At 45.1% G+C, this 576,716-nt stretch overlaps 3 protein-coding genes across 8 annotated transcripts; 1 reads left to right on the plus strand and 2 right to left on the minus strand.

Annotated features, from left to right (window-relative positions):
* Positions 1–3,156: 3,156 nt before the first annotated feature.
* On the minus strand, positions 3,157–306,738 carry ERICH1 (glutamate rich 1). Of its 2 annotated transcripts, XM_078647899.1 has the most exons (6): positions 306,388–306,723; positions 249,830–249,991; positions 228,111–228,245; positions 180,612–180,968; positions 178,596–178,784; positions 169,600–174,942 (listed from the first exon to the last, which is right to left on the minus strand). In XM_078647899.1, the coding sequence occupies exons 1-6, from the start codon at positions 306,407–306,409 to the stop codon at positions 174,869–174,871; spliced, it is 939 nt and encodes a 312-aa protein (XP_078504025.1). In that variant the 5' UTR covers positions 306,410–306,723; the 3' UTR covers positions 169,600–174,868. The 2 variants fall into 2 exon arrangements, with proteins under 2 accessions (XP_078504026.1, XP_078504025.1); XM_078647900.1 differs by lacking the exons at positions 169,600–174,942; positions 178,596–178,784 and adding an exon at positions 3,157–3,489 and having other exon boundaries at positions 180,608–180,968; positions 306,388–306,738.
* LOC144762663 (uncharacterized) lies at positions 268,753–461,359 on the plus strand. Of its 5 annotated transcripts, XR_013596123.1 has the most exons (6): positions 268,761–268,865; positions 269,116–269,209; positions 269,471–269,563; positions 269,932–269,994; positions 270,079–270,190; positions 270,599–271,130. XR_013596123.1 is itself a non-coding variant. In XM_078647902.1 (5 exons), exons 1-4 carry the CDS (start codon positions 268,768–268,770, stop codon positions 270,172–270,174), a joined length of 381 nt encoding a protein of 126 aa, XP_078504028.1. In that variant the 5' UTR covers positions 268,761–268,767; the 3' UTR covers positions 270,175–270,190; positions 270,599–271,122. The 5 variants fall into 5 exon arrangements, 2 of the variants coding, with proteins under 2 accessions (XP_078504028.1, XP_078504027.1); XR_013596122.1 differs by lacking the exons at positions 269,932–269,994; positions 270,079–270,190; positions 270,599–271,130 and adding exons at positions 444,694–444,897; positions 459,765–461,359; XM_078647902.1 differs by lacking the exon at positions 269,932–269,994 and having other exon boundaries at positions 270,599–271,122.
* LOC144761268 (uncharacterized) lies at positions 289,841–290,545 on the minus strand. The gene has a single exon (XM_078646717.1). It carries the CDS (start codon positions 290,543–290,545, stop codon positions 289,841–289,843), a length of 705 nt encoding a protein of 234 aa, XP_078502843.1.
* Positions 461,360–576,716: the final 115,357 nt, after the last annotated feature.

Genomic DNA, 576,716 nt, shown 5'->3' on the forward strand with positions numbered 1-576,716 from the left:
TTTGTTTGTTTCTCTCTCCACTTACCCTTTCCCTTGTGGAGCAGTCAGAGTACTCAAGTGTTAGTAATCCTTGGTACCTGATTAATCCATAAGGGAGTTGGGAGTTTGCAGCGTCAAAGAGAAACAAGAACAGCAGCCTCGTGGTTAGAGGCTCAACAGGAGGAGAGTTAATATCCAAGTATGTTTGGGGTGTTACACGTTGTGGGTTACTTGCCTGTTTTTTTCCGCTGTCTAATTCGTATCAAATTTGGGATGGTAGGCATAGAACAGGCTGCATGCATAGGAATGTGTTGTGATACCTCCTCAAAACTGCACCACAGAGTTAATTGGAGGTAGATGCCAGGTCTTTCATTTTATTCATGTTTTCTCTAACCTCAATTTCCATTGGAGAGGCAGAGTGGTTATACTCTGTTGTCCTTTCAACAGTGTCCCCTAGAGTAACCGATAAAATAGACAAAGTCCCAATTAAGCAAAAAGGACTCTTATTACAGATCTGATTGGACTGACAAGACAAATCAAACAGGTTGTGTTCTAAACAAACATTAGGAGAAAGATGCTAGTGCTACTTTTATGAACATACACAATGTAATTAAATATTACAACAGTAACTAGTAACAGTTTTTTAACGCTGGCCACCAGAAAAATCTCTGCATTAATTCTAAGGTTTTTTGGTACCCTGGATGGCCTGCTGCTGGAACAGTACGTAACCAATGAAAAGCTGTTTGTTGTAATTCTGTTTTTGGGAGAAAAAGCTGGGATTCATAAGGAGGAAAACCTTGTTTTATTGCTCTTTTTGGGTATTCCTCAAGCCACTTTTGCAGGTCTGTGATTGTAAAATGGTCTCAAATCATGTCAAGAAATTCCACAGTATCAATTACACAAACAGCTTTAGAAGGAACAATGATAGCTTGAGGAGGACCAATTATGTGAGTATTAGAAGACCCCTGATGGGATAAAGCATCGGCTATCCAATTTTATGTCCCTGGTAGAAAAGTCACAATAAAATCAAATTCTGCAAAGAATAGCATCCATCTCAACTGCCGTGGTGTGAGAAGACGGACTGAGCTCATGAGCTGCAAGTTGCGATGATATGTATACACTGTGATGGTATATTTGGCTCCTTATAAATAATGCTGCGTTTTCTTAAAGTCATCCCTTGTGGCCAAGAATTCTTTTTCAGCAATCACATAATTTTGTTCTGTTTCATTAAGTGATAGCAGTGCTCTGATTGCTACATCTGAGGCATCAGTTTCTACTATGAATGGTTGTTGAACATCTAGATGTGCTAATATTGGTACTGAGGTAAATGCTTTTTTGAGTGTAATACAGGCATCACTGGCTTCCACTGACCAGACAAAGGGTTCTTTCATCCTTAGCAGCTTAGTGATTGGTGCTACCGTGCGAGAGAAAGGAGTGATAAATCTACTGTAGAAATTAGCAAAGCGAAGGAAGCATTGTATGTCTCGAACTGATGAGGGTGGAGGCCATTCTGCAACTGCTTTAATTTTTCTGTCAGCCATTTGCATTCCTGATGGAGATAACATTACCCCAACGAAATTCTATAGTATTGACGTGAAACTCACACTTACTGAGTTTACAATAAAGATAGTGTTTCCTTAGACTCAATAAAATTTGACGTACATGGTGTTCATGCTTAGCTTCACTATCTGAGTAAATAGGAATGTCATCAATGTATACTATTGAGAAGAAATCCAGAAAGTGTTAGCACATCATTTAGAGATAATTGAAATGTGGCAGGGACATTGCAGAGCCCAAAGGGCATCACTGTATATTCGACCTCTGACCTCATACTTACTAGATGACATGCTCCCCTTAGATCTAATTTCGCATAGATCACAGCTGACTTAACTTGATCAAGGAGAACTGGTATGAGAGGCAATGAATATTTATTTTTCACAGTAATTGTATTCAATGCGCTCCAATCTATACAAGTTCTAAGATCCCCATTGGCTTTCGGGACAAAGAAGAGTGGAGCTGCAGTCGGGGATTTAGAGGGACAAATGAACCCGTTGGCCAAAGATTTGTCTAGGTATGTTCTCAAAAACTGATTCTCTTGTTCTGACAAGGCATAGATGCGGCAAGTTGGTAGTGTTGCCCCAGAGAGTAGATCTATTTGGCAATCGTGCAGCCTTTGTGGTGGTAGCTCTTCAGCCCCATTTTCATCATAGACATCTGCAAACATGACATATTGGGAAGGGAGTTCCATCTCTTTTTCTTCGGCAGTAGCAATGTGTAAACCAACGGAAGGATCTATTTCACAATGGATACATGTAGTTTGACAATAAGGGCAAAGTAAACTGTTTTGCCCAATCTATGTGTGAATTATGTAATTTTAACCAAGTCATACCCAAAATGAGACCATACTGGGGAGCCTTAATTACATCCAATTGAATTTGTTCTGTATGGCTTTCATGTGCTTGTTGGTCATGACATATTAAGTTCACCTTGGTAGTTTGCCACTGTACTGGACCCCCTGTCAATATACTTCCATCTCCAGTGTGTACTACTTCCTTCTTGACACATGAAATACACAGAGTCTGGGTGACAAAAGTATCAATAAAATTGCCTGTGGCTCCTCAATCTACAGGGACACTAACTTTGTGAAGTTGATTCAATATTTTAAGAACCACTGTTATGCACAAATTAGCTGCATGATTTTGTATACCCAGCGTTGTTACCTGAGGAGGATCAGAAGGGATTGATACCACACCCAAGTGTAACCCTTCTTTACATCTTGGGTTTTCTAGTTTTCTGAAGGTCCTTAAAGACTAGCTACCGTTTCTTTTGTGGTATTGTTTTGTTCTTTGATTTAGCAGGACATTCCTTTCTAAAGTGTCCTTTTTGTCCATAATATAAACACTACCAATTTTTACGGTGCATATCTTTCTCCTCTTTTATTAACCGTTGTTGTATAGCACCTATTTTCATAGGCTCTGTGTCACGGTCACACACACTGCCAATCATGCCAAGTGTTCTGAAGTTCATACACGCTACCAATCATGCCAAGTGTTCTGAAGTTCATATTTTGGGTGACGATGTAATAAGTCTTTCAGTATTGCATTTATTTTTCTATTGCATTTATTTTGTAAACTGTGTAATGTTTTTAAAACTATGTCCAAGGTCAGAAGTTATGTACATATACAGAATGAAACTGGCACATTGAAAATATCGAGTTGCACAAGACTTTACGGGCACTTCAGTTAACACGTGACTCATCAAAGACGGTTGCTGGGGCACGCGGCTGCTGAAACCTATTTAATGCTTAGTCTCGTCAGAACAGAATCCCTAACCTGCGCTCCTGCCGGTCCGGAGTTTCGCATCTTGATTTTCTCCTGACTCCTGCATTCCGGATAAGCTCCGTCATTTCCTGGACTTCGGCCTGTCACTTCCTGGACTCCGGTCATTAGAGGAAGGCTCTTACCTCTCGGAGAGACGTTCTTCGCTCCAAGGCTCGCGTTGCTGGGTAACCTGCAAAACAAAAAGAAAACAAAACAGATAAGTGACTAGTTTTAAAAACGAGTGTTTTTTGTGCAATACATCGATGTACATATTTTCTTGGGCTGCTTTCAGAAATTTATGAACAATGAAACAAGTAACGAACTTATAGAATATACAAAAGGAAGTAGTTAAAAGAGATTCCAGATACTTTTATCTTTTCTTGAACAATTCAAAATAACTTTTGGAACCTTCATTTCATACGCAATTGTGGTAAGAAGGATTACCACAAAAACAAAGGTATTAGCTGGTTATAGAGTAATTCAAGAATACAAACTGCGTACATTAAAGAAACTGATGCCTAAATCTATGCTTTATTTTTTAATAGGACAAGAGACTTGTGTCATTAAAAAAGAATAGTGAATAGGAGCAATTCTACTGATCGTTGAACGTGAACACATAGAGGTTGTGCATACCTACCGATGAGAGTACTCACCTTGAACACCAAGAGGTTGTGCATACCTACCGATAAGAGTACTTACCTTGGGTGCAACAATAATAGTTATTAGGTAAACGTAGTAATGAAATAGTCTATGCATTTGGGTTAACCCTTCTGAAGTGTATTTCAATAATTTCTGTTTTCTAATTATTTTACTAAACGCTTGTGAGATCTGCCAGACAGAAGGGCTTGTGTGACAAGTTAAAGAAAAGACAGGCAGAAAACAACGCGCAGTCAACACGCAAACAAGATTATCTCCTGTCTCTTGTCTCCCAATTCCCCTTTCCCTTTGGAGGCCTATTGTACAACAGAGTTATTTGAGCTCTGTTGTCCAGTTGGTTTTTGGAGGGATTTGGGTTCATTCATCTCACAAGAGAAGAAACGGGAGTCAGGTGAGTGAAGTGGTGACACTCTGCTGTGGTGTCAGTAACTGTAGACCGAACTCAGGGTTTCTCATAAAGCCAAGACGTTCTCTTAGTTCTAAGTCTATCTCCTTTTCTTTCAGTTAAACGATCGTCTTGATCGTATGTTTAGTAAGGTCAGAACATGTAACAGGTTGAGGGTCTATTTGTGCTAAAATCTCTTTGAGTTCTTCTTTTAATCCTTGATAGAAAATTGCTGACCTTTTTTCTTCCGGCCATGCGGTCTCCACTACAAGTCTATTAAAATGAGCCAAATAGAAACCCGAATCCTTATTTCCTTGTCGCAGTTTGAGTAATTTGCAATCTGCAGATAACGTGACTGCCCACTGGTCAAACACTTTCGCAAATTCCTGCACAAACTGTCTCCAATTGTATAAAAGAGGACAATCTTGACGTACTAAAGTTACTGCTCAGAGAGCAGCGTCGCCGGACAGATAAGAAATGAGAAAGCAAAACGTGACTGTGGAACAGGAAAGGCACAAGGTCTGCAAATAGACTGTAATTCGACCGGAGTGAGAAATGTTTGTACCTTTCCTGAATCTCCCGAAAACCTCTCAGATGGGGCCAATGGAATTTGGGAGGGAACTGTGAGATAAATATTAGTTGGTGGTGCATGAGTTTTAGAATTGGTTGTTGTCAAAAACTCTCCTGTACCACCTTTGATTTGCAATTCAGCAACCTTGTCAGCTAATGCAGCAGTGCCATTCTTAGAATCCACCAAAGCTCTTTGCATTTGTGTAATGACTTTTAACAAGTCATCTAATGTAGCCATGGTGAGAACCGGGCGCAGATCAGGTTGAAAGAAATATTTGTTGGCTCACTATTCTGTCACGGTGGCCGTTATTTTTCCTCTGTATCTGCACTATGTTCTCAATGGCCAACCTCCCGGCACCTCTGAGTTTGATCTGCTATTATAGCATCAAAATCAAAGTGGCCAGATGGGGGAAGGGTATGGGATGGGGACAGCAGGGAAGGAGACCTGTAAAAGAAATTGTAATGTACAAAACAATACAAAACCATATCCTGTGTTCAGCCTTGAGAGTAAAATGTTATTGTGTTATTTGTCCTATGATACAGCTCATAGGACTTCGCATGTCACATATGTATCAATTATAATGCTGAGGAATTACTCATAAGACGCTTTAAATCAGCAAGGGTCTTGAATAACCTATCACAGTTTTTCTTATAATACTTCATGAGCCTCTTTAAATCAATAAGGGTCTAGTATGAAGGTCACACCAATAAAATAATCCTGTGAGATGGTAAATTGACATCTCACTACTAAAAGAAATATCACCATATGAGAATAACAGGGCGTGAGGAATATGTTATTAAGAATATGCTAAGTGCTCTAATAAATGCTGCGGCTTACCACCGAGAGCACGGCCAGCTCTGAAGTTGTGCTGCAGGGAAGTGATGAATCTGGCTCAAGGGAAAAAAATCTCCACCAGGATCGCTGAATTACTGCAGGAGCCGGCTGAGTGGAAAAACTCTTCAGAAAAGGGGGTGGTGATGGACAGAGCATCTGAATTAAGCAGAACACTCCTACCCAGTCAAAAGATCAGGGCTTGATCCATCACCGTTTTTTAGCTCACTGCACCATCCCAGTTCAGAACCTGGCTACATGCAAATTAGTCTGTCCCTGGCCCAGTGCATCATGGGAACAGGGCAGACCAAACTACCATGCCAATTCTTTACTGGAAAGGAAACAAGCTTCCGGGGACCGGTTTCTGGCATTACAGCCGTCTTCGGCCCGGCTTGCTTGAATCCTGATGGTGCAGTGAGCAAGGGACTCATGTCTGAGCATACTCTTCCACTCCTATAGTGGCCAAAACGATTCAGAAAAGGGGGTGGTGATGGACAGAGCATCTGAATTAAGCAGAACACTCCTACCCAGTCAAAAGATCAGGGCTTGATCCATCACCGTTTTTTAGCTCACTGCAGCATCCCAGTTCAGAACCTGGCTACATGCAAATTAGTCTGTCCCTGGCCCAGTGCATCATGGGAACAGGGCAGACCAAACTACCAAGCCAATTCTTTACTGGAAAGAAAACAAGCTTCCGGGGACCGGTTTCTGGCATTACAGCCGTCTTCGGCCCGGCTTGCTTGAATCCTGATGGTGCAGTGAGCAAGGGACTCATGTCTGAGCATACCCTTCCACTCCTATAGTGGCCAAAACGATTCGGAAAAGGGGGTGGTGATGGACAGAGCATCTGAATTAAGCAGAACACTCCTACCCAGTCAAAAGATCAGGGCTTGATCCATCACCGTTTTTTAGCTCACTGCACCATCCCAGTTCAGAACCTGGCTACATGCAAATTAGTCTGTCCCTGGCCCAGTGCATCATTGTGAGCTAAAAAACGGTGATGGATCAAGCCCTGATCTTTTGACTGGGTAGGAGTGTTCTGCTTAATTCAGATACTCTGTCCATCACAACCCCCTTTTGCATCGGAGTGGAAAAACTCATCGGGAGTTGGCAAGGAAGCTGACCAGAAAGCAAAGGCCCAGCAGGAAGGGACATGAAGAATCGCCAAGGAGAGATGAAAATCATAAAAAACTCACCAGCTGCACCAAAAACTCACCAAGGAAGGCTACGCCCAGGGACACACTCAAGACGGCTGCCTCTAAGGAAGGACACACCCAGGGACACACCCAAGAGGGCTGCCTCCAAGGAAGGCCACACCCAGGGACACACCCAATAGGTCGGCCACCCAAGGCAGCTGGACCATGTAGTGTAAATCTGCAAAGGGAAGGAAAAAGACACAGTAATAAACACACCTACACTGCCATAGGAGCCCTAATAGCACGACCTAGAACAACACAACGGGCAGAAGTGGTAGAATGCAGTTTACCACAACGTATTTTTGTGCAAGGGAGGCAAACAGCACCTTTCTTGAGGGTGTGCATTGTGTTTGGGGCAGACCCTAGGACGCGCGTCATCATAGCGCTGACAGGCAAATACCTGTTGGAGTTTGAATAGTTGTTTTGCCCAATACCACTGACCAGCCCTTTCCCTGAAGCAAACACCTGTTGGAGTTTGAATAGTAGTTCTGCCCCCACAACTGACCAACACACTCCTTGAGGCAAACACCTGTTGGAGTTGAAATAGTTCTTTTGCGCCACCACCCCTGACCAGCACTTTCCCTGAGGCAAACACCTTGAATTTTGCCTCCTTTCGAAGTTATATTACTAATTTCCCCCCAGCACTGACCAGCACTTTCCCTGAGGGAAACACCTGTTGGAGTATGAACAGTAATTTTGTCCCCCACCGCTGACCAGCACATTCCCTGATTTAAACACCTGTTGGAGTTAGAATATTATTTTTGCTATCCTCCACTGACTAGCCCTTTCCTGAGCTAAATACCTGTTGAAGAAAGAATCCTAACTTTTTTGCCCCTGACTAACCAGCACTTTCCCTTAAGCAAACACCTGTTGGAGTTTAAACCATAATTTTGCCCCCTCACCGACCAACCCATTCCCTGAGGCAAACACCTGTTTGAGTTAGGGTAGTTATTTTGCCCCCCACCACTGACCAGCACTGTCGCTGTGGCAAATACCCTGCCGAGTTAGAATAGTAATTTTGCCTCCCTCCAGTGAACAGCACTTTCCCTGTGGCAAACTCTATGTGGTGTTATAAAGGTTTTTTTTTTAGCCTTAGAGCACCTTCCCTGAGTCAAGCACCCGAACCTACATTACATATTTAAAAAAAGATAAAGCTAAAATATATTTTCCAATGTATGAATTTTATTTTACAATATACTCACAGTAGATTTCCACATTTTTTTGTTGGGTGGGAAAACAATTGTAATTTGTTTTTGGCAATATTATGTTAAAATTGAAAAAAATATATATTTTCTGATTTTGAGTTTAAAGTTACCTGTAGTTTAAAAATCACGTACTTCAGAATGTAAAAATGCATTTTCCTGCTGGGGCTGTATTTCAATATCTGTGATTGATTTGAACATTTTCTTTCAGGTATATCATTTAATTGATTTAATTAAGAAGCTTTTTCGTTTCATCCGTGCACTTACTTTGGTCAATACATGGTAGTGCTTGAATGTTCGAGTCTCAGTTTTCTCCTCTAACTCCAGCTGCCTGTGGTCACCATGGAAGTCAGTACACCACTGAGGACAAAATGTTGGTCAGCTACATTTATACATTTTTGGGGGGTAAATGAAAATTTTTAAAGAAAATATGTTTTTGAAAAAACAAATCTGCATGTTATAAACTGACAGACTGTATACCTATTATGTGCTGTGTGAAAAGTTGATAAATATGTTCTGTTTCCGAATGGCAACCATTTTGAATACATGGAGGGTTGGCTAGTGCAATGGAAATAGCGGAAGGACACCTGTTTTGTTTGCTTCTATGACTAGCACTTAGAGGGTGCTTCTGCCACTGACTAGTGTTTTTCTTGGTAGAAATGTTTTGTGTGTATACATCAATGTAGGGTATGTTTTTCTTTTCAATAAATATATACAAAATGGTACACAGGTATTACAATTAATACACAGGTATATACAGTACTTTTTTAAATAAAAAATATATTACACATCTTAAAAATAATACCCAAGTATTAAACCGAATACCTGCGTATTAAATGACTCCCCCACACTAAACCCCTAGGGGCACATTAGTATGGCAGGCAGGCTTTGTCCGCCCGCCATACTACTGGAAAATGGGACCGCCCGCCATCAGTGCGGGAGTCCCGTTGGTGGGATTAGGATGCGCCCGCCACAGTGACGGGCGCATCATGCATTCCTGTTATTGTGGTGGGCGGTGCACTCAGCACCGCCCGCCACAATGCCAGGAAGGCATGTTGTGCACTTCCATGCACAACATGGCAGGCACCGCACAGTGCCTGTAATGTTGTGCATGAAACTGTTGTGGGGTACCATAGGTACCCCCCATGTGCACCCCCCACCTCCCAGAGTCCCCGGTGGCCTGCAACGGGCCCCCGATGTCAAACACCGCCTGTCTTTCCGTGAGGCAGGTCCGCGCCTGCATAGTAATATGGTGGCGGTGCCTACCAGACACCGCCACCATATAAACTTCTTTTCCGCCCGGTAGGCAATCGGGCGGATTGCCTACCGGCGGAAAACCGGCGGACGGTCTACCCGTCTGCCGGGGTCTCCCCTGCCATGGTAATGTGGCGGGGGCAAATCAGTAGCGGGCGGAGGTTTTTGGCAGGCGGATTGACACCCCCATACGGGCGGTGGCGATCCACCCGTTATTCTAATGTGTCCACTAGTTCCCTTGCATCCCGTGCCAGTGGATGTGTTACATATTTTTTAAAATCACAGTTTTCTCTTATCCATAATAGGAAATCTAATATCCGTTGTAATGGTATGCGTTGTAAAAACAAGCATTGTAATAGTAGTCACGTTGTAAAAATTGCATTGGAAAGGTAGGCATTGTAATGTTTTGCGGTGTAACGTCATATATTTCCTCCACACAGCACTCAATACTTCGCACAGTCTACAACGGCCCATCGTGGCATACAGGGGTTGTCAAAAATAGTTTTACACAGGGGCTACGGCCCAATCAGTGCACAGCCAAATCCCCACACCTCGCACAGAGAGTTCTCACTGTAGGGCTCCCCACTGGACCTCGCTCCCTCTAACACTCTCCTCTTCCTCACAGGGCACACTGGTCTTGGCAAGCAGGCAGGCACTGGTGTCCCAGGGCAGGTGGTCTTGGTTTCCTTGCATGATGTCACCTCACCCAGCAGGGAAACTACCAGGCCTTGGCACACAGTCCTGGTCACAGGCAGAAGTGTTGCAGAGCTTCCCCTTCTTACACAGCATTGTCTGGCTGCTTGGCAGATTACACATTTTTGGAGACTCAACCACTCCTTCTTATAATTCTTTTCCAGACACCAAGTATGATTTAGAGTATGGATCTTTGATGTTTTATGCTGATGTTCTGCCTCTTTTGAAGTGGGCACTTCTTTGTATCTTCCTTTATGAAAGAGGTCTGCCACAGCAAGCATGACTCCGAAGCTGATCGTCGAATGCATACTTCATGAGAGTGACCAGAGTTAACAACTGGATGTCAGCCCCAGTAATATGTGTATCAAAGGGTTAATCCTTGACCCTGCCCGCCCTACTCTTTATAATTCTCTTATCAGCCCCATCTCCCTTCCTGAGATGTGTTCAGGCCCCTTCCTTGTGATCTATCACTGAAGCAAAGAACAGTATTTTGAACTGTGAAGGGAGTCGTGTCTTTTTCTCTCCAGTGTGTCACCACCCAGCTCCCAGTATATGCACGCACTATTCAGTGCTGAAGCTTTCCTATAAACAGCCAGGGTATGCTTGGTTTAAAACTCACACACTGCTAACACACACTCACTATGTGCGGGCTGCACAACTCTTCACCCTTCATGAATTGTACTTTATGAAAGCACATATTCACCTACCACATGCAATCCCTGCACACGCACTGCACAGCACTATATCTCTCATATAATGGTTTTTCTCACGCATAAGTGCACCCCACACATGTACTGCACCATCCTTGTACTGTACCCTTCACAGGCACACATACAACCAATGCAGAGTCATCACTGATGTAGACCAAGGATGAGTTAAGACCACAGCAGCGAAAAATGGTGATTGGGCCAGTAGGCCTCACTCCAGTGACACTCAGGGCAGGAGTACACATCTTTACCATACAGAGAACTTTTATTTATTACATTTTTTATTAAGAAAACACGAAGTATAATCACAGATTTAAAAAACTTAACACGGACACATGCCCGCCCGCCCGCAACCCCAATTCAATATTCCACCTAGGCACTAGAATATTAACACAGCCATGATGCCAACATCTCGAAAGTGGGCAGGTGGCGTTCAAAGTCACAGTAGAGGTCAATTTAGGCGAATGAAGCATAGGAAGGGGCACCAGACAGAACTAGAGAATAGAAGAGCTACCACTCACCATCCAGCCATTGCGTCCCAAAACTGGCACGCAGGAGTGATCCGCACACTTCAAGTCAACAACTCATCACCTCGTTCCAAGCAAGCAGGTCACCCTATGCCAGCCGGTTCAGCAACTCCCATGGAGTCTAGCGACACACCATTCGCCGTGTCCCCAGCATTCTCACTCCGCACTCCAGCCATGTAGGCAGTATACAGTCCCCAGAAGCTTTTGGGTCGGCTCCTGGGTGGGAGCAACTCACTGTAAAGTTCAGTCTGCGTGGAGCAGTAGAGCATGTCCCTGGACCACTGCTGTAAGGTGGGAGCAGGGCCCCGCAACCAGCACATTGCTACCCTCCTCCTGGCCATTAGAAATCCCTTGTCTACCAACCTGCGTATTGCCTTCGGTACAGCTTTTGTGTAGCCCAGGAGAGCGACCAGCGGTTCCATTGGGAGTATTGTTCAACAATCCTGCCCAGTTCAGCAAACACAGCCAGCCAGAAAGCGCTCACACCCAGGCATTGCCACACCAGATGCAGAAAATCTGCCACCTCCACATGGCATCTCTCATATTCCGCAGTTTCACGCAGCCCATACCTGCACAGTCTCTCTGGCGTGTAATATACCCTGTTCATGAATTTGAAGTGTACCAGGCGGTGTCTACCATGCAAGGACACCCTGCGAGTGTTTATGCAACAATAGGACCAAGTCACGTCGTCCAGCTGCACATCCAAGTCGCTCTGCCATGCCAGTCTGGCTGCTGTATATTTGTGTGCCCTCTGAGCCATCGCGGTCTTATAGAGAACAGAAGTCATTTTACGTGGGGAAGGTGCCTTGATAACTTGCGTTAACTCGCCAACCTCGGGGGGTTCCGCCATATCATCCCCTAAAAGCACCCGTAAGGCCCCACGTACTCTATGGAACTGGAATTTGTTTAGCAATGTAAGATTCTCCGTTGGTCCATCAAGATGTTCTACAGTACAGACCGTGCCATCGCAAAAGAGGTCTCCCGCCTCCCTGACATCCAGGTCCTGCAAGGCCCTGACTACGCCCCTCTCAGTGCAAGGACCCAACCATCACAACCACTCTATGGGCAAGGCCGGTGAGTACAGCAGCACTCCCGCCAGCTGTTGCAGTAGCCAGTGCCAGGCATGTCTAGTGGAGTTCAGGGAATCCATGACGCCTGTCCTGCAGTCAGGTTGTTCCAGGATTACCGCAGGCAGGGTGAGCGGTTCCGCAAACAACCGCTGCAAGCGTAGTTATGGCACGTTCGCGTCTCCATGTATCCAAGCATGGAGGTGCGCAGCCTACGCCACGCGGTAGTATAATTCCAAGTCGGGCGCGCCCAGGCCTCCGAAGTTGCACGGGAGCATGAGAACCCCCCATTGCACCCTCGTCTGCCTGCCAGCCCAAGCTAGTTTTAACAGAAGATGCCTCAGTCTGGTAAAAAAACATTTCGGTAGCACCAGGGGAATATTCGTAAAAAGGAAAAGAAATCTAGGCAATATCACCATTTTCATGATCGATATGCACCCCATAAGGGACAAAGGGAGGCGACACCACAGCTCTACATCTTCCTCCAGCTTCGCAATAGCAACCCCGTAGTTCTCTAGGAAAACTACATTAGCGTCCGTGTGTAATCGTATGCCTAAATAGCATACCGACTCCTCAGTCCAAACCAAGGGGTATTCCATCACAAATTCAGTGGTAGCCGGGTAAGAGGGAACACCAAGGATTTATCCCAGTTGACCTTAAGGCAGGACAATGCCCCGAATCTTACCACCTCCCTAATGACTGCCGGAAGATTCACCTCCGGGTCGCGGACATAAAGCAGCGTATCATCTGCGTATGTGAACACTATTATTTCATATGTGGGAAACCCTATGCCATCATTCCTCTGGTATTCTCTCATGGCACAGGCCAGTGGTTCCGCCACAAGGCCGTACAGCAGTGGGGACAGGGGGCAACCCTGCCTGGTACCCAGGGAAATGTCAAGGGGGGCAGTGACCAGATCCCCGATATGTACTCGGGCCGTCGGTTTATGATATAAAGCGCCAAGCAACTGCAGAAATACCCCCCCAAGCCCCATTCCCGTCAAGACCTGTCTCAGGAACGGCCATTCAACCGAGTTAAACGCCTTTTCCATATCTAAAAATACAGCGACTGCCTTGACATCTTGGAAGACGTGCTGCATCACCCCAATCACGGTGCGGATATTATACGTCAAATTTCTGGAGGGGGTGAATCCCGCCTGTTCAGGGGCAACTAGTATATGCGATGCTAACGCCAGCCTAGTCGCCAAGACCTTGGCGAACAGTTTCGTGTCCATATTGAGAGCTAGAGCAGACGGTATGAACTACACACGTCTAGGGTCTTACCCGGCTTAGGGATGGCCACTAATAAGGCTTCACGCATTGGGTGGGGCATCACTCCCGACTCGTATATATCAGCAAACAAAGCCACAAGGTGAGGGAGTAACTGCTCTAGGAATGTCTTATAAAAGGCGACGGTTAGTCCGTCCGTGCCCGGTGCACTGCTAGCCCTCATACCGCCCAAGGCTTCAGTTATCTCGTCCCTTTCCAACGGATGGCCCAGTAGTTCCCTATGCGCAGTCGGGAGGAAGGGAAGTTGTATAAACTCCAGATATTCAGTGATTTGGTTCTCCGAACCCCCCGAGTTGGATCGGTATAACTCAGCATAATATTGTCGGAAGTGGTCTGCCACTTCCTCTTCAGAGGTCAATAGCACACCACTGGCTGATCTAACCTCAGAGATCAGTGTCTTTCTTTGTCTGGCCTTCATTAATCTGGCCAGGACTGATCCCAGTCTCTCGCCCTCACCATACGTTCGCGCCGATGCGTACTTCCCCATATGTTGCACCTTGCAATCTGCCGCTTCCTGATATTGCTCCAGGAGCGCTTTAATTTCGACATCAACAGCCTCACTGTCCCCAAATAGGCGCCGCTGCTCAAGATCTTTCAGCCTCCCCTCCAAGTCGGTCAAAGTTTGCCTAAGCGCCTTAAGCACACCCGAGTGTTTTGACTTGGCTACCCCCCTAATGTACACCTTAAAGGCCTCCCAGACTGCTTGGAAGCCATCAACAAAGCCGATGTTAGTTTCAAAGAAGGTATCAATCGCCACAGCTAGTTCTTCACAGAACAACAGGTCTAAAAGGGAAGAGGTGTGGCGCCGCGGCTAGGGCGGCTGACTCCGGAATCTGGGGATCACGGTTCGATCCCCGGCACCGGTGGCAGATTAGCCCAGCACCATGTGACTCTGGGCAATAGCTTGCTTAATCTTCCCGACGCCCCCCAGCTCCTAGAGACCCTTATCGGTGATTGTGCGCTTTACAAATGTGGATTATTATTATTATTAAAAGAGAAAAAGGGAGAATCCTTAGTTGTTGATGGTCCGCGTCCAGCGAAGTGTGGGATTCCTCCACCTCCGTGAGGCGCCTCTCGCTCATGTCCAGTCGTTCCGCGTGTTTATCCAGGCGTTCAACCATCCTGTCCATCCTGGAAGACATGGCGTCCATCTTGGAGCCCAATGCCGAGATGCCTGTCTGCAGGGAGTGTTCCATAGATTTCAGTATGGAACGGATATCCTCCTCAGCGCTAGCCTGCTCAGGGATCTTCATCTCCGAACGCCATTCAGGGCCCGGATCCGGTGTTTTTGTGCGTCGCTGCTCGAAGGACAGCTTGGGCTGGTTTCTGTCTCCCTTCCCCATGATCGACGTGTAGCAGGTGGCCTTAGGGGATCCGGCAGCCAAACAGCGCTGGGGCCAGGTCCAAACTTGCAGGATCCCCACACTCTAAGGGGGCAGACTCTGCTTCCCAGTGCAGGCCGTCTAGGGTGTCCGAAGGCACCCCCGACTAGCACTGCCCCGCTGTGAGGCCTCGGTCTGTCCACTCTCACCGGGCGCAGTTCACAATCATTGATACAGAGGCCAGACTATGTGCGAAGGGCGCAGGTCTTGTGGTCAGGGCAGGTCAGTCCCCGCAGCCCCATGCAGCAACGCAGGTCCCCAGCGCGAAAACCAGACCGGGGCACCCCCCCAGTGACTCCGTGATCTTCTCTGCTCCCTGGTCACACACGGCACACTCGTGCCCTGGGGTGTCCGCTGCACCTCCGCAGTGAGAGCGGTGAACCTCCGCTGTCCCCAGGCAATCACCGATGGCAAACTTCGCGCCGCCGTTCCAGCTCTCCGGGGTCGCCGGCTCAAAGCCCTCGCCGGCGCCGCACGTCAGGTTACGCAGACCGGCCCCCTAGATCACTGGAGGCCGGGAACACTCGGCCTAGTCGCAGCTGGGCCGTCGGATCTTTCTCGGCTCAGCCAGGCGCGTCGCCGCGAGTCAAGTACCGCAGAGCTGCTCCGGAGTGCTTCTGATGGCACCGCCGACAATTTCCAGCGGTACCGACCCCAAACTGCAGGATATATCGTCGGATATTCGTGAGAGTGCGGCGGAGCTCTGGGATCAAGCGGCCATCACTCTTCCGAGCAAGCTCCGCCCCCCACCATATAGAGAACTTTTACATCCCAACAGGAGCATATTAACATATTTTGATATTTAGTTTGGAAGATATTCACTTATCACTACTGACATTAAAAAAGATGTGAGTAATCCATTTAGATGAATGGGAGGGAGAAAAAATACTGTAGTGAATGATCAGTCCTGTAAACAGTGAAAACTTAGTTATATTAAAGCTTTTGGTGGAGGAGGGTGATCCAATATGCTACCACCTGAGTATGTATCAGTATGTATCGAGCTTTAGAAGAGCCAGATATACAGCAATTGTTGCATAACTTGGTAATCTTCAAACCCTGGTGCACATTTCAATATGCTTAATGTAGAAAACATCTATCAGTTTGTTGATCAAAGTGGCATTTGCTTCTGAGTGATAGATAGTATGCAAGTTGGAAGTTAACAGCCTTAGGGGCATATTAGCATAGCGGGCGGATCGCCCCCGCCAGGACGGCGGAGGCGATCCGCCCATCAGATGCTCCTGTTTTACTCCCACTATATTAGTATTAGGAATTGCTATGGGGGCCTGTTACGGGCCCCCAGGGGCCCGGTGGGGGGGGTGGGGTGCTGCTCTTGTGGGGTACCTATGGTACCCCCCTTTATTGGCATACACAAGTTGGCAGGCACCATGCGGTGCCTGTCACGTTCTGTATGCCAATGCACAACATGCATATTTTGCATTGCGGCGGGTGCTGCTTACGGCACCACCTACCGCAATGTAAAATATGCGGGATGCGACCGCCAGGGTGGTGGTCGCATCCTAATGAGCCTAGCGGGACTACTGCACCTCTGGCGGTCGGTCCCCTGTACCGTTACGATGGTGGGCGAACTTTGTCCGTCCACCCTCATAATAAACCCCTTAGTGTGGAAAAGGGAATGGGAGAAAAATTTGAAATGACTACATTCTTGTTAGGTGGCATCACAAAGCTCCTCGTCGTGGATATTTCCTTCAGAAACAGCCTGCAGTGCATGAGAAGAAGCCTCACAGGTTCCATGCCTCTGCAGTAACAAAAAAAATATTGTCCAGAGTTCCTTACAAAATCAGATGTGCAAGAGACTTGACCTTCCATGCACCATGTGAAAGACCCTCAAGATAGAAGTTCACTGGGCCGATGTCGGCTAACATATTGTGAAGACTGCCCTGATGACCTGCTTGCTGACCAAGAACTGCTTTTCTGCCCAAGACCTGCTGTTAGTGCAACGGGAGTATTCTGCAGCTGGATAGCAGCCCTGCTGAATCCGCCTGCCTACGAGTACCCAGGACTCAAATGAATCTCCAAGGGTCATTCGGCTGACCCTCTGTTCAAGCCTCACGGATATAACAGGTTTCCTCCACGTTGATACAACTCCACCCATCTCAACACAGCTAACTATTGACGCCAGCCAGGCGCGATGCAACTCGTCATCGAGGCTAACGCATCCCAGTGTAAGTCTTCTAAAGACTCATTGGCTTCTTTGACGATGACTCAGTCTTCTGCGGATGGCTCATCAACTCTGCCACAACTCATCTCAATGCCAGACCTCGCATCGCAGCTCTTTATTGATGGTTATTGATTCTGCTGCGGCGGGATGCATCTCGACTCTGACCTCGCATCACAGCTCCTCGCAAACGACTCCTCAACACCGGCTCATGCAGCTAGGCACAAGGACTTCAGAGAGACGCCCAAGCCAGATCCACCCAGCCTCAACCAGTAACCCGATTTCCTACAGGTATCCACTTTGAACAAGATGGCATTGAAGTATAATTGAGGCCTTTTAAGCATTAGCCAAAAAACACACACTTTAGAGGGTGATAGAAAAATCATTTCAACAGCAATAGTATTATATCAACATATACATGTCAAATCAGGTGTATATTAATATTTTGCAAATTACTAATAATACACATTCTTGATAATCACATAAAAGCTCTGTCAGGAAGTATGGAGATATGTGGAAAAAGGGAACGCATATCTGTTTACAGTGCCAGTAGTGTAATCATATCATTAAATCAGGTCATGTAATACACTTCCACATGGCGATGTAATTTCAGAATAAAAAATGCTTGTGGCTGCTGTATTTAGGAAGACCAGGGTGCTGGAATAATTTTCAGAGTGGGCGTGCTGAAACTACTGAAGTCAAAGGAATTTGGAAACTCCAATCCTTACATAAAGAACAAATGTAGCAAATGAGTCACACTCATTCAATCGAAGAGTGGTGATGAGAGTGTGGTATGCAGCTGGTATTTAATTTTAGAACACACTGTTGCAAATATATCAATAAAGTCTGGTATGATAGCACACAGTCACTTAAAAGAAGCAGTTTCCATTCAAATGGCCACAACATTCACACTGACTATATAGCGCACAAACGATAATGTGTGGAAATGTTTTGTCAGTAAATATTTACCATTAGCACAACACGAAGTAAAGTGTCTTAATTTGTCTTGATCCTAATATAATCTTTGTATCATTTGTGCTCACGGAACTGCTGATATATTTTGAAATATGTGTACAGTTATATTACAGGCATTTATGTGTGTTTCGGAAAAAACCAACATTCTGCAGGCCTTTCGTTTAACACCGCCTTTACCTCAGCAAAACTGTTAGATAGTTCATTTTATAAAACCATCTAACTTTGTAGTGAGAGAGAATAAAAGTAAACACAAATCTCCATGTTAAAATAATCAGCAGCAATTTGCCAGAAGACATACAAAAGAAGTTTATGTTTACGGTGTCGGAGTTAAGGGTGTAATATATTGGAACACTGAAAAGTATCTGGAATTGAAACAAACGTGTATATGAATGTAAATATAAATCCTTATTTGTAAAGAGCGAACTACTCACCCTTAGGGGTCTCAATGCGCTCGGGGCCGTCGTGCAAATTAAGAGAGCTATTGCCCAGAGTCACATGGTGCTGAGCTGAGCTGCCGCCGGAGATAGAACCCTGAACCCTATGCTCCGAAGTCCGCTGCCCTGGCCGCTGCTCCACACCTCTCCACCTATATGAATAAGCAGTTGCAAACTGTAGACCACTTCCTTAGCAGTGTGGTAGTAGAGGTGCCAGCAGTCATGATACAACCAATGTAACCAGTACTCTTTCCACGATTTGGTAGTAAAAGATAGCAATAGTTGGGATGCACTGGGCCCATCAAACATCTGCCCCGGCTGCACGAGTGAAAGCTATACCCCTGTATCTGAATCTTTGTGCATACCTGCGTAATGGCCAAGTTAATATTAGTACCTGGTGTAAGAGTGCAGCCCTAGGAGTCAATGATGTTATGTTACTGTTAAATGCAATAGGTAAAACGAGTATATGCGATGCGATCTGCCCAACTAGGAGCTGCACAGGGGCAGGCCTGCTTTTAAATGTAATGGTATGGGGGCGTGGCAAAACAAACTGCACAACCGAGTGACCGTGTCAATTTTGTATAGTGCAAAAAGTATATGTGCCCAAAATTGCCAGTCCGAGATTAATATACCCGGTGTGCTATAGTTTCAATGACAAAACTGTATTGTCTTACTGTGTCTCTCTCTGTTGTGTTGTAGTATAATTTTTATTTCATCGTGCATTGTCAGTTGGATATTGTGTTTAATACTTTTCGTGATATTGTGTTGAGTTTGATTTTACACTGTCAGAGGAAAAGGTTTTCTTTCTCTCCCCTTTTTTTACTCGCAATATGGTGTTACCATATTTCTTAACATATGATTCTCTGTGTTTTTATCAATAAGAATAAATTTGTACAAGTTTTTTACACACGTATTGGTTTGGTTTATCTTGTTTAAATGTCAAAAGTGTTCAAAATTATTATGTGGGCTTAATGAATGTATTGTGCCAAGGGAAACTCTCTAGTTTACTTTGAATAAGTACCCTATTCCCCTGGTTTAAGGGGTCTCTCTCATTCAAATCAAGGGCGTGGCTAGCAGCCAAGCATGGTGGCTGTGTAAAAGAGGAGCTCCGTGGTTGAAGCAGCCCCATCCATAAATCCGTACCTCAAATCCGTCACAAAGCAGCCTCTGAAGGCTGATCCCAAGGTCGGAACCTGAGCGGCACCGTCCGATGCAATACAGGTGAATTTCCAACGCCCAGAACATCGGAGGCAGTGCGGAGTCCGGTGAGGCCTAACCACGCTTCAGCAGCACCGGTCTCGAGTTATCGCATGCCCGGGCGGAAGTGAGGACACGGCGGCGACGACGACCGGAACTTAGCCTGACTCCGGCGGAGAAGAGAAGCATCTGCAAGGCACAGTCTGGAGCGAAGGAGCAGCACACGTAGGTTGTGCACCCCCGCCCAACCGGAGAAGACTAACACACCCACCGGCCGCTCGCTTACCTGCAACAACGCGACGGAGGCTTAGATCGCGACCCACCACCCCGACTGGGCGCGAGGCATTGGTTGCCGAGAACGATTCGGCGCAGGTCCTCTCCTTGCACGACATTTGCCTCCCCCCTGACCCCCCCCTGCTGAGCATAGCCGGGAGGAAGTCGAGACGGAGCCATTACTTGCAAGCACACACAAGACTCGGAAGGAGGGAGTGTCCCGTTGAGACAATAGCCACTCACTAGACTGTCCTGCACAGCCCCGTACCCACACTCCATGACCCGGCGGTGGGAAACACGCAAGCCACGCGGGGGGAACACCAATTCAGGCAGCAGACGGCGGAGGCCAGTGGGGAAGCGGAGGGGAAAACGCTGCTTGAGGGCATCTGGAGAAGCACTCAAAGAGAGACTGTGCAAAGGCCCATAGGCGGTGACGAAAAACCACTACACGAGGCCCTGGATTCATAGTGACGCACCAGCTGCCTCCAATACAGTGGGCTTCACAATTCCAGCGACGGGGGGGATGCAAGGTGAGTGACCCCCGACAGTACAGCCATACCTACAACCTCTAACACAGGCAGACCTACCGCATCTTCTCAGCGCAAAGACTGCAGCAATACTATACTGTACACGGAAGTCTTAACGACACATTCAAGGCCATACCAGAATATTTCTCAACATAGCAGCTGTGGCACGGAGTGACAATTTTTGTGTATATACTGGTGGGGAGCCACCCCCAACCTGAGGATTCACCATACCGACTGTCATGTCAGGCAGAGGGCCTAGAAATACCATGGCACAGGCCAAACTAAACAAACATGCCTATGATAAAGGCAACCCGCCACAACCAGAGGGGTGCAACTCCACAGGTAAAGGCGTGGAAGGAGACGGGACCAAGAAGGTGACGCTGGAAGATATAATGAAGACTTTGTCTAGCGTACAGACAACGGTAGGGTCAATATCCACCGACGTGAGCCTATTGCGGGCGGACTTTCACAAAATGACGGAACGGGTGGCACAGGTGGAAGTGGTCACAAAGTCTCTGGTCCAGGATACTTCGGAGTTGCAACTAGCAATGGAGCGAATGCAAACAGTCAATAAACAACTGCAAGAAAAGCTGGATGATCAGGAGGGGCGCTCGAGGCAAAATAATGTACGAATTTTGGGAGTGCCGGAATCCGAAGACAAACGAGCGATGGACCTATATGTCGAGGAACTGATCAAAACCAAATTGCAACCCAAAGGACTGTCAAATTATTTCTCTGTGGAAAGAGCGCATAGAGTGCCTGGCGGTGTGCCTAAGCCAGGAGCGGCACCTTGACCAGTGCTAGCCAGACTGTTCAACTTCAGAGATAGAGATGCAATACTCCAGGCAGCGAGGATTTCTCCACCGATCAAGATCCAAAACTCGACACTAGCCTTTTACCCGGACTACACGGCGGAAGTGGCCCGTCGTCGTAAAACTTTCACAGAGGTCAAGAAAGCGCTAAGAGTGAAAGAACTACCTTACTCGATGCTGTTCCCGGCGAGGCTAAGAATTGTCGACAACAACAAGACATGATTCTTCGACACACCTGAGACCGCACGAGACTGGCTGGAGGGCTGGCGACCGGTGGGAGCGCCCGCCGCAACAACAAGGGCCAGAGAAGCCAGCGACATGAGCACTTACCAGAAACACAAACATCGAGACGCGATAGCTTGGTAGACCTGTCGGCGATGGGTTCTGAGCAAGGCGAACACCAACCAGACTCCTGACAGACTAACTCAAAGGGCTACAATGGATGGCATCTGCTGTGAAGGGCGTGTTGCCCTTGGATTCTAACCGGGAGAGGCTAAGGAGGGCAGATGGGGCAGCTGTCATCATGAGACTCATTACCCCCACAAGCAAGTACAATGGTTTGGGATAGGGATAAGCACTCTGCTAAGTTGGGGAGGCGGGCGGTTGCAAGTCCATGGAGCAGGGAGGCAGGGAGGGGGGTTGAGGGGGGGAGTTTAATTGTTATTGTTCATATTTCACACGCTATGGCAATATACGACGAGATATTACTACACACCACACAACGAGACGGCAGAGATACTGTAATGTTGGGGGAGACGGGGCTAGTTACATCCAAACAACTCCATTATGTCGCAGACCTTACACTCCACAGCCCATGATGGCTTGATGCGGAGGACCACGGTTCCGCCCCTAAGAATGTTGACATGGAAGGTCCGGGGGCTGGGAGACAAAATTAAGAGGGGGTTGGTAATGCAAGCTATCAAACGACAAACCCGGCACTAGTCCTACTGCAGGAAACACATCTCCCAGGGAGGGCATGTCAGGCACTAGACCGACGGGGCTACAAAATGGTAACACACTCTGAATTCACATCTGGCTCCAGGGGGACGGGTATCCTGCTGAAGAAAACCTCCCCATTCATTCTTTTGCAACACAAAATAGATGACCAGGGACGCTTTGCAGCGGTCCATGGACAGTGGGAAGGCCGGCTCTTAAATGTAGTATCAGTTTATATACCACCGGCACTTCAAACAGTGGCCCTACAAGCATTGGGGGAGTTCCTGCTGGATCTTCCGGAGGGAGACATTATTGTTGGGGGAGACTTCAACTCAGTGGCAGACCCACTATTAGATAAATTCCCGGCGCGAGCTCATGCGTCTAATCCCTCAGCTTCCAAGGATTCTTAACAGCATTAGGCCTAGCAGATATTTGGCGACACAAACACCCCACTGCGACACAATACACCTATCACTCGACAGTACACAATAGTCTGTCCCGTATAGATTACTTTCTGCTGCTGGGAAATTGGATGCACGCGGTTGACACCATAGACATACTCCCTAGGGGCATATCAGACCACTCACCAATAGTGCTGACTCTCTCCAGCCAAGAGAAGACTAGGAGGAGAATATACCCCATTTACCCTAATTTCCTGAAAATCCCCAAAATCAGGACAGACCTTAAGAAAGCAACCAAACTTTACTTTGCCGAAAATGAAACGTCAGTGGCATCTCCCTCGATTCTTTGGGAAGCGTACAAAAAAGTCCTTCGTTGCCAAGCAATAGCCTCCATTACGGGGCACAAAAGGGTACAACGGAGGGAACTCTCGGAGCTAGAACTAGCATTACACACAGTGAATGTAGCCCACATGACGGACCCCACAGCAGACTCAGCACACATTCTGCAATTACACCCGCAGCGGTATAGAGACCACATCCGCCTACAAGTCCTTGATAATATCTCGACTACGACCCACAGGATCTATGATGTGGGCGATAAAGCCGGCAAGATGTTAGCCTGGTTGGAAAAATAGGGGGGGAGCAATAGAGCCATACAGCAATTACATACTACGGAGGGACACCCTCGGGCTCACCCCGAGGAGATTGTGAATATACTGGCGGACCACTTTGAAAGGGTGTATACCCCTGACTGTGAGGTCACGGAAAGCGCAGCCCTGGACTCCCTTAATCGCATTGTGACCAGGACGCTTCCGCAAGAGGCAGTCCAGGAGTTGGAAGCTGACCTCACTATAGATGAAATACAACTAGCTATACGGGCAATACAATCCGGAAAAGCCATGGGCCCCAGTGGGATCACCATAGAATGGTATAAACTCATGTCAGATACACTCAGCCCACCGCTGCTGGCTATGTACACGGAAAGTCTCAGGAGGGCGGAATTCCCACGGGATCAACGAACGGCCACGATAGTGGCAATACCTAAGCCTGATAAGCCACCGACAAACTGCACGTCATAACGCCCTATATCTCTGATCAATGCAGAAGCGAAGATTCTCGTGAAACTACTGGCCACTAGATTAATGACCCATCTCCCACTGTTGATCCACCCTGACCAATCAGGTTTTATGCCACACAGGAGCACCGCTCATAATCTCAGACATTTACACGAAGTGCTGGCGCGGGCTCTGTTATTACTAGAACGAGCCGTCATCCTTTCGTTAGACGCGAAAATGGCGTTCGACATGGTGGAGTGGGGACACTTATGCGCAGTTCTGACCCGCATGGGATTTGGCCCCAAATTCATAGCCTGGATACGCCTTCTATATGCCAATCCAGTTGCGCATATAGTGGCCAACGGTCACATTTCGAGCACAATCCAACTGGCGCGGGGGATCCGGCAGGGATGCCCCTTTCGCCCCTGCTCTTTGCCCTGGTATTGGAGCCGCTGGCGGCACTGATTAGGAGTACAACATTATTGACAGGCATTAGCTGTAAAGAGGGGTGGGAAGATCGTGTGTCATTGTACGCTGATGATATGTTGGTGTATCTGACGGACCCAGAAAGAAATGTACCGGCATTACTGGCACTGTGCGACGAATATGGGGCGACGTCGGGATACACGCTAAACTGGTCGAAGTCGGTCCTGTATGTTCTGAAGGGACCGGCGCCCGCACTCGACAGGGACTGCCCGCTCACGAGAGCCACGACCTCCTTCAAATACCTTGGTATATATATCACTGATAGTCAGACAGAATTCTATGACAGAAACCTGAAACCACCACTGGACCGGCTGCGAAATGATGTGAAGCACTGGGCACAGTTGCCACTTACGCTTCTTGGTAGAGCAGCACTCTACAAAATGATGGCCCTCCCAAGATTCCTTTAACCCTACCCAGTCACACCACGATACTTCCAACAAGTGACAATGTTGGTGTCCAACCTGCTATGGAATAACTGACCTGCACGTATTGCCCATGCCAAGCTGAATAGAAGTTGGTATGAGGGAGGGATTGCACTGCCAAACCTACAATTATATTACTGGGCAGCCCAACTCAAAATAATTAACCAATGATCCATGCACCCCGGGACGATCCAGCCTACAGGGCTGACTGGGTTCAGTTGGGCTTGGACGGCATGCTTTCGACGCTCTATAATAAAAGTCAAGTGGCGGGATTATTGCATCCAACGAGACACATGACCACGATATGGCACAAAGCACAGGCTAAGTTGGGCTAGAAGGACACAATCACTAAGCTTACCCCACTCTGGGACACCAAAGCATTAGGACAATTAAGAAGGAATAAAGGGTTTACACAATGGGACACCATAGGGATATCCACGGTGGGAGACTTATGGGACAGAGATCCCATTCACCCAACTCCAACAACAGTATGATCTGGGTCCCACTGAAACCTACAGATACGTCCAGATCAGACACGCACTTCTGCAAGCAATACCAGCGGAGACTGACATCCCGGAGTCCTCCCCATTGAAGGATGGACTACTCACTGACTACATGCAACATAGCGCAACTTCCCTTACTTATAAAAAACTGTTGAATAACCTCGCAGACCCCACACTGAAACTGCGCGAGAGATGGGTGGAGGAACTGGGCGCAATAGACGATACGGAGTGGAACGAAGCGCTGGCGTCCCCAAGGGAGGTGGGCATCTCGGCTAGATTCAGGCTCGTACAATTAAAAATCCTACACCGCATATATTAGACGAGAACCACCTTACACAAACTCCAGAGGGCACCGCTTCCCTATTGTCTTCGGAACTGTGGTGCAGAGGGTACCTTGTTCCATACCCTTTGGGACTGTCCATTCATAGCAGCCTACTGGCGCCAGGTGCTGCGCACGATTTCACAAACACTGAGGTTGTCACTGACTCCAGAACCACGTAAATGTCTTTTGAATATTTGGGAACCAAATGACTTATCCAGGTATGGGTTAATATGGGGTACGTTGGCCCTTATGGTGGCGAAGCGAGATATTGCGCAGAAATGGGGCGCAGCTGAACTACCCACACTGGCGCAATGGAGCAGGAACATGGACTTATTGATGTTTACTGAAAGGGCGGTGTATGTGTCTAGGGCTTGCCCTCGGAAGTGGAACAATGTGTGGTCTAATTGGAATACATATAGGGGGGAATTGTGTGACCCGCTGCCAGAAGAAGATGTCACCAGCTCAGACGAAGAAGAGGAGGGGGACGGGGACTGTGACATTTGAACTGCTAACCGTAACAGATTACAGGGTGAACTGCCTCTCATGGTACTGTCTTTGTCAACCCGATTACGTATCACTGTGTATTTAGATCATTACAGAACTATTGTCATACTGGTTGTCAACGTGTATGGCTAATTACAATGAAAATAATAAAAATTGTTTAAAAAATTAATATAAAAAAAATATGTAATGGTATGTGCCGAGCTGAAACGAGATAGCTAGGGCCTCACTGGAGCAATGTGTCTTTTCAAAAACAAAATGATCGACAAAAGACCCGAACACAATGACAAACCTAGCAGCCACGCAGCTTTCAACAACTGAGGTGCAAAACATTAGAGAGAAAGTAGACATCCTGCTGTGCTAAAATAGCACGAAAGCAACAAAAAGTCTGCTCTTAAATTTGTTTCAAAATTGGACGGGTACACTTAGCTCCCGCAGTGTGGAGAATTGCGAGGTTGCTACAGTAACATGATATTTGATGTAGTTCCAAAATACCTTCACAACCACTTATTCTACTATATTTTTACCTACCTCAAAGAAATAAGTCCTTGTAAATGAGTGAACCGCCCAACATTTAAAGACAGCTTTGACAAAATCAAACCGGCCTTTCCTGCACTTTTCAATAAATTCAGCTGCTAGGAAACCTGTTACTCTTGTCTATTCTGATTATACAGCACTTACTACGCCTAAAGTGGCATTGAAGCACTGTGTGGATGGGTAGCATTTCATAAGTGGTTTAGTTAGCACATATGGGGGGGAGGGTAGTTGAGTTGTGTCATGCAGTTTTGTGATGTTTCATGAAGATTATTTGGCTAAGTGTTGGTTTTCAAAAGATTGATATTAGTGGGCAGGTGGTTGAATTAGTGAGATGCTTCCCAGTATATGAAGAATTGTCATGTAGTGGTTGCCAAGCCGTTTGATTTAGTTATGGTGTTGCGTATTGATACAAGTTGCTTTTAATTATTAGAGATGGTTCTAGTAGAAGAGCAACATGAGGCTACATGGGCCAAGGAGTGTTGAGTGCTGTGTTAACATTAGGTGCCATTATGAAAACTGATAGATACCGATATTTTAGTGTAATGCGTTCCTGGGAATGTGTAATGCTTGTAAGTTCTAGTTGGGTATTCACAGTACTGTAATGTAAGGATTCACGTACAGAGTGCACATCAAGAAATAAATAAACATAGTTTCAAGTGTATTTGTCATATATTCAGATTATAGCTGGGTACATGCAATACTTGAATAATAAGGGCAGCTGTGAGGATTCACATGCATTGTAATGCACAGTGTACCTCAATAGGAAATATACACAGTTTCCGATATTTGTAGGGATTGTATTTGTAATTTCATAGTTATATCTTTCAACTTGTGTCAAGATACTCATTTTATGTAGACCCAATCATATTTTTGTAGGGTTGGTATCATGCTACTGGGTTAGACCCCAGATTTAAGGTAACGAGTTGCTATAGCTTCTTTGTTATTTCCGCTTGGAAATACAATAAGAGGGATTGATTACGTTTTTAACGTCATTTGGTTATTTATCTGGTATTGGAGAGCCATCTATTTTCTCCCCATATTAATGGAATATATGAAAGTGTACCTTTCTGAGTTTTCCAGTAATTTCAGGTAGATAAGAAACAAGATTTCAGAAATCTGCTTGAAGACCCACTCACCTGCTCTCCCAGCTCCCATTCATCAGGTCAAAAGATGCTTTGAGCAACTACCAGTTCACCTATGGGAAAAAAGTCTCATATGCCGTGTTGGGACAAGAATTAACTGTATGATGCTGTTCGGGGTATTTTATTTTAGTTCATTTAGGAATAGTGCTCAGCAATGCCACTTATTTGCAAATGATAATCTTGAGAAAAGGCAGATTGACATACCTAGACCTAAAACACAACACCCAGTCATTCCTAGATACATATGCCCCCATGCTGCAGTACCTTATCAATATATTCCATTCTCAAATCCACTGGCAGAACCCCGCTCACAGGGAAAGCAGGAGCTACCTTGCCCAACCGTGGTGGTTGAGGCCTCATACTCCTGATGTCCCTAGGCCCGACCTACTATGGGCTCTGACCAACTGGGCCAAGTACCCCTTCATCACTTGACATTCAGTGGTAGCACGAGTCAAACTGTCCAAGGATTCTCATGGAGAAGCTAGGTGTAGGGCGAACACAGGCTGAAGACCCAAAATACATGCAGCAACTGTGACCCCTGGCCTCAGAGGTGGCAAAATAAGTGCCAGGCACACAAGGGCAGTTCCACTTTCGCTGTTTTTTGTCAATTCTTCATTAAACTAATAGTGAATAATATTTTATTATTTACAATTAGTGTAATAAAGAATGACTTACAATTTGCTGGAATTTGATCCTCCCCGGCAGCTGAGGTGAGTAAAAACAATTTTAAATGTACATTGTGCGCATGCTTGTCGGTGAGAGTTTGTTTATGTGAGAACAAGTGTGTGTATGTGTAAATGTGTGTGTTAGTGCAAGCATGTTTGTGTGAGTGAAAGCAAAGGATAAATGCTGTGAGATGTCACCTCTGCTACCCATTGGATTTTGGTGAATAGATGTTCATGAGTAACCCCAATAAATGATTGCCCAGTCGGGTACTTGCATTTATGTAAAAATAGTATTTGTAAAAGCAACAGCAAGTGAAACATTGAAAATGGCCACAAGAGTAGAGGTCTGAAGAAGAGCTCCAGGGGTATTGGATCAAGACTCTGTGAAAATCCCGATGCCCACCCGCGATCCCTACAACGGTGGCTCACCTGATCTCAACCGCCAAGAAGGTGACCGGAATCGTGCTGTTGACCCTGCCGGGACTTTCAATTCTATGACTCGCTGCCTCCAATGCCAAATCTGATGCCCTGGAGGCGAGTGATCGGCCGAGGGTTCAACAACGGATGACCCGGGATAGCCACGCTTGGACCGGTTTTGATGCACGTTTAAACTCCTTCCTACAACCGACGCCGGCAGCCACAGGACCAACTCCATACCGCAGTCGCGGTGACCAACTCCATACCAGAAGAGGACACCAAGCGAAGGCATCCGAGGGAGCGAGGAGCCCCATCTCATCTAAGACGTCCGCCGGCACACTCCTCCAGTGTCCCGCTGCAACGGGAGATGGGGGCAGTTTCAGTAACGGGCGACAGGGTCCACAATGCTTGTCCCCTGGAGGAAGACACCATGCCTGGACCTAAGATGGCGGATCAAGACAGGATATCTAGCGCATTCATCTGAGGGAGCAAGGAGCTCCCTCCCGTCGAAGACGGCGCCTAGCACACTCCTACAGTTCGGATAACTACATCGGTGAGTACCCAAGAAATGAAATAAAAGGTTTACTCACCGGATCATGCTAAACTTTCACTGTAATTACCTTACCTGTCCCTAAGATGGCGACACAAATCCCGCACTAACAGCCTGCACCGGAAAGCCCTCCAGAAGAGCCTCACCTCTCCCCGGGACCTTGATCAATCACCACTGTCCCGCTGTAATGGGAGACGGGGGCAGCCTCAGAAAGGAGCGACGTGTTCCACAGATCATACGTTGCCTGCCCCCTAAAGGAAGACGCCATGCATGTACCTGATATGGCGGCTCCAGGTCCGATCTAACAATCACTCACCGGAATCCAGCAAAATCAATAAGGGGAATCTCCAGAGAGTAAATCTAGAGAGAGAATCGACCCTCCAGCCTGAAAATACTCCCCTTTTCTCCTGTGTTTTCAACCACCACTAAGGTTGTGGCTAAATTTGTTGTGGTCAATGTGCCCATAAAATGTGTTTAAGAAAAAGTAAATGGCTGGCCCCAAGATGGTGGGCAGGCCCCCAACCACACCCAGCTCGAATAAAATAGTGCAAGGGTAGCAACTGAGAAAAAACTAATGAAAAACCCCACCCACTATTGTGACAACACCCCTCTTTTCTCACTCTTGTCTTTCGACCAACACTAGGCTGAAACACAATATGCTGCGGACTGCAAGCCTGTAACTGTGCTAGGGAAAAAGTTTGGAGCCAAATATGGTGCTGGCAATATGCCCGTAACTGCTATTCACCACCAATGAGGCTGGAGCGAAATGTAATGTAGTCAATAAGCTCGTACCACCACTGAGGTTGGGAGCCACATTTGTTGCTGACAATATCCACGTAACTGTTCATGCCCTCTAGGCAAGTAACTCCACATTGAGCTCAATATCTTTCACCACTGATCAGAAAGGGGATCTCCTACCCAACTGACCTACACCTGAGGGCCAGAGCGGTAGCTACCTCACCACTAATCCCAAATATTCTCACGCCGGAGCCGTGAATGCTGAGCAGGTACTCTCAGTAAGAAAATAAAGGGTCATCTCCAGCTGCCACTAAGCCGCTGAGTGGAATACAAACATCGAACCCCACCCATACCCTACTCTTCTAAGGTCAATAAACTGAGTAGAGCTTGGGGTAGCTATCTACCTCTCCAACTGAGACAAAATGGCACCTGCCACCTCAACCGCCCTCTGTGCCTCTCCACCAAATTGCATAAAACCTCATGGCCCAAACTCCTTCTCCATCATCTTCCATCCCAACCCCTCACTAAAGACAAAAAGAAACTTCAAGCACATCATCAGACAACACCCAGAAACACTATTTGCTAACTTATATCACTGCTCCTCCAAAGGCCAATTGAAAATGGATCTCATTTGCCATACTGAAAGTCCTGGAACTCAATTTTTAGATCGCACCTTCTCATATCCAAAACAACTAACACTCCCTTCAGCTGCAAACGGACGTTCTCAATCCTAAACCACCCTACACATAGTGGCAACACCTCTGCGACAATCTACACCAATGGTACAGTCATGATCCAAGCCAACGACAACCCAGATGCATTTGACTCCCTCTTCCCCTCGCTGTGAAACGGCCTCACTCAATCAAGTTACTCTCACCCGAGCAATCTACTATCGCGGTACAGACTGACCTCCACAGAGAACTCACATAATACTCTCGCGACTTCTGCCAAAATCACCACCGTCTCCCCCGAACACCAATCTCACCTCCCTCTACTCCAACATTGATGCGCACAATACCTACCTCCCTCCCACAACTAATCAGAGTTATATCTCAGATGACACTCTCCAACCTCCTGCTGACCAACTACTTCCCCCCTCCACAATATGCTTCGCCCAACAAACAACTAGTGAAACTGACCCTCAGTCAAGGACTCTGAACCCCCTCCCTATGCCAGCGCACAATGGCATCTGAATCACGTCAAGCTCTTTCACACCTCTTGTCCTGGTCTCCCACAGGGACAACATAGGTAACTCCTACACCAATAGACAATCTCCCGGTGACAAGCTCTCTCCCTCCCGGAACTACCTCGATTAGGACAGCCCAATCCCTGACTCCCCCCCCCCCCCACTCTGGAGATGACTCAGAGACTGGCTAAGTTGGAAAACCAGATAGAAATGGTAATACTGGACCTAAAAAAATCCTAATGATACTCACCGCTCCCCAGGCGTCTATCCTATGCCCACACCCTACATCCACACTGACCAACACCAAAATCTCAACTTCTCCCAAGGCTCAATGGCACAACTGGAACACAACCCTTCTCTTGAACCAGCAACAGAGACCCAAAAGAACCAGAGCCGCAATGTCCCTGAAAGAGGCAATTGATCTTGCCACCTCCTATGGCACTGAATCCATTGTCACCCCCAGCTCCAAGATCCAGGATATTACTGGACTTGGAAGAGACTGCTCCCCTACTAGAATCTCAAGACCTCCAGCCTTCCTCACCAATATCCCCAGGCCCCCTTCTGAAAAGAGACTCAATAACAATGGGAAGACCCACTGCATTCTCATAAATTGCAGATCAGCCACCAAGCATGCTACAGAACTGGCAGAAACGATCCTTACCCATGACATTGAATTTGCGTTCATCACTGAGACTTGGCTGAATGAGCTCTCTTCCCCAAACTTCGACATGCTTGTGCCCCCAAGCTTCTCAATCATCAATAAAGACAGGAAAAAACAGCAAGGAGGGGGTAATGCTATCATACACAAGAGCAACATCTCCGTAATGGAAACCGACTCCTTCAAATACAACACGTTTGAATACTTAACAGTCACCTCTAAGACAGGGGACAACAAACCACTATACTGCCATCTCCTTTACCACCAACACCACCTCATTCAGAGAACACCTGTCCGACTTGATAACTCACTGCTCACTCCAAGATTCCAACAACATTATACTAGGTGACCTCAATTTGCACTGAGAGGAGGAAAAAAGCCATTGATCCAATCCCTGACCGAAGTGTTACTCAACAACAACCTTACCCAAAATTGCACAGAACAAACCCATAACAGAGGCTCAATACTAGATGCCATCATTGCTCAAGTAGACACAGTCTCCATTGACCGCATCATGCCTGTCGACTGGTCAGACCACCATATCATTATATTCCACATCAACCAAATGACCCCACTCCTGCCCAGCACTCAGGAACCTCCCCACTGGGCAGGAAATCTAAGACAGATTCTACTTGCTGACCTGGAAGAAAGGGCTAGTTCACTCCTTCCCTCCCACACAAGCGACCACTCCACAACAGAACTCACCTCACATTACAACACAACAATGACCTCCATTCTGGACCAAATAGCTCCCATGAAATAAAAAAGGGGCAGGAACATTCCATCTAGATATTAGTTCAACACAGACCTAAACTCTGTAAGAAGGCAATTGAGATCTACAAAAAGACTCTGGCAGAACAACCAGTCCACAATACTCCTTGATCAACTCAAATCAGAATGTGGGAAATATAAAAAACACATCAAGAAAGAAAAAACTTCCTTTTTCTGTGATGCTAAAGACAATGCTAAAAATAGGCCCAAAGAACTCTTCAATCTCATCAGGCAATAAACTTCCAAGCCCCCTTCATCCTCAATGCAACCCTCCAAAGATATCCGTGATAACTTTGCCAACTTTTTTATGACAAAATCACTAACATTGAGCTCTCCCTGGACGGTCACAACAGCCCCGCCAACACAAGCTCGAGCCCGAGGACAAAAGATATCACACCCAAGCAACACCCAAACAGCTGGAAATCCTTCAACCCCATCTCCGAATCAGAGATCATCAAAATGATTTCCAGTTCCAAACCCTCAGCACAGTTTGCGGACCCCATCCCTGCCCACCTGGCCAAAGACCTCAAACTCACCCTAGTCCGCTCAGGACCAAGATTATTAACAGCTTCCTGAGAACCGGAATCATGCCTGATTGTCTCAAAATCGGACAAGTCACACCATTACTCAAAACACCGGGTTCTGACACAAGCAATCTTATTAACTTCAGACCTTTCTCCTATCTCCCCTTCTTTGCTAAAGTCCTGGAAAGATGTGTCCTCCATCAACTTTCTCAACACTTGGACAACAGCAACCTCCTTGACCCCCACCAATCGGGTTTCAGAAAACGGTGCAGCACAGAGACAGCAATACTGAATGTGATAGATTATGTACACCAATGACTCGATACGGCTCGCTGCTGTCTACTCATACTCCTGGACCTATAGGCAGTCTTCGACACGGTTGACCACAAACTACTCACAAAGGTACTCCAAGAAAGAGTCGGAGCAGAAGATGTGGTCTTACAGTGGTTCACCTCCTTGCTGCAGAATGAAAATAAAAAACCACACATCTGACCTAATCCCCATCAGCTGGGGTGTCCCCCAAGGATCAGTTCTCTCCCCATAACTATTCAACATATACATGGAGTCCCTCACCACCCTACTAAAAAAAAAAAAAATATCCCCTTCACCTCTATGCGGACGATACACATATCTATCTAGAAACTTCCTCCTTCGATGACATTCAGAGACTAAACGACACCCTAAGAAAAGTCCAACGCTGGTTATCCTTCAAACACCTAAAACTCAACCAAGATAAAACAGAAATCCTCCTCATTTCCAACAAGGGGCAGAACCCTCAAATTACAGAATGGATAGAAGCCATTGATGCTCTCAATTGCAATCTCACCCTGACAGATTCCGTTAAGTCGCTGGGAATTACTCTGGACCCAAAATTAGACATGACAAAACACATCAAGAAACACATAAAGATCACCGCAAAGAGTGCCTTCCTAAACCTAAAACTTATCAATAAAACAAAACCCTTCATCTCTCCCAACGACCTCAAACAAGTCACTCAATCGCAAGTGCTGTCCAGACTAGACTACGGGAACGCAACACTCACAGGAACAGCAAAGTCTCACCTTGCTCCCCTCAGATCAACTCTGAATACGGCAGCCAGAACGGCCTCTGGAGTCAAGAAATACAAACACATATTTCCGGCTCTAAGAGATCTAAAATGGCTCCCAATCTAAATGGGTGCCAAATTCAGAACTGCCTGTCTCACGCACAAAGCCCTGCACACTGGAAAACCTGCTACCTGGCTTCTAAACTCAAGAAGGCAGGTCAGACAAGGGCCCTTAGGAGTACGAACCTCATTCCTCCAAAAACTGGCAAACAAAAAACCCTATCATGATCCTTCTCAGGAAATACACCCAGAATATGGAACTCCATCCCAGTCCCTATCAGGACTACCCACTCCTTCTTAAAATTCGAAAGAAAGCTCAAAGACTCCATCCTCAACCGATCTGTCCCAAATGGATAGCTGTCATCCAAGCTCAGAATCTTTACCACTACGACTCGCCGCCACTTTAAATCTAAGTCTCCTACCTCGCCCACCCCATCTCATTCCCTGGACTTCTTCCCCCTAACCGAATGGACGTTGTTCACGAGTCAATGTATATTCCATTGTTATATTGTTGTGATTTCTATGCTACTAATTTTTGTAAAGTGCACCGATACTTTCGATTTGTCACGAATCAATTGCTTATACTACTGCCATACTATGTAACCTCTCAACTGCTAATGTTGTAAAGCGCTCCGATACCTTCGGGTCAGGCCAGCACTATACAATACTATTTAAATAAATAATAAATAAATATAAAGTCTTTGTAAGGCAGGTACACTAGTGTTAACCAGGTCACCACTTACCTCCTCCAACTCCCCCTAAGAATCATGGGTATTCCCCATTCACCTCAGGCTAGGCCCTGCGAGTGAGTTCCACTCCTAGAAGTTCCACAATGGCTTTTAGCAAGACACAGTGTCCCTATTCTGTAGAGCTTCAGTTGGAGAAAGTTGCCCCATTTGCACAGGGGCTTGATGTTAGGCCTTACCCATTAGAGTGGCAGTTGGAGAGTCTAGGGACGTGTCGGTGGTCCATTGATGAGCAGATGGCCTGACATTACAGTTGAGGCTCCTGACAGACGTACTCCTCTGGTCCTGCAGTAAATCTACCTGAGTCTGATTACCAGGATCAAACCAGCCTATAGGTCAATCAGGCTTTGGGCTGGTCTGACAGATCTGTCTGTTGGCTGGTTCATAGCAGTTTGTGGACTTGTTTTGTGGCCAGTTTTTATTATTGATTTGTCTTATATCACCACAAATATTGCCTGAAGCAAGCTCAAATCCATGTAGTCTTCCATAACTTGCAAACCACTTATACAGCATGGGCCTGATTCACAAAGGGCATCCACACTCATTGCGGAGGACCCATAGTCATGGCGGTGTCTCCACACTTAAGGCAGAACCTCCATAATCCTTGTGGATATTCCGCCCCAGGTGCTGAGTCTCCCACATAACTGAGGGGCATCCGCCACGAGTGCAGGGGCTCCCTGTGAATCAGGCACCATGTCTTTTCAAGTTCAAAACTGGCCTGATTTGCTAATCTGGTCCACTGTTTTAGCTACCTGGTTTGCAAAAGGGGGCCACTTTTATTTTGGTGTCTGGGCCTATGTTTTTGTCCCAGCCCGAGGCTTAAAGGCTGACAGGTCTCGGGTACTCCCACCTAGGATACAGGGGTCGGGTAAAGTGCACTCAAGGTACAGTTCCCTATTCAGGTTACAAAACTGCACAGGGGGCAGCCCTATCTTTCGTAAAGCACTGCGCCAGATCGACAGCACTTACGATTCACAGCAACACCCACCTGGCCTATGGATTGCAAACAATGCACAAGGGCGGACAGCCCAAGTGCTACAGCAGTCCCAATGGGCCAGAATCTCACACTCAGCTTCCAGGATCAACTCAGCAGGATCCCCTCTTGACCGTGATCTCCCCCAGACAGTCTGCTTCTCCTCACAAGGCCCTTTGGAATTGCGTCAGGCAGAAGTTAGTGCTCTAAGCTTCAAGGTGATTGATATTGATTCTCCTGGGTTATACCACCTAAACCAGGAGTGAGATTGGTAGGCCTGCAGTCCTGATCACAACAGTTGGAAGTTGTGCTGAAGCTCCCCATGCTGATGTGCAGCTTCAGTATTACAATCTTGGGAGGCTCAAACTTTCATTTTTATAATCCCATTCCAGACATAATTGTCATTTAGTGCCTTCGTTTTGGAAGTTTGTATTATGGGAGTTGCCCACTTTGAAGTGCCCACTTCTCTGTCTTAGTCATCCTCCAGAGAGCAATTCTACCAGAGCAGGAGTGCCTATAAACTTCATAGTCACAAACCACACACAATGGGTGTGACAACAGGATCACACTTGGATGTCAGCCCCACTAATATATCTGTAACAAAAGAATAGAAAGACCCCTCAGCCCAAATCTTCATGATTCCCTTCCTTTCAGACTCAAAGAGCCCTTTTGAACTGTGTTGATGAGCATGGCTCTTCTTTCGTCCAATGTGTGTGTTCCACCCAACTCTTCTTGAAATGCAGCAATCCACAAATGGACCATGTAGCCTCATGTTGCTCTTCTATTAGAACCATCTCTAATAATTAAAAGCAACTTGTATGAATAAGGGACACCCTAACGAATGCAAATAGCTTAATAACCACTCCATCACAATTCTTATACTGTTAACCATTTCACTAATTCAACCACCTGGCAACTAATATCAATCTTTTGAAAATCAACACTTAGCCAAAAAATCTGCATGAATCATCACAAACTGCATGACGCCTCCACAAACAGCTCTAACAGGCCAGAGTCTTTCAAAATGAAAGCCAGAGGCTTCCATGTGTTGTGCCCTTCTCAAGCACATATGGATCCATTAGCACACAAATACGCAGGCACCTATGTACTGTACCACTTCACAGGCACCTATCTCCAAGCATTCTCCTGCAGTAAATGGCTGATTTCCATGTATTGCGCCACTTATAGGTACACATAAATCCTAGTGTACACACATAGATATGGGTACACTGTGTGGTACTTTCGCCTTTAATGCATCCTTGAACCCAGTGAGACATTCTATATATTCTGCCCTTCACTGGGACACTACTTTATGTGTCTAGGTCATGCACACCGATAGCTGTCAACCCAGGAACCAGCGAGAATAGTTTGGAAAACTGACCCAACACATCTCTACACTCTCTGCTGCTCAGGCGTTAACACAGGGGCTAACTGAACCCCTTCCACAGTCCCAACCTTTAAGTGTCTATGCAGCAAGGCAGAAACAGCTCTTTTACTCTCTCAACTTCCTCTTTCATAGCCATGATACTCACGGTGTAACCTATCCGGGGGTAAAGCTTCAGCCTGTTCACATAGAACACACTCTTGGGTTCTCATGAGGCATCTGAGATTACTTCAGAACTCATCTGAACTCTTTTGTATGGCCCATACCATTTGTCCTCCAAAACCCTGGAACAAATAGGTTTTAGCCCCAACACTTCCTGACCTTCTTGATATCAGTCAATGTATTTGAACATCAATCTCTTGAGGCCAATCAGATAGTCTACTACATCCTTTTGTGTAAACTGTTAAGTTCCTACCCCCCCTTCTCTTACTAAGCTGAGCAGATCCCCCATGGGATGTCCATACGGAAGCTCAAAGAGACTGAACCCTACACCTATTTGTGGAATATCTCAGCAAGAAAACAAGAGATGTGGCAGGAGAAGATTCCACTTCCTTTTGAGGTTATCTGGCAGAGTTGACATCATGGACTTCAGTGTTTTGTTAAAGCGCTCCACAAAACCACTGACTTGTGGGTGAGCTGCTGTTATATATCACACCGCTTTGCTTCCACATCTCTCTCATGTAAGACAAGAGCAAATTGGTTCCCTGGTCTGAGATTACCGTTCTCAAAAATCTGATCCTAGAATAAATTCCTAGGAGATCTCTTGCTGTTGACCATGAAGTCATGCTCCTTAGGGGTACTGTCTCAGGATAGTTGATAGTGTGATCCACCACAACCATGATTGCTTGACTGTGAGTGGGGGTGCCAAATGGACCAACCAGGTCTATTTCCACCAGCTCAAATGGAACATTGACAACTGATAGAGCTCCCAATGGCACACGTGTTCTCCCTCTTGTCTTACAACGCACCTTGCAAGCAGACATATTCTACAGAACTGCTCTGTGTCTCTGTCTCTGCACACCACAGTGCAGTAGAATGGAGGGTTCAATCTATCCTGTATTTTTCTAATGCTCAAGTGTCCTGCCAAGGTCACTTCATGGGTCAGTGAAAACAGGAAATTACTGTGTGCCATTTGAACCACTAGCCTCTTGCTAGATCATGCCTCATGAGCCACTGCCTCATTGTACAGTAGTATTTAGACAATACAAGGGAACCCAGGGTGCAATAGACTAGGGACCTTGGGTAGATACTTGCTAACAGAGACAGTGGTCCCTAGGCAAGAGAATTTGCGAGCAAAATAAATATAGACTAGATAGTACTATATTCCAAATGTCCAGCCGGACAATTTAATTTCATATAATATAAAGATAAAAATAGTGCACGGTGTAATACAAGTGGGACACCAGCCGATGTCCAACTCACACACTGGGGGGACACAAACACAAGGGTTGTTATAGGCAAAAAGGGGTCATCTGAGTATCATAAATCATATACAGACAATCCATGACAAACACATATGAATACAGAAATTCACTGTGTAACTATGCATTTAGTGCGTTAGGTCGACGACGTTTCGAACCAAACATAATCTAAGGTTCATCCTCAGGACAGTAATAATTGCCTAGAGAAACAATATAATAACTTCAGCCCACACTGTGGGAATATGTTGCCAATACAGATATAACGAGAAAAGGAGATAAACGGGGAAGGTAATGGGAGAAAAAGAGAGGGGAAAAGGCATGTCAGTTTGTTCATCTATATGAACTGTAACAATTATACAGTTATACATCAGGTACCATACCAAGGTGTAATATCAAAGAGTGACCAAATGTGATACGGCTAACGCATACAGTGAAGAAGCAGGTTTTGGAGCACCCTAATGATATATCAAGCATGTCAAACAATGGTTTAAATAATAGAAAACATTTCAAAAATTGCCACATGCTATTGAAAGGATCGAGGAGGGGATTGTGCGTGATCAAGGCATACCGGTGTATAAAACCACGGGTGACCACAGAAGAACCAAGAGCAGTTTATGCAGTAGACAGATGGAGATTGATCATAATTACATAAACCGGCAGGTGAAAAAGCGGCAATATGTGGTCGTCAAAGGGCGGACCGGATGAGCAAGGGAGGGAAAGCTTACCCGAAGTCTGGACGTAAACAATATAGCTCACAGCGGTGTGTGAGCTTGGAATACCAATTATCTATGAAAGGGGGGGAAAACCACGGAGATAAGGGAGTGTAATGGCGGTGGGAAAAATGTGCTCCGAGGTGATGAAAACTTACCAGCGGAGGCAGTGTCTCGTCTGACAGAATCTGAAACGGGAAGGTTTGGTCAAATGAGTAAGGCTCGTCCGCTATATTAGGGTGAGCAGAATGAATAGAGAATGTCAAGTGCCAGTTCACTTACCAAAAAGGGTCCTCGATGGGGGTCCTTGTGCGGCGCGGCCGGTACTACACGATCCGCGGTGAACCGTGGAAACCCAGAAGTTGTAATTCCAAGGCTACTCAGGTGGTATAGAGTTAGCGAATAGTGAGCAGCCGCCAGAGATCGCAGCCATCATAGTGTGGGCAACTTGTGTAGACCAAATGAGCGACCGTGAGCCAGCTAATAGGGACAAACCCAAAACGGGGCGGCCATAATGAACGATACTAAAAAACCAAGGAGTATATGTTAAAAACAGAAGTGATCAAAAAAGTGAAGTGGCAAATTGAGGAAAATTATAATGTAATGATAAAATAAAAATCAACAGTACATGTGATATTTACAAATGACAAAAATACATATCAATTGATATAATTGCATAACATGAATAATATATGCAAATCATTATATAGGGTGATAAAAACCATCATGAAAATGCAATAGCACACGAATGTCCAGACAGCGACTACACAGGGGGGTCAGGATGTTACATTACAACAGAGTCAGTCTTAAGTACAAATCAAGGAGGTCCAGTCCTCCATCCGGTTGAGCCCATTATAGAGGCTCTGGGTCTTGAGAATCCAATGTAGTTCCTCCTTGTTCAACAGATGTTGCAGGTCCCCGCCTCGGGGAGGTAATTTGATTAAAGAGATAATTGTCCACCGGAAATCCAATTCAGTGTGAGAGAATTCAGTAAAGTGGTCAACCAACGGGGCATTCTAAGTTCTGCAGCGAATGTGACTCCTGTGTTGGCACATTCTGCTTCGCACTTTCTGCGTTGTTTGCCCTATATAGATTTTATGACATGGACAGACAATAGCATAGCTAGCATTTGTGCTATTATAGTTAGAAAATTGCTTGCGTACATGCTTCACATCATTGAAAATGAATTCTTTGCCCTCGATGGTGGTGTAACACATAGAACAATTGCCACATTTTGCATGCCCAGTTAGACGTGGGAGATCCCACAGAGTGTCAAGTGTGTTCATTTGGTCAGGGGCGGGCAATGCTGCACGAACCAAATAGTCTCTCAGATTTTTTGATCTCTTAAATGCGAATATAGGTTTTTCTAATTGGAGATGACCTGCATTCACTACTGGCCAGTGCTTCTTGATACTCTTGGAAATTGAATTGGAGGCAGGGGAAAAGGTGGTAACACAGACCAGCCGGTTCTGTGTTTTTTTAGTTTTAGGTTCCAACAACACTTCCCTAGGGCAATACCATGCCATTTTGAGTGACAATAGTATCAGTCTACGTGGGTAACCTCTGGCGCTAAGTTTGGCGCTAAGAATATGAGCCTCCCTAATATAGTCTTCCTTGAGATAACAGTTACGTCTAAGCCTCAAGAACTGTGAATACGGAAGTGAGTCACGGAGAGCCCTAGGGTGATGGCTCGTGTAACTCAACAGCGTATTCCGTTCCGAGGTTTTCCTATATAGGCCCGTGATTAATAACCCATCTCTAACTTGTATATTAAGATCTAGGAATGGGATGCTTGAGCGGCTAGTAGTGAGAGTGTATGTTAAACCACTACAGTTGCTGTTAAGCCAGTGGAGGAATTGAGACAACAACTCCTCGGAGTCTTTCCAAATCAGGAAGATGTCGTTAATGTACCGCTTCCATAGGGCAATGCCACTATGGAAGGGGTTATATGGGGTCAAAATGCGGCCGCATTCTAGACTATCCATGTACAATATGGCCAGGTTGGGGGCAAAAACAGCCCCCATAGATGTACCCTTAATCTGGCCATAGTACTGACTATCGAAAAGAAAGTAGTTCTTGGTTAGACATATTTCGAGTAGTTGCATGATAAACAAAGCTGGTATTAGGTGTGGCCAAGGACGTCTATCAAGGACATCACAGATGACCAACATAGAGTCATTTGGGGTATGTTGGTATACAATGACTCCACATCCAACGTACAGAGTACATTGGATGTGGGGTCATTGCCCGCCCCTGACCAAATGAACACACTTGACACTCTGTGGGATCTCCCACGTCTAACTGGGCATGCAAAATGTGGCAATTGTTCTATGTGTGACACCACCATCGAGGGCAAAGAATTCATTTTCAATGATGTGAAGCATGTACGCAAGCAATTTTCTAACTGTAATAGCACAAATGCTACCTATGCTATTGTCTGTCCATGTCATAAAATCTATATAGGGCAAAAAACGCAGAAAGTGCGAAGCAGAATGTGCCAACACAGAAGTCGCATTCGCTGCAGAACTCAGAATGCCCCGTTGGTTGACCACTTTACTGAATTCTCTCACACTGAATTGGATTTCCGGTGGACAATTATCTCTTTATTCAAATTACCTCCCCGAGGCGGGGACCTGCAACATCTGTTGAACAAGGAGGAACTACATTGGATTCTCAAGACCCAGAGCCTCTATAATGGGCTCAACCGGATGGAGGACTGGACCTCCTTGATTTGTACTTAAGACTGACTCTGTTGTAATGTAACATCCTGACCCCCCTGTGTAGTCGCTGTCCGGACATTCGTGTGCTATTGCATTTTCATGACTGGTTTTTATCACCCTATATAATGATTTTCATATATTATTCATGTTATGCAATTATATCAATTGATATGTATTTTTGTCATTTGTAAATATCACATGCACTGTTGATTTTTATTTTATCATTACATTATAATTTTCCTCAATTTGCCACTTCACTTTTTTGATCACTTCTGTTTTTAACATATACTCCTTGGTCTTTTAGTATCGTTCATTATGGCCGCCCCGTTTTGGGTTTGTCCCTATTAGCTGGCTCAAGGTCGCTCATTTGGTCTACACAAGTTGCCCACACTATGATGGCCGCGATCTCTGGCGGCTGCTCACTATTCGCTAACTCTATACCACCTGACTAGCCTTGGAATTACAACTTCCGGGTTTCCACGGTTCACCACGGATCGTGTAGTACCGGCCGCGCCGCACAAGGACCCCCATCGAGGACCTGTGCTTTAAGCCCTTTTTGGTAAGTGAACTGGCACTTGACATTCTCTATTCATTCTGCTCACCCTAATATAGCGGACGAGCTTTACTCATTTGACCAAACCTTCCAGTTTCAGACTCGGTCAGACGGGACACTGCCTCCGCTGGTAAGTTTTCATCCCCTCGGGGCACATTTTTGCCACCGCCATTACACTCCCTTATCTCCGTGGTTTTTCCCCCCTTTCATAGATAATTGGTATTCCAAGCTCACACACCGCTGTGAGCTATATAGTTTACGTCCAGACTTCAGGTAAGCTTTCCCTCCCTTGCTCATCCGGTCCGCCCTTTGACGACCACACATTGCCGCTTTTTCAACTGCCGGTTTATGTAATTATGATCACTCTCCATCTGTGTACTGCATAAACTGCTCTTGGTTCTTCTGTGGTCACCCGTGGTTTTATACACCGTTATGCCTTGATCACGCATGATCCCCTCCTCGATCCTTTCAATAGCATGTGGCAATTTTTGAAATGTTTTCTATTATTTAAACCATTGTTTGACATTCTTGACATATCATTAGGGTGCTCCAAAACCTGCTTCTTCACCGTATGCGTTAGCCGTATCATATTTGGTCACTCTTTGATATTACACCTTGGTATGGTACCTGATGTATAACTGTATAATTGTTACAGCTCATATAGGTGAACAAACTGACATGCCTTTTCCCCTCTCTTTTTCTCCCATTACCTTCCCCGTTTTCTCCTTTTCACGTTATATCTGTATTGGCAACATATTCCCACAGTGTGGGCTGAAGTTATTATATTGTTTCTCTAGGCAATTATTACTGTCCTGAGGATGAACCTTAGATTATGTTTGGTTCGAAACGTCGTCGACCTAACGCACTAAATGCATAGTTACACAGTGAATTTCTGTATGCATATGTGTTTGTCATGGATTGTCTGTGTATGATTTATGATACTCAGATGACCCCTTTTTGCCTATAATAACTCTTGTGTTTGTGTCCCCCAGTGTGTGAGTTGGACATCGGCTGGTGTCCCACTTGTATTACACCATGCACTATTTTTATCTTTATATTATATAAAATTAGATTGTCCGGCTGGACATTTGGAATATAGTACTATCTAGTCTATATTTATTTTGCTCGCAAATTCTCTTGTCATTGTACAGTGGGCCATCCTCCCAGCCAACATAGTGTTTCCCAACCACTCTTTTCCTGACCTGATTCTGGGCTTTCAACCGAAGTCCCACAATGGCAGAGCACTCTTCTTGTGTCTTGTGGAAATCATACCGGGTAGGCCCTCTAGCAGCTAGCAATTCCGCCGCTCTCGAAGTGACATAATGATCATGTATAAATCGACTGAGTACATCACAATTCTTCTGTAACGAATTCCTACTCAAGCTTTGAAAGGCAATACAAAGTCTAAGACATGGCGGTATACATCTAAGTAAGTAGCCCGCTGACTAGTATATCAATTTACACATTGGTGTTATTCCATCAAGATGTCTAAAGAGAGCAATTGCACACCAAAGCCTCCTCAGGCACTGATGATCATTAACAGCTGAGGTCAAGACTTTAGCTGCATCTATCATGTTGCTACAATGTCATGTAAGCTATTAGCGCTTATATAACTCACATTCTACATTTGACATTGATTTAGAGTACCCCTCCGTCCTCTCCCTCTAGCATCTCTTTACCAGATATATTTTTCTGGTATGAGCCCCAATAGTCCTTAGGGTGACTTTGTGGTGGCAGCAATTTGCTAAATACATCTGATTGTGTACTACTGCACAACATGTCCGCATACCAGTCCTTAAGGATTGGGACTGGGTCTCTAGCCCATCGCAAAACCACACGGCAACTTGCCAATAAGGCACCTATGGCTACCAGTCTCCTGACTTGTAGTGTAGTTCCTATTATCCCAATAGGCTCTGCGCATTGGAATAATATCTTCAATAGTATAGACGTAGGACTGTGGTTAACTAGGTCTTCTACTGACGATATTAGACTTAAAGTTATGTGTGCCAGCTAGCTCAGAGTTCACTAGAAACTTTCTCGAGTAGGCAAGGAGGAGTTTAACCTCCCTGGATAGACAAGAAGGGATTTAGTTTCTGACAACCATAGAACATGACAACTTTGCTCTCCCCTAATCAAGAGTATATCTCTAGAGTCGTGGGAAAACAAAAGACAACTATTTTACTCAGTCAGTACGTGCATTCTTAGTTTCACCAGTTTGTAGAGAAATAAGAGATGGGCGTGCTTCAATAAAAAGATGTTATTTATTGATCTGTCTCTTTTCTCATACAAGAGAAATGAATCGCTATTATTGCAATACTTATAGTTAAGTAAAGTGCATACAGTAAAAACAGAATTATAAAATAATACTGTAAAAGCATTTATATGGTTTCTTAGCCATATGATACTTAAAATGGATAAATGATATACATACATATATACATTGACTAATCGTACTCAACTGGTGCTTCTAACTACGCCTACCCCGGTGTACCTGACCTAAGCCTAATACTTGGGAGGGAGTAAGTAAGTAGCAGTTTAAGTTAAGTTTGTTTTGCCAAGAATCTGACTCAAGAATTCTCTGTAAGGGGTTAGTCAGTTCAGTACCTGGGATTTAGAAGGCTGGAGGGTTGGTATCTCTGTCTCAGGTCTCGATATCCCAGTTACCCGCGAGGGCGGCAGGAAACGCCGTAGGCTGGATTTCTCGGCAGGAGAAAAGGCAGCGTCTCTCTCAGCGCGTCAAAAGGGAGGGGCAGCGTCCGTGGGCTTTTCTGCATCAGCTGGGCTCTCCGGCAAGTAGCGCTGCTCCAAGCTCGTCACCACCGTGTCTTAGCTTAGGGCAGCGTCGGTATATTTATACCTGAAAGGTGCCGTGTTTGACGTAAGGATGGACATAAGACGTCAGCAAGAATGTCATAAGGACTGGTCGTTCTTACATTCTTTGCAGGAGTTCTCGAGCGAAATCAAAACAATAGCTGTGGGGGATTTCCCAGGTCTGTTGGAGGTTTGATTTGTTTTGAGAACTCGGTGTGCTTTCCAGGGGGCTGAAGGGATAGTGCTTGCTTAATGTGACAGCATGCGCTATGACCTAATCTGAAAATGGGTTTCTGTGCCGGTGTATGGACATTAGTGAATTAATAACCGGACAAGGGTCAGAAATAGGAGTATCAACATAGGTACCTAGATAAACACACTACACCCACTCCACGATTTTATGTACATATTTACTAACCTAAGCAATAGTAAACATAACTAACAGTGCATGTGTATACCGAACCACCCCAAAAACATTTTTTTTTTGTATTTGAAAAATGGTGTATGCGAAATGCACAAAATGAGTATAGGTACTGTATGCATTCAAGCAGTATAATCATTCAAAAAGGAGATGCACATTTTATATCGGCATGAATGTTTTGCGAAATTACACATGTAATGGCTCTTGATACAGAAAAAAAAATTGCGAGACCATCTCATCACATATAAACACAATTAATTGCATATAAACTAGAGGTTGAGGTAATGTAATGTCTCTAGTATTCCTAAGAATAGAAGTTCTGTTCTCTAAGAATAGTTTTACTTTAAGCAGAAGATAAGTGCCAAAAAGGTAAATATTTTGGAATTGGAAAAAAGTCTTCGCTATTCAGGGGAGAAGAGAAAAAATAGTTCATAGTCACTTTGTTGTCAAAAGACTGAAGGCCAAATTCAGAGTTCAGGGAACGCCGTGTGCAAGTTTGTTTAAAATCATTCTCTCTGTTCCGGTGAAAACATCATTTCAGACAGACTCTCGAAAAAATAGTCTACAGCTTCTGGTGAAAGTTCGACTAGGTTCGAAAATGTCGCTACCATGCAGTCATGCGCATGATTGCTTTCAATGATGGTTTGATCAGAACTGCTTACAGAAGGTCGTACCTGGTCGATGCTGCCTTCATCTTGTACTTCACTACCCTTCAATCGTAGTGGTGAAGTTTCCACGAATGCCGTCATCAGGATAGGTAGCCGCTGGGGACAGCACAATGCATGAGCCTTTACTGGACCCAACAAAGTATCTGCATCCAATGGTACTTCTGATTGTAGTGTAAGACAGGTGTCCAACACGCATTCTTCGCCGCATAGCATGCATCTTAATACAGGCATAACACAATTCTGCCAGATGGGTCTGAATGTAAGAAACCAGGTCATATTCAGATCTCGTAGCCGGGCTAAGCCAAGGACTTTAGTTATGCGGTCCCGGTAGCGGATAGCTAGGATCGTTTCTTCCATTGTTGCTGGAGTCTTGTCTGTGACATGGCTTGCCATAACGAAGCAATAGTAGCAAGAATAAAATGCCTGCTACGAGTCCCAACAGGAGTGGAAGTCCGCCAAAGATGGAATGGACGAAATTTGGAAAAATACCCAGGATCGCTTTGAATGGGGTTAAAGCGCCTGAAAAAACTGTCTTAAATACACTCGCGATACCACTTGTATCAGAAATATTTAAGATTTCGTTCAGCATTTCTGCGAAGTGTAGGGGGCAATTTGTTGATAGCATTGAATGAATCTCTGCCGTTGTCCTTGCAACTTGGAGATCATACGTTTCTTTTGATGACGTCAACTGGGTTGGCGTCTGTAGGAGCACAGTCTTCATTCTGCTTAAAGTATCAATTCGAATAGAAGAGATTTTTAAACTGGGCCATAACCTTCCCTCCCTGTCTGGAGCATCATTCGGGAACAATACTCTTTCACAGCACATGACCCTGGAAGTCACGCTTACAAGATAAGGTTTTCCTGGCAGCAAGCCACACATCTGTGATCTACAATTAGAATGTAACTCCTGTTCGAAAGTCTTCTAAAGAATGGTTCTATTTGTGTTGTAGGTGTGCCTAACTGGTGACATGAAAGGTTATTTGAAGTCCCTTCACAGGCCCCATGCAAACTAATACCCTGACACAGAATTATGCCACTTAGTGATTTTTCACAATTATTACCACTAAGAAATACACTCTGTCCGTTATTACTGACACATGTGCGTGTATAGGGCAAGTTCCATGTGGACTTAATGTATCCTTTACCCAACCTTTCATACTGGCCTGCCTGTATATATTTTCGGCAGTATTGAAACTGGAAAGTTGTTATCGGAATATTTATTATCCCATGTATTATCCATTCAATGACAGGTCGTTCTGACATTGTCAATGGTAATCTCTCAAGTTTTTCAATGCTCAGAATTGTATAGTCAGCACCCTTTTGTGCCAAACTGATTTGTTTATCAGTAAGGTTAAAGATATTAAATAGTGACGTTGTGTTGATTAAACGCCAAGGCACATAGCCTGAACGCAGATTTTGTAACGTCCAGCCAAGCTGTACAATAGAACGTAATTGAGACTGACCGTGTTGCAACATCAGTAAGTCTTGTTCTATTATATCGATTGCAGAAGATACAATACTGTCCAGTGAATATATTCTGGAAGACAGAGTCATTAATCCATTGTCCACAACAGAAAGTGATTTTTCCAAATTAACACGGTCAATTTCCCGTATTTTTTCTGCTGTCTCAATTTGAGTTACTTTCCAAGCTTCGTTGTAAGCTGCATATATAGAGGCCGCTATGAAATGTTTTAGACGCTGTTTGCGTGGTCCCTGATGAAATCACGCAAGTCAGCACCTTCTTTAAGTAAAGTTAAGTGTTGCTTAATTTCTGACAGTGTGGATGTATGTAGCCATTGAAGGCAGAGTTTCCCCACACTATAAGTAGTTACAATCCCTGGATGTTGTCTCTGGGAGTATCTTGGGTCTGGCCTGGTCAATGTGAACCCCTGTATTTTGTTCAGGAATCTGTCTTGACAGTTATTTGTGTCTGTGGGCCAGATCAACCATTGTTTTCAATCAGCATGTGTTCTGTTTTGGTTTAAAATATGAGATACGTCTATCTCAACATCCGTTGTGCTATTACTATTAGGTGTTGGTTTTGGAATAGACGGTTTATTCAAGTCTTTAATCTTGGCTAGGCCAAGACAGGATGTCTGTTGAATTGTATCATTCAAAAATATAATTTGTTCTGGGATCATGCAGGCTCTAAATAATGATTCTATACCTTGCACTTGCCAATCTTTTGTGCCCCAGATCGTTTTCGTTTCAATGTTATTGTTCCAGAAATCAAAACCGAATGTATTCATTTTTTCAAAAAATGAGTCTGAATATATCAATTTTGTGTTTGTAAGCATGGTTTTCACTCCTGTCTTATTTAACAATTTGAAATAAAATGATTCTGCATTACTTGTGTTGAACCCTGAAAAGTATGAATATTTATCAAAATATGTCTTTGAACTGCCTTTTGGTGGAGTTGCACAATGTTCCCATTGGTTCAAATTTAAAACATTTCTAGGTTGAGTAGATTTATGCAGATAATGGTTACCATAATGGTTGTAACAAAACATTTGATCGTAATTAGATGAACCTTACAAATAATCATGTTCTGTAAATTTAGATGACATTACTAGATCAGACATCATATCATTAATACTTTCAAAGTCCCAATCATCAGCAAACGTGCTTGGTTTTACAAAGTCACTTAATGAAATCTTGAATTGATGAGGATACTTCAGGAGCTCGACCGGACCATAGATTTCGTAATCAGTTTTGTCCCATGCTACCCCGCCGGGTATAGGATTGGCTGTGAAGTTTACTGAAGAAAGTTCTCTTTTCTCAATGTGTGAAGACTTGTGTGGTTTCAGGACCAAGTTGATGTTCTGACTTGCTGTGTCCATTGTAGCATATTTTCCCTCAATGAAATGTCCCAAGCATAGTACCATGATGAGCCAAAGTATGAGGATGAATACTCCTAGTGCCACCCAAAGTTTAATCCATGGAGAAATCAGATAGGTTTCTTTTAGTTGATGAAAGAGTTCCTTTGCTTTATCTTTAAAAGTTTTTGTTGTCCGCTGTTCCTCTGGTTCACTCAGATCTTCAGAAAAATCATCGAAGTTGATGAAGTAGCCTGATGCTGTTCTGTCAATTGTTTCAATTGCTTCTGGATTCCTTTTCGTTTTTGGAATTTTCTTTGTTTCATTAGCATAGTCTGTGGTTACATCATTATAGACTGGTGTTTCTTGATTTAAGATTTTAATTTGGGTTTCAAGAGGTTTAAATTCCATGGCTTTGTTGCATAGTCCTTGTTGATTCACTGTAGGTTTATCAATTGTGATTAGTCTTTCAGTTTGAACCTCTGTGTTTGTAGCAAACTTTGGTGTTCTGCTACTTCTTGGGAGTCCACTTGGCCTACTACTTGTTATCGGCCACGTGATTGTGGTTTAACCAGGTTGATGGATACAACTCGGTTCTCCTTTTTACCTGCAAGGGGCGGTAGTACTACTGATCTTGTCCCGTTGACAGACAAGACAGGAACTGCTTTTCTGTAAGAAGGCCCAAATTCCTTCTTCACCGCGATCTTTTCTCTGACCAGATCCCCGATTTTTGGAATCCAGACAGGCCTTGCTGGGACAGGTGGTTTCTCTTCAGTGGTTATTGGCTGCTGTTTCAACTTTATGTTGCTCAGGTCTTTTCTTGTTTCATTTTAGTCCTGTAAAATAGCCAAACGATCTTTGATATCAAAGCATTTTTCTTTAACCACTGAAGTTTGACTATCAAGGTCCTGGATTAACATTCTAGTCCCAAACAATAGTTCGTACGGACTGAGACCTCTCAGATAATTTCTTGGCAGATTATTAAGACTACGTTGGACACTTATTAAATGTTTGACCCACCCAGCTCCCGAACCTAATACCTTTGCTGTTATAGATTGCTCTATGCCCTGGTTTTTTCTTTACACCATCCCGTTTCCCTCAGGAAGGAGGTGACAAGAGTACCGCAATGCTATGCCCATGCCGGCCATGTCCGTCTTATAAGCTCGAGAGCTAAAAGCAGGACCCTAGTCAGAATGTAGCATGCCAATTGCGTATATGCCATTATAGACTCGCAAATCTTTTTATAACAGTTCAGACGTCAGCCGAGAGATGGGGTCTACATTATAAGTGAAAATAGTCTCTATATGTTAATTTGACGCATTATTCATACTGGGTATTTTATGTCGATAGCCTAATCCTTATTGGGTGAAACGCCATGGCAATACACCGCCTCGGTCACCACTGCGGTCTCTGTTGCAGTTTGGACAGTTTTTTGCAAATATGTGATGTTGCAGGCTCATTCCTGGCCACAACATACTGTTGATTGTAACTCTTCTAGAGAATCCTTAAGTGTAAGGTGTCTAAGACCCTCACCCATATGTGCGTCTGCTATTAACAAGCCTCTCCTGTCCATGTTTGGAATCACTCTATCCCCGACTCCAGGGATTCGAGCAAAAGGAACAGAGTTTGCATCGATTATGTATGTATAATTGAGTGGATACATGAGGGGTAGCGCTGAGCAGTCGCCTTTTGATGACGTTTTTACCGCCAGCATTGTTTCCCCGTCAACTTATTTTACTGAACGCTTTTTTGTAGCTACGGAAGCCGATTTAGTTGTTTCCGCTGTGGCTGTCTCAGCCAATAAATTCCCTGCAACGTGAACGCCATCACGCTGATGACTCAGTGAGTGTATCACGTGAGTCTTTGGTAGTTCTTTCTGCAAAAGAACTACTTGTTCCCAAAGCAATTTTTGCTTTATTGTTGCACCTGTGTCATCTTTGTACCCGTTTTCAACCCATTTCTGCAAGTCGTTATTGTATGATTTGACGCAGTAATATGAATCGCACACTATAAGTGTCGGGAATTCGCGATCCGCATTATCTAGCGCCATTTTTAATGCTATTATTTCAGTTTGTTGTCCTGAATTATTTTCCACTGAGTGTGTTTTTGAAAACAGAGGTTTTAATTTACCTCTGCACCACACGTCTTTTGTAATCTCGCATGTGGCGTTATAAGCTTGTTCTCCCCAAACTGAGGGCTGAGCATGTCCGTCTGTATGTATCACACAGGCGTACTGTCGTATGGGCAGAATGTCGATTGGCAGAGGATATTCTCTTTCATATTCTAGATTTTTTAATTTTGTCAACTCTGGATCAAAATAGTATTTCACTCTGTCTGTAGCAAGAGAATATTCCCATGTATCCATCTTGGATTTAGTGCCATAGTAGGTAAATTACATGGGGTTGTTAATGCCTCAAAGGCTGATTCTGCTGTTCTGACTGTAATCTGTCTGCCGTCAGCTTGGTACCTTTCTCTTGCTACAGCTGTTTGAACCGCGTGAACAATGTTTTCCTTAATGCTGAATGTTTTTTCAGCTTCTGTGTACAAATGTGTTTTGTATGCTATTGGTACCTTTTCTCCCTCATTTGAGGTTAGGTATGTGAATCCGCATCTTCCTGGGATGACTGGAATCACAAGGTTGCGTGTGTTATCGCGTGTTTGTAGTTTTGTTTTAACTAACATGTCTGTTTGTAAAGATCTCAAAATTTCTGTGTGTTTTTGAGTCCAGTTGATTCTTTTTAAAATCTGGTTTTATTAGATCATAGAGAGGTTTAACCCTCTCTGCATAATTTATAATGTAAGTTCTTCCGAAATTTAGGAAACCTAGAATTGATTGTAAGTTTTTTAGCGTTCTAGGTCCTTGGATTACAGCACATTTCTCTAGGAAATCTTTAGCCAGGCTTTTGCCTTCACTTGATAATTCATATCCTAAAAATAGGACAGTCAGATGGGCAATTCTTGACTTCTTGAAGTTGAATTTGTAACCCTCTGCTGCGAACCCAAGTATTATGGTGTTCACTCTTTTCAAGTGAGTATCCAAGTCATCGTCTGTTATATAGATGTCGTCGACATAAGATAATGCCTCATCATCATATATTTGTAGTAACTCTGTTACTCTTGCTGAGAATAATCCTGGGCTGTTCTTGAACCCTTGGGGCAAACGACAGAAATTTTTCTGCGAGCCATTTATTGAGAAAGCGGTCAAATATCTGCTTTCAGGTGCTATATTTTGACAAAAGAATCCATTAGAGATGTCTAATGTTGTTTTGTATTTTTTGCGCACTATGCTATTCAATAGTGCTGCACTGTGTGCGTTTTGTACTGCAAATGTTTTGCAGCATGAGTTAAGGTGTCTGTAGTCCAAAACTAGACGATATGAATCATCTGGTTTGGAGACAGGAAACAAAGGATTGTTCATTTGTGAGGTGCATGTTCAATCACCCCCTGGTATTCAAGTTGATCTAAGATCTCCCTGACCTGTTTTTTAGCTGCTTGCTTAATTGGGTACTGCCTTTGTGCAGTCGGTTGAGATTTTAACTGGATTTTGTGAGGAGGAGAGTCCTCATCCCATCCCACATGATTTTTATATAGTGCATGAGCCTGGGCTACTGCCCACTTTCTAGCAAGTGTATATTTTTTATGAATTGGAATATGATTTGAGAAGGTAGGCATAATCATTTCTTCGCCATGAGGGCACTCCCTGACAAACTCTGGTGGCCAGTCTTTTTCAGGTAGAATGATGTCATAGCCCTTGGAGAGATTATCCCAAAATAGACCCCTTATTTTCCTAGTCTTATCTCCCTCTATACATAAGGTTATTTCATATATTTTATGAGGTTTGCTAACTCTGGTATCTGCAGTTTCCACCTGAATGTACTCATTCGTGTCCACTGTCTCCAGATGATTCATCAGGATCTTGCGAGCTATGCTCACTTCTGCTGCGCTGTCTAACATTGTCTGAGCCCACTCTCCGTTTTTCAGCTGAGTCCTCAGGATCCTCGGCATGTTTGATTATTTTAATGCTGGCTACCTTCTTCTTTGGAAATTGTAACTTTTTACTTTGATGAGCAGGTTCTTTGTCTTTGGACTTGACGTGCTCTTCCCTGTGTTCTGGCCATCCTCTTCTTTCCGATTTCTGCGAGGAAGTCTGAAAAGATCGAGAGGGACGTGTATCAATATCTTGATATCTATCAGGTTTCTTCAAATTATCCCTATTTCTAAGGTTGTATTTTTTCTCAGAGGGCTCCCTCTGGGGAGACTTGTGGCCTTGGTCCGGAGATCTTTCTCTCCGCCGAGGAGACCTTCCTCTGGACTGGAATCTTTTTTCTTTGGGAGTGGATTGTTTATTTCCATCCCAGTTCTTTTTTGAAGTGTTTAGAATATTTTTAATAAATACCTTTTCAGGATTTTCAATTAGTTGGGGTTTCACTGGTTTCCCATCCAAACTATCTCTTCCTAGTTCTTAATAGGATTTTTCTATGATTCTGGCAAGTTCAAATGGTTGGTCTGCTATATCTGTTTCCTTCAACATTTGCTGCTTCCCCTTTTATGTTTGCTAGTAATATCGCCGAGACCTGCTTGAAGTCTTTCAGTAATTTCATACCCAGAGTTAAAGCAGGTTCTGGACCGTATTCATTTTGAATCTGTTTTAGCACCTCTGGTATTACCGCCATGGACGGAACACCATGTGTTTTTGTGTAAATGGAAGCAAAGACTGTACCCCAAGTGTCACAGTCCTCCACATGTGGTGCGATCCCCATTGGGAGACAGATAGTCAGAATTCTGTGTTTCTCCACAGGGGTGGTATCTGGAAATACCGCCTCTATTTGAGTGATTTTCTGTGCTAACCAAAAATGGAATTTGTTCCCGTTAAATGGGTACTTTACCTAGACAGGACTGTATGTTCTGTGGTGTGATTTTATTTGTGTTCCCCTGATGAGGGGTCAGCTGTGGAATTTTAATAGCTGGTTGGACTGTTGAAGTCCGCATTACATATTGGACTAGTTGTCTGTGTATTTTAATCAGTTGTTTTAACTGTGTTAAAAGTTCTGATATTGACATTTTTTCAATGTCTGGATGTGGTGTGTATCGGGCTATAACCGGCCACGTCGCTCCTGGTCTACCTAGTGGACCGAGCCTGGTGATGTGATCATTATGTTTTAGGGCGCCTTTAAACCAGAGCAGGTGCTCTTGGTATTTGAGTGGTATTTCCACCTCCTCGAAAGGCGTGTACTCATCCGGAGGTTCCTCTATCTTGTAATAATGGAACTCCTTTGTTACAGCGTTTGCTGCTGGAAAATTTATCCATGAATAGAATACCTCTGTCTGCCGATATTTGTGTGCCTCAATTACGAATATGACTGTACCACCTCTCGGTGTTAGTCCATTTTCTATAAGTTTTAAGGTTATAGTTTTTCTTATGCTGACCGGGATGAGTATTGCATCCGGGTCTTGCTGTACGAGACTTGTGTCTTCCGCTAGGAGTTGAGCTGCTATTCTAGCTGCCTCCCTTTCTTCTTCATTGTCTGACATTTTACTGACAAGAAGGTTTTTTGTTGCAGATCAGGTTTTCAAGGAAACAAAGATTAGATGCACAATATTTTGGAACACTGTATCCTTCAACGTTGAATAAACCAAAAACCATACATAGGAGTCTCCTCCTACTAAGTTTGGCATATTTAACCTTTCACCCACTCCAGACGTCTTTGGAGTTTTATGGAAAAAAAGGGTCTGTGTGAAAAAGCACGACTGAGTTACTCTAATGTCTTGCGTTAGATTTATCGCCTATCCAAACCGTTGGGCGCCATGTAGTGTAGTTCCTATTATCCCAATAGGCTCTGTGCATTGGAATAATATCTTCAATAGTATAGACGTAGGACTGTGGTTAACTAGGTCTTCTACTGGCGATATTAGACTTAAAGTTATGTGTGCCAGCTAGCTCAGAGTTCACTAGAAACTTTCTCGAGTAGGCAAGGAGGAGTTTAACCTCCCTGGATAGACAAGAAGGGATTTAGTTTCTGACAACCATAGAACATGACAACTTTGCTCTCCCCTAATCAAGTGTATATCTCTAGAGTCGTGTGAAAACAAAAGACAACTATTTTACTCAGTCAGTACGTGCATTCTTAGTTTCACCAGTTTGTAGAGAAATAAGAGATGGGCGTGCTTCAATAAAAAGATGTTATTTATTGATCAGTCTCTTTTCTCATACAAGAGAAATGAATCGCTATTATTGCAATACTTATAGTTAAGTAAAGTGCATACAGTAAAAACAGAATTATAAAATAATACTGTAAAAGCATTTATATGGTTTCTTAGCCATATGATACTTAAAATGGATAAATGATATACATACATATATACATTGACTAATCGTACTCAACTGGTGCTTCTAACTACGCCTACCCTGGTGTACCTGACCTAAGCCTAATACTTGGGGGGGAGTAAGTAAGTAGCAGTTTAAGTTAAGTTTGTTTTGCCAAGAATCTGACTCAAGAATTCTCTGTAAGGGGTTAGTCAGTTCAGTACCTGGGATTTAGAAGGCTGGAGGGTTGGTATCTCTGTCTCAGGACTCGATATCCCAGTTACCCGCGAGGGCGGCTGGAAACGCCGGAGGCTGGATTTCTCGGCAGGAGAAAAGGCAGCGTCTCTCTCAGCGCGTCAAAAGGGAGGGGCAGCGTCCGTGGGCTTTTCTGCATCAGCTGGGCTCTCCGGCAAGTAGCGCTGCTCCAAGCTCGTCACCACCGTGTCTTAGCTTAGGGCAGCGTCTGAAAGGTGCCGTGTTTGTCATAAGGATGGACATAAGACGTCAGCAAGAATGTCATAAGGACTGGTCGTTCTTACATTCTTTGCAGGAGTTCTCGAGCGAAATCAAAACAATAGCTGCGGGGGATTTCCCAGGTCTGTTGGAGGTTTGATTTGTTTTGAGAACTCGGTGTGCTTTCTAGGGGGCTGAAGGGATAGTGCTTGCTTAATGTGACAGCATGCGCTATGACCTAATCTGAAAACGGGTTTCTGTGCCGGTGTATGGACATTAGTGAATTAATAACCGGACAAGGGTCAGAAATAGGAGTATCAATATAGGTACCTAGATAAACACACTACAGACTACCTTATCAACATCCTTATCATAACCCAGTTGTGCTAATTTCGGGTCTAGCTCTAGGGCGGAGCCAGTGATAACCCCCAACATGCAGAAGACTTTTTTCCAGAAGTCATGTACTCCAGGACAACGGCACGCAACATACACAAATCCAGTCTCACGTTCTCCACACCTTTGACATTCTTCTGTGTCACACAACCCATACCAGTAAAGTAATTCTTGCGTATTATATACTCTATTAATATACTTAAAATTAACCAATCTATGTGTTCCACTTAGTGATACCGTTTTAGTCCTGGTGCAGCAATATTGCCAACATTGGTGGTCCATGGTTCTGTCTAAGTCCCTCTGCTATTCTAATTGCGCCTTGATCAAGCCAGGTCTATGCACTTCCTGTGTGAAGGCGTAAAATGTTGATGTCAGTCTATCAGGAGCATCTACCTGTAATAGGGAAGACAATGTTGGGATTTCTGGTGGCTCTTGCATGTCTTCCTTCAGTAAGTCGTGTCACGCATGTTTGTTTTTTATAATATTGGAAATGAATACGTGCTTTCGATGTATTTGTCCTATTTTGAATTATCCTCCATCCACACACCATGCCATCTTGTAATAGATCCTCCATTTTGGTTATTCCCAGTGTATTTAAATCTCACCCTCTCATGACCTACCGGAAACCAGAAGCACTATTCTAAAGGTATATGTGGCAAGTATAGCAGGGTGCCGGACTGTTTCTCCAACAAACTAAGCCAGACATGAATTGTGACATTCAATGAATCAAAAATGCTGTGGCGCTGAGTCAGGTGTGAAAATAGTGTCCGAGGGAGTGCATGAGGATTTACAGCATCTCTTTCGATATAAAAGTGCTGTAAGTCACGTGGACCATGAATCCAGTATTGAGCAAACCATCTCTGAGCCGTTTTATAAAACAATTCCAGATCTGACCACCTTGCATGTCATTCTATTGTCATTAAGGGCCATATGCATCAAGCAAAATTGCATTCGCAAACGCCGAAATTCACAGAATTTCAGCGTTTGCGAATGCAATTTTGCCAAATGGTATGTATTAAGGCAAATTAAGGAATAGCAAAATTTCCGATTCCTTATTTTGCGATTGCATTTAAGGAATCACAAATTTTGCGATTCCTTAAATGCAATGTAAGAAGGACAAAAAAAGTGCAATTTGGCCTTAGGTAATTGCAAATTACCATCAACTTCAAGTTGGTGGTAATTTGCGATTTCTTTGAAAAATGCACTTTTTTGCATTTTTCAAAGTGAAATGTGAAGCACATACATGCCCTTAGGGGCATACATGCATTGCTGCTGCATTGTCCTGAAGGCCTTGTGTAACGCCACGCCCACTGTGGCAGGTGTTGGGAATATCTATTTAGGTATGGGAAGATAAGCTACTTCTTACTCTTCTCAACTATGCCTCTGAAGAAAGGATGAGACGATCCTGAAACTCGTCAGGCAGATGATCTATTTGAAAGACTGCAATTGTGTGTGTATCTGCTGGCAAGCGGTGAAATGGATGCAAATTTCGAATGTGCCTATTAAACTTTGTGTGGCTTTACTTCAACCTTGTGGGCTGACCTGTTTTGTTGTATGTATATATAAAAATGATCACCCAGTGACCCCTCAACTGTATTTGATCCCAAAGGTTCATAAAGACATAAGACATCCACCTGGAAGGTCCATCATATCAGCCATTGGCAGCCTGTTTGAGAACACTAGCAGATTTGTTGATCATTTCCTCCAACCATTTGTTAAATCTTTACCAGCATTCACAAGAGACACAAGACATTTCTTATCGTTTATTTCTGACTGTATGTGGCAAGATGACTATGTCTTTGTAACACTAGATGTGCAGAGCCTATATACTAGTATCAGGCATAGGGACGGCCTAAAAGCACTACAACACTTTTTAGGCACCAGGGAAACCACATTTCACCACCACACCACAATACTCCTTCACATGACGGAATGGTGTTTGGAAAACAACACCTTCCTCTTTGACAAACTCCTCTACAAACAGACACAGGGGACAGCCATGGGTACTTGCTTCGCCCCCCAGCTATGCTAATTTGCATATGGGCTGGTGGGAGGAGCAAGTACTTATGACGCAATACCAGGCAGAGATGTCAGAAAATGTGGTGATCTATTGTCACTACATAGATGACATCTTTATCCTTTGGCGTGGCACAGAACAGGAAGCACTGGACTTTGCCTACAGAATCAACAGTAACAAGTTGAACTTAAAATTCACATGCAATACCAGCAAAGAAGAAATTGTGTTTCTAGATCTTGAGGTATACTATGAGAACCACAAAGTCCAGACGCGGACACATAGGACGGAGACTGCAGGAAATGCAATCCTGCATGCACAGAGCTCCCATCCAAAATGCCTGATAGAAAGCATTCCCTATGCCGAATGCTTAAGAATGCGGAGAAACTGCAGCACTAACAAAGACCTAGAAACCTGCACATCAAGCCTCTTTAAAAGACTCAAACAAAGAGGGTACAAAGACACAACACTAGCAAAAGCCAAACAGAAAAGCGAACTACATACTAGAGAAGACCTACTGAGTAATGACACATCCAGCAAGAAGGCATCCAGACAGACAAACAGCAGTACCCCCAGAATGATCACTGGCTTTAACAAATACCACACAAACCTCCGCAAAATCCTGTATCGGCACTGGCCGATCATCCGCAGTGGCCCCAGCATAGGCGCAGCCTGTGCTAAACTACCGCAATTAACATTTAGGCGGGCTAAATCAATGAGGGAAGAACTAGTCAAAAATGCACCAACACAGGATAGAGGGGGGAACTGGCTAAAAGCACGGGCAGGATTCTTCAAATGCACAAAATGCAAAGCGTGTAAACATGCAACAAACACAAAAGCAGTGAACACCCCACTCAGGAAAAGCCCACTCCTGATAAAAGACCACTACAATTGCAAAACGGATTTTGCGGTGTACGTATTATGCTGCACATGTGAAAAATTGTACGTAGGAAGCACACTGCACCCCGTACATGTGAGAATTCTGCAACACTTAAGAGCCATCTCAAATGATGATCCCTCATATCCGGTGGCAAGACACATAAACTTGCACCACAAAGGCAGGGCGGAAGATCTCAGTTACTTTGTTGTCGACAGTGTTAGAAAACACCCGAGGGGAGGTAACCGGCTGTTGACACTCAGGAGACTGGAGTCCAAATACATAATCGTGCTAAACAGTAAGATACCCCATGGACTTAATGCAGATGAGGCCCTGAACATCCATCTCTGAAAAAACAGAAAGTTGCATAAACCTTGTGCGCTACTAACTTGACCGTACCACTCCTGCAGAAACATCTTCACTCACTGTCTCTTGTACATACACACACAATCACATTATATACAAAGAAGGAGAAAATGCACATAGCAACAGGCAGTAGAGACATAACCGTCAAGAACGGAAGCTTAATCACACAGTATCCCCCGCACATATATGCGCTCGCAGACGCAGATACACACAACGCGCCTCCACCTAAATATAGAACAAAACTCCAGCAGTCCGACAAATTTAGCAAACAGTCCCCTCCAAACTATGGAGTGACAAACGCTTGGAAAGCTAACTGACATTACCAAATCCACAACTGCCCACTTGGGCACAATTCAAACACATGGAGAACACAAAGGGTCCCTAAATAGAAAACACGAATGTGGCCACACAATTAGTGTGGGTGCCAATAATCGCCACACAAGGTCAAAACCCCTGAACTCTGAACATACCTGGACTTCCAGACGATTTCAAGGGGCATGAGGCCCACAGCAGGCAGCGACAACACGCTCCGCCCGCTCCGGTCAAACATAAAGGCCACGACTGTATTCGACCAAGTCAAAATTACAGATTGGGCACGCAGAGCCCATTCTTGTATACTAGGGCCCGAAGTACATTCTCCATTTCCATCACACGTTCATGCAACAGGCGCTTAGAATGACCACAACAACACATAAAAACGAGCGGGAGTAAACCTATGTGCCAAACGCAAATATGATTGTGCGAACTCAGGATGCAAGGCATTGCTAAATATAATTAAATGTCTAGCTTCTGCCGTATAGTGATTTAACGAACAAATTATTATTTGAATGACTTACACTTTTTTAGCTAATAACTCTACTAGGTTTATCACTTACCTGTCCATCACCATGACAACTCGTGATTTTTTTTTATGTTGAACAAACTTTTTTCCTTTGAAGTCGCATGGTTAATTATGTCACTATATAAAGAGCAAACACTTGGGTGAAGGGAGATGTAGTGACCATCGAATTGCGTCTGAATTCGTATGGAATAAAGCCGTAATCCTTGTAAACCATCCCACGGAGTCGGTGCCTACTTGTGCATGTTATTAAAGAGGATTGACAGAATATATACATATATATATCTATATATATATATATATATATATATATACATATATATATATATATATATGTAGATATATATATATATATATATATATATAGATATATATATATTCACTGAAAAAACCATAGGTTATAGACCATATATAGTTAGGAATTAGCATTTACAAAACCTTGAAAATTCACTGAAAAAACCATAGGTTATAGACCATATATAGTTAGGAATTAGCATTTAAAAAACCTTATTTTACTCACACAAAACCATTGAAATTCCATATATAGTTAGTTGCACTAACTATATATCGCGCACCCGCAATCCACTGCTGATCATGTCACATATTACATCATTCATGACATGGTCAGTGACATCACTGATGACATCACTGATGACATCTCAAATGACATCACTGATGACATCACTGATGACATCATCCAGTGACTGTGTGTTTCTGTAAAGTTTAAATATGTTTTAGATATTGAAGAATGAGTAGATGTATAACTGTCTGGACGAAGGATTTAGTAGGTGCATGACTGAATGTATGAGTGAGTGATTAAATGTGTCTCACTGAGTGCATGGGTTAGTGACTAAACTGTCTTAATTTGTGCATCATTATGTCTGTTGTTCTGTAAACTACTGCATGTGTTGATCAGTAGCTATATGATTAACTATATGGGTTATTGATTGATTGTCCAAGTATTTGTATGGGAGACTGAGTGTGTGTGTGGCTGGCTGGGAGGTGTGTGACTCTGTGCAGATCAATGTGTACTTGTATTAATGATTGTATAAGAAAGTAAGTATGTGTTACTATATGTTTGAAAATGTAAGGTGCTCTATGTTTAACTGTATAGACAAGAAAATGGAAGTGTGATTGATTCTTTACAGGACTGACTAGGTGTGTGAGTAACTCCATGGATGAGTGGCAGAGTGTGAGTGTCTGTATAGGTGTATGAGTGCATATGATAGTGTTGTAAAGATGAGTGATTGTGGGGCGTGGCTACGCAAGCGGAGATGGCGGTCGCAGCTTGTTAGAGCTCCCGCCGGCCCGCCATTAATCCTTCCTGATATCCTGGTTCCCGACCCCAGAACCCACAGCCACAACGGGGCGGTGATTGCCGAGAACACCTGGACTCCTCCGGTGTGCCCAGCGGAGGTCCGGCGTCCCGGAACGGGACGGAGCCCCGAGGTGCAAAGTGCGGCCTGGTGGGCGGAGGTGCAGCCGGGACCTCGATTTTGGCGCTCCCCGGCCGGGGAGCGGTGCATCGCCGGGCCTGGTGACGGCCGCGACACCCGGAGACCCGAGGGGCTGGGAACGCGGGAGAGTCTCTGTGCTCCCTCTGCCGGGGCCCAGACCTACACGGAGGAGGAGCCGGGGCAGCGGTCGACCGAGATCGGCTGGAGAGGCCTGGTGGCCCAGGCGCAACCGGGGCCCCGGTTTTCGCGGCCCAGTACTGGCCGGGTCCTGCAGACGAGGCGGAGGTCGGGCGCCCTGATACTCCTGAACGGCGGTGATTGACCCTCGACGTGGGCGGACAGTGGAGAAGCTGGCAGCAGCCGTGAGTAGTGCCCCCCCCCCCCCCCCAGGCCGAGGGAGACGCCAGCGCTCTGGCGCGACATACGCAATAACTATCCACCCTTCTGGGGGGGGCTGCTGCTCAGAGGTGACCCTGCTCCTTGGCGGTCACTGGGGCCGGCCACGTCCTGACCAGGTCATTGGGTTGCTTCGAGACGGACCAACCGGGACCTGCCTCGGGGCCGGACACTGTCCTCCCTTGCCCTCCATAATTGTCCACCCTTCTGGGGGGGGCTGCTGCTCGGAGGCGACCCTGCTCCTTGGCGGTCACTGGGGCCGGCCGCGTCCTGACCGAGTCATTGGGCCGCTTTGAGACGGATCCGCCAAGACCTGCCCCGGGGCCGGACGTTGTCCTCCCTTGCCCTCCATAGACCTTGGCAGGAGCGGTCGTGGCTCGGCGCCTCCTTCCATCGTGAGGGCCCCCCCCCCCCCTTTTTTTTTTTTTCCTTTTGCTTTTTGGCCCTCCGCAGCCATGACCAGGGGAGGTGGTGGCCCCGCCAAGCAAGTGACTATCGACAAATTCACCGGGCCCAGTGGGGGCGCTGGCTCATCCGGGGGTGCTCCGCCTGGAGGGGGGCCAGACAATGCAGCCCTTATGGCGGCCATTACTCACTCGAGGGACATGCTAGACGCCAAGATCGGGGCAGTGGGCGCGGATGTAACCCTATTACGCCAAGACCTGAGGAACGCAGTGGCGCGCATCACAGAAACCGAATCCAGGGTAACGGTAGTGGAGGAAGATGTAACTACCCTTAAAAAGAGAATGGCGGCGATGGAATCAGCGCAGCGGATCACGGCGCTCCGGGTGGAAGATGCCGAAGGGCGGGCGCGCCGCAACAACCTCCGCTTTGTTGGCTTTCCGGAGCGCTGTGAGAAGGGCAACATGGAGCTCTTCCTCACACAGTGGCTGGAATCGTGGATGCCCCCAGGGACGCTGTCCACTTGCTTCATCATCGAGAGAGCTCATCGCGCCCTGACGCAAAGGCCACCTGAGGGCGAGCGGCCTAGGGCGGTGATCGCCAGACTACTAAATTACCATGACAGAGATGCTGTGTTGAAGGAAGCTAGAATCAGGGACGCCCTCCTCTATGAAAATCATAAGATAATGATTTTCCCTGACTATACCAAAATGGTGCAACAGCAGCGTCATTCCTTCATGGCCGCCAAGGCAAAATTGAGGGGTCTTAAGCTCCAATATTCCCTGTTGTATCCGGCACGCCTGAGGGTGATTTTTCAATCGCGGACATTGTTTTTTGATACGCCGGAAGACCTCTTCAAATGGACGGATGAAACGGTGCGGGTTAGACCGAACTCGCAACCGGGGCTCAATCCGGGCTCTCCAGAGGGCTCACCACGGGCTCAGCAAGACCGGACGTCGAGGAGGGGGGGCCGAACCAAGCGATCCAAATCGCGCAGACGTGCGGCCTCGGTTGATGGCACACAGACCAGTGGCAGGACCGAAGACTCCGAACAATCTGGGACAGACCACTAAAACATTCCAAGGCCCTGCCTTTCCATCTCTACTGTCACGGCTGTGACTTCTGGTTGGACTCATCGAGTCGTCTGGGCCTTGATGACTGCCCGGCACTGTTGCCGCCATGGGGCAGTACTTTGTCTGTCCTCTAATTGAGAATGGGGCTGTGGGGTGGGGGGTCGGGGACTGCGTGATGGTGGCTACCACTCTCCCTCTAGAGAGAGAGACTCTGTGGGAGGGGGAGTAAGCTTCTTGTTCCGTTTGGGAATGTTGGGATCCATTGGTATGGGTGGGCCCGGGCCCTATGTTCTGGTCTCGGGACCACCCATGCCGCGACAGGTACTTCAAGGTTCTTTGAGGTATAGGGTTGGGGGTGGCGGGATGAGGGCGGTCGGGGTTAGGGCCGCTGAGTTGGGGACGGGGACTGTTTGGGGTTGCGGGACCGTGGGGTTGGGGACCGTTGTCCTTGGGGTTGACAGGGCTATGCATGTGTGTGTTGCAACGATGTTCCATATGACGTGTGGTGGGTGGCGCGGGAGTGGAGGGCTCGGGTGTTGGATCTTAATGGACCATGGCTGAACCGGTTCGTAGACTTCCTGTAGATACTATACGAGTGATTACGTGGAATGTCAGGGGGCTTTTAGATAAAATCAAACGTGGGGCTGTGTTACGCTGGGGGAAGAATGAAGCTGCAGATGTCCTTTTACTTCAAGAAACACACATGATGGGTACAAAGGCTCTGGGCCTACAGAGATTTGGATATCAACAGGTCTTCCATGCCGGGTTCTCCAGGGGGTCCAGGGGAGTCGCCATATTGATTCACCGCAGGGTGGCTTATATCCACGAGAAGCAGTGGGTGGATCCTCAGGGTCGTTACCTGTTTATTAAGGGCAGGATGGGTGCGGAGTCGGTGGTGTTTGGCAGTGTTTACGCCCCCCCCCACTCCAGTGGGCCTTAGCCGAGAGGCTGTTTGCTGTATGGGAGGGCATCTCGGGACCCTTAGCAGTGATTGGGGGAGATTGGAATGCTGTGATGAATGTAAGCGTGGATCGCCAGAGGCGCCTAGGGGGATCTGAGCTCCCGCCCCCCTCCCCTTCGCCCTCCAGACTGCGTGCAATGAGTGAGGGGTTGGGCTGGGTTGATGTGTGGCGACATATGCACCCCACGGCCCGGGACTATACTTATGTCTCGGCTGTACACGGCTCCTTTTCGAGGCTCGACTGTGTGTTTGTGCCTCGGGACTATTTGTGCAGGGTGAAGAGCGCGGACATCTTACCGAGGGGCCTGTCCGACCATTCCCCCATCTCGATTGGACTGGAACTCCTTCGGAAAAGACAGCCGTTTCGATGGAGGATGTCCTCGTGGCATCTCCTTCAGCCGACATATGCTAACCATTTACGTGAAACGATTGACCATTTCTGGCGGGAAAATCTAGTGGAGGGCGCTGATGTGGGGATGGTGTGGGAGGCCATGAAGCCTACCATACGGGGAGCAGATATTGCATGGTGCTCGGCGGCCCGTCGGAAGCGTCGAGAGCAGGTTGCAGAGGCGGCTGTACGGGTAACGGCTCTGGAGCGAGAAAGTCGTGAGGGTGGTGATGTCATCGGGCTACACCTGCTTCTACAAGCACAGCAAACCTACGGGTCCCTCCTGATGGATGAGGCCAAGCAGGTGTGGCTGGCCACCAGAAGTAGGATATATCAATGGGGGGACAAGTCCTGCTCCATGCTGCATAGATTGTGCCAACAACACTTTCAACCCCTCCTACTGCCCGGTCTCACGAATGGTGGTGGGGAGGTTATGACCGATCCACATGAATTGGCTACGAGTTTTGCCATGTACTACTCCACCCAGTATGCCCCGCGTGACCGGTTGTCGGATGGCGACTTGGCCCGATTCCTTGAGGAGCTGCCGCCCGTGCCGATATCTGATGAGACTAAGACAGCCCTGGATGCTCCCCTCACAGCTGAGGAGTTGGGAGATGCTTTGGGGCAACTTAACACTGGCAAGGCCCCCGGCCCAAATGGCTATCCTAGCGAATTTTTCAAGAAATTCCATGTTCAGCTTGGATCTTATTATCGCCGGGCGCTGGAAGCGGCGCGTACCAGAGGGGTGTTGCCCCCAGATTGGCGACATGCCGAAATAGTGGTCTTCCTGAAGCCGGGCAGACCCCCAGACAGTCATGACTCATATAGGCCCATCTCTTTGATTAATGTGGAGGCCAAGATTTTGGCCAAGGCCCTGGCGAACCGCCTAGCTCCTCTTATCACCGACCTGGTCCATCCTGATCAGGCAGGTTTCATGCCACACAGGGCAACGCGACATAATATCCGTCGCGCTCAGGCGGCGATTGACGCGGTTGAGACTCTGGGGGACCGGGCGGCGCTGTTGCTGGCCGACATTAACAAGGCCTTTGACTCTGTCAGCTGGTCGTACCTGTTTGCCTTGCTGCGCGGCCTTAACTTGGGCCCGGTCTTTCTGTCATACGTCCGGCTCCTCTACACCGACATCACGGCCTCGGTGCGGGTCGCCGGGGCTGTGTCCGAAACGTTCCATATCGGCCGCGGGACCAGACAGGGTTGCCCTCTTTCCCCCTACCTGTTCGCACTGGCCATGGAGCCCCTAGCTGCCAGAGTGCGCCAGGATGCGCTGATACAGGGCTTTCAATGGACTGCCACTCTGTCTGACAAAATAGCCCTGTATGCGGATGACGTCCTCTTTTTCCTTACCGACTTGCAGCACTCGGGCCCGCGTGTCCTGGAGGTGATGCAACAATTTGGGGAGGCCTCGGGCCTATATCTGAACCTTCATAAATCCACATTGTGGGTGCTAGGAGGGGGCGCCTTGGCGGACCCCTGGGCCTCAGGGCTGCGGGTGGCTACGACCGGGCTGAAATATCTCGGCGTATTTCTATCGACCTCGGCAGCCACTGCTTGGGATCATAATCTCATACCAGTCTGGGAGAGGGTACAGTCGGACGTTAAGACTTGGTCTCGGATGCCCCTGTCCATCTTTGGCCGCTCTGCCATTTTTAAGATGGTGGCGCTACCACGCCTCTTGTATCAGCTACAGAACCACCCATATCCTGTCCCACCTCAGTGGTTTCGACAGGTCAATTCTCTGCTGGGCCGCTTCCTGTGGGCCGGAGGGGCCGCCAGGGTTGCGCTACGTACGTGCTTTTTGTCCACCTACGGTGGGGGCTTGGCCACGTCGGATCTGCAGTCCTACTATCAAGCCGCACACCTCCTCATTCTAAACGACTGGTGGTATAGCAATGGCGAAGACCCAGCCTACGCCCTGGAACGTGCCTTGATGGGCGACAACTCGCTCCACACCATCCTCTATTCACCCCGGTTGCGTCGATCTCTGCCGAGGGTTACACAACTTGTCTTTGCAGTGTGGCGGCAGGCCCTGCGACGCATGGGCTGGTGGGGCAGACTGACCGCGGAGACGCCCTTGTGGCGTAACGGCTTGCTACCGGAACTGTCTAAGCTATCAGGTTTTGATGGCTGGGACGCAATTGGTATTTCGCAATTAGGCCAAGTGATGTCTGGCACAGCCCTCAAATCCTTTCAGGCCCTTCGCACCGAGTTTGACATGCCCCAATCTCAATTTTTTCGATATTTGCAATTCCGGCATGCGCTGCTGCCCAGTCTCACCGGCATTGACTCCCTTCCTGACTTCAGCCCGATTGAAGCTAAGGTATTCATGGGCGATCTGGGAGATAAAAAAGTTTCACGCATTTACCAGACAATGGTCATCCATTGCTCCTCCACCCTCCTTCCACTGAAGGCGGCCTGGGAGATGGACGTGGGTCAGCTGGATGAGGATGATTGGCGTGAGGCCTTGGTATCCCCGAGGGGTGCGGCCATTGCCGTCCGATTCCGATTAATCCAATTCAAAATCCTGCACAGAGCCTACTATACCCGCGAGCGTTTGTGGAAGGCGGGACTGATAGAGTCCCCGGACTGTCTGAGATGCGGGCTGGAGAGGGGTACGTTGCTCCACACGTTGTGGTCGTGTCCTAGATTAGTTGGCTTCTGGAGAGGTGTATGGGACTGCTTGTCGGAAGTGTTGGGATGGACCCTCCCTCGTACCCACCGTCTGGGTCTGCTACATATTCTAGAGGGGGTTGGTGGCAATATGTACAAGAGACACCTGCTCCTCCTGGGGCTGGTGGTGGCCAAGAGAGACCTAGCCCGAGTATGGAAGGATGTGAGACCCCCCCCCCTGTGTGCGTGGAAGGCTGGCATAGACTTCTGCATGGGTCTGGAACGACCGATCTTTGAGGCCCGAGGGTGCCCCCGTAAGCACTTTAAGGTATGGAAGAGATGGGCGGACTACAGGGGCCTGTTGCTGGACCCCCCAGTGGAACCAGAGGAAGATCTTTAACTCCCTGTGGCCGGACGGCCCCGTTCCCCCCCCCCACACACACACTTACCACTTTGAGAATTTTCATCGACACCGTCCATACACACATGCATAGGGTTAGGGTGGGATTCAGGGGAGGGATCCGGGAGTTGGGGATGAGTGGATAATTTAGTGATAAAGACAGAGATGATCGTTTCTTATGCCCTTGTGCTGCAATGATTGTTGACTGAATACTCAATTCTATTTTCTTGATTGTATCGGAATGTCTGATGGTGCCTTCCCGATTGTGGGGGTCCGTCTTGTTACATATGCTCATCTTTGTCAATAAACTTGTTGTGAAAAAAAAAAGATGAGTGATTGTATGTATGAATGATTGTATGGGTGAATGAGTGAATGTGTGTGTAGACGTAGGAATCAGTGAGTACGTATGTAGTAACTAGTATTGGTGTGTCAATGGTTTCAAAAATTATACTCTGTATTTAACACTGGGTGAAACAGAGGTTATATTAAAATGTGAGGAGATGCATTGTATTGTCACATGAATGATATCATCAGTGATGTGGTCATTGATGTCAAATGAGATGTCATCAGTGATGTCATCAGTGATGTCATTTGAGATGTCATCAGTGATGTCATCAGTGATGTCACTGACCATGTCATGAATGATGTAATATGTGACATGATCAGCAGTGGATTGCGGGTGCGCGATATATAGTTAGTGCAACTAACTATATATGGAATTTCAATGGTTTTGTGTGAGTAAAATAAGGTTTTTTAAATGCTAATTCCTAACTATATATGGTCTATAACCTATGGTTTTTTCAGTGAATTTTCAAGGTTTTGTAAATGCTAATTCCTAACTATATATGGTCTATAACCTATGGTTTTTTCAGTGAATTTCAATGGTTTTTTAATAGCAAATATCATAAGCTGTCGAATGTCAAGTACGTGGTAAGTGAAAACATTTTCGTGTTTATGCACACTGATCTGCTTTGAATGGTGCCCCCCCCCCCTCATTTCTATTAGGAGTACTCTCTCTTTGCAGATAGTGAAAGGTAGTTAACGCAGGCCTTTGCCCCCGTTGTAATCCGTCGTGCCTGCTTCTCTCTCCATTTGATTGATTGTTATCCAAGTATTTACTGTTTTAGAATTAGTTCTCTTTGGTTCATTCTCTATTTACAAACAAACACAGAGTCGCAATACTCTGTTTAGTCTTTGCAGATAACGAAAAATCGTGTAAAAAAAAAGAAAAGGAATCGAGCAAAATCAGTAGGCCACTAATGGGATCTCTTTTTGACCTCGCTAAAATAGAAACATTAGGAACAACCCCTCATGACAAATACAAAACTAGTGAGATGAACTGAACTCCACACAATGATGGCTGCAAAACAGCTCGGCTCCGCCACCCACCCCCCCCAAAATAACGATAAAGAGCGGCTGCCATGATTGGTTGCGGAATGGCCACAACGGAGCTACGAAATGGTGCTGCTCTCATGCTAACCCCAGCTTCGGTCTGAAACATCCAGAAACACTGTAGACTACCAATTCGATCAGTTCCGGTAGCGCCCCAATGTAACCCGGTAGAGAAGAACTAGCCCTCCCCTCTTTGACTGATGGTTCTTGTTGCCTGTCCTTTCTGTTGTCATTTAACAGAACTATTTAGCCTGCTGAAAGGGGTTGTGTTTCGACCGCTGGTTGGTGGAGACATTTTGACTATATTCTGGACCTGCGTTGTCGCGTAATGCGTCATATGACGCGCCGCGTTAGCGCATCCGGAAGTCATCCGGGGCGCGCAGCGCGTAACGTAAGCATAACAAGTCATGTGACTTGTTAATAAAACTTTTCATTGGTTCATTTTACTTTTCTTATTCTAATGATGAAAGCCTTGGTCATATCACCTAAAAATTACGCTTTTAATTACTTCCGAACATTATTTTCTCTTAAATATATGTTATAATGTTCCAGGCTAATGTACTTTCCCGGAAATTTTACAACTGTCCTGCAAGTAAAATATATTCTTTTTTCGAGAAAAAGAGCGTTTCTTCGTCCCATGACGGAGCCGTTGAGCAAAAGAGGGTCGACCTGCTGTCTTAGTCGCCGATACGCCTGAATATGAGATTCTTATCGATCACTTTATGTTGCAGGAATAGAAAACACAACAGCCCTTGACCATTTATCTTTACTGCGTTCCTTCGTATTATACCTTTTACCCTTCATGTAATTGGTCTGCTTTATTTCACTTGCCTTTTAATGATTCTAAAACAGTGACTATTATTAAAAACTTTACCAATGTATACACTACTACCATGTTTTCTTTTAAAAACCTTTATTGTGAAAATTTCATTATACAAATACGAGCCTATAACCACGTGGGCCTGCCACGGAGCAAACTGTAATCGTATATGATGAATAGACATTTACACTGTAGAGGAACGTAACGGGCGGGCCATTAGGTTGCAAAAACTAAGGTGTCTAACAGTTACGGAATCGGTGGACGTACATTTTATAATTAAAATACGACAGGGCCAGTTACAATAAAATTATCTAGATATACATTTGCGGGCAAGTACCATGGGTGACGTTAATTCGAATTTTCAACAGTACAGTAATCAATAACACATCAGAACTTAATATCAATAGGGATGTCGAAATATTCAATCAATTCTCGTCCCCGCCCGCCATGTGCTTCAAAACTGCATACGTATCTCGTGATTTCAAGGTTCTGCAACCAGTACACAACAAGGAGTTACGAGTCCCATTTATTCCGGCGCCATTTTGGGCGAGGACGGGCAGGTCCAGGATATAGTCAAAATGTCTCTACCAACCATCGACTATGATGATGTTCATATGCTGTATTTATTAGAGTAACACTCATCTGCCCACATGAAATTAATTTACCACAATCTAAACATGTCATTTTAATCTTTCCAAAGTTCTTCTAAATATTTGGGACCGTTTCCCTTGCCTCTGAAGCTCTCAGTGCCACTTCTTTGATGAATGTACTAGCAGGTCAGGGGTTCTCCTCCAAATCTCTCTTTTATGCAGCACTATAATTAATTGGTGCCACCTCTCCATATGACGATGCATGGTATAGTTACCACAACTATATTTTTTTTCGGTTCCTCTGGAGAGTTCATCGTGGCAGAGGAAGCGTGTAACATACCGGGCATTTACCTTTTTTTGCATGTACAGGAAAGGAAAAAAAAATCGAGCGTCCGAGTTCTAAGGTGTCCCAGGGCCATTTTAGTGGACCAGGCCCAAATCCAAAGAACAGCCATCTCACAGGCTAATGGGGCGACCCACGCCGAGTTTCAGCATTGTAGGATGACCACACAAGTACAGCAACTTGCTAGACATCACCTCGGTGCCATCCGGATCTCGGCGCCCCACTGCAGATGAAGTGCCTCTCAACTATGAAACCACCACGGTGACATCCGGATCTTGGCGCGTTGTGCTGCCTTCGGCCTATTCGCACATCGGTCCGCTACTGACGCCATCTCACAGGCTAATGGGGTGACCCACGCCGAGTTTCAGCATTGTAGGATGACCACACCAACTTGCTAGACATCACCTCGGTGCCATCCGAATCTTGGCATCTCAACGCCTAGTGGTATCTTCCATACAGAAAATATTGTTACGCTGCCTTTGGCCCCATTCGCACATCAGTCCGCAACTTAGACATCACCTCGATGCCATCCGGATCTTGGCATCTCAGCGCCTTGTGGTGTCAGTCAGAAAATATTGTTGCGCTGCCTTTGGCCCCATTCGCACATCAGTCCGCTACTGACACCATCTCACAGGCCAATAGGGCGCCCCACGCCGACTTTTACCATTGTACGATGGCCACACCAGTGGCACAACTTGCTAGACATCACCTCGGTGCCATCCGAATCTTGGCATCTCAACGCCTAGTGGTATCTTCCATACAGAAAATCTTGTTACGCTACCTTTGGCCCCATTCGCACATCGGTCCGCAACTTAGACATCACCTCGGTGCCATCCGGATCTTGGCATCTCAGCGCCTTGTGGTGTATTCTCTTCAGAAAATATTGTTGAGCTGCCTTTGGCCCCATTCGCACATCCGTCCGCAACTTACACATCACCTCGGTGCCATCCGGATCTTGGCATCTCAGCGCCTTGTGGTGTCTTCTACTCCGAAAATATAGTAGAAAATATTGTTGCGCTGCCTTTGGCCCCATTCACACATCAGTCCGCTACTGACACCATCTCACAGGCCAACAGGGCGCCCCACGCCGACTTTTACCATTGTACGATGGCCACACCAGTGCCACAACTTGCTAGACACCACCTCGGTGCCATCCGGATCTTGGCATCTCAGCGCCTTGTGGTGTCTTCAAATCAGAAAATATTGTTGCGCTGCCTTTGGCCCCATTCGCACATCGGTCCGCTACTGACGCCATCTCACAGGCCAACGGGGCGCCCCACGCCGACTTTCAGCATTGTAGGATGGCCACACCAGTGCGGCAACTTACTAGACACCACCTCGTGCCATCCGGATCTTGGCGCGTTGTGCTGCCTTCGACCTATTCGCACATCGGTCCGCTACTGACGCAAACTCACAGGCCAACGGGGCGCCCCACGCCGACTTTCAGCATTGTAGGATGGCCACACCAGTGCGGCAACTTACTAGACACCACCTCGGTGCCATCCGGATCTTGGCGCGTTGTGCTGCCTTCGGCCTATTCGCACATCGGTCCGCTACTGACGCAAACTCACAGGCCAACGGGGCGCCCCACGCCGACTTTCAGCATTGTTGGATGGCCACACCAGTGCGGCAACTTACTAGACACCACCTCGGTGCCATCCGGATCTTGGCGCGTTGTGCTGACTTCGGCCTATTCGCACATCGGTCCGCTACTGACGCAAACTCACAGGCCAACGGGGCGCCCCACGCCGACTTTCAGCATTGTTGGATAGCCACACCAGTGCGGCAACTTACTAGACACCACCTCAGTGCCATCCGGATCTTGGCGCGTTGTGCTGCCTACGGCCTATTCGCACATCGGTCCGCTACTGACGCAAACTCACAGGCCAACGGGGCGCCCCACGCCGACTTTCAGCATTGTAGGATGGCCACACCAGTGCTGCAACTTGCTGGACACCACCTCGGTGCCATCCGGATCTTGGCGCGTTGTGTTGCCTTCGGCCTATTCGCACATCGGTCCGCTACTGACGCCGCCTCACGTGCCAACGTATTTTCTCCTAATTTTACACCCTATGCCGCATAACAGGTCATGTGACTTGTTTATAAAACTTTTCATTGGTTCATTTTACTTTTGGTTTCCTAATGATGGAAGGCTTGATCATGTGACCTAAAAACAACACTTTTCATAGGATGAAAACTTTTTTTTTCCCCAAACGATGAAAGCCCCACCTTGTTTCTGGATGTTTCAGACTGAAGCTGGCGTCAGCATGAAAGCACCACCATCTCGTAGCTCAGTCGTGGTCATTCCGCGAGCAATCATGGCAGCCGCTCCCCACCAGAAGCCTGCAGGAGTCGGAGCCCCCAAAACTTTTGATGAATTCTCAAGGCGGAGGGGACGCTTTCGAGAATGAGGTCCAAGACCTAGCAGACAAGCGTCCGATTTCCAAGGTGTCCCAGGGCCATTTCAGTGGACCAGGCCCAAAAAGGAAACAGCCTGCCGCCATTTTGAGAGTCCTGTGACAGCCGCCTATCGCTGCACCGCAAGAGTGGGCGCAACTCAGCTGAATTGCGGCTTTTGACACAGTGGACCAAAAACGGACGGAATGGCAACTGAAACGGTAAAGGGGCGCCCCACTACAACAGACGAGACTCCACCTGCAGAGGCCCGTTCACGCCGCCTCCCCCGGGGCGCTCCACGCCGTTATTCGGAGCAGCATTGTAGGATACCAAAACCAGTGCGGCAACTTACTGGACATCACCTTGGTGCCATCGTTCTGCTGCCTTGGAACTATTCGCGCAACAGTTTGCTACTGATGACCCACCCCCCGCGACGCCCCATGCCGTTATTTGCTGGGTGGCAACTTACTAGACATCACTTTCATGTCATCTAGATTTCGGCGCGTTCTGCTGCCTTGGAACTATTCGCACAACAGTTTGCTACTGATGACCCACCCCCCGCGACGCCCCACGCCGGAAATCTGGACGTTGTGCTGCGTTGGGACTATTCGCACAGCCGACCGCTACTTCGTTGTTTTTCCCTAAAAATGTTTATATGTTATTACTATTTTTGTTTTCTTGTATATATTTATAAATTATTAAAGTTTTATAATCTTACTACTTTGTCGGAGTGCTATATATTTTTAATGTGACACATAATTGTAAAAACTTTGATGTACAAACAGTCATCCCTGGAATCTTCCGCTTCAGGCTCGGTCCCCTCCCCAATCACAATACAGGATGGTTTTCAGATAATAGCAACGCTTCTGCTGTGACGGATCTCATCGAGTGTGGGCCTTGATCTACTATAACTCCTTTGAAGAGGGGTGATTCTTTACAGCTGTGGCCATAAACTACATCTGCAGGGCTAGCTGATACCCTAGGACCAGCCTGGACAATCGGACACAGAGGAAAAGGAGTGTCAGAGGGTGCGGTAGTGAATAGGGCGAAAGGGAGGTGTCGGGCGGGCACAGGGTGTGATTCTCAGGGAACAGCAGCGCAGATGGGAGAGGTTTATTACCCATGCATAAGACAGAGAGCGGGGTTGACCACTGCCTGGGGGAGATGTTTGCGAGGGTGGGGAGCCATGCTAAGGATCGACAGCGTGCACAGAGTGGGTCTGGTCAAGGCATCTAAAATGGCTGCCGTGCACGACAAAAGTGTGGCATTTGAAAAAAGACAAGATGGCGCAGACAATGTTTTTCAACACTTCCTGATTTCCTTCGAATCGAACGTTAACAGACGTTGGGGCATATTACCAAAGTTAAGCGATATTTATCCCTAACGATGCTTAGCAACGATTTTTTTACCGTCAGAAATTATCGCAGATAAACCTTGCTATTATCAAGGTTTATCGGAAATACGATAAAAAACGACCGCAATGCATTAATATCGCTGAAAACTCAGCGATATTCATGCATTACCGAGCTAATGCTCTTAGCCATGTTATCCACCTCCCATTGGATAACATGGCTAAGAACTGCTCAGGGCAGGTGGTAGCTTTTAGAGATATTCGCCCTTATCTCGAATATTTCCAAAAGTTGATAATAGGAGATAGCGATGTTAGCGACTGTTTCCAGTCGCTAACATCTTGGCATGCCCACTTTGCATGTCATTAGTGATAAATATCACTCACATGCAAAGTGGGGCCCAAGATGGTCGCTATCTTCTACTAGCCGTCGCTAACTGGTGTTAGCAACAGCTAGGTAATACACATATAATTTTATCTCCGCGAAGCGGAGCGCTGTTACAGATATATATCTTGTTTCTGAACGTTAATTTCTCAAAATGCACTGAAGCACATATATTGAGACCTAGCAAAGGCACATCGGGCTACCAGTCCCTACAATTTTGCCAAGTTTCGTGCAAATCCATTCAGCTGTTCGATCCTACCGAGAGACAAGATGGCGGCCGCTACGGACTGTTTGGAATGTTTACAGACACCGGAGAGCCAATCAGCTTCGCTTCGCAAAGCTCCGTAACGCGAAAAGTACGCGAAGCGGTGCGCTGTTACAGATATATACCTTTTTTTGAACGTTAATTTCTCAAAATCCACTGGAGCACATATATTGAGATCTAGCAAAGGCACATCGGGCTACCAGTCCCTACAATTTTGCCAAGTTTCGTGCAAATCCATTCAGCTGTTCGATTATTATTATTTTTATTTTTTTTTGCCCCGCGGGGCCCTTTTAAAACCTCCACATCAAACCTAGGGGGTGAGCGACAATGTACTATGCCCCCTTATGGTCATTTGCCCCTTCGCTTTGGCCTCCTCTTGTCTCTCGATCCTACCGAGAGACAAGATGGCGGCCGCTACGGACTGTTTGGAATGTTGACAGACGCCGGAGAACCAATCAGCTTCGCTTCACAAAGCTCCGTTGCGCGAAAAGTCCGCGAACCAGAGCGCTGCCCGGTCCGCTGTTACAGATATATATCTTTTTTTAAACGTTAATTTCTCAAAATCCACTGGAGCACATATATTGAGACCTACAAAAGGCACATCGGGCTACCAGTCCCTACAATTTTGCCAAGTTTCGTGCAAATCCATTCAGCCGTTCAGGCTAAAAGTGAGGCCAACCGCCCTATGGAAATTAACATGGGAAAAACGCGTTTTGGGACCCCCCTTTTTTCTCGGCCCCCCCTTGACGAACCCCCCCCAAATTTTCAAGGGCTGCTCAGAAACAAAATGTGCCATTTTCCTGAAAATTTCAGCCAATTCCGTCCACAAACGCCAAAGTTATTAGACATAGAATTTTCAAAAAACCCATAGAGAAAAAATCCTAACTATATATACCTACTGGCGACCGCCAGTAGGTAATTACCTACTGGCGATAGCCAGTAGCTATATATAGTTAGGATTGTTTTCCATAGGGAAATCGCAACATTCTATTGGGAATAACTTTGGCGCCGGTTGAGGAATCTTCCTGCAATTTTCCTTAACTTTGCCTCGCGGCGCTCCGCTCCTTCCCTGAAAGTTTGGGAGGGATTCGTCAAGCGGGGGCCGAGATAAAAGGGGGGTCCCAAAACGTGTTTTCCCCATGTTAATTTCCATAGGGCGGTTGGACTCACTTTTAGCCCAAACGGCTGAATGGTTTTCCACCAAACTTGGCAAAATTGTAGGGACTGGTAGCCTGATGTGCCTTTGCTATGTCTCAAGATATGTGCTCCAGTGGTTTTTACGAAAATTAACTTCGAAAAAATATATATTGGGCTACATTGGGCTATATATATGTTAGAGCCCAAATGTAGCCCAATGTAGCCCAAAGATGGCCACCAGAGACAAAAAAAAACAAATGTAGCCCAAATATCAGCCAGATGTAGCCCAACTATAGCCCAATGACAGAATGTCCCAGAGTGTTCTAAAGAACAACTAGAGCGCTAACAGTCTTACTTATGACAAAAGTATGGCACACCTGAAGTCATCTTGATTGGAATAAAGTGTTAACACTTAAAACATTTAATTTGCAAAGGAACAAAATGAGGGGGTTCATTTTGCCATAGAAATTATGATTAGTGCTGAAGAAAGAAAAATTAGGGCACATTTTGAGTGACTTCTCAAATCCTCTTATATTTCATTAAAAAAATTCTGATATGCAGTCTCCCAAGATGGCCACCAGAGACAAAAGAGCCCAAATGTAGCCCAAATATCAGCCAGATGTAGCCCAACTATAGCCCAATGACAGAATGTCCCAGAGTGTTCTAAAGAACAACTAGAACGCTAACAGTCTTACTTATGACAAAAGTATGGCACACCTGAAGTCATCTTGATTGGAATAAAGTGGTAACACTTAATACATTTAATTTGAAAAGGAACAAAATGAGGGGTTTCATTTTGCCAAAGAAGTTTTATATATATATATATATATTCACTGAAAAAACCATAGGTTACACACCAGTTATAGTTAGGAATTAGCATTTAAAAAACCTTTGAAATTCATTGAAAAACCCATAGGTTTCACACCAGTTATAGGTAGCTGGAAATTTTACTCGCATAAAACCATTGAAATTCCCACATTATAGTTAGTTGGACTCACTATAACTTGCACGTCTGCAATGCACTGCTGATGACGTCACATATTACATCACTCATGCATATATTTAAATATTTAAACATTACTCGCTAATATATGTATTCACTAAGATACACTTAATAAGCCAGTTAACCAATCAATTTTTTTTTTAAAAACACTGAAAAAACCATAGGTTTCAGGCCTTATATAGTTAGGAATTAGCATTTAAAAAACCTTTGAAATCCACTGAAAAAACCATAGGTTTCAGGCCTTATAGAGTTAGGAATTAGCATTTAAAAAACCTTTGAAATTCACTGAAAAAACCATAGGTTTCAGGCCTTATATAGTTAGGAATTAGCATTTAAAAAAAACCTTTGAAATTCACTGAAAAAACCATAGGTTTCAGGAGTTATATAGTTAGGAATTAGTTTTTAAAAAACCTTTGAAATTCACTAAGCATGGGCGGATTTTGCGAATCTGGCGTACGCGAACTTGCGTAGTTACGGATTCGCAATCCGCAAAATCCGCGAACTCTCGCGAATTTGCGAATTTTTGTGTTTTTTTGTGTTCGCAAGGGTTTCTGCCAGTTCGCGAGGTTTGTTTACCAGTTCGCAATTGTGAACTTACTTTTCGGCTCGCAACGGCCGCGACTATGTTGTTTCTACGTCTGGTTCATCATCACAGGTTCACAGCACCCTCTGTTTCACCACTGCCACCCTCTGGTACACCCATGCCACTCTCTGGTACATCCTCACTGCCACCCTCTTGTTGGTTTATCACTGTAGATTATGGGGGTGAAAAAAAGCAAGCACACCTGCCCTGCTTCAACTGCCATGAATTAATTTAGGGTTGATTAATGTGTCACTGATTTTTAAACTTCCAGTCTGGCACCTGCTTCCTTCCTTATCTGTAATTTGCTTTCTGTTGCAGTGCAATTTTTTTTCACAGGACCTTTATGGCCTACTTGTAGCTATTCTATGAGCCTGCTGTGAGGGTCAGAGCAGGGTCATAGAATAGTTGCAAATAGGCAACTGAACTCTGGAGGGGCCCCTCAGGAAGCACTAGAGTGAATAGTTACTAATGTTAAGACTGAACTTTTGCACCTGCTGATTGCTTTCAGTTTAGTAAAAATCGTTTTTCTGCAATTTCGCGCGATTTGCGGGGCGCAAATCCGTGCGAGATCGATTTCGGAAGCCGCGAATTCGTGCGAATACACGATTTGTTTTTTGCTGCGTGTTTGTTCGCGTGATTTTTTGCATGTTTGCAAGCCGCTTGTAGCGCAACGTTTGCGAAGTTACCCTAGCGGTCGTACATGGGCGCGGCCATCTTGTTTGCGTGACGTAATTCCGTTTCCGGGCGCTATGTGTAATCTCGCAAAGTGTGCGGCTCGCTCATACATGTTCGCGTGTGATCGCGAGGAAAATCTCGTGCGAACGTACCCACGCGGTCGTGAACGGGCGCGGCCATCTTGTTTCTCATTCATTGCTATGGTTCTGGGCATGCTCTCTGTATCCTTTCTTAATCTCTGCCATCCTTTGCTTGTTTGAAGTTTTTTTTAATCTATTTTACTTATTATCTATCCCTCTATTTTTCTAGCTCTATATTTTTGTGTTTTCTGCTACTTTTTGTTAATTTTAAACTACTTTTTTAAACGCTTTTCTTTTCTTCTTCCCTGTTCTATTTCTTCTTTCTTATTTTGCTTCCTTTCTGCCCAGACCATGGCAAAGGGAGCCGGGAAGAAGCCCGCAAAGGGGAAGGGTCCCAAACTCCGTGCCCGGCTCCCGTGCGGGCGTTTGAGGGGGGAGACAGTTGTAGCTCAGGAGATTTTTAGTGCGGAGGAGGTGGCCGCACTAGTCTTTCACGTCCAGCACCGCCTCCCCAAGACCATCATGGGAGGCGGCAGGATCGCTACCGGTTACGGGATCCGGGAGCGCCGGAAGCGGTGGGAGAAGGTGTGCCGGGCCATGTTTGAACACTCTGGGGTCCGGCGCACCTATAACCAGGCCACCCACCGCTGGACGGATCTCATGGACCGGGAACGCGACTTGCTGGACGTGCTCGGCATAGAGATCCCCGGGCTTGGTGAGTAGTAGTAGCTATTTCTATCTATTTCATCACTACTCTGTTTTATCCCGCTCTGTGTGTTATTATATTGCAAATTTTTGTTTTTTATCAAGAGCAATAATGCTGCCAATTACATTGTAGGTAAATTATATTTCAAAATCTTCTATGCATTTCAGGTGCACTGCTCTCCTTCTCAGTAGCCTTGCTACTATACTTATTTGTTTTCTATTTTGTGTTCATTTCATTGGCCTGAGAAATTATGTATGAGTGTAGTGTAAAGAACTGCATAATGCTAGACACTAAGGGTCAGATTTTTAATTACCGGTGCATCCCTGCAAAGTAGCAGGGATGCGCCAGTAATTGTGCGCAATGCCACCACCACCCATGGTGCGCCGTATTTACAATGTGGCGCACCATGGGCCCAAAACGTCACAGAAGCCTTACGCATCTGTGCCGTAAAGGTGGCGCATTGCTGGAGTTGCGTGCCAACGATGGCGCAGCTCCAGCAATGCTTTGGGTGCCCTATCTCCCCAATGCTGCATCAAGCCGTACGTCGGCTTCAAGCAGGCGCAGGGCTTGAGTCACGCATCATTGTCCTAAAAGTGACTGATTGACATCTTGTAGATTTCCCTCAGCCACTTTTAGGATTCGTTCTTGCGCAGGAACGCCCTCCCTTGCGCCAGAACGCCCCCTGATGGCGCAGGGCTTTACAACGTGATGCATCTCCCATATGCGTCACTTCACTTTGTCAATATACGCCGCACCATGGCGCCTCTTTTGTTCTGCCGCTGCGTCACAAAAGTCACTCAACAATGGAGCAAAAGAGCCGCAAGGGGCTTCTAAATCAGCCCCTACAGACTCAAGTCCAGTCCTTCCTTTAGACACATGGCTATAAGAAGAAATAGTGGTGGTGGTCGGTGGATTGATAGTTTGAGTATTCACTGATCTGCAAGCACGGTGGACTTTGTCTGTCACTTTGCGTGCTGCGGACTGCTGCCTGCCAGGCCTAGGCAAACCTTTTTAGTAGTTTGTTTACTGAGTTACATAGGAACTTTCCAAGTCAACGGTCCGCAAATCAAGCAATGCTAATAACGTAGTAGACCACATGAGATCGGTCAATATATCCCGTGGAATAGTTGTCTATTTGCTATTTCGACAAAATATTTTGTTATTGTTCTTTTGAAATGTTTGATTTGGTTGACAAATATCATCCATGTTTTCTGGTCTTTCTTTCTTTCATGTTGTACATCAGCTCCCCCCAGGGGCAAGAGGACACAGGAGGAGGAGGAGGGTGCTGTTCAGGATGCAGGCCAGGATCGGGCAGGCGAGGGCTCCTTTGCTGGCCCCAGTAAGTTTTAATTTTAATATAGAGTACCTATTTTTTCCTAGCGTTCCTCATTCGATTTTTTCTAAATCGTCTTTGATCTTCTTGTAGACTGGATCTAAATTCTTATCCTGCCTCGACTATGACTCCCTGTGGTATTACTAGATTATTCTTATTAGTCTGTCTGTGTAGCTAACTAAGATTGCACATTTGGAAATTCAATTGCAGTCCTCTGGGATTGTCCATAATGTCTTTTCAAGTCTTCTAAATGTTTATGCTTTGACAATTGCCAACAATAAAAAGGTGAATGACCACCAAGAAAGAATAAGATACTACTTTACTTTGGGTTTGGATAGTAGGACATTCCATTCTACTACTGTTGCAGGGACAAATCTGCACAAACAGAACTATGGACACTAAATAATGCATTGCTTAGCTTATCAATTATAATAGGTGCTGTTAGACTTTCCACATACCTCAGTGATAAGACTTTGTAGTTGAACCCCCAATCTCCTTACTGACTAGATAGTGTGGCAGAGTCATTTAGCTCCCAAAGTCACCGATGATTGATCCCCAATGATGATTAGATTATCCAACGCAGGACAAGAGTACAGAGTCAGAGTCAAGAAGTGTCAGAGGCACGGACTCATGCTTGCAAAAATTCCAAAACCTTTAGCTCATCCACTCTAGTCTGGAGGACCAAAAACCACAGAGTCTATTTAAGTTTAAAAGCTTTATTAAAAGTAAACACATTTATTAAAATCAACTTTGTCATAAAACTAAACGTTTAACTGAAATGGAAAAGTGCTTAGTGCTGACGATTAATTGGACGCATTTCTTGTGGTCGAGCCGAGCTCTCACCTGGTTTGAACTTGATCCTGCTCGTGTTCTTAGAAGTCAAGCTTCTGTCTGTTAGGAGAAAAAGTGGTGCGTGTTAAAAATAAAAAGCAAGCATTCATCAGTTGTGCCAAAAAGTGCAGCAAGACAACAGCCTTCCCTGCAAAAAGGGACATTTTTACTTTAGAGTAGACAGTCACAAATTATTACATTGTATTCTGTTTTTTTCACATTTCTTTATTCCTCCTAGACCAAATATTATATAGTAGTGAGTGGTGTATTCTAACATTCTTAAATGTACTTTGTAGGTGGAACATCTGGTGGCGGGGCCAGCGCGGAGATGGTGGTATTGGACGAGGGGGCCAACTCTGGGGAGGAGGCGGTGCAAGTGCCGGACGTGCCTGTGAGGGTTCACACGGTGGTGGCGGGCAGAGGTAAGCTATATATTCCTTACTTATTGAGATTGAAGACTGCATAGTGTGCTTTCTGCACGGGTGTATTATAAATCAACCAGGTAGTAGCCTCCTCTAAATGTACTTCGACTTAGCTGTGAAGTTTTTGGCGAGAAGAATCCCAATAAGATCTGAGATGAACTTGATGGATGGGATGAACGAAAAGCGAAAGAAGGGTGTAAGTAAGTGTGGAAGGACGAGAAATTTAATGATGACTGGCAAAGAAGAAAGATATGTGTTTGCTTGGTCCCCGAGGTGGCTGGGAAGGAAAGAATATGGTATGGTGCATGGCTGGGTGAATGATGAAGCAAGGATGGGTGGAAGGAGAACAGCCTGGGTGGGTGAAACAGAAACTGTATGTGTGCATATACTTTGAATGGATGGATGCCTGGATCATGGTATTATCTGACTCTTAGATAGCATATGTGTATCTAGAGAGAGTAGACGGTCACTGGATGAACTAAGTGTTACTTTGAAGAGCATGTAACACCGCACCCGCACATCCGTTCCAGTGTAGGAAAGGCAAGGAAAAGAAGTTGTAATTTTGTCCAAATACTACCATGAATAGTAGAAGTAGTTTGTATTGCAACTGCAAGCACAGCATATATCCGGTTATTACGGTGCACACTCCCTACCTCTCTTAATAACTTTAGTTTAGTAGTAGTACGTCATTCATGTGTGGGTGTATCACTGTTCACTCAATAATAAGCAAAGCACCTAAAGTCATCCCATATGTCATCAAATACATCCCATGTGAAGTGATAGATAAGCAGATTATTTAGCTTCTTCATTTTCCTTTTCTAGTACTCATTTGCACTGTAGGGTGAAAGCTAAATTAATTAAGCAGTAGCCCTTTTAACAGAGTATTCTCAGTGCCACCCGTAATAGAAAAGTAAGAGCTTCACCACCTGCATGTACTGGACGGTACAGTAACGCAAGTCTGTCTCACTCATCATGGTGTGCGTCTGTTTTTCTCTGGTGCAAGTTCACTGCGCTGGCATTATGCCGGCTTGCATAAGATAACGTACCAATTTTCCTAAACAAGAGAGAAGAAGAAGAATAAGACTGGTGTACTGTCATAGTCGACTGTAATGGAAGTCCATTGTGCTCGTAGAATTTGTTCCTTAAACTCCCACTAATGTTAGAGCCAGGATGAAGAAGTGGGAGGTTAGATAGATACTGTCCTCAATAGTTATGTACTGTGCTTTCAATTTGCTACTTGTACTGTGACACAACTTTCTGCTCAATCATTTTGTGTTAATCTTAAGGAGCATTGGTTACAGACTATGTCTTTCTTTCTTCATATAATTGCTCCTTCCAAATCAAACAGAACATCAAGGAGGGAGCTGGCTCAAATGGCCCGGCAACGGAGGCTGGATGCCACTGTCGCCGAATATCGGCGGCTGGTGGCCCTGGAGGAGGAGGAGACGCAGTCTACCGGTACAACAACAACATCCACTGGGACAGCTGCATCCTCCTCCGTGCCCCACGGGCTGCCAGCCAGCGCAGTGCTCCAGCGGTACGGAGCCGGGCTACCAAAGCCAACCGCCACCGCCGAGCAGCAAAGACAGCAGCTGCCCCCCACAGGAGTTGCAAGGCACGCCAGCGCCACTTATGCCTCAGAGTGTCCTACCTGGAGCAGGAGGTGCATACCTATAAGAACTTGGTGGAGGGCCTCCGCTTCGACCATGCCACCCTCCGCAAGGAGTATGATGCCCTGGCCGCTAAAGTCAACAGCACCCTCCCGTAGTGTAGTGTCCCTTGCCCCTTTTTTAGAGACTTTTGGGGGGTGGGAATTGGGAGTTGGGTTGTTTTTGGGACTTTTGAAGGACAATCGTTGGGGTTAGGGAGGGTCTTGCGGGAGATTATTTTGTTAGGGCTACAAAAATATATTTTTTGAAACTTTATCTGACCATACCTGTTTTTTACTGCTATTGAGTCTGGTGGGTGGGGGTTTAACAGTAAGTTTGTTTTCCTGAAGAGTCCTAGGACTTTGGTAGTACTACCGTCAATCTCTCGTCTATTCCTAATACTCCATTATACTACCTCCCACCAAACGCTTATCTTACCTGTAATTTGTGTTTGAAAGTAGGGCTAGGCCCAGGGCTGGCTCCACGGGAAATGGCGATTAAGGTTGGCAATCCTGGGCGGATGAAATGTCCTCATTGCGGTGGTACTAGTGGTGTGACACAGTGGCAGTTGCATGCCTATGGAAAAAAAGAAAATGAAACCTGGTTTGTCCTTACTGTAGCATTACAACGGTACGATAGAGAATATAGCAGGTGACAGTACACTAGAACAGTGCCACACAGAGCCTAACAAATGGTAAAGTATTGAAAGTATAACTAGTACTTGCGTTGAATTTCTTTGACATTGGCTACTACTACAAGAAATAGTACTGAAGCTGAGTAAGTCTAGAATATATCCTCGGATTCCTTCACCAGCCTGTTGCTATGACCTTATCCTCCCCAGCAAGTGTGTGGAATTATTGATGTCATTTAGTCACACATCAAGCAAAACCACACAGCCCGGGGGGAGAGGGTTAGGGTTTGGAAAATGGATGGGAATGGAGGTTTCTTTTTGGGTAGGTTTTGTTGAGAGAAAAAAAAAAAAGCACAGCATGGACAAACAATAATTGAAGATAAAGAAATCTTTGGGTACAAAGCTAACCATAAATCTTTTAAGTGACATAAAGGAAGTGCATGCCCTACTGCATGCATTGTTACTGAAAAGTAAGTAGTACTAGAATGCGACAGTACAGGGCTGCAGCGTTTTCACTTGCCTATCTCTGCATTCAGAGAAACACTTCTTACATTAAATTAGGTTTAAAGATTAGCCGAAGTAAAACCTATAGAATGGCTGTAGGGATCAATTTAGAAGCAGAGAGAGATCCAAGAAATGCAGTCACACTCATAGAAGAAAACAATGGATACTGTATCTGTATGCTGTTGTAGTTGTCCTGTTGAATTTGGTAAGTAAGTTGCATGCAGCAAACAATTCCTCTTATTAGCGGCACTCCTCCATTCCAGCTGACGCTTCGTCCATCAATGTTGGTGACCAGAAGACACCCTGTCCACTGCCTGCCTGGTGGATGCTGAATTGCGGCTCGCTAATGTGAAGCCTGACTCCATCCTTTTTTCCCCATTGCACAGACTGAAACCCGGCCTGTAATTATTGAACGAAAAACAGGAAGTGCTATTACAACACCACTGATAAATAAATATACGGTATGTACGCTGTGTAGTGCAAAAAGTCACACTTTGATTTTCCTAATAGACAGTACAATATTTTTGAAAGTGCGTACTCTGTCTGAGTCACCTTTTGAAGGATAAATAAGTATGGGCAAATTAATTTAGCGGATCTTTCCCCTCAAGCTAGGTGTACTGTAAACTGTGTTTTAGAACAAAATTAGACCTTCCCAGCAGTGCTCCCACCCAGACCCTTACTAAAGCCAGTCGCAAAAATGTAGAAGACCCCCAATCAGATCTCAAAAAACGAGGCCTAGCAGAAAACTGGTGACAAAACGTACTTTGAAAGTAAAAGTAGGCCCAAATACCCCCTTACCCACCGTGGATTGTATTCAAACCACTTGCAAGCAAGCAAAAGTATCCATAGCCAGCATCGCTCCAAGACTCGAAAACCCCCCCACCCAAACATATGCAATAGAAATACTGCTAACCCTAACGAGCCCTAAGTTAAGAATAGTGGCAAAGGCTTTCTTTAACTATGCCAAATCCCCCCTTTCCCACCATACTACTGCTTTTGAGTCTGGTGGGTGGTGCTTTAACAGTAAGTTTGTTTTCCTGAAACTTAAGTCTGTGTCATTTTCTTCCTTTAAGTCTAAATGGCTAAATGTTTTCAACACTAAGTGCCTCTCACAGAGTAAGTGATCCCCCTTTCCCACCATGGATTTTCTTCAAATCACTTGCAAAAAAAATTACACATTCCCACGAGTGCTCTAAAACCCCAGAACTCAGTTGCAAAAATCAAGAACACCCCGAAACACATGCAATCCTGCTGCTAGGACTAAACCTAACGAACCCTAAGTTACAAAAAGTGCCAAAACCTTTTTCCTCATGGATGTTGTTTAAACCAGTATTATCCGGTATTAGACCTTCCCAGCAATGGCCCCAGAGCCGTCAACCCAGGCGAAAACAAGTAGAAGACCCCCAAACAGCCAAAAAGCAAAAGTACAAAAATGTGGACTTAGTCACTTTTCTGAAAATTTCCAAAATCACTCAGCGCGCCCTCTGCAGCTAGGCCCTAACTCCCCTCTGCCTCCATGGATTTCCTTCAAACCTCTTGCTATCTAAACTATCCATACCCAGTAGTGCTCCCAGACCCCGAAACCCACCCACAAACACCAGGAAGCCCCCCAAACAGGCCCCCGAAAACGCCACATTGAGCGAAAAGTCAGAAAATGCAAAACCTTTTTCCTCATGGATGTTGTTTAAACCAGTTTTATCCGGTATTAGACCTTCCCAGCAATGGCCCCAGAGCCGTCAACCCAGGCGAAAACAAGTAGAAGACCCCCAAACAGCCAAAAAGCAAAAGTACAAAAATGTGGTTAAAGTTTTAATTATATTAACTTGTCCAAAACAAAGAAAGACAGAAAAACAGGAATAAAAGTGAATAAGTACGAAAAAGAAAATTTCTGAATTCATTGGCTCATTTTCAGACCTCGGTGTCAGGAAAGAAGAGTTCGTCCTCATACTCTGCGAATTCAGGCAGGAGTAGGTCAGTGTCACCTAACACAGAAGAAATTCCCTCATCTAAGTTGCTGTCCTCCTCGTCTTCTTCAGTCGTGCGATCAGGTACTTTGAAATCTGGTGGTATGAGGTACTCATTCATCTTGATCATTGTCAATATCTCCACATTTTTGGGCGAGAGGCGGGTCCGTTTGCAAGTTACAATGCCACCAGCAGCACTGAAAACACGTTCAGAAGACACGCTTGCGAGTGGGCAAGACAAGTAATGTATAGCCAGGCGGGTGATCTCTGGCCACAATTCTTTTTTCCCATGCCAATACGCCAATGGGTCAGCATTAACATAGACCTCTGTTGAGTCATTCAGATAGTCCTGCACCATCGACTCAAAGTTCTCCACGGTTCCTCCACTTTGCTGAATTTTTGTTCGGACCTTTTGAGAACCATAACCAATCTCAGCTAGCCAATCCTCTTCATCACCCGATATTTCTGTTGTGTCTGGTGCAGATGATGCGGTTGATGGTGTGTTTAACGGCTGAGAGGTCACTTCTGCCACAGCCACAGGTGCCGAAGTGGAGTCTTTTGACTGAGGATGGCCTGCTGATGTACTGCCTTTTCCTTCAATTTGCTTCCGTTCTCTTTCAAACCTGATGGCTGACCAGGCTATCCAACGTTTGTACTTTTTAACATCTTCATCACCAAAAGGAAATAATGCACAGCCTGCCAGCGCCTTTTTGTAGCGTGGATGCAGAATAGTAGCACAAATGTAATGCTGTTCTGAGTGGATCTTTTGAAGACGTTCATTGCCAAGTAGACGCTCTAATAATTTCTCCGCCAAAACAAAAGCTTCTTGCTTTTCTTCATCTTTTTGAAACTTTGAAGACACCGCCTTCAGTTTGTGCTCCAGCATGCGCAACAATGGGATAGCTTTTCCCAAATAACAGTCCTCCCTGCTGACTGCACGCGTGAAGACCTCAAAAGGACGAAGCATGTCTGTCAGGCTTTTAACTAGCTCCCATTGCGCCGCATTTAACCTCAGGTCCTCCTTCACAGCTGTACCCATTGTTAAGAAATACTGATCGAGTACCGTAAACTGCTCATACAGACGCTCAAGCATGTAGAAGGTTGAGTTCCAACGTGTTGGCACCTCCTGGATGAGTGCTTTCACTGGCATTCGACGTTCATGTAGCAGGCTCCTCAGATGCTTCCGGGCCTTAAAAGAATGGCTGAAATGGTTGCACATTTTTCGGCAGGTGACCACTAACTGGCATGCTGGACTGTCTTTCTCCAAGAATTTTTTCACAACCAGGTTTATACAGTGCGCCAAACACGGCACTCTGAAATAGTCACCCAGTTCCATGGCCTTAACTACATTGGCGCCATTATCCGTGGAAACATAACCAATGCCGCGTTTTTTTGGAGACAGCCAGTGAAAGACCTTTGTGTTGAACTCATTCAAAATGTTTTCTGCTGTATGACGTAGCTCCAAGCCAAACATGTCTAGTGTTGCATGTTTCCGAGCAGCTTTAAAAACTTGGTCCAGGTCAGCACCTGCGTTTAGCTTTGCTTTAACCCCTGAAAAAGAGACCCAGTGTGCAGTGATGCACATGTAATCAGTGCCTGCGCCACTGGTCCACATGTCTGTTGTCAGATGTATAGTGTGAACAGCACTCTTCTGCAAAGCTGCCCCAATCACCTCCAGCACATCTTCATGTAGTGCTGGAACCGCAACTCGGGCAAAATAGTACCGGCTAGGAACCTTCCATTTAGGGCAGAGCGCTGCCACTAATTCGAGAAAAACAACCCCTTCTACAAAAGAAAAAGGGAGAAGATCCAGCGCTAGCATTTTAGCCAGCTTAGTGTTATGCAGACGCACCATTGGGTGGTTGCGGTCATATGGCGCGTCTGAAGAAAACATTGTTTTAATGTTGCCCTGGACCATTTTACGGGATGATGATGATGACTTCTTCGACCCAGTTACGCTCGCTGATGAACTTTTTTGCATTGGTGTCTCACTCTGTCCCACACTCTTAGTGTGGCTCCCAGGGGTACTGGGTGTAAGTGAAGTGTGTGACACTTCTTCCTCCTCGTCATCATCAGATGGAACATCAACGTTTTCTCGACTTGCAATTCGGGCTTCCTTGATCTCCTTTAGGTGCGCAAACCATTGGACAGCGTGCTGTCTCTCAAGATGACCTCTCTGGCCTCCAGTCCCATAGTTGGTACCAAGCTTACCACGACTAACTGCAAGCTTACAAATGCTACAAATGGCTATGTTTTCCCTTTTTGTGCAAATACTAAAGAAGTCCCAAACTGCGGACTTGAAATGTCTGTGGGGGCCGGAGGAGGCGATACTGGTGGTGTCCGTGCTGCTAATGCCAGATGAAGCGGAGGATGTGTATTGCTGAACTTTACTATGTTGTGCACTTTCACCACCACTAATTGAGGTCGAGGTGGATGGAGGTCCCTTCTGGCGAGTAAGAAATATGGAAGCGGTAGGTTGTGGTGTACTAGTTAACATCAATGATTCTGGTGTTCCCATTGCCTCCTCGTCGACTTCATCATCATGCTCAGCAGCTTGTCGGGCTAGGGTCAAAATGTCTGTTTGCTGCATGCCCGCTGGGGCTTCAGTGACGTTAGTGATGATGACTGCGTCGTCGTGGTGAGAGTCTTCAGCAGCAGGAGTATACGCCACTTCTTGTTGAGCGTCATCACACTCCATAACTATGAGAGTTTCGACGACCTTCCTTTTACGCTTAGCTACCTTTGTCAGATCATGGTGTGCCTCCTCAACCTCACTCTCAGACGGCAGTGGTGCTGGTTCCCAAGTAAGATCCATATCATCAGAAGGAGGTGGGCTTGAAGAAGATGTAGACACCAACACCCTTGATCTTTTCCTTGCTCGGGATGTGGAAGACAATGAATGATCATCAGGAGGAGTGGCTTCCTCGAATGATACCTCGGCTTGATTGTCGATATCCAGATGTGCCCCTACTTCTGGAGGAACAACTATTGTGGCCACTTGTTGTGCCCCTCCATGCACCTCTGCATGCTCCTCTCCTTGCGCCGCCTCTCCTTCCACATGTACTTGGGCTTGTACTTGCACATGTGATTGTTGTTGCGGCTGTGGTTGTTCAACACTCGTCAGATGAGTTACAACAACATGTGTTGATTGAGGGACATTGCTGCTACTTTCTTGCGATGAGACAACATCACTGGTCGATGGTGATTGAACAACTATACTGGCTGCCTCTGCAGCACTCAAGGACTTGGACCTAAGTTGGCGTGGTGCTGGTGGCACTGAGCCCAATGGAGCGGAGGTGCTGCTCCCAGCTTGGTCCCCAGCAGACCCCGCTGCTGCTGCAGGCGTACTTTTTTTTATCCCAAAAAATTTGGCGGTCGTCATCACACCAGTCTCCTTGGTAAGTGGCGCCACTTGCTAGAGGAGCTACGGGCAACTTTTTTTGGGGCCATCTTCTTCAGATGTCACTCTGAACAGCAGGCCGCAGTTGCACAAGTTGCAGAGTTGTCTGTGGCCACACGCACACGTGACGTTGTGCTGCACACACCGCAGCAGGACTTCTTCCTGGCACTGGTGGTTCTCTTGTGCACCTACAAGCAATGGAAGACAAAGGAACATCAGTTATACACCCCAAAAAGCCGAAAAAACACACAAAAATCAGCACAATCCCATTCCCTGTCCATCCATGGTCCAAGAAGACACCCCACAGAAAGACTAGGCCCATGCACCACTCACACTACCCCTGGGAAAAAGGCCCCACCAGCAGCCCCAAAAAAACAACAAAAAACACACAAAATTCAGCACAATCCCAGCCCATCCATGGCCTCAATGGTGTTTAAATTCAAGAAGACACCCCACAGAAAGACTAGGCCCATGCACCACTCACACTACCCCTGGGCAAAAGGCCCCACCAGCAGCCCCATAAAAAACGACAAAAAACACACAAAATTCAGCACAATCCCAGCCCATCCATGGCCTCAATGGTGTTTAAATTCAAGAAGACACCCCACAGAAAGACTAGGCCCATGCACCACTCACACTACCCCTGGGCAAAAGGCCCCACCAGCAGCCCCAAAAAAACGACAAAAAACACACAAAATTCAGCACAATCCCAGCCCATCCATCGCCTCAATGGTGTTTAAATTCAAGAAGACACCCCACAGAAAGACTAGGCCCATGCACCACTCACACTACCCCTGGGCAAAAGGCCCCACCAGCAGCCCCAAAAAACACGACAAAAAACACAAAATTCAGCACAAGCCCAGCCCATCCATGGCCTCAATGGTGTTTAAATTCAAGAAGACACCCCACAGAAAGACTAGGCCCATGCACCACTCACTACCCCTGGGCATAATGGATGAAAGCTAGGCAAAATAAGTGCAGGCCTCAGACACTGCCTCTCTTCAAAATGGCCCCTTGCACCCCAAGCACATGTTGCCTGTACCAGCACTCAAGATGTCCACCACCACCACCCACATGGCCAGTCCACATCAACAGTACACCCCAAAAAGAAACGAAAAACACACAAAAATCACCAGAATCCAATGCCATCCAGGATGTTTACATTAAAAAGACCCCACAGGCAGACTCAGTCCATGCACCACTACCCCTGGGCAAAAGGCCCCACCAGCAGCCCCAAAAAACCGACAAAAAACACAAAATTCAGCACAATCCCAGCCCATCCATGGCCTCAATGGTGTTTAAATTCAAGAAGACACCCCACAGAAAGACTAGGCCCATGCACCACTCACACTACCCCTGGGCAAAAGGCCCCACCAGCAGCCCCAAAAAACGACAAAAAAACACAAAATTCAGCACAATCCCAGCCCATCCATGGCCTCAATGGTGTTTAAATTCAAGAAGACACCCCACAGAAAGACTAGGCCCATGCACCACTCACTACCCCTGGACATAATGGATGAAAGCTAGGCAAAATAAGTGCAGGCCTCAGACACTGCTTCTCTTCAAAATGGCCCCTTGCACCCCAAGCACATGTTGCCTGTACCAGCACTCAAGATGGCCACCACCACCACCCACATGGCCAGTCCAAATCAACAGTACACCCCAAAAAAAAAGAAAAACACACAAAAATCACCACAATCCAATGCCATCCAGGATGTTTACATTAAAAAGACCCCACATGCAGACTCAGTCCATGCACCACTCACTACCCCTGGGCAAAAGGCCCCAACAGCAGCCCCAGAAAATCGACAAAAAACACAAAATTAAGCACAATCCCAGCCCATCCATGGCCTCAATGATGTTTAAATTCAACAAAACAGTTGTATCATGCACCCATAACCAACCCCGGTCCTACTGGTGTAAAAAGGTAGAGCCGATGTTGACCAAGAACCTTCAGTGTTTGCCCGGCGTTAGCCGCCTCTCATACCATCCGATATTACCAAACAAAGAGGCAGGCGCTGGAGACAGGAAGGCAGGAAACAGGAGTTTATTCCGACGGAGCAGAACACGTCAAATCAGACAACAGGGTATCTTCTCGAGGTGCTCTAACCGCATCTCTGAGGCCTGGCCTCTTATACACAGGTTTATGGCTTTATTACATACACTGCATCCGTAATGTTTCTTTGAAGGACAGAAAAGACATCCTCGGAATTCCCGGTCCAGGCCCGTTCCCACACACATCTACAGTAGAGTTCCCACCCCGATCTCAGCATGTGGTGGTTATCGCGCAGCTGGACATTCCGCTGGGAACGGGGATGCGTGTGATCAGTCGGATCTTCGGGGTGCGAAGGCGTTGATTAATCCCCGCTCCTTTGATGGGGTGAGTTCCTACTGTAGGGGGCAATAAACTACATCTGAGGGGCCTGGCGGTGGCCTGGGAACAGCTTGGACAATCGGGCAGGGAGGAAGAGGATATCAAAGGCTTGTTCCTGTGAAGGGATGAAAGGGTTATATGGTTTCGGCTCGGGATATTGCGCTGAGGCAGGATCGCGCTTATGGTTCGTTTATAGTTCAAGGAGGAGAGATCGGGGGTTGCCGGAGCACGGGGGGGGGATGCTTGGGGGAAACAAGAGAGTGAGGGGGGAGAGACGCGCTGGCTATCGGGAGTGGGCAGAGAGGCCATGGCAATCAAAATGGCTGCTGCTTACACGCACGTATGGATCTGAAAAGGACAAGATGGCGCCGATAATGTTTACGCCACAATCCAGATTTTAACAGTCCTCCCTTTTCAACATATCTAGCCAGCTTGTCAATTTATGTCTATCCCCATTATATTACGTATTTCGATATCATACAAAGCTTTCATACGTTCAGCTTCGAAGTTCGGAGTCTTAGGGCAAATACAGTTAGCAAACAGTGAGCACAGAGGCGGCAAGCATTGAATACCCAGGCAGAGTCCACATATTACGACGATTGGTATCAGTACGATCATGAATAACCTCCATCCCCAGTCCTTTACAGCACTCCAGAACCAACTCCCAAGTGACCATCCGTCTTGTTCCTGATGAACTTCTGAGGAGAGTCTGTGGAGGTGTTCAATGGCTTTGTAGACTGAGGGCGAATTGTCTGGTATGTAGGTACAACAGCTGGACCCGATGATACGGCATGCTCCTCCACGGTCCGCCAGAACCACATCTAGAACAAGGCGGTTTTGAAGAGCCACCAGACGGACCGCCTGAAGCTTGGCTGTATTGTTTGTGAGGATACCAGCTGTAATGTTCATCGTTGTTTCGACTGCCTGGGACAAATGCCGAATGGCACGACTGTTCGCCATTGGACCCCAAAGTGGAACAAGTCCCTTTATTGCATCCAAGAATTGTGCTCCAGTGGAGTCGGCCTGCTCAATGTCCTTTGCTCGTTTTTGTCGGTGATGGTTTGCCGGAGCCACATAGGTCGGAGGAAGGATGAAGGCAATGTAGCAGGTACCTCCCCAGCCCTTTGGGAGCCAGGTGTAGGCTTTTGTACCACAGACGAAGTACATGTGTGGAGAGGTGACAAAATAGGGTGGGTCGGTGGAGTCCAAAGTTCTGGTGATGCGGCAAGCGCTGTGGCCCACCAGTTGTGTCCCATGGCCGGTGATGCATACAAGGCCCGAGACATTGACGACAGATAGGGCCACAGTCAAGGTGGCAGCCATTCGTTTCCGGAGGTAGGAGAAGGTGGGTCTGGCTGGATTGTTGAATACTTGCATCTCCACCCTTTCTTTGGCGGGGATGTCCATGTGAACAGAAGCATTGGAGGATAGAGGGCAGAAGGGAGCAGCAGTTCTTCCGGTTTTGTTCAGCCAGACCCCATGATAAAAGTGCGACATAGTTCCGCTGGAAGTGGCATTGTCTCTGTAGCTCTCTTGCAAGAGGATCAGCCAGGCAAGGCAGGAACCATGAACAGAGAAAGGTGAAGGGATGAAGGGGATGGAATGTCCGGTGGCATGTGGTATCAACCCACAGATCCAGCAATTCGTGGCATTGGCAGCAAGGTTGTGTTGGTGCAGCAACTGCACGAAGGAGTTGTTTCAGAACTCCTTACGCCTTTCTTGGATTTGAGGTGAAAGAGAGACCAGGTAGTGTTCTTTCATGGTGGTAGGCTGTGCAGTCGTTAGAAATGTCTTATGAGCCGGTGAGTTCTCTTCCACGATCCAGAAGGTAGTCATGAGGAGGAGGCAAAAGAGAAGAGCGATAAGAAGAGCAATAGTCTTTGAGCTGTGCAACCTGTCAGTTTTCGGGTTTCTGTAGTGGGTCTTCGGATGTCCGGTTGCTTCCATCATCTTCGTATCGGGCGCTTCCATCATCTTCAAGGTGCTCGGTAGTGGGCAGAACCACAAACTTCATTGGGCTTCTCTCCTGGCAGCCTTAGTAGTGTTAGGCCACCAGTCTGAGAATTGTAACTTAGTCAGTGGTCTGCTTAGCCGAAGCTCCCTTCTTTCGTCGCAGGTTATACCCTTCTCTGGATGGCACAGTGGGATCAGGGAATTTCGCCAATTCGAGTGTCTCTGTCTCAGGGTAGCAGCTCAGGGATGGTCGGTCTTTGTTCAGGAGCTCTTCTTGGGTGTTCACGTCTTCGGTCGACGTCAGGGTCGGGGAGATTTTCTTGCAATGATGTGCATGCAGCCAATTTCGCTTCCCCTCCACTCGAAGAGCTGTTCGGGTGGTGATCAAGACTTGCCAGGGGCCCGTCCAGCGGGGTTCCAGACTCTTCTCCCGCTGGAAGTTCCGAATTAGGACAAAATCTCCAGGCTGGATGGTATGTCCGGGGCCCCTGGAAGCATCGGGATGGCCTGCAGCACCTGATGATGAATAACAGACAGTGTTTTAGTCAGGTTATACAGATAGTCAGACATTAGGACTTCCGGGACGTCGTGAATAGATGTCGGTTTGGGTGCAGACCAGATACTCATGGGCCGGCCGAAAACGACCTCGTAAGGGGTCAAGTGGTGTTTGGTGGGGGTGGAACGCATTGACAGCAATGCCAGGGGAAGAGCGTCTGGCCATTTTAGTCCTGTGGTAGCCACTATTTTTGCCAGTTTTAGTTTTAATGTGGCATTGTGCCGCTCGACCAGTCCAGCAGATTGGGGGTGAAAAACTGCGTGGAATTTCTGTCGTACCCCCAATCCTTTCAGGATAAGCTGGATAACCTCGGCTATGAAATGGGGGCCATTGTCACTCCATAAAATACGGCAAAGGCCGTAGCGAGGGAAGAACTCTTTCAGTAGTACTTTTGCAGTGGCAATGGCAGTGTTGTCACGCGTCGGGTAGGCTTCCACCCATTTGCTAAAAGCGCATACAACAACAAGTACATACTTCAGTCCTTGACATCTCTCTAACTGAATATAGTCCATCTGTAGGACTTCAAATGGGTGGTTGGGGACCCCAAATCCTCCTCGGGGTACGACAGTTCCTTTCCCAGGGTTGTGTTGCAGACAAACTAGGCATTGTTGGACAAGACGTTTGGCTGAGTCTATAATTTTGTCGTTATGCCACACTCGGGAGACAAGTTCAGCCATAGGGGCTGCTCCTATGTGTGCAGGGGAGTGAGCCATGGTCAGTATAGGGATCAAGTATGAATTGGGTAGCAACCATTTGTTTGTGTCTTTTGTCCGCCAGCAGCCTTCATCGTCCTTCAGTCCCACCCGTGCCCATTCAGTCAATTTGTGTGGTGCACTGGCTATCTGGATGTCCCTAATGGTCTCCCTAGCGTCCTTCCATTTTTCTGTTTGTGACCTGGTCACGTATATGCGTGTTGTCGTCTTATTCCCTGCTGTTGTCCGGGCGATGATGTCCGCCAGTGCATTCCCCTGTCCGACGATATCTGTCACCCTTTTGTGTGCCTGACATTTGATCACAGCAAGTCGTTTGGGAAGGAGAACTGCTTCAGTCAGAGAGGAGACTAGATCTCCGTGTAGGATGGGGGTGCCGTGTGAGGTTAGGAATCCCCTTTCCTTCCACAGGTGCCCAAAATGATGCACCACCCCGAAGGCATACTGGCTGTCCGTGTAAATGTTTGCTGTCGTCCCTGCTGCTAGGATACAAGCTCGTGTGAGGGCAATCAGTTCTGCTGCCTGTGCAGATTTCTGTGTGATGCGGGCGGTCTCAACTACAGTTCGGGCTGTGGTGACTGCATACGCAGCTGAGGTGGTGCCATCGGTGAGTTTGATGCAAGAGCCATCCACCCATAGCTCTCCGTCAGGATCTGGGAAAGCTGTGTCTCGAAGGTCCACTCTACTCCTAGTCTGTTCGTCCGTGAGGGTCACACAGTCATGTATAGGGGGCACATCGGGATCATTCTCAGGCAGAGGCAACAAGGTGGCTGGGTTCAGTGTGGTGCATCGTTTCAACGTGATGTGAGGTGCGAGCAGTGTCAGTTCGTACCCAGTCAGACGTGCGCTGGTCAGGTGTTGTGTCTTGGTCTGGTTTAGGAGGGTGTCAACAGCATGGGGCACTAGTACAGTGAGGGAATTCGAGAGTACGATCCCCTCACTTTGTCGGATAGAGACAGCAGCAGCAGCTACTGCTCGAAGGCAGGCAGGCAAAGCTCTCGCTACAGGGTCAAGAGTGGCAGAGAAATAGGCACATGGTCGTTGTTTGGGGCCGATGGTTTGGGTCAGGACAGACAAAGCGCATCCCTCCCTTTCGTGGGTGTAGAGAGAGAAGGGTTTTGTATAATCAGGGGTTCCTAGGACTGGTGCTGAACAAAGGGCGTCTCGTAGTTCCTTGAAGGAGGATTGGCATTCAGGGGTCCAAGGGAGCGGGAAGGGGACATCTTTAGCCAGTAGGGAAAGTAGTGGTTTTACAATGAGGCTGAAATTTGGCAACCATTGTCGACAGAAGGAGGTGAGGCCTACCAAAGAGCGGACTTGCTTCGGGGTTCTAGGGATAGGGGTCTCTAGAATAGCCTGAATTCGATCGGGTGTGAGTTTTCTCCCATCTTTGGACAAGAGGTGGCCTAGGTAAGTGACTTGAGGTTGGCAGAATTGCAACTCCTTCTTGGAGACCTTGTGGCCGTTTTCCGCGAGGAAGTGCAGGAGTTGGATGGTGGCTGTGACTGCAAGTGGAGTGGTGTCGGCCGCCAAAAGGATATCATCGACGTACTGTATCAACACCACTCCATCCGGTAACTGGACTGCATCCAGCTGTCTCTTGAGGGCCTGGTTGTAGATGCTTGGACTTTCAGTGTTGCCCTGGGGTGCTCTACAAAATCTATATGAGCGGGATTTTAAAGTGAAGCCGAAAAGGTAGTGGCTGTCTGAGTGGATGGGGATGGAGAAAAATGCGTTCTTGAGATCGATTACCGTGAAGGTGGTGGCAGTGGAAGGAATCAGGGTCAGAATGGTGGTGATGTCTGAGACTACAGGGTACTGAGGTACGACTACTTTGTTGACTTCTCGTAGGTCGATGATGAAGCGGTACGCTTTTTCATCTCCCTCACCCTGCTTCTTCACAATGGGTAGGATAGGGCTGTTGCAAACATTGCTAACTACTTCTTCTACCACTCCTGCGTCTACCAGGGACTGGATGATTTTTACCAATGCCTTCTCGCCTTCGGGCGATATCCGATACTGTGGGAGTTTTGGGAGCACTGCGTCCTGTCGAACAGTTATGTGTACAGGGTCTATCATCATGCGTCCTACGTCCGAGTCAGTCTTTGCCCATAGGTACAGAGGTAGGGTGTCGAGTAAGGACAAGTCAGCGTCAGTGATGGAAAACATGCGTTGTGTGTGACAAGATCTGAGCAGCGTTGGGTTGTCGTACAGAATGACTCGAACTCCGTCTTGTGAACACCTAATAGTAGCTCGAAAATGTTTCAACAAGTCAAGTCCCATAATAGCGTCGGGGGTGTTGGAGGAGAGCAAAAACGTCGTGTCAGTGGTGTTATTGTCCAAGTTAAAAGAGATTGGTGTGGACAAGGGATTAGTGGAGGGCGTTCCATCAAAACCTATTGATGTCACATGTGAGCCAGACAAGGGTGCCCTGGGAATCAATCGTTTAGACAACGCACTACGTGTTGCACCAGTATCTACCAGAAATGGAGACTTCGTACCTAGGACCTTAGCGGTGACATAAGGACCTAGCTGGTCAACATAGAGCTCGACTGGATCCCTTCCTTGCCCTTGGCAGTCCTATGCAAAGTCGTGGGCATTGTCGCAGTCAGACTGTTGGCACTGATTCTGTCGGGGACGGTCAGAACATGTTCGGTCTGCCAGGTCTGTCATTGTTCGTGTTATTTGTGTGCCCTCGTCCCTGTCCTCTATTTCTCGGCCCGCCCGCTACGTCTCTCGTGTCTTTATTTCTGAGTGCTTCTTGCAGAGCTGGACATTGAGACTCCAATGGCCAAATCCTTTGCAAAATGCACACTGGTTCTCATCGAGGTCTGTTCGTGGAGCGCCGGGTGCGGGTGTGCGGTCTCTAGGGGGTGGATTTCTAGGAGCATTCGACTGGTAGTTCCCTCTATACTGTTCCCTTCCTATAGTCACCCCTTGCAACTGAGCAATCATCACCCTCTCTTTCAAGTCCTTTTTCTTTTTCTCAGTTGCTCGATCGTTCTCGTTCTTTTGTCGCTCATAGTATTGAGCCATCTGAAGGATAGCTGCGGGCTTGGAGGCCGCCCAACTACTCTCGCTAGTCTGTAGTTTCTGCGAGACTTCTGGTGTCAGGCCTTTCACATAGTTCTGGACAAACAAGTGATGTCCGGTTGCAGTGGTCATGTCCTGGCCGCTGTAATCGGAGAACACCGTTTCAAACCGGGAGAAGTATTCTGATACGTCTTCCTGGGGTTTCTGGCGACAGGCCGTTACTATCGACCAGTCCACCTTCCTTTCTGGGACTAGGGTTTTTAATTTCTGCAGGATCTTATCTGGTAGGTCTAGAATGGCTTTCAAAGGTTTCTGTCCCGGCTCTCGCTGTTTGTCTACATCACCGAGTTGTATCCAGGTATGTCCAAACAGCTCAGGTGGTCGACTTTCCGGATTTGCTTCCACACATCAGCTGGCAGACATAACCCGAAAAACAAATCGATATCCGCTAGGGTCATAATCGTCGAACCCAAAGCGGTGGCTAATTCTGTATAGAAGGCTGTGGGGTTCTTTCGCAGATCAGGCAAGGACTTTCGGAAAGTCAGGATGTCTTGCCGATCCCATGGTTGGTAAACCCAGTTGTAAACTACCCTCCCTCTCGCATCTTGGTGGTTAATATCGTCGTGTGTTCCCTGTCCTCGTGGGGGGACCCAATAGGGAGCGGCCTCCTTTATGGGCATCATAGTGTCAATTTTTTCTACTCTGGCTTCAGTCGCTGCAGGAGTCGTGGTGTTAGTCCCTGGTTTCAGTTCCGTGAGGTGGCGGAAAACTTCAAGCGTACGCGTGAAGAGGTTCGTCACATCACACTCGCCCCCATCTCCGACATCAATTTTCCTATACAGAGTCATTAGGTTTTCAGGGCATTTTCCTTGGTATCGGTCCTCGTAGGCATTAAGGGTGTGGTAACAAAGGCGTACGACAAAGTGTCGTCTGTGGCTATTGGCATATGTATTGTACATATCCGTTACATTAACCTCACTTTCCTTTCGCACCACCAGTGTCTTTACAATCTTATCGATCCCAGCTCGTTCATCCTTACTTAATCTATTCGATCTCGCAGGGTCTTTCCTCCCCGCTTCGGGATCATCTGAAGTCGCTGCTCGCGCTGAGTGCGAGGGGTTCGGTCGGCGCAGAGGCCATGAGGACCGAGGCTCCGGCACTACTCTCGCCTGTCGTTGGGGGTTGCGGGTGCTGCGCTAAGGGTTGGGAAGGGGCATATGGAGGGGGCATGTAGATGATCGGGGGACCTAGTAGTAAATCATCGTTCGTTCGCTGTTTCGAAGGTAGCTCGGGGTAAAGTGGAGAGGGTGTCCTGACGGGACACTGGCCCAATGATTCTGAATCTTGTTTTAGCTTGGTTTCCTCTCTTTCTTTTATTTCTTCCTTCAATTTGTTAGCGGCTAGGTTCGCTGCTTCGCGTAATTCCTTTTCTAACCTGACCTCATTTCTCTTTTTCCGTTGTTCTGTTTCTTTGCGCCACATGCCGAAGCTATCGAGCATAGTGGGTGTTGTCTTATTGTTATAAAGGGCTGTTCCCAGCGTGTTTATCTTATCGTTATCAAAGGATCCTATCAGTGGCCACTGATTTTCCCGATCCTTTCTCGTGTATTTATGCCACAGCTTACTATAAGCCACGGTGACTAGTCCATATTTAGTAAACATGTTCTTATTAGGGGTGCCCTCCAGTGGAGCCGGATGGTTCACCTCTAATAAGCGGTCCGGGCTGAACCAACTACCAACAAACGGGGCGAAGATAGGCATGACGGGTTACAAAGGGGACAAAAGTCTGCACTACCTATCCTTCAGTATCCGCAAAGACTAAACAGAGTATTGCGACTCTGTGCTTATTTGTGAATCGAGAATAACCCAAAGAGAACCAATTCCGAACGATCAATGTTCGGGTAAACAATCAATCAAATGAGGGATAAAAATAGGCACAACGGATTACAACGGGGGCAAAAGCCTGCGTTACCTATCCTTCACTATCTGCAAAGACTAAACAGAGTATTGCGACTCTGTGCTTGTTTGCAAATAGAGAATGATCCAAAGAGAACCAATTCCAAAACAGTAAATGTTGGGATAACAATCAATCAAATGGAGAGGGAAGCAGGCACGATGGATTACAACGGGGGCAAAGGCCTGCGTTACCTACCCTTCACTATCTGCAAAGACTAAACAGAGTATTGCGACTCTGTGCTTGTTTGCAAATAGAGAATCTCTCAGAAACAATCAAATGAGTAATACTAGTATTTTCAAACAATCAAACAATCAATTCGCAATTCGTCGTGTTACACGACCTTACCCGGACCGCATGGACGGTTTCTCGTCTTCCGCTTCCAGCGCCCGATCGTCCTCTATTCTCCGTAATTGCTGTGGCACTCCTGATGGTTCCCAGTCAGGACCGTAGATCACTCGAGAGAGGTCTGCTCAGAACTGGTGAAGTTCGGATGATCGACTGCCAGACGAGAGTCTATCGGGCAGGAGCTCTTCCCGATCGTTGCAGTTGTTCACACTGTCGTCGGGACCTCTCCCACTGGATCCACGTGTCGCTGATGGGCCCCACGTTTGGGACGCCAATTGTAAAAAGGTAAAGCCGATGTCGACCAAGAACCTTCAGTGTTTGCCCGGCGTTAGCCGCCTCTCATACCATCCGATATTACCAAACAAAGAGGCAGGCGCTGGAGACAGGAAGGCAGGAAACAGGAGTTTATTCCGACGGAGCAGAACACGTCAAATCAGACAACAGGGTATCTTCTCGAGGTGCTCTAACCGCATCTCTGAGGCCTGGCCTCTTATACACAGGTTTATGGCTTTATTACATACACTGCATCCGTAATGTTTCTTTGAAGGACAGAAAAGACATCCTCGGAATTCCCGGTCCAGGCCCGTTCCCACACACATCTACAGTAGAGTTCCCACCCCGATCTCAGCATGTGGTGGTTATCGCGCAGCTGGACATTCCGCTGGGAACGGGGATGCGTGTGATCAGTCGGATCTTCGGGGTGCGAAGGCGTGGATTAATCCCTGCTCCTTTGATGGGGTGAGTTCCTACTGTAGGGGGCAATAAACTACATCTGAGGGGCCTGGCGGTGGCCTGGGAACAGCTTGGACAATCGGGCAGGGAGGAAGAGGATATCAAAGGCTTGTTCCTGTGAAGGGATGAAAGGGTTATATGGTTTCGGCTCGGGATATTGCGCTGAGGCAGGATCGCGCTTATGGTTCGTTTATAGTTCAAGGAGGAGAGATCGGGGGTTGCCGGAGCACGGGGGGGGATGCTTGGGGGAAAACAAGAGAGTGAGGGGGGAGAGACGCGCTGGCTATCGGGAGTGGGCAGAGAGGCCATGGCAATCAAAATGGCTGCTGCTTACGCGCACGTATGGATCTGAAAAGGACAAGATGGCGCCGATAATGTTTACGCCACAATCCAGATTTTAACACTGGATACTGTGGCAACCCACAATATATTTTATTTAATGTTGTGAAAAAGTTCCAAAATTGTAGTTGCAGCAACTGTAATGCCCCAAACAAACTTACTTGTGAAAGTTGATTTCTAATCCAAAAGTGATCCAAAGAAAGTCAAAAAGGCCTCAAATCCAAATATCCAGCAGCACCCACAAAAAGTAATCCTTCCAGGTCAAGGTCCAAATGAAAGTCACCAGCACATGAAGAAAGCACTGGGAGGAGCCTGCTGGACAGGAACAGGAAGTTGGAGACTGTGGGGCACTTCCTTCCTCCCCCCCCCCAAAAATGGACTCCTTGCAAAAAAAGTGCAGGCAAATCTCAACCTGAGGAGTGATTCTGATAAAAATCCTCATTTTCTAAAGGTTTATGCTGTTTGCTGGTGGATTTCTTGTGCAGAATTGCAAAATCTCTATTTCGCGAGTGCGAGATTGTTCCTGCCCGCCGCACCTACGTGTTCGCAATTGCGAACTCTCGCGATGCGTGCTGTGCAATGTAAGGTGGCAAGCCGCGATTACGTATTCGCGGGCGCCAACTCCCGCGGGATCCAGCAGCAAGATCCAAAATGGCGCAGCACTCGCAAAATATCGAGAAAAACAACTCGGCAAACGCTGAATGACGGAAAGTGAACGCCGTGCGCCACGCCGCGCGCCGCAATATTGTATCACCAAGCAAAAAAATCCGCCGCGTGCGAATTGACGGATTTTCGGCAAATTCGCTAGAGTTCGCGGATTGCGAATTTACCGAAAATCCGCAAATTCCGCGAGCGGAACGGATTTTACGCCCATGCTTAAAATTCACTCAAAAAACTATAAGTTTAAGTGGTGTTATAGTTAGCTGGACATTTTACTCATACAAAACCAATGAAATTGCTCCTATATAGTTAGTTGTACTAACTATATTTTGCGCACCCGCAATCCACTGCTGATGATGTCACATATTAGATCATTCATGACATGGTCAGTGACATCACTGATGACATCTCAAATGACATCACTGATGACATCACTGATGACATCATCCATGTGACAATCACATACACCTTTTCATCACTGTTTGTAAAATACAGAGTATCATATTTAAATCCATTGTCACAGCAATACAAGTATCTAAAAATCCACTCAGTGATTCATAGATGTATACACACATCTAATCACTTGCCTATGGATTCACTCATACATGCTGTCAATGAACAATAGAACACTATCAAAAGTACTTATACATCTATATCGACATTAAACAACAGCACGCATCCTATTCACATATGAAGTCATCCTACTCACTTATGCAAACAATGGATCATACTTACATATTTACTTAGCAAAACACTTATACAAACACCACTTCTTCTATTCATTTAGATAGTAAGTCATACTTAGTGAATTATAAAATCATTATTACAAGTATACAGTTATCCATACAGTCACTCACACAATCATTGTGTCTTATGTATACTTATTTATATACAACAACTGACACATGCACTGCCTTTTATTTTTCTAGTTTGTTGGACCTGTACCTTTGAGAAATATATTTGCTCATCACCACACCCATAAAGAGATTCCCTCACCCAAACTGTTAGAAATGTAGTTTTAACTTCATATATCTACTGAATCAACTATTCACACATCTTTGGACAGTCACACCCCCCCCCACCGAACCACACACACTTTCACACTCCCATAAAAATACTCAGTTAACTAATCAATAACTAATATAGACTTTCAAATAGCTAGTAACCAACTGTAGAATCAGTTTACACAACAACTGACAAAGTGATACAGATATTCACACAGTTTAGTCACTATCCACTATATTTAGTGAGACATTATAAATTGGTCAAGTAAACAGTCAATTACACTGCTACTAAATCCTCGATCCAAATATTTATTTATATATATCCACTCATTCTTCAATGTAAATTGCTATATATCTAATGCATATTTAAATAACGAAGCAAACCACATTCACTGGATGATGTCATCAGTGATGTCATCAGTGATGTCATTTGAGATGTCATCAGTGATGTCACTGACCATGTCATGAATGATCTAATATGTGACATCATCAGCAGTGGATTGCGGGTGCGCGAAATATAGTTAGTACAACTAACTATATAGGAGCAATTTCATTGGTTTTGTATGAGTAAAATGTCCAGCTAACTATAACACCACAAAAACTTATAGTTTTTTGAGTGAATTTCAAAGGTTTTTTAAAAACTAATTCCTAACTATATAACTCCTGAAACCTATGGTTTTTTCAGTGAATTTCAAAGGTTTTTTTAAAATGCTAATTCCTAACTATATAAGGCCTGAAACCTATGGTTTTTTCAGTGAATATATATATATATATATATATATATATATATATATATATATATATATATATATATATATATATATATATATATATATATATATATATATATATATATATATATATATATATATATATATATATTCAGATTGAATTAGCCTTAAATTATATAGTCGTTAATCATACTTCCTTCCACAGGTTTTACAGGTAACAACATTGCATTTTCACAGTGTAGGGAGCAACCAAGGCAGCAGCTAGCATGAATCAACCTATAACTTTTCCTCAGATGCAGGAGGAGAACCTGTGGTAACAAGGAAAAATTGGATACATCTATATGAAATATACTTAATTGCCATAGGTGCTAATGGTATTGTGGCTGTAAGAAAGCAACACATACTATTACACAATTTAGGAGGTGAAAGAAGGAAGGAAAGTTGTTGACTGCCTTCCCGAATTAGAGGATGAGGGAGGATTTAAAGAGATGAATGTCAATTCTTCAACTATTAGGAAGTTAGAATTACAGTTTGCTGATAAAATAAATATAGTTTGGGAGAGACACAAAGTCTTTGGTAGGAGTCAAGGGAAGAAGGAGAAAGCAGGAAACTATATTATAAGGGAGTTAGCTAATACGTGCAAATTTAATGAATTAACCGATTCTCTCATTCGTGACCTATTAGTATGTTGTAAAAATAACAAAAAAATACAGCACAAGCTACTAGTAGGTAATCCTGACCTTAAAAATGCAATTGACATTGCGTAAAGTGTTAACCACACAGCTGAATCCATTAAGGAGATGAATGTGACTATAGAACACAGTGTAAATGAAATCCCTAGAGAAATTGCGAATGTATGTGCTATAAAGAACCAAAAGAAGAGTGATGTGTACAAAGAACCTTTAAAGGAAAGATACAATTATGAACATAAGTTAAAGTGTTGCAGGAGTGGAAGTATATTTAGCAAATAAAATGCATTGTTTAGCTAAATCATCCATGTGCTGAAATGGAACTCCAAATGAGATTGTGCGCATGTATGAAGAGATAGTACAAGCATAACTGTTAATGAAATTGATACAACAGAGGATGACAGAGGTAGATATGTACACCAAGTAACTATGAAGAGAAACAAGGAGGTACACATGGTTGATATTCCAAAATGTGCGATTGGGTTAGATGGACAGATGGTAGAAGTGTACGCAGATTCTTGCTCACCTTTTACGTTTATTAACAGAGAAACTAACTATGCCAAATTTGGTGATGATGTGTCAAACGTAAAAGAACCAGATGTGATCCCGGTTACATATAACAAAGACCCTAAACCCTTGGAAGGTGTAGCTATCATGAAGATAACCTCTAAAGATAGAAGCACTATAGGAAAGGTATCTATAGCAAAGCAAGGATCAAATCTTCTTTTTTGGTCACATCAAAAATACTTAGGAATAAAACTAGATCCTACAGCGGAAATTCCTGTGATGTTGGTTGCGAGATTGGTATGTGTCAGTGAATTATTGGTTGAATTCCCAGAGGTATTGCATGACAAACTAGGGTGCTTGAGAGAGTTCCAGCATAAGATTAAATTAAATGAAAGTGCAATAATGATGAGAGAACCTCTCAGACAAGAACTAGACAAATTGGTTAGTCAAGGAGTGATTGAGCCTATTGAATGTGCATAATGGGTCGCACCCATTGTTATTGAGTCAAAACATGACAGCAAGGCTATCAGGTTATGCATTGACTTAAGAGAATTAAATAACAACATTTGGATGGACAGACATCCTTTACCAAATATAAATTACATTGACAGATGCGGAATCAAGATATTCAGTGGTGGAGAGAGAGAAGCTTTGGATTGCTACTGGTCTGTGCAACATTTCCAGGTATTTTTGTGGGGTATTCCTTTCACTCTAAGGATAGACCATAAACCTTTGGTAAATTCATTTTCAGTGAAAAACATTGAAAGAACAACACCTAAGATATCCCAGTGGTTCTCAGGTCTGGAAGGATTCCATTTTAAGATTGTTTACATTCCTGGTCCTAGAAATAAAGGGTCAGACTTCAGTCAAGACTGCCTTTACCTAACAATGGAACGGATAATAGTACTTTGGAAGAAGCTATAGTAGCAGCCATCACAGATGGTGTAAATCAGCAAGAGTCGGAAGATAGTTTGAAAAATGACTTAACCATCCAAAATGTAAAACATATTGTTTTAAAGGGGTGGCCAGAAAAATGCACTGAATTCAAAAATGATGAGAAGGGTTTTTGGTAAGTGTGAAATGAACTATACATTTGTGAGCATAATTGGTACAGAGGCAAGAAACTAGTACCTCCAGAAAGCTTACATGAGAAAATTGAATTCCTAGCTCATGAACGTCACTTAGGGTGTAGTTTAACAAAAAACAAAACTAGGATTCATTTTTAGTGGCCAAGCATGGACTCCATGGTCGAAAGGAGTTTCAAACAGTGTGTGAGTTGTGCCTACAGCGTCAAAACTTAACATATTACCAAAACTGTCATCTCTGGAGTCGAAGTTCCCTCTGTTCCATGGAACAAGTTGGCTTTGGACTTTATTGGCCCCATAAATACTAGAGGTCTAATTGGAAGATTAATTTAGACTTTAGTAGATTACCATTCTAAATGGGTAGTCATCAAAGTTGCTGAAAACATCATCACTGACACAGAAATTACATTTTTGCAAGAAGTGTTACGTAGTGAAGGAGTGCCTCAAACTTTGGTAACGGACAATGGTGACCAATTCACATCGTCCCAAATGAAGGAGTTTTTGCATAAATTCTCTGTGAAACACTTTCAACCTGCTCTTTATTGCACTAAAGCAAATGGTTTAGTAGATTGTGTAAATCGTATGATTAAAGAATGTATCCAACTCAATAGTAACAGAGGGATGAATGTCAAAAGAGCATTGGATGAAATGATATGGTCATATCCTGTAACTCCCCATTCCATCACTGTGGTTTCTCCTTTTAAGTCCCTTAAGGGAAGGGAACCAGGTACCAAATTAAGTCCCTTGTGGTTGGTCAGTAATAAAGAGAAATTTATTAACAGAGGAAAAATCATGGGGAAAATACATGACCACCAAAGGAACTATGTTGATGATTACAACTGCAGAGTGCGAGGTAAAATATCAAATTGTAAGGAGGGCAATTCTGTAAGAGTGAAACTCCCAGATCGGTGCACTCTGGATCGTCCACATTTTCAGACAGGAAGTTTATTAGTAAAGTTTTCAAAAATGTGGTAGTCCTAGATGAATGGCAGACATGGAGTTGTGACAGGATTGTCAAAGACAACAGTGAGGTAGTGCCTGAGAGTGATTTGGAACAGGGAGCAACGTCCAACTATTGCTCTGGCACCCGACACGATGTTGAGTCCTGGAGGAGTTATCGTAAGAAACCTTTCTAGCATAAAGATTATACAATGTAACGTGTTATTCTGTACTATTTTGTTCTTGCATTGTCACATGTTTTTGTTATACCATCGTATCCTAGTTTTAACTTTTCCTTCTCTAGGGAAGGAGATGTGTTGTAATTTCATATATTTTCTTTTCTCCATCTTCTACTTTCTTTCCACTCATCTCTCTCTGTCTTTTCTTTTTCTTTGGAACCTTCCGTTCCACCCCTCCATGATTCTTTCACTGTTCCTTAGAACGTTATTGTCAACATTCTATTGCAAGATCCTGTCAAACTGCCTCTGTGCTGGGTAATCAATGTCGACGAAATAAACTTGTCAAGCTTACCTGGTTTCATCTTCGTTATTTCAGAGCACTTGTTTCAGGTCAGTGAAAAAAATTTACCTTTCCTTCTGACATTACTCACAATTTGGCAGGGTATAGCATACTATATTCCAGTTGGAGCTCACAGAGTTTCCTTTTGGTTGGAACGAAAAGCCATTGGGCCTCCTAAACATGCTATGTGAAACTGGGATAAATCGCCAACTCAATGCCTTCATGCTGCAGTGTTTTCAACTCCTGTGCCTTCAGTAGTTCTGCATCCTGATCCCTGTAATGCAAAAGCCTTGCAATTATGGGACGAGGGTTGGCTCCATGGAGTGGACTCAGTGCAAGGGAGTGGTGGGGGCGCTCCACCACAAAAATACCCGAAAACGTGTCTCTTCCCAGAAAGGCAGACTGTAGGCATTCCATATATTGTTCTATGTTGTCTATGTTGGTTGTTTCTGCAACACAGACTATTCTTATATTATGCCTCCGGGATTGAGCTTCTAAATCTTTCACTTTTACTTTTAAGGTGTGGAATAGTTTGTCCATCTTCTTGTGCACTGTTGCCTCCGCAGTAATCACAAATTCCACATCAGACACTCTCCTTTCCACTGTATCTAGCCGTTCTGGGTGCTTCTCAAGCCTCTCTGACATTCTGTCCATTCTGTAGGAGAGGGCATCGATCTTGCCATCAATTTTTGTTAAACTACATTGCATGGCTGCGAGTCTTTGTTTCAGCCCCGTATCGGTAGTCGGGTCATTGGTCTATGACTGAGACTCTGCAGCGTTTGTTTCAACCTCACAACATATCAGTGTCCTGCGTAATTGAAACTGAACCTTGCACTGGCACCTGTCTGTTTTGCCCAAGTCGCTCACACGCTATCCCGCACTATCCATCTCGGGTCAGGCGAGCTGTGTTAACTTGTGGGTGAACTGGTGCCCAGTATGCGTGGGTCTACCCCAGGCAATGCCGTGGGATATGCTTCCAGGCGGAATTGTAGCATGCGCGAGTTGTGTCCAAGAGTCGTACGGTCAGTTTTAGTACTACTGTGGTTGTACGCCGCAAGGTCTGTTGGTGGTAGCAATTGACAGTACACCATCAGCAGTAATTACTGGTCAGCGTGTGGTGGCTGCCAGCAAGTAAACGTCAATTCGCCGTACCTAGTGCTTCACTGCTTTCAGTGCAGAGGTTCTGCCTATATATGCCCCAGTGTACCATGTGTGGAGAAGCCTCGAGTGAGTGTCTCTGTCCCAGCAAGTAGGGAGCGCACAAATCTGTATCCTTCCAGTTTGCTGTTGGGCCGACTCCAATCTTCACCCCACCCAGTATCAACCCGCTGCTCTCTTCTGAGCCCTCACTGGGTCTTACCTCCGCTTACTGTGGTCCGAACAACTGTGTTCGCGCAGGGCACTGCCCCACCTTCGCTCCGTATCTGTTGATCTCCGTGCACAACCCTAGATTCTAGCCATCTCCCAAACTAGGGGATATGTCTCCACCCACCACCACTCAACCGAAGCTGGAGCCCCGGGTAAGGAATCAGAAGAGCAGGTAGGCAAGGCACACCTCGCATCCCACGATAGTCCAGCGACACACGTGGCTCACGAGCTGCTCTGACTCCTCCGGGCCTGTCTTGGGCCATGGTCTTATGCACGGCTCCTCAGCAGCCTAAGGTGCTGTGTGCTCACTGCTCCAGGACCCTCCACGACGTTGACAATAATGTATTGCCATGATTTAGACCCAGATCCAGATCACTACTTTGGGAGCCAGGATTAAGATGGAGAAAGGGTTAGGCTCGTGGAGCTTCTCTACTCTGTGGCCATCTTGGAGCCAGGTAAGCACCACCCCCCCACTCTAGCACCTGGTTCACTTCAGGAGTCTCATCCTCCCCTCCCCATGAAGCAGAAGCGATGACCTCCATTGAAAGTGCCTTCCCAGAGTCTGCCCTCTCCTGTAAACTTTGTTAAGGTCCCAACAATTTGGGAATGGTCCCAGTCTCATCCTGAGACTGACGTACAGACTGTGCTCCGGTTAAAACAGCTGAAGTGGTCCACAACATAAAGGCTTTATGTCCTGGCACCAAGCCAGGGACAATCAAATCATAGCCCAAGAGAGAACCACCACATTGCTTTTCTCTAACTCAACATTGACCATGGCCACCTAGGCATTGAGGTCATTCTCAAATTAGGGAAGCAGAGACTCCATGCCCTTTCCACTGGTTACCAAACCTGTATCATTGGTACCAAGAAGAACCTCCTCAGGTATAAGGAACTTCCTCCTAACCGTAGTGCACAAAGCTCCAGTATCCCCAAGGGTAGGTACCTTCCTACCACTGATACTAACTTCCTGCACAAACCCAATCCATTTAGAATGCATGTAATTTAGAGAAATGAGATCCCTCTCTCAGATGTCCATAGCCATTAGGTTGAACACAGCCAGATGCCCTTGAGTCCCTTCTCTCACACGAACCATACTCACAATAATTGGTGCCGCTGGTACAGGGTTTTCTCCTGACAGTCTCTCTTGAAGTGGCCCACCTCATGGCACTTGTAGCAAATCCCCACCTCAGACCTGAACTCACCGACCATAAACTCACACTCAGCGCTCAGGATTGACTCAGCAGGATCTACTCTAGACTGCTGCTCTTTCCAGAGGTCTAGATGTCACTTCAGCTGCAGCACTCCAGGCAGAGGTACACATCCATTGCCATGTGAGGGACTTTTCTGTCCCAACATCCCTCATCCCAGAACCTTGAAGCTAGTTAGTAATAGATAGCACAGGTGAGATGTCTCCACTCACCTAATTGTATAAGGTGACACTATAACGTCTACAACATTATCGAGAGCAGTTGGAAACAAGGCTAGAAAAAGTGTAGAGTCTGGATTTTATATAGTTAAACATTTTTACAACGCTTCAATATCACACACAGAAAATGTACAGCATTTGCATTAGTAGTGCACAATTTGCAAACACATGTAACAGTTACATTATGGGCATTCGCTGATCAAGACACACTTATACTCTCCCATCATTGCAAGTGTCTGACATATGTCACCACAGGTACCCCTGCGATCTGCAAGTCCAAGCAAGAATAATTAATCCAGTCCAACTTTTTCCATTGAATTCTGCCACTTGTAATCTTGGTTTTATTATGGAGTAGATTGGGCTATAAGTATCAAAATCCAAAGAAAGACACTTGAGTAGATGGGCATTAAACAAATTGGACTGTGGGAATTTGAAAGACTATCCTTGCCCATGCATTGGCTAAGTGGATTTGCTGTGATTAAAAGACTCTTAATTCCCAGCCCAGACCCAATTAATAGTCTCTTAATTATCCAGAGTGCAAATTCAGTTGAGTAAGAGAGTAGTACTGGCATGTTTTCTGTCTCAAAACAACAGTGGCTGGGTGCTCGTTGGTCCATGAGTAAACCACACAAATGCTGCTGCTACAACAAGAAAACAAAATAAAGAACATTTTTGGGAACAAACTGGTTTTATTTATTCACTATTCACCATAAAATGATATCTCCTTCCAATTTACTGAAATGTTCATAAAACATTTCTTACCTGAACGTAGGGTTGCAGTTCTCTTTCACTTAGTGGACTATCAACAATATTATTGATCAACTTTAGTAGATTACCCCGAAGCCCGAGCAACCTTGGCTGATGCCCGGTGGACCTGTCCTATGCAGCTATAGAGGAGTTTGGCTCAGGTTCGCCCCCTCGGCCGGCACCTACCCAGCCGGACATCTGACATTGTTTTCCTCGTCTCCCCTTGGTGTTTTCTTCCCTCTGCCGTCTGCCTGACTCCATCTTCATTCTTTACCCGTTTACCATTCAACCTCTACCTTCCATTCCCCATAAGAGGTGTGTCTGGGCTATGCCACACGCTTCTAACTCATATTATTGTGTAATCGCATGTTTTTCTCTTATGTCTATACTTGGCTCCTGTAACTGATGTAACTATATAACCTGTAACTTGCTGCTCCTCATGTAAAGCGCTCTGATACCTCCAGGTCTAGCAAGCGCTATGTAAAACTTTGCAAATAAATAAAAATAATAAAATAGATGCCTTTGCCTTAAAAGTGTATATCAAAGAGTCCTCAGGTCAGCATGTACTCTAGAACAGTGGTTCTTAACCTTTTGACTTCTTGTCCCCACTTAATTATTACTAGAACCCAGGGACGATATACTGAATCATTATTAAAATCTGAGGACCCTGGCTTAAGCATTTTTGATGGTCTGAAATCCAAAACAATACACAAAAGATAGAGAAACAAGCATTCATCAAACAAATACATAAATGATTCAATATTGTATTTAATTCACTAACAAATGTAAAAAAAAAAAAAAGAATTTTAATTGGAAAGTTAGTGCCTTTCCAAATTCAATTTAGGCCACTCATCTTCATACTTTATTCTGTTTGACACACTTGCACTGCTCTCAAATAAATCTGAGAATACTAACATAATTTTTAGCCTCCAGTTTCAAATTCCTTCACATTTACAGAAGCTTTTCAAATTTTAAACTTTAAATTTAGCTTTTTCATTTATATACACATTATTAATCTGTAAAAATGATTATTTTTTCCAAGCAGCCCCGGAACCCGAGTAGGCTTCACAAACACTCAGGTGTCCCTGGACCACAGGTTAAGTAACACTGCTCTAGAATAGAACTTCTCTTTTTCATGCAGGTTTTGAATATGTAGTGCTATATGCACTCATATGTATGGGATTATGTGATAAACTTTGACTACCAGTGTTTTAATTGACTCAATATGTTTAACTTACTCTTGAATGTACAACATAATTTTTTGTGTACTTGCATTTTGACATGTAATTTCATTCTGTGTCCCCTTATAGCTTCGGAGTGGGATTGGTTACCTTCTCCTCAGCACAGGGCAAAACAGCCTTGCCTGTAACAGAACATGTGGCATGTGTATTTAAAAGCATGAGAGAGAAATGTGTGGAATGTACTTTTCTGGCTTGGAGTGTAGTGCTGTAGGCAGTGGTGCCCCAAATTGTGCATTATGTTGTACATTGGGAAATGAAGTTTTCACTACTGACTTTAAGTTGTTCTAACTCCATCTTGATTTCAGACTCTGTCTGGCCTGGGTTCTGCACACACAAGCAGGCCTCCAGGTTACTCATGGTTATTCATGTTATTTGCGTTCAAGATGATTTTCCTTTTTGAGGGTGTTTTCTGTAATTTTGAAAATGTATTCTACTTTCTTGAGCTTCACCAATATATGGGGCTGGAACATGTAGTGTGGGTTCCGCAAGGAGAATGGGTGAGCAATCCTTTGACTTGTAATGCTTGCAGGAGCTTGGCCAGCTCTTGTGAGTTTCCTTGGCGTAGAGGGTTTCTTCTCGAAACTTCTTGTACATCGAGAATATGATAAAAACTAGGGTTTTTGTTGGCTCTTAGACGAGATCTCTCCTGAGAGGTGGACACATCCGCTCAGTGCTACATTTCCCGGCTTGAGAAGTCTTGACCCTAGTGACCCCCAGTCTTAGAAGGGACAAGATGAAGATATTGCAGCCAGTGAGGTATTTTCTCTGATTGTTGGTATTGAGATATATGTATAGATATATAGTTATCTTTAGATGTGTTTTTTGGTCTGTGTACACATTCATTTATTATGTGCATGCGTTTCACTATTATTATTGTTTGTGTTCTATTTTCTTGCATTTCACTTTTGAATGTTCCATTATTATTATCTGCTTAGGTTTTGCTTCTATGCATTTCACTTGTGAATGTTTTATTATTATCTGACTTGTAAGTTTTATTATTAGCATGTGTTTTACCATAATTTTATGCTCGTGTTTTATCCCATCCATTATTATTTGCTTGTACATATATATAACTATATTTACATTTGAATGTTGTTGTACCTGATTCATTTGACATCTGGGAAAGTCTTTCTGTTAGAGAGTGTTGCATTAATAAAACCCCACACTTTATTTTGGAAACTATCTTTTGATGTGCCTCATTTCATGAGTGTGAAGCCCCCTTTCCAGGTGCTTTCTTGCTTAACCAATTGCCTCTGCTGGGGAGTGCTGAATTTCTTTTATTTGGGAGTGTAAGGCAAGACAGGGTAGTACAAAGTCTATGAGGAATGCCCATTGACATGTGTTAAGAATCTTCTAGAAACACAACTAGAGAGCAATTACTAAGAGTCCTTTTGCAAAAAGTGGTGGCAAACTGTGCACTGACTTTTTGTGAATGGGTGCTGATTTTACGAATATTTTGCTTCACAAAATCACCATTCAGAGAAGGTTGCAGGATAACCTGCCTAATGAATATTAATTAAGCAAGTCTCATTGTGTCACTCCCTGAGATTGCAGACATTGAGGCAAGAGTAAAAGACCCAGGGATGTTTTCCTCACTGGAAGAAAAACTAGAAGGCAGAGCAGGAAGGTGCATGAATTAGAAGTGTACAGCAGAACTAAGGTACCTGGAAAGCCATAACTAAGAGACAGGTTAAGAGATAGGGTGCATTGTTCATAGTCTGACCTTCCAAATCACATGGGCCCACCCTGTGTCACACGATATCGGCTCCCATCACACAGTCACCCGGTGAGGAGCTGTTATCACACAGTAAGCAAACAATAAGCTGGAAACTCCCACAGAGAGTAGGTTTCCAGCTAATTGCTTGGATGCTCTGACCGCCTATGTCCTATACGTGGTGTGAAAGGTCCATGGTTAATACTCATGTCACCAACTTTCATTCTTGCCCATTTGAAGCATTTACTCATGTGACAGGGTCTTAACCTTGCATGAAATGAAATGAAAAAAGAAACTTAATTAAGCGCACTGCGGCCAAGCGGCTTCCTGGCGCTGAGGGTTTGAACCAGGCTCACAGAGGTGACTCGGGGGAACTAGCAAGGGAATGCCTGAGAAAACAAGAACGTTTTGAGAGCTTTACGGAAATGGGAGTAGATGGGAATAGAGGTGACGGACAGGGGAAGACTGTTCCAGAACCGGGGGGCCAGAACCGAAAATCGGGTGCCTCCAGTTCTGGATTTACGGAAACGGGGGACGTGGAGGAGGGAAAGAGAGGAGGAGCGGAGAGTGCGGCTGGGGACGTGAGGAATGATGAGAGATCCAATAAAGAGGGGGGCTGAGTGGGTGTGGGCACGAAAGGCCAGACAGGCCAATTTAAAAAAAGATCTAAAGTGCACGGGAAGCCAATGAAGGGACTTGAGTGCAGGAGTGATGTGGGAAGATTTGGGAAGACGAAGAATGAGGCGGGCGGCCTGGTTTTGAATGGCCTGAAGGCGGCGGGTTTCATAGGCGGGTAGGCCCACATACAAGCCATTCCCATAGTCAAGGCGAGAGGTGATAAGAGCCGTGACGATGGTTTTGAGGGCGTCCGCGGAGAAATACCAGGAGATCTTCCAGGTGAGGCGGAGGGACAGAAAACAAGAGGATACTACGGAGCTGACTTGGGCCTGCAAGGTCAAGTCATGGCTGACCTTGATGCCCAAAGTCCAAACAGAAGAGACCGGTGAAGGGGGGGAACCAAAGGAAGGGGGCCAGTGAACCGCAGACCAAGGGTTAGAGGGACCACCCGTGAGGACAAGCTCCGTCTTGTCCGGATTGAGCTTCAAGTGATTGAAGCTCATCCATTCGGATATGAAGACTAAGGTGGAACAAAACTTAGGAAGAGAGACAGAAGGGGAAGAAAGATCAAAGACAAGCTGGAGGTCATCCGCGTAGTTATACACAGAGACCCCCAGCTCGAGAAGAGAAAGAATAAGGGGGTAGATATAAAGATTGAAGAGGAGAGGGGAAAGGGAGGAGCCTTGGGGGACCCCACAGGTGACCAAGCGAGGGGGAGCAGAGAAGCCTGAGAGATGAACCGCCTGGGACCTGCCCTGAAGAAAGTGATACCTTATGGATTACAGAGCCTTCATTGATTTCCACCCTTTTTGTTGAAGTACGTTCACACAGCAGACCACCACCCCTCTACCAAGGTTCGGTTTTTGTAGCTGCTTATATGTTTTAGACTCTCTGCTACCTCAACTGGGTTATCTACAGCATGAATCAGCCAGATAAATCCCTGCTCCTACCAGATTAGAAACTATGAAACATAGCACAGGACTTGCAAAGTAAATTCTTATTTTTAGCTGATTACATTTATATTTTGCACAACTATTTCACGCATCTCTCCATCCATTACACTGCTTGACACTGCACCCAAGACCAGATAAGACTACCTCTCTGGCCATTTATGTGTGACATCAAAATGCTTCCCACATAGCATGACAACAACAAAAACAACACCCGGCCAACCATGCATCCTGCCATGGCGTGGCATTGTACCAATCTGAAAATGCACTTCGATACCCCCACAAAGGGATACGGAGTGCTGTATAAATAATACAATGCACTACAATATAATAGATGCCATTATCTACCTGGGTCACAAGTCAGTATACATGCTTTTAAAGTGACTCATAGGTCCACACTTGTTTTGTAAAGGGAAATAAAGTGAAGAACATGCTCACTAAATGAGCTTGAGAGAGAGAGAGAGAGAGAGAGAGAGAGAGAGAGAGTGTCTGTGTGAGTCTTTCTCTCTATGGGGGAGTGACGGGGAGGGTCTGCTTTGTTTCTCTACCTGTTGGAGCTTACGCTGCTTCTGTTTCTGTGAGAGGTCGCTTGTAATACTTGTGCCTGGTCTGAGGGTGTGGTAGACTCTTTAGGATCTTGCAGAGTTACTTCATATGCTGTGTCTCTTCTCTCTGTACGGGAAGCTTACACCCATGTCACTTACAGTGCTCTTGTTCCCAATGTAAAGAATGTTTGCATTGCTAATGCTTATGGTGTACCTGCTCTGTGCATGAGGGGATCCCGGTACGGCAAATATCTGTATCGTGCCTTTGGTGTACATGAGCAAGCTTTATGCACCTTCTACTTGTTCTGCATGTCAGGTAAGCATGCACGGCTGCTGACTCTGCTGTACCAGTTCTGCAAGTGAATGTTGCTTGCATTGCTGCTTTCTGTAGTGTACTACTATTTATGAACAAGGATTCTTTAAAATCCAGGCAAAATCCTAGTTTGCCCTTTGGTGTCCACACCCACTCCAGCATATGCACACTTGTGACTACTCATAATAATATTATAAGGCATATGCATAGAGTGGCATAATTATAAAACCAGCTATGTGTACCTGCTGTGTTTTTGAGATAAACTTGCAATACTGTTGTCTCTGCTGCGTCAATTCACAGTGTGAAAGACACTGGTATTACTGCTTCCTAAACAACCAAGCTTGTTTTAAAACAGCTTTAGCTCTGTCAAGTCAAGATACCTGAAATTTAAGTTTGGTGGCAGAACCTTTCAATCAGGAAGTGACCTATCAGCATTTACCCCAAAATAGATATAAAATGCAAACTCCCAGGAGCAGCAAAAAACGAAGATGTGAAAATAGAAGTCCTTGTTTGCATTTATCGTGTATTTCTTTGAATGTGCATACATGTCAACCTGATTGTCATTTGTAGTAAAATCTAAATAGAGTGTGTTCAAAATAAAAAAAAATAAACAAATGCAGATCTTCATGGAGTGGCGTAACTGTTGAAAAATGTAAACTAGTCATTGTACCCCTTCCCCCCAAAACGTTTCATGTGGTGTGTTAGCAATAGGAAAATTTGGTGAAAGAAAAATCCTTTTTGTGAGTAGTATCTAGTTGTAATGCAGTCGATGTTTCTGCTACTGCTGCAGCTTGATGGATGGCATTCATTATCAATGCATGCAGGGAAGCATGGGGCTCACGTCGGTAATCTTTGAAGATCTTCTATTTTGTAAGTGAAAAGTTATTTTTACCTAGCGCTTTGCTGAGGTCTAAAATGGCGAAGAACATTTTTCAGCGATTCCATTTTAAACACTATCAAGGAAGATATGTCAGGATAAAACCCATGAAAGAAAAATGTTCTTTCTGGGAAGCTAGGTTAAGCGTGGTCAGGGGCAAGAGACGCGAAAGACAGTGGATAAATCACTTTGCAGATGAGCCTGCTCTACAATGTACCTAGTAGAATTTAAATCAGGACGGAAGGTGAGGAGGGTCATTAGTCTCTATCTCACACTTTGCAAACCATTTGAGAACGCTTTATGTGAATAGAGAATACACATATAAAGTAAATTAACAGTGCATATTACCATATTCTGGGTGGAAAACTAGGTGACCAGAACTACGAAAAAGCTTCTTCGCAATAAATAACATGAGTTGGAGCATGTTGAAGAAAAAGTCTGCTCGGGTGCGTCCATCTTTTCGTGAAGATGATGGCATTCTAAACACTTATCCTGCAACAAAAGGCCAGATGTACAAAGGTATTTCACAGTCTCAAAGAAATCCATGATTATTAAACAGCTAGTGCATCAATTCCAACTCCCACACGGGAACAGCAACTAACAAATCCCCTCTAGGTAACATACTGTTAGCCGTTAATGACTGATAAAAACTCGGATAAATCTTCAGCCACTGGTAATCATTCAGGGCCGCATCCCAGTCCATTGTTATTTTACACACCAGGCCACCTCAGTTTGGACCCAGACATATGCAAATTAGTCTTGTCTCTGCTCCAATGGGAACAGCTCAGCCCAAACTGCCAGGCCAGGACCTGGCAGTGTATTCATTTGTATCAATCTTGAAAAGATCTCACAGGTGATCATAGGTTGGGCATTGGTTTTATTGGCGATACCGATCTTAAATATACAGGAAATAACGGATGATCATATGACTAAACGCCATTGAGATCTTTTCAAGCTTGATAAAAATGGATACAACAAATAATGTACATGTGTAATATAATTTCCTGTGAAAATACGGTTACTCTTTTAAGTGTTTTTGTAGTAAATATTGGAGATATCAAATAATAAAAATAAAAAGAATTCTTTACGTATTTGGTTGTATATTGAACCTGGCTCTGCATGTTGATGTGCGTATTGTTCTTAAATGGAAATAAGACGCTACTAGGGAGTAATTCGTGGGTTGCCATCAGTATTGTTCATATGCCTGAAAAGCTAAGTGATACCTTTACATTTTAAGTTATCATGCAAGTAACACAGTATTCAAATGTTCATATTGTTTAATGAGTCTGCCAAATTTTCTTGCATTTGGTTGCAGGAAATGTTTGTTAATAGTTGGGTGACTTTCTGAGGTTTGCCTCTGATGCACTGAAAAAACAATCTAGTGGAAGAAAAAGAAAATCCCATACTAAAGCAACATTTGGGCCTCTGGGAACTGTAGTTTTCAGTGCTTATCTTGGCTGCTATAGTAATAAATGCAAGATAAGAAAGCATAATATGAGCCTCTGGTCTTGCCATAAAATGTCTAATAAAAACGGGCTTCCTGGTGCCCATTCAGCAGGTGGGAACACAAATGGGACAATATAACCATCCACAAAATACCATAGCCTTGATGGACAGCTGTACAAGTAATGTGAAATTATGAAAAACATGAAAGCCAAAAGCTTCAGGGGTCTGATGCAAGATCCATTCTTTGTAGCTATTCTTATAGCCCTTTTTGGAGTAACTGATAACATGAGCACTTCCAAAGAACTAAAGCTGTATGCTGCCAAACCTAAAAAAGAACACTGTAGTCACAATATTAACCTAAGTGCTGTAAGAATTCAACATATAAATTTTATTTACAGAAGGTGGGAATGCAAAGAAAGCTTCAGTACTAAAACAGAAAATCTATTTTTAGCTAGCAAGAGGAGTGCTCTTTTTATGCGGAGCCCACGATGAAATAGTAATACCTTTTTTAGGCTTTACTTAAAGGACACTGTGCCATTTAGTCATACTAATGCTATATACGGATAGAGGAGTAGGTCACCCTGTTAATTGCAATATATGGCCAATGGGTAAAAATCATCCCCCTGATCTACTAGATACGGTGAATGACATAATGATAAGCCACCATTGATTGATTTAACTGATCCACCAAATCATTCAATAGAGATTTTCATTATCACCAGTATTTCAATGAGAACCCCCTTCAAAGCAAGAGAGGTTCTCATTTTTTCATTTCGTGTCTTGCATGCACTATTAATGGCATGGTGGGTACTGGACTTTATCATGGTCACTGCCAGTATGCGCGATACCCTGCTACAGCACACCTGATTTAGGACCACAGCTAGACAGGCTTCAGCTGTGTTCACAGAATGAGCACACCTGAAGCCTGATAATTTCCTGCTCACTTGCATAGGTTTGGAACGGAGGCATAATCCCGTTTTCAGCTAAATTGATCTCTCTGCAATATATACATAAGGTAAATGAATATGCAGGGTAGCCAGTAGTTTAGGTGAAAGAGGATCAAGGTATATTCTTAAGCGAGTAGTCACAGGTTACAGGTAAAGTTGGTATGAAGGGAGCCCCACCAGGAGCAGCATCCTTGCTGCTCAACCCACGCATTCAACTCACACTCTGAAACCATGTTCACACCAGCATTCTAATTACATCATAGTCAGTCTGGCTGAGCAGCAGGGGACATAACAATTAGAGGAGAATGCATGGCAAAATGAAGATACCCACTCCTCCCTTCTTTATGGAACAAATAGACATTAAAAATCCAAGTGAGACAGGAATACGCAACAACAATGAATCTGAGAACCAAGCAAGGGAGTACAAAAGGACCAGAGAAGAGAATAAGGATATAAGAATAAGACAAACACATTCAAACCTCACTCAGGAGAAACATCCACACTCTCCCCCCTCCACAGACAATTAAATTTGTAGGTGCAACAAAAATGACACCTAACAATAGAGTCACCAACTCTGCAGCATAGTACAAGGGTGCAATCCGTGTGTCACAACGGGTGACATACACTTGCTGAATATTAAAGTGCAAAACATATACCACTGCGGGTGCAACACATATGCCCCATTCACAAGGGTGTAATACGTGTGCCCCTATGAGTGCTGTACCCTTGCCCAATATTAAAGTATGATATATATATACCCCTGTGGGTACAACACATATGCACCAAAGCAAAAGGTTTGGGCACAAAATAAATGTCCCATCAAAAACAACAGTGAGACGTTGTAAAGTATGTATTTGTTTGGGTAGTAAATATATGTATTTCCCATACACACTGCTTGTTGTAAGTGCTGGGACTGTGGACCGAAGGACACTTGACACCCTTCATGGTATTGCAAAGTCACCTTTTTTTAGACTACCCTCTTTACTTCCTGGGATCAACAGATCTAATTTTAATTGGGTCAAGAAAAATAACTGGTCACCAACCCTGCTGTGCAGACTATTCCTCTAGGTAGTCTTGCCCATGATTGCTCTGGTTTGTTTTCTTCCACCTGGAGAGTTCAGCACTGGGTGAAACTGTGGTGCAAAATGATGAATAACAGGGAAAATAGGACCTAGAACTACTGATCCCCCAGTAAGTCTTCATTTCTCAGGGGAACCTGTAATTCCATTAAATTCGCCACTTGGAGTTACCATTACCCCTTGTATCATTACCTTGGTAGGGGGAGCAGAATTATTAGGGCCATATCTGGGCGACTTGCATTGACTAGGAGGGCCACTCGTTATTTTAACCCTTGTACAAACATTTGGATGGTGCGGATAATAAATTCAGAGAAAATAGACAGAAGGTCAGCCACAATGTTGACAGAGTTTGACAACAGTTGGATTTGGAGTAAAGAATATAGGTGCCTAGCATGGACTCTCTGTCGATATTTGAAGGATAAAATGTATTTATTTCACTGGGATCTAGTCCAAAATGTACAGACCGTAGCCAAATGCATAGCCTTACCAAAAAGCATAGATGATAAAAATAGAGGGTGCAAAATAAATATCATATCCATGGGCTTTTGCCTATGGTTGAGAAACTGTCACAGTAAAAAATGGCAACAGCTTGTGAAATTAATAAATGTTCATCGAAATGATTCCTTAAATAGGGATTGTATCCACACACCCTAGTCCATGTTCTTAACAAAGCATATATTGCTGTACTTGACTGTTTCAGCCACTTTCAGCAGATGGCTTCCTAAGACACAAGACAACGGATGGCTGTAGGCTGTAATTCCCCACACCCTGGTGAAAGGGGTTTGAGTGATTAGCTGCCGCTTTTAATTGAATCTCTAGACCTGAAAGACTTTTGTGAGGGCAAGAAAAAGTGACCTCTTGTTGACCTACAAGGATAAGTGGGCTGTGTAGAGCAGAAGGGGCCATTCTACTGTGACTGAGAAAGTGTGATGGGTCCATGGAATTGGAGGAACAGGGACTGCATGCAAGAAAACAGGCGCAATTTGAAATCATAAGCTTGTGTCGAAAAATTATTTTTCTTTGCTGGATTGGCGAAGATAAAAAAACATTTGAAAAATTGGGTCTGAGAAGATTTTTCATCTCTAGAAGACCATGGCCCACAAAAGACAAAACATGATATATTTGTCACAAGTTTCAAGGCTCCAGCTGAACAGAGAAACAAGGCACCCAATCCTGCAGATCCCTGCCTAGCCGCCGTTTCCAGCCATGCACTGCTATTGATTGCAACTGTAAGAAAAGTTAGCGGTCCCCATTGTAAACCAGAAGATTGGTAAATGCTACCGGAGTGTGTCTGACAAAGATGTGCCTTGGTGGCCATGACTTACAGGTTTGTCTCACTCAGAGCTATTTGAGGCACAATTCAATGCCCCAGCAGGACAGCAAAATTAAGCTAGTCAATGCTTTGGGGCCACACTTCTCAGCTTTGCTGCTCAGTAGATTTTGGTTCCTCTATCACTAGCTGGCCTTGGAGGGTATCTTTGACCTGTCAACTATATCCCTTTGATTGAAACTGCATTTGGTTTTCCCTATAGTATTCCGTAAATCCTTTAAAACTAGTTGTTTAAGTCGAAATCCACACCTCTGATTTTAGTCATTTTAATCGCTAAACCAGGAATATGAGTGGTATCACTGGCTGTAAAAGACTATACAATTGCTGAGAGACTCTCTACTGAATAAGAAGACTCATATAAAAAAAATGATGAATTGCTATACAATTTCAAATATGAAAAAACAGGTTTGCGGAGTGTTTTGAATGCACCCTGAAGGGTAAAACTGGGCCTGTCTAACAACTTACCTCTATTATTTGTAATCTGTTTAGCAAAATTAGAACCAAGTGCATAGACATGAAATCTAGCTCTCAAAGAACCTGTACCTAACTCTTTCACACTACGGTACAAGGGTAATACGAATATATATAATTAATATGTCTCTAATATAATCTAAGCCCGGCTAGTTCTCGGTCACAATATACTATAATAAACCTTAGTATCCTCTGAAGTTAGTATGTAGCTCTATGTCCCCTCAAAGAAAATTCTATGCGGTGCCACCACTTTAATTACTAAGTTTGAGAGGGTCAGCTCATTCTGACTTGTCTCATAAACGTTCCGTATGTCTTTGTCCTCATAGATTTTTTATCGTATAGAAACTGCTTTTTTGACTTTTAACTCTTAATTTGCAAAATTCACCCTAATACAAATGCCATGAAACGCGCTTTATGGCAGATAACTATGGTTCTCGGCAAATATGACCTTTCCAATATGGCCGCTAAGGTTTTTGACCGACAGCTTCTAATCCCTCTTCTATGACTGGGACTCACAATGTGAGGCTTATATCGGAGATATTTTACAAACCGTAAGACACACAGGGGCTGTACTATCAATTCCATTATAGGGGAATTTACCTTTAATAAATAGTTTTTAGCATCATCTGGAAAACAAACTATTATATCTTGACGAATAGTTATATTATTGTGGAAGTAATTTGATGTTTACTTCCGGTTCACAGCATCGTGTAAGACTACTTAATATGGCGGCGGTCTCAAGTTAAAACACATGACTTTTGCCAAATACCGGATTACCCGGAGGACTTCTCTTGATCTTGCTCTCTACTCTTAACAAAAGTAAGTCCAGCACGCACTGGGTTGCAATTTCGTTCATAGGAAAAGGGTTATACTTACCCCTTTTTTTCGATCAAAGCGTAGCAACAAATATCCTTAACTGGGTTTCGTATTGTGATAGAGGAGTGCTTCTTGGGCATGACACATGGCTAACACGTTTTAAAACTGTTGCTGGATAGTAATATTTTGCTTCTAAACTTGCTAAGAATGTACTAAGATACAGGGAACATTCGTTTTCTGATATAGCCCATCAACATTAAGAGCATCTGTCCTATTGTTCCCTCATCAATACATAATATGTTATAGGCGATTGACATTGATGCTGATGGGGCCTATCACAATATCGCTTAAACTATAGGTTGATTTACCTTCTTATAAGCAACCAAAGTCTTGGGCAATAATAATACCACATCTCACTCAACTTTGTCGTCGACTTTCTTTAATTATTTTACCTTCATTTCTATATAGAAACTCTAAATAGTAATGAACAATAACAATATGATATTTTCTGAAAAAATGTTAAAATGTAATGTGATGGAGAGTTGCATGACCTTGAACTGACTATAATCACATATTATCGTCACAGAATTGAATGTGGAACAAAATTACTGTGTTAACCTGCATCGGAAAAAGCTGAAAAAGTCAGAGAATGATGTGATTTAATTCATTTAGGTATTAATATTACTACTTTTTCTCAGGACTTCACTCTTACTCCTCCCTGGTACCTCGGGTGTTTCCGTGACCCTTACTAAATATTTCACTGTTACTAACAGTTTCAGTTATGTAGGGATTACTATATCTGCACACAAACCAGATTGCATGCACTATCTTCAATGTACAGAGGCATCATAATGAGGACACTTAAAAATAATTTACCATTCAATAAGCCTATGGGAATAGTATCCCTTATACTGGTATTGTCATTACCTCTTTTCACTTCCTTAATAAAACAGATGTAGCTGTACACTATGATTAGTGTTCACACTTCTGTTCGATGAACTTTTAATCTTTGGAACTTTTTCTTCGGAAATTTTAAAAATTAGATTTCCTTTAAGACACTTCGACACACATTATTTATAACTCACCGAATACATAAGCACCCTACTCTCACTCTTTTGGGGTCAACTGTTCTAAATATATACTATCTGTGACAATGTACCCTACTTCTGTTACAGCCTTGAGAAAGCCCTGGCACTACTCGCCCCATAGGGTGAAACACGTGTCTGCTATTCTTGTTCTTTGTTCAATAACTTTTTGATAATCATCAACAAGAATGAAATGGATGATTTAAGAGATGAATGGATATGGTAACGGATCTTCCCATTACAATATAAAGACAAGAAGGATTTATCCTTTCCATGTGAACAAACCACCTATTCAAAAGAAAGGAACGTATACTCACACTTAACTTTAACTCTTGATGTTGAAGCTCTTATGGTCCAGAGTTTCGAGTACGGTTCCTTCATTACGTCAAAACGTATGAAGCAAGATATAGACCTGGGACCCCTGGACCTTCTACCCCTGTTGGAACTTAAAGAAGATGGCTTCCTAAGACACAAGACAACGGATGGCTGTAGGCTGTAATTCCCCACTCCCTGGTGAAAGGAGTTTGAGTGATTAGCTGCAGCTTTTAATTGAATCTCTAGACGTGAAAGACGTCTGTGCGGGCAAGAAAAAGTGAACTCTTGTTGACCTACAAGGATAAGCCGGCCGTGTTGAACAGAAGGGGCCATTCTACCATGACTGAGAAAGTGTGATGGGTCCATGGAATTGGAGGAACTGGGACTGCATGCAAGAAAACAGGCGCAATTTGAAATCATAAGCTTGTGTCGAAAAATCATTTTTCTTTGCTGGATTGGCGGAGATAAAAAAACATTTGAAAAATTGGTACTGAGAATATTTTTCATCTCTAGAAGACCATGGCCAACAAAAGACAAAACATGGTATATTTGTCACAAGATTCGACGCTCTAGGTGAACAGAGAAACAAGGCACCCAATCCTGCAAATCCCTGCCTAGCCGCAGTTTCCAGCCATGCACTGCTATTGATGTCAGATTGGTCAAAGCACTCTTACCTGTGATCTCTCGATCCCTTACCTGTAAGGTGCTTTGATAGGTTTTGCAGAGACGCTATGGACCAAACTCCCAGAACCCTACCTTACAACCTGTGATCTTTTTCTTTACACTAGGGTGATGGATAGAAGCTAGGGAGAGAGGCCGGAATCTGACGCTATTCTGTTCTTGTAGTCGACCTGCGAATCAACAAGAAAATTCTTAGACCTTGTCCCCTCTTTTATTTCTCTTACTTTTTTCAGACCTCTCTTTACTTAGTTCTATGTTGCTGTATAAACTCCTACCTGCGATCTACTAGACTTAGCTTCGCGTCCTGGAAGTCGTCTTGGGGTGAAGTCTTTTTTGTAGAGATGTCTGAAGGAGATTGATCTGTCCGCCCTCGATCTTTTAGACTGAATGTTAAATAGTTCTGCATAAAACAACAAAATAAATAATTCGCACTTTCCTTGAGGTTTGTTTATTAACTTAATCAATTCTGTCTTTAAATGTACTCACTTATCATTCCCCAATAGTTGTTCTCTCGACTTCTCACTTTTTTGGAATTAAGATTTTAAGTACAAATTCTAAAACATCATAACTATAGAATATCTCACTAGTACACATTCAGAAACATCATGGCTTTTTAACATGTTGCTTTAAACAATGTCCGTTTTACATCTCAGGAAACATGTCTCAAAAATTATTCATGTTCAAGTTTTTCTTCCTCTTCCAAAGTCAGAATGTCCAAAAATATTCTTTGCAAGCGTTGGGCGCCTTTCCTTTTCCTTAAACAATTAAATGTTACTTAGCTTTTCCAGTTATTCACGAAAGAATCTGAACTGGGACGATTTCCAGATGAGTCACCGGAGACGCAGGCCTGGATTCCGGTCCAAGGATTTCCAAGACGAAGACTTCAGATGCGATGCTCTCTCGAGGCTGGAACGGGAAGACTAAGCACCTTCTAGACTCCTGGGTGTGGCTTTTATAACCCTGCCACACCCCAGGATGTTTCTAGAAGACGCACGCGTCGCCTTTGCCCTTACGCTGTGTTGCACTTCACACAGCGTGAGAGGTTTTCCTTACGAACACGTGCAAGTTTTAAACGCGTCTCTTTTTGTCTATTTGCCGGTTTTGCTGCTTTTGTCCTAAAACTGCTCATATTGCCCAGAGGTCAGTTCTCAATCATGTTCTACTAAATATGCACCCTTTCAGAAGTTTCTTTTGACATGTGAAATAGAAACAGCAAGTGAAATAAACAACAAGCACTGGCATCAAAACACATTCATTATTTTAGGTACATACATGACTAACTGGAGTGCTGGATGCACGGGACAGGGGTGGGTTTCTAGAAATAAGAAAGTTCTGAATTATCCCTTATAAGAGGAGTATCTCAGGACTCTATAAAAGTCAGTGGCAACGGGTGTGAATCATGACAGTACCCTCCCCGTAGAATCCCCCCATATACCGTGGGAACTGGTTTTGGTTTTTCTGGGTATCTATTATGAAAGGTTTTTAAGCACTGGGGAGAATTTTTCAAATTAGCAAGAGGTTCCCAAGAGCGATCTTCATGGCCGTAACCTTTCCAATCTACAAGATAGAATAATTTGCCTTTAATTCTTTTGGAATCAAGTACTGCCCTAACTTCATATTCTGGTATACCGTCTACCTCTACTTTTGGAGGTCGACTCAACAATCTGGTTTCTGGATTGAATGGTTTAAGTAGAGAGACATGAAATACAGGATGAATTCGATAAGTAGTTGGTAATTTTAATTTCATACTAACAGGATTTAGAACTCTTTCAATAGTGAAAGGACCTATGAATGGTGGACGAAAGGCTTTATGGCATTTTAAGTTTAGATTTCTTGTAGGCAATCAAACCTTGTCACCTATTGAATAAAGTGGTGGTTTAGAGCGATGTTTATCAGCAAATTTCTTTTGAGTCTCCTTTGCATGAAGTAAATGTTGTTGAGCTTTTTGTTGAATTGAAACCAATTGGTTTACATATTCAGTGACTGCTGGAATGACTGTTACTTTTTTACCCACACCTAAGATGTCTTTTGGATGATAACCATGAACACAGAAAAAAGGAGACATACCAATTGAGGAATGATCAGAATTGTTGTAAGCGAATTCTGTAGCCCATAAGATATCACACCATTCCTGATCACAAGTGGCCAGCAAACATCGCAGGAATTGTTCAATTGTCTGATTCGTGCGTTCAGTTAAACCGTCAGTTTGTGGATGATAACTAGACGATAAACGCACTTCCATGTTCAGAGACTTTCCTAAGTTTTGCCAAAAACGTGACACAAACTGAGATCCCCTGTCAGAGAGTACTACCGAAGGTATTCCGTGTAGTTTAACAATTTGGGTTACAAAAATGTGAGCTAACTCAACTGCCGAAGGAAGTTTTTTCAGAGGAATAAAATGCGCGTATCTAGAGAACTGATCTACTACAGTTAGAATAATGGTAAAACCAGACCTTGTACGAGGCAATTCTACAATGAAGTCAAGGGATACAGTGTGCCATGGTTGAGGTCGTATTGGTAGAGGCAAAAGTAAACCATGTGGGGATTGATGGGTTGCTTTATTTTGACTGCAGATTGCACAAGTTTCAACATATTTTTGTACGTCTTTGAGCATAGTTGGCCACCAAAACTGTCTTTTAATTAACTGGTACATTTTCGTTACACCTGGATGAATTGACAAAGTGGAATCATGGTAAATTTGTAACACATTTTCCCGTAAGGATTCATTTGGAACAAACACCTGGTCATTCATACATAAAATATTTTCTTTCCATTGTAATAGGGGTAATCCTTAGTCCATTCTTCCTTTGATTGACCTCCTAGGACTTTTTCTATATCCAACAAAACTTCAGAATCAATTAGTCCTATTTGAAAGCGCTCCGCCGGAATGATTGGAGGAACAGTTTCTTTTTTGGTATTCAAATCATCACTTATACCTATTCTGGATAATGCATCAGCTTTGTTATTTTCTTTGCCAGGTCGATAAGTGATGATAAAATCATAATCATTAAAGAACAGAGTCCAACGCAATTGACGAGGAGATAAAGCTTTAGCAGATCTAAGGGACTGCAAATTTTTATGATCAGTATAGATGGTTACTGGGTAACGAGCCCCTAGCAAGTAGTGTCGCCATTCTTTGAACACAGCTTTTATGGCCAATAATTCTCTATCAGCTATGGCATAATTTTGTTCAGTGGGGGATAACTTTTTAGAAAAGTATGCAATTGGATGCATTTGTCCGGTATGCTTACTTCTTTGCGACAAAATGCCTCCTATTGCAAATTGAGATGCATCAGCTTCCACTATGGATGGCTGAGAAGGATCAGGATGTTTTAAAATAGGAGCTGTTATGAATTGGTCTTTTAAATCCTGAAAGGCCAATTCTGTCTCTGAAGTCCATTCGAATTTCACATTTTTTCTTAATAATTTCGTGATAGGAGTTACCTTTTGAGAGAAATTGTTTATGAATCGTCTATAAAAATGTGCAAATCCCAGAAAACTTTGGACTTGTTTTACTGAAGTGGGACTTGGCCAATCTATGATTGCTTGAACCTTTTTTGGATCCATTTCTATGCCTGCCGGACTAAGAATGTATCCCAGAAAGTCTACAGTGGTAACATGAAACAGGCTCTTTTCAAGTTTTACAAATAAGGAATTTTGTAAAAGCTGTTGAAGAATGGCTCGTACTTGCTTTACATGCTCAGACTTTTCTTTTGAATAGATGAGTATATCATCAATATAGACGATACAACAGATATCCAGGAAATCTCGTAACACTTCATTTATAAAGAACTGGAATGCGGCTGGAGCATTGCAGAGCCCGAAAGGCATCACCTGGTATTCATACAATCCAAATTTCGTACGGAATGCTGTTTTCCATTCATCTCCCTCTCGGACTCGTACCAAATGATATGCTCCTCGCAAATCCAGTTTTGTATAAATAGTGGCATCCTTAATTTGATCCAGAAGTGTGGGTATTAGAGGTAATGGATATCGATTTTTAACTGTCACATTGTTAATAGCTCTATAGTCAATGCACGTGCGCAATTCTCCTCCCTTTTTTGGAATAAAAAAGAGAGGAGAAGAGACCGGAGATTTGGAGTGCCTAATAAAACCGTTTTCCAGATATTCATCAAGATAGTTGCGTAAATGCTCATTTTCCTTTTCTGTTAGCGCATAAATGTGACTACAAGGTAAAGTTGCCCCAGGAACTAAATCTATCTGACAATCAAAATCCCTATGAGGGGGCAAGGTGTTTGCTTTCTTTTTATCAAACACTTCTACTAGATCTTGATATTCATCAGGAACTCCAGCAACAACCAAAATGCTTTTGGAATTCTTTGGAAAATCGTAACCTTGTATGAACAACTCTGAACCTGGGTACTGTTGGAAACACTTGGAATGACAATAATCAGATTTAAATAATATACTTCTGTTAGTCCAATCAATATGTGGGTTATGAAGCACTAACCAAGGAATGCCCAAAATCAAACCAAACTGAGGAGCATCAATTATGTCAAAAGTTATTTCCTCTATATGTTTCTGTGCACAAGTCATGGTCAATTTCTAAGAATGATGTTGGATTGGTCCAGAAGTGAGTTCTTTTCCGTCTACCGCTCTAACAATTTCTGGAGAGTCTTTTACTACCTTTTGTAGACCTAGTTTATTGAATAGTTGAGTGTCGATAAAATTTCCTGTAGCTCCAGAATCTATTAAAGCATCTATAGACCAAGATCGTTTTTTATTTTCCAATGATTGAAGAAGGACTCGCATACTGAGATGACAATGAGTGGCAGTTGGAGTTAGAGAGGCCAAACTGGTATGTGCACTCGATAGATTGACCTCACTGTCTACCGAGTTTCCTAGTTTTCCGAATGCTGCATAGCTGCTATCTCGGAAGTTTTCATCTTAGGTCTTACTGGTCGGGTAGGGCAGTCCTTTATGAAATGTCCAGATTTTCCACAGTACATGCACTGGTTCAATTTCCTATGTTTCTCCCTCTCATCTTTGTAAAGAGGTCCTCACACAGTCCCTATTTGCATAGGTTCTACTGGGTCTAATCTAGCTGTAGAAGGTTCTGTTTTCGAGGTCCCCCTTTCCTTAAAGACCATCATCTTAAAATCTGACTTGCCTCTTTCCCCCTTTCTCTCAGAAATTCTATGGTTGAGTTTTACAACTAGATCAATAAAATCCTCGCAATCGGTGGGTGGATCTAAGATTTGTGTAATCATATCCTTTAAGTCATCACGCAAACCTCGATAGAACAGAGAAATTATTTTCTCTTCAGGCCATTCAGCTTCTATAACGAGCCTATTAAAAGTTGAAATATAATGTAAAAGATCTGAGGAGCCCTGTTTCAAATTAAGTAGTTCGTGATCCGCTGTCTGAACAAAAACATGTTTAGCAAATAATTTTTTCATGGCTCTTTTAAACCGTCTAAAATCGGTTAGAAGCGGATCATTTCTCTCCACATATGGTACTGACCACAAAGCGGCATCACCTCCTAAATAAGGTAAAATGAAAGCCACCTTGGAAGAATCATCGGGAAAGGCAGTGGGTTTTGCCACAAAATGTAATTGACATTGGTTCAAAAATATTGTAAATTTATTACAGTCTCCATAGAATCTCTCTGGGGGTGCTAAAGGTACTGAAATTGGGGTTACTACCTGAATCTGAGTATTAGACGAAGGTTCTGACGGGGTGTTCCCTCCATACAAGGTTTGCATGGTTGGTTGAAAAACTGGAGGTTTAATATGGGATTTTTTGTCTGAGGTGAAGGTCCAAGTAGAGGGACTAGGAGTTTGTAATCTACCCTGAATTGCTGTTAAATCTCTTCTCAATTCTGCATTTTCAGATTTTATTTCCAACAATACTGCAGCTATATCCTGCAGTGATATCTGCGAAGTTTCGTCCATGGCGTCTGGGCAAAACTTTTCCGTGGGCTTAGTCTTCTGTCAGATTGGTCAAAGCACGCTTACCTGTGATCTCTCGATCCCTTACCTGTAAGGTGCTTTGATAGGTTTTGCAGAGACGCTATGGACCAAACTCCCAGAACCCTACCTTACAACCTGTGATCTTTTTCTTTACACTAGGGTGATGGATAGAAGCTAGGGAGAGAGGCCGGAATCTGACGCTATTCTGTTCTTGTAGTCGACCTGCGAATCAACAAGAAAATTCTTAGACCTTGTCCCCTCTTTTATTTCTCTTACTTTTTTCAGACCTCTCTTTACTTAGTTCTATGTTGCTGTATAAACTCCTACCTGTGATCTACTAGACTTGGCTTCGCGTCCTGGAAGTCGTCTTGGGGTGAAGTCTTTTTTGAAGAGATGTCTGAAGGAGGTTGATCTGTCCGCCCTCGATCTTTTAGACTGAATGTTAAATAGTTCTGCATATAACAACAAAAGAAATAATTTGCACTTTCCTTGAGGTTTGTTTATTAACTTAATCAATTCTGTCTTTAAATGTACTCACTTATCATTCCCCAATAGTTGTTCTCTCGACTTCTCACTTTTTTGGAATTAAGATTTTAAGTACAAATTCTAAAACATCATAACTATAGAATATCTCACTAGTACACATTCAGAAACATCATGGCTTTTTAACATGTTGCTTTAAACAATGTCCGTTTTACATCTCAGGAAACATGTCTCAAAAATTATTCATGTTCAAGTTTTTCTTCCTCTTCCAAAGTCAGAATGTCCAAAAATATTCTTTGCAAGCGTTGGGCGCCTTTCCTTTTCCTTAAACAATTAAATGTTACTTAGCTTTTCCAGTTATTCACGAAAGAATCTGAACTGGGACGATTTCCAGATGAGTCACCGGAGACGCAGGCCTGGATTCCGGTCCAAGGATTTCCAAGACGAAGACTTCAGATGCGATGCTCTCTCGAGGCTGGAACGGGAAGACTAAGCACCTTCTAGACTCCTGGGTGTGGCTTTTATAACCCTGCCACACCCCAGGATGTTTCTAGAAGACGCACGCGTCGCCTTTGCCCTTACGCTGTGTTGCACTTCACACAGCGTGAGAGGTTTTCCTTACGAACGCGTGCAAGTTTTAAACGCGTCTCTTTTTGTCTATTTGCCGGTTTTGCCGCTTTTGTCCTAAAACTGCTCATATTGCCCAGAGGTCAGTTCTCAATCATGTTCTACTAAATACGCACCCTTTCAGAAGTTTCTTTTGACATGTGAAATAGAAACAGCAAGTGAAATAAACAACAAGCACTGGCATCAAAACACATTCATTATTTTAGGTACATACATGACTAACTGGAGTGCTGGATGCACGGGACAGGGGTGGGTTTCTAGAAATAAGAAAGTTCTGAATTATCCCTTATAAGAGGAGTATCTCAGGACTCTATAAAAGTCAGTGGCAACGGGTGTGAATCATGACAATTGATTGCAACTTTAAGAAAAGTTTGCAGTCCCATTGTAAACCAGAAGATTGGTAAATGCTACCGGGGTGTGTCTGACAAAGATGTGCCTTGGTGGCCATGACTTACAGGTTTGTCTCACTCAGAGCTATTTGAGGCACAGTTCAATGCCCCAGCAGGACACCAAAATTAAGCCAGTCAATGCTTTGGGGCCACACTTCTCAGCTTTGCTGCTCAGTAGATTGTGGTTCCTCTATCACTAGCTGGCCTTGGAGGGTATTTTTGACCTGTCAACAATATCCCTTTGATTAAAACTGCATTTGGTTTTCCCTATGGTATTCCTTAAATCCTTTAAAACTAGTTGTTTAAGTCGAAATCCACACCTCTGATTTTAGTCATCGCTAAAGTTTACTCTTTTTAACAAAATTGGTTCGGGACTTGTAACTTATCTCTTTGGTAACTGTAATGTTGTTTTGGTGTTGCTGTTCATGAACCATGTGAAGGTTTCTGTGAGGAACGACATAATACTTGTCCCAAGCTTCCAGGGGTGAGTTCAGCATTCCTCACAGAAGCCAGTCTTCTTCTCACTGCTAGATTATTATTATTATTTCAGATTTGTAATGCGCATGGCTGCCTCAGCGACGAGGCGTCCCAGCACGACCAGAGACCGAAGACAGGAGCCTGAAAGTGCAACAGAGTGATTAGACAGCAGAAGAAGGAAAGAGCCAGGTCTTTAAGGCTTTTCAAAATGCCAAACGGTTTGGAGTACCTCTAATAGGAGCCGGGAGCGAGTTCCAAAGTTTCGCCACCAGACAGTGGAACGAATGCCCCCTGGCTCTAGCTCTCCAGACTCGAGGGGCGCAGACCAACGCTAGGTCGGCAGGTCTCAGCAGCCGCCCAGGCACATAGGGCTCCAGCAAGTGAGAGAGCCCAAATGGAGCCTGCTGAGTCAAGATCTTATGTGATATGCAGAGCGCCTTGAACTGAAAGCGCTTTTCGACAGGTAACCAGTGGAGTTTGAGGAGCCCATGCGCCACTGAGCAAGATCTAGGCAGTGCAACCAGAAACGGGCCACCGTATTCTGGACCCTCTACAGGCCTTATTGGCGCCCAAGTAGAGTGAATTACCATAGTCCAGTCTGGACAAAATTGACGCCTGGACAATGGTCTGGCCCACCTTGGGAGGGAAGAAACCAAGCAAAGGTTGCAGGCCTCGCAGAAGCCCGAAGCAGACCCCTGCGACGGCTTTCGATTGTTTGTCAATGGTCAAGCCATTGTCAAAACACACACCCAAGTTCTTCACCACCTCCTTAGGGAGTGGGGCGGGTTTGAGGCGATCCGGCCAGCACTGCTCAGACCATAGCTCCCGGTCCTTCCCGAACAGCAGAATCTCTGATTTACTGGTGTTTAACTGTAAACAGTTTGCCACCATCCAGTCAGAGACTGTAAGGAGATCCTCTTTAAACTTACCCAAATTAGTATTGCATTTCTTCGAGAAAGCGATCACCAATTGGGTGTCGTCGGCATACGACACCAAGGACAGCTCCCTGCCTTTTTCCTCCTCCGCCAGGGGTCTAACATAGATGTTGAACATAAGTGGGCTCAATATTGAGCCCTGTGGCACCCCTTAATGCAGAACAAACTCCTGTGAGTGAAAAGGTGGTACTGAAACTTGGAAGGACCTCTCCTCCAGAAAAGACCGGATCCAGTCCAAGGCCGCATCCCTGATCCCAATTTCCTGAAGGCGTTTGTGAAGTATCTCATGGGAGACGGTATCAAACGCGGCACTTAAGTCCAGAAGGACCTAGGCCGCAGAGTCCCCGACATCCAGACTACCCCGAATGGCTTCCGACACTACCAGTAACGCGGACTGGGTACTATGCCGAGATCGGAAACCATGCTGTGATGGATCAAGGATAGCATTCTGCTCGATGAATTTATACAGAATTGAATTCAAATGTGATTCCACCAGCTTGGCCAAAAAAGGCAGCTGGGAGATAGGCCGATAGTTGCCAGGATCGACAGGGTCCAGAGTCAATTTTTTTAGCAATGGGATGACTTTAGCGTGTTTCAACGCCTGAGGTACAGATGCTGACATCAAAGACAAGTTGGCCAGATCTAAGCTCACAGGAGAGATCAGGGAGTGAAACTGGCGAAAGTGGGAAGGTGTCAAAGGGTCGCCAGGAGAGCCTGATTTAATTTTTAAACACAGGACCTCAAATTCCGTAAGTGCCAAGGGAGGGAAAGATGACAAGCTGTAACCCCCCAAGGAGTCCCCCACTCCTGGTGTCTCCCCCTCCATTGGCAAGGCCACCTTTGGTATGCCCAGGTAAATCTGCTCTACTTTGTTGACAAAGTACTGCGCCAGCTCGTCGCACTGATGGTTAGAGGCAATGGGAAGAATGGGTTCTCTCTCTCCATATTTTAACCATTTGGTTTTCTACACTGTTAGGCAATGATCCAGATATGAAGAAGCAACATTATTCCGTAGCCATGAAGGAAATCAAACATTAGTATGCAAGAAAATAAGGATAAATAATTCGATAATATATTGCTGCAATGTTTAGTTTATTGTTAAGAAAACATTAGTTGTACTGTAATCCCTTTTGTTGCCACGACATTTGAAAGGCGTTTAATGGGAGATAATGTTGGCATTCTGTGCACATAAAGGGGGGGGGTCGAGTTGTGAGGGAGGAATGTTTGCATTACTGAAGGCAGCATAAATGTAAGCAATCCATACAAAGGGTGTTTAAATCCCCATCGAGCTGAGACATACTACTTTAAGTTTTTTATACACCTTCATTGAGAAAATAGCGGACAAAAGTGTTCCCTAAATTAATTAATTTAGCATCAACCATGTGTGAGCTACTAGTTCTCGTGCGTAAACCATCATGGTGTCAAAAGGCGCATTCAATGGTAGCTACAGGAGGCATTAAATGTATACACGGACCGCACTGATAGGAGAAACAAGATGTTTTCAATATAAGGAAATACCTCACAGACATCAGGGTGTGACCACTCCTGGGATAAAGTGATCGCGAGCTGGTCTGGTTAAATCAAAGAACGGATGCAGAGGATGGACAAATAAAGTTAGTTTCATTCAATACATAGCCATAACTGAAAATGTGATATGCCTCTTTAGGATGGTCTACAGTCAGACCCTACAGTTAGATTGGGCATGAAAATGAAATTTAAAAAAGTGGTGGAAAAGAGTTACTAAGATTCAGTACAGCTAAGTGTTATACTTTAGGCGCCAAATAATCAATGCGGATAAATACAAGGTAAGGATAGGGTTTGGAAGCATTTTGAATAGAATAATTCCAAACTCCAAAGTGGTAAGAAGCTTAAAATACACAAGGTGCATATATACAGAATACATATAGATTGTGTTACCAAAGAAACAATAATTGGAGAGGCTTTACTTAAATAATACATTTAAAATCGAATAGAGGACTTGTGTCTACATGGAAGCAGCATCTCTAAAAGGATATGAAAAGGATGAAGATATGTTAGGTATTGTCAATATGGAAAATATGAGCAGTAAGGACTTAAATGAGTACGGTTAGAGAGAGACAGGTGGGAAAGCGTAGATATGAAAGATGAGCGTATATTATATATTATAGAGATGGTGAGCATATTTCAGCGGGAGAACAGGTGTAGAATAAGTCTTTAGAAGGGAAGCTGTCCAGGGCTTCACGGCTAAAACAAGAAGACATTTTTTCTCAGACTAAGGTAGCATTGCACTACTCATGATGCTCTCTGAAACAAAGAAAACACTTGAAATTCAGTTACCACACACACCAGGTGTGAGAGAATCTGAATGTGTTATTTTGTAAATTATCTGGAACTTGAAAGTTTATATCTTTGCCCAGAACCGTGAGGCAGAGAAGAAAAGAGGACAGACCCCTTAGATATATAGGCAAGCTTTTACATGTTAGAAAATAATGCCTCGTGTAAACGTATTTCAGTTACCATGACTTGGCTACAGCCAGCTTGCATTTGCAGCTTTAAAATTTGCAGAATGTTAGTGCATGTTTATTTCATGAGAGCTTTCCTTTCCTTCCCTCTGTCCGTTTTTTCCATTTCAGGTTGAATATCTAAAATGAAGCATCAACCTTGGTGACAGGAAAGTATAACATGTAATATTTGCGTGACAACAAAGATTTGGTAGTTGCGTTATCAAGGCGACAGAATACGGAAACTCTGGATCAAGGACGTGGCGCTTCACCTTGCTACACGACAACTTCTGGTTCTTATAGTGACTTCTTGTCTTTCAACATACCGACTGGCAAATAACCAGGTCACTTGAGCGTTGACAGATACACTCTGAAAATTCTCAGATCCACACCGTCACCCCTAGTAGAGATACATTGCGATCACACAATCCGACCACATTGTAACTCTATCCTGGCTGACAACTGAGAGAGTCTTTCCACAGTTACCTTTTTGCTACGTTGTTTACATTCTCCTTTAACGACAATTAAGATTGGTGCTCCGGGACACGATTACTGCTCGGGTCTGGGACGATTAATTTTTTCGTCCCTATCATCAATCTTCTACTTACAGTGTTATATTCATCCATCCAGCCTTGAGAAAGTCTTGGTACAGACTGTGTACCGACGAAACACATGTTGGCTTTTTCTTCTGATGTTTATGAATAAATGGAATAACATATACAAAAGGACTTTGACTTGATCATCTTATCTCAAGGAGAATAGTGTTGATGAAATGTGCAACGTTATGATTACTTTGAATATAAAATTGTAATGATTAATAGATCACTTTTGACATTGGTCACAGGATAGTGCTTAATCGACCCCTCTTTGCAATGTAATATTTGCGCTTTCTCAAGGAAGCAATGCTCAGGATGTTCCTTTGTTTTGTAACTTTCCAAAGTTCCCTGTCGATGTCATTCATTTGCTGAACAAACCATTGTACTGCGGTTTTGAATAAAATGTCATTTTGTTACTTTAATTTGTTATTCATAACCTAACCAATAAAATGCATTAGGAGGTAGGTGTCTCTAGAAGTATCTTGTTTACCAGACAATTGATTGGTTTAGGTGTTTTCAAAATTGCTAGTCCTACCCTGTTAAGTCATATCATACTATGAAATGCTTGTGGCTTCTTTACCCCAAACCATTATAAATGCTGCTTTAATTTGGCCAAGTAGTAAAAACCACAGCAGCGGCGGCCAACATAAGCAAAAAGTGGTGAGGTGGGTGGAGGTGGCACAGGGGAAAGTGCGGGACAGGGAATTTATTTATTTTATTCAAGAAGTTTTATATAGCGCTAGCCAGACCGGAAGGTATCGGAGCGCTTTACAACAAGTATAGAGCAGTGCAAAAGACAGCAAATATAGTACAGTCAGCAAGACGTTCAGGATATGAGTCAGAGTAGTGATGGCCATCCGCATCGATAAGAGTAAAGGCGCTTTGAACATTCCAAGCGGTTCCTATCTGTTCGATAGGGAGCGGTCGAGGAAAAGGATTTTGAATTGGCTTTTGAATTTAGGGAAGTAAGGAATAGTTCTGATGTGGGGGGGATAGCGTTCCATATTTTGGGAGCATTTCCGGCAAAGGACCTGCCCAATGTTTTTTAATTTCGTGCTTTGAGCGGGATAAGAAGTAGGGTGTTAGAGCTTCTGAGAGTCCTGTTCTGACCTGCTTTTCTGAGTTTGGCTGCCAGATATTCGGGCTTGCCTGTGTGAAGGGCTTTATGGGTGAGGCAGGCTGTTCTAAAGTTCGCCCGCATTTCTATAGGTAGCCACTTAAGTTCTTTTAGTGCCGGAGAAATGTGATCGAATTACTTTATTCCAGTGACCATTCTGGCTGCCGCGTTGAGGGTTGTTTTCAGAGGAGCAAGGTGAGATTTGGGTATTCCCGAGAGGATTGCATTTCCATATTCCAGTCGTGACAAAACCAATGCTTGGGTGGCTTGTTTGAGATCTTTGGATGGAATGAAAGGTTTAACTTTGTGTAGAAGTTTCAGGTTGAGGAACCCACTCTTGGCCGAATTCTTGATGTGTTTGGTCAAATCAAATTTAGAGTCTAGCGTGATGCCTAATGATTTGACGGAGTCAGCCAAGGAGAGGTTTACATTGAGCGCATCAATTTCTTTTAGCCATTCGTTCATTTGTGGGTTCTCTTCTTTGTTCGGGATAAGAAGTAACTCAGTTTTGTCCAGGTTGAGTTTTAAATGGTTACTTGACAGCCAACGTTGGACCTCCTGTAGTGTTTCATTAAGTCTATTGATATCTTTAAAAGAGGACATTTCTAGGTAGAGTTGTGTATCGTCAGCGTAGAGGTGGAAGGGCATGTTGGCTTTCCTGAGTAGAGTGGTGAGGGGTTCCATGTAGATGTTAAAGAGTTGGGGGGAGAGCACTGAGCCTTTGGGTACTCCCCTTATGACTGGGTGGAGGTCGGATTCGGAGCTTCTGATTTTGATTCTTTGTGAGCGGTTGTTTAAGAATGAGGAGAACCAGTTAAGAACCACGTCGTCGAGTCCGGCCCTTTCTTCCAGAGCTTTGAGGAGAAGAATGTGATCGACCATGTCAAACGCCGCCGATAGGTCTAGGAGAATGAGGAGGGAACAATGGTCTGAGTCCAGTGAATTAAGTAGGTCATCAATTACTTTGAGGATTGCAGTTTCTGTGCTGCACCCTTTCCTGAATCCCGATTGATGTGAGTCTAGGAGACTGGTATTGTCCAAGTGCCGAGTTAGTTGGCGGAGAACACATTTTTCTAGAATTTTGGAGAGAAGTGGAAGGTTAGAGACGGGTCTAAAGTTGTTTAAGTCATTTTTGTCCAGACCAGTTTTTTTTTAGTATTGGGGTGCCTTGTCCCACTTTCAAACAGTCTGGGACTTCTCCAGTTTTTAGGGAGCTGTTTATAATCCTGCACCACAGTGGGGCAAGGGAGAGTTTCAGTTTTTTGGTGAGTTGAGCAGGAAGGGGGTCAAGGGTGTGAGAAGAAGGTTTGGAGGTGGCGATAAGTTTGACTATCTCTTCTTCAAGAATGGGCTGAAAGAGTGACCAGGGTTTAGTAGAGGGAGGGGGGCGCTGTAAAGCACCCCATCTTGTTTGTTTTGGGGGGGAGGGAGTGGTTGGTGTCCAGGGAGTGATCGATCTTGGAGATCTTATCATCAAAGAAGTTGGCAAAGTTGTTGCATCGTTCTTTGGAGACCAGCTCCAGGGAAGTATCTGGTTTGGATGTTTGCTGTCGAAAGATACTGAAAAGTTCCTTAGGTCTATTTTTTGCGGTCTCCAGAGCGGAGCAGAAGAACATAGATTTTTTGTTCTTGATGTGGTTATTATATTTCTTCCGGATAGTTCTGAGTTTGTCATGATGGTAGGTGGAGGGCAAGTTCCTCCAGCGTCTTTCTGCGGCCCTTAGTTGTCTCCTTTCTTCATTAGTGTCTGAGTCGCACCAGGATCTGGATGGGGTGGTTCGCTTTTTTTTTAGTTTCAAGGGTGCTAGTTGGTCAAGAAGGGATCCCAAATTCGCGTTATAGAGCAAGGTGAGGTCGTTTGTGGAGAGATCATTGTCATTGGGTAGGAAGAACTTGAGTCTCTCCTCCATGATGTCCAAGGGGATCTGGTTTAGATTTCTTGACCATTTGGGGGGATCTTGTGCAGGGGGCAGGGATAGGAGTCTTTGGTTGATGTGGAATAGAATCATGTGATGGTCGGACCAGTCCACTGGGAGGATGTTGTCAATCGTGATTACGTCTTGATGGGCAATGATGGCATCCAGGGTCGCTCCTTTGTTGTGGGTTTCTTCAGAGCAGTGTTGGGATAGGTTATTATCACAAAGGAGATTGTTGAGAGATTGAATTAATGTGTTGTTGGTTTCGTTCCAGCGTAAATTGAGATCAACCAGGATTATGAAGTTAGAGTCTTTGAGAGCGCAATGGACAATCAGGTCAGATAGGTGTTCGCCAAAAGTGGGGGAATTGCCAGGTGGGTGATAGAGAAGGTGAACAATCAAAGCGCGGTTCTCCTTAGTCTTGATGGAGACAGATAGACATTCAAAGGAGCTGTATTTGCATGAGTCTGTTACCGCGATGTCAATGTCATCTTTATGGATGATGGCTACACCCCCCGCGTTGACCTTTTCTGTCTTTGTTGATGATGGTGAAACCAGGGGGTACCAGCATGTCTAGACAGGGTGGGGAGGTCTCCTTTAGCCATGTCTCCGTGATGAACGCAATATCAAGATTCTGAGAAAGGATGGTTTCAGCGAATTCCGTTGTATGTTTGGGGGCGGATCTACAGTTAATGAGCATGCAGTTAGTTGCTGGATTATTTTTGTTCATATGTTTTCCTAATGGGGCCCTCGGAATGGAGGTGAGGAAGGGGGGTCTTACAATTTTCGCGAGAGGGAGGTCTCTTCCGAAGCCGGTGATCACTTGGATATTGGAGTTAGTGGGCATTAGGAAAGAGGAGTCATAAGTGGAGGCTAGGTCCAAGGCTTCCTTTGCGGACATTGCTGCTATCGCTGTGGATGGTCTTTGTTTTTGTGTCTCCACATCCTTGTTCGTGTGGCTCTGAGCTCCGGTCGACGGTGCTGTGGTTCCAGTGAGAGTTTGTGGAGGAATCATCGTGTCAGTTTTTGTGGGCCTCAGAAGTCTGTTTCCGCGTGCGGGAGCGGTCGCGAGTTGGCGTTTTAGTGGGGTAGGCACCGCCGGAAAGGAAGGGATTGATTGGGAATGTTGGGACTTTCTCACCTTGTCTAGGTTGGAGAGGATTTCATCGAGGCCTCTGAATATAATTTCTAATTGGTTTTCTAGTAGATCCAGCCAGTGAGTCAAGTCTTTAGAGGCAGTTGGGGTGCAGTTTTGGGTTGGGACAACTCGTGGGGTGGGGGGCAGGGTCGTCTCATGAGGTCTAATGAGGAAGGGACCACCAGGCTGTCTCTGTTCGCGACCCTTGGTAGGGGGATTAGTCGAGGGCTCTTCCCCAATGCTTCTTGAGGAGTGAAGGGGGGGTCGGTAGACCGAGCCCGAGAGTTACTACTGAACTGTTGAGGAGGGTGCGATTGAGGGGGCAATGATGGTTGCACTTCATCGAGTGAAGGAAGGGGGTCAGTAGACCGGACCCGAGGGATGGTGGGGTAAAGTAGAGGAGGATCGGGTTGAGGGGGCTGTGGGGATTGATCTTCCTTGTCTCGATTCGAGGGGACAGAGGAGTGGGAGGAGAAGATTCTAGAGGGGGGGTTGCGGGGTCTCAATGAGGGAGTGGAGGTAGATAAATGGTTCTCCTGAAGGGGCCGGTTGATCAGGGAGGGGGGCTGTGTTGATACGGGACACAGAGTGTGTAGATTAGAGGCGCAAAGCGTAGGGAAGAGGTAGTCAAAGGCCTCCAAGTTTTCGTTGTTGGCCTGTATCAGAACTGTGCCATTTGCGTAAATGGTCATTGATGTATTACCTTTTCTTGTTGCCTGGTTAGGGAGAGAGGTCGTCAGTTTGCAGCTATGTGAGGTGGTCGTCGTTTTAGATATGTGTAGTTGCATTCTTAGAGTGGAGTTCCAGCTCTCAGGTTTATCAGTGTGGAAGATGAAATCCATCTTCACCTGCCCTTTGGAGGAGCAGTGGTATATGTCTACAAATAGCGTTTCTGAGTGTTGTCTGATTAGATTATGTTTGAGATTGATTATGGATGAGAGGTTAGGGGGAAGATAATAGCGAAGGTATTAGCGCCGTGCGGTTTTGTGTGGATCGCCATGGGCTGTTCGGCAGAAGCAGGTGAGCCTGGTGACATTTTCGCGTATTGTGTAAGCGGGATGGGACGATCTATAGAAGGCGGCAGCACCCCTTGGACTGGGAGTATCATCTAGGGGTGACTGACCACGATGAGTGAAAGGTGGGCACTAGGGGTTCTGCCCTACTAGTGGGAGCTGTGGTTACGGGGGCATAGCTGGATTATGGTAACGAGAGGGTGGCTGACGGGGGGGTAAGCGACGTGGAGCAAGTAGAGGGGGGCACAGAGTGTACTATGTTATAGGGGTGGTTGCTGCGGGGGCTTGGGTCAGGAGGAGGGGGGTAAGGAGAGGATCGAGGTATAGGTTAATTGCGGTTGGGGACTAGGAGCTGATCAGGTACCTTACAGTAGGCTGGAAGTCGCTGGCGTCATTGAAGCCAGCGAAACTGCAGACCAACTCACGCCTCATTGTTCTGCTGCTTTCTGGTCACAGCAGACAATGGGACAGCATCAGAGACTCCCTGTGCAAACCCTGGGCTGCTCTCATGCTGGTACCAATAGCAGGAGAGCAGCGCAGGGATTGGTCTGAGCGGGCTGGTTTAACGATCACTCAGGCACAAGGAGTCTGTGCTGTTTCTCTTGTGCAATACAGCTGGGTTGGAGAAACCTAACTGCTCATGTTTGTTTGACCGGCCTAAGACGGCCGACCAAACAGAAATGCACAATTAGAGTGCACACACTACTTTATTCCTCCTCCCTCCCATGGCCTGGCCTGCCCCTTCCTAGACACTTGCTCAGCCAGCAGCTGAAAAATGATAATAATTTTTTATTTCTTTTCGGGCTGCAGGCTCTGAGCCAGTGGGGCGACGCTCCTCCGCCATTGGGAGGAGCCGCTGCTGAACCATAGGAGTAACCCATATACCTATAAGAGACCTATATATACTTTATAGCAAACACTAAGAGAACCCATATATAATGCATTGGGTTATGATAATACCAAGATAATGTGTCCACACAATTAAAAATTAGATTGTATTAAAACAGTCTGAGTATACAAAAGGACACAGCATCAAATATAAATCATAAGAGTGCTCAAAAGTGCAAAGTGAACACATAGTGCTTGTGGGGGAACAAAATAAACAGTGCAAAATGAAACACAAGGGAAGATAACCAACGGTGAAAAGGGATAGGTATCCCAAAAATATTGTGTATGAATCAAGCCAGTCCAATATTAAATTATATTGGCACAGTAGTCATCCATTACACTGCCGGTACATGTGGATGGCGTTCCGACCCTTCATAATTTGGGGTCACCATCAGAACAAGGAAAAAACTACAATTGCGATTGCTGCCTAAGAATCAAACGAATAATGTTTGTAACCAAAATCACTTACACAACAAATTTATATGGCCACATCAGAAGTACCTGTGATAATTCCAGGACACCTGCTAGGCAAAAATGAAAAAAGGAGAGAAACCTCAAATAAACTGGATAAAGTTGCAAAAGTGCCCGACACCACACCGTGATGAAGCAAATTAAAAATTGTAATACTCGTGGTTGGTTACTTATGTGTACAGTGACCAGGGAGGGTAAAAAAGACCAGGAAGGATGAAATAAGAAAGCACCTGGAAAAAATCTGAGGAGGGAAAGATAGAGCAGGGCTCAACCACTTACGAATAAATTGTGGTAGCCAGCGTAGAGTAGACAGCACTGCAGGGAAGATTCAAATAAGTACTGTGGGTATCCAATAGTGAAATCAATCAGCTGGTGTTACTTCAAAAATCGGTCAGGTAGAGTCAAAAACAATTAATTAGGGAAGAGGAGGTACCCCGTCCAGGGTGTAACTAGAACCCCTGCCGGTATCACAAAAATGTCCCATGGGGGACTAGTATATGGAAAGCAAGGCTGAGATGATTCAGGGGAAAATGAACGGCTACCGAGTGTGGTAACTGTTGTAATGTGGATTGGATGCTCACAACGGTTGCAGAAAGGGCGGTGGAAGAAACAGAATGGTCAAAAGTAAATAAACAGCCAAGACGAGGAACTAGCCCATATAAAGGGCACACAATCTAAATGAGAATATACAATTAAAGCAGACCAAAATGTTAATATGTCAAAACGTAATACAACACATAAAAGATTACATTCTGTTACCTACCAAAAAAGGCACATTTACGTATTAATGGAAACATTCAGTTACTAGCAGATATTTCGAAAATACACTGGTGACAATATAAATAAATACAAACTATGTCATATTTGAGAACATTGAAATCACTAGAGGAAATCTCAAAAATATACTGGTGACAGTATAGATAAATAAGATTATGTTGGACTTGCCCTTTTTGCAGGGTCATCCCTGAACTTTTTGCCTTCCTCCTGTATTTTTTCTGACCTGTTGCTGGCTGTTTTATGACTCTGGGCACTTTAACACTGCTGATCAGTGCTAAAGTGCATATGCTCTCCCTATTGTAAATTGATGTATAGATTAGTGATTCTATGATTGCCTGGTTTGGTTTACTTGTCGAACCCTAGTACATTGCACTGAGTGTCCCCAGGGCTTGTAAACCAAATGCCGCTTGTGGGCTTGCAGCACTGGTTGTGCTACCCACAGAAGCAGCCTGTAAAAGTGTGTTTCAGGTCTGCCTGTATGCAGTCTGGTACTGCCATGTTGACTGGGCACATGCACCCACTTACCAGCCCCTAAACCTTCCCTTTTCTTCATATCAGACACCCCTATGGTAGGCTCAAGGGCAGGGTGCATTGTAAGTATAAGGTAGGACACGCCCTGTGTGTGTAGCATGCCCTAATAGTGAATTACAGTCATTTTCCTTTTTTCACTATTGCAAGGCTACCTATTCCCCATAGGCCAGAATGGGCAGTTAGATTATTACATTTTATAATCCTAACTGACTCAGGGAACTAGGTAGAAATTGAAGTTTAGTATGCCTGAATGACAGACATCTTTTAGTGAATTTGGTTTTAACATTCTGTGTTTGAAAATACCACTTTTAGAAAGTAGGTATTTTCTTGTCTAACTATCCAAGCCTGCCTCTGCTAGGTTATATATTCCTTGTCTTGAGTTTGAGTGACAGGGGCTAGGGGATCCCAGGAGATGGGGTGAGTCAACCCAGTGGTGAATAAAGAGATCTGCATGTAGATGGGAGGGAGGAGTTGCACCTGGGACCTGAATAGGACTGTGCCTTCCCTCCACAATGGTGGCTCTACCTTCTGTGGTACGTCGCATGTCTCTGCCCTGCACTGTGAAAGGAAAGAAGGAGTCATGTCAACAGAGTGCTCCAGGACTGACCAGAACTGGTTTGGACAAGGCAAAGGCCCCTCTGCCCTCAGAGGACAAAGGGTTTTGGGGTATAAGTATTGGAACCCTGATCCCAAGAATTTAGATCACTTTTGGACAACAAGAAGAAACCTTTGCCAAGGTGTGGAACCAGAGAGACTATCCCTAAGCTGAAGTTCTGCTTGGGGAATTGGCCTGCAGTGGTTGCCTGACTGCCAAAGGAAGGAAAAAGGAACGTTGTGTACTTTATTTTCAACTTGTAAGGATCTCCAAGTGCTTGCAACCGAGCTTGCCTCCTGCTGACGTCTCAGGGACAACAGACTTCACCCACCAGCTCCCCAAGAGTCTTCCTGAAGTGCCTGCAGTTGTGCTGGACTTTTTGAGGATTTGTGTGTTGCAAGGAGCTGGAAGCGCGACACAAGAACAAGAAGCGTGTAGCCGAACTGCCGCTGCCACTTCACAACACGTAGCGGCAGAGAAGAGAATCGATGTTGCAGCAGACGCCGCGGCATCACCCAGAAGCGTGTCACAGGAGAAGAGGATTGACGCCACATCAGACGCCGCCACATCTCTGAGAAGCGCGTGGCAGGGCCTGTTGCGGCTCATCGCCGAAGAAGAGGATCGACATCGCCACTCACGCCGCCGCATCACCGGAAGAGTGTTGCAGGGCCTGTCGCGGCTTGCATCATTGTGGAAGCAACTCACATCGCCGGAGAAGAGGATCGACGTTGCAGCAGATGCTGCCGCATCACCGGGAAGCGTATCGCATCAAGGAGAAAGCGCCATCTTTATTTTATCTGCACAAGATCTTCCATGCATCACAGTCCTTGCGTGTAAGGGACTACCACATCACCTTCCCTGCAACACTTTTGTTGCCCTGTGTGACGCATCTTAAGGTACATTGACTCAAAGTGTCCCATTTTAAGATCTAAATAGTACTAATCTAATTCTACCGGTTTAAGAACAGTATTGTGAATTTTTGTCATGTGTCGTCTTGTGATAAGTCTATATAAAGAATACTTATTTTTTATATAAAAACCTGTGTGGTGTCCATCTGTAGTGTTGTCATTTGATTACTGTATGTGTTCACAAATGCTTTACAGACTGCCTCTGAGATAAGCCTGTCTGCTCGTGCCAAGCTACCAAGGGGGTGAGCAGGGGTTATTTTAGGAGTGTACACCCTGACTAGAGGCAAGGGTCACTATTTGTCACAAGTACCTACCTGTGCCAAATAGAGACCCCCAAATCTAACAGATTACAAATCATAATGTGATGTTTAAGAGCATGACGACAATATTACTGAATCACTGTTTCACTCATCCAAAGTGTTCAGCTCCATATTGAGGGAGGCAGGCCTGATCAAATACTTGCAGAGTAAATTCATTTTCAGCATGTTTTAGCGAAGAGAAGTGAGTAACCATAAGAGCATTCTCAACAACGCATCCGATCCGACCTTTATGTTGGATGATATAAGCTTTTATTATCTGTGGGTTGTCTAATATATAGTAAATTGCAAGGACAGCAAATGGCATATATTACATTCACTGATCAACAGTCGGTAAATTATTTCAATGGGCAGCAGGTGTCATAATGTTTAAAACATTGGTGTTAGAGGTTTGGGGACAAACTACACAGTTCTGGCATTTAAAATGGCCTATAAAGGGAGGCAAGCCCCAACTGGTGGTAATAGGTTGGGTTATGGGGCCTTAGAGGACCGTGCCATAGCGTGGACCATGTGATCACTCAGGTTTTGTCCCCTTCTGTAGGAAAACAAGGGAGAGTTTGAAAGACGCTTGTGAAATTGAGGTATTTCCCAATTGTTTTGAATTATTGTACTCACTTTTTTACTTGATGAACTAGAGGTGGCTTCAAGGGGAATGCATGTGCTGAGTTTCTTTTCTTTAGGGGTGAATAAAACCTCCTTCTGGCAGTACCACACATGTTTATGTGATCTGGAGACTATATGTTTGGGATAGCCCCTTGTGTCAAAATGGCTGCTTCAAGTAAATGGTCATTATTCCATTTACAGTTCCTGCAGATTTGTAGGATTTGACTGTAAGGCAATCTGCCCTGTAGGCCCCTGGGATGATTACTCATGTATAAGAGTAAAGTGTTCCTATCAGTAGGTTTTCTGAACGAGGTTGTACAAATTTGACCATCCTGTACTTGTAAGGAAAGGTCAAGGAACGATAAGTTGTCATTCCCGGCATCAAAAGGAAATGTAGGATGAATTTGTGTGATGTTAAGCCAATCGATGAAAGAGATTAAGATTCAACATTACCAGGCCAGATAAGAAGGGTATCACCGATATATTATTTCCATAGCTGGATATGGCTAAAGAAAGGGTTTGTGGAGTGGTCAAAATTTAGAATTTTATCAAAACTGTCAACATAGAGAATAGGAAAGTTTGGAGCAAAGCAGGCTCCTATGGAGAAGACTTTTTTCTGTAGGTAAAAGGTAACCCCATACAGAAAATAATTGTGCAAGAGAGCGATTCCAAGAAGCTCAATGACAAAATCAGTTGGAATCCATGAAGGTAAGGGCCTTGTGTCCAGTAACTTGCAGTTGATTTCAATACCCTCAGTTGGGGGAATTTGGATATAATGATTCAGTCAAGTCCCAACAACAAGTCCGAATCCATGTCAAAATCCATATCCTCTTATTTGGCTAATACAGTCCATGATATCTCTAATAAAGGTGGCAGTGAGGAGAACTAATTATTTGATCATAGTGTCTATGTATTTGCCCAGTGGTTCTAAAGCAAACCCACAACTCGAGACAATCAGGCATCCAGGTGGATTAGATGTATTTTTGTGTATCTTGGGTAAAACATAGATCACCAGGGGATGAATGATTGTTATTGAGGAAAGGTATTATTTGCTAGTAATAATGTCCATCAAGATTTGTTTTAGTTACCCTTTTGGAATGGAATTGGATATCAGGTAAGGGATCACAGGATAAAGGAGAGTAATGTTCAAGATTGGTTAGTTGTCATGTATTTTCTAACCCATATTTGTCATGATCCATGATCACAATACCACCACCCTTGTCAGCACGTTTGATGATCAGATCATGATTAGTTTTTAGGGAGTGTATGGCTTGTTTCTCAGAGTAAGTAAGGTTGTATCGAACATATTCAACTCTGGTTTGATTTGCATCACCTCTTGCAGAAGCAATTTTTCGAAAGTGAGATTTTCAGGTGGCAGGGCAAAAGACGGAGAGTGGAAAGTAGAAGGGGGATGAAAAGGAGAGAGAGTGTTACCAGAACTATTAGTGTTGTTGGCAAAAAATATAATCTGATCTGTATAAAAAACTTCAAAAGATCTTAGTGAAGTTCCAAACAGTCACTGCGTGTGATGGGGACAAATGAGAGCCCTTTACGCAAAATATTTATTTCATTGGAAGATAAATTGTGGTATGACAAATTGAAAATTGGGATGGTGTCAGTTTGATCGTTCAAACCAATGGTAGTAGCTTCCCTATCCCGGCTATCTATTGTGGGTAACCCCATTTGTACATTTTGTGGCCCATTTTTTGGCTCACCTGGATGTTCTTACTGGAAGTTGCCCCTCCCTTGTCCTCTGCTGTGGCTCCTTTCTAAAAAGCTAGTTAGTGTTTGGCGCTGCCTGTTAAGATTGGTCGTAGTACTTGTCCCCTCCCCAGGGTATGAGTATTCTGGAGAACTATTAGTGGACTCAGAAAAGGTCACTGATTTTTGTTTCTTGTAGCATCCTTAGGGTGGAACTTGTGGATATTGGTGTAAGTCGAGTACAAATCGTTGTTAAGATAAGGAAAGGTTTTTTTCTTTGCTGTAGTTTTTAATGTTTCTTTCAATTTTGTTAATCTTATTTTTTTCTGTGGTGTTAAATGTAACTATAGTGCTATTTATTTCATCAGGTAGGATTTTTAGCATCTGTAAATGAGTCATTCTCAAGGATCAATTCTTCAAGTTCGGCTATTTCTTCCAATTCTTTTTACAGAGTTCCAGGGCTATGTCAGTTCCCAGTACCATCAAGTGTCTAGAGCATGAGGTGGCTAGATGACCGAAGCCTGATCGAAACTTTGGGTTATCAGTGAAGATTGCTGGTGCGTTTCTCATTTGAAGGCCCACAGGAAAAAAGCCTGTTTTAGTTAATCTGTCAGCATCTGAGCATGTAAACTAGTTCTGATCTGTTTTTTTTAAAGTTTCTCTAATCTATCAAACAGTACCTCTGAGGACTTACGATATATAGGGGTGGGGCAGTTAGCTATTAAATATGGGCCACTAACGATTTTGTTGATGTATTCATCCCAATACTTTGGTGCTTCTCAGGAGGACATAATGTGGTAATGAATTCCACATTAACAGACAATTTTGGGTAAATATATGATAAGAAAGAAATACTTTCAGTCCAGCAATTGCCCTGTTAAATAGTAAAAAAAACACAGTAACAACGCCTATACCCTTATGAGGTCTGGGTAAATTTTATATCAAGCAGCACAATAATTTGGAGAAGATCCAAAGTTCTTTTGGGGCCTTCTTTGGGAACAGACTCTATGCCAGTCTGTCTATTTACTTTATACTTAATCTTTTGGCTTATTTCTTTGAGAGCAGACTCTATGTCAGTATGTTTACTGATTTACATTTAGTCTTTCCCTAGAATTATTTTCAGAGGCAGGCCATATCTTAGTCCTCGTATAGAATTATACTTTATTATATTTATGCAAATTCCTAATGGAGCTAGTACTTTTGGCTTTCTGTAACGATCACATTTTTAAATAAACCCATTGGATATTTTCACCTTGAATATTGTCTCATGCATGTTTTTTTATTTGCTTTGGACTACGTCTTAGGAAGACTCATTCAGTCTTACAAAAACGCAGACAGTCCCAATCTTACACATTGACCCTCTTAATTAGTTAATTAAAGCATCAACAACTGCAGTAGTTATAAAAGGTTTGCCTGGAGGTATAGCTCCTGCAGACAGGTGTGAAATGCATCCCAAATGCAGGCCATAGGACCTTTGATTCCCGTCAGAGGAGGAACTGGGAACAGAATCGGACAGCTCAAGCAGGCATTGCAGATGTTACTGGTACAGTGTTTCCCAGAATATTTCTTTGCCAGACACAAGCTGAACCAAATGCAAAACAACAGTGAGTAGGTTACAGAACACAGTAAACATTAAATAATACCCCAAAGGGCTGCGATGCATTCAAGAGATGGGTTGCTAATGAAAACAGGGGGAGTAAGTGGATTGAGACACCGACACAGGAATGACAGTAAGATGGCTTCACCATTTAGCCTGCCTTGTAGCACCAATGGCAGATGAATATCAGGTAAAGAGGCCTTTGGCTATGAGACTCTATATACAATTAATTAGTTACACAGCATTATGCACTTTACCAAGAGGCACATCTAATTCCAGACAAGAAGAGAGGAGATATATAGAAATCTTGCGTTCACAAGAAGCCAGAAAAAGCAGAGAACAGTAAATCAGATTTCCTTCAGATCCTCAGTTTTAAATTGGGATCCAGTTTTGAAGGGACAAGAGAGGAGGGGGAGCACAATCTTAGAACATAGAAGAAAGGCTGGATAAACCAATTAAGCTAATCAGGACAAACATACTCTAAAAATCAGGAAAAATGCTCAGTGAAAACAATGAAGCAGCCAAACCAGAAAGTGGAGTGAATGCCTCGAGGCAAGTCAATAACATTTTGTCTGCAGAGCATAGAAAAGAGAATATGGTGCAGAATTTTCAGCCTGTCATATAGGCAAAATGAAAAGATCTAACTTTATTTGCTGCCCTTTAGATACAGCAATTGCTTGAGCTAAAAATAGACTGTGATCTTTTCCTTGTGCAGTGAAGTATTTGTGATGGAAAAGCTTATGTCCAGACTATAATCCACTCCCGCCCCAAGTTCCCTGCTTTTGCTGCACTCTTCACAAATTACATAGATTGATATTTCATATTCTTTATATATTCACTAAAGATATCATTTATTCCTTTTTCCCATATGTTCATTTACAGCTGATACTCATTTCGAAGGACAGACCTGCTTTTTGAAGGCGGCAAAATTCATATATATGTTTCCAACATGATTTGCATTATTATAAACTCCTAACAATTTCATTACGCATATACAACCCATTACTGTGTTGGAACATCAATCGATAGTTATGAAGAGTAAAGATATATGTATACCAATTCAGTACCATTCAGTAATCCACTGTTTGTACACTGAGCATGAAAAGAAGACACAACGCTGAAGGTAGGTGCTGTGTTTATTCCGTCCAACGAGCATGAGCTAGCACACGAGCTGGTGCCAGATCCCAACACAGCAGTATAGCATTTCCATCCATTGTTTAGGATTATTGTACTTGATATCTCATACTTTGCAATTAGCCATTCGTTCCCATGCTATTCATTGATAGTCTTAGTGCAACATAAGAATGCATTGATGTATTGGGTGAACGCAAACCAACTACCAATTGTGGGGATCAAACACAGACATGCTGTTTCATATCGTTTTGCTGAAGCAAACAACATTGTACAGTGTGTGAGGGGGAAGAACGAAACATCAACAGACAGATACACCATGGAAAATCAACCACTGTATTGTCGAGGGAGAGGGCATAACTATCTTCCACTCAGTTTGACCCTTAACGTGTATTTTTCTGATCAAAAGAAAACACCTACTGTGCTGGTGTAGCCTCCACCAATGAGTCATGCTCTACATGCATTGAATCCAGTAGTGCCTCCCTGCTTTAGCAAATTCCGGTTTTCCCCTTGCTCTTTTAGCCTTGATTAATAAAGTGATATTAAAGCCAGGTTTGTGAATTCGGTTGTGAGTTTGTATTTCGAGGGTCGGGATATTTCCCAAGAATACACATCTCAGGAGCGGCCACTATAAGCCCGTCTGTAGATTCTTTGATAAAAGTAGTGATATCAGACCAGTATGGGACAAGGCCAGTATAAGCCCAGATTATAGTACACTTCCTTCCCAAGTTCCCCACATCTAGGACATACTCATTTTGTTCGGTGTGATATAGGCTCTATGAGTGTACTAACAACAGATCAATTGAAAACGTGCCTTTCAGGAAAATTTAGGGCTGTTTTCAAGCCCTTTAACCCATATACGCCCACAATTGGGTTGAGAATATTGTCTGTCCATTTGTCTCTAAGGGAATTCAAGGGCATAACGATGCCACTTCTCAGTGGCTGACACAGTAGCGATATGGCTTTTATGTGTGCCCTTGGTGAGGTATACAGTATGAAGTCCTTGGTGTACAGTGGATTTGTTGATACATGTCTTTCGACCACTGCCACTACCTCTATTGTCCCATATTGTGAAAACTGTCCTGCCAAATTCCGTCAAGTCGTCATAGTTGAGAAGTACTTCATCTATATAAATCCCCTATTTTATCAATTCCAATTCCGTACCTCCTCCCCCAAGACCCTTCCCTGGAGCCCGAGGAGACTTTCAGCATTGTGTAATCAATCTCATTGCCAGAATTAATGAAAGGATCAACAAAGCATTGCATCACTTTAGCCGTTTTAGGCAGTGGAGTCCAATATACAAAATTCCAATGATGTCCAGTTATGTACTCCCGTCAGCCGTTAGAGCCCCTCCGAAACCTACCCCTAATACTTTATTAGAGAGGGGCAGGACCCAAGCATAGGTATGAGTTCTGCATTGGGTAAATGAAAACGCAGGGAACTCTGATGTGGCCACAGGGTACATTGCATGCAGCTTGTATGGTATCAGATACTCTCTGCGTAGTATTGAAAATTGGATACATTTAAATCAGGTATTACAGGAAATGCTTTTGGGGTACTCTAAAATGTATGCCCATTCCTTGTCAATTAGTTCCCTTGTCAAGTCGGAGTCCCATTTAGGTTTCAAGGGAGTACGCGAAACTACGAGGTGTTCCCTCTGACCACGGTCGAGTGAGCATACCAAATGGTTCCTGTCCCCCATTGTGTGCAGTGCTCTGAGCAACTCATAAGTAGCAGGTTCCTTATTATCCAATACCCAATGTTTGAGCACATAGTGGAGAATACTTACGTGAGTCCGAAATAAAGAATCTGGCAAACAGTGGACCTGTACAAACTCCGCATGGGGCAGAAGAACTCCATCCAAGAACAGGAATCCAACTGACGTCACCACAGGCCTATCCTAGGGAGATTACCTGAGGGCCGTCAATGTGCCCATGGATGTTGGGAGACTACAGAGTGGAATATTCAGTGCATAAGTGTGCTAGAGTGTTTTAGGCCATTCTCCAATACATCAGGGCAGTACTCAGCAATCGTGAGTCTACATACGATAACAAGGACTCAGAGCAGAACAGTAAGTGTGTTGAGCTTCCATTGTTTCAGGTGCATGGTTGTATATCCTATTTCAAATAAATTATGGTCTGCTAACTAATACGATAACCACTGTAGCTGTCCAGCTAAGCAATAGGCTTTACAATCTGGGGCTCCCATTCCCCCACTAGACGCTAGCAGCTGCGGTTTAGACAGGCTTACTCTATGTCATCCTTTTCCCCAGACAAGATCGATCAGAATGGAGTACACAAGCTTAAATACCCAAGTTGGGACCACCAGCTGGAGATTCACAAAATAATACAGTAACCGCGGTAACATCACCATTTTTGCCACTGGGGGGGAGGTGACGGCGCTGAGTAAAGCGCTGCATAATAATCACCAAATGCCACATTAATCTCTACCTGTGTAGTCACTAAACCTTGTGTGGGTGTGGCAAGGGATAAAATGGGTGTGCGTGAAGGTGACAGTCGAATTAATCAGGCCAGTATGGTGCCTGATCTGTCCACTTCTGATTGCGTCCGTTGTATATAGGTCCTCTGATCCATCAATCACAGTCGTTCTAGGACTTCGGTGTATAAAATCCTACCTCACTTAACTCCCCTGCATCCGCTGCATTTTCCTGGGCTGCCACCTTCAGAGAGCCCAGTTTGCCCTCCAGCTCTGCAATGTCTCTAGTGACCTCCTGCCTAGCTCTCACCACCTCACCCACTGAGACTCTGTGGACTGCCACCTTAAAGGCTTCCCGCTCTATCAAATGTGAGGAAGCTGAAGCAGTATTCTCTGAGAAGTAAGTAGTGCTGTTTATAGCTAATATGCCCCTAAACACAGAGTCTTTGAGTAGTTGAGGTTGTAAGTGCCACGTTGGAATGGGAGAAGGGATTGATCCCCAAGTATGTTTAGGTTCCAGAGGGTTGTGGTCAGATTTGGTTTTACCAATATATGTAGTGCGAGTCACAGAGGAAGTAAGCTGTGGGCACAAAGGAATCTATCCATGTGGGAGTGCAAGGCATGGGGACATGAATAAAAGGAGTATTGTCACAGACCAATATTAAGATCCAATTAAATATCCGCCAGATCTCACCCATTCACCCAGCAATGAAACTCCTTGGCTTGATGTATTATAGCAGTGCCCAGAACGGGGGGACGTGAGCAGTCCAAGTTGGTATCTAGTACAGCATTGAGATCCCCTCCCCAGAGCCAAGGGTATTGTAATGAATCCACAAACTTGGTCGATAAGCGGGCCAAGAATTCACCTTGATCCGAGTTGGGTGCATATGTACATCCCAGGACTATCTGTTCCCCATGAAGTGTGCCCCTAAGTAGCACATAGCATACCAGAGTATCAATCTTGGATTCTGACACTGCAAATGGGACCCCTGCTCACATACACATTGCTGCCCTTTGTGAGAATGCGGAGTAGGTAGTGTGATGTAATTGCCCTCTCCAACGTTTAAACAGTTTATTTGCATCTGAGGTTACCAAGTGAGTTCCCTGAAGGAACACTATTGTGCATTGCGTCTGTGTAATTGTACAAGTATTCTGTGCTGTTTGTGGATTGAACCCATACCCCGGACATTACAAGTGATGAAGGTGTAAGCTTTAGCTACTGTCAACATGGGGAAGCTGAAAGAATACAGTACAAATATACCACCCAGAGACAGGCCCGCCCCTAGTGCTATTACGAGAAATTACAACTTGAAACAGTAAAAACCAAACAATCCCACAATAGTTGGTCCAGCGATTCTTCATCGTTTGACTAAACTGAAAACCAATCATATAATGTTTAAAAAAGACAATAAGCCTTTAAACCCAGTGAATAAACAAACACACAAAATAGTAGTAAAAGAACCCTCACTCACCACTCACTTCATCATGGGGTTCTCACTGGAAGGACCGAATGTCCTCCCAGAGTGCTACTACGCCTGTTTACAGCGGAGCTGGTTTTTTGTGTGTTTGAATAGTGACAACCAAGAAAGTGTTAATTATGTGCGAAAATTAAAAAATGCCAAGTTGTGACTATCAACTACTTTATTAAGAGTCCAACTCGCATTGATTAAAAGGGGTGAAAACAGGACTTGCACCAAGGTTTTTTTATTGAAAACCTCTAGTCCTTATGAAATCGGTCAACATGTTTCTGCTTGGGAGCCAAAAAAATCGCTCTGCATTCGTCAGGACCTTATAATAAATCTTCCGCCGGTATGCACACACTAAGGCGCACCCCACTGTGAAAAAAAGTTTTTAAAAAACAGACTTTTTAATTACTCACGGTTTTACCCGTGGGGGCACTCTCAGTATTTACTGGGGCCCATTCACTGTGAAGGGAAAAATACATATTAGCATATTATACATTCAAAAAGAGCCATATGTTATCAACATTTACAATTCAAACCCTTCACCATAATCTATGGGTTTAGTACTGTATTATTTTCTGGTCATGCTTCTACGCGTGAGTGTGCCGGGAGTTAAGCATTTTATCACACCAGATTTATAGACAGACCCAACTGTTAATGAAGAGTAAAGTGTGGACGACTATCAATGTCGTGATCGAAGTTCGGCATCTTGTCTCCGAGGATTATTTAATTTTATTGCGACTAACTCAAATGAAGAGTGTCACATAAATGACTATTATTGTCGTAATTAATCAGAAAATATGCTTGGTGAAAATAAGCGAAAACGCTTTACTTAAGCAGTGCATGCTATTTCATTAAGATCGTGACTCGTGGGTAACGGTTTAGTCAAAACATGTAAGGACTCTGAGAAACTCACATTACAGGTATTATTTCGGTATTTCATGGGCAACCACGGGAGGGGTTTGCTTCACGCCGTGCTACCTATAGGTAAAATAGAACCCATAAGGGTAAATTAAAACAATCTGAAAACATTCCCCAGTGTGTACGAGGAAAACCGCTACATTCTTGGACTTACTTTCAAGCCGGCGGCTCCCCGTGGAAAACCTAACTGAATTCACTTCCGTGGCCCGAATACGTAAGCGTCAGTGGCGCTTCAGTGTGAAATAACGTAACCGGCTCGGTCACGTGGTTAGGGCGTCAAGAAGATCGCTAAGTGTCTTAAAGGGGCAGGAATTGGATTCTGTTAGTCGAGGATAGTCTAATAAAAACGGAACTTTATTTTCATGAAACCTGTGACTTCTCAAACGCTCTTAGTTTATATGTGTCTATAAAAGAAACCCTTACTTATGGACCTGTGTAGCTTGAAATTCAGGAACAATACGTTTTTTTTTTTATATATATAGGGAGCTGAGGGTGTTTATAAATCGCTCCGTTTTTCTTATATATTGGATCACTACGTTTTTTAATTTTATTATTTTTGTACAATTAGCATACAGTTGCTTACAGCCACAGCCGAAGTTTAGAGTACTGCAGTATTCAGTCAGCTATGCAATCGGGGAACGGTGGAAACAGTGTATATATCCATGGATATATGTATATATCCATGGATACTATGATCTAGCGTCGGAAAACTGAACCCCAGGGAATTTCATCGTTCAATCCTGACCGATGAGTTGACAGACGGTATATCCATCTCTGTTCTTTCTCAGACTCCTTTCATTGCCACCACTGATGTGTTCGATGATGGTCCACCGCATGTCATTTGGTGTGTGATTTCTCTCAATAAAGTGATTTGTGAGTTTGGTTGTATTTCTCTTGCATCGGATATTACTCCGATGCTCACAAATCCTCAGTTTAGCCCGTCTGGTGGTCATCCCAACATACTGAAGGGAACAGGGACAGGTTATTAGATAAACTACATTGCAAGTGTTGCAATTAGTATGGCTTCATTGTTCCCATTGTTTGCCAGGTTCGATATTGAGAAACTTAGTGTGTGAGGTCAGATGACAGACGCTACAATTCCCACACGGGAAGTGGCCCGTCACCTGTGGAAGTCCCCAAGCATTCAGTACAGTTGTTTCTTGTTTATTATGGTGTTGTACTGGACGAGTATGTACTAATGAATCTTTCAGGCTTGTGGCTCTTTTATACGAGAAAGGGGTTTGGCCCAGTCCCGTTGGTTGCTCGTTATGATCTTTCAGTGTTTTTGGATAACACGGCTCACTGCATTTGAAATCGGATTGTAGGTGGTTACGCAGGTCATAGGTATCTCTGTTGTTGTCTCTTTTGGGTAGGAGTCTAACAGCGCATCCCTGTTCTGGTTGATGGCTCTCTTCCTGCTTTTAGACAAGATTTTCTTTGGGTAACCACGTGCTTCCAATTTATTAGTCAATTCATCCGCTTGAGTTTTGAAATCTATTTTCTCACTGCAGTTTCTCCTAATACGGAGGTATTGTCCGTAGGGGGGATTCTCCATCAACGGACGCGGGTGGAAACTGGAAAAATGCAACAAACTATTCTTAGAAGTGGGTTTATAAAAAGTCTTAGTTTAAATCAGATGTTCTCGTTTTGTTATTGTTACATCCAGAAAAGTGATGCTTTCTTTCGCATACTCGTGGGTAAACTTCAAGTGAGGATTGCAGGTATTGATCCAATCGAAGAAGGGCAAGAGTGTATCCTGGACATCATCTATATATCTTTGCCAAACAATGATATTAGATGCAAAAGGATTGTTCGGAGTCAAGATGAATTTTTTCTCAAAATCATACACATACAAACCAGCCACCAAAGGGGCAAAGGTGCTGCCCATCGATGTACCTATTCTTTGAAGATAGAGTTCATCTTCATATTGGAAAAAGTTCTGTTTAAGTGCCATCGTGGCACATTCCACTACAAAGGCGCGGGTGGTGGTATAGTTCCAAGTGATCTGATCAAGGGCCTCCGCTAATACCTTTATGGTCTCATCTTCTGGAATGCACGTATAAAGGCTCTCAATATCGAGAGTAACCAGAAAGCATGGATCCTCTGGTATCTCGATAGTCCTTAACATGGCTAGAAGGCTCTTAGTGTCCTTTACATAGGTCTGTGTAGACTGTATTATTGGTTTAAGAAAGAAATCGCAATATTTCGATAAAGGTTCAAGTAGGGACCCAATGCCGGAAACTATGGGCCGCCCTGGAGGTGGCAGGATGTTTTTGTGGGTTTTGGGTAAAGTATAGAAATATGGTACTTTCCCACTTGAGGACGTTAAAAAATCAGATTCATGTTTGGAAATCAGTCCATCTTGTACTGCTAAATAAAGTAGTCGATAGTCACAACTTGGCATTTTTTAATTTTCGCACATAATTAACACTTTCTTGGTTGTCACTATTCATACACACAAAAAACCAGCTCCGCTGTAAACAGGCGTAGTAGCACACTGGGAGGACATTCGGTCCTTCCAGTGAGAACCCCATGATGAAGCATGTCACCACTAGGTGGTGAGTGAGGGTTCTTTTACTACTATTTTGTGTGTTTGTTTATTCACTGGGTTTAAATGCTTATTGTCTTTTTTAAACATTATATGATTGAGTTCCTTTGGTACTCGACCACATCGCTCTTTTGTTGTTATTTGAATATTGATTTTTTTGGGGTAGAAGAGTGTTTGTAACATACCCTGACTCTCTTATTGTGACTAAGTAAACTGAAAACCAAACAGTAACGTTATGGGGGCCAGCAGAGAGCTCTCACTGAGGGGAATGAAGTGAGTTACCAACATATGTTGAAGAACTCAACACCAATCAGACCCAGAACAATAAATAAATAGTGCAGACTCCGGACACAATCTCATATCCATCATACATGTGTACATGAGAAGAGGGTGGGAACATAACATTATATGGCTCTGCCCTGTCAAGAAAAGAGATATGTACAGTGGGGACACAGTCTGTACATATATACGCCCATTGTGTATGCCAAGCATCACCAGTGCGCCCCCGCGAAGCAGTGCCCTGATATCAAACCCCTGCCAGTAGTCATCATGTAAAGGATCCACCCACCTCAGTCAGTCCAAGGGACCAATACTTAACTGTGGGAAACAGTGCCACACTTCCCCCATGGTCCGAGTCGGAGGCATTATTGTGCAAGAAACTGGAACTGATGGGTGGACAGGTGGATCGCAGCGCTGATGCCAACCGAAGTGCCTCCTGCTGGCCCTCCAGGGCCCTACATGTGGAAGGCACTCCCCCGATACTGTCCTGTGTGGTGAGCCCCCTTGTACATCTACGGGGGCACGCTGTGATCTCAGTTGCACTGCCCCATGGAGTTCTTGTATTGTGGAGTCCCGAAATTGCTGCTCCAACCAGTCCCAAGCCCTCCCAGGAGTATCAAAGAAATGGGAGCGTTGACCATGAAGAATTTTAAGTTTGGCTGGGAATAGAAAAGCATAGGTGAGCCAAGCTGCACCTAAGTGGATTTGCATGCCCTGAAATGAGGAACGTTTGTGCTATACAGCCATGTTATAAGAAGGAAATATGGAGACTTTTGCATCATTGACCAATATAAGGCCCCTGTATCGGGTCATTTGTAGAAGCACATTACGGTCTCTAAAAAGTTAAGAATTTTAGCGTTAATAGGACATTCATTTGCACCAGGAATGGCCTTCCTGGAGGAGACCGGATGTACCCTCTCCAAAGTGAACAGTTCAGAGTTCAGTGTGGGCCACTTCATGTTGTGTAGTTCCTATAAATCTATATAGGACCTGCACGTTTAGACAACATAAACTGTGGGGTTGGTGTACAGACTGAAACCAGACACCCCCACCGGGTATGCTCGCCTGTATACCAGCTAGCTCACAGTGCCACTATGAACCCCTCTTACCAAGGAGATAATAGTTTCTGGCAACTATCGAACATAACAACCCTGACCCCTCAGGGATCATGGAAACAGTTAAGTACTATTCGCTCAGTCACTCGTGCTCACTTTGTCTCAGAGAGATACACAGAATAAACATTGGGGACATTCTCAACAAGTATTTTTTGAACCAGCGTCATTCTAGTGTAAAATATGTGGGCTGCAACAACCATAAGAAACAAATATAAACGATTATAAGCACCAACTATGTAAATGGATGGTAGATTTCTACCCACAGTGCTAAAACAATGAATATATGCAGGCATATAAATTCATGACAGTTGTAATGAGTACTCCTGCAATGCTAACCCTAACCAGATGTACCCAAGTGTACCTAGCACGTATGTTGGTGTATAGCCAGGAAACCCCCTAGGATAAGGCCAAACCCATTACCTGGTGTGAGAGAATGAAGAACCCTGTCTTGGTCTTAAGATGAACACCCCGCAAGGGTTGTCAGACCACTGCATTCTGAAGTGTCTGCATTCAGGAACCTCAGCGTCTCGCGTCAGTGTGTCAGCATGGAAGTCTTTCACCTCTGACTGCCCCAGCAAAGATATAGTGCTTATATACCCAAAAGGTTCCCTCAGGGGTTCTACCATGCTGTGCCATGTCGGCCGAAGATGATGAAAGGGATGACCATTATACATAGTTATTATGCAAAAGATGCAGTAGAAGGTAGTCCTGAAGTGTTTCTGAGAATCCTCATGCATAATAATGAGGCTAGTTTTCGGAGAAAACCACACGAAATTCATGCAGCATCTAACTAGGTAAAAGGTCAGCCCAAACAAGTTATGTAGTACAATGGCATGGTAAATATAGGTGAGAAGGTAGGTGACTACCCAAGCCTATATTTTGGGGTACATTACAAATCAGAACACCCACTCCTCAAGCGACCGGACGATAATCTAAAAAAGAAATGACCTTCTACTCAATCATTAAAACATTGTTAAAATGTCTAGAATAAAGATATCAAAAAGTCTATAAAAAATGCTCAAACATTCTATAAGTCCTTTAAAATATGTTCATATATGGTTTGAGCAGCTGAGCACATCTTAAAGCCATGGTGCTCAGTGAGAGTAAAAGATTAATAAAAATGTGTTTAAAATTCCAATCACAGGGAGAGTAAAATGTTTGTGTGTCCTGTGTGGGAGACGCAACATCACTGCTGCTTGCCTTTGCAGGTGACAGTCCCTGTAACACCTCACAGATCAGGTCAATTGAGCAAAGATGATCTTCTTCAGTTCCCACAGCCGATGCTGGGGAAGCATTTGAAATATCCAAAGTCTGTGTGCCTGTAATGGAGCTGGTATCCAATCCATCAGGAGCTGAAGCATCCCTTGGGGGCTCTAAGAATGCAGACATCAACATGGGAATTTGCTGAGAACACAGCACGACCCGGGGCTTTAATGGGTCCAGCAATCCAGCCACGTCGGGTAGCGCAGTGACAGAGATCTAACACACATTCTTGTCCGGAGAACAAGCAAAACACAGTCCATCCAGACTGGACGGAATGATAGGAATCAAGACTCTCTTAGCTCCCGAAGTCGAGGTGTGCCCAGATGGCGCTCCAAGAGTGTTTTTTTTCCCATCTCCTTGGTGACTGGGACGTCCATTGCCTAGAAGAAAAAATTAAATCAGGATTCCCACTACAAGTAGCAGGATTAGCAGAAGTCCTCATAAATGCTTCCTAATACGGAGTGTACAAAAGCTGGAATCACTCCGAAGACAGTCTGAAAGGTGCTTAATAGTCCAGAACCCATGGTCTTAAATAGGCGTAGACATACCCTTTGTGTCAGACATGTTAAAGATACGCTGTACCATTTCTCCAAAATGGAAAGGGCAGTTGGTTCGTATTAGTGCCTGTATCTCACCTGAGGACCTTGCAACTTGAAGATTAAAGGTCTCTCCGGCCGAGGTTAAGGCCACATCTTTTTGTAAAAGCATGGCATTCAGTCAGCTTAGAGAATCAAACCGTATAAAGGAAGCATTCAACGAAGTCCATAACGGCGCCACCCTTACTGTGTGGGTCAGTGGAAACAATACTTGCACACAAGTAACCCTGGAACTTACTGTGACTAGATATGCGATGCCTGGTAGCATCCCACAACAACCTTGATCATTCAGCATTAAATAACTCCCATTTGAGAGCAGTTTGAACATTGGATTAATCACTGCAGCTGGGGAACCCTTTAAATGACAGGATAAGTTTGCAACTGAACCATTGCAGGCCCCGTGAATCAAAATACCAATGCAAATGAGAGACCCACTTAATGAATACTCTGTACTGCTGAGAAACACTTCAGGGTCCCCGTTCCTGCATCTAAATCTATACGATAATTACTAAGATTCATGGATGAAGTCCTTACCCATCACTTTTTATCTGCCTACCTGGTGGTGTTCTAGGCAATATTGAAATTGGCAAGCTGTTACTGGCAATGTTATATGGCCATGAATTAACCATTCAGTGGACGGTGGCTCAGCCACGATGAAAGGTAATTGGTCTAATTTCTCAATGTGCAGCATTGTATATTTTGCATCTCTTAGTGCCATACTCGTCTGTCTCTCTGACAGATTAATCGTGGAGAATAGAGACGTACTGTTAATATATCACCAGGGCACATGACCAGAGCGCAATGATTGTAGCTTCCAGGTTAATAATAGAATGGATTGTAACTGCGACTGCCCGTGTTGTTAGCTGGATAGGTCCTGTTCCATTATATCTATAGCAGAAGATACAATGTTGCCCAGTGAATACATCCTGGATGTCATTGTGGTCAAACCATTGTCGACCAAAGCCTTTTCTATGTTAACTTTTATAAATTTCAGGTAATCTCTCTGCAGCTTCCTGTTAAGAGATTTACCAAACTTCATTGTAAATGGCATATAAGAAGCATTTACAACGTGGCTTTCGAGCACCTAGCAAAAAATCCTAAGATCCATGTCATCTGAGAGTAAGGACAAGCGTTTTTTCACCTGTGACATTGTCGAGGTTTTTAGCCAATCTAGGCATAACTTTCCAACACTGTATGATGTCACCACCCTTGAATGCTCTTGTTGTATTAGCGTAAGTCTGTCCTATAGATACTAAACCCTTCGGTGGTACCCTTGAATCTTCTGACACTTATTTGTGCGGAGAGACCAAACTAACCATTCCCTTCCAGTTGGGGTCTGTTGTATTTTATGAAATGCCATGCATGATGTCATCTAGTGTACCATCACCATTTTCTGTATAGTTTTTGCCATCCCTCAAAGTGTGAAAGCGAGAGAACACAGGGTGTGTTCAATTCCTTAATCTTGGCTGACCCAAGACAGAATGTCTGTTGCATAGTGCGTTCAGGAAGATAATCGGTTGTGGTATGAGGCAAGCTTTAAATAGTGCCTGAGTGCCCTAAACCTGCCATTCCTTAGTACCCCAGACAGTTTTTATTTCTATAGTGTCTATCCATAAATCTAAAACTGTTTCAGACCGTTGGGCAAAAAAGGATTCAGAGTACATCTGTTTGGTGTTTCTTATCATATTTATCTTCGCAGATTTAGGTGCAAGCTTATAATAATATGAGCAAGGATCAGATGTATGGAACCCAGAAAAATAAGCAATCTTTTGTGCAAACATTTGTGAACTACCTTTCGGTGGTGTTGGGCAATGTTCCCACCGGTGATAGGTGAAAACATCACATGGTGCGCTTGTTTTATGCAGAAAATGATGCCCATGGTGATGGTAAAAATACATGGTGTCAAAATCAGACTACTCATCAAAAATGTCATTTTTCGAAAATTCTGCAGACAGTTCTAAATCAGACAGCATACTATTTACAGTTTCAAAATCCCAATCGTCAGTGTATATACTGGAGGTGATTATATCATTTAAAGAAATTTTACATATGTGTGGTATTTTCAAAAGTTCAGTGGGACCAAATACATCATATAAAACTCTGTCCCAAACTATCTCGTTAGGAACTAGACCCACTGTAATGTTCACATAAGAAATGTCTCTTTGTTCACAATGACAATGGGAGATATTGTCCATTCACGACCAAGAAAAAGACAGTCACTAAACCTATCCAGAAGAGCAGGAACAGTACGCCAGTTGCTATCCAGTTGTAGCCATAGTGAAAGACTAGGTATGTATTTTTCAGCCAAAGGAAAAAAAACATGAAGTTGTCTTTTGCTGGAAACTGGTGCTATTGAAGACTCAGGTTCACTTGGATCATGGGAAAACGTGTCAAAATAGATGAAGTTGCCAGATGCAAATCGATCTATCTTTGGTAGCTCAGCAGGTTTTGTTCAACTTGCAGAGGCATATTGATGTAGATGTCGGTGATAGGTCGAATTGATATCGGTGTTTCATTTGTGTTTTGATGATTTTCAATTTCAATAGGAAGGAGTTCTATTTCATTGTTGGTAACGCCATTGCTACGTATAGAAGACTTTGTCTGAATCTCCTGTATGGTAGCGAGAGACGAACAGCAGCTACCCAGGAGTCCACGTAGCCTGCTATTCAGTATCGGCCACATAATGTGGTTTGATCAGGTCAATGGAGACAAATCTCTTTTCTTTTTTGCCGGCAAGAGGCAGAAGAAGTACTGTTCTTGTTCCTTTGACAGCCAGGACAGGTACAAGCATTCTGTAAGATGGCCCAAATTCTTTCTTGCCCACAATCATTTCTCCGATTTTTAGGGACCCGGGCAGGTCTTGCAGGTACTGTTTTTACTTCCCCAGTGGCGGTGCGTTTTACTTGGACATTGCTTTGTAGTGCACAGAATGTATTGAGTTCTTGTACAACAGCCAAATGGTTATCCATGTCAAATGCTTTGTCATCTGCCACTGTGCTGCCACAATCGAGGTCAGGTACCCACATCATTCCCAAATAGGACTTCGTAAGGAGTACAGCCTCCTAGGGGCCTTCTTGGCATGCTATCAAATGCCCTATGGAGCCCATTAGGTGAGTGACCCAACTACCACCCAAACCGAATACTCTTGCTGTTAAGGATTGCTTTAAGTCTCGGTTTTTCCTTTCCACAACAGAATTTTCCTTGGGATGATATGGAGAGGAGTACCACAATGCAATACCCAAACTTCCCATGGCTTCCTTGTAAGTCCGAGAGATAAACATGGTACATCTAGAGCATGAATCCACTGTAGTGTAGTAATTATATTCCCAATAGGCTCTGCGCATTGGAATAATATATCCTATAGATTTGAAGAAGGACTTGTGTTTTTTCTAGGTCTCTATTGAATATATTAAACTTAATTGTGAGTGTCAGCTAGCTCAGAGTTTACTAGAAACTTTCTCGAATAAACAAGAAGAGATTAGTTTCTGACAACCGCATAAACATGACAACTTTGTTTCCCCAAGAATAAACGTATCTTCAGAGTCGTGGAAACAATAAATAGATATTTTACTTAGTCAATCGTGCATGCTTCATTTCATCAGAGGTGCAGAGAAATAGAGAGACGGGCGTTTTCAATAAAAGGATTTATTGAACAGTCTTCTTTCTCATGCAAGTAAAGTGAACTGCTACAATCGTAATACAGGCAGCAAAGTATAATGCGTACCGCGTGGAGTATTATAAAATAATACTGTAAAAGCATTGTATGGTTTCTAAACCATAGATAAATACATACATAAATAACAAAGGCTAAAAGTACTCAACTGGTGCTTCTAAAATACGCCTACCCCGATGTACCTAATCTAAGTCTAGAACGAGGGAAGAAGCAAGTGAGGTTTAGTTTCTTTGCCAAGAATCTATCCAAGATTTCTCTTTAGGGTCTAATCAGCTCCGTACCTTAGTTTAGAATGAAGTAGAGCTGGTATCTCTGTCTCGGGACTCAATTTCCCAACACCCCCCGCGAGGGGAGTTTGGAAACACTGGAGCTGGATTCTCAGCGAGAGAAAGGACAGCTTCTCGATCAGTGCGTCAGCTGGAGGGTCGGCTTCCTTCGGCACTTGCTGTAGCGAGCTGCGTCGGGCAAGTAGATAGTCAAACTGCTCCGAACCACCGTGTGTTCGCTGGAGCCAGTGAAGGCATATTTATACCTTGAAGCTGCCTAGTTTGACGTAAAGTCTGGCATAATAACGTCATTAAAGAACCCCAAGGGAATGGTAGTTCTTTGAAAACTCCATGAGTTCTTGGACAAATCAATATTCAAGCAAGGGGATGTCCCTGACTGCTTAAGCCGATTTTCCAAGAAATCGTTGGGGCTTTCTGGTACGGGTGGAAGTAGCCATGCCTGTATTTGGACTGCATGTGCTATGTCTAAATATGGGTATGATTTCTATGCCTATATCAGGGCAATGTGAATTGTACCTATATAAGGGCACGAATCGGGAAATTTCGCTTGGATCCTAAAACGCCAAACAACACCACCAAGATATACTTGTAAGCCCCATCGGATTATTCAAATAGACACAAGGAAGAGGTCTGTCTGAAATCAATATTGGTGTTTGTGGTGGGCATGCTATCGTTGAACTCTCTATCTGCTGACAGATGTTGCACTTAAGGACAAATGCTTCTTGTCTGTTTCGTTAAGCCTGGCCATCAATAGCGTTCTTTCAATAGTGAAACTGTCACAGTAATCTCTGCGTGAGCGGAACCCAGATCCTATTCTGCAGCTAGACTTAAAGCTAATATGTGATCCATGTTTGGTATTACTCTATACCCCACTCCTGTAATTTTCAGCATATGGAATATTACGCGCATCTAACTGGTAGGAGTACTTGAGTGGAAAACCTTTTGGCAAGGCTGAGCTGTTTTTACGTGAAGCGATGACAGCTACTATTTTCAATCTGTCTATACTCGTTCTAGAATGAGTGATTGCAGCTATGGCAGCAGTTCACACTGTTGCCTTGGCGGCTTCATCAGCCAATATATTCCCTTCAATGTGCACGCCAACAAGTTGATGGCTCAGTGTGTGTATCATGTGAGCTCTTGGCAAGTCTTTTTTCAGTTCTGCTACTTGTTCCCAAAGCAATTTGTGCTTTAGTGTGCAACCTTTGGAGTATTTAAAACCATTCTGACCCCAGTAGTGAAGATATTCGTGGTAAAACTGGACACAGTAAAATGAATCGCACAGTATAAGCGTGGAGAATTCCCGATCCGTATTTATTAGTGCCAGTAATGGGGCTTTTAATTCTGCTAGCTGTGCTTGTATGTAACTAGCCTTCCTGCATACATCCTTTTACAATCGCACAAGCTGTAAATAATGTATTCATACCGATCTAGAGGCATTATTTCATTTGAGAGAGGGTATTTTCTATATACAATCACATTTGTTGCAGATTAGCCCATTGTATCCATCATGCTTTGTAGTGCTTTTGCGTCTGGAATGCTAGCTTTTGTCAAAGCCTCTGGGGCTGGTACTGGAGTTACGAAAAGTATTCATTTCACCTGTGCCAGGGCTCTTTCTCTCACTACAGCAGTCTGTACTGCTGTCAGAATTATTTTTCTGTAGAAGCATAGCGCATTTCAGTGTTTGTGTACAAGTGTGATTTGTATGCTATGGGTACTGTTTCGCCTTCATTGAAGGTTAGGTAAGTGTATCCAGATTGACCCGAAATTAAACGGATCAACAAATTTGTGGCATTTACAGATATGTGAAGGTGTTTGGAAGCTCTCACATCAGCTTGTAAGGAACAAAGGATATCCGTGGGTTCCTGTGTCCAATGTCAAACTGACAAATTATGTCCGATTAAATCGTAGAAAAGTTTTACTTTTTCTGCAAAGTCCAAAATGTATGTTATGCCAAAATTTAGGAATCCTAAAATGGATTGTATGGGTTTTTTTTTTTTTTAGAGTTTTTGGAGGTTGGAGCAGTGTGCACGTTTTATAAAAAGTTAGCTGTTAGACCTGATAACTCGTATCCCGAAAATAGGACATTGAGGTGGGCTACTTTTGAGTTTTTAAAGTTGAATTTGTAGCCCTCAGAGGTGAATTCCAAAATTATGTTGCTCACCTTGGTCAAATGATCCAATAAATCATCATCCGTCAGATAAATATAATCTACATAGGATAAGACAAACATTATCTACATAGTACAATGTCTCCTCATCACAATTTTGAAGTAACTCTGTTACCCTAGCTGAGAACAACCCGGGGCTAATCTCATACCCTTAGGGCACTCGACAGAATTGACTCTGAAAGCCTAGTGCTGAGAATGCAGTCAAATATCTGCTTTCAGGCGCTATATGTTGGCAGAAAAATCCATTTGAGATATCTAATGTTTTGTATTTTCCCGCTCAATTTTATTCATTAATGTGGCACTGTGTGAATTCTGTACTGCAAATGTCTTTGTGTATGTATTCAAATGTCTGTAGTCTAAAACTAGACATTATGAATTATCAGGTTTCATTACGCGAAACAAAGGATTATTCATTGAAGAGGTGCAATTTTATATTACACCTTGGTATTCAACTTGATCTAAGATCTCCCCGACTTGTTTTTTTGCTTCTTGTCTTATTGGGTAGTGTCTCGGTGGAGTTGGAGTAGTTTTTACTGGTATTACATGGTGGGTGACTCAGCATCCCACCCAACAGGATTGCGATATAATGCAGGAGCTAATGCTACCACCCACTCCTGTGCATATGAATATTGTAGTGATTTGAGAACAAGGTCAGAAAAGGCTGGTAAAATGACTGTTTCTCCTTTTGGGCAATCCATAACAAACTCAGGTGGCCAGTCTTTCTACTAAAAGAATGTCTGAGCCATAAGTAAGGTTCTCCCAAAAGAGACCTTTAATTTTTCTGGGCTTGTCTCCCTCCATTTGGAGTGTTATCTCAAGAGTGCTGTGATGTGAGATTAAAGGATGACTAGGGAATATTGACAGGGTTCAAGTGTGGGAACACCTAGTGGCTAGTTTGTTGGCCTCCGAAGCAGACAAAGATTCATCGAATAGCTTCCCGAGTCCTTGCGGGTATGGGAAGGGAAATCTAGTTTAATTGGGTGATAATGGGTACTACTGTGAAATACTTATGCATGTGGAATATTTTGACAGGTTATTTCCGACTGCTTTTCTTGATTAGAAGTAACTGTGGATGGATGGATTGGTGTTATATTTGCACTGCATTAATTTTATTACACTTAAGATATGTATGAAATATACAGTAGTTTGGATATAGTTGAGTGCTTGTGGATGCATGTCATGAGATATATTGATATAATTTTTAATCTGTAAATCATAGTTATATGTACATTTCTCCTTTTTAACGTATATTTTAATCCATTTATTATAATTATGTGTTTATCTTTTTAAAGCTAATTACTGTACATGTAGTGACATCATTTATAATCTGCATTATATGCCTGGCAATATTGCACTAAGGTCTATTTTAGAACTAATAAAAATGATTTAAACTGTAGCTGAGGGGCCTGTCTGTGTATTCAGCTTTCATTGATTTCTCCACACAGTAAATCGTGGGACACTGTGGAGAAAATAGTTCCTGCTAGGAATCCCTTCGCATCTATTGAGGCTAATCATAGACCTTCACTATTCTACGTGGACCCAAGTGTTGATGGGTGTACAAAGGTCTTTTGCAAAGAGTCATGAATAATGGATTGGATCAAGGGGGTCTATTTCTAAAAGTAAAGTCCTGACTTATAGAAAGTAGGGTGTAAGAATCAGGCAAAATGTTAACTGATTGTTGGGGAGTAATACGATAGAAAAGGCAAATGTACCCATATTTGGGCACGGTTTTCTCCAGTAATTGCTGTGATAGAATTCATATAAACCGCTATACAAGTAAGGCACTCTCTCAAGCCACCGTCATTAACAGACTGTATAAAAGCTGCGGGAAAAGGCACTTTGCACATGTCCTTTCAGTTTAGAAGGCAAATGTTTTGTCATCTTTAAGTTATGCCTCTGAAGTGATGGCCAAGAGGCATTGGGCTTTTTTTGATCTAGTGGAGGGGCATATTTGGCATCCATTTGCAATTTGAATTCTCGGTCTTCCTCTTATGCTCTCAGACTGGAGTTTGGTTACCTTCCACTGTTTCAATCGCCTTGGAGGTAGTTCCCAATTGGGGGAGCTTCCTGCTTGGAAATGAAAAGGGGACAATTGGAGCTGCATTAATGCACAAAATGTTCGACCTTTGGAGAGAAAAGTGCATTTGTGCGTACTATATTAAAGCTAATCCAATGTTTGAGATGTATCAAATTGGGGATCTTCCATTGCCAAAAGCCTATTCTAAAAGCTTTTTGAAAAAATCTTTATACAAAGTAAGTATGAAAAGAGATATTTTGCTTTGTATGCAGCATGTGAGAAATATAGTTGTTCAGGAAAGTTGTATATGGAAAAAAACCTCAGCCTTACCTTGTCTGGAATATTAGTCACAGTGTGCGCAGACTAATTCTTCTTTTAAGGCTACATTTCCTTTGTCTGTACATGATTACAGGAATATAGGAAGGTTTACTCAAAGAAGACTTTGTTTATTCTGCTCTATTCATGAACAAGATTCAAATCATGTAGTCTTTCCATGCCCTTATTTGCACTCTGTAACTCTTCACCTTTTAAAAAGACTGATCTTTTTAAATGTGCAATCAGCAGTTGAGGCTCGTCAATGTTTACCCTTCCCCCACCAATAAGGCATGTGCACATTTTGTTAACTTTTTAAAATATTTTTTAAATGTGTATTAATCACTTGCTTTGTTATTGTTTGCTGAAATTATGATTGTGCAAATGTATGTTTGTATTTATATTTTTTGCACTTCTATGTAAATTGTTGAGAGTTTTATTCTATTCTTGCATAAAATTCAAACTTCGTATTTTTATGTGTCCCTTTTGCACATCGCCACTTTATAAGATTGATTCGTTAAATGTTCAAATACTATTGTTGTAACTATGACTGTGTAAAAATAATTTTATATTTTTTAACTTTCTAGGTCAATCTCCATCAGAGTTACAAAACATAAATAAGTGAATTGACTGATTGCTTGATAAGTTAGCAGCTCCTGGTGATGGAAAACTTTCTATAATTTACAGCTACACAAACATGCTAAATATAAATAAATGCATCTATGAAACACTGCAGTATTTCTTAAAAGAAAAACCGAATCGATTACATGTTCAAAGGTTTTTCTTTTAAACTATTTTGTGATGGTTGGATACCAGTGATACGAGAGATGTACACACCATGTCGTCATAGATATCATGCATCTTTATATACCTCTACTGATGCATCATTTAAAAAATAAAATCTGAATGGTGCAACTAGGCCCAATATGGTGCTTGAAAGTGACAGCAGCGGACACAACGGTGTATCAGTGTTTCCATTACATTTATGCACATAGGGCCATATGTATCAAGCTAATTAGCATTCGCAAAAGCCGAAATTCTGCGAATTTCGGCCTTTGCGAATGCTAATTAGACAAATGGTATGTATCAAACATGTTTGATGCAAAATAAGGAATAGCAAAATTTGCTATTCCTTATTTTGCGATTGCTTAAATGCAATGTATCAAACAAAAAATATTCAAAAAATGCCATTAAGGATTAATTTGCGAATTCTTTTCAAAAAGCTTTTTTCAAAAAACAAAAGGTGCCATATGACGCCCATACATGACCTTAGGGCATGTATGTGCGCCATATGCCCCCAAATGTCTTTTTCAGGGGTGCAGCAGGGTGTTCTTGAGACACCCCTGCACCCTGGGAAAAATTCCTAATTTGCGATTAGCAAATTGCTAATCGCAAATTGCCCCTTCATTCCTATGGGCCTCCTGGCCCATAGAAATGAATGGGTAAATTGCGATTAGCAATTAGCTAATCGCAAATTAGGAATGGTAAGGAATCGCTATTATATAGCGATTTTGTACATACATACCGTTTTGCGAATTCCAAATAGCGATTCCTTAAAATTCGCTATTTGGAATTCGCAAAACGGAAGTATGATACATATGGCCCTTAGTTACATGCTACTTCCCAAAGCATAACATTAAATGTGCCACTGCTACTTTAATTGGTGTTCTGTAAATAACACATGCAAATGCACAACATGAAAAACTGAAACAATGACATCACTGAAGCCAGAGCAAAGAGTACTAGTGACTAAGTACATTCTATGTAATTAGGGATGGAAATGGGCAGGTATAAAGGGCTGGTGAATACCTATCGTCTATGAATATATATGATCTGTTTAAGTCATTCTAGAAGAATTGTGAGAATGTGCAAGGTAACAGCATCTGTTGGCAAACAGTTTCGAAACAGGATAACTAAGATTTAAGAAAAAAACAGCAGGCACAAAAATAACCTGAAAAATCAAAAAACGATGATTCAACAGTTAATTTTCTTTTACATCTATGTTCCATGTGCTTTAATGTTTTCATGTTGAACCTTAAGAAAATAAATATAGATGCTCGGGCCTTTATTTCTCGTCCTTTATTGGTAGAATGTCTGTAATCCAGTAGTTGAAGAGAGAGGAGAGTACACTGCGGTGCTCTGAAAGGACAACACAACAGCGTTATGTACTTATTAAACAAGGTCAGAAGCACATTCTTAAACATTTCTTTTTTTTTTTTTACAAAATAAATGTGTTATCCTACAGCACGAGGATTCAGTAGTAAGCAGCACAATAGGTAATATTTTCAACACAAATACACAATGTGCTCTTCATTTTTTTCCCATTTGAAGTACCAATACTGTAGCACATATATGAGTTAAACTAATTTAGTAAAATAAAAATAAAAACTTGTTATACTTATAGGTGATATTAAATGTAGATTTTAAAATTCTAATTCGTTTGAGTGTGGCTGCTACGTTAACTAGTTGCATCAAGTATTGTAAAGGATACACCAAATGATTACCAGTAATCTATCTGTCAAAAACTACAATGCCTTACCAAGGTTACTGTGCACAAAGACAACAGAATTACATACCGAAGTGCATAACATGCAGCTTTGCGGGTAAAACAGATGGTTGAAGAGACCAATGTGACATGTAGGGATTATACAGCCCAACTGAAATATAAGCCAGTAGCACATTATGTCACCTCCACATTAATAGAGGTACTTTCGCTTGCGATAATTTGAACACAGAGGGTGGCTTTACTTTGAATCTAGGAGTAATGGCAATTCCAAGCAGATATTGTGGTAAGAAGAACACTCATTTAAGCGTATTTGGATTGATCTCTATCACACCAGTTTTAAAAATCTTGAAACACTGTGGAGACAAAAGATAGTTGTCATGCAGGTTGCAGGTGGTGCTAGCTTCTGAAACTCGTCATGCTTTACATCTTGTTAAGAAACTGTTTAATTAGGGCAGAGCTATCTGATCATAGATACAAACAGCCCATGCTGGCCATCTCAACTCGCTCCCTACCTTTGAAGTAAAAAACGGGCTCTTATCTGCTGTGAGCTCTATGTGGCATGCCTGGGATTGCTTAAGTTGAGGGGTAATTGCGCATTAAGAGCAGAGAGGCCATAAGAGAAACATTAAAGACCCTATGCTATCGAATTCTAGCGCTGGTTGCAATGAATTAATAGTAAACAAGCTGTGGAAGATGCCTGCTGGAAAATAAATGTTAAAGAATGCAAATGGCAGGCCACTCCACTAGGGTCACCCAGCTATCTGTTCAGGGCGTTATACAAGTGATACAGGGGTAAAGAAAAGTCAGAAGCTGTAGAACTGTAAAAAAGGACAATTTGGTCAAAAAAGTGCAAATACAGGGGACCATTTTCAGGAGAAACAAGTAGTTCACAACTATTCGCAGTCTCTGGGATAACAATGTACAAAAGAGGGCGTCTTTGCTGAAGCCGGAGAAATTAGTGACAAACTCCTACCAAAGAGGTATTAAAAAGAGGTATTAAAAAGACGAGTTGAGAGACTATGAAGAAATATCTTACACTGTGAGTTATAGTCTCAGAACGATAAGTGGCATCTTAAGAATATTGGGGGCCATGGGCCAAACTTATTTTTCACAACAACTTTGAATCTTAATACGGACTCCAGCGTCACACAAGAAAGCTTTCCCAAGGTTAAATAGGTTTTAAATGGGCACGGAGCAATTCCTCAGGTTGCAGAGATCTCCATTAGAGGCTCTAAGCCATCTCCCAGGTAAACAGTTTATACAGACCCAGACCCCTGACAGCAACTATATTGTACATATTACATAGATCGCAAAGGCTCTAGCTTGGGCAATTTTAGCCCTTAGACCCTTAAGCTACAACAGTTATTCAAACTTAGATATCTGACAACATCAGCAGTCCTCAAATTACACAGATATTACACACTCAGGCCTTTAACTCCTCCAGTACCGAGATTGGAACGGTTCTGTCCTCGGTCATGGCACGCCGACGTCTTTAGAAGCTGGCGGGGAAGCGCTGGAAGCCATTTGCTTCCAGCGTGTGTAGAAGGAGGTAAGTTCCACCTCCTGGAAGGCGGGGGAATTTGGAGAGTGCCCAGAGGCATCGGAGGAAAGGAAAGAGTTTTTCCTTTCCCTCAATGTCTCTTTGCAGTACATTCCAGCTGAACTATCGTAACGTGCAATGGAGCGTTGCTCTTTTTGAGGAGCGGGCGCTTGGGAAGGGTCACTCCCCTTTAATAAAGTAAATGTTCTGGCCTTTTTTGCCCCCCTTTGGGGCAGATCTGCCATATATTTTTAGGCCGATCTGCCTCCAAAGGGGGCAGAAGCCACTAGGTCAACAGGGATTTTGTTTGCATAAACCTTGTTGTTTTGGGGAGCAGCCCCTTGGGCAAGGTTCGCTTCTAGCAAGGGGCTTTATATTTTGACCGTTTCTGCAGACACTCCCACCTCCACTAGTTACCAGGGGATGAATGATCATCAGAAGTGACCCTTCATGATGAAGATACTGCACAGAAGCAAAGGCTGCAAGCAGCCCAGGCAAAATTAAGCAATGTCTCTCCTGCAGCACGGCGTGCAACCCACACCAACAAAGTGCAAGTAAGGTCTGGATCCAAATCCCCAGTAGATAGTGCACTGATACCTGTGGCTGAGGGTGTGCAGGAATTCGACAGGAAGGGAATTCCATTCAACACTCTAGCACCAAGAAGTGACAAACTGCCAGGAAGACTACAATGGACAGCCATGGTCCGACTGACGAGAAAAACTCCAAGGGCCAAGAGAAGGCCAGGATCGTCTGGAGGAGTGTCACCACTGCAACATGGGTGTTTGGAAGGCAGATTTTGAGGCTGGGCCAAAAGAAGACCAAATCACCAATATCTCTGTGATGGTGAGCTCTGCAACCCCTAGCGCAGATCAGATTAGCTTGTGATGTCATGACTTATCTGAGGTTGTGTGCACCAGCAGTCACTGTGTGAAGATATCTCACTGGCAGGGCTCATACAGGGGCTGCATCGTCCTTACATGGTGGGCTATGCATGACACAACATCAGAACGGGTTTGCATCACCTAACCTAGTTGTGTGCAGGCGTTGCCGGCTCACACAGACTTCAACAATTGCCACACTGAAACTTACTGTGGTGATAAGCCTGAGCTAGATGGAAATGAAGCACCTATTTGGGAGGGGAGAAGGAAGGGGGAAAAGACTGTAAGCAAGATAAGATCGAATTTGCACGGTTCAACACCAAATATCCTCACTGAGATTTCCCCCATAGGACCAAAGGCCAATACACACTGCCTTAGGAATCCGCCTTCAGATCGTGAGGGGAAGGTACCGCTAAGGAAAGCCTTTTGCATTTTGCGTTCCATAATTTCTCAGTGTGTGTGTAGTATTAATGTATGCTTCTTTTCTTAAACTCACTGACTTTACCACAAGTTACTAATTGTCTCTTTATGTATATTGAGTGACGAGTCTCTACCCCTATGCCGCCTCCCTGAGTAAGCCTTAGACTATTAAGTGAAGTGCTAAAAGGGTGTCCTTGGTGACTCTTCAATAGAAGGGTTAAGCCTGAGGGCACTAGTAGTAAATCGTCTCAGATTCACATGGACTGAGCCTAGTACTAACCCGCCATTGCCTTGGAATTCCTGAAAAGTTCTCATAGTTTATACGTTATATAAAAAAAGACAACATGGGACAATATGAATTCTACTGCTAGCAATTTGACAATGTAAATCGCGATTTAATAAACTCTGTGTAGATTTTTTTATGTTTTTACAGTAACACAGTACATACCGGAAGGCATGGAAGAATGTTCTCTGAAGACTTCCAAAGTACTATTGACCCTTTCTGTATCCTGCAGAACTACAAATGATTTCAGTTGATGTAGAAATGCCACATCAGACGGAGCAATTTTTCGTTTCTCCAGGAGCTGTAATATTTCATGGACAGATTCTAAACACAGACCTGATGATCTGGATTTACCTACAAAAAGAGTAAAAAAAAGATTTTTGGGGGAGTGTAGGTGATGTTTAAGTATTTTAAGCTTTACCTACTTGCCCATTATATTCATACATTGCTTTTCCAGAGTACAGGTATAAGACTAGTTTTTGTACGATGTGTTTGCATCTGGTGAAGGAAGAAGAGTGTGATTAAGGACATTTAAATAAGCAAAGCATAACGCAACATTATCCATTCCATCCCAGTCACCAGCACTAAATGTACAGATCGGTTCTAAATATAATTGACCTTTCCCTCAGTTACAACAGGAGCACCTCCATCGTAATGCTGAGTTCCGCCCACCACATTAGGATGGTAGGCGGATGGCTGGCGGTCGGATAGTCCAACTGCCACAGACCAAACGAGCTCAAGAAGCTCGGCGGTCCATCGGAGGGACTTGTATTCCCTACAATAATGGCGGTGCCTACCAGGCATCGCGGATTATAATGTCCCTTTCCGTCTGCCTTATCATGGCGGTTTACCCGCCATGAAAAGGCAGGTGGAATGGGATATTGGGGCACGTATTAGGCCCCCTTTCCTCCCTGGCCCTCTAACATTGGCCCTCGGGGCACCTGAGGTGCCCCCAACATATCCCTGCACCATGTGGCATGCACGGCATGGTGCCTGCCACATAGTGCAGAGATATGCAAACAGGTAATTTTTTTGTACTGCAGTGTGTGCTGCAGGCCGTAGCACACGCCACAATACAAAAAATACAGTTTGTGACTGCCTTGAAGACAGTCACATTGTAATTCCAATGGCAGGACCGCAGACAGCAAGTCGGGTGGTCCCATCTCCGATATGATGGCGGTCAGACAAAAGTCAGACCGCCAACATAATGAGGCCCTAAGTCTTGATATTGACTTTGTCTTTAAAGCCCAGTAACACTAGTAATCTCTGCAAGATTAAAGTATTTGCCCCCTTCTGCATCAGGATGTGAACATAAGCAACTAACATTTATAAGTGTTTTATGAATTTCCACTAGTCTCTGTTGATTCATAATCTCACGCACACACTCAGGCATTCAGTAAAAGTCCTGAGGTTTAAAAGGCACGTTTTTCTTTCAGAAATATAAGAAGCAATGTGTAGAGAGAACCAGATTTATGTTCTTAACATCTCATTAAGAATTCTATAAATCTGAACTCGAGCAAACGTTCTATTGGAAAGTCTCTCTGTTCATAGCCAGTTTAATTGACAATTAAGCAGAGATGGATGACTTTAATTAACCATAACCCAGATAAAGGGTAATATACCTTTGTAGCTAAATGATCAAATGTGTTCCAGATTTTATCTGCCAATATTCCACATACAAACACTTTAATCTTAGTTGTACATTTGTATTTCAAGGAAACAATCATAGAAATAATTTTTCACGTTATAAAAATAATATTATGCAATATAGTTTGCCAAAGGTTCTTTGGAAACAATAATTTGTTGAGGTGAGCACACTTGGAGAACAAATTACTAAATTGCCTTACGACTACTCACAGCTATAATTGAGATAATGTTTCCCATTAAATAGTTTAACTACTTTGACAAAAATTGAGTACAACTCTCTCTTTTAGAAACGGGATAGTAACCCATTTTGTATAACTAAAAAACATTTCAAACTACATCATGGGGAAAATTGTCCCAATTACAATACCATGTTTGAAGCCTAATTTCCACATTGCACAACATTGCTTTTTTTTAATGTACCATACCCTTTTACGACAAGAAATTGTTCCTTGGTAAGTTTTTATAAGATGGAGTTAACTGCTAGAAAATAAACTTGTAATTATGACGAGATGTGGAAAAACAATAATCACCTACTCTCTGCGACATAGATTTCTTTTGTTGCCTGCAAAAAATCCAAGATCTCATTCATCTTGTTATCCATATCCTCATTGTCTGCTATTTTATTTTTATCTCCCTCTGGTTGATAGACGAAATCACCACAAGTAGCTTTTAAAAGTAATCCAGCAGCTTTCATCTTCTCCTTTTGGCGTTTCTTTTTCAATTTTCTCTTTTTGTTTTTGCTAATTTTTGTACATTTGCCGGTCTGTATAGGTTGCTCCTCGTTCAATAAATGTGTATGTTCAGGACTAGGGTATTTGGGACACTGGAGAGTTAAGTTTTTCCTTCTTTTTCTAGTGTGTCGCCTCTTGAAATTTCTGGGAGAATCATCACCTGCAGATCAATTGGGAGTAAAGGAAAATGTCACAAATGCATTATGCAAGAATCCAAAGTATTTATTCAAATATGTTGAAAGTTCTCAATACTCAAATACTACTTTTACTAAATGCACCCGTTATACCACCAGGTATGTTAAACGCAACAGATTATACATTAAACGTGATTTCAAAACTCTAAAGTGCCTTCCGGAACGGATACAACATTCACGTTGCACCAAATCCTCTAATCCATGGTACACTGACTCTCTGAGAGAAGACAAATTGGTGTGTAAGCACTTACAGAGGAAATGGGGGGTGTCTTATTGCCCTACCGCCAAAACAAAGTACAACTTATCCCTAAAAAATGATCACAAAGAAATTTAAAAAAGGTTTAAAAAATACTTTGAAGTCTGAATTTTAAAGACGGGTAATAGATCTAAGGAGGTCTTCACAGATACATAGTGAAGTCCTTTATTTCCCCAGCAGCCTGCATAACCCAACAGGTACCTTCAAGTGAATGGTGTGAGCAACTGTCCGACTACTTCCAGGATAAGATCTCTGATATCCAAACTAGTCTCCCTCTCCCACGACGGAGAGAGGAGAGTCTGCATATCAAGCAGCATGCTAAACTTCCAACTTAACTCCTTCTTTGGATAGTTTTGATCCTACCTCCCTGGAAGCCTCATCTCGTGCCGTCAGGAGTCCTAAATCTGGCTCTCCCTCTGACCCTTGCACATTAATCTTTTGGTAATGGGAGCAGAGGCCAATAATCCTCTTTTTAGTCATCTTCTAAATACCTCATTTTCATCAGCTTTGTCCCTAAGAAATGGAAACAGGCCAAAATTGTGCCCATGCTGAAAAAATATCACAAGCTGCAATTACGGATCTGTCTAATTACAGACCGATCTCGCTTCTTCAGTCTGTTTCCAAAATACTGGAAAAACATGTTAACCAACAGCTGTCTCGGTACTACGAAAACAATGACTTACTTCACCCCAGTCAATCTGGCTTTCGCCCCAGATGCAGCACAGAAACAGCACTTGTGGAGGTAGTCGACTATCAGGAACACTCTTTTTTTATTGTGGTGTATCATCAAAATATCAGATGCAAATGCACAATTGCGTCCATATAGGCAATGATAAAGGCTTGAAGCAGGTGAAGTAATATTACACAGCCCTTCGGTCCACAACCCAGAGGTCGGACGGCGTCAGAGTAGAGCAGAACCATAAAAACACAGCAATATCAGCCTTGGACACAAACAAGGTAATCACACCACTGTTTTCATTTAACAGAACATTACTCAAAGAAAACAAATCCAGCAGAGAAAGTCAAGATAGCCCACACTCCACCCCAGGGGTCCAGTTCGTATTAGTGAGGCAACATCGTCCTAGGCCCTGTTGATGTAAAGCAGAATGATAGAAACATCTCCCATTACGCCAAGGGAATAGGGGGAGAAAAGAGTAGAAACCAGTCCCAACCTCCACAGCCCACACCTTCGTTCCTAGGTCCCCTACGGGGCATCGCCAGTTCCGCCGTTGGAGAATCACATAGGTCGCCACGGAAAGCGTTCCAGTGTCCCCACTTCTTATCCCACACCTTGGGGCAGCCCCTTAATTTATATACGGTTTTCTCAGCTATCATGCATTGGTCCATTGCGGCCACCCATCTCACCACCAGTGGCCTATCCGGGGAACCCCATCCCATCGCTATGGAGCGTTTGATCAACAAAAACCCCAGTGCTGCCCACCGCAGTTCAGAGGCAGTGAGGTTGTTCGGCCCCCAAACGTTGAGGACACATTCCTTGGGCGATGTGGAGAGTGTTTTGCCCAAGGAGCTGCTCCTTTTACGCAGCGCAGCCGACCAGAACTGCTGTATCGCGGGGCAATCCCACAGGATATGGTAGAAGGTCCCAGGGAGACCGCAACCACGCAGGCACAATGTGTCGGGTCGCCGACCGATTTTGGCCAGGGTGAGGGCGGACATGTATGCTCGGTGTAGCACTTTTAGCTGGATCAATCGAAACCTATGGCATATGGCCGACTCCCTCGGGGACATTAGCGCCGAGCGCCACTCATCGTCCTCCAAAGGGCCCAGGGCAGCTTCCCACTTGGCCCGCAGTGGCAAGGAGTCAGGAAGGTTATTGCAGAGCTTGCGGTAGGTCAGGGATATGGCCTTTTCAGTGAGAGGTTCCGACAACAGCCTATCCTCTAAGGGGGAAGTTGCAGGTATGGAGGGGAGGTCCGAAAAGGCGGCCTGTAGGGCGTGTGTGATCTGTAGGTACCGAAAGTACTCGGTGGGTGCTAGGTCATATTGAGCTTGTAGGTCACTAAACGTCAACAATTTACCTTTGCATACCAGGTCGCTGATCTCAGAAATCCCTATCGCATCCCATCGTTCAAAGCCACGGGAGAAACAAAGGGAGCCCAGACATTGTGCGGACCACAGAGGCGAGGTTTTAGTAAGTTTGTCAGCCCAGCCCAACTTTGCATTGGCTCTGTGCCAGGCGGCCACCGTATGCGCCATAGGCCCAGCGTACCTAGCCTTCGTGGGTTTGCTGTATAAGGCCCCCAAGTAGCCCTCATGCCCCGTCGGGTCTCTGTCTAATAAAAAGGCCGGGTTCTGGGGTGAGCCATGTATCCATTGGTTAATCACCACGAGCTGGGAGGTCCAATAGTAAAGACAAAGATTAGGGAGGGCTATTCCCCCGTCATACCATCCCTGAAACTACTGAGAGCAATATGAGCCGCACCACCGTCCCAGAGCAGCAGTCGGAGCTCACTCTCCACTGTCCTGAAGTAAGAATCTGGAATGGAGAAGGGGCAGTTCTGCAGGACATAGAGGAAGCGTGGGAGCGCTAGCATTTTAAACAGTGCCGCCCGTCCCAGGAGAGAAAGCGGGAGGGAGCGCCAATGAGCAACATCGCTACGAAGCCTGCGAAGTGGACCCAGCAAATTACGATCATAGAATTGTTGGAAGTCAGGGGTGATGAAGATACCGAGATAAGTAAAGCCTTCAGAGGCTAACGTGATAGAGAACCCCCTGGGCAGGCGAGGCGACGGACCATGCAACATGTACAGCACCGATTTGGTCCAATTTATGGCATAGCCCGAGTATTTCCCAAAGTTGGTAAGAATGTGGAACAGGCTGTTGATGGAGGATTGAGGGGACGACACGTATATTAGAATGTCATCGGCGTAGAGAGAGATCTTGTCAACAGTCTCTTCGCTCCATCGTAAGCCTCTGATCGAGGCATCAGTACGGACCCAATGAGCCAAAGGCTCCAGGGAGAGGGCAAACAACAAGGGGGAAAGGGGACAGCCCTGTCTGGTGCCTCGATGGAGAGGAAATCCCCGGGATAGGAAATTATTGACCCGGACTTGGCCAAAGAGGTCAGTATATAAGAGACGCACCCAACCGATAAATTTGGGTCCGAAGCCAAAGCGATGGAGGACCTCAAACATGTAGCGCCACTCAATCGAGTCGAATGCCATCCCTGCATCAAGGGATAGAATAGCAGCATCTTGGGACAAGGTGAGCTGACGGCTCAACACGCTTTGCACCCTACGGAGGTTCAGCGCCGTGTTACGGCCCGGGAGGAAACCGGATTGGTCGTCATGAATAAGGGAGGGGAGGACCAGAAGGAGTCGAGTCGCCAGTAGTTTAGCCATGACTTTGGCCCAGCGCTAATCAAGGAAATCGGTCGATAGGAGCTACATGCAGTAGGGGGCTTGTCAGGTTTGAGAATGACCGCTATAGAGGCCAGTCTTTGATCGAGAGGGAGCACTCCAAGTTCCAGGCTCTCCGTAAACATATTCAAAAGGTGGGGAACAATGTCAGGGACCATTCCCTTCAGAAACTCGACTGGGACTCCATCGGGGCCCATAGCTTTGCCGAAGTTCACAGCAAAAAGCGCTGTGGTGAGCTCGTCAGTGGAGAGGTCGGCGTCTAGGGCAAGACGGTCAGAATCTGAGACGGTCGGGAGGCGCATCTCCTCCAGTAGTTGTCTGGATTCGGCAGATGAGTAGCCACTACCAGCGGTGTATACAGTTTCAAGGTGATCGGCGAACATCTCCGCAATGTCCTGGGGGTCTACTACCACAGATCCATCAGGCCTAGTTATGAATGACACCCATCTAGACCCTTGGTCGCGACGCTCCAGCCATGCAAGCATCTTGCCTGCACTGTCTCCTAATTCGTAGACCCGATGACGCGTGTGGAGCAGGCGCGCCTGTGCCTTCTCTTGGGTCAGCACTTTGTAGACCAGTTGTTGGGCCTGGAGACGTTCAGCCGCAGAATCCGATGGTGCCGCGTTGTATGAAGCCTCAAGGCCGATGAGAGTGATCTCCGCCTGCGTAATGTGCTCGGCGTGTTTACGCAGATGATTTGTCTTAAGGGCTAGCGCTTCAACTTTTACGACTGCCACGTAGGCCTCCCAAAGTGTAACAGCAGAGTCCAACGAGCCCACGTTTTTCACAAAGTAGAATTCGGTACGCTCCCGCAACGCCTCTCTAATATCGGGAACCTGCAAGAGCCAGGGATTAATAACGATAGGGCCCCTCACCAGCTGGTGGTTGTAAGTTAGGTCCACCATGAGCGGCGAATGGTCGGAAATACCGCAAGGGAGACCTCTTGGGCGGACAAAGCAGCTTATGTCTGCGACGGGGCAGAAGAAATAGTCAATTCTTGAAGTACTGTGATGTGCGTTAGAGTAGTATGTAAAGTATGTGGGTGTCTGGGAAATGAGTGCGCCAAATGTCTTTCAAACCCAAAGCCTGAGCGAAGTCAGCTAAGTCCGAGCTCTGACGATGTGAGCCCCTCTTGGGCCTGCGGTCCAGGTCGTCGCACATCGTGGCGTTGAAATCCTCACCAATTATAAGTGTGCCCGGGAGAGGCCCAACAGTTGAGCGCCCAGTTCTTTGAGGGAGTCTCGTACAAAGGTTGGCAGGAGGTATGCAGAGATGACATTCAAGGGGCGCCCCTCCCAGGAGGCCTCCACAATAGCAAACCGTCCCAGAGGGTCGGCCCAGCAGCGTGAGTAGGTGAGTGGGAGAGATTTCCTAACCAAAATCACAGTACCTCGGGACCCAGGAGTAAACCCAGCATGGACCAAGAGCTTGTAACCCCCTCGCTGCAGCGCCCCACAGGTGTTGCCGACCAAGTGGGTCTCCTGCAGGAGGACTATGTCAGGGGAGTGGCGCCTGAGGAACTGTAGGACCACACCTCTTTTTATTTTGTGAACTAGACCATTGACGTTCCATGTGAGGATAGTAAGGGACCTAGAGAGTAGTGGAGTCATGGCTGCGAGATTGGGGGTCACGTGTACTGGGCGCCCCAGGAAGAACCACCAACGGCGGCGGGGCCATGGGGCTGCTCGAGTCACGGGGCATCCCAGGACACGTAGTTTCCAGAGACCAAGGAGCAGCCAGGATAACAGGCCAGGCACCACGGGACCCTGGACGGACAGGAAGGCTAAGCTAAAGACGGCTCCGCTGGAAACGGGAGGATAGATGAGCAATAAGAAACTAACTGTAAAGACCCTGATAAGGACAAAAGTGAGCAATATAACAGCAACAAAACATTGCCAACCCCTCCCACCCCCCACCCCCACCCCGCTTCCCTGCCCGCGGATTCAAAACTATCCACACCCCAACTAGGCAGAGTGCCTGTCGCCCTCCCACTCATAAACGGGGTACTGAAGGTCCAACAGCACCTCTTGCCCGACTGAAAAAGCATTATAAATTTACTACACATTGTAAGTTAGTACCATAAGACTTAAACAGCATTCACACAATAGAAAAGTTACTTGTCAGGCAGCTGGCGCAGCTCGATCTCGGCCGAAGGAAACAAGTCCCAGAAATAGAGGTCTGCGCAAAGAAGAAAGTGGGCCGACCCCGGCAGTCTCATCGATCAGGCGGCAGCCGCATGGAGGAGACCTCTGTGTTCCGTGGCGGGGCCAGTCTACAAGGGGAGGTCATTCCACTCCATCAAGAGGGCCAGTGAAAAGGTCCTGACTCTCAAGTAGACAGTCTTCCCGTAGGGTCGCTTCCGGTGTAGATCTGTTTCTTGGAGAACCTCCCACTCTACTCCAACCTTCCAGCCAGTCCCACACCTCCTCCGGCGAGAATAATAATAATGTTTTTCCATCCTTTTCGATGCGTAGCTTCGCCGGGAAGAGCATGGAGTATTTAACGCTCTTTTCGCGCAGCCCCCTCTTGACCTCCAGAAAGCTGCGACGCCTTGCCTGCACCTTGACTGTGAAGTCCGGGAATATGGAGATGCGGGTGTTCTCCAAGAGAAGAGGTGGACCCGATCTGCCAGCTTGTAAGATAGCGTCGCGGTCCCTAAAGTTAAAGACCCTCGCGATGATGGGACGTGGGGGGACCCCCGGCTTAGGCTGGCCCCCAGGGACCCTGTGGGCTCTTTCAATGGAAAAGTAATTCGAAAGCTGTTTCGGTTTGAGGTGTGTTGTGACCAGGGACTCCACAAAAAGGTCAGCTGAGGGCTCCTCCATTCGTTCCGGGACCCCCAAAATTCGGATGTTGGTCCGTCTCGCCCTCCCTTCATAGTCGTCCAACTGGTCACTCATCAACTTCTGCTGTTTCTGAAGCTGGGCAACTTGTTGCTGAAGAGTTGAGATGTCGTCTATCAAGGCTGCCGTCTTGACCTCCACGTCTTTCACTTTTGTGTCCAATTTACGCAGGTCATGCCGCAGGAGGGTCACCTCAATGTTCACGGAGTCGATCCGAGTCTCCAAGGAGGAGCGCACCCCAGCGATGGCAGCCATCACGTCCTCAAGGGTAGTCGCCTTTGCTCCCTGCATGGGGGACGAAAGCTTCGGATCGCCCGGGGGAGCAGGCTCCCTGATGTCCCCCCTGGCGCCCCAGGAGTTCTTATTAATCTGCTTCTGAGTTGGGGGCCGTGACCCCTTGCCGGACGCCATCTCGACTAACTAGTAGGGGCCAAGCACAAGTCGGGCAAGGCGGCACCAAGGTGAAGAATGAAGGCCGGCACGTCCCCACGGCGTAGGAGCGGAGCAGGAGCGGCCCCCGAGGACCCACGAAACCACTCAACACAGTACACCTCGCGTGGGTCAAGGGGCGCAGGAATCCAGGTGCTGCGTACGAGGAGAGGCAGATGGGGCCATGGAGCAGGTGGGGTAAATACAAAGGAATGCAGTCCCCACCCGCGTTTTGGCGCAGCTGCGTGTACCTGGTCTCTGTGGAGTAGCAGTGTGATCTCAAGGGAGGAGGGGCCCTCTTCGGTGCGGGTCGGAAGCGCCAGGCTCGTGGGCAGTGGGGGGCAACACAGCCAGTAGTACCCCCACCACGTCAAACCAGGGTCGAGTGGCGGATCAGGAGCGGCGTATTTGGCAGGCGGGTGGCCAGAGTACCCCCCCGGCAGCAGATCTCCAATACGACCGCCTGTGGGTGCTCAGATCCAGGCGCAGCCCCACTCAGTAGGCCAGGAGTCAGGCCGGGGAAAGCAAGGACCCACCAGGGCCCCCGGGGCACGTTCCCCTCGATCTCTAGGGAGGCGCCGCCCGCAAGGCAAGGCAGAGGGGAGCCACAGGCCCACAGGCGCCTGGAGGGTAAGGGCGTCCGAGATGCTCCTCGGCAAACAATGAAACCTCTCCGCTCCCCCTCACGCAGGCCAAGGGGCAGATGCGCGATGCAGTCCAAACGCCTGCCCCCCCGCAGGCGGAGGGAAGGCGGCGATACAGCAGGGCAGGCTCCGACTCCGATGTGAGTCGGGCTAGGCGTCCGTGGGCGAGCGGAGCTCCGCAGTCAGTAGGCCCAAAGTCCGGGGAGTCGCGTAGGGAGCTCCCCGGCACGGAGGGGGCCCTCACAGCGTCACCTCCCGCAGGACGCAGGCAACTCCGGAAGTCTTTGTTAGGGGCCCACCTCGCTCCGGTCGAACAGAGAGCCGGTCCGATTGGCCGCTCAGGGGCCAATCCCGTCCCGAGGTCGAGACAGGAGCAGCCGTGCCCAGCCAAGGCCATTTCAGAAGGCCGGCTGGGGACCAGACGTGGCCGCCATCTTGCGGGCTTCAGGGGAGTCTTCCATTCCGGGCAACACCGTCTCCAGGGAGCCTCAAACGGGTCAGCGCTGCACCGCCTGAGGCGCAATCGGTTCCGGTCAGGGTTCCCCTTAACAGCAGAGGAAACCCCGATGTGCAAACGGATAATTTGGGCGGATGGTCGGGCAAGGATCGGGAGTCGCACTAGCAAGCGACCATTCCCGTCGGCTGTCGGCCACGCCCCCTATCAGGAACACTCTTGATGCGGGTAGTAAAGCTGTACTGATCACGCTGTATTTATTTATTTATTTAGGATTTGTAATGCGCATGGCTACCTCAGCAACGGGGCGTCCCAGTGCAACCAGAGACCTGAGAAAAAGAGCGAGAGAGCACAGCCCAAAAAACTAAACATCAGAGAGTGGAAACAACCAAGTTTTTATGGCTTTGCGAAACACCAAAAGATTGGAAATAGCTCTAATGTGTGCTGGGAGCGAGTTCCAAAGTTTTGCCGCTAAAAAGCAGAAGGAACGGCCCCCTGCCCTTGCTCGTCGAACATGAGCAGCACAGACAAGCGCAAGGTTGGCAGATCTCAATGCTCGCCCAGGCACATAAGGTGTCAGCAGGCAAGAGAGCCCACCCGGGGCTTGATGCATCAGAATCTTATGTGAGATACACAGCACCTTAAAGTCGACGCGTTTCTCAATCGGTAGCCAATGAAGCTTGGAGAGCACATGTGCCACCGGGGAGGATCTAGGTAGGGCCACCAGAAGACGTGCTGGACCCTCTGTAAGCGTTTGATACTGGCCTTGTTGGTGCCCAAATACAGAGAGTTACCGTAGTCAAGCCTAGAGAGGATGGATGCCTGAACAATGGTTTGACGGACTCTAGGGGGGAAAAAAACAAGCAAGGGTCTCAACCTTCGCCAGAGCCCGAAACAGACAGCGGCAACAGCTTTTGTCTGCTTCTCAAACACTAGTCCGTTGTCAAACCACATGCCCAGGTTCTTCACAGCCTCCCTAGGAGACGGGGCAGGTATAAGACGACCCGGCCACCACTGCTCCGACCAAAGCTCCCGGTCCTTGCCGAATAGCAATATCTCAGATTTACAGGCATTTAACAGGTAACAGTTTGCCGTCATCCAATCTGAGATAGCTAGCAGATCCTTAAATTTCTCCAAGTTAACACAACAGTTTTTGGAGAAGGAGATTACCAACTGGGTGTCATCAGCGTACAACACCAAGGACAATCCCCTGTCTTTTGCCACCTCTGCCAGGGGTCTCATATATAGATTGAACAAAAGTGGGCTTAAAATAGACCCCTGAGGTACCCCCTGGCGCAGGGCACATTCCTGGGAGTGGAAGGGTGGTACTGAGACCTGGAACTTCTGATCCTCCAAAAAAGAGCGGATCCACTCCAGGGCCCCATCCCTAATCCCAACTTCCCAGAGGCGTTCAAGAAGAATCACATGGGACACCGTGTCAAAAGCGTCACTTAGGTCCAGCAGGACCAAGGCCGCTGAATCTCCCATATCCAACCTACTCCGAATGGATTCCGATACTGCCAATAGTGCCGATTCAGTGCTATGCCGAGGTCGGAACCCATGCTGTGATGAATCAAAAATACTGTGTTGTTCAATGAATTTGGAAAGTATGGAGTTCACATGTGCTTCCACTAACTTGGCCAAAAAAGGCAACTGGGATATGGGGCAATAGTTGCCCGGATCATCCGGATCAAGAGTAGATTTTTTTATCAACGGAATGACTTTGGCATGCTTCCATACCCTAGGGACAGAAGCTGACCTCGGGGACAAATTCTTCTAAGCTCACATGAGGAATCGATGAGTGGAGCTGATGAAAATAAGTTGATGACAGTGGGTCAGCTGGAGAGCCTGACTTGATTTTATGGCATAGGGTCTCAAATTCCAAAGGCGTCAATAGTGGGAATGATGTCAAACAATTACCCTCCACAATGTTCATCGTTCCATGCGCCCCTACGTTCTCAACAGGAGAGGACACCTTGGGAAACCACAATAAATCTGCTCAACTTTATTCAAGAAGTGCTGCGCTAGTACCTCACACTGGCGATTGGAGGCTATAGAAGAGGTTCTAGGAGTACCTGCACTCTTCATATTATCGAGCAGAGAAAAGATGGTCTTTGCGGGATTTGAGCTCGCCAAGATCTTATCTGCTACATAGTCTGCCCGCGCTCTCCGGATGAGCTTATGGTAATTCTTAATTGCCGCTCGATATTCAACTTTTGCAGCTACTTCATAGGAGCGACGCCAGACCTGCTGTAGCTGCTTATAGCCCTTTCTTGCCCGAGTCAGTGAGTCATTGAACCACTGGTTGGATGGCCCACGCCCCTTTCCACCCTGCTTAGCTGGAATATGATTATCCAGGCCAGCCGTCAGCCATTCTTGGAAACACAGTTCCGCCCCCTTCTATGTCCAGGGGTAATTGAGGTCTGTGCTCATCAAGCCAGACAGATGGCAATTCACAGTCTAATTTATACCAAGGCCATTTAGGCACTTGGGCAGGGCGGGACACAGCCACTCCCACCTGCAGAGAGAATGTGATCAATGAATGAACAGTCCAGTCCTGTGGAATTGGAGGAACCATTTTTAAGAAACAAATGTTCAAAAAAATGGGGTCTAACAGATGACCAGTAACATGAGTACCCTCAAGAACGTGTTGTGACAGCTGAAAGGCCTCCAAGTCTGCCAAAAAACTGGCGATTCCAGCTTTCCCACTATTCTCAAGATGAAGATTGAGATCCCCCACTACGGTGAAATTTGCCTCCTTCCTGGCCAGATGCCCGACTTTACTCAGAAGATCTTCTCTGAACAGGCCAGAGGGCCCGGGGGGCCTGTAAACTAAGAGGCCAGACATGGTAAAATTACAGCTAAGACCAATTTTAAAAGAGCACTTTCACAACCCGCTAACTTTTCCTTATCCAGACTAATAAAGTAAGCTTCCTTGACCACCACTGTCGGCTGCGTTCGACACGATCCCCCACAACTCTTCTGTCCCACCTCCAGGCCTTTTTTTTTAATGAGAGGGTCAAGAGGCGCGGTGTCCCCCTTTTTGCTCTGCACGACGGGGCTTTAAGGTGAGAGTGCCCCACCCTTTTTTAATATATATCTTGCCCCCCTGGGTTGCCTTGCAGAGACGCTGGGTGCTAAAGTTGTCTCTTATACAGACGACACCTCGTGGGGCAAGGGTCAAACTTTCTCAGGGGAGAAAATAAAAAAAAAGTTTGGCCACAGTATTTGAATGGCTTTCCCTATACCAGTTGAAATGCAATGCTGGTAAACCGAGCTCCTCTTTTCCGGTCTAAGATCGAAAGTGCCTTGGCAGACCTTCTGGCCCAAGGATGCTTCTCCCCCATGTACGCACACTAATGCTATTAAAAAACTCAGCATTAAGGTAGACGCTGAACTTTCATCATTCCTTTCTCAAATAAACACAATAGTAGGATTGTGTTTTGACATACCACGTGTGCTGAGGACCACTGTGCCTTGCCAGGCCGGGTCGCCCCCACGCTCCTCCTGCTCCTGTTCCTGGTTCCTGCCTGTTTGCCGCCACTCGCCGTTTCCCGCCGCTGCCTCCCTGCGGCCCCGCCCCCGCCAGCCGATTGGCCCCCCCGCTCCCGCCACCCAGCTGACCCTCCCTCCCGGCTCCCTTCTTATGCCGCCTCCACTCACGCGCAGCATTGACGCACAGCGGGCGCGCCGATTGTGCGCCGAAGGACCGCGCCCAGTGCCAGGACACCTGGCCCTCCCCGCCGATGCAAGACGACCCGACTGACCTACGACGCCGCCACTCTCAACGCACTCAATGCCGGCCGGAACCACGCCTGCTACCGAGCCACCCCGAGACGCACCCACGGACCCTTCACCTGCTGTACCTTCAAGTTCACCTGCCTCCGAACCTGCCCCGCACCCGCCAAGCCAAGCACCAGCAGCAACCACCTCAAGTGAATCCTGCTCAACACCCGCTCCGTCCACAGACACGCCGTGGAACTCTGGAACCTCCTCGACGCTACATCACCGGACGACGCCTTCCTCACGGAAACCTGGATGAACGCCTCCTCTGCACCCGACATCGCCATCGCCATCCCGGACGGGTACAAGATCATCAGGAGGGACCGCGTCAACCAGACCGGAGGAGGCATCGCCATCGTCCACAAGAACACCATCCGCATCACGACCGACGCCAACGACTCCTTCGCCGCAGCCGAACATCTCCACTTCCAGATTCACACCGACCCTAAGACGACCCTCAGAGGCACCCTCGTCTACAGACCCCCGGGACCACGCACACAATTCAGCGAAGACATCACAGACTTCATCAGCCCACACGTCCTCCTCTCCGCTGACTACATCCTCCTAGGGGACCTCAACTTCCACCTGGAGAACAACAAGGACCGCAACACCACTGCCCTGCTGGACAACCTCGGACTCAAGCAACTGGTCAACACCCCCACCCTCTACTCCGGCCACACGCTTGATCCCGTCTTCTCATCCAGCAAGCACATCACCTTCAGCCACTCCACCGGACTCCACTGGACCGACCACAGCTGCGTCCACTTCAGCTTCAGAAGAACCACGACCCACCACCACCCGCTTCAGATTCCCCACAGAAGCTGGAGTAAGATCACCACCGAGCAGCTCACCACCTCTCTCAGCCAGAACCCACCCGCCAGCGCAACGGACCCCAACGAAGCAGCCCGGAACTTCACGCAGTGGCTGACCGCCTGCGCCGACGACCTCGCACCACTGAAGAACCCTCCCAGCAGACCCAGAAGCAAGAAGGCATCCTGGTTCACCGACGAACTCAAGGACTCAAAGAAGACCTGCCGCACCCTCGAGAAAGCCTGGCTCCTCGACCGGACCACCGACAACATGACCGCCCTCAAACACGCCACCCGCAAGCACCACCAGCTCATCCGCACCACCAAGAAGAAATCCCTGAAGGAACGACTGGACAACAATACCCACGACAGCAAGGAACTCTTCAGCATCGTCAAGGAGTTCTCCAACCCCAGCACTGGCACCAACGACATCACTCCGTCACAAGACCTCTGCGACTCACTCGCCTCGTGCTTCCACCGCAAGATCGCCGACATCCACAACAGCTTCGGCGCACCACCCACGCACCCAACCGTCGAACCAACCCCCCCCACCGCCACCCTTCGCACCTGGACCACGGTGACCACCGAAGACACAGCCCGCACGATGAACACCATCCACTCCGGATCACCGACCGACCCCTGCTCACACCACATCTTCAACAAGGCAGACTCCACCATCGCACCCCAACTCCGGAACATCATCAACACCTCCTTCAACACCGCCACCTTCCCGGAGAGCTGGAAACATGCCGAGCTCAGCGCCCTCCTGAAGAAACCTACAGCGGACCCCACCGACCTCAAAAACTTCCGCCCCATCTCGCTCCTCCCTTTTCCTGCTAAAGTCATCGAGAAGATCGTCAACAGACAGCTGACCGCCTTCCTCGAGACGAACGGATCCCTCGACCCCTCACAGTCCGGCTTCAGAGCCAACCACAGCACCCAGACGACATCCGGACCCTGCTCGACAAGGGGGAAACAGTGGCCCTCATCCTCCTGGACCTCTCCGCTGCGTTCGACACTGTCTGCCACAGCACCCTAGTCCAGCGCCTCAGCAACATCGGTATCCAAGAGAAGGCACTGGAGTGGATCATCTCGTTCCTCGCCGGAAGAACACAAAGAGTCCGCCTCCCCCCGTTTCGCTCCGAGGCCACCGAAGTCATCTGCGGCGTCCCGCAAGGATCTTCACTCAGCCCCACACTCTTCAACGTCTACATGAGACCTCTTGCAGCCATCGCACGCCAGCACAACCTCAACATTATCTCTTACGCCGACGACACCCAGCTGATCCTCTCCCTCCCCAGAGACCCCGACACCGCCAGAACCTGCCTACACGAAGGGATGAAAGACGTCGCCGAGTGGATGAAGGACAGCCGCCTGAAACTGAACTCGGACAAGACGGAAGTCCTCATCCTGGGATCTTCGCCCTCCGCCTGGGACGACTCCTGGTGGCCCCCAGCCCTGAGCACCGCACCCAAGCCAACCGACCACGCTTGCAACCTGGGCTTCATCCTGGACTCCTCCCTCTCGATGACCAGACAAGTCAACGCCGTCTCCTCATCGTGCTTCAACACCCTGCGTATGCTTCGCAAGATCTTCCGCTGGATCCCGACCGAGACCAGGAAGACTGTCACCCAAGCACTCATCACCAGCCGACTGGACTACGGAAACGCCCTCTATGCCGGAACCACAGCCAAGCTACAGAAAAAGCTCCAGCGCATCCAGAACGCCTCCGCCCGACTCATCCTGGATGTCCCCCGACGCAGCCACATCTCCAGCCACCTGAGGAACCTGCACTGGCTCCCCGTCGACAAGAGGATCACGTTCCGGCTCCTCACCCACGCACACAAGTCTCTCCACGACCTGGGCCCCAAGTACCTCAACGACCGCCTGACCTTCTACACGCCCACCCGCCAGCTACGGTCCACCAGCCTCGCCCTCGCAGCCGTACCACGCATCCGAAGAGCCACCGCCGGAGGAAGAGCCTTCTCTTACCTGGCTGCCAAGACAAGGAGCTCCCTCCCCATCCACCTTCGGCTGACCCAGGACCATCTCGCCTTCAGGAAACAACTCAAGACCTGGCTGTTCGAGCAGTAGCTTACCCCTTCCCCAAGAGCCTTGAGACCCTCCCGGGTGAGTAGTGCGCTATACAAATGGTTTGATTGATTGATTGATTGATTGATTGGTTTTTGCACTTTCTCCCTCTGCCAGCTCGCAAACTGGAGGTCTATTTCGGAAGAAGCTGAAAACATGGCTCTTCTTAAACAACTAATTCTGTGTCTTTGTCTCTTGTTTCTCTGTTTCCTACAGTGCTAGTGCAGAGTGCCAGGACACTCTACAGAGTAACAGTTGCGCTTTAAAAGTTACCTTTACATTACCAGTCACACTGCAGCTCCATAGCTCAGTTTAGAAGTTGCACCATTTTTTTTTTACCTAAACAATTTCTAAGCCATTTCTTGGTATTCAGTTAAGTTTTACTCCATATTAGGCATAACTGATTTACACATATGAAAATGCAACTTAAACTATAGTGTGATTATACTACATTCATAGACAGAAAATATTTAAAAACGTTGAGCTGTCTTTTTATCCAGATAGAATTTTTTGTAAGCCCACTGCTTCACAGAAACATTATGATTAAAATGAAGACCAGTTTCATTTATAACTATTATTCAAACATTCAAAGTAATATAACCATTCGTACAGTAATTTCTATATAGACATGACCCAGACCTGATCTTCCTAAAAGAAACTCACCTAGTGGGTAATAAATGTGACTTCCTGGGGACAGGCAGGTACAAAGTGCTAGTCTATTCAGGATGTGCATAAGGCTCCAGTGTGGAGAGAATCATAGTGTATAGGGCAGTTCTGCTGGGGGGGGGTGGTGCCTAGCTGGACCGACCCAGGGTACTGCTTGTAGTCATACTGGGTGACTGGAATGGAGATAACATTCTGGCAGTGACATGGTATGTCCCTCCTGTGGGCTTCCGGCGAGAGCCCAAGAGCAGTGATACTTAACCTATTGTCCTAGGACCACTGGGAGTCCACAAAGTCTTCTCAGGGGATCTGTGACTGCTTCGTACATACATTAAGAAGCAAAATTTAAAGTTGAAAATTTTAAAACTCTGTAAATGGGAAGGAGTTTGCAATTGAAGGCTAAAAGTTAAGTGAGTATCCTCTGATTGATTTGTGGATCAAAGAGAATACAGTACCAACGATGTGTCATAATCTAAATTTAGAAATGTTCCGACCTGTTGATTAAAATTAAAGCTCAGATTTTTTTTATATTTAAGAATTTAAAAAGAAAATGCCACTACTTATGTATTGTGTTTGATTAATGCTTGTTTCTGTATTTTTTGCATATTGTTTTCCATAATAAAATAATCGAAAATTCTTGTGGCGGGGTCCCGTAAAGAGTCAGTGAGGGTCATCAGATTCTAATAATGATTCATTAATGATTGAGTGGGAGTTTACCTACTAAGTCAAATGTTTAAGAATCACTGCCCTAGATAGAATGGGGCAGTTAATCTCACAGGCACCAGATGCACTGTTAATCATCGGGGGAGACCTGACCATGCATCCGGACATGGATAGAGTCACGAGAACGAACCAGCAGGGAAGGGTGGATGATAGACTGCAGGACTTTGTGATTGAACTAGGGCTGTGGGACTTATGGAGAGGGACACACCCCAGGGAGAGACAGTACTCCTACATTTCAGAATGCAGGTGATGTCGTGTCTGAACTACTTCTAAGTTCCTGTGAGCCTGAAGGAAAGGTATTGCGATACACAATTCCTATTGAAAGGAATTTCTGACCAAGCCCACTGTGCACTAGAGAACACACCACCACAACACTACATGGGGGTGATTGGAGTTCAGATCCATGGGATATCAAGAACTGGGACACCAGACAATACCCTAGTGAGGCGATAGAGTCCTCCTTAGCTCAGAATGTAGGATCGGTGCCATCGGGGTGACTATCTGGAAGGCTTATAAAGTGGTTACTGGGGGAAACTTATATCCAGAATTGCTGGCAAAAGACAGGGTCAACTTCACATTTTACGGGAGTTAGAAATGAAACTGATTCAATGGGAGAGTGAATATATTCAGTAACCAAAAGTGGCCTTGCACACCACATACAGCTAGCTAGGGATCGCTATAAACAGATACTAAATGACAAAAAACAGGGTACTCCATCATGTGGAGGAACACTGATTTTATGAGGTAGGCAACGAGGCGAACAAACTGCTGGCCGGGTTGTCCAGCAGAGAGCATGGTCAGAGATGAGTTCACAGAATTATCACCCTGACCGTGGCGGTAGCAGAGTAAGTGCCCAATACCGCACAAGCCTTTGCATCACATCTGGAGTATCAATATCATTCCAAGACGTGATATATAGAGGTGGAGGACTAGGATTTTGTTAGAGACATGGCTATCCATAGTCTAGACAAAGGAAGGCAGGGAGGAAATGGACCACAATTTAATGGGGTGGAACTTGAAGATGCCATATGGCAATTAAAATTGGGAAAGACGCAAGGTCATAATGGACTCCCGCCAAAATTATTTTAACGTTTGAGATGCATGCTCAGTGGGCTTCTCCTCCAAATGTATGCTGATGCCTGGCGGGATGATAGATTTCTGCACGACATCCAGACGGTCAACATCATCCTTATGGACCCATCTCACTACTGAACATAGAATCCAAAATCTTTGATACAGTATTGGCCAATCAACTAATATAGGTTATGATAAAACTGATCTTGCCAATCTGGCTTTATGCCACACAGATCCACTTGCCATATTTTTTTATGCTTATATAGGGTCATGTCCAAAAAACAGTTGATACTAGAGTCCTTAGTGATCTTATTTTTTCACGCCGAAAAGGCATTTGATTTTCTTGAATGGCACTACCTAATAGCAGTATTGCAGAGAATGGGTGCCTGCCCTGAATTTTTGTGGTGGATTCAACTACTATGCACCCACCCGCTAGCTAGAGTATTGGTAAATAGAACATTGCCCTGATATATTTAGGGCTGAGTCGCGACACGAGACAGGGTGCCCTCTCTCTCCCATCTTATTTGCACTCGCAATGGAGCCCCTAGTGGAGTGGATTAGAAGGAATGTCCTCCTTTGGTGTGTTAGATTGGATTCTGGCTGGGAGGATGTCATCTTCCTATATGCGGACAATGTTCTCCTCTATCTGGCTGACCCCATTCAGTCTATTCCCAGAGTCTTGGATATACTGCAGATTTTTGCAAGAAATTCCGGGGTTAACATTAATGGGCAAATACTCAATTACATACGCGCACTCTGCATGGGAACCCCTGACAGATTGGTCAGGTCCCTTGCATTGAATCTAGGAATGATGCTAATATCTGTGGATATTCATTACTGACGACCACAAAAAGTTTATGTATCACATGTTACTTTGGAATGCGTCAAGCCTTCCCCGAAGGATTGCACCCTATGATCTCATGAGACAATTTATGACGGGGGTGGTGATTGTATTGCCAGACTTAAAATTATACTACTGGGTGGTACAACTGCAGGTGGTGAATGACTTGAAGGTTGCTGGACAACAAGACCCAGCCCTCACAGCAGAGAGAAGAGCAATGTCCACATGGGGTGCACGGGGAGAAGTGTATAACCGGCAACTAACAAATTGCACATACCCCAACAGTGACTGTCATTAAATGTGGAAAAGGGAAAGCTGAGCAACAGGATAGGAGAACACTATCGCTCGGAAAATGCCACTATGGGATTCCGGCGTATTAGCTGACCTACGAACACTTGAGGGTTCAGGGTCTAGGCGACATTTAGGGCCCTGGGGGCCTTATACCATTTGACAACCTCCAATTCCAATGTGAACTAGCAGACTCCCAGCGATATAAATATTTGCAAGTCCGTCATGCCCTAACCAAATACGTGTTGCTACTGCACGATCTACCAGATGAGTCACTGCTGGAATATAGCGTGCTGAAAACTCCTCTATATTGGCTGCAATATCCCAAATCTATAGGACACTGTTTAGTAACTGTAAGACGCAACTCAACAGCCTTAGACATAAGTGGGAGCAGGACTTGGGCATCCTAGATGATACTGAGAAGGGCAAGGCCCAAGGGCTGTAGCAAAATGGACTGTCTTTAGTCTGATACAGTTGACAATACTCCACAGGGCCTACTACAACGCACTCAACTCTTCCGGTTAGGTGGCATAGATACAGAACAATGCACTCGGGGATACAACCACAAGGGTACGTAGCTACACACATTTTGGTGGCATTCCCAAGAATAGCACACTTTGGGCGGGGGCACACTGGATCACAGTGAGAGCTATTAACCACTACAGTGCTAGGGGTTTTCCCGCTGTGCGCTGGAAGTTCATAAATCCCACTTTACATGACAAAGCCAGCTCGTCATGAGCGCAGCGCAGGTAACGCCCATGACGAGCTGGCTTTGTCATTAGCGTGGAAGGGGTTAATATGAAATGGGTGATTGTACACAGATTGCATGCCTGGGAATCTGGAGAGCTCAGACTTTGCTGAGACACAGTCTATTCTTTTGTAATACTACTCTCTTAGTGGCCAGACTATTTGAGAGTGAGGAAATACCCCAACTGTCACAGTGAGCTCAAAATACGGATTGGTTCATGCTGGCCAAAGAGGTGGTTTATAAGACAAGTGGGTGTATGGCATGCTATTCAGGAGCAAGACGGAACACAATGTTCCCACGACCTGGTCAATCAGCAAGAGTGTTCTAGTAGTCCTCCAAAACAAACAGGCCCCAACAATGACTGCAGGAGGGCCAGCTGATAATAACATTGAGATGCCGCCCGCTGTTGGTGACCTCCGCCTTCTGCATTTGCTGCAACCTTTCGTCCCTCTGAACAGATCCCCCCCTTGGGAGGGTCCAGTGTTTGGTCCATCATGTACTGTATCTGTGCTATGTAACTGTCAGCATGATTGTAAGGGAAAATCAATATATATATTTTTTTATTTACATTTTTTTTTACTATAAACATTGAAAAGTACCATTGATTTTTCACAGCAGGTACTGCCTGACCAATATTTCATAAAACCACTTCTAATGTTCAAAGCTAGAGGAACTACAGAACAATTTGGAACACTTGGGCATAATTAAGAGTTTGGCGGTCTGACAGCAGTAGGACCATGTCTGCTCCGCCCAGCAGCCCATGGCGCTGGTGTCCCAAAAACCGCCTTATTACAAGTTGACCCCGGGGCCAGTGGTGTGGAGAGTGGGATCTTGTTCCGGTGGTGAGTATTTTTCACAAATATAACTAAGTATGTGTGTGCATTTCGACTGCAGATGTGTTGAATGCACACATATGCATAATATATGTGGAATAAGCACCATCAACCCATTACCGGTGTGCAGACCATATTTGGCCAGTCCTGGCAATGGGAATATGGATCGAAAAGGACTCAACTTCAGGTAAGGAAGTACCATCTCACATATTTTGAAAGTAATACATGTCAAAAAAAATAAACTCTCTCTTTTTCATAGTTCATTTACTAGCAGCTTTCATCTTCTCAGCTTCCTAGACACAGTCAATCAATTAAATCTGTTGAGCTATTTTTGCTCTCAAGTAACAATATAAACATATATGGTTGACCAATCGTCCCAAAGTTGTTAAACCCAAGTCTAGCCAAAGTAATGCTTGAGAAGTAGTGAGGCTTACATGCAGCAGATAATGAAATGCATTAATTTCTAAAGAATGTATTAGTTTTTTTAAAGTTTATGCTGGTAAACAGCACAGGTATACAATATGCTGTAATTTAATTTCGCAACGGTTAGCATTAGAACTGGAGTAACTGTTGCTGGAACAGCATATTTTCTATTATTGTGCTTTATGCCGCTGGTTATCAAAGCTGCTCTTCTTTAAGTTTATCAAGTTGAGTTTTATAAACTCTTAGACTCTTGAGTCTTAAATTACAATAACTTGAAACTGGTTCAATCTTCAAATATTGCTAACCACCATTTAAAGATACATCTATTTTTCAAAAAAATTGATAGCCTTAGTTTTTTTCTGAATGAAAGAAATTCAAGTAATTTTTCAGTTTTTTTTAACCAGCATGCAGTCTTTGTAATCTTACTGCAGTCTGATCCCCAAAAACTAGGTAATGTACATGCCTGAGAATCAGTAGCTGTATATTATACAACTATGGAGCAAAGCTTAGAGAAAGGGACGTTACCGACATTTGTGCCGTAACACATGTATGTTCAATACAAAATGCTAATGCTCATATGTGCCTTAACGTGTCCTGTTGTATTTTAGTAATCAATTGCAAACAGTCGTGGATGGCATGACTCGTGGGTGGGGGTTTGATGGTGGGGGGAGGGGTGTAGGTGGAGGTGCGGGAGAAGTTTAATTTAAAATTAAAATAAATTTAAAAATAAGTACACTTACCTTCGCCGGCCCGGTCCTGCGTCTTGTCTGCTTCTCTCCTGGAAGCAGGCTGCCCCTCCCATCCCCAAGCCAATCACAACACTGCAATGGCAGCGTTGTGATTGGTCGGGACGCCAACCAGCCAGGCGTCTATGGGGAGGCCATTTTCTCCAGCAGCCAACATGGAAAAAAGGGAGAGTGCCGACCAAACAGTCAGCGCCCTCAACAGTGGGCATGCAACTCCTCCCCTGCCATAGAGCAGGACCGCCCACATGTCCGCCCCCAACAAAACCGTTCTGCTTTCTCGCATTGCGAGAAAGCAGTGGGGCGACACTCATCCACCCACATGGAGGAGAAGCCCCTGATTGCAATGTCTTTTTATTTCAGCTTGAAGAACACTATCATCTTAGCACATTTACCTACATTTTAATTGTATTATGGTAGTGTAACATGCTCTGAAATTGGCTCAATGAGGCAAGGATTTTAGAACGCAATCTTGTTAGTGTTACTTGTATCTCTCTCACTCTCTCAAGGACTTATCAGATTCCTTCCTCTGAGATCCTGGCCCTTGCTCATTAGTAGCTACCTACAAATTTCTATTTGCCACATGTTCCAACTCCTATTCACATGCTTGAAGAGAAAATGTATAAAAAGGACTCCCGATTGTATATATTTTTTCGCATTAAATGCTACATAGGAGTCCGGGCGAAGCTCGGGTGCGCTCAAAAGGAAAATGCATTGCATTATTTTGGATTGCTTGCTGACTAATTTGCATTGAATGAAACTTAGACTTTTTGGGCATCCAGAGAGTTGTGTTTTCTGTTGCACATCTTAATGCACTATAAAGAGAAGGTAGAGCTGCCATATTCAATGTGAATGGGGTTGGAGCAGGGACACAGTCAATAATGCTATCTTAATTAGTTTGCACTTGATTCTACATTTCATTTTGGAGCACTTTAATTAATATTAATAGTCCCTGATCTAACCACAGATCTTGAAGTTTCCCTCAGAATTTATACTTGATTATCTTGATGAGGCTGCTTAGTGGACAAGACCGCAAAAACACACTGCCTCTTTTTCTTAAGCTTCTTGAACTACTTCAGTAAACATGACTATATTATTGGTTGTAGCAGCACCCTTTCTCAATCCCGACTGCTCAAATGGTCATAACTAATTTGAATACCATCACAATCAAGAGGGGCTATTCGTCTATAACTTTACATGTCAGATTTTAAGCCACTTTAAGTATAGAGGCCAATGTACAATCCGTCCATGTATACAACACTATAGCAACACTGATTTAACTAATCATAACAACCTGTTCTTCCAAAACTCTGGTTCTATATTAAAATATGCATGGGTACAACATAAGGGCCAATAGCCCTTGATAATTCTGATTATTGTGTAACCAGACCCTGCTGACTCAATTATTTTAACTATATAGATGTATCGTATGTTACAAAACAGTCCTTAAAAGAGTCCCAGAAAGTTTCTTTTGTGCTGTCAATGCAGTCACAAGATCGTTAGTCTGGAATAGGTCCCGCCTCCCCTAAGGATTGCACTCTATGATCTCATGAGAGAGTTTATGATGGGGGAATTTCACTGACTGCTGGGAGAAGAGCCATGTCCTCATTGGGTACAAGGGGAGAACTGTACACCGGGAACCAGCGTATATTACACATACTCTGACAGCAACTGCCATTAAACCTGGAAGAGGGAAACCTGGGCAATAGGATGGGAGAACAATATCTCTCGGAAAAAAATGTGGGATGCCACTATGGGATTCTGGCTTATTAGCTGACCGGGAGGGGATGTGTGTGGGGGGGGGGGGGGATGGGAGGGGGTTCCAGGTCTGGGACCTTCTCGGCATACCCAAGGTGGGCGTCATTTAGGGCCCAGGGGGCATCATACCATTTGACTAACTCCAATGCGAATGAGAACTTTCAGACTCCCAGCGATATAAGTATTTGCAGGTCAGTCATGCCCTAATCAAATACGTGTGCTAACGCAGCACCTACCAGATCAGTTACTGCTAGAATATAGCATGCAGAAAACTCCTCTATATTGACTGCAATATCCCAAATCTATAGGAGACTGCTTAGTAACTGTCAGACACAACTTTTTTTGACATAAGTGAGAGCTGGACCTTGTCCTCCTCGATGATACTGACTGCGGCAAGGCCCAAGGGAGGTTGCAATATGGGCTACCTTTTATCTGATACAGTTGACAATACGACAATGGGCCTTACCCAGTAATGCTCTATATTTAATTTGGGCTCCCCTTAACTTATGAGCACTTTTTGCTACCCACAATAGCTTTGAATTCTTCAACCAAATACACTGGACCATTTGTTCCATGCTTTCCTATTCCCTTTGTCCTTTGCTTCATACAATTGTAATTTATGAGTGTGTGCAAATCTGCATTAAGATTGTAAGTGACTGTCTTCCCGATCTGCTCTCAATTTACGCAGCACTGAATGCATTATTGATATAAACCTTCAACAAGCACTGGAAAACCACCACATGCCAGACAGTTGAACCAATGTTTGTCTTACTTATGATTTATGTTCTTTTGTTCCACACACAATTCTTTCACAGTCCACAAGAAGAGGTTTGATGTTGTAGGAAAATCCAAGCTATAGTTTCAATGGAACCACTGCTGAATTTCATGTATGCTGTTGATTTTCCATATTTTCTGTCCATTACTCCTAATAGATTTAATTTTCCCAATGGCTTCAATGTAAGGTATTGCCTTGACTAACAGGTGTAAGGTAACTAGGTAACGGTTAGACGTGGCCCTCTCTGTTGGGTTATCCCCAAACGTTTTGCCTTTTTTTCTGAATTTGATTTTGTTGGCCTTGTGTCTCTGTGCACTTTACCATTGTTAACCAGTGCTTAGGTGCTTGTGCTTTCTCCTTTAAACATGGTAAAATTGGCTTAGACCCAATTGGTAAAGTTAATTTACCCAGGGCCTGGAAATTAAATGCTGCAAGTAGGCCTGCAGCACTGATTGTGCCACCCACGTAAGTAGACTTATTAAACCGGTCTCAGGGCTGCCATTGCATCCTGTGTGTGCAGTCTTAAACTGGCATTTCGACCTGGCAATTTTGCCAAGCCTAAATTTTTCTTTTTAACACCTTCAATGCTACAGTGTATTTTTCTGCTGTGCTGGATCTTAATTTTTCCCATTGTTCATGACAAGGCCAGCTAGTCATAAGCACAGGTCTAGTGGTACTCCATGGCGAGCTGGCCTTGTCATTAGCATCGAACAGGTTAATGCATATAAAACATCCATAGTGTAGGCCTTAAACAGCCCATAGGGAAGGTATGTTGTATTTGTAAAGGTATCAACAGAATGTGCCTCTGAGGCCACAAATACAACTTGACTTGTGCCACAGAAGTCCTTTTTATTAACTCTGGGCTTCAATCTTTTTGAATTCTTTTTTCTATTTTTAAGAAATTAGGGTTTCTTCTCTCACCTCTGTTTTTTGAATATATACATAGATTTTTTTTTAACACTAACCACAATACATTTGACAAAGACAATATTTACATCACATACATGAATCTTTGTTACTAACATAGTGTACTTTTTTCACATAGAAAAACCTTAAACCATACTTCAAACTTTCATTTTGCATAGGGAAATTACTTCCTATCAAACCTATGGTCGTACCGATATAGTCCTACTGTCTTGTATCCCCTCTTGTGACTTGTTTTTATTTTGTCCTCAAGCTAATCTGCTACTTGGGTCCTAAAGAGGTCAGAATTTCTTTTCAAACTCCGAGCACAAGCTTTTGTAAGTCCAGCTCGAGACACCTAGTACTAGGTGTACTTTTTCTCTCAATTGTTCAGAACCGCTTAATATAACAAGCCAACGCGTTTTGACCTTCAGTTCGTGGGACCTGAGTGATGGATTTCTACGAAGGTCTTCATCAGGGCTGGGCAGTGTTCATGTAGGACAGTTGTTACTGGCTCAAATTCACACGCTGTACCGGAATGAATTTCTTATTTCATACAGTTAAACAAATCTTTGGACAATCTTTAAAAGCTGTGGCACAAGGAATCTTCGTCCACCGTATTCGTCCGGTCTTTGTTTATTGTGTACTCACGTCGCACACTTCAGTCAGCATCAGTTTGGAAGCCTGAGTAAGATTTATCTTGCTAGTTTGTTGAAGAAGAGAGGGCTTCTCTCCGCTTCTTGCACTATAAGCGTTGGTACGCACAGCGCGTGTGTATTGAAAACAAAGGTCTCTCTGCAACTGGACCTGTAAATATACCTGCCAGAGCCCTACTGGCTTCTGCTGTGGACAGTTCCTGATCCTTAAGAGGTGCCTTTCCAGGTCCTGGACCCCTAGAGTGTGGTATCAGTTGAGCTCCTCCTTAAAGAAAATAAATCTCACAAATGGGTCCGTTTACCGCCATGATGAGAAGATCTTGATGCCCGCCAACGTGAAGCTCTAGTGAGCTCAACGGTTTGCACTAGATCTGCATTTTGTGCTAGGGAATCCACAGCCCACAGTGACAGCCAACACGAATCTCCAGCAATGACTACCACATAATCTGGCCTGCTCTTCGTGCTACACTACCAACAGTCTAGGATGCCCGGCCTGCTCTTCGTAAAACAGTGATGACCACCTGCAATGCTCTACCTGCTCATCGCGGCCACCTCCACCGCAAACTAAAGTCTTTGTTTTGGAATTTAGAATTTAACTTCTTCAGAGGGACTCATCTGGCCCCTGTATCCAGCTTTCTGTCAGGCTCAACTTCTGACTTACACCCGGTCACAGACGATTAGATAACCGCAAGTGGCACTCTATGCTTTTAGGCGCTATACTTACCTGAAACCTTTAAAATTGTATATTTGCTGTTCTACTGATTGAATTTTTGTCATTTTGATGTCATTTTATTCTTTTTTTTTTTATTAGGGTGGAATTTCTCTTTTGTTGTGTTTTCACTTTATTACTGTTTAAGTGCTGCATAAATACTTTACAATATATCTCTAAATTAAGCATGACTGCTTCTGTGCCAAGCTACCAGAGGGTTAAGCACAGGTAAATTTAGTGACTTTTTACGGTTCACCCCAACAAGGATTATGGCTGTTTGAGTAGGGTTTCATCCCCCCAAAACAACAATCAAATTTCTCGCAGCAACAACCTTGGGAAAGTGATCACTTTTTCAATTAAATATATCATTTGCCAACAGTTTCTTGTTGTCGGTTGTCGAAGACCTGTTGTGAACAATACCAGTACTTGGCGTGGGTTTTGTATCATTTCATTGCTTACCATTGGTTGGTTTTCTTGTCACTCGCATTCACTTTTTTTCTCGTTCAATGGCTTTCCTTCCTCTCCCCTTTCAAATCCCCATCCCCTCGGGCTCTCTGTTGCTCACCCCAAAACCCTGGCTCATCAGTTGCTTCTTCCCCCAGGTTTGACTTTTTTTTTTAAATGTATCTTTTATTTATCCCCACGACCTCCCAGCTCGTCTATTTCTTTTCCTGCCCATTCTGATCAGCTTTTCCTTTATTTCTACACTCATACACCCCCCCACCCATCCAGGATATATATTGCTACCCCATGTACATTTCACCTGCTCCCATCTGCGCCCCTTTTACTTTGGAGAGCCCGGCAGCTGCCATTTGCTGTTGGGCTGCTCCTTTCTTTAAATACACTTTTGCTCATATTTTATTCATTTTTAGGTCTCGCCTACGCAGCGCGCATGCGCTGCATAGGAGGGTCTTTAGCCGTCGCTCTGTTCATTTTCAAGCACACACTCGTACTTGTGACGGCATCCACCGAGCGGGAGCGAGCAGGGGCGTGCCACAAGCATGAGTGCAGTGCTTAAAAATGAGCAGACTGCTCTCCAAAGAGCGCATCCGCGCCCACACGTCCCAGCAACAGTCTTCCTGCTGCTGGAGCACTTGCTCTTTTCGGTTTCAGTTCTGCATAACGAATATACTACTTACCAGTATGCATCTGTTCTTGGCATGTAGGGCTGTTGACATTCATATCTTGTGCATAGATCGCCGCCTAGTGTTGGGTCCGGACGATTGCACATTGTTGTCCTGGAAGAGTCTTCGAAGTATCACGAGATAGGTGGCTCCTCCCTTGGACTACAGTGCGCATGGGCATCGACTTCATCCTCAGATTGTTTTTCGCCATTGTGGCAAAGATGGAGTGTAACACCGTGAGTGATGACCATGCTAAGAGTAATTGCAAGTGCTGCAGCCGCTACAGGCGCCGGGGAGGAGGGCGGGCAATATGAATGTCAGCAGCCCTACATGCCAAGAACAGATGCATACTGGTAAGTAGCATATTCGGTTCGAGGCATGTGGGCTGCTGAATTCATATCTTGTGCATAGAATACATAGCAGTCCCTCCATTAGCGGCGGCCGCCTGTGCCAGCTGCAGCAGTTTGAAAAAGTGTTTTTAGAACAGCCTGCCCTACAGCTGCCTGCTGTTTGGAGTGCACATCTACACAGTAGTGTTTTGTAAGTGTGTGTGTGGTAGACCATGTGGCTGCTCTACATATGTCTTCTAAAGGAATATTTCCAAGGAAAGCCATAGAGGCCCCCAACTTTCGCGTGGAGTGGGCCCGTGGGGGAACTGTTAATGTGCGCTTGGCTTTTTGATAGCAAATTTGAATGCACTTAACGATCCACCTGGCTATACCTGCTTTGGAAATGGGGTTGCCTTTGTGTTGTGGCGAAAAGGCAACAAACAGTTGTTTTGTTTTCCGAAAATCTTTGGTCCTATCTATGTGGTACATTAGAGCTCTCATGACGTCTAGTGTGTGGAGCTTTCTCTCCGCCACTGACTCCGGATTTTGGAAGAACACTGGCATTTCTATAGTCTGATTGATATGGAACTGTGAAACCACCTTAGGAAGAAACTTAGGGTTAGTACGGAGTACCACCCTGTTGGAGTGAATCTGTATGAATGGCTCCTGGATAGTTAGTGCCTGGAGTTCACTAACGCGTCGCAGCAATGTGATTGCTATCAGGAAAGCCACTTTCCACGTCAAGAACTGAATCTCGCATGAGTGTAGAGGCTCAAAAGGTGGACCCATCAGTCTGGTGAGGACCACATTTAGGTTCCATTCAGGAGCTGGTGGGTTCCGGGGAGGAATAACTTGTTTGAGTCCCTCCAGAAAAGCTTTAATGGTAGGTACTCTGAAAAGCGGAGATGCTGCCTGTTTTGGAGATAAGCTGCTATTGCGGACAAATGTATACGAATGGAAGCATAGGCCAGATTGCATTTGTATAGATGTAACAGATAACAAATGATGTTGTGAGTAGATGCATCTAGCGGGTTGATGTTGTGGTCTGCACAATAAATGACAAACCGCTTCCATTTTGCCGCATAACATGCTCTGGTGGTGGGCTTTCTTGCCTCTCTTATGATATCCATACAGTCGGGAGGCAAGTTGAGGTAGCCAAACTCTAAGACCTCAGGAGCCAGATCGCCAGGTTGAGCTGTTGCGGATCTGGATGCTGAATGTCGCCATGGTTCTGCGTCAAAAGCCTGGGTGTGAGGTGCAGCCTTTGATGCGGTACCACGGATAGTTCTAGAAAAGTGGTGTACCATGGATGGCGTGCCCACGTTGGAGCAACCAGGATGAGTGTCATCGAGTGTTGCTTCAGCTTGCGTGCCACCAGCGGTATTAGAGGTGCTGGGGGAAAAGCGTACGCAAATATGCCTGACCAGTTCATCCATATCGCATTGCCCTGCGACTGTGGGTGTGGAAACCTGGCGGCAAAGCTTTGGCATTTGGCCTTTTCTTTTGTGGCGAACAGGTCTATCTGCGGATGACCCCACTGCTGGAAGTACGGGTGGAGTACAGATGGATGTATCTCCCACTCGTGCATTTGGTGGCTGTGCCTGCTGAGCAGGTCCGCCATCTGATTGTCCTTGGCCGGGAGGTGTTCCGCCATGAGGAAGATGTTTCTCTGAATGGCCCACTTCCACATGCTCTGAGCCAGATGAGACAACTGTGGAGAGTGTGTACCTCCCTGCTTCTGTATGTAGTACATGGCCGTCATGTTGTCCATCCGGATCAACACAACCTTGTTAAACAGATGTACTCTGAATGCTTTCATTGCCAAGAAGATAGCCATCAGTTCTAGAAGGTTGATGTGCATCTTCTTTTGCTGCGCTGTCCATAGTCCCTGCACTGTGTAGTGGAGTACATGAGCGCCCCATCCCTGGAGAGATGCGTCCGTTGTCAGAATAATCTGTGGCACAGGCTCTTGGAACGGTCGGCCCTTGCAAAGGTTTTGTGGATTCCACCAATGCAGAGAGTTGTATGCACGACCGGTCACCAACACTAGGTCTTTCAACTGTCCGTGAGCCTGGTTCCACTGACGTGCTAAGCACTCCTGAAGCGGACACATATGTAGTCTCGCGTGCGGGACTATGAAGATGTAGGAGGCCATCATGCCTATCAACTGCATGAACACTCGTGCCGGAAGCGAGTGTTGTGGTCTGAATTTTTGTATCAGCAATGGAATGCTGTTGATTCTCACTGAAATTGGCTGTGCTTTGGCTGCCAGAGTATCTATTGTCGCGCCTAGATACTGCCGTACGTGGGCGGGCTGAAGGTGGGACTTTGGATAATTCAGTGAAAACCCCAGATTGTGAAGAAGGTGAATGTGTGGGACATGTGGGCGGCACACTGCTTGGCCGACTTCGCCTGGATAAGCCAGTCGTCCAGATAAGGGTAGACGTGAACGTTCTGTCTCTGTAGGTGTGCAGCCACTGTCGCTAGGCACTTTGTAAACTCCCTGGGTGCTGTCGTCACTCCGAAAGGGAGGACCTTGAATTGATAATGTTGATGTTGAATGGTGAATCTGAGGTATTTTCTGTGTGACGGGTGTAGCGGAATATGGAAATATGCATCCTTCAGATCTAATGTTGCTAGGAAATCTCCCTGACTGAGTAACGGTAGAACCTGCTGCAATGTGAGCATGTGAAAGTGTTCTGATAGGATGTACTGGTTTAGGGGCCTGAGGTCCAGTATGGGTCTGAGGGACCCGTCCTTTTTTGGGATTAAGAAGTACAGCGAGTACACCCCTGTACCTCTTTCCTCCACAGGCACGAGCTCTATTGCTCCTTTTTGCAGCATGACGACTACCTCCTGCTGCAATAAGTGCAAATGCTCTGTGGACATAGGACGGTGTTTTGGGGGTATGTTGGGTGGAGTGGATGTTAACTCCAGACAATAACCGTACTGGATAAGCTTTCTCACCCACCTGTCTGTAGTGATGGATGTCCAGACTGGTAGGAACTGTTGCAGTCTCCCCCCGACTGGTGTGGCATGGTCGGGGGGCAGTGACAAGGCGTCACTGTTTGTTAGTGGCGGAGGATCGGGAGCTGTTGTTTCCACGACCTCTGCCCTTGGTGCCCTTCCACGATAGCCACTTCTTCTTTGTTTGGTGTAGGTGGTTTGCGCGCCTCCTTTACCGTATTGTGTCTGCTGTGACAGCTGGCCTCTGGAAACTCCTCTATTGTTTGAGCGACGAAAAGAACCACCCCTGAACTGCTGGGACTGTAGAGCCCCCATAGACTTTGCAGTCTCAGTGTCCTTTTTGATCTTTTCCAAGGTGGTGTCCACCTCTGGTCCAAATAAGTGATCAGGGTTTACAGGCTGATTTAGTATGGTGGTTTGTATCTCGGGCTTGAAACCGGAGATTCTCAGCCAGGCATGTAGGCGCAACATTACACTTGTGTTAATTGCCCTGGCCGCGGTATCTGCTGCGTCCAGCGCACACTTGATAGATGCATTTGATATAAGCTTCCCTTCCTGTATGAGCATCTCTGCTGCCTCCTTATATTCATCTGGCAAGTGTTGTAACAGGGTTTCAAGTGTATCGTAATGAGCCCGATCATATCTGGCTAAGAGTGCCTGAGTGTTGGAAATGCGCCAGATATTGGCCGCTTGAGCCGCTACCCTTTTCCCTGATGTTTCTAGCACTTTAGATTGTTTGTCGGGGAGGAGCATCACCCGTTGTTTGCGAGTTTGCCCTCTTCTGGGCATTTGAAACAACCAGAGAGTCCAACGGCAACTGTCCCTTGATATAGGTAGGGTCCCCAGGTGCTGGTTTGTACTTTTTCTCAATTCTAGGGTTTATTACCCTTGCTCTCGTGTTTTCTTTAAAAATGTCGGCAGCATGTTTTAAGACACCCTTTAGCATTGGTAGAGTCTTGACAGTTCTCTCCGAGGTGGAGAAGGTGTCAAACAAAAAATCCACTTCAATAGGGTCAGCATGGAGCTGGACATCATGATTTTTGGCTGCCCTTTCAATAAGCGCATTAAACGCCGCTGAGTCTTCAGTAGGCGAGGTTTTTACAGCATACACCTGACTGTCTGGGGCAGTGTGTGGATCTCCTGGGTCAGCAGCGTCAGCCCAGGGTTCATTGTGATCTTCAGGATCAGTGTCTATAGGATAACTGTACTCCTCATTGCCACCTTCCCCTGTCTCCACATCCGAGTAAGTTGGCGAGATAGGAGCACTGTCTGGGCCATGTGGTGAAATAGGCTCAACAAGAAGAGGTGATGTAGTAGAATCCTTCTTCTTTTTCAATGGAATTTTATATGACTCCATAGGCTGTTCAGGGGCGATCTTTCGTTTATAAATAGAAAGTCTACCCGTGTCTGCGTCGATGAATTGCCTCGACTGCTCTTCAAGCGGGGGCTGTCGATGCTTTGTGACAATTTCCGCAGTTGTAGGCTTCGGCCCTGTGGACACCTTCTTGGATGCCTCGACGGCCGTTTTCGGGGTGAAGGCCTTAGGTACCACTTTTGGCGGCAGTGTGAACTGGATGGGCGCCGACGATTTTTGAGGTTTAGTGGTAGGCTTCGGTGTTGGAGTGTTCTTCGGTCCGACAGTAGAAGCCTTCTCTTTAATGCGTTTCAGCGATTCCGACACCTGCTTGGAGAAGGAGGCGGACGGCTGTGTCGACTCAACGCCTGGTGTGGGCTTGAGGTTCGTACCGCTTTTAGCCTTATCTGGTCGACTCGTAGGATCTAGAACCTTCTGAGCTCCAAGTCCTTTTTCTATGTCGACGGCCTTCGGCGCCGACTGTTGTGGGTCGACGTCCTTGACCAGTTTTTTCGGTGTCGTAGTCTTCGGCTCGATACGCTTCAGCGACCTCACCGGGTCGATAACACTTTTATGCTTCGTCGGTGCCGATAGTTCGGAGGACTTCGAGCCGACCAAAGCAATACGCACTTTTGGTTTCGATTTTGCCTCTAGTGCTTTTGGTTGTGTAGACACCGATGCTTTCTCTTTCGGTTTTGATCGGTCAACCAGTGGCTCGCTAGAAATGTCCGTAGCCGGGCCCTGAGGCGAGGCTGTAGAACTAAGTGTACGATCTCGGGTAAGGCCATGTGGCGATCCCTCGACCTGAGCCTTATTGAATGTCTTGGTTTCGGGCCCCGTACCAACGATCGGGTCTTGCTCTTCGCCCGAGCTATCTTCTACGGCCCCAAAGGCCACATCGTCGTCTCCTACCTCGTCTACGACGTCTTCAATATCGACCATCTCGACATCTGCGTCGTAGTTGGAGTCGATCTGCGATGCAGAATCAGACTCTCGAACTTCCTGCTCGACTCCCACATCCTCTTCGGTATCGAAAATGTTCACCGGGTCAGGTGCCGTCTGCTGGGCCTCCTTGCGCGCTGCGCGTCGAAGTCGAATCGTCTTCTTGGAGCGGAAACGAGAACAAGCCATACAGCTGGCTTCATCGTGATCCGGAGACAGGCACTTGTTGCACACCGGGTGGACGACAATATGAGGATATTTTGAGTTGCAAACGGGACATCTCTTGAACAGGCTCCGTTCCATGATGGTTCGTCGATAAGGCCTCTGGCGTCGACCGGGCCTTCAGTTTCGAAAAGCCACGCGGCTCCTCTGGAGGTTCGGCTCGGAAACCGAGCTGGAACAAGAACTGGGCACCGATCGCAAGACAATACCGACGATAACTAAAGGCCTTTTGGCCAAAAATAAAGTTTTCTATCGATTCCGAACTTGAGTTAACAAATATGCATCCGAACCCGATGGCGGAAAAAAACAATCTACGCGTTCAAACGTGCATTAGCGTGAGCGGCATACTCACGGACTATTTTAAGGAGCTGTGACGCTGTCTCTGCAACAGAACAGCGCGTGTTAACTTTAAAACCTTCAACTCATTAGTACAACTCATAGCGTGGTCTCGTGAAGAGTACTTACTAGGTGGTGTGATTAGAACCGCGCATAGCCGTCAGTCTATCGGGAATCCCAGAGGTGTGCAACAGGGTGTCTCCTTCCATAGGGAGGAGCTGGGTATTAGTGTCTCCATTATAACCTGCTGTGTATCCTATGTACTGTCCTGAGTATGCCGCTCACGCTAATGCACGTTTGAACGCGTAGATTGTTTACAAACACACTGTTCGGTGACCGGGGCATGTGGTTGTTTCCACACGTATTTTTTGTTTATCTGCCCGATTGAGTTTAACAAGTGCACCAATGCTTGGGTTGACTGAGGATTAATAACGCACGCATGGTTTTGAGCTTTCATTAAAATCTCTGGGCACTTTTTGATTGTTTTGTAATGACGGTCACAAACATAGTGATTTATCATGATGTGTGTACAGTAATTGCTTTTGACACATACAGTGACACGTTGATTTGTTCCTTTTTTCGTAGAGTTGTCCCCTGAGGAAGGGCTTTCACATTAGCCCGAAATGCATTGGGGAAGGAAAGACATTGGATTATGTTAATGTTGGACATACAATCAGTAACTTAGATATCATGGAAATCTTGATGAAGAATTAAAAACTTTTTGGAATCCCAATATGAGGAAAGATTAATTTTGTTGACAATCAGAAAGACTTAATCGTCTGAACCACAAGCTGTGCAACAGGGTGTCTCCTTCCATAGGGAGGAGCTGGGTATTAGTTTCAAGTTTCGCTGGGAGGAACAGACAGCGTTTAACCCTGCTTGCACGCCACAAAAGCATATCATAGATTACAAACATTGAATTACCGCTGTGCAAGTCCTGTATCTATAATGGAGACACAACATATTATCATATTATCATGGTAACCAGTACAAGCAAAAAGAGAAAGAGAAACAAATCACAGATTACCAATGTCCAATAACTACTTCCCTATAAACTAAATGCTGTCTCTTATGATCGGATTAATTTCAGCCTTCCAGTGAGATACCGGACTCCAAATTGAATCTCCCAACTTCCTGGCATTCAGTCCTCTAGTAGCATAAATTGAAGTCTCGTAACTATATACCGCTAAAAAGCGGGCTAACCACATCTGGAAGCTGGGAGGATCCGAATCTTTCCAACGTGCGGACACAATAATTCTTAGTACCGCTGTGCCAAAAAATACAAGTCTTTTTTCCCCTCTTGATAACTTTAGAGAACTATCATAGCCCATTAAAAATAAACAATCGGATTCGGGGAGTCTGTGACCAAATAGTACCTCCCAATACTCTGCCATCATACTTTTAATTGCATCAAGCTTGCAACAACTACTAAACATATGAATACTATCAGCAGGACCCATTGCACATCTAGGACACAAATCATTTTCTCTTTTTCCCCAAGCATGTAACTTAGCCGGGGTATAATACAGACTGAACATGGTTTTGTAAAACTGGGCTTTGAGGTTGCTAGACATAAGAAGACGGTTTGACAGCTCAATACCTTTCTACACATCAACATTTGGATTAACGAGCTTCGCTGCCCACGTTACCTCAATTTTCTCAAGATCATCCTGAATTTTGGTCATTAAAATATCATACAGCCTGCCAATTCTGATCTTAAATCTTCCCATTAAATCAAGCAATTCAATGCTAAGCATGTCGACTGATGGTTCGTTAGCTTTAAGTTTAGCAAACAGTTGAACAAATTTAAGATAGTCACCATTAAATAGATTATATTTCATTTTCAAATCCAGAAAGGTAGTTTCAAAACCTTTGACCAAAAAATCATTGACCGTTTTGATACCAAGCAGCTCCCATTTTTTTGCTATAGCATCAAAATCTAAACCAAAATGTAAATGTAAATGTAGTTGAGCTTATATAGCGCACAGCTACCCGCAGTGGGTTTCCCGGCGCTTGCTTAGGGAACCCTTCCTGGTATTCCCCCGTGAGATAGCAGGGTATCCACAAGGTGAAAGTCAGGCATCCCGCCGCGAGGGGCCGTTGTGGATATTAAGCAAGCTATTGCCCAGAGTCGCAGAGTGTGAACCCGTGAGTCGAGGAGGCACCGGGGCGAGAATTATCGAGTCCGTGGAATTTTTAGCCCAAGACCCGCCGAGGCGGGGAATTGAACCCTGGTCCAGGACCGATCTCAGCTTCCGGGTCTGCTGCCTCTAACCCCTGAGCCACACTTCTCCACTGTAAGAGTCGAATGCCACCAGGGTGTATACCTGTTAATTTTACTAATATGCATATGTTTATTAATCTTATTCCAAACCTTAAGGGCACTGGTTATGGTTGCAAATTTACAATTATTTCTGTAATAAGAAGAATCTGTATATCGCAAAAACAAGCCTTCCGCGTTACTCCCGAGCAGAAGCTCATATATCGATGGTATTGACTGGATTCCCCTGTTGTCAACTCCGCATTTTGGATTAATCAAAATAGCAAAGGTTCGTAAAAATGCAGCCCAATGGTACAAAGTAGAGTTGGGAGTAGCAAGCCCTCCTCTCTCCAGTGGTAAAGACAACAATTTGTGTGACCTCCTAATTTTGCCATGCTGCCAAATAAATTTGGACATAAAAGAGTTTAACAGTTTTAGAATCTTATCGTCAATGGCTAGGGGAATAGCACGGAATAGGTATAAAAACCTTGGGAGCACATTCATTTTTGTAAAATTGGCTCTACCAATGATTGAGAGGTACAGACTATTTACACGGTCTAGGTCTGATTTAATTCTGTCCAGGAGAGGATCATAATTTAGTTTTATAATACATTTGATATCTGGACTAATCACGACTCTCAAGTATGTAGCTTTACTAGCTACCCTAGCATCGGAGCAGTCAACATTGTCAGTACATATTATTACTGTTTTCCCTTTATTAAGACAGTATCCCGAATAGTTACCATACTCAGAGGTCACACTCTCAATTGTATTCATGGCCTCCGAGGGATCGGGTGTGACAACCGCTATGTCGTCTGCATATGCTAGTACTTTCGTATTATATTGACCACAGACTACTGGCTTAATTAGGTGACTCTCGAGAAGTTTTAAAATTAAAGGGTTAATATATAGTGCAAATAAAAGGGGGGAACAAGGGCAACCCTGCCTGGTGCCCCTAGAAATATTTATGTAGCCAGTATCACACCCTAATACCTGAATCTTTGCTTTGGGAGATAAATACATGGATTTAATAGATTTCAAAAATTTGGGGCCGAAATTAAAGCGTGACATGACCGCCCATAGAAATGACCAAGAGACGCGGTCAAAAGCTTTTTCCGCATCCAAGAGGATCATTGACATCTGACCCCCCATAACAGACATGGCATCGAATAAAGTGATAACCCTGCTGACATGGTCAGTTGTCCCTTTCCCAGGGACGAAGCCATGTTGCCATGGGGAGACCAGATGTTCAATGACCCCACTCAGTCTGGCAGCCATCACTTTAGCATATAATTTAGAGTCCGAACTGATTGGCAAGATTGGACGATAAGAAGTAACGAATTCCGTGGGTTTACCTTTCTTTGGGAATACAACTATATTGGCTTCGTTCCAGGATTGAGGGGGGATCCCATTATATTGAATGCCTAAAAATAGGTCGTGGAGAAGAGGCCCAAGCTGGTGGCTCAATATTTTGTATAAATCGATTGGAATTTTATCGGGACCTGCGGCCTTGTCAGGACAAAGTGCCGACAAAGCAGCCAGTACCTCCTCCATTGTAATTTCTTTTTCCAGATCGTTGCGAGAGAGATCATCAAGACGCATTTCCTCGTCTGGGGAATTAAGTAAATTGTTTAAATAAACCGAGGAGTCTTTCAGTATAGGCTATGTCCTCAGTATATAATTTCTGATAATATTGTTGAAATCGCGTAACTATATCAGACGTTTGGGTGTATATCTGACCATTATCATGAATAGAGGTGATATTTTTAGTGACATTCTTCTGCCGCGTACGTAGTGCTAACTGTCTGCCAACCTTTTCTCCACTCTCGTATTCATCCTTTCTATATGTTCTGTAAGTATGGGCAGCTCTCTGGCTAAGACTATGATTAAGATCTGATTTTAGTACTGCAACCTGATACATCTCGTGCTTCGCGTCACAACCCCGTGAAATTTGTGTAATATGTTTTTCTTCTGCTTTCACTAGGGCTTGTATCTTTAGATTATATTCATTGACTTGCTGTTTCCTAGCCCTATTTTGAAAGCTAATGGTTTCGCCTCTAAGAGATGCTTTGAAACTGTCCCAGACTATATTCCTCGATGCACTAAAACGGTTGACCTCGAAAAATTGATTTGTCCACTGTCTAATATGAGTAATGTATTCACTGTTCACCAACAATTTGCGGTCAAACGTCCAAGGCCTACGCTGACTAGAAGAGTCAGGTGTTTTTGTTGTCAAGATAAGCGGATTGTGGTCCGAAATAATCTTGGGATATTTGCTAATTGAGGATTTTGCAACAAGATCGTGTGAAACAAAGAAATAATCAATCCTAACATGTTTCTGATGAGGATTCGAAAAATATGTATACCCTGGATCTTCTTTGTTTATATGATTCCAAAAATCGACTAAACCCAAACTATTAGCCAGTCTGGTAAGAGCCTTAAACACCTTAGGTTTGCGGCCTACATATTTCTGTTGAGGGGGATTTATGGCTGGTTGTACTTTAAGGGAGATGTTAAAATCCCCACAGACAATAGTTGGTCCCTGCCAGGTTGAAAGTTCTGTTTCTAAGAATTCAAAAATAGCTGGTTCATCTTGATTTGAACCATAGATGGTACAAATTGTAATACCCACGGCCAATTTAACCACCGTCCACCTACCATAAGGATCGGACAGTTGGCGCATAGCCGCCCCAAGATGAGTTTTTGCCATAATCGCCACACCCCTTATATTTGAAGTTTGAGTTGAGCTTGCTAATAAGTTATAACCCCTCAATTTATACAGTGATCTTTTCTCCCAGGGTATGTGTGTCTCCTGGAGACACAGGATATCGACTGGATTTAGACAAATCAATTCAGCCAGAAGCTGTCGTTTATTAGCAGTCAGTAGTCCCCCTACATTCAATGTTTGTATTGTTAGCTTACCCATTATCAAAACAGTAGATTGGCCAACCTGTATTACCCAAAAATAACTGAGTATACTTAATATGCAACAGTGACTTATTTTGTTTGACACTTATTTTATTGTACTTCATACACACTGTGAATCCTTTTAACTGGCCTGGTTTTTTTTTTGATTTAGCTGCTCCCCCCCCCCCCCTCCCACCCTACCCTGCCACCCCTGAACAACCCTCCCCCTGAACACCCTCCCCCCAACCGAAGGCATTAAGACTCTACCAGAGTCTGGGTGATGGAGAGCAGAGCTACACCTGAGCTACCTCCTTGATATCTAATATACAGTCACCATAGGATCACCAACCACAAGATCGAGAGTGAAAATACATAAAAAAAGAAAAAACAAGTCAATTGAATTTACCAAGACCTCTTCAAAAAAATAACAGTTATGACCAAAGATCTACTTAGCGAACCTCATTTTAAATCTCATCTAAATAAGCTTTGGCTTTAATCTCTGAAGTGAATACTTTGGTCTGACCTCCACGAACAACCTTTAGCTTAGCTGGATTATTCAAAAAGGCCTGGGCTCCTTTATCCTGAAAGGGCCTAATCAATGAGCGTAGTCGCCATCGTCGCTCAACCGTACCATGACAAAAGTCAGACCTTGTAAAAAAAGAACAATCATTAAACTTCAGCTTACGATCAGGCCTGGCTTTCTCTGCAACTATCTGCCTTAACAAAAAATTTCCAAAAATAAACCAAAATGGCTCGTGGATATGCACCAGGTTTAGTAGGTAAATTAAATGGGACCCGATGTGCTCTTTGTATTTCCATGTCCCAGTTCCAATCAATCAATTCGGGCATTGATTCTCTGAACATTTTCACTACAAACGTACGGATGTTCTCGCCCTCGATATTTTCAGGGATTCCTAAAATGCGTAAGTTACTACGGCGCTGCCGGTTCTCAAAATCTTCGAGTTTCCATTTCACGTCGACTAATTCGGCTTCTTGCAACTTAATTTTTTCTGTATTAACCATAACCTCATTCTCATTAAGGAGCACTCTTGACTCGATCTCAGTTACTCTCTCCCCAAATGCAGTGCAACACTTGGTGAGCTTTCTAACCACCCCTTGAACTTTCCAAAGTGCAGCTCCGGATCTTTTACTATCAAGAGTCGTCTCCTCCCTATGAGCTGCGATGGCTTGTAGGATAGTCTCCACCGCTGTTGGTGGAAATTCATTGGAATTAGGGTGCTCGGACTCTTGTGTGGGGGAGAGAGACAGCTTAGAAGGGGGATGATCCTCCTCGATGCAGCTTTGCTGCGGTCTAGAACTAGAGATTGGCTTGGCACGTACTGTGTTGACCTTTAAATTTTCTTCGAGGTTGTCTTCGGAGGAGCTGCAGATATACTCCGACCCAGGTTCCTCGTCAGACCCACCTGAAAACTCCAAGTCAGACTCAGTCTCTGATTCTGCAGAGCCCTCTGTTTCTATCTCCACCCCCGCTTCATCGGAAAAAGAAAAGAATTCGGAAGGTTCTTTATCCCCTTCTACAATAGAGCGCATTTCCTGCACATCGTTTGATAGTAATTCAGGTTCTGAGATAGCCGGGGGCAGGATAGGTTTTATAACGATTATTGTGGGGCTAGTAGTACAGAGTTCTGGAGTTTCCGTAGGATTAAGCACCGTCAGGTTCTAAGTTTGTTCCAGGATAGGGGTATTCAATTTACCGACTTGACCCCCTAACTCATTTTGCGCTTCTAGGACTCCAAGTACATTTGCGCTTTCGCCAGAAAAAGACATGCAAAGCCCCGCTGTGCCGTGCTCATTTGATTCATCATTGGGAGCTACCCCTGTGCTCTTACAAACCTCGCTGGACTCGCTAGGCTCGTTCACTGCCCCACAACTCAAAGTACTTACAGTTTCCAAAGTCGGGAGAGGTGGGACAGAAGGCTCATCGGTCGATGAAATCCGTAAGGGCTGAATATCAATCACAGGTTGAGTCAGATTTAAAGGGCTCATCCCAGGCTGATTTCCACCTTTAGTAGCTTGTTTTCGCAGTAAGAGATCCATAACTGATCCACCAGAGGAAAACTGTGGTTGATTATTCATTTTCCTTCTCACAGCGAGTGCCTCCTGCCTTGGGGAACGTTCGGTTGAAGGGGGTTTCTTTGTCTTCCCTCTGTGCTTCCCTGCAGGAGTAGAGATGCTCTCGAGTCCGCCTCCGTTCTTCTGAATCCGGTCCATTTTCTTCCCGAAGCGTTCGAGCTGCTTTTGCTAATCTTGTACGAGCTGCCGCGGATGATACTGCTGATGCCGTCTTAGGGGGCATATCGCCGGGCTCTGCTAGGTAATTAAGAGAGGAATTGACGTGGCACAATGTTCGTAGAACTTTGCCACAAACCTCTGAGTCTGCTTGAGCCGCTAGATCCGGTTCGAACAAACAACTATGTACCTGCGGTTGCAGCGCTTGAACGAAGCCCAACGAGCAAGGAGCACACAGAGAGCACCCGAGTGGAACGGCGCTCAGAGTTTTCAAAATCACTCGATTAAGTAAAACAAGGATTAACTGGTGCTGCCTACTCACGGCACACGTCTCCCCTGAAGGTAAGCCTTTGACGTTGCTTGGCATCACGGGGGAAAATGAGTACTCCGTTTTTTTTGTGGTTTTTTCCCCTTTTGAAAAGTACCTTCAATGTCCTTTAAGGGTATGCGATTTAGGGCTCAGATACCATGTAGCGCCATGGTGATACGTTTTTAGAGTAGTTAGTTCATGATTGTATCGATTGAAAGAGGGAATGATCCTTTTATCTCCCTTTTGGTCATCGGAGCTCAGGCGAGCTGCTGCTACGCGGTCCTAAGTCAGACCGCCATCTTGCCTCCCATCCTCTTAGTATGAAGATCCACTCCCTAGCGCGCTCTACTCCTATGCAATGTGCTACCAAGGAAGTGTTTTAGTTGAGGCCAAACCTATTTTGAGAAGCACTAATCGTATTTTTGAGAGGAATAGGTATACATTTTAAAGAGTAATATCAAATGTTTCCCACGCGTGTACAGCATTCAAGTTTGAGCTTAGGACTTAATAATACACGCCTACATATTCCGTGCTAAATTTTTCAGTCATTCCTTTCTCACTTTTTTTGTTACTTAGAGCCATACACTTCACAACCTAATAGGAAGACACATTTATTCCTGCCTTCTGTTTTTTTACGGCGCTGGTATCTTCCTGCTGCTGGAGCCTGGGCACGGGGCTGTGTGCATGGTTACGACTGGGACGACAAGCTGCAGACCAGAGCTCTAGCTGCTACTGCTCCGCAACCACCACACACAGATTGGCTCTGGGCTGCTGCCTTCCACAGCTATTGGAAAGCGCAAAACACCCTGACCTCCATGGGACACCAGAAGCTCAAGTTTGCTGCCCCCCATTCCATGTATGTATTAAAGATAAACATGTTTAGGATTACATTTATTTTTGCACTAATTTAAATAGTGCAACATCTAGCCGACTGAAAGGTATCAGAGTGATTTACCCGCGTGCCAGTTACATTATCTATGTTTACCTCATTTGCCAAGAGGATATTGCGTGTTTTGAAGCGGCCTCCCTTCTATGCTTTCCTTCATCATACTTTATGTGCTTCTCTGCACCCCAGCGATCCAGTTTAATGTTTCCCATCTGTTTTTCGTCCCCCGGAGCTCTCCCACACCCGTACAGCCTTCTACTCTGTGATTTTTTTGTGGCCCTAGTATTTCTTGTTCGGATGGGTTCTTCGCCTTGCCGGCCACTTTGTATTAATCCCTCCCCGACCTGCCTTCTCCCTCCGTGAAAAGAAAATCTTAACTCTGCACTGCCTTTAGTGTAACTTCAAAGACACTAGTTACAGTTCTTTCACACTCATCATTTTAGAACTGAAGCATTTTCAATGCTCTATATATACATAACATAGCCACAGTTGTTGTTTTTCTAGGTCCTGCGACCTATCGCGCATCGAGCGGAGCGAAAATTCAAGTAGCCGAAATCCTCGTGAAACCAAGGGCTTCTTGCCCTGCAGTTTTCTTTAAGTTCACGTGAATCACGTGACAGCAAGCTCCTTCGTGCACGAGCTTGCCTGAGCTTTCTGCCTATCAGCCTGCCAGTTCTCCTCCCCTAATTATTCACTTCACTTGTGACTCCCCACATCAAAGCCTCAGCCTCCCTCCCTTGCCATTTGCTTCCTAACCAGCCTGCCTCGCATAATTGCATCAGACCCGACACTTCAAAGGAATGCGCCCCCGAGAGCCACTTGCATTTCTCTTCCTTCTTTACCTCATGTGAGGAAACAGCGCCACTCGCTGGGCGGCATTGGAACATGTGCCTAGGCTGCAAAATAATGAGGTGGAAGATGTGCTTATAAGGTCCCACAAGCGAGACCTATTGGCAATGCCAATGCTTGTTTTAATCGAATTCCATTAACAGCTATTGACAGAACAATACTCCAGGCTTGTTGTAAGTGTAATGTTACTTGTTGTAATGTATATCTGAATGCAATGACAGAAGCAGCAAAATAATAGTCAGGCGGCACACTATACTAACTAAGCACAGATTTGTTGTTTAAATATTTTTAAGCCACGCCCCTAATTACATTGGCCACACCCCTTTGAGACAACCTATCCACACACATTTTTTCATTAAAGCCCAGGCTACAAGGATGAAACATTCGAAGCATCTAAAAAGGCCCTATGTTATAAATAACCATATTGCCATTGCAGTAATCAGCACACATTTCAAATATATTACAATTAATTGTTGTCTGTTTACAACAGCTGTTGAAGTACTGATGGATTTTGTGCGAAGCTTCTGTTTTCCCTAAGCGATTGTTTTAGTGTTACTTAACAGTTGGGAAAAGGAACTTACTACGTACCAGCCCTTCTAACAAACATTGTTGCACATATTATACACACTAGCTCATTTGGATTTAAATTGTTATATATTTGCTTTTTCATTAAAACATGCTTCCCTATTTGAAAACGTGTGGTACATTATATGAACACCTCATCTGCCACTGTAAACACACCATAAAAATAAATCTTAATTTTGCTGCCACAGTAATGGGAGGATAATCACAAAACTAGAAATATTTTTTTCATGTTCATTTTATTTTTAATAGGGTCGGTCAGCTGTACATAATGTCTTCTTGGTTATATATAAGGTAACAAAAATGCTTATAAGACTTTTTTATTCTAACTTTTCAACATGCTGCACAGCAGCCACACTGCTCTACAACTTAGCTTGACCACAATGGCAAAGCCAGTATCTCTGGCTAAACACTTATACGGTCCCAAAGGCGAGACCTAATGGCTATGCCAATGCTTGTTTACGGACTGCTTCAATATGGGTGCCCTCCATCTAAAGATGCTAAATAGAAAAAAAAATCCAAAATTATGGCCCTGTATTGCCCTATGTGCACATCATCAGGCTAGGCCACCGTAGCATCACGACCCATAAGCAACATACATGATGACACATGCATACGCATACATCACAACACTTTTCTTTCTTTTGTTGATGCTGTTCAACAGATATGACCTCACATGTAATATTGGTTCATTTAGTTGATATTAAAGTCAGAAGCCAACCTTTGCCTTACCTCTACCATTTGTAACGTTTAAAGCCACTGACTGTTTTTTCAGACCATGTTGCTTTTAAAAAAAATACATCAGAGGCATATTGAAAAAAACGATGTAATCATCTTGCAACTTTGACACGGCTTTTATATTCCAGGATTCACCTTTTACTATTCAATCAAGAATTCGCAGGTCTTTAATATAGTTTTCGCCAGCTCTATATGACCCATATGTTGATCACCTATATACATTCAATCTCTCATGACTGATTTACAGAGTATTTACTATACACACCCTTGCAATCCATACCTAATCAGTCGACAACTCAACATTCCCTGTGAAATGTCCAAACCTAATTTCTTCTTTATAACAGATCGTTTGCCTTCTAGTTCTTAACCTGAGTATTTGGGGTATAGTATTCACTTGCAGAGCTAACTGATCTAAGTTCTGACGAGCTAATATCTACGGCTCATTACTATTTAGGGTGCCAAAGACATCCTTCCAGAATTGATCTTGCCTCCATAGGTTTTTGTACAAAATGTTATACACTGTGCTTCTTGTTTATTTAGGCTTAGATTTTGAGTATCATGTTTATTTACCTGGCCTGATTCGATCTAGACATGACTTGGGAAACTACAGTCTTGTTTTTGTTGAGTCAGCTCTGTTCCTTTCATATCGGAATTAATCACTGCACTATTAAAGCCGTGATCTAGCCATTTCTTCCTATTTTTATTTTCTCAGTTACTATTTCTCTCAGCATTAATTTAAACAACTTGCGAGTCATTATGACTCTTACTCGTACTGCAATCACCATCTTCACAACACAACTATGCCTTTTTTCTGTATTTCTCCTATTCTTCTTACATAATTCCTAACATACACACACACACACATTACCATTCTACATGATAACGGCCTGTTAAATACTCGTGAGTGTTCTTCTTGTGGGTTTATACTACAAGGGTTGCCAATGTCTCCCTTCCCAAATCAGCAGCATGCTTGCAATAATTTTTAGTCCAATGCTGCTGATTTGGGAAGGGAGACATTGGCAACCCTTGTAGTATAAACACACAGGAAGAACACTCACGAGTATTTAACAGGCCGTTATCATGTAAGGTTTCTATTTCATGCTTGTGTTTAGGCATTGATCTCGCAATTTCCACTATTAGATGAGACACAGGTGGCCAATCTGCTCACTCAGACTAAATCGGGATCACCATTGGACCCATGCCCACCTTACATACTTCATCTAATTCCTGGAACAATAAGCCCTGTTCTGACACCCCTGCTTAACAGGGCTATAAAATCTGGCCTCTTCCCTAGCAGCTGGAAGAAAGCATGAATAAGGCCTATTTTAAAAAAAGAGACGCTAGATCCCTTGGAACCCAAGCACTATCGCCCAATTTCATGCCTTCCTCTACCAGCTAAGATTCTGGAGAGAGCCATGAATCAGGAGCTTACACATTATATAGATCAGAACCACCTTTTAGATCCCACGCTACATGGATTTAGGGTCTGTCATTCCACCGAATCCGCTCTAATTGTTGCAACAGAAGACATTCGTAGGACCATGGATGACGGGGGAAGAGCTGCCTTGATCCTACTGGATCTAACGGCGGCCTTCGACACCGTCAACCACGGGGTTCTATTGAACAGACTAAATGCGCTGGGCATCACCGATACTGCCTTAGCCCTTCTAAAATCTTTCTTAGATGCCCGTATACAACAAATCCACTGGGGAGGTCTACAATCGGAAGAGTTTTATCTTCCATGTGGAGTGCCCCAGGGTTCGGCCCTGTCACCCACGCTGTTTAATTTGTACGTAACCCCTCTTGCGACACTAATAAAATCCCACGGCCTGCATCTCGTGTCGTACGCCGACGACACACAATTAATAGTGTCACTCTCCCAGACGGTGGAAGCTACAGCCATGGGCTTTAGGAACTGTCTTTCAGACGTTAAAAACTGGATGAACGATCACTTCCTAAAACTTAACACCGAAAAGACGGAAGTTATCGAGTTCGGCCAAAAACCATCAATCTGGAGTCACCTATGGTGGCCTCCTGAGGCCGGCACTTGTCCTGCCCCAGCCAAAAAGGTCAGAAATCTCGGCTTCATGATTGATAAGGATCTCTCTTGCTCAGCACAAATAAGTCAGGTAACTTCGGCCTGTTTCCACACTTTAAAGGTGCTTCGGAAAATCCTGCCCTACATCCCTTTCACTCTCAGGAAGACAGTAGTGGGTGCGTTAATAATGTCCAGAGTAGACTACTGTAACGCATTGTACATTGGAACAGGAGAAAAACAGCTTGCCAGACTCCAGTCTATCCAAAATGCTGCGGCGAGAGTTCAACTCTACCTCCCAAAAAGACACCCTACATCTAAAGCCATACGGGAACTTCATTGGCTCCCAGTGAGGCGTAGAATTCAATTTAAAGCCCTGTGTCTGGCTCACAAATCTCTTTACGGGGAAACCTCTGTAGCTTTCACTAACCTCCTCCCCCGCTACGTGCCTATACGCACGTTAAGATCTGGTAGTGAAGATCTAATTCTCGTGCCCAGAATAAAGAGAGCCCGATGGGGCGGAAAATCCTTTTCTCATCTAGCCTCTAAGCTGTGGAACAGCATGCCTATCGCATTGCGCTCCTAAAAGAACAGAACAAGCTTTAGGAAAGCACTAAAAACTTGCCTCTTTTCCACCTCCTAACCATCCTCTGTACCCGCTTCCGTTCTACAGCGCCAAGACGCCTCGGCATAAGAGCGCTTAAAAATAATTCAGTCAGTCATACAAACAATTAATTTCATGTTACCCACTATTAGTCTGTTATCTAAAAACGGATGGTCATCTGACTTCTTTCTTTTGAAACCCTTAATCTGATCTAGCAGCTTTTTGTCCATATATCAGTCCATAGAGGGACCGTTCGGAAATATCTTAATCTAACATTATTTAATCCTACTAATTCCCAGCCTAGTCAAAAAGGATTACATTATTTTATACATTTTACTAAACTGAATCACATGTTTGACAATCTCTTTTCTAGAATTGGGTGCTCGTTAAGAGAAATTAGGATGTTGGGGTCTTTATACTTAAATTATTTTATAGTAATATTGTATTGTGTAATTCCCGCATGAAAGACATGCCAAAATCAGTTAAATAAAATTCTCATAAGCCATGCTCCTAGGGATGGGAAAAATGCACAGGCAGCTCTTACAGCGTGTAATAAGTAGTAATAGAAGAAAAGGTTAACCACTTACTGCCATCAGTGTCATCACTATCAGTATTTTCTGATTCAGTAGCCATGTTGTCTACTGAAGAAACCACTGCAAAGTCAGCAGGAGGAAGGCTTGCAGTGTAAACTTTCTGTTGACTTGAAGCATTTATTTCCAAACCTGCAAAATATATATTGCATAAATTAAAACAGTACTTTAACTAAGCATCAGAAATTTAACCATTTCATAATATCGCAAATACAGGAAAATGTGGGCAAGGAGCCGGTTATTCCTATTGATTAAAGTGCCTTCCTGAAAAAGTTGAATAAAACGAAAACTATTTTGCAACAAGGATATTATGGTTTATTGCCCATCAAGCTTATTTTTATACAGCAAAAAACTACTCATGGCAGCAAACATTCGTGGCAGCAGATGCTCTTGACCGTTAATATATTAGAAAGTGTGTTTAGTGCAAACCTCCCTTATATGTAAACCAGAATAATCAATCACTCACTCACTCAATCAAAGCATTTGTAGAGCGCACTACTTACCCGTGAGGGTCTCAAGGCGCGGGGGGGTGAGGGGGGAGGGGGAGGGTGAGAAATGCTGCTACTGTTCGAAAAGCCAGGTCTTGAGTTTTCTGAAGGTCAGTAGGTCCGAATGCGGGGGACAGTGGCGAGGCCATAGTTGGCGCAGCGGAGCTGGCGGATGGGGGTGTAGAAGCTGAGACGGCTGATGAGGTACGCTGGTCTGGTGTTGTGGAATGCTTTGTGTGCGTGGGTGAGGAGCTTGAAGGTGATCCTCTTGTTGACGGGGAGCCAGTGCAGATCTCTCAGGTGGAGTGTGATATGGCTGCGGCAAGGGATGTCGAGGATCAGGCATGCGGAGACGTTCTGGATGTGTTGGGGCCGTTTCAGGAGTTTGGCCGAGGCTCCTGAGTAGAGGGGAATTCCGTAGTCCAGTCTGCTGCTGACGAGGGCCTGGGTGACCATCCTTCTCGTTTTGGTGGGGATCCACTTGTAGATCCTGCGGAGGGTGTTGAAGCAAGAGGAAGAGGCGGCGTTTACCTGCTTCGTCATGGAGAGGGTGGAGTCGAGGATGACCCCTAGGTTGCGTGCGTGGTCGGTGGGCGATGGAGCAGTACCCAGAGCGGTCAGCCAACATGAGTCGTTCCAGGCCGAGGGGGTGGGTCTGAGGATGAGGACCTCCGTCTTGTCAGAGTTTAGCTTCAGTCAGCTGCGTCTCATCTAGTCGGCGACAGCCTTCCATCATTCGTGAAGGTTGGTTTTGTAGGTCTTTGGTGAGGGAGAGGATCAGCTGGGTGTCGTTGGCGTAAGAGATGATGATGATGAAGAGGTCGTGCAGTGGGGCGACGTGGGCAAGCGGTGTCATGTAGATGTTGAACAGCGTTGGGCTGAGTGGTGAGCCCTGGGGTACGCTGCAGATGATCTCGGTGGCTTTGGAGCGGAAGGGGGGGGAGGCGGACGTTCTGTGATCTGCCGGTGAGGAAGGAAGTGGTCCAGTCCAGGGCCTGCTCTTGGATCCCGGAGCTGTGGAGGCGCGTGAGTAGTGTGCGGTGGCAGACTGTGTCGAAGGCGGCCGACAGGTCCAGGAGGATGAGGGCCGTGGTTTCTCCGTTGTCTAGCAGGGTCCTGATGTTGTCGGTGGCGTCGATGAGGGCAGTTTCGATGCTGTGGTTGCTGTGGAACCCTGACTGGGACGGGTCCAGGATGCTGTTCTCCTCGAGGAATCTGGTCAGTTGTTTGTTGACGGCCTTCTCGATGATCTTTGCCGGGAACGGGAGCAGGGAGATGGGTCGGAGGTTCTTGAGGTCCTTGGGGTCTACCTTGGGTTTCTTGAGTAAGGCGTTGATCTCGGCGTGCTTCCAGCTCTCCGGGAAGGTTGCTGTCTTGAAGAAGATGTTGGTGGCTTTCCGGAGATGAGGTGTGATGGTGGTGCTGGTGCATCTGTTTGGTGCGGTGGTGCGTGGTGGGTTTCTGGAAGGTGAAGTGGATGCATCTGTGATCGGTCCCGTGGAGTTCGGTGGTGTGGTTGAAGAAGACATGGGGGCTTGCTGAGAAGATGGGGTCAAGCGTGTGGCAAGCGGAGTGGGTGGGTGTTGTGACGAGTTGTCTGAGTCGGAGGTTGGCGAGGTTGTCGATCAGGGTGGAAGAGTTGGAGTCGTTGTTTATTTTATTTTTTATTTTATTTTAACAGTTTTATATAGCGCGAACTAGATCTTCGCAGATATCAGAGCGCTTTACATAGAAGGGTACATGAGGGAACATAGTCAAACCAGTAAATCAAGCTTTACATAGAAGGGTGCATGGGGGAACATGGTCAAACAAGTAAATCAATAAATCACAGTACAAATAGTACAACTAAGTGACTACAAAGCCAATCATGTGAATGATAAGACAACTCATACAAATAAGGGGTCAAACATGTAATACAGATCGGTGCAGGGTGTTAATAGAGTTCGAGATAGTAGTTCAAGTGTATTTAGCCATGAGGATAGCTTTTACTTCTTTTTTAAAGAGTGTAGTGGAGGAGATAAGCCTGGTTTCGGGAGGGAGTGAGTTCCAGATCCTAGGTGCCATTCCTGAGAAGGAGCGCTTGTATGTTTTTTCCTTCCGGAATCTTCGAGGTTTCAGCAGAAGATTGTTTGTGCCTCTCGTGTTTCTAATTCCCCCAGAGATTGTCAATTTCTGAGCGAGGTAGCCAGGTGAGTTTAGGTGTACCGCCTTGTGTGTCATGCAGGCGATTTTCAGATGTATGCTGGCTTCAAAAGGCAGCCAATTCAGGGATTTCAAGTCAGGGGTAATGTGGGAGTACTTTTTTGACCCAGTGATGAGTCTCGCTGCAGCATTTAGAGAAGCTTTTAGTGGTGCGGTTGTAGTTAGGGGGAGTCCGCAGAGGGCGGTGCCGCCGTATTCAATTCGTGGGATGACTAGTGCTTGTACTGCAGTTTGGAAGTCTTTGGCTGGGAGGTAGGGTTTAAGTTTCCTCAGAGTATTGATCTGGAAGTTCGCTCCCTTTGTTGCCTTGCTGATATGTTGCTGCATGTTGAGATTAGTGTCGAGTGTTATGCCTAAAGATTTTGCTGAGTCCACGATGGTGGGTTGGACATTGAGTGCGGTTAGGAGTTTAAGCCAATGTTGAGTGGTGGATATCTTCGCTGGAGGTGAGATCAGAAGGAACTCTGTTTTCAGGGCATTGAGTTTGAGGTGATTATCGGCAAGCCAGGATTGGGTGCATCTGATCGTTGAGTTCAGGAGCAGGATGACATTGGGTGATTGTAATTTGAGGTAAAGTTGGGTGTCATCAGCGTACATGTGAAAGTGTACATTGGATGCTTGTAGCAAGGTGGTGAGAGGTTCCATGACTAGGTTGAACAGAGTTGGGGATAGAGAGGATCCTTGGGGGACGCCTAGCGTTACAGGTATTGGCGAGGACATCAGGTTTATTGCTCTTGAATTTCTGCGACCTGTTGTGAAGAAAGGAAGTGAACCACTTGAGGACAGTTCCAGATAAGCCCATTCTTGTGTTTAGTAGTTCTAGTAGATTCTCATGTTTAACGGTGTCGAATGCTGAGGAGAGATCAAGAAGGATGAGGAGGCAGGTGTCGTTTTGGTCTAGCATTTGAAGTGCGTCGTCAATTATGTGAGTCATAGCAGTTTCTGTGCTGTGTCCTGCTCGGAAGCCTGACTGGTGAGGGTTGAGGAGATCGAATTGCTCAATGTGTTTAGACAATTGTAGTTGTGCGCATTTTTCCAGCAGTTTGGCGAGAGTGGGGATATTGGTGATGGGACGGTAATTGTTGAGATCAGAGGGGTCGGCTGTAGGTTTCTTTAGTAGAGGTGTGACCTGACCAACTTTGAGGGAATCAGGTATGCTGCCTTGTTGGAGAGAGCTGTTGATAATTTTAGTCCAGAGAGGGAGAAGAAAAGGTGTAAAGTCTTTTACTGCGGAGGCAGGGAGGGGGTCCGTGAGGTGATTGGATGGTTTCAGGGTGCTGAGCAGTTTGCCAATTTCTTCTTCCGAGTATATGCCGAAGGTTGACCATGTAGCATTGTTTTTTGGTTCAGTGGGTGCTAGGCATTGGGGTTTGGATTAGAGGCTTGCGTCAATGAGGAGATCGCTTTTTATTTTGTCGGTTTTTTGGATAAAGAAAGCAGCGAAGTCTTCATAGGAGGGTGCCTCACGCCCAGTGTTGAGTGGTTGTGGTTGCTCCTTGGATTGTGACTTGATTAGCTCAAACAGTTTTCTCGGGCGGTTTTTTGCTTGGGCGAGTTGGAGGCTGAAGAAGTCCGATTTTGAGCGTTTTATTTTCCTGAAGTAGGCGTTTCTCTTTTTCTTCAGATCTTTTAGGTGCATTGCGGAGGGGGCTGATCTCCAGGTCCGTTCTGCCATTCGCATGTCTCGTCTATCCTCGTTGAGACTCCCGTCGTACCATGGTTTGGAGATTTTAGTAGAGACTCTTTTTAGCTGCATAGGTGCAACCTCATTAATTATAGAGGTCATAGCATTGATATAGTGGTCAGTCAGAGTTTGGACGTCCGTGGCGCCTGTAGGTGGGAGTAGGAGATTGCAACTGTTAGGGGGCAAAGAGCCTGGTTTGAGTTTTTTCAAGTCTCTTTTCCAGACTTTGGGCTTGGAGAGTTGAGTCGGGTTGACTTTGACTTTTTCATTGATAAAGAATGTGATAATATAATGATCTGACCAGTCACAGGGTTGGATGGATTCGAGTTGGATAGATTCCTCTTTGGAGATGATCAGGTCGAGGGTAGAACCTTTCTCGTGGGTCGGGCTGTTGCATATTTGGGTGAGGTTAAGGGCATCGAGGACATTTTTAAGACTATTTACCACCGCGTCGTTGCGGTCATTCCAGTGGAGGTTGAAGTCACCAAGGTATATTTGGGTGAGCTGCCGTCCGGAATTGGTTGAGATCATATCCATGATTTGTTGGGAAAAGGTGAGATTGTCCCTGGGTGGGTGGTAAATGCTGTGAAGAGAGCATATCGGTTTGCCCTCACTAATAATGTCGAGGGAGATGTATTCCCAGGATGTTGGGGATGGTAGGGATGTGGAATTGACTTTCTGAACAGAGAGGTTGTTCCTGTAGATGCATGCGATTCCACCACCTATTTGGCCTGTTCTGTCGAGCCTGATAATGTGATAGTTGGGAGGAACCAGAATGTCCATTATGGGTGTCGAAGATTCAGTTAGCCACGTTTCAGTCAGGATGATTAGGTCAAGGTCTTGCGATAAGAGGAGTTCAGCAATGGCGGCGGAATGTATCGTGGCCGATCTGCAGTTGAGAAGAGTGCATTTGAGACGGGGTGTGTAGAGGGTGTTAGATGGTTCTAGGGAGAGAGGGATTTTTCTAAGGTTATTGGGGATGGAGAATCTGCTGGTTAGTGTGGGTGGTCTAAGGGGATTTGGGTGTATCGTGGGAATGTTGCGGTGTGGTGTGGTTGAGTGAATTTCAGGGGCTGGGTCATAGGAGTGGAGAAGGGTAAGTGTGTCGAGGTCAGAAGGAGAGTTGTGGGTGCGGCGAGGGCGGTTGTTGCGATTAAGAACTGGGATTGAGGTCGGATTGGGGTGGGATAGCTGAGTGCGAGAGTTAGTCGGAGGGGTGGGGGACAAGTTAGGCGGGGATGTGAAGATGTGTGAGGGGTTGCGGGGGCGATGCGGGGGACGAGGGCAGTTGCTGTGCCTATGAGCAGGGATTGACGCCTGGTGTGGGGCGTGATGAGGGTGGGAGTCCGCCGGCGGAGTAGGGGACAAGTTAGGAGGGGAGGTGGAGGTGGGTGGGGGGTGTATGGGGTGTGTGGAGAGTAGTTCTTTGATGGCGTGTATGTCTTCTTTGATCTGAGTGAGGGTGGCCGTGATGTATTCCATCGAAGGGTAGGTGGTGGGGGTGGGGGTGACAGTCAAGGGTGAATGGCTGACCAGGGAATTCGTGTGCAGGTGGGAGAGAGGGCTGGTGTTTGAGCAGGTCTGCGTTGTGTTGGTATGAGGGATGGAGTTGGGGTGGCGAGAGGTTTTGGGCGGTAGGGGTGTGGATGAGGTAGGGAGGAGGTTGGTGTTATGGGTGAGGGCATTGGTGGTAGGCGGGGGGGTCAAGGTGTAGGCTGGGAGACTGATAGCCGTGGTGGGGGTGTAGGGTGGGTAATGGGGGCTTAGAGTAGGAGGGGAAGTGGGATTGGAGATGGTCCTGTTGAGGGGGGGGGAGTTAAATTAAGAGAGTGGGTATGTTCTGCAAAGTTGGTTGGAGGGTAATGAGGACTGAGAATGGGGGGGATAAATGGGGGGAATTGTCGGAGTGCGTGTTATTCTGGTGCTGGACTACGTTAGGTGTGTTATGGGTGGGAGCTGTGCTGTCAGCGGCGAGCGGGGTGTTAATGCCCGCTGTATGTGTGATAGGAGTGTTGAAAATATGTGTGGAGGTCCGCGAGTTGGTAGAAGGGGCGGGGGAGAGAGCGGTGTATGAGGGGGAGCGATCTGTGTCTGTGATTGAGTGCTGAATTGGGATAGTGGGGTTGTGGGTAGGGGATGGGAGGTCAGGGGTGGTGGGTGTGTCCCTGATTGAAGAGTATGTAGCTGTGAGGTCATGATTGGTGGGACTGGGGGAGATGTGAGTGTTTGTCCGTGAATTGGAGAGGTGTTCTTTGAAAGTGGGGAACATGTTGTCTAGCAGTTCCAGGTTCCTGTCTGTCGATTGTGATAGGACAATCCCGTTATTGTAAATAGTGATGGTGGCTCTGCCTGGAAAGACTTGAGATGGTGTGATGGAGAGAGTTAGACTGTGAGCGGATTTTCTGGTGGAGGAGACGGTGAGTAGGGTGAAGAACGCTTTTCTCCATTGTGCTCTGCGTGTGGTGTGGAAGATGATATCAGTGTTCAGGGATCCATTGACCGGTGAGAAGTAGGTGTCAGCAAAGGGCGTTTCCGGGTGTGACCTAAGGAAGTTGTGTTTAAAGCGTTTGGCGGCTTTTTTGGTGAGTGATGGTGGGTAGTTGATTTTGTATGTGTGTTTGCCGATAGAGTCCATGTTGCGTTGAAGGATTAGGTGGGTATGGGAGAATGCACTAGTGCACTATAGTGGTACAAATGTGAGGAAAAACAAATGTGCAGAACAGGTGCATACAGTAGGTTACACAGTAATAAATTATAAATTACCAAAGTGGCACTAGTAATCAACCAGCATAACCAGGATATAAGAGTGAGCAGTAGAGCAAATACATACGGTAAATTCTAAGGTACAAGGTGTAAGAGTAAGCATAATACTGATAATATATAAGGGTAGGGTACAGTGAGAGAGTGCACTAATGCACTATAGTGGTACAGATATGCAGAAAAAACAAATGCGTACAGTGGGTTACACATTAATAAGTTATAAATTACCAAGGTGGCTCAAGTGATGAACCAGCATAGCCAGGATATAAGCGTGTGCAATAGAGCAGGTACATACGGTAAATTACAAAGTACAAGGTGTAAGTGTGGGTACAATACTGATATAATATATAATATAAGGGCAGGATACAAAAATAGATATGAGGTAGCATACGGTGTGTACGGTAAACTACAAAGTACAAGGTGTAAGTGTAGGTGTAATCCTGATAGTATATAAGGGCAGGATGCAAGAAAAAATATGAGGTGGCACACGATACAGTTTACACAATGTACAATAATATACGTAAATATATGAGGAATCAATCGGTGCATTCCAGGAAAAAGTGAGATAGGTGCAGCTTACAAAAATGAACAATAAACAGATACAAGAATGGTACTAATGATGTACTGAGACAAGATACCGGTGCAACCACAAAGTTGCATGATGATGTATGTGAGGTATACCTCATGATATAGGTGCAGCTTACAAAATGTACACTAAACAAATCAAGAATGATCTACTGAAACTAGGTGCCGGTGCAACCAAAAAGCTGCGTGAGGCAGAAATGACATTAGCGAGCAGCCAGAAGTAGTTGAGGTAGCGCTCTGTACATTACCAGCAGGAAATACTGCATAATAGGTATAGGTATATGAGGTAGCAATCTGTGCATTACAGCTGTTCAAAATCCAGGCAGAAATATAATACTACAATAATAGGCAGACATTCTTTTAAATATGAGGTAGCAATCTGTGCATTACAAATGCTCAAAATATAGGTACACAAGTGTTCAAAATGTAAGGTAGAAGTGTAATATTGCAATAGTGGGCAGGCATCCTTTCCCAGGAAGGTGTAGATAGATCACTGAGCAGAGAACTCTGTCGCTGGGATTAGTCTAGAATGAGAAAGCTCTTGATGTGTGTTTAGATAATGATGAAAATGACTAGACCAGGATGGCCGCCCACGAGAGAGACTAGTCTAAAATGGCCGCCACAAAGGTGAGATAGAGGCAGTAGTCCTCTGTTTGTTGCTGTTACATAGATAGCAGGGAGGAGCAGTTTCCCTTCACAGTCCTCTGTCTGCTGCTATTATTTTGAGCATAAGGGTAGGAGTTTCTCTTTCTGTTTGAGCAAGCCATGCTCAGTCTAGCTGGGAGGAATTCTTATCTCTGTGTGGGGGAGTTAGCTGAGGGGCCTCGTTGACATCAGAGGTAGGTAGGAAGGGGGAGGGGGGGATTTATTGCTGCAGTTTTATGGCCCCAGCCATTTTGAACAAAGGAGGTAGTTTTTTTTTTCTTTTAGGTGGGCGAGTGGGAGAAATAAATACCTTGAGACTCTGTGTGCCTGTTGCGCTTGCCAGCAGAGTTTTGCAGAAGAAATGTTTTGTTGTAGTCCGAAATTGGCTCAATCCCTTCTCCTTCGTAGATATGTGTGCACTGTGTGAACGTGATGACAAATCAGGGCTCCAAGTCTGTATTACCCTATGAGGCCGGTCAGACGATTACCAGGTATCCAACAGTGACAGTGGGGTATGCTTCGGTCTTCTGTCGCCCCTGCAGCACTTGTTGGACTCGGGGCTCACTTCTCTCGCTCCTCAGGGCAGGGCGCCACATCCTCCGGTCGCATCCAGTTTCTGGGGCAGCCGGTGGCAGTCTCTACACCTCCGTCGTCGTCTCTGCGGTGCTGGGTGATGAGGGGGGGGGCGGGGGTCTGCTGCCACGTCCCTTTGCAGTCACAGCGGCCAGCGTCCTCCACCGTGGTGCGGGCGGGAGGGGGGCCTTTTAGATGCCGCTGGGGCTCCTCTGCTGTGGCGCGGCCGGTCTTTTTTGCACTCCGCAGCCTCCGTGATTCACTGTTCCACTGCTGTGGAGCGAGCGGGCGACGTCCGTTAGACAGACTCCCGGAACTTCAGCCGCCTCTGCGGCTCGGGGGGTGCCCTCCTATACCGCCGTGAGTCCTTTCTGCCCCCCGGTGCTTCTGGAGCTCCTTTGTTGCTTTCCGGTGCACCAGCCCACGTATCTGCTGAGCGGGCGGGGGGGGTCTCTCTCAGCCCCCCGATGCTTTTGAGCGGGCAGGTGATGCAGTCTTAGCAGTTATCCGGAGCTTCAGCCGCCCCTGCGGCACGACTGAGATGCCTTCTGTGCCGACGTGAATCCAGTGCTGGTCTTATGGCAGGATGATCCGCGGTGTAGGTTCAGCAGGCTCCCGGGGCTCCAGCGATGGTGGTGTCTGCGTTTTCAGGCTCCAGCTACCGCTAATCCAGTCAGTGAGCAATCCGGTTACTTGTGCTGCTTTTTTGGCTTTCGTTCCGTCGTGCTGGTGGGTGCTAACAGGGATAATGCCCGTTAAGGGATCCCAAGCACCGGGAGCTCTTCACAGGAGCTCCTACCAGGCGGCCATCTTGCCCTGGGGGTGTTGTTCTCGAGGTGGAAGTTCAGGTCCCTGAGGAGGATGTAGTCCGTGGAGGCTAGGGTGATTGTGCTGACAAAATCGGCGATAGAGTCGCTGAACTGTGGTCGGTCCGGGGGGTATGTAGACGAGGGTTCCTCTGAGGGTGGTGTTGGGATCAGTGTGAATCTGGAAGTTGAGGTGTTCGGCGGTGCTGAGGGTATCGTTGATGTTGGTCGAGATTTTTAGTGTTCCTGTGGACGATGGCAATTCCTCCTCCTACTCCGTTGGTGCGGTCCTTGTGGGTGATCTTGTACCCTTCCGGGATGGCTATGGCAATATCAGGTGCTGAGGTGGGGTTCAGCCAGGTCTCCGTCAGGAAGGCGACGTCTGGGGCATTGGTGTCAAGTAGGTCCCAGAGTTCGACGGTGTGTTCGCATGCGGAGCGTGTTGAGCAGGATGCATCTGAGGTAGTTGGGTTCTTTGGTAGGTGGGTTGGCGGGCCGGATGCTGCTGAAGCTGCAGTTCCGGCAGGAGAAGGGTCCTTGGGTGTGCTTTGGGGCGGCCAGGCAGCAGGTGGGTGATCGTCCGTGGTCGAGTGTGTGGAGGGCGCTGGAGTTGTAGTGGAGACGGGCATTGTGGTGTTTGCGAGGGCTGGCACTGGGCGTGGTCCAGATGCGGACGGCGCTGATGGACTTGCCTTAGGTGTGCCAGCGGCGCGGCCGCTGGGCAGCCTCCATAAAAGAGGAGGTGGGAGGGAGGAGCAGCCGGGAGGCTGGAGCGGGGTGGCGAATAGGAGATCAGGGGGGCGGGGCCATAGGGACGCAGTGGTGGGAAAAAAATGGGAGGAGTACGGTGGGGGGAAAACAAAATGCAAAAGGGCACAGGGAAAGGTGGCAGGGGGGAAAAAACAAGGCGATTTAGGCAGGAGGGAGAAAGGGAAATTAGGCAGTGAACAAGAAAACACAGCAGAGTCATAGATCACAATCAGCAGAATACGACAGAATCACAGGTCACAGTCAGCAATCAGCTAAAATACCCCAGAATCACAGCAGCAAGAAATACAGCAGCGTGCACAAGACAAGCCAACCTGGCCGCGCAGCAGCGCGGGGAGCGACCTGCCTGCAAGCAGGGTCAAGTGTCGTCGTTTTATTATTAAAACATTCTTAAATCATTTTGAGTGTAGTTTTGTGGTCCTTCTTGTATGAGTGTAATGCTTTTATCTCATTACTTCCAGATAGAAAGCTTAAGCTTCACCTAGTTCAATCCAATATTGAAATCCTATAAACTATTTTGACTTTAGCTCTTTTCTGAGGTTCAATATACAGCAATGGTTCTTAACCTGGGGCCCTATTGGCATGCAAAACAGTTTCTGATAACCTCACCAAAAGCACACCAACGGCTCGAACCTGGAGTGGTGTAGTCCCTATACAGACTTTGGTGCTTCCAAGTGGACCCATCTCTATTTTTTGTGATCTCAAATCAATAGTAGAGACTGTGACATTCTCAGTAACAGTGAAAGACACAGGTCAATAATTTTAAGAAATGTATATAAATAATTATTATGCAAAATACACTAAATATATCATCAATATGGTTGCCAATAAATACAGATCATAAGTACAAAGAACTCATTAAAGTTCAATGGAAAATACAGCATAGATTCACATTCTAAAAGTGGGATTTGAGGTTCAGGGTTACGCCCTTCTAAAGGACTTTAGACAAAAGAATTTATATATTACTACGCAGGCACATGAGGAACAAGCAAGAAGAAACATTTTACTACAGAATACAATTGAAGATTCTCTCATAATACTATTGCATTGAATTCAGTTGCTCTCCGTGTTTGTTCAAGTACTATAATCTACAGATTGCATAAACAAAAGTGTGAGACATCTGGGATGTCCTTGACTGGGTATAGAGTAATGAGAGCCCTCTGGCAACACTCACCATCTCTTAGTGAGAAGCTTACAATTATTATTTAGAGCCAGGAAACAACAACAATCACGCGATATGCTGCAACATCAATTCAAAATACAGGAAAACATATGCTTGACTCATGGTATTGCAAGTTACGTTTTTAATATATTTAAAGCTAAAAAGAAAAATACAGCTCCCACATCACCCTCTGAGGAATTCTAAATCATCACTTGACTACAGAACAGCATTCATAATCTTTGGGTTCTCTCCCGTGGATGCTCCCAAGTCCTTTATGGTGTCAACGCTCTTTCTTTTTCATTCTCTCTGTGCTGAAATCTTCTTAAACCCACGGTCCATCCCACTGCTTAAAGAAAGCCCCTTGCAGAATTTTAGGAAGAGAAGCACATATGCAATGCCAAATAGTACAATCAAAAAAGGAGTTAAGAGCAATATCAGCATTCCTCTACCTATACATTCTAATCTCCTATCTTAACAAAACCTCTACGAAGCATATTCCTTCCCCAACTTACCACACACTATAGATGCCTTTGATACCCACCTATAATTCAGCAACCATCTGGCTTTTGACCATATAACTATGTGCACATTCACTATACCCCAATACAACAACAGTTTTGTTCCCCTCTTGCTTCCTTACCATACATAAAGTTCCTATTTTAGCAATGTCAATGCTGAATCTTGGGGTAGTTCCTTTAAAATCTCTGTTCCCTTCCCAGTAACATGTTCAAGACTAAATTTCTTTACCCCTTTCTTTTGGTCTGATCTTATCTTCTCAGTCAACTTGTCTACAAAAACTCTTTTGTCTTTGTTAATCCTACAGGTTTCATTATGCATGGTTTTATTAGTAATTCTCATGTTATGGGACCAAAGAATGTCATCATATACTCATGCTGATCCCTTGATCTAAAAGCTTTAGAAGAACAAACATGGCCGGTAGCCCACAAATACATATTTGCATCAGTCACATTTGGGACGTTTTCTAAAGGCTTGTTGCAATCGGAATAGAACAAATTAATAGAATTTTGTGGATAATACAGATTCAGAAAGATATTGCAGGATAAAGAGTAAGACAGAGGCAAATGGACAAAGACAAATAAGATTCCCCTTCAGACACAGAGGTTGAGGGGTAGAAGCAGACAAATCAATTTTTATATCAGCATAACTTTTACAACTTGGCTAACATGAGAATATTTATGTTATAACTATGAACCCTCTCATGATGCGGGACGTGGGAATTTTTGCTTTCCCACGCTGCTCTACTGACAATCAATTTAATTGTGGTGTTTACCAGGGATCTCTTCACCTAATATATAGATGTCCAACATCCATCAAACCACAGAAACAGCATCTACCAGAGCTACAAGTAAGAAATGTCAGTGTTGGTGCACCATACTAGCTTAAATCAAATGAAGGAAAAAGACTGAAATCTCAAGATGAAGCGAAAAAGTCCTCTAATCATCACTACCCTATCTCAAAGCTAGAGTGGTTTTCATTGTGTGTCAGCTGGAGGCCTAAGGCTCTAAGGTCCTCTGATCATTACCCTAGCTCTCTAGCAGTCCTTCTGAAGGTTTGTCAGTGATTCGCAGGAGTTCCCGTTTTAAATGTAATGACCTAAAGGAGGCTAGTCATAGTCGGTCAGACAGTCATCAGATTCAATATTGACTCATGCAAGATAGGTCCAATCCAGTCCGGAGTAATTTTGATTGACCTTTCTCTCTTTTTTGGTGGTTTGGGCGTTGTCAAATCTAAGCTCCCGTCCACAATGTCAGGTTGTTCAGCAGGTTCTAGTTCTTGTAACTCTCTATTTGTTTCTGGCCTTTTTCTAGTCATGAACAGTCTCTTTCGGCTTGTAGTCTGAGGCACTGCCTCTGTGAAGGTGTATTCTTGACTCAGAGGTCAGGGATTCAGTTGCCCCTGGAACGAAGACACCATTGCCTGGCTCTTGTTCCCTTTCATTTTTTTCTGTGGGAGACTGTGAGCCCTCAGATTAGTCTTCCTCCTCTTTGGAGGCCTCAGAAATGTTGAACCTAGGGTGACTCGAGGTATTGGATGTTGGTTCTGCTTCTTTCTCTTCTTGCTTTACCCTTTTGGTATGTGAGCTGTGTATCCCACCAGTACTCTTGACAGCAGTGTTACAGACCAGGATCACCTGGTACGGGCCTCTCCAATGCTCCTCCAGACAAGACTTGCAGATGTTCTTCTTTATGTGAACCCAATTGCGGGGGTTCAAATTATGCCCTGGGAACTCTCGGACAGCCGGAGTAACAGCATCAACCTGATGGGAGATAGGACACACCACATCCGCCAATCCTTTGGAGTTCTTGAAAAGAGCAGTTGCAGGAACAGAAGGAATGTGCATTGCTCTTCTCATCAACACTTTGTGGAGAGACAATCCTGTTTGTCTACAGGGGATGCTTCGTATGCTCATCAATACCAGAGGAACTGCATAGTCCCAATTAAAAGATGTAGAGGTGCACGCCTTGGCCAATTTTGCTTTGAATGTCCCATTCAGTCTCTTAAGATGCCTGATGCTTCTGGTCTATAACTGGTCTCCCTCTTCATCTCCCTCTTGATTGGGCAATAGAGAAGCAGGGTTTAGGTAGTTGCATCTTCTGATAGAGACATTCTCGGCAGCCAGAATGATTCTCTCATAGCGCATTAAGTGGCTGTTTGTCAAATGCTGAGAGTGTGTGGGAGTCATGAGGATTTCAATTGAATCGGGGACAATTTCAACTAGTGGGTAGCCTATCACTATCCCTTCTGTTTGCTGAATGTTAACGCTTACCGCTGTGACCGCTTTGAGACAACCAGGCAATGCTCCAGCTATTTTATGAAGAATCACTGAAAAATATCCAATGGGTGCTTAATCTCCCCATGGTTCTGTGTTAGCATGGATAAAGCACACTCATTTCTCTCATGGCAAAAGATCACAAATTGTTTAGAGTAGTCTGGCATTCCAAGAGCGGGTATGAAGCAACATCAATTTAAGATGGAGCTTGGTTCATGTTAGGGCAAGTTCAGTTTTAAATAGATGTAAAGCTAAAAGAGAGTACATTTCCCACAGTCCAATTCAGGAGACCCGTGACACTTGACAATTAAATTAAAATATCTGATTAATAATGTAAATATACATACAAATAATTAAAAGTGTTAAAACCCTCTGTAAAGGTGATATTAGAAGCAGAAAATTAATTGGAATCCTTATTTTATTTCCTGTGAGCAGCATAAGTACTTGGTGGCCTCAATTAAAGTATTAGTGCTATGCGGCGAAAATAAGAGCGCATGTATTAGGAGTAAAAAAAGTCAGAGATACGTTAGAATCTAGCATATTTGATAGTACTACTATTTTGTTAGTTGCAGGTATTTCACCTAAGACAGCAGAGAAATATTCATCTGAAAAAACAAATGTTTTAAGTGCTTCCACAGTGTGGCTACAAGTTGGCCCACACATTTAATTCTTACAGCCAGAAATAGACCCAATTAATTAAAACCCTTGTCGGCTTATAATGCTTGAGGAACTAATTGCCTGTGCTAATGCTGTGGAACGTTGCAAGAAGCTATTACATGAAAACATCCTATAATATAGCAGATATCACAGGGGAAAGGGAAAGTCGACACCTGAAATTCATGAGTGACAATAAAACTAGAAATCACATTCACCAACTCACTTAAATGAAAAGAATAAATGTACCTGTGGTTAAAAACCCACCAGCCAAATTGCAAAGGAAAGAAGATACCCCAGCTGGATAATTTCTATGTCTGGGAGCAAGGGGGGAAACAAACCAAATAAGGCAAAAAAAATCCTGCTCGACCTGTACCCTTTTACTATAGGCTAATATAAGCTCTATGGGCTACCCAATGCTATACATCCACTTCAGGAAATTTTTAAACCGCCAAGGACATCGAGAGAACAAAGTCGGGGTGATTTGGTCTTTCATTTCCTTCCTAGAATTCCAGTGGCATTGTCATCTGTACCCAGAGAAACTCATATTCAGGAAGTTCCATGTATTGAATTAAATACAGTGAGGAACAAAGCTACAATTGTAACACCTGGTACACTCCTTGCCCAGCCTTCTTTCCTAATACCACCAAATTTGGAGTCCTGTTTGGATGATCCACAGTAAATATTGGTACAGTGCAATTACTTTACCCTAATCTCACTGTAAAACTCTCCTAGTGGTCCGAATCAAGTATCCTTTTCTTGATGATTCAAGTGCTCCATACATTGAGAACAGACTACAACTTATGGGCATATGTGTTACAAGGCCCAAATAAAAGATTTCTTCATCTGGGCGAATGAAGACTGCCGAATTAGAATATATCCAGGGATCTTTTGTAATGAGTATGGCCTACTTTTGAGACCTCAATTTGTCCTTACAACCAGTTAGGGGATCGTGGTTGTGCTATACTACAGGACTATAAGGTCAAAGCTATGAACACTTATTTGAGATGCTTTAGAAACACAGTGGCTCTAACCTAGGCTATCTCACTGCCCTTTTTTCCCAAGTCTTGATCATCCTCTTTTTTTTTTGCATTGACCTTTAGGTCTTTAACAGTCACTTTGTGATGGCTTCTTCTTTGACACCTAAAAGATGGAATAGTATTCACCACTCTGTTTTTTGGAATATCATATAAGCAATGAAAAAAGCTTGCAATACTAGGACAACCAAACAATGATGCTATATCTTTTGTTCTCAGATCCCCCACCACTCACCTTAAAAGCAAAAATCGTGTTGTCCTGATGAAGGTGGATACAAGTTGTTATTTCCACTGAAGCGTGCATTGACCTGGCTACAGCGAAATCACAGCCGGCAACACAATCACAGACAGTTATGAATTGTTATCTCTGTGATCTTATCAGTGTATGCTCATGTGGGCTGGGGAGTGTATGTAGAAGAGGTGTGTGTTAGTGCGGTGTTGAGTGATAGGTCAGAATATGAGTGTGGTAGAAATATGGGGATACATCAATGATTTCAATGTGCATGTAAACTAACTATGATGATGGTTTTAGATGAACATGGCATGTATATTGGAATTGTATAATGGCATGTTTTGCACTATAAAAAGGTTGGATGTTTTTAACTTTTGTACAAAGTAAATATTAGAAAAGGTTTTTCCACAGTAAAAGGGTACAGGTCGAGTGGGAGTTTTTTGTTGTTGCATTATTTGGTTTGTTTCCCCCTTACTCACAGACCTACAAATGATCCATAGGGGCAGGGGGTATCTTCTTTCCTTTGCAAAAAAAAACCCCTCCTATACAGCATCACAGTTGAAGAAATAGCTTCACACATTTGTTGGCACACGCAACGGTTCCATAAAGGAGTATGGAGAAAGAAACCCAGACAGTGCATTAGAGACTTTGAAGGACAAACTATCTGTAGATGGTCACTTGCAATACTTTGGGAGAGCAAACCGTGCATTTGCTCTTTTACCATGCCCATTATGCAACTATATGAGAATATTCCAAGTGATTCTGGATATTAACCTAAAGAAGGAATTATGATTTTGCACACGCCATGTTTAGCAATGCACATGTTTTCCCTTTAGCATTTGTTTCAGTTTGAATACTTTTTATTAGTTTTCAACAAATAAAATAATGACGCAGCCTATTAACCTCACATCAGCCAGCCTGGTACCCAAGATATCATCTCACTTAAGTCAGAATATCTGAATCCAATAAGGCCGGAAAGTGGCCAAACCAAAAAAACATTATGCAAGTCGCTATGATCAAGAGAAATAACATCTATAACTCATGCAGATAGCAGGAACATCGTGTGCTCAAGCAATATTCAACATATTTCAAGAGCATCTAGATAACATACATTAAAAGGAAAAGAAAATAACAAAACATGAAAACAAATAGAGTATACTAAACAAACGAGTTGAGGTCCAGGCTGATGTATCGGCTGGTTATCCTGTTGAGATTCCCACAGTGTACTTCCGTACTTGAGAATCCAATAATCGGTCTCTCCAGATGGTGCACAAAAGGTAGTAATTCATGGTTCAACCTTCAGAACTTATAAAAGAAGCCATTGTCTTGCAGCTTAATTGATGTAAAGTTGTTCATCATTGGGACTTTGACATTGAACCCGGGGACTACGCAGCAATAAATCCCGATTTGGAGAGCTTGTCATTTAATTTGTGGACTGATCTCTCAAATGAAGCCACTGCTGAGAGTGCCTTGTCCCAATCTGTTATGGGCGGCAAAGTCGCGATTTCCATTTCCGGAGCATGCATAACTTGGCAGTGGCAAGGGAAGAATTAAGTTATTACTTAGTATGGGATCAGCGGCTGGGCTATCCGCATAAACTAACTATTTGAAGAACTGCCATCCAAGAGGAAAATCAGGCTACAAATATTTCAATTTCGCATCTCACAAGCCACAAAGAAATTAAAAGCACATAGAAATCGAGCACTCTGTCTGTCAAGGAAGAGCCCTGACAATAAAACCAAATCGAACAACTACAAGCAAGCCCAAGCAGTTTTCACGATTGCAATACGCAGGGAAAAACAAGCGGCTTCGGATCAATTCTGGTTGAAGCTTATTCACAAAAGCAATAATCCCAATTCAAAGCAATTTTGGTCTCTCGTAAACAGGGGCTTACAAGGTAATAGTGGTCACTGTAGTGCAAACATCAGTGCAGACGAAAGCGCCAGTTTTTATCATCTCATTTTAGGGATCACAACAAAAAGGACGACCATCTCAAATCCCCCCGTCTAGCCAAGGTCGTGACTTCATCACCGGGATCCAAGAGCTCAAGACAACCTGAACTCAGTCACTTACCTAATAACGCGACAGAAGATCCAATAAACGAGGACTCTGTGAAAAACAACGGTCTACCATCGGAGACCACAGTGACATCAGAAGAACTAAAAAACAAGATCTTATGCTCCATAAGGAAAGCCAGGGCCGAAGGAGCTCTAGGGCCAAACAGTCTTCCCCAGGCAATGTTCAAATCTGATGTTGAACTATGGTCAGCTTACCCGACTCCCCTGTTTCTCTATTGCAGACTAAATAACTCTGTCCAGAGTACTGGAGAGGTGCCATCATTCACCCAATTTATAAAGGCGGGAAGAGAAATGACCCTAATAATTATCCAATGATAGCACTCCTTGACGTTGAGTCCAAATATTATGCCAGCATTTTATTGGAAGACCTGCAGGCCTGGGCCAACACCACAACGCGTCTCCCTTTTAACTAGACGGGTTTTGTGGCCAACTCTGGCACAACTACTAATTTACTTACCCTGACCATCCTGATGGAGAAAGCGGCAGTTCAACAAACCCAACTGCATTTCTGCTTTGTTGATTTTAAAGCGGCCTTCGAGCGTGTGCCCCGGGGCCTGCTGGCAAAAATTAGAGTCTTTGGGCATACCTCCGACCCTCTTAAACACTATATGTCCAACTCCACACAGAAACTTGGATCAGAATCAAGTTGGGTGAAGGCTCCCATGTTTCCAGGAAGATTGGAACCAAAACCGGTGTCAAACAAGGCTGCGTACTGGCTCCACTCCTTTTTAACTTTTTATATCAGACTTCTCCCCATCACTTGATAGTGTTAACGGCCACCCCCCGCAACTAGACGGAACACACAGCAGCAACCTGCTGTATGAAGACGATTTGGTGTTGCTAAGCAACACAAAAGTGGACCCACAGAGGCTCCTTGATGAACTATTTCCCTACACCACAGGAAATTCTTTAGAACGGAATTTTCTAAAAACTAAAACAATCTTTCGGGAAGCAAAAGAGGTCACGAGGAGGGTGGTACTTCAATAATGCAAAGCTCGAATCAACATTTTACTACTAATATTTGGGAATCTTTCTCGACACCAGATGTTCAGTCGTCAAGCAAAAAGAAGCATTAAGGACCAAAGCCTTGTCATTAGAGGTGGCCCCTGCGAAACTGTCAAAACAGCTACTTGGCCCTAGCCTAACCCCTATGCTGAAAGTGACGAAGGTGAAGATAACAAACTCTCTGTCGTATGGACACGAGATCAGGAAAGGCACAACAAGTATTTTACTAAACAAACTAACAATCAAAATTTTTAAACATGCTTTTTGCCTGCCAAAATCAGCCTCGCAAGACCAAGTTTGACTCTAACTGGGCTCACTAGACCATCATAGTGTAGGCTGGCGCGTTTATAAAGTTTTGTAACAGACTACGCCATGCCCGGAAGGGTTCCCTGGAGGCAAGACTATGGCAGGAAATATCGAAAAAACAGACCAGCCAGAAGTATCGGCAACACTTGGGTCACAGCTTACAATTACTTGGTGTCAAAGAACTCTGGGGAACAAACACCTCCCAGCCGGTGCTAAAGGTTGTCATCAAGAAGAGCGTCAGATTGTGGTCTTTCCATTCAGACAGTGCAACACTGTCAAAAAGAAACCACGCTTGGGCAGTAATTTCCGATTTTAAACCAGGCGTCGAGTCGCCCTATTAATCAAGCACATTTGCACCTTATTTGAAACATATGTTTTTAGGTCTGAGGATGGGTGACTGGCCATTTTTAAAGAACATTCCTGAATGGCGCCGTTCAGGCAATAGTATCAAATGCAGGTTGTGCGGCTATCACTCTGAAACAATGGAACATATAGTTTGTGTATGCCCTACAATGTTTAGACGGTTATTATTGCGGGAAGACTGGATTAGTCTAGGAGTTCGATCACGCCGCCAGGCTATAATCGCTGCCTTAAATCCAGATAACACCAAGCCGAATATCGGGCTTACCAAATTTGTCAACATAGCATCAAAACTGTTGGGAGACACCAGTGCCGTCAAATCTCCCTTACTTCAGAAGGGCCGCATTCAGTCTGCAGGTTCAACAACAAAACCCTAGACTGTCAATAATAGCCGATCAGATCCAGACTTCGGAGCTGAACATTATCTGCCTACAATACTTTTGAGGGTTGTAAGCAATTTACCAGTTCTGTATTTTTTATTTGGTGGTCTCTTTTATGAATTGAATGTGTTCTTAAATTTTAAAGTTTTTTTAATCAAACAATAAAGTCTAACAGCTGTGATACTTAGTATGGGGGTTAATATCCATCGCCTTGTTAGTGTCATGTAGTAGAGCCAATTCAATGGAAGGTCAGGTGGTGCATGTACCATTAAAGCTGAGCATCTCCCAGACTGCATTCCAGAATGCAGTAAGGACCACAGGATGTGAACAAAATTACCTCCCAACTGTCTGTACCTAACATATGTTGAAGGGGCTAACACCACTTTACAGAGCTTTGTAGGAGTACAGTACCAAAGGTGGAGTCTTTTGTTTAGAGGTTACTGGAGTTCAGATCTCTTGGACTGCCTCTATAAAACATATGTCCTTTGCTATTGTACTCTAAATATTAGCTGCCAAGGCTGATGGCCAGTATGCAGCAGGTGTTGGTAACTAACCCAAATTTCCTTCATGAGTAATTTGTAAGTGCAGAAATGTAGTGGGGTTACATTCAGTAACAAGCACAGTTACAGAAGAGACACATTGGTGGATATATAAGCATATACACTAATAATGTATATTTTACCTACCAAAGAAGACCAGTCTTGTTCACAGCACGCATGGCAGCTTTTGGGACATGTTTTGACGGGCAGGATCTTGCATCATGGTGCAAGGCTCTTTTACACTTCTGCACAGCACAGTTTGCCATCCTCATTGTCAGATCATCAAAACAACTGGGAGTCAGACAGGAGACCAGATTTCCGGCACTCAAATAAGTTCGAATGCAGGAGGAGCTTACGCCAACAAGCTGAACTCCTTCCAGCCGAATTCACTCACTGCACAGCCCACCATGCATTTGAAACAGAAAGTAACACCACTGGTGTGCAAGCAGCCAGGATGGACGAAAAATGCAAAGACGTCTGAGCTGCTACATACCTCATCATTCGTTACCCCAAGAGCGTACATGTGGAAAAGCAATAATGACAACAAACATTAGGAATTACATGAAAAACAAACAATAATAAGTTACCAACATATTTTGATGGTAACACCTACAACAGGAAACAGGTTCAACTGAAGACGTATATTTGAACATTCCAATACCTGTCAGTCTGGCAGAGTCCGCTGAAGTCCATGCTTTTTCTGAATCATTTTGCTGCAAATCTGTATTCCCTGGAGATGTTTCACTGTGCACATTTGGAATTGATGCCGGTGGAATAGGCAGGCCCTCCGGATATAGCTTCTTTAGAACATTCTGTTTGAAAACTAGAAACCAACATAATAATACTTGTATTATGTACGTTTATAAAAGTGAAAATGTAGATCATAATACATAGAATTTATTAAAATATTACCTGAATCACAAACACATACACACACACATCTTTATTTGTTTGAGTCAACAACGAATGTGACATTTACTGGCTGTCAGGAATGCATATATAAAGGTCTAGTCTTTTTCAAAGGAAGAGTCCTTTTCTGTGTTTAACTATATATAGTGCTAGATTGCCTGGAGATTAGCTTTGTTCTGATTCTCAAGAGCAAAAATTACCAGCAGTGGAAAGCATGTTAAAGCAGTGGAGATCATAGGCAACAGTAAATGTATGTGTGGAACGCTGATTACCCACCTTATACAGGGACATGGATTAGATACCAGGTATTTGAAATGGAAGTGCAGGCTGTAGTAAGAAATAGAGATAATATAAATCCATTAACAGAACCGGGGACCTCATCTATAAACCCAGGATCCCCTAGCAAGTTATTCTTAATGTTCAATTCACAGAGTTCAGACTAATGTTAATACACTACTATTGCTATGGTGCCAAATAAATGAGAAATCTACATCACAACAAATGAAAAAAACACAAGAAACACAAGTTTTAGGAAAAAACAATTAAACTTGATAGTGAGCTTAAGTATTTATGCAAAAAACATGATATTTTTTACACGGCAGGGGAAACTTCAAAGGATAAGTATAAGCAGCATATAATTGCTCTTCAGGGGAACTACAATGCAGATAAGTGTGCTAGTCATTTAACACAGTTAGGCCATTATGGGTTTATTTCTTGAAGTGGAATATTTTTTTTTATACAATTAATCATTGCTATACAGAGTTTACAGCATAAACCCTATTGATGGTCTACAATTGTTTGGCTTCGACCGAAATAATTTACAGACGCCTTCAAAACAGACATTACTAGACTCATTCACTTGTGTGTAAAATATAGTTAGAAATCCATGAATTGTCAGGTTCTTGGTATGATTTATAAATGTCCAGAAGTTAGATTTCCATGTACACGTCTTATCCTCTGTATTTACTTATACAAACTGTGCATTAGCACAAAGATGTGGAAGAAAGTTAATTAAGTAAGTACAAGTAATAACGCCACTAACCTCTTCGGTCCAAAGGTTTCAGTAATTTAAACCTGAGCTCAACCAGTGGTAGTTATGGCATTAAGCAGCCAGTGTAAACTGTGTTAGGTATTTAGAAGTATCAAAACAGGTAAAAAGTCAAAGACACAACACAATAAAAATCGGACTTCAGTTTATAAAATAGAGAAGATTTTAATAAACAAAATAACAACAAAACAACAGAAATCCAATAAATAAACCGTAGATATAAATTGTAGACAATTTAAGGAAAATAGCTCCAAAAAGCACTATGCACCAATGACAGTCAATTGTCGCAGTAGATCGGGATGTAGGCACGGATTAGATACACAAACTAGATCTGTCCCAACTGGAGATTTCATCATGGGACTTAGTGTCTGAAATGGAAGTTGCAATTCTCCAGGAGGGCAAGTTTGCAGTCTTTGTCTGAGGAAGTACTCTCAAAGTCACATAGCCATTGGATGGGGCCTGTTGAAGCCGATGGTGTTTGGCAGGAAATTATCAGAGCACAAAAAATCTAATTTTGCGTCCAGAAAACTCATTGCATCTGTCGGTAGAAATGCCACTGTAGAGACATGGTAACTATAAAATTCTACATGTCCTGCTTTTAAATACCAACCACCCTACCTTGCGGGCTACAAAGCCTACATAGGGGTGACTTATTAATATTTATGTGGGAGGTTTTCCCTGTCAAAAAGGTTTTTTTTGACAGGTAGGACTGCAGGTTTAAACTGTAGCAGTTAAGCTACATTGGAAGGGCTGAAGCCATGTTTTCCCTGCCACATGACTGGATGGCACATTAAGTGCTGCCATCCACAGGTGACATTAAACTTTCCAAGCCAATGGGTGTAGTTTCCACATCATATACTGTCGCCATTTAAGAAAGTTTGATATGCCAATCAGGCATTAGCCAATTTTCACATGTTTTAGAGGTCAGAGCACATACGTTGGGCACTGGGGCAGCAGTGTGCCAGTGTGCAGGGTCTAAAAACCAGCAATAAAATTCAGCAAAAAATTAGAGTGACCACGCAACAAGAAATTTTCACTTGTTTTTTTAAACAGCTAAGAAATAAAATGTTATCCGTGGGAAATTATTATTACACTCCCTATAGAAAGGAGTCTTTGAGAAACGTTAGCACACGTTACTAACATTTCAGAATGAGAGCTGTGTGTAAATGCAGTTGAACAATACATTGGAAAGGCATGCGATTATCTATGGAGTTATGACTTTGAGGGCTATCCTTAGCTTCATAAATAGTGACTGCACCTGCCAAAAATCTACATTCTTGTCCTAAACTGATAATGCACACAACCTTTAGTACTGGTTAAATGTATGTGGCACTAAGTTGACAGTGGCTAATTTTAAAACTCAGGATACGTTATTCAAGCTCATGTCCCTCTGTATCAATTAACCACATTCCATTTAATATACAGTCATCCACACAGACCGAACAAGGACTTTCATGAATGAAATAATTAATCTCATCAACATCTCATCTATTCAAAACACACACACCAACCTTCTTGAAGACTTCAACTGCCCTGGCAACACAAGCACAAAGAAAACAAGACCCAATTTGCACTGTCAACACTACATAGCAGGTCATTGATGCAACACACATCAAATGCCACATGCTCTACTTGGTCCTCGCTACATCTCCAACCAACCACTGCAAGTTGCCCACATTCACCCACTGGACCTCCCACTCAAAGAAATCCACTCTAGATTCCGGATGCTGGGAAGTCAAGAAATAAATGTAAAAGACTGATACAATTTACAACAAAAATTACAGCAGAGATTTGGGGAAGATTTGTCTCAAGGGCATATGAGAATGAAAACACAATCATGCTGCCCGAACCGGAAACTAAGAAAACTACGTACACTGTCAGATATGAATCTGGTTAAGAGCAATCTTTCTCAAGGATGTGTGGACAGGGTTAAATAGGCTGCCAAACACTTCATTATTTGCAAAATTACATATTGTGAAATAGTGGTTTTTTGCAGCTCCTCTGCCTCTCTATTGGAATGCCTATACTCTTCAAAATAATTTTGAGCCCAAGTTCTATTCTTAGAGACAACTGAGTGTGGATTCTCATTTAGCTCAGGTCTGCTGAGGTGGTCAGTGACCGATTTGATATAATCGAACAAGGGATTTTCTCACCACAGTCACATGCCAGCAGTCCTCAAGGATTAGTCTGTTTAGGGTGGTTGTATGATGGTACAACAAATGCCTAAACACCACATGCATTTACAATGCAAGAACAAAAACAACCATACCTGAACAATGCAAGTCTAAACCACGCATGCCTAAACCACGCAAATACGTTAAAAAACATTAAACATACCTAAACCATGCATACCATTATGATGCATCACTTAACCACGCATACCTTAATAACGCATACACTCTAGCATAGTGAAACTGCACTCCTTTACACTTAAATGTTTTTATTGTTTATTTTGCTTGCTTCTAATTATTAAATTACAGGCAGCTTTTTCAGTTTGCCCAGTCATTTTTTTAAAACACACGATTAAGAGATAAACGTGAATAGATACACATTCCATTCCAGATACGGGTTTCACCGTATCCCGTTTCCACAGCAGTCCTTCCTTTATTTTCACCAAACATTACATGTTCTCCACTATAAAATGGCTGACATTTTAGGTCTGAAACGCGAATATACATTGTTTTTAAAAACGTGCAAAATATACGTTTTGTCACATAAACACTCTTTTAAAAATGAAGTCCAAAATATGTGTTCCTTTAAAAAAAGGAACACCACAGTAAGCAATATATAAACTATTGTCCAACATTTTGTAGTCAGTGGTACACAGAGTTTCTTTGTGACCATAGCACCATTAGGAGTGTCAAAGTCGCCAAAAGCTTCGCGGAGACAGAATCGCTGCTAGTCCCAAGCACCCCCTCACCGGTGTCGCAGTATAAATCTACTAAACCAGAGAGGGGGGGAAAGGGGAAGTGGAGAGAGAGAAGAGAAACTCCGTTTGCTGGCACCCAGGCTCAATCAGGATTCTTCTTGGTCTTCTGACTGTCACTTGGGTATCTAATGCACATATAAAGGGGGAAGGGGTTGGAATTTTGAGAACAAGCACTTACACCTTTATTCACTCTATACTCTACTAAGCTCTAATCCTACCAGCTAGCTGCAAAGTCTTCGCCTCTCTTCTATGTGTTTGGTAACTGGAGATTCTTTCTTTTGAATACTCCAGGAAGCTGCCTTAGGGTTTCTGTTCTTTGTCAGCAATACTAAGCTTCAGAATATTTACAATGCTGCGATGGCAGGGTATCCTTCGTAGCGCGCAAAAAGGGTAAAGGAAGGCAAGAAGGGGAGGAAAGACTAGGAATTGCGCAATGAAGGGAGGGGAAGCCAAAAACGCAGTTAATGCCTTGCACGCTGCAGTCTTACTGTCAAATGCGTAGTTGCCGAATTTCTCTGGTTCGACTTGTAGGTTCACACCTTGAAAGTTCGTCGAGTCTTGAACGTCTCTTCAGTATCCAGCTAACATTGCCAGAATGGGTGTGGGGGAAATAACTAGTTACTGGAATAAGTACGACTTGTCTCTGCCGTTTCTCCGTAATTCCAGTCACTCCCTCAGGTGCAAGACTTGAAAACTCTGACGCTCTCCAGCTGAAGCTGCCTGTCCCTGCTCAATGAAGACCAGCGCATCGAACAACGAAGGAACTAATTTCCTTCTACGAATGATGAAACCGTTTTCTCCCGCAACGAACAAATGCGCGGAGAAACGGTTTTAGACTTCCTCAACGATGAATATCCAAATTGAAGTGCGCAGCACAACGGGCTCGCGCGCTTCATGTAAACTATACTGTAACCCACCAACCTCTAATCCCTAACTCGGCAACCTTGGCGGCCATCTTGGAAGAGGAGCTTCTTACTGAATATACTGCCACACATTAACAGTTTGGGGCTTTAACAGGAATCTGGAATGTGTAACTCCACCCACCTTGGTTAAAGCTGCCACCATGTGATTCCTGGCAATCCTGACAGTACCCCCTCTCAACGACCGATTCATCGGTCCTGGCTTGGCTGGTTTCTGTGCATGAAAGCGCTTTAACAATAAAGGGGCATGGATATTGTCTGCTGGCTCCCAAGATCTATCTGCAGGACCATAACCCTTCCAGTCTATTAAATATTGTAATTTACCTCTGCGAATCTTGGAGTCTAAAATCTCTTTTACCTCATGTTCCGGGTGACCAGAAACAAGCAAAGGATCAGGAGGTCTAGTCAGTCTCAACTGAGGGGAGGTCTATTTTAACAGAGAGACATGAAATACAGGATGAATTCCCAAGTTGGCTGGTAACTTCAATCTCACATTGACAGGACCTACAACTTTGTCTATGACATAGGGACCTACAAACCTAGGTTGGAATTTCCTGCTTCCTTTTAAATGCAAATTCTTTGAGGATAACCACACTCGATCCCTTGCTCATTGCACCATCAGGATTCAAGCAAGCCGGGCCGAAGACGGCTGAAATGCCAGAAACCGGTCCCCGTAAGCTTGTTTCCTTCCCAGTGTAAGAATTGGCTTTTGTAGTCTGGTCTGCCCTGTTCCCATGATGCACTGGGCCAGGGACAGACTAATTTGCATACAGCCAGGTTCTGAAACTGGGATGGTGCAATGAGCTAAAAAACGGTGTTGGATCTAGCCCTGATCTCTTGACTGGGTGAGAGTACTCTGCTTAATTCAGAGACTCTGTCCATCACCACCCCTTGTTGTAAATAATTTTGTCCACCCTAAGCGTGGAAGGGTATACTCAGACGTGAGTCCCTTGCTCATTGCACCATCAGGATTCAAGCAAGCCGGGCCGAAGACGGCTGAAATGCCAGAAACCGGTCCCCGGAAGCTTGTTTCCTTCCCAGTGTAAGAATTGGCTTTTGTAGTCTGGTCTGCCCTGTTCCCATGATGCACTGGGCCAGGGACAGACTAATTTGCATACAGCCAGGTTCTGAAACTGGGATGGTGCAATGAGCTAAAAAACGGTGTTGGATCTAGCCCTGATCTCTTGACTGGGTGAGAGTACTCTGCTTAATTCAGAGACTCTGTCCATCACCACCCCTTGTTGTAAATAATTTTGTCCACCCTAAGCGTGGAAGGGTATACTCAGACGTGAGTCCCTTGCTCATTGCACCATCAGGATTCAAGCAAGCCGGGCCGAAGACGGCTGAAATGCCAGAAACCGGTCCCCGGAAGCTTGTTTCCTTCCCAGTGTAAGAATTGGCTTTTGTAGTCTGGTCTGCCCTGTTCCCATGATGCACTGGGCCAGGGACAGACTAATTTGCATACAGCCAGGTTCTGAAACTGGGATGGTGCAATGAGCTAAAAAACGGTGTTGGATCTAGCCCTGATCTCTTGACTGGGTGAGAGTACTCTGCTTAATTCAGAGACTCTGTCCATCACCACCCCTTGTTGTAAATAATTTTGTCCACCCTAAGCGTGGAAGGGTATACTCAGACGTGAGTCCCTTGCTCATTGCACCATCAGGATTCAAGCAAGCCGGGCCGAAGACGGCTGAAATGCCAGAAACCGGTCCCCGTAAGCTTGTTTCCTTCCCAGTGTAAGAATTGGCTTTTGTAGTCTGGTCTGCCCTGTTCCCATGATGCACTGGGCCAGGGACAGACTAATTTGCATACAGCCAGGTTCTGAAACTGGGATGGTGCAATGAGCTAAAAAACGGTGTTGGATCTAGCCCTGATCTCTTGACTGGGTGAGAGTACTCTGCTTAATTCAGAGACTCTGTCCATCACCACCCCTTGTTGTAAATAATTTTGTCCACCCTAAGCGTGGAAGGGTATACTCAGACGTGAGTCCCTTGCTCATTGCACCATCAGGATTCAAGCAAGCCGGGCCGAAGACGGCTGAAATGCCAGAAACCGGTCCCCGGAAGCTTGTTTCCTTCCCAGTGTAAGAATTGGCTTTTGTAGTCTGGTCTGCCCTGTTCCCATGATGCACTGGGCCAGGGACAGACTAATTTGCATACAGCCAGGTTCTGAAACTGGGATGGTGCAATGAGCTAAAAAACGGTGTTGGATCTAGCCCTGATCTCTTGACTGGGTGAGAGTACTCTGCTTAATTCAGAGACTCTGTCTATCACCACCCCTTGTTGTAAATAATTTTGTCCACCCTAAGCGTGGAAGGGTATACTCAGACGTGAGTCCCTTGCTCATTGCACCATCAGGATTCAAGCAAGCCGGGCCGAAGACGGCTGAAATGCCAGAAACCGGTCCCCGGAAGCTTGTTTCCTTCCCAGTGTAAGAATTGGCTTTTGTAGTCTGGTCTGCCCTGTTCCCATGATGCACTGGGCCAGGGACAGACTAATTTGCATACAGCCAGGTTCTGAAACTGGGATGGTGCAATGAGCTAAAAAACGGTGTTGGATCTAGCCCTGATCTCTTGACTGGGTGAGAGTACTCTGCTTAATTCAGAGACTCTGTCCATCACCACCCCTTGTTGTAAATAATTTTGTCCACCCTAAGCGTGGAAGGGTATACTCAGACGTGAGTCCCTTGCTCATTGCAACATCAGGATTCAAGCAAGCCGGGCCGAAGACGGCTGAAATGCCAGAAACCGGTCCCCGGAAGCTTGTTTCCTTCCCAGTGTAAGAATTGGCTTTTGTAGTCTGGTCTGCCCTGTTCCCATGATGCACTGGGCCAGGGACAGACTAATTTGCATACAGCCAGGTTCTGAAACTGGGATGGTGCAATGAGCTAAAAAACGGTGTTGGATCTAGCCCTGATCTCTTGACTGGGTGAGAGTACTCTGCTTAATTCAGAGACTCTGTCCATCACCACCCCTTGTTGTAAATAATTTTGTCCACCCTAAGCGTGGAAGGGTATACTCAGACGTGAGTCCCTTGCTCATTGCACCATCAGGATTCAAGCAAGCCGGGCCGAAGACGGCTGAAATGCCAGAACCCGGTCCCCGGAAGCTTGTTTCCTTCCCAGTGTAAGAATTGGCTTTTGTAGTCTGGTCTGCCCTGTTCCCATGATGCACTGGGCCAGGGACAGACTAATTTGCATACAGCCAGGTTCTGAAACTGGGATGGTGCAATGAGCTAAAAAACGGTGTTGGATCTAGCCCTGATCTCTTGACTGGGTGAGAGTACTCTGCTTAATTCAGAGACTCTGTCCATCACCACCCCTTGTTGTAAATAACCATGTGATTCCTGGCAATCCTGACAAGGAGCTGAGAACTGTGTGCCACTGCCTGTGGAAAATACTGCCATCTAGCTCCACAAGTCGGTAAATCATTATGAATATCTGTACCAAACCAAAACTCGATTTATGTCCAAACATATATTGAGTTTTTTTTTTTAACAATATTTTTATTGACTTTTGAAAAAATTAATACAGAGGACAACCTGAGTTCCCATAAGTAAATAACAGCTATAGGAGGTGAAGGATCTTTGTAGAGTAGTTGCGGTACATTATCCTAGAGATTAAACCAGAGGTCTTCAAACTTTTTTGCTCTAAGCCCCCCCCCCAAATAAAACATTTTGACGCCAGGGCCCCCCTCCAAACCTTTATGACAAGGATTGGGGGAGGGGCAGGGCTGAGCACAGGGGCAGGGCTTATGAGATCATTTCTGGGAGATGTTTTCTATGCCATATATTCCACAATAAATATAAGACTTACAAAATAGCAAATTCATTAAGCAAACACATGAATAAACCAACTAAAAGCTCTGCTCCCCATAATTGGGTTTCTGTGAGCCTATCACACTCCTCAGATCCAAGGCAACTGTACCTGCTGTAGTAATGATAACCATGTCCCTGAGAAGCAAGACATATCATCCAATTACATTACACAAGGTGAGATTTTGACAGACTTAGAAAAATTAAGTGATTCACCAAGAATCACAGGATGTTGAACAAAAGCTGGGAATTGAACCTAGTTCCCCTGTTCCAAATTCAGCATCTCTCATAATAAGGTCATATTTCCACCCCAGAAAAACATGACCTCCCATGTGTTACCCCCCTTTTTGCGGCAAAGGTCCCTGTGGTCCTAATGCTAGCATGGAAAATTAGCCCACATGCCCTTTTTTATTTAAGATATGCCCTGTATTATGTAATACAGTGGGTCCCTTAGACCAGTGGACCCTGGGGCTGCTGCACCTACTTCACCAGTCATCAGTACTGCCTCGCCAAGTGGGACGTCTCCTCTGCCCTTCGTTAAAAACATGAGCTCCCATTTTGTCCCACCCCAGTCGCTGTCTTCTCTCTGATGCCCCCAGAAAGGTGTCTCCTCTGCTACAATTTGCCCACCCTTAGATCATTACTCAGAGGCCCAAAGCAACACTGCCAAAGCAAGTGGCCACTGGACCCTACTGTAATAGTAATCTAATTGTAAGAATAGTAAAACAGACATGGGGTTTAACTGGCCCTTTATATCATAGGGCCCAGGTGCCACAGCATAGGCTATACTAAGCAGACCTACAAATCTCCATTATATAAAAAAGTATATATATATCCCAACAGTTATGGTATCAAAAAATACCTGCATCATACATCAGGGCATGGAAAATGCATCAACTTGATTATAATGAGAACACCGAAATCCCCATAGCACTATTAGATCACACGATCTCAACATAAACACAGAAGAAGCAGCGTACTGGCTCTCCTAGTAGTTATATGGCCATTGAGTATCCCCACGCAGGCAAAGAGGCACCAGAGCTTCAATTATTAGTAATATGAGAATTTAGTAGTTCAGCACGAGGATAGCTTTGGCATGGAATTTGGGGCTGTTTCATCGTGGCCTCAAAGAGACAGGGAACTTGTTGTTAATTTCTCCCACTCTGCGAGGAGCGTAGTGCAACAATATTTGGAACGCTTGGGTCCAATTCCAACAACGGAGACAATACGGTACAAAGGAGGGACTAACAAGCATATGTACGAATCAGAAGCCAGCAATTATAAAGAGCAATGACATAAGCCACTCTCCGCCAATATCGAATGCCCCATAAACCGTCAGTGATCGGCGTTCGAATCAAACAGAACATCAACCAAATTGTTTTTTTGTACAGCAGGAATACTAAATTTACATATTGGAAGGTGATGTCATATGTGATAATGAAGAACAAGGTGGCTCTGCAAAGCAAAATATTTGCCTAGGATGACGTAATGAGACCAGTTTACACGTGAAGTACATTACAGTTAGGTAGAGTGGAGTATTCAAGTTACTAGACCTGCAGGTCTAGTAACATTTTTAAGATTTTTCAAGGCCTGACATTTCTGAAGGATAAACATCCGGTGAGAGTCCAAGGTCTGGTTTGCGTGGATCCCCCAATGTTTTCTTACCCAGAATACCCTGCAAAGATGCAACATTGAGTAAAACCACTATATTTCCCATGCCTATCTGTGGCGTAAACTTCGGGAATGTGCAGGGATCTAGAAAACTCCTGCCACACAGCATTCCCCCACTTGTCCTGATAAAAACACTACCTCACTTGTATGCCTGGGCCTAGTGCACACGCCCAGAATGGATCATAACAGTAGTCCTCATGCTGAGATTACCATTGACGCTTGTGTGATCCATTATATATATATATATATATATATATATATATATATATATATATATATATATATATATATATTTATATATATATATATATATATATATATAGATAGAGAGAGATAGAATAGATATATATCAAAACTATGCTATACAAATACAGGAATATTACAGATTGACCAAATCTCCTAAAGAAATACAGTAGCTCTAGAATCATACAAACCAATAATTTAGTTAAAGCTACGCAAAATAGAATCTGTTCGCTAGAGACCTCTCTATTACAATTCCCATCCCTCATTAATACTATACTGTAATGCACCGTCAATTATTGGAGACAAGTCATAGAGAGACAGAAACAGGATTTGAGGCTGAATAATCACCAATGAAAAGGAGCATACAATTATATGATCAAATTAGCTTAATTCAAAGCATTAGGACAAATTCCATGTAATACTAAAACAACAAATCACATCCAATAATATTACTCAGGAGTCTTGCAGGTGAATTTCAAATCCTCTTTATTGAAGTTTTTTTCAATTTGCACAACAGCCCAGCCAACGTGTTGGTTAGGTCCATGAGGACTTCGTCAGGGTTGGGGTTTCCTTCAGTTCCCAAGTACGATAGCAAATGTCCAACCAAGGTTCCAGTTAATATGTAGAGTGGTAAAGTACCCTCTTATTCACTCTCACTCATTTGTATTGCGAATCATGAGCAAACGGCCTGAGGATGGTTAGATTTTTATTCTTAAGTTAAGAAGAGTAAACACATTTATATCAGGCATTTGAATTTAGGAGTGCAGAATTATCAAATGGATCTCCTTCGGGCCATCAATTACCAAAGTTCAAGAGGAAGTTCAAGAGACAGAGTCCAGGAAAGGATGTAAACTATATCAGCTCAAAGTTTCTCTCCGATTGGGGAAGAAATCTGGGAAATATCGCACACAGCGTATGCGTCAGCCTAAGGAAAGCCAGTAGAGTCCATAAGGAACGAAAGCTGTCTCTCCATCAGCAAAGAAGCAAGATCTTCTGTGAAAGAGTGGAATGTGTGTCCTTTCCGTCACTCCAATGTATAATATAATTTATCAAGTTTTGAGGTGACACCTACTGGGTCACCTTATCTGCTCACATCACTCAGTCCATTAGTCAGTTTGTATAGGGTGATTGTCATGCTGCATAAAGAAAACACATTTCATGGTAAAAAAGTGGTAATCACCACCAGGGGCGGCTCCTCCATGTGGTCGGAGGAGCAAAAGGGTTTGGTTGGGGGTGGGTGGTCCTGCAACAGGGCAGGGGAGGAGTGGCTAGCCCAATGTTGCAGGCCCTGACAGTTTGGGCCGACCAAACCAGTCATGCGCACTATGCCATTTTCTCCATGTAGGCTGCATGGAGAAAACAGCCTCCATTTAGACGCCTGTGCGGTCGGCGTCCCAGCCAATTACAATGCTACCATTGCAGTGTTGCGATTGGCTTAGTGGTGGGGGAAGGAGGCTGCCTGCTTCCTGGGGCTGCGAGGAGCAGTGACGACGCGGTACCGGATCAGGTGGCTATGGTAAGTTATTATTTTTTTAAATATAATTAAAACTAAACCTCACTCCTCTCCCCCCGGGCTCGATCCCACCCGCGAGTCATGCCGGCCGCGACTGATCACCAGGTAAGCTGTCAAACCATTCCTAACGTAAAGTTGTGAACAACTGTCCTTTAGCAAAGGCACATGAGTGAGTTGAAGAGGACAGTTTCTTACAGCAGATAGTCTCAAAGTAGCAAAATAGTTGCGAACAGTCTTTGTATGTGCAAGGAACCCTTACTATGAAAATCTGTTGCATTTAACACTGTAAGTTATGACGCCTTGCCATGAGAACAGAATCAAGCTAAGAAAAGAGAGTGCTGTCCTAAATTGAATTTTAGTTCACAAAATACACAATATAAATGAATGGAAATGTATTACATTCTAGAGTTTTTAAGACCTTATATCCTTTTTAGGTTTCGCCCTGGCCGTTGCAACTGCGTAGCAGTTGCTCCGCCCAGGGCGAAATCTTATGTCCTAGATATGGGGCTTTGGTCCCGCCTCTGTCTCCCATTGGCTAGCTCCATAAATGGAGGCTAGCCATTGGGAGACAGAGGCTGTCAATCACGCTTTCCCCGTGAAAACGCGATTCAGGGGCGTTTCCGTGTCTTTTTTTAAGTCCCGCCCCTTTTTTCGTCATGCCGCATGTTCCCGCCCCCCCCCCCCTCCCGCTGTCCGTGTCTCCGTTGATGTTTTATGTTTGAGCAGCTCGTTTAATGCACTTCGATCACTGGGTAAGAGGGATAAACAAGGAATAAAATCTCGGAGGAATAGATTATACTCTTTGGCTTGCATTAAAGCAGAGGGGGTTTTAGGAGGGAGGCACCTAAAATAAAAGTGTTAGCCTTTAAAAAGTCGGGACTCTGCCGTCAAATCGGAGCTATTAGCATGCACTCACTCCAAGAGCTGGTTTTCAACCAAGAGCACTTTGCATTCTGGGGTGTGTAGTTTTGTGTTCGCTGTGTTGTGCGGGGGTCAGATAGGCTTCGCTAACTTGCTACTCAGTGTTTACCCTAATACAAGCTATATTAAGGTATCCCAAGTGATCTTTGGCTGCTCGGCTTCAACACAGCAACACGAATCTGATGTGAAAAGGTGAAACAAACTGCGACAGTAAGCATTTTGTTGCTGAAATTTAACACGCTTCATGCAAAATGATGGCATTGTTTACCCCTTTTAATAACTCTTCGCTTTCCACGTGTCCAAAAGAAAGGGAGCACAGGTGAACTTAACAAATTCAATTAATTACGAGTCGGGAGCGTTGGCGGGAAGGTGGGGTTTAAAAGCGCATTTTTAGGGAACCGAACGGCCTAGACTGCAGACGTGGAGTTGTTTGCGCGTTGAAACGTGAACTAAAACGGTAACGTGATTTGATTGCTCTCGTCTTTTTTTAAATAGCCTAAGACATGAATTAATTGCACAGCATATAAGTATGTCTTCTAACAACAGATGTGTCTTCCGACGCTTCAGTAAACATCTAGCAGTTTGTTTTATGAGGTGCGCCATAGGTCTGCGTAGAAGAGGGACATTTACTTTTATAAGCGCTTCTGCAGACTGTATTTTACGTTGTTCGACGTTAGTACGAGTCCGTGAAATGCTTACTAACTCGTTACTGCGATGGTACATTCACCTTATAAGTTTTTTTTGGTTGTGCTTAATTGGCCTAGTATCCAAGTCCTGTTTAATCCGGTTAGCCAGCAGGTTTTGCTTTGTGTCCCTCTGGTTGGTATTTTATTGAGCTGCACGGAGGATTATTTAACTCCTATCTCACTCACGTGAGCAGCTAAAATGCGTTAGATTTGATTAGCATCCCCTGGCGCGAGGGCTTCCCTCGCCAATCTAATTGCTGTCTGCTGAGCTCGTCCGTAGGGTACAATAGTTCTCACATTTGCGAGAGATTAAGCTATTGGCAATGTAAATGACAATGCCATTTATTTATCTGTTTTCAAAACCAACACATAAATACAAATTTTGTCATTTACAATGCCAATAGCTCTAACTTCTCCAAAGGCGAAACCGTTGCATTGTTCTTCAAGTTGTGACACTTATAAAGCATTTTATTTTCATTGAAATTAACACATGTAACTATGACACATTACTACATTCACAAAGTACCAACATATAACATAATTTCAAAATAAAGAATATTTATGTTGGATCTTGTAATTCTCGTTAGTGCATTTATGAAGATCATTCTCTGATAATGTCAGTGAATTCTGAATTAGTAAAAACATGCAGCTCCATTTCTCTTCTTCTCTAAAGGTGCACACTTTAACATGAGTAATGATAGAGTTGAAAACAAAACTCTCCAGTAAACGTTCACAATGTTATCTAACTTACATTTAGTTTTGTTACTTCTTCACGTACATCATTATTTAAATGAGCATGGTTAAAGAAACCTCTAACACATTCACATTTCTATTCCACATTAAAAGAATACAACATTGTAATTTAGTAAAACATGAACCTATGTAATGCAAACGAGCATTTGCGTCTATTCTATACTCTTCTACATGCTTTTATGATGCAGTGACTAAGGGGCTCATTAGGATCGCGGACGGACTTGAGTCCGTCCGCGACCCCAGAGTAGGAGGGAACGTCCGCATGGGCAGCGGCGTTCCCTCCGTGAAGATTAGGATGTGACCGCCAGGGTGGCGGTCACATCCTCTATCTTTAACATTGCGGCGGGTGCAGCTTCAAGCTGCACCCGCCGCAATGTTAAAAATGCATACATTGCATTTGTATGCAGAAAGCGGCAGGCACCGTGCGGTGCCTGCTGATTTCTGCATACAAATGCAGGGGGGTACCATGGGTACCCCCCATGTGCACCCCCCACCCCCCCTTCACCCACCCAAAGTCAAATTCCGTATGCTTTTCAACGGCGGAAAAGCCGGCGTGGAAAAGCATCTCTTTTACACTATCCTAATATGGCTGGCGGTGTCTGATAGACACCGCCAGCCATGTTACAGCTTTTCCGCCGCGGTTGTAAGTCAACCGCGGCGGAAAAGCGGCCGACTGAAACCAGGACCCACCAGCCATCCTAATGTGGCGGTGGGTCTTTGGTGGGTCCGCTGAGGATTTTCCGCATCCTCCGGGCCGGCGGTGGCTTCCGCCGGCCCGGCGGATGCGGAAAATCCTCCATCCTAATGAGCCCCTAAGTCTTTTTATGATCCATTTCTCATGACCAGCCAGCGTATAGTGAGTACAAACTGTGCACGTTTGTCATTTTTCTCTCAAAGGTGTCAAAATCGGTTTTACATGTCAGCTAGGGATTCAGCTGTTTATCTGCTTCATCAAATGTAAGGAAAATGTGTTCAACATTTCACCTTTGCAGAGTATTCTTGGTAAGAAACCACTGGGGGATCCACACATGCGAAACCTCCCTGGATGTCTACCTTTCAGACATGTCTGGGTTTGATAGGTTTTCCTACATGGTTGTCGACCCCAGAACTCATTAGCACACCTACCGCAGTTATGAAGCAAAAAACACAGAACCTCAGTAGGGACCTATATTGCTTTAACATAGAATAAATCTAAACCATTTTTATAACACGATGCCAAGGAGGAAACACGATACTTCAAAGTATTATCAAAACATTTTTCTTTTTTTCTTTTTTTAGGTAAGTGTATTTAGAAATATTTGCACAACTATGCATATCATTTCATCATATTAAACAAAAAGTTCATGATTATTACACAATTATTTTCGAAAAAGCAGTAAAACATATGAACAAGTGTGCCCTCTAATTGTTTATGATCCTAACATTCATACAAACATACTCACATACCAATCATACCATTTCTTTTCTCATAAAACATACCTATCAACATAAATGCAAGGACTAAATCTCACAAAACATAAAACACAAAAATGACAACCCAAAGGTGTACTTGGTGGAATACAATGAGAGCCTAGATGGAAAATTCTGCTGATTAACTGTTGGTTTGGATGGAATTAACCAATTTTGTCCATACAATGGATGTTAGGCCGGTGGATGTTGGGCCGACGTACGTTTCGGTGAAAGTCACCTTCCTCAGGGCCAAAGACAACGAACACAAAAATATATATACAACATATATTCTCTGCACATTTGTAGAAAATACCGAGGGCATAGCACAGTTTTCTGAAAATAGAAGAGAGAAACATTTAAAAATGTAATCTTTCTTTGTATTCCTTCATTGTCTAATATTGCAACTCCATGGCATCTACTATATACATAATTTTACATCATTTATAGGGTTGATATCTGCTCATATGAAGCAACAAAACAAACTTGTCAGTATTAAATCTAAATAAAGTGAAGCTATGCAATCAGGAAAAAGAGAAAGAGAGGAAATAGTAAAGTTCACCCAAAGTGCAAGAAAGGGTTTTGTTAGTGATGTTCTATGTCTGTTAAGTAGTAGCAGTGATGATGGTACCTGTTGGATAGATGATAAAGGGCAGAGTCTGATAGTATATTTTAAGCATAGGCTAAGGAAAAATATATAAGGCTGTCTATGAATCTAAATTGTTATTTAGAACACGCCATATTACCTTAGTTGCGTGGTGGTTATTTCAAAGGTGAAGATCCATAGGGTGATAATAACTGGAGATCCTTATAATTATATATGGCGGAAAACCTCTGTTTGTTGTGCAGGCTTTCTGTCTAGGATAAGGTAAAGATCTAATGAATAAATGCATGTTTGCGGCCAGAGAAGCGATATTAAAGTAGGTGATGGAGAGAGTTACCTGATCGCTAGTACTTTATTGTGTCCAAGACTTTAGATGGATAACATCAGCCCGCCTATGTATCTATGATTAAAGTAACCAGATATGAAATGCCTGTTTAAGAAGATCTTAAACATTAGGCATTCAAAGGTGACATATATAAAGGTGCTTGGTTGGTAAAGAGCTGTGCGGAGGCATTCTAATTCTTGGGGGAATTTATTACTAAGTTTTATGACATAAAAATGTATTACGAGCAATTGCACACCTTGTGCTTGAAAGTAATACGATAATGCCAATGAGGCAAAATATATAAAACATGCAGGGGACTTCTCTTTGCTGTTACACGCTATGAATAGTTCACCTAAAAGTGAAGCTGCAAAGTAATTGCAACATCTAAGACCGGTTTTCTATTGGTCAAACGTAAACAAAGCAAGGCGAGGATATCGTCTTACCTGAGTATAAAAGGACTCCATCCCGTTTGGGGAATTTCTGAGAATAAAAAGAAATTGTACATCTACTAAAGACTTTATGGAACATGCCAACAAATTAACAGAACGCCTACTGGCAAGAGGATACCCTAAACGCCTTATACAAAACTCCATGAAGAGAGCGAAATATTATAACAGAGATGTGTTGTTAAATCCAACACCAAAACCCCAGGAACAGAAACTTGTATGTGTACTAAACCATTCCACCGTCCACAACAAAATAAGGAAGGTGATCTACAACAATTGGAAAATCCTAAATATCAATGACCAGGAAGGCAAACTATGTAAACCAACTCTAGCGTTTAGGAGAAACCAGAACCTTCGAGATAAACTGGTACACAGCAGGTGGAAAAACAACGACAATAATAAACAGAAAACCATTGATGGGAATCCCCTACCAAAAGGCAACCACAAATGTGGAAATTGCCATGCATGTGATCAGATAATCCCAGGTGAGAAATGGACATATGGCCAGAAACAAGGACATTTAAAAGAAATGACCAACTGCAGAACTACAAATGTCATATACCTTATCAAGTGCCCGTGTGATATCGGGTACATAGGTGAGACATCCAGAGAATTCCGCACCAGATTCTCTGAACACAAGTCAGCAATTAGAACTCAAAAGATAAATGCCCCCATGGTACCTCATTTCCTCCAATACGGTCATACGGAGAAAGACATGCGATGGCAGATCATGGAGCATGTCCATGTACCACCAGGTAAAGACTCATCAAATTTCCGTAAAAAACGTGAAACATTTTGGATTCACTATCTGGACACAGTCCGCTTCGGACACAATGAGGAAATTTCCTGGATAGTAACACATACATGCCAACAGACCCGATTCAGGCGGGAGACTACCGATTTTAAAAGCCAAAAATGGCTTTATTTTGGCTGTCTCCCGACTGAAATTGTATTTGCTACAACAGAAGTCAATGGGGAATTTTCATTCTCCCGATTTTTTCTTTTAAATCTCCCACTTCCTGGTCCTTAAATGTTGGCATGTATGGTAACATTATGATGATATCACGGTACTCTCGATCTAAAACTGATCAATAAACTACCCAATGTGCTACATGCAAGACCATATATGTAAAATATAACTATAAATATTCACAATTTTTTCTTCCTCTGGTAATTCATATAAATTTCATAACAACAACCCTCCTTATGCACCTCGTTTCTATTTTATCTGCTATTAAACAACTATTAGCGATATCCATTCTAATATGGCTGCCACAGTATTAGTCCATCATTTGTATCTAGTTCTCGCCGAGCTGTGGCCCGAACTCAGTTCCATCTCCTTGTTCATAGCTATTCACCGGATCGCTATTTAGATGGCAGTACTTAAACTCTCCAGCGAAGGCCGTAAATCTTTCACATTGGGCGTAGTCCCAGGAACCCCCGGTCGCGGTATCAGCCAACGAATATTCAGGTAAGACCATACCCTTGCTATGCCCCGCTCGCGTTTTTGCCTAACTACAACAGTTAGCGGCTACAAACTTTTCATAGCCTCATCTTAAGTTGTATTTTATGTAGCGTTATTTTTATAGCACGATACAGAGTAATCCGCAGTGCTAATATGTGTCACAATTTTTCTAGCTGTTCACTTACATTTAGTCCTTGCTATGTTCAGTTATAATTATAGCTGTCCGCCTCATCAAAAATCCTTTTCATTTTCTAAGGCTGCATGCAAAACCTTCCAAAACGCGCGAAAATAACTTTTTGACGCGCAGTCTCAGGAATCCCTGGTTACGGTACCAGCCCTTTAACACTCAGGTAAGACGATATCCTTGCCCTGCTCTGTGTAGGTTTGACCAATAGAAAACCGGTATTAGAGGTTGCGACCACTTTGCGGCTTCACCTTTAGGTGAACTATTTAAAGCGTGTAACAGCAAAGAGAAGTCCCCTGCATGTTATATATAATTTGCCTCACTGGCATTATCGTATTATTCTCAAGCACAAGTGGTGCAATTGCTCGTAATAAATTATATTTAACATAGCTGTCCACTTTATCAGAAATCCTTTTTATTTTTTAAGGCTGCATGCAAACCTTCCAAAACGCACGAAAATAACTTTTTGACGCGCAGTCTCAGGAATTGCCGGTTGAGGTACCAGTCCTTTAATACTCAGGTAAGACGATATCCTCGCCTTGCTTTGTTTACGTTTGACCAATAGAAAACCGGTCTTAGATGTTGCAATTACTTTGCAGCTTCACTTTTAGGTGAACTATTCATAGCGTGTAACAGCAAAGAGAAGTCCCCTGCATGTTTTATATATTTTGCCTCATTGGCATTATCGTATTACTTTCAAGCACAAGGTGTGCAATTGCTCGTAATACATTTTTATGTCATAAAACTTAGTAATAAATTCCCCCAAGAATTAGAATGCCTCCGCACAGCTCTTTACCAACCAAGCACCTTTATATATGTCACCTTTGAATGCCTAATGTTTAAGATCTTCTTAAACAGGCATTTCATATCTGGTTACTTTAATCATAGATACATAGGCGGGCTCATGTTATCCATCTAAAGTCTTGGACACAATAAAGTACTAGCGATCAGGTAACTCTCTTCATCACCTACTTTAATATCGCTTCTCTGGCCGCAAACATGCATTTATTCATTAGATCTTTCACCTTATCCTAGACAGAAAGCCTGCACAACAAACAGAGGTTTTCCGCCATATATAATTATAAGGATCTCCAGTTATTATCACCCTATGGATCTTCACCTTTGAAATAACCACCACGCAACTAAGGTAATATGGCGTGTTCTAAATAACAATTTAGATTCATAGACAGCCTTATATATTTTTCCTTAGCCTATGCTTAAAATATATTATCAGACTCTGCCCTTTATCATCTATCCAACAGGTACCATCATCACTGCTACTACTTAACAGACCTAGAACATCACTAACAAAACCCTTTCTTGCACTTTGGGTGAACTTTACTATTTCCTCTCTCTCTTTTTCCTGATTGCATAGCTTCACTTTATTTAGATTTAATACTGACAAGTTTGTTTTGTTGCTTCATATGAGCAGATATCAACCCTATAAATGATGTAAAATTATGTATATAGTAGATGCCATGGAGTTGCAATATTAGACAATGAAGGAATACAAAGAAAGATTACATTTTTAAATGTTTCTCTCTTCTATTTTCAGAAAACTGTGCTATGCCCTCGCTATTTTAAAAATGTGCAGAGAATATATGTTGTATATATATTTTTGTGTTCGTTGTCTTTGGCCCTGAGGAAGGTGACTTTCACCGAAACGTACGTCGGCCCAACATCCACCGGCCTAACATCCATTGTATGGACAAAATTGGTTAATTCCATCCAAACCAACAGTTAATCAGCAGAATTTTCCATCTAGGCTCTCATTGTATTCCACCAAGTACACCTTTGGGTTGTCATTTTTGTGTTTTATGTTTTGTGAGATTTAGTCCTTGCATTTATGTTGATAGGTATGTTTTATGAGAAAAGAAATGGTATGATTGGTATGTGAGTATGTTTGTATGAATGTTAGGATCATAAACAATTAGAGGGCACACTTGTTCATATGTTTTACTGCTTTTTCGAAAATAATTGTGTAATAATCATGAACTTTTTGTTTAATATGATGAAATGATATGCATAGTTGTGCAAATATTTCTAAATACACTTACCTAAAAAAATAAAAAAATAAAAATAAAAATGTTTTGATAATACTTTGAAGAATCGTGTTTCCTCCTTGGCATCGTGTTATAAAAATGGTTTAGATTTATTCTATGTTAAAGCAATATAGGTCCCTACTGAGGTTCTGTGTTTTTTGCTTCATTTGGTCTCCCCCCTCTGGACCTCAAACTAACTGGGAGAACTCTCTCTTTTCTGTGCACCTACCGCAGTTATCACATTATTGCCACAATAATTTATGGGCCATTAACTGCCGTGGGTACTTGGCCCACCCACACAAGTGCGGTACCATTTTTAATCGGGAGACCTGAGGGAATATTGGGTGGTAGGAAACTTGTACAAGCCCAGCGATCCCACAACTTTCCCACACATAAATGTATGGAAATTTGACTGGTAAACTAGATTTGAGGTTTGCAGGGGATTCTGGGTAAGAAAACATTGGGGGTTCCACGCAAGCCACACATCCTGGGACTACCCTCGCTGTCTAGTTTTCCGCAATGTGTGAATTTGGTCTGATTCCATAGATGGAAGCCGAGCCCGAGACAAAAAACTCAAGTGTTCCCCTTGAAAAACCAGGTTGTTTTATAATAGACAATTTTGGTGGCTCTACAATACGTTTTAATCCCTTTCCTGTTGTGGGCACTTAGCCCACCCGTACAAGTGAGGCACCAGTTTTTTCAGAAGACTTGGGGGGAGGGGGGATGCTGAGTGTTAGAAAATACCATGCAGATCCCAGGACTTTTCCTCACAGAAACACAAGGAAAATGCGTTTTTCTAAGCAAAGTTTGAGAATTGCACTGAATTCTGGGTAAAATAGCCTGGTGAGAGCCATGCAAGTCACCCCATCCTGAATTTCCTTAGGTGTCTAGTTTTTTAAAATATACAGGTTTGCTAGGTGTCCCTAGGTGCTGGTTGAGCTAGGGTCCAAAATCCACAGTTCGGCAAATCACAAAAAAGAGTTTGTTTTCAGTGGAAAAATGTGATGTATCTATGTTGCGTTTTGGGCTGTTTTCTGTCACAGTCACTAGGCCTACCCAAAAAGTGTGGTACCATTTTTAGCACAAGACTTGGAGGAATGCTGGGGGCGCTAGGTGGCGCACTTGCAAATGGCCGGATGTGAGTGAGGCTCCTGCCGCCCGTCGACAATAATCCTATAAATATCCTTTCTATTGGCATCATTGGTGACATACAGGGCGTCCGATCGACAGAGCTGCCTTACCTGTAGCTGCACAGCGAATATCAGGGCTAGTGATTGCCTCCTGCCTTCGCGAGACGCTGGTGAAGTTGGCCTCGGTGACCCAGCGTACTGTGGAAGACTGAGCGCCGGCCTCTGCGATTACTCCAGCCCGGGGCTGTAGGCGGAACTTCTGGGCCGCACGGGCAGAAATCCTCGGGGGTGGCGAAAGAGAGCCTCGGACTCCCCCCTGTGACATCATCACCGATAGCGGGGCTCTCTGGCAGGGACGGAGACGTGGAGGAAAGAACCTACATTGCAGCAGTGAGTTCCCGGGCCAGACAAGGCTGGTGTGAATTATAGGCCCTGACTTCTGCAGCGTATGGAGGCCCTTGAGATACTGCACTGCCACTCTGGAGATTACCGAGAATTTAAGCCCCCCCACTGCGCCATACACTCTACTGGCGGGCGAACTCCAAGCCGCACTGGGGGTCGGTGCTGCGCTGCCCGTGGCCTCGCTGATTGGCTGCGGCTGCTGTGGTTGAAGCCTGAGGCATTCCGTGCCGGCGCGGGGATAAGACTTAATCCAGGGCGTTCGCAGCTCCTTTTATTAACGGTGCTCGCGGTGGCGAGAACCGCGATGACCACAGCGGAGGCGGCCCCATACGACTGGTGACACCGGGCCACACTCCGACAGCAACACAGTGCCATTGGGAACAAGGGAGCCCCGGGGGGCCGGCATCCGCATAGGAAGACTTGCAATTTGTATGTGTGGGCATAGGACGGCCGGGACCCTATCGATCCTTTTAAGAGGCCCTGCGCTGCTGAGGGGATTACACCAAGCTACTAGAGCCGAGGAGACAGAGCCCAGAGGCGGAGAGTCTAATTGAGGCACCACCTGGGAAGATATTTAAATATCGTTGCTTTTAAACCACGCATTGCCTCCATTTTTCGGCCCCATTGCCCCAGCTGGTGTGACGATTAACCTGCAGATCATAGCAAAAGCCACACTTGTGAGCGCAACGACACAATGGGCAAGCCTGACACGAGGCAGCCAAAACTTAACTTTGACCCTGTCAAAAAAGCAAACGGAGCTGGGCAGGATGGTCAAGAACAGGCTGGGAACAGTGGAGCTCAAGATGCCGCAACAGCCCAGACCACTGATGTGCAGGATATCCTCAGAGAAGTGCGGCATGGATTCGCCACCATAGTGGATAAGGTAGACAGAATGTCATCGCGCATGGACGCCATTGCTCGCAAACTGGATGGGCATGACGAGAGGATTAAAGAAACTGAACGGCGCATCTCGGATTCAGAAGATACAACCGCTCGCCATACGTCGCAGCGGGCTCGCATGGATAACTTGCTGAGGGTCATCGCGGCGAAGAACGACGATTTAGAAGCGCGTAGTCAACGCAACAACGTTTGCATTTTAGGTATACCAGAAACGACCAACACTGGGCGAATGGAAGATTATGTGGAGAAAATGCTCTCGACTGCGATAGGCTCAGAAGCCTTTTCCACTCAATTTATTGTCAAGCGCGCACACAGATCACTGGGCCCTAGGCCTAACCCTAGAGATACCCCGAGACTCATAGTAGCAAGACTCCTAAATTATAGAGACCGGGAGGTGGCACTAAGAGCAGCGCAAAGTAAACAGACCTTGTCTTATGAAGGCAAGTCCTTCTCCGTTTATCCTGACTTCACGCCCATGGTCCAAGAGGAACGGCGGAAATTTCTAGACGTCAAGAGTAAGTTACGAAAGGCCCAGATTGACTATGCACTCCTGTATCCGGCCCGGCTGTGAGTTACGCATCAAGGCAAGCAAAGATTCTCAAGAAGCCGCAACAGGTGGAGGAATTCCTTAAACAGCTGAAAAAAGGGAGCAGAGGCGGAGCGGCTGCTGAGGACCCCCGGCGGTCCCCGTTGGAAGACATGGACGCTGACCCGCAATAAGAGATCCTTCTGCGCGTCTTGGACTTTGGTAACAAACTGTTTTGGTTGAAATATTTGCTCTGTTTGTTGAGAGGTAGCTCTAATGGGAGAAATATGTTTTCATTGATTGCTGTACCATAATGTGCCATATAGCTACTCGCTGGGCACCCCCTGCCTGAAGGAGCTGCCGCTTCGGCTGCTGAGCTCTGCAGGCGCGGGGTCGCTGTGTCGCCACCTAGAGATGGCCCCTGAAGGGAATTACCCCTATGTTGTCCGCTGCAAATGGCTTGTGGGGACTATGATGTTTTTCTTGTTGGGGGGGAGGGGGGGTGGGAAGGGGAGGGAGATGGGTGGTTGTACAATGCTGGCATGTTGGGGTTGCTCCAGTGGGAGGGGAGGGTGAGAGAGGGATTTGAACAGAAATGGGGTAGTATGGGGGGCTTGATGTCTTAAACTTTGAACCCTAGACATGCGTGTTCTGTGACTACAGGACACCCTCCTACCTTGCACTCCTTTTTACTTTTTAGACATAATTACTCCAATCGTGTAAATACCAGTTCATAAAGTTTATTTAAACATTCTTTTGTAGCGAGTTTTCTTTTTATCGTAATTGTATTTCATTCATACATGTTTACATGCTTATTTTTCATCCCAATGCATTTCAAGCATAACGCTCTTCTTCAGGGGATTTGTTAATCTGAAATTATAATACATAAAATAAGTACTCAAGTTTGTTTTTACCCATGAGTTATAAACATTTCCTAAGTTATGCAATGTTCACATTACGTGTATATTCTATGATTCTTGACATTGTGCGCTGTTCTATACCTTATAGCCCATAGTCGTCTGTTCGTTCATATCGCAACCAGTATTGCCACATACTTTAGCCCTTGTATGTCTGTGACTCAGCTAGTTTTAGTGATCGGAATTACACCTTATAGCCCCTACTCGCGCTGAGATTACTCACAAGCCTTCTTTTTCACATGGTTGTTCGCGCTCTGTAAATTAATAAACCAGCATGAAGTTAATTTCTCCGTGTCTTAACACAAATGCATAGCGCATTTAAGAGTTTCATGTTTTAAAGCGCTGCTCTTACCCAATGCGTCTTGTTGCCTCTCTCCCCTCGCTACTCTGGCGTGCGTCGCTCTAGCCCTGTCTCCATGTGCACCTCTATGACCTAGTTCCGATCACGTGACCGCGTCTGTGTTCGTGTTTACCTTCAAGTCGCTAAAGTTTCGGGCGTGTTCTATATCAGTATATCAACACCATGTAGCCTATATATAGGTTGATAAAGGGCTATTACATATGTAATCAAAACTACATTGTCAGGATTACGATGTATACTTACAATATGTGACCGTCATCATTTTACATATCGGAAATGTCTGTACATATCAAAAAACAATTGTATCAAAAAAAGTTGTATAAGAATTGTAAATTCGAGTCTATAAGAAGCAATTAAGATCCAATCTTTCATTGAGCCCTTTTGGCTGTGTGGTGCACAAGAAATTAATCCAGAAAGCTTCTCTCCTCAGTAGCTGATTATTATTGTCTCTTCCCGGAATGATTTTCACAGTCTCCAATATACAGAATTTGAGTTGACTCACATTATGATTAGCTTGGTTGAAATGGGTAGCCACTGTGGATTTTGGGTTTTTCAAGCGTATATTACTTTTATGCTCTATTATACGAGTTTTTATTTTCCTTTGAGTTTTTCCCACATAGGATAATCCACACGGGCATCGCAGTAAGTATATCACATTCTCTGTGTTGCATGTTCCAGATACTTTCAACTGTATGGGAGTGCCTTTAGTTGGATGGTTGATAACATTACCCTTAATTATCGCTGAACAATTTCCGCAATTATGGCAAGGTAGTGTTCCATTGTATTTCACGGCTTCTTGCTTCTTTGATTGATTTAATAATTCTTTGAGGTTCTTAGTTCTCTCATATGCGAAGATTGGAGGTGCGGAAAAAATTCCTTTGAAATCTTCTTCTAGTGCTAGTAATGGCCAATGATTACGAATGATCTTTTTGATTTTAGTGCTTTTCGTGGAAAATTTTGACACAAATACACATCTTTTTTCATCAAGTTTGGTTACTGATCTTAGTAAATGTTGGCGCTGTAATTTGTCTGCTCGGCTGGCTGCTGATTCCAAAATGGGATCAGGATATCCCCTCTTTTTGAACTTTTGTAGTGTCTCCTGTTTATGTTTAAGGTATAATTCATCTGTCGATGCTATCCGTTTTATCCTTAGAATTTGTGAGAATGGCAAGTGATGTTTGAGTGAGGGCTGGTGAAAGCTGTTATAATGTAATAAGTTATTTCTGTCCGTATCTTTGGTATATACACTTGTTGTAATTTCACCATCTCTATTTGTTAACAACACGTCCAGGAATGACAGTTCTTTGTTACTCATGATGCTCGTGAATTGTATTCTTGTCTCTATTGTGTTCAATTTATCTATGGCTTCTTTCAATGTAGTCTCAGTACCTCTCCATAGAACAAAAATATCGTCGATGTATCTTTTATATACTATTAGGTTCTTCTTCCATGTTTCATTCTCCAGTATATGTTGCTCCTCAAATTTGTACATGAAAATGTTCGCGTAGGTTGGCGCGGCACAATTGCCCATGGAAGTTCCAGAAGCTTGTATATAAAATTTGTCTTCCCATTTGAAGTAGCTGTGAAACAGCGTAAAGTGTAACAACTCCATTATAAATATTTTGAGATCTTCTGTTTTGTCTTCCTGCATAAGTAGACTTTCAACTGCAGTTATACCTTGGTCATGAGGGATTGAAGTATATAAAGACTTTACGTCTATACTTGCCATAATCATCTCTTTCGTAAAGTCACTTTTCCGTTCTTCCAAAATATTTAGAAAATGCGTTGTGTCCTTCAAATAGGTGTTTGTGTTCTGGACGATATTCTGTAAATGTTTGTCTATATACTTTCCAATAGGTTCATGTATTGACCCTATAGTAGATACTATTGGTCTCAGAGGAGGGTGATGCAGATCCTTATGAACTTTAGGAGTCATATATATGTAGGGAACACTAGGGTTGTCTGTGATAAGATATTCTTTTTCTTTTTGACCGATGGTTCCTTTGCTGATTGCATTCTCAATTATGTTTTTCAAAATCTTCATGAATTCTCTGGTTGGATCCATAGTCATGATAGTGTAAGTATTTGAATCTTGGACGTGCTCCTCTACTTTAGACAGGTAATAGCTGGTGTCCATGATAACAAGCGCTCCGCCCTTGTCTGCTTGTCTAATAGTAATTTGGGAATTGTTCGCTAATTTCTTTAGGATGTTTCTTTCTCGGATAGTCATGTTAGAATGTTTTGTTGTTGGTTGTTTGAATGATTCTTCAATTTCAGTAACGACTACTTTTTCGAATGCATCTAATACCTTATGGCTCACCGGAGCCATGTATTTACTTTTACTTCTTAGACCTAACAGTGTGTTTTCTTTCGGTGGGTTAATAGCTGGTTCAATGACATTGTCAAAAAAATGCCTTAGTCTCAAAGATCTGAGAAATTTATATAAGCTGACTTTAGTTTCCAGGAAGTTTGAATGGTACGTAGGGACGTACGATGTTCCTTTTTGTAATGTGCTGACTTCTTGTTGTGTTAATGGTTGGCTGGATATATTGATGACTAAATTTTCAGGACTTGACTCCTGGTGTTTTGAGCTATCGTTTTTCGTTCTACTTGTTTTTTTGCTCCTCCTGGTTCTGTTTGAGGTGCTTGGCCTGCCTCTAAAAAATCTTTCCGTTGAGCTTGACCTGTAGTACTTGTACTCGCTTGTGTCTCAGCGTTTTGGTTGGTTGGTTCTGTTGCTGGACCTGCTCTGGGTCTTCGATCATATGTAAAGCGTTTTTGATGTGAATCCTCAGATGATGTATCATCAGTTGACGCATTTGGTTTTTGCTGTCGCCTTTTTGCGTAAATCTCAGCCCAAGAATAGACCTCTCCTAGTCGATAATCTGTAGTATCTCTCTTGAACTTCCTTAGTTTTCTGTCATTAATTTCTTTTGTGTATTCATCCAATTTTTTATTGGTTTCTTCCAGGATTTGTTCCCATTCATCTTTGGTTGTAGTTTTGACTAATTCATCTCTGACTTGGTTGACTTCCTTAGTTAGATCTTCTATTAATTTTGCCAATTCTTCAACTATGAGTAATATTAAATCCAATGAGCATTTGTTGAGAATTGCTTGCCAGCGTTCAGTAAATCTTGCATTGTTTTTACATAGCGTTGATTTGAGGGCTATCCTTAAGCCACGTGGAATGCGTAGCGCTTTATGGTATTTGATGAGGGTACTTGCGTGTAATTTTTGATTTACAATCCTTTTTGATATGTATAATAGCTGTTTAATGGTAGATTCTTTTGATGCAGTACTTGGTATTATTTCCTCAGTTTCCCCTATCAGAGAGTAAATATGACTAGTGTCCTCCTCTGAGAACACTAGAGTTTCTGCTCGATGTTCTGTTGTGTGTGCTATCTCTGCAAACTGCATGTTGGTCAAAGTCTTTCAATGTGTTTCAGTGTCGGTGCTAATACTCTGTGGCTCAGTTGGAAATATCAAATAACAAGGTTCGGTATTGCACTCAATAGTTCAGTAATGTTTGTTCAAGTTTTTCAAACTTTTTGATGGTCGTTGGTGCATAGGTGGGTACCCTACTGAGCATTTAGGGTATGTGATACAACACTAGACATGCGTGTTCTGTGACTACAGGACACCCTCCTACCTTGCACTCCTTTTTACTTTTTAGACATAATTACTCCAATCGTGTAAATACCAGTTCATAAAGTTTATTTAAACATTCTTTTGTAGCGAGTTTTCTTTTTATCGGAATTGTATTTCATTCATACATGTTTACATGCTTATTTTTCATCCCAATGCATTTCAAGCATAACGCTCTTCTTCAGGGGATTTGTTAATCTGAAATTATAATACATAAAATAAGTACTCTAGTTTGTTTTTACCCATGAGTTATAAACATTTCCTAAGTTATGCAATGTTCACATTACGTGTATATTCTATGATTCTTGACATTGTGCGCTGTTCTATACCTTATAGCCCATAGTCGTCTGTTCGTTCATATCGCAACCAGTATTGCCACATACTTTAGCCCTTGTATGTCTGTGACTCAGCTAGTTTTAGTGATCGGAATTACACCTTATAGCCCCTACTCGCGCTGAGATTACTCACAAGCCTTCTTTTTCACATGGTTGTTCGCGCTCTGTAAATTAATAAACCAGCATGAAGTTAATTTCTCCGTGTCTTAACACAAATGCCGTGAAATACAATGGAACACTACCTTGCCATAATTGCGGCAATTGTTCAGCGATAATTAAGGGTAATGTTATCAACCATCCAACTAAAGGCACTCCCATACAGTTGAAAGTATCTGGAACATGCAACACAGAGAATGTGATATACTTACTGCGATGCCCGTGTGGATTATCCTATGTGGGAAAAACTCAAAGGAAAATAAAAACTCGTATAATAGAGCATAAAAGTAATATACGCTTGAAAAACCCAAAATCCACAGTGGCTACCCATTTCAACCAAGCTAATCATAATGTGAGTCAACTCAAATTCTGTATATTGGAGACTGTGAAAATCATTCCGGGAAGAGACAATAATAATCAGCTACTGAGGAGAGAAGCTTTCTGGATTAATTTCTTGTGCACCACACAGCCAAAAGGGCTCAATGAAAGATTGGATCTTAATTGCTTCTTATAGACTCGAATTTACAATTCTTATACAACTTTTTTTGATACAATTGTTTTTTGATATGTACAGACATTTCCGATATGTAAAATGATGACGGTCACATATTGTAAGTATACATCGTAATCCTGACAATGTAGTTTTGATTACATATGTAATAGCCCTTTATCAACCTATATATAGGCTACATGGTGTTGATATACTGATATAGAACACGCCCGAAACTTTAGCGACTTGAAGGTAAACACGAACACAGACGCGGTCACGTGATCGGAACTAGGTCATAGAGGTGCACATGGAGACAGGGCTAGAGCGACGCACGCCAGAGTAGCGAGGGGAGAGAGGCAACAAGACGCATTGGGTAAGAGCAGCGCTTTAAAACATGAAACTCTTAAATGCGCTATGCATTTGTGTTAAGACACGGAGAAATTAACTTCATGCTGGTTTATTAATTTACAGAGCGCGAACAACCATGTGAAAAAGAAGGCTTGTGAGTAATCTCAGGGCGAGTAGGGGCTATAAGGTGTAATTCCGATCACTAAAACTAGCTGAGTCACAGACATACAAGGGCTAAAGTATGTGGCAATACTGGTTGCGATATGAACGAACAGACGACTATGGGCTATAAGGTATAGAACAGCGCACAATGTCAAGAATCATAGAATATACACGTAATGTGAACATTGCATAACTTAGGAAATGTTTATAACTCATGGGTAAAAACAAACTCGAGTACTTATTTTATGTATTATAATTTCAGATTAACAAATCCCCTGAAGAAGAGCGTTATGCTTGAAATGCATTGGGATGAAAAATAAGCATGTAAACATGTATGAATGAAATACAATTCCGATAAAAAGAAAAAACTCGCTACAAAAGAATGTTTAAATAAACTTTATGAACTGGTATTTACACGATTGGAGTAATTATGTCTAAAAAGTAAAAAGGAGTGCAAGGTAGGAGGGTGTCCTGTAGTCACAGAACACGCATGTCTAGTGTTGTATCACATACCCTAAATGCTCAGTAGGGTACCCACCTATGCACCAACGACCATCAAAAAGTTTGAAAAACTTGAACAAACATTACTGAACTATTGAGTGCAATACCGAACCTTGTTATTTAAACTTTGAACCTACATGATACACAGTTACTATGCAGGTAATGGTTGCAGTTGGCGGCACTGCACTCGGCATTATTTACACATGGTCTAGAAAACGCAGTACTACACGGCTATGTATTGTCCATTTTATAGCGTGTGAATATGACAGCTATTGAGAAGACACCACTAAACATTGTCACATAGAACGTCAGGGGGCTGGGGGACCCGCAGAAGAAGAGGCAAGTTCTAGCTTACCTAGATTGACACCAGATACATTTAGCGCTGCTGCAAGAGACCCATCTTACGCCCCTGAGGACATCCACGTTTGCATCTCGATGGGCGACACACAGAGTTTTTTCATCATATTCAACTTATGCTAGAGGGACTGCCATACTAATTAAGCACAACGTACCATTTCACCTTGCTGGAACTTCTAACGATGACCAGGGGAGGTATTGCCTAGCTTGGGGCGGCTAGGGTCGGACTCAGTGACCTTGGTGTGTTGTTATGGCCCCAATTTAGATGCCCCAGAGTTCTTTATTTCCTTATGGGAGGCGATAAGAGGGATAGGCTCAAATCACATCATATGGGGTGGAGACTTTAATGTTACCTACGCTCCTGGCATGGATAGGTCTCACCCCGCACCACATCATCGCACTAGAGCAAGCATGGCACTGCAGGACATTATTGTAGACAACTATTGGCTAGACGCGTGGAAACATGTCCACCCTCTACAACGCGAAGGCACGCACTTCACAGCACACGCCGCATCCTGGGCGCGACTAGATTATTGGCTCATATCCCGAGGGTTGGGGCCAGCGGTTGGAGCAGTGCAACACCTAGCTAGGACGTATTCCGACCACGCTCCAGTTAAACTCATGTTCTCCTCCATAGATCTTGGACCCCCGCGGGGGCATGGCGGCTTAACACACGTATGCTTCTAGATGAACTGTTCCGGGAAGAACTGTGTGAAGAGATTCGAGAATTCTTTGAACGGAATAAGGGGTCGGTGCAAAATGTTGAGACCATATGGGAGGCATTTAAAGTCACAATTAGGGGGATTTGCATATCTAAAGGAGCGGGGGTATTGAAGAGTATTACTAACTCACTTTATAAACTGGAAAAAGAACTCCGGGCGCTGGAGGTAACATTGTCACTTAACCCAGACCGGGACACACAGCGAACATTCAGGGCGAAACTGGCTGAGTACATGGAAGAGGCACACAGGGAAACATGCTTCAGGGGCAAGCACTGGATAGCACGTAGGTATGGAGAAGGAGAACGTCCGGGCAAAGCACTAGCGGATGTGATCAGGTGGTCCCGCCGCTCCAGCTACGTAATAGAATTGGAGAGGCTGGACGTAACGCGTTGTTGGGACATTGCTAATATACTAGAGAAATTCACTTGTCACTATGCCACTCTATATACCAGTACTGGGGGCGAGCTTTGGATCTTGACACTTACCTTGGAGATGTTACTTTGGGCTGGCTGAGCGATATACACCGGGAATTGGGCATGCAGTCTGGGAAAGCCACTGGTTTAGATAGTATCCCGATAGAGTTTTACAAAACGTACATAGACCTGATGGCTCCAATCCTACGTGAGGTATACGAGGAGTCTTTGGAGGTTGGCGCCCTCCCTCCATCCAGGAGGGAAGCTCTCATTGTTTCCCTTTTGAAGCCCGACAAACCGCCTCACCTGTGCGGGTCTTACCGACCACTTTCCCTTCTCAACTGCGATGCCAAAATTCTGGCAAAGCTCACTGCTAATCGACTGAGTTTGTTGCTAGAACACTTAATTCTACCGGACCAGTCTGGTTTGTCCTGGGGAGAGCCACCTCCCACAATCTGCGGACCCTTTTTACTATTTTGAATAACGTCTCCCCAGAATTGCCCTTGGCAGCAATCTTTCATGATGCCACTAAGGCCTTCGATTCTATCGAGTGGGATTATACTCCGGATGGGCTTCCCACCACTATTTCTATCTTGAATACAGCGGTTGTATCGCCCAACCAGGGGCCAAGGTGCTCATTAATGGGCATATGTCCCCAAAATTCTTGATCACTCGGGGCACTCGTCAGGGTTGCCCCCTGTCCCCTTTACTTTTTGCCTTGGCAACCAAACCGTTGGCAGCACGGTTGCGACAGCATCATAATGACATGGCTTTACGTTGCAACATGCGGCAAATACTGAATTCCATGTATGCGGATGACATTACTTTGTACATGAGAGACCCTCAGACTAACTTGAACACACTCCTTCGGGAATTCATTGTCTTTGGACACCTTTTGGGACTCCAGATCAATTGGGGGAAGTCCTGCCTATTCCCATTGACGGAATCAGTAGAGCGCTTTCCCCTAGACTATCCCTTAGAATGGTGCGAAGACGAGCTAAGTTACTTGGGGATTGGCATTACTAGGAATAATGAGGAGCTTATGAGACTCAACTATGGTGTGGCGCTATCCCGTATTACTGATGATGTGACTCGTTGGATAAAGCTCCCACTCTCCCTGGCAGGGCGAGCGTCATTGATTAAAATGGTGATACTCCCTCGATTACTCTATCTGTTTTTAAACATCCCGTACCATCCGGTGCGGCATTTTTTCAAGCCACTCAAAACCGAGTATATCAGTCTGGTATGGGGGCAAAGCAGGCTAGGCTACAGTGGACTGTCTTGACACGGCCGTACGCCTCAGGGGGATTTGGGATTCCAGATTTCGAACTATATTATATAAGCGCTCAAGCACATTACTTATATTTCTGGCTACGACAGCTCAAATATATGCCACAGCTAGCAGCTGAACACTTGCTCATGCATCCGATCCCGATAGAGGGAGTACTGTATACTACTCTGAAGGCCCATGAGCGTACACAGAATACTGTACATGCCACGACCACTGCGTGGAAGCGCATTGAACATCTCCTGGCGGTCACCACGCTCTATTCCCCGCTCTTACCACTGGCGTATCACCCAAGCATGCCACTGTTGCAGGAAACGCTTTTTCATAACTTTAGGAAGCGCACAGCCCTTGGAACCTGGGGTGACCTATATGACAATGGACAATTCCGAACCTCGGAGAGTGTATTCCGAGACACAGAACACACTCCACTAGATATTTTCTTGTACATACGACTTAAGCAAGGAATCCGGGCTCTGAACTCGGCCTTCCCGGAGGAACCACAAACATTTGGCCCATTACATCTGCTCCTACAGCAGGAAACACCTAAACGGCTGGTGTCCTTGCTATATCGCACAATCCATACACAGCGGGAAGTGGAGGCTCCGCAGTCCCGGGCACAGTGGGGGGGGGAAGAGTTAGGATTTGAACTAACGGATGACCAGTGGGAGTATTGTTGCTTGCAGACTGAGCGGATATCAGCCAGCAGCAGGTTGCGAGTCATACATTATAAATACCTACAGAGATTGTACTATACACCAGGTATAAATGCATCGACACCAGCTGCGGAAATCGGATAGATGTGATAGATGTTGCGCGCCTCGAGCGGATATGTTGCACCTGGCCTGGAGCTGCCCGGCAGTGCGTACGTACTGGGAGCATGTTTTTGAAGCCCTACACCAGATGACCGAAGTGCAATTAGAGGCCACGCCACTTCTGGCTCTACTGAGTTATGTTAAAAATGTGCCACCAGCACACCGCCGATACATAGCCCTCGCACTACTGATGGCAAAAAGACGGGTAGCCTGTAGGTGGGGCAGGGGAAGGGCACCCAAGTTTAAGGAATGGCTCGATGACATGATCTATTGCCAAGAACAGCTTACCACTTATGCCGAACTGCTACCCAGCGCATCTAGACCTAGAGACATCTGGTCACCACTGACATCTTACCTATTGACTAGACCAAGTGAGGCTGCAGAGAGTACATCGGCAAACCAGGCCTCACTATGCCCTCAGGAGGAAAGACATAACAAGGAAGGAAGTGATCCTTCTTAACTCATATATGCGATACTCAGAGGACACTGCACTCCCTATTGTACACACGGGCTTGAGGTTTCACTAAGAATGATTGGCCAATATAACTCGCGATGTCATGGAGAAGTACGACTTGATGGGTGAAATGGCATCCGCTGATATTCTTGTTGTGTTACTTTGGAAATGTCATATGTAGCGTATTACAATGCAACGAATGATAAAATATGCAAATCAATGGACGAGCCGAGTGCATAATGTGATCAACACTGTGACCTCTGTAGTTGTTCTTATTTATGATCTTGATTTGCCCTAAGTCGAGACCGTTTAAGAAAACGTTTTATTTAACGCGGCCGGCCCGATGTGGTAGTAGGCGGTTTGCTGTGTATATATATGTAGCTCAAGATGAGCTTTGATTGATTACTTTATGGTCTGCCGGCCAGGATATGTAATAAAGTCCTTTAAAAAGAAAAAAAGAAAAAAAAAAAAAAAAGACTTGGAGGAATGCTGGGTGGATGGAAGTGTGTTCTCCCTGCAGATTCCAAAACTTTCAATCACAGAAATGTAAGGGAACATTTGTCTTTTTAGTGAAATGTTGAGGTTGGCACAGGAGAGCCACGCAAGTCACCCCATCCTTCATTCCACTAGGTGTCTACTTTTCAAAAATGTACAGGTTTGCTAGGTTTTTCTAGATGCTGGTTGAGCTAGGCCCAAATATCCCCAGCTAGGCATATTACAAACAAGCATTGGCATAGCCAATAGGTCTCGCCTTTGGGACCTTATAAGTGTTTAGGCATGCACAGTTGGCGCCGCGCTGGCGTTAATGGGTGTCTCTCCAGCTCCAGGCGGGGCACCGGGTGGCAGCACTTGGCATGCCGGCACCGAGGCTGGCTAATTTACCTGAGACCATTGGCACTGCCACTAAAGGGCACGCCACTGGAGCCCTTATACGATTAGCATTAACATTTCAACAGCGACACATTGATCGGTGGCTCTGGGACAGGCACACAGCGCTGCAATTACAGAAGAGCTGTGGGGGAGGGGAGGGCTGAGGCGGAGCATGGAGGGCGGCAAGGAGGGTGAAAGAGAGAGCAGGGTGAAGGCTGTGAAAGGAGGTCAGGAGGAGAGAAGGGCTGAGACAGGGAAGAGAGAGAGAAGGGCTGAGACAGGGAAGAGAGAGAGAAGATCCGAGACAGGGAAGAGAGAGAGAAGGGCTGAGACAGGGAAGAGAGAGAGAAGATCCGAGACAGGGGTGAGAGAAGGGCTGAGACAGGGAAGAGAGAGAGAGAGAGAGAGAGAGGGGGTGAGAGAAGGGCTGAGACAGGGAAGAGAGAGAGAGAGAGAGAGGGTGAGAGAAGGGCTGAGACAGGGAAGAGAGAGACAGAGAGAGAGAGGGTGAGAGAAGGGCTGAGACAGGGAAGAGAGAGAGAGATTTATATAGCGCAAATCACCAAGCGGTTTCTAAGCGCTTGCTTAGGGAACCCGTCCTGGTATTCCCCTGTGAGATAATCCCAGGAGGGTATCCGAAGGTGAAAGCCAGGCATCCCGCTGCGAGGGGCCGTTGTGGAGATTAAGCAAGCTATTGCCCAGAGTCGCAGAGTGTGAACCCGTGAATCGAGTAGGCACCGGAGCGAGAATCAAAAATTAGCTAGCATTCGCGCCAAGAATTTTCAATTCTATTAAGGACACGGAGGCGAGGATTATGCTTCTCTTTCATTTACTGTAAAACTCACAGCAGCCAATAAACATACAGTTTAGTAAAGTTAAACTACATTAACCATGATGCTTGGCCCAAGCCACGCCTCCTTAGCCCTACAAGAGCCCTGGTAACAGTCCCAGCTTCCTCTTTCTTTGCACGAACATGCAGCATAAGTTCAATATAAAAGTCTATAGAAACTCCAACATGGAATAACACGGAATCACTTGCAACTCCAGAAAATCTCCAACGTGAGATAGTGGGGAACAGCGTTCCAACTGCAATCTTCAGTAGAAGAGACGTCACTCCTTTTTCTTGTCAGAACCTAGAACAAAGATAAAGAACCCGTAATGCCTGTATAACAGAATCAATCATAACAACGGGTGGGTAAGCATGATCATAACATGACATAGCCGGGTGGGATAATCCTCGCCTCCGTGTCCTTAATAGAATTGAAAATTCTTGGCGCGAATGCTAGCTAATGTTTGATTCTATTACAGGACCGGAGGCTTCAGATTATGCTAGTTTAACGCTGAATCAAAGACAACAGGAGTAATATCTCCCACCGGCTTATAATAGAATTGTTTGAATGTCGACTCAGACGACCAATCAGCACAATGCATAATATCCTGAATATTCGCTCCTAACAAATATGACTTGGAAGCCATAGCACCCCTCACAGAGTGCGCCCCAAACAGTTGAACATCAACACCCGACTCTCTCATGATAAACTTAAGCCATCTGGCAATAGTGGCTGAGGACACAGGTTTAAAAGGTTTCTGTACCGCAATCAAAAGTTGCGTAACCCCAGTCGGTCTCAAAGAACGAGTACACTCCTCGTATGCTTTCAAGCATTGGACAACACAAAGTTTAGCATTACTATGAAAGGCATTATATTCAATCATTCTAGACATAGTTTTTGTGCGGCCTGTAATAGTAAAGGAAACTCCCTCCGGAGTGAATACTCTACCTGCAAGATCCAGTGCCCGCACATCCGAAGATCTCCTGCATGCTGACAAACATAAAAGCATAGCGAGCTTGGCTGACAACTGCTTTCTAGAAAGCAAGTCATTAGAAGGCCAACTATCAAGAAGTTTGATGACCAGAGAAACATCCCACAGCCCTGAATACTTAGGCTTGGGAGGGTTCGCAACACGAATCCCTTTGAGGAGTTTGCACACCAAGGGGTGAACTCCCACTGGCTTCCCATCAATGTGGGAGTGCCCCGCGGAAATAGCCGACCGGAAGTTGTTCACCGATCTGTAGGCTAACCCGCCGGCTGCCTTTTCAGACAAAAAATTCACGACATGTGAAAGGCCTGCCCCCACGGGATCCAAGTCCCGTTCCACGCACCAACATAACCATCCCTTCCAGGCGGAAGAATACCTCTTTCTCGTGGAAGGGGCCCAAGCCTGTTTGATGAAGTCATTAGCTGTTCCTGAAACTCCAGGCAAGTGCCACTGTTGCCTGAAAGCCTCCATGCCATCAACATTAGGCGCTGAGACATTATCAGAGGATGTTGTTCCCGCAGAGGTCCCAGGAGAAGGGACTCCGACCAGGGCAACATCCTGGGAAGGTCGCAGCACATCCCCAACAAGGTTGGGAACCAAGGTTGCGACTTCCACAGAGGTGTCACCAGGATCACCTCCGCTTTCTGCTTGAGAATGTAGGACGCCACTCGAGGTATGAGAAGAAAGGGGGGAAACGCATAGTTCACTGCCCCCGTCCAGTCCTGCAGAAAGGCATCCGTTGCTGCTGCCGCTGGATCCGGCCTCCAGCTGAAGAATCTGGGCAGCTGGCTGTTCAGCCTGGATGCAAACAAGTCGAACTGACAAGGACCCCAAAGACCCTGTAGCCAGTGAAACATCTCGGGAAGCAGCTGCCAGTCGCTGTAATCCCTCAGGTGTCTCGAGTTCCAGTCCGCCACCACATTGGACTGTCCCGGTATGTACTCTGCTATAACAGTGATCTGACGGGAGAGGCAGTACTGCCAAAACTCCTTGGCCATGTGCACCAGCATGGACGATCTCGTCCCTCCTAACTTGTTTATATACCGAACCGCCGAGACGTTGTCCATCCTGAGAAGAATGCAGCATGACGTCTGGTGCGGTGAGAGGGTTTTGATAGCGAAGGATCCTGCTAGAAGTTCCAAGCAATTTATGTGTAACTCTAGCTCTTGAGGAGACCACCGTCCTCCTGTTGAAACAGCGCCACAGCGCGCCCCCCAGCCCCAACGGCTGGCGTCGGATTCTATGACCACCTCGGGAAGAGAACCGAAAATGGCTCTGCCGTTCCAAGCCTCTACATGGTGCAACCACCATTGCATCTCGTCCCTTACCTCTTGGGACAAGGGCACTAGATCTGAATAAGCCAGACCTCTCTGAAGGTGCTGAATCTTCAATCTCTGCAAGGCCCTGTAATGAAGGGGCCCCGGAAAGATCGCCTGAACGGACGACGCCAATAGACCCACTATCCTGGTGACCGTCCTGAGAGAGATCATCTGCTTGTCGAGAAGAGATCGGATCTCCTTCCTTATGTCCTTCACTTTGGACTTCGGAAGACTCAACTGAGCTGTCTGCGAGCTGATCACAAACCCCAGAAAGTCCGTCAGTTGCGACGGTATCAGAGCGGATTTCGTCTGGTTTATTACAAACCCCAGATTCTGTAGCAATGAAATGGTTGTCTGCAGGTGCCGCGACAATAGATCTGGGCTTTGAGCCATGATCAGAATGTCGTCCAGGTAGATTATCAACCGAATGCCCTGCTCCCGGAGTTGGGAGACCACTGGCTTCATCACCTTGGTGAAGCACCAAGGAGCCGAGGAAAGCCCGAAAGGAAGGGCCGAGTATTCGAACCATCGTCCGTTCCACTGAAATTGTAGGAATCGGCGATGAGGCGGATAGATGGGAATAGACAGGTAGGCGTCTTTGAGATCCAAACGGACCATCCAGTCGCCCTGCCGAAGCAGATCTGCCAACAGATGGATGCCCTCCATCTTGAAATGGTTGTACACTAGGAAGTAATTGAACTCCTTCAAATTTAACACAAGCCTGTGACCTCCTCCCTTCTTCTGAACTAGGAAGATATTGCTGCAAAATCCGTGTGGGTCGTAATCGCACACCGCTATGGCGTGTTTGCGAAGCAATTCTTCTATCTCTCTATCTATAAAAACTCTCTCTTGTTGGGAAAAATGGAGAGTCCTCGGACCGGTCTTCTGCCGGGGAGTCTGGTAGAACTCCAGCTGAAAACCCCATACAGTTTGTAAGACCCACGCATCCTGGGTCAGAAGAGCCCAATTGTGAATGAAGTGTCTCGTGCGACCCCCCAAAGGAATGGGAAAACAATCGATTGCGCTCACCTGCGGAATTCTGGGCGTGGAAGCCTGCTCTATTGCCACCTCCTTGGAATCTGCCCTTGTTGAATCGGCCACGCGTAGGGTAGAAAGTGCCACCTCTGGTCGAGTCCCAGTCACCTCGACCTCTACTGAAATCACCTCTCGGGGGACCTTGGTTGGCGAAGCGGCCTGGCGAGCGTCCCCGACCTCGTCCGGCCCTGTTGAAAACCTGTTGGTGGAACACCCGCTTGATTCCCGACTGGGCTTTGTCCAGTGAGGTGAAGGTCCCCACATATTTGGAAACGTCCTTAACAAAACGATCACCAAACAAGTTGCCTTCAGCTAAGGGCCCTGGTTCCGCTGATGCCAATTCCGTGAGATTAGAGTCCATTCTCATAAGTAGCGATTTGCGTCGCTCCGTGGACAGCGCGCAGTTGGCATTGCCTAACAAACAGATGGCCCGTTGGGTCCACCCAGCCAGTATATCCGGATCTACAGCTACGTTGGATTCCTTGGCCTGAAGGGCCATTTCAAGGATCTTTGCCAATGGACCCACCACGTCCAACATTTTATCTTGACAGCCGCGCCAGGCGCGGTCGATGCCCTTCTTAGGATCCTTTGCAAATTTCTTCAAAAAGGTTAAAAGGCTTACGTCTATCTCTGGAGTCTCCGCCACCTTATGGGCGAGATCGGGGCGAGGGCATTCAGAGCATAGGCGATTACGCACTTCCTTGTCAAACCCTTTCCTAAGGTTTTCCTGCAAGAACTCCGCCACAGCAGTGGCTGGGACCCAATCCGAAGATCTAGGGTGAACTATCTCTGACGGGTTGAACGTGAATGGTGTATTAGGAACGGGGGCTGATCCCGAAGAGGCACCTTTCTTTGCCTTCTTCTTCGGGGGCTGTTCTTCGTCCGTGTCTGTGGTGTCTGTACCAGTAGTGGTAGTAGTGTCAGTATCCACATAGTGTTGCTTGCTCTTGGCTTTGCCACCCGTAGAATATCCATGATCCTGCCCCGACGCTGGAAGGGAACTGAGAGCGTCAGAATGTGGCCATTGGTCACTGCTGCCTGCCTGTGGAGCTGGTGGAGCTTTCTTTGCGGACTTGTCTTTAGTAAAGCCATGGCGCTTTGCAAAGTTCTCCAATTGTTTTGTGATAGGCTTAAGTGCTGCCGCCAATGCTTGTTGCACAGTAGGAGGCACTGTGCTCTCTACAGCCTTATTGACCGAGGCCTGCACCGAAGCGTCCAAGGCCTCCACAATTTTATCTTCCACTGCAGCAGCAGGCTGCTCTTCATAGACTTCTTCCCCTGCCTCCTCGTCAAAATACACCCACTCCTCCATATTACAACACACACAGTGGGGTAACCAAATAAAAGAACGAGGTAGGCACAAGGAGTAATAGGGGGGGGGGGTCAGCCCCACTGCACACAGATGGACAATAGAACAACTGTACCAGACCCCCTCAGCCAAGCTGTATAATTATTATTGCAGCCCCAGGAGCGTCAGAGCCGAGAAAGATCGATATATGGAGCGTGTGCGCACTCCCCAGAAAGGCAACTGTTGATTTCAGCCAGTTAGGCGTCCTCTCCACCAGCTCCGACACTAACGCGGTGAAAAACAGTGGGGAAATGGCATAAAAACGTGTGCAGCCCAATCGCGTCCAGAATCCTACTAAAAAGTAGCCCAACGGACGTGACTTGGGCTGCACGCGTCTGCCGAGTGGTTGTCGGCTCTGAAGGGGCGTCCGGGCGATTAGGGAGAGCCCTGCGCCCTCCTGCGACCTTCAGGAGTGCCGGTCGAGGAGCAGAAATCCCGCCAAGCGGGTTGGTACAGATCGCGCTAAGCGCGGAGGTCAGGAGCGAGGCTCCGAGCACGAGCGCAGCAGAGCTCCCCACACGGCTGCCGCCGCCGACCCGCTAAAGGGTCTCAGAGCGCGAAGGACGCGCAATCCGAACAACCAGAAACATTGGCAATAATAAACGTATGTAAACACTAAATAAGGTAGAAATATGGCACAAACAGTAATATATATATAAATATTAATAAGCGTGTCAGTAATCAAAGCAATCCAAATGAACTGCAATAGGGAAGGAGCATAGCACTTATCTCTTGCTGTGAGCAGCAAAGAAAGAGGAAGCTGGGACTGTTACCAGGGCTCTTGTAGGGCTAAGGAGGCGTGGCTTGGGCCAAGCATCATGGTTAATGTAGTTTAACTTTACTAAACTGTATGTTTATTGGCTGCTGTGAGTTTTACAGTAAATGAAAGAGAAGCATAATCTGAAGCCTCCGGTCCTGTAATAGAATTGTCGAGTCCATGGACATTTTAGGACTCAAGACCCCGCCGAGCCGGGAATTGAACCCTGGTCCCGGGCTGACCTCTGCTTCCAGGTCTGCCTCCTCTAACCAGTGAGCCACACTTCGAGAGAAAGAGAGAGAGAAAGAGAGAGAGAAAGAGAGAAAGAGAGAGAGAGAGAAAGAGAGAGAGAAAGAGAGAAAGAGAGAGAGAAAGAAAGAGAAAAAGAGAGAGAGAGCGAAAGAGAGAGAGAGAGCGAAAGAGAGAGAGCGCGAAAGAGAAAGAGAGAGAGAGAAAGAGAGAGAGAGAGAGAGAGAGAGAGAGAGAGAGAGAGAAAGAGAGAGAGAGAGAGAGAGAGAGAGAGAGAGAGGGGGGGAGAGAGAGAGGGGGGGAGAGAGGGAGAGAGGGAGAGAGGGAGAGAGGGAGAGGAGGAGAGGAGGAGAGGAGGAGAGGAGGAGAGGAGAAAAGGAGAGGAGGAGAGGAGGAGAGGAGAAAAGGAGAAAAGGAGAGTAGGAGAGAAGGAGAGAGAGAAGGAGAAGGCGAGAGAGAGAGAGAGAGAGAGAGAGAGAGAGAGAGAGAGAGAGAGAGAGAGAGAGAGAGAGAGAGAGAAATAAAGAAAGAGAAAGGGGGCTGAGACAGAGGTAGTAGGAAGGGAGGGGGTTGAGGTAGTGGAAGGAGAGAGGACTGAGGCAGAGAAAAGAGGGAGGAGAGAGAGAGAAGAGCTGAGGTAGGTAAGAGACAGAAGGTCGGTACTTGGACTCACTGTACCTGTTTGGTAACATGCCTAGAATGGACAAGCTAGCTGGGCTCTGAATACCATGTATCAGTGAAGTAAAAGGCTTGTAGCTATGCCAAACAGCACTTTTGGCGCACAACATGTGCACTTTGTCAGTGTCACAGAGACAGCATGAACACAATTTGGAGTCGCTGCTTCTTAGTGAAGAATAAACAAAGTATATGAACGTCCAACACAACGTAATACACAGAGCACTTTGCGCAATCAACAATGCAACGACATGCCACGTAGGTGGATAGGAGACTTCCACAAAAGCATTTAAGCATACCCGCAATATTCACCATCATATCGCAGTACATGTGTCAACAAAATTGAAAACACCCACCAACATCAGTCAAAACAAGCTAGCAGATGAGTATCAGGGCTGCATGCCACTATGGCATGTGATAACTCTAGCTAATTCAAGCACAACCAGGTGGGCAATACGAAAGTCAAATGCACCAGTTTGCATGTAAACATGTCTAGGTTAGTCCTCCAACCACACCCAACAAACTTATAATAGCTATCAACAACAAAGCATCAAATATACTCAAGCTGCCTGCTTTATACTGAAAATAACAAACATGCGGCTCATATAGCTCAAAGTCCAGTATGGGTGAGGTACAGTAAGTTGGTACTGAAGTTGGCGCTCACAGTCTTTTAATATCAACAACCTTCTGGAAATTTTCGCTGATGACTAGTCCGCTCTGTGGAAGTTTAGATTCCGCATCTCGCTCTTTCACCTTTACCCGATTAATACTCCACATCTGATATGATGTATGTTAAAAAGACAATATTCATGGCTTGGCAATATTAGTATTGCAAGACACTTTATAACGATATGTTCATAGACAATTTAAAAAATGAATATTTCTTGCAAAACTGGGTGTACAATTCCAAGTAAGTTTTTGGAAAATGATAACCATAAAGACCACGTTGCTTGGTCATCACTAACTTTTAGATCTAAAAACGCAGCCCTTGACAAAATCTGTTAATGTGCGTGATTTGGGAGATTTTTTTGCCACACTGTAATGTAATGCAAGAAAACCGGCAGTGCGCACAAAAATAATTTCATGGGCATCAAGTCTTAAGTACACAACGACACACTGCACGCCTGTGCAACATGCTGATTGCCTGCACGCTACTTACACAGACCGTTCGTGAATTCAGCCTAATTTTGTTGTCTGTCATTAATCTTTTAATTTCAGTTCTTCCGGGTCGCACAACAAAACAAACCCAGGACCATACATATTAAAGCAGCTGTATTGCAGCGAGAGGAGCGCGTATTATGTAAAACGATCTAAGATTGGTACCTCAGCTAATTCTAGTACGCTGCAAAAAAAAAATCAGAAATGCTCATTGGCTCTAGAGTCCCCCACGTACCTCTGCAGTTGAGCAATATTCTTTATAATTACTGTTTGTCACGGACGGGGCAAGCTTGAACTGGACGGTGACAGTCGGTCACAGCCCGGGTAGCTTGTGCTGTTGCTACCCACAATTCAGGACTGGCAGGGACGGTGCAGAGGGGAAAGTGGTGAATGGGTGGCGATTGAGTGATGTTTGGAACGCGGTCACACAGACCCAGCATTGATCACCGATGAACCCATGCCCATAATGTTTTTCAGGCAATTCTGTATGCTCTGACAGTCTCTGTTTCTGACAAAGTGGAGCTGTAACAAAATCATGCACTTTTATCTAAGTCTCTGCACCTCCGTTGAGCCCTTCTCACTCAATCTGTCTTCGTTGTACTTGACATGTAACTGTATGCAGTGTAGCTGTTTTGTTGGCGGAAAAAAGGTCTAGCGGTTTTAGGAATAATATAAGTAGGACTGTTTGAGAGTAGGACTCTTTGAGGACAAGCAGGTCATTCGCTCTGATCTGTTAACAATTGGAAACAAGCGCCGCGGGAGAGAGGAGGGGGCCTGCGCGATTCACTTGCGGGAGCGAGCGCTGGCTCCGCGATAATTGATAACATATGGCTCCGCGCGCTCCCACAAATGAATCGTCACAGGTGCACGTGTTGCCATTGAAGGCAACCGAATGCATGCACAAAGCGACGGCTAAAGGTCTTTTTGATGCGCGCTGCATAGGCGAGACCTAAAAAAGGGCCAGTTTTCAGTGGAAAGATTTAATGTGTCCATGTTGCGTTTTGGGCACTTTCCTGTCGCGGGGTCTAGGCCTATCCGCACAACAGAGGTACCATTTTTTATCGGGAAACTTGAGAGAACACAATAGCAAAAAAAGTGTTATTACCAATTGTCTTTCTCTGCATATGTGCATTCCAAATGTAAGACAGTGTGTAAAAAGAAGTAATTTTAAAAAATGCCTTCTGATTAACAGGCTAGTATAGGTGCCCACAGATGTGCAAACAACCACTGCTCCTAAACTCCATATCTTGTTCCCATTTTGGAAATACATAGGTTTCCTTGATACCTATTTCTCACTCTATATTTTACCATCTGAATTGCTCAATACCTGGAACACAATGAAAAACCATTGCAAAGTGCAGCTCTGATGCAACGAACTCCTGAGGCGGAAGCCGGGAGCAACAAACGCTTATTTTTAAACTCGTAACCTGTGTTAATCTTTGATTTTTAAAAAAACGTACTGTGGCACTTTATTCCTTGATCTCCCTCCCTCTTGGGCATCGACATCCCCTGATCCTTCTCCCCGCACAGCCGAGTAAGGTGCTGCAGCGGGTCGCAGGAGGATCCCCGTCATCCCCCGGAGCGCAGGCCACGCCCACATTCTTAGGCCACGCCCCCTCCCCTACATAAGCAGCGTTTTCGCTGACACGCGCTGTAGGCGGATGCAACGAACTCCTGAGGCGGAAGCCGGGAGCAACAAACGCTTCTTTTTAAACTTGTAACCTGTGTTAATCTTTGTTTTTAAAAAAACGTACGGTGGCACTTTATTCCTTGATCTCCCTCCCTCTTGGGCATCGACATCCCCTGATCCTTCTCCCCGCACAGCCGAGTAAGGCACTGCAGCGGGTCGCAGGAGGATCCCCGTCATCCCCGAAGTGCAGGCCACGCCCACATTCTTAGGCCACGCCCCCTCCCCTACCCATATAGCGATGTGTGTTCCGCGGACGTGCCGAAGGCGCGCCAAAGGTAAGCCCGTCTGCGCCCGTCCGCGACCGCCCGGGACCAGAGGCCATGCACCCTGCCCCTGCTCTAACTTATACTTCAGCCCAGTTACTCTCACATGACAAATCGCAGATCACCCCCCCCTCCTTCACCAGCGTATCATTTCTTTAGGTATTTCTGCCCCATCACCTTTCTTGTCCAGCCCCATGCCGCTCACTCCCCGGCCTATTACCCTTTCCTCTCCTGCCCTTTCTTCCCCCCCGCCGCCCCTCACTGCCTCTGCCTACCTGCTAAACACCAGATCGGCCGGCAAGCACCAACTTGAACTCTTTAACCTACTGGACACCGAGACCCCCGACTTTCTGTTTCTAACAGAAACTTGGTTCTCAGCTGACTCTCTTCCCGACTTATTGTCCACCCTACCTGATTCCTATTACGCTCTTCGGGCGGACCGCCCAGCAGGTAAATCCGGTGGGGGGTGGCGATGATAATTCTCTCCACCCTTCAATTCTCGCTTCTCCCCCACCCCCTGGTGTTGATTTCCTAGTCGCCCGCTCAGTCAACCTTCCGGCCCCTCTCACAATAGTTCTTATGTACCGACCCCCACAGAATATGCCTTGCTTTGTACCTACCCTACAAGAAATCCTGGCCACGCTTGTGGTCAACAATTCATCCGTGATCCTCTTAGGAGACTTCAACTATTGGCCGGGCGATCCCAGGGAAGACCAGTCCTCCAAAGACTTTTCGGCCACCCTCCAGTGTCTTAATTTTCTTCCTCACGTTCATTCCCCCACTCATGTCCATGGTCACACACTGGACCAAATCTGGTCGGCTAGCTGCACCATACCCTGCCCCACTGTTCTCCCCTGTATATGGTCCGACCATTTCCTGATTTCTTTGTCCATCGAGCTTGAACCTCCAGAGAGACCCCTCATACCTAAGAACATCTCGGCCCGCAATTGGAATCAAGTGGATCTCAGCTCCCTCGGGGCCTCTCTCGCTCTTTCCCCTCCTGATCTTGCGAACCTTTGCCTTGATTCCCAAGTGGATGCCCTGAATCATTGGTTATCTTCTTCCTGCGACTTGGTTGCTCCCCTAAAGAAAGTTAAGGCTTGCTGTCCCCACGATGCCCAAAAGTGGTTCACGGACGAACTCAAAACTCTCAAACTGGACCTCCGGAGCTCTGAACGCCACTGGAGGCTCAATTATTGCCCCCTTCTACGTGCAAAATATAAGTCGCTATTAGTCAACTACAAGAAGGCCATCCTCTCTGCCAAAACGACCTATTTTTCTGAGATAATTACCTCCTCAGCTAACAAGCCTAAGGAGATCTTCTCCACAATTCGCAATTTAGTTTCTTCTGACAGGGCCAACCTTAACCTCATCCCCTCCCAAGCTCTCTGCACTTCCTTAAACAATTTTTTGTTAGAGAAAATTGAAAAAATCAAATCCAACATTCCTCCATCCTCTATGTCACTCCCTCCCCCCGTTCTTCCCGCACCCTCCGCCTCTCTTCATCAATTTCCTCATATCTCCCAGGAGTCTTTTCTTGAACTCCTTCAGAAAGTCAAGTCGGGCTCCCCGACCGACTGTGTTCCAGCTCGTATCCTGAGAGAGCTCTTTACCCACTGTCCCGCACCCCCTCTCTCCCTTCTTAACGCTTCTATCTCATCTGGTCTAGTACTAAAATCTTTCAAATCTGCTATAGTCTTTCCTATTCTAAAAAAAACCCGGCCTAGACCCCTCTCTCCCATCCAACTTCAGGCCCATCTCCCTCCTTCCTTACCTCGGGAAGATCCTAGAGAGCTACATCACCACATGCCTCTCCAACTTCATTGAGGGAAACCATCTTCTGGCCTCTCACCAAGCGGGATTCCGCCCACTCCACTCCACTGAATCAGTGGTCTTGTCCGTTCTAGATGAACTTAAGAGCAAGGCTGACTCCAATCTAGCCCAAGCCTTGGTACTCCTCGATTTGTCCGCTGCGTTTGACACGGTCGACCATTCCATTCTACTTGACCGTGTCTGCGCAGCGGGCATTCGAGGCACTGCCCTTTCCTGGCTCTCCTCTTTTCTCACCGAACGGACTCAGGCGGTCCAGCTTTCTGGTTTTTCTGCCCCCTCCCGCCTGGTACCCTGTGGCGTCCCCCAAGGCTCTTCCCTGTCCCCTCTCCTCTTTAATCTTTACATTTACCCCCTCATCCTTTCTCTCCTTGAAATGGGGGTCTCCGTATATAATAATGCGGATGACCTCCAGCTGGTATTCGATCTCTCTTCCCCCTCTGAATCCCTACCCAAATTTCATTCCACCCTAGCCTTCATCTCGGGGTGGATGAACTCCAATCAACTCAAACTTAATCTGGACAAAACGGAGCTGGTCCTGACTGGCCATACCATCTCACCTTGGTCTGCTGCTTTTTGGCCCTCCACCTTTGGCCCCTCGCCCATGCCAGCGGCCTCTGCTAAGACCTTGGGCATTAAAGTCAGTCGGGACCTCTCCATGCACGCCCAGATTAGTTCAGTTGTATCTTCTTGCTTCCTGTCCCTCCGGATCATCCGGAAAGTGTCCCGTTTTTTTTCTTCCGATGCCCTCAAACGTATTGTTTCGGCTATGATTTTGTCCCGTCTTGACTACGGGAACAGCCTCTTCGTAGGCATTCCTGCTTACGAACTTCGCCGTCTTCAGGCTATTCAAAATCAGGCCGCCCGTCTTATTTTTCACCTCCCCAAGTCCCTCCACATCACTCCTGTGCTGAAATCCCTCCATTGGCTTCCCATTCGCCAGAGAGCACTCTTTAAAATAGGCTGTCTGGCCTTCATGGCCCGAGCTCGCACTGCCCCGGCCTTCATTAATTCTCTTATCAGCCCCTACACCCCCAGCCGCTCCCTCCGCTCTTCCAACCTAGCCCTCCTTAGTGTTCTGCGCTTCCGCAAATCCAAGACTGGCGGTACTCGCTTTTCCGTACTAGCCCCCTGCTTCTGGAACAGTCTCCCATTGACCATCAGATCAATCCCAGTCTACCTCCAGTTCCGTAAGGCCCTTAAGACCTTCCTATTTTCTCAAGCGTACTCCTGCTGACTTCCTCAGTAGAGTTCTTTCCCTTTCATCTGTCTACTTCAGCGCCAGGAAGCCGCTAGGTCGAAGTGCGCTTTACCAAGTACTTTCAATTTCAATTTCAGTTAATGGCTCTGGGTACCTCGAGTTACTAGAAAACCCACAAACCTTATATATCCCCTCAACCAGAGGGGTCTAGCAGATCTAATGGTATGTTACTTTAGTAAATCAGGCATTGTGACGAAAAGTTACGAATGAAAACACTGTCACAAATGGATGTTTTTCCCACTAATTTTAAACATTTATTGTATTTCAACACTTAGTTTTTTGTGTAACCCTTCAAGGAGCTACACAAATGACCCCTTGCAGAATTCAGAATTTTGTCTAGTTTTCACAAATGTATAGCTTTCTGGGACCCAGCATGGGTTTGACATCCGTTTCCATTACAAACTGGAAAGAGGTTGAAAGCATAAACAAATAGGAACAAGCATTTGCAATGCAATAGGTCTCGCATTAGGAAAGTTTGAGCTATTGGTATTGTAAATGACAAATTTTGTATTTATGTGTTGGTTTTGAAAATAGCTAAAATAGCTTTGTCATTTACAATGCCAATAGTTTTAACTTTCGCAAATGTGACACCTATAGCATTTGTAATGCAATGTGTGTTGTATTTACGTGACTTAGATGTATTGATGTTACAAATAACAATGGCTTTTAATTTTCTAAATAATTAATACTTAAATAAAAGGTATTGTAATGTATAATGGCAATAGCTTAAACTTTTGTAAATAACTTTTGTGAAGATTATGTTCAGTGTATTTTATTGTGACGAAAATCCAAGAACAGAGTGAAAACATTTAACATGTTTTTATGACATTTGTAATAAAGCTTGAAACATTGACAGAACATATTTGAACCAGTTGTTGTTGAATGGTTGCACAGATTGATGCTGTGGTGGCGATGAGTGATGTTGTTTTGGCGACAGTGATGCTGTTGTAGCGCATAGTGATGTTGTGGTGCCCCTGAGTGATGTTGTGGTGCCCCTGAGTGATGCTGTGGTGGTGCTGAGTGATGCTATGGTGATGCAATAGATAGAGTGAGTGCGATAGATAGATAGAGGGAGGGAGGGCGATAGAGGGAGGGAGGGCGATAGAGTGAGGGAGGGCGGTAGAGTGAGGGAGGGCGGTAGAGTGAGGGAGGGCGGTAGAGTGAGTGAGGGCGGTAGAGTGAGTGCGGTAGAGTGAGGGCGGTAGAGTGAGGGCGGTAGAGTGAGGGCGGTAGAGTGAGGGCGGTAGAGTGAGGGCGGTAGAGTGGTAGGGTGAGGGCGGTAGAGTGAGGGCGGTAGAGTGGTAGGGTGAGGGCGGTAGAGTGAGGGTGGTAGAGTGGTAGAGTGAGGGTGGTAGAGTGGTAGAGTGAGGGCGGTAGAGTGGTAGAGTGAGGGCAGCAGAGTGGTAGAGTGAGGGCGGCAGAGTGGTAGAGTGAGGGCGGCAGAGTGGTAGAGTGAGGGCGGCAGAGTGGTAGAGTGAGGGCGGCAGAGTGGTAGAGTGAGGACGGTAGAGTGAAGGCGTGAGGGCGGTAGAGTCGTAGAGTGAGGGCAGTAGAGTGAGGGCGGTAGAGTGCGGTAGAGTGAGGGCGGTAGAGTGGTAAAGTGAGGGCGGTAGAGTGAGGGCTGTAGAGTGAGGGCGGTAGAGTGAGGGCGGTAGAGTGAGGGCGGTAGAGTGAGGGCGGTAGAGTGAGGGCGGTAGAGTGAGAGTGGTAGAGTGAGGGCGGTAGAGTGGTAGAGGAAGGGCGGTAGAGTTAGGGCGTGAGGGCAGTAGAGTAAGGGAGGTAGAGTGAGGGTGTGAGAGCGGTAGAGTGAGGGCGGTAGAGTGAGGGCGGTAGAGTGAGGGCGCTAGAGTGGTAGAGTGAGGGTGGTAAAGTGGTAGAGGAAGGGTGGTAGAGTGGTAGAGTGAGGGCGGTAGAGTGAGGGCGGTAGAGTCCGGCCAAGGAAAACTAACAAAGGAAGCCAAGTATGCATGCAGAGAGGCGAGTGAGAGACTAGCGCTGCCTGCTCCGTAAGCATTAGAAAGAAAAGTGTGTGGCAGAAGTACAGGCTACCTAACTCTTCGCATGTACCCATTCAGATGTTGGCCTCTCAGCGGAGTCTGCCAACTAGACAAAAACGTGGAGGTAGGGCGGTTAACTAATGAGGCAGTAAAAAAAAAAAAGTGCGCTCTGAATTAGTGAGACTGTGGCAGAAGTGCAGGCTACCTGACTCTGAACTATCCCCCAAAGTGGGTCATCACACTGCCCTCCAAAGTCCGGCCAAGGAAAACTAACAAAGGGAGCTAAGCATGCATGCAGAGAGGCGAGTGAGAGGCGAGTGAGAGACTAGCGATGCCTGCTCCGCAAGCATTAGAAACAAAAGTGCGTGGCAGAAGTACAGGCTACCTGACTCGCACCCATTCAGTTGTTGGCCTCTCAGCTGAGTCTCCCAACTAGACAAAAGTGGAGGTGGGGCGGTTAACTAATGAGGAAGTAAAAAAAAGTGTGTTCTGAATTAGTAAGACCGTGGCAGAAGTGCAAGCTACTTGACTCTTCGCACGCACCCATTCAGTTGTTGGCCTCTCAGCTGAGTCTGCCAACTAGACAAACAAGCATTGCCAATGTCAGCAAATCTGGTTTTCAAGTAATAATGTATTACAGTCATATTTACAAATTACATGTTATTAGAGGGCAAATGGTAAATATGGGCAGTGTGGCTGAAGGGAACTGCCTGTCTGAAGTACGGAGTGTTAGAGTGATGCAAGATGAAACCAATACAACTAGCTCGAGTATTTACAATGAAGGCAGGTAAATGCTGCGTTTCTTAACAGCTTGCTATGGCTTCATTTCATTGAGCTATATCAAGAGTTGATGTTTAATTTGATGTTAGTGAATGTGTTCACACCTGTAGGATGTCCCAGCTGGCCGTGCTAGGGTTTGACATGTTTACTTTTAGATTACAAATAGAAGTCTACAACAATGCTCGTTACAAAGAAACACTCGAGTTTGAGAAATTGGGAAATACTGAAAGCCAAACGTTAAACCCATTAAAGCTCCTTACTAGTTTGTTTTAGACAGAATCTGTGGGAAGAGATGAACAACAAAATCTCGCAGGGGTAAGCTTTTAGGGACAGGGGAGCGGATCCCTTTGAAGCACGGCCTTGCGGCCGTGAAGAAGTGTGAACAGCAGGGATGTAAATAGGAGGGGGGAGGAGAAGTGGAGAAGTGAGGCCGAGCAACAGATTGGATGTTTCCGACCCCCCTATGGGCGATCGCATTCAAATACTGAGGAGGTAACCGCCGACCTACGGTCAAGAGGTCGTGGTCCCAGACCACTGCGGTGTCGGGTGGACGTAAGTCTGCCCGACATCGTAAGGAGCCCCAATGTATCAACACGTTTTTGCGAGTGAGCGAGCCGGGTGCCAGCCTTACCCGTTATTAAATTTGTCAAATTCCTGCAAGCCTTTCATTGGACACAGACTCTTAAATATGACTGTCTGTGCTCCAGACCGACGAACCTACTGCAGGTACGACTCTGAATTGTGACTGGCTTCACCTCAGCCATAGCACACTTTCAGAGGCATCAACCAAACATGTGACTGACGGTGTCCCAGAACGGTCTTCTTTTGAGAAACTCTAGGTAAACTTGTGATTCACTGTGCCCCGTTTCTCAGCGCTTCGAGCTACCAGTCAGATTCCTCATTAGTAGCACAACAGAGTGCTATTGAATAAATATCACACAAGATAAAACTTGATAAAGCGTGTTCAGAATAGGGTGGGGTAATGACATCCTGATTGGGTGTTCCCCAAAGGGGTAGTTGGCGTTTATCGCAAATGATAAAATATGACACCCAGAGGACCAGAATTTATCAGATGTGATAAATAGCCCTTATTTCGAGTTTTTTCTCAGAATTGGGAATACCATCTATTTCTATGCTTACCACACCAAAATCAGCATATCCCTGTAAACTGCTGGTCTTTTACCCCCATTAAATTACCACAGGTTTGACCTGCCAAAATGTCACAGGGATGAAAATGTTAACACTCCACTTATAATTGAGACTCTGTTACAGGGATTACAAATGTCCAGGTTACTTGACTCCAGTCCCAAAAACATTTCCCATTTCTATTAAGCAACATTTGGCAGATTTGTGTACTTTCCAATAAACTTCTCATGTCCTTGTGTTTACTGGACCATCGTGTCCCTGCCAGCACACTCCATCATTGTATTTCAGCCAGTTTTCCCAGTCAAAATTGAAACCAGGGGTGGAGACATTATTGCAGGTAATTACCAGATGTGGCATACTCCGCACAACTCATAGCTCCGTCCTGAATTGTTTGCAATCAAGGCCCGACATGTGTTCCGCTATTCCTGCGCCAGACTGGACTCTCAGGAATTCTAACATATAGGCTCGTCCACGTGGCTTTGCCTTTATGCCATCCTTCACAATATGTCCATCGTTCACTCAAAGCACATTGAGGTTCCTGCAGCTCCCACGCACCAATGACTGATGTTACATAAACAACCGGAGTGCTGCTGGACAATGGTTGCGTCCAGCGGCCTTTGACACACGCTGTCACCTCGATGAAAGAGGTGGAGGAGAGCGATATCCCCGCCAGGGAGACGGGGAGAGGGGCGAAGGAAGAGCACTGCACCCCAGGGGGCAATTCACTACTCATCCGGCGCTGGTATCTAGCAGCCAACAAGCCTGGGGCCGCGCCATTTTACCGTAAGGCATGCTGCCGCATAATTCTGCAGAGCGGCAGGAGATACCGGGTCACGCGGTTAATCTGCTGTGCACACGTGCAAACAATCAGGTGGCTAATCAGGCTGCACTTCCTTATGGCCCTGGTGTGTGTGTGGTGAACAGTGTCACAATAGGACTGAGTACATTGGAGCCAGTGAACGTCCATGTCACAACACAAAGCACAATTATAAAGTGGCGGCCTGTCAAATGTGCACGACAGTGCTGTGTTTAGGCCAAACTGACGCACCAGCAACAGACAAACACAATTAGGGCCATAGGCGATGTTTCAAGCTAAAACAAATGAAGAGCATTCCCAAAGACAACTAAATGCGAGTGCCCACAGCACTTGTTCTATTTATTAAGAATGGTGTCTGCTGACTATGCATAGATGAGAAATTAAAGTAAGGATGACAAATACGTTGTGCCACCGTTCAGGGCCCTTATCGGGCCACACCTGGAGTACAGGGTTCAATTTAAAGCATTACTCACGATACTCACCCCCCAAAAATCGAATTTCTACCATAGCTTCAGTAACCCTACATAGAAGTAAATTTACAGGTAACCCTGAGACAGAAAAAAGATAAGCTAACCCGTGAATATAAACTAACATTCAACAGACTTTCGCTATCCTGTTATCCTGTACTTTGCCCTCATCAGTTCATTAATGGACTCACCCTGAGCTGCTCAGGCCCTGGCGGACGCCCTTGACAACCGGTCTGACCGACTGCCGCTGTATTTGCCCTAAAAGCATTGCAGCGGCGATGGGGTGGTGTGCGGCCTTACAGAATGTTTGAGCTGCCCCCGGGCTGTTATTTCATGGCCGATGGAGGGCCGGGCTGAAGACCGGAGTGGAGGGGGCCGGGGACGGCCCGGTCGCGGGAGATGCAGGGCCCTTGATGGAGTCACTGACCTGCCTGACTCAGCCGACGGTGCATACTTCGATGGGCAAGTGAATGGCAGCACTACTCCGGCGGCTGTGGACAGTTCCCTGACCTGTCTTGCGAGGTCGGGCCGCGGCGTGACTGCAGTGTCTTCTCCCTCTGGGCTACAGCCACGCCAGGGGAACGAAGCTTATGCCTACAGGACAATCCCTGGTCTGGGTTGTCCAGAGAGTTGGAGACCGTGCTCTTGGGGGCCCGGAAGTGGCAGAGAGCCAGCCATTAATAACAAGGCACGCAGACTCCCCCCCCCCCCTTCCCTCTGTCCGATCACTGCTCAGGCCTCCTCTCCAACACAGAGAGGCTGACGTCACTGAAGTCCTAGAGAGCTGCAGCCAATCCCGGCGCAGCCCTCTGATGACGTGGCGGGAATGGCTGAAACTTTGAGCCAACCACAGCGCTGCACGGAGGTGACGTAGGTGGAGCAGGCAACGGCGTCCCGAGGTTCCCGGGCTGCTGGCGGTGCTTCTAATGGCGATTTTCATGCACTCTCACACGGCGGTGAAGTTGGGGGGTAAGTTCACACACCATAAGAACCTCGGGCCAGGAGCGGTGATCTTATTACGTACAGCGCTTTCCCTGCAGCACTTCCCAGTTCTAAATACGCAGACTCCACCCTCCGTGCGCGTGCGTGCGCGTGTGTGTGTGTGTGTATGCATGCATGCGTGTGTGTATGCATGCGTGCCTGCGTGGGTGTATGTGTGTGTGCGCGCATGCGTGAGTGTGGCTGTGTGTGATTGAGAGAGGCTGCGAATGCGAGGCAGGGGATGTGCACGGCGCCGTGCGCGCCCTCGAGAAGGAATCTGAGACGGCGAGGCTCGTGCCTGAACGCTGTCTCACATTCCCCCAAACACGCCGGCAAAAGGTCCTTCGCTACGCTCGACCTAAAAATGGGCGATCTCCCAGTAAAATGCCAAACTTGCGGTATAAAAGAAAAAGTTGTTTTTTTTTATTAAAGACTGCCTGTTCCTGAAAGCTGGGAAGATGGTGAATGTAGCATCATACACCTTTCATTGATGCCATTTGCATGAATAGAAACACAGACACCTTCTTCTACAGTACTTTTTTTTAATCATTTTCCCCCTAAGACAAAATGTAGCTATATTTTGTCAAATGTTTTTGATTTGTTCCAGGGAAACCTACAAACCCCGAGTAGCTTTAGAATCTGCAGGATGTTGGAAAAAAAGGATGAAAATCTAAGGGTGGATAGCCTATGTAGAACAACAGCTATGGAGGGTCCATGCGAGAACTATCACAAAAAGTCCCCCATCTACCACGCCCCTTCCCCGCCCCACACAAAAAAAACCGCTTTGAACTTGGGGGAGAAAGTGCTGTGTTCTGGTAGAAATTGTGTTTTCTATTTCTAGCGGAAGAAAGGGGGTTTGAGGGTTACCGGCTTCGAGTGCCCATTGTCTTTGATGTCTTTGGCACATTAAAGCCACGCTTACCTTCTTGCCTTCTATTGGACATGCTCCTCCTTTGCTCGAAGTAGCAGAGTTCACTCCGAATATTTAGTTACACAGCGAGTACGGAAGACTGCCCTCTTACTATCCTGCTTCCTACGTCATACTGCACACATAGTCAAACTGGCGTCACGCCTCTCTTTTCCTCTCCGCTGAGGCACCATACGAAGCATAATTAAATACGCTAAAGAATCGAGCTCAGTCTACGAGCTGTTCTCCTTGGGCTACTTCAGGTTAGTTCCTCCTTCGCCTGATCTCTGTAGTTCTTAATGGTCCAGGAACGACCTCACCAACATGGCGAGTGAAGTTGTCTGCCTGATCTGTGCGCATGTGCAGTATGGCCACACTCGCTGCGCGTGCGCAAACCAATGACAGGTTCTCGCTCGGCCGCTGAATGTGTTCTGCTGATCAAGAGGAAGCATCAGTAACTGCAGCCGCGGCAGCGTTTGCAGCGCATGGGAAGCACCATAGGAATACCAAGCCCGTTGGAACCGATGCAGTGATAGACTTCTCACGCCCGTGTATAAAAGTGACACCTTAAAGGACTTGGTCTGACGCTTTATTATGCTAACAACAGGGAGGAGATGGATCTATTAGAATCCCCAGCCTTAACACAGGTAAGGGTTAATGCATTTTACTGATTGCTTGTCTGATAAGTATATTTGAAAAATCAGTTTTTTGTCTGTTCTTGCTGGCATATGTTATTTTGTCCAGGCTTGAACCTGTGCTACCTCTGCTGTAGCTATAGATCAGAGTGTTGCGGGACTCAAAGGGTTTTTGAACATGTGCATGTTGCTTTGCTTTGGTAAGCGTGAAACTATCGGCGAACGGGATGAAGTGGAGCAGGTATAGGGCTATTCCGTCTGCGTTACCTGGAAGGTGAAGTCAGGGCTGCTGCGATATTGTGACCTGCTATAGGGTTCAGAAAAGATGGGCAATTTAAAAGACTTTCACTTCCAGAAATCATTGTGGGGCGCGTTATGCACGACTGTCCTTTGGTGCTGAAGGTGCTTATACTGAGGGCACATTTTCGATGTTCTTGTAGGAATTATTATTCAGCAGGCATACTAGGAGGTTAAGCCTGAACGCAGAGTTGCTTTCTCTGATGGAGGGCGAATAAATGCAAGAGTCTCATCCAAAAATCTCGTTTAGGACCATTTCCTCCAGTATCTCACTTCACCGGAGCATTTCAACACGCCTCGTAGAATTAAAAACCTACACCGCAGTTGTCCATTGAGACTAAACAGCACTGTATGCATTTTGGGAGACGTGTAATTCCACTCAGTAATCCATGCAGTATTTTACCAGCATTGTGCTGCAGAAAATCCGTCTGCTTCATGACGTTTATTTAATGGACTGTACTCATGTAATATTCATTAACAATACGATTTAAAAGTTGGTTGGTACGTCCCATCCTTCAAGTATTGTGGTCAAGGGAGAGCTGTGACATTTATGGGTCAGTTTTAGATTTATGCAGGTGCTCGTTCAGTTCCCAATTAAAACGATGCCTGCCTTCAAATTGCGCAAATTAACAAACAGCATTAACAATTGAGTGGCTTTGAAGTATATAGAAAACGATGGGTAGCGAGATCTTTAAGGAAGTGCATATGGAATGCATAACGGAAAAATTATAGTTCATGCACAGAAACTCAACGTGCAGTCACACCGGAGTGTATGCAAGCAGAAGGAACCACTCAGAAATATGAAGCATCCCTGTTTTATTTGGAAATGTGTCAATGTGAATGGCAGATGTGGGTTGTTTGCTAGAAATGAGGCCACACCTTAGCTTAGGTTTTTTAAGGATGCTGATTCAAGCTCTCTATGGGAAACAGTGTATATCTGTAAATGTACACACCAGCATCAGTCTCTTAGGTGTATGCAATCGGTAACACATTGTATATTTGCTAAGTAGTTTGTGGGAGTGGAGGTAACACATTGTATATTTGCTAAGTAGTTTGTGGGAGTGGAGGTTATCTGCGTGTCTTTAAATTGTTAATTATATGATGCGCTTTAAGTAGATTACCATATTTTGGATTCACCTCTTTAGTATGAACTGTCAATGCCTATGTGAAAAAGTGCTAATTCAGTGCCAGTTGAGGACACGGCAAGCGTGCTGCCAGATCTTTATCCAGCATGCTGATGCTGTCAGAGTGATGGGAGGTCCTAGTGTTCTTGTGAATGAATGCCTCACTCTGCTGCGGTGGTGCTGTCTGTGAGTGATCATCTTGTGTCTTTCCTTTCGCGGGTTGATTTATTAAAGGTTTTTGTGTGTGTCAACTTGTTAAATGCCTGCCATGCATTCTATATCAATTTTGTGTTTTCCTGTTTTTGTGACACTGACTTTTCCCGTACTTAAGGTTGAATATGTTCAAGTCCTTCTCTTATCCTTACAACACAAACCCTTTCACTGTTTAACTGGTCGTGTTTGAATTTTCTTTCGAAATTTGAAAATACATCTCTGCTGTACATGCTACTGGATTAACTATTTGTGGATTTATGTGTATTTAAACATACATTTTGGATTCAGCAAAGGTTGCTGAACTGTTGTGAGGGTTAACTGTTTCTGCTACTGAAAACACACTCCTTTGTCTACTGCCACACAGTGAGTGGCTTACACTTGAAGGAATGTAAAGCAGTGCTTTCATAAGAGGAGTGATCATGAAATTCCATTGAGCCTTACGTTGAGTGTCATCCTTTCCTCTGCATGGACAACACATAACACTGGCTAACAGATTAGACTGAATGCATTTATTAACTGCTGGCAGGGTATGTTCTTTTGTGGGAAATAGCATGTCTCATGGTGTCTGTATTATGTGTGAAATACAGCCTGGACATACAGAGATAAGACTTGGCAAGTAAGTCTCATTGCTATTAAGTTGCCTTATTGACAGAAGGAGTGTGGTCTATTAAGTGCTGCAAATCCGTCCTGGAGGTTGACAACCTTTCTCAGAGTACACAGGCGAATACATTTCCTTCCCAGTGTTATTCCATGCATGGCTGTGATGCAGGCAAAACATTTTAATGGACCAACGAAGAGTTTTCTTTGAGATACTAACTTTAAAGTAACTGTCGGAACTATTCATACGGCCTTGAAGCCTTTTTCTCCTTAATCTTGCTGCATATGGTAGCCACCATCTGCACTAAGCACATAAACGTGTTCCATAAAGAAGTACATCTAAAATTGATTTACCGACAGGTACTCTAGAGGTCAAAATATACGTGAAAAACCGATGGATTAGAAGACTACATCGTAGGTTACCATACTGAAGCCTTAGACGGGCACGATTCCTACCAAACGTTTCCCGTTTCTTTACTGATTCAGGAGTTTCTTCACCATCCCTTGCCCTGACACCCCCCCCCCCCCCTTTTTTATTTTTTTAAATAAAGGCTAGTGGCCTGAGAGGGTTCTTCTGACAAGTTTGGAGAGCCATCACGTGTATAATGCTGATTAAGCGGGGAAAGGGAAGCGGAGATGTAGTCTTCTGGGAGTAGGAGGCCTGTGACTGATGGATAAAGGGGCACCCAGCTGGGCTTGAAATGAGGAGAGCGGGAGAGAGCCAAGACCGAGCTCAGTAATTAACACCGCAAAAAATAAGAACAATAACAAAAGAAAAGTGGTATTAGTCACTGCAGTTATGTTTTTAATTAGAAACAGTTGTATTTAGTTTCTAGGAAAACCGGGGCAGTGCTTTCATGTACATAAAGGCATTTTCGATGCAGGATTGATTTTTCCTAAATATGTTTAATTCACATGCCTCGAAACGTATCTTGTTCCGATGTTACTTCATCGTCCGTAGTTTAAGCAAAAATGTTCATACAATTGAACTCTTAAAATTTGACGAGGTTTAAACAGACTCGGTTTTAGTAGTTTTATAATTTATTTAATAATTTTCATGGTCTGCCTTTTTTCCCCCCTAGTGCTCACCACACAATTCTTCTATGTTCTGAGTAAGTAGTTTCTTAAGTTACTCCAGTTGACTTGAAGAATAGGTTTTTGGCATTGAAATGGCAACTAGAGAGTTAACCCTTCTCTGGGGAGAGAGCCCGGTCTTTCTGACTTAGCATGTTTGCTAATGATTCTCAAGGTCTAAAATACCTTCAGGTACAGCGTTCTAAATGCGAATAGCACCCAAAAAATTAAATTGTCTCTCACCTGCCCTGATGGCACAAACGGTGGGATGGGTGTGTGTTTGTGTTGGGGGAGGTTGGGAGGGGGATGGTAGAAGATTTGTGGAGGAAGAATAAACGCCTCTTGAGGTAGTGCAATTTGTTTTTGGGCGTCTTCAAGTATTTCAACCGCCCAATCAAGTTGTTAAAAGCGACTCTTGTTGAACTTGCATGCTGCACTTACATATAAAATAAGTCTAATGACGATGGCAGATCCCTTTTTGCAGAATATGTGAAGGCTAGTTTTATGGTTTATGATGAACTGTGCACACGAGTTTCTTTGCTTTAATATCTTATCCTTGTTGAATGCCAGCGTGTTTGGAGTCAGCGGCGTATATGGTGAAATAGTGAACCTATTTGGAGGCAGTAGCAAGTCAGCTGACTCTACAGCATATCCAACACAATATCACATCGCTATTAAGTAACAAGCTAAGCAGTGCTTAATTTGTAAACAAAAATAAGTACCAGGGCTTTTTTCAGAAGTCCACTGCGGCTTGTGATACGCATACCCTGACAGCGCTGCCAATGACAGTACCAACATAACACCTAACCATCCCACTCCTACAAGTGTGACAATTCAAGCTATTTCAAGCCATGCAGAGCTATAATAATGGCACGATAGGCTGGTATTATTCATTTTTAGTGTATGTTGAATTAATAAACACCTCTGTTGTGCTCATTTTAAAATTAAAAAGATGGCGCCACCATGAGGAGGACTGCCACTAGAGCCGCTGCTGACAATTAAGTGCCGGTGCTGAGCACCCGGAAACCACCAGGTCAAATTAAGCGCTGAATCTAAGCATGTCATCACAGCCACAAAGCCAAATAACAAACTATTAATACAAGCAAAACAATCCTATAATTCCTCCACCATACCAATCGTCACAGTATCCCTATTACAAGGCAAGAAAATCACAAAACTACTACCACATCACCAGCTAAAATAACATCACGATCACCAATTTAGTCAACCATGATATTGTCGTGGTCAGCCAGTCAGTCATCCATAAGTTGGCTAAACCAGAAATTCAATGTAGCATAATACCAGACAATCAAAAACAACTTTTTTTCAGCAGATTAGTTAACAAGGACATCCTTATTATCTGCTAGTTCCATTACACTTGCCAGTTATAGCCCTCTTTAAATGAGGCTAACCTACCAAGACATCTCTGCTGCTAAAGGAGAAAAGGTGTTGGCTCCTGCAGTCCAGTAAATCACGAAGTCACTACTACCAACCTAGAGACAGTTTACACTTATACACATTTCCAACCAGCAAAAGCTGCTACCAGTACAGTTCATCTACAGCAGATTTAGCTGCCATGACACAAACATCAATAAACACGTTGTCAAGTCTAATAACTGCAGGCAGAATCTCTTGCTAGGGAATTCCTTTTATCTTTCCCCTTTACCAGTCCTTTGGTGACTACCATCAATCCGGATTTTTGGAAAGGTGGTAAAACTGTTCCAATGAATACAAATGGATCTAATCAAGATCCTGCTTTGCTTATGCTGATCCCACTCTTGACCAGGGTAGGTGGTTCAGGTAGAGGAGGCCAGTCAAGGGCAACTCTATGACCCAACAAAGTTCCTACACAGTAAACGGCACAAATCAGGGTTTTTTTAAGGAGACTTGGCATGTCATGCGCTTGTTGACCCTCTGCTGCATATACTATATCCTTGCAAAACAGTCAGCAACATTTTGTATAAATGTGGAGTAAGCAGTGTTTTCAGCATTTTGTTATCGCTTCCTTTCTATATGTGACCGAAAGCCAGCAGGGGAATTTGGAACCCTCAAAATTGCAACAAAAGTGAGAGAATATTAGCATCCATGACACAATAAGAACATGCTACTAAATACATTGACATGTTGGATAATGGTTTCTCAATAAAAAGGACAGATAAATGTGAATGATGTCAAAACACATATGTATCAGTGTTGTACCATTCCGGAAGTTTTATGTCCTGGGATGCCATTCTTGCTAGACGGTTGTAAGATTACATTTAATTAAACTGAACTAGACTATGAGGGCAGAAAAATCGGTATGCTACATTTATAATTTTTTGAAAATTAATATGGTTATTGGTTTTTTTCAAACCCAGAACATGTTACAAACATTTGAAACCTCCTCTGTCGCTCAACTCCACTCCCACCACAAGAAAATCCTCAGGGATATAGACTCAATCCGTACATTATGGCCCAAAACGAGTATCATAAACCCCTTCTGGATGCAATCCTACTCACGCACCATTCACCGCCCATCATCTTGCGTGGTGTCTTGGCTTGCCATGAAGAGGAGAGCAGGCCTTTCTGCATACTGCCAAGCATGTTGCCCCACACCAGTATGTCGTCCGTCACCTTCTCATCCCACCGGGTATATTTTATATGCTGCTCACTCGCACCAGCCCACTCAAGAAGTTCTGCGACCAACCTCTACATTTTAGGGCCTTTGCCGAAACTCTGTAAATCGTGATGCATCGTCGCACCAATACTAGACCCAGCGCCACTATTCTAGCTTGCATCTTAGAGTGCCCGTGGAGTGGCAGCACCCCAAGAAGGCAGGGACTTGAACTCCTGTTAGATTTGGGGGTCTCTAGTTGGCACAGGTAGGTACTTGTGACAAATAGGGACCCTTGCCTCTAGTCAGGGTAAGGGGGTACACTCCTAAAATAACTCCTGCTCAACCCCTTGGTAGCTTGGCTCGAGCAGACAGGCTTATCTCAGAGTCAGTGTGTTAAACATTTGTGACCACATACAGTAACCCAGTGACAACTCTACAAATGGACACCACACAAGGTTTTATATAAATATAAATAATCTTTATATAGACTTAACTCAAGACCACAAACAACAAAAATCCACAATACTATACTTAAGATGGTAGTTTTAGCTTAGTTCAGTCCAGTTCTTAAGATGCGACACTTTGCGTCAATGTACCTTACAATGTGTTGCGCTTCCACAACAAAAGTGTAGCAGCGATGAACTTGCGGCAAAGTTCCGGTGCAACGAAATAAAGATGTGAAGATCTTACAGATGCGGCATGCTTCTCGGAGGATGCGAGAAGTCTCGGTTCGATGTGTCAGCTGCAGCGGCGACACCCTTGTTCAGCAATGCAACGGCAACAACCTCGGCTGCGGCACTCTTCTCCGAGGTTGTGAGAGACTTCCGCACAATGTGATAACTACATCGGCGACATCCAAGATGCGACGGCAGCAGCTCCGACGGCGGCGTGCTTCTCTGTGGATGCAAGACGCTTTTCTTGTTGCGGTGCAATACGACAGCTACAGTGGCGACATCCAAGATGCCAACAACAAAAAAACTTGAAGGTCTGTCAAAGTGGAGAAAAGAAATAACCACAAGAGAAAGACACACACCACTATCACGACTAACAGTGAAAGACCATCAGCTATGAAGAAGTCCTATCAGCCCACCCATATGGCGGAACATCGTCATCTAGGACCTTATCAGCAGGTTCTCATGTGGCCAAGCTCACAAGTAATAGCTTGGTACCAGTTGATCCTGTACTGAAGGAAGATGTGTCCTCACTGAGAGTGGTACTGATAGGGTGCAGTGCTCAAGAAAGAAAGTGAGTGGTTAAAATGGCGGTCAGGGTAGAAAATATGTTTATTGGTATCTCCCTGAATGTCAGGTTAAAAGAAGTGTGATGACAGTGTAACAATATCACTGTACATTAAGCATATACGATACATCCAAGATGCGACAGCAGCAGTAGCGACGGCGACGCGCTTCTCCTTCGTTGCGAGACACTTCTCCTGATGCGGTGCAATATGACAGCTACAGCGCCAACATTCACGATGCGATGGCAGCAGCAATGGCGACACGCTTCCTCTTCGTTGTATGACGCTTCTCTCGATGCGGTGCAATACGACAGCTACAGCGACGACATTCACGATGCGACGGCAGCAGCAGCGACGGCGACATGCTTCTTCCTTGTTGAGTCACGCTTCCAGCTCCTTGTGACACGCAGTCGCTCAGAAGGCCCCAAAGCAGCAGCAGGCACTTCTAAAGAACTCTGGGGGGTGAAGTCTGTTGTCCCTGAGACTTCAGCAGGAGGCAAGCTCTTTTCCAAGCCCTAGGAGATCCTTCACAAGTTGAAAAGAAAGCACACAAAGTTCTTTCTCCTTTCTTTGGCAGTCAGGCAACCACTGCAGGCCAATCCTCCAAGCAGCACTTCAGCTTAGGGATAGTTTCTCCTCCGTTTCTTCAGGTTCCTCTCCTCAGCAAAGGTTTCTTCCTGTAGTCTAAAGTGATCTAAATTCTTGGGATCAGGGTACCAATACTTATACGCCAAAATCCTTTGTGCTCTGAGGGCAGAGGGACCTTTGCACAGTCCAAACCAGTTCTGGAGCACTTTGTTGACAGGATTCCTTCTCATCTTTCACTGTGCCGGGCAGAGACATCAGCCACACCCCCGGAGGTGGAGCCAGCATTGTGGAAGGCAGGCACAGCCCTATTCAGGCCTCAGGTGCTACTCCTCCCACCCATCTAGATGCAGATCTCTCTATTCACCACTGGGATGACTCCTTCTGTCTCCTTCTGTCTCCTGGAATGCCCCAGCCCTGTCACTCACAAACTCCAGACAAGTAATACACAACCTAGCAGAGGCAGGCTTAGAAGGTTAGACAAGAAAATACATACTTTCTAAAAGTGGTATTTTCAAACACAGAATGTTAAAACCAACTTCATTAAAATATGTATTTTATCATTCTGAGTTCAGGCATACTAAACTCGAATTTCTACCTAGTTCCCTGAGACAGTTAGGATTATAAGATGTAATAATCAAACTGCCCATTCTGGCCTATGAGGAATAGGTAGCCTTGCAATAGCGAGAAACAAAAATAGCTGTAATTCACTATTAGGACATGCCACACACATAAGGGTTTGTCCTACCTTTTACCTACAATGCACCCTGCCATTGGGCTTACCATAGGGGTGTCTTATATGAAGAAAAGGGAAGGTTTAGGGATTGGCAAGTGGTTGCATGTGCTCAGTCAACATGGCAGTACAAGACTGCACACAGGCTCTGCAATGGCAGGCCTTAGACACACTTTTACAGGCTGCTTCTGTGGGTGGCGCAACCAGTGCTGCAAGCCCACCCGCAGCATTTGGTTTACAAGCCCAGGGCATTCCTGGTGCACTGTACTAGGGTCTGACCGGTAAACCAAACCAACCAATCATGGAACCACGGATTAACACACTCATTTACAGTAGGACGCACTTACACTGTGGCATTGGACAGAGTCTAGTCAGACTTACCCTGACTAGGCCCAAGGGTCCCTATTTGGCACAGGTACCTACCTATGCCAACTAGAGACCCCAAAATCTAACAGACTGTATAATTTTCTGGAAACCAGAACAAAGTTTGAAACTAATCACTATCCAAACTTTCAGTTTGGTCAGTTCCTGCGGTTCCACAGCAAGTAGTGTTGAAATTGGCATTGTATATACACATAAGCGGCGTTCATTTGTGTTCACTGTACCCCTTGTTGTAAGCAGAACGAATATCGCTAAAACACTGACTGTGTTATCCCGCTAGCATAGACCCATGCACACACGTACACGACAGCCATTTTAGGTATCATGGTCTCCCAGTTTGCGATTGATCACCAGCGCCCCTTCCCTGACCCTGCAAGCTTCCCCCATGCACCCTGACCGCCCCCGCTATCACATGCACAAGTCACGAGCCCTCCCCTCCCGTATGACTCTGTCTCTGAGAATCGCACCCCGCGCCTGACCAAACCCCTCCTGTCCCTCCATGAATACCCCTCCTTTGATGACCTCTTCCTCTGAACCTAATCGTCTACATGGACCGCTGGTCATCCCTTAGCCTGAGGATACAGTTTATTGCCCACTACTGTATGCACTCGCCTCTCTTGAAAGGAGCCACTATTGATCAGGACCACCCCACCCCCTGAGATTCGATCAGGAGCACACATTCCAACGGAATCAACAGCACACTCAGCTGCATGACAGCCCCCTCCTATTGTATGGAGGATAAGGGCCCCTACTGTAGCCACGTGTTGGAATATCTTTGTACTTTACAATGTCCTGATTGTAATGGAGGATGTGTGTGTGTCATAAACCTGTGTATAAAAGACGAAGCCTCAGAGAAACTTGTTAGAGCACCTCCCGAAGACACTATGCGAGCGTCCCAAATGACATGCTCTCCTCTGGAGTAATAAACTCTGTTCTTGTTTTCCTGCCTCCAGCGCCCGTCTCTTTATTTGGTAATTATTCAAGATGGAAACGAAGAGTCGCCCTGCACCAGCAGCCTGGGCATCGGGTGCGATATGGGCTGACTTTTCTACAATTGGCGTCCCAACGCGGGGCCCATCAGCGACATAAGGTCCGGTAAGAGAGGTCCAGACGATGGAGTGAACATCTAAATGATTGGAGTATACCTGCCTTGAGAGGGCCCTCGTCCGGCTGCCGATTGAATGAACTTCACCGATTCCGAACGGACCTCTCTCAAGTGACCTATTGTCCTGACTGGAATCCCACAGGACTGCTGCGGTAACAACATGGAGAAAAGAGAACGATCGGGCGCTGGAATAAGGAAGGCGAAGAACTGTCCACATGGTCCGGTCCGGGTAAGGTCGTGACACACGACAAATTGCGAAATTGATTGATTGATTGTTTGAAAATACTAGTATTACTTATTGATTGCTTCTGAGAGATTCTCTATTTGCAAACAAGCACAGAGTCGCCATACTCTGTTTAGTCTTTGCAGATAGTGAAGGATAGGTAATGCAGACTTTTGTCCCCATGGTAATCCGTCATACCTATTTTTCTCCCCATTGATTGATTGATTGAATCGAGCATTGAATTGTTCGAAGTTGGTTCTCTTAAGGATCTTCTCTGCCTGCAAACGGGGAAGAATAGGAATATTCTCTCTCCCTTTGCCGATAGTGAAGGGTAGGTAACGCAAACCTTTAACACGTCGTACCTATTTCATTCCTCATTGATTGATTGATTGCCCGAACATTGACTGTTTGGAATTGGTTCTTTTTGAAGGTATTCCCTATTTGCAAACAAGCACAGAGTCGCCATGCTCTGTCTAGTCTTTGCAAATAGTGAAGGGTAGGTAATGCGGACCTTTGTCCCCTGTTGTAATCTGTCATGCCTATCTACTCCCCACTGATTGATACGCCAGTCTCACCCGGACCATTTACTAGAGGAAGGTCATCTGGCCCGACCAGAGAGCACCCCTAGTGAAAAGGACATATATAAAATAATAACGAAGTGATCACTATACCCTGTTAACAGAAACTTTAGCATGAAACAACCTGGAAAGAAAGGAATGGGAAAACGAAAATCAGTAGGCCCCTGATGAACTTTTTATTAAATAACGAACAAGGAAACGATAACAATACTTAATGATAAAACCTATGACTGTCCTAGAAACAAGAAACGTTAGAAAAAGTCCGTAATGAGAAACCTGAAAATAGTAAGAGAAACCAAGCGTGACATTGCAACGGCCACAAGGTAACGAGGCTTCATCGCCCCTCACTGCCCCAAACATGTCTGTCCCACCGCCTGCCACGCCCAAATAACGGCAAAACTGGGAAAGATACAAGTCAGCAGACATCCGCCCCATTCTGGAAACTTCCAGAGTGCAACAGGGTTGCGGCTACGCCCAGCCGGAAACAACACATATAGGGCGGGTCCTGCCGCCAACCGTCGACAGGAGATCATCTCGTAGGGTGTAGCCGGAGGAGAGGCCGAGGCCAACGGGACCCGGCCAGGGGGATTGCTACGACCACCCTGGAGAGTTGCAGGGGAGGGAATGTCTGTGTCCTCGACCCTCCCCTCCCTCTCCCTGTCCGGCCACCATCAACCAGAGGCCGAGGCCGACGGGATCCGGCCGCGGTGGCGGTAACACTGGAGAGTTGCAGGTTGTCCCTCTCTCTCTCCCAGTCATGGCAAGGAGCGTCTGGCCGCCATTAACCAGAGGCCCGGCCCAAAGACGGACGGGACATTTCTCTTCTCTTCCGTAATGGCCGCAACAACACTGGGGGGGGGGGATGTCTTGCACATGCCTCCGACCCCCCCCCTCGTCCTCATCACCTGGTCCGGCCATAACAAATGTCAAGCGAGACGCCGTGGGGTGCACTGGGAGGGAGAGGCGGTGCGTACAAGCCTCTCCCGCCTCCCCAGGTGGAGGCTTCCCAGCTGCACCCTCAGCGCTCCAGGCGCCCGGAAAAGAGTTCTTCCACTGTGGCGATGCTGCAACGCCTCGTCCGTCAGGGTGGAGCCCGTCCGCTCATTTGACCCCGCGATCGCTGGTAGCTGCCGAACTTTCAAAATGGCGATCGACCTGGCAAGAGCGGGTCCAGCATGAAGGAATGGCCCGGTCACTTGTTGACTCCACCACCATAGTTCTCCGCAACCTTGAAGATTCTAGAGGAGCCGCGGGAGTCCCCGACCCCCGCAGATACCCCCGATGGGGAATGACTGCCATGATTGCCCACGAAACAATGGAAATGTAGCCGCAGGACGTCGACGCTTCCATGCTGTCGCCAGCCTCAGTTTGAATGACTAGAATCCTGCAGACCACAGTTCGGATCAGTTCCGGTGAAAGCACAGTATGACCCGGTAGGAACATTGTTGCCTCCCTCCCCTTTTGATTGATGGTTCAGACCACCGATCCCTTCTTCTACCCTTTAACGGAACTTTTGGACTGCCAAAAGAAACTCTGGGCCAACCACGAGTTAGTAGACATTTAGACTATGCCTGGTTCTGCCTGACTGCACCCAAAATGGCGCTGATGCAAATGAAACTTTCAACTACTTGTTGTACCCCGATTGTTCAGCCCTGGTGTCATGAGATATGTATGGAGGTTTTCTTAACCACATGAATTGATATAGGATGTGTACTGATTACGTGTTCGGACAATTAATGGATTCAGGATGTGTACTGTCAGTTCGGGAAATGAATTGATATTGGATGGGTACTGATTATGTGTTCAGACGGTAAATTGACATCAGATGGGTATTGATTGAACATTCGGACAATGAATTGTTGTTTAAGTTTCGCACATCATGATTATTGAAAGTTGGAAGCCCAACACTTATGACACTCGCTCACACTGAAGTCTCGACATGATTTATTGCGCTTTTCGCACTTTTTATTATGAAATAAACGACCACTGACTCCACTAAAGTTTTTATTAATAAAGTATCCCCGCATCTACAGTTCCAGCCTGCTCCGTGGCTGGCCCACGGGGTCGTAGGCCCATATTTATGCACCGACATTCTTATTAAAGATTTTTGGAAAAAGCAAACGTAGTTGTCACGTGTGAATTAGTAAGTTTCGAATAAATGACCACTGTTTAAGGATTAAAAAGTATAGTATGCAGAGATACTGCCAAAAATGAATGGAACAGGTTTTGTTGTATGTACTCTGCACATTTTTGTACAGCCCAAAGCAACCCATAAATAAAAGACCCTGGAATTCAGTCTATACTTTATATGCTACCGGTATCAGAAAAAATTGTGCTAAAAATGCCCCTAAGTCGCTCCAAAGGAGTGCCATCTGGCCTCCCTACATACGATCCGTAATACCACACTTGGGTGACCTATGCTATCCACCGGCTTCCGATAATCATCTCTCACACACTAAAAGGTTCATCTAGGCTTAAATGCCGAGTTGGCAAGAACTGCGTTCCGGGGAGATAGACCGAGTATGTAGTAAGTAAAAGCCTTTTCGGGTTTATGCGCGCTGATGTGTTCTTAAAATGCTGCCCCCGCCCCCCCTTCTTTTCCCTTCTTTCTGCAGGTCACCTTGGAACATCGATTAAGAATACAAAGAAGGAAAATGGTGATCTAACGGACGAAGAAGACGGGAAAAAGGCGTTTGATTATGGTGCCCACGCATTCCGAATAATACCACCAAAAATAATGTGCACACATGATTAAGCACTCCACACTTAACTGAATAGGGAAAAGTTTAGGGTATATTTCGAGGTAAGGTTTACACAAGTATCCTCCGCCGAGAGGACTAGGAATATTGCCAATGCATTCAAAATCTACTGCATCCTTTTTCGCATCCTCACAGACATGTAACTAAAAGCTGCCTCATTGTTCTCCAATTGACACCAACTGTTGTCTCAGCCTAGAAACGCACTTGCTAAAAAAATGACTCTAATAAACCACCGTGAGCATTAGCCCGACTAGGTTAGTTCATGACCAATTGCCAACGGCGTAAGTGTGTACAATCAAAGCCACCAGTAAAAGGCAGCCAACGAATAAAAGAGAAGAAAGGGGTAAAAAGAGCTTAGGATGATAAGGGTGCGCGGCATACTGAAAAGGATAATTTTGGCCAATAGCTGTTTATGTTTTGTCATGGATCTTTGTATGTAATACCTGTACTGTCTCCCCCGTCTGAGTTTGTGTGTACGTGATGTATGGATCTACGTCATCCCTCCGTTTGTGTTTCCATATTACTTAACCCCTGTTGTTCTATGTTGTGTGCGCACTGAATGGTCCATTATTGTACACGTCTCTCTCTCTCTCTCTCTCTCTCCCCCCTCTCTTTCTCTCTCCATGTCACACGTGTACTGAATGGACCACTTAGAGTGCGGTCTCTCTCTCTCTCTCTCTCTCTCTCTCTCTCTCTTTCTCTTTCTTTTTCTCTTTCTCTTTCCAAAAAGCCCCGTTTCCTCTTTTCGTGTATAATGACGTTGTGCCTCTCCGGCACAAAAACATTATTGGATTTTCCTCGAACGCAAAGGTGTTCAGCAAAATTGACCAAAACCAAAACAATTGTGACTTGCCATATTGCTACCTCTCCTTTCTGCAAAACGATAAAACCCGAGTTGGTAATAAAGGAAAGGACAGGTATGACGACGGATGTCCCCTAATCTGGTTTTTTCTAAGGGAACTATAACGTCAATGGCCTTCTGTTTCTCAAACTCGGTAGGAATACGATCCCCAATGCCCCGATTGTCCCACCCCCCTGCACTTAAATGTGGATGTCCAGAATACCCCACTTCTCCCGATCGACCCCGGCTCCCTGTCCAAATCGTCCCCTTTCCCCCCGATTAACCCCAGCTTCATGTCATCTACCCTCGAAAGCGAAATTGATGACTTTGATTAACGTTCACTCCCCAAAAAGAGCATGTTTTACGTCCACCCCCTTCCCCTTCTTCATGACGATAACGTCCCACTTACAAGAGTTAGCCGACCCCGAAAGGAAATGTGAAAGTGTCGATACTTGGGTTAAAGGGAAGGGCGAGTCTCTACATAAGGACTCGATTTTGAGTATGATGTAGTACACTGCGTATAAAGGTCCAATTTCTCTCCACGTACGTCACGAATGAGCACCGAACAGAGTTATGAATTTCATATCAATGCACTCCTACAGACTCCATAAATGACAAGTCTGACTGTGACCGATGAACTTATTCCCCACCTACCTAGGATTGGGGACGGAATTGAGATGTATAAATGTCTTCTCCTGCCAGTTTTTCTAAAACTTGTTTTCTACCCATTCAAAGATCCAATTACCGGAGGAGAGGAGCTGGACGTGACGCACAGCCTGGCCACAGATCATGGAACACGTGTGACCACAACCAAAGGTGGAGCCGCAGAGCAACGAGACGCGGGACGAGGCATAACGTTCAAACTCAGCAGATGGAGGAATGAAGGGCTGCCTTGAAGCCCTCGACTCGCTGACCCACTCGTGCCTGAAGTCCCCCGACCCTTTTGAGTCCGACTGTTGGACTCGCCTGCTCGTTGTCCTTTGCTCCCTTGGTCCCTTGGTATGTTCAAAGATCTGGCCCCACTCCGCCCTCTCTTCCCTCGATTATTCAACAAACTCTTTTATATAAACTTTGACTATGGACTGGGATTTTGCCACGAAAAAAGAAAGACACGCAGGTGCCCAGCATGAGGCACCCCTAAGAAAATGAGTTAGGAAACAGGACTGTGATCTAACAGCAGAGGACTGATCGCACCCTGCAACGCGTAAGGATGATTCCGAGCTGGACTTATAGCTCCACCGCCGGTGCTCAAAAGCGCCAACGAAAAGAAAAACGGACTAACAGAATCTACCAGTGGTGGCTCGTCGTTGAAAAAGACATTTTCACTAAGACCCCCTTCCTGAACTTTCTCTCTCAAATTCTTGTTGCTTTCAAAATGTTTTTGGTCACTTAAGTCTAAAAGTCTCATATAGCACTTTTTACTATATGTTGATGTCATCGAAAAGAAAGTCAGAACCTGAGTCTACAATATGTCGGAACGTTTTTCCTGATTGCCCTCGACTACGTGTTATGCCGATCTATGAATAACGCAGCGAATGTAAATTCATATGTACCGTATTCCGCCAATTGTATCGACTGCATATGGCTGCACGCAATTTGCTAGCATTCGACGAACGTTATTTCATTGGCCCCACATGACAATATGTACACTCCATCAGTTGGGGTAAACACAAATGTACTAGCTATGTTTAAAAGCGGCGACTGTTGAAATTGGCATTGTATATACACATAAGCGGCGTTCATTTGTGTTCACTGTACCCCTTGTTGTAAGCAGAACGAATATCGCTAAAACACTGACTGTGTTATCCTGCTAGCATAGACCCATGCGCACACGTACACGACAGCCATTTTAGGTATCATGGTCTCCCAGTTTGCGATTGATCACCAGCGCCCCTTCCCTGACCCTGCAAGCTTCGCCCATGCACCCTGACCGCCCCCGCTATCACATGCACAAGTCACGAGCCCTCCCCTCCCGTATGACTCTGTCTCTGAGAATCGCACCCCGCGCCTGACCAAACCCCTCCTGTCCCTCCATGAATACCCCTCCTTTGATTACCCCTCCTTTGATTACCTCTTCTTCTGAACCTAATCGTCTACATGTACCGCTGGTCATCCCTTAGCCTGAGGATACAGTTTATTGCCCACTACTGTATGCACTCGCCTCTCTTGAAAGGAGCCACTATTGATCAGGACCACCCCACCCCCTGAGATTCGATCAGGAGCACACATTACAACGGAATCAACAGCACACTCAGCTGCATGACAGCCCCCTCCTATTGTATGGAGGATAAGGGCCCCTACTGTAGCCACGTGTTGGAATATCTTTGTACTTTACAATGTCCTGATTGTAATGGAGGATGTGTGTGTGTCATAAACCTGTGTATAAAAGACGAAGCCTCAGAGAAACTTGTTAGAGCACCTCCCGAAGACACTATGCGAGCGTCCCAAATGACATGCTCTCCTCTGGAGTAATAAACTCTGTTCTTGTTTTCCTGCCTCCAGCGCCCGTCTCTTTATTTGGTAATTATTCAAGGTGGAAACGAAGAGTCGCCCTGCACCAGCAGCCTGGGCATTGGGTGCGATATGGGCTGACTTTTCTACAGTAGTATTTGATGGTAGGTAGATCTTAAGGTTAAAAGTGAAAGAAACTCTGCATGCCCAATGTTAGCTAGTAAATCATGAATCTTTGATAATAAGTGAAAGTCTATAATTATATTTTTATTGAGTGTGCAAAGATCTACACATAAGCAAATGTCCCCCTTATTTTCACAAACAATTACTGTGGGACTAACCCATTCCGAAGAATTAATAAAACAAACAACACATTCCTCAGATAGTTTTGGGTGATCTTCTCTACCTCATCATTTATTTTGAATCTAATCAGGTGTTCAAACTTATTGGTGGCACCAATTTGTACATTGAAGACTTTGGGAAATCCTTCCACAGTTCTGTCCTATATTTCTGTTTGTATCATCTTCAATCAATGAGCTCTCCCCTTCCCACAATGCTCTTACCTTTGATGGCTGCATATTTCCTGGTCACTGTTTCCCTGTCAAGGCATTCCAAATTATCTATAAAGTATCCCAACATATCTATATCTTGGTTTTCAGCTTCCTTGGGAAGAATATCTGTTGAATTACGAGATTTCTTCTCAGCCCAAAACTGATTATGTAAAACATCAGAAATAATCACGATAAGCATGTCAGAATCTGCATTAAATTTAAACTCCCTTTGACTATTCTCACATACACAAATGACCTTTTACTTTGTTTGTAAGAATAGTATCTGTTCCAATAGTTGGCACAATTTTGATGAATCAGGAGTACATTCATCAGTCTTAACATCCAATCTGCTCACTTGTATAGTCCTTTTTACCACTCCTGCGCATACTCGGAAAGTGAGCAGTTTTGTGACACTTCTTGCTGGACATGTGGAATTGTTGCTCAAGTGTGTCTTTGAAACACACTTAAAACATACTAGAATGCTTTTCCTCTGAAAGCTTTTGCTTGATATGTCTTTCAGAGACACTGCATTATGAAATGTAATCCTTGCAAAGAATTAGTAGGGGAAATTGCCATTCAATCACTTCAGACAAGGTTGGATCCCTACGGATCATCAAACATTCCTATATTTTCTTTTTTGAATGACAACTATAAAAAAACTAGCCTCTTACGCACATTTCTAGGTATGTTCCAAAGTTACAGGTGGAAGCTAAATATCTTAAAACAAATATGTACTGCTCAACTGTTTCTTCTTGGTTCTGCTTTCATTTGAAAACATTAGATCTTTCCAATAATAAACTTGGTTGCTCAGTAAACTTATTAGAAGATCTGGTGATGGATTCCATACACTCATTTCAATTTCTAAAATCAACTGTTGGAACGATGTAACGTCCACGTTGTTACCAACGCTCGTGGTACTGACAGCGTTGTAAATGCTGTCTCCCGTCGTTGACGGCTTAGGGTTGCTTTTTCTTCTGTTGCAGCACAAAACACAGAGTTCCCAGTGCTGGTAGCTGATGAATTTGAAGTCTTTGCTACTTCCTGAGACTTCCAACAGGAGGCAAGCTCTACTTTAAGCCTTTGGAGAATACTCTAACAGCAAGATGATGAAAGCACAATCCAGTCCTTTCCTTACTCTGGACAGAAGCAGCAAGCCGCAGGCCAACACAGCAGAGCACGCAGCAAAGTGCCAGTTCCTCCTGACCGTTTTCTAGCTCTTCTTCCTGGCAGGTTGCTTAGTTAAGCAGTAATCTAAAGTTATGGAGTCTGGGCCCCAATATTTATACCACGTTTTCCTTTGTTCTCTTGAGGCAATGGTCTCTCAGCTCCGTCCAAACCAGTTCTGTCCTCTCTGGCCCAGCTTCCCGGCAGGAGTTGGAGACAGCATTGTGCACCCACCACTCTAAATGCAGACCTGGCCTATTAAGGTGCTAGTGAAATTCCTCCTACTACTCTGAATGCAACCAAGGTCTATTCAGCCCAGCCCTGACTCCTCCAGGAAAGGCAGGTCACACCTCGACCCCCCCGTGGCTGTCTACAGTGAATGCATATCCCCAGCCCCTGTAACTCCAAAGCCAGGCAGTCAATCCACAAGCCAGCAGAGGCACACAGGATGGCTAAGATAGAACATACCAACTTTCTAAAAGTGGTATTTTCAAACACACAACATAAAAATTATCTTTACTAAAAGATGGATTTTTACATATTGAGTTCAGACATACTAAACTTCATTTCTCTATCGAATCCCAATGGGAAGTTATACTTGTAAGATATTACAAGGTATTTCCCATTCAATAGTGTAAAAAAGAAATACACTGTATTTCACTATCAGGACATATCACGCACACCAGTACATGTCCTACCTTTCACATACACTGCACCCTGCCCACAGGGGTACATTGGGCCTACCATAGGGGTGTCTTACATGTAAGAAAATAGGTTAGGCACTGGCAAGTGGGTACAATTGCCAAGTTGACATGCCAGTCACAACTGTGGCAGGCAATGCAGTGGCAGTTATGAGAACCCTTTGAAAGGCTGCTTGTGTGGGTGGCACAATCAGTGCTGCAGGCCCCCAGCAGCATTTGATTTACCGGCCCTGGACACACACATTGCACTATGCTAGGTACTTAGTAGTAAATCAAATAAGCCAAACAATGAAACACTAATCCATTAACATTATTTACCAACAGAGCACATGCACGTTAGCACTGAATAGCAGTGGTAAAGTCCCCAGAGTCCTAAAACCAACAAAAATGGGAGGCCATAAAGTGTTGGGGGTAAACCTGCTGAAAAAGCCAAGTCTAAGAAGGTTCATTCAAGGAGAGCAGACTCCAGACCTGAGAAGGTTCTGATGGGTAATCTTTTATGAGAAACGACACACAATTGTAATCAGTTTTAGCTTCTTGTTCAGGCCCATACAGGCCACATTTATTTATCTGTAACACAGCGTTAAGCCTACAACCTCTTGTAGAGGCCAGCCGCGTTTGCCATAGTTCTTATGCTTGCGTATCAACTGGAGCCGGCTCAAAGCCTTAACACAGCGCCATGCCTACAACTCTCTCAAGAGAGCCGGCCACGAGGCTTATGGAGGAGTAAACAAAAGCTCTTTACATGCAGGCATACGCCTGTTATGCATGGGGGGTAGGTAGCAGGCAACTAGCCCAACTGTAGTAAACAGCCCAACAGGGCACATCTGTCTCAGAGCGAGACGAAGGCCAGAGTGGCAAGTAGGAAGAAAGAAAATAGACGGAGCAATAGAATCAGAGGTCAGGGAGTAGAGAGAGGGGAAGGGATAGTGGCTGTGGGTGGCGTGTCTGGGGGCAAAGTGGGGGGGGGGGCATGCGCTGCAGCGCGGGGCACCGTAGTGTGCCTAACACTCAATGACACAGCCTGGCAGGATCCGCAGGGGCAATAGCGTCCTCAAAAAGGCGTAGCGTGCGGAGTCTAGGGGGCATGTATCGTGCATGTTGTACCGAACAGAGGTATCGCACTAGGGGTTTCCAAACTGCTGTAAAGCGTGTGTCTCTCAGCTGTAGCCTAGCCGTGAGCAGTTCCAGCGCGAGTACCTGCCAAAGGCGTACAAACCAGGATGCTATGGGCGGCGCTTCAGTACGTTTCCAATACAGGGCTATGAGTTGCTTAGCCGCACCTAGCATGTGGAGTGCGAGTACCCAGTCACTGCGGGTAAGTGCCTTAAGTGTGTTAGGGTGAATGCTTCAGGTAAGGGGAAACCCAGCACCCCTCTGATATTGCTAAGTACCTCCTTCCAAAAGATTGTCAAAGTTGGGCACGCCCACCATATATGCACAAAGTCACCAGTCGCAGAGCTACATCTCCAGCACATCGGCGAGACGCTAGGGAACATTTTGCTAAGGCGCAGCGGAGTGTAGTACCATTGGGTGAGCAATTTATAGGCATTTTCCTGCTGCGGGACGCTGCGGTAGATTTTGGGTATATCGCGCCACAGCCTGCTCCACTGGGAGGGCTCAATGTCTGCTCCTGCCGTCAGCTGCCATTGCTTCTGGTACGGGTGCGCAGGGATTGACTTAGGGTGTTGTAGTATGTGGTATATTTGCGAAATTAGTCTCTTCAGCCCCCCGAGAGAGCGCGCCAGCTTTTCGAAGGGTGTGAAAGCCCTGGTGGCCGCCTGGTATACTACGTCGCCCGCAGTCCAATGACATAGCTGGGTGTGCTGGAAACCAGCTGACGGGGGGAGTCTGAACTCCTCCTTGCAGTCCTCCCAGGTCTTGGGCAGGCCCCCGAGGAAAAGGTCCCCAATGACTCTGCAGTCTCCCTGCGTCCACTCATCAAACGCACGGGTTCTGTGGGCTGGAGGAAATTGCGAGTGACCCGCTATCGGCGTGTGCGGAGACGGGAACGTTGTGAGGCCCCTAGGCACGGCAACAGTGTCCCATATGTCCAGGACCGGTTTTGTAGGGACTGCTATGTAGGCACTCCTGGAGCGCGCCGCCCGCGGAAGCCACGGCAGGTCCCATATAGTGCGTCCCGTGACCACCCGGTCCATGTGGAACCAGTGCTTGTCACTTGCACGTGCACCCCACTCTACTACGAAGCGCAGGTGTGCTGCCCAATAGTAATGAACCAAGTTGGGGCATGCCAGGCCGCCCCTGTCCCTCGGCTCCATAAGGATTTTCTGCGAGAACCGGGGGCGTTTCCCGCCCCAAATGAAGGAAGTGATCTCTCGCTGGAGGCTCCGGATGCAGTGAAGCGGAATCGGGGTGGGCAGACACTGAAAAACATACAACATTTTTGGCAGAATCGACATTTTGACCGCGTTTAGGCGCCCCAGCCAGGAAATCATCAGAGGTCTCCACCTCCGGAGGTCCTCCAGAACCGCTTTACGACACTCTGTCCTGTTTACCGAAGACCAGGAGTCCAGGTGGGGGGTCAGTGTGAGGCCCAGGTATTTGATATGGCTCTCCGCCCACTGGTAGGGCACCGTCTCCTTCAGCGGTTGGAGCTCATCCGCGGGTATAGTGAGGTTGAGTGCCCAGGACTTGGTATGATTTATTTTGAGGCCCGATGCCTGTTCATATAGACACAGAACCTCGTGAAGCGCCGGCAGGGATTCACTGGGGTGTGTGAGAGTGAGGATCAAGTCGTCGGCAAATAGCGCCACTTTGTTGTCCCTCCCCCCGTGGGCTATTCCATGTATTCTGTGGTCGTGCCGTATCATTGCCGCTAGTGGTTCCACCGCGAGGGCGAACAAGAGCGGCGAGAGCGGGCACCCCTGCCTCGTACCTCTATGTATCTGCAGCGGCGGTGTTAGTTGGCCGTTCACTCTGACCCTGGCTTGCGGCCCAAGGTACGGGGCCATAATGCTAGTTATCATTCTAGGACCTAGACCGAGCCTCTGGAGCACCGCCCTCAAGAAGGTCCAGTCCACCCGGTCGAAGGCCTTCTCCGCGTCAAGCGAGAGAAGGCAAGCCGGAATGTCCCAGTGTCGTGCCTTGCCCACCAGGTGCGCCAGTCGGCGTACATTGTCCGCCCCTTGTCGGTCCCTGATGAAACCCACCTGGTCCGGGTCCACAAGCCCCGGCATGTAGGGGTCCAATCGCTTGGCCAGGATCTTGGTATAGATCTTCAGATCTGTATTTAAGAGGGCGATAGGTCTGTAGGAAGCACAGAGCGCAGGATCTTTTCCGGGTTTCGGAATCGACGCAATCTCCGCCATTCCCATGTCGGAGGACGGACCAGACGTGTCGGAGAAGGAGTGATAGAGCCTGAGCAGATAGGGACGGAGCTGGGTTTGGAACACTTGATAAAAGATCAGCGGGAGGCCATCCGGTCCTGGGGTTTTCCCGATGGGGAGTTCCTTAATGGCCGCCGAGACCTCCTCTTCCAGTATGGGCTCCTCCAGTTCCGCAGCACAAGCTGGCGGCAACGGAGTCCCCTCGTAGTCGTCGAGGACAGCTGCTCGCGCCTCCCGGGAGGTGGGTGCCCACGCGTACAGGGAGGTGTAGTAGGCCACAAAGGCGTCCCGTTTTGGCTTCTCCATGACGGCCGTGGAGCCATCTTGACAGTGGAGTTTAGCGATATGGGCTCTGGCTGTTCTCGCTCTCAGCCGTCTGGCCAACATACGCCCCACCTTGTCTCCGCCCTCATAATATTTTTGCTTCAGCGCTAATAAGGAGTACTCTGCCTTGTTAGTGCGTAGAAGACGCAATTGTCCCCTGAGGTTAGCTAGCTCCCTTCTGGACGCTAGGGAAGATCGAGTCCTGTCCTGTGCCTCCGCCTGCTTGATTTCGCCCGTAAGCTTAGACTCCAGCTTGTGGGCCTCCCGTCATCTTGCGATCGCTAGGGACGTGATGTGTCCCCGTATGGTGGCCTTAAAGGCGTCCCACACTACCGGGAGGGGTGTCTCGGGTAGATCATTGACGGTGAAATACGAGTCTATGGCTTCGCGGATGCTATTCACATCGTCCGGGTCTCGGAGGACACCCGGTGGGAGGGTCCAGCGTCGCTCCCGAGGGCCGCACGCCAGGGGGTCCTGCAACGTAAGCTCCACATGTGCGTGGTCCGACAGCGAGATATCCGAAATGGCAGCTTGTAGCGTGTCCCGGGCAAGGTCTAGGGAGGTGAAAATGTAGTCGATGCGCGAGTATGTTCGGTGGGAGTGGGAGTAAAAGGTGTAGTCTCGGACCCCCGGGTTGTGGTAGCGCCACGCGTCGACCAGTCCCAAGTCCGTGATCTGTGACCTGAGCGTAGAGGACATCGCTCCCACGCCGCCGCACGCGTTTTCCCCGCGATCTATACCTGGGTCCCACACTAGGTTAAAATCTCCACCCAGGATTGTACGCTGTTCATCAGACTTGAAGTGGGCCCTCAGGAGTGACTGGAGATATTGGTCCTGCGACTGGTTGGGTGCGTATACATTACCTAGGGTGTACTGTATCCCCCCCATCTGCACCGCAGCCCTAATGAAGCGCCCATCACTGCTCTTGTATGGTTTGGTGGGCCCCTGTCTACAGCCCGCTCTACACAGGATTGCCACCCCTGCCGTCTTGGTGTCAGCCGATGCCCAGAATTGTGTGGGGTATCTAGGGTGTGCCATGCGCTTAGTGTCCCCCCGTAGGAGATGTGTCTCCTGTAAAAATATGATGTCGGGGGAGTGATGGAGAAGGTAGCGCCATACCTGGTTCCTTTTGTTGGGGGAGTTCAGCCCCTTGACATTGAGCGATAGGATCTTCAGGGGCCTGGGAGCAGTCACCGCCATAACACTAGGGGGGATGTTGCCGCTTTATCACCCAGCACCCTCCACCCCGCAGAAGTGGGAATAACCACCTCCCTCCGCCACCCCTGCTGCAGTTCCATGTGTGCATCCGCAAGAGCCTCGGGACTGCCACCCCACCCGAGGGCAAAAGGGGGGATAACATAGGGACAGCTCGGGAAAAAGTAGGAGAAGTAGACAGAGTGGGAAAACAAAGAGAACAGAGAGAGTAAGGAACCACGATGGGCCAACAGGGCCCTAGCACAATGTCCCATGTTCCGGACATCCTCTACCCAAGGGTTTGGATGGTCTCAGGAATGTCACATCCTACGGGACAGAATGGGGGGGGGGTTCTGTTGAGAATATAGGTCCCGGTAGTCACGGAGCCCGTCTGCCCCGCTGCCCAGGGCGAATTCGGGGGAAGTGAGTCTAATGTATCTCAAAAACGGGGAAGGCGGAATAACTTCTACAGGAGTACCTGGGTCCAGCGACGGGGGCAAGTTCCTGTAGCAAAAGGCCGCCAGGACGTATCCTCGCGATCACCCCAAGGGGCCCAACAGCTGACCATGGCATCATCAGCCCCTCCGAGCCGCGCCTATCGTTCAGTTGTCCCCCTGTAGAGATTCGGCAGGATGTAGGGCTAAGCATGCGCTTCCCCCTTGTTGCCGGGGTGCGGGAGTTCGTGCAAGCTGCAGGAATGCTGGTGGCGCCATAACGCCCATCAGTGAGCGTACGGTCGCAGAGGTTCCCATTCCCGCACAGGTGTTTGTAGTGGCAGTTCCCTCGGCGATCGGTGGTCATCTAAGCGTGGAGACTAGCCAATCGGGGGTCACGGTGTATGAGGTTTCGCGGGGCGCTCCTCGCGGTCGCTCTCAAGGGAGCGAATGTGGTCTATGATGTCTTGCCTGGGTTGTGGAGAGGTCGTCCTTCGGGGTCGTCCGGCGACGCCGGGTCACCGTGGTCCAGTCCGGTCGAGCCGGGGGTCTCTCCTGTCGCCTGGGGTGGGATGGGCTATGTTCGGGGGATTCCGAGAGTCCAATCAGTTGCGCCGCCTCATTGTAGGAGCGGAGTGTTCTGCGCTTGTCACCCCAGCGAAAGATCAGGGCGAAGGGGTGCCCCCACTGATAGGGGATGTCGAGAGCCCGTAGTTTTTCTGTCACAGGGCGGAAGACTCTCCTTCTATGCAGCGTGTTAGGTGCCAGATCTTGGTAGATTTGGATCTTATGCCCTCCGAATTGTAGGTCCTGCTTGTCCCTTGCCGCTTTCATTATAGCCTCCTTCTCCGTGAAGTAGTGTACTCGGGTAATTATATCCGGGAGAAGGCCCGTCTTGCCTCCCGCGCTGAAGACTCGATGTGCGCGGTCCAGAATTGGTAGGGAGGCCCCCTCTCCGCCTCGCACCTCGTGCAGGAGCTGAGCCGTGTAGGCCATGATGTCAGTCCCTTCCTTTCCGAGTGGTACGCCACGGATTCGGAGGTTGTTGCGGCGCCCCCTATCCTCAAGGTCCTCCTGTTTGATCTGGAGCTCGATGTTTTGCTCCTCCAGGGCCGCCACCCTCTGCCACAACTGCTCGACATCCTCAGTGCGCGTGTCGACAATTTTTTCAAGTCCATCGACCCTGTCTCCCAGTTCCGTGACTTCTTTGCGCATTTCTTTGACGCAGGTATGCACCTCCGCCCGCAGGGACCCTATCTCGGATTTTAAGTCTGCCATGAAAGAGGACATGAAGGCCTGGGTCACCGGGGGAGAGTCGGTGACAGGTGGCGGCGTTTCTTCGTTTAGGGGCGACGCCCCTGCTTTGCCCCACATGGCAACCACCGACGTGCCCTTGGATGCCGTCGCCGGGTCCGCCTTGCCCCCTCCTCTGCCTCGGGTCATCGTCCACCCGGAGCGTAGTGTCCCTCGCTGGCGTCGCCAGGGTGTGGGGATAGTAGCGCCACCAGTCCTCCACTCCCCACCCAAGTACTCCCCCACGTGCAAGCTCGCTCTGTCCGTAAGGTGGGGTGTAGATCTGGGTCCTCCTGTCGCCACCAGCACGCCGCACAGACCAGCCCCCCCCTCAGGCTCCGGGTGTCACTCCTCTCGCCCCTCGGGGAATGGCGTCGCCCTCAGGGAGTGGCGCTGGTCACCCCGGGGCCCCACAGTCAGCGCAGGGGTACTCACGGGTCTGCCGCAGCTCTGTTCCCTCGCTCCAGTCCGGCCGGTCCAGCCCCGGGGGCGCAGATGCCTGTGGTCGCAGCGGCCGGGGGGGCCGAGATGCCAGGCAGGGCCCAGTCCAGGAGGCTCAGAACGGCAGGCGGCGCGAGCAGCGGCCCCCGCCGCAGTCCAACAGCGCCTGGCAGCGGTGGCGCTCCAGTCCACAGGTAGGGGGTGGGGAAGTTCTGGCGCGGGAAAGTTTGCTGGGCTCACCGGCCTCCGCTTCTGCCGGTCCCCTGTCACCCCCAACTGGGTCGCCTGGGCAGGTCCAATGGGCCTCCCTCCTCGTGCAGGATGGGCTGGAGGGGCGCCTCGAGCGCTGTGTTTGAAGCGCTAGTTGCAACGCTGCAGACCACCGCGGGTCTCGGGGACCGCAGCCATCTTAGAGTCAGGCAAATCCTGGTCAGCTCCGGCCCTCCGCGGCAGTTCACTCCAGGGACTCTCACCCCAGGGACGAGTGGAGGTGTAGGCCGGGCGCTCCTCTCCTCCCCGCAGTCTCGCAGGAGGCTCTCGCTGGTTTGGGGGGTCCAGTGCAGCCCTCGGCGCAGGCTAGGCTACAACGACGGGGCGGCGCCATCTTTGGCCTCATGCAATGCCGGAGCGCGCTCCGCGAGGAGGCTTCAGGTCGACTCCCAGGCATCCACGGGCTCAAGCTGCCAGGGGATAGGGCATCTGCAGAGGCGCAGTCACCCAGGCGCCGGTCCCCCGTCACAGGACCAAGATGGCGGGCGGGCCCCCCGGCGGCAAGACGTCCAAGCCCTCCGGTCTGTGCTCCCCGGTCTCCCTCGCCGGTTCTGCCTCTCCAGTGGCCGCCCCACGCTCCAGACACCAGCAGCTGTGCAGGTACTCCTTTCGGTAGCCCCCGAATGTCGCTTTAATAGGCTAATGCAGGCAACGGGGCAACATCATGTGGCATACCATGTGGCAAACAACATACAAAAAGAAGCAGGAGTAAACAATGTCTGGCTCCAAGAGTCTAGCGGCAAAATTTATATATTTAAAAAACTGCCTTCACTCACAAAATTGTGGCAAGCTTCATCATTGGGCTGCTAAACAGCACCCCTATGCAGAACAATGCCTGGGGTGGAGCAGTAGGGAGGGGAAAAACAATACAAAAATAAAGTAAGTAAGGAAGTATTAGACTTGTACAGCGCTGACTAAACCCAAGGGCATCAAGGCACTAATGAAACTGAAAAAGGAGAGTGAACTAGACAACATGCTCATACTGGTATGTGTGAAAAGAGCCAGGTTTTTAAGGTATTACGGAAGAGAGAATGAGACGCCTGACCAGAAAGCTCTTCCGGGAGGGCGTTCCACTGCCTGGCCGCAGCCAAGGAGAAAGCGATACAAAAGGGGATGATGGACGGAGCGTTTGAACAAATCAAACACTCACCCCCAGTCAACTGATCTGGGTTTAATCCATCACCATTCTTTAGTTCACTCAGCCACCCCAGTTCAGACATGGCTATATGCAAATCAGTCTGACCCTGTGCCTCATGGGAACAGTCCAGCCCGAACTGCCAAGCCATGTCTTCCCTGGACCGGAAACAAGCATCCTGGGACCGGTTTCGGATTCATAATCCTCATCAGCCAGGCTATCTTGAATCCAGTGGCCAAGTGAACAAGGGACTCACGTCTGAGCATACCCTGCCACACTTAGGGCGAACAAAGCGATACAAAAGGGGATGATGGACGGAGCGTTTGAACAAATCAATTACTCACCCCCAGTCAACTGATCTGGGTTTAATCCATCACCATTCTTTAGTTCACTCAGCCACCACGCCAAGGAGAAGGCTCTACCTCCCCACCTGGACTTTTTAAACCTGGACAATATTAACAGGTTTTTGTTTGAGGAGCGAAAAGGTCTACTGGGGACATACCGCTGGAACATCGCTCTGATTCCCTTGGGCCTAAGCCATAATAGGCATTGTGAGTCAGGCAGAGAGACTTAAACAGGGTCCTTTGGTCAAGAGGCAACCAATGCAGTGACCTAATGGAAGCTGTCACAGAATGACATTTCAGAAGATACATCACCAGCCTAGCCGCAGCATTCTGCACCGTCTGCAAACGTCGCACCAGACCCTTGTTAATGCCCAGGTACAGGGCATTACAATAGTCCTGTCTGGACGTTACCAATACAACAACAGCCTGCTTACGCGCTTTGAAAGAAATAAAATGAGCAATTTTTCTAAGGACCCTAATGATCCCAAAACAGGTTGATATGGTCCTGCTGACCTGACGATCCAGGGAAGTGAATTATCAACGATGACCCCTAAGTTCTTTCCATGTGAAACCTGACAGGGACATGCACCTAGACTGGCCGGCCACCAGTCAGTAGACCAAATATCCAGTTTACTGCCGAAGACCAGGACCTCAGTCTTGTCTCAATTTTATTTCATTAAATTTTCCATCCAGGAGGAAACAACCTGCATGCAGTTCATAAAGTTGAGGACAGAGTCCCTGATGTTTGGAGTAATGGAGACCATTATTTGGGTGTCATCCGCATAGGACAACACCTCCAAACCAAAGGATCTAACAACCTTCGCCAGTGGTGCAACATAAATATTGAAAAGCGTTGGACTCGAGGAAGAGCCCTGTGGCACACCACATGACAAGGATTCAGGGGCAGAGTAGAATGAATAGAGTAGAGATCAAGCAAAGGAAATAATATGTGCAGATAATAGACTCTAAAACTAGTTCCGGAATATCCACTAGCCTATTTTATGCCCGGATCCCTGTCCAGGATTAAAACTTAAAGTGGAGGATGGTCGCGATGGGGTTGATTATAAACCTTTCACCCCTCCTCTCTGCATGTAAGTCAACGTTTTTCTGCTGATTATAGTGTCTTTTCCGGCATTCATCAGGACCGCAAGACTCCCTATATAATGCCCTCCTTTCCTACCTTTATTTCAGTAGCTCGAGGAATGAGCCTATTTTTTCACTTCAGAAAAAATGAGTTACACAGCTGTTGAAGCTTTAATAGGTGTGGGAGTGAAGACGGCTCCCTGTACTCAAACATTCATCGAGGTGAGGCCGCCATTCAGACACTGTCTCTCAGTATGCCGTGGCAGCCAACTCTCCAGTTAGGGTGCAAAATTAGAGGAGAGTTGAAGCCAAAGCTGTGATGTTTTGAATCCATCACGTGACACACCATTTAAGTGTGCTGCTGTGCTTCTGGCTCGTACACCTCACATGGCGTTCCCGGCACTGCTCTGCCAAGCCCACAACTCCAACACAAGGAACTGTATGTGACTGGGTGATAGTACCTTAAAGCAGGCCACGAAGCTCCTCCAATAAATTAAGTGTGTGCTAATGTGCAGAGAAGAATGCTACCCTGGCTCAGAGCTCAATAGCCTGCGACAAAAGGGTCCAGTAGAAATAGTTGACAAACAGGAGTAGCAAAGCTGAATCCAGATGAGAAAGGTTAGATGCTGAAGGTGGACTCCTGCTCCTTGTCTTCCAGCTCATCACCAAATGTTATGAACAGGTGTGAAATCAAAAGGGTGAGTAGAAAACATGGTCAGATTGGTAAGGCGGCCAATGAGCCGATATCTCTGATCCAGCTGTTGCCTGCTTTTTCGGCCAGAGTGGTGTCCGATATGGGCTGGGTATGTGCAGTTCAGATGCCGCCACTGGTCCAATGGGGCCCTAGTGGCCTTTCTGGAGGCACATGGGTCTCTGTTACCTCCCTTTTACCAAAGGGCGGAGGTGTTATCCCTGGTCTCTCGCTGGGTCGGCCATTAATGTATGCGGATTTAACAGGGGTCCTGAGTAGAAGTGGGCTCGCTTATATTCAAGTGTGGTTCACTATTGTGAACTAATCCATAAAGAAAAAGTCCTGGCAACATTTGCATTTTCTTTTTCTTAGTGAAGTTAAGAAAACATGCTTCTTTAATAGAAACACCCCTCTTGCTTTTTATAACACTCAAAGCATTGAAGCAGTGTTTTGAAAAAAGACACAGTCTGCAAATGTGGGCCTCTTTTTTGGGGGAACCTGGGCCAATTTTTTATCCCAATCCAACCCTGGTATAGATAGTACTTTATTGCAAAATGAAGGAGCCCACGTCCAGTAAGACCTCTTCCTGTGACTTCCAAATCCAGCTTGCTGAAGCTGCGTTGGATAGAACCCGCAGAGAGAAGAACTGGAACATCGAACGTAAAACAAACCATAACCGGTAACTTGTACATGACAGGTAAGTAAAGGTGCTTCAAAACAAACATCAGACGTACCTCTAAAGCACTACTCTCACATAGCCATTTGTAGGACCCACGCCCATTACCATCCACTCTGAATATTATCAACTATTACTGCCTTGAAAAAGTCTTATTGTTGAAACATGTTAGCTGTCCCTTTTTAGGTCGAGGTGATCCAGCGGCCTATAGAAAATATATCATAAACAACGCTACCCAACTTCATAACCTAAAAACAAAATTCTATACTAAATTATGGACCCATTTATGAACCTGACATATTTTTGGGCCTACTGAATCAGGTGATCGGATTAAATCTATATACACCTAATTTACAAACTATATACAATATTATACATTAGCGGAAAGAATATTGTCATTATAACAAATCCTAATTATTTAAACGACCACCATTGGCGACGTGATCTAGCTAATAGTAACCTACACTTCTGAATAATCAAGACCAGCTTGTTTGTCAAAAGTAAGATTTTATTTACTAAGTTATGGTATTTCAATTGATAGTTTTATATAAGTAATTTATTAGCATTGAAGCAAACATGATTGTAAAGAAACTTGAAAAATACAATTTAAGCAATTGAATCGAAGTTAAAGTAAGTATTTAAAGTTTAGCATTTCTAAAACCTAAGTCCCTAACTGAGCTAAATAGATAGAAATTAAAGTAAAGTTCTTTGAGGATTCTTACGTGCTCCACGCAATGTCCGACAGCACTTCACCCTCATCGGAAAGTCAGAAAGCAGCAGCCAGCCCATCCCTAGGGGCATGACTTTTTATACCTTTCTACACTAACTAAACTACGCAAAGGAAAGTTTTCAGAAATCTTCGACGTCCCATTGGCTGAGAGTGACAAGTGACATGTCACCCACATTTCAAATCTTCCATTAGGTCACTTTTCTTAAGGACCATTGTCCTTTCCAAATGCAACCAGGAGCTTCCTAGGTTTGCAACAAATGTACAATAATGTTCTCACTGCTTCCAATTGACTTCCGCGGATGCCAAGTTAAGGGCTGACAAAATGTTCTTTTTCGACCTTGGCCACGTCCGACAGAATGATGATAGCACGTCAGTTTTTGCTTTGTGAATGCAGCTTTTGACGATCACTTTATTTCAGAATGGGCGTCTCGTGACTTTTGCAGAAGTAAAATTCAGCTTTTTGTAACTCGAGCAAACTAGGCCCAAAAGCAGGCAACTTATGCTTTCTAGTATAAAACAAACACAAGAAAAGTATTAATGTAAGAAATAATGTAGATTCTGTATTCACCCCAGGATTTACTAATTAATTAACCCACCCGATTAATCAAATGTTACCTAGCAAATGCAAACAAATAAAGCAGCGTTTATATCTACCAGTCTTCATTAATCCATGAGACTTATGTGCACCTAGAATAGTAGAAATGACATCACACAGACAAGGAAAAGCAAAACAAGCACATGCTTCTTTTAAGTTTGCAGCGGTTAGTAGTGACAAAAACGAAAACAATAAATTATTTTATTATTTTGCACGAACAAAAAGATGCAACAATTATGCACGTTTATGAGCACACATGTTAGTCCCCCCATGTGTAAAGTTTAATCTAAGTTGTATTAGCACGACATATCACAAATCATTAATATTATTATTCATGTTATGGAAATGTGACTTCACGAGTTTAAACAAAATTTTGTTTTCTATCTCGCTCCATCAACTCCCTCATCTGGTGATTAACAAATCACCACACCAGCACCCAAAATTTTGGTAATTTAAACTTCCGAGAAATCGATTCAAATTCATTTGTATCAGTAATCTTAAAAGTCTGTTTCTGCATAATCTTTGGAATTAGCATAACGCTCTCTATGTAACTCCTGTAATTCGATTTCCCTTTCTTCTTCTTTCCTAAGTTTATAGATTCTTTTCTTTTCTTTCAACTGCTTCTTTCTTTTATGTAACAAACAACCTATTTTGGTCAAAATAAAAATGAATACTATTATAATCAAAGGTGCCAAAATCTTGCCAAGAATTGAACTTCCAATATCGTGAAACCAGTTTTTAATTGCTTGGAACCTTTTTGAAAGTTTCCCTGTAAAATCATCTTCTTCTAAAGGAATTATCTCTGAATGCATTTGTGTAATATTCTTGATATACATTTCAATATTCTTACTTTCGTCAGGTATATATGTGCAACAATGTTGTACACGTAAAATGCCACAGACTCCTCCCTCTTTTGCTAGGAGTATGTCTAAAGCAAGGCGGTCTTGAATTACCATGGATCTAATTGCAATAACTTCAACATTCACTAATTGAAACCCATCAGCTGTGTCAGTTGATAATCTATCAACTATAGTGGACAATTTTCTGATTTTCCCTGCATTTAAGGTTATACTAACAAAAGGTATTACTGCTTGAAAAATATCTCCCAAAACTTCAGTAAAAGTTTCTCTTTTAACTCTATTTACATAATTATGAATTTTAAACAATCCTTCTGAATCTCTGTCAACATGAAACACTTTAGGAAAAACAATTCCCACATAACAAGTTCCATACCAGTGGTCTGGAAGGTTGTAGTAGGCTTTGTCACCACAAACAAAATAAATCCCAGGAAAGATTGGATCCTTTCCACCTTTGAATCCCCAACCTCCCAAAATCTGATAAGTATCTTCACAGTTACTTGCACCTACAAAGTAATTATCAAAAAGTGTGTTATCTCTCCTAATGCAAAGTTTTCCACTAACTGGTTTGTCTATGTGAATTGCAATATTTTCAAGCATTTTGCCATTTAACTTCTCATCCTCTTTCTGCCAGAAATTAGACTTAGTCTGCTTGACTAATTCATTCCTCTTATAAATTGCTCTTCTCTCCTCAACCATATTCAAAAATTTCTTTCCTTCAGCACTTAATTTGCAAGTTAAATTATTTTTATAAGCATACTCATAAGTAAGTTCGTTAGTAACAAGGAAAAATTCTCTCATTTGCTTTGCTTTCTTATGCTTATTTAAAGCATTTTCAATCTTAATATTTGCAAAAATTCGTCATAATTTGAATAGTAATATTCTAAACGTCCAGTTTGATAAAATAAGCTAGTTAACACACTACATGTAACACCATAAGTGAGAGGAAGCATATTATATGTTACTCCCTCAGAAACAGAAGCAGGTAACTTAACGCAGACGTAGCAGTCTTTTGCATCCATTACCTTAACATATTCACTCAATAGTTTTGTGAATGTATTACTTGAAAAATCACTAATTGATTTATCTTGATGAATGTTAGGCTGATGATCAATAACTTTTGCAGACGCACTATGTTTAGTTTGGCTAACCAGAGCTTTGCTTGTTATGTTAACTTTGTGTAATTCTCTGTTCATCTCCAAAGGGATAATCACAGCTAAAACCAACCAGAGCAGAATTAAAATGAGCAGACACACCAGAGTCATCTTACAGCATCTCTTAAAAACAGAACACTTTGAAGTGCTCTCCTTAACATAAGGCATTTTTGGTTAGTTTAGCCTCAAAATAAAACAAAATAAAACAAAATTTAAAATTCTAAATTTATATTTACACCCCCCTTTTAAAATATTTTTTTTTTTTTAAAACCCTAAACAAGATTTCTTCGACCTTATGTCATACATAAGTTTTCTTCAACTAAACAGTTTTTCTTCGACCTTGTGTCAACTAACAAATTTTCTTCAGCCTTTTGCTAATTTAATATTTTTGTACTTCAATCATTGTCACTAATTTCTTGGACTTCGTCTTCTTCTTCACTACTACCATATATGTCAATAACAGGTGGAATTACTAAATAAGTCCACTCAGGAGACTTGTATTTTTGGTTTGGTCTTACTATTCTTTTTCCTTTTCTCGACACCACTTCAATCTTCCTTCCAACTCCAACTTCTTTTCCAGGACTCTTTTGACTACTGATTTCTTCAACTTGTTCTTTTGGTTTCTTGATCAATCTGACTCTCAATCTTCCACCAGGCCAGTAGTCTGCTTTTCTCACGTACTTCTTCTTTGGTTCAGAATTATTTGATTCTGACTTCCAAGTCCTTTTCTTTCTGTTTTCACTTTCACCATCCACGTCACTTTCTTCAGTTTCGTAGTCTGAAATTTCAATTGACTCAGGAACTTCTCTATTCGGCAATTTCACTCCTTCAGGAACTTCACTTTGTTTTCCATTACTGGTACTCGGTAATTCGTCTTCCTCTTCTTCTTCAATTACCCCCAACTTCCCAGATTTCGGATTTCTGTTCCTTACTCCAGAGCTTGTTCTCTGCCTTTCGATACTCTCCTGGTCTGAAACTTCTTTTTGTTCTGCTTCTTTGTCTTCAATAGAGACAACCGAATCCTCAGTTATCTTTCCCTTTAACAGATTCTCTTCACCTTCAGAATCTATTTCAATGATTTCCAAGTCTTTTCTTGTCAAATTTCCATTCACTGGCACAGTTTCCAGATGTCGACTTTCCTGTCGATCTTCAGAATCTGGATTTATTTCACCTTCTGTTTCGCCTTCTGCTTCAGAATCAGAATCATCTGTGGTATCACTTTCAACATCAGAACTCTCAGGGGTTGGTACTGGAATAGTATGACTAGGATGAATCCAACGTTTCAATCCTCTGCACTTTACAGCATTAGTAGTGATCAAAATTATCTGCCTAGGCTTCTGCCATCTAGGAGCTAGACAATTCCTTCTCCGATGTACTTTCGTTCTGACCCAATCGCCAGGTCTCAGATCATGTGTCAAAACCTTTTCATTTGATTGTGCTTCAGTTCCCACCTGATTAGACACAGAAGTTACCATATCAGATAACCTTTTACAGTAATCCAAAATAGCACTGTCATTTATGCTCAACAGTTTACCTACAGGTACAAAAGCTTGCCTCATAACTCTTCCCATTAAAATTTCATGAGGACTCAAACCTGTCTTTTTATCTGGTGTACTTCTTAATGACATCAAAACAAGTGGAAGAGCATCAGTCCACTTTACACCTGTTTCAAGACACATTTTTCCAATTCTGTTTTTAATTGTTCCATTAATTTGTTCAACCACCCCTGATGCCTCTGGTCTGTATGCACAGTGTATTTTCTGCTCAATGCTCAAAGCTTCGCAAATTAACTTCATCAGTTTGTTATCAAAATGGCTTCCTCCATCACTCTCAATAGTGACTGGAAAACCGTACCTTGGGATGATTTCTCTGAGCATTAGTTTTGCTACTGTAATTGAATCACAATGTCGTGTAGGGAAAGCCTCTACCCATCTTGAAAATAAGCAAACAATTACAAGCACATATTTCAAACAATTGTGTAAGGGCATTTCGATGAAATCCATTTGTAACCTGGTAAAGGGACCACCCTCTCGACCAATTATTCCTGTCCCCACCACTGATTTTCTGTTTGGATTCATTTGTTGGCATGACAAACACCTTTGACAAAAAGATTCTGCAATAGTTCTGAACTTAGTATTGAACCATGTTTCTCTGAAAAGTCTAACCATAGAATCTCTTCCTAAATGTGCTGGACCATGATATAATCTGGCCATGTCAGCAATCAAGCAATTTGGTAAGACTACTCTGCCATCTTTGTAAACCCACACTCCATCTTCTTCACGTGGTCTACAGTCTTTTTCTTCATCTTCTGCTTCATTTTGTAAATCTCTAATCTCATGCCATGTTTCTACAACTGTTGTTAGCATTAATGAATTTGAATCAGTTTCTTTACTCCTTTCCCGATTGTATGAATAATTTTTCCTTGCGCAGTATTTAGCCGTTTCATCTGCGAAGGCATTGCCCTTGGAAATATAATCAATTCCTCTAGTGTGCGCTGCACACTTAACAATGGCGATTTCTTTCGGCAATTGTATTGCTTCAATTAATCTCCTAATGAAAACTGCATTTTTAATTGGTGATCCTGCTGATGTCATGTATCCTCTCTGTGACCAGAGTTGTCCATAATCATGCACAACTCCATACCCATACTGACTATCAGTAATGATGGTAACTCTTATATCTTTTGATATTTCACATGCACGAATCAAAGCAATTAATTCAGCCACTTGTGCTGAACGAACTCCTTCAAGACATGATGCTTCTTCGACATCTTTGACTGTACAAACTGAATATGAAGCTTTTAAGACACCTCCTTCGGATCTTAAGCATGAGCCATCTACAAAGTAGACAAAATCCGATTCAGACAAAGGTCTGTCTTTGATGTCTTTTCTTGGTTTAGTGCAGAATTCCATGACATCTAAACATTCATGTTCTGTTTCAATGTCATCAACAATTTCAGAATCAGGCAGTAATGTAGAAGGATTCAGATTCAAACATCTTGAAATTGAAACATTATCTGCTCCTAGTATGATTTTCTCATACTTTGTCAATCTGCTACTTGTTAAGTGCTGAGTCTTACCTCTTGTCAGTAATATTTCTACTGAATGAGGTACAAAAACTTTCACAGGAAATCCCATAATGATCCCCTCACTTTGTTCGAGACTAATACTTGTAGCTGCAACTGCTTTTAAGCAACCTGGTAATGCCTTTGCAATTGGATCAAGAACTGCAGAGAAGTATGCAATAGGTTTCTTTAGATTTCCGTGTCTCTGAATCAACACAGATAATGCACATCCTTCTCTCTCACTGCAATACAGTTCAAAATCTTTCTCATAATTTGGCATACCTAAAGCAGGAGCTTGACATAAGCTCTTTTTCAGGTTTTCAAAAGAATCCATCTCAGCATCATTGAGAATAATTGGATCTTTTACATCTGACTTTGTCAGTCTTTGTAGTGGTTTTGCAATTACTGAAAATCCACTTATCCATTGACAACAGTAACCAACCATTCCCAAGAACATTCTGACCTGTCTTTGTGTTCTTGGTGGTAACATTGCTTGAATCATTTTTATTCTCTCTATTGTTACTTGTCTTTTTCCCTTTGCAATTCTGTGACCAAGGTATTTTATTTCTTGTTTGCAAAACTGTAGTTTTGCTGGGGATACTTTATGTCCTTCTTCTGCAAGGCGATTTAACAGAATTATTGTGTCTGTCACACAATTTTCTCTTGTCTTTGCAGCTATTAATAGGTCATCAATATACTGCACTAACGTAGACCTACCAGGTAAGTCTAGGTCTTCTAATGATCTTTTTAACAGTTCATTAAAGATTGAAGGACTTTCTGTATAGCCCTGTGGGATTCTCGACCATCCGAGGGTCTTACCTTGGAATCTGAAAGCAAAAATTTCATAACTGTCTGGATGTAAGGGAACAGTAAAGAATGCATTGCAAAGATCAATGACTGTATACCATTCAGCATCATGTGGAATCTGATATAGAATTACTGCTGGATTTGGAACCACAGGACAACATGGAACGACAATTTGATTAACCTTTCTCAAATCTTGTACGATTCTAAATGTTCCATTAGACTTTTTAACTCCCATAATTGGTGAATTACAAGGACTACTCTCCATTTCTTTTAATACGCCTTGTTTGATTAATTTTTCAATTATAGGTGTAATACCTTCAATTGTTTCTGTTTTCATTTTATACTGTGGAATGTTAGGAAATTCTATTCCCTGTTTCAATGTAATTTTTACTGGATCTACATTTTTCATTAGACCCATCTCGTTCCCAGTAAAATCCCATATTTCAGATTTCACTGTTTCCTTGAGTTCTTCAGGTAAATCCCTTTCTTCAAATGCAGGAAACAATTTTGTTTCTTCTGCTTCCATCATCATCATTGTCATTCTGTATAAACCATCTTCCTCCATTGTTTGTAACTCAACTCCATCAGGAGAACAATATATTCTGCAATTCATTTTACATAGGATGTCTCTGCCCAATAGATTCACTGGACTACTATTACAAACCACAAATCTGTGTTTGTCTCTGTAATTTCCAATTTCAACTGGAACTGGATCAGTTAAGTCAGTTTTAATTTGCTGATTACTTACTCCGACAACTTGGATGGTATCCCCAGAGAGAGGTAGGTTTTCAATTTCCACTGATCTAACAGTAGAACGGGTAGCACCAGTGTCCACTAGAAAAGTGATGTCTACATCATTAACTTTCCCGTTTACAAAAGGACCAGACTGGTCAACCTCAAGAGTGGCTCCAACAACACACTCTTCCTCCTCTCTCGGGCACCGTCAGCAATAATCATCAGAATCGCTGTCTTGACTTTCTGCTAATAAAAACTGTTGTGAAGCATTTTGCATTTGTACTCTTTGCTGCTTTTGCTGTTTTTGCGGTTTTATTACCTGTTCACTTCCCTGAAATCCCACGTTTGGATTATATTTTTGGACTCCCCCACAATTCGGAAAAGGTGGTTGTGGCAATTGATCCTGACGATTATTCACCTGTTGTTGTTGTTGTTGCTGCAATTGTCGCTGAATGTTTAATTCATTTAACCCCTGTTGTATCTGTAGCTGTCGCTGCAGGTCAACACCATTCTGCATCTGTGGATTTAATAAGGGATTCTTTAAGTTTTTAGGAGGATGAGGACACTCGTCTCTCCAATGTCCAATTTCGCCACAATTAAAACAAGGTAATCTTTGTTTCAACTCCTCAATCTTTGGGCTAAATTTCTTTGGGAAATTATTACTTTTAAACTTTCCTTGTATCTGGTTTGTATTTCCATTTTGAACAAAGTTAGTGTTCTTATTACCCATGCTGGCAATCTGTTGCTCAGCCACTTTTACCTGAGCCCACATGGCTTTCTCCTTGAGCTTCTTCTGTTTCACTTCTATTTCATCACTGCAATACTTAGCCTTTCTTAGAATATCATCTACAGAAAGTGATTGCCATCCTACAATGCTATTTCTAATCATTTCTCCGATTTCAGGTTTTAGTCCATAAACAAATCTATAGACAAAATGGCTCATATCCTTTTCATCTAGTTTTTCATAACCACTGTATTGTTTAAAGATTAACAGTAGTCTTTCATAAAAAGAATGAACTGATTCTTTTGTTTCCTGTTCTGTCCTTTCTATTTTAACCCAATCGACTTCTTTGGGTGGAATTTTGTTTTTCATCCAAACAATCACTTTTTCATAAAAATCCATTACAAGAGGATTAGGAGCACCTGTTTCTTTGATTCGCTCAGGTTCTGTTTTTGGCCAACTAATCGATATTTTACATTCTGTCCAAAGATCTGATGGAACGACAATGTCAAAAAATCCATCTAAATCAATCCACAGAACTTTTGACACTTTGATAAATCTATCTACTTGTCTGTACCACTCCACTGGTTTTTCCCTCAATTTTGGAAAGTCATTCGTAAACAACAGAATGTCCTGTCTCGACCAAGGGACATGAACATATCCTCCACCTGCAATTTCTCTCATTGGAAATTGTTTTGACAATTTTTCCAATCTTTCATCTTCCTTCTTTTTCGTCCATTTTACTCTCCACTTATTCAGTTCTCCTAGCTTTTTGATATAAACAATCAAATCTTTTATATGTACTATTCTTCCCATTGAGTTCAAACTCTCAATGTCACTTTCTGAAAAGTCTAATCTGTAATGTTTCGCAAAATTCTTTTGTTTGCTCACATCGATTTCAAGTTCCGCTGCTAGATCCTCTAGTTGATCATATTTATTTTTTGTTTTCCACTGAATGCTTTTGCAAATGAACAGTAGTTCATCATCTCGATAGTAATTTAAACTATCTGGACCGATTGTTCCGATTATTAATTCTTCGATATTCGCTTTTAATTTGGCCACATCAAGTTTTGGTGTGGTTACCCTGACTTCAGGACTCCCTATATCTGATATAGCACCCATTGGTGTTTTCGGAGATAAATCCTCATTAAAGGTTAAATCAGGCATTCTTGATTTAGAAGAGTTTATTTCAGATAAGTCTGAATAAAATTTTTCAGCAACCTTTTGAATTTCTGCATTTAAAGGAATAGTTAATCCTGTCTTGTTTGTTTCTTTTTGGTCAAATACAGGCTGAACAGGACCAATCGTTACTGGAACTGTCACAGCTTCCATGCCTTTTGTCATTCTTTTTATTAATTCTTCTTTAGATCTTAAATATTCATTATAATCGACATCTTCAACATTTCTTGCCTCTCTTGTATAATCTTTTGGAGCTTCTCTTGCCCTTGGAGCCATTGTAAAATGTCTACCTTCATTTCGAGCATTTTCAAATTCTGGTCTTCTAGGAGTTTCAATGATTTCACAATTATTTGGATAAAGTTTAGGAGCTTCATTAATTGGAGGTGCACTCGGTGAAGTTTCAGTAGAAACCACCGGAGTAGACCATGATCTAGGAGGTCTCAAAGGTTGATTCTTTCTAGCTGTAGTATATATTTCTTCCATAACTGCATCCTCAGATTCACTTTCCATAGATTTCCCTGTAGGAGTACCCATTACCATTTCTTGTATTAAATACAATCCTTCACTCATGTTTCCCTGTCTCCACATTCGCAATCTATCTTCATGAGTTTCTCTTCTCCAAGGTGGATTTTTAGAAGGTCTTTTAATTCCACTAGCTTCTCTTTGTAACTGATACATCTCATCTTCCCACTCAACTAAAGCTTCAAATTGAGTTGGTCTCGGTTTTGGAATAAGAGCATTCATTTTCTCTCGTAAATTTCTCAAAACTTTTACGTTAAATGAACCATCATCAGGCCAAGTTAAAACACCATCGTTCTTAGTATAGCGTTTCCAGCTATCAAACCATAAGACGGTATGATATCCATATTCACCTTCCATGTACGCTGCAGGTGTTTTATACTTATGAAGTAGTTTACCACCTCGCGTTTCGATTTTCTTGTCAGGTGAGAATAAGTTTTTAAGTTTCTGAAATAATGTTGGCTTTTTCTCAACATGTTTAAAATGATAACTCATTTTTAAGAGTTAATTCTAATTCACAAAATCGTTCGTAAAATATTTCCGGGATGTTCCGCAAAACAACCAATCCGTGCGCGAAACACACCGACAAGCCAATGACAGTTGAGCTACGTCACGTTTCAGCTCAACCAATAAAATGGAGTTTTCCTAAAGAACCAATTAGCTTACAGATCGTCAGAGACTCAAGAGCCAATCAGAGTATAGTTTGTGACGTAAGTCACCCAATCCCAGCGCGGCTCTGTGACGTACACAGCAGCTGCGGTTTCTCGTTTCTCACTCCTGGCGCTTACCCCTCCTTCACAAAATCTTTTCACAGCGCCATTTTAAGAACACTTTTCAGTGTAAATTAATTCTTAACAATGACTATAAGGACATCATCTGTTCGTTTCACTATTTAGGATAGTTTTCATACATTCAAGTATCCACACTTCGGAATAGACGGCGCTATTCACACTAAGGATAATATTCAATTGTCAGTAGAGTAACCCTTACCCCACCCTTCTAACACGTATAATTATGAACTCGCTTTCCTCTGAACGCACCGCGAAGTGACAGTTCTAAGAGTTCCGCTTGAACATAAAATACAAATCAAACTCGCACTTTCACACTGAAAATTCCCTAATTTCGAACACACATGAAATCCGTACAGGACTCTCACCTGTTTATAGAGATCATGCACCGTTAGCAAAATAACGACGTTATCCGTACAGGGCTCTCACCTGTTTATAGATATGAAACATGTACCCGTACAGGACTCTAACCTGTTTATAGATAATCATGTACCGACGCTACTTTACCCTTCATTCAAGCTCGGATATAACTAATACTCTTATCACAGTGAGTTTTATGGAAGGCGCTTTGTCCCTATTCTCATGCTGCTCTAATTTCTTAGAAAACCCTCACTATACAAGATTCACACCTAGCCCTAAAACTGTGCTGCTCGGCGACAACACTATGGTACACGGCGATACCTCTTGTGATACTCGGCGATATCACTACAAACAGAACAGATGGCTTGCGTGACTAATTTCTCGCCACACAATCTATACCGGTATAGCTTACAGATAGCACGAAAAACGAACTCAACATGTGTTAAAACGTCGATCCTATTTCCATACCATAACACTTTAGTAACCCTTAGCAACCAACATATTACCTTGGTTACCCTTAGCAACCATCAATTTCTGCTACCAGAGAATTGATCCAGCGGCCTATAGAAAATATATCATAAACAACGCTACCCAACTTCATAACCTAAAAACAAAATTCTATACTAAATTATGGACCCATTTATGAACCTGACATATTTTTGGGCCTACTGAATCAGGTGATCGGATTAAATCTATATACACCTAATTTACAAACTATATACAATATTATACATTAGCGGAAAGAATATTGTCATTATAACAAATCCTAATTATTTAAACGACCACCATTGGCGACGTGATCTAGCTAATAGTAACCTACACTTCTGAATAATCAAGACCAGCTTGTTTGTCAAAAGTAAGATTTTATTTACTAAGTTATGGTATTTCAATTGATAGTTTTATATAAGTAATTTATTAGCATTGAAGCAAACATGATTGTAAAGAAACTTGAAAAATACAATTTAAGCAATTGAATCGAAGTTAAAGTAAGTATTTAAAGTTTAGCATTTCTAAAACCTAAGTCCCTAACTGAGCTAAATAGATAGAAATTAAAGTAAAGTTCTTTGAGGATTCTTACGTGCTCCACGCAATGTCCGACAGCACTTCACCCTCATCGGAAAGTCAGAAAGCAGCAGCCAGCCCATCCCTAGGGGCATGACTTTTTATACCTTTCTACACTAACTAAACTACGCAAAGGAAAGTTTTCAGAAATCTTCGACGTCCCATTGGCTGAGAGTGACAAGTGACATGTCACCCACATTTCAAATCTTCCATTAGGTCACTTTTCTTAAGGACCATTGTCCTTTCCAAATGCAACCAGGAGCTTCCTAGGTTTGCAACAAATGTACAATAATGTTCTCACTGCTTCCAATTGACTTCCGCGGATGCCAAGTTAAGGGCTGACAAAATGTTCTTTTTCGACCTTGGCCACGTCCGACAGAATGATGATAGCACGTCAGTTTTTGCTTTGTGAATGCAGCTTTTGACGATCACTTTATTTCAGAATGGGCGTCTCGTGACTTTTGCAGAAGTAAAATTCAGCTTTTTGTAACTCGAGCAAACTAGGCCCAAAAGCAGGCAACTTATGCTTTCTAGTATAAAACAAACACAAGAAAAGTATTAATGTAAGAAATAATGTAGATTCTGTATTCACCCCAGGATTTACTAATTAATTAACCCACCCGATTAATCAAATGTTACCTAGCAAATGCAAACAAATAAAGCAGCGTTTATATCTACCAGTCTTCATTAATCCATGAGACTTATGTGCACCTAGAATAGTAGAAATGACATCACACAGACAAGGAAAAGCAAAACAAGCACATGCTTATTTTAAGTTTGCAGCAGTTAGTAGTGACAAAAACGAAAACAATAAATTATTTTATTATTTTGCACGAACAAAAAGATGCAACAATTATGCACGTTTATGAGCACACATGTTAGTCCCCCCATGTGTAAAGTTTAATCTAAGTTGTATTAGCACGACATATCACAAATCATTAATATTATTATTCATGTTATGGAAATGTGACTTCACGAGTTTAAACAAAATTTTGTTTTCTATCTCGCTCCATCAGAGGCTAGCACAGTGCGCATGCGCTGCTCTAGGAGATTACTTTTTTTAAGCGGTCTGCACTTGCCTAACACTCGTGCGTGTGGCGGCATCCACCTTGCGGGAGCGAGCAGCGGCGCGCAGGGGCCATCTGTTTCTAATTAGCGTGGCTGCACTTGTTTACATTTGTCTGTCTCACGGTCGATTCACTTTCATGCTTTTTTTCCTTATTGTTTAAGTTTTGGGCCCGTGCTGCCGCGCTTGTTAAAGCCTCCTCCCCTACCCTTTCCTTCCCTCCTGCGGCACCTTTATGCCTCTTCCAGTAGCCGGCTGAGACGGGAGGAGACGCACAACTTAAACCTTTCTTGCTGGCAAATGAGCCGTGCGCTTTAGAGTTACTTTTCTTGTTTTTCTCCGCAGCCTGTACTTCATGTCGTCTTCATTTTCCATGTTTTTTGTGTTTGTGGCTCTCGCGGTGGCAAAGTATGTTTTTAAATCCCGCCTCTGCTAACCCTGTCCATGAGCAGAGGGACCCTCTCTACCCCTAACCCTGCAGAACCTTTTGCCCTCCTAGTTTGGGCCACATCTGCAGTCTCAGCAAAGAGGCCAAGGCGCAGTGCATGGGAGAGTGTCCGGAGCGGTGTGTCAGGAACCCATTCCTCAATAACGCATTCAGAGTAATGCACGTTGCGGCACTGCCATCTGCAGCTGTACAGAGGGAGTGCACCCCTGAGGCAGGGGCTGTCATCAGTTTCTTTTCACCCTGACTGTTGATCCGCCTTTGGGTGGCGCTCATTCCTTCTCCACGTAACCTGCACACAATAATGGCCCTGTCTCTTTGTCTTGTACTCTCCTGCAGGCTGTCTCTCCACTCCAACCTTATCTCTTACCGCATGCAGACTTCCTCTCTCGCTCTATCAACCCAGAACTCTCCGTCTCGCATCCTGGTAACGCGTCTCTGCCAAAACAGTACCTGTCTCTCCTCCTCCCGACTTCATTCAAAGCAACCTCCCTGTGCCCACACACACACCCCACAGGCCCCTGCCTGCCCTTTCCTGCTCCTGTCCCTCCATCACATGTTTCTATTCCTCACTCTCTCTCGTCGGTTATTGCAGGCAGTGATTCTGTCCTCACTGCCCCTTCACGCTCTGGATCTGTCTTCCTCACTCTTCCCCGCTATTCATTTAATTGCAATTATATAGCGCATAGTACCACTGACCAGGCACTTTAGGTCTTCATCCTCTTTCACCCTGTCCCCTTACTCTGTGCATTCTGTCCGTCTTTCATTGCCCCTCTATTCTCCAGAGGCCCCCCTCTGCCTTTTCTCATCTGTCCATCAATTCATTGCGAGCTCTCTGCTTTCCATACCCTTAGCTGCCTTAATTCATCACGAGACCCCTGCTTCCATTCCTAACCCCGACCCTCCTTTCATCTTACGCTTTTATTCTCTGCTTCTCACTCGCTCCCAACTGCTCATCATAGGTTCTCTCCCCTTTTGTCATTCTGTCCCTCCTTTCACCAGAGGCTCTTTGCTTCTTACCCGGTCCTTCCTTGTATCTCAGGCTTTCAGTGTCTCCTAACGGCACTCCCCACTGGTTCTTCGCGGCTGTCTCTTCCGTCTCCTTGTAACCCTGCCCCTCCATTCACCAAAGGCTCTCTGTTTCTCCCCCGATCACTTATTGCATCTCAGCCTTTCAGTCTATCCTCGTGGCACTTCCCACAGCCACACCAGGCTGTCTCTGTGCTCTACTGGTCACCATGCCCCTTCCTTCACCAGAGTCTCTGCTTCTTACCCATCTCCTCCATGCACTTCACCCCTTCAGTCTCTCCTAATGGCCCTCCGCATGGGCTGTCTCTCCCTCTCTGTGTCACTCTGTCCCTCCTTTCTCCAGAGGCTCTCTGCTTCTTAGTGGACTCCTCCTACCACTGTCTTCTAGTGGCACTGCCATCCTGTACTACACAGGCTATCCCTCCCCTAGTCATTCTGTCCCTCCTTTCAGCAGAGGCTGTCCTTTTCTTAACCAGTCACTCATTTCATCTCAATCTTTCAGTCTCTCAAGGTGAGGATGGGGATGGAAGAAAGACTTGAGGGGACACCAGGTAAGAATAAAGAGATGACATTTGTGAACCTACATCATTCCAGTGCAGAGAAGCAAGGTGACTGGCCGCCTTCACCAGCTGGCATCTCATCGTGCTAGTGCAGAGAGGCAGGGTGACTGGCTGCCTTCAGCAAATGGCATCTCACTGTGCCAGGGTAGAGAAGCAGGTTGATTGGCTGACTTCAGCAGCTGGCATCTCATCATGTCAGTGCAGAGAAGAAGGGTGACTGGCTGCCTTCAGTGGGCATCTCATCATGCCAGTGACTGGACGCCTTCAGCAGCTGGCATCTCATTATGCAAGTGCAGAGAAGCAGGGAGACTGGCTGCCTTTGGTTGGCATCTCACAGTGCCAATGCAGAGAAGCAGGGTGACTGGCTGCCTTCAGAAGCTGGTGCAGGGTGACTGGCTGTCTTTAGTTGGCATCTCACCGTACCAGTGTGACTGGCTGCCTTCCGCAGCCGGTGCAGGGTGACTGGCTGCCTTTAGTTGGCATCTCATCATGCCAGTGCAGAGCAGGATGTGACTGGCTGCCTTCTAGATGCTTTGGACTCGCATCAATTTAATATTGAAAAAAAGAGTACTCCAAATTTAGTTTACTCAAACCATCTTGTAATTCAATGGCCATTGATTTCCCATTTAATTCAAAGATCACACATCACCTGAGTGCATGCATTTGTGCATGAGGCCTGTTGCATGGTTCAAGTCAACACCCCCCGTTTGATGGACCAGGTTCCCGCCATGGCTGGCACCCATTGCCTTGCTGCCTTACATGTCTCCTTCGCATCCACTACAGCTCTGTCGTTAATGCTCTTGCTTAATCCTTCTCACAGGGCTTGCAGGGTGGAATTATTCTGGTTCTGCCAATGATACATGAAATGCGGCCGGCTGCTGAATGTATTTTATGATGTTTGTAACCTCGCAGCTTGTGTGCTGCATGGCGAAACACTTATAAGATCCCAAAGGCGAGACCTATTGGCTATGCCAATGCTTGTTCCTACTTTGTTCCCAGCATTATATTTTCACTTTTTCCTGCACATACTTCCTTGCATCCAGTAATCTGTGAGCACTTTATTTCTTTAACTTTTGCCCCAATCAAAGTTTTGACAGCTGTGTACCTGCTTCACACACTTTTGGTTATAATCAGAATTATAGTATTTTCCCATCTCACCATTGCTGTGTGCAAAGAGGCCAAGGAATGGAGGAGCATCTATTCCGAACCTTTTTATGACCCACTGACGGACCCTGTGAGAAACGTACCGTGCGGTCACCCTGAACTCCAGAACTTTCAGTTATAACCCACCCACAACCTAAACTCACATAGACAAATAGAGGCGATTGTTTTAATTGTGAGCACTATATGTGAGTATTATGTTGCATGACGAAAACTACAGAAATACAGCATCCTGGAAAAAGCAAATACTCCTAAGGAATGCAAGTCTAAGTAAAACATTAATTGAAAACTGGAACAACATCGCTGTTCCCAGTGTGCAAGGGCAGTGTTTGTTTTTCTGACTGCGGGGGAGGGGGCAAGACCTTTACAGCTGGGGCACCAGCCATGTTTGGCACCCCCATTAACGACTCCACTACCTCTTGTTGCAGGCCTGTGTATACCCATGCCTTTCGGACTGTGAATACTCTCCTCCTCCACCGTCTTTCCATAAACAGTAGGCATACATAACAGGGGACATATTGGTAGCCTCCAAATCATCATTTTCTCAGCATGATGTTCACTATACACTTAATTTACGTTTCTTCTTTCTGGCCTGTTCTCGCTGAACTATAGCATACACTTAATCATGTTTTCCACAGCAGTCTCTGCAACTAGAGTGACGCCAGATATAAATGTAATTGAAAAATTCTCAAAAAACGAACTTTAATTATGCTTCAAAATGAGAAATGACACTGATGTGCTTGGTACCCATTACAACAGTACCGCAATTCTCTGACCCTGTCCAGATTTCAGTTTTAAACGAATTCCTCAAGAAGAAAATAACAGATGGACATAATAATGCAGCATTCTTTCTGCTGTTGAAATCCTGCATATTCGCCTAATAAAATGCAGGTTTAGGCACAGACATCATTTAGAAGTCACAGCTGCGACCCCTAAATCAATCAATCAGTCTTTTGTTAAGTGCACTACATACCCACGAGGGTCTCGAGGTGCTGGGGGGGGAGGTCGGGCCGCTACTGATCGAACAGCCAGGTCTTTAGTATCCTCCTGAAGGTCAGCAGGTCTTGGGTCTGTCGTAGGCTCAGTGGGAGGGTGTCCCATGTCTTGGCGGCGAGGTGGGAGAAGGATCTCCCGCCAGTGGTTGTACTTCGAATGCGTGGGACGGTGGCGAGTGAGAGGTCGGCTTGCCCTTTGCTATCCCTAGCACTACCTTTGCGATCTTTGACCTCATAGGTGACAAATTCAGTGCCAGCAGCACAGGGGCAGCTGGGGCTCCACACTTTTTTCAAGTAGGCGAATTCGACCGAAGGTATCGGAGCCCTGCTTTACATGAGCACCAGTTGCGCTACAGACCGATGCTTTCATTTTGTTAGGCACGGGGGGATTAAGTAATCTGCCAAGAATCACAGGATGTTGATTGTCCTTGCCGAGACTGGCACCCTGTTCCCCATCTTCGAGGACTACCGCTCTAGCCGTAAGTCCACATACGCTCCCTTTTCTGTCAATATTATATTACACCAATATTGAAAACATAAAATATATTATTCACTAATAGTGTAGTAAAAATGGAATACAATAAGCTGAACTATGCCATTCCATGGCAGCCGAGGTAAATAAAAAATGCTTTTAAATGTAAGTTTTGTGTGCACTTGCGGATGAGAGTGTGCTTATGTGTGAGAGGGAGTATATGCGTGAATTTCTGTATATGTGTAAGTATGAGTGTGTGACTGAAAGTGGACGTCAAAGGCCTGTGATGTCACTTCCGTTACCCCCTGCATTTCGGTTAATTGATGTCCATGAGTTTAGGATTTCTGAATCTAATGATTAACTTCTATCATTGTGGCGAGACTCCTTAGCTCAGTCCTGGTATAATTAAAGTAACGTGGAACTGAAATTGAATTTCTCATTCCTACAAATGAATTAGGAAATAAGACATTGTATAGCCATGGCCACTATACTGTGACACGTATATAGCTCAACAAATGGCCATTGTAGATATCTGGCAATTAAAATTAATTTGTGGAGAGAGTGACTTGTGAGGGAAATTGGAGTTTAAAATGCAACAGGTTCCAAGATTTGTTTCTGAAATGCAAGAGATGCACAAAGACAAATATTTGTCATAAAATAAACTCTTATTTAGAACACGGTTACCTTCCTGAATAAGGAGATGATGCTGTTCATTAAGGTTTACCTTTACTGCTTAGATTTACAATCCAGCTGTAAAGTAATTCAATTCTGCACCCACATGGTCAACAACATACAGAAGAGCATTTAATACCCAAGGCTATGCAAGTGTAAGTATTCGTCGCACCATAGAAATTTTTGCAGCCCCTACCCTGGCAGTGGTCCAATTACATTCTTTTAGGGGTAACCTGGCACAGTTGATGACCAGGGCAGCAGCCTTGCTGTAGAAGTGGAACTGACTGTAGGAAGGTGGAATCTGGCTATATGGTTACCCTAACATTTTTCCTGGTGTTTTGCTGGTTTTCGACTTAGTTGGCCTGGGACCCTGCTATTTAGGGCCCCAGACTATCTACGCTCTCTATAAAATGGACTCCATGTACTTTAGGTACATACCAGATTGGTTACTGGGTTACCCTTGTGAAACCCTGTATAATGTGCCATAGGTACACAGGGCATAGGTGCACCCTAGGCCTACCAGGGGCTGCAGCATGTATTGTGCCAGCCCTGGTTTGCCTTCCAAACTGACACCACAGGTCTGCTCACACAGCCTGGGTAAGGTGGTGTAATCACCCCTTTACTTAGATATAAGTACATGTTAGACCTGGCACCATTGGCGTGGGTCTCCCTTCCATTTGTTGCTGTTGCCTCATGTATTTTTGCTGGTGTTGTATGCTTTGGGCACTGTGCCACTGCTATTCAGTGCCACAGTGCCAGTGCTCCCTACTGTAAATTGATGTACTAATCAGTGGTTCCATGTTTGTCTATTTAGTTTACTTGTCAGCCCCTAGTCTAGTGCACAGAGATGCCAGTGCTAGTGAAATCCAAATGCTGCTGCAGCACTGGTTGTGCCACCCACAGAAGCAGCCTTGTAAAATGTGTCTAAGGTCTGCCATTGCAGATCCTGCGTGCAGTCTGGTACGGTCATGCTGACTGGGCAAGTGCACCCACTTCTCAGTCCCTAAACCTTCCCTTTTCTTCATATCAGTCACCCCTATGGTAGGCCCAAGGGCAGAGTGCATTGTAAGTGCAGGGTAGGACAAGCCCTGATGTGTGTGGCATTTCCTAATAGCGAATTACAGCCATTTTCGTTTTTCACTACTGCAAGGCTGCCTGTTTTCCATAGGCCAGAATGGGCTGTTAGAGTTATTACATTTTATAATCCTGTCTCAGAGAACATAGTAGAAATTCGAGTTTAGTATGCCTGAACTCAGAATAATAAAATACATCTTTTAGTAAAGTTTATTTTAATATTCTGTGTTTGCAAATACCACTTTTAGAAAGTAGGTATTTGCTTGTCTAATCATTGAAACCTGCCACTCCTAGTTTGTGTATTCCTATGTCTGGTTTTGTGAGTGACAGGGCTGGGGAATTCCAGGAGACAGGCTGAGTCACCCAGTGGTCAATAGAGAGATCTTCATCTAGATGGGAGGGAGGAGTGCACCTGAACTCTGAATAGGGCTGTGCCTGCCTTCCACAATGCTGGCTCCACCCCCTGGGGAGCGGCTGACGTCTCTGCCCTGCACACTGAAAGAAGAGAAGGAGTCCTGTAAACAAAGTGCTCCAGGGCTGTACTTTCCTTCCACAATGCTGGCTCCACCTCCTGTGGGGTGTCTGATGTGCATGCCCTGCACTGTGAAAGGAAAGGAGAAGTCTGGTAAACAGAGTGCCTCAGAACTGGTTTGGACTGGGCAAAGGCCCCTCTCCCCTCAGAGAACAAAGGATTTCTGGGTATAAATATTGGGACCCTGATCCCATTAAATTAGATCACTTTGGACTACAAGAAGAAACCTTTACTGAGGAGAGGAACCTGAAGAAACTGAGCAGAGACTATTCCCAAGCTGAAGTGCTGCTTGGGGAATTGGCCTGCAATGGTTGCCTTACTGCCAAAGGAAGGAGAAAGGAACTTTGTGTACTTTGCTTTTCAACTTGTATAGGATCTCCAAGGGCTTGGAAAAGAGCTTGCCTCCTGCTGAAGTCTCAGGGACAACAGACTTCACCCCCAGCTCCCCAGAGTTCTTTTGGAAGTGCCTGCTGCTGTTTTGGGCCTTCTGAGGAACTGCGTGTCGCAAGGAGCTGGAAGCGTGACTCAACAAGAAGAAGCGTGTCGCTGTCGCTGTGCCTGTCGTCGCAACTCCGGAAAAAGGAGGGTGTCGCTGCTGTAACTGTCGCACTCTACCTCATCGTAGAGAAGCGTGCCGCAACGAAGAGGAAGCGTGTCGCCGTCGCTGCTGCTGCCATTGCAACTCCGAAGAAGGAGGGTGTCGCCGCTGGAGCCGTTGCACTGCACCGCATCAGGAGAAGAATCTCGCAACGAGGTCGGAGCTTGTCGCCGTGCCTGCCGTCGCAACTCCGAAGGAGGGTGTTGCCGCTGGAACTGTTGCATTGCACCAAGAGCACCTCGCATCCCCGAGAAACGTACCGCCGTCGGAGCTGCTGCCGTCGCATCTTGGATGTCGCCGCTGTAGTTATTGCATCGAGCGGAAGCTTCACGCATCGTGGAGAAGAGTGTCGCCACTGAAGCTGTTGCCGTCGCATCGGAAGGGTGTCGCCACTGCAGTCCACGCATCGAACTGGGAGTTTCTCTTATCCCCCCGAGAAGCGCGCCGCATCTGAAAGATCTTCACGTCTTTATTTCTTTTCACATGACTTTACCCAATTTCCCATCGCTGCGACATTGCTTGTCGTGGAAGCGCAATGCAATTTAAGGTACATTGACGCAGAGTGTCGCGTCTGAGAACTGAACTGAACTGAACTAAGCTTAAATCTACCATCTTAGAGTAATCATAGTGTGTATTTTTGTCGTTTATGGTCTTGTAGTAACTCTATATAAAGTCTACTTATTTTTTTATATAAAACCTGTGTGGTGTCCATTTGTAGTGTTGTCACTGGGTTACTGTATGTGGTCACAACTGCTTAACTTACAACGCCTCTGAAATAAGCCTTGACTGCTCGCGCCACGCAACCTAGAGGGTGAGCAGGGGTTATTTTAGGTGTGTAATCCCCTTGTCCTGACTAGAGGAGATGGTCCCTATTTGTCACAATTACCTACCTTTGCCAACTAGTGACCCCCAAATCTAATAGTATACCCATATCTACCTTTACATATAGACACATATACACCTATAAGCCACTCCTATGGTAGGCCTCGACAATCCTGGAGGCAGAGTGCTTGGTTTTATGTGAGAGGGTGCTCTGGCATGAGCTGAGCCCCTCTGCAGCTTTCGGAACCATCTCCTTATAGCTGTTCTATGATATAGCCATACCATACACTCTTAAATGCATTATAATCCTCGCGGTTAATGCTAACTTTGGTTTGGCTTTATCAAAACATGTCGTGTAAGGTGTCACACACTTTGGAATACTACCCCCCGCCAATTCTGGCGGCGGGGGTAGCATTCCACCCTTCTAGAGGGAAAAGATATGTAAGGCAGAGGAAGTGTCAAACTTCCTGGAAATAAATCTAGACTCTGCGGAAATAAGTATTGTGTGGGAATCCCTCAAAGCTTTTTTAAGAGGGCATATTACAAATCGTGCATCATTTAGAGGCAAAGTTTACAGGGAAAAAATCAGGAACCTAGAAAGGGATCTGGTTAGTCTAGATGGGATTTGTGGGTCCTCTGTGGGTACCTGCGCAGAGCAGGAAGAACGAAATAAATTGAAGCAAGAACTGAATAAAATTCTACAGGAAAGAGTAGAGAAGAGGTGGGAGGCAAGCAAGATTTCGAACTTTGAATACGGAGAGGCGGCGGGTAAGGTTTTAGCCTTGAAAGTCAAAATAGATAAATCTAAAAAGTTTATAAAGGGCATCCGTAAGGAGGGAGACACTACTGTTAGGAACACCAATACCGAGATCGGTAGGGCTTTTCAGGAGTTCTTCCAAAACATATATACTGAAGATATTGAAGACGATCCCCAGGCAAGAAATCTATGGTTAGATAGGATTCAACTACCTACCCTCTCTGGAGATCAGATCGACCGCCTTGATAGGGAGATATCAGAAGAGGAAGTGAGTAAGGCGATAGGTCAATTAAAGCAGGGGAAGGCGGCAGGGCCAGATGGCCTCCCAGGGGAATTGTACCGGGTTTTGTGTTCAAAGTTAGTAACAACATTGACTTACTTATTTAACAACATCTTTACAAAAGGGTTAGTGCCTCCTGCATCATGGAGTGAAGCAACTATAGTCCTTATACCAAAACCAGGTAAAGATCCAACTGACTGCGGGTCCTATAGGCCGATCTCGCTGCTGAATATAGATTATAAGATCTTCGCTGCAGTTTTATCAGCACGTTTGGCAAGCGAGATCGGCTCTATAATCCATGAAGATCAAAAGGGCTTTATCAAGGGACGTCAGATGGCGGACCTAACCAGGGACTTGGTAGCGGCGATAGACATCGCCACAACTTTTTCCTTACCCTTGGCCACCCTAACATTAGATGCCACAAAGGCCTTTGATAGGGTCAACTGGCTCTATCTGACAGCTGTATTAAGAAAATTCCAACTAGGCGAGAAATTTTGCCGTACTATCCAGCTTCTATACAGAGCTCCTACCGCTAAGTTACTAGTAAATGATATACTCACTGAGCCATTTAAGATTTCACGAGGAACTAGGCAGGGCTGTCCCCTTTCCCCGCTTCTGTTCGATCTTTATATAGAGCCCTTCGCGCAGATAATAAGAGAAGAACAGAGTATTATCCCCTTTGAGTTCAGTGGGTGGGTGAAACGTCTGGGCATGTATGCAGACGATATCCTGATATATACGTCAGATCCCATTCAGGCATTTCCAACAGTTGTCAGGAGAGCAGAAGAATTCGGGGAAATCTCGGGATACCAGATAAACGCGGGAAAAACCGAAATAATGGAGTGGAATATTAACAATTCACAATAGGACACAACCCCCTCAATGCGCTATCTGGGAATTACGATCACCCAGGAAGTTAAGAATATAGCTCAAGTAAATCTGAATCGGATATCCCGAGAATGTCGGGCGCTTCTTAAAGCATGGACATTCCTCCCACTGACGATCTATGGGAGGGTAAGCCTTATAAAAATGTCAATTATACCGAAGCTTACATTTATATTTAACAGCATTCCATTAGCTTTTGATTCAAAACAAATCAAGAAGTGCCAACATTAACTCGTTTGTGTGGAATTACAAAGTAACTCGGATAGCATGGAAGAAACTGAGGAGGAGGAGGGAAAAGGGTGGGCTCTCCCATCCAGACATACAATACTACGCCTGGGCCTTTCAGCTATCATTCTCAAGAATGCTACTGAAGACCCCAATGGACTCAACAGTAGGGAGAATGTTTAAGGCCATGATAACTGGAACGGGTCTGCCAATGGACGGGTTTTTATTCAAATTTGGAGAACAGAAATTTTTCAAGAAGGTGAGGTTGAAGGTCTTGCAATCGTTGGCCAGAGCTTGGACATTGATTAAGAGGTCAACAAGGCTTGCCTACTATTCAAACTGGGCTCCAATGTGGGGTTCCCCGGGGCTCCCACAGTGTTTGGGTGACAACCTCTCGACGCCATTAAGAGAAGGGGGAATCACGAGATGGGGGGACCTGTTAGCTGGTGGGGCATTAATATCATGGGATAATTTGCTTGAAAAGGTAGAACATCCTGCGTGGGTTGTGGTTGCCAAAGCTTGTTGGGTCCAATCCGGATACTGACACCGCAGTCATCTAGATCCATTGTGGCACAGCTCGAATCCAGCTCCTGGTCATCGTCGATGCCTCTGGACCTCGTGGCTGAAGAGACAAACTCACCTTCTTTACCTTAAAGCACCCGACATCGCCTGGTTCCTTCCTGTTCACTGGCTAGTGACCCAGACTCTGTCCCCTCTGCTTTCAGGTTCTTCACATCTCCGATCCACCCTTGGATCCACCCGGACACTTTTCCTCTGGTCGCCTGCAGCACTTCTTTGCAGCTCTCCATAGAAAACGACAACGAAACCTGACACGAAAAGACACCTTTGCACCCGGCTTCCCTGGGTGAGGTAACACGAGTACTCCGGTGCTCCCGTGGGTCTTGACTCTCGAAGTGTCCTAGTTTAAAAGAGTTCCATCCTAGTCCATCCGGAAGTGTCCTAAAATTGTAACTTTGTATCTTTTACGATCTCCATAGAAAGTCGATGGGAACCCACGCCTGTGTTTAGACACTGCACGCGGCTCCCGTGGGTCTCCTACTTCCTAACCTTTGGCTGTTTAGTGTAGTCCCAGCAATTCTATAGGCCCTAGGCCTGCTTTCTAACTCTCACGTAATACTTATACCACTTTCTTAGTATATGGTTTGTGAGGCCCCCTAGGGCATAACGTATACTGTGCAACTTACCGTATATTAACTGTGTGACTTGTATTGTATTTTTACCTCTGACCTCCTAAAGAGTGCAGAAGGGTTGTGTTTAGATTAAATACATATATATTTGATATATACCTTGTGTGGTGTCCTTTCATTTGGTATTCAAGGGATTATATATGGTAAAACAACTTGCTTAACTCGCCTACTGAAATCTTAGCCTGAAGACTGCTGGTTCATGCTACCACTAGGATAGCTTTCTATAAGATTGACTTTACAACCACCATCAATAAGGGTCGATTAGACTGGTGCAAGGTGCCTACTAGAACTAGTGGACATCATATGCCAGGCTAACTTCTCACACTGACCAACAGTGCCCCCCAGAGTATTAGAATATAGTGCCCAAAGACCAAAAACCTTTTTGAAAAAATGCACATTTTTCAAATATTTCCAGACACATTTCCGTGATGACAGTACACTTAATATGCACCAGGATTTCAAAACTGCTGCTGTTTTCAGCACGGTGCTTTAAGGGCTGCACCACAATTCATTGCATAGATGGGCCCTAATTTACAATGTTTGAGACAGTATTTTACTGAACTAGGAAATAGTACTATAGTCACTTAACGCAGGATACGTTGATCCAAAAGTGCACACCAGTTACTGACTTGCAGCAAAATCCCATACGCTATTCCAGAGCTGTTTTGTGGTCAGCTCTGTCAAATGCCCACAACAAAGTACTACGAGGAGACAGGATCCCCCAGCCCCTTAGCCAATATTCAATGCATAACCATCCAAGTCAAGTCAAACTTTATTGATTTAGTTCCCTTACGGAGAGTATGTCATAGTAATATACATCCAACAAAGCAGATTATTTCACAAGAAGTGCAACTATGTAATAGAATAATAACGTAAAATATCAGTAAATTTTGAATATAGTAGCATAGATTTTTATTAGTGGGAAATAAAAATAAGGATTGAATTCCACTTTTGTTCGGCACATTAAAATGACGAGATCAGAGATATAAAGATTTTATCCGATAATGCCCAAGATAAGTACATGCAAAGAGAATGTGATTCAGATTGTGTATTCCAATGTTACAAAGGAAAAATACATGTTGTTCACTGGGAATGCCAGTCCAAGCCCCTGCTGCAGCCCTTAAAGGTAATTGGTCCGCACTCAGTAAAAAATGGTTCTTCTAATATTCAGAGGCCATCAGTCAGTAGGGTTGCATCTTTCCTAGTACGGCTATAGTTAGAATAGCATTGCAGCTTTTCAATATAGTGCAGTGTAATTTATCCAATTTGAAACTAATGGTAGTACGTTAACGTGAGATTCAAGTGGCTGTAATTCCAAGTCTTTAGGTAATCACAAGAAGTTTTCAACGTGGCTTGAGCTTGGTCAAGTTATCTATAAAAGCACTTAAGGAGCTGTTATCCATAATTATTTCGTCCTGAAAAAGTCATCTTAGGGACCATGCTCTAGATCGTTAAATCCTTCCACACTACAACAGCACAAAACAACAGAGGCACTGGGATTCCAAGTTCAAATCGCCAAGCTTCAAGTGGTGTATTAAATGCTCCAGTAACAAATGAGCGAAACAATTTCCCTATTTTTCTTTGTACTAAGACCAGCATTTATAGGAGATTATAGTCCAGTCCCATATTTTATTATTTTTTGCAGAATTTGTGCCTTTTAAATCTTTATCAAATGTTTGAAGTGCCTTTTGCCAACCGATTTATACAATGTATTGATTGCTCCACTATGTGTAAGGGCATTCTTGCCATTATGTGCAATGTGTAATTTTGTCTCCAACTTCGGTAAGAAAATTCTTCACCTCGATAAAGAAACATTTCCTTAGGAATGATGCAGTTTCACCTCAATTTCCAAGAAAATGTTAAGTTTTCTTTCTTTCGGAGAACACGAGAATATTGCTTTTTTGCATGTTAATTATTAAATAATGGTTCTCGGTATATTCATAGTGTATTTTAATTTCTTTGTAAATCAATGGGGGTTAAATCTAATGAAATTAAATCATCGGCATAAAAAAGTGAATGGCAACTAAACTTACCAATTTTAGGAGGAAAATTGTTAATGGAACAAAAGTGATTGGTCGCTGCAGCTGCCGTCGCATCTCTGAACAAGGGTGTCGCCGCTGTAGCTGTCGTATTGCACCGCATCAAGAGTAGCGTCTCGCAACGAAGAGGAAGCGTGTCTGCGTCGCTGCTGCTGGGTTTGCATCTCTGAACAAGGGTGTCGCCGCTGTAGCTGTCGTATTGCACCGCATCGAGGGAAGTGTCTCGCAACGAGGAAGGAGCGTGTCGCTGTTGCTGCCATCGCATCTTGAAAGTCGGCGCTGTAGTTGTTTTATTGCACCACATCGAGGAAAGCGCCTCACATCCCTGGAGAAGCGTGCCGCAATCGGGCTGCTGCCATCGTATCTTAGATGTCGCCGCTGTAGTTGTTGCATCATGCGGAAGCTTCTCGCAAATGTCGGAGAAGAGTGTCGCAGCCAAGGCTGTTGCCGTCGCATCGCTGAACAAGGATGTCGCCGCTGCAGTTGACTCATTGAACCGAGACTTCTCGCATCATCAGAGAAGCGTGCCACATCTGGAAGATCTTCACGTCTTTATTTATTTGCACCGGAACTTTGCCGCATTTCCATCGCTGCAACATTGCTTGTTGTGGAAGCGCAACACATCGTAAGGTACATTGAGGCAAAGTGTTGCATCTTAAGAACTGAATGGAACTAAGCTAAAACTGCCATTTTTTAAGTATAGTATTGTGGATTTTTGTCGTTTGTGGTCTTGTGTTAAGTCTATATAAAGACTACTTATTTTTAATAAACAGCTGTGTGGTGTCCATCTGTAATGTTGTCACTGGGTTACTGTATGTGGTCACAAATGCTTTACACACTGCCTTTGAGATAAGCCTGTCTGCTCATGCCAAGCTACCAAGGGGGTGAGCAGGGGTTATTTTAGGAGGGTACCCCCTTACCCTGACTAGAGGCAAGGCTCCCTATTTGTCACAAGTACCTACCTGTGCCAACTAGAGACCCCCAAATCTAACATTGGTGGTCAGCGGTGAGGATTCTGGACTTGCATTTGTGACTCATGTACAGTGATTGGTGAACACTACTAGTGAGTGCAGGCCAAACGCAACCGCATACTGTTTTTTTGTTCTATGGTGTCCTCTTGAAAGTATTTTTGATACTATGAAACTGGTTAGTTGTGGCAACATGGAACTCGACTTCTGGCACATGTTTGTCTACACAATGAAGGGGCTGTGGGTGTTTTGCAAGGAAAGGGGGCTGCCTGTGAAGAGAAGGTCCAGGGAGGATCTAGAGGCAGACCTATTTCAGTATGAGTTACCCAGCTGGAAGGCAACACTACCGGTGGAGTCTGAGAAGGAGGAATTCCCTGAAAGTGAGGGAGAAACAGAAAAGGATAGCTGGCTTCTGGATTATGAGCAGAGGATGAGAGAAATTGACGAAGAGCTGAGAGAGATTGATGAGGTCCAGAAGGCCTTAGCCCGAGGAGAAGAACCTTGGGCCGCAGAGATGTAAGATGGCGGATTGACACCGCCGGAGCAGAGAACGCTGAACGGGTCCGGGCTGCTCTGTGATTAATGGTCGACTGCTATGACAATTATTGCTACACATCGCAGTAGCGTAAGGCTGTAAACTGCAATGCTTTAACCTTGGGATATTACAAAAAAGAAAACGGAGTGCTCGGGGCTTACCAGGATTGCGAGGCGCTGTGCATTGAACACTGAATGCGGCGGCTGCGGCTGATTGAGAGCCGCGTCCGGAGCCTGCTGTGCTCCGCTGGCGCACAGAGATTTTCGAGGGCGCCGCGTTTCGCTTTGGAATCCACGAGGGGCTGGACGAGCTGGGCGAGCTTGACGGCAGTCAACTGGTTTGGTCTGCGATTGCTTTGGCGCTCCCCCGTGGCACCAGCAGCAGCGCGGGCAGAGAAGACGAGCTTTGGTGGAATGGCGCCGAAACCTCCGGTGCGGACTATCCGGACGACAACAGCCAGCGGGAGAGCAGCGACCACACCGGTATCTTTGTTAGTGCCGGCTATGAATGATGCAACAGCTTGTAAAAAGCCCCTTACCGCTAACAACGCTGATGTGGAGAAAGTGCACTCCGGCAAGAACGAAAAAGCAACTCGAGTAAAAGGTAACACAGAGGATAACTTGTTGCTAAATGGAGGGAGTCAAATAGTAGCTGAGACAGCTGAGACAGTGTGTCAGAGTGTTACTGCAGCAGCTCTGAATGATGCTACTTTAACGGGGTTAAATATCTCGCCAGTGTTAGATACTACGGAGGAGGCTACTGGAGATGAAGGGGCTACAGATTTAACTAATACCTCTACTACTCTGGCTATAGGAACTTCGGAGCCCTTAGAGCTTCAGAATATGAACAGGGTGACTAATACCGATATTAATACTAATACTAATACGAAAGCCCCTCAGAGTGAAATGATTATTATGCCTCCAGATAAGGGGAACGCAGAGGGCGTGGAAGAAGGTGAGCACGGCGAGGGCAGTGAAAATACTGATAATACAGACCTAGCTGAGACAGACGAAGAATACATGGACCTTAATGATCAAGGGAGCAATACGCCTTTAAGATCAATTAGAGATAAAAATAAAGCTCTCAATACCAAAAACTCAAAGGCTAAAAATAAGAATAAGACCACAAAAATTACAAGCAAATCCAAGACAAGTGTTCTGAAAGCGATGGTCGAAAACAGTCCGATTAGACAATGGGTGCAGGCTAAGGGTGGTGTAAAAACAATGGCGATGCGATTGTCTGGTAATAGCCCTAATGATCAAATCATTACTACCAAAGAGGTAAACTGTGCTACTACTATGGCGAATGCGAACAGGCCCAGACTAATGGACTCAAATCAAGTCACCAATGTACCACTCAGTCCCATTCTGCCTATTAGTTCTACTACTACTACGAAGTCCCCAGCCGAAGCTGATGGACATGAGTTATCAGGCGTGATTAAGGAGTCTACAAAACCATCTGAGGAAATTCTATTGGTTCGTCCACACCCTTCTGAACCCTCTATGATACTTGTGGAGGACAATTCTGCTCCCGTGTTAATTAGTTATAGCAGTTGCAGCAATAACAGCAACAGCAGTATAACCCAAGCTTTGTCTAATACTTCTAAGGCGCCTATATACGATGCTGTTCCAGCCCCGATAGATGAGACTACGTTAGAAATACACCCGGAAACACAGGTCTTTCCTCATCTAGCTTACCTGCAGATTGGATTCCTCAGGGGGAGGTATCTGCTTCTTTTCAGATAATACTACATCTTTTAAATGAACAGAAACAAGAAGCTAAAATTCATTACCAACAAATGAGAGAAGATAATAATAGAACTCAAACCACATTACAAGAGATGGCATGTAAATTGGGGTCTGTGGCTCAAGATATTGAGGAACTGCAGCAGAGAGTGGTGGTAACAGAGGAGCAGTCACATCGTTCTGAAATAGCAGTGAACAAACATGCCTCTCAACTTCTTCAGATGCAAGCTAAGCTGGAAGACTTAGAAAATCGACAAAGGAGACAGAATCTCCGCATTTTTGGTATTGCTGAAGGAGCCGAGGGGGCTGATCCAAGAGCATATATCACTCAATTATTTCAAAGAGCCTTTCCCGAACTATCGGATTGGGACTGGGATTCTCAGATTCAACGGGCTCACCGGTTACCCCTAGTTCAAAGGGACAAGAGTGGTAAATTCCCACGACCAATTTTGATCTACATCGGTAACTTCTTGCTCAGACAAGCTATTTCTTTAAAAGCACGGCCGAACACTCCAGTCACCATTGATTCTACTATTTTCTTTGTGAGGTCAGATCTAAGCAAACTCTCGTTAGAAAGACGTTGGAAACTGAAACAATTCATTGACCCAATTAAAGAACTTGGATTTCAAGTTTACTTTCAGGAACCTGCTAAACTGAAAGTGATTAAAAATGGCAGCTCCTATTTATTCTTGGAAGTAATGGAAGTTGAAAAAGCTATTGCCTCTTGGCGATTGGAGAAATGATTAAGTTAATGCTTATTGTTCTGCATATATGGTTTTCTGAATTTCTACTAGTTTTAATTAGCTTATGGGACTTGGGATAAGGGCGATTGTCTTTTGGGCCTTCTGGCTTGGTTATATTTGAGTAAAAGAGCACGGTGTAGCATGGTTTTTCTATATGGTTGTTGATATGATAGTACTGATTACCTGGACCTGGACCCTATCAGCGCTCTAACTGCTCTCCGACTGCCAGGGGAACAGCAGTCAATCGAACGGGGGGACCATCAGGTAACTATTGGGTGGGGGGTGGGCGCTATGTAGCGTGGGGAGGGAAAGAGGGAGAGTTTTTTTGGGGGGGGGGGGAAATGCATCAGAAGGCACAAAATATACAAAAATAATATGATTTATACAAATGTTCTGATTGGTAACAACGGTCATATAGATAAGGATTTCTATTGTCTACAATGCATCGTATAAAATGGCTAGTTTGGAATGTTTCTGGATTAAATAATAGAACAAAGAGAAACCTAGTGTATGAAGAGTTGAAAATGTATAATCCTCAAATAGTGGTTATAACTGAAACTCATATACCTTATAAAGATAAGCATTTGCTGAAACAATTAGGATATGACATAATAGTCTGTACTAGATTTAATGCTTCAATTCGTGGGGTCGCGATTTTAAAGCAAAAAGGGTTGAAATGCGAAATATTTAAGACACTAACTGACAAAGCTGGTAGATGGGCTATTGCTCAGATAAAACTGGAGGGCCGGAAATACACAATATGTGGGATTTATGCATCAAACCAAGAAGAGCCAAACATTTTTGATAATATTAATATAGAATTGCTTGGATGGGAAGGGGAATTTATTGTTTTGGGTGATTTCAACTGTATTATGAATTATGCTTTGGACACAACTAGGAAAAATTCCTTTCAAAGAATGAGGAAGACTAGAGCAGCTATTTTGGACTTAGCTTCTAATCATTTTTTAAAAGATTCTTGGAGATGCTTAAATAATAAACTTGCAGGGTACTCCTACTATTCGGCCCCTCATAAACTTTGCTCACGCATAGACATGATTTGGGTTTCAGATTCCATCCTCAATTGCAATAAATGCTCAATGGCAATTTACCCAAGGGTTACCTCAGATCATAACCCAATTTCTATTACTTTTGAGATCACACCAGAAGACTCCTCGCCACGACTTTTCTCGTTTCCTAGATATTTATTTTCTGACAACGGATTTGTGAGTCAACTTAAGGAACATCTGAAACAATTTATTGATATAAATATCCACTCTAGTCAACCCTTAATAGTATGGGACGCTTGTAAAGCTAGCATACGTGGTTTTACACAGCAATACATATGGCATCAAAATAAAGAGCACCAAATTCTGAATGAGAAAAGGCTTGGTGAAATACGTGATGTTGAACTTCAGCTATCAACAGCTTTGTCTGATGAGGCAACGATGTCAGACATATTTAATCTTAATCTTAAATTAATTGCACTCAAAGTTGCACTCAAAGATCTTCTTAGAACTAAAAATATTAATGAATTAAAAAAATATCAGCTTGATAAGTATGAAAATGCAGATAAAATTGGTAAACTTCTGGCTTATAGAGTTGCCGAAGATCGCGCACAGAATATAGTTAAAGAAATCAAAGGAGACGATGATCAACTGGTCAGCGATTCTAAATCTATTCTACTACAATTTGCTTCTTACTATCAAGCTTTATATACTCCGGAATATGTAACCTCGGAAGACAGAGTTAAAAAGTATATAAAACTGAATACAGTTAATGCTCTAAACCCACAACAAATAAAATAACTAGAGGAAGACATCACAGTAAGAGAAATTAGAGAGGCTATTAACTCCTTAGCAACAGGGAAAGCAGTAGGGGAGGATTCTATTCCTCTGGAATTATACAAATGCTGTGCTGAGGAATTAATACCGTTATTACTGGAAGTGATCCGGGCAATGGGTAATGGACAACAAGCACCTAAATCCTGGAATCTAACTCAAATCATCTTTTTCTTAAAAAAGGGTAAAGTACCTTATGAGAGGGGGTCATACCGACCAATCTCACTTATTAATAGCGACGCCAAAATTTTTGCTAAAATCTTGGCCATTAGGCTTGCACCAGTTATGTCTCAACTAGTATCTTCCCAACAACACGGATTCATACCCAAACGAGATACAACAGCACACATTAATATGGCCATTTCTGCTTTTGATGCTGCAAGGATACAGTCCGCCCCACTCGGTATGATCTTACTAGATGCAGAAAAAGCATTTGACCGAGTGGGGTGGGGTTTTCTATGGCCAGCTCTACAGGCATTTGGCATTAATGGTCAATTGTTGAGGTGGATTCAATCACTTTATGACAACCCAATGGGTAAAATATCTTACATTGGGAAATACTCTCCTATGTTCCCAATCAAGAGGGGGACAAGACAGGGGTGTCCTTTATCACCCCTGCTTTTCACTTTAGGTATGGAACCTTTCTTAATCGCTCTCCAACGTCAGCCTTTAATCAACCCATTTTTTAATGGTTTAAACAAATTGGATATCACGGTATATGCAGATGATGTAGCAGTGTTTTCCGCGGATGTACCTCAGGCTTTGAAAGGTATTTTTATTGAAGCAAATATATATGGATCAGTTTCTGGTTACAAACTTAACGCAATTAAAACTCAAATTGTTGCAAATCATCATCTTCCTACCTCTATTTCAGGTATCTGTAAGGTCGCAACATATCTTGGTGTTAAAATTTCCTCAGATATTGACTCTGTTGTGGCTCTAAACTATGAAGTATTATTAAAAGAGACTATAATACAATTTAAGAAATGGCATAAACTTCCCCTTAATATTATCGGACGTATTAATCTAATTAAAATGAAAATTCTGCCTAAATATCTATATTTATTTCGGGCAATTCCTCTACGCGTTAATAACTCTTTTTTTGTCAGACTAGAAGGGATTATTAGTAGTTTTATATGGGGATATAAAAAGACGCGACGGGCAATTTCCTCACTTAAGTTTCCTTTTAGTCAAGGAGGCTTGGCTCTTCCAGACTTCAAACTTTATTATTGGTCGGCTTTCCTAACTCGCTTTCGCAGTTTAACAATTCTGGATAAACGTTTGTATTTTCACAAATTTTTGTTAGGACAAGATGCCACTATGTTTATTTACAGATTAAATGACCCTAATTATTTCAAAAGGGTGAAGTTTAAGACTATACGAGACACTGTGAATATTTGCCGCTCCATCATGTTGAAATGTAATGTTTCTTTCTTTCATTATAAAACACCTCTTTGGGGTAATCCAGGATTCCCCTCAATCTTTCATGAATCAATATGTAGACTATACTCAGAATCTGGTATTAGAGCACTGGGAGACCTGTATGATCATCAAGGGTTTATGACATTTGAAAAATTGAGGCAATGTTATAATTTATCTGAACTGGCCGGGTTTAAATATTTGCAAATTAAGGATTATTTAGTGAAAAAATTAGAATTTAAGATGATAATAGATTCAGATTTTTGGGATTGTATTTATAGAGAATCAGACCAAGCTTTGATCAGTAGAGGATACAAATTATTTGCGGGCTTTTATACTAGCGATTTAACAAAACTAACTGCGAAATGGAATACAAGACTAGCTGCAAATATACCACCCGATTTAATCACATTATCTTTTAGGAGCTTAGATATGTAAGTTCACTCTTCTAGCCTTAAGTTGCAAATGTTTAAATCTATATGCCAACTGTACCATACCCCAGAGAGAATTCTTAAATGGACAAGGAATATAAATTTTAGTGAACGTACGAAATGTCCCAAATGCGATCTAAGTGGGGCTGATATCACTCATATGTTTCTACTTTGTCCTATGCTTAAAGAATATTGGAGTGGTATACTTAAGGTGGTTTCCGATAGACTTAATCAACCAATTTCTTTCTCTTCAACTGATGTATTGATTGGTACAGGCGCGGGTCAAAATGAACCTAATGATTTGTTGAACATTTTAATTTCGTGTGCCAGACTTATTATTGCCAGAGTTTGGATTCAGAAAAATACACCAACTGTGATGGAATGGTGGAGTTTTGTTAAAGAAATCTATGCTATGGAGACTACTCTTGCCAATTCCAAGGGCCTTCGGGCTAAACAAAAAATGGACCAAATTTGGGGAACATTTATGTCTTAATTATCGGCATCTTCTCTTTTAATTTCATTGTCCTTTTTTTTTTTTTTTTTCTTTCCTCATGATCGTATTTTCATTTGGGATCATTGAAATGTCTACATACGACTGTTGTGTATTTTGTAATTATTTTTTTTTTTGTGGCTCTTGTGTACTTTTGATGCAAATAAAAATATTAAAAAAAAAAAAAAAAAGAACCTTGGGCCGCTCAGAAAGTGAGCTTTGCTGAGTTGGGGTGGAGTCCAACTCAGATGGTGGCAGCAAAATTGATTTATCTAGTGCTGAGGGAGCAGTACATACACCCAGAGATGTGGCGCCTGACTTGAAGGAGGGGGTTAACATACACCAGGATGTTGAAGGACATGAGGTAGCTCCAGTAGTGTGCAGTGTCTCTGAGGAGAATAGGGTAACTGGCGCAGGGGTTCATTGTCCTAGTGGTGGGAGGGACACTCTACTGACTCTAGATGATAGGTGCAGGGAGAGGGGTTCCCCCAAGATTGAAGTCCTGGTATGGGAGTATGAAGACAGCCCAGAAGAGTGTGGGTTGGATGACAGAGACAGTCAGATACTGTCTTGCCAATCTCAAGAGAGGGGTGTGGAATTCGTGTGCGAGGCACTGGATGGTGAGGTGAAGGATAGTTTGGTTAACCCCTGTGGGGGGCTTTGTGATCCAATTGTGGGAGAGCATATTATAAGTCCCTGTTTTCCAGAGATATGCCAACACCTGTTAGAGAGTGAGTTCTCTGACCCCAGGGAACTCACATTGGGGGCAGACCTTTTGGTGGATTCCAGAGGGTCTGGAGAGGCATTGGGGAGTGTCCCTGTGGGGAGTAAAATATAAATGTAAATGCCACCATTTGTAAAGCACACAGCTACCTCCGTCTGAGGTGTCCTGGCGCTGGGGGCCGTCGGGAAGATTAAGCAAGCTATTGCCTAGAGTCGCATAGTGCTGGGCTAACCTGCCACCGGAGCCGGGTATCGAACCATGAACCCTGTGGTCCGGAGTCAGGCACCCTGGCCGCTGCGCTGGCTCCGGTATCTTCCAACCCAGAGTGGTGGAAATAGTGCAGAGTAGCCCAGCTAGGTCCCGTTGTAGTGGGAGGAGTGTAGGGGCTCACGTCCTGTCTCAGTGGAGAAGGAGTGAGTGCGGGGCTGCCTGTCCCCAAGTGCCTGAAACCCTGTCTCAGAGCCTGGATGGGTCTTTAAGGGAACACCAGGTAGGGTTCCTAGGCTGTCCTGATGGGCCGCCCGTTGAGGGGGATCTCCTAGTGTCTGGTGAACTGGTAGTGTCTGTAATCAGGCCTCCATTAGTTATAGTGTCTGGCAGTGCCGCTCCAGTTGGGAGGGTACAGAGGTCCAGACTGAGGGGTGAGAGGGGAAAAGAGTCCCCAGTGGAGGAACCAGTGGGTCAGGGGCCAGCCAAAAGGGCTGCGTCACCAGTGAATGACCATGGTGACACCACTTCTGTTCTGGGGGACCTTCGCGCACTGTCAGATGGACAGGGGTCGGGAGATCTGCGCCAGGCAGACTGTCACACAACTAATGACTTATGTGTCACCCTCGGGGTGAGCATATGTGCTCCCAAGGAAGTCCTGGGTTGCCAGGCAATTGTTCAACAGCAGAGTTGGGTCCCTGGGTTGGGAAGCCAGGATCAGAGGTTGTCTGACCTGGAGGAAGGGGCAACGGTAATCAGGGTCCTAACCGAGGTAGTTTCTAGGGGTTCCCCTCCAATTGGGAGGGTGCAGTGCTCTGGTAGGGGTGCAGAGGGAGAGAGTCCTCGCCTCTGACCCCTGTGCAGCCTGAGGGTTTAGACCCCAGGTTGGAGGGCCAGGTTCAGGGTGTCCCCCCCTGACTTCGTTGGTCAGTTGCAGGATAGAATCCCTGAACTGGTGGGTGAATAGTGCAGGAAACCTGCTACAGGCACCCTGATAATTTTGGAAGGGGGTACTGCTCCAGGTGGGAGGGTACAGAGCCCCAAGGAGGAGGACCGGGTGTGGGAGAGACCACCCCAGTCTCTGGTGCAGCCGCCGGATACAGGCCTAGGGCTAGTGGATCAGTGCAAGGATGTCATACCTGACCTGGCAGGAGGGAGAGTGGACAAAGGATGCCAAGCACCAGGGACTACTGCCCGCTCTCTGACGCCACAGAGGTTTGTGAGCCCTGAGAGGCATATGGCCTGGGTCTCACCCCTGACTACTGTCAGTGGCCACTGTGACTTTTTGTCTGTCTGTTGGGACACACCTGTGAGCAAGTTACGGTTAGATGCTGCACAGGTGGTGTCCACAGGTGAGGAGAAGGGTTCCACATGGGTTAGCTTGATGGACCCTGAAAGTATGAATAGAGGAATTGAAATGGGTTCAGATTGGCGTAGAACTGGAATATGCCCCTGCTGTTGCGAGCCAGGTCCATGTACTATCGCCCAAAACAGGGAAGCTCATCAAGGTAGTAATTGGTCTACCTTGCGTTTTGGATGGAAGAGGGTTGTGTCGGACTTGGCTCTTTTTGCAGGGTCATCCCTGAACTTTTTGCCTTCTTCCTATATTTTTTTCTGACCGGTTGGCTATTTTATGACTCTGGGCACTTTACCATTGCTGATCAGTGCTAAATTGCATATGCTCCCTATTGTAAATTAATGTATGAATTGGTGATTCAATGATTGACTGGTTTGGATTACCAGTCGGACCCTAGTACAGTGCCCCAGGAGTGCCCAGGGCTTGTAAACCACATGCTGCTGGTGGGCTTGCAGCACTGGTTGTGCCACCCACAGAAGCGGCCTGTAAAAGTGTGTCTAAGGAATGCCATTGCAGAGCCTGTGTGCAGTCTTGTACTGCCATGTTGACTGAGCACGTGCAACCACTTGCCAGTCCCTAAACCTTCCCTTTTCTTTATAACAGACACCACTATGGTAGTCCCAAGGGCAGAGCGCATTGTAAGTATAAGGTAGGACAAGCCCTGATGTGTGTGGCATGTCCTAATAGTAAATTACAGCCATTTTCGTTTTTCACTATTGCAAAGATACCTATTCCCCATAGGCCAGAATGGGCAGTTAGATTATTACATCCTATAATCCTAACTGACTCAGGTAACATGGTAGAAATTCGAGTTTAGTATGCCTGAACTCAGAATGATAAAATACATCTTTTAGTGAAGTTGGTTTTAACATTCTGTGTTTGAAAATACCACTTTTAGAAAGTAGGTATTTACTTGTCTAACTATCCAGGCCTGCCTCTGCTAGGTTGTGTATTCCTCGTCTGGAGTTTGAGTGACAGGACTGGGGGATTCCAGGAGACAGAATGAGTCAGCCCAGTGGTGAAAAGAGAGATCTGCATCTAGATGGGTGGGAGGAGTTGCACCTGGGACCTGAATAGGGCTGGGTCTGGCTTCCACAATGCTGGCTCCACCTCCTGTGGTGCGGCTGATGTCTCTGCCCTGCACTGTGAAAGAAGAGAAGGAATCATGTCAACAAAGTGCTCCAGGGCTGTACTTTCCCTCCACAATGCTGGCTCCACCTCATGTGGGGTGTCTGATGTGCATGCCCTGCACTGTGAAAGGAAAGGAGAAGTCTGGTAAACAGAGTGCCTCAGAACTGGTTTGGACTGGGCAAAGGCCCCTCTCCCCTCAGAGAACAAAGGATTTCTGGGTATAAATATTGGGACCCTGATCCCATTAAATTAGATCACTTTGGACTACAAGAAGAAACCTTTACTGAGGAGAGGAACCTGAAGAAACTGAGCAGAGACTATTCCCAAGCTGAAGTGCTGCTTGGGGGATTGGCCTGCAATGGTTGCCTTACTGCCAAAGGAAGGAGAAAGGAACTTTGTGTACTTTGCTTTTCAACTTGTATAGGATCTCCAAGGGCTTGGAAAAGAGCTTGCCTCCTGCTGAAGTCTCAGGGACAACAGACTTCACCCCCAGCTCCCCAGAGTTCTTTTGGAAGTGCCTGCTGCTGTTTTGGGCCTTCTGAGGAACTGCGTGTCGCAAGGAGCTGGAAGCGTGACTCAACAAGAAGAAGCGTGTCGCTGTCGCTGTGCCTGTCGTCGCAACTCCGGAAAAAGGAGGGTGTCGCTGCTGTAACTGTCGCACTCTACCTCATCGTAGAGAAGCGTGCCGCAACGAAGAGGAAGCGTGTCGCCGTCGCTGCTGCTGCCATTGCAACTCCGAAGAAGGAGGGTGTCGCCGCTGGAGCCGTTGCACTGCACCGCATCAGGAGAAGAATCTCGCAACGATGTTTCTGCCCTGCACTGTGAAAGGAAGAAGGAGTCATGTAAACAGAGTGCTCCAGAACTGGTTTGGACTGGGCAAAGGCCCCTCTGCCTTCAGAGGACAAAGGATTTTGGGGTAGAAATATTGGGACCCTGATCCCAAGAAATTAGATCCCTTTTGGACAAATAAGAAACCTTTACTGAGGAGAGGAACCTGAAGAAACTGAGGAGAGACTAAGCTGAAGTGCTGCTTGGGGGGATTGGCCTGCAGTGGTTGCCTGACTGCCAAAGGAAGGAGAAACGAACTTTGTGTACTTTGCTTTCAACTTGCGAAGGATCTCCAAGGGCTTGGAACAGAGCTTGCCTTCTGCTAAAGTCTTGGGGACAATAGACTTCACCCCCAGCTCCCCAGAGTTCTTTGGAAGTGCCTGCTGCTGTTTTGGGCCTTCTGAGGGACTGCGTGTTGCAAGGAGCTGGACGCGCGACTCCACGAGGAAGAAGCGTGTCGCCATCGCTGCTGCTGCCGTTGCATCTCTGAACAAGGGTGTCGCCGCTGTAGCTGTCATATTGCAACGAAGAGGAATCGTGTTGCCGTCGCTGCTGCCGTCACATCTCTGAATAAGGGTGTCGCCGCTGTAGCTGTCGTATTGCACCGCATCGAGAAAAGCCAAGACTGTTGCCATTGCATCGCTGAACAAGGGTGTCACCACTGCAGTTAACGCATTGATAAAGATCTGCACATCTTTATTTCTTCGCACCAGAACTTTGCCGCATTTCCATTGCTGCAACATTGCTTGTTGTGGAAGCGCAACGCATCGTAAGGTACATTGACGCAAAGTGTTGCTTCTTAAGAACTGAACTGAACTAAGCTAAAACTACCATTTTTAAGTATAGTATTGTGGATTTTTGTTGTTTGTGGTCTTGTTGTAAGTCTATATAAAGAATACTTATTTTTAATATACAACTGTGGTGTCCATCTGTAATGCTGTCACTGGGTTACTGTATGTGGTCACAAATGCTTTGCACACTGCCTCTGAGATAAACCTGTCTGCTCGTGCCAAGTTACCAAGGGGGTGAGCAGGGGTTATTTTAGGAGGGTACCCCCTTACCCTGACTAGAGGCCAGGGTTCCTATTTGTCACAAGTACCTACCTGTGCCAACTAGAGACGCCCAAATATAACAGAATGGTACTATTAACCTGGTTGAGGTCCGTGGAGAAGTCACACAAAGACGGCAAAGATTGGTTGGCTTTTTAACTTCACATATTTATCAAGGATTGCTTGAAAAAGGGCTTTATTGTCCAATCTAGAGCAATTGTTTTCTTTTGTTTTCTTTTCTAAAGCCAGATTTTTCACACAGCAGAATGTTTTCCTTTCTGCCCAATCAAAGATATGTTTATGGATGCTTTATTCAATAATCTTACCCACGACGTTGAGTAAAGTGATCTGTCTCTAGTTCTGGGTATTTGTTTTGGCACCTTTTTATATAGTGGAAGGATTATAGTCCCATTCCATGGCATGACTCAGTCACCAGAGTAATAGCATTAATGAAATAAGGGCTCCATGATGTTTCTCCAGTCTTTCCCATGTGATTTCATTGCAGATATGGAATTTTTATCCGAGCGCATCTCTCCAGAATGCCTTGTGGTAGAAATATACTTGTCGATCTGAAGTGCAGAGAGAGCAAAAGAAAGTGACAAGGACATTTCCTCTGTTGACTAAGGTTAAATAGAGAATCTAAAGTGTGTTGGCTTGCCCCTATATAGTTGGTCCAGGTACTGTATCCATTCTTCATAGAGAATGGCAGTAGCTGAGGGTTTTGATCTCGTTTAACATTGAGGTGCTATAATTTGCCAGAATTTGAGTTGAATTTATTTCCTTTTCAGCCATATGTATATCATGCCATAGAAGACCTGCCTGTATGTTATCTTGTTTTGATCTTGCTTTTCTTCATTGGTCTTTCAGTTATTTAGGCCCTTATTCTGATGTCGGCCGGACCGCAACCTATGGCTTGTCGATTACGGTCAGCCTGACATCTACTGCTGCGGTCCGACTGTCACATTAAAATGCGTGCTGTCTGAGGCAGCAGGCGTAAGGACCATCTAATGCTTTCCGTCATGTTCAAGGAGCCCGTCAGACTGTCGGAGGGATAGTAATCTCAATAATGGGGCTGTGCCTGAGCAGGCACCGCCCTAGGGATTACAATGTCCCTCTCCACCTGCCCTTTCCTAGCGGTTTGCCCGCCATGATAGGGCAGGTGGAAAGTGACTTTGGGAGCCCCTAGCAATGCCTCCTTCCCTTCTGGCTGTCCGCTATGGGTCCTGGGAGGCAACTATGGTGCCCCCTAAACATCCCTTCACCATGTTGCAGGCACCGAATGGTGCCTGTCACTCATTGTAGGGATGTTTTAAAAGTGTATATTTCCTATTGCGGTTTGTGCTGCAGTCCGTAACCCTAACCGCAATAGGAAATATATATGTCAAGGTGGTCGTATTGTAATAATGGCAGTGGCACCACTGAGTCCCGTTTCCGAAACTATGCCAGTCGGACGCTCGTCTGAAAGGCATCGTAATGATATCCTTAATTTTGATTGTCCTTTTAGAACAGACAGGACCATAAATATTGCATACCATCCAAGATGTTTAGATGCTATAATAACCGGCAGGAAATTAGAGACAGTCTACCATGCACGTTGTTAATATATTCGACCAGTGAATTAGATTCAATCTCTGAAATGTTTTTCCTGGTCGACGGAATTGTATCTAGGTATAAAGACATTGGATGTAGTACAAGTCAGGCACGAATATTACCACAGAGTCAACTGAGAGAAAAGGCAGGTCCATGTGAAATATTAAGGTAAAAAAGGATGACTCTCATTCCTCAATGGCGGGACTTGCCTCTCTTGGAGTACAGTTGCAGTGGTACATGGAAGCTGGTGTAGATCTGTAGTAGTTCTGGAAACTTTGCAATTCAGGTAAGCTGACCACTACATTGATGTGCAACTATGAACTCCAGCATTACCTTGTTACTCTCATGTATGTAACAAATGTTTTTTCTCACAACTGTATTCTACCTACCCTATAATGTGAAGCGCTCCGATAACCTTTAGGTTCACGCTATATAAAACTGTATGAATAAATAAGCTGTATACATCATGCGTACCAAGTCCTTAAGTGCATGGAAAGTTTTGATGCATTGGCATCTTATCTCTCCTCCTTATAACCTGGTTTGCTATTGTTTGACCTAATGTGGAGCAAGACATTCAGGGACATTGAGGGATAGTGGGGGTTTGACCACCAAGGGAGAGGGCACAGGACCGATATGAAAGGCAACAGGGCATAGTGTGATATGATTAATTATTCTTAACAGTGATTCATCATAAATGTATGCGTTTTAAACGGATTATCTGACTTCAGGTTAAAATAATGCAACTTTGTTGTTAATGCTTCATGTATGTATTTGCTTGCTCACTTCCTGCCGCGAGGACTGCACCGTACTCCAGCTTGCACCTGGAGGCTGCTAGTTAATCCTTCACTTTTCGCGACACCCGCTCCGCGGGTGCCGCTCACTTGTTCCATCTGGCTGCCTAACCCTGGTGTGAGCGGCTCCACAATCGGTGGAGAGGACACTCGCTCCCAGGAGAGTCCGGGCACGTTAGGAACCAGCGCGCGTGGAGCCTACCGGGGGACTGCGAGGACCAGCATCCTCCACTGCACACAGCTGGTGCCTCTTCCCCCGGCGGCCACGCCCCCAGCCCCCAGCGATACTTAGCCCAGGATTGACCGGCACAGTGGGTGCTATTTGTTTGCTGACTTCCTGCCGCGAGGACTGCACCGTACTCCAGCTTGCACCTTGAGGCTGCTAGTTAATCCTTCACTTTTCGCGACACCCGCTCCGCGGGTGCCGCTCACTTGTTCCATTTGGCTGCCTAACCCTGGTGTGAGCGGCTCCACAATCGGTGGAGAGGACACTCGCTCCCAGGAGAGACCGGGCACGTTAGGAACCAGCGCGCGTGGAGCCTACCGGGGGACTGCGAGGACCAGCATCCTCCACTGCACACAGCTGGTGCCTCTTCCCCCGGCGGCCACGCCCCCAGCGATACTTAGTCCAGGATTGACCGGCACAGTGGGTGCTATTTGTTTGCTCACTTCCTGCCGCGAGGACTGCACCGTACTCCAGCTTGCACCTTGAGGCTGCTAGTTAATCCTTCACTTTTCGCGACACCCGCTCCGCGGGTGCCGCTCACTTGTTCCATCTGGCTGCCTAACCCTGGTGTGAGCGGCTCCACAATCGGTGGAGAGGACACTCGCTCCCAGGAGAGACCGGGCACGTTAGGAACCAGCGTGCGTGGAGCCTACCGGGGGACTGCGAGGAACCAGCATCCTCCACTGCACACAGCTGGTGCCTCTTCCCCCGGCGGCCACGCCCCCAGCCCCCAGCGATACTTAGCCCAGGATTGACCGGCACAGTGGGTGCTATTTGTTTGCTCACTTCCTGCCGCGAGGACTGCACCGTACTCCAGCTTGCACCTTGAGGCTGCTAGTTAATCCTTCACTTTTCGCGACACCCGCTCCGCGGGTGCCGCTCACTTGTTCCATCTGGCTGCCTAACCCTGGTGTGAGCGGCTCCACAATCGGTGGAGAGGACACTCGCTCCCAGGAGAGACCGGGCACGTTAGGAACCAGCGCGCGTGGAGCCTACCGGGGGACTGCGAGGACCAGCATCCTCCACTGCACACAGCGGCCACGTCCCCAGCCTCCTCCTACATAACTGGCGCAATCACCACCGCGACGCGGGACGCGCGCGGGACGGAGCTCGGGGCGAAGACCAGGCAAAGAGCGGGCCGTTTGAGGCCGTTCGAGGACGGAAAGGACTGGTCTGGCCCATACTCTTGGTCCCTAACTGTGTTCCCTAGTGCTCCAGCTGCCCAATCACCTGTTGTAGTTGTTGTTTGAAGATCATGTCAACTCGTGAGTACAGAGGCAGGGCAGCCAAGGGTAAATTGAAAGACGGGACACTAGATGACTTTATAACTAAAACTAACACAGCCATTGATAGGGAGATAAATAAAATGCAGCACAGAGTATCCATTGAACTGGAAGCAGCAAGAAGGTTATCTCAGGAGCTAGCCGTCCACAAAAAATCTTCCCTAGGCCATTTTGCTTTCGTGAAATCACCTGACCGTGCAAATGGTCCGATCCCTATCTTGATCACGACACAGGCAGACATTCATCAGCCACTAGTAGCAACGCCACTCTTACCCAAGGGGGAGCACTTATCCCCATCCACCGATATTCTAAATCTGCCACTAGGTGGGGCTTATGGGACGGCTATTGCGGGTGATAGGGCCCTTTCTGAAACATCCTCAATTCCCAAATCCATGGAATTGGGTGGGGGGAACTCCCAGACCCCACAAAAATGGCAAACCAACAAAAGAAAGCGCAACAACACTTCGGCATACTTAAAAAAAAAAACAAAGGTAGCAGAGGCCCAACTTCCCACTCAGGCACCATTTAATGCACCATTAGAATCCTCTTCAGCAAATACTACAAACCCTCCCGATTCAAGTCTAGAATCGAGTATCGTACAATCGGCGAGTAAAGACAATCTTGTAATAGAAAGCGAGAACGGGGAGGCTCCACTCTGCACTATAAAAGGGAGGGACGTAGAATTTCTGTCAATTGTGTGGGAAACCTTGAAAAAACTTCTAACCCCCCTCGAAGTAAGGCTTGCCCTCATCGAATCCCAGCTCCTCGAAACTGAAAAAAGCATTCTGAATTTAGCAACCCTTAGCGCCCATGCTAACAAACCTACCTGTCCATCCCACATTACAATCTGTTGATAAAATAGTAGCTGCTGCCATTTCATCTGATGTCACCAAGGTTAAACCTATTCCTAAACCTCGGCACAGGGATACTATAGACATCCACAAAAAGGCAGCGGTGGTCACAAACCAGCTGGCGGCACAGTCTGTACCATCTCTGTCAGCCACGGCAGGTCATCCTGCACCACCCCTGGAAGCTGTGACTAAACCGAAGGTTAGAGATTTTAATTTCAAACAATTCACTAATCAACAACCTACCACTAATAGAGTTAATGCCAATAGAGATCGCCCTAGGGGCTATGTTGATCTTCCACCTGACGTTAGACCCTATGTTGTTGTACTAACAGGGGTCCCGGAACTGCAATACCATCAACAGGAAGACTTTGGTTCATTAAAGAACAAAGTAATCCACTGGCTTAATACCAACAGGCCAATACCAAACCACCTGAGGAGTAAAATCCTCATGGTGCGCCGGGTCCCCTGGATAGGCACTTCACATAAGTCCATTACCGGCGATTGTGTAGTGGTTTCATTTGAAAATCCCAACACAGCGCAATCTGTACACTCCTGGTACCAAACCAATGTAAATTCACCGATAGCATCAAGACCACTTACTTACTTCTACCCTCCGCAACCACAACTGAACACAGGAGGGAATTGGAGCTGGATCCCGGAGAGAAAAGGCGGGTGGGGCAGGCCACCCAACCATTGGTCAGACACGTACGGTGGGTGGACCGGGGCCCCGACGTATAACAGATTCGGGTGCCTCGAGGAAGTGGATTGACTCACATATAGGTCAACTGACATTCTACCAGTAGTTGACTCGTTCTGTCACTCTGTCTACCCTCTGGGTCGATCAGCTTCTCCTAGTCCCCAACCTAAACTGGATCGATCTGCTTCTCCCATACTACAATTCCATTTGGGGAGCCATAATTTAAACTTAGGTGACACTAGATATATAGAACGGGCACCCGTTGAACTCCCAGAGGGCAACATAACTCATAAGCCTACTAATGACACTAAGAATGACATAGACAAGCCCAGAATAGACCCAAGCAACGAGGCCAATTCCCTGCCTGACACCAGGTTAAAAATAAACTTAGTGGTAATGGACGGTGTGTCCGCCACCCAGCAAGGACAGTCTGGGCCACGTAAGTGCTCTCTGGCACTTAATGCCACCGATACCCAGGCGGCTCCTGGAGTGGTATCTATACTCTCCTGGAATGTCGCCGGGCTGGCCAATAAATTAGACTACCCCGAATGGGTAGAACTTACCGAAGGGCATGACATATGCCTACTACAAGAAACCTGGGCCAGGGATAACCACTCCCGGACGGGATATGTGTCATTTGAGATACAGGCAAAATGGGGTGGAAAGGGACGACCCTCAGGGGGCCTATTGATTTGGGTGGGATCTCACCTTGGCTGCAGGGCTACAAAACTGGAAACGAACTCAGCCGATTTCCAGTGCGTATCTCTGGAGTGGCCCGGTGGTGTCACTGTGACACTGATCAATGTATACCCGAGATCGGTAGGGATAGCAGCTATCTCGAGTACAATTAATGACCTAGTGCTGTTTCTTGATTCTACCACTCCTTGCTCCACACTGATAGTTGGAGGAGATTTCAATACTCAGTACGAGCCCCTTCCGGTCCATTTGTCAGATTTAACAAGTGAAGAGGATGAACCCTGGGATATTCCCACCCTGGCAGGTCCACCCATAAAGGCCTGGACGCCACTTGCCTCCCAAATAACATCTCTCACGCTTCGTCACTCGTTGAGGGCTTGTAATGGGCGGATCCAAGGGGACATCCCTCCAAAATACACCTTCAATAGACCCGGACATGAGTCACGTATTGACTATATCCTAGTCTCTGCGAGGGATTGGGCTAAAGTAAGGGAATTTCGTATAGTAGACAGAGCTGATAGTGACCACAACCTACTGTCGCTGAGATTTGCGATCCAGGGGTCCCAAACGAGTCGGCCAGAGGTAAATTTGGCAGACCCAGCTGACTTGGTTCTAACTAGTAATAGACGTAGAATCAAATGGACAAAGTTGCTGGAGAACCCATCCAATATCCAAAGGCTGTATGCGACAGTCGTCCCCGCACTGGAAAAGGTCGAGGCCCTTAGCCACTGCCTAGCTAACGAAACTGAACTCTTTTTACCAAAGCTCAATGAGTTAGGGGCCACCCACTCTGAGCTATGTTCCAATTTGGCAGATGTGCTGAACCCGGTAGCCAGGGCAAAGAATTTTAAGAAGCAAAGAGCCTCATGGTTTAACGCTTCATGTAGGAGGGCAAAGGCCGACTTACTAGAGTCCCTCAAAATACGTGAACCCCAGAACATGATTAGGGTAAAGCGGCTTGCTTACAAGTCCATCCTCCTCAGTGCTAAAAAAGAATGGGATGAGGAAAACTGGTCTGAAATGACAGCTGCCCTCACATTGTGCGATCCCAAAAAATGTTGGCAAATTGTTAAACACGGCTCAGTTGAACCATTAGTGGCAGTAGTAGCAAATATAGCAGCCCCCGTTTGGGAGGAACACTTTAAAATATTGTATAAACCCCACAACCCGGACCAACTGGAGAACCCACACGAAGACATAAGGCACCCACCGATGGGAGGCGTAGCTCCTATGAACGAATTCACCCTGGCAGAGGTTAGTTCGGGAATCAAGGCTCTGGCTCCCGGAAAGGCGCCTGGTCTAGATAGGTTGCCAGGGGACCTTTACAAACACGAAGTCACAATCTGGGCCCCTTACCTCAGGGCGTTGTTCAATGCAATTCTGAATGGCATGACGATCCCCCCAACTTGGCTGGGGGCAGAGATAGTCCCAATTTTTAAGAAGGGATCACCTCTGCTCCCAGCCAACTACAGGCCAATAAGCCTGATAGACGTCTCCCAAAAATTATTCGCCAGGTTGCTATTGGACCGCCTGTCGGAATGGATGAGGGAATATAACATCCTGAGTCCCTTCCAAGCAGGCTTTAGGGAGAAGGTTTCAACCATAGACCAGGTCTTTCGGTTCGTCCTCATCTTTTGGAAAATGGTGCAGTTGGAGGGTGGCAGCCTCTATACTGTATTCGTGGACCTGAGGGCGGCCTTCGACCTGGTTCCCCGTAAAAAGCTCTGGGATGTGTTGGCCAAACTGGGGGTACCAGAGGGTTTGCTGGAGATGATTGTTCGTCTCCACACTGCTAATTTCGCACAGTTTAGGTGTGGCAAGGAGGGAGCCCTGTCAAATAGGTTCCCCGTTGGCAGGGGGGTGAGACAGGGCTGTGTGCTCGCACCAACCCTGTTCTGCCTCTACATCAACGGGGTTATCTCCCACCTAAACGGGGTTGCCAACTCTGACGCGCCCAAGTTGGCGGGCGCAAGGGTGCCGGCAATTATGTTTGCCGACGACACCCTGTTGCTTTCCAAGTCCGCAACGGGCATTCAGCGCGTTCTTGATGGCTTCACTGATTTTTGTAGGGCATACGGTCTAGAAATCAATACCTCAAAGACCAAATTTATGGTGTTTAACCCCCCCTCAAAATTTAACTTTAGACCCAACATCGGGCAGAGTGGGCTCAAAAGGGTGAAAACTTTCGAGTACCTGGGCGTCATGTTAAATGACAGACTGACATGGAGCACGCATCAGGAGAAAGCACTCCTTAAACTGACCCAATACGCAGGGGCCACCTTGAATCTTCTGGGCAATAATAAATCAACTATTCGGCCCGTTGGTCCTCCTATACAGACCTACAAAATACAGGCTAGGGGGGCAGCCATGTATGGGTGTGAGCTTTGGGGGCATGCAGTAACACCGGATCTGGTAAAGGAGGAGAACAAATTTATTCGGAGGGTTGTAGGACTCCCCTCCAGTTCCCCTCTAGTCCCCCTAAGGTTAGACCTAGGGATGCGACCATTAGATGAAGAATTGGCTTTCCGTCCCTTGGCTTTCTGGCGTAGGCTGTGGGTAACTCCTGAATTGGTCAGCTACAGACAGGGACTACAGGAGGTGCTTGCTATGCCCAATGCTGGGAAAATCAATTGGCTGAAATTTATTAAATCAGAGTTGGAGGGTCTGGGACTTTCAAAGATGTGGTATGATCCGCTAACCAACTGCCCACTTTTGCCCAAAAAGAAACTAGCAAAGATATATTATGATAGCAAACTGACGAAACTTTTACAGCATCAAAAACTTGGCCCACTAACAGAGCTCTTCTTATGTATTAAGGACACGTATAGATTTGAACGAGTTCTAGACAATCTGTACCCTCCCCTGCTTAGGAAATTATATTTGCAATGGAGGCATGGGTCACTTCCACTTCGAGTATTTACAAGTAAGTGGAGTGAACAATCACCCAGCATGTGCCCAGCTTGCAGAATGTCTGATGAGTCCGAACTCCACATACTCTTTTTCTGCCCCATTTACCAAGGGTTGCGTAGGAAATGGATAGTTCCTTTATGCAGAAACTTGGGTTTTGGAGAGTGCATGGCGCATTTAGAGTCCTAAAAACAAACTTGACGGACCACATTGTTTTCGCAGTGGCCAAATACTTGGGTGCCATATGGTCTCTGAGAAGAAAACATCTCGATGCTGGTAATTGATTCCATCGCATCAAGTTTATGCATTGTACTGTGTAATACTGCTTTTTAATAATTATGGATAATTTTACAAAGTATATTCTTATTTTTTTAACAATACTATGGATGTATTAAATGTCTTTTATGGTGAAAAATTTCTCAGAAATAAAGATTTATAAAGTAAAAGTAAAAAAGTAAAGTATATGTATTTTAATTTTTATCAAGCAGATGCTTGTTTTCTATGCAATGAAGATAAGCCTGCAGATGTTGCGCCCCCCTCATAAGAGTCTTGCTTGGGACATTATCAGTGCTGCAAGTCATTAATCATAATCTTTTCGGTCATATTTATCAAAAATCTAATTACCATTGAATTGCATTTTTAAGTATTAACAATTGTTGTTTCATTATGTTTCTATCAGTTTCCTAACCGAAATTACCATTATTAAATATACTATTGTAACCGAGTGTTATCATATTGCACAGTGAGCCCTGCTAGAGTAGAAACAACTATTGGAGCTTTTTCACTGAAAGAGCATGTATAACATTAAATACTTGCATGTCCTAATTTTAAATATGTTGCATCCTGCCTTATAAACAATAACGCCTACATATGGGTGACTCATTAATATTTAAAATGAAGGTTTTGACCTGTCAAAATGATTTCTTTTTGACATGTTAAACTGCACATTCGACATTTGAATACCCATTCTACAAATGGCAGACTTGCAGTCATGTTTGCACTTCCACTGTAGTGTGTGGCATAATGGGTGCTGCAGTTCCTAGTGACATATAGCTTACTGACCCTGGAACATATTGTACCATATATAAGTACTTATTGGTAAATTGAATATGCCAATTAGGGGAATGCCAAGTTCTCCATGTTGAAAGGGGGAGCACAGGCACTTTATCTCCGGTTAGCAGCGGTAATGTGCACAGTCGTCTATAGCCAGCAAAAATATAGGGTGCAGCGAAAAGTAAATAATCCAGGGTGACTCTGCAGAAAGGTAACCTTTTCTACAGTACTCCAGTTTGAAAATAGTCACAATTATTATTGTCCAGTTTGGTATATTTACTGAAAAGAAATTGGTCCAACGCGGCCAGGGAATTACTGCAGTCTCAGTCAGAAAAAACATGGGAGCGGGTACTTTCGCTAATATGTTGATTGACAGTAAACTGTCATCTCCCCATTGGTACCAGATTGATGTGAGAATCAATGGCAAGCCATTCATGGATTATACGCTAGTGTCCATTAATATTGGGTTTAAGAATATTTAATACAGACTTTGAAGTAAGTATTTTAAATTATTGTCTTTGAGTACATTTTACTCCCAGAAGATGTCCTACTGTCTTAGACATGGCTCCTCTAAAGAATATATTTATTACACTGTATGGCCTTGCTCAAAATGTAGCGCCCGATTAAGATGTCGGGTGGACTGCCACAGACAGACCGTCGGTGGCGGTTCTCCCGATATCTAGGGCTGCAGTCCAACCGCAGGATTATGATACTGGTGGTCAGAGCACAGTGGGCAGGGGGAAAGACCACCGCCTCCGACAGGCTCAAGGAGCCCGTCTGGTTGGCGTTCAGAGCCTAATCCCTACAAATGAGGCAGTGCCTGCGGAGGCACAGCCATAGGGATTAGGATGTCAGTTTCCGAAAACCTTTTCCTGGCGGTCTGACTGCCATGGAAAGGCTGTTGAAAAGGGAATTTGGGGCCCCTAGCTGGGCCCCAGTGCCCCATTGGTCTCCCCTATGTGGCCTGGGGGGCACATGTGGTGCCCCCACAAACATCCATTCACCGTGTGCCAGGTACCACATGGTGAAGGTAAGTGTAACATGGTATCTATAGCTACCTGGGAGATTCAGATTGGGGAGCAATGCAGGATTGCATGTATCAGATGGATATTCGCTTTGCAGGGAATAGGAGTCCAAACTGTTTACATCCAGGTTGTGTGAACTGAAGGAGACTTCCCCTGGTAATGGAAATGTGATTGCTGTATTCCACCTGTCGCAATAGCAGACCTTTTATCTGCTAAAGAATAACAACAGAGACTCAGCAGCAAAGAGATGTACCTGCAATACCATGTTGTCTTTCTTCATAATGTTCAATTCATTATATCAATACTGTTTGCTACCATTGTTCCATATATTGAGGCAGGTAGTTATGGCATGCTTAATCACCCCATATGGTTTGATTTTGGTTTGCATGGTTTTTGGATCTGTGCTGTGAGTGAGCCACCAAAATTCTACCCACTGTAAGCTTCTCTCAAAATAGTTTTTTATAGTAATCGTCAGTGCTTGCCTTTTAAAATAAGACCTCCTTACAGCGCAGCAAGGAGGACTGTTGTCACGCTCACTCTGATATCTTCACATAAGTATTGTACCCCAGATGAATCCACAAATTAATTGGTAATGGCCTGTGCATGCTGTGTAATTTAATTGCAAAACAACAGTTGATGGACCGAATGCAGAACAATGTCATACATTCACCCTAGTACAGAGATCTGGGCCTCAATCCATCATTTTTTTGCACTCCACACCACCCCAGTTCAGACATGGCCATATGCAAATCAGCCTTGACCCTGTGCCACATGGGAACAGTCCAGCCCGAATTGCCAAGCCATGTCTTTCCTGGACTGGAATCAAGCATCCTAGAACCGGTTTCTGTCTATCAGCCGTCTTCAGCCATGATAGCTTGACTCCAGTGGTGTGGAGAGCATGGGACTCACGTCTGAGCATACCGATCCCACTCGGGGCGACAAATGCAAAACAACAGTTGATGGACCGAATGCAGAACAATGTCATACATTCACCCCAGTACAGAGATCTGGGCCTCAATCCATCGTTTTTTTGCAATTTAATTGGGCATCCACAAATACATTTAATTTGTTGACTGTAGTCTTGGGGCCTAATTACGAGTTTGTCGGTCCATATGACTGCGAAACAAGTAGTGGAGGTGAGGTGGTGGTCTGGGAGTGCTGCATCTATGGTCCGGCCTCTGTGTTACAACTACAACAGTCGGACCGCCATAGGACTGATGCAACCATCAGAGATCTATGATCCCAGGAAATGGCCAGCAGTCTGAGAGCTACAATATGCTGCTGGTGCCGCTGCGGCACCACCAATCATATTACGAGTTTCCTCACTGCCACAGATTTCATGGTGTTGAGCCAGCCATGTAACCTTTGGCAGTAAGGAAGCCGCCCCCCTCTTCTCGCATGGCCTGATGATGCATGAGGGGGCATATGGTGTGCCCCCCTATCTGCATGCACCTCCTTTCCAGCACAGCATGGACTGCACAGAAACAGGCTTTGGTGTTCCAGTTGTAGTGCTTTTTTAATAGGGACCCAGTGGGAACTACAAAGCACCGCCTGCCAGACCACAAGAAAACTTGTGGAGTTTGGTGGTGTGGGAGAAGGGAGTAGTGTGCCAACCCACTCTCACACAGCCAAACTGGGAATCAGGCCTGGACTGTATTTACTTCATGGCTAAAAACTGTCAAAAATATAATTTTGGATTGACCTAAATGATTTGCATGTCTTTCCCTATATTAAAAAAAGGACGGACTGAAAATTTAATATTCATTTGGCCATATGTGTGCTTGTTCATGCTCTATGCAATAGTTTCATCAGCAAGCCAATAATGAGATCCTGGTTTTGCACTATCCTCTTCTCTTCTCCTAGTACATGAAGGGAGCATGAGATAAATCTACATAAAGTCATCAGCAGATACTCACTGACAAGCCTGAGCATGCCCTTCTCACAAAGACTCAATACAAATAAAGAGAAGGGGCACATATAGGTCCAGTACAGCCCCCAATAAATACAATGTAGCACCAAAGGAGTATACAGTTCCTATAGGGTGGGGAAAGAAGAGAAAGAGTTAGGTTGGTCAACACCCTTACTCAGTAGTAGAGTGTGGGTGTCTCCAAATTTGGGAAGTGGGGCCTTCACACACCCATTTGGGTGTCATGCTTCATCATAGGGCTTGCTCCTCGTCAGGCCGGCGCTGCAATGCCTGACGGGCACCCTATGAGGGACTCTTTGTCGGAGATCTTTTTCCCAAGCTGTATAGGTGAGGTGCGTGTGAGGGGCCTAGTTGTGTAGATGTGAGGTGATGTGAGGAGAAATAAAATGAGGCGAGGTGGTGCACCAAAATGAATTTTAATCTGCAAGCCCACTCGTCTAAATCAAAACCAGAATAGGGATACCGATGATTATAATGGTCAGAGGTACCTATATATGTATAGTCATGGTCAACATGTTACTTGCCCAATGTGTGTAAATCACTCAGCAATTCTTTAGGACCTATCTTGATGCACTATCTACACGGGTGGTTGGTTATGGAAAATGAACCAATCACTCTAATGACTTTTCAATGAGGCTCCTTAATAATACAAATCATGGGACCAACCTAATGAGATTCAAATCAGAGAGAGAAAAACAGTAGTACATGAATAAGGTATGCACATACAGTAATATTGCCTCCAGAATGAAAACATGCCACAAACACATGCACAACTGGTTAGTGCAACTCAAGAGGTGCATGGCCAGACAAACATAATAAGCAGACTTGTGGCACACGTGACAAATACAAAACATACTGGTGTCATTGGTGGTAACCAACCACCGTAGGAAATAGCGCAATAGAACTCACCCAATTCGGGTTTAAGTCACGCCTCACCAATAGTTAGGCAGAACAACGATCGTTACATAAGTGAACGTCATGCTGGTTTTGAGGGGAGAAAGGGGGAAGATAAAAACACGATGGGTATAAGCAAAGATGGAAGGTTACCCAAGGATGAGCATCCTATCAAAGTGGCATAGGTCTCTGTAGCAAAAGGGGGGTGGGGAGAACAGCATCACTGCTTAATTACAGTTTTCCTGGAAAACAGGTGCCAGGATCCTACCCATCGCTCTTCCTCGTCGGGAGGAAGTGAGGTGTGTGAAGCCAGTGGGGTTAAGTAGCAGGGCAACGACCCAGAAGTGGATGGCCGAGGGACATGCAGCCGCCATCTTTGAAGGGGGTTGAAGCTACAAGTTCCCGGTTAAAACGGTGTCGGCTATCTTAGAATGTGGAATGCATGTGTCACCAACTGGTCGATGGATATACGGCAGCCATCTTTGAAGGGGGTAGAAGCTTAAAGCTATTGATTAAAGCTTTGGCGAGCATCTTATAACGTGGAATGCGCATAGCATCCAGAAGGTGGGTACTTTATTGGAGGGGTCACCGTGTGCATGTATGCGCTAAAGTGTGCCCACCCTCGTGGGACATCTTGAGGCCAACGCCATTGGCAATGTAAAAAAGGGTGAAGGAAGTACCCAATTGACTAACATTATCAGTCTGCAGGCCGAAGTCAGACAATCATAGTGGGACACACAAGTCACGCAGTGGAGTGAATTCAAGTGAGTGAAGTCCTGGCATTGGGATGTAATCACTGACACCTCTACATGTAATAAATCCCGATGGGATGCCATGATAGTTATCACAAGTAAGAGGTGTAGGAGGGAGTCCACATGTCCATGGTGACAGGGATTGGATGAAGCCAGGCTTGGTTATTGTGGCAAAGTAGATTGTGTTCAAAGGATACCAAGTCCCCGCTGGTGAGTGCTAGTATCTGCATTCAGTGACATCAACTGCATGCAGTGGGAATCAAGAGGACAGATAGTTGGGGGAGGAGGCTCTAATTATTTTCCTCCCACGGAATATCCTCATTGAGCCCATCTCTGTCGCAGGATAGTCTGAAACTCCAGCGTTGCTATCTCCTGAAGAGACCCTGTTTGCTAAGATTGGGTTGGGTCTCAATCACTGTCCACCGTAAGCTATCAGGTACGTGTCCCTTCTCTATGAATTGTTGACAGTTTGGTAGTTAGTCTGTTGCAGCGTATGTTGCTTCGGTGCTCCATAATCCTGACCTTCACTGCCCTGGTTGTCATGCCGATGTAACTCTGTTTACAAGGGCAGGCAATGGTGTAAATACAGTTGTTGGTGTTGCAATTGGTGTGAGACCTTTGGACCCATCTACAATTGGGCGATAGCTGTAGTTCTTTGGTTCTCTCAGTAAGAAGGCACACGGAACATGAGCCACACGCTGAGTGACCTGTGACTGGAGGTACACCCCATAAAGTTGGTTGGTTATTGTGGTGTGGACCAGGGCGGGGAAGTGTGTGGACCAAAAGGTCTGGTACATTTGAACGCAAACCTGGGAGGGGCCAGTGCTAGGTTCCCTGTTTATAGCATACCCCAGTTCTTTCTAATGATTTGTTTAATCCTGTTTGAATATGGGTAAATGTCGTCACACAGGTCAGTGTGTCCTCCTCAGTTTTGGGTATTTTCTAGAGTAAGGCCTCCCTGTTATTGTTTCTTGCCCTCTTCCTGGTGGTGTTATTGCTATGTACTGGGTAATCCCTTTGTATTAGGTTGTGTGCGAGTTGTGATGCCACATCGTCATAATCCCGGGTGGTGCTGCAATTACGCCCAAGGCACATAAACTGCCCAAACAGAAGGTTGTCCCTGAGAGCCTTTGGATGATGGCTCCCATACAGTAACAAACTGTTATGGTCAGTTGTTTTTTTGTGGACCGTGGTGTGTAATCTACCCTCCGTCAGTGTTATCTCCAAGTCCAGAAATAGAATAAGAGTGCCGGAGATGGTGTTTGTGAAGCGTAAGTACCGGTTGAGTGTTCACCCACCTACAGAACTCATTACATGTCAGTACATCCCCCTTCCAGAATACCAAGATGTCATCTATGTTTTCTTTTATTCTCTTTTTACACTTATTTTCCAAGTTCCACATGTGTATGTACACTCATGCATTCGAATTTCATATTAATTGCTCAGCCTATTGAGCTTAAATTCCTCGATTGAAATGCATTTTGTTTTGCCAGCATATTCTTTCTTTCTTCGCAGATGGATTATCATGATTCTCGTTAGTTAAAAAAAGGCTTATTGTTTATATTAGACTGCTGATATTGAGACCTGGAGAAAAGAACTTGCCAGTGAACGTGGAGGATTATTGGTCGAAAGAACCCATCTGTTAATCATGTACCAGGACAGAGAGATGTTCAAGGTTGAGACCTACAGTCGACGTTTTGATGCAATGGGAATCTAAAAAGATGTTGCAGATGCTGTTTTGAGTAACAATTTGGTTGGATTCTGGTTGTGTGAAGGAGATAAGGATGTTTCTGAATCTCCTGTTGGTTTTAAATTGGTGTTCTCACAGTTGAACTGTGGAAATTGCCATTAGACTTTAAGAGGTACAGCCCGCTCTGCTTGCCTTATTCTTGCTAGTGTGAAGTGTTATCCTACACGCTTATATCCTATTTCTTAAGACTTCTGCTGAAGTCTGATCATCCTGACACTTCTGTCTTAGTCCTCTTTGTGGAGTCACATTGTGGAGCCACATTGGCTTCACAAACTAGAAAAGTATTGTTGATGTCTTCTCCCTTACAGTGCTTCATGCCAACCAACAAAGGTCCATTCGAAAAATCTTTGATAACTTGACTAAGAGATTGAGGTGTAAGTACCAGCGTACTGTCAGATCTTAGCACATCAAATGGTTGGATACTGAAGCAAAGGGAGCTAGATTACCCCTGTAGAAATTCTGGACTTACCCAAACACAGTCCTTGCTCTTAAAAACGCGTGTCTTGGTACAGAGTGTCAGCAGAGTTCCAGTGGTTCAGCAAAGAGTAGAAACAGCAGAGTAGTGCGTATTAACAGAGTTGCTTGTTGTTGTGTATGTCAAGCTTGCAGTATTTGGCAAAGATTGTGTGGTGTGATGCACTGATCTTTTAGTTGTTGTATATATGTAAATGCCTTTAATGCTGAGCAGTTGAAGTTATTGGGTTGGATATAGCCTAAGAGTCTGGGATAAGTGTGAATACGCTGTGATGAAATTTGTCTGCTAAGTTTTGTGGTGTTAGTTTTGAGGTACCATGGGCTGCACAATTGAGATTGAGATAGGGACATATAACTTTGTTTGAGAGTAAATTGTGATTGGTACGGTGGATCCTGTTGTGCAAAGGAGAAACTGCAATGGTGTGGGTGATTTCCCCACTGGTCGAGGTTTCACTCAAAAGTGTGCCTAAGTAGGTTGGAAAGTGTTACTCTGTACAATTTCTTGTGTGATTGAATGCTTTGGATTCTTTAGTGGAGCAGACAAAATTTATTTGTTGAAATTGTGTAATGTTCTCTTTTACGCTTGCTTAGTGTTGAGAAAAAGGTGCAGCACTGGGGATGGACGTTTGGCGTTAGTTCTACGCTGTTATTGGTTGGTTACATCACAGAGTGCCGGGCTGAGATCGAATGAGAACTGTGGTTAAAGAAATTATTTCCTGTTTTCAAACGAAAATTCTATCCATGATTGTTAATATTATTGATGAAAAATTGAATGTTTCTGGTCTATGTGAGATTTCATTGGGGGAGATATGAAAGTCCCTGTTCGAGAAGGATAAAAGGCGTTGCCAGAAAGCATGTTAGGTCATTATGTGGCCATTAATGTGGGGCCCAATGTGCATTTGGCTGAGTGAATGGCATAGGATCACCAAATAAGAAGGAACTTTGATATTTGCACGCTATGGCACATTTAATTTGATAATTTTGGAAAACCTGAAAAGGGTATTGTACGACATGAAGCCGTCTCCTAGACCCGCACCGTATGAGGCACTTAATGCCTGAGGGCGTGGCGTGCAGTTCATGTGAAAGAAAAAAGGCATCAGGGTAGAGTTAGAAAGGCAGTACATAGCTGTGCTGAAGCTGGCTGGGATGCAGAACAACAATAATGGAGAGCTGACACAAATTGAAGAAACTAGGTTATACCCTGCATTGAGTGAGGAATCTCAAAAAAGAACAAGGATAAAATAGACAGTGCAAAAAGCTCTTGCGAAGATAATGATAGTGATTCTTGAGATGACCTTCTGGATGTTTTATGGTCAACCGCCCACAGCCTTATAATGTGACCCAATCCTAAGGGAAATGTGGTGCTGTTACCGGTGGAGACTTTGAGAGAGCTGCCACCCCAGTGAATACAAGTCACAACCCTATGGTAGAGAGTTTAGGGATTTGTGCCCCTGTTAACTGGACTGTTTCAAATGTCACAGACGCAATACCGGCTCTGGTTATTATTGGTCACACAGTTCCCTTATATAAACCTGAGTTGTCCGGGTCCACTACACATGCCTTGACAGTTCCTATTGGTATAAATTCATCAACATCTGTTCCTATTGCCCCTGTATGGGGAGACGCTGGAAGAATTCCTTTGGTCCCCAATATTGTGACTCCACCATATGTCCATCCTGTATCACCAGCAATTAATAAAACTGGACTTACACCTTTAGAGGTACCCACTCAGAGGTCACACATTTCTCACTTATCCATTTGGAGTTCACCTCTGTGTATTTAAAGCAGTAGTCCAGGGAAGAGATAATGGTGTTAACTCACAAGAGTTGGATGATATCATTCGGTTTTTCAATAGGTCTCCACAATAGTGTGAGGGTTCAGGAATGAGTAGGGGACCCTAGTCTCCAGGAAAAGAGAATGCAGTGGATGTGGTCAAAAAACAATTAGATTTAGATGAGATGATGCGATTAGATACCGATCAAGAAAATGAACTCATATACATGACAAGCTCATGATAAGCTGTCTGAATTAGCTAGAGTTTAGGATGTAGGACCGAATTCTTATAGAAAGTTACCTCCAATGTTTTGGTGAATTTGACTTAACTAGTATGAGGACATCTGGAATGAAAATGCAAATTAGGGAGTTAATTGGTAGCATCTGGAAATGGAGTGAATTGGACAAGTGGGAAGGGAGATGGGCCAAGAAGAAAGATCAGAAGAAAGCGAAGAGAGCTACCTCCATCTTTGATAGATGGAAAAGGGTAGTGATCTACCTTATTTTGCAAACGTTTTTCCCAAATTGAGAAAAAAGCCAGTGGAGTGGAACACCCAGGGTGCTCGATTTGTCAAGATTTCACAGGTATTGTGGATACATTTGAATACCGTTTTCGTCATTGTGGTGTTGAGTGACTTGTGGACAAAATGTAAAATGCCAGTACAGTAGCCAGAGAAGGAACCACAGAGGAATTCGGTACCTCATCCACCGTCATCTTTGGAGTTTAAAATGTATAAACAGGTGATTTTCTTTTTCAAACGTAAGAGGCCAGCGAAGGGCATTGATTGGGTTAAGATTGACAGAATGACTCCAGAGCCTAAAGAGACAGTGCATGCTTTCTATAAGAGATTGTTGCAGGTGTTTAGACTGCACAATAGGATGGAAAATCCCAAAACCAAAGATATGGGACGTTTTCTGCCTTGAATTATGACAGGATTGAGACCTGCATTTAGTATAATGATTCAACAGCATTTCATTTGTTGGTAAAGTAAGTCAATTGATGAGATCTTGAGGCATGGAGAATATGCAGTGATGAGTTGGAAGTCAGAATCAACTGTATGTAGGGAATCGTGGTGCTATGCAAGTTGTGTATCAACAGGGAGTCCCTGTGATGCAGGGTGGAAATGGTTGCCAACAACAGGGTAGAGGTTGTGGGGTCCCCAATGACCTGAGTACTGGATCAAAGTTGCAATGTTGAAGAAATCTAATCCATGTCATTATTGTAATAGGTAAGGACATTGGAAGCAGGAATGTTGTATTTATCCGAACAAAGTAATGAATGAGAATCAGGTTCAAAATTCAGGCTTCGTGCAGACACAGGTTAGCAACCCAGTACCGTCACAAAATGTGCAGAGGAAGTTCCAGTGAAGCAAATTCCTCAAACTCCAATTCCTCAGCCAAAGTAAATATTTCCAGACTTAATTCCAACCAAGTCCTGAATTTTAATCAGAATTCTTTCCAGAACCAAAGTCATTTTCTGAAAATGTCTGCAATTGACACACTTGAGGGCTATGGTTCAGATCTGTCACAATGTTGGTGCCGGGAAAGGGCGGGGGGGGGACTTTGTGTGCTTGGCCCAGTCTTAGAGGTAGGTATACCAGAGTGGTTCATTCATGGAGTGAATGGTCACTCTGTGCCATTTCTGATCGACTCTAGTGCTACAGTTCCATTGTTAGAACTGCGGAAGTTCCAAACCTGCTCCTCGCTGGAAAATGAATACAAGTTGTGGGAGTTTCCAATAAACAAATGACAAACCCTGTGACATGAGAAGTGACTGTTAAAATTGAGACCTTTGAAGAGAGCTATCAGTCTGTGGTGTGTGATTCTAGTTCTGTGTATCTTTTGGGATGTGACTTGCTGTGTAAGCTAAATTTCATCATCTATTGCACACGAAAGGTGTGGTGTTTCAGACTCATGACGAGGATGTTGATTTTAAATTGGTGAGCCAAGGGCCAAGCATTGGACTGTACCCTCTGATGACAAATGATGATTTGCCAGAAGATTATAGAGATACAGTGAAGCCTGAAGTCTGGGATTTCTCAGGAAAGGACATACGCCTCATATAAAAAGTTGAGCGTGTCTGTATAAATGTTCAATCAATCAATCAATCAGTATTTGTAAAGCGCAGCTTATCACATCATGGGGTAGCCAGTCACCGAGGAGCCTTAGTCAAAGAGCCAGGTCTTGAGTCCCTTCATGAAGTCGGCAAATGAGGGGTAGAGCAGGAGGTCGTTCCAGGACTTGGCAGCAAGGTAAGAGAAGGAGTGACCTCCGCTGCATCTCTTCTGGATGCGGGGGCGTGTGTGAGGGGGCAGATTGGAGTTGTCTGCTCAACTGGTGGAGAGTCAGTTGGTGTTTGATGTAGGAGGATCTGGCATTGTGGTGGGCCTTGTAGGCCCAGTAGCTTGAACTGGCATCTCTTCTGGACCGGGAGCCAGTAGAGGTTTCTGAGGTGGGGGGTGATGCTGGTCCATTTGGGAGGTCAAGGATTAGTGTGGCTGAAGTTTTCTGCATAGTCTGTACTCGTTTGAGGAGATGGAAAGTTGTTCCGACGTAGAGAGCATTTCCATAGTCCAGTCAGCTGGTGACGAGTGCTTAAATCACTTGTTTCTATCTATCTGAATTTGAATCTGTCTGAAAATCTTTCAAAGCACTCGGAGGGTGTGGAAGCAGGAAGAGGGTACTGCATTAACATGGTGCTTCATGGATAGATCGCTGTCCAGGATGATGCTGAGGTTGCAGGCGTACCTGGTAGAGATAGGTGAGGGTCAGAGTGTGTGGACCACCAAGTGTTGTGCCATGGGGAGGTGTTCTTCACAAGATGAGCACTTCCATCCAGTCTGTGTTCAGCATTAGGCAGTTGGATCTCATCTAGTAGGCAACGTTGATCATGGCGTTCTGGAAGTTGACTGGTGGTGGCTGTGTCATCCGTGAGGTAGAGGATTGGTTGGGTGTTAACGTATGAGATCATTTTGAGCCAGTGGGTGCGTGCTATGTCAGTCAGTGGAGTCATGTAGGCGTTGAAAAGGGTGAGGCTGAGGGAGGATCCTTAGGGGACTCCGAGGATGATGCTCTTGGGTTGGGAGGGAAAAGGCTGTAGGCAAATGTTCTGTGTGCTGATGGAATAATCTATCTAAGGCCGCTGAGAAGCCGAGGAGGATCAGGGCTGCAGTCTTGCCATGGTCGAGGATTGATCGGATGTCTTTTGCAGCTATTAAAGCGGTCACTGTGCTGTGGTTAGAGCAGAAACTTGACTAGGTGGTGCCGAGAAAGTTGTGTCCTTCCAGGTGGTCTGTGAGCTGGTGGTTGATGGCTTTCTCCAGGACCTTGGTCAGGAAGGGGGGCAGCGAGAAGGGGCTGTAAGTCTTGAACTCGTTGGAGTTGGCAGATGGTTTCTTCAGGAGGGGTTTCTCTCCGTGTTTCCAGGCATCAGGGAAGGTGGCTGTGGTGATAGAAGAAGTTGAGTATGTTGGCGAGGGTGCTGCTGATTTCCTCCTGTCCCAGGTTGAAGGCGTGGTGGGGCCAGGGATCTGTTGATGCTCCGGAGTGTATGGAGGCCATGATCGCTGTGGTGATTGGCGTGATGAGCAGTGTCTATTCAGTGAGGTGGTGGTGGAGTTGCTGGTGTGAGTCAGGAGGTCAGTGAGGTCGGATGGCTGCGAGTTGAAGTTGCTGTAGATGTCTGCTATCTTATCATGGAAGTAGTCCGGCAGGGAGTTGCACAGGGCTTTGGAAGGGCGAGTTGTGGTCATTGTGGCCAAGGGTTAAGAGAATTCTCCAATGATGCTGAAGAGTTTTTTTGTGTGTTTGGTACTGGCTTCAATGCGGGTGGTTCAGGCTTCAATAGGTGGTGGTGGTATTTCTGGCAGATTTGAAGGTGGTGAGGTCTGAGGGGTTCCTGCTGGAGTGCTACCATCTCTAAAGTAGCTTACACTCATATTTGGAGGTGCGGGGTTCAGGGGTGAATCAACTGTCACGCTTGGAAGGTTTCCTGTTGCTGGTTGTTTTTATGGGTGCAATGGTGTCGTACAGCTGGAGATCCAGTTGGAGACGTTTTGAGCAGCTAACTCCAGGTTGCTGGCAGTGAGGGGTCTGGTGGTAGTCCATTGGGTCTCTGTGATTTTGCTCCATTTGTGGTGGGTGTGTGTGGGTCATGGTGAGCCTGTGATGGAGAAGTGGATGATGCTGTGATCTGTCCAGGTGACTTTGGAAGCATGGCTGAATTTGATTCTGTCGGTGGTTATGAAGATTTGGACCAAGTTGTGTCTTGTGCAGTGTGTGGGGCTGGTGACCAATTGTCCATTGTTGCTCATGTTTTCCAAGAAGTTGGTAGAGTTGGTGTCATTGGGGTCATCAAGGTGGAAGTTGAGGTCTCCGAGGAAGATGTAATGCTTGGAGTCGATTGCCAGTGTAGCGATGAATGCAGAGATAACGTTACAGAAGCCAAAGCAGGGGCCTGTAGGTGAGCGTTTCTCTGATTTTGGTGTTCGCATCGATTTGGATGTAGAAGTTGAGGTGTTCGATGATAGATGTAATGTCGTCATAGGTGGTGGTGCATTGGAGGGGTCTCCCTATTGATGATGGCGATGCTTCCTCTGTGTTTGTTTGCCCGGTCTCTGTTAAACCTAATGCTGAACATCCAAGAACTCCCCAGTACAATTTGACCCTTGAAACGATTGTTGTGATTATCCCGGTGAGTCAATGATGCAACAAGGTATTTTGAGAGAGATAATGTAACTCATCCATCATGCACCTGCAGAAGCCTACTGCATAATGCAGGACCTGAAAAAGATTAATAACATTGTTGTCCTATGGTGGTGAAGCCAGCTGTGATTTTATTTCAAAATCCATGTGAGGCTGAGTGGTTATTGTGATTGATTAGTTCCAGTCATTCTTCTCTGTACTCTTGATTAAGGACAGTCAGTACCTTTTCGCCTTCCGGTTCCAGAACTGTGTTTTGGCATGGTGCTGAGTCCCATAGGGTTATACAGAGAGTCCTTAGATCTTTAATCAGATCCCTAAAGAGAATCCTGAGTCCCTAATAATGCCCTGTAACTCTGTTTTAGTTCAGTACATCAATGTATGTATGTAGTTGAGCTTATATAGCGCACAGCTACCCGCAGTGGGTTTCCCGGCGCTTGCTTAGGGAACCCGTCCTGGTATTCCCCTGTGAGATAGCAGGGTATCCACAAGGTGAAAGTCAGGCATCCCGCCGCGAGGGGCCGTTGTGGAGATTAAGCAAGCTATTGCCCAGAGTCGCAGAGTGTGAACCCGTGAGTCGAGGAGGCACCGGGGCGAGAATTATCAAGTCCGTGGAATTTTTAGTCCAAGACCCGCCGAGGCGGGGAATTGAACCCTGGTCCAGGACCGATCTCAGCTTCCGGGTCTGCTGCCTCTAACCCCTGAGCCACACTTCTCCACAATGTTCTTCTAATAGCATCAGATACCCACGAAGCATATGCAATCATTTCATTTTGATGTTATATTATGTGCTGCTGTGAGCAATATACAGAATAAAGCAATAAAAGATATTTAAAAAAAATCAGATACCCACTAAGCACGTAAACAAGACACCATTGCATTGCTAAACCACTTGGCTGAAAAGGGACATAAAGTGCCCCCGAGTAAATTACACTATTGTCAAAGAGAAGTTATATATTTCGGACATCACATTAAGAAGGGAGCAAGGATGGTGTTGCAAGAAAGAGTCTCTGTGGGTCTGAAAATTAATCTGTCAACCACTCAAGGAGAAGTCAGAATGTTTCTGGGAATGGTGGGCTACTGTCCACAGTGGATGTCAATCTTTTCCCTAGTGGCCGAGCCTTTATAGAGGCTGACAGAGAAGGATGGTGTCAGCTCCAGTACCTCAGGATAACAACTGTTTGATTGCATTCCTAGAGCTGAGAGAAAGTCTCTGTCGTGCCCCGGCCCTGGGAATGCCTGATTACAATATAGCCTTTATGATTTTCTGAAGTGAGAGAGAGGGCTGTGCTCTCTCTGTGCTTACACAAAAAGGCATGGAAATGCAAGGAGACCTTATTGTTCTGCTATTCTTGATTCTGTAGCTGCGGGACTGCCCAGGTGTCTTAAAGCTGTATGAGCAGTAGGTATCAGCATTGATAGAGGTGAAAGTATTGTCATGAGACGCCGCATTCGTGGAAATATTGTTGATGCGTACACACACTCAACATTTGACCAACAGTCTATTGACTAAATATGAGCAGATTATACTCTTTGCATGGAACATCAATCTAAAGAGGTTTGGCTCAACGGTTAGAGGCGGCAGACCCGGAGGCTGAGGTCGGCCCGGGACTAGGGTTCACTTCCCCACGCGGCCGGGTGCAGGACCAATGTCAGCGGGCCCGATAATTCTCGCCTCGGTGCCACTCTAACCATGGGGTCCCACTCTGCAACTCTGGGCAATAGCTTGCTTAATCTCCACTCAGGCCCCACCACCGCCGGGGATGCATGGCTTCACCTTGGGGATGCCCAGTAAAGGGATCGTCTCACAGGGAAAGCCAGGATGGGTTCCCCAGTGGTAAGCGCTGGGATGCTCCAGGGTAACCACGCGCTCTATAAATCCAACATTCATTCATTCATTCATTCATTCATTCATTCATTCTTTTAATTCTGCTACATTGTTACCGTTGCCTGAAAATGAAAGTGATAACAGGGAAGTATATAGCATGACTATATCGATGTCACTGAGCTATACACCAAGCCGAGCCCAGATATATAAGATGAGCCACAGAGTCCGATTGCATTCTGTTTGTCGATGGGTCATGCCTAAGAGATGATGGGGAGGACCCTGAGAGCTGCATACACAGTCTGTACAGCCACTGGGGTAGTAGAAGTCTCCTGGGTTTGAGGGGTGTCTTGTGCACAAGTGGCTGAACTGATCACGCTTACCAGAGCTTAAAGTGTTTCCAAACAGCTGAGAGTGACAATTTTTAATGACTTTGGTATGGCTTTGGTGTGATTTATGACTTCAGACAGTTATGGTCACAGAGGGGACTCGTGACGTCATCAGGATACCTCATCCGTTGACTTCATCAGATACCCCATCTGGAATGGAGAACATGTGATGAGATTGATGAAGGCATTGCAGTTGCCTTCAAAAATTGTTGTTGGAAAGTTTTCAGCCCACAGGAGCATAGATGACTATGTAACAGTTGGAACCTATATGAGGTCCTGAAAATGAAATGTTGTGTGCAGCATTACTAGTGGAGCAAATACTACATTTCAGCTATCGGCCTGAGGCCTCTGGCGTTGTGGAACACGTGAACAGGACATTGATGTTGAAATCCAGGTTGGCCAAAGAGTGTGCATCAACGTCTCTGAAGTGGCCTGATACTTTGCCCCTTCTGTTAATGAGTTTTCGCAGCATTCCTGATGAGAGGACAGGACGGTCCCCACATGAAATCATTATGGGTTGAGCAACAAGACTGCCAGGAGTTCCTGTAAATGCATGTGTGAACATTACAGATGATTGGATTCTTGATTACTGAAAGGGACTCGCTGATGTGGTGCATTCTGTGTCTTACCAGTTTGGAGCTGCTACTCCTCCACCCCATCAAGAGCAGTGCCATGACCTCAGTCCTGGTGACTGGGTCTTGGTGAAGAAACACTTTTGCAAGGCGTGTCTGGAACTGTCAAAAGGTCAGGATAGGCCCGATAAGAACACCCCCATTTATGTGCTCATGTTTCTTAAGTTGCCTTCTCTTTTACACACAATGACTTTTGACATACAGTTGCATGTGTAAAATTGCAGGATAACATTCTCTGAATTGGCATTGCTTTCATTTCCACTTCGAAGGCAAACTATCACAACACTTTGAAAATTCAGGACAAAGGATAAAGTTCACTGCGCAAATGTAATTGTTGTTATTGTCTGGCAGGCAACAAAGCTATGAATCTAGAATAAACAATTGCGGCCTGTCTGGGGTTTTAACATGGTCACATGGGTGCAGTTTTGTTGTATTTACAGAACCACTTACTTGTTTAAGGCAGAGGAGCACTCAGCTGACACTGCGAGGTTACTGCATGCCGGAATTACAGCTCAGTTGATTCCTGTTCATCAACACGAGGAATGTCCATCGCTACACCAAGACTGACAGCCTGATGACACTAACCTGCAGATAATAGGGAGTTAGGCCACCTGGCAGGGATTTGGCAGATCACCCACCATAGGTAAGACTAGTTAGAAGTACACTTTGCAAAACATGCATATGCCAGCATATATTCACTGTTTCAGCACAATGGTGGAATTGTTAATCTTTTTCACTATTCTCATAATGCTAATTACGCTACTCAATCTCAGTCTACTGATTATTGCAGCACATGTATTTTTTACAAATATCACAATCCTTCACTAGATATTAAAAATACCTTGCTAAGTATTTCTTGTATACTTCTTTGGGTATGCATGAGAGTCCAAATAAAATGGTTCTAGATCTGTTACCATGATTTCCGTGGGCAATCAGAGTTGTCATGTACTGAGGTTGCACACACATTTGTTAACCTGGAAGGTTAGTGGTGCAGATAGTGCACTCTGAACTAGCAGGACTATAGGCCAACATTCCAGAGGGTGCGCATGGAATCGGTCTGGCACAATCCTGACTTTTTTGTTGTCCAACAAATGCACAGTTTTACTGGAGAGGTACACGCTTTACGACAGAACCTCGATGGAAGGGCCCTCACCAGGTGATCTTTGTGACAAATGCTTCTGTTAAGTGTGAGGGACTCCCCATCTGGACCAACTCAGCCCATATTTGCAGAATAGAGTGACCCCTTATGATATGACAGTACTTCTCATAGAAGTGTAGATAGCAACTCAAAGGCAGGGGGAAGAGGTTGAACGAGCGATAGAAAATCAACAAGAACCTTTCAACCGCAGACCCTTGGCCTGAGGGGGGTCTTGATGAGACGATATCAATTACATTTGCCCCTGGTAGAGGCAGAGGAAAAAATGTCTCCGCACCAAGAGTGAAGATTACACCTTCACTAAAATCTTATTATAAAGTTCTTGCTGCACCAACCTCTGCCCTGACTCAGGAAGGTGTTTTTGGCTCTTTCAAAAACAGGATGGAGACAAGTCTGCCTCGGGAGACATCAGAAGTAAACACCCCCCTCCCCCCCTCCCTTATAGTCTCCCCACACTTGCCTGAAGTGACTACAGTGGAACCTAGTAACTCCAGAATGATCTTGCACCCCTCAGTTCCTAGTACAAACACATTTTCTATGCTGGAGTCACAAGAAGGGGATTATCAAGATGATCAGCCAGTATTAATGCAGCGCACACTAAGCTCTTGTTACACCCCTCAGACGAGTCCTGAGTCTCTGGCGGATATCCTCTTAGCCCTCAAGGAGGAGATGGGGAATTGGTTCACGATATCTGAAAACAATCAAGTGGCGATACAGGCCTCCTGCGTAGTTCTTGCACAGAAGTTAGAAGTGTCTTTAAGAACTGATTCTTTGGAGCAGGAAATCCCCAAGGTAAAGAAGGCACTCGATGGATCATCAGCAGAGATGAACAGATTATCAAGGCAAAATAAGGAAATGAGGGATGACTTAGAGCGCCTTGAGAATCACTCAAGAAGGAACACGTTGAGGTTGAATAATGTTCCAGAAGCCCTAGACGGATCTGATATTAGAGCTTTTGTGACTCCGCTGTTAATAGATACAGTACTTAAAAATTGCCCAAATATAGACCTATGCACGGAGATACAGTGGGTCCATCGGGATCCCTACAAGAGAAATCCCACAAGACAGAAGCTGAGGAAAGTTTTGATAAACTTTCTTACATACACCACAAAAGAGGCTATTTTATAAATAGCGCTTAAGGAAGGCTTACTGTCATCCGGGTCATTCTGGTTTTCAATTAGATCTGATGTGTGCCACACTACTGCCCAGAAACAATGGCAAATGGGCAAGCGGATGGAGGAGCTGAACAAATTGGGTGCCAGGGTGCAATGAAAGTTTCCGGCCTCACTCCGCACAATGTGGAACAACCATATGTATGTTCATCGCTCAGTGGAGGAGGTTGATGACCTGATAGCAGAAGTTAAGAAGGGAGCAGGAACCTAGAGAAGGAGAGGGAGCTGTGGAGGAAAATAGCGAAATAAAAGTTAATTTGCCCAGGGGACTGAGGCCCATTAGGCTGTACGCCTAGTATAGTAGGGAGAGTTCCCCAGAGGGGAGGGGGGTAGGCAGGAGCACAGGGATTGGAAGGGGGAGGAAAGAGGGGTGAGCACGAGGTGGGGGGCAGAGGGAGAAAATAAAAAAAAATCCTCTATCACGACCGAACGTTAGGTTCATGTTTATTATAATAGCTACAGTCTTAGCTAGGACTAAACCTGGATGGATGACTCTTTTTAATGGGAGTTAGGGACTTAAAGCTCCTCTCATGGAATGTCAATGGCCTCCGATGTATATGTAGGCAGAGATTAGCTATGAAATATTTAGAGCAGAGCCCAGCTCAAATATGCCTGATTCAGGAGACTCATCTAGATATCTCAGAGAGCCATATCACCTTCTCGGGGTACCCCTGGATAGAATCCTTCTGCACATCAGAGCAGACATTTCACTGTAAGGGGGTTGCTATCCTGATTAAACGAGGGGCAATAACATTGTTTAAAACAGATAACACTGGGAGGTAGGTTATAGCGCCATTAGACTTTGGAGGAACAGAGTTAGCCTGCACTTCATTCTATGGCCCAAACATCGACGATCCTACATATTTATGCAACCTACAATGGAACTTGATGGAAGTCAGTGCCCGTATATTAATAGGGGGAGATATTAACGTCTTGCTTGACCCGCTGCTTGATAGATCGAATCGGAGTCGGAATGTAGGGGCTCCTCGAGTTCGCCATGCTTTAAATAATATGATCCATGACTTGGAACTTTCAGATGTATGGAGAGCTAAGAAGGGTAATACCCATGGATTCACTTTTCAAAGTAAGAAATACTGTCTTTTTTAAGCATAGACTATTTATTTGCAGACAGATCTATCATGGATGCCATAACATCTATTAATATCTATCCAAGTCATATTTAAGATCATTCTGCAGCCGCCATCTCCTTAGTAAAAAGCAGCCAATCATTGAGACCTAAATGGAAACCTTAAAAGAGCGCTGCTGAAGGAGCCAGGAATAGCTGAAGCGCTTAAACGTGCATGTCTTGATTATTTTGCAGTTAATATTGGGTCTACATCTTTAGATATTGTATGGGACGCTTTTAAGTCCTTTCTGAGGGGCACTTTGCACAGTCTCATATGTGCCATGATTAGAGCGGAATGTCAAATCTTTAAAAAATGGAAGATAAAGAAGGCCTATTAGAGGCAGATCTCTCCCGGATGAATCCGGGGGCAGCTGAAGCAAAGTTACAGGCTCCGAGGCTGTTGGATGATGCCCGTCAGGATTACAGGATTAAGTTATACCAAAAGTGCAAAGCACAATGGTTTGCAAAATCAATGCAGAATTTTGAGTATGGGTGGATCGGTCTAGGGACCATATAAATAAATCAATAGTAAATGAAAATAGGGATACATCTAATAAACTGGAGGATATGCAAACATGTTTAGTCACCCTATTTTCCTAGCTATATAAGGAAGAAAACTCCACGAATCCTGAGGTTCTTAAAACCTGGCTAAAGGAAACATCCTTACCTACTTTAACATCACACAGCCGTGAATTGCTTGACGCCCCAAAATCTAGAGATGAGATTTGTTTGAGTCTTGGCAAAAGCGAGAGAAATAAAGTGGCAGGCACAGATGCACTCCCAAACGAGATGTATAAACTACTAATAGAAGAGTTAGTCCCCATCAAGGAGACTTTGTTTAATTCAGTCTTTCAACCAGGGGGTCAAGTTCCTAGGTCCTGGAAGGAGGCACCGATTGTACTTATTTTGAAACCCACTAAAGATCCCTTGAGAGCAGACTCCTACATACCAATCTCCCTGTTGAATGCAGATTATAAGATCTTTATTAGCATTCTGGCAGGGAGACTGGCTAAGCTCGTACCACAACTGATCCATCTAGACCAGAAGGGTTTTATCCCTAAGAGATATATCCAAGAACAGACGCAGCAACTCATAGGCACTATAGATCTAGCCTCTGAACGAGTCGAGCCCTTGGCCGTGGTAGCCATTGACGTGGCCAAAGCGTTCGATAGAGTGTGCTGGGAGTACCTGTGGGAAGTGTAGAGAACAATGGATTTCGGACCTACTTTTCTATATACTCTAGAAAAGTGTTATGAGGGTGCCTCAGCTAGGATTTTGCTAAAGGGGACCTTAACATCAAGTTTTAATATATTGAGAGGGACGAGACAGGCCTGCCCCTTTCACCCCCACTATTTGATTTATTTGTAGAACGACTAGCCCAGGTGATTAGATCAGATACCTCTATAACTCCCTTTAGATCTCATCAGTATAACAGCAAGGTCGCTCTCTATCCAGACTACCTGTTGTTATATACTGCCAATCCGGCCATAGCAGTACCAAGGGTTGAACATCTGTTAGAGGAGTTTGGTTCACTATCGGGATATTTAGTCAATCCATCAAAAACTGAGGTGATGTGCTGGAACTTACAAGACTGGGAGGAGAAAGTTAGCCAAGATTTCAAATATTTGGGTATTGTAATTGTTAAGGAAATAGATAGGATCCCACAGGTCAATTTAAACAGGGTTGCAAGAGAAATAGACAGATTGTTAGCAAGGTGGAAAAATCTCCTGCAAACCATTTATGGAAGGTTCAATCTAATTAAAATGGTTATACTCCCCAAATTAACCTATTTGTTTAAAACCACCCTCCACGGTTTTCCCAAGTTATCAATAAAATCCAGGGTACGATCATAAGGTTCATATGGGCCTATAAGGGCGCAAGGCTGGCTTGGGAGATACTCAGGCATAGACTCATTAAAGGAGGCTTGGCTCTCCCAGATATTAACAGGTATTGCGCAGCCTCCCAATTCAAAAACATCCGGATGCTGGTGGGGACGCTGGCGACTCAACCTGGGGGAGGCTTTTGGGTGAAATGGTGATTAAGGAAGGTGGGGGTGGTTTTTTGTGCAAATTTGGTGCCCCCAGGTACTTAAAAAAAGTACATTTAAAAATATTGAAGTCCCCCTCCATTTGTGGTATAAGGTAAGGAGCTGGTGGGTTCTATGCTACTATTCAGACTTTGCATCAATCTGGGAATAACCATGGACTCCGGTATGTTTGAAGGACAGCTTGAGCATACCAATTAGAAGGGCAGGCATTACAAAATGGTCGGACCTGATATCATCAGGGGGCGTCCACCCCTGAAAGTCTCTGAGAGTAAAGATTGGGAACATTTTTTCCAGGTTTAAGTATATTCAACTGTCCTCATGGTATACGTCCGAAAAGAAAGAAGCCTGTGGTGATTGGGAGTTGGAGCTATTTCTACAGGACGTTAATCTTAAGAACAAGAAGTCTCTAAGTGGTATGAGAAACTCTTGGAGGCGGATGAGAAGGAGTGGTCACCGCAACATTTAGTCTGGAATGGGGCTCCCCCTGGGTGTGATACAGAGGCAGTTTGGGAACTCTCCCTGAAGCTCCTATTCAAATTTGTAAAACCAGCTAACCTGAAAAAGAATAATATCTTCACCATAAATGGCCTATATTGGACACCATCCAGGATAGCAAAGTTTGCCCCTACCCCTCCCCGCAAGTGCCCAAGATGTGACTATATAAGAGTTAACGATTTGCATATTTCTCTGAATGTCCAAAGTTGAGAGACTGTTGGGGAGGAATTGAGAACGCTTTTAGGGGAATCTTTGGCAGAGAGATTGCCCTTAGCATGGCTCTTGTTCTATTTGGAGAAGATGGTACAATCAGCAAGAGGCTGAAGAATCCACATAGAGGGCTTCTACCTGATCCTGATATCCCGGAGGGAAATCTGCATAAAATAGAGGGATCTCCGGCCCACAAAGCTGGAAGATTGGGTCAAGGCAGCCATTAAAATTGCCTGTTTAGATCAAGCAGTGGTGGAGGAGAACAATCTCAATATTTGGCTTGACTTTCTGACATGGAGTCGATCCTTGGGTTTCAAACATCTTCCCTTGGTCCAATGATTATACCATGACACCAACAAACATGTGGTCTGGTAAGGTTTGCAGCCCAAAGCAAATGCAGAGGCAGCAGGGGGCATAGTTTAGAAGGGCGGTCAAATAAAGTATTGCACATGCTTTTTGGTGATATGAGGATACATTTTTTTTTTTTAAACAGATTGAGGTTTAACTACCAGCGCACTGTCAACAGATAAATGGTGATAGAGAAGGAAACTGGATGGACCCAGTAATTGGGTGATGTAAATAGCAAAGGTGAAAGAACCACGTTCAGAAATGGGGCCAATCATGAAAATGCATGAAGAAAGAATATTACAAAGTAGAGAAAGATAGATTGGAAACATGAGATGGGCACTCATGGTGTGACATCAAAGATTGAACGAGAATTGATAGACAGTGAAAGGGGCACAAAGAATCGGAAGAAGGGGAAAAATGAAAGTAGAGTGGCATAAACAGAGTAGTGTACAGATAATTTTCAGTTGCACACAGAGGAGGCAGAGAGAGAATGTGCATTCATGGAGACATAGGAAGACTGTAAATGGAAAGGTATTCGAACACACTGAACAGGAAATGTGGAGAGACAGAAAGGTGAGAGAGGAGCAGAAAAGAAACACAATCTGGAGAGTTTTACAGAGTGGGACATGCAGAATGGAGAGAGATGTACACACAAAACATGGGAGAAAACTGCAATGGACAAGGAGATATTGCAAAGAGATGAACACAGATTAACAAGACCAGGATTGGGGTAAGATTGAAACACTGAAAGGGAGAAAGATAATTGTAGCTTGATCCTTCTTTAGTGCTTGGAAGAGAGAGATGGACACTTATTGAACTACATCAAAGAGACGTCACTCAGTTAGTATGTCCTAACCTGTATCACGTTCATCGACGATGGAGAAGTATGTTTATTTGAAACGTAGTACATGGCAATGAATAACAGTGAATTTTTCATTATTACTCTCTTCAACAACTGATTGTTCTTGCGTTTTTTAATCATTTAAATTATTCTTGGCTTTGTTGTAACTTATTTTAAAAACAGTCATTGTAAATTGTGATTCAATGTTTTAATTTATGTATTTTAGATTTTTTGTTTTGTACATTTTTTGGAGAGGGCAATATCAAAATAAAACTAAACATTTTATCAGAGACAAATTTAAGAATAGGACACAGAAAGGGAAAAAAATCAAAGAAAGAAAGGGGTAAAGAAAAAATGGGAAAGATAGAAATCTTGACAGAGAGGGCGAGATGGGAATACAGAGTACTAATACTCATGTAAGCTTGGGGGAAAGGGATGAGTGAGATTGCTGTCGAGTGTCAAGGAAATTGGGATAGTCTGGAGTTAACGAAAGAGGTTGGAATTTTAGTAATGCAACCAGTGAATGTTTTATAATTGGCGAGTCAGGGCAAGTTGGAGAGCCGGACTAGGATGAAAGGTATGGAATGCGGAGAGGCTGTGTAGTTGGACAACAATTTGCTAGCTAAGGTGAAAGGGGATGATAGTAGGGACTGGGTGCAGAGACTAAAGGTAAAGGAAAATAGACTGAGTAAGGAGATGATTCAGGAAAGAAGAAGAGACATGAGATCAGGAGGAAAGTCAGTGGTGGTGGAGGTGAGACTTAGGCTGTCACGGAATCCAGGGAAAAAGGAGAGGCATGTACTAATGGGATGTAAGCTTAGATTTGCTTTTCATCCAGTGCTTGTCATTAAGACAGGCTTGTGCTAGTGGACCAAATGGTAGTTAGTGGAGTTTGATGTCCTATTGGAAGAAAATACTAGATTAGCCTGGGTACCCGCTTTAAGACCAGGAACACATAGTGCTCATTGGGTCGGAATGTTCATGCATGAACTAACCCACAGTGTGTGCCGCATGGTAAACAACTGTGTGTGTCTCCGTTCTCGAGTCACTGCAGTATTCCAGCCAACAGTCCTGCTCCTCCCTGCCGTTCCCAGGATACTTGTTTCTGGTCCAGGGAAGACCTGGCTTGGCAGTTCGGGCTGGACTGTTCCTTTGAGGCACAGGGTCAAGATTGATTTGCATAGAGCTGGGTCTGAACTGGGGTGGCGAAGTGAGCTAAAGAACGATGATGGATTCAACCCAGATCTGTGACTGGGGGTGAGTGTCTGAAAAGTTTCAGCGCTAGGTCCATCATCTCCTTGTGTTTGCATTGATTGATAATCGTCAGCAGGATGTCTGTCATTGGGTAGTTAGTATGATGAAAATGCTAATGGTATGATTTATAGTTTGCTCTTTTGGCAATTAGTGTGTGTTTATGTATGAGATATTTGTGTAAGTGGGTGTAGTTAGCATTTACTTGATTCCAATAGTGGAGTACTAGAGTGGACATGGTCATACGCATGTGAAGTTAATGGCCTACTTTGGTCTTTAATTATGATTGGAGATTAAAATGTAATGGACTCCCCTGTGCACGTTTATGGGATGCGATCGTGATCAGTACCATTAGGTATCAAAATATCATGATTTAAATATCGTCTGGCAAAAATATTGGGCCCAATTCACAAAGGTAAATTCAGTAGTGAATGTAAGTTTATGATCAAATATACCGTTTATACACTTGCTCACCAGGATTTAACAATGGATTCCTAGGAGGCTTAAGACCATTTATGTGTGTGGAAATCCTCACCTTGAGAGCGTAGTTCTGCACCTGTATTTTCCACTCAAAGTGTCAGAGAATGAGTTTTCCAAAGCATGGCCTTGGAAGTTTGTGAATGGCCACAAACGTTTTGGGCATTTACAAACTCCTGCCATTTCCTCTTTTCATACTGGAAAAAGTTGGAATGTTGCTTCAGGCAAGGACTGATGTAAAAACCTTTCAAAGGTGGTAAGGGAAATGGCCCACCCCCAGATTAGGTAGTGGTGTAGGCGAAGTAATTTTTTCTCCGGTAAAATTTGTTTTCCCTGTCGAAGAAAAACATGTGTTTGCACCGGGGAACTTATTTCCCTATGCAGAATTTTACGCTATGTAGACAGACGTCTGCTTAGCTGGACTAGGATCTTCCCAGACGTGTACCTCGAAATTTGCTCCTGATGAATCTCTCCAGGAACACTCCAGTAAGCATTTGTAAACTCCAGAAAGGAGGGATATGTTCAGGCTCAGTCTGAGATACTTTTCTCTGCCATACTTTTTCTATTGGGAAGTGGGCTATTTGTGCCCAACATATTGTTTACAAAAATATCGCCCAAGTGGAGTTATTAATAGAAATGTACACCCAGTGGCACAATACAGTTATAAACTCTATTTACCGATGTTTGTCAGGCGATATTTTTGCTGTCTAACATTCTGACATGCAACCAACCCCCCAGTAATCAACTATTTTGCAGATTTTTTTTCACCTAAATTCCAATTGAAATTCTGTAGTCCATCTGTTACGATGGCCATCGCTTTGTTCAAAAGCACCCACTTACATTTCTCTCCCTCGGTGTGTTCAACTTAAGAAACCTTATTTAGATACTAACAAGAAATTCTCCAAACGTTCCTCTGCATCCAGAACTTTAGAGAGCAACACAACATAGTCAAATGCAACTGTCCTGATAGTATTTTCATGAAAAATAAAAGTACGTATTAGCTAGAACACAAAAACTATTTTTATATATTTGAAGAGTTGTAACTTTGTTGAATAATCTCTGTGATTAGCAGAACAAAAACATATATTTTGTAATAAAACAGAATCCAATTATCATAGTTAACAAGATATTTGAATTTGTAAGCGACGCGATATATACGGGCCCAATGCCAACGTAGCTGCTGTCCATCCAGGTCAGTCTTTAACATCATTACCGAAGGTTTGGGGCCCATCGGGAGACGGGGAGGGGAAGAACCGACCGGACACAGGTATATAGTGTGTTAAAGGCCGCTTTTATTGGAAACAGGTGCATCCTGAACATAACCCCAACCTTGGCCTTTGCCGCACAAAACTAGGCCTAACTAAATATGCACATCTGTCGATCCCCCCACCCCCACCCCTAAACAGTTCCCAACAACCTCATAAACTCCTTATCATTTACACAAACTCCTGGCTCAATGTTTTAATCTCTGCCCTCTGTACACTCCTTCCCTTCCAACCAGTCAAGCTCCTTCCTCCTATCCTACCCCCCCCCCCATTATACTAGGGAAAAGCGCCAACCCAAAGAAAACCACCCCCGCACCTGCTCCTAGCGACACACTCGACAACCCTAACACAGAAAGCACCTGAAACCAACAAAAACCCTTTCCTTATCCCCCCCCCAACCCCAACTAGCATAAAACAGGGAGGGAGGGTGGGACAAAAAACCCCTTCTCCTCCCCGGCTGCTGGGTCACTGTCCCATCAAAATGGTGACTAGTGACCCAAAATGGCCGCTTATATCCCCACCCAGCCCAAAAGAAGCCCAAAACCGCCAGCAAGCCCAAATGTCCAAACCCTTCCTGTGTCCTACATAATGTTTCCCCTCCCCTTCCTCCCGGAGCCCCAAAATCCCCGGGGGGGCGAGCCTCCCTCCGGTCGGCCACCCCCCGCAAAGCCCCATTGGGGCCCATCGGGAGACGGGGAGGGGAAGAACCGACCGGACACAGGTATATAGTGTGTTAAAGGCCGCTTTTATTGGAAACAGGTGCATCCTGAACATAACCCCAACCTTGGCCTTTGCCGCACAAAACTAGGCCTAACTAAATATGCACATCTGTCGATCCCCCCACCCCCACCCCTAAACAGTTCCCAACAACCTCATAAACTCCTTATCATTTACACAAACTCCTGGCTCAATGTTTTAATCTCTGCCCTCTGTACACTCCTTCCCTTCCAACCAGTCAAGCTCCTTCCTCCTATCCTACCCCCCCCCCCCATTATACTAGGGAAAAGCGCCACTCGAAAGCCTTTACCGCTTTCGACCCCCCCCTAGGACCTCTGTACCTTCGGATATCTCTTCACCCCTATCGCCCTGTCCAACGCCTCCTTCAACTGCACCACATAAAGTTCCATCCCGTACCTAGACAAATGGACCCCATCCTCCAAGAAAAATTATATAGCTCCATACGTCAGCTCCGGGTGTTCCATCCTGCCTACCCCCTCCTTCTCACAAAAGGCCCTCATCTCCCTGTTGATCTTCCTCCTGGTTCTGTCAATCGCCCCCGGCCTCACTGCCCCCCTCCAACATCTCCTCGGAATGAACTCAGACCAGATAATGTGACACCCTGCCCACTGTCTCTTAATCTCCAATATATCTCTCCGCATCTGCTTTACCAGGGCCAATCCTTTACATTGCACCAGGTCGTTTTCACCCAGATGAACCACCAAAACATCCGGGCACACCCCTCCCCGAACCACATTATTTAACACCGGCACCAACTCGTGCCAACGCATTCCCCCCTTTCCTCTCCAATGGCATTTAAACAACTGTTCATCTAATTCCAGGTTAAGGCTCCTGCATTTCTCCCATTCGGCCTCTTCTGCTCTTTTAACAAAAGAATGTCCCACCACATAAATGGACACCGCCCCCGCTGAAGGCCCTGCCACTGCACCTGAAAAGAGACACATGTAAGCCACAGTCCACACCTTCCTATTCCACCACTACCCCTCTCAACCTGACGTATGTCTTAAAACAATCCGATTTCCAGCGCCCCAACCGCTTAATGTCCTCCTTCCCCCAACCCCGGCGCGCCGCCTCCGTCGCCGCCCCGATGCGGAAGGAATGCGTCCTGAAGTCTTTTGGATCCTCACCCATGGACCGCAGGGCGTGCCGCAGGACCCATAACAACTGCGCGGCCGTCACACGTCCCGCCTCCCCCCTGTCAAAAACCTCTGTCTCCGCCTGTGCTCCACCGGCCGCCAACCGCCTCCCCCACTCCACTGGACACACCGCCTTCTTGCCCCCCGGACCCAGTACCACCCACGTGCCCCTCTCCCGCTGATCGGTTTTGGAACGTCGAAGCCGCACGGCGACCTCCCTTCCCCGAAACTCCACGTCCCCCCACATGACTCCCGCCTGCCCCTTCAAACCCACCAGCTCCGACACCCTAAAGGCCCCGAAATACAACCACGACATCAATGTAGAAAACCGCACAGCCTCTCCCTGATCTCTACACACCACCGGCATCCGACTCAGCAATCCCTCCAACATTGCCTCCGTAATGGGCCGTCTCTGCCGCACCCGAGCCCCTTTCTCTCTCTCCCAACCCTCCAGAAGACGCCCTCCCAATTCCCCCGCCGAGGGAGCATAGCCCCACCAAAGCTTCCCCATAAACGCCACCCCTGCCAGTTTACCCGCAATGGTCACTCTCGCCAAACCTTTGTCCATCAGTCCCAACATGAATTGTACCACCTGTTCCTCCCGACGCCACTTGTCCCGTTGCCTTACCGCTCCAAAACGCAAAAACTCCATCCAGGCCTGTTCATAACTCTTCCACGTGGACGCCGCCACCGACGACCTCACCAATCGAACGACCCGCGCTCTCCCACCAACCACATCTCCTCCGGTACCTTCGTCTTGACCGCCTCCGCCTCCGTGGCTAGCCCATGGAATCTCTGCCACTGTTGACGAGACAAAGCATCTGCAATGTCATTATCCACTCCCGGCACATGTTGTGCCCGAAACAAGATATTGTGTTCCAGGCACCTCAACACAAACACGCGCATCAGCTTCAGCACCCGAGGTTCCCTCGCAGACTGCCGGTTCACCACCTGCACCACCGACATATTGTCCACCTTGAACAACACGCGCTTGTGCGCCAACTCGCGTGCCCACACAGTCACAGCCACCACCAGCGGGAACAACTCCAAGAAAGCAATGCTTCTCCCCCCCCGCTTGCCATTTTACCGGCCACTGCTCCGCGCACCACCGGCCCGCCCAGTAAAGACCAAAACCGCCGACTCCCGCCGCATCCGAAGACATTGTCACGTCCCACTCCCACTCCTCCGGCGGCGCCATGGGAACCCCGTTGAACCTCTCCAGGAAAGCCAACCACATGCACAGATCTTCTCGCGCGCCCGCCGGCAACCGCACGTGATGATGAGGCAGTGACAGCCCAGCCAACGCCAATCCCAACCGTCGACAAAACGTCCGCCCCGCCCGCACAACTCGGCACGCGAAATTCAGGTGCCCCAGCAAAACCTGTACCTCTCAAACCAACACTTTCCTTTTAGCCAACATGTCCCTCACCAGAACCACCATCGCCGACCTCTTGTCCTCCGGCAAGCGTGCTTCCATGGCCGCTGAGTCGAGCCCTATCCCGAGGAACGACAGCACCGTGCTGGGCCCTTGTGTCTTCTCTGGCGCCAAAGGCACCCCCAAATACTTCATTAGGTCCATAAAACTACTCAGCTGTTGCTGGCAGTCCGTTGAACCAGGGGTACCTACCAGGAAGAAATCGTCCAGATAATGCGTAATCGCCTCAGAGCCTGTGCGCCAGGAAAAAGCCCACTGCAAGAAAGAACTGAACCGCTCGAACAAGGCACATGACACGGAGCACCCCATCGGAAGCGCTCTATCCACGAAAATCAACCCGTCCAGCTGTATTCCCAGCAACTGATGATCCTCAGGGTGAACCGGCAGCAACCTGAACGCCGATTTTACATCGCATTTTGCCATGAGCGCCCCTCGTCCCGCCGTCGTCACCAATTTTCTTGCAACGTCCACGGACGAGTAGGACACCGACGCCAAGTCTGCCGATATAAAATCGTTCCCCGACGCGCCCTCCGGCCACGAGAGATGTTGAATCAACCGAAATTGACCCTGCTCTTTCTTTGGGACCACACCAATGGGCGAAATGATCAGATCCTCCAAAGGTGCCACCTCAAAAGGTCCCGCCATCCTCCCCTCTCTCACTTCTTTGAAAAGCTTCTCCCGGACGATGCCCTTGTGTGCGTTCCCAGACTTCAGGTTCTCCGCCCAACGAGCAATCCGCGGACCCTCGTACCCCAACCGGAAACCCTCCCTGAAACCCCGACGCAGCACTGACGCATCATCCGCCCGCGGATAAACCTCCAAGAGTGGTTCCAACCGATCCAGCCTAACCGGAGTACGAGCCTTTTCCCAAGGTACTCGCACCCCCTCTTCCCCCCCTCTCCCCCTGCCGGGCCCGGGAGCCGGGGATTGACCCTGTGAGGGGCCTCCCCAAAGCCCCCAGCAACGCGATTCGGGATGTCGCTTTCCACACGAGGAGCACTCGTGCCTAAACTTGCACGTCTGCCGGAGACAGGAACCCCTGTTAAAGTCCCAACAGGGCCCCCCGCTCTGGAAGCTCCCGGCTCCCCCCGGCCCCACCCCCCCACGGGTGGGGCGAGCCGAAAAGGGCGTGGAAGTCAGTGGCAAACCACTGGCCGTGTAAATCGTGCGGCCAAATTTCGCCCCACTCATTGTCTGCTGGTAAAGGTCCGCATCCAACTCCCCCCACTTCGCCTCCGGGTCCGACGCCATACGTGCCCGAAATTCCTCGTCGTAATGCGACCACGCATTACCACCGTAAGTCACCTGTGCCCTCCGCACTACGTCGATGTACTTGAACAGCGCGACCGCCCGGTCAGGATACTTCTCGCAATAGACGCTCGCATAAATTAAGAACGCCGCTGACCAGTTCTCAATCGTGACCGGCACCCTCGGCCGCCGCGCCAATTCCTGTTCTTCCTCTTTCGACCCCTCCTTGGCCATCAACTCCCGGTGAAGCAACCTAAAGATCTCGACGTACTCCCCTTTCCATATTTTTTCCCTGGTCGCCAATGACAGATGAGCCCCCAATGGCTTCGCTACACCCATGTACGGTAGTTTTTTAACCGGAACGTCGCAGCTCTCTTTCGCCCCAGAACTTGACGCAGCCGCACCACCTGACGCCCCGTCCGGCCCCGCGGTCCCTACCGCCGTGCTCGCTGCCAGGCCCTCGCCGCTTCCCGTCGCTCCGACACCTGCCGCCACTAACTCACGAGCGGACCCGCTCGACCCCGCACTCCCGGCCGCCCCGCAAACCGCCTCAGTACACACACCGGCATCCATCACATACCTACCCTTTACCAGTCGTACTGTATCCCCACCCTCCGCATCCGTCCCAACCGACACGTGGTGTCCTCCAACACCACCTCCTCCCGCCTTGCCTCCTTGAGGCGTGCCCAAGCCACTCCCCGACCCCGTACTGGTCTTACCTGGCGTCAAGGCTGGCGTCCTCACCGGATCCCGCCGCCTAACCAGATCCTCAGGGGGGGCCGTCACTCGCGGCACCACTTGCCGGGGGCATTCCTGCAAAACACTGGCAACAACGTTACAAACCTCCCCGGCCTCCCGCCACTCCCCTTCTTCCTCCGACTCCAGCTCCGCACTCCCTGCCCCTTCCACCACAATCCTACTAGTAGACACCCTACTCAACCCTGCTCTGGCCCTACACTCCGTCATCAAGGCCCCTAGGTCCACACTCACTCTCCGTCTACCCTCATGTTGGTAAGAAGAAACCGCTGCCTCGTTGCTCCATCCCCGTCCCCCGGCGGCCGGATCGACCCATCGGGAGGGGGGCGCTGGAGAGCCACTGTCCATCCATCTTCGTTCGGACCACCCCAGGTCCCTCGTTGGAGCGCGACCGCCCGTACTAGGCAGAGCCGGCCCATCCACTCGGCGGGGTGGAGCCGCATGCTGCTCACCCGAGCCCCTCCCCCACTGCTCCTGCCAAGAGAAAAACGGGGAAGTCCAGCAAGCCGGGGCAAAACCATCTCCACTACCTCCCCAACCACCTCCCCCCCGCCGCAGAATGTCCTCCCCGCCACGCCGGTCGCCCCCCCCACCCCCAGCTGCCCACCCCGCCCGAACCCCCCCACCCACCCCACCCCCGCATCTCCCCCCCGCCAATCCCCCCCGCACCCTCCCACACGCCCCCTCCCCCGCTGTGGCCCCCCACAAACCTCCCCCCCTCTCCGTCCGCCCCCACCCCTCGACGCATCCCCCACCCCCCCGCCTGCTCCCTTCTGCCCCTTCCCACACCCCCTCCCCCCTGCACCCCCCGCCTACCCCCCCGCGGGGAACCCCTACAGCTGGGCGGAATGACCTGTTCATCCTCAGACTCCTCTCCCCCCTGGCCACTCCCGCCCCCCTCCCCCTCCTCCTCCTCCTCCCCTTCCGTGTCTTCAATCAATAATGGGGATTCCCCCCCTGCCCCGTCCAGTCCTCCCAGTACCTCCCCCCCAGGTCCCCCCCCCGCTCCAACCAAAAGCCCCTCTCTCCCCTCTACCCCTAGGCCCCCCCCCACCGCGTCCTCAGCCCCTCCCTGCCCTCCGACCCCATCTCCTTCGTGGCCTTCCCCCCCTCCCCCACTCGCGTCCCCGGGTTGTGATACCTCTGCCTCCCTGGTCCTGTCACAAACGCTTGAGCCAATCTCCCCCGCCCCCCCACCGCTCCGGAGCCCCCCCCGCCCCTCCGCCTCGGCCACAAAAACCAACGGTGCCTTCTTACCTGCACCGCGCTTCTTCCCCGGGCCCTTCGACCTCTTCGCCGCACCAGCCGCCTGTAGGCCGCCGCCGCGCGCCGCCCTCTTGGCTGCTCCCGCCCCCTCCCCCTTCCGCGCACGCGACCTCGGCGGGCCACACGCCGCCACAGCCGCCGCGGCGCCATCAGCAGCGCGCCGCGGGGGCCTTACCCGCACATCGCTGCGGAAAAGATCGGTCCGTCCCGCCTCCCCAAGCAGGCGCAGCGCTTCCTGCACGCGAGGATCCGCCATGCCCTCCGCCGCCATCGTCCCTGTTCCTCCGACGTCCACGAAACACCGCCTGACACCGCACTCCTCCAACGACCGCGAGCCAAACCACAGTAGGTACCTGCTCTTGCCAAAACTTGACAAACGCGCTAAAACCTTCACCAATCCCTAACAACTCACTACAATTACCAACAAACAAAAAACCCCTTCTCCTCCCCGGCTGCTGGGTCACTGTCCCATCAAAATGGTGACTAGTGACCCAAAATGGCCGCTTATATCCCCACCCAGCCCAAAAGAAGCCCAAAACCGCCAGCAAGCCCAAATGTCCAAACCCTTCCTGTGTCCTACATAATGTTTCCCCTCCCCTTCCTCCCGGAGCCCCAAAATCCCGGGGGGGGGCGAGCCTCCCTCCGGTCGGCCACCCCCCGCAAAGCCCCATTGGTTTTAACGCACCGCACAAGGGAGCATTTTAGTCGTGTTGCTATGATACTGGCTGTAACCACCCAAATTCTTCCCACTGAAGAAACTGACTGGAGATGCGAGCACAGTTTTATAAAGCGCGGTGTGAGCGAAGGACAACATTAAGGAAGGTAACGTAACGCACAGCTTGACTTTTTCTGATCCTTTTCACAAAAAAATCCAACGATGCCCTGGGTGATAGTAAACCGCTGACATTCTTCAAAGCAGACTGTGCCTGCTGCTCATCTGATCATTAATTTGAAGTCGGGTCAATCTCGGCAGAATCTGAACATTCAAAGCTGTCTCCCTAGAAACGTCGAAGACATTCCATCGTACCATCGGACTGCATCCCTTGGAAAGAACAGAGGGAATAGAACAAACTGTTCTTACAACACCTCTTTTGAGCCTCAAGCAGTTAAACTGAAACCAGTTTGGCCGCCCAGAGCCAACCATTGCACTTTTTGTATGTTAAATCATAGAATGGCAAAGCCGCTTTCCAGATACACGTCGTGTTTACTAGTGATATGAACATCACTGAATACAAGCTCTTGTTACAGTCGTATTTGTGCAAATACAACAGGCCTGCCATTCGTACGTTCTGCGTTATGCACCAGTCGAATATGTATTATTCAAGGGAACACTATACTTACATCGATGCATATCTGCTAAAAAAGTCTGGAGTTCCTCTGTATCTTGAGAGGAGGTCAGATTATAATAAAGAGGGGAGAGAGGTCGGTTCATAGAAAGCCTCAAAGGTGGAAGAAGAGGCAGACTGGCCTATGGATTCCTTAATTGGCCAATGACTGGACTCGCCTATAGGGCAGCTGGGCAGTGCCCAGAGGGCAGGTCTGAGAGGTCAGTGTGTGGGAAGGTTTCTTGAAGGTTTGCGGGCCTGTTTTTACTGTTTATTTCTCTGATATTACCACAAATATTGTCTGCCGCAAGCACAAATAAATATAGTCTCCTCCACCTTGTAATGCACCTATGCGACATGTGAAAACTGACTTATTTCCAATTGTGGGGCACTTTTTCAAGTTTCTGAATCGCTAATGGGGGCTACATTTATTTTGATGCTCAGCTCTATTTTCTGTGCAATTCCGAACCTCCATTAACCAATGTCTTTGGAATTACCTTTGAGTCCAGAGCTGACTCAGTTACATGCCAGGATCATGCCAAACTCTGATTAACAGGCCCTGTCTCTATCTCCGCTTGAATAACCTTTTTAGGACACCGCCCAGCCCTAATAGGCTGTGAGTGAATCTAGTGTGGTAGAAATTGACAATATTTTCTAACATCCTGGAGCAACATGGACAGGTAAAATATGAGAGACTGTTTCCAATAGTGTTCATGTTTAGGGCCCATCCTCTTAATTTTTGCCAGTCTTGGTTGAATTACTTGTTGTTTTCTTTAACCGTGGGCTTGAACTTCTGTAGAAGCCTGCAGCAAACACATCTAAGGTGCAAGTGATATTATTAGCCATTGTGTTTTTATATCCTCCAGGCCAGAGACAAGAGATGGAGGGACCCAACGAATAGTGAGAAAGTTCTGGTTGACATTATTTAGAAATGCGGGATAAGTAACATCTGAAAGACATTTTAAATTAATAAAGAAAATAATTCTGGTGATAAAAAAATGCAGAATTAACGTGCTTTGATTAAAATAATGTGTTTAGAATGCATAAAACTGTAAGATAATATTATTTACTTAAACTAGGCCTCAAATGGCGAAATCAACACTGCTTGAAAACCAGCTTGACTAGAAAATGCATAACATGCATAAAAGTTTGATTCCTGACCTTCCCCTGAACATGTTTTAAAAAAAAATTAATAAGTTGCTTATATAGTTTAACTTATTTCCGTAGAATGTTTCTATGTACACAGAGACCACTGTTAACACATTAGGAATTACTGTCATTTAATGGGATAGTAAAGAGTTAATACATTGAAATAGAGAGTTTAAAATGTGAACTTGACTTTCTACCCTACTTGTTTTTCCCCATCATTGGTGATTCTCGAAGAATGTTTTCTTTTTCATTAATACAGATGTTACGATTTCTACATATACTATTGTTTAGAAAACTTGATATTAGAAGGTTGAAGATGTACTTTATACATGTGAAAATAAGCTTGAATGAAGCAAACTCCACATTAATATATAATTGTCATAATTTATTTGCAAAATGAACGTTGCTTGTTTTTGGACCATTGTATTTGTGTGATAAGACGAGGAGTGGTCCTGTTCCAGGACAGCATCGGACGCTGACTGACTAACTGAAGAGAAGTACAACATTTTGCAAAGCTTTCCAAAAATGTGATATCTTATAGTATTGCGTGTTCCTAGGGTAGGCTCAGAACCCTTTTCTCAGATCCTTTTGATCCAGTCATTTACCAAAATCCACACCTTATGCCATTTGCTTCGAGACTCTACTGAGTTCCTCGAAGCTCCCTTTAAGGAAAGTTCTGCTTTGATATTTTTGATCTTTTTGAGCTGATTTGAATGTTGAAGCTTCCTGCTTTTCTCTCACTCTCTCAGACTAGAAATCTTTATGGGTTCAGACTAACGTAATTTTTTCCTCCGATTCCTAGAATACGGATTCTTTCCTTTATGGAATGCACTTCAATGCATTTATTATGACTTCATTAACCAATATTGATTTTATATTTGTGTCACATATTGACTATTGATATTAATTTGAATTTAACTTGTGATTTTCAAAAGAAATTATCTACTAAAAGAATTGATTAATAAAACTCTTTAAACATTTAGCAACTCTTTATTGACTAAAATCAAACTAATGTTTGTGATGAAAATTCATATGATGCGTTGTTTTCTTCTCTAAAACAACAGTAAAGATTTTGTGAACTTATTCACACTCCAGCACATCTGACTTGAAAGTTTAGTTACTTGAAGAATGGTTGAGCAAATTGTGAAGAATGTGATTAGAGTGGCATGACTCTGATTTGTATTTGAAGTAACATTTCTGAGATGTCCATTTCACTTATGAACAATAAATCTGTATTGTGGCTAGCTTTGTGCAAGGGAGCATGGTTGGATTTAAAATATGTTTGTCAGTGCAAGAAAGTGGGTTAATATTTGGAGTGGACGTGACTCCACCCCAAGGAATAAAAAACCTCAAACCTGTCCAGGCAAAACACAGTTTCCATAATTGAAACCTCAACTCAACCCCCTGGTAGCTATGGCAGAGAGTAAACATGCTCAACTTTGGAATTTGTGTTAGGTATTTGGCATACAAAACAGAGTAACAATTCGAAACAATAAAAATCCAACAACTAACTTTGAGAAATGGACAAAATAAAATTAGTAAAACAACATCAAAACTATAAAGATTTAAGCTAAAAGCATTAAGAAAAAGTAAAACATCCACAATTTTTGGAACTACCCAGAAGAGCACAACAAAGCTCGCACTCAAGAGTGTCATTTGCTCTCTGATGCCTATTTAACTTTGAATGCTGAGAAATGTGAGCATACACAAAGTTAAAATTCTTTGTTCATATCTTTTCTGATGGGGACATGACACCTGCTCCAGCTAAAGTGCAAGCGCTGTCAACTGCCTGCCCCCCACAAGATGTTTCCATGTGATGTTCATTCCTTGGCATGGCCAGCTCTAGATACATATGAGACTTTGCCACTGTCAGCGCATCATTAAGAGACTTGACGAAAAAATAATCTTTCTTTTCTTTGATCATTTGAATGAGAGAATAGCTTCCAGAAAATAAAAACAGTTCTTTAAAACGCTACGGAAATGGCATCATTTGATCCCAAGCTTCATACTGAGGTTGTTGTTGACACTAGCCCTGTTGGTTTAGGTACCATCCTTGCACAGCACAGCGGACATTCAAATGCTCGAAGACATATTATGGCAAATGCAAGTCAAACTTTGTTCCAAACTGAACGTGCTCAATCACAACCGGAAAAAAGAAAGTTTAGCAGTGGTGTGGGCTTGTGAACATTTCAACGTATTCTTATATGGGAAGCCCTTCACGCTGGTGACAGATCATCAAGCACTGTTGACTATCTTTGGCAGTCCAAAGGCAAAAATGCCTCCTTGCATTGGATGTTGGGGTCTACGATTGCAAGAATACAACTACAGCATTGTGCATCGTCCAGGGAAAGATCAGAACCCTGCTGACTACTTGTCATGAGTGCCTCTACAGTGCTTTGACATGGATTCTAAAATCTCTGAAGCCTACAGAAATTTCATAGTGAAATGAAGCACCCCAGCTGCAATTTCATACGAATAAATTGTCATCGCAACAAGTCAAGATAGTGAGATGCTAAAACTGAAAGACATTATTACACATCAGTCTTATTACCAGGAACTTCGACCTCTAACCAGTGCTAGTAAATACCAACAGTTTAAAGATCTCAAATGTAAACTGTCTACTCAGGAAGGTGTTATTCCAAGAGGTTCAAGAATTGTCATGCCTGAGAATCTGCAACTATAAATAATTATTGCCATCTAACACGCTGTCCGAGACTGAGTCTGGTTTCCAAATCAACTAGAGAGAGTTGAAAGGAAATTGAAGGCCTATCATCCATGCAACTGCTTGTCATCAAAAACAACCAACACATGTTATGTCTATAATAGTGTGTGTGTTCCTAGAGTAGGCTCAGAACCTTTTTTCTCAGATACTTTTGATCCAGACATTTACCTAGATCCACACCTAATGCCATTTGCTTTAAGACTCTACTGAGTTCCTCGAAGCTCCTTTTATGGGAAATCCTGCTTTGATATTTTTGATCTTTTTGAGCTAATTTGAATGTTGAAGCTTCATGCTCTTCTCTCAGTCTCTCTGACTAGAAATCTTTATGGGTTCAATCAATCAATCAATCCATTTGTATAGCGCGCTACTCACCCGGAAGGGTCTCAAGGCGCTTTGGGGAGGGGTTCGCTACTGCTCGAACAGCCAGGTCTTGAGTTGCTTCCTGAAGGCGAGATGGTCCTGTGTCAGCCGGAGGTGGATGGGGAGGGAGTTCCATGGCTTGGCCGCCAGGTAGGAGAAGGATCTTCCTCTGGCGGTGGCTCTTCGGATGCGTGGTACAGCGGCGAGGGCGAGGCTTGTAGAACGTAGCTGGCGGGTGGGCGTGTAGAAGGTCAGGCGGTCGTTGAGGTACTTGGGGCCCAGGTCGTGGAGGGACTTGTGTGCGTGGGTAAGGAGCCTGAACGTGATCCTTTTGCTGACGGGGAGCCAGTGCAGGTCCCTCAGGTGGCCGGAGATGTGGCTGTGTCGGGGGATGTCCAGGATGAGTCGGGCGGAGGCGTTCTGTATGCGCTGGAGTCTTTTCTGTAGTTTGGCTGTGGTTCCCGCGTAGAGGGTGTTCCCGTAGTCCAGTCGGCTTGTGACGAGTGCCTGGGTGACCGTCTTCCTGGTTTCGGTCGGGATCCATCGGAAGATCTTTCGGAGCATACGCAGGGTGTTGAAGCACGATGAGGAGACGGCGTTGACTTGTCTGGTCATCGAGAGGGAAGTGTCCAGGATGAAGCCCAGGTTGCGTGCGTGGTCTGTTGGCTTGGGTGCGGTGCCCAGGGCAGGGGGCCACCAGGAGTCGTCCCAGGCGGAGGGCGATGGTACCAGGATGAGGACTTCCGTCTTTTCTGAGTTCAGTTTCAGGCGGCTGTTCTTCATCCACTCGGCGACGTCTTTCATCCTTTCGTGCAGGCTTGTTCTGGCGGTGGCGGGGTCTCTGGTGAGGGAGAGGATTAGCTGGGTGTCATCGGCGTAGGAGATGATGTTGAGGTTGTGCTGGCGTGCGATGGTTGCAAGAGGTTTCATGTAGACGTTGAAGAGGGTGGGGCTGAGTGATGATCCCTACGGTACGCCGCAGATGACTTCTGTGGCCTCGGATCGGAACGGTGGGAGGCGGACTCTCTGTGTTCTTCCGGCCAGGAACGAGATGATCCACTCCAGTGCCTTCTCTTGGATCCCGATGTTTTTGAGGCGTTGGACTAGAGTGCGGTGGCAGACTGTGTCTAACGCTGCGGAGAGGTCCAGGAGGATGAGGGCCGCTGTTTCCCCGTTGTCGAGCAGGGTTCTGATGTCGTCGGTGGCTGCGATGAGGGCGGTCTCGGTGCTGTGGTTGGCTCGGAAGCCGGACTGCGAGGGGTTGAGGGATCCGTTCGTCTCGAGGAAGGCTGCAAGCTGTCTGTTGACGGTCTTCTCGATGACCTTGGCAGGAAAGGGGAGGAGCAAGATGGGGCGGAAGTTCTTGAGGTCGGTGGAGTCCGCTGTTGGTTTCTTCAGTAGGGCGTTGAGCTCGGCATGCTTCCAGCTCTCCGGGAAGGTTGCGGTGTCGAAGGAGGTGTTGATGACGTCCCGGAGTTGGGGTGCGATGATGGAGTCGGCCTTGTTGAAAACGTGGTGGGGGCAGGGGTCGGTTGGAGATCCGGAGTGGATGGTGTTCATCGTGCGGGCTGTGTCTTCGGTGGTCACTGTGGTCCAGGTGCGGAGGGTGGTGGTGGGGGGCGCTGGTTCGACGGTTGGGTGCCTGGATGGTGCGTCAAAGCTGTTGTGGATGTCGGCGATCTTACGGTGGAAGAACGAGGCGAGAGAGTCGCAGAGATCTTGTGAAGGAGTGATGTCGTTGTTGCCGGTACTAGGGTTTTGAGAACTCCTTGACGATGCTGAAGAGTTCCTTGCTGTCGTGGGCATTGTTGTCCAGTCGTTCCTTCAGTGATTTCTTCTTGGTGGTGCGGATAAGCTGGTGGTGCTTGCGGGTGGCTTGTTTGAGGGCGGTCATGTTGTCTGTGGTCTGGTCGAGGAGCCAGGGTTTCTCGAGGGTGCGGCAGTTCTTCTTGGAGTCCTTGAGTTCGTCGGTGAACCAGGAGGCTTTCTTGCTTCTTGGTCTGCTGGTTCAAACTAACAAGATTTTTCCACCTGATTCTTAGAATAGGGATTCTTTCCTTCATGGAACGTGCTTTAATGCATTCATTACATGACTTCAGTAACCAATATTGATTTTATGTTTGTTACATATTGGCCATTAATATTAATTTGAATTTAACTTGTGATTTGCAAGTGTTAATATCTACTATACGATTTGATTCACAAAACCCTTTAAACAAATAGCAACTCTCTTTATTTACTACAAATAAACTTATGATTGTGATGAATATTTATTTGATGCATTGTTTTCTTCTATAAAACAACAGTAAAGATTTTGTGAACTGATTCACGCTCCAACACATCTGATTTGAACGTTTAGTTGCTTGAAGAATGGTTGGCCAACTTGTGAAGAATGTGATTACGGTGGCCTGACTTTGATTTGTATTTGAACTAACATTCCTGAGATGTACATTTAACTTATGAATACTAAATCTTCAGTGTGGCTAGCTTTGTGCAAGGGAGCATGGTTAGATCTAAAACATGTTTGTCATTGCAAGAAAGAGGGTTATTATTTGGAGTGGACATGAATCCCGACAGGGAAAAAACCACAAACATGTCAGGGTAAAACGCAGATACCATAATTTAAACTTCAACTCAACCGCCTGGTAGTTATGGCAGAGAGTAGACACGCTCAACTTGGGCATATTTGTAAGCTTTTTGGCAGACAAAACAGGAACAAGCCAAAACAATAAAAATCCAATAAATAACTTGGAGAAATAAACAAAATAAAAAGAGTAAACTGACATAAAAACAATAAAGATTTAAGGTACCAGCATCAATAATAAGTAAAACACCCATCAGTAGTCCCTATTCAAGGTTGACTGGGAGCTAGGTGAGATTTCAGGCACACAGTGATTGGGCATGTGCCAGATACATCAGACGGGTTCTTCCCAGTCAGATTTTACTTTCTGTGAGGCAAGGTTGCAGACTGTATCTGCAGAAGTACTCCCAAAGCCTGATAGCTACTGGAGAAGGTCCTGGGGATGCCATTGGTTTTGGTGGAAAATCTCTGTGCTGGAGAAATTCAAATGTTTCTGTCGCCGAACTCCTCTTGTCAGTCGATACTTTTTGTGCTTTTGTCCTGTCAAGATTTCTACCCTTGGACATAGTCTTTTTATGAGCTGTATCCAAGAAAGTCCTTTCAAAATCAGCCACTGTTGTGGTGAGGTCCTGATGAAAACTCCAGAGGTCTTGTAAGTTCAATGACTTTCCAAGTTTCAACTTTTCAGTGTTTTTAGAGCAGTTTTTCCTGGTCACTTATAAGGATCCCAGAACCTCAGGGACAGTACTTAGGGGCCAGAACTCACTCCAGCAGAACTATTTGCTCGTGGCCACCCTATCAATTTAGGAACAACATTCCTTGCAGCTTGTTGTCTCTGTAGCTGCACAGTAAGTCAGCCAACTGGCTCTTGCACTCCACTTCTTAGTCCTGGGTGCAAGTGGGAGCAGGTTCTGTCCTTCAGGTCTCACCACAGGTTTTAATTTCGCGGCCTAGTCTTCTGTTCTTCTACAGGTCCAAAGAGATTTCTCATGAACTGTGGGTGAGGTCTCGGCTTTATAGGTATCACTAGTCAGTGTGTGGGGATGCCTACTACACACTCCAACCAATGAGAAAAAACGTTTGTGGAGCACCTCTTTCCAGTTTTTGCAGCACATTCTGTTTTCCTTACTGCAAACTAGAACACAGTGCACTATTCTGAAACAACTATTCTGAAGCAAATCCAACATGGGAGAATCTTTCTGCCACTGAAGGAAGCTTGTTTTTAGGGAAATGAACAGCAACCAACCTCTTCCGCTACACCAAATTGGTTCTGTAACCAGCTTCCCCTCCTATTGGCCTATTGCCAAATGGCTGACAGAATAAAGGGCTTCTCTTCTTTGGGACTCTCTTTCCATTTAGTTGTGAATGAGCTGACATTTTCCTGGGCCTTTGCAAGTTAATGACATTCTTGATATTTGTCACATGCCTCACACACAGGTATTCCTGTTAAAGGGCTTACGTGTTTTTTCCTGTTCAAGGATTAGTTTTCACACCTGATTAGGAGGAAGCATTGGTAGGGCCAACTCCTTCCAGTTTAATGCTAACTAACTCACTAGATGCACTTTCAGGCAAGTAAAGTGCAACTTTTTAAAAGTCACTTTAATATTAACTAAATATCAGCCCGCCAATTGTGTTTTTATAAATATTAAAAATACTGGAATTCTTCAAGTTGCTTGTCCCAAATCAGAGACAGAAGTTTTATGAACTAGTTCTTATCATAGGACATCTACAGCCCTTTCAGTGAAAATAGTTTTTGAGGGCTAAATGCCATCAATAAATTCCTGCATGTTCCACTTTTACATTCTAGGCACCCTACCTTGTGAGCTACGAGGCATAACTGGAGGTGACATTTAACGTTTAAAAGTAGGGTAAAAGTATTATTCTGACAGGTTTGCCTACGTGCTTAAAAGCTACAGGAATACAGAGGTAGGGCTAAGCCATGCTTGCTTGTCAGCCTAGTGAGTGGCATAACATGGGCAGCAGTCCATACGAAACTGTTTTCTTTTCTATGGTGTTGGTTTATTTTTTTACCATATTCTATGGCCTTGCTGAGAAGTTAAACATGCCTATTAGGAGTTAGGCAATTTTACCATGTTTTAGGGCCTAGACACTGGGGCCTAGACAGCAGTGCCCAGTGTGCAGAGTTCAAAATGCAACAATAGCAGTCAGCAGAAAATAGATATGACCACACAAAGAGAAGCACTTTCTCCTACTTATGAACTTTGTCTACCCATAAGTTAAAATCACCCACCATTATAGATTATTTGAGATGGGGACTTTGTCTGTAAGGTCCGAAATGAGACTTCAACTAGGAAGGTTGTTGCATTGTTTTCTTCTTTGTGGTACACTATAAAAAACCAGAATCAATTTGGGTTTTGACATGTGCACTGGAAATTGTTCATGAGAGCAGTAGGATGTGTCTTTGATGATATCTCCCGAAAGTGAGAGTGACACTGTGGAATAGTTTACAATAAAACACAGAGAAATTGCTGCAAGAGTGAGTACTTTGAACCCATTGGTTAGGAAGTGGCCAGGAGGTTCCTCCACCAACAAGCTAGCATTTGGCATACATGTGGCACCTCCAGTACCCTTGTCAGAACACCCATGGACCTGTAGAATACAGAAGTAGGACTGCATCTCCTGTTGTGACTTGTGAGGAGAACGATAAAGGCTGGACTTGCTCCCACGTGTATCCAGGGCTGAGAAGTGGACTATAAGGGTCATTTGGCTGACCTCCTGTTAATCTACAGAGACATAAAAGCTGCAGGAAGCCCACATTCCTGAAGAGCCTGTCCAACCAACAACAACTGGACCTGCCCTGAACCCTGCAGGTGACTTCATTTGGAGTAAATCCTGACTTCTAAGTTGTGTGTTTAATGTATTGTTGCCGTTAGATAAGGGTAAGTGTACTCCTCCTGCCTAACCTTAAAAGCTGGAAGGAATTACAGATCCCCTTTGAGGAAGAGGCAAGTCCAGAGGATAAAGGAGAATGGGACAACCTGTCTATTTAATCGTGCTTCATCCAGGGCTGGAGGTGAAGAAGGCTCTGCCAACCCATCTGAACTGGCCCTCTGCCAGTTGGAGCTCAGTGACAGACAGTCCTAAAGGGAGCTGCAGGCTAAAGGCCTACAGCCTTCACCTTGAATTAAAGGAAACTAGAATGGCTAGTATGTTGTACATCTGTCTGGGTGTTATGTTTGCATATTATCTGCAGCAAGCAAGATACATTATGCACTTGACTAGTCTTGTAGTGATGAGAGAAAGAAAGAAATTTAACTCGTGTTGTAAACAAGCTGTCTGGGCTTTGACTATACTTAGCCCTGATAAACCCTTTTGGGATAGCTTGTTTTGCATACTAGACATGGAACACCAGTTTAAACTGGTTTGTTTCCACAAGGATATCCACATTCATGGTTGAATGAGATCAAAGTTTGGTCAAATCTTGAAAGTTCATTGGAATAATTGACTATAATATCTTTGGAGTGACGAAGGGCAAAGTAGGGTAAGCTAAACCAATACCAACCGCTGGTTATTGAAGGCACGCAACCCACTTCCTCCTACCTTTAGGGCCTCATGAAATCATTGTTACATCTGCCTATAATAGAAGTAAATTTACAACCGGTTTCAAGTTCTGAATGTATATTTTAAAGTTATTTCAACTTTGGAACACCAGCAGCCCTTCCCTTTTAGAAGAGTTACTCACACTTGGTGCCTGATTACAAGTTTGGCAGTCCAACTGCCCGAACGCTTGCGGTGAGGCTGCATTAGTCTTGCAGCAGTGGGGAATGGTTTTCCATATATATCGATGTCTGTGTGAGCATTTTGACTGCATATGTGTTGAATGCGCACATATGCATGATACATGTGGAAAAATGCCACGTACCCATTGCCGGACTCAGGCCCAAATGTGGTTGGTCAAGGCAATGTGTATATGATACAAAAAGGACCTACCTGGAGATCGCCGCAAACAAGGTCATATTTCTCGGGATGAAGATGCTGCTGTGAAGGGAGGACCTGGAGAAAGGGATCCACGGTGAACTCTGGCTGGAAGAACAGGAAAGGGGTGAATATGCACCCTAAATCCTTCTTTTTTTGCCAACCTGAAGACGGTTGTCGAACCACCGCGGTCGGCTCGTCGGAAAGCCAACTCCTAATACGGACAGCGGTGAGACTCCTCAGTAACGCACTATGGCAGCTGCTTTCCCCCGACCGTGACCCTGGCGGTTGGTGGTGTGCTGATGGTGTCGACAGTTCGACCATGATCTTTGCAAAGGCAATTTGATAATCTCGTAATACCGTGCCAGAACACCAAGATCACCACGGTTGGACCGCAACTTGTGGCACAGCGTTTCATGGACCACCAAACTCGTATAAGGCCCTTGCACCATTCTAGTGTAATTTCATCTGTCAGGAAACCCTTCAATAGGAGTAAATTGGCATTTTGCAGAGTTCAATCTTTTACAGTGAATGATGCTGTTTTCACATTGTTTTACAAATCCAGGTCATAGTGAGGCAAAACTGTTGTCTAAAGTCAGAGCCATTACTTCTGGTAACTTGCATGATGCATTCAGAACAACTAAGTATATTGATTTGTATCCATATTTATGTATGAATTTGACCCAAGCTTTCTTTAAAGAATCTTTCTCCCACCTGAAGAAAATGTATGAACGTATAAACACATAGTCATTTGTTTCTAAGGATCTGAACATGAAAGGATCAAGCGGTTCCACTGGGAGCTCTCTTATTACTGTCCCTTTTGCTTTGGGGGTTTATTATATTTTCGGACCAAACATGTTTCACTTAATGTGCTTTGTGTTTTTTGCTAAATCTTCATTATTTTTCACTTTTATTATCCAATTCTAAAAAGGATTTTTTTGAAAGTGTAGGAAACTAGTTCAGCTTATTTAACCCCCTTGTATTTTTCATCTTCCTTCTATCTGGTTTTGGACTTTTACTTTGAGTGAGTGAGTAACTTGTACCACAAACGCAGTCGCTTTTATGATAACTACTACCTAAAACACTTGGAAAATTGTCATATTCCCCTGGGTCAGCTCCTAAGCAGATTCAAGGACTTTGCCCTCCATACTGGGCCATGTTAAATACTTTGTTGGCCAGCATGAGTATCAAAGACTTCAACACACAATAGAGCCATTAGCAGTGCTTGACGAAGTTTCTGGGAAAGGAAGGGGTGGCAAGAAAGCCTGCAGGTGCTAATTAACTCTTCACAGTGCACCTGGATTAGGCAAGCCAAGCTTACCTAAAGAAATTAAATGAGAAAGGCCAGACCTCTGGAGCCAAACACATGAGGGGTTCTCCTTTTAAGTTTTGGTGGAGAGGGATCAGACAGCTTTGTCAGTTGAGGTCAGGGCTGAGGATCCCAAGAAAGGTATTTCCTTAGATCATTTCAAGCCGCCAAGTTGCAATGTCCCAGAATGTTGTGCTGGAGGTTTAGAACAAGGGTGAGGTAATGATGTCTCGCCCTAAGATTGTGCTGAGGTGCCTACCTTCAAGTACTTTCCACCCCCATTTGAAAACCTCTTCACAAGGTGGAGACAGTTGAGAACTCACTGGACCTGGGAGTGACGACGACGGAGGAATTCCTAACTAGAAGGAGAAGCCACCAACATCCACTGCAAGAAAGGACTTGAGGATGTTGACTCCAACTGGCATGCAGGGACTGTGAGTGTTTCTTCAGGGTCAGTGACACTGACCTCCTCATGCCCTCTGAGTATTAGTATAGGGATGGACCTGCGTAGGGGGACTTTGAAGAGTTCCCCTGGATCTTTTGTGGACTGGTCCTGTATCTGGGTGACCCCCTCCACCCTCCCCCATCAGGACAAAGGGCCCACTGACCTCGCAGCTTGCCCACAGGTGCCCTGCAAGAAGGCCAGAGCCAGGGATTCTAGGCAGTGTGGCAGGCAGGGTACTCTGCTGGTGGGCTGCAGAGGGATATATGAAGATGCTTGCAGGCAGAGGCAGCTACCAGAATCCTAAACAAAGGACAGGTTCATTAAGAGCAGACTGAAATGTAGGCTCCAATAAGATAGTAACGCTTAGAGGCAGGGTGGCCTGAAGATTAAGCTTCTGACCACCATGAGCAAAATTATCTAACATTTTTTAAATTGGCTCAACATGACAGGATGCAGTAGCACACGACATTTGGTTTCTGCTGGTACCAGGCATGAAAGTGGAGCTAGTAGCGCTCCACTACAAATTGTTCAAATTTCCCTAATGAGTACCAAGCCCCCAAGGGTTGGTGCATGCAAACTTCAGTAATATTTTTAATGGGGAGGGAGTCTGTGGAGACCTATCCCAGGAAACATCCTTGGCCCTGGGGGAATACCCCATGCACCTGTGCTACCATCTACCCAGGACAGAAGAGGGCCCTGGAATATGAGGGGTGCTCCACCTGCCATTTGTGCCTACATCTTTGGGAGCAGACACACCCCACACCAAGTCTATAGCACTGGGAACAGCATGGGTTAGAAGCACAATGGATCCTGCTCCCACTTACGTTGACACCTGTGGGCAGGAGCACAGACGATGGAGCTGGCTCCCATTTGGCGAGCTGCAGAGGCTGCGGATGCCTTGGGGCTTTACCCGTGATTCACAACTATATGTGCATGTGGGTGCCCAAGCTGGCACGGGCACCCAGTAATGAAAGGGACAATACCACCCATTATCTATGCTTGCATTAGGGCGGGGGATTGACCCTTAAACTCCTGTGCCTCGATCAGCTGCAAGAGCTCACCAGTGGAGTGGTGTGGCTCACTGGTTAGAGGGGGCAGACCCGTAAGCAGAGAACGGCCCGGGACCAGGGTTCAATTCCAGACGCGGCAGGGTCGTGGACCAGGGTCTAAACGGACTCGATAATTCTCGCCTCAGTGCCTACTCTAACCAGGGAACACACTCGGCAACTCTGGGCATTAAGCTTGCCTCATCTCTACAACGGCCCCCCACAGACGCCGGGGATGCCTGGTTTCACCTTGGAGATACCCAGAAAGGGACCATCTCACAGGGAAAACCAGGACGGGTTCCCCAGCGGTCTTCAGCGCCAGGATACTCCTTGGAGTCGCAGTGCGCTTTACAAGTACACCCACATTTACATTTACATTTACATAAGGACCTCAGACTGGCTCCATAATTTGCATATTGGTGCTGGTGGTGCTCCGAGAAGGGCAAGGCCATCACCAACGAGCAAACAGGTGTTTGTACAGCTGGGAGCACAAAAGCCTCCACGATATTCCCACCCTCTACTTATACCCAAAAGGTTACCCGATCCACCCATAGGGGATATATTGATGCTTCCAGGAGAAGTTTTGTATTGATAAAACACACTTGGACCTCAAGCTGTTCGTCAAACACTTTGAATTGCAAAAAGCAGCATGGTAAAAGAGAGATTCTTGAATACATTTTATTGAAAGTATCATACTTTATTGACAGTGATGTTATTGACAATGAAAAAATATGTCTTCAGAAATGCTGGTACCATCTATATAGATTTCAGAGGTGCTACACTGTTTGGTTATAACATATTTTGCTGTTATCAATATGGTGATACTCTGGTAAAGCCAGTAGGCCTGCCTTTTAGTTGTGACAACCTCTTATATTGCGTCTAATATGGGTAGGGGCATTGTAATTATAGGATTCATGGCTTGTTGAGGTTGCAACTTGTTCTGAGGGTGTCAACAGAGGTATGTCCATCTGCCTATTTTAGATATTTGTAGTATTTAGTACTGTGTGTAATACGTTTCTTTTTGTAAGAAAAAGCACTGACTGGGCAATGATTTATTTAGTGCATTGTCACTAACCAGCGAACTGAGGGTACAAGCCCACAGCACTTCCGAGACTAGGGCTCTGCTTTGCTTACCTGAGAGAGTCCAGTTCTACAGTGGGGTACTTGATACCCAGTATAGGGAAGGTTGTGGACGTATTGTGAAGGACTGACGTCCGTTGCCACTAAAAACCCAGTTCCTTTCATTAAGCAAACTATTTTCTTTGATTTGTTGGTCCAATGGGCATTTATTGTTTCAGTGCATTTCAGAGAGTGAAATAATCTTTATCAGGTATTCCTCCATTATACCAATTTTATAGGTAAAATTGGTTCTGAAATCGAAAGTAGTTGCAGTACAATATAAGATTTAGTTTCAGTAAAATACTTTGCTTTCAGATGTTGTAAAGGAATCCATTCTACAGTCTCAGTGACATCCTTTAGGGGAATCAAAGTATTAACTGTTTACATTTAATGTGAATAGAATTGTACTTATTGGTTAAATTGTAATTCGGCTTAGTTGTCTCAGAAAGTCACTTGTGGCTGCCAAATATATTCTGAAATGAATAGGTATCTGCTAGAGAAGTTCATTAAGGTACTATCCCATTAGTTGTAGTAAGGTGTTTATTCCTGCAATTGTATATGTTTCTGGGGAGTTTACGTAAGGTTTTATGTATTTAGGTCACTAAGTAGGATACTGGTATTATCGTATTTTCATTCCATTCTAAGTGCCCTTTTTAAAATGAAAAATGGAAATTTACTATTTTTTGTGTGACTATTTTAGTTACTACCCAGGCCTCGGAAAATCATACAAATGTTACTAGACCTGCAGTTCTAGTGACTTGAATAATTTACTTGACCTAACTTTGATGTACTTGACACATAGGAATGTTTCTCAGTTCATGTATTAAAATTAACTTTTAATAAATTTAATACAGAAACATGATTGGGCAGCACACTGTTATTTACAAACAGCACATTTTCCATTGCAGTGGCCACATCCTTTCTTACTAAAATGCAGTTTTACTGATAAAACTATATATGGTATAACAATAGTCTGCAGAAATTGGGTTTCTGCAAACAGTTAACATTTGCACATTACCAAGTAAAGAGTTCTGATAAGTTTTCATCCTATTAAAAACTTGTTTTCATCACACAGAACTGCGAAAATACCTCTTGAAATGTTTGTAAGGTTCATTTACAAGCTATTTAAATGTTGTGGGTTAGAAAAGAAACCTGACATCCTATCGCCTTTCATTTCATACTCTTTGTACATCACCATTGCCAGACAGTTCACTTTACAAAATCTTCTAACTTTTCTGCTTATTTTATCTTGGAGGTTGTGTTTAATTTTCTTTCCCTGACTGCAACTTGTAAGACATGAGCTGAAATTTGACCTCTGTTTCTAGATCCAGAGCAAAATACAGTTCTCAAACAAAACAAAAATTACTACCCTTTAGAAATGTACAACAGGTGTTCCTGCTACTGTAGAAATACGATACTTGAGCACATTTACAATGTTTAACTTTTTTTGTTTGTTTTTCAATGGAGAAAACATTTCTCTCTCTGAAGAAACTCGTTCCCATATACCCCTGCTAATTTTGTGGATGATACATCTCTCTTCCCAGTGTGTGAAGATATTCATTTCTTTGCATGTTCCTGCCCTGAAACATCCCCAACACTCATTTGTGAGTAGATTTAATAAACATACATTTTAGGTTTGAAAAATTCTATTTAGAGATGCAAATGCATATTTTGCGCATCACAAACTTCAGTTTGCAGTTATGAATGATATTATTTGCACAATTATTTGGTTTTGTGAATCAGGCCACACGTGCTATTAACGGTCAGAGCCATTATGTCTGGTGACTCTGTCTTTTACAAAAATAGAGATCTTATAGCTTGACCGCAGCAGGAGCTGTGTATATTAAAGGGCACATTAGGATAACGGGCGGATTGCCACCGCCCGTATGGCGGTAGCGATCCGCCCGCCAAAAACCTCCGCCCGCTACCAATTTCCACCTGCCATATTACCATGGTGGGGGGGACCCCGGCAGACGGGAAGACTGTCCACCGGTTTTCCGATGGTAGGCAATCCTCCCGATTGCCTACCGGGCGGAAAATCAGTTTATATGGTGACGGTGTCTGTTAGACACCGCCAGCCATATTACTATGAGGGCATTAGCATGCCTTTCCGTAGCGGCAAGGCATGCGGGAATTGCTTGTGGGGGCACGTTGCAGGCCCCCAGAGAATCTGTGGGGTGGGGGTTGCACATGGGGGGATACCTATGGTACCCGCCTGCAGTTCCATGCACAACATGCCTTCCTGGCATTGTGGCGGGTGGTGCTGAGTGCACCGCCCGCCACAATGTTAGGAATGCAGAATGCGCTCGCCACTGTGGCGGGCGCATCCTGATGGCACCCACTGGACCCCCAGCCATATGGCAGGTGGACCCTTTTTACGACTTTTATCCGCCCGCCATCCTAATGTGCCCCTAAGTTCCTTGGGATGGTCTTTGAAATAGCCATGGGGTCTCCGTCAGCTTTGTCAAAAACTAAAGGCACCTTCAGAGCAGCTGTGCTGCGGTATATAGGGAATTTTCACTCTTGGAGCACAAACACACACTTTTATTGTTAAATCTTAAATTACCTTACACCCAATTCATAGTTGTGCTTGCAGGGGTTAGATTGTCGTGGTCATTCTAAAACCAGTTTCTTAAAACTGTGTGGTTTTATTATCAACATGCCACAGAATTAACTGTCATCTAAGCTAATGATGAACTAGCCCCATTAATCCAGTTGTAAAGGAAAACGGTGGTGTATTAAACCCATGTTATTTTTAAGGTATCATACAACAATTTCTCACAGAGGAACATTCAAATAATTAATTCATTATGGATAACTTAATTATAATAAAAAAGGACCATATGACACCAGAAATTGATCACATGTATATATTTTCAAAAATATTTGACGAGCTTGAGATCAGCATCAAAACTTAATTGCAGACTGTGTATTGCATGGATAGTGAACACAAAGTACTCGTGTAGGGAACGACGCAGGTGAAATGTGGATCTAAATGAAAAAGCACGGAATGGAAATTAGTCACTAGATATTATGCTTGAATATTAATTGATCCAATGTATGTTTACAAAATCATGTCATAAATCAAAATCCATAAATCGGCTGATGTTTGTTGACAGTATTTCGACGTTCATTAATTTGAGGTCCTAATCGGGACAATATGTATACATACAAAATTGATTGCTGCCTAAAGAATATAGAAAGATGGAGATCTGAAAGTAAGGCCAGAATAAAACTGGACACATCAGTGTAAAAAAACATTGGCCATGTTGGTGGTGCCCTTAGGATCTTCAGGATACCTGCAGGATAAGTAGAGAAGACAAGGTTACAATTAGCTGGGGAATGTGCCAAGTAACAAACAAAGGGCACTTGAATATTCTATGAAGGAGTAAATAATACAGTAGTACATAGGAGTACATAATACACTCATGGTCAGTGTGGGACAGATAAGTGTGCCAGGGGCAGGGGCCAATTATAGATTAGCCAGCATATGGGAAGGAAAAGTCATTCACCATGGTGGGTAAGGGCAGGTCAAAATCGTAGCGTAAGCAGAACTGCTACGAACAAGATTCTATGTGCCAAGGGTGCCAACGGGTCACTCTGCGGATTGCCAATATTAGTGTAAAAGGAGAAAAACAACAATGGCTGCTCTAAAATAAAGCACCCATCTTCATACAGATGGGATAAGCACTCACCAATGGTGAGTGTAACGTCCTAAGTTGGAGGAATCCGCAGGTTGTTTGCAATTGGAACCTTGGGGAGGGGCAGAGCCCAACCGGACTCACCCATCCCCTCCATGGAGGTTGACTTTTCCACCTCGTATGCCAACTAATTCATAATTGGCCCCTCGCCCTGGCACTCTGATCTGATCCACATTGACTGTGAGTGCATTCTTTGCCCCTTCATGGAGTAACCGAGGGTGCTTTGTCTCTTTCCTGGCACATTCCCTGGCTAATTGTAGCTTTGTCTTCTCTACTTATCCTGCAGGTTTCTTGGAGATCCTTCAGGTGCCGCAGACATGGCCTGCATTTTTTACACTTGTTGATCCAGTTTCATTTTGGCCTTTCTTTTAAATGTCTCTCCTTATTCTTTAGGCAGCAATAATTTTTTTATGTGTACACATTGTCCTGATGATGACCTCAAATTAATGAAAGTTGAAACTCCGTCGACTCACGTCAGCGGATTTTTGTTTATGGTATGATTTTGTGAATAAAATATTGGATCAATTGATATTCATGTATAATATCAAGTGACTCATTTCAATTTGCTGCTTTTTCATTTATATAAAGGTTTCACCTGCGCGGGTCACTATCCCTTCATGATCACTATGGGGCTTATTAAGATGGCAGTTGGAAAGCCTCTGACCTTTGCCATAGTCAGTTTCAATTCTGACCGGCTGATTATGAATCAGACGGTCGTAATTGAAACCGGCCAGTCATTCCAGCTGGCTTCTGACGAGCTCAATGAGTCCATCGGCCAGTCAGCGGCCGGCACGTAATCCTAAGGGGGGCCTTTTGCGCCCTTGGGATTATGATCCATAGTTCCCCGCAGGGCTTCTATGCCAGCCTTTCCGACATTGAAACCCTGTTGGAAAGCGTGTTTGGGGGCCCTTAGAAGAGCCCCCTTGTGTGGGCTACCTCCGGTTGGGGGTCGCGGGGTCACATTAATCTCTGCAACCTGTGCCAATAGGTGCAGGGATTAACACCACCTCCCATTTTCCTATGGGAGCATGTACTACGGCTGGGTTAGAGCCGTAACACCTGCTCCCTTAGGGAAATGTCAGAATGCGGCCGAACAGTGTTCGGTTGCATCCTAATCATGCGGTTGGGACTGCCGACCGGAGGTTGGTCGGTCCCGTTTACGAGACATCATAATGGGCCCCTCTTTATTTACGTTTTGATGCTGCTTTCAAGCTTTTGTCAAAAATTTAGAAAATGTATTCATATGAGCAATTTCAGGTGCCAAATGTTCCTTTTTCATTATAATTTAGTTATCCATAATGAACTAATTGTTTTAATGTTACCCTGTGGGACATTGTTGTATGATACTATATCGCTACCAGGTTTCAACTGGGTTTTCAGGTGTCCTTCTTTGCATTAGGGTTATTTTTAAACCAGCACGTTAGGACACAGTGAGAAATGATTCACTTTTCCTCAGCTGTTGTCAATTATTTTTATAACATAGTCCAACTAAACCCATTATATTTTCTACAGGTATGCTTTTATCTTATTGGCATGTTATCTGCAGTTCATCCATGTTTTCATCATTAAATTATGAGCATCTTTAGTTAAAGTAGTGTGCAATGTAGTTGTGCCTGATTGTGTAATTTGTCTGTGCTCTCATTCTGGACTGAATTTTGAAATCAGACCCTGTTGATGGTTTGTGCTTTGTCCGCTTGACTGATGATCCCCCTTTGAACAAGGAGTTTTCTTTTGGCCCACTTGGCTGAACGTTGTGCTGAAAGTGATCAGGCATAAAATTATCAGAATTGTATCTCCTTTTATGTGTTATAAAGTAGCTAGTTGAGGGTCTGGTTACAACCTGTTAATAATTATCTGCCTAAAACTAAAACATAAGCTTTTAGACAACTTTTGAGTAATATATGTGAGTGTTACCTTTCCGATTATGATGGTAGAGATACTGATTTTAAATGTAGCTGCAGAAAATATATGCTTCTATGAGTTACCTCAGGCGAAGAGGGGGTATTCTGAAACCCTTTGTATAAATTGAAATGCCCTCTAAAAAGTCGTTGAACAAAGTGCTCTTGTGGGGTGTAATTCATGAAAGAAAAAAAGCATAAAAGCACAGGCGGGTATTTACTTCTCGGCCTGAATGCACTTTTATAGAGGTTTTTTTTTCAGTTCCCCATTTCCAGATGTACACCAGAAACCAGGCTAAGGTTTCCAGGTATGCTAGTGGGAATGTAATCTTGATATCTCAGTTGTCCTCCTATTCATCCTGTGAATAAATGTAACTAGTGTATATCTCATCACCGGGGTATGGGAGCCCAATGTGCAAATGTATGTTTTTTTTGGGTTTTTTTTATTCACCGGAAAAATATTTTCTTCTGTGGAGAAATCCCTTCCCCTACTCCTCCATCAAATTGAGGGTCTTCTGTTCCCCTTCTCGTCCTGGAAGAGGAATTGCTCTTGTCCTTTGATGTAGTAACTTTCCAGCCCTTTTCAGGGGAGAAGAATTCACATAAGAGAATGTAAATGCCCACAAAAGGACGCTGTGGATGTTTACAAACTAAACAAGCAAACCACTAAGCCCACTTACCAACCATTGCATAGCATTTACTACAGTGGATTTCTACAAAGAAATCTGTAGTAGTAAACACATTTACGCCTGTTAGGAATACTTTATGAATTTCCGACAGACATAAATGCAGTATTTTACTGGTACGTTCCTTTGTGAATAGGGTCCACTATTTTCATGTCTTAGTTTTTATTGTGAATACTATAAGGACATTTATATGAGAGATGATTGCTCTACTGAATGGGAATACACCTTTGTTGAATACTTTGAACGACTGGAGTGGTCACATTATTCGGAATAGTGCAAGAATATCAAAATAGATCAGCATTATGCATTTGTATTTAAAGATTTCTGCCAGCTTTTTGCATGTACACCTGATTCACACATTTTTTCTACAGCCATCTCATCTTTATGTTACTACTCGGGAGCCAGTTCACACACTCTCCCTATTGCTTAATTACCTAACTATAACTCACAATATCTATTTGAAATCAATAATATACAGTGTAAGGATTTTCAGAGCCCCATGGGAAATGTTATTATGCAATTTGGGGGCTCCCCTTCCACTGGAAACAAAATAATTTGTTAAATTATATTTTCCAAAGCAGTGCTCTCTTGTGCCATCTTTATTGTATGTTAGTATGCTTACTATATTGCCAAGCAAAATATTGCTATTAGCACTAATACCATGAGATAGTTGTTTACAACAAGTTGTAGTTTCTCCTAATTTGGATTTTACAAACGTGCATGTTTGTTTGCCATATACCCATGTCCATAAACCCATGAGTTTCATTATTTGATTTTCAGTATGTCCCACTATCATGCCGTTGTTATGGTGGTTTAATTTTCCCAACTTTATTTGGGCTTGTTTTAAAAATGTGTATGACTTCATTCCATCAATCCATTAGTCATTTTATTTCATTATTTATCATCAGCCCGTCTCCGTTTCAATGATATGGACTCTAGCACTGTTAAATCGGTGTATTGCACGGTTCATCTGCTCACTGACTGCTCAGGCTTTCAAGCAAACACATCACTCCTGCTCCTCTCTCTGAGCACCTGCAACTGAAACAGCACTCTCTCAGCCCTACTCCGACTTGTGCAAAAATGAAGCAAAGAAATGAAATTACAAGCTGGAGGTGAGCACTATGTTTGGTTAGTTACTTATTGTAGTACTTAGTCTGATTAATTTCTCTCCTTGCATGTGAAGTGTATTGAGATTCTTTATCTACAATACGTTTCACATAACCTCTTTATCATGCATTAGCTTTCTGTGACTTTTTATATTGCACTGCTTGTGGTTAACAATTTCCCTCCACATAACACCTGTATGTAGAATTTCCATTGAATATTTCTTAGTCATACACTTGCTCCTCTCTTTTGAAATTCTAGTAGTATGAGCTCACAAAAGCAATTACATCATTAAGACATATTGGATCTCTTTTCTGATACTAGCTGAGAAAGGAAGTACCTGTTTCATTAGTTTAGGGTATATTTGAATGGCCTATAAAGCTTTTTTCACAGCGAGGCTCATATTCAATCAACATCAGATGCTCCAGTTTCAACAATTAAGCCAATTATTATGTCAGGGAGTAAATATTAGACTATTTGCATGATGGCAATTCAGGGATGACTTGACGTTCAGGGTCTGATTCACAAGGGTAACGGGTGTAAGTTACTACTAAAAAAACAAAAAAGAGCACGAAGTCCAGCCCTGCAGCTGGCCAACCATTATAACTGCAACGACCTACTATAGAAAATAATGGAAGTTTGGACTTAAAATAAAACCCTATAGAAAATAATGTTAAAGCACATTATTATTCTTTTCTTTAGTTAGGAATTTATTTTTGAATTTAAACTTCAAAAATATAATTTTTAATTAATGTGTTTCCAATAATTAAAGTTGTGAGTCAAAATTAATTAAATCATTTTCTAGCTTTTTGCATTTGTTTTCCGTCTCAAGTAAATATATTAAATTATTTACATTAATATTGAACATAAAAATATGCAAAAGAGGTAATTTCAAGTCAAATACATTTTTTAAATGTGTCCCCATACGTTGCCATGGGTGGACTCTGCATCTGGGGCACAGATTTCCAAGTGGTAAAATATGGAGAAAAATAAAAAGATTATTTAACTAAAACAAATATTAAAAATATGTTTTCTATTAAATAGTAATGTAAATTCCATGTAGATCTTTATTTCTTGTGTACAAAAAGATTGGAAAATGATGCATCCCTATTAAATTTGTTAAATGATTTCCAGCTAAAATACAAGTGTTTACTGTGCCTTAATAATTATTAAGTGGTGTATAGAATTAATGAAAATGTATGTAATTATTTTTTACTAAATGTATTGTTACATTTCTTTTTTCAAAATCAAAATGTTATTCAAATATTTTGTAATCAAAAAATATATACTGTTTTTAGAATTCTTTAACATTCATTTATATTTATTTACATGTTTAACTGTTTTAAAATTGTAATTTAATCTATATGAACATTATTTATTATGGGCTTTTATTTTAAGTCCCCACCTCCAATATTGTCTGTGAGAGGGTGTTGCAGTACTAGTGGTTTGCCAGGTGTAGTGCTGGACTTACTACCGTTTTTTGTTTGTTTTAGTATTAACCTACAATCTGAGTTTGTTAATACTGATCAATATTAAACGTACTCAAAAGTGTAAAGTTACTCAAATGTTTGTTACCTTTGGGAATTAGGCTCTTAGTGTCCCTCATCACCATATGGCATGACTGTCAATGTTGTGCCTTTCAACACCATTGACCATTGATCTTGATGTGCTGCAATATTGTGTGAAAAACTGTATTCGCTTGCTTGGCAAGGTTCAGAGGAGGTCAGGGTTCGTACTAACAGTTGGCTTCAGCAGTCAATAAATGGTTCCTCTTGATTAGAGAGGAATGGAACATATTGCTGAGTTAAACTATCTGCCCTGTCATGCATCACATTTACACAGAACCACTGACTAAAAACATCAGAAACTTTAATATTGGCCAGGACACAGTACCAAGACTGTTCTGGTACCTACTCTGGACAAGCTGCTCTCAGCACTGTATTAGGCCATGCGGACGTGCCTGATACTGTTGGACCTGTTCAGTGCCTTTGATCAGTCACTTCCTCCATCTTAATTGGCCTTATGAGAGGAATTGGGTTGAGTAGCTTAGCCATAGAGTGGTTTGTATCCTTTCTAAGTGGATAAACTCAGGCAATGTTGCAGCCCTGTTTCACTCTGGATACATCTCAATAAGCGCAAGGGGGCTACAATCATTGGCAGTCTCACTCATTCTATCTGTCTGTTTGTATCTGTGAACCGCCATTGGATGAGTTTATTTCCAACTTTGATTTTAATGCTTTCTTTTATGCTGAAAAAACACACTTGCTTCTGAAATTTGATTGACCCTCTATCTTGCCCATCTCGCCATTGCCCACACAAAATTAAAGTTTCTAACGGACTTTAGTTGGCCACTTAATATTTCGGTATTTATAGAAACATTGCTAATGTATGTTTCCAGCCAGAACACCTACTTACTCTGAGATGTCTTTTTCAGATTAGATTCAGTAATGTGTGATAAACAGGCCCATACCTATCATTGTTGGAAAGTGTATAGATTACTTAATAGAAATCTTAAGCCCCTGAGCGCACATAAAGCCAGCTCAACTGAACCCATACAACAAATTAGAAGTAGGGTCCTGCATATCTCAAGAGTGTTATCATTAGTTACATCCTGTAGATTAAGCTGAGATCAGTTGCCTCAAGCTTCTTGGGATACCAAAATATTTGGTGTTTAAGGATGTATGTACAGAAGCTACTTATTTAGTGCACAATTATAAAAGCTTTAAGGTTGTAATGTTCTGAAGAACTTTACCTTTTAACTTACCAACGGTTATTTCAATCAGACTAGACCTAATATTGTTATATTATGTGATCATGACTCATGCCCTGGGCTTGTGACATTCTCCCTGTTTGTCAGAACATGCTATGTACTAGTCATCTTGCACCACAAGTGTGATCCATACAACCAACAAATAAATTAACATGTAAATACATACACACACTTCCTTGCTTTCTTTCTGAATGATTTAGTATGCTTTATGGTTCAGTATCTCTGTACAGGAACATTACAAAATGTTGTTTCCAGAACTAATATGCCGTTTGTGAAAATCAATATTTGTAAACGTATTCTTTATTTAATTTGTTTCAGACACACAGTTGCGCTGTTTGTTGCACAGTTTCTCAATCTTATTTTGGTGAGTGGCGGTTTATCTGTTGTTGGCTAATATTTTCTTCAAACTTGGTTTTCTGTGAATGAGAAGGGTAATATTCAGTGATCAGCCAGGGCTGGAAGGAGGGCAAGAGTTATGTAGGTGATGCTTTTTTATACTCTTTTCTTTTGTTGTAAGTAGTATTAATAATAATTAATTGTTATTGCCACAATGGGTCTGTTTATGATAGCGGGCTGTCGGACCATGGCCCGCTATTGCTATGGTCAGGAGACCTCCCTACAAGCAGGCGGCAGCCGACCACTGCATTACAATGCAACCCTCAGGCTCCTGGTCGCAAACTACCCTTTCTCACATCGGCTTGTGCTGCGGCCCAGGAAAAGGGCCGCAGCACTATCCTCCTTGAAAAGGAGCACTTATGGTACATGGAGGTGATTGTGGGCACTGCATATGTCCTCTGGGCCACTTTACAGTGGCTTATGACGATCTGGGGCCCTTTTTGTGGCCTGCAAATTATATTTCCGACAGACTTTTTATGATAGTCTTCCTGCCATGAAAAGGCTGCTGGAAAGGGATATTGTAATCCTGATGGCTGTGTCTGCATCAGCATTGCCGCCATTCAGGGCTTCGAGTCCGACCACCGTCCCGTCGTGATCACTGATTCTGGTGGAGGTGGCGGTCTTCCCCTCGACCGCCGTGGGTCCGACTGATTGTATTGTTATCCGGCGGCCAGACCGAGGGGCTGTCGGTGGGTGGACCACCCTGGACGGCCTGTCGGTGGCGGTCTGCCCGCCATCATAAACAGCCCCAATGTCTTTTTACAGATACATTAATGAAGTACCTTAACTTTGTCCTGTTCAATCAATCAATCAAGGATTTATAGAGCGCACTACATACCCGTGAGGGTCTCAAGGCGCTGGGAAGGGTGACTGCAGCTAGCGGTCGAAGAGCCAGGTCTTGAGTAGTCTCCTGAAGGTCTGTGGGTCATCTGTCTGCCGTAGGTGTGGAGGGAGTGCCTTCCAGGTCTTGGCCGCTAGGTGGGAGAAGGATCTTCCCCCGGATGAAGTTCTGTGGATGCGTGGGACGGTGGCCAGTGAGATGTCGGCTGAGCGAAGTTCTCTGTTGGGTACGTAGAATGACAGTCGGCTGTTGAGGTATTCAGGGCCGGTGTTGTGGAGTGCTTTGTGTGCGTGGGTCAGGAGTTTGAAGGTGATTCTTTTGTTGACGGTGAGCCAGTGCAGGTCTCTCAGGTGGGGGGTGATGTGGTCTCGGCGGGGGACGTCGAGGACCAGGCATGCAGAGGCATTCTGGATTCTTTGAAGTCTGCTGATGAGGTTGGCCGGGGCTCCGGCGTAGAGGGCGTTGCCGTAGTCGAGTCTGCTGCTGATGAGGGCATGGGTGACGGTTTTCCGTGTGCCTGTAGGGATCCATCTGAAGATCTTTTGGAGCATGCGGAGGGTGTAGAAGCAGGTTGAGGAGACTGCATTGATTTGGTTGGCCATGGTGAGTTTCGAGTCGAGGATGACTCCCAGGTTGCGTGCGTGGTTGGTTGGTGTTGGGGCGGTGCCCAGGGAGGTGGGCCACCAGGAGTCGTCCCAGGCGGAGGGGTTGGGTCCGTGGAGGAGGATCTCTGTCTTGTCCATGTTCAGTTTGAGCCGGCTGTCTTCCATCCAGTTGGCGACGGCCCTCATACCCCGGTGGAGGTTGGCTTTGGAGGTGAGGGGGTCTTTGGTGAGGGAGAGGATCAGCTGGGTGTCGTCGGCATACGAGATCAAGTTGAGGTCGTGGAGTCTGGCGATGCGTGCGAGTGGATCCATGTAGATGTTGAAGAGTGTCGGGCTGAGGGATGATCCTTGCGGGACGCAGATGGTCTTGGTGATTCCTGAGTGGAACGGGGGGAGGCGGACTCTATGGGCTCTGTTGGAGAGGAAGGAGGTGATCCATTCCAGGGCCTTGTCGCGGATCCCTGCGTCGTGGAGGCGTGTGCGTAGTGTGCGATGACAGACGGTGTCGAAGGCAGCGGAGAGGTCCAGGAGGATGAGGGCTGCTGTCTCGCCGTTGTCGAGTAGGACTCTGACATCGTCTGTGGCGGCGATGAGGGAAGTCTCGGTGCTGTGGTTCTTGCGGAAGCCTGACTGGGAGGGGTCGAGGATCTTGTTCTCTTCCAGGTACCGGGTGAGCTGGGTGTTGACAATCCTTTCGATGACCTTCGCCGGGAACGGCAGCAGGGAGATGGGCCGGATGTTCTTGAGGTCGCTCGGGTCTGCCTTGGGTTTCTTCAGTAGGGCGTTGATATCGGCGTGTTTCCAGCACGCAGGGAAGGTTGCGGTCTCGAATGAGAGGTTGATGATGTTCCGCAGGTGGGGTGCAATGGAGCTGTCGGCCTTGTTGGCGATGTGGTGGGGAAGAGGGTCGGATGGGGCGCCGGAGTGGATGGTGCTCATGGTTGTGATGGTATCTTCGGTGGTTCCGCTGGTTCATGCGGTGAGGTGGTCGTGGTCGGTGGGTGACTGTGGTTGCAGGGGCGATGGGGTTGGTGTGGTGCGTCCGGGGTTGAGGCTGTCGTGGATGTCGGTGATCTTGCGGTGGAAGAAGGCCGTGAGGGCTTCGCAGAGGGCTTGGGATGGCGGGATGTCATTGGTGCAGGAGCCCGGGTTTGAGAGTTCCTTCACGATGTTGAAGAGCTCCTTGCTGTTGTGTGTGTTGTTGTCGAGGCGGTCTTTGAAGGAGGCTTTCTTGGTGGTTCTGTTGAGGTGGTGGTGGTTGCGGATGGCGTCCTTGAGGGCTGCGCGGCTATCGGGCATTTTGTCGTTGTGATAGGTGTTTTCCAGTCTCCGACAGGCGCGCTTGGAGGCTAGGAGCTCCGGGGTGAACCAGCTGGCTCTCTGGCTGGTGTCCCTGCCGGTGTGTTGTCTCAATGGGGCTAAGGTGTTGGCGCAGTCTTCCATCCAGTGTCTGAGGGCGCGGGCACCCTCCTCGGGGTCGGTGGGGTTGGTCGGTGGGTTGAGTGCGAGGTGGGCCTGTAGTAGTTCCTTGGTGGCCTTGCCCCAGCGACATCGGGGGATCTGTAGGGTGCGGTGATGTGAGACGGGTTTCTGGAAGCTGAAGTGGACGCAGTGGTGGTCGGTCCATGTAAGTTCGGAGCCATGGCTGAAGGCAACGTGGGGGCTGGAGGTGAAGATGGCATCTAGTGTGTGGCCGGCGATGTGGGTGGGTGTCGTGATGATCTGTGTCAGTCCCAGGGTGGTGAGGTTGTCGATCAGGGTGAATGAGTTGCTGTCATTGTTGTTTTCCAGGTGGTAGTTCAGGTCGCCGAGGAGGATGTAGTTGGAGGAGGTCAGGGCATGCGTGCTGATAAAGTTGTCATTCGCTGATTGCTTTTATTGGATTTGTGTCATGTTGTTCTCTTTTTCATTCCCTCTACTGTAAAGCGCTCTGCTACCTTCGGGTCTTGTTAGCGCTATAGAAAACTTCTAAATAAATAAAAAAAAAAAAAAAGTCGGCGATGGAGTTGCAGAATTGGGGACGGGGTCCGGGTGGTCTGTAGACGAGGGTGCCTTTTAGGGTGGTCTTGGGGTCCGTGTGAATTTGGAAGTGCATGTGTTCAGCGGTGCTGAGGGTGTCTGTGGTGCTTGTGGAGATCCTGATGGTGCTCTTGTGGATGATTGCGATCCCCCCCCCCCCCCGCCGACTCCGTTGGCGCGGTCTCTGTGGGTGATTTTGTATCCGTCGGGGATGGCCACTGCGATATCTGGGGCGGAGGGTTCGGTCATCTAGGTCTCGTTCAGAAAGGCGATGTCAGGTGATGTGAAGTCGAGCAGGTCCCAGAGCTCGACGGCATGTTTGTGTGCGGAGCGGGTGTTGAGCAGGATGCAGCGGAGCTGGCTAGGTTCCGTCGTGGTCGGAGGTTCGGCGTCTATGGTGGTCGCGGTCGGAGGTCCGGCGTCTTTGGTGCAGGGGAAGCAGCAGTTCCGGCAGGTGAAGGGGCCGTGGGTGCGCTTTGGGGCGGCTTTGTGGCAGCTGGATGGTCGTCTGAGGTAGAGTGCGATGAGGGTCTTGGCATCGTACAGAGTGCGGGCTTCGTGAGAGGAGCGTGGTCCAGGGGTCGTGGCGCTGAGCCCGGTCCAGGCGCGGACGGGTGCAGACGGGCTTGCCTTAGTCGCGCCAGTGGCGCACCCGCTGCGCGCGTCCGCTGCGCGGCCTTCCAGCGGCCGCCATAAGAGGAGGAGTGGGAGGGCAGCTCAGCTGGTAGGGGGCGGGGCAGGAGGGGACAGCAGGGACGGCGAGGAGCCAGGAACCAGAGTCGGCACACAGCGCAGGCAGGAGTCGGTGACAGTGGCGAGCTGCAGCAGGAGGGGAGCAACCTACCAGAGGTCAAGGTTCACTACAAATGTATTTGATAATGATCAGTAGTAAGTGTAAGCTGTAGATATAACCTTATTAAGAACACACTTGTGGAAATAGAACTGTTGGTATCACCTATTTTCATTAACCAGTAGGATGGTAAAACCCTTTCAGCTCTTTAGAAACTTAGCAATGGAACATTTTCACAGTTGGAGATCAGAATTGGTTATGTGCACACGTGACAGTTATTGAGATAAGGAGACACATACAGCAGAGTTTGTTGTTAACTTTCAAGTTATTCATTGGAGGCTCTGTAGATCTGTAAAGCATATTAATTGATTATTTTATTGTTATTCATTGGAGGCTCTGTAGATCTGTAAAGCATATTAATTGATTATTTTATTTCTGCATAAAGCCAAGTATATGTATGTACTGCTGGAAGAAGCATTAAATGGCTGAATCCTTTAGCTCTTTTGTATTTTATGTTCTGGGGTGGGGTGGAATCTGCTATTTAGAAAGTAGGAGATCACGGGATGCTTTACCTAATGGTGTGGATAGATTAAACACTTGGTTCAGCAATTATTTGCATTGAAACACTGCACTAGAAAATATTTAATTTGACGCAATGAATAGAGTACAAATTCCAATTGTATTAGTTTTTGTTGATGCTAAAATAAATGTTTCAGTTTCATTAACTTTTATTCGATTATCATTTCAATAATCATAAAAAGTACATGGTAAAATTTTTAACACATGAATAAGAAGCACAATATAGAAGACATTTTTTAATAGAAAAAATAAGTTTTTTTGAAATACTGTTCAGTTCTCATTTAACTAGAAATGCTGCGACGTATTGTTAAGACTTCTTTAAGGAAGGTCGCTATGAATTTGGCTTCATGCGATGACTTTAAGGATTGCAGATAAAGGTATGCTGCGTGCGTTTGTCTGTGACCACTGATTCGAAGAATCGGAATAATCCATTTTTTCCTTGATGTTTTATAATATTTACAAAAAAGTACTACATGGATCGTAGTTTGTGAAGAAATTCCGTCACAGGGGCAGTTCAGCAAATTTGGCGACCAATTTTCCGTTTCAGGAAATGTAACTAAACGGAAAAAAATATTAAATCGGAGTCTTGTTAATAAGTACCTTTCATAATTAGATAAAAAATACGTCAAATAAGGCTGTATACATTTTCCAGTTTGTAGGGCGCCGATTTTTTCATTTAATGGTTTGATAATCTCTATCTGGTTCCGTAAATCCCTTAGATGGTCCAGACACATTGCCTTTAACTGCTTCCTGGAGATATCTTCCACTGAGGGTGGTTCTTCGAAGTAGGATTCGCGATCCAAGTCTTTAAAGAAGTTAGATACATAGTTTAGCCATGGAATTTTACGCCAGTTTGCCAGGGCTAAGCAGTCAGAAATGAGGGAGCGGGTTAGATGACATTCAGGGTTGCACCATATTCGATGCCACAAAAGAATAGGCTGGCAACGAATGGTGTCAATGATATATTCCATGCCAAGCTCCCGATGTGAGGCTAATGTTGGGGAACTTTGAGGGAGGGACAGAATGTACTTTACAAAAGAGTTTTCAGTGACCTGTAATTGGTCAATACGACCATGGCCCCAGATTCCAGCACCATAAGTGGCCACGCTATGGCATTTTGCATAATATATAGTCAAAAGTTCAGATGGGGCTGGTTTCCCCAGTTTCCGCGAGAAAGATGTTAAAGCCGAAGTTGCACGTCGAAAGTGAAGATTCCTGGCCTCAATTGCCTTACGCCAATTCAATGCATCGTCCACTAGGATACCCAAGTATGGGTAGACCGGGGTTTTTTCCAGTTTGGTGTTATCTACCATTATTGGTTTTGTGGTTTTGGTCCTAGGGCCGAGGTGCATTATGAAGGTTTTCTTGATGTTTACTTTGAGACCAAGAGAGTCCATAAATGCTGTGTATTTGTTAGTTTGGATCTGAAGTTGGTTTAAGGTCCGAGCTAGAATCACTGAGTCATCAGCATACAACAGCGTGGGTATCGGGCGATGATTTATCTGGGGGAGGTCCTGGCTCCCTTCCAGCATAGCCTGTTCAAGTCCATTAGTATAAAGATTGAACAGGAAGGGAGCCAGGACACAGCCCTGTCTTACTCCCTTCGTTATCTGAAATGGACGTGACAGTTCACCACTGGTACCATAACGGACTCTGCCTTCAGCATTTGAATAAAGTTCCCGCAGGAATGTTGTTATCGGGGGATCCACACCCAGGTCGCTTAATATTTGCCAGAGTTTCGCATGCTGGACGCAGTCAAATGCCGCACTTAGGTCGACATAGACGAGGAAGATGTTACCTCCTTTGGCGTGTGCATATTTACCAGCCAGTAAAACGAGATTCAGGGCCTGCTCCACGGTCCCAAGCCCCTTCTGGAAACCATATTGCAGGTCGGTTAAGATGTTGTTCTCCCGGGCCCAAGATTGTAAGCGGTCCAGGAGTACCCGACCTGCAATCTTGCCCATTGAGTCCAGAAGTGAAATTGGTCTGTAGCAAGCGGGATCGTTGCGGTCTCCTTTTTTAAAAATGGGCAAAAGGATTGAAGTAGACCACGAGTGGAAAAGGCCGATCTTGGTTACTGCTGACATGACCCGGGTGATTAACTGCGACCAGAAATCCACATCATGGAGGAACAGGTCCATTGGAACACCGTCAGGGCCTGGGGCTTTGCCAGGTTTGGAGGCCCTGATTGCTTTTATGATTTCATTAAGATGAAAATGTATCTTAATTGGGTAGATGTTGTTGCTCGTTGACTGGACCTCATATGTTGTGTTTTCTGTTGCAGGGTCTAGGGCTGTTCCGAAAATTTTAGCGAAGTGGGAAACCCAGTTTTCCTCTGAAATAGCCACATCAAGGTGTTCAGCAACTGTGTTATTGGCCAGGAAGGGCGATCTTATGGTTTGCCAAAATGCAGTGCTATCTTTTCTTTGGGCACTATCATGTAGGCGCAGCCAGAGGTCTTTTTTGATTTGTTTTTTACGATCTTGCCTTACTAAATTATAGATCTTCCTCAGATAGGAAATTTGCTTGGGGTCCCTGATGGGCTTATGCAAGGCGTCTTTAAGTAATGAAAGGGCCTTTCGACAAGCAGTATCAAACCATCTCGCGGTCGGGTGTTTAATCTTGTTTTTTATGTTGACAAAGAGCTCATCCCTTATTGTTTCCTGAATGTTTTGGAAACTGCTGACAATCGTCTGCGGTGATGCATTCAGAGTCGTGCATTTAGATAGCCACTGACCTGTTTTTTCGAGGACCCTCTGTGTCACCTCTTCAGGGTCGACCTTGGCCCATTTTACTGTGTACCCATTCAGTTTGTTCATGGAAAGTGTTTGTTGTTTAAGGGAGCTCAATTTTGTGGTATGGGCTCTTTTCCGTTTGATGTTAATTTTTATACTGAGCGGGTAGTGATCACTTGTTGGGTTTGACCCAGTTTCAAAGTTCGCTAATTGCCCTTTAAGCGAGGTTGAGGCTATTATATAGTCTATAATTGTACAGTAGCCTCGCCCGTGAAAGGTGGGCTGGAAATCCTGCTGCGGACTAACCAGTTCGTTTGCATAGTCCATATCTAAGGAGAATAGGATTTCATTAAGTTTGTTACCGCATAGCGAATGGACAAAGTGAGGTATGGGGTCCCCAAGTTCGTTTTCGAGGCCGCAGTTTCCGTTTTTGTAGTTTGGACACAGAGGGAGATTGAAGTCACCACCCCAGATGGTGTAATTTGTGGTTTTGGTGTTATCATTTTGGAACGCTGTTAGGGCTGAGGCAATCTCCTCTAAGTTTGACCGGCTGTCCAAGGTACCTAGATTGTTATAGTAGTTTATAAGTATATAGTTGTTATTGTCTTTGGATGCTGTCAACTGGGTAATTTCAAAGATTTGAGATGTTGATGACTCCTTTATTAGTTTCATTCTAAGGGGGAGGGTATTGGCTACGTAAGTCGTGAGCCCCCCTTTAGATCTGCCCATATTTCCCTGTACTGCTGTGGTGAAAAAAGTTTTGTATCCCGCAAGGTGGAGTGGGATTGTCCACCAAGTTTCTTGCAGGCACAATATCTGATGTTCTCTGGCCGTGTCTAGCCATGGCCCTAGTGTTATTTTCGATGACAAGCCTGCGATGTTCCAGTATGCAATAGAGATGGTCAGATTTGTGGAGTCTGCAGGGACATGGGGTGTATCTAACGGGGTATTTACAGTTAGAATATCCTGAGATAGGTGGAGTTCAGCCTGCGGGAGATTAGCAGGAAGTTTGGGAGCTGATATATGCTGGAGATGCGAGCCAGTGTTGTTTTTTATCTATGACTGCAAAAATTTGGTCGATAACCTTATTTGAATTACTTGTAGAGACAGATGGTGTTTCCGGGAATGAGTTATCAGAGGTAAGAATATTGGAGAAGCTAGGGGGAGCAATTGATGTTTCTGGAAATAAGTTTCCAGAATTACAAAAAACTAGCTCCGGGGGAGCTTGATACTGGATAGGGTTTATTTGTTGTGATAAGGTAGAAGTGTTTATGTTCCTGGGATCGACCCTGGGTGGTCAATCGACCATCTCCAGACAATCGAAGCGGTTTTGCGTTGGAAAGCCCTGCCAGCCTTCGTAAGATTGTAAGGGCCTATCTTGCCAGTGTTGCCTTGGCCAGTCTCTCGGAGGGTTTCTGCCTCCCTGTTCATAGGTATACTCCGGCTGAAACCAAGGCTCTCTTGGGGTCTGGCGCCAGGATTCCCTAGGGGTCTGGTGCCAGTTCCAGGATGGAGTGTAGCGATGTTGTCGCGCAGGAGGGTAAAAAAAAGAAAGGTGACGAGCGTCAATTCCCCCCTTTTTTCCCAGTGTGGGCCAGGCACAAATGTGATCCACTACGGAGGGATCTCTGCAGGTTACTATTACGCAGTCTCCACGGGTCGTTTTTGTTGTTTTGCCTACCCATACTACCCTGCGGACTGTAGATATCCCTCCTGAATGGTGGGATTCTAAGGGCCTATTGATGCTTAACCACTGCATGACCTTGTTTTTAAGAGACCATGCAGTTTCAGGTGTATCATCGGTTAGCTCTGGTACTCCGGTGAGTACTAGCGTATATGGAGTGGCTTCTGGGGGCAGGTGGACTGATCGTCTAATAGCTGGTGTTTTGTTAGAGTTATTTTTAGGAGAAAAATGGGGGACCGCTGATTTTGGCGGGGGAGGTACTGGCTTTTTTGTTGAGTGGGATTTGTTGGATTTGCTAGTCGTCGGTCCTGGAGTGTCTTGATTAGTCAGGCCTGTGTTGGACGTTGGCCGTTCTAGTACCACAGCGGTTTTACTCTGCTGTGGTTGAAGCTCTACAGTTTGTGGGTTATGATTTGTGACACTTTGTATTTGATTTTTTAAGGGTGGAATAATCAAATTTGGTCGTTTTATTGCTGTAGATGATTTTGGGTATGGGTGGTTTTTGGAAGACTGGGGGGCATTTCGCTGGCCCTTTGTTTCTATACGTGTGTTAGTATCAAGTAGTACTGCCGAGAGAATAGTCATCTGGGCTTCCAGATTTCTAATGCTAAGTTGAATGGGTTTTAAGTACTGATACAGTAGATCTTTAACCGTAGTCAGGACTTGTGAAGTGACATTGCATGTTCTACAGAGGTTGGCAGTTGCCTCATTCAGGGTTGTTTGATGGGAAATATTGACTGCCGGAGGAAGTAATATATTTTGTTGGGAAGACTGTACTGCAAGATTTAAGTGGTCTGTGGCATGAGCGGGGATTGGAGCCATTTCTGGTACACTGTCGATAGGTTTTGTGCTGCCTTGTTTTGAGATGGCTCCTTCCCTTTCTCCTTGGGAAAATAAGACAGAATTGGACTGGGATTCTGTCTGGGTTTGGATTTGGCAGGCCTCTAGATCTGGGGTTGCCTCGAGATTGTCCACGGTTAGTGAAAAGTCAGACTCTGTCTGAGTGACTGAAAGGTCTACTGTGGATGGTACTGTAATGATTTCAGAGGCTAACATAGTCACAGGTAAGGAGCAGTTTTGGGAAGTGAGGTGGATCGGGGATGTGACAGTTGCTATAGTTCCTAATGATGATCGCTTCGCGTTCATAAGGTCCAGTGACACTCTCTTTTCGAGAAGGGAGATGCTCTGGTTTATTGCCTCATGAGTACGGGTGATGAACAAATCAATGGGGCCGGTTATTTGTGCTACCTCCTGGGCGTTTTTGGATTTGTTCTTTGTAGTGCTCCTGGTTTTCGGCGGCATGTTAGTAAACTGCTAGGAGTGAATGCTGGAATAATAAGGGGGTGGCCCGGACCGGTCTCTACCGGGCACTAACGGGCACTAACGGGCAACAACGGGCCCGCCCTTGGCCCGGGCTTTGCCCGGGCTGCGTCCCGCGATGCGCGTTACTGAACTTGCTTTAGTCCTCTTTTGGGAGCGAGTGGGCGTGGCACTGGGAGGGGGCGCGGCTCCCACGGGAAGAGGAGACAGCTGGTGATATTGATTGCTGCTCCTCGCAGTCCCGGAACCGCGCCTCTCACCTCCTCTGCGGCCTCGCAGGTCTTGTGCTCCTCACGGTGGCAATAACAAGGGCTGGAATCAGGAATACGCTACTCCTGTAGCAAGGACAGAGTTCTCTCCCTTCAAACCTCAGCAGCGAGCGGCACCCGCGAAGCGGGAGCCGCGAGTGGTTAAAAGCACTTGAATGTGGGCGTGGCACTGGGAGGGGGCGCGACTCCCACGGGAAGAGGAGACAGCTGGTGATATTGATTGCTGCTCCTCGCAGTCCCGGAACCGCGCCTCTCACCTCCTCTGCGGCCTCGCAGGTCTTGTGCTCCTCACGGTGGCAATAACAAGGGCTGGAATCAGGAATACGCTACTCCTGTAGCAAGGACAGAGTTCTCTCACTTCAAACCTCAGCAGCGAGCGGCACCCGCGAAGCGGGAGCCGCGAGAGGTTAAAAGCACTTGAATGTGGGCGTGGCACTGGGAGGGGGCGCGGCTCCCACGGGAAGAGGAGACAGCTGGTGATATTGATTGCTGCTCCTCGCAGTCCCGGAACCGCGCCTCTCACCTCCTCTGCGGCCTCGCAGGTCTTGTGCTCCTCACGGTGGCAATAACAAGGGCTGGAATCAGGAATACGCTACTCCTGTAGCAAGGACAGAGTTCTCTCACTTCAAACCTCAGCAGCGAGCGGCTAAAATAAATGATCTTCTAGTGCTCATGGTTGTACTTCACTATTGGTTATATAAAGCTAATGTGTTCAGCCAAGATGTGTGCACGTTTTATTCTAATCTACACAATTTTCTTACCTGCTTTATTGCTTATTTTGTTATGTAGTAGTTTACTAGACAACGTTCTTTGTACCATAACTGAGGACAGCTACTAATAAATTGCATATTCGTTCATTTGTTTTAGATCAGGAATAACATTAAAAGAGGGGAGAAGAAAGAAGGATTGAAAAGCGAAATATTGGACACATAAATAAAGACATCATGAAAACCTGTTTTGTCAATGGTCTGGTTGGAGTGTGGAAGAATTCCTTTGTGGTTATTTATTTTCTCACTTGATATCTAAAATTACATAAACTTTGATTCATCTCTTACTTGGTGGAGTTTAAGAAAATGCAACCAGCCTTTATTTACTTTATTAAAAGTATCACATTTATTTATATTTTCTGCAACTGCATTGTATATCTTGATATTTTATATGTAAGCATTTCACTGTATCTAAATGTTAAAATACGTTTTATGCTGATCCCTTTGCTTAAAGACGAGCTTGCAGTACGTATATGACATAACTTTGATTATTGCTGCTATATTTATCAACACTCATTTGCTCCCATTGTCTCTTAGTTCAGTTCAGGTCTAATGGTCTTATTAGGTTGCAAGACATATACAATTTATTGTAGATTTGTCAATATCCGAATTACATTTGATTTCACTTACATTTAAAATATACAATTTGTTTCTTTTGCACAGCTTCTGAGTCATTCAGTATTCAAACCTTAGAGTTTCTGCTGATTGACCCCTTCACCAGCATTCTTTGAACTACCCATCCAGGCCTGTGAATGGGCTCACTGCTGATGTCTGGTGTCGAATCTCTACCAGCAAATTATCTAATAGTGACACCAGTTACTTGTGGCACTTTGGCATTGCAACAACTACTGTATGAAATGTATATAAAACGCATTATTATTATGGTTATTATTTAGGAACTGCATACCTCCAATTGTACATCATTTCAACCACTCTTGTTACCTCATTGTCCCTCGCTGGGGCGATATTAAAAATACTCTCTCTCCCTCTCTCATAAGAGTCTCCAGAGCAGTTATAGATTAGTGAGATTACAACCGTTCTAAAGAAAGCAGGATCTGCATTTCCCCACTTAAAGCTGCCTTTTGTGATGCAGTCCACCGAATCCTGGACACCAATGTTTCAACCACACTGCACTGGTCCATATCTCCCTACACTGATTGCGCATCGACACCAGATTCATCTTTAGAATGACTTTCCTTTTACAGAAAATACGTTACTTTGAATGTCCTAGTTGCTATAAAAAATTGTTACTTGGCAAGCTCCAACCGTTCTTTAGTGCGTAATAATTGAGGCTAGAGTCACCCAAAATCTGAAATTCTCTTCCTCTGGACATCATTTGACGTCATCACACCAAAATAGTTAGAATATTAAAGGAACATAAAGCTGTTTAGACGTCCCCTATTTGTCTAACCTTTTTACCTTTAATGTAACATAAAAATGGAAGCTTTGTTGCTTAATTACTTGTTATGAACTTGTCTGGCATATTGCTGCTGGTCTATGTTATATCCCTAAATCAGGATTTCATGAAATCAGTCTTTGTGTAACACTATTTTCTGTTTACTTTCCTACTTGTCCATATTTCTATTTCCTTTCTTATATTTTAATTACTATTTTTATACCTGATTGTTATTTTCTTCTATACACATTTTATTCAAGACTCGAATTTTTGCACCCCCTATGAAAAGCTCTTGAATACTGTTTGGCTACTTTCTCGTTTTACAAAACTATATATATATATATATATATATATATATATATATATATATATATATATATATATATATATATATATATATATATATATATATATATATATATATATATATATATATATATATATATATATATATAAAATAAATATATTTCTTATTAGGACTGCTTCCTCTGTGGGAATACAATGCATGCTTTTTGGAAATTAGAAATCGTGTTTTTGTGAAAGTTGTAGCTATTTTGCGTTACACAAGTCCGTACTTCCCTCATCTTTATGCCTCAGATAATTTGCTTTCGTCTCATAGACATCAATGTAACGACTGTACTCAAAATGCTGATACCAAGAAATTGCTGATTATAGCCAATGTGGTGGAGAAAATACAAGAAGAGTTCTAATTGGGCGGATCACCTGAAGGAGCATGATTTCAAAGAAAAAAATGTATTCTATTACCATTGTCCTGGTAAATACAAATGAGAATCTTGACATCTTGTTCCTGCTGAACAATCAAATCAATGCAGCAAATTTGGAGCTATGAATCATGATTTTGCCAATCTTTGTTCCTGCAAAGTGCAAATTATGGACACTGCCATCCTCTCAGGCCGTGTAACCACCAATTGTAAATATTGTGAACGTGGGCAGCTAATTTCTAAGGGAAGGAAACCAGTACATGCATACATGTTTAAAATGGGATTGCCAGAAAATGTTCCAAGAATTGAAATACAGAAAGATTGCAGTGAGTGAGTGGGCTTGTGTTTGGCTGGGCAATGGGCAGAGTGTAGTTTGCCTGTGGGTGTGTTGTTGGGGATTGGACCATTATGTAGCACTTCAAATATTGCCATTTTGTAATCATGGTCCGAAATCAGCATGGGGGCACATTGAGCTTTACGCTAACAGGGCAGCTGCCTGGTTGCCCATCTGCATCAAAGAATACAAGGTTGGCTCCTTGGTGACTTATAACCTTCTCGCTAGATGTGATCTTTACCTTTGTCTCTTCCACAAAGCTAGGGAATCTTAGCATAGAGAGTACACCAACACTAATGATTGTTGACCTCGGAATTGGCGGCATTTTCAAGGATTTATGACAATTGCATTGGCATCATTCAGTTTAAACCTGTTTCTGCATGTACTTACTTATTGGTCCCCACCATTTGAGGCAGATAAGCCACAATCTATTTAACTCCGAATTTTCTACATCTTATGGTAATAAAGTTTGATGCTAGGTATCTCGAATGAGGTGACTTTAATAGAACAGGAAGCATAGATCACTTGGCCCCATGTGGAAGTTCTGAGAGAATGAATGGCCGTCCTTCATGTTTTCCTGCATTTGTCCAAAGTGGACATTGCCAGAAGTATTGGGTCAGACCAAGCAAATGTCATCAGTAGCACAATATCTTCCAGAAAGGGAGAATTGGTGCGCGGTCCACTTGAGCTGAATCAATTCCTCCTCTGTCACATTCTGTGTCCACCCACAGGACTTTTAACTCATTTCTTTTAAGCAAGGTATTTCATTTCTTGGGTGTGTTCATCTCATTGTGCATTTTTTTCTATGAAGAAACTATGCCTGCTGGCAGATTAGAGCACTGTTATTGAGGTAGTCACTTGGCCTCTTATATGTATTTCCCATTCCATTATTTGCCATGGTTCTCTCAGTTGATCAGAAGGTCAAGTCACTTGTGATCCCAGTAGCATTGTAATGGTGATGAAGGCCATGGATTCCTTCTTTTTTCATACTGGAATGTGCCCCACCTCTGAAGCTTAATGAGCTTTTCTAAAATTGTGCAATCTTTGGGGCTTACATCTGAGAGACTATGATTCTTTTCACATACTAGATTAATTAGTGATGGTTTGTTTCGTGAGTAGCCGTTGTCATGCTATGAGTACAGTTGACAATCAGACCTGAGGCGCTCACTGGTTTTTTATTCTGCAGTAATCACCTCAACTGAGCCCAGTCGAGGCCTGTTTTTGGTATTTCACTTTGTCAAAAGATTTCTATCTCAATTCTTATACAAAGGAAATAATCTTGCTAGTATCGTGCCACGAACCAATTCAGTAAACAATAAATACATTTTAGTGGGGTGCCAGGACAGTCAGACGTTATTTGGTCCCCATTGTGTCAACTGGGGTATGCTGGGGACTTCCCATCAGCATACACCTACACATTAGAGACCCAATACCCCTTTAACCGTTTGACTGTCAGGTCAGCAAGGCAGTCAGTCCAAGGCTGTCAGACAGAAACACCGAACTCATATACACACACACAGGCACTCAATATGTAACTGTTCAGTCAGTATTATTTCTTTTAAAAGGGACAGTTATACACACATCTAAATTATATGCACAAAAGTACAATTATTACAAAATGGCAGGAGGAAAAAAGAATTGAAACCCCTCCTAAAGGGTTCTTGCAAATTAACTGGAGTGCAGATCAGTTCCCCTAAATAAAGTACACAGCTGGTAAATAGCCCCCTAAATCTATATTGTGCCCCATAGTTTTGAGATAACTTTAAGCATTCATACACCAACAGGCCGTGTTCCCCATAACAGATTATAATATGTCTCTGCATGTGCTAAACTCAAAATATACAAAGCTCTAACCTATTAAACAGTCAGCCTTACAGGCTTTTTCAGGATGTTTAAAATGATAAAATCAGTTCTACGGCTGTGGCAGTGCATGTTACATTCAATACCATGAGCCTTGTTGCTGTTGCTTAAGTAAAAACATTGACACTTTTTTATTTTAATTAAAACACCCATGTTCTATGCAGATTTTTCTTTATGAGCAATCAGAAAATTACTATCTTTTTTCATTCTGCCAATACTCCCAGCCCTCAAGAGACTGGGTTCTCTACTCTCAAGACATTAACGAAAACCCAGCCCAAGGATTAAATTGAAAATGATCATAGCTTTTCCTAGTACCCTCTTTTCTCTCTTTATGGAGATGTGGTGCAAAAATGACTCCCTGTACAGTCAGTGTTTGTGCGGGCTTGCTAAACTAGTTAAAGACGACTCCAATATCAATGATTCTGTCCTTCAGAGAACACTGATAAAAGAATATTAACTTGTCCAGCCAATGCTTGGACTTTCCCAGAGGCTGTTTCTTTTGTAGTGGTTACAGCAGAAGAACATTTTTCATGGTATCTTTTTGATTTTTGATGTGGCCACCGTTTTCCTTTCTCCAGTGTGGGCGCCTTGCTCTGCTGTGGAGCAATGACATCCACATTGGGTAGATCACACAGTGAGTAGTTTAGACAACGCTGTCTTGTGAGCTTTCTCACATTCCGCAGCATACTGCACTCGTCGCAGGGTGGTAGAACTGGCTGTTCTGCCCTCACTGTGCTTGGAACACACCTCAAAAGTACAGCACAAGGAGTCTACGATAATAGATGATGCTCCACTTTGCAATGGAGCCCCCTCTCCACATTGGGCCGAGGCATAGGCCAAAATGCCTCAATAGTTAGTCTCGATTGTTGCCTACTTTTACAGCAGAATGTTTCTAAATAGTGCTCTATGGTTCCCCAGGGGTCCTGGGATGAAACAAATGATAATGGCTCTCGTGTTCCTTGGGGCCGTACTTAACCCTGACTCCAAGGCATGATGGCAGCTGCACTAATTACAAAGCTAACTCTTTTTAGGATTTCACGAACCAATTTGCCCTGATTTTGATTGTGTTTTCTGCTTTGTGGTCCTGGTTGTGCACTGCAGCCACCAGAGGATAGATTAAGGGGGAGTTCATGCCTCCCAATATTATGCTTGAGGACTCCTCACTCTCTTTCACTGCTGTTTTATCTACTTAACAGCAACTTGGCTGTTGGGTTCTGGGATTATTTTTGTGCTCAGCTCAGGGAATGTCTTATCTTGAAGATTCGCATGCTGCTCATCAGCCCCCACATATTCTCCATGGGAGACCTCACTTTTCCGCTGGTGACTGCATGGTACAACCAGTGTACACATTGTCCCCTCCTACAGGCACTACAGTACGACCAGTCATTGATGTCCAGGGAATACTTCCTTCTGGGTTCTCAGCTAGTCTGCCCTCTGCTTAGCTGAAGAGGGTGCCATGGAGCTGGTGCAAGCTGCCCTGGTGAGAATCCTTGAATATCAGAAGGACTAGATGGGGGTCTCTTGGCAGGGCTACATTAGACCCAAACTGGTCTTTTCCCACATTTCCTTCTTAGCTTCCTGACACAGCTCGTGCCCTTAAAAAGGGAGTTTGGGTTTAGGGGCCCACCAACCCTGGTATGTTACCCTCTCGGAGTCAAACACTTCTCACCTTGACCTAATTTCTTTCTGCCAAGACTGCAGAGAAACCTCCTATTAGTGGAGTTCTGCCTGTTCTCACTTTGTCCCATGTGTGAACATCCTTCAAGCTCTTTTGCATGGAGGTACCAATAACAGTTATAAAGACTCCTTCTAATGCCCCATTCTTCTTATAGGAGAAGCTTAATCAACCTTGGATGGGCCTATTGTGTTCAGAGGTCTTTGTTCCCCCAAATAGGGCAGTAGAACAATTAACTCTCCCACGAATACAGCTCAAAGCACACATTTCAATAAGGCTGTATCAGAAAAATATGTTAATATGTCTTGACATTCGGATGCTAAGCCCACCGTTTTAGGTACAAGGCTACAACTATGAAGTTTGCACTAAAAGCCAGTCTACAGACACAATAAGACACAACCCATAAACATAGTGCACTTTGAAAAGCAGAACACGTTACCCTGTAGCCAAATGGAATGCTGCAGCCCATTTTGGACTCTAAGAAAATCATGTTCATTTTAGTCTGGGCCCTATCTGCCACAGTGCCACTTCTGCATAAAAAGTCATGCAGTATGTAACTGGCTTAGACTCCAAAAGGTGCACACACATGTGGACATATTTATTTTCAGCCTTTGCAGACCCTCTTGCTCCAGTTGCATAAGTGTCTTACTTCGTTTAAAAGGTAGGCAGTGAAGGATATATTTGAAAGAGACACGTTAGTATAAGATTCCTTACCTTAGAATATCCCCAGGCGTCAGACTGGATCCAGAAACTTTTGCGTAGCATTACCCTTGCGCGTCGGTAGGCGTCGTCTGCGGCTCCGCGTCCGTTGTCGGCGTCGTGGGCGCCGTGATGACGTTGTCGGAGTACTTAGACGACGCCTCCGCGTGCTGACGTCAGTTCTTCTTTTTTCCGCGCCAGCAAGCGCAGATCTGGAAAAAGCAGTAACCCTAGTCAATTTTTGACTAACTTTTTGTTCGATTTTTGATCGTTTTTCGAAGTCTTTTCGACACCGATTGGTGCCGTAGGGATGCCCGGTTTTAAGCACTGCGAGGATTGCAACCGCTTGATGTCGGTGACGGATCCTCACCACCTGTGTTTGACCTGTCTAGGCGTCGATCACGACGACAAGGCCTGCTCCGACTGCCGGGCCCTCTGTTCGAAAGCCAGGCGGGAGCGGTCCCGCAGGCGACTCGAACTCCGGCAGTCGGTCCCGCGCCGCGAGAGGTCTCGGTCCCACGGGAGGTCGAGGGACAGGTCGCGGGCTCGGAGCCACCACAGCTCCGAGGGTAGGCCGCACTTAACATTTGCTAAGCTCCTTGCCCATGCGACCGCTCTCTCTAGTCCCTCAGCCATCTGCTCTGCCTTCACCCTCGGGGTACTGTCCCTAATACGGAACCCCACAATGTTGTTGACACGCCTATAGGTACGCCCCTCTAGAAGGTGTTAAGTTCTGTAAAATTCCACATGGCGAGGATCCATCTTTGTCCGTTCAGCCGTCCTTGGGTCTCAGGCTCTTCATCCTTTCAAGTTGCCTCCTTGAATTCCGAGTCTACTCCTCCATGTCTAGGTCTAGAATCCTAACATACACACACAATGGGCCCTTCTACTACACTATCTGCTCGATGAGGCGCCTGCAAAGGAATACACGCAAATAACTTGCAGTCTATGATTATTGCAACATTTCTAAAGGTCACATCTATCAATCCTGTCTACAGCTCAATGTTTAAGCAAGACATTTCTCAACAGGCCTGCACTGTTTCCATTAACTAGGCCTCTGCTTGGGTTGTAGGCCCAACGTTTTACATTAACTTGTTCTCTTAGTTCACTAGGCATCAAACCTTAAACAATGAATGCATCTTCTACTTTAAGCAAATCATATATATATATATATATATATATATGTGATTCGTTACGTTTCAGATAAAGCAGATCTCAAGTTCTATTGCATTGTTAAACACACGTTGCATTAAAAGGTTTCATTTTAAAAGCATCTATATATGTCAGCAAGCATAGATTGCACTTTGTAACGTTGGCTCTGCACATATTCTGATACCAATTCACTTTAGCACTTTTCATACCTTGCATCTAACTATGATTAACAGGCCCCTATATATGCGGGTGCTGACTACTTGTACATATGCTGCACCCCTACAAATTTCACTGTAAATGGCGCGCTCTCATTACCACATGAGAGGAAATGGTGCCAATGTGCTGTGGAAGTTGTAAAATCCCTGATAAGGTGTCGGACTGCCAGAGCCCCAGAACACAACCAGGAAACCTCTTCCTGAAATGGTTTCCACGCTCAGTTTGTGTGACTGTGAGATATCAGCTCTTCGCCTTATGAAGAAAGTTGATAGTACGGGGTGCCTCAATGTGAGCTGACGCACCTAGACCCCTAAAATACGTTTTCCTTGAGCCAGTTACCTTTCCATCTGTTCTTCTAGTTTCTGTCAAATTATTTAATAGTTGATCGTCCATGCAGTGTAAGTACCCTACGTGCCTTCTTACAAACATCACGGGCTGAGCGAAACCCCTTCAAAGAAAGGTGTTTCGCTGACAGACTTTTTACTTCCAAGAGGCACGAGGAGGGGGAGAGATGGCCTCAGCCATTCTGAAATGGCCGCAAAAATAAGCAGGGTCTGCTGCTGTGTTTTCATTATGCGCTGTCTCGGCTGTTTGAGACACGTGGTTACTCCGAGAAGAGAGTTGTGTGGGAAAATGGATCTCTCTGCACTACGACCCTGTGTTACCAACTCACTTCAAGGCCTAGTATGTCTCTAAAACCGCGTAACACTCAAGGGTAGCTTGTTACCTTTTTTCCTCCAGAAATCACATATGCGTCAGACAATGGAAGAGCTTAGGTAAGAGAACACTAATAAAGATTGCGAAGATAGTTGGCCTGGAGTGCGGAGGGAGGAATCCGCCTCGGTCCAGCATGAAGCACAGGAGCACCAGGCACAAGAAGGATTGGGAGAAAAGACTTTAACAAGCCCTATCCCCTTTAAAAGAAAGCCCAAAACAAAACCAATATTCTAACAAAAAGAAGCCCAAATGACAGTGGACTTAAACAAGCATTGAAAATGCAATAGGTCTCGCAATAGAAGAGTTTGACATTTTTCGTTTTGCATATGGATGAGTGGCGTTGCGTGGATGAGTGGCGTTGCGTGGGTGAGTGGCGTTGCGTGGGTGAGTGGCGTTGCGTGGGTGAGTGGCGTTGCGTGGGTGAGTGGCGTTGCGTGGGTGAGCGGCTTTGCGTGGGTGAGCGGCGTTGCGTGGCTGAGCGGCGTTGCGTGGCTGAGTGGCGTTGCGTGGGTGAGTGGCGTTGCGTGGGTGAGTGGCGTTGCGTGGGTGAGTGGCGTTGCGTGGGTGAGTGGCGTTGCGTGGGTGAGTGGCGTTGCGTGTGTGTGTGGCGTTGCGTGGCTGAGTGGCGTTGCGTGGGTGAGTGGCGTTGCGTGGGTGAGTGGCGTTGCGTGGGTGAGTGGCGTTGCGTGGGTGAGTGGCGTTGCGTGGTTGAGTGGCGTTGCGTGTGTGAGTGGCGTTGCGTGTGTGAGTGGCGTTGCGTGTGTGAGTGGCGTTGCGTGTGTGAGTGGCGTTGCGTGTGTGAGTGGCGTTGCATGTGTGTGTGGCGTTGCATGTGTGTGTGGCGTTGCGTGTGTGTGTGGCGTTGCGTGTGTGTGTGGCGTTGCGTGTGTGTGTGGCGTTGCGTGTGTGAGTGGCGTTGCGTGTGTGAGTGGCGTTGCGTGTGTGAGTGGCGTTGCGTGTGTGAGTGGCGTTGCGTGTGTGAGTGGCGTTGCGTGTGTGAGTGGCGTTGCGTGGCTGAGTGGCGTTGCGTGGCTGAGTGGCGTTGCGTGGCTGAGTGGCGTTGCGTGGCTGAGTGGCGTTGCGTGGGTGAGTGGCGTTGCGTGATTGAGTGGCGTTGCGTGTGTGAGTGGCGTTGCGTGGTTGAGTGGCGTTGCATGTGTGAGTGGCGTTGCATGTGTGAGTGGCGTTGCATGTGTGAGTGGCGTTGCATGTGTGTGTGGCGTTGCATGTGTGTGTGGCGTTGCGTGTGTGTGTGGCGTTGCGTGTGTGGCGTTGCGTGTGTGAGTGGCGTTGCGTGTGTGAGTGGCGTTGCGTGTGTGAGTGGCGTTGCGTGTGTGAGTGGTGTTGCGTGTGTGTGTGGCGTTGCGTGTGTGGCGTTGCGTGTGTGGCGTTGCGTGTGTGAGTGGCGTTGCGTGGGTGAGTGGCGTTGCGTGGGTGAGTGGCGTTGCGTGGGTGAGTGGCGTTGCGTGTGTGAGTGGCGTTGCGTGTGTGAGTGGCGTTGCGTGTGTGAGTGGCGTTGCGTGTGTGAGTGGCGTTGCGTGTGTGAGTGGCGTTGCGTGTGTGTGTGGCGTTGCGTGGGTGAGTGGCGTTGCGTGGGTGAGTGGCGTTGCGTGTGTGAGTGGCGTTGCGTGTGTGAGTGGCGTTGCGTGTGTGAGTGGCGTTGCGTGTGTGAGTGGCGTTGCGTGTGTGAGTGGCGTTGCGTGTGTGAGTGGCGTTGCGTATGTGAGTGGCGTTGCATGTGTGTGTGGCGTTGCGTGTGTGTGTGGCGTTGCGTGTGTGTGTGGCGTTGCGTGTGTGTGTGGCGTTGCGTGGCTGAGTGGCGTTGCGTGGGTGAGTGGCGTTGCGTGGGTGAGTGGCGTTGCGTGGGTGAGTGGCGTTGCGTGGGTGAGTGGCGTTGCGTGGGTGAGTGGCGTTGCATGGGTGAGTGGCGTTGCGTGGTTGAGTGGCGTTGCATGTGTGAGTGGCGTTGCATGTGTGAGTGGCGTTGCATGTGTGAGTGGCGTTGCATGTGTGAGTGGCGTTGCGTGTGTGAGTGGCGTTGCGTGTGTGTGTGGCGTTGCGTGTGTGTGTGGCGTTGCGTGTGTGTGTGGCGTTGCGTGTGTGTGTGGCGTTGCGTGTGTGAGTGGCGTTGCGTGTGTGTGTGGCGTTGCGTGTGTGAGTGGCGTTGCGTGGCTGAGTGGCGTTGCGTGGCTGAGTGGCGTTGCGTGGCTGAGTGGCGTTGCGTGGGTGAGTGGCGTTGCGTGGTTGAGTGGCGTTGCGTGTGTGAGTGGCGTTGCGTGGTTGAGTGGCGTTGCATGTGTGAGTGGCGTTGCATGTGTGAGTGGCGTTGCATGTGTGAGTGGCGTTGCATGTGTGTGTGGCGTTGCATGTGTGTGTGGCGTTGCGTGTGTGTGTGGCGTTGCGTGTGTGGCGTTGCGTGTGTGAGTGGCGTTGCGTGTGTGAGTGGCGTTGCGTGTGTGAGTGGCGTTGCGTGTGTGAGTGGTGTTGCGTGGGTGAGTGGCGTTGCGTGGGTGAGTGGCGTTGCGTGGGTGAGTGGCGTTGCATGGGTGAGTGGCGTTGCGTGGGTGAGTGAATGGTTAGCTGTTGCTTATGCGACGTATAGCACTTAATACTAAAGTAGGCAGACCTTCTTAGCCTTTGTGAGAATAATAGCAAAATAAAAATAAAAACCAGATCAAGTCAAGGACGCAAACGGCACCATGCTATTGTTTATTTACTCAGATGATTTGCATAAAAATGTAACTTGTGAGCACGTTTCTCTAACTCTCCAATAATCCCATTACAACACTTTGTACAAATGAGATTGGGACTCATCCTTCCGAAGTCGAGAAAAATGTGCAACGCTGTGTTGAAGTTAATTTTTTTAATTAACAAAATGCAAATAATGTGGAGAGATTTCAAGTGATTCAGGAATGGGCGCCCTTGTAAAGAGAAAGTACGGCCGGCCTGGGCAGTGATAGGGGAGGAGGGAGGAGAAATGCGAGTCACGGCAGCAGCAGCCTTTGATGTGCCTGCCGGCCGGCCGTGAATAATTAGGGGGTGAGAAATGCGCTCGGAGGGCTGCCTTTGATGTGGTAATGCGAGGCAGGCAGGCAGGCGGCTGGTGGCATTGTGCACGCGCTTTTTAGGGCTTGCGCAAGCGCAATGACCTAAAAAGCACATGCACTTGAAGGAATCGCCAGTGGAATCGCCAGTGGATAAACACTGGATAAGCCCCTATAGAGCTTCGCCAGCTATGCGCTGAAGCGCATCAGCAGGCGAGCCCTAAAAAGGCTAAATAAATACAATCAACTGAGTGGGAGGCATTGTGCAGGAGGCAGCACTAACACAACTGTGGCATTAACACGAGATGGGAGGGAAGATTCCTATTTTGACATTTCGGCAGCTATAACAGTAACAGACCAAGAAACCCAGAAAAAAAGAATACCCCAAAGAACACATAAAGAACCATAGTGGAATGAGACAGTAATTAGTCCCTGCTGTGTGGGAGGAACATAAGGGAAAAAAGAGGGACTAAGAGGCAGGACTGACCACTAGCAAACAAGGATTTTTAAAGGACACTAAAAGAAACACATCAAAAGCAGGGGGTGGCTTTAAGCCCACAAGAGAAGTTACAACATGTCTTGAATGCTTGACCTAAAAGGATAGAACACTGACCCCTTTTGGGCATTTGGGGCCAGATTATATTACATTACAGCAGCCAAATTAAATTTAGCACCATTGTGGATGTGCACCAAATATCCATTGTAGGCATGACATTTGCGCTGACCTCGGCAAACCCTATTTTTAAATGGAGGGCATGTGATATGCCTCTTTGCACTGGTAAGGCTGCTTAAATGTCAGTACAAATTCCATTGCTATTTTATCTGGCTTCGCAAATAACCTTATTAAACGACCAATGGCTAGCTAGCAGCAAACAGCAATTACAGTACTGAATATAAACAGATTTCCTGCACCAGTTCTTATGTTCAGAATGTTCACTTGTCAACTGCCGTATGCATCTGGAGCCTCCATCGGTGCAAATATCATGTCACCCAAAATTTCCAACCTTAAATTGTGATCAGCCGTTTCCAAGCATGCAACAGTGCATGTTATACAGATTTTATGACGAAATGGTATCATTACATCACAAGCGACAACGGAACAACAGTAGTATGAGCAGGTTTCTGTGATGGGTCTGGCATGTTGCTCTAATTTTGACCAATTAAAAAAAGCAGCTATGCACAATTAAAAATGCATCGGCCATATTGAAAGGATAGTGGAAACTGGTGCACAGTATGTGCTGTCACTGTAATGCGGAGGAGATAATCAGTCAACTGAGCACCTTGTTTTCCTCTTTGCACATTGTCAAGAGGTTCAGTAGAGTCGAACAAAGTTAAAGCGTATTGGATGCTGCGAATGGCTTGATATAAAAGGATACAGATGAGATGCGTAAATGTGTTGCAGCTCACAGCTTTTCAAGTCCACTGGGAAGGTTGGCGTCTAGATGTAAAGTAAATAAATAGCTGTGCCTCTGTGTTCAGAATAGGGATATTTACCCAGATTAAAGAACAAAGTTTGCATCAAGGCCAATTAAATGTTCCAGAAATAATTGAGTTTAGTTGTTAAAACTGTATAATGATTGGCAGGGTCGGACTAGGACATAAAATAGGCTGGCATGGGTATCAAACTAAAAGCGGCCCCCATTTGTAAATAAAATAGCTAAAGTGGTCGATGTTTGCAAATTGGAGCAGTTTTGAACTTGTAAAGATGGTGCATAAGAGATTTGCAAAGTATGGAAGACTGCACGGATTTTAACTTGCTGCATGCATTGTTTGTATCACTATCGTGGAAATCAACGGTTAAAAAGACGGCCAGGAGATCACAAAACAGGCCCACAAACAGAAAAAATACAACCCAAACACTGACCTATCAAGCACTGCCTGACTGCCGCCTAGGCCTGCCTGTTCGACTAGTGACAACTGCCTCCGAACGGGGGGTGGCGGGGCAGACTGAATAATTTTTTTTAAAAAACGTACCTGCTTTGCCGCCGCCTCCATTGCACACCTCTCCTCCGTCTTCTTCCTGGCTGCAGCCTGCAACGGAAGCACCCAGGCTTCATTTTTCTTGGTCTGAGTGGCCTGTTTGGCTGGGAGGCTGGGCATGTTCTCCACAGGGCTGTGAAACCTAGACAATGGAGAACATTCCAACTACGCATGACTGTTTGGCCGGCCCTAGAGGGCCTGTCAAAGAGTCACGGGCATGTAGGGAGGGTGTGCAAACCACTCCTGCTGCCTCTGCAGCGAGCCAGCCCTGCCCCGCCCAGAGTCGCATAGGAAAATGAAATAATAGCTTTATATTATTGTTTTCCACTGTTCAACGAGCGGTGCGGTGACACTCCTCCGCCTTAGCTGAGGAGCCACCACTAAGTCCGACCCTAATGATTAGTATACAATGAAGGTCACATTTGAAACATGTCACATTAATCAATGCGCATGCCACCATTTTCAACGGCATTCACTGTAGGTTAGCAATGTAATATTGCCCCAACCATTTTTCACGAGGGTTCTCTTTGGCTATTCATTTGTACTTTTTAAATTACATATAAATACGAAAACGTGTACGTAATAAAAATGCATAGTTTGTTAAACTGGCATCTGCGGCTTTCTTGTTGCCAGTGGATCAGCTGGTGCGGCTTCGATGTTACAGGGAAGTCCATAAGGTACATTTGGTGTTCCAGCACATTTATGGGGTGGGTGCAGCTCATTTGCATGAAGCAAACCAAGTGTTTACTGAATGGCAAAGAATTGATAGTTCATTTGAGAATTCGAGTGACGTTCTGTTCAGTAATATTATTGGCAGAGCCCCGAAGCACTGCCTGCCAAATGGTTCCAGTGCTGGACAGAAAACAAATCTAGCTTTATCGTCTGCTACCTTCAGCTTTGCTTTCTTCAATAGCAGTTTACACTGAGAGACTAATTACGCTGGATGATTTACCAGCTGTGCCTTAATTACAGCTCTCAGTACAACACGATCGCTTTCTATATTTTATACTTAGAGGTACACGAGGCGCTACATAATTTGCTCTCTGCGTTTATATGACCCTGCTCTCTCACTGTTTGCCATAAAGATGCTGATCATTTACGAAGCCAGCCCATGACCGATCATGGTGTTTATTCAGACCCTAAGTCAAACACATAGAAACTGACGGGCCACCCAGTGTTCGAGATAGAAGCCGAGTCCAGCGATGAATGAACTGGCTGGCACGACTTCGCCTTTTGGACTAGAGTTCGCATACTCTGGGGGACGTCACTTCAGTAAGGGCAATTGGTAATAATTACTGATTGCAGATTGATGGTACCTATGTTGCTTCTAGAACCGAATACAAGGTCAGTTAGATTGTATACTTCAAAACCCCGAAGCTGTCTTTAAGTACATGTCTTAAACTACGCGTTAGCACATCCATACACGAAGAAAGGGCCACATTGGCCAATGTGCGTGAATACCTCAGAGGCAGTCAGTCCTATTACTCTAGGTTCCCTGGCCTACATGCACTGACTGGTTTCTTCTGAGCTAATGAAGACCGTGGTGGAGCAAACTGCCACATGTCTCTGTGTTCTTGTGTGAGAGTTGTATGGAATGAAAACATGTACCTTGCAATAGAATGATGTTAATACAAAATACCTATTTTATTGTCCCAACTGGTGATTCAAGATATTCTAATATTTATTTATTTATTTATTAATGCATTCTTATAAAGCGTGCTGCCCTCAAGGATATCCGTGTGCCTTCAACCCCTGGTAAAAGTTCAACAGTACACACAACAAGGGATAACAATAAAACAAATTGTGAGTATTTTCTGATAGAAGGTAGGGCCACACACAAAATGCCGTCGGGAGAGTGTTGGATCATAATTATAGGTGAGCGAGACAGGTTCAGAAGACATTGGGTAAGAAGGATGGGTGTGACAAGTCAGCTAATTGAATGGGACTACAAAAGGGACTCTGTAAAACGATGCTAGGGTGTTTTTTTAAGGTACTTGTTTAAAGAAGTAGAAGTATACACATTCCTATTTTTATACTAATAATGAAAACCTAGCTTCTCCAGCACTGTTTGTAAAAGAGTTGCACTTTCTTTGCATGTCAGCGCTGCTGTTAAAGACTTTAAGGAACGTCACAGTTGCACTTATCTGGCAATAATGGAGCCAATAACAACGAGGCACTGCCTATGCTTTTAAATGAATGCATTTGCCCTGTTTCCAGAGGCTTAAATGGTCAGGTACTGTCCAGTACTGAGTACCCGCACTTCTTTAATTTGAAAGGGAGAGCACCTTCGCTTCTCAGCAGTGCAGCAATGCATTCAATTGAAGTGTAAAAGTGTACTTCTCAGGAGCAAACAGGTACTCTGTATAGCGAGTACCTGATATTTCCATTTAAACCATTATTCACTTTGCATCACCTGGCCAAACCAGATCGCTCCTTGAGAAACGTTTTCGAATTTTAAGTTGAGTACAAGGTCCACTCAAATCCTTGCCCCTTATTTATGTTACGGTACATAGATTTCACCACTTAAACTTAATTAAAACATTGAAATGCTGAGAGCTCCATTGAAGATAATGGAGTGACTCTTGGCTTATAATGTCTGGTATAATCCCGGAGATCAAACATTGCAATGTTTGTCTTTCTGTTTCTACCTTTTTAATTTAGAACATTCTACCCTTAGTGGATAGAGTGTTCTTATAGCCTTATAGCCCTTCTGCCTTGGGCTCTAACCGTTGTTAAAGCCTCTCATGCCTCTCACACTTGTTTATAGGCCCTTGTCTACAGCTCAGACCTATAACGTGGATTCACTGCCTTTAACAATTGGTATAGCCCTCAGCAGCGGGCTATGAGGTTAGTAACAGGCCCTATTCACAAAGCCATTTGTGTTCCTTAGTCAGATTTACTTTGCGAATGCAAAACTTTCACAAAAGCTGACTTTGTACTCATAAATCATTTTTCTCCTGTGACATATCAATCTCACAATTCAACAAGTATTTATTTTAATATTTCCTTTGCCCATGGCCCCAGGGTGAAGAATGGGAATGGCAAGGTGTGGTTAGCCTTGAAAGTTTGTGAACATCCACAATGTTGCAACTTAGCCATATTCACAAATTAATATTCAATCCTTTCCCATTTCCCAGAAGGTGGGAAATCTGCTTCTATCGAGGACCACTTTCCGTGGTAGCAAGGGGCGGACCACATCCAAACTTACTGAGGTTACAGGGGAAGAAGTTTCTCTAAGTAAAAATAGATTTTCCACATTGAAAAAATAGAGAAAACACGGAAAACATAATTGCACTGAGGAGCTTGCTATTTTAAACAATGCAGAATCGTAATATACATTATTCTTCTGTGCATAAATGTAGTAATGCAAATAAAGGTCACACAACGTGGTTAGTGTCAGTGTAGTGCTGCAACTTACGTTCCTTTAATGGTGTAGTTCTGGAATATTTTACAAATTCCACAGATTGCTAAATCTTTACCCTGGAAAGGAAGTGGATCTAGATGTACATTTACGATTTCTTTTTTTAATTGGGCATTTTGTAGGCTTGTGTACATTACACGCACTTCATTGAGCCAAATATGGTTGTGTACTTTAAACTTTAAGTTAAACTTGTGTAACTTAAAGAAGTTTCGAATGTGAGCCAGTTCTAAGGGCTGCATGTTCCAAGTAGTGTTTAAGCATGAAGAAAGTCAAATGTTAGTAGAGTAGCCAAGGGACTATAATGTAAGTTTTGTGGATGCCTACAAAAGTAGTACATTTCGTAGGCATTCAATAAATAATTGAAATTCACTGGTCCACATTGAGCTTACATATATTGAGTAGGAAGTGGGAAGGAGTTCGCCAGTCACCTCGAAATGCCTGTAAGTGTTTCTATATGTGCAGTGTATTTCCAGCGCCGGGCTAACTGTGTACAGGCACATGGAATGGCGAAAAAACAACGATAATACATTGTATAATCCATTGTAATCAAGTAAACCTATAGCACTGAATGGTCTTCATCAGGGTAATTCTTTCCATAATGGAAACGACCAGATCTCTGGCCATCTGACAAGCATATGTACATGGTCCACATATAGTACATGGCATCTGGGGCTCAAAGTGGGTGGGGCTGGCCTCCATTTGCTGATCTTGGAAGGAGTGATTGTATTTGCATTTATATAACCCTTTCTACCCCTAATGAGGAATTAAAGGGCTTAAGACCAGGCAGCACCATGCTCCGTAAACCAAGGTTAGTCCTGTGTTATAGATTATTGCTGGTTGTTAAGATTAGTCTCGTACACTGAAGCCAACCTTTACATGCCCCCTCCCCCCCCCCCCGTTCCCATTTCTGTGTGGTAAATTATATTATTAGGAGTTAGGTGGGATCTTTTGTGGGTGAGGGATATTTGAGTTCACGCAGATCGTTGATGGCGTTACGTTAGCTTGGGGAGATTAGGTATTTTTAGGTTACAGGGATATCACTTTCAAAAGAGGGATTGTATTCTTTCATAAGTGTTATTGGTAATTTTCAGAAATGCACTCAGCATTTGAAACCAGGCATTTTCCCCTCTATTACGCCAGAGTTTGCGTTCAGAGTGAAGAGGCACACAGAAGAGGGAAGGGAGGGAAGAAGAGGGCCATTTGAAAGAAAAAAAGGAGAAGGGACAATCGGATGTTTTAAGTAAAGGTCAGTTTTTCATGCTAGATTTTGAAATATGGAGGTTGATTTTAGTTATAGCATGCAATTTGAGGATGCAAAATCATACAGCGAAACTGCATACATTGAATGCAGTGACATTGACTAGGTGATTTAATAGGCATTAGAAACCGGTGACCTTCCTGTCCACTGCTTGATTACCAATAGTCAACTGTACCAGCTAGGACAGCTGACCAACTCAGTGGTTGGTAGCATAAAGTAATGGGCTGGACGCATACACTGGGATATATGGAGAGCTTTAGGCTGTGCTCAAAGGTAACAGAATTTTCAAGATCATAGCAATGTGAGAAAATTATGGGTAAATAATGCAAACTTTGAGAAAGAGATTATAAAAATGCTAAAGTGGATATCTGGTGATGCACTTCCTCAAATTTGACTCATTGTAGTAATTATAAAAGCAAGCTATATCCATTTTTGATGCCCCTGGTTATAGCCTGGCACAAGCTGAAGAGGGAGGACTGCTTCCCTAGACAGTGGAAGTGTGTTGCTTTCATAGTCACATCATGTCAACAGAACCCCCCGCCCAGCAACATACCCAAGCATCCCGCAAATAACACACAAGACACCAGTGTTAGATTGGGAAAAGTTGCTGCAGGTTTATTACATACAACGTTATGTAATCATGGTGGGTTATCTTACGGGCGATCCAAAGGGCAGGCCGCATTCTCGCCACCTGCCCGCCTGATGAGCCAAGCAGCACCGTGGCGAACCACCCCTATGCTGCACCATTATGGTAATAAATCTACTTATGCCCCTTGCGGGGCGTATCTAGGCACGCCCACGGTTGCACAGGCACACAACCGCCCGAAGGACTACTGGGGCGCCGACACGGGTTCCCGGACCTCCCATGAGATTCCAGTTTTTAGGCTCTGGCACCCCTATGTGCCCGCTGAAGTACAGTGGTGCACCTCTCTGCTTCCGGATCGCCCTGTAACTCCGCATGCAACGAAAAAAGGTACACATTAAAAGTTCCAACAGTGCTCTCCCCAGCTGACACTCAGGGTAAGAGGTAGGGAGGGAAAAGAGTGTCCTTGAAACACGACGCGCGACGTCCGGAGCGGCAAAGAGGCTACCAAGATGGTGAGGGGAAGTTAAATACCCCTCGCCCTGCCTGCCGCCCCGGACGTGCGTCACTGGCCCGCCCACCCTCCCACCGGGACTCCGCCTGCCCGGGGAGGGATGGAAGACTGAAGGTAGGGGGCGGGGGAGGCCCTCTGCGACTACAGGCCCACCCTCCTGATGGCCACCGGGTGACCTCGGGCAGCCGCATAGTCACATCAAGTCAACAGATCCCCCCCACCCCGCAACATACCCAAGCATCCCGCAAATAACACACAAGACACCAGTGTTAGATTGGGAAAAGTTGCTGCAGGTTTATTACATACAACGTTATGTAATCATGGTGGGTTATCTTACGGGCGATCCAAAGGGCAGGCCGCATTCTCGCCACCTGCCCGCCTGATGAGCCAAGCAGCACCGTGGCGAACCACCCCTATGCTGCACCATTATGGTAATAAATCTACTCACGCCCCTTGCGGGGCGTATCTAGGCAAGCCCCCGGTTGCACAGGCACACAACCGCCCACAGGACTACTGGGGCGCCGACATGTGTTCCCGGACCTCCCATGAGGTTCCAGGTTTTAGGCTCTGGCACCCCTATGTGCCCGCTGAAGTACAGTGCTGCACCTTTCTGCTTCCGGATCGCCCTGTAACTCTGCCACAGCCCGACCGGCGGCCACCGTCACCGTCCGGGCCCCCCACCACTTCGCTACCTAGAGTACCTGCAACCCTTGCTCCGCAGAGCTACTCGTAAGTCCAAGAGGAACAAGTCCAAACCGGCTGGTGAAAGGTGACCCCATCAACCACACAGTGACCTTTGATCCTGTTGAGAATCATTTCATGCCTGATGAAACCAATACCCCTCTGTCACTAATCTGCAGATTTCCCCCGGGTCCAATTACATCTACAGCAGTGGTGTAGACCTTCCTAGTGTCGTGAGGTCATTACCCCCAGGTGAATGACCAAGTTGAGGAGGGGCCCCCACTGCTAATAGCGCTTCCTAAAATCTATGCAATAGGCTGATCCAGCGCATGCCAATGAGACCCACCCACACACATTCACACAAAGCGTCTGCAGACTTCACCCAGGTCAAGTTTCATCTTCTGCAATAACGCAGTCCTCCGAATACGTGAGGTCGTTATCCCCCCCCCCCAAGTGGATGGCCAGGGGATGGGGAGGGGCTCCAACATAATCTATAGGGTGCTCGCGTTTATTCACAAAGTTGTTCCGGCGCAGCCAGGGAAGCCCAACCACACGCATTCGAGTTCGTGAATCCGTGAGTCCAAATCCTGATAGGAGCCCACCGGGCTAAGCTACCACGCATCTGGGACTAACCGTGCAAAAGTGGGTGTTAAAGGTTACCAGATTGACCAGTGTGTACCCCCGCAAACTGAGTGGGGAAAATTGTGGGGGCCCCTCCCCAATGAGCGACACAGGAGGAAGCCATGACAGCAAATCTGTAAATTGTATAATTTATGGTGCCCAGGAAAATTTTCGCCCAGCAATTAGAGAGTTTCATAATAGCTGATAAGAGCAATTCCAATAGCTTATTTACACAAACAACTCGTTGCACGTAGTACTGTACCGCCTCCTACTAGCCCTATCAGGTGGATGTAAAAGCGTCGCCGGCTGGCAACATGTGCTTGGGGTAAAAAGCTGCTTGTATTAATTACACTACCCTTAGTGCATGTCAGAAGGGGGATGCCCAAAATACTACAGTGCGAACAGCTCAACACCCGCCAACGCTGTGAGGCTCCCTGGTACATCCGGCCCACAGCAAGGAACCTTATGCTATCCCGGAGGCAGTAACTAACAAGCATGTTTCAAGACCCAAAATGTGTAATGCTGGGTCTTGAAAAGGCCGGTGAAAAGTATGTAAGGGTCTCTCCCCTGCCCCAAAAACTTCATGTAGCAAACAAGGACCAATGTGGTGCTACCTGAAAGAAATAGTCGTCCTGTATATACCATGAACCCAAGTCGACAAATACAGAGGCAGGCACTGCATCCTCTGTTGGGTGACCCATGCAAATCCCCTCACGCTAATTGCTGAAGTCCTATCCCTGGTAACCCTATCCTGATGGCACCTCAGGTGGCCCCCGAGTGGGTAAAGTGGTTCTCCAAAGTGGTTCCTGCATTTGTAACAGAATCTCCCTAAACAAGGCCTGTCCCCCCTCATTTCTGGGCGCTAATAAAACTGAAACAGCACGCTTGCAACCGGTACAAAACTCAGCAGCTAGGGCCGTGGTAGGCCTCCCCCGTAGGTGCTCCGCTAGAGCTACTATCCAAAGACTACACTGGCTTCCCATTGAATCCAGAATTAAATTTAAGACCCTCACCATTGCTTTTAAAATTCTCAAATCTGAATGCCCTGAACTTCTGCGTCCTCTCTTAGTACCCTACACCCATCAGCGCAATTTGCGCTCCCTAGGCCAACATCTTGTGACTGTCCCCCGAACGAAACTTTGTCGGGTTGGGGGACGTTCCTTTAGAGCTCTAGGGGTCAAACTGTGGAACTCCCTTCCACCAAACATCCGTCCCATTAACAATCTGACTGCCTTCAGGAAGGCTATTAAAGCTCACTTGATCCCTCTGTGTTAGGCCTTTTGTTTTCACCTCCCCTCCCCTCTCAGCTGGTTTTCTAGGTTCTTCAGCGCCGGGACGCCTCATTGCTGGGGCAGCTGTTCGCGCTTAATCAAACTCTTAACATAACATAACATAACATATAACAATTAGAATTCACTGTAATGGGACAAGGCCCTCAATGCCGCACACAACCAAGGGCAAGCCTGTTTGACAGCAACGAGAAGCAGGTCGACCACCTACATTCACATAGGGAGTAGGGACAGGTAGAAACTATATTACTTATTCTAATGGTAAGTCAAAATGACAGCTGCACTTTGTTACTTTTCTTCAGAATTTTCATGCCCTCGCTATTGTCTGAAAGGAGCCTCTTAATATACAAAATTATATTCTCCTTGACTCTGGAGGGTCCTCCCAGGGAGTTCTTGTGGTTTGAGAGTCTGCCCAAATGACATGTTAACCTTCTCCCTGTGCCTGGTCCTCTACTGAAACTGTTCACTGCACTTCTCTCTTAGAACACCCCACTACTTGCACTTAGTATGCACTTGTAGCATGCACGCCTGACCCTTTCCTCCTGTAAAGCCCCGTATGCTAACTCTAGTAATGTATGCTCAGGAGAACATGTCTGTACTTAGCATGAACGTGTTCGCAGGGATTGCTCTCACGTATCGGTTCTGTCCGAGTCGTGGCGCGCTCTGACACAAACTGGTAAAAGTCTGCGCTGCAAGAAGGCAAAAAGATAAATGTACATAAATGCCCACTGCTGCGAAATGGGTAGAGGCAAGGCAAGGCACGCACCCGCTTCCCCTGCACAAAGCGACCGCTTGCGCAGTGCGGCCCCAGCACCTCCATTAAAGACGAGTGCCAAACGCTGCCATGCCCTCTCCAGGTGGCCTCCCGGACTCTGGCTTGCTGCTTGTAAGAACCTCAACGACTAGCCTCCCTGGCAGCCATGCGCCACTGAGGCCACTGAATTACCTTCATTCTAGAAAGTCAACAAGACTCCTCTGACCTAATTTGTCACCAGACAGATGTATCTACCGCACTGAGTTCCTGAAAGGCTATGACCCCCGGGCACCCACCTGCACTGTGAAGGGACCACGCACGCATCCAACCAGGGAGTGCGCAACAGCCTATATGCCCATATATTCACTGCTACTTATTGTGTTGCTAAGAGCCCGCGGGACGAAGAAGGTGTCCGCTCTGTTCGAACCGGAGCGCTCTACATGCCGCCCCGTTGCCCCCCACACACATGGGCTAACTGCTAGACCCCAGGGGCCCGGCATGGCCCAGGGTCCACGGTTCACAAGTCGACCACGACTATGGAGCACCTGATTTGCAGCCCAGGAAGGTGCCTTGTCCATGAGCAGAAGCGAACACTGCCGCCTGAGCATAACAACGCATGACCTTGTTGTCTGCTCACGTACCCACGAGTCGTTCCTCAGGGGGGTCGCACCATATGAGTGCCAACGGCGTGAAGCAAGGACGCTTAAACTTGGTGCCTGTGAAGAGCTAGAGGACCCCTATCTTTCCGGCGTCCGTGAAGATAAGCAAGCAGGTGCCCAAGTCACCTCGTGCTGGGCTAATCTTCCGTCGGAGCCGGGGAACGAACCGTGGTCCCCAGAGTCTAGAGTCAGTCTCCCTGGCCGCGGCGCCGCCCCGCTGTGAGGAAAGTGGTGTCCTACTAGACTATTCCCTATCCCAACTGAATATATTACACTCCTCCCCCGGGAGCCTCCCTGGGACTGTCAATTATTACGGCGCAAGGTAACTAGCTGGCGGACAGGCCCCGTGGATAATGCACCTAGCTCGATAACTCACCGCGCTCCAGCAAACTGCTGTTGAATACAACTGTCCTAAGTGGAGTCCCCCCCGGCGCCCTCCAAGCAAGAGCGTCTCGATGGAGGGGAACACAGGGGCGTAGCCCACCGTTACTTGGAGCAATCCACCTCACACCAAGGTGACATGTTGAATGTTATGAATCCAGCATGCCGGACTGTCATGATGCATATGTCCAGCTATTACTAATAATCCAACTGTCGGCTGCCCCCTAGCGTGTACCATAAATACCGGAGCATGTGGCAGTGAATTCTCATCGAGGGGGGTAGCACACTCTTATACTGTACCCAGGCAGGAATCCAGGTATAGGACGACCGGCTGTGCCCAATGCAGGCCGGGAGAAAGAATGGAGGGGGGGGGATCCGGCCAGGATTGGGCACGTGTGCACTGCCCCCCGAATACATGACTCAGCGCGAGCGGAGCTCTCCACGAGGTAACCCGTACCCTTCCAAAAGAACAGCCAAGGTCTTGCTTTGTTTCAAGCGGTGAGATTTCTGCCGCCTGTGCGGTGTTAACCAATGGTTGTACTTTGCGGAAATGTAACCTGCACACATCACTTTATTCTACTGTAATGCACCGTGTGCTACCTCTCGATGTCGTTGGCTCACATAGTCACCTTTGCCTCATGTATGGAACTTATGCATGTGATATTTTCACTTGTAATGTTCTCTGGTTTCAGTTCTGTTTCTATTGTGGAACGCTCCGACCCTTGCGGTACCGTCTGCGCTAAGGCAACGCATGACTAAATGATAAATATCAGCGCGGCAACAGTGGAGCTGTGGACACGCGAACCACAAGCCGATCCCCAATGGAGCTTAACCAAGTGGATGGCTAACGGCGTCAAAGTGAAGCACGCTGTAACTTGGTGCTTGATGCAGCTGGCCTGGGTGCATCCAACCAAGAAAGCGACGGTCCGATAGACCAGGTTGTCTGGTGTTGGAGTTACCGCTCTACAGGTATGTTACTGTCAGTGTGACGCATGTGCGTCACCCGACCGTCGGATCGCCCACAAGGCCGCTACACAGAGAGGCACATAACATAAAACCCTTCAGTGGATAGCCTTCGGGCAGGCCCGAGGCTGGAACCCTGGTCTGCAGGGCTGGGGGAGGCCAGGCACTGCCACTAAGGGCCACGGAGCCCCGGTATCGTTGCAGACGGACCCTTCATTTTAATTGGCACTGGTTAGGTCGGACCCCCGACCTTGGCGTGGACGTCACCCACCCGAACCAAGTGAGCTTATCGCCCCCTATGGATGGCAAGCACTAGGGCGAGGCCAGGAGCCGCAAGACCCCTGTTTGAACGCTCAACCAAACAGGTTTACGGGTTCGTTTTCACCAATGCATGTTGCTCTCGCCCCGCTCAAAGGCGGTGTTAGATTGCGGACCTCCGCGCAGGGCTCCAGGTGGTGACGAGCCTGCCAAGCGGCCTACCCTAGACAAAATAGCACCAGTGGACAAACAAGGAAGGATAGGGGTCAGTTTCATGGTCTCGCCCCGACCCGCCCACGCCACAGCTTGCACGCCGACCCCGAAGGGGCTTGGACCATCAGTCCTAGATTCAAGGTCAGGCGCTTGTCCCTCCGGCCCCGCGGACATAAGTGTGGATTTATGCAGCTCCATAGGAGTGCTTCGAGACGCGGGGCTCGCCCGGACAGTCGGATAGAATGTACAGACCGTGCTGCATACTACATCAGGGGCACACGGCCCTCCGGGTGTGCACTGCGTTGCCTGTGTGAAGGCCGGGACACCCCTCAAGCACAATTCTGCCACCGCTCAACTTCGCATCGAAATGTAATTAGCGCAGGTATTTAGTGAGGCATTTCCAATGCTAAGCCAGCTGAAAGTGCAAAACCACCTTGTGATTCTTTATTTTACCGTTTTAGCCACAGGGCAAAAGTGGCTCTGAAAATTACACGATCATCACGTTGTAGCAAGCGGTCGCGCGCTGAGTGTACCGCTGGCTACCTAACTAGCTGCTATAGAACCAACTGGTTCTAGTTAGAAATTATGAAGTTCGTTCACATTGTCCGAGAGGAGATTTGCAACCAAGTGCAACCCATGGTGCCGTGCGCGGAGCCCTCAGCTCCCGGGCCCCAGGCGGGAAGTGACCACCCGATCGCGGCCGGGCATGAGCGGACCGCGCCAAGGCCCGCCCTGACCAGGTGGCCGCCCGATTAAATATCCGTTTGGTAGTGCAGGGTGGACTGTCCGACCCGCGCTACCACCCATTGCTCTGTAAATCGCAGGGGCGAATAGGAGGGCAACGGAGTACCCGCGCCCCGGGGAGGATTGGACCCACGACTCCATGACAGTTCTCACGCTAGCACTCACTATATAAAAGCGGCTGGCCCCTGCACCTGTACTCTAAACTCTCTGGGGCTCTACGCCAGCTCGCCGACACTGGCTGTTGCAGTGTAAGGTATCCTGCGCAGCTGTGGACACGTCAGCGCTTAGGAGCATGCGAAAACTCCTCGATGCCTGCAAACCAGGGACGCACCCACCGGGTCACGGGGGAAGCGGCATGGAGTGGATTTGGGGGGGGGGTTGGAGGGTGCCGGGGACCAACCACCCGACCCCCAATGGGGGAAACGGCCCGAGGACTCGCGCCCAGCCCGAGGTAGCGGGCCGGAGGAAGCATATAGCGCCTGTCCCAATGCCCCCCCGCAAGGTGAATGGGCAACATGGGGAGCCCGATGGCCGCGACAGTCTGCCAAGCCTGCTCCGGCCCCCCGCCAGTACGACCGGTGAAGGTCCACTGCGTGGGCTCAGATGTTGTCTCTGCACCCCCGCCTCCACAGCGGCCCACTCCTAAGCAGGCCGCCTAGCCCAGCTCTACCTCAGATAAGAGGGAATAGGCAGAGGGGGTGTACCGGCCAATGGGCCCTCACTCACCACATCTAAAAAGAGTGTCCTTGAAACACGACGCACGACGTCTGGAGCGGCAAAGAGGCTACCAAGATGGCGAGGGGAAGTTAAATACCCCTCGCCCTGCCTGCCGCCCCGGACGTGCGTCACTGGCCCGCCCACCCTCCCGCCGGGACTCCGCCTGCCCGGGGAGGGATGGAAGACTGAAGGTAGGGGGCGGGGGAGGCCCTCTGCGACTACGCCCTCCTGATGGCCACCAGGTGGCCTCGGCAGCCGCATTCCTGTGGCTGGGGAGTTCAGATCCAGACACTGAGATGAGGGGGGTGATGACTAGGTTACGTCTGAAAAATGTAATAAAGACTTTGTTAGCAAGGGGCTGCTGATTAAACTTCTTGAAGCACTGCCTTCTAGTTGATGGTAGGCGCAGGGAGCGGACTTCAGAGTCTGTTTCTGCAAGGTGTATGTGACACTATAGAATTGGCCCAGCATTTTGTCTTTCTTGATCACAGGCAAATGCAGAAATCTCACATTGTCTTTGTGCAGTTTCTAGGGAGGAGACCCCCCTGCTGTGAGGGGCATCACTACGCAAAGCTATAGGCCTGATTTAGATCTTGGACGACAGGTTACTCCATCACAACAGTGAACACATCCCGTGCGCCAAAATATAAAACCCAATATATCCTATGGGATATATGTTTTGGTGTACGAGATATCCGTCACTGTTGTGACGGAGTAACCTGTCCGCCAAGATCGAAATCTGACCTGATGTCTTGGGAGTAGCCAGGAAAGGCCATTTACATTCTGGGACAGGCCCGGACATTGCAGTTTTGTCAGTTACAATTGCATTTTTTTCCCGTTTCCTCCATGTGCACCACCCAGATCTTATTTCTGCTTGCTGCGCTTTTACCAATACAATCTCTGTTAAAGACAGTGGCCCTGATTACGAGTTTAGGTATTATTTATCGCATGTGATAAAAAATGATACCATGGGGTACATTATTTATAGAGAGTGATAAATAAAACCTGTTACAAGTTGGTGGGGGAATAACATGTAGATTTTAATGTTTAAGGCACCAAAATCCACATGATACATACAGTAAATACCTTATGATATTCCCCTGTTAAATTTCAGTCGAGGTATTTAGTTCATGTGATAATTATCTACCAACCTGCAATTCCCACCCATGTGTAAAAAAGATGTTTACGCACAGGACAGAATATACTACAAATGATTTACAAAGAGACTGAGGCAACAACTATCACTAAGGCAGGTTTTTAGCAAGAATTAGAAACAGGAGCACGGGTCTGGACGATCAGTCATCTTAGCCCTTCCTACAGGACAACTTCCACTATGACATATAGAACACACATGACCCGGCACTCAAAATTATCTCATATTTATGTTAGCCACATGTAATTGGATCATACAGTAAAACCCAAATTAGTTCAAACAAAACCACATAATGTGAAGACTCGTTGACTTGTTTTTAAAAACGAATTTTCTTTTATTTCATAATCTTCTTTAAAAACTTCTTTTCTCTGTAACTATAGACAACGCGTTTCATCTACCCTGGGACTTCTTCAGGGATGATTCTTTGATCTTTATATAGGTGGCATTCTACAAAATTGTCTTTCTCACTAAGAGCTTAAGAGAAATGATAGGGACAGATTTCTTATTTGACTTGAGACTCTTCAAATACTACATTTGTAGTTCTTTCGAAAGGTGGCCAGTCAAAAGAGTCTCTAGCCACAGGGGTTCCCCCTTATGCTGCACACCCATCCTTCATATTTTGCTGGTGCTGTCAGAATTAGAGGGGTCAGAAAGACTGGGAGGTAGGATCATCAGATGGCGATAGCCGGAGCTCAGCCATGGAACTGCCTGTAACTCGTGGCTGCCGTCATAAGATGAGGCCTGCTTGCTTGGAGTGTAAAATCTTATTTGTATTAACAATCTTTTTATCCGCCATCGAATTGCAAAAGCCTATTCAGTGTTTTAAAATATGCTTTCAATTAAATTGCTTTTATTTCATGCTTTTGTATAAAGCTTTTCTGTTTCAGTAAAAGCAATGGAGTACAATGAAAACGCAAAGGTATAATCTTTAGAGAGGTGTAGAATAGTTTCACTGTTGGTGACAGCTACATGAAATGTCTGGGTGGGTGTATCATGAATAGCTTGAAACCTTTCATGGCTTGCATTTTATTTTCAGGATGTCTTTGCAGAAAACTATTGATTGACTATACCAGAGCATGTTTAATATATGGAAGTGTGCCTTTTTGCATATGTGTTTCATTAGAATATGTTTCTACATACTTTAGAATGTATTGCTGTGCTGACAAATGGGAGCCACGCTTCTAAAGGCTAAATTACCAAAATTCACAAACATGCCTTTAAAAACCGATCAACACATTGATATGATGATAAAACCATCCTGTTTATTGAAAACGATCACTACAATTGCGAGGTTTAATTGGCACCCTTGGACCCCCAGATTTTACCTTCTGTTGCTGAACCTGTTTTCGTTGACAGTAGGACTGTTTTCCTGTTAACCAGTGGTAAAGTGCTTGTGCTCTTTCCCTCAAACATGGCAAAATTGACCTCCAGTTACCTGGCTCATTTATTTACATGCAAGTTTCTAGTAAATGGTACTATATGTACCCAAGGCCTGTAAATTAAATGCAACTAGTGGGGCATCAGCACTCTTTGTGCCACCCACTAAATTAGCCTTTTAAAACATTTCTCAGATCTGCAGCCTGTAGTGTCGTTTTAAACTGTCATTTTGATCTGGCAAACTAAACCTTTTGCCCAGCCTAAACCTTCCTTTTTACATATATATAGATCACCCCTAGGATAGGCTCATAGGGCAGGATGCATTGCAGTTAAAAAGTAGGACACCATTTGTATAACATGTCCTGGTAGTGAAAAACACCTAATGTCGTTTTTCACTATGGTAACACCTATCTCTTCCTTTGACGAACACAGGGTTACCATATTACATTTAATAAGTGCTAACTTTAATATTGAGAACAGGTAGTGATAATCTGTTTACACTTAAATTAAATGTACTTTAAAATGTTATTTAATGGTAAAGTCATATTTTAAGTCTCAATTCCAAAAATGCTTCTTTTAGAAAGCTGGTATTTTCCCAACCAACTGTGCCTTTGTGCTAGTCACATGACTGTGAATGGCTCTGCTATTGAGAGTTTGTGTATTACTTCCATAGAGTAACACAAAGAGGAATTAGGTGTGGATAGGATAGGCCATCCCTGCAGGAAGAGTGGGAAAGGGCTGTACCCAGCCCCACTTACACTTCAAAGGACTTTATCTACAGCACACACAAAGGAACCCAACCCCAGGCCTGCCCTGCCTTCTGTCATCAAAGACAGTTTGCAACCTTGGCCATGGAAAGGCACCCGGTATAACGTAAGGACCTCCAGAGCCACTCATCTGAACACACCCGGACCTATGGAAGTTACAGAACAAGTACTACATTACTGCCTGAGATTTGCTCCACTGCTTGATGGACTGCCTTGCTTTCTGAGAAGGAAGATTGGACTTGCTTAACTTCATCCCAGGTTACCCAGGGAAGAGTCCAAAGGTCAGTTGGCTGGCCTCCTATATGAGCTTTGGAGACACAGCAAGCTTCCAAGGCCTCCCTGTAACTGCCCGTTGGACCTGTTGCAACTGCACCTGCCTGAGCGCTGCTGCTTGTATCTGCCAGAGTGAGTGCCGGTTACCCAAGAGGTGCCCCCTGCTCCTAGATCCTTGGTTAACATCAGTGAAAGCTCCTCCTAAGGGAAAAGGTGACATTTGTGAAGTTTGGGCTACACAGGACCATGAACAGGCCTGTTAGTGGCAAAACTCTGTCGCACCGCGATGGCTGCCAGCATGAACCCCTGGGGAAACCTGCTCTTTGTGCCGAGAATGACTGTCCTCAGCGACCGGCAATGCAGGACCTGCACTTCGCACTACAGCAACGACAACCGGCAATGACTGCCAATGTGAAGCTACAGCAACAACCGTCCTTGACACCTGACCTGCTCTTCAGACTACTGCAATTACCCTATACAATGCACTGCATTCTACTGTCGGCCAACTCCAACTCAGATGGAACTCTTGCACCGGATGTGAAAAGGTAGCTTTTCAGTGGGATTGACCTGGTCCCTGAATCTGATCAGCTCCATCGTGGTTGACCTGAACTTGTGACTTTCGCACGGTCTAGCGGAACCAGGTGACGTGAGGGACACTTTTGGTTGCAATTTTCACTTACATTTACACCATTTTCTAAACTGGTTTGGGGTCTTTCCTATGTTTTGTTTTCAATGTACTACTTTTGGTGTATTTGCATAAATATAATACACATTGCGTCTTAGTTATGCCTGCCTTCTTTCTTTTGTTACTTGGGGTGCTGGTTCAAGACAAGCAATCTACTCTTTCTTTAGGTTCTTCAGACAGCAGGGAAGTCCTCTTTCTGATTCTTCACAGGTCCAGGAGTGTTCAGAGGAGAGGTCTTTGGGGTCCACTTTTATGCCCAGTGCCAACTTGTAGAGGGCATGCCTTTGTCCACACCAAACCAGTTCTGATCAGTTCTTTTCCTCCCACTGGGTTTGGTCCAAGGTTAGCCCCAGGAACCGTTACCACATTACCCAGGGGTCATTCCCATTCACTCGCTGCTGCCAGGCATAAATGTTGCCTCTCCAGCATCCACTTCAGAATACTCCTGGATCTGTGGAAGTTCAGAAGAGGACTGAACCTGCTGTTTACAACCTGAGAGGAGCCCTGGTGGACTGAACCTAATCTTTTTCTTGTACCCAGGTCAAAGGAGTGCACCCCAAGGGTCATACGGCTGACCTCCTGTTAAAAGCTACAGGGATACAACAAGCCCTTTACCCCCAACTGCTCAGCTCACCAGTGGTCACTAAACCTGGATTTGTCTCTCCTGTTGGCTTCTGCCTGTCACCCTGAAAGTGTTTAAGGGGCAGATTTACAAGCCTCTTGTGCCATTTTTGCGTAACTTTTCCCAAGTTAAAAGTGACGCAAAAGTGGCGCACGGGGCTTGTAAATCTGCCCCTAAGTGCCTGCCCTGAGGTCCTGGTAGGCTCTTTAACTGTGCTCCTGTGGTGGAGAGGTCCTTAAAGGGCTAAAGTCAAAAGGTACATTTTTCGACCAGGAGAAACCTGTTTAGTGTTTCCAAACCATGCTTCAATGCGGTTAGTTTCAAATTGTGCCTAGGTCTTGGACTATTGTGACCATTGAGCATCATTGGCATGTTGTGCTTCTAAGAGCAATTTCTACTTAAAACTCATATCTACAGATCATCTTATTTTTCTAAATCGTCTTGGGATTTATATTGTCTAGCATTTGACTTTATTACTGGTTTACTACTGCATAAATAATTTACACATTTTACACATATCCTCTAAGTTAAGCCTGTCTGCTCTGTGCGATAGCTACCTAAGGGTTGATTTAGCGACTTTCAGGATCATGCAGAGAAGAGTTGTGGTTATAACTGGACATGGATATTTACCCTCTTCAATTAATGTCCCAGTTTCTTACAATGACAAGTTGCATTCTCAGGTATGTAGTCTTGCATCTTACCATATTGCAGTTGAGGGAGACAAACCTTGTTCATTTTCAATGTTAGTCTTGTGCACTTCTTTACAGCCATCCAGGTAAATTGCATTTAGGCATTGCACCCTCTTTGTAGGTTCCTAGCCAGGGAATCCCCCTTCTGTAGACCTCAGAGTGGCAGGCTTCTATCTTCTACCCTCCTAATTAGTAAGTGCCTCACATCTAAGGCAAGTAAGTGGGCATGCAGTTTTTCCAGTGGCCTGTTGGTATCTTTTATGCTGGCGTGCTTTTTACTAGGAAGTATTAGGAGCTTATGAGGGTTTTCAGTGTGTAGGGAAGAATATTCATTATGAAATATTACTATTATCTCACCCGGGTGACATACTCCGGTCTTACTGGAGATTCTTAACCATAATTTCTACCTCAGGTAACATGTTTATCCTATTCTGTTGATGCCAAGTAGGCCTCAAGAGGCAATGCATATCATGCATCAAATACATGGATTGCTGCAATCCCTGTATAAAAAGCTGTCTCTGATTTCTTTATAATCAGTGACTTGTGAGGCATCCAGTCACTGATCATAAAGAAATGACGTCAGAACTAATCTGTAATAATTAAATGCAGTATTTAAGGTAACATTTTTATTTTTTATACTCCTTGAATAATACGTTTCTGCCTGGCCTTTTTTTAAAAAACATTAACTTGCATTAATCTGTTTCTAATATCTTTTTGCAACAAATATTTAACAGCTAGCTCTAGAGATTCTATTTTTATTCTTCATGTCTGCATACATGCTCTTTCTCTCACATGAAAGAGCTACGCATATAAGTGGTTTGTGGGAAAGATGATGGTGTGATCTTGTATTAGAAAGAATAAAGTACCCCGTGACGTATATAAGAACATTGCAATCCACCACTTAGTTCCATAACCTTATAAAGGGACTGCTTTTGGCCTTAAGGTCAAATAACTCCTCAGTGACCTGCAATATCCCTATTATGTTCAGCAGGGGATACTTTACATAATTAATATTTTATGTAATGTGAGAGCTGCTATTTTTCAAAAGTCACGCTCTGCGTTTATGAAATTCCAAATTCAACTGGTTCAGATGTAATCTGAACCATAAAAAACAACATTTTCATGCTTGTAGGTTTCCTCTTTCCTTGCCTATTAATACCGTCTTCCCTAAATGTATCATATTGTCAGGACGCACCCAAATGGATTTTAAAAAGTGCTGTGCTGAAAATATACTTTTTAAACTGTTATCTCAGCGGAGCTGCCTGCTACACAGCTTCATTCCCAATCAGAATTCTGTACTTAGTAAATGAAAATGGATCATGACATGTGCCACCCCAATATATACCTTTCATTCGTAACCACTTACAAGATCTGGAACTCTAAGTAATTGCTTCTTAGTTACTCTGGTTGTCCCAGGAACTAGTCATGAACGTTTACTACTAGTGGAGAGGCATTGAAGATCCCATGGCCCTCATTACGATGTTGACCGACATTGTTTCGGGATCAGGACTGCCTGACAAGTAGACGGCGGTCCAGACCGCCAAATTAGAATCCGACCACTATGTAGGCCGAAGGAAACATGCCTTTTTGCATTGAGAATTGTGCTGCAGCCCAGAAAATGGCCACAGCACACGCCTCTGTGCAAAAAGGCATGTTTGGAAACACCCCTGCACCGTGTGCAAGGCACCATGTCTTGTGCGGCAAAGGGTGCATGGATGTTTTGGCGGGCCCTATAGCAGAGGGAGAGGGGGGACGGGGCCCTGCCAGGGGCCCCAAAAGTCCCTTTCCAACAGCCTTTCTATGGCAGTCGGACCGCCATAGAAAGCCTCTCGGAAAGGGACATCGTAATCCCTAAGGCGGTGCCTGAGCAGGCACCACCCCATTGTGGGTAATTACGCTCCTATCAACGGTCCGACAGACATTTGAGCCCATCAGAAGTGCCTGTCAGTCCCTCTGCCTCCGACCGCCCACCCGCATCATAATATGGCTGTCGCACTGGAGTAACCAGATTCTGGATGTACTGCCGCTAACAGGCCGTCGTGGCAGCCCGTCTGACATCGTAATCTGGTCCTAAATTATGTTGACTAGGCTTCTCTGGGGCCGGAATATTCTTTGTCATATTCAACAGTGCAAATTGTCACAGATAGCTGGCGCCTGCCATATTTCTAATTTCTTAAATGCAATCATTCAGCTAATCCAAGGGAAGCAAGCAACTGCAGAAAGCACTGCAACCCTTCCACTATCACAATGGTCTTATATTGACTGCACAACCTCATCATTATTACTGGCATATGATAATTCTCAAATTAAAAAAAAAGCATCTTCACTCCATTTCGCTTAATAGGAGCAGTGCAGAGTCCAATAGAGACATTCACCTGATTCCCAGACTTATAACTGTACAGTAACTGCCATCTTTGTTTAGAACTACAGTAATAATTAGAAGTAAAGTATGCATTCAGATGTGTCTCACACTACATGTATTGAGAAACAACAAATAGGGTGGTGGGTGGATTTCTTGAATTAATCTCTGCATAGGTTACTAATCTGACTACATTCCAGTCCATCCTTTGCCCACTGTACCCCCTCCAGAAAAAGAACAGCTACATGCACCAACAGGATAAATTCAACCTGAACTACCAGGCCAGGTCCCCTCTAGACAGGAACATAAGCAACACCATACAGGTTTCATCATACTTAGCTTCATCAGAGAGGAAACATTATATTAACAAACACTTCATACAGGTCCCACTAATTCCACATTTATTGAACCTGGAGTCGTGGATTGTTCATTTTAAACCTGTAACAAAACAAAATCAGTGTTACCTCCTAAGTATTGTAAATGCTGTTATAAGGGTGCAGAAATTAAACATTATCCCCTCAATCCTACCACTGTCGTGTGTGCATGCATCACAACTTGCAATGGGGTAATTAAGCCATAAATCCTGGTTACCTTGAAAAACAAATTCTTTACTTAATAAATAAAGCCTAGCAAAGATGATTGCTGACATAAGCTCTTATAGAAAATAATGTGGTACCTATTGTTTTGTAGAGTATCGATTCTAAACACATTTTTAAAAAGGGAAATGTAATGATCTTTTCAGGATTTATAGGTTCCAAATATATTTCACTGCCCATTTTCCAATATGGCAGCATGTGATGCCTCAGGCTAGTGCCTATTATTATTTTGTTTATATTTCTTTATTACGTTTGGTTGAAGCTTACACCACTCCAGAGAAGGCGGGAGTTTATCACAATGCACTACAACAATACTGTACAATGAAACCGTCATAAAAAATGCAATTAACATCAATTTGATTACAGTGCTGCTGTCTTTATTACCATATTTCCAATTCACATTTACATAACAAATAAACATAACAACTTCTACAATTCACATCTGGAAGTATTCTGATCAACTGGCAAGGGAGTGCATGTTATACATTACCTAATGTGTGGTTATCTATATGTAGATGGAAGGCTACGGTCTAACTGTAGGTTTGTGTGGGGGGTGAGTGGCATCGGAGTACCTAAGCATGGGTATGCCCGGAGTCTGTTGCATGTCTGAGGGTGGGAAGGGGAGGAGGGAACATGCCCACCCGTGAATAAAAAGGGGGGCACCCCTTCTCCCTGTGGTGCATGTCTCTTCTTGGGTGGCCATGATTGTAATATTGCCCTAAGAGGATGGCAGTTCGGTGAGGGTACAGGGTAGTTTTGATTTAATAACCGTGAGATATGTCTTCCAGTCGGGAGGGTTCGGAGCGGTAGGGCAGCCTGGTATTTTACCGTGTGATTTCTCATGCTCGACCACCAATGCTCTGCGGAGTTCAGCAAGCCATGTTTGAATGTTAGGAGCTGAGTGTGATTTCCAGGATATGGCTAGTCTCTGTTTGATTCATACCAATGCTAGGAATTTGTTGAGGGTTTTACGCTTCGTGGTACGTTTTGCTATACCCAGCAAAAAATGTGAACTGCATGATGTAGTGCCCGTGGCCTCTGTGAGTGTTCCAGCCACTGTCTCCCAGTACGATGTATGTTGTGGGCAATTCCACACCCTATGTATAAACGTAGCCTCCGTGTTGTGGCAACCTGGACAAATATCGGAGGAACCGGGGTACATTCGTGCCAGTCTGCTGGGGGTGAGATATGTGTGATGGAGAAAATTGAATAGCTTATACTTAAGCCTGGGGTTTGTTGAGATGATCTTTGGAATCCCCTGGAATGGTTCCCATTGTTTGTCAGACAGCGTTGTCGAGACTGCTGTGTCCAAGTAATCCCTAAGCGCTGCCAGAGGGGTTGCAGTATCCAGTCTCAAGGAATTATACAGCATGGGGATGATCTGTCTGCCTGTGCCATGTACAAGTAAAGTTCGAAGTAATCTGGATGGCGTAAGATGTATACTGCTCCTACCCTGTACATTTGTTGAGAGAGGGATGCCTACATAAAAAAGAAGGCTGTAGGTATCCCATAGTTTTTCTATCAGGTTCTTGAACGTACATAGTATCGAATCAGAGAACAGGTCCCCCCAGGTAGTGACACCAGCCCTAGTCCATCCCACTGCTTCCGGGTGAGGTGCCAGTGTTGTACAGCCAGGAATCACCAAAAGAGGCAAGTCAGGGGCATAAGGAAGTAGAGGTTGCACCTTGTGTTGCTAACAGGACCAACAGAAGGGGCCGTGGTCATTAAAATGTTTCCCGCTCTCTTCAAGATTATTGTCTCTGACCTCAGCAGCCACTCCAATATTGGATATTGGCATAGCCCCGTAGATCAGCACCCCAGCTCTGTAGTGTTGCAGCTGGCCAACAAAGTCGTTGGCCACTGCAGCTGTGCGGCAGCGTCATATTGTTCATAACTGGGGGCTCCCAAACCCCCTCTCAGACAATAAGGCATAGAGTTTTGAAAGGGAAACTCATGCTCAGTCTTTCCCCAAATGAGCCCGTTAGTAAAGACTTGAGATCAGGGAACAATTTCCGGGGCAGCGGAAAGGGAAGTGCAACAAAGAAGTAAAGCAGTCTGGGCAACAGCAGCATTTCAGATATAGCTATGCGTTCCATGGGAGAGAGCGTCATGACCTCCTGAATGATAGGGTAGATCTAGCGCTGGCAATCACCCTGCCCAGGTTACTATCAATTAAGTCTGTTGGTGAGTTGTATACTTGCACCCCCAGGTATTTAAAGGTGTCACAGAACCAGGGAAGCATGGTGTGTGGTTAGTATCTCTTCTGCTCTGGCGTCGAAGGCGTCATAGGGAGTAGAAAGGATTTGCCCCAATTCACCTTCAGCCCAGATATTTGTCCAAAGTGGTCTAGCATTCCATTAATTTGGGCAAAACTATCATACTTCTGCACAGATATATCGGCGTGTCGTCTGTGTCTAGCAAGACTACATACCATTGGTTGTGTGCCTTAACGCTCCAATCTGTAGGGTGTTGATAAAGTATCATAAAGCCCAGCGTATACCAAGAGGCCTCAGGATAGCTCTCAAGCCTAGCTTATGCAAAAACTCAAAAAATTTCACCGACAAATGGTTCGCCATCTTGAACAAATGCAGTTTGGATCTTATTCTATTGATCATAGAGGAGTTGTCTCATATATTAGAGGAACTTAAACAGGATATAGACTACACTAAAGAAGAACTAGGAAAAATCATCTCACCAGAAGAACTCGCAACTACTCTGGAGGATATAAATAACCAACTAATTAAACACTCTCAAGAGGTCAATGAGCGCAAATTGCGCAAATACAGGCGCGACACATTAGACTATAAACTACATGAAGTGTACACATGGGCGGAAATATACGCCCGGAAAAGACAAACTAAAGGATACACGTCCCACACAGACACATCCTCCACGGACAGTGAAAGAACAACCCAAACTAAAGGCAGACCACAAAAGGAGCAACAACAGAGCGAAAAAGCAGCAACATCAACCACGGTAGCTTTTTTAGAGGAAGGCCGGATAGAAATGGAAGATCCCGGAGGGGACGTAGAAAAAGAACAGGGGTCAAATCAACCCCAAACTCGAACAACAACATCCAAAAAAGACAAGAAGAAGACACTAAAAACCTAGTGTTGAATATTCCGATTTTACACTCAACTCCATACAAATGGAAACGCTACAAAAGGGGTTATCATTTGTTCCTACTGCTCACACAAATACATTGGAACTAGACGTCAGTCTATTTAAACTCACAAGGAAACTGCGTTTGCGACATTTTTTTGAGAATGTAGTGGAAAAACAGAAAACAGATGAACCTGATGAACTGATGGGCCTAAGAACCCATAGCACGTACATGCCACCAATAAGCCACAAGACAATAGACCTTTATGAACAACTTTGTAGTAAAGAACTACAGCAATTGAACACCAAGAAAAAGGCTCACAAAATGAACATGACAAAAAAGGAGTTTGGCATCTTAAGATCAATAGCGACCAATGAGAATATCATATGCCAAAAGGCAGATAAGGGAGGAGCTCTTGTAATACTCAATAAAACATACTATCAGGAAACCATGGCAAAACACCTCAAGGACACAGACTTGTATATGGAGATGGAGTTTAACCCCACAGAGGGGATCAAAAAAACTTTGCAAACAATAGTAGGCAAGGCCCATGATTTAGGCATCATAACGGACAAAACAAAAAAATACCTTAATTCAAGAAAACTGCAAATCACCTTCGATATACCTGGTACCTAAAGTACACAAAGACCTACAGAGACCACCTTGTAGACCGATTGTGTCCACCAAACAAAGCATCCACGAACCAGTGGGTAAATATCTGGACAGATACCTTCAGCCATTAGTGTCAAAAACTCGATCATATCTGAAAGACACCAAAGATTTCCTACTAAAACTATCTACCATCCGACCCGAAGAAAACATGGTCATGGTAACTATTGACGTAAAAGCCCTTTACACTTCGATACCTCACCAACAAGGGCTGGAAGCCATAGAAAGAGCGCTTTTGGATAGCGAGTACCAACAAGAATTACAAGTCTTTTTACTAGAACTTATGCAGTTCACTCTGCTACATAGTTACTTTGAACATGAAAATAAATGGTATATCCAAAAGAATGGTACGTCAATGGGAAATTGCGCCGCACCGGCGTATGCCAACCTGTTCATGGCAGCATTCGAGGAAGAATACGTCTACCAAAACCTTATCTGGAACCACCACATAGTCATGTATGTAAGATTCATAGATGATATCTTTGCCATTTGGAGGGGCACCAAAGACTCTTTGGAAGAACAAATAAAAATGTTGGATACTAGGTTGGACCGAATAGGATTTACATGGAATATTGACGAAACATGCATACAATACTTAGATGTAGAGATCACCAAACAAACAAATACATTTTCTACCAATCTGTACCGCAAAAGCACGGATAGAAACAATTTATTACAATATAACAGTCACCATCCTCCAGCCCTCAAGAAACATCTGCCATATTCTCAAATGTTACGGGTCAAGAGAGTGGTTTCAGAGGCTACACAATGCACAGGACAACTAAACAACATGGCAAAGAGATTCAGTGATAGAGGATACCCACAGGAGGTCACCCAAACGGCACTAACCCGAGCTCAATCAAAACCAAGGCGAGACCTCCTCAAAAGGAGTGAGAAAAAATCCAGCAAGTGCATCACATGCGTGAGTAAATTCTCCACAGTTAGCACACAATTTAAGCACATCATCAAAAAACATTGGCCGATGTTAAAGCTGGAACCTGATTTCCAAGGCATATTCGCACAGGAACCCATATTTGCACACATCCGCGCAAAAAACGTCGCAGATTTCCTTAAACCAAGAAGCGAAGAAACCAGTAAAATCCCCTTTCGGGGCACAGTGCCTTGTTATAACTGCAATACATGCAACAACATTATAAAAGGATCCATCATAACACATCCTCAAAAGGGGCATCCCATATCATTAAAAGTGAATGCGACATGTGACTCTACTAACTTAATTTACATGATAAAGTGCCCATGTGGAGATGTCTAGGTAGGACACACCGAAAGAAAATTGAAAACACGTATAAATGAGCACAAAAGCAACATAAGGTTGAAATCCTTGAAGACCAGCATTGCAGAACATTTCACCCAGAAGCAGCATAACGTCAGCCAATTAAAAGTGTGCGTTTTGGAAATATTGCCCAAAAGAGAAGGATCTTCCAATAAAACCAGTTTACTAAAACAGGAGAATTATTGGATATATAATCTCTGCAGCCTGAAACCAGGCGGACTCAATGAACGGACTGAGTTTTTATGTTACTTATAAATACATATGTCCTAGTTTAAACTATCTATTTAAAAGTTAAATTTAACCATTGTAAATAGGGCACTTGCTTTAGGCAGTACCAATCACGGGTGGAAGCGGGCACCAGGGGGGATCGAACAGGTAACCCTCGTATTAACTTAGTGAACAATAAAGTTATAGTGCAAGCAAAAAATCGCGGAGGCGATATCAGTGCGCAGGTGTGAACTTCTCTCAACGCTTACCGGAAGAGATGAGAGGTAGCGAGACGTTTGAACTATCGAGCAGGGCGTAACACACGCCGAGGGGAGCATTTTGAATCTTAAAGACCTGGGGGCTCTAAATAGAGCGCGCGTAAGATGCTTTGCAATTAAGATGCCAGCATTGTTTGTAGATACGGCGTTTGAGCAGCATCTCACCAGTTGTTTAATCAGAAAGGCCAGCGCGCATGAGCGAGGTTGAAACGATATCATTAGTTACGAGGGTAGAACATCAGCGGCGACTTAATAGCAAACATAAAGACGGCGGACACCGGCCAGAGAAGTTAACATCAATATCCTCGTGAAGCAAATACTCAGTGAAAGCCATTCAACGTTACCTTAAGATAGTCCTAATGTTCACACGGTTCTTTTCAATGAGAGACGAACAATATGTAACGCGCACCAAATGAATTTAGAGCTGTATATAACCAAGTATTAATATAAATGAGTTAAGAAGTTTAATAACAGTACATGCAATGAGTTTGATGACATTACTGATGATGATTTTTTTGATTTTTTGATTATTGTAGAACTTATTTCCCTGATGAAGGCAGAAATTACTGCCAAAATGCATTGGATTTCATGAGGAATAAATGAAATTATGGATAACAAAACATTTTTTGAAGATGCATCATTGTAATCAATTTGAACTTTAACTTCGGATTGAACATTTAGAGCTGGTTACGCAGCACGAATCGGTGCCCAGGGGGACAGTAATACCCAGCTAGGTATCACTGCTACTTGTGGATGTTGGTATAGTACACCGGTCACAGGCTCAATTGCCAGTCTGAAAACGATTGGTGATAGGGGACAACCCTGTTGGGTGACTCGTTCAGTATCGAATAGGTCCGATATCGTGTGGCCAGTCCTGACGCGTGCCATTGGTGAGTTGTACAGTAAGGAGATCCATTTTAGAAATTGGATGCCTATTACAAAACCAGCAAGAACAGCATGCAAATATCCCCAACCCAGGGTATCAAATGCCTTCTCTATAACTAGGGAGGCAATCCAGGCCTGTTCGCCCGTTGTGTGTGCCCATTCCATCAGCAAAAAGAGCATGCGCAAGTTAGGGCATGTGTTTCTGCCGGGTATGAATCCGTTGTGGTTAGGGTGTACTTAAAGGTGGGTTTCTTCTATTTGTCTGTTGCCCAACACCTTACCAAGTACCTCGTAGTCAGACTTTTAAAGGGACAACGGGCGATAGGAACCGAGTTGTAGAGGGCCCCTTCCTGGTTTGGGAAGTACCACTAGTACAGCCTGCCGAAGTGAGGGAGGCAGTATCTCATTTTCATAAGCAGCTGTTGCACTCAATGTAAGTGGGGGGCCAGTTGGATGCGGAATGCCGTGTAGAATTCTAAGGGCCATCTGTCGGCTCTCGGTGTTTGTCCCCTCGCCATCTGTTGGATGGGGTCAACTATTTCAGTCTCTGTTATTGGGGATGAGGCATGAGTGGTATTCAAGGAGCCATGCTAACAGTCTACAGGCCTTGTCCCCCTCTGCTTATCTCCTGGCTAGTTATTCCCTGTAATCAAGGGAGTCCAATTGGTTGAGCGTTGTTTTATGTTTTTTTGGTTTTTTTAATAACTCTTTTTATTGATAACAGTAAGCTGCCCGACCCAGTAGGGCCGGGGGAGCTTCTTCCAAGTGGCGGTGTCCCTTTTGAACCTCAGTAGAGGTGGTAAGAGGTTCCTCTCGTACCGGGTCGTCAGATCAGTGGAGATGAAGATTCCAAGATACGTGAACCCTTCTGTAGCAATTACAGGCGGCAAGTGATTACGTTTGGGCATTACAACTCGGAGGAAAAACAGCTTACCTCAGGGGTCCCTCAGGGATCCTGCCTGAGCCCGACACTTTTTAATGCGTATATGTCCCCCCTGATTGAACTGATATCATCCTTTAAGATTAACACCATTTCTTATGCGGATGATACGCAGCTCATCCTGGTGCTGGATGATGATACAACAGAATCTAAAGAACTGCCTCTCAGCCACCTTTAAATGGATGAGCAACAATCACCTGAGGTGCAATTCAGGAAAAACGGAAATTCTGCCTTTCGGCCAATAAAATCATTTCAGTTCCAAGCAGTGGTGGCCTGAAGATGCCACTGTTCCCCCAAACACAATTAACGCAGTCAGGAACCTAGGGATTAAGTTAGATGCCACTTTGTCTTTTAAACAAGAGGCCCTGGCCGTGGCGGGTACCTGTTTTAGCATCATAAAAGGCCTGAGAAAATTCTTCGACCTATTACCAATCTCAGCCAGACGAATGGTGGCGGTGGCACTTCTAACATCTCGGCTGGACTATTGCAACAGTCTATATGCAGGTACTATTAAGGCGGTTGTGCACAAGCTGCAGATGGTCCAGCACGCAGCAGCCAGACTGGTATTAAGGTGGCCTAGGAGATCATCGGCCACAGCGGCGATGGATACGCTCCACTGGCTACCGATTCACAAGTGGGTACTGTTCAAGGTCCTACTGATCACTTTTAGGGCCTTTCATTCACGAGGGCCCAAATACCTTCAGAAGAACTTTAAGCGATACCTCCCATCGCGAAATCTGAGATCCTCAAACGCAAACCTGCTGACCATTCCTACCTTTAGACTAATCACTAAGGGAGGGAAAGCCCTGGTGGTTTTGGGTTCAAGGGCTTGGATTCAACTTCCTCTGCCTCTTCTTCAAACCACCCTTGAATCAGTATTTAGGAAATCATTAAAAACCTGGATCTATAGCCTGCCAGACACAATGTGTAAAGGTTTGATCTGATATGTTGAGCCTGCCTAGCAGTTTGAACCAGCGCTCTCCATCCGCCTGGGTTCTCAGCGCCAAGATACTCCTTGGAGTGATAGCCGCACTATATAAAAACACTATTACATTACATTGCATTACATCTTGATCAGGCAGTCACGCGGCGTTAAGGGGGGGTAGGGCACCATCAAAGGAGGTACAGCAATGATTTCCCCCAGTTGATGCTGTAACCGGAGTTTCTCCCAAAACTGATGAAAATGTCTAGGGCCACTCTAAGTGATTTGGAAGGGGAGGCGAGGTATAAGAGGATGTCGTCCGCATAGAGCAAAATCCGGTCCTCCCACCCCTCAGACCACTGGAGCCCCGTAGTGAGAGGTCTTGTCATATCCAGGCCACGAGCGGCGAAAAGGAGAGGGCAAAAAGGAGGGGGGAGAGGGGACAGCCCTGCCGCGTCCCTCTCTCCAGTGTGAATATCTCTGAGATCTTATTATTGACCTCTACTTGGGCTAATGGCTCAGTATAGAGGAGGCATACCCACCCAATGAAATTAGGGCCAAAGCCCAACTTTTTGAGGACTGCCATCATATATGGCCGTTCGAGTGTGTCGAATGCCATAGCAGCATCCAACGAGGCCACAACTGCATCCTCCTGGATCGTGTGGCAGCGTCCTAACACTACACGGAGTCGTCGTAAGTTGAGCACGGTGTTGGGGTACGGCATAAAGCCCGATTGGTGTGGGTGGATCAATGTGGTGATTATCTGCTTGATCCTATTTGCAAGCAGTTTCGCGAGGACTTGGGGTTCCGCATTTAACAGTGATATCGGCCAAATCGGCCTGTAAGAAGTGCACAGCTCTGTGGGTTTCCCTTCTTTAGGGATGGACACCAATGTTGCGGTGCGCTGGTCTCTCTGTAGTTTCCCCAGCACTTTACTGTCTTCAAACATACTCTTACGGTGTTGGCCCCGGCGGTCGGGTTTGAGCTTGTGCAGCTCAATAGGGAGACTGTTGGGTCCTAGGGCTTTCCCAGGCCAGAGTTTATTGATTGCCTTGGCTAGCTCTTCTGCGGTGAGCGCACCTTCCAGGGTCTCTCGGTCGTCATCAGAGAGGGTGGGGAGCTTAAGTTGTTTTATGTTTTAACCTGGCTTGGGCTAGTGTGGTCGCAGCCTGTAGGTAATTTGTTTATTAACCCCTTCCGCGCTCATGACGAGCTAAACTCGTCATGAGTTACGCCGCTCGCACGCTCATGACGAGCTCAGCTCGTCATGTAATGCGGCTTTTCGAAAAACGCAGCACGCAGCGGGAAAACCGCTAGCGCGCATGCGGTTAAACACAACTTCTACCTACCATGCTCCTTGCTTTTACCTAAAAAGTGCTCCATTTTAGAGCTGTCCTATGGACCACAAAGCTGCCTAGTCTTGGTACTACCACCCTACACTTATTTTCTCTTCATCTCACTGGCAGCTTCTTTTACATCCCTGTTTTCTTTCTTTGTTAACATTTTATTATCTTTTTCTTCCTCCTCTTTCTCGCTTTTCTGTCTTTCCTTCTGTGCTTGAAGGCCAAAGTCTGATGAGAAAAAATTAAGTTTGGCAGCTCAAAACAACTCCAAGTCTCCACCCTCAACCACCATAAATTAAGAACTTGGTGCAGACATTTTGATGGCCATTGTTTCCTGTCTGTATTGTGGCTTTGCCCATAAATGTTTGTAGGAATATTTGCATGGTGTCCTGGATGTGCTTGGGGTGCTGAGTCTACAGTACCCTGATGCTGAATGTGTTGATTGCATGTGGTATTTGGTTGGTTGTTTTCGGAGAAATGTGTGATGTGTCAATATTTTCCCATTATTAATTGTAACATCTTTCAACGCACCTGCACAAGTTGCAATGTTTGTTTTGTTTGACTAAATTTGTCATGTTTTTCAATGTTCTGCAGTACATTAAGTAGGTTTGTAATATTTTCTTAGAGGTATATTTATGTGGTTCTCAATAGCCTATAATCGCAGACTGATTTTTTTATCCTCCTGTGTAATGTACATTGGCTTTGTTGTCAATCTGTTTGTTCAATTTCTCCACCCCTGATGTTAAGTTTATCATTAAGTTTATAGTAATTGATGTGAAAATAAGACTAGAAAATTAATCAGCTACGACTAGGCGGTCTTCACGAAACAAGTCTCTACAAGGAGGAGGACCTGCTGTTTGAAGAAAAATTCTACAGGCGCCCAGAAAAATGTCATCTGGGAGAGCAGTTTGTGCTTGTCTTAGTTTTGTTGATTTTGTGGGGCATACACTAGAGCAGTTGAAGAACCCTCGTGCTTAAGTGCATGTATGAACTATGTAAGTGAAGTGATCAAGTTAACTTCTGATGTACGTGATTAATACAGATATCCAGCTGTGGATCAGTTGAGTTAGAAATGTCACAATGACTGAGAGTGACAACTGAGTGTTATCAATTCTATCTTCTGAGTCATCAAAGACTGAGAATTTTAAAATGTTGCTAGCTGAAGGTGTTTTTATTTATGCAACATTTTTTCCTGCAAAATCGAACTGTTTAAATAAAAAGTCATGCTTAAAGGCTAAATTTGAAATATGATATCTTTTAACTAAACACGTTTGATAAGCAACGATTTGGAAATATTGTTTATAGGAAAGCTTATTTTCAGCTATGAATCATTCCAATTTTCTCTCTGTCTTTTCAAAACTATAATACAGCTAAAGAACTAATTAAAGCAAACGTTAAAGTCTGCACTGTCCTGCGAACATAACAAAACCATTAACATTTCAAAACATTGTCTTTTGCTCATTTGCAACAATTTTATTTTTTTCTTTTCATTTTTTTTCTGGGGGATTGGGGGATTCTGTTTCTCCCTTGTCACGTTTTTGTATGAGGAATGTCCTTCCACAATTTATCCCCCTCATCTTCAGTTTCCATTCTGACCATTGGATTTTGGCCCATAATCACCCTTACTCCTTTCATTGATTTATTTTCTATTGATGCTCTCATCAGTCTTTTCCCAAAAACCTTAAGCCTGAAAATCCATGTTTGAATTCCTCCCATCGACCTGTGCTGCTTTATGCACCCGAAGCACCCAACAATAACCGAGATCAAGAATTGCTAATACATGAATGACAAACGTAACATCTAGACTTAGGCGTTTACAGCACAAATATAGCAATTTCACTTATGGAATGTATGTATTCTATGCATATATTTTACTAGAAGATTTGGCAGCCTAGCTTAATGGAAAGACGTGCCACATTTAAATAGAAACTGAATGGAAGGATAATTACTATAGATGTGTTCTATTTTTCTCGATGTATTTTAGTCACATAATTAGGGTTTCACACAATATTACAACTGCAAAAACATTGCTAACATGTATTTAAACATTTAATGGCTATGATGGCCCATTTTTGTTATTCTAAACACTGGAATATCTGGAATACTGTAATATCTTCCTTTGTTAACTTTCAACCAGTCAAATCATATCTCTGCTCTTACTAATATTGCAAATATATATGTCCATCACTCAATAAAGACCTACAGATACAGTTATGGGCATGAATTAAACCATAAACGTCACTGCTATTTGCTAGTTATGGTTATCTCTGTAAACCATAACTTAAAGAACAGCCATGCAGATCGTTAACTAGTAAAGCTCACCCACTTTGAAGAGCCAACCACAGCTACACAAGAGATTTTCCTCAAATGAAAAGGGGAGGTGAGAGGAATATCCCAGAGGGGCTCATCCTCCTACTTACATATCTTCAAAACAAGAGAGCCCATCTGTACTCTGTGTGCTAATCCTCCACAAGATAGAGAGAAAAATCTAGGTTTTCCTATATAGTCCTCCCCCAGCAAGGTTGCCCCCTGGTGTTAATGTTAATGTTAGTGAGTATTTATAAAGCGCACTTACACCGGATGGCTTCATGGCGCTGACCAGAAACAAGTATGCTACAGGGCAGGATAAACAGACATCAATGCTTTCCACTATACCATATCATATTCTTGACGGAACAACAAGGTCTTAAGAAGTTTCCTGAATTGCATAATATCAGTACATGACCGAATTACCAAAGGGAAAGAGTTCCAGAGTTTAGGAGCCAGGACCGCAAATCTGCAGCCGCCTTGACGGACTCGCTTAAATTTTGGAATGGATAGCAAGGAAAGGTGAGCAGAGCGGAGGCTTCGGGTTGGGGCATACCTAGATAGCAAATTGTTCATAAATACAGGACTTTGAACATGCAGAGCCTTAAACACAAGGCAGCCTGTTTTGAAAACACAGCGTTGAAAAATAGGGAGCCAGTGTAGTTTTTTTTAGTGCGGGAGTGACTGGTTGCCATCTTGGTTGTCGAATGATCAACCGAGCTGCCTGATTTTGTACTAGCTGAAGACGCTTGAACAAATAGAGTGGCATTCCCAGGTACACCGAGTTGGCGTAATCTAGATGAGATGTGACAGTAGCGGTTATGATCCGGATCAGAGCATCTTGGGTGAAGAAACGATGGATTTTTCCAATCTTGCGCATCTGGAAGAAGCACTTCGAGATCACAGTGCCTACCTGGGTCTTCAATGAGAGTTCATTATTGAGGGAGACTCCCAATGTCTTGGCCGAGCAGGAGGGAGAAGGTGGTGAGCCCAGCTCAACAGGCCAGTAATGTGGGCCCCAGAATTTATGGCTGTCCTCGGTCAGAACAAGTTCTGTCTTACCCGGATTCAGTTTCAAGTGGTTATAGTCCATCCACTCTTGTATGTGTAGCATTGTTCCCTGAAAATCTGCCACAGAACGATCGGAGCCATCTATCTTGACGACTAGCTGTAGGTCATCTACATAGTTGAAAACTGTCACATTTCTTTCCTTCAAAGATCGAATCAGAGGGTAGATATAGATATTAAATAAATGAGGGGACAGCGATGATCCCTGCGGAACTCCACATGTGATTTAATGAGGGGGAGCCAAGAAGGGTCCTTGTTGAACCGCCTGAGACCTATCCTCCAAAAAAGAAGAAAGCTAACAGGCGGCAACGCCCCGGACACCCGCAAGTTCGACACGGTCGACCAAAGTTGCATGGTCGACCGTGTCAAAAGCGGCAGATAGATCCAAAAGCACCAATGCCCGGGGAGAATCCCTACCAGCATGGTCACGAAGAGTATCCAGCACTGCCAAAATGACAGTTTCTGTAGAATGGGCCAACCAAAATCCTGCCTTATGGGCATCAAGATATTTAGAGTCCTCCAAAAAGTTGGAGAGGTCATTAGCTACATGGGTCTCCAATAACTTTGCAAAAAAAGGAAGCAGCGAGATCGGACGATAATTAGATGGAAGTGTAGAATCGACTCCGAGTTTCTTTAATAAGGGGACAACTATAGCCTTTTTAAAGTCCATGCGAACTATGCCCGAAGTAAGGGACTCATTCAAAGGAGCGAGGACCGGACCAGGAAGGGCAGCAATACAGTCTTTAAGTATATGAGGCGGGTAAAAATCAGATGGAGCTCCTGATTTGACCTTCACTAGCAACTTTTGAAAGGTTTCAATGTCAATGCTTGGGAATTGACTTAACGTATTATTATTTTTAAACTGATCAGGGGAACTAGACATGCGAGAGATCTTGGGAATGTTGTTTTTAATAGTAATAATTTTGTCGATGAAACAATCATTGAGAGAATTACACAATTCCTGAGAGGGAGAAACCTTCAATAGTAGTCTCTCTGGATTAGAGAGTTCATTGACAATATTGAATATCTCTTTGGATCTTTGGAATTATTATTAGAATTGATGATGCGTGTAGAGAAATGAGCAGCTTTAGCTGTGAGAATGTTTTTTTTATAATCTTTCCCGGCCGCTATATAAACGATTTTACTTTCCGGGCAATACTTTGATCGCCATTGTCTCTCCAATTTACGGAGCCGCAGCTTCTGATTTTTAAGTTCAATAGAGAACCATTTCATTGCATCGGTACGCCAAGCTATTTTTAGTCTGGTGAGGGGGGCATGTTTATCACTAGCATTCATTAACCAGTTTGAGATATTATTTTCTGTCGTCTCCATATTCGTCCCAACACAGGGAGCAGTGTCGGCTAAGGTGCGGAAAAAGTCTTCCTTGTTTGCAGTATTCCATTTCCTAGCAAACCCACCCTCAATGGTGCTAGATTTCGCAATTGACGGGGACCTAAGAGTAAATTTCAGCAAATGATGGTCAGACCAAGTGCTGGGTATAATGACTGGAGTAGAAATAACCATTCCATTAATCCAGACTTGGTCTAAAATATGTCCCTTCTGATGGGTTGGGGACAAAACCTGCTGAGTAAAATTCAGGTTCATGAGCAGATCCGTCATTTCAGCCGAATGCGGTCCCTCATCGGGATCTTTGTACCAGTAATTAAAGTCTCCCACAAGTAGTACCTTGGCATGATCAATAGCAAGTTTTGCTATCTGATCGCTAAGTTCCAAAGGAAAGGAGGAGGTATTATTAGGGGGCCTATAAAGAAGTACACAGACAAAGGAATCATGGGAGGAATCAAATTTTATTACCAAGTTTTCAGTATCTTTAAGAGCGAGACTAGGCAGGGAGCAAAACCTATAATCATTATGGATGATCGCTGCCACGCCCCCCTACTTTGTCAGAGGGGCGATCTACATGTATGATGTAATAGTTATTAGGAATGGCCGCCAGCATATCCGGGCCTGAATTGTCAGAAAGCCATGTCTCAGTCAGCAGAAAAATATTAGGCTTATTTGAGAGCAGCAGGGAAAAAATGTCCAACTGGTGCTTAACAAGAGAGCGGGTATTTAAGTAATAAACCATTAGGCCTAACCCGATACCTGACATATCCTGATTCTGTGGGATACATTCAGGTACTGTGTAGATCGTTATTTCAGGGAAGGTGGACCTTTTTAAAAGTGTCTCATGTTTAGCCAATGCAGAGAGCGTATCACTGCTAGGGATCATACAGATCGAGTGCATGTCTTTGAGCATTGCCGCGGAGTAGATGGAGATCTGGGCATTATGGCTGGCCCCTGGGCACGGACGGGCGCAGACGGGCTTGCCTTTGGCGCGCCGCCAGCGCGCCCTCTGCGCTCCTGCATGACGTGTTGCATTTAAGTCTAAGGCCCCAACACCGCCCGCTAGGCGGGAAGAGTTGCTTCCGGGGGGTACTAATAAGAGGTTTCAGGGGCTAGCGCGCTCGCGCAGCGTCCCCATTAAGTAGGGCAGCGTGAGTGCGACGTAAGAACAACTAGACCGCACCGTCTACCAGAAATGGCGGTGGCGGTCCAACTGCGCTATGGATCAGGGTTCGATTCCCCACCTGATCCAGTAACACACACCCAAATAAAAATTCCCACAAAATTAGGAAAATTAGGCACAAAGATAAATTAAAAGCTTTAGTTTTTAAAAGTCTCCCAATTTTAAAATTAGTTCAGGCAAGAGAAGAAAGCAGCATGGTATAGCGAGTCAATCGCAAATCTGTTGGTTTCAGGGTCTAGCGCGCTCGCGCAGCGTCCCCGTTAAGTAGGGCAGTGTGAGTGCAACGTAAGAACAACTAGACCGCACCGTCTACCAGAAATGGCGGTGGCGGTCGAACTGCGCTATGGATCAGAGTTCGATTCCCCACCTGCTCCAGTAACACACACCCTGGTGGCAAGCTTTATGGTAGGGTTCCTCTCATTCCACTGCAGAACTGGGCGTGCTACGACCTGAGAGGTACACAGGAGTACTAAGCAGTATGCTCTAAACGATAAAATGACTAGGAGTGGGAAAGGTATTGTGGAAGGTTTAAAAATACCTGCCTGGTAGGTAAGTAGTACTTTAATCCATCCTCCAGGTGGTACAGTTAAAACGTGGGGAGAGAGAATAGAAAATGTAAGTTGCAATGTGCCTTCCTTTCTATAGGCCTTCATGTTTCAAGCCAATTGCCAGGGATTATCTTCAGGACCAAGGATCTAACACCCTAATTCCATTCCTTAAGTAGTATTGGCGTAAAGTGACGTCACAGACTCTGCTTTCTAATAGGAAACATTTTTAGCACCTACTTGGTGTTACTGCTTGTCAACCTGTAATATATAATGAGAGATTTAGCCTGCCAAAGTTTGGCAGTGTGGTAAGTTAAACATAGCGCGCTGTTTATGCTTATTATATATTAATAAGAAATCACCTCCACGTGGCAGGTTATGTAAACCAAAAAACGATGCTTGCTGAGGTGAGCACATTTGATAAAACATTTATCCCTGTGACATAAAACATAAAGAACAATAACACACATAAAAGTAGCACAAACACTACAAATGGGGTAAAAGCTTTGCATTGCAGGTCCTCCGGTGACCAGGCAAGTCTGTAGCTACACTATATGTGGTGAAGAAACATAAATCATGGGCATCATGTTGTGCTCGTAAGTATGAGCTCACTCCGAAAAGTAACTATTCCTTATGGGCACTTTAACGGCTGTGCAGTACTCACTGCTTCAAGGCATCCCCTAGGCTGAATCACCTAAGGAACTGCACCAGGCCTGAATATTACCATCCTCACCCCTTTGAACGTTCGCATACTAAGTGCTGGTGAGAGGGCGCATGGCCTGTGCGCTCGCTAGTTTCCAAAATGGCGACCGCGATTGGAATCACTTCTTGGTTCTCCTTGCAGTGCAGCAGGCTGCAGACATGGACACGTTCTACCTGCATGCCCTTTTCTGCTTTGTGGTGGATATTACCACATAGTGGAGGTTACAGGAACAGGTGATGAAATACATTGCAATTTGTACATTTTCGAAGTTCCCATGCGTTGTCATTGAACGCTACAGATTTTGTACCCTTCGTTAGTTGACATACATTTAACCCACCACATGGGTAGTGACCAACTACTGGAGGCATCATACCCTGTGCCTGTCTAATATCTGATGTGGTCTTACGAGGGAGTGTGCGTATTAACAAATCTCCTTGTCTGTGGGAGAGCATGGGTTTAGGAAGATTAAGGGGTTCGCTGTTTAGGATTTACCAATGTTTGTTGATGATTTTGCTCACTCTGTCTGAAGCTATGTTGAATGTGGTGATGCAGATGAGCCTGTCTTCCTTATCCTTCTTTGGGACATGATCCAGTAAGGATTCTCTCTTGTTATTGGGTGCCCGTTTATTGAGCCACTATTCCTTGTGGATAGTTTCTAGCCTCAAGTTTGGTTGCCAAATGGCCTGCTAGCACCTTGGGTCCCTTACATCTGTACAGTTCCTCTATAATATTAAAAATTGTCCAAAGGGGAGGTTTTCCCTTACGTGGCATGGATGGAAACTGTCATAGAGTAGTAATCAGTTTGTTGCCGTTGGATTTTGATGTGTGGTTGCGCTGAGGGTGCCCTGATCTATTAAATTGAGGTCAAGAAATACTAGTTTCTTGCTACTTATAGTGTGAGGGAATTTCAAAAACTCATTTTGTGTATTCAACCAGCTCATTAATTGTTTTGCTGTCACCTCAGTTCCCTCCCAAATGACCATGACATCATCAATGTACCTTTTCCACAATGTTATATGTTTCAGTTAGGGATTCAAAGGAGTCAAGATTCTGTGTGTTTCCAAATGGTGGACGTAAAGACCAGCAATACCCTACGCGAAGGTGCTGCCATGCTGGCCCCATGCTTTTGCAAATAGAGGGTCCCTTCGAACTAAAAACAGTTGTTTGTTAAAGCCCACTTGCAGCACTCCATAACTACATTTCTGGGTGTTTGGTACTCCCAATCCTCTTAAAAAAGGACTTCCTCCATTATGTTGAAGGTCTCTGGGTGGGAAAGGCTTGTATAGAGACTCTGCTGCCAGTTGACCTGTGCATGCCTTTAATGCACCTCAGGAACCGAGCTGCTGCTCGCTTTTAATATAACCTTGTTTCTATTTACTTTAACATTTTAGTTTTTATCCCCTGTTTTTAATTTGCGCTGACAGCGCCTGGCCCTCACTTGCACTGTAACTCGGTGACACTCACCGCTGTTTGGCGGGTCCGCTTCCCGGCGCAGGTCCGTTTTTCAGCGCCATCTTGGATGGGGATGGTCGAGTATTGGCACTGATTGTCTGGTATCGCGCTCTAGTCGCCAGGAGGACGCTAGGCGTATACTTAAGAGAGGTAAACCTCAGGCTCTCTCTCTATAGCTGCCAGTTGACCTGTGCATGCCTTTAATGCACCTCAGGAACCGAGCTGCTGCTCGCTTTTAATATAACCTTGTTTCTATTTACTTTAACATTTTAGTTTTTATCCCCTGTTTTTAATTTGCGCTGACAGCGCCTGGCCCTCACTTGCACTGTAACTCGGTGACACTCACCGCTGTTTGGCGGGTCCGCTTCCCGGCGCAGGTCCGTTTTTCAGCGCCATCTTGGATGGGGATGGTCGAGTATTGGCACTGATTGTCTGGTATCGCGCTCTTGTCGCCAGGAGGACGCTAGGCATATACTTAAGAGAGCCATGCTGACGCGCAGCGGATACGCGCTGCGGGGACGCCGGATTGACGCCGGAGTTCAGCCCGTCTGCGCCCGTCCGCGCTGAGGACGCGCTGCAGGACGGGCTGGACCCTGGGCCTCCTGACGTGCATCCTGCCCTACCACTGGAGAACTTGTACGGTTCCCTTCTCTCCCTGAGACCCCCTGCGCTCTGTTGCCATCATCGGCTCAGACCTGAGGTTCTGAGCCGGGCCCGTTTGTGTCCCTCTTGCAACAGTTCTTTTTCTTGTCCTATTCAGGCCCGTATCCATTCTATCCCTTTGCAGACCACCAGCCATATCTCCCAACCCAAACAGGGTTTTCTGATTAATGCTCGTTCTCTGATCAGACATGGGATTGAATTTCACGACTTTGTCAGTTCAAGGAATCCTGACTGGGTCTTTGTTACAGAAACCTGGGCTTCTGAGTCCGCTGGCCATGACTTGCTTTTGGCCATTCCCGAAGGATACACCCTCCTAAGGCTTGATAGAGAACGTGGTAGAGGTGGTGGAATAGCCATTCTTTTTAAATCTACTCTTAGCTGCACCATAAAACCCCTATCGGTCTCTACGGATCCCTTTGAGGCGCTTTACTTTTGCATTGTGCACACCCCGGTGAGTTCTTTTTCCGGTATCTTACTCTACAGGCCCCCAGGGTCCAGAGTCAACTTTTGCCCAGAACTTTTTAGAATTTTGGAACCTTATTTTGGTAGACCTCAATTCACCATTCTCGGTGATGTTAATTTTCATTTGGAGGATTCCGCTTCGAAAGATACTTCCTCTCTGCTTAATTCCCTGGAGGCATGCGACTTTGTCCAACTAGTTCTCCACCCGACCCACAAGGCAGGGCATATCCTTGATGGGATCTTTTCTAACGATTCCAGACTAGAGGCCGGTATACCGGTACCAATTATCTGGTCTGACCATCTAGCAGTCCCACTGTCTCTAGACATTCCCTGCTCTGATGTTACGGTGGGCACTGGGAAAAAACAATCCAAAAGGAGTTTCAAAAACTTCACTAAGGAGGCCCTTGCCCCTTTTATTCGCAACATCAGTATTTCAACTCAGCGGAAGGTTGATGAATCGGCCCAAGAGCTTACTGATGCCATTACCAGAGCCGTTGACGAACTAGCCCCCCTCTCCTGGAAATCGGCAGCTAGACAGAAGCCATCTGCTCCCTGGTTTTCTGCTGATCTGAGGCTTCTCAGACAAAAATGCAGACAGAAGGAACGTGGTTGGCGTAAATCCTGGGATTACAAAGATAGAGAAGGCTATAAGAGCCTACTACGAGAATATAAAAAGAGAGTCATCAAGGAAAAACAGGACTATTTTTCCAATTTAACCTGTTCCTTAACTTCCTCCAAAGAGCTTTTTAAAATTGTAGACTCCCTTTGCTCTCTTCAGGTCCCTGACCCAGTAGTTGCTTCCCAGGAGCTATGTGATGACATATCAAACTTTTTTTATAAAAAGATTGACGATATTTACATAGCCTTAAAGTCGCAGAGGAACCTGCTTAGTTCGGAGGACTCCTCGCAAATTACACGTCTGGAAGCTTGGAATAAAGACTCCCCTCAGTCCCTTGAACACTTCCCTGCTCTCTCTCTAGAAGATATTAATAGCCTGTTGGATAAAACAAAATCTTCATCCCCACTTGATCCAGTTCCTTTGAAAGTACTCAAGAACTGCAGAGAGATCATTCTTCCCCCGATGCTGGAAGTAATGAATGGAGCCTTGGAACAGGGTATTTTTCCTTCACTCTGGAAGAGAGCCATCGTAAAGCCACTTCTGAAAAAGACCACCTTAGATCCTGGAGTGCTGAAGAACTTTAGACCCATTTCTCTGCTGCCGGCCCCTGCTAAGATGTTGGAGACCCATTTGAATTTCCATCTTTCAAACTTCCTTGACACCTCAGGTTTCTTGGATGGGTCCCAACATGGCTTTAGAAAGCTGCATAGCACGGAGTCGGCCTTGACGAAAGTCATTGATAACATCCGCAGAAAAGTAGACTTGGGTCTCACCACCGTACTAGTGTTGCTAGATCTTTCTGCAGCATTTGACACCCTGTCTCCCCTGACGTTAACATCTAGGTTAAGGGAGGCAGGGGTGGATGGACCGGCGCTCAGCCTCTTGAGCTCCTTTTTACATCAACGAGAGCAGCGTGTCATGCTAGGTGAATACCTCTCCCCTGCTAAGTCTTTGCAATGCGGGGTGCCACAGGGGTCGGCATTGAGTCCGACCCTGTTCAACATCTACGTGGCCCCCCTTGCAAGACTAGTAAGATCTCAGGGGATGGAGGTAGTGTCGTATGCCGACGACACGCAGATTATGGTATCCCTGACCCACTCTGTCAATGAAACTGCTTCCAACTTTAGGGCCTGCATGCAACTTGTTGCAGAGTGGATGGTTTCTAACTCCCTAAAGTTGAACGGGGACAAGACAGAGGTCCTGGTCTTTGGCAAGGACCAGGACATGTGGTCAGGTGATTGGTGGCCTCCTTCTTTAGGTAGCTGCCCTATACCTACACAATCTGCTAGGAACCTAGGCGTCATCTTTGACACCCAGCTCTCCATGGAGTTGCAGGTTAATAGAACGGTGGCCACCTGTTGGGGTGTCATTAAGATCCTGAAAAGGATCGTGCACTATCTGTCCCCACAGGCACGGAAACAGGTGGTGATTGCCCTTGTTGGCTCAAGGCTTGACTACTGTAACTCAGTATACGCCGGGGCCAACAAGGGCTTGCTTCAGCGTTTGCAGGTCATACAGAACGCTGCAGCGAGGTTTGCTCTCGCTTTGCCCTGGTTGGCATCTATGACCCTTGCGAGGAAGAGCCTCCACTGGCTCCCCATCCCTTCAAGGATCACTTTTAAACTTCTTTGCCTTACATATAAGGCCCTAGTTGCAGGCTCGGCTGATGCCCTCGGCTCACTACTCACCAGATATGTTCCGAGAAGATGTCTACGATCCAGCGAGCTCAATCAACTGGTAATTCCCAGAGCCAAGAAGGCTAGATGGGGGAGTAAAGCTTTTTCCATACTGGCACCTCTGATGTGGAATTCCCTTCCCCTTGAAATCAAATTACTTCCTTCCCTCGACCTCTTCAGGAAGTCATTGAAAACTTGGCTCTTCATTAAGGCATACCAGTAGGCTCTGTTTCTGTCTGCTAACAGCTTTTATTTGGTTTAGGCGCCTTGACGCCCATTGGGCATAGTTGCGCATGACAAATGACATTTCTTTCATTCATTCATTCATTCATTTCATTCATTCATTCTTGTTGTCTAAAACTAGAAGGAAGTGAGTGGGTTAGATGTGTGCTCCTATTCTGCAAACCTTGACAGAGGTTCCAAAATGTAACTTTTCCGCAACACAATTGGTCGCCTGAGGGGATTTTCCAGGTTCTTATAGATCTTCGAGATGGTGCAAAAGTAATGTATAGTTGTTTTTTTCCATTAAAAACCTCCCTCTTTTTGAGATATCCATTAATTTGCTAAGGCTTGTACATTCCTGCTACCGATTCTCTTTCTAAGAAAATTGGTGGGGTCTGTTGGTAAACATTCATAGTTCTTCTCATCCATGAGATGCCAGAGACATTCATTTTGATATCCTTCTGTTGATTGGATGACAATGGGTCCCCCCATCTCTGCTTGTTTGATCACTATGCTTTTGACATTGGCAAACTGCTTAATGGCTGATTTTCCTCCCTGGTAGTGTTATGAAAATTTTTTAGAAAGCTGGGATTGATTTCTTCTATGTTCTTTAAAACTGCCTTTTCAAAAGCAACTATTTCGACCGGGACTACATTGAGGGTGGTGTTAAGAAGGACTTTATCCTAAGTCCCGTGCCACCCTGTGTGTCATTTCGCTGGGGTTTGCCTTTAAAAAAGACCCTGAGTTTGATCTTTCTAATAAACTGATTGACTTCGCAATAAAGTTTAAACTTGTCAAGAGTCGCCGTTGGTACAAATCCCAGACTTTTTACCAGCACCCTCATTTATTGGTTCAAGAGTAAAGTGAGTTTAACAAGTAGGCTCATGCCCTAAGGTCAATATAACTCATGCCCACGCCATGCACTGCTAATTACAACTCATATTACATCACTCACGACATATTAAAAAAACATCATTGATAATATCACTGCAACATTTTCGGTGAAATTATTGATGAGAAGACAGCATGGCGGGGTGCGAGTTATAGTTACTTGAGGTAACTGTAACTATAACTGCTAAATTTGTATGTTTGTGTGTGTAAAATCTGAACCTAACTATATATATATATATATATCGCTTTCCAAATTGACCCTCTGCTCCAGGGGCGCTTAACAGCCGGTGCTCTGCATAGGGACCGAATCCAGGTCCAATTAATACATTTTGCACAAAAGATGCGGCATTCCAAAGTGGTTTCTTAGCTTATTTTATTGATAAGCTCACCCCCACCATCGCGTTTCAGCCACTTTAGGCTTTTTTCGCGGTCAGTAAGTCCCTCTTTCATTTTACTCTTTATACTCTCACATTTGCCTTAAAGTGGCATTGTGGGATATGTAGTTTTACAACAAATCAAAAAAACTTTATACATATCATAGAAAGACAAGTGCGCTTTCTGTCAGTCTTATACCCTTTATCACATCAGTATTTCAATTATGACATAGACATATACATTTAGGTTTAGTACCTTTAGAATCATGCTGTACATATTATTTTTACGAGTCTGTATTTGATAATTATTATATATGTCAGAATTGAAATACTGAGGTGAAAAAGGGTATAAGACTGACAGAAAGCGCACTTGTCTTTCTATGATATGTATACAGTTTTGATTTGTTGTAAAACTACATATCCCAGTCCTAAAAATAAACTTATATGGGGGAACGATAGGGACATTCTGACCCAAGGCCTGGTGGGGTGGACCACCTCCACCCTCAGGCTAAAAACCCAAATTTAATGATCTGATCTGCTGTCCCATTAAAAAAAATAATGCAGCCTCCTGCGTTTTTTAAAAATAAACCCCCTGGGTGTGCAATGGCTTGGGAGTTGGCTGTATTTATTTCATGGTGAGGCGAGCATTCGTCAGGAACCTCTCACTTATTATTCACCGATTCGTGCAAAGAATGCCGCATAATGCCATAAGGCTTTTTCAAATCATATTTGTTTCTTCTAGGTGGTACCTTAGAAGGGGCATGGGCACCACCAACCATTATTTTTAATAATGTGGGGGTGCTGCTGGGAATACATTTTTATTTTGTAAGGCTTTATTTAAATATTTTATGACAATCACTTTTATTAAATATTGCAGTTTGTGATTTTTTAAACTATACATTTGAATATAGTTATTGGTGACTTTTTGACTAAAGCAGTAGGTCTGCTTTATATATGTTGATGTGCTGATACCATGATAAAACCATTATGCCATCTTTATTTGACTGCTTCCCAAACAGACTCGAAAACAGCAGTGATTCTATAAAACTTAAGTTAAGAAGTTATATGTGCCCACATTCATCCCAATATTTCCATTTGAGGTCTCAAACCTTAGCTCCATCATTTCAAAATTATCTTAAGTGTGCAAACCAGCATTTTATTAATGGATACTGACCAATTCCGGTCACAAGTTTCATTCACAATTGAAATCAGTTATACAACAGGGAAGGCATTCAAACATAAATATCATCTTTAAGAGCAAAATCTGTGTTTTTGTCATATAATACAGTAAAAGTTCTTGGTTAATCTATACCTAAAACTTGACATATGTAAATTAACCCCTTGCATGCGTCAGATGGCCACCGGCTGTCCTATGCCGCAGTGGGCGTGTGCGTCGGATAGCCGGGAGCTGTCCGATCTGTACACGCGTGGAATTTTGCTGCACCGCGGCAAAAATTCCGGCCGCGTCCGAGTGGTAATAGAAAAATGAAAACTGAAAAACCACATTGGAGCAAATCATATCATGGAATAACAGTTTTAGGCAGAGACAATTTAAAGAAAATACAGATTCAATATTATATTAAATTTGCTTGCAGATTAGGATTTAAGGAGGGGTGTTGGGGTTCAAGAACGGGTGATGCATAGGGATGATTGAGAGGGTTTTATGGGCCAGGGATGGGCAGAGTTTAGGTGTAGAAAGCGATCAGCAATAGGTGGAGTTTAAGAGTGGTGTTGGTTTTTTACACTTAAGTGAAGTTTAGGGCTGTTCAGAAATGGGTGGCGTTTAGGGTGATAAATGTTTTGTTGGGTCTGGGGATGTATAGGTTAGGGTTTTTAATGGGTTTTAAATGTTCAGAAATGAGAATGGCTTGGACATATACCAGCTTTTTAGGTTTCAGAGATAGTTTATTGAGGGGTTTTGGGATGGGTGTCGTTTAGGGGCCAAGGATGGGTGTAGTTTAGGTGTGGTGAGGGGCTTTTAGATTTCAGGGATAGGTGTAGTTTAGGTGTGGGGAGATGTATTTAGGGGGCAGGGATGCATAGTGTTTAGGTGTTTTGAGGGGTTTAGATATGGATGATGTTTAGGGGTGGTGAGGGGCCGGAAAATTAAAAACATCTGAAGTAATTGTTTGACAATGTAAAATATGCAAACCCTAAATAATGTCCCTTGAATTAAACCATTGAAATAATTATCCCGCCAAAAATGTTTCTGAAAGGGATACCTGCTACCATAGCATTTACACCTTATTTTCATAAGCCCACAAAAGCTAATTTTGAAAAAAAGAAATTTTATGAATTGGTTTCTTTAAAATGGTAAATGCCATTCATCCAAATTTCAATTAAACAGTTCAGATGAAATGGTTTCTTTGTAAAGTATTTCATGAAATTTGTTCTTCTATGCAATGACATATAACCCCAAAAGCTATTCAACACTGGAAACGTTGCCCTCCACATTTCGGTATAATTTCAATTGTTAATATAGCCCAATGGCATCAATGCATCAAAAAATCATAATAAAAGTACTTTAAAAAGTTGAATCCCTCTTCATCAGTACCGATTACAACCAATGGCACATGAAATAAAGAAACGGATAAAACAATGTCTAACAATTGATTTAAGCATATTCCACAAAACCAAGATAAAATCATATAAAAATGACATCTAGAGAAACACAGTTGATTTTTTATTTCAAGTGGGTAATCAGCTCCTCATCACTATTCAAATATTACATTCCACATGTGCCTCTGATAATGATGTAACTAGTCTCCAGATGTTGTAAAAATAACTCTTGATTCCCTCCTCTAGGTATCTTGATTGCTAGATCAGTTCCTTAGTATATCCGCTTGTTGCAATTGCTATTGTGCTTCTCTTGAAAGAGTCTGACAATCGGGTCAGATCAATCCTTGTCAGAGAGCGCCCTTCTGTGTTCTAAAAGTCCCTTTCTCACATGGAACACAATGTTCCCAGCATACCATCTGCCACAAGGGCATACATATATACTACTCACGGTTTAGTAGATGTAATGCATTGTGGTACGCTTTACAATTTCGACATCTCTGAAAACTCAATGATTTAACATTGAGTTTCCCTGTTCTGTCTGATGGAAGGTAACTTCTTATTAGTGAGTCCCTCAAAGATCGAGCCCTTCTAAATGTCACAGAAGGGGAAACATCACTTACAACACAACTTTTACCACGCAATGCTTTTACATCGCAACTTTTACAACGCAAACCATTACAATGCATTGCGCTGGGGGGCGCTCTAGGATAGGGAATAGGTTTAATTTACTATCCAACACCTTCCCTACTATCCACGGGGACTGGAGTTGGAATAGTAAATTAAACTATTCACTATCCAGCACCCCAAAGCGCTATGCGTTGTAAAGGCATGCGTTGTAAAACTTGCGATGTAAAAGCATGCATGGTAAAAGCATGCGTTGTAATGTCGTACATCCCACAGAAGACACTGAACCAATCATATATGCCAACTGAGGGCCCAATTCTGATCTCTTTCGGAAAGTAAATAAAACAACTAGTGTCCGGAATGCTTTCCGTACGACTCGTGTCAGGGGAGTACGATGCATTTGAATGCATCTGGATACGATTCGGTCGGACTCCCATTGACTTTGTCATGTAGTTCCTATGGTACCCATGCAGGACCTGTGCGTTTGGATAACATAAACTGTAGGATTAGTGCAGACTAACTTTAAGCACCCCCACTGCGTATGTGGGCCTGTTTGCATTAGCTAGCAATCAGTGCCTCTATAATCTCCTCTAATTGGGGAGAGAATAGTTTCTGGCAACCTTAGACCATGACAAACCTGATCCCCCAGGATCGTGGAAATAATGTACTACCTTTCGCTCAGTCACTCGTGCTCACTTAGTTTCTCTCAGAGAGTTACACAGAAGAAACAGTCAGGCTTGTTTACAATAAGTACTTATTGCACAGTTGTTGTTCTAGTGTATAATATATGTGCTGTGACAACCTTTAGACAGTATCAGAGATAAATGACCAGCAGTACAGTGGATATAAAAGGATAGTACTACCATTTTGCAACAGTCATGAACACATACATGGATATAAAATGCATGATGAAAGAAAGCGTGCGTACTCCTATGATGCCTATCTAAATGTACCTAAGTGTACCTAGCATGTGAGTAGGTGTGAAGCCAAGAATCCCTCTAGGTTTAGTCTAACCCCATTACCTGAAGCAAGAGAGTGTGGGACCCCGTCCTGGTTTTGAGTTGAACACCCTCCAAGGGATGTTTGGACCGCTGTCAGCTGGAGCGTCTGTATGCAGGATCCTCATCTCTGGTCAGTGTGTCGGCCTCGAAGTCTCGGTTCCCTCGAACTAATACTAGCAAGAGGTGTTGTATTGATGTATTGAAAGTGTCTAGGGTTACTTTCTACCTTGTTTCTTCGATTAGCCATTGTTGGGTTTGAGGATGACGTATGGGATGAACCTTGTACACAGATATTATGCAGGTGGATGTAGCCCCTGCCTGCTTTCCAAGAACACTTATGAATATTCATTCATACTGTGTCAGTCCAGAGATGAAGTCATAGAACGCTATTGTTCAGGGAAACCATTCTTCTGCGCCTAGGACTAGAAGTAGGTAAAAGTTCAATCCTAAAAGGCTCATTACTGTGTAGTGTAGGGGAGGTAATGTAGGTGTAAGGGTATGATGTTATCCGGGCATCTTTTGTGCTACGTATATGAAACATAACAACTTCAATGGGAGCCTGTGTACGCGTTCGGTACACAGGCTCCCATTGACAAAAGGGGTGGTTGGGGATCATTGTGCACCCTGTGGCAGGCACCCCTTGGTGCCTTCCACACTGTGCATGGTGTGAAAGGGGGGACCTATGGGTACTCCCACAGGCACGATCAGTAGGGCTCCGGGTGAAGGGGAGCCTGCTACGGGCCCGCTACGGGCCCTCAAAAAACGATCTGGCAGCCTTTTCGATCTGGGCAAAACTTTTCCTAAAGGCTGTCCGAATAGTTTGTCGCACTTGCTTGCTTGGAAAACCTACTCCATAGAGCTGTACGATTCGGCTCCTGAGGCCTCTATCTCTCCACATGCCTTATGGAACTGAGTCAGTCGGCGCTAAGGGTTTCTAGGCATCGTACTTGGTTGTTCGGAATTGGGAACGAGTCGGTCGGAGACAAGGGCTCCGGATCGATGTAGGTAAAACCAAATCCGATCGGAGCCCTTCCCGCCTAGTTCGGAATCAGGCCCTGAGTATCCTTGCTCAATAATGTCCAGTGTTAGTTCAAAATTCTTTTAATTTTGAGGCTTTGAGCTGTATTTAGTGAATTAAGTGATCTTATTTTCTTCCTTTTTGAAACTTGGGGACCAAAAGATGATCTATCTTCATCTTGCTATCTTTTTTGTTTCTAGCAAGACGTTTATTTTATTTATTTATTTATTTGAAAGGTTTTATAGAGTGCTGGCTAGACCCAGAGATATCTGAGCGCTTTACATGCGTATCAGACCATAGTTGCAGGTTACATCGTTACAAAGGTTATACAGTTATTAGAGCATAGCTACATAGCTACATAGTTACATGTTCGGTCGAGACAAACAATAAGGGCATATGCGTAAGGGAAAAGTAGGCAAGGGGAGCGATTCAGGGGGGAGGGGGTAGGAGCAGGAGAAGTAGACCGCGAATGAAGGCGGGAAAGAGGAGGGGGAGGGTGAGAGACACAACTTGAAAGAAAAGGGGGAGGGTGACGGGGCACACACTGGTAGATGAGTAAAAGCAGCGTCCAAAGTCCAGTAAGCTGTGATCCCAGGAGAAGTGATATAATTCCCCCAACTCAGATGCAAGAGGCTCCCTTTAAACAGTGTACTCTCTCAGAGGGGTCTCTGGACTCCAAGGCCTACCTACTGGACCTTTCCCAAAAAGGGGAGAGGGAGTGCTTTGGCAAGGGTTGACATACCATGCCTCAAGTGTGAGTGGCTCCCTTAGCACTGTGGACTCTCTCAGAGGGATCACTGAGACTCCAGAGTAAAAGTAGTTGGATCTTTCCCCAACAAGGGGAGAAAGAGTGCTTAGTTAAAGAGCACAAGGGACAGGGGGCTAGGGGGCATAGAACGCAAGGAGAGAGATAAAGGGGGAGGGGAAAGGAGCAGGGGAAGTAGACAAAGAATGAAAGAGGGGAAAGCAGTAGGGGAGGGTGAGAGAGAGCATGAAAAGAGGGGGGGTGCTTCATGCCCTAGAATGTGCAAACAATTACCTTTTTCAAAAGCATACTGAAGCTATGGGATTTAATGCTATACTTTCTTCTTCCTTCCAAGACGGATTTCTGCAAGATTATCTTCTTCCCCTGTTGCTACGATAACAACACAAGCACAATGGAAATGGAAAGGTTTCATTCTCTGCTTTTTAGATTGAACGATGACAGATACACAGAATTTACAAGAGCAGAGTTCGGAGAGTTCAGATGAGCGGGTCTCCTATTTGTGGGTATATCTGGAAAACGCCAGTGAAAAAAAAAATCAGGGTTTTAGTCTTGGGCGGCCATCATGGGTTCAGGCAGTAAGACTTGTTCTCTAAATCAAGGAAGAAGTATTTCCTGTTATTTTGTCAAAATCTCTATCCTCGCTGCAGTTTCATCTCTACCTGCTAAGTAGGGCACAGGCTTGTGCCCCACTTTATGCATTTTTGTGTATTATTTTAGTACATTGCCAAAAAAGTCAAGAATTGATCTCTGTCCGGCTGGACATGTCCACTTAATATAGCAACGATTGAGTCTATATTTATTGTCTACACAATTCCTTCTTTGGGGACCACTGTTGTTTAGAATAATTAACTCCCAAGGTCCCTAGTTGACTTTTTTGGGCTCCCTTGTTTAAGAAGCAGTTTAATCTGGTTCTTTTTTCATTTTTGTTTTCTTTTCTTTCATGTTTTTTTCCTCTCAACACCACTGTTTATTCGATGCCTAATATATGCTGGCTGTACCAACTCACAGGGTTCTGTCTCAAGCCATTGTATCACATTGAAAATACGCACAAGGCCAGATTGCAGGCAAGGCACCATTATCTGCCAACAAATCTGCAATTGGAAAAAAGGGTATAATCATTGAACCCAGTTATTTACTCCAACCAATATCTGTTGCCAGAACTGTGTTCACTTGCCATTAAGCAATCTTATTCCAGCAAGCTAACTCTAAGACTGAAGGTATCCAGTAATATACCACTGGAGGATTTTGCTCAATTCATTTTTTTACAGATTATATGTCTGGAAATCAAAATTAAATAGAATATCAATTTGCCTTCATTTTGACTCAACCGATTTGTGTTTTTGCTATCAGATCCAAACAAAATAATGGTTAAACTTGCCTCTATACTTTGACCAATGACAGCTGATATGATCTTATTTAGATCTTCACAGAATAAAAATAGAGCTGGACAAGTAGAAAACATGTTTATCATTAACTGCACGGCAACCCATTTTTTCGTGGCCTTTCGCCTAGTTCGCCATCTTTTTCGGAGTCCAATAAGCCCTATGAAGGATGAAAAGGTGATTCCTTTTTAAGGTAGCCTACTTACAATAGCATAAAGTGTAATACAAAATACTCTTCGGGCAAGTATGCATCCAAGGCTTGATCCATGTCAGGCCTCTCCGTGTCTTCAGTGGTACACAGGGATCCATCCCATTTGCAGCCTTTTTCTTAAGTATCCCCTGTGAATGGAGCTCTTCCCAAAAACCCTCACAGATGCATTTTTTCCATCTTTGTGCAGAATACCCCAAAGAAATGTGATTATATTTAAACCTAGGGAGATTCCCTCTTGTCTCGCGCCAAATAAATCTCACCACCTGTTGAAATATGCCGTCTTCAGTGGGGGACTGAAGGCATCTATTAGGCACTCTGGAGAATCAGGCAAATCCCATACTGGGGCAAAATCATTATAGTATCAATTTTGACATCTTGTCCCCACATCAGGTCATATTCAAGCAGCAGCCTTCATGGTCTGAAGCCTCATTATCTTAAAATACTTAAATGAATAAATTCATGAATGACTGAATGAATGAATAACTTAACCTCATAGGGGGCAACGCTACTCAGGGAGTGTCCCACGCTGAATGGAGATCCAAACTTAAGTAGAAAACCATCAGTGCTATTCTGCAAAGAGGTTATAGATAGAAACACACTACCTTTAGCTGAAGAATCAGGTACCTCCAGCAGCATCCTGAATGACTTGGGTTGAAAGGCCCAGTAGTACTGTTTTAAATCTGGGAGTTGAAACCCGCCTTTCCATAGTCTACTTCCTAATTTATTTCCAGGGAATCCTTGTACCATTTGAGGCCCAATCAAAATTATTGATACAGTACTGCAATTTTTGTAGAGCTGTTGGTTCAAAGCTTAATTAAATATTTTTTAAAGATGAAAGTGATTTTAGGTATGATACACATCTTTTATTAAATTGACTCTTACATAAATTGTCAGGGAGCGATTATGCGATCTTGCCAGACGTTTGTTTAATTTCAGCTTTATTTCTGGCTGAATTCTCTTTAAGAATTTGGTTAATGGTGCATACAATGTCAACCCCTAAATATTGCATTATTTTTTAGAACATACTTGGACAGGTTTCAATAACCCAGGTTTTACCTCAGTCTTACCCCAGTTGATGGAGCAACCCGATAGAGGTCCAAAAGCATGAACTATTTCTTCAAATTTCTGCACTGAAGACTCTGCCCATTTAGTTAACAAAATCAAATCTTCAGCATATAACACCACTGTCTTCTTTAGACCCCGTGCTTCAAAGGGGTCCATAACATCCTCTGATATAAATTTCTTGGCTAGGGGTTCAATAAACAGATCAAAAAGACTTGGTTGAAGAGGAGACTCTGGCCACGTGCCTCTACCTATTAGTAACTTGCGAGCTAAACAATTGTTTTACCCAGAATCTGGCTAAGTGTTTGCAATTTAGGGCTTCTAGCCATTTATGAGAACTACCAGGATCCCAAATATGGCTAGGCACAGCCACAGATATTCCCAGCAAACTTGATCATAGGCCTTGGTCGCAACAACTGCCACAATTGCAATGGGCAGTCTCTGTGAGACAGCTATGTCTTTGATGCTTGTAACCTGGTGAGTCAGTTCTCTGAGCTTTCGCCTGCAGATAAACCCCATTGACCAACTTCCCAATGTCCTCAGAATGCCTTTCAACAAGTATACATGGGAAGACCTTATAATCGACATTTAGCAGCGAAATTTGCCTATAGGAATCACATTTAACAGGATTCTTGTTGGGCTTTACAATTACTAATATAATTGCCTCGTGGATTATAGCCTTTGTTCAGAATATTGTTTAATAATTCCTTCCAAAGTTAGTTAATCTACAAAAACCTTGTAAACCTCGCAAGATCGCATCAGGGCCAGCAGCATTCCCTTTTACTATGCTGGAAATAGCTTTTATGGTTTCCTCTTCTGTGATTTCTTGAGCCAGAGCTGCCTGGCCCTGCAAGTCAAGTGAAGGTAATTGGAGTACATTGAGCCAGTTCATGATATCCCATCTTCTTGGGTGTAGGGATTTGCTATATGTGGACTGGTAAACCTTCTGAAAAGCCTCTCCAAGATCCTTGTCACAAGTGACCATAGGTTCACCAGGGGTATTCTGGTTACCTGCAACATTTTTTAATGTTTTTTTCATCCTAGTCTTCCTAGTCTTCCACACAGAATTGTATGACGTTTTTGCCATATTCATGTAATTACAGATTTCTTGCTTGCCAATGATCTTGACATTTTTGTTCTAATCTTGCTCTGGCAAGGGTTTGTGTTTTTCAAGCCCTAATCTGATAATGTCATATGCATGTTCCTGCACTGGGTTGGTCAGCTGATTTTCCAATTCCTTAATAACTCTTCCTCCCTCTCCAGTTTGGTATGGTTTCTTGCTCATTTATACCTCTCAACTATGCCTGGTAGGTGTTCCAAAACCACACCCATTGACCCACTGCCTACATTTCCAAATTTCTTTCAAGGAAGAGTCTTCATTCTCAATGTCTGACACATTTGGGCCTGATTGGATGGATGTCCAAGGAGGAATTTATGAATAGCCCATAGAGAAATTTCAAGGGAGGTACTATCATGTCCCACTGAGGGGCTTGAATAAAGAAATAATCAAATAATGAGGGCCTCCTATAAAAAAACACACACAGAGGAGGGTTTAAATTGACATATGTGTGGTGCAAATAAATACATGTAAGCCAATACAAAATAGTATGCAAGATAAAAATGGTGTCTTTGCATGAAACTAACCGGACAAAAAATACATTTTCCAGAATTCATTGTGAAGAATGACATGAAGGAAAAATGTGATCGATAAGTGTAACTAAGCTGTACACAACAGTGTATAAATAAAAATAGTTTAGAAGTGGAACCCTAAGTGCCAATTTGTATCCAGCTCTGTAATAGTGATTTTCTTTTTTGCTGAGGTCTAAATTGTTTGATTTACTTAGAAGTTTGGTGCCATTTGCTTGGTCCTTCAAGCTGAGTTTCATCATGTCAGGTTTCATCCAGATCTTTCTAGTGGGCAGGGGTAAAGTTACAGGCTGTGTAACAGATGTTTCATTTTCTATTTAAACTCTCAAAACGAAATTTGCTCTCATCTACTGACAAACAATTTAAAAGACACAGCACAGAACTTTGCATGACACTAGAACTTAACTTATATTTGGGCATTTTAAGGTTTGATGTAGGTCTGTTCAATATTCAGTTGCTATACTTTACAATATATATGGGAACTTAGGAGGGTTAGCCAGGTACTTTGGTTTACCTTGTCTGTTAGTTTGTGGATCTGTATCCTCGAAACATCTGAGGTTAATACATTTGAAAAATGAGTAAATGCCATTGGAAGATGACGTTTTTTAAAAACTTTATCCAATGCAAGATCTGTGGACGTTCAAATGATTTGAGTGTCCAAACAGTCTGATTGACTGACAACAACTGAGATAAATTGTTGTAACATCCATTACAGGATGCTAGACATCTGAGTCCTATAAAAATGTGACATAGGGGGTGAGGGACTAGGATTATAGATTGCCTCACTATTTCTTTGTTTGAATATGTCATGGATTGATTTTGTTCAGTCCTTATAAATTGATATACATTTGGAAGGACATGAGTAGTCTATTTGGCGAGTGAGTTATGCCTATCATGATGGTGGTGCAAGTGGGGGTCCTGTGCAATCAGAGGTTGCTGGGCCCTAATTGTGTCAAGGGAGCCATTTACCTACGGGTGTCTAGGCGCTTCTATACCAACAGAAGGGCAACAGCAGACATTAAACTGTGAACCAAGTACTCTTTCTAGCACTTGACTCTCATGATAGTGGGACATAGCAGTCCAATCCTTACTCAGTGAGGCACTCAGGGCTGTAAATTCAGAACTAAGCATCGCACAGCAATAAACCTCAATAATTCATTGCTCAGACAGTACTGTTTACTTAAAATAGAAGGGTACTTTAATGCATACACAAAAAATACTGCCTACAAAATAACAAATATACATTTATATAATTAATGTGAGCAAAACAAATTCATAAAGTCTTCTTAGTGGCCTGGCAACTAGTGCAGCTTGTGGATATATGGCTAGCTCTAACTTTCCATTAAAAGGCTACTTTAGATGTGCTTATAACTTTGTTTCCATTTGATAAATGCATACAAATCAAACAGCTTTAGTGGTTATGTTTTGGTATGTCAATTTATTTTCAGATCTATCTAGGTGGGTGGAACTGAACAAAATTAGCATTTGTGATTTTCACTGTAGGAATCGTTGCTCTCTACTCAAACAAACACTGCTGAATGGAATTACATGAAACGTGACCTGAAACCAGGACACAGAGTTGTGCCTTTGCTCGGTATGTCGGAAATTCATTCAGTCGTTTTTTAGAAATTAGCATTGCAAAATGTTTTTACAGGGTTGAATATAGAGATCTACAGAGATCTCTTGGCAATTAATTTGTGGATCATTCAAGTATCCAGGTTCTCAAATCTTTTGAGGATAATACATTTGAAAAATAAAGAAATCTCATTGGATGAGGAAGCATTTTTTTTCCTACTTCCAATGTGGGATTTGCAGACCCTAGAGGGAGTTGAGGATCCAAGCAAGGTTGTTGGATAACAGCAGCTAAAAATCTATTTTGTGTAGACACTAAGAAAACACCCCTGTTTTTCCCACAGGATCTATAGATTACATTTCATGTCTATATTCTTTTTTGTCAAATCTTGGTAACATGTTAAAAGAAAAAAAATATCAGAATATTTGCATGCCCAAGACTATACACAGTAGTGGACCTTATTCCTGGTTCAGGGCGGTCATAGGCAAGATTGGCTGCGATAGAGGGTTGTGCATAGAGCCTGTATTTGTATCGGAGATTGCCCATCCGTGGACATTTGCATAGCCAAAGTCCAGATGTAATGTCAGGTAACAGGCCATGGAGGGTTCGGCTCAGGGCATGGCTGCAGGATAGGTCTAGCAACTAACTCTCTCTGTGGACGGCTGAAGGCCATGCCTGATAAAGGTTAGCCTTCTGTGGAGAGTTGAATGCAGTACCTTGGTGTATGCCATGCACATGTGATTGCTGAGGAGGGATATCCATTCTGAGTACTGAGATACCGGCAAAATCTTTAACTAGTGTGAAAGTAGGCATTATGCAAATGCAAAATAAGTCACAGTTCTGTAATTAAATTTAAATGAAGCACTTATTAAAGCCCTGTAAGTTTCATGGTACCAGCATCGGTAGAGACAAGGACATGCCGGACCCAACCATGTCTTTTTCCTAGGTTCACGAAAATTCATGACATTTTGTAGACCACTTTGAAGTTTGATTTGTTCATCCAGATGCATTACTCCATATTCCAACAGCTCTTGGGTATTTTAATCAATTCTTTGGTCTCTCTGCCATTTCACAATTTTGCAGCAAAAGAGACTGTGCATTTTTCTTTTTTCCTCTGATTTTTTTATGGCAAATAAAAACTTTTTCTACTTTGCAATGGCTTCTAGTAGGAAAATCAGGAGCTTAAGGATTCCTATTCACTACTAGAATCCATTGTAGGGAAGGTTTTAATCAGTCTAAAAACTTTGAAATATGTAATTTGGAAGTTGTTCAAGAAGAAGATAAGCACTGGCAACCAGCAGAAATAGAGCCTTAGAAACACATTGAAGCACAAACATATTAATATGGGCCATGACCAGTAGTTTGAGAAAGTGAAGAGGTTAGCTAAAATATCTTCTGCAACCATGCCATATGTTATACCTGCTGCATATAGATTGCCTGAAGAAATTCCACAGGAGGAGCCGGGAGCCATCAACGCTGCTATCAAACTCCGGGTTTGCATTGGTGTGTGGTAGGGTCATCTGTGGTGAACAGAGCCACGCTGTTCAGCTTTAGGAAGTTAAACCAAACCAGTGATCTTGCCAGAATTATATTTTGCTTTTATTTTCCCCATTGTTGATGTAGGAATACAGAATTAGTAGTATTTTTATGTTTTTCCTCAAAAAGTAAAAGTCGGAATAAACCATATGTCTTTAAAAATGGTTCTTGTCAAACCAACTGTAAAAGTAGATACAAACATATATCTTAGCTTTGTATGTGCATTTAGCGATGTGAAGCAGGAGTTCACAGCAGCATCTGACCCACAGCCAGGTAATGTGTTGAGTCTGCTGCAGGTGACCTGTCAAGGAAAGCACACAGCCTGCTGAATCTGGACAGCACATGCTGTGTAAAGCATGTGGTGAGGCAATGCACAGTTAGTTGGCCACGCAGAGCTAGTGTTAGCCACTAGCCCTGTGCTCAGTCCACCAAGGGTGACCAATTCCACCGCTCTTGGACTTTATCCTTCCACAGTAGGGGTAGGCTGCAAGTCTACTTGCCCAGATGTAGACACTTTTTAAATGTTAACTTTATTAAAACTTCTGTACTGATTTACACCAAGCTAAGCAAATATGCTTCCTTGATTACATTTCTGTTGTTGTGCTATGTTCGGTGTAATTCCATTCAGCTATTTTCTATCCAGGATCAAAGATTCCAACGAGAGATAAAATCAGAATTTTTACTTTTGGAGCCCCCTGTTGTTTTTTGCCCTCATTTCAAAATTCCGCTCACAACTTGGCATGAAGAACCCAAAGTGGATGATTTTTAAAAACGTTTTGTGCAGATTCACCAAACAGTGCAGAAGTTATTGTCATACCCTAGTCTGTCGGTATAGCAGTCTGCCTGTGCTGTGTGTTCCCCATTGTTGTCACTGTTTTCCAGTTGGGCAGGTGCCATGTACTCTGCTCTACATCTTTTTTGTTGGACAGGTGCATAGCTGGGACAGGCACCCAGCTATGCACTTTTCATTGCTTTCTAGTTGTGCACCTCCATGTACTCTGTTATGCTCTTTTCACTATTTTAAAGTTGGACATGTGTCATGTACTCTGTTGTGCACTTTATTTAGGCATGATATGTACTCTAGTTTGAGTGCACTGATTTAAGATCTGTTTAACTAGGTGCAAATGCTTGGAATTTCTGTTTGAACAAGCATGTGGTGCAAATTAGTTAAAAGCCTCTTTTTCCTGCTGACCTCAAGGTTGCCTGATATGCCTTGCTGTTTTTGTTCATCTGCCATTTAATTAAAGGTCTCCATTTCCTGTTCTAGTCTGCCCTAGGCTCCTACCACTGACAGCCTTCTAATTGACAGGAAATACTCATAATCTTCAGGAAGGTTCCAGTGCCTAATGTGTTTGTTTACTCAGTCCTCTGCTGGAGCAAGCCTTTTAACTGACAGGAAATACTTAGCCCTCTTCAAGAAGTATTTCAAATCCCATCCTCTGCTTGGCTTAATTAATCTTTCTTGAAGAGTTTCCTAGTTTTATATTTTGTATTACTCCTGGCTCTACATTATCTCCATGGGCCTGGTCACTAGTTAAGTATGATGGCTGGCTCCTGATTATAGAAAATGGCTGTGACTGTTTTTGGGTCTGGAGGCTCTAGAACACCTGGTTTCTGATTTTCTCCAGTTGTGTTGTTCTACACCATTAGCATTACATTTGGTTTGTGTCCCTGTATTTCTAAAATATATATTGCCCCTCTTTTGGTCTTGTTCTATATTTTATGTGTTGTATCTGATCCCTGACTTTGCTTCTGGATTTGTTGTACAGCATTTGGTACCTCGCCCTGGATCTAGACTGTTTGGGATACTTTTGGTACCTCAGTCCTCTCTAAATTGTCTGCATTGTGGGATTCCTCTAATTCTGGAGTGTTTTCCTGTTCCTGGAGCCTGATTCTTTTGGATACTGAATGATGTATTTTGTCTGTCTTTTTGAACTATGGGTTGTTCCTTGCTGCAGTTCGAGACTGCCTGCATTACAAATTGATCTAGTTCTTGTTCGTGTAGTTTATATTTGGTCTCCGATTCTGATTAAAGATTACACAAATTGTCCTTGGCTACCTTTGTCTCTGGATACTATATAATATTGAAATTGCATTGTAATTATATATATATACTTTAGTTACAGAGTCTGGTGCTGAACACTATGTCTCATTGTAGACGCATCAAGCCACTGTTCTTATTCTATGCCTACATTTTGATTGTTTGTGAGGTTGTTTTTAATCCTTGTGTTTATTTAGATTTACCTCATATTCACACTGTACTCTTTCGTTGTAGAGTTCAATTACATAAACCTCACACTGTAACTTAAATTCAAAGCTCCAATTGGGTTTACTGTGCTTTCTTTCTAATCTCTTCATGTTTTCTCAAGTTTTAGACCAAAGAGAGTCTCTGTTTCTAGATTTAGGATCTTTACTTCTCTTTCACAACAAAGAGTTTCATTTGTATCTGATACCCCACAGCAGTTCTCATTATGTAATCCCTTCTGATCCAGCTACATTCACATTTAGTCTGTCCTTCAATGTACCTTAACGTAATAGTATTTGTGCTTTTTCTAGGCATTATCCCAGATATGTGTTTTGTATCTGAATCCTCTTTGCTGAACTCTTGATGGTGTATAATTTCTCATGTTCCCAATACAACACAACTCTTTCAAGGATCAGCTATGTTTGAGAAATTACATGGTCACAGGGTAAATTCCACAGCCCCAATTGATTCTATAATCCCTCGGGTAAATAGTTCTAGTTACAGGCTACTGTCGCAGAGTCCCATCAGGTTTGTAGCCCCATACCACTTCAGTCTCCCCTCTGGCTTCATGCCTTTCTCTTAGAATCCCCATGCTCAATGATCCCATCCAAGAATTCCCCATCTCCATTCTCCTGTCACAAGATCCACACTTTTTAAGCCTTACTTTCCTCAGTGATACCAGTTTCAATTCAGCAGTTCCAAAATCTTCACTGGATCCCCGATCTCTCCTGGTTTTAACCTGCTCCCTCTGTTTACCCCCCCGCCCCCTGGTCTGTTGGTTCCTAATCCTCTGTTTTTGGTCTCCCGTGTCTTCTTTGTTCTCATACTCCTTTGGTCATCCTAGATCTGGTCTTCTGACTCTGGTCACCACTGCCTTGGTCCTCCTTGGTATGGTTACCATGTCTTTATTCCCCTCATCCTCTAAGTTGTCGTGGTGCAGCCTATGTAATCCTTGAAATCCTGGTATTGGGTCAGCCTGAGTCTGAGCCTCTTGAACCTTCTAATTCAGACCTCACTGGGCCTGGACTTCTCTGTTATCTCCATTACTGTTGGTCCTCTTGGTCCATCTGGCTGCTTGTGTCCTGGGCTTCTTAGACCTGGATCTCTTGGTAATTGTCCTCCTGGTTTGGATTATTCTGGTCTGCTTTTCTATGTTCCCTTTTCATTTGATTCTCATTACCCTGCAGACACTGGTACCTGCTTATGTTGGTCCTAATCCTCCTGAACATCCTTGTCCAGTCACCTGTGATATTCCTGGCTCTGGCTGGGCTTGATGCCTCTGATCCTCCTGACCTTGATACTCCAGGTTCCTGCCGATCTGCCCCACTTAGTACTCCATGCCCTGGTTCCCTAGGCTCTGATCTTCATTTTCCTCCTGTACCTATTTGCAGCCCTCTTGGTCTTGATCTTTTTCATTTTTCTAGTCCTCTATGCTCTGTTCCATTTGGTGCCTTCAATCCTGGTCCCCCAGGTCTTTGTAGTCCCTGTCCGGCTTATCCTGGTCCCACAGTTGGTTGTCCTCCAAGTCCTTTCCATTCCTTCTAGTCCTCCCAATCCTTCTTACACTGGTCCTATACAAATTAGTACTCTTTCACCTGGTCCTGATTCCTTCATCCATGTGTTTTTGGTCATCTTTGGCCTTGGTCACTCTGGTCCTTGTGAATTAGGTAAACTTGGTTCAGGTCATTCTTGTACAGGTCCTCATGGATCTGGTTATCCTAGCTCTCCTGATGGTCTACCTTTTAGTCCTTATCCTCCACCTATCTTCCCATTATGTTTTTATCCAATTTCACAAATCATCTATACAGTAACCAAATGAGTGGCACCCAGAGTCAACACCATAGTAAACTCCAAACTCGCCCCAAAACGGAGGGCCTACGTTAGAGTACAACATAAGTGAACAATTGTTAACAGACACTCGCAGAAGTACTGCTGTCAGCCCTGCATGTACCCATAACATCCCTGAGTCTACTTTACCCAGACCCCTAATTCAACATAAAAATGACGGAGGCAACTGCGTTTCATTAGAGCCAATAACTATTCTCGCGCTAGGAAATACGACCTATCCGAACTAGGAATATCCTCCGGCTGGGAACCAAGATCGATCCCCTTGAGGCCACTTGAAAAGGAGCACAAGAAGAACACAGGCTAAAGGGGCACTAACACCCAAAAATCTGAAAGATAAACTGGTCTTAGAAGACAAAATATGCCTTGCCCCTATATAACCCCAAGACAAGCTTGTGCTGTCACAACCAAGCTTGCTGCGGACGAATCAGAAGAACCAGATATCCAGACCAACAATCATATTTAGATAAGGATGAGTCGGAAGCTCTCCTGTCAGCTTACCGGGGACACACACTCAGAAGCGAATTAGCAGGATCAGCAGGAAACTCAAAAATAGACGGATGCGAACTACCCATTTGCACAACCAGTGAAATTAGAGCATACCAGGGGAAAATGCAAAAAATGGATACAGGAAACAAAACCTGCAGTGAGGCTGGCAGCCCCAAAGAGGAGGGACAAGAAACTGCTCGAGGGGACCCATGGGCAAACCTGCTCAAAACAGTGCAGCTCCTGGTTGAGAACTTGCAATAACAGACTGACAAAATGGATATGCAGTTATCCTTACTGAACACCCTGGGAGTATATGTGGTATCGATCGATGGCAGACTGGGAAATCTGAACACAATGTTCGAAACCTCTCAGGACCATACCCTATCTAAACGACGAACATGTGGATGCTGCCCAATTGTGAATAAGCTGGCAACTCTGCCAGCGATGCTGATGGACCTATGCGCACAACTGAAAAAGGCAACAAACAACAAAATCAAACCGCTTCTAAAAGGAGAAAATTTGCCTGGGCATGGCAAAGACGAAATAATTCATCTGTATGGGCCAGTGAACGTGGAGGAAAAATCAACCCCAACAGAACAACTAGAGGAGAACCTCAACAGCGACAACAGAAAGCAAATAATAGCATTGCCATTCATCCACAGTCATAAGGCAGACCAAATAGAACAAGCAGAGTTAGCTAAAGGGGAAGTGAAACTAAACGCAAAATTAAGACGTGCACAAAAAAGGAAAGGCCGGAACAAGAAACAACATTTCTCCAGGTTGGGATTTCAACGACTCTTTGGGACAGCATCGGAGCAAGAAGAGACGCCGCTAGTGCCAAGTGGGACTATGCAACAGAATATCTTTTCACCAGAAAGTATTACTAGCATCACAAATATGTCTAATTGCGCCCAACCTCTATCGAGCAGAAAGCAAGAAAACAGTGCTCCTGGGGATGCACACGATGACGCACACGAGACTGCGGGAGTTGACCCTCTCCAATTGAGTCTGGTGGGAAATCCCAACGTAAACCACTCCCAATCCAGAACAGTCAGAGAAAAAGGGACTAGAATAAGAACCTCAGAGACCTTTCAGGATCCGAGACACCGCAACATCCCTGGGGTATCAACCACAATTGGAAATGTCTCCGCTAGGTGGAACGTAAAACAGGGGAATCATGACGCTCCTCCCAGCGAATACACAGATAAAAGGGATGTAAAGGTAACACAAAATAATCAGCCCTCGCCCCTCGGCAATTTGACCTCATTAATAACAAATAGGACAACTATGACAACTCAAACACAAAACCAACCCAGTCCCAGCCCAAAACGGCAAGGAACCCTAGGCCACACAGCAGCAATTCAAACAGAACTGAGATGCTCACAAAACGAGCCTAGCCGGCCATCCTCGGAAAATCACAACGATATCCGTAACCCGGTAGGACCGAGCAGAACAAACGTAATATGTTTCAAACCCGAATACAGCTCCAAAGGAAGGCACGACATATTGAACCGAGGCAACATACTGTGGCTACTATCTCACATACCCTCAGTGGCCGACATAACGACGAGTGATTTGAAGTTCATTGAATTCATAAATAGCGAGGATTCAACGGCAGGTGAAAAAACAAGAGCAACATGGGTCACTACGATAAAAGCACACAAAATACTCAAAGAAAGTGTCACCCTAAAGTCCTGGGGGATAACTATCACCCCGTACTTTAAGCTAGGATATCCCGATCTGCTAATTCCTGAACCCCAGAGGGCGGCAGATACGAACGCTGGCAGACCAACTATATCTGTGCTGAGAGGAACCATAGGGCACTGTAACAGCAACAAAATGAACCAACCTCGGGAAGAAGACACAAGATGGTTCGTGAGAACCATAAACAACATAAGAGACTGACAAAGCGCTAGCCCACAAAACACAGCTAACACATTAGGAACAGTGCGGCTCTGCTCCTGGAATGTAAACGGGCTTGCCAACAAATTAGCAGACTTGGATTTTGTCACCTATGTCAGGGCCTTTGACACTGTGGCACTACAAGAAACATGGATGACCAACCTGCCTCATCGCCAAGGATTTCTGTGCTTCTTCACAAATTCCATCAGGGGAGAAAAATATAGTCATCTTAAAAGAGGTTTGGTCACATATGTTGCAAATGCATTTGCCCACTCTGCATGCATTTTTGATTCCACAACCCAATCAACCTTAGCAGTTACTATTCTCTTCTCAACGCCTAGACTAAACAAAAGGGACTCTAATATTATGTTGTTAAATGCGTATATTCAACCAAAAAATAAAATTAAACAAGCTAAGGAAATGTGCAACGTTGTGGAAACATGCATAAGTGAGGGACCCGCAACTGATCTTATCCTAACTGGGGATTTAAACCACAATTTAATGGGATCGTCAGTGGAAGAAGAAGGGTTAACCCAAAATGCAGTCTGGAACATCCCGCAGCAAGGAAAACATCATGCGGGCAAACAAACTAAAACTGGGCAAATGATCTTAGAGGTCCTGGAACATCTCAATTTAAGGGCACTAAATGGAAGATCACCGAAAGACAACCCTCCTGTAACAACATATAGTTCAACAAAAACAAGCTTGATATTGGACTATACTTTTGCCTCCCTAAGGGCCAGATGTAGGTAAATTTTATTTTCCGACCTCTTAAATACCGAGTCATACCGACTCGGTATTTCAGAGGTCGGAAAATAAAAATACCGAGATGTAGGTAATTGCAGATGTGCAATTACCGAATCGGAAACAGTCGGTAATTTCCGATGCGGTAAATACCGACCGGTAAATACCATGCATTCCTATGGGCCTTGAAGCCCATAGGAATGATTGGGAATTTACCGGTCGGTATTTACCGCGTCGGAAAATACCGACTGTCACAAGGGTGCAGGGGGTGTCACTTTGACACCCTCTGGCACCCCCAAAAGAGGCTCGGGTGCCATGTGGCAGGCAGACCTGCCCTAAGGGCAGGTCTGCCTGTCATATGGCATAGGTGTGCATGCACACATGTGCATGCACACCAGAATCGGTATTTTACCATCAAGTATTATTTGATGGTAAAATACCGATTTTGTACTGCTTGTGGGACTCAGAAGAGTCCCACCTACATACCAATTTACCGGAATCCGTAATGTTACCGACTCGGTATTTTACATACTCGGTAAATTTACCTATCGGTAAATTTACCGAGTCTGTAAATTACAGGGACCTACATGTCAAATTGCTTTTACCGGGTGGTAACGGCCGAATTCGGCCGTTACCACCCGGTAAAAGCCTACCTACATCTGGCCCTTAGTCTTTATCACCAAATTGCATCGTTCCAACTGGGCAACAAAGGAGACAGTGATCATCAGCCGCAAGAAATAGAATTGAGAACAGTTACTCCAACATACGAATGATGCCGGGAACCTCAAGGAATAATTACCACCATAACCCTAAGAAGAATCAAATGTATGATAGCCGCAGGAAACGAGATGCTTGAAATTGCAAAACAAGGACTGGAGATGGTGAAGTGGAGAAATAGAGAAACGTCTTATTAGCAATGGAGGAATACGCGACCAATATCAAACCACTTAACCGCCATAGATTCAGCGGCATCATACCAATATCGCGTACCGCAAAGCAAGATATCAAGCTTGCAAAAAAAAGGATCCAAAAATTAATAAGATACCTGCGACACAAGCCCAGCGACGTACCACACTTACACGAACTACGGAAACAAACGGTAGCCCTCAGAAAATTAAAAAGGGCCTGCGAATAGATCAATAGGGGAGAATTTGTGGGTTAAACTACATGCCGATGTTAAACATGAGAACAGCACCAGATTCTGGGGTACCATAAACAAATTAATTTACCACAATCATGACAGCATTTCCACAAACATCACAGAGGAAGCCTGGGCACAATACCTCAGGTCCCACTTTCAACAAGGCACCGAATATAGCAAGAAGCGCAAAGTCTGCCAAAACTAACTCAATCTTCAATCGAATCTCAAGGCCTGTGTTGAAACTGATCCTGCCGATTTTGGTAAAAGAGAACAAGATTTTGGGCAGAAGCACTGGACCCACTCTTCAGAGAAATCAGAATTCTGAATATCATGCCCAGCTCATGGAAAGGCTCAATTATTTCCCCAATCCATAAATCAGGCGACAAGATGAAACCTCAATTATCGCTTAGTGGCTCTTCTGGACATCGAAGCAAAATGTTTCGCAGGCTTGATATTGGAGGGCCTGCAGGCCTGGTGAAATAAAAATCATCAATCCCTCTCCAACAGACAGGATTCACAAAATCAGTTGGGATAACAACTAATAATATATTAAGCATGGCAATTCTCATGGACAAGGCAGCAGCGACAATATCATCATTATACCTCTGCTTATTAACTACAAGGCTGCATTTGATCATGTCAATCGCATAAGACTGTGGTCCAAATTACATCATTGGGGACTTCCTCAGCCCCTACTCAACTTGATCATAAACTTGCACACGGACACTTGGCTACAGGTAAAGTTGGGAAACTGGACTTTGCTGTCGAAACGCATCCCCACGGAAAATGGTCTTAAACAGGGCTGTGTTTTGGCACCCACTCTCTTCAATCAGTATACAGCCGATCTATTTAAGCTGCTAACCACTCGCAACTCACACGACCCGAAATTAAGAGACACGGCCCTTCCCTGTCTTCCTTACGCTGACGACATAGTCCTGATTAGCAAAACTATAGTAGGGCTGCAACATCTCCTAAATACAATGCAGGATTTCTCACAAGCAAATGATCTCACGATCAATTTGGACAAAACGAGAACGATGATAATCAGTAAAAAAAGGTGACAAACTGCAACCTAGCTTTGGGGGGGAGACCAGAATAGAAGGAGCAACAGAATACAAATACCTTGCTGTGAAGCTGGACTCCGGGGGACAATTCCTGGCTCAGAGGAATAGCGTAAGGCAAAAAGGCTTAATAATAGCAACGTCCCTAAAAATTCTAAACTCCGGGGGGCGCTAGAGGGCGCGAGACAAGATGGCCGCACTTTAGTGAGGCTCCGTCGGATCAAGCAAACATCCTACAGTAATCCTATGCATCCTGCAGCCTGAACGGCCCTGCCGAAGCGGCTGGCTATCCCCAGCTCACCCAGAGCTCTGTGGCGGTTGCGGAGCCTCTGAGCCCCGAGGATTGATTGATATCCTTGGCCCCGTGGCGGGCCTGCAGAGCGGTGGAGATAACCGCGTGAGGCTGTGCTTCGGCTCTCCCCTAGTGTCGGAGCCCGGCGGAAGCGGCTCTGGGGACGTGCGGTCTGCCTGACACATCCTGCGGTGAGCCTGGCCCGCAGACGGCGAACAAATCCCGGGAGGACGTCGGAGGCTGCCTGGGAGGAGCCGCGAGCGGTGCCCCGGGGGACTGCTGGGCTCCAGCGGCCAACAGCGAAATCCGGAGTGCAGGTGCGGGCGGCGTCTGGACGCTCTCGGCTCTGGCTGCGGTGAGTGGGGCTGGGTTCGGGCGCGGCCTGGGACCGCGGAGGTGGTTGTGGGCCTAGCGCGCGCCCTTGCTCTGCGAGCTGTGGTCGGGACGGGAGGGACGGGCGGGGTGCCTGGAGGGGATACTGCATACGGCCTGTGGTGACCGGGGAGACCCCTGTGGTTATTGCATACACTGAGCTGCCATTTTCTGATCGGCAAATTCACGGCGTGCAGGCCGGAGATCCCCGACCTCAATTACTATGTGGCCCAGGACGGGAGCTCCTGCTCGGGGCTCTGATTGCAGGGGGACTGGTACTCTGCTTGGCAACTGCTTTTTGTTACACAATCCTGCCACGTTGTGAGTTGCTTTCCTTTATGAGTGAGGTGGGTGTGTACAGAGGCACAGGGACATTAACACCCTGCCATTCCTGGGGACTCTGAGGAGTATCCGGTCGTCTATATTCCTGTGCACGAGGAGCTGACCACATCACAACATGGGCAAGCCGGACAGAGGTCAAACGAAAATAAATTTTGACTCGCGCAGACTGGCCAAACAGTCGCAAAAAGCGGCCTCTGATTCGGAATCTGAAACGGCTACTGGTGGGGCGCCTAAACTAGAGGACACGTTAGCAGCCATGCAGAAAACGCTGCAATCTATTGAAGGCGCCATGTCGGCGGTGACCCACCGCCTTGACCACATGTCTTCGCAACTGGAAAAACATAACGCCCGCATGGGGGAAGTTGAGCAGAGGGTCTCGGCCACTGAAGAGGGCCTCACGGAGATTGCGGGCAAAACTTCCGACATGGATAAACTACTGGCGGTCATTAGGGCTAAGAACGAGGATTTGGAGGCCCGCTCAAGACGCAACAACATCCGCGTCACGGGCCTGCCGGAATCGACAAATGTGGGGAAAATGGAGGTATATATGGAGCGTCTTATTACTGATATTTTCGGGACAGAGCACTTATCGACCATGTTTATTGTTGAGAGGGCGCACAGGTCATTGGCGGCCGTGCCGCCGCCGGGCACTCCACCGCGCCCTGTCATCGCGCGTCTCCTGAACTACAGAGACCGGGACGCCATTTTGCGTATGGCGAGGGAAAAGGGCGCCATCGAACACCAAGGAAACAAGCTTGAGTTCTTTCCGGATTTCACGGCGGCTGTACAAGCGGCTAGAAAGGAGTATGGCACAGTGAAACAATTTCTGAGAAAGGAGGGGGTTCCGTATGCTATGCTCTATCCTGCAAGACTTCGAATTGGTGCCCATGCTGACAATAAAATCTTTCATACTCCGAAGGCGGCGATGGATTACGCAAAAAAGCTTAAACGGAAAAAGCGAGACTCTGCCACGGCACATGGGGAAGAAGAGGGGGCCAACGAGGAACTTTGAACAGTGTTATGGATATCCCGGGGCCCCCTGGACGGGGCTCTGTGATGACTGCCTGGGCCTCTTTCATTAATGTGTACACACTCTACTAACGAAACTGCGTTAGGCGTCTATGTTTCCGGGGGGTTGGGGGCGGACTCTATGCATGCTCGGATGCTGGTATGAAGGTTGTTCTGCTCCTGGGTCATGGGGGTGCCTGGTAGTCTTGGGTTGGGCTCGGGAGGTTGGACACATATCTCGGGAATACTGGAGGGTGTTGGACTTGATAGCCATTGCGTAATTTCGATTGGTTGCAATGATGCCATCACGCTCTGACTCTATTGGGATGTCAAGTATTTGAGGCTTGATCCCCTCCTGTTACGGCCGTGACGGGAGGTCTGAGCACCCTAGCGTCTCTCCAATGGGTGTGCCCCAACTGTTGTATGGAAGGGGGGGAGTTGGAGACTTCGGGATCGGGAAGGGATGGCTTTGGCTAGATTGGGTGGCTGAAGTGGGAGGGGGGTTGTTGGGGCTGGGGGGTCAGTTTTGGGAATGTTTTGGATTCCTCCCCCGTTGGGAGGGTTTGATGAGCACACACAGCCATGTCAGAGTTTTTATTATGCTGTTCACCCTGTTGCTAGCGCAGCGGGGTTGGATGGGTAGGTTCAGCTTGCGCGCCACGACTCAGTATATCTCTCATAGAATTTCCGCGCTGCTAAGGGTCTCAGCTCTCATTAGTCCTGTGATGAGTTGTCAGGATGGCTAGCGGTAGTGCACTCAACTGGCTAACTTGGAATGTGAGAGGCCTCAATAGTCCCAAAAAGATTCGACAGGTGTTGGGGTATCTGACACGTCATAACGCTCATGTTGTTTTCCTTCAGGAGACACACTTGACGACTCAAAAGGCAGTTTCTGTGGCCAAGCAGTGGGCTGGTTTCCGATTAGCTACGACATATTCTTCCTATGCTCGGGGTGTTATGGTCCTGATCAAGAGGGGTATTCAGTTTGAGAGTCTGTGTGAGGAGGTCGATAAGGAAGGGAGGTATATCCTTTTGCATGGTAGGCTATGTGGCAAGTTGTTTACTATGGTTAATGTCTATGGGCCTAATACGGATGACCCGGAATTTTTTCGGGTCCTGTGGAATAAGGTATATGATTTGCCGCCTGCGGCCATTATCTGTGGGGGTGATTATAATGTGGTGCTAGATGTCGAAGTGGATAGGAAAACTCCTCATCTCTCCCATGAGAAAAAGTCTGCGAAAGTGCTGCGGGATGGTATGACTGATTTGGGACTGGTGGATGTGTGGAGACTGCGACACCCAGGGGACGCAGAGGGCACATGCTATACGTATGCACGAGACACGTGGTCCCGCTTAGATTACTGGTTGGTGACGCGGGATGTGAATGCATGGATAGAGGGTGTAGAACATCTGCCACGTACACTGTCGGATCATGCTCCGGTAGCACTGACACTGTCTATACCGCAGTATGCATCTGCGCCTTACACATGGAAATTACACCCCACTGCCTTGTTGGATCAGGTGTTTAAGACAGACTTGCGTGACGCGATAGCGCTTTTCTTTGTTGAGAATGAGAGTCCGGAGATGAGTAAATGTACTATATGGGAGGCGTTCAAAGTCACTATTAGAGGGGTGTGTATTGGGAAGCAAGCTGGAGTACTCAAGTCATTACGCAACTCTCTCGCGCGCTTAGAGCGTGACTTGAAGGAACTGGAACGCAGGTATGATGCCTCTGCCTCTGATGCGACGTTGGCCGAAATACGGTCCAAGGTGGACGAATATAACAAGTTGAGTGATCAGGAGGCTTGCCATTTGGCCAAACGACGAAGAGCTCGGCATTATGGGGAGGGGGGTCGACCAGGTCGTGCACTAGCAGAGCGTATTCTGGAACCATGGGCGAAACACTATACTGTGCAAGGGATCACGGTAGATGATCGCAGCGTGACTGATGCGGCGGGGATTCTTCACCAATTTGTAGATTATTATCAGGGAATGTATGGCCACAGGACGACAGCCAGTGAGGATGAGGTGAGCCAGTATCTGGATGAGGTGGCGTTGGTCTGGCTTTCTGCGGCTCAACAAAACTTTCTAATGCATCACATCACAGCCGAAGAGCTGCGGGAAGCCATAGCTGATCTTCCCAATGGGAAGGCAGCGGGTACGGATGGGCTCCCGTCCGAATTCTATAAAGAATATGCAGACGAGTTGTTGCCGCATCTGGCCGAAATGTACGAGGAATCGTTTGAGCAAGGGCGTCTGCCAGACACGTTGAGGGAGGCCCTCATAGTCGCGCTGCCCAAACCCGGCAAGCCGTCTGATCAGTGTGAGTCCTATAGGCCGTTATCCTTAATGAATACTGACGTGAAAATATTGGCTAAAGTACTTGCGACGCGGTTGCGCTTGCTTCTTCCGGTGATGGTCCTGCCGGACCAATCGGGCTTTATTCCTTCCCGTTCTACTGCCCATAATTTGCGGGCCATGTTCGCGGTCCTACATCTGATAAAACCGGAACTTCCAGCCGCCGCTGTTTTTTTAGACGCGGCGAAAGCGTTTGATTCAATTGCGTGGCATTTCTTGTTCTCAGTGCTGCGCCGCATGGGAGTCCCTCTCGTCTTTGTCCAATGGGTAAGGCTATTGTATACGAACCCAGTGGCCCGGGTGAGGATCAACGGACATGTTTCGGACGTTTTTCCCATTAAACGTGGAACTAGGCAGGGATGTCCTCTCTCGCCTCTGTTATTTGCGCTAATTATGGAACCTTTGGCGTGTATTCTGCGTCAACGGCATTCGCAATCTGCCCTGTGTTTCGATCGGAGACCGCTGGCTGTGTCCATGTACGCGGATGACATGGTATTGTATGTAAGGGAGCCTGAGATTTATCTGGAGGGGTTGATACAAGAATATATTCGCTTTGAGTGGTTTGCGGGCCTGTCCATAAACTGGGATAAATCGATAATTATGCCACTTACTGACAGCACAGTGCGCTTCCCGCTCAACTTCCCCTTAGATTGGGCTACCGACCCGGTCCGCTATCTTGGTATCTGGATACACCGTGATCCACATGAAATGCTTCGGGTGAACTATGGCACGGCTATTTCTAAGCTCGAGGACCAGGTGGATAGGTGGAAAAGACTACCACTGTCTATGGCTGATCGAGTGGCATTGATCAAGATGGTAGTCCTCCCGAGATTTTTGTATCTATTTGTAAATGCCCCGTTAGCACTCAAGAGCCATTTTTTTGCCACGCTTCGTTCTTTGCTGATAAGCTTGGTCTGGGGGGGCAAGAAGCCACGCCTGAGCTGGACTACCTTGACGAAACCATATGAGCTCGGAGGATTCTCGATTCCGGACATGCATCTTTATTATCTGTGTGCCCAAGCACATTTTGCCACATATTGGATATCAGCGCCGCCCTATACGCCACACGTTGCTGTGGAGGCTGGGGCGTCCGGGCCGCTGCCGCTGCAAGCCATGATAGTAAACTCTCAAACGGCATATGAACGGAACGACGTGGATACGGTACGTAGCACGGCTGCGGCCTGGAATGCGCTCGGTCAGCGTGCTGGTAAACTTCCCCTGTATGCACCGGCGATGCCCCTTTCGTGGCATGAACACATATCAGTGCTGGGGGACGCGGGGGCGCTTCGCCTTCTGCGATCTGCCGGTTTGCACCTCATGGGGGATGTATTCCAGGGTGGCACCTTTATTACACTGGCGGCCTTTTTGGCAAAGGGCGGCAATGCCAGTATGGCTACGTTTATATACATTCGACTCCGAGCTGCACTTCGGAGCCACTATCCGTCTTTTCCGGCGGAACCTCCGGTGCTGGAAGGGTTGCAACTCCTTTATACGGCAAAAGACAGAACGAAGCTGGTATCTCGGCTATATAGAGCTGCGCAGCGAGATGAGGGAGTGTTGGATACTAACTCCAAAAATAAATGGGACGCGGTGTTACAGCACCCATTGACGGACGATGAATGGGAGGAGTGCTGCTCCATGACGGGTAATTATGCAGCAAATGGCAACTTTCGACTTATTCATTATAAGTATTTGCATCAACTCTACTATACTCCGGTGCAATTGTGCAGGTATGGGCTTCGTGAAACCGATAATTGCACGCGTTGCGGACTTGGGTCTGCGGACTTTCTGCATCTAGCTTGGGGTTGCCCTAAGGTGGGAGAATTCTGGGCTGCTGTGGCCGCGACAGTATCTGCTATGGCTGAGGTTGTGATTGACTGTACCCCTCGAGTGTGTCTCTTAGGCTTGATATCGGGGGTCCCGAGGGGAGTGCGTAAACTTGTATGCCTGTCGCTGCAAATGGCTAAACGAAGGGTGGCAGTGTGTTGGGGTGGTAGGAGAGCACCAGCCCTGCAAGACTGGCTGAAGGACCTGGCGTACTGCCGGGATCAACTGCTCTGTTACCACGAAGAACTGCCGGCTGGTTCTCGGCCTACCGATATTTGGGGACCATACACTGCTTATATGCTTGCTAGAGCGGAGTCTGACTCTGAGGCCGACTGAAACAGACTGCGAGAGCCCTTACCACACTTACCTTCTACACTGGTGGGAGCAATGGGACTACTGGGGCATGTTCAATGACTGCACTGCATTGATAGGAGGCATGGGGCTGACAGGTTCCTTACCCTTACAGGTTTTTTCATTGTCCAACTTGGCTTGAGTGTTTGGCGAGAACGGGAGGCGTGATGTTGCTTGCTGCTTGCCCTGATTTCACTGCACTGGCTGTGCTCTGTATATAGGTTGAAATGGTTACCTTATTTAGGATCGATAAGCTGATGACTTACAATGAGAAATTGTTGATAATGTTCCTATGGGTTTCACAGTTATGGACACGTGGAGTGCTCCACAGCACTACAATAATGCATACTTCATCATGCTGTATCCACTTGAGTCATATGTGCTCTCTTTGATATGATAGCCATGAGGATTTAACTGCGGCCGGCCCTGCGGGGTTGTTGGCGGGACGCTGTGTTGACTGACATAAGTTTATGGAGCGGCCGGCCCTTGGAAGGTTGTAGGCCACCAGCTGTGTTCACTTTCTTACCAAGCAATAAAGGTTTTTGAAAACTTAAAAAAAAAAAAAAAAAAAAAAAAAACAATTCTAAACTCCAAATGATCTGGCCCTTCTATCCTGCCACTCAGAGGTGGTTCGTTAAAAACTTTTACCATCAATCACCTATGGCAGCGAGGCACAGAAAGGCAAGGACGTGGAAAAACTTGACGCCACTGTAACTACTGCATACAGGGTTATCTTTGGGCTTCTGAAATACACATCACCTGCTCAAATCAGACTAGAGTTTGGCTTCTCGAAGCAACAATTGCCAGACAAGGGGCCTTCGTCATCGCATGGGATAAAGTGCGGAAAAACTCCTCGCGGAATGTTAAATGACCTGCTGTGAAAAGAGCTACAAACGCACACCACATTACTAGCTGCGAAATATCTTCATAGCAGCCTATCTAAATTAGGGCTAAATCAACTGTGGGAAACACTGACAATCACAGTAATTTTTAAGAAAACAGTGTGGAAGACGGTGAAACTACTGTCATGGTTGGAGGACATTGCCGCACTTTCACAGAGAGCTCATGAATGGATGACTCTGAATACATACTCGAATATAGGAATGCAAGCCTACTTTAATGTGGGATTTGACAAAAATATAAAAATTGCAATTATGAAATACAGACTTGGCCTTCTTCCTTGTATCCAGCACCTTCCACCATGGCTATGGAAAAAAGCAGGTCTTGTGTGCCGATTATGCGGAACAGCTCAGGAAGATCTGCTCTTGTAAAGAAAGAAAGAATTTGTTGACACAACTATTTAAACAACACGACTTCGAACAAGGAGGCAAGCCCTTATTGCATGCTTTGCACCTAGTGATCTGCAACTGAACTGCAGAGCAGTAACATTTTCGAGACTGTGTGAAAGCAAAAGGCCAGAAATAGAAACATCAGGAACCCCGTCAGAAATGACAAGCTAACATTAAGACGGCCCTGGTTTGACATTTTTAATTTTTATTTCTGAAGTCAAAAGAAACCGAAAATTTTTATGCTGCTAAAGCCCAAAACCAGCAAATTTATCAACACGGTTTTAAGACTTTTAAGCTTTTTGAAGGAACTCGTTTTATGCATGTATGTGAGTTTTACTAAATATATATATGTTTGTATTGCATCGGTTTTAATTAACTATGCAAATAAAGATTTACTTACTTACTATACAGTAACCATGAGGCTCAACTTGCCCAACAATTAACGAATCCATCCAGTCTTTCATGTGTCCTTTATGAAATCCTACTGATCTGCTATGCAAACCAAACTATTTTCCACTCCTGTGATGAAATCCTACTGATCTGCTATGCCAACCAAACTATTTTCCACTCCTGTGATGGTTGTCAATCACAATGAGTTTGATGACCACACAGTCTTGCCTTCAAAGTAGGATAAAGGGAAATTTTACACTCTGATAAATTGGAAGGGTTACTGCCCTGAAAAAAGTCCTGGGAACCAGCATCAAATGTCCATGCCCCCAAAAGGTGTGCAACTTTAATGCTCTTCATCCTGATAAGCCATGTCAAATCAGTTGGCCTTAGGGATGAAGGCAGAACTGTCATGTGTTTTTGGCCCCTGTGAGTTGGGAGTTCCCCTCAACAGGCCCAGGGATTAGTGTATCCCTATCCTGTACATTATATGTTTTTTTTTTTAATACTTTTTCAGGACACAAGGGCCCTTTTTTTGGAAAGTTTTGTGAAGGTGCATCAAACATACGGCCAGATTCATCATTGTAAATTCGGCTCGCAAAGGGCCAGATACTAAGAATCCGGCCCTTTGCGAGCACTATTTTTGCATTTGGGATTCATCATCCCATATGCAAAAATCGCAATTACCGAAATTGCTTAATTGCGAAGAATCACATTTAAGGAATCTCAATTAGAGATTCCTTAAATGTTATTCATGTACCTTTTTAAAATTGTGAATTCGCAATATGGGGCCGCTATTTACCATGAAGTGTAACTTCGTGGTAAATAGCGAAAACTTAGAAAAGTGCACTTTAGTGCATTTTTCTAAGTTGTATGTTACACACACACATGTCCTTTGGACATGTGTGTGCGCAACACCTGTGTACATTTGCATTTCAGGGGTGCTACAGGGTGTCCTTTGGACACCCTGGCACCCTTGAAATCGCTTCCTTATTTGCGATTTGCAAATTGCTAATCGCAAATAAGGATTGACTCCCCATTCATCCCTATGGGCCTTTGGCCCATAGGAATGAATGGGGAGTCTTTCCTTATTTGCGATTAGCAATTAGCGAATCGCAAATAAGGAAGCAGTAGAAATTGCATGTAATTGTGCGATTTCTACATGAATCCCGTTTTGCGAGTCTTTGATAGCGATTCCTTAATAATCGCTATTAAGGACTCGCAAATCGGGACATTGATGAATCTGGCCGATAGTTATTAGCAAGCCAAAAATAACTTTTCAATGGAAATGTGGTCCTAACTATGGCGACCGGGTATATGTTTATATGTTTGTGTTTGCTAAAATTGTGCAAAATGCAGTGATATTAAAACCCACAGGGACCATTGAAATGTGGAAATTATTTCTTGTAACCCTGTGACTGTAGGTTTCTTTATCTTAAATACAGTTCCTAAAGTGCTCTTGCAGGGCATTACCATCCATCATCAGAGCAACTAAAGGTATGCTGCAATGGAGCATCAACTTATGCAGCTTGATTATCTGAATTATGTGGCAAACAAAGGCAAAGTAAGCTTCACTATGATGCACATGCTCTAGCAGTGTTATATTGATCAGTTTGAGCTAAAACATTTTTTTCCCTTAAATCTGAAAATTATGAGGCAATTGTGATAAATCTATAATTATGTTGTTAACACAATAGCCACAAGATTACATAATTCCTCTAACCCTGACCGTTGTCCATTGTTTCATCAATAATATATTCACAAAAGGTAAACAAAATCTAACCCATATTCCATTCAGTGCTCATTGTTACCATAACCTTGAAAAGAACAGCTTCCACTATCTCTCCATTCTGCAGACAGATTGTGTTTTTAATATAGGAAGAGTTTTGTTTCTAAAATTCTCCATTATTAACTATTTCATTCTTCTTTTATCTTGCAGACAACCGAATAGTATAGTGGAGTACTTAATTTAATATTTTTCGATACAGATTTACCTATTTAAAAAAAACAGTTTTCAAGTTAATCTCACACACACACACACACACACACTCTCACTCTCTCTCTCTCTCTCTCTCTCTCTCTCTCTCTCTCTCTCTCTCTCTCTCTCTCTCTCTCTCTCTCTCTCTCTCTCTCTCTCTCTCTCTCTCTCTCTCTCTCTCTCTCTCTCTCTCTCTCTCTCTCTCTCTCTGCAGCCCTTCATGGGTGTAGCATCTCAGATGGGGGAGCAGCAAGATCAATAAATGCATCTATCCTAACATCAGAAAAGATTCTCACTCAGAGAAGTGTGCTTGAAGTCCTTTATTATCGTGCAAAAGTAGATGACGTGTCTCAGCCATCAATCAATCATTCAATCGCCATTTGTATTGCGCACAGCTGCTTCCTCAGAGGCATCCCGGTGCTCAGGCGGTCAATTTTTGTCCATTGTTTCATCAATAGTATATTCACAAAAGGTAAACAAAATCTAACCCATATTCCATTCAATGCTCATTGTTAACATAACCTTGAAAAGAACAGCTTCCACTATCTCTCCATTCTGCAGACAGATTGTGTTTTTAATATAGGAAGAGTTTTGTTTCTAAAATTCTCCATTATTAACTATTTCATTCTTCTTTTATCTTGCAGACAACCGAATAGTATAGTGGAGTACTTAATTTAATATTTTTCGATACAGATTTACCTATTTAAAAAAACAGTTTTCAAGTTAATTACACACACACACACACCCGCACACACACACACACACACACGCACACTCTCTCGCTCACACACACTCTCTCTCTCACACACACTCTCTCTCTCACACACACTCTCACACACACACACACACTCTCTCTCACACACAGTACAGCCTTCTACCGCCACCACTCTACCACTCTCTCCATCAACACTCTACCCCTCTAGGCGCCACCACTCTATGCACCACCACTCTATGCGCCACCACCCTAACCACCACCCCCCTATCCACCACTCTAGCGCCCACACTCTAGCGCCCACATTCTAGCACCACCACTCTACCCGCCCACCACTCTACCCTCCAACTCCACCCTCAAAATCCACCATCCAAATCCACCATCCAAGCAATACTACACCCTCCAAATACACCCTCTGACTACACCCTCTAACTCCACCATCCAACTACACCCTCCAACTCAACGCTCCAAATCTGCACTCCAACTCCTTCCTCCAACTACAAATCTTTCCTCCAAAAACACCATCCTACTCCACCCTCCAACTCCAACATCACCCTACAAATCCACCCTCCAACTACAACTCCAGCCTCCAAATCCACCCGCAAACTACAACTACGGACTCCAACTCCACACTCAAAATCCAGGAGTGTCAAGGTCTAGGCCCTTTGACATTCAGAGCTGCCTGGGACGGCGCATTCACACCTCTTCCTCAGCATTAGGCATGACAATAGAAGCCCGGCACTCGCACATCAACAGGAGGGGAAGGGGCTGCTTCAGAGACTGAAGTACTAACTGAGCTCTTCTCTTTGAAAGTGCAATGCTCTCCTGTACGCAGAGAATGAGTAAGGGGAGCCCCGTTCTCATGTCTTTGAAAAGCGCCATTTCACCACATTCTTAGAAATTATTTTTAAACATCGACTGCAACCCATTTTTGTCAAAATTGTAGATTCTGAGCAAAATAGAAAATGTCTTATCTCAAATCTGTGTGTATACACACAGAGTGCCAGAGCTTTAGTGGTGCCAACTTAATTTGGACAAAAGCTTTCTGACAAACATGTTTTCTCTCACCTGAAGGGAGCCAGTGTCACAATAACCCCACATCCCAGTGCCATAGACCATAGCCGAGCAACATCAAGCCATTTTTTTGATTGCATCCATCGGCTTGCACTCAAGCTTCCCAGCAAACCGGAATAGGGCCTCTGTTGTTTGATTAAAATGGGCATGCTTGACTTTAATTAAGTGAGACCAAGAACTTTTATGATCAATAGTGATGCCCAGATAATTAAATATTGTGGCACAGGCAAGTTTTTCTTTCTTAATATAGAGAGCTCTGGTTTTCAAGATAGTATTCCCTAAAATCTTTCTGTGAGATTTAGCAATATTTGTCTGCAGTCCCAGTTTGCTCATGTAGTAGACAAATCTATTTAACAAGAGTTGTAAGGCCATCCCTGTCCTTGACATCAGGACCCAATCATCTGCATATAGCAGAGCAGGGAGTCTTCTTGAGCCCACCGCGGGTGTCTACCTCGCCATGATTCAACAAGGTCTATAAATCATTTATATATAGTCAAAAAAGGAATAGAGCCAGCACATAAACTTGTTGCATGCCTCTCTTCATTTTGACGGGGTCCGCATATTTCGCAATAGTGCCATATCTAATACGAGCAGTCAAACCCTCATACATTTGCACCAAAAAGTGAACCAAAGCTTCCTTCATTTCCATGTCAAACATTTCGCCGTAGAGCTTTCAGATATCCAACCAATAGAAGGCAAAAATAAGGTACTAAAAAGAGAATAAGAGACAGCTCTTCTTCGCCTGGGCATATTTACTAATTATCAAATCAACTGCAGTGTTAGACACTGCTCTGTCATGCCCAGACCCTTCTAAAGCCATACTGTATTGGGGACAGGCTACCTTTTTCGGCTACCCAGGCATCCAAAAGGGCCAACAAGATCCTTCCCAAAACCTGTGTTGCTTGAACATAAAATACCTTTAAAAAAACAGAGACAAGAAGCTTTTGGCTAAACAGGAACAGTCGGTTTTATTAAACAATGCGACCGGGAGCACTTCCACAGGCATAGGGTTTGAAGAATGTCTCAATTTACAATTGGTAGAACATGGATCACTATACAGTTGATTGAATGCAATAAAACAGTTCTGGTGATACTTTTATGATAAGGAATGTGAACCTCTGTCTTTGGAGCCATAAATGAATGTATTGGATGAGGTATTCAGGTGGGCCTCGACCTTGCGTGAACACAATAGGCCTTTGAGTAATGTGTCCAGATGTCCAGCATGGGGAGAGCATGACCACTGTGTGTGCTGTGTCCTGCCTGGCTATGTGTACTCTTTTTGGTTATTTGCAAATAGTTTGGAGGACGAGCCTCTTCCTTCTCTTCTACCTCTCCCATTGTTTTTCTGATGTGTGTTCTTACCGTCATGTGGCATCTGCCTTCATGGTGTTTTGGGAACGCATACACCCTTCCAGCAATGTGTGCTTTATAGGGGCCAATATCCCTGGACCAATGTGGTGTTGCTGCACCGATCTGTGGGAATGATCTGAGATTTCTTGTTCACACCGTTGTCTGCTGGCTATGTCCCCCCACACCTGTGAATCAATTAGTGATCTCAGGCCTGGGTCTCTGGGCCTGGGAATGATGTATTTCTGAGTCAGGGTTGACATGGAGTTCATAACGGGTGAATCTGACAAGAAAGATATGATTTCGTTTTTATACATGTAGGTATCATTATTCATATTGACATCAGCTTGCATGTGGAATGAATCAAGGAAAAAGGGCGATAACAATGGGTAGCTGATCTGTCACCTTTTTTAAAGATAGGAACTATAATGGAATTGGACCAGGATTTAAGTGGACCAATGGCAGCGGCGCTTCTGAGCATGTTTGTGATAAATGGAGCCCAAAGAGCGATATTGTTAGTAAATATGTCCATTGGTTCTCCATCCCGTCTTTGAGCCTTATTCATTGTACTCTGCTGAATTGCAGTTCTGACCTCCTCTCTGATAAAGGGTGGCAAGCCCGAACAGGCGGCTTGAAAATCAACTCTTGCAAAGCCCTGATCACTATTAGGATCAGCAGGGTCATCATATAACTTGGAGAAGTGCTCAACCCATTTATTAGGAGATATAGTTGAGTCCAGGGGAGTGTTCTGACTGTCATTTAAATAAGGGGCATTGACCGTCTTTCAAAATTGACAGTATCTTTTTTATACTGGCCACATGTAAGTTCTCAGAAGGTTTATTGTCTAATTGTCATCTTCCTTTTCAGAATGGTTTGCCTATAGTTCCATCTGCCTACCCTTACATTCTCTCTGTCTCTAGGTACCCCCTTCAAGGTGGTAATAAGTGATTTGTGAGCAGAGGAACATGCATGGTCAAACCCTTTGATGGTATGGAAAATCCCATTGAAAGCTCCCAAGATTTAGAGGGATCCAGCTTCTCGTCAAAACAGCAGTTTCCATTTTTCTCAACAAGGTCTTCTAGCAAGCACTGTGTATGCACTGCGACCCATTACAAAGGAATCTTCTGTTTTTAGTTAAAACAATTGGACCGATAACAGCTTAACAGTGGTGGGCTACCTTTACCAGTTCCAAAGAAATTACCATAGGATTATGGTCACTGAGACCATTCTTTAATATCCACAAGTTATTGACTTATGACTGTGACACACTGGAAGAGCAATGCAATCAATACGACTACCTTGTCCTCTGCCCGAATAGGTAATATGGCCATATGATGGTATAGAGATGAGCAATGGCAGGGACAAGTGAATGCTTTGTCAAGATAGCCATTTCTTCGTAGATATTGAGCAGTTTTGCTCTCTCAAGTTCAGGTGAGCAACTTTGCTTGCTGCCGTGCGTTGTGCCAACTCTATGTAAATCTGGGCCTATGGGCCAGCATCTCCTACGAGTGAAACTTGGAAGTGAAACTTAGCGGAGATGCACAATGTGTTTGACACTGTGCAACCCAGAGTGTGTGAAAGTAATATTAAGACATGTCAATGCATTTTTCCTAGTCACACAATGCCTTCCTCCACCCACATGCGTAGAGCAGAGTTGCTTTTCTTTTTGAAGAGCTCTCTCGATTTACATTTAAAACAAAAAATTATTCCTTAGTGTTTTTGGTAAAAGATTAATGATCTTATGTGCTTGATATTGCCATGTTGTATAGCAATACCAACCTTGTACTTTTTGGTGTCAGTTTCGAACGTCCTCAAAGCTCCAATTCGATGCACTATTGATAAAAGTTTGACATGATAGTTTTCACTGCAGTTTTTTTACAGTGGTTTATGATAAACTTCATGTCGACCAGAAAATAGAGTAATATTGCTTTCGGTGCATTGCTCTTTGACACAATGACTTTCAAAATTAACTTCTCTTTGTTGTGTAAAGAAATAAAGTGGTATGACACTTAACAAATGTATGCATACTCCAGTGCTGTTTTATCTACAAGCCTGTGAGTATCAGCAGCCCAGGTAAAATTGAAGTATATATAGCATGCTATACAATTCATTGTTATATTTCCCCAGCAGGTGTCAACCAAAACCATGACATGTGACAATACTTTATTCTGCTTTTGAGTGAGGGCAGGAAGGGTGTGTTAAGTAGTTCCTGCTAAGCATTTTATAAAAGCTCTGGAAAGTTAAATATAAATGTGCTCTTGGGATGCTGAGCAAATGTTCCAGTGACATTGTAAGGGTGCCTTGGACCCCAAATTAACAGCAAAATGTGTCCACTTATCTGTTGATTGGGGAGTAAAATGCAGCTATAATGGTAGTGCATTCTGTACAACTGCATCGCCTGCACTAGTAAATCACTATCGTGAAAGACAGGTTCTTCCTATCTTTGTATGAATGTGACGTAGTCTTTCAAATTGCGTTGATAGTGTGCAATATGTGACTTCAGCATCAGCAGACATCTTTTCTGAAAGTCGTCAGATGGCTGCGAGCAGACTCTAAGACCTACATAGGGCAAAGGTAAAGGCAATCAATTAGGTGACTGCTGCCAACAGAGGCCAATAACCCGTTCTCCACACCAGCACCACAAGCACAACCACAAGCGCTGCTACAGGCTGTTTATAATATGTTTACATTGGCATCAGTTCTCTAACTTTAATCCATGTGCATTCCCTGAACAAGCACGCTTTCAGGGGAGGTACAGAACTTATGCCCAATCAACTCTTGTAAACATGGTTACTAACAGATGGGCGGAGGACAAGACCTTCTGTGTAGTTCTGCCGAAATCTCTTTTTTAGGTTGCTCACATAACCTCAGACGACTACTGCAGTATCAAGCCCAACCTAATAAAAGAGAGAATGAGTGCCTGCCATTGCTTAACTTGATCTCTGGTAATCACCATGCCTCTCAGATTAGAATTTGAATTAAGAATAGCAAATATGAATCTGTATTCAGAAATTGGTCCTTTTTAGCTAGAAATGAGCTGTACATGTCCAAATCCACAATAATGCTCCCAGCTTATTGCAGGCAATATAGAAGCAGTCAGTTCAGTCTAGTTTCTACTTTGTATTCTGGGCATGGGCATATCACTCACTAGTCTTCTCACCCTCACAGATCCAGGAATTAAAGACTCATAAAAGTTAAAAAGGTGTTTAATGTTTGATTCCTCAGCTGATCAAAGAGTTTATAGCCCAGGCTATCACAGGCTTGCACAGACTTTTAATATTAATTTGACACTGGGCTGGTATCTGACCTGGGCACAGATCATCGGATGTATGTCCTAACAACGCGGGCTTTACCCCACACTGCCATTACGACGCATCCATTACAACGCAAGTCGTTACAACGACTTGCGCTGTAGGCGCTGGTTTGTGGAATAGTTTAATTTTCTATTCCAACTCCAGCCCACGTAACAGTAGGGAAGGTGTTGGAATAGAAAATAAAACTATTCCTTTACCAAGAGCGCCCTCCAGCGCAAGTCGTTGTAACGAGTTGCGTTGTGATGGTAGCGTTGTAATGGCAGCGCCGTGTAAAGCCCGCGTTGACATGGCTGTCTCCCCAGATCATCAGTCTGACCTAGTCAAGAGTATGGAATCTGAGCTGGTCAAGGGCCTGAAGTCTCAGTTCTGCATAGGGCTACAGGATGATCTGGGGACAGGTGTCGAGTCAAAGATACACATAGGGCTGCTGTTTCATCTTGGCAGAGAGCCTCAGTCAGAGCTGTGCACAGACTGTAGCTAGAGCTAGGCACAGGCAAGAAGCCTGAGCTGGGCACAGGCCTGCGGCTTCTTCTCGGTACAGAACTGCAATTTCAGTTTGGTAACATGTCTGCAAAGGGTGCAGGCCTGCATGAAGAGTTTGGTGCGTGGCCACAGTTAGAGTTGGACACAGAGCCATAGTCAGGGCAGGGCATGGGAATTGAGTCTGAGCTGAGCATAGTTCTACAGTCTCAGCTGGGCACAGAAAAATAGTCAGAGCTGGGAACAGGATTGACATTAAAGCTGAGCACAGTTCTGCAGCCTCAACTGGACGCAGACAAGCAGCCTGAGCTGGACATAGACCTGCAGTTTTAGGTGGGCATAGACTGCAGTTTGAGTTTGGCACAGGGATATAGTCTCACCTGGGCTTAAGGGCTCAAGCTGGAGCTTACTTCAGGGATGCAGCCTGACTTGTATTGTTAGGAAGTTATATTTTTCCTGCTGGATGGCTTGCCCTCAGTGGTAGAGTTGTGGAAAATTCATATAATTTCTATTTGCATATTAATGAGGACTTTATGGAAAATTAAGTGAAATTTGGCAGATTTACATGACTTTCAAAGCTGGTATTTAGAGCTGTCTTTTAGTGTGAAATGCATCATCATGTCCACTTTGACATGTACATTGCACATGACCCAAGCAGCAGCTGCTCTCTTTCTATTTGTTCATGTTATTCCAATACTCCCACGAGAGTATTTTTCTCCCTATATAAATGGAACATTTCACAGTGGCATAGGGGTCTAATTTCGGGTTAAAAGCAGAAAGCAAAAAGCAGAAAGGATTACGCCGGCATAACAAACATTTTGTTCAGGCCTACTGTCTTGCACAGACTACCTGAACATATTTTTTTAACTCTACTTTTCAAAGCATCAACAAATTCCTACAAACGATTGTATGTTTGGAGCCCAGCTGTGGTGGCCCTACTTTTGTGGACTTTGTCACAAATTCCTATTTCTACATTGGTAATACTTTCGCAATGGATTCAGTATGGGGTGCTGTCTCTTATTTAAGAAACCAGTGTCTAAAATGTGCATGCACCAGCACCTATGACAAAAACAGCAACATTTTACTTACAGTCCACTGGCGCTCTGAACAATAATAAAACAGTTAGATTTTATATTTGGACACGCATGTTGTTCAAAAAGTAAAGAGTGTGGCCTCTAATATGAATAAAAATGTTTATGCAAGAAGGAACAACTGTAAGTTTGTATGAAACATTTGTGCAAGTAAGGTACGGTGACCAGAAATCCCAGATTTGCCAGGATAGTTCTGTTCTTTCAGCATGTGTCCTGGCAAATATCTATGAATTCAGCTCCTGTCCTGATTTTCAAAGATGGTCAACTAAACACACAGGAAGGCTTAACATGCACCAGTGCGAGATTAGTTAGGAGCCCTTATAAGAAATTAGGTCATTAAATATGATACTGTGTGTAAAAGTTACATTTAATTTATGCTTAGTGCCTCTATGCCATCCGTGTTCTATATTGAGTGTTACCCAGAAATCCATTCTGTGACAATGGTGGCTGCTAAATTGTAGCTCCCCTTTCATGTTTATGGTATGCCCCAGTGTTTGGTTTTAAAAATGTGGTCAGTCTCAGCCAAAGTTTACAAGGAACAGTGCATTTTGAAATATCATTTTATCACATAATTACTAATACCTCTTTTTAAATAGATATTTACCCAAAGTGCATCCAGCTCTCAGCACTATTATGAAACATGACTGCACGACATAAGTCAATGGTATCAAGGGGAAAAGGGTGGAGTAAGCCCAGCCACACATGTACACTTGGAAATGTACATTACATTAGAATCTCTGGAGCGCATGTTAAACCTCTGAGCTCCCATACCATTCTAATAATTATTATTTGTGAAACTGACTAAAGGTAAGGACAGATATTCTCAAAGTAGTCTACTACTTACCAAAATCACTTGAGTTTGCAGTGCTTTATCTCAATGCAAACATCAGTGCTATACTGCCTGTGTACTTTACTGCCTGAGAAGAAATTCAATTTTACAAACTGCATTCTTCTTCGAAGGGAAATCAGGGATCAGCTTTAACCATCTTTTAAATGACAGGTGAAGTGCACCGCCAAAACAGCATTTCTTTGTAATTTTGTTTTCATTTGATATTTTATGTTATGGTTCATGATATGAAACAAACACATTAGGAAAGATAACCAATAAACGTGTAGGAGGAAGAAGCCAATGACAAAAGTAACTTAGAAATGTATACAAATCTTGTGAAAACTCGATTTCTAAAGCAGTGCTACTTACATTTATTCCGACATGGTTAAGTAGTTACTGTTTCTGACTAATTTGCAACTTTATAAAGATATCATCTGAAAAGGAATTTTGCCTGTATTAGTTCAAATGTTAATGATTAGGGGTCTATTAGGATGGCCGGTGGATGGCCACCACCAGTCCAGCAGTTGCCATCCGCCCGTGATCGAAATCCGGAAAACCGCCGGTCCGATTAGCATTGCGGGCATGACCGCAGAGGTGTGATTTTACGTCCGCCAGTTTTCCGCCGGTTGCAGTCCGCCCGATTGCCTGGTGGGCTGAGCTGGACCGCTACAATTGTGGTGGATCAGGGTCAAACACCGCCGGCACGATTATAATGCCGGCGGTAGCCAGCCTTTCCGCTGCGGTGGAACCGCCATGGCGTAGACATGTTCCTGGGGCCCATTGCGGGCCTCCAATGTGTTGGGGGGTGGGTGCACTGGGGGGGTACCCATGCCCCCCCTACATTTCCTTGTGCCAGGTGGCAGGCACTATGCAGTGCCTGTCTCACAGGGCAGGGTGATGCAGCACATGCTCCTTTTCACATCGCTGCGGTGCTGCTGGCAGCACCGACCGCCGCAATGTTAACCATTAGAATCCGACCGCCCGGTCAGATTTGGCCTGCGGAGCATCCTAATTGGACTGGTGCTTATGCCGCGGTCCTTACAGGCGGTCTTTTCCCGCTACCATGGCGGTCGGGGAGGTTTTTCGACCGCCATCCTAATAAACCCCTGGATAGGATTTTTTTTTTTTATAAATCGACTATGTTGCTTTTTGAAGACATGGGGAGGTGTACCAAAATTTTTCACTGGGTTTGCTTCACAAACAATGATGCAATCCAGTACAAAATGTGTTTTTTGAATTTACTATCCTGCTCAAAAAGTGATTTGTCATGAAATGTTAACACAACGCAATGGTTTGCATCACTTTGCATCAAGGGAGCGTGCCATGGGTAGTACATGGAGATGGTTTTTTATGTAAAACCCTATCTGCTATCAATATTAGACAGAGTTTGCCCAAACAAATAATGCATTTTGGAGGAAGGGGTAAATAAGAGGAATGCGTTTATTTCTCCAAAGCTTTACAGTGCAGCTCACATTCAAAGTGGGAAATTTTTTTAAGTTTGTATAGGCAAACATTTTGCACTGGAAGGGTAGCCTTCCAGAAAAAAAAAACCTATGGCAGACATGACACAGACACCTTTGCACTATGCTGGAAAGTTTTGTGTCTGGCTGTAAGCAGCCTGATTGTGCACCAGTCTCAGTCACTATGCACACAGTAACTTAGTTAAAAAATTGGCAGTGTTCATACATGGTGAAATTTAAAGTGCTGTAGTTGGAGTCAAATTTTCCAAATGTCTTGACTTCTGTGTATGAATATGTCATCATGACAAAGCAGTGCATGTTTGTAGTCAGGCTGAACATAAATGTGGTACACTCAGCCAAGCAACATCATTTAATCCTATTTTGTTTTAGTCAAAATAATCAAATCAGTTCTTTCTAAAGAAACCCATACTTTTCACAATTCTAACATAATACATTTGAAGACAGAAATTCTAACATTCTGTTTAACTCTGTAGTCATAAAAAAGATGCTCAGGTGCGTTGACCTACTGCAAAGGTATCAAAAACTTGGCACAATGGTAATTTGCACCTCCCGCACTGTCCCATATCACACATTTCTGGTGCTCGCTCTATTCTCTGCATATTGTTCTGCTCTTTAAATCACTCAAAATAAATATTATTGTGATATTCGAGTATATATTTAAAGAAGTTCACAAATTTTATAAGAGCATCCCTCTTCTGTTAAAAATATAGTTCCCCATGCTTTGGGCATAACATTACTTCCGTTCACTGTTTGCAAGAACGTAGTCCATAGCACAATACAGCTCTAGTCACTCACACATCTAGCCTTTATCTAAAAGAACATATTCCATAGTGCATATTAGAATGTGAACAAAGGCTAAGCAACATAAAATTTCTGAACTCCTGATACAAGCATTAAAACGTAACAAAAGGCATTGATGCTGCAGGGTTATTAGCAAAAAACAAACAAATCAGTTTATATCCTATTTCAGTGCAGTGCACCATCATTCTTTAATTGCAGATACGGATCAAAAGGCAATCGTGAAGTATTTTGGGTTTAGACTCTGACCCTAATTGCTTTTAGCAATATTTATAAACCACAAACTATTTTCAGACACAAAAAGTCTAAATTAAATATCTTCATGTAAATAAAAAATGAATTTTAATAAATAGAAAGGTTCATTTTCATGAAAATATTTGAATAATTACAGGACTCTGCAGCTTTCCCTTTGAAATGTCTGTCCTTTCTGCTGCTAGCATGAGATTCTGGTGAGCAAAGTGTTTAAATGCAAAGTGTGTTTAAGACTGCAGTACCGTCACCTGTCTACGGGGGCAGAGCTGAGCACAAATATAAACACACTTGGTGAAACACAGGTCCCCACAAGGTATTTTTTTTAAAAGTTGTAAAAATTGACACAGATGTTCCTGAGGCCATTTGTTATCATTTAGAAGACATTGGCTTGTGGGGACCTGGGTTGAGGTCCCCACAGTGCACTCGAGTCCCCACAGCGTGAGTGTGTTATCACACCCAAGTCCCCACAAGGATAGTAACACAAACCCACGCACGCACACACACACACACACACACACACACACACACACACACACACACACACACACACACACACACACACACACACGCTCTTTCCTACTAAATCTGCAGCCCTTCATGGGTGTAGCATCTCAGATGGGGGAGCAGCAAGATCAATAAATGCATCTATCCTAACATCAGAAAAGATTCTCACTCAGAGAAGTGTGCTTGAAGTCCTTTATTATCGTGCAAAAAGTAGATGACGTGTCTCAGCCATCAATCAATCATTCAATCACCATTTGTATTGCGCACAGCTGCTTCCTCAGAGGCATCCCGGTGCTCAGGCGGTCAATTTTTCTTCCAGTGCAGATAAATAGGAAGGGGTTAGCATTTGTCAAAGCGAAATATTTTCAGTATTTTCTTAAAAATTGAGATATAGGCCGTCAAGACTGTGAAAGATCTTCCTCCTTACCGTGTATGCACAAATTTTAGGGACATGAAGCAGTGGAAGATGGTTTGATCTGAGTGTTCTATATTGCTGATGTGGACGCAGTTTTTTTCAGATATGCAGGGCCCTGCCCAGAAAATGCTCTAAAAGCTAGTGATAGAGCTTTAAACTTGATCCAACAGCCTTGATCACATGACAAGTATTTCCACAACCTTCACCATATACTGAAAGACATAAAAGAAGTATATTTGCTAGCCTGTGGAACACCATATTGGAATGGTCGTTTAGTTGACACTTGCTTTTGAATCCACTTCATTACCATGTACAGGAAACATTCAATACAAACAAAATTATGTGAAGAAATATAAACACATAATATGCAAAACATTAAGTGCAAAAATTAATGAAATGAAAAGGAGACTTGTAAAGCGCAAAACATTCACCCAAGGATACCATGGCGCTAGCTCAGCACGAGACCGATAAAAACAATGGACATACCTCAGAGATTGAACAGCCATGTTTTTAAAGTCTTACTGAATGGTAACAGTTGCTTTTCTTTCTTAATCTGCACTGGCAGTGTATTCCAAAGCTGGGTCGTGCTGACCAAAAAGCTCCTTCCACCCCAGGCACACTACCAGGTTGTGAGAATGTGCTGAGCGGATCTGACGGGCAGGGGCATACGGCTGCAAGTACTTTTTAAAAAATGGTGGCCCGCATCGTGAGTTGTCTTAAATGCAATGCAGAGCGACTTAAATTCTATCCACCTTTTCACTGACAACCAGTGCAGCTTTTTGATCGCTGAGGAGACCGATGAATATTTAGGTATGTTTAGCAATAGACGCGCTGCGGCATTTTGCACCATCTGCAAATTATTGAGGCATTTTTTGCGGAGGTTCATAAAGAGCCTGTTACAATAGTCAGCTCTGGACAGAACAAGGGCAGACACCACCAATTTCCTCAAGTCAGCTGGAATGAGTGGGAGAATCCTTCTTAGTATTTTCAAAGTATGGAAGGAGATGGAAGTAATCTGATTGACATGACCGTCAAAAGAGAGCATAGAGTCAAATGTCACCCCAAGTTTTTTATCTTATCTTTAGGGTGGGGAAGCAGGCCAAATTCTGGAGGGCACAACGTGGGGCTCCAAAAGTTGGTGTTTTTACCATAAAGAAGAACTTCAGTCTTGCTAGTATTAAGCTTCAAACAGTTAGCAGACAAACTGTCCCCCACCTGGCGAACACATGTGTGGAACTGGGCCGCTATTTCGTCTGGAGAGCCTGTCACTGAAACCGCAATCTGGGTATCATCTGCATATGAAAAGGCAGAGAAATCCAAAGATCTGATTAGCCTTGCCAGTGGGGCAACATATATGTTAAAAAGGGCAGGGCTCAATGACGAGCCCTGCGGCACCCCACATGGCAATGTAAAATTCAAGAGCCACAAACTGTTCCCGCCCTGACAGAAATGTTTTTAAAAGATCAATCGCTTTTCCTCTAATACCGACTCTTTCCAGTACTTGCAATATTTTCTGATGGTTTACTGTATCAAATGCTGCCGAGAGGTCAAGCAGCACTAGTGATGCATTGCCTCCTGCATCAACGGTCTGCCTAATTGTCTCAGAGGCAGAGATCAACGCCAGTTCGGTACTGTGTTGCTTTCTGAAACCAAACTGAGAATTATCTAGGCACTCGTGCTTTTCCAGATAGTCTGAGATGAGTGAATTCATAGCCTTTTCCACCATCTCTGCTGGCAGTGGGAGTCTGGCTATTGGTTGATAATTATTTGGGTCCACTCCATCCAGATTGGCTTTCTTGAAGAGGGAGAGAACGGACGCCATCTTCCAAATAGCAGGGAAAATACCGGTGACAAACATTTGGTTAAAAATGAATCAGATGTGGGGCAAGAACCTCTGGCACAAAATGAACATTTTTGGGTGGACAGGGATGAAGGGGGGACCTGGATTTTGTGGACATCTTAAGATTAATCACTTCCTCCGTTGTTAGTAGGGGAAAAGAGAGAAGTTTTTGCTCGTCACACCCATCAGTGGGTAGCGGCATGATTTCCATTTCCCCCCCTAGCCGCGCCAGGAGTCCCTACAGGTGGCAGCATCCGTAGGGGAGCACTCTGTGAGAACCCGCTATAGACCGCCTTCACCTTATCTTGAAAGAAGGTGGCTAGTGAGTTACAAAATGTTTCATTTGATGGTAGAATGGTCTCCTCTGGGCATTTGGCTAACTTTTTCAGTGTTGCAAAGAGTTTCTTTGAATAAATCTTTGCTGATAGAATGGCTTTGTGAAGTGAGTTTCTTTCTACTTAAATACTAACTTATTGTAGTAAAGTAAGGCTATAAATGATTATTTTGATTTGTGGATTTGTAAAGCGCGTCTTGGCGCTGGGTAGATGCAGGGAGACTAGGGCACAGTAGGAACAACTGGTTGTTAGAATCGTTATTCAGTCTCCACTTCCTCTCCGAATGGCGACACTTTTGTCTTTCCAATCTAAGTTGTTCTGAAAACCATGATAAAGATTTCCTTGATCTATGACAAATGGATGATTTGACCAGAAGCACCTGATCTATGGAGCTCTTTAGCTAGACCTCAAAAGTGGCAGCTGCCTTACACGGATTCTCAGAGAGAACCGGTGACCTCCATGACAGGAAGCTCTTGAGATCCTTAGTGTCAAGCCTGTTCCAGGGTCGAAACCTTTTAAACTGTTTATGATTACCAGTCCCTAACTGAGGGTTTGGAACAAAAAGTGAAAACAAGACTGCTTTATGATCTGACCATACAAGCGGTAGTGACGGGAGATAGTGCAGGGACTTGTTTTTTGTGAACAGTGCGTCCAACAGATGACCTCCTGAATGGGAGCTGCCCCTCACCTGTTGACTGAGGCCTAAACTGTTTGTAAAGTCAAGAAAGTGAGCAGCATCTCGGTCTGAAGAATCTTCAAGATGGAGGTTAAAATCGCCCAAGAGCGTAAAGTCAGACGACTGAGATATAATGTCCAGGGAATTGACAATGGTGTCCACAAACTCCGCCTGGGGACCAGGGGGTCGTTAAAGTAAAATGCCCTTAAAAGAGTAGTCGTTGTTGATAATGACATTGAATATCATTGATTCTAACATGGGCCCACTATTTTGCACATAGTAGGACCCTTTCCAAATATTTCTATAGATGACCGCTAGTCCCCTGCCCCTTTCCCCCACCCTTTCTTGTCTAAACATGGTGAACGCCACAGGGACGGCCATAGCTAAATCAGGGTCTGAGGACGCTTCTCCCCAGGTTGCCGTAATTAATGCTAAGTCTACACCATGTGTTAGACCTGGCACCATTGGCGTGGGTCTCCCTTCCATTTTTTGCTGTTGCCTCATGTGTTTTTGCTGGTGTTAGATGCTTTGGGCACTGTGCCACTGCTGTCCAGTGCCACAGTGCGAGTGCTCCCTACTGTAAGTTGATGTATTGATTAGTGGTCCCATGATTGGATATTTGGTTTACTTGTCAGACCCTAGTACAGTGCACTGAGTGTGCCCAGGGTGTGTAAATCCAAATGCTGCTAGTGGGCGGCAGCACTGGTTGTGCCACCCACTGAAGCGGCCTTGTAAAACGTGTCTAAGGTCTGCCATTGCAGAGCCTGCGTGCAGTCTGGTACTGTCATGCTGACTGGGCAAGTGCACCCACTTGCCAGTCCCTAAACCTTCCCTTTTCTTCATATTAGTCACCCCTATGGTAGGCCCATGGGCTTGCATTGTAAGTGCAAGGTAGGACAAGCCCTGATGTGTGTGGCATGTCCTAATAGTGAATTACAGCTTTTTTCGTTTTTCACTTTGCAAGGCTACCTGTTCTCCATGGGCCAGAATGGGCTGCTGGATTGTTACATGTTTATAATACTAGCAGACTCAGAGAACATGGTAGAAATTAGTTTTGTATGCCTGGACTCAGAATAATAAAGTACATCTTTTAGTAAAGTTTATTTTAACATTCTGTGTTCGCAAATACCACTTTTAGAAAGTAGGTATTTGCTTGCCTAACCATTTGAGCCTGCCTCTGCGAGGTTGTGTATTCCTTGTCTGGGTGTGTGTATGACAGGACTGGGGGATTCCAGGAGACAGGCTAGGGCTGCCCGGTGGTGAATAGGGATATCTGCATCTAGATGGGAGGGAGGAGTTGCACCAGGGACCTGAATAGGGCTGGGCCTTCCCCTCTACCATGCTGGCTCCACCCCCTGTGGTGTGTCTGATGTCTCTGCCCTGCACATTGAAAGAAGAGAAGGAAGACTGTCAACAAAGGGCTCCAGGACTGTACTTGCCTTCCACAATGCTGGCTCCACCTGCTGTGGGGCGTCTGATGTGCCTGCCCTGTGCTGTGAAAGGGAAGGAGAAGTCTGGTAAACAGAGTGCTTCAGAACTGGCTTGAACTGGGCACAGGCCCCTCTCCCCTCAGAGAACAAAGGATTTTGGGGTATAAGTATTGGGACCCTGATCCCATGAGATTAGATCACTTCTGGACTTACAAGACAAAACCTCTGCTGAGGAGAAGGAACCTGAAGAAACTGAGGAGAGACTATTCCCAAGCTGAAGTGCTGCTTGGGGGATTGGCCTGCAGTGGTTGCCTTGCTGCCAAAGGGAGGAGTGTAGGAGATAAACAAAGGCCCCCTTAACTATAATGGTTCAATTCCTAGGACAGGGAAAACAAACATGTGCGATAAACAATTCCTAGGCAATCATAGATGAATACATATATACATATGCGGAGGGTATGTCAAAAATCAAAAACCATAGGGTATCCATAAAGATATATAATGTATTTCTTATTCAATAATAAAAATTCATGACTAATTAAAACAATAACATAAAATCATTTCATAGCAAATTAATGTCGACATTATTTCTTACAATAAACATACAAGGTTACATCTACAAAAGGTTTCAGTCGATATGCAACTATCATTAATATAATAGTCCAGTTGTTATTCATGTAGTAATTTTTCGACGCGCGTTTTGGCGTATCAAACGCCTTCTTCAGGAAATTACCACAAACTTCATGTGTTGTGGGACATGAACAGAAACTTTGAGTGTTGTCACTTGATTCCTTGATAATATTAGTTCCTGGAATAATTATTTTTAAAAATACCACTACGCAGCTACGGGGATCGTCAAGTCATTTATTACGTTTTATAAATGATTCAGTTTTCCATCCAGGGACTTCCTTTTATCTGTTAAAGAGACATGCCCTAACAGATAACAATGATATATAAGGCACTGTGATGTCGTGTCCTTTGGCCAACAGCTTCAGGGGCGGTCGAGGCAGAGCTATTAGGATATTAGAGTGCTGCAGACATACAATATGTTACTCCACCATGCTGGATATAGCCGATAGTAGAGACTGCAGAGTTTACGTTAACAAAGCTGTATCAGATTGCCGACGCTGATACTGCTTACACGTCTCGCCCACTATTGGCATCTGACATCACCGGATAGAGAGGTCTGAGCGAGGAGAAAGACTTTGTGGACTTTTCTTTCAACTTGTGCAAAGATCTCCAAAGGTTTGTAAGAGAGCATGCCCCCTGACCGAAGTCCCAGGACCAGTGGACTTCACCAGCCTTTGTGAATTGCTGCTGGAAACAAGTGGCTACAGGAGGAGGGAGCTGTGACCGACTCTCACAACTGGACCGGTGTCCTGTAGACACCACACCAAGCAATGTCCGCCTCGAACAATGCAACCTCTGCGCCCACCGACTCCATCTCGATGCCATCAACGAGCCGTAGCCTGCACCGCGACTAGAAGGACACCGCGACGTGCAACGCCTCACTACACCGAATCGAACTGGTCTGACCGACGCGATTACTGCTGCTGACTTCGAGTCCTGTGACCGCACCAGAGTTGGGCACCGCCTCGCACACTTCGCGATGCACCACCTGACTCGCAGCGCTATCCGGACTGACCGACGCCAACTCCCGAACTCCGGCTCTGTCGCCACACCGTAAAGCTGGAAGCACCGCAGCGAGCAACATCCGCCTCCAACAACGCAAGCTCTGAGCTCACCGATTCCGTCTCGATGCCGTCAGCGAGCCGTAGCCTGCACCGCGACTGGAAGGACACCGTGACCTGCAACGCTTTCTTTTTCTACACCGCGACGAACCCCGGAACCGGCTCGCGCATCCGTGCTGGCCGCCCCAAGGAAAAGGTACTGTGACTGAGTCTGTCGACATTTGAGTGGGCCCGGACCACGGCGGTCCGCTGGATTTGTTAGACTCTGTGTTCTTTTCAGCAACTCTGTAGCCGGAGAAGGCTACCGACTCGCACAGACCCTTGAATTAAGCCTTTTTACCCTGAACTCTTGAAACTTAATAGTACTGTGGATTATTTTTGTCGTTTATTGGTCTTGTAATAACTCTATATAAAGTATACTTATTTTTTATACAAAAACATTGTGTGGATTGTGTGGTGTCCATTTGTAGTGTTGTCACTGGGTTACTGTATGTGGTCACAACTGCTTAACTTACATCGCCTCTGAAATAAGCCTTGACTGCTCGCACCACGCCGCCTAGAGGATGAACAGGGGTTATTTTGAGAGAGTAATTCCCTTGCCCTGACTAGAGGAGAGGGTCCCTGCTTGTCCCAAGTACCTACCTGTGCCAACCAGAGACCCCCAATTCTAACATTGGAAGCAGCGGAAGGATTCTGAATTTGCATTTGTGACTCATGTACAGTGATTGGTGAACACTACTTAGTGAGTGCAGACCATAACACAACTACGTACTTCTGATACTTGTTTTTGCCAGAGATCTCCATTTTCTAATGATGCCTGGTTCAGTCAGGATGGAAAAGGCAGGATCCATTGCATCTGTTGACTGTGATTGGGAGGAAGAGAAACTAGAAAGCTACACCAACAACCAGCTTAAGAGCTTCTGCAAAAAGTTAAAAATTTCCGTGGCCGGAATCACCAAAAAGGAGCAATACCACAAGGTGCTGAGAGCCTGGGTGGAAGCAAGGAATATCCCTGGTGATTTATTGAATGATGAGGATGCAGAGGAGCAGCTTGGTGGGCCACTGGGTCCTGAGAGGAGGGGGGCGCCCTCCCCAGTGGGTAGCAGTGTTTCTGCCCGAGATCTGTCCCCAGAGGAGTTGACAGACAGAAAAGAAAACAGGATGCATGAAATGGAGATGGCCAAGCTCAAATTGAATGGGCAACTGGAGCTAGAAAGCAAGAAGATGGCTCTAGAGGAAAAGAGATTGCAATTGGAGCATTACAAAGTTTTGAGGGAGTTGGATCTGAAATCCAGGAGCCTAGAGATTACTCCCTCTAGAAGCAGCACGCCGTCAGCACCTGGGGAAGGTAGAGTGTACATCCCCAAAGATGTGGTTAAGGAGTTTTTTTTAAGAATGATGATATTGGGCAGTGGTTCAGAGCCTATGAGGTAGCCATGTCTTCCCACCGGGACCCTGAGAGAGATTGGGGAGCGGGGTTGTGAGGAAGGTTCCTTAGTGAGTGGCGGGACACACTGTTGGACTTGCCTTCTGAAGTCCATAATTCCTACAGCCACATGAAAGAGGCACTCAGGACTAGGTATGGTTTGACCCCTGAACTCAATAGGCAGTGGTTCAGGAAGTGCAAGAAGATAGAAAGTAGTACCTGGTTAGAGTATGTCACTTTCTTTTGCAGAGCATTGGATGGTTGGGTGAAGGGCAGCAAAGTTAATGATTTACAAGGTCTCTTGGATTTGATTGCATGGGAGCACTTGTCTGAAAATTGTTTTCCAGAGCTGCACCAGCACCTGATTGATAGCAAATTGACTAACCCTAGGAAGCTTGTTGAGGAGGCGGACCGCTGGGTCAGTACCAGGGTCCACAAGGGTCACGTGGGAGACTCAGCCAAAGGTGGGCAGGGTCCCCAGCAGAAGAGTGAGTGGGGGGGCAGGGGTAAACAGAGGGAGTTCCGCAGAGGGCCCCAAAGTAATTCCCAAGGGAACCAAGGGAAAGGTTCCCAGCCTCCCCCTGAGAAAAAGCCAGTGGTTCCGACAGGTAATCCTGTTCCACAGGGACCCCTAAAATGTTACAGATGTGGGGACCTGGGTCATAGGGCGAATGATACCAGGTGCCGCCTGTTTGGTAAACCAGCACCCACTGGTGCCCCGCCCTGGCAGATGGCTAGTGTAGCCTTTGTGGAGGAGGTAGAGGTCCAAGGTGGGTGGGGTACCGCAGAGATGTCGCTTGTCTCTTTAGGAGACTGTGAGGTGGTCCCAGAGAACCAACTGCCCAACAACACTAATAAATATGGGCAGAGGGTGACCATCAATGGCCAAAAGGTGGAGGCTCTTAGAGACACAGGAGCCAGTATGACAGCTGTCAGGTGTCACCTGATGTTTCAAGAGCAGGTTGTCACACATGCATTCTGCAGAGTTGTTAACACCGACAACACAGAGAGTCATTGTCCAATGGCTCAGGTTCCCTTTGAGTGGGGGGTGGTCTCTGGTACTCTTCAGGTAGCAGTGAGGCCTGCCATGCCTGTTGACTGTTTGTTGGGGAACGATTTGGAGAGCTCACCTTGGGAGAAGGTGGAGAAGAGTTCTCACCTGAGGATGGTGGGTCTGCCTGACTGGGCGTGCGTGACCACCCGGTCAATGGCAGCCAGTAGGGGTGCATTTCACAAAAGATACTCCAATCACACTATAGTATGACAAGTTGCCAAATAGTGTGTACTCTAAAGATAAATAAATGACTGTAGTGGTAAGGATTGCGCACTTACCCACCTAGGGTATGAGGGTCATGCCAGTCATGTCCGTTTTTGTTAAGGGAAAAAAACTAGTTCTTATTAGTTACCCTCACACACCCTAGTGGTGTCATGCTTCATCATCGGGTCACCCCGACCCCTAAAATTCGAGGTGGGCTCAACCACAGTGTTGGGTAGCTCTTTAGATAGATGAAGGACGGGGGACTTAAAGATAAAACTCCTGAAACTGACCCCTGGTTTCCCTTTATTCTTGGGTCCGATCCGGTTATTAAAAAATTACTAAAAACTGGTCTTTTTTTGGATTTTAATGGTCCTAAGACCCTGATGCCAGTGCCGACATGTTTCAGTCCACAAGGGCCATAAAGGTCCAGGACTTTCTTCAGGGCAGTCGAAAAAATCCCCCTCTATGTGTGGGAAATTACAGGATGGAGGTCCCTATCCTATTCGTGTGTCGAGGGAAGAGTAGCTTCTCCTCGTGAATATTAAAATGTCTTGGTATTGCCAGGCTCCATCCAAACTTTGGGGGCTTCGTACGTCTCAACGGACCGGGATGTGCGGTGTAGTGGTCTCAGTTCGAGGTCTCACCCATCTGCTGCATCTAGCGTTATCCCGGTCCCCGGCTCTGCGAGGTAGGGGTGCTCAAGAGGACCTGGAGCCTGAGAGGGAGGCCCAGGAACCTGCCTTAGAGAGAAGAGGCAAGGGGTGCGGGAAACCGGCCCCCGGAGTTCCCACGGCCCAGGAGGAGGTAGACCCTGAGGGGGATGCCTAAGCGATATGATACATTCAGTTAAATCAGCTTTGTGTACCACAGCATCAGGTAAAAGAAGATCCAAGAAATGTTCTGATAGACTAGGACGTGTTGATGGCTTGTAGTGGTTTTGCACACGTTGACAAGGCAGTTGGGTTATAAGTTTGCAGCTTCATTTGTTTATGTCTACAGCTGACACAACTTGTTTTCCAGCAGCTACTTCATTGATACAGTCTTGAAAAAGCACCATGGCAGTATCATGTGTGCTGCATGTTCCAGACAAAGAAGAGTGGTCTTCAAAATCAAAATGATCAAGAGCAGCAATTGCAAGTTAGTTCCTGGTGAAGTGACTAGGAAGTGGTGTGGTATCGGATTCACAAGATTTTACAACATGAGCTGCTAACAAGTTCATGCTTTGTTCTATGTCATTATGACTTGTTGATACACCAATCCTATTAATTGAAGTCATTAGCTCTTTACGTTTGCTGTTGTCATAGATTGCATGGGCAGTCATAATGTGTAGCGGAGTTTTCTTTTTGCCGTGATGTAATTAATAAAACATGTTTTGGAGGGGCGTGGCTACGAGCCAAACGAAATGGCGGCGTAGTGCGGGAGCTCTGAGACTGAAGCGGCTCCCAGTACATTAATCCGTTTTCTCCAGCCGTCAAATTGTGCCTCGGGTGCCCGGGCCGGAGTGCCGACACTGAAGGGTGTGATCCGACCCTACTCCGGGCCAAATTGACTGCCGACGGACGAAGATACACCGTGTGCAGAGAAGGGCCCTGAGACATCCGCTGGACGCCGACCTGACGCAACTCAGCAGGCCGACCGGAAGTGCCCTGTGATCGGGAGAGCCCTGCCGGAAGTTACCGCCGGCCCATTGCGGTCGGTGGCGCGGCTGTCCTGAACGGGACTGGAGGTGGGTCGCCTGACAACGTTACTGCCCTGGGGTGCAGGGGGCGACGGCCCCAGCGGTTGAGCGCCCCGGTATCAGGAGGTCCGACGCACTGCTGTGTGGACGGTGCGCGGCTGCGGCACCCGCCCCCACCTCTTCCCGGACTTGCATCTCGAAGGTGGGAGCCGACCACTAGCCCTCGGGACGACCTGAGCGACGCCCCCCCCGGGGTCGGTGAAGCCAGACTTGATGAGATATTGCTGAGGCCGAATAGTCCTTGCGGAGCCCGAGATTCCTGTGGGGCTTAAGCAGGGCAGGTCAATTGTGCGCCACTACAGCTTGGAAGGCGTATAAGGAGTGTTGGCGAGTGTGTGGAGGTGTGCAGTATCTGACGCTGATCTCCCTTGCGGCGGTCCAGTGTCCCTGACCGACGACGCCATTTTTACTGCCGGATTGCCCACAGCCACGCTCCGCTACATCCACGCTATGGCGGGAAGAGGAACCAGACACTCGGCGGCGCTATCCAAGCTTGAAAAGTACGCCTTTGAAAAAAACGCTGCGAGACACCCGGAGGGTCGCACTTCAACAGATAAGAGTGCGGAGGGAGACGGCTCCAAAAAAGTTACACTAGAAGATCTGATGCAGATGCTCTCCAGTGTGCAGACGACGGTGGGGTCTATATCGACGGACATTGGCCTGCTGAGGGCAGACCTCCACAAGATGACGGAACGCGTGGCGCAGGTGGAAGTAGTCACCAAATCATTGGTGGACGACACTTCGGAACTACAACTTGCTGTGGAGCGCATGGAGGCGGTCACCAGGAAACTACAGGACCGACTGGACGATCAGGAAGGGCGCTCCAGAAGAAACAACGTCCGAATTTTAGGTATTCCGGAGTCGGAGGGCAAGCAATCCATGGATCTGTATGTGGAGGATTTGATCAGGACTAAGCTGCAGCCAAAGGGCCTCTCAAATTTCTTTTCTGTTGAACGGGCGCACAGGGTCCCTGGAGGAAAGCCCAAACAAGGGGCGCAACCGCGCCCAGTGCTGGCTAGACTTTTTAACTTCCGAGACAGGGACGCCATACTGCAGACAGCCAGGGTCTCTGCTCCTGTTAAGGTATTGAACTCCACTCTTGCCTTCTTCCCAGACTACACGGCTGAGGTGGCCCGGCGCCGGAAGACTTTCACTGACATCAAAAAATCTCTACGGGCTAAGGAAATACCCTATTCCATGCTTTTCCCGGCAAGGCTACGAATCGTGGATAATCATAAGACGTGGTTCTTCGACACCCCGGAGGCGGCGAGAGACTGGCTGGACGGATGGAGACGAGTGGAGGCTCCGCGGCGAAATGACAGGAACCAGCGTGGCCACCGGCCGGATATTCAACCAGCTCACCAGATAACTCAAGATCATAGCCAGGATCTATTTGCAGAATCAGGCCTGGAGGACGGAGAACGCAGAACGCACAGAAGAATAGGCCCCTGCACTCGTAGTCCTTGAGAGGCACTTCATTTGAACACTGCCGAAGTAACCCTCGGCGGGCACTCCGAGCGGGACAGAGGAGTACACTTGGAGCCGCTCGTGAGGTCGCAGAGCTACTTACCCCTTGCAAGCAAGTACTTTGGGTTGGGATGGGATTAAGCACTCTGCTAAGTTGGGGAGGCGGGCGGTTTTGGTCCCGTGTAGCAGGGAGGCAGGGAGGGGGGGAGGAGGGGGAATGTTTGATTGTTTTAGTTTAGATTTTTGCACTATGACAAGTTCTATGGCACATGCTACGCACTTAGTTAGAGACACTTTCCTTCCAGAGGCGGGATGTGGGACCCGTCCCCTGTTGTCCAGTATGAAATCACACGCGCACCTCAATGTCAGTACACATGATGGTTACACCTGAGCAGTGCGCGCCACATCCCTCTCACACGTCAACTTTCACGGTCCTCACATGGAATGTCAGGGGTCTAGGCGACAAGGTGAAGCGGGGCCTAGTACTCCAATATCTGAAGCGTTGCAACCCGGCGATAGTCCTCTTGCAAGAGACTCACCTTGTGGGCCTGGCCTCGAGAGCGATGGATAGATGGGGGTATAAATTCATAGCACATGCGGATTTCTCCTCAGGCTCTAGAGGGACAGGAATACTTATTCGGAAGAACTTTCCGATGAAGTGTCAACAGACCAAAATTGATTCCCAGGGCCGCTTTGCAGCTGCGACGATACAGTGGGAAGGCCAACTCTTCAATTTTGTATCCGTGTATGTCCCGCCGGGCCTACATGCCACGGCACATACGGCCCTTGCGGCCTTTCTACTGTCATTGCCGACGGCGACGTTGGTAATAGGGGGCGACTTTAATGATGTTGTAGATCACACAATGGACAGACACCCACATACTACGATGGTGCGGGGAGGCGGGCGACTCGCTGGCCTAATAGAAGCCCTTGGCCTCACAGACAGCTGGCGACATAAACATCCCTACGAGCAGCAATACACTTACTACTCAGCGACACATCACTGTCTCTCACGATTAGACTACATTCTAATGTCAGGTGACGGGCTCCAAGGCATTGCAGAGGCAGACATCCGTCCGCGAGGAATCTCGGATCACTCGCCGCTGCGACTCACTTACACGAATCACCGCCCACATAGAAATCGCGTCTTTCCCATTCACGCGAGCTATCTGCAGAGCGCCCCTTTGAGGAAAACCCTCGCCAGCTCCGCCACCCTCTACTTTCAGGAGAATACTGGTTCCGTGAGCTCCCATAGTACCCTGTGGGAAGTGTACAAAACGGTCATACGTGGGCAGGCAATTACGTTTATTGCTGCCCAGAAACGTGCTCAGCGTCACGATCTTTGTGCCCTTGAAGACG

This window comes from Lissotriton helveticus, chromosome 6, assembly GCF_964261635.1.
Source record: "Lissotriton helveticus chromosome 6, aLisHel1.1, whole genome shotgun sequence".
In the NCBI taxonomy this organism is placed as follows: domain Eukaryota; kingdom Metazoa; phylum Chordata; class Amphibia; order Caudata; family Salamandridae; genus Lissotriton; species Lissotriton helveticus.

Bases quoted from the DNA above. Each gene is read 5' to 3' on its own strand.
- ERICH1 (XM_078647899.1), bottom strand. From the start codon at position 306,409: ATGTCCAATAGAAGGCAAGAAG. The intron at 228,246-249,829 runs GTATTGGAATGT...TATATTTTGCAG, and splicing joins GGACTCTGCCAGACTGACAG to GTTTGGAAATAAATGCTTCA. The intron at 180,969-228,110 runs GTAAGTGGTTAA...ATTGATCTGCAG, and splicing joins TAGTGATGACACTGATGGCA to GTGATGATTCTCCCAGAAAT.
- LOC144761268 (XM_078646717.1), bottom strand. From the start codon at position 290,545: ATGGCCCTTCAGGCCAAGGAATCCAACGTAGCTGTAGATCCGGATATA.
- LOC144762663 (XM_078647901.1), top strand. From the start codon at position 268,768: ATGGCAGTACTTAAACTCTCCAGCGAAGGCCGTAAATCTTTCACATTG. The intron at 268,866-269,115 runs GTAAGACCATAC...TCATTTTCTAAG, and splicing joins ATCAGCCAACGAATATTCAG to GCTGCATGCAAAACCTTCCA. The intron at 269,210-269,470 runs GTAAGACGATAT...TTATTTTTTAAG, and splicing joins ACCAGCCCTTTAACACTCAG to GCTGCATGCAAACCTTCCAA.